At 43.0% G+C, this 576,716-nt stretch overlaps 1 protein-coding gene and 1 non-coding gene across 2 annotated transcripts; one reads left to right on the top strand and one right to left on the bottom strand.

Moving 5' to 3' along the window:
- Nucleotides 1-241,201: 241,201 nt before the first annotated feature.
- On the bottom strand, nucleotides 241,202-504,118 carry LOC126163068 (zinc finger protein ZIC 1-like). Its single transcript, XM_049919974.1, has 3 exons — nucleotides 502,729-504,118; nucleotides 245,177-245,520; nucleotides 241,202-241,489 (listed from the first exon to the last, which is right to left on the bottom strand). The coding sequence occupies exons 1-3, from the start codon at nucleotides 503,756-503,758 to the stop codon at nucleotides 241,325-241,327; spliced, it is 1,539 nt and encodes a 512-aa protein (XP_049775931.1). The 5' UTR covers nucleotides 503,759-504,118; the 3' UTR covers nucleotides 241,202-241,324.
- Nucleotides 504,119-533,910: 29,792 nt separating this feature from the next.
- Nucleotides 533,911-533,985, top strand: Trnat-ugu (transfer RNA threonine (anticodon UGU)). Its single transcript has one exon. It is a non-coding gene; the product is annotated as a tRNA-Thr (tRNA).
- The last annotated feature ends 42,731 nt before the right edge of the window (nucleotides 533,986-576,716 follow it).

The following is a 576,716-nucleotide window of genomic DNA, read 5'->3' as shown; positions in this document are numbered from 1 at the left end:
CTGATAGTTGGGTAAGTTTCACATCTGTCAGCAGGTACTTTCTTTTGAATTGAAATTATTATACTCTTCTCGAAGTCTGAGGATATTTCGCCTGTCTTATACATCTTGCTTATCGTATGGAAGAGTTTTGTCATGGCTGGCTCCCGCAAGGCTATTAGTAGTTCTAAAGGAAAGTTGATTGCCCTTGGGGCCTTGTTTGGACTTAGGTCCTTCAGTGCTCTGTGAAATTCTTTACGCATTATCATATCTCCCATTTCATCTTCGTCTAAGTCCTCTTCCATTTATATGATATTGTCCTCAAGTACATCTCCCTTCTTTAAACCCTATATATATTCCTTCCACGTTTTTAGCAAAGAAAGTTGGAAACTTGTGGTACTTTCCTATGGGACCAAACTGCTCAGGTCATCAGTCCCTAGACTTAACACTCTACTACATCTATTTACAACACACACACTTATGCCCGAGGGAGGTCTCGAACCTTCAACAGGGGAAGCTGCGCGAACCGTGGCAAGGCGGCCTTGACCGCACAACTACCCCGCGCGGCACCTTTTTGCTTTCCCTTCTTTGCGTAGGACTAGTTTTCCATATAAGCTCTTGATATTCATACCGTTGGTTTTCTTTTCTCCAAAGATCGCTTTATAACCGGGCCGCTGAAACATGTCACTTCAAGGTCACTCCTCAAGCGCCGTAGAGTTGGTAGTATAACTAACAAACAAGTGAGGAACGGGAAGCGCCGCGTCTACTGAACCAATAACAGCACCCAACAAAAGCAACACCGACTCAGAGGAAGGCCTCGGCACGGCGAACGCCAGGTCTGTTGCAGGCACAAACGCCTGGGCGTGCTTATCACTATAAATCTCTTATTTTTGCACAAAATGTTTGGTATTGTTTTGGATCCTGCAGTTTTATTTAGATGAAAGATTTTCTTACTATCGTAAAACTACAAATGAAGATAATAGTTCTGTATTACTGAACCCTGTCGAAACAAACGTAGATCAATATGAGAAGATGCTTTGCCCCATTGTAAGCTTCGGAAATTTTACATTCAAGTAACTATATTTACTTGATCCATTTTGTTATCGAAACTTATCCCAACCCCCTTACAATGAACTCGTTTCTTTTATTTATTTATTTATTTTCGTTTGACATCGTCACTGGAAATGTGAACTAATTTACATGTGTAAATGTCCAACTGTTGCCAGTCATTAGATTACAGTCGTTTTCAACGAAAGGAATTCTGAACAGGAAACAAAATAGCTTCACACATCGAAAATACTGCTGAGCTTAAACTTTTTTAAACATGCACATTAGAAAAGATAAATATTCCGCTCTTGCAACTGAAAGGAGACACTTTATAAGGTAAAAAAAATTATTTGATGAAACAAGTATCTCTCTTTTGCCTCTTCTTCTGTCCCCCACCCCCTCCCCAACGTGTACAATCGCAAGATATTTTATTAACATTCAGTGCTCCTCACCCCATAGTCAACCAAGATACCTAAAGAAGACCACCAATATGTTCATAGTTTCTTGTAAAAGCAACCCAGTACAAACGTAACTTCCTCAGATTTACAAATAAGGTAAAGAAGCACGAATTCTGTTGCTGCTGGACCATGAAGTTGTTTTTGTATGTCAGTCCTTAAAACAGGTGGAAATTTAAGTTCAGGAGTACACTATTTGTTAAGAAGTGTAATGAATTGCACAATTAATTGATTGCAGAAATCTCTCAGAACAATGTGTGTTGGTCAACTACCGCCAATAGTTTTACATTTTCCTGTGTCAGAGAGGGAGACACCACCATTATGAGTATGCCTGCAACAGACCTGGCGTTCGCCGTGCCTAGCTGACGTGACGTCACCAACAAGCGCCGAGGCCTTCCTTTGAGTCGGTGTTGACAAAAGCCGGTTCCGGCGTCGACGCTACCACGTTGCCGGCTTCCGTGTAAACATTGTATGTTAGTGCGCGAACGCCTGCTGTTGTGTTGTGTAACCGCCTCGACTACAGTTATTGTTTGTTAATCAATGTCTCCAAAACGATGTCGTTCACCAACCGACAATCCGTTGCGCCGGGAAATGCCATTAAATAGTCAGGCTTTGAAGTTACTACGGAGGACGCGTGAGTTTTTCGAGCAAGAAAAAGAATTTGTTTCTGTTCATGGGTATGCGTCGATTCCTGCCGATAAAGTGTCAGAGCGTACCTTGAAAACTCTAGGACTCAGTGAAAGAACAGTTATAAGGGAAGGGGTGCTACTTCAAGACTTACAAGACAGTGAAATAAACAGTGTGGAAGAAACAGTGTGTTTTTAAGTACTCCGGGTAAGAAATAGAAGCAGCCTCGTCCTGTAACAGATATTGATTCTTTCCAATCCGATGCAATTTGTCGGCACATATACGGATCCATAAAAGGAAAGAATACACCACAATAGCGAATTTGCTAATTTCTTTAAAAGAAAGTGAATTTTCCTCTGGGGGGAAAACGTCACTTAAGATGATATTAAAAAGTATAGCCTTCCGTTTCAAAAAAGTTAGATATACGAAAACTGTTACTAGAAAAAGCTCAAGTCGTTGCAGCTCGTACCATTTTCTCACACAAAATTGTCGGGGGTCAACGCTGGAGAATCAGTTGAGAAATGCTGGACAGATGATACTCCGAATAGCAGCGGTCATAGCCAACAGGAAGAGGATCACGATTAATTGTGGCCCATGCAGGATCTTCAAACGGCTTTGTGCCTGAAGGACTTCTAGTTTTTCGATCGAAAAAAACCGGTGACTATCATGAGGATATGGGCCACCCAAGGTTTCTGCAGTGGTTTAAAAATTTGTTGCTCTAGTTTAGTGTTCCGACAGTTTTTGTGATGGACAATGCACCGTACCATTCCGTGATTTTAGATAAAGCTCCCACCACTAGTGACCGTAAAGAAACTATGGTGCAGTGGTTGCAGGCGAGAGACATTGCTGTGGCATGAGCGTGACAAAACTGCTGTTATACTCACTCGTGAAACAAAATAGCCCGTGACGCACAAATACGTTGTAGATGAAAATGCAAGCGAACAGGGTCACTTGGTAATTAGGCTACCGCCTTATCACTGTCATTTTAATCCAATTGAATTGGTTTGGAGTGAAGTCAAGGCGTACATTAAAGGTAGCTACAAGACTTTTACCATAACAGAAGTGGAAAGACTGCTACGTGAAGGTCTTGCTACGGTAGAGACTGTAGATGGCATTATAAATGAAAACGAACAGTTAATGATTTGTCTTAATGATGACGATGATGATGAAGATGATGACGAAGACAACGGTTTTGGCGTCGATTCCGATGACAGTGAAGGAGAACTGGATGGAATTGCGCCATTGACATCGTAAATTGGTCAGTGTAAATGTATACAGAATTAATTCTTTTTCTCTCTGCAATCGGGCAGGCTATGTATGTTTTGCTTCATTTCTTTCTGTGAGTGTGGATAGCGTGTTATTAGGTATGCTTAGATTTGCATTATTATACGACGTTTTACATGCAGCTATTACTGTAACAATTTGGACGGCTTTTCATAGATATTATCATTAACTTCAGGTGTTGCTGTTTCCCGGTTTAATATACTATCAAAAGCATAGTCTCCGTCGTAGTTCTCTCCATTGTTAGAAAAACGTACTTTGTTGCACTTACGTATAAACATTGATTGTAGCTTACATTTACAAAACGTACTTCGGAGTTGTGGGCGTGTGCGGTGGCAGCTATTGCAACCTCGCAATCGCAGTGTAGCCAACCACACGCGAGCTGTCAAGTGACATGTTTCACCGGCCCGGGTATAACTGGTCTGTATGCGGCATCTGTCTTTCGCCTAGTGACATATGCTTCTAAATCCTTACATTTGCCCTCTAGCCATTCTTGCTTAAACATTCTCCAGCTCCTGTCAATTTCATTTGTTAGACGTTTGTATTCCCTTTCGCCTGCTTCATTTACTGCATTTTTATATTTTCTCCTTTCATTAGGTAAATTCAGTATCTCTTGTCTTATCCAAGGATTCCTATTAGCAAGTATCTTAAGCTTAAGTCGTGTAATTTAATCTTAAGACACGTGCCTGAAAAGGTCGAAATCGGCCAAACGCATAGATAATATAAAATAATACAGCGTACCTCGACCATGTTTTCATTCACAAAACACTTTGAGGCTGTGGACCCCACAAAAATAAAATTTCAAGTCGAAACTGTATGGAGGATGATCAATGACAGTGAACCCAAGGTACCGGACTGTTGCAGATGTCGCAGCCCTCATGTGTCACCTTTCCTTGTCATGCTGAAGGAGAGAGTACTCCATGTCTAGACGGTTGGAACTAGATCACAACACCCTACTTTTCACGCAGTGATATACACTGAAGAGCCAAAGAAACTTTGCACACCTGCCTAATACCGTGTAGACCCCCTCGAGCACGTAGAAGTGACGCAGCACGACGTGGCATGGAGTAGACTAAAGTCTGAAGTAGTGCTGGAGGGAACTGATACCGCAAGTCCTGCAAGGCTGTGCATAAACCCGTAAGAGTACGACGGGATGGAGATGTCTTCTGAACAGCACGTTGCAAGGCATTCCAGTTATGCTCAATAATGTTCATTTCGGGGAGTTCGACGGTCAGTGGAAGAGTTTAAACTCACAAGAGTGTTCCTGGAGCCGTTCTGGATGTCGCATTGTCCTGCTGGAATTGCCCAAGTCAATTGAAATGCACAATGAGCATTAATGGATGCAGGTGATAAGACAGGAAGCTTGCATACGTGTCACCCGTCAGAGTCGTATCTAGACGAATCAGGAGTCCCATATCACTCAGACTGCACACTCATACGCAGGGTCCATGGATTCATGAGGTTGTCTACATACCCGTACACGTCCATCCGCTCGATACAATTTGAAACGACACTCGTCCTACCGGTCAACGTGTTTCCAGTCAACAAGAGTCCGATGTCGGTGCTGACGGGCCCAGGCGAGGCGTAAAGCTTTGTGTCGTGCAGTCATCAGGGACACACGGGTGGGTCTTTGACTCCGAAAGTCGATATCGATAATGTTTCGTTGAATGCTTCGCGCACTGACATTTGTTGATGGCTCAGCACTGAAATCTGCAGCAATATGCGGAAGGGTTGCACTTCTGACACGTTGAACGATTCTCTTCCATCGTCATTGGTACTGTTCTTGCAGGATCTTTTTCCGACCAGAGCGATGTCAGAGATTTGATATTTCACCGGATTCCTTACATTCACGACACAATCGTGAAATGATCGTACGGGAAAAACCCCACTTTATCGCTACCTCGGAGATACTGTGTCCCATCGCTGGTGCGCCGACTATAACACCACGTTCAAATTCACTTTAATCCTGATAATATCTGCCAGCGTAACAGCAGTAAAAGATCTAACAATTGCGCCAGACTCTTGTTGTCTTATATAAGCACTGCCTAACACAGCCCCGTCTTCAGTCTGTTTACATATCTCTGTATGTGGATACGCCTGCCTTCACCAGTTTCTTTGGCGCTTCAGTGTAGTCACGTTCACGCCGCAATGTTACACGTTAAAGCTCGCAGCCTTCTACCAGCAGATGGTTGCAACTTCCACCAACGAAGCGGGAATGTCGACAGAGTGATATGCATGACTAGTAATCCTCATTCGAGATTGAGAGTAGAATAAAAAATTCGGTAGCATTATACGAGGTGCATTCAAGTTCTAAGGCCTCCGACTTTTTTTATAATTAACTACTCACCCGAAATCGATGAAACTGACGTTACTTCTCGACATAATCGCCCTGCAGACGTACACATTTTTCACAACGCTGACGCCATGATTCCATGGCAGCGGCGAAGGCTTCTTTAGGAGTCTGTTTTGACCACTGGAAAATCACTGAGGCAATAACAGCACGACTGGTGAATGTGCGGCCACGGAGAGTGTCTTTCATTGTTGGAAAAAGCCAGAAGTCACTAGGAGCCAGGTCAGGTGAGTAGGGAGCATGAGGAATCACTTCAAAGTTGTTATCACGAAGAAACTGTTGCGTAACGTTAGCTCGATGTGCGGGTGCGTTGTCTTGGTGAAACAGCACACGCGCAGCCCTTCCCGGACGTTTTTGTTGCAGTGCAGGAAGGAATTTGTTCTTCGAAACATTTTCGTAGGATGCACCTCTTACCGTAGTGCCCTTTGGAACGCAATGGGTAAGGATTACGCCCTCGCTGTCCCAGAACATGGACACCATCATTTTTTCAGCACTGGCGGTTACCCGAAATTTTTTTGGTGGCGGTGAATCTGTGTGCTTCTATTGAGCTGACTGGCGCTTTGTTTCTGGATTGAAAAATGGCATTCACGTTTCATCCATTGTCACAGCCGACGAAAAGAAATTCCCATTCATGCTGCCGTTGTGCGTCAACATTGCTTGGCAACATGCCACACGGGCAGCCATGTGGTCGTCCGTCAGCATTCGTGGCACCCACCTGGATGACACTTTTCGCATTTTCAGGTCGTCATGCAGGATTGTGTGCACAGAACCCACAGAAATGACAACTCTGGAGGCGATCTGTTCAACAGTCATTCGGCGATCCCCCAAAACAATTCTCTCCACTTTCTCGATCATGTCGTCAGACCAGCTGGTGCGAGCCTGAGGTTGTTTCGGTTTGTTGTCACACGATGTTCTGCCTTCATTAAACTGTCGCACCCACGAACGCACTTTCGACACATCCATAACTCCATCACCACATGTCTCCTTCAACTGTCGATCAATTTCAATTGGTTTCACACCACGCAAATTCAGAAAACGAATGATTGCACGCTGTTCAAGTAAGGAAAACGTCGCCATTTTAAGTATTTAAAACAGTTCTCATTCTCGCCGCTGGCGGTGAAATTCCATCTGCCGTACGGTGCTGCAATCTCTGGGACGTATTGACAATGAACGCGGCCTCATTTTAAAACAATGCGCATATTTCTATCTCTTTCCAGTCCGGAGAAAAAAAAATCGGAGGCCTTAGACCTCGAATGCAACTCGTATTTCAGCACGATCTCGTAGAATGCTATTCTGCTGTCTGAAAGCGCACAGTATGTAGAACATCACTGTGTAGCCGTATGAATGATTTTCTGCAGTGGTTGTATCGGCTTTCCCTCATCTTTCGTATTGTCTACTAACAAATGCGGTAGCTCAGCTGGTGGATGAACTAGAGCATACACGAATATCTAAATCAATCCTAACATGCACTTAACCTTCCCTTGGTGGTGAATATAAGATGGAAATGAGTTATTATAATGTGTAAGAAACAGACCTACCTGAAATATCTACGATCAAAGAAACAGAAAGACTATATCGAGTATAAACGACACACAGCAGTGGCCAAAAGAGAGACAAGAGAAATAAAGAAAATTGCTGGGAACATTTTCTGAGAGAAATGGAGCATGGTGTACTTGGGAAACAAGCTAAAACCAATAGGATGCTGAAACAGCTTAATAAACATGAAAGTTATATGATTAAAATTAAGCTCATTTCAGAAAATGAGTCGTTGGATTATTTACAGCCGGCCGTTGTGGCCGAGCGGTTCTAGGCGCTTCAGTCCAGAACAGCGCTGCTGCTGTGGTCGCAGGTTCGAATCCTGCCTTGGACATGGATGTGTGTGATGTCCTTAGATTAGTTAGCATTAAGTAGTTCTACGTCTAGGGGACTGATGACCTCAGATGTCAAGTCCCATAGTGCTCAGAGCCATTTGAACCATTATTTCCACACTCTATGGAGAGGTGATAATGAAAATGTGAAAACTGCAGTTAGAGACGGGCATGTTGATCTTATTTGGATGCAAGAACTAAAGTTGCGTTGGAAAATCTAAAAACAGAAAGTCCCCATTAGAAGACACCTTCAATTTGGAACTAAATTACTCATAGAACTACTGAATTCTGTATATACTTGTTGAAAATACAGCAGTTGGTAGATACTATAAATCGCATTCGACTTAAAAAAAGTTTGAGTCATTGCTACACTACTGGCCATTAAAATTGCTATACTAAGAAGAAATGCATATGATGAACGGGTATTCATTGGACAAATGTATTCTACTAGAACTGATATGTGATTACATTTTCACGCAATTTGGTTGCATAGATCCTGAGCAATCAGTACCCAGAACAACCACCTCTGGCCGTAATAACGGCCTTGATACGCCTGGGCATTGAGTCAAACAGAGGTTGGATGGTGTGTACAGGTACACCTGCCCATGCAGCTTCAACACGATACGACAGTTCATCAAGAGTAATGACTGGCATATTGTGACGAGCCAGTTGCTCGGTCACCATTGACCAGACGTTTTCAATTGGTGAGAGATCTGGAGAATGTGCTGGCCAGGGCAGCAGTCGAACATTTTCTGTATCCAGAAAGGCCCGTACAGGACCTGCAAAATGCAATCCTCCATTATCCAGCTGAAATGTAGGGTTTAGCAGCGATCGAATGAAGGGTAGAGCCACGGGTCGTACCAATTCTGAAATGTAACGTCCACTGTTCAAAATGCCGTCAATGCGAACAAGAGGTAACCGAGACGTGTAGCCAATGGCAGCCATACCATCCCGCCGGGTGACACGCCAGTATGACGATGACGAATACACGCTTCCAATGTGCGTTCACCGCGATGACGCCAAACACGGATGCGACCATCATGATGCTGTAAACGGAACCTGGATTCATCCGAAAAAATGACGTTTTGCCATTCTTGCACCCAGGTTCGTCGTTGAGTACACCATCGCAGGTGCTCCTGTCTGTGATGCAGCGTCAAGGGTAACCGCAGCCATGCTCTCCGAGCTGATAGTCTGTGCTGCTGCAAACGTCGTCGAACTGTTCCCCATATGTTGAGTGAGGGATCGAGCCGTGGCTGCACGATCCGTTACAGCCATGCGGATAAGATGCCTGTCATCTCGACTGCTAGTGATACGAGGCGTTCCGTATTACCCTACTGAACCCACCGATTCCATATTCTACTAACAGTCATTGGATCTCGACCAACGCGAGCAATAATGTCGCGATACGATAAACTGCAATCGCGATAGGCTGCAATCCGATCTTTATCAAAGTCGGAAACGTGATGGCACGCATTTCTCCTCCTTACACGAGGGATCACAACAACGTTTCACCAGCAACGCCCGTCAACTGCCGTTTGTGTTTGAGAAATCGGTTAGAAACTTTTCTCACGTCAGCACGTTGTAGATGTCGCTACCGGCGCCAACCTTGTGTGAATGCTCTGAAAAGCTAATCATTTGCATATCACAGCATCTTGTTCCTGTCGGTTAAATTTCGCGCCTGTAGCACGTCAACCTCGTGGTGTAGCAATTTTAATGGTTGAAATGGCTCTGAGCACTATGGGAGTTAACTTTTGAGGTCATCAGTCCCCTAGAACTTAGAACTACTTAAACCTAACTAACCTAAGGACATCACACATATCCAGGCCCGAGGCAGGATTCGAACCTGCGACCACAGCAGTCACGGGGTTCCAGACTGTAGCACCTAGAACCACGCGGCCACTCCGGCCGGCCAATTTTAATGGCCTGTAGTGTAGAATGTTATAATGTGATGACAGTACCAGTTCCAATGTGTGGGTCGGGGACTTGGACTCTAACCGCCAAGGAGGGTTGACGCAGAAGGCATGAGACTCCTAAGAACCCTGATTGGTTACGAACTCGTAGATCGCATAAAAAAATAGGGAAATAAGGAATAAACTCAGTGTCAAAAGTATACTTCAGAAAACAGAAGTGTACAGAAAGAAATGATATAAACGTATTATAAGGATGTCAGAGGAACAAATACGTAATGGTATACAAATATACACCTCAAGGGAAGAGTAATGATGGGAGTACTAAGAAGAGATGGAAAGATCTGCTGCAACCTACTTGAAACTTAAACAGGCAAGGATGCGTAAACCAAAACTGGATAGGATGATGATCAGTTATTCTCAAATAAAAGAAAATATAAAGAAATCTGTCTTGTAAAGTCATTTGTACCAGCCATACTATACGTGTTCGGACATGGGTTAAACGTTTTCTACACGTGTTTATCAACAACAGGGTTCTCGTGCTGCTGAGGTCTGTTGGGTAGGAAATGACGCTTTCTGTTCCAGCTCTTCGGTTTCGGAGATTCCCGGCGTCCCAAAACGCCCGAGACGCTCTCCTCAGAGACAGAGTGGAATGAAATGGGCGGGTGGAGGATAAATAAAAGGAAAAAGCGACGGGCCGAGGTAAGGGGGCTCACATCTCATTTGCAAGCAGGCATGACAGCGGCGGTAAGCTATTCTCGTTTTCGTATGGTTCATAACTCGCGCAGGAATGTCCCTGGCCTCGCCCCGCACCCCCGAGCATTCCACCCCCGCGCCAGGGACAATAGACGCGGCCGTCGCTCCGACGGGCCTAATTTCCAGGGGAAATATCTGCCATTTATTTCCCCGCGATGCGGTACACAAGGTTTCCATCCAAGTGGAGCACCTGTGGCTGCCCTGTGAGGAGGCCCACTCGCCACCAGGTACCTGAGACAGGGAACTGGCGTGTTACTGTAGGCGGCTGCTCGTCACTGGACAGGAATTGAGATTTGTGTCCAGAAACGCGATCGTACCGAACGGCAGATGAGGGTCGACCTTTCTCGGCCTGGTATTCGTTACGGTGGTATATCTGTCGCGTGTTACTGTCCCACAAACGTTTGCAGCAGGCATAGCGAGTTACACAATAGAAATGATGTCCCCAGAACATACTGCATTTACAAATATTACGGCAAGCTATGCACCAGAAGGACAAAACTCATTGGCCAACCCCGTAGATGTCACACCACGAAATAAAGACGCTGTTCTGCTACCTGAGAACTTTCAGAATCGCCTCAGTGCAGGTTAGAAGGACTATGAAGGGGGGCGTGCAGTGTAACGTCAAGTCGATATTGAAGTCGTTACAGACCGGACAGGTGCTCATCTGGACAACTATTCAGATGCTACCTCGTTCTTTTTTTATCTATCCGATATACCTCTGAAACGAGTTCGTACGAAATAGCTCAGAGAAGGACTCGGCTGTTTGTGGTTTCAAGCATTTATAGCGAAGTACTAGTTCAATAGAGGTGACGAAAGTTTTCGACAACGCGAACTGTGATAATCTTGCAAATGCACTGAACTAAATCGGATGGACTGGAAAGACAGACGAGTTAGAAATTAGTTAAGATTGAATGGAGAGGGTAGCAGTTGGATGACGTTAAGTAAAAGGTGTAAGATAGTGTTATTCTATGGTAATGAAGAAAACTTCAAAAGCCAAGATGGATAATAAATCATTTCACTGTATAATGAGTTTCAACAGAGCTATGCTTATCATCGGATCTTACGCTTTTCATACAAATGCATAAGATCCGATGATGACACATTAGCTCTGTCGAAACAGGTCATCCAATAAAATGTTTTTTTAGAGATCATGGTTTATGAAGCTTTCTTCAATTATAATACATTACAGTTCGGCCGCAGACTGGCCATATCAGGAGTACATAACAGTGTTATTGTCTACCACCCACTGCTTTCAACAAACATATAGAAAATATGGTCGAGCTAAAACTCAGTGGCCGGAGAATATGGTATTTCGGATTCGCAGACCGTATGTTGCTTCTAGCCAGGAACGGAAAAGAGCTCTGACAAATGGTAAAGAACTTTGAAACTCCTAGAAGAGTTCATGGATTCCAAATAAATGTAAAGAAATCTAAAATAATAACAGTAGAAGGAACTGTAAGTATAAAAATAATGCTGAAGAGAGAGGTATTGGAACATGAACATGATGTTAAGAGGATCCTAAATGATTTACTGGTCATCAGCTCCTTCTACTTAACTGGCGAATTTAGTAGCAGAACCAAACGATGCACCTATTATTAACTGTTTCACGGAACATGAACGTTACGTAATACCTGACTCTGGTACAGATCAGTACAGTCATGCGATTTCGCTAAGTCTGCCGAATAATACACTACTGGCCATTAAAATTGCTACACCCCGAAGATGACGTGTTACAGACGCGAAATTTAACCACAGGAGGAAGATGCAGTGATATGAAAATGATTAGCTTTTCAGAGCATTCACACTAGGTTGGTGCCGGTGCCGACACCTACAACGTGCTGACATGAGGAAAGTTTCAAACCGATTTCTCATACACAAACAGCAGTTGACCGGCGTTTCCTGGTGAAACGTTGTTGTGATGCCTCGTGTAAGGAGGAGAAATGCGTACCATGACGTTTCCTACTTTGATAAAGGTCGGATTGTAGCCTATCGCGAATGCGGTTTATCGTATCGAGACATTGCTGCTCGCGTTGGTCGAGATCCAATGACTGTTAGCAGAATACGGAATCGGTGGGTTCTGGAGGGTAATACGGAACGCCGTGCTGGATCCCAATGGCCTCGTATCACTAGTAGTCGAGATGACAGGCATCTTATCCTCATGGCTGTAACGGATCGTGCAGCCACATCTCGATCCCCGTGTCAACAGATGGGGACGTTTGCAAGACAACAACCACCTGCACGAACAGTTCGACGACCTTTGCAGCAGCATGGACTATCAGCTCGGAGACAATGGCTGCGGTTACCCTTGACGCTGCATCACAGGCAGGAGCGCCTGCGATGGTGTACTCAACGACGAACCTGGGTGCACGAATGGCAAAACGTCATTTTTTTGGATGAATCCAGGTTCTGTTTGCAGCATTATGAAGGTTGCATCCGTGTTTGGCGACATCGCGGTGAACGCACATTGGAAGCGTGTATTCGTCATCGCCATACTGGCGTAGGACCCGGCGTGATGGTATGGCGTGCCATTGGTTACAAGTCTCAGTCACCTCTTGTTCGCATTGATGGCATTTTGAACAGTGGACGTTACATTTCAGATGTGTTACGACCCGTGGCTCTACTCTTCAATCGATCCCTGCGAAACTCTACATTTCAGCAGGATAATACACATGTTGCATGTCCTGTACGGGCCTTTCTGGATACAGAAAATGTTGACTGCTGCCGTGGCCAGCACATTCTCCAGATCTCTCACCAACTGAAAACGTCTGGTCAATGTGGCCGAGCAACTGGCTCGTTACAATACGCCAGTCATTACTCTTGATGAACTGTGGTATCGTGTTGAAGCTGCATGGGCAGCTGCACCTGTACACATCTGATTTGCCGTACACGAATACCATCTCGGCTTGTTTCAGACATGAATACTGGACCATTTTTCTGCTTACAGTACGCTGCGTTAGTCACACAGCTTGCAAACACACAATGAACATATGTAATGTGGTCAGAGGAACTGTTATTCGTCAGCTCCATCTGCAGGGCCAGTGATGCCTTTCCGGGCAAACGTTCAAAGTACCTTTTATCCTCCATTTCCAGTCCTCCCATTTCCAGTCAGGAATCCGTCCCTCCAGCTAGTCGGTTTTGTTAATGTTCACCCTGTGTATCCATGTACTCGTTGCTTGGCTGAAATAGCTAGGAATTATCTTTCGCATTTTAATATGTATCCACTTGAATATTTGCGGTTTTTTATAACAAATGTGTAAATAAATAAATGTGTGACATTTTTGGGGTCATCTCACTTAGGAACTTTTAAAGGAACGTTATTAGTACATCAGCTCATTTGTAAATATGTATCAGGCGTTTCTGTTTCTCTGACTTTTGGCACGTATTGAAGGATGTCGTCACTATGAATCTATGGTACTAACTGCTTCTAATCTAAGGTGAATGCCTCGCCAGCAAGTTAATGAAGTCACAGAATAATTTAACATGAATGGCTGGGCCGGGATTTGAGCTCCATCCCGCCCGACTAAGTGTCCAGCGTCTCACGTGTGGTATCATAAACGTCTAATCTTCGGAATTGGCTTTTCTCTGGTTCCCCATTCACAGAGGGCGGGATTTATTTCACTCTCCCAGAGGCCCAGTGAATGGCTGCTTCTGAGTCTGTGAGCAAGACGCTCTCGCGAGCAACAGCTGTGTAAAGGAATGTTTCTAATCGACCCTTATACGCAGAATTTAGAATTTGCCCCAGAATTGAAAGTAAGTTCACTTCCATACTACCCACACAAAAATATACGGAACAAAATTTCATCCTGTGCACATTTACGGTAGAAAATGGACGTAAAAGAACGACTATTTAGTAGCACAGGTAGCATATACACTGAAGAGCCAAAGAAACTGGTACACCTGCCTAATATCGTGTAGGCCCCCCGCGAGCGCGCAGATGTGCCGCAACACGACGTGGCATGAACTCGACTAATGTCTGAAGGCGTGCTGAAATGACACCATGAATCCTGCAGGGCTGTCCATAAATCCGTAAGAGTACGAGTGGGGGGGGGGGGGGAGGGGGTTGGAGATCTCTTCTGAACAGCACGTTGCAAGGCATTCCAGATACGCTCAATAATGTTCATTTCTGAGGAGTATGGTGGCCACTGAAAGTGTTTACACTCAGAACAGTGTTCCTCTGGAGCCACTCCATAGTAATTCTCGATGCGTGAGGTGTCGCATTGTCCTCCTGAAATTGCCTAAGTCCGTCGGAATGCACAATGGACATCAGTGGCTACAGATGATCAGACATGAAGTATCAGGGGTCCCATACCATTGCAAATGCACACGCCTCACACCATTACAGAGCCTCCACTAGCTTGAACAGTCCCCTGCTGACATGCAGGGTCCATGTATTCATGAAGTTGTTTCCGTACCCGTACACGTCCATCCGCTCGATACAATTTGAAACGAGACTCGTCCCAACAGGCAACATGTTTCCAGTCACCAATAGTCCAACGTCGGTGTTGATGGGCCCAGAAGAGGCGTAAGGCTTTGTGTCGTGGAGTCATCAAGGGTACACGAGCGGGCCTTCGACTCCGAAAGCGCATGTCGATGATGTTTTGTTGAATGGTTCGCACGCTGACCCTTGTTGGTGGCCCAGCAATGAAATCTGCAGCAATTTGCGGAAGCGTTGTTCTTCTGTCATGTTGAACGATTCTCTTCCATTGTCGTTGGTCCCGTTCTTGCAGGATCTTTTTCCGACCGGAGCGATGTCTGAGATTTGATGTTTTACCGGATTCCTGATATTCACGGCACACTTGCGAAATGGTCGTATGGAAAAATCCCCACTTCGTCGGTACCTCGGAAATGATGTGTCCCATGACTTGAACGCCGACTGTAACAACACGTTTAGACTCACTTAAATCTTGATAACCTGCTGTTGTAGCAGCAGTAACCGATCTAACAATTGCGCCAGACGCTTGTCTTATATAGGCGTTGCCGACCGCAGCACCAAATTCTGCCTGTTTACATATCTCTGGATAGGCATGCCTATACCACTTTATTTGGCGCTTAAGCCTAATACAATAACTTAGCTAACCACTCAGGGCATTATGACTCCCGACCTACTATCGACATAAACCAGTCCAGGCGATAGCAGCGTCACCTTGCGAGGAATGACTGCTATTCAGACACACGCACTGTTCATGAAGTATCAGTGGGGATGATGTCCACGTGTAGAATGAGGAAGGCGCTCTGTCTATCTTCGCCCAAGGTCAGACTGTGACGGCCCGTAGGCTCAGTTGTGGTGAGTGTCTTCAACACGTAGTGAAACCAAGGTGAAACCACGTCCAGCCGTCTTGATGTAGTGCAATCACCCCTCGTAATAGATGTCTGGCGTCGTAGACTGGGCAAAGTGGCAAAACAAGGACAGGTTGCGAAATATGGCTTCATCATGTCGGCGGGAGGGTCGAGGTCGTAGACAAGCTGGAGACTGCCCCGTTATGTTCTGGGGAACATTCACGTGGGCATCCATGGGTCAGTGAGTTCGTGCAAGGCACCATGACGGCCAAGGAGTACCGTACACTGCTTGCAGGCCACGTGCTCCACTTCATGACGATCGTGTTTTCCGACGAAAGTGACAATTTTCAACAAGATAATGCGCCGTATCACAACCCTAGGAATTTGTGGTTGTTCGAGGAACACAGTTCACGTGGTCGGCCCTCAAGTTGCCAGATCTGAACCCGATCGAACACACCTGTGATGTGATCGAACGTGGCGTCAGAGCTCATCGCCCCCCTCCCGGAATTTACGGTAATTAGGTGACTTGCGCGTGCAGATGTGGTACCAACCCTCTCTAGCGACATACCAAGGCCTCATTACTTCCAGGCCACAACGCGACGCCGCTGTTATCCGTGCCAGATGTGGACATATCAGATAGGTAGTCATAATGTTCTGTCTGATCATGTACATTTATTCAGTACGACACCTCAACATCCGTGTCCCGGTGGGTGCAGCGGTTCCTATTACCTAACAGAAGTTAAGCACCGTCGGGCGCGGCCAGTGCTTGGATGACACGAAATGCGAGTGAGAACCACTTTCAGTTGTATAATGGAATGACGATAGTAAAAACTTGTGCCAGACTGGGAATCCACTCAGGATACCCACTTCACGCAATCGGTCTCATTAATGACTTCAGCCATCCGGGCACAGCTCACGGCCAGACCCAAACATCCATATGCATGCACATCGGTGGGAAAATTGCGTCGTATTTCTTCACAAGACAGGCACCGCAATTTCGCAGTATTTGGATGGTGACATCCCTGGTACGCTACACACTGTTGACCATTTTCCGTTTGCCGTTATGACAGAGGGGTCAAGAGGAAGGGTGGCGTAAAATCCCTGACCTCCAGTCTTTGTGCCAATGTCCTCGATCAAATTCCAAACTTCTCGGCAGTGTCTTGTGAAGTGAGGGCATGCGAGACTGTTTTATTTGGTGATCTCTCCTTCGGGTGAGGAAGTTAAACTCGGCAGCTACCTTGGTACTACTGGGGGGGAGCAGGCTATGTGCTGACACCGGGCGTCACCCGCTCCCTCCTCTCACCATCATACAATACATACGTGGAGCCGCCCACTACAGTCGTCTACACTTAACAGTTACAACCAGCCTACACACAACGCTCACAATTTGCGAAAGGAGAGGTATCTACAGTTACTGAGGACAGAAAACACTTAGCCAATTTGGCGTCAGACGCTGCCCTTCTGGATCTCCGAGCCAGTCATGTCATACGACTTTACATTTTTAGTACACTATGATGTGGTGTGAAGGAATACGCTTCAATTATGTGGCTATGTAATGCTTACGTTTAAGGGATAGCTGGTTAGGCGATATACAGAGTGAAGCAAAATTTGCGCACTCGGGCTTCGCAGCACAACTCCTCACACGCCAGCGATAAAAAAAAGAGTCCAGTAGAATTAGCATTCAAATAGGAAATAATTGCTACAAAAGGTTTTATTTTTTTAATGGCTTCGTTTTTGTCCCAGTATGTCTATCATAGGTTGTGGAAAAGTGGGGGGGGGGGGGGGGGGAGGGGGCAAAAATGTACCCGGAAAAGGGGTATTTTTTCGGTTTTGTGACTAAATCTCGTAAATGACGCACAATATCGAAAACATAGTGGAATTAAAAATTTTAGGGCATACAATTATGCATTGAATGAGACTATCCGCATATTTTTTGAACCACCCGTTTCCATAGTAGTGCTCTTCAAAATTGGACCAGTTTTACATGTTCATGAAAAATTTTCGTTTTAACCTCTGTTTTTTGGTAATATCGTTAAAACTAACCCACCTATCAATAATGTAGTTCATAAAAAAAGATATGGAGGGATAAATTCTGCATTCGATTAAACCAAAAGTGAATTAATTGGACCACCCATTTGTGTACAGCTCCTCATTAAAGTTGGACCATTTCTCACCATCAATGAAGACAATTTCAAATGTAATTCTTCAGTAATTCTTATGTAAACTCTTTTAAATATGGAACTGTAGCAACCCATTGCATTGTACTTATTTAATATAGTAATAGAATAAAATTTGTAAATTTTGTAAAATATGAAAAATAATATTAAAAAAGTTTTTCATACATCGAAGGTTAAGAACTGAGACCTCGTATGTGACAGATGTCAGAAAAAGTCCTGGCTCAAAAAAACATGTATGTGAAAAAAATATATGTTATAACAAAATGATGCAAAAAAGACAGTGCACAACCTGAGAATAATAAATGATTATGCTCTAAACAAAAAAATCAACACAATCAAAATTTTTATTAAAAAGTTGTGTTTTTAGATCCCCTGTAAAATTTGTATTTCGTCAGATACGTGGCCTCCGTTCTTAACCCTCGATATAATACAGTGACACCCATTCAACTGATATGAAGGAGGCAGGTAGACAGACACTCCTTGAAATTAAGTAGTGGTTATTATATTTCGTAATTACAAAATTTTACATAAATGTATGAGATGAAAAGGGTAAAAGTAGGTATGTACACAAATTTCACATACGTCGACGTTTGACTGTCGTTCCACCACTCGGCTCCTCAAAGTCTGTAATTTCCGAGTCCGATGCACCGTCACTCGGTTCCTCAAAGTCAGTAATTTTTTTACCTCATGTATACAGTCCAGGTCTTCGTCAACATCTGGTTCGTCAGTTTCATCTTGTTGAGCGAAGTTAGTGCATGAGTTCCCCATGCAGTTGACACAAATGAATCAGCACTAAATACCAGCCTTCCGACACCCACAACTACCGGAGCAGTCCTTGTTGCATTTGCAGGAAACTGTTGAGAGAAGACACTGTGGAGCTGGTTCTTTCGATGTAGGAACGGGGTCAAGACCAAACTCTGAATCCTGCCATCTCCAGAGGAGCGGATCCATCTAGTGTCCTATCCACATTTGTACTTGTAAGTAGGTCCTCAACCAATGCTGGCGAGCTGCTTCCGAAGTTGGTGGTAGGGAGGCTAGGGTGAATCTGGATTTCACAATCGCTTTGGAAAACAGGTCGAATCACAATTCGTCTAAAGTGTCTCCTGCCGTACCTCCATATAGGGTTGTTAAAAATCGGAGGCCAGCTTCGACAATAGCTTCAGCTTGAGTGTCATGCTCCGAGAAAGGTTTGATATCTTCCAGAAGACATTTATTTTTGACCAGTAGATTGACCACGTTCTTCTTGCCCTGACCCAAGAGTGCTGAAGTTGTGTCACATCCACTTATGGCCTGGAGAAATATGAGTGACCTTCTGATGTTTGCCAGTTTGAAACTGCTGGTACCAAATACTTTTGATCAGGTCTTTCCTCTTCCAGGTTTCAAGAAATATATATTTGCTGATGGTGTGGCTTGGGCATTGAGCATGAGAAGAAGGTCCGTATCCTCACCAACAACCACAACCCTCTTATGTTCCTGTGATACGTCAAGAGCTGTGGCAACAATTAGGTGGTTTGCGTCTTCATTAGCTTGCTTTACTGAGAAGCCTTCATCTTCAAGCCTCGAAATAAGTAAGCTAATGAGACATGCTTTATTTTTGTCATTGGAAAGGCTCCTGAGTCACAGTCACCATCATTAACTGGGTAAAGATGACCTCAGGAGTAGAGTGTCTTTTGCTTCGGCGGAGGCTCTTGGTGGGCAGGTCTTCTGGGTAGCCATCGAACACCACATTAGTCGCACTTCCACTGTAGTGTCTTTTTAAATATTCAACGTATTCGGTTAGCATTAACTGGAATGTTTCACCATTCTTCCATACAACCCGGTGGAGAAGAAATCCACCATCGATGATAAATCCTGCTTCTTCCAGGCTTACATCATTCAGTGGTGCGAACAAGTCATGTAACACTGACTTGGGAGTCTTCCTCAAACCAAATACATCGAAGAGAGAGAGAGGATAGGGTGCCAGCTCATATCGGAAGAATTCTTTAAGCTGTTAGTCAGATTTCTTGAGAAGTGCTATCCGGTGGAATATGGTTTCGGGATTCACTGGTACATCCTCCCCATGAATGATCACCTTAGATTTAAATCCCTGTATACTCACCACTTTTTTCTTTCGGACAAAGTTGATGTTGTCAAAGGTTTGACCAACTAGGGTGAGCATTGAGGATTTGCCCCTGACTTTGAAATGTTTCTTATTTTTTTTTTCAATCTTTACTCATGATAATGTTATTTTTGAGTTCTCTGCATAAAACTGATCTAGGGACCTAGACTTGTAAATGTGAAGTACCTTACATGCAAAGCAATGAAAGTACAAACTTAGCCGTACAGAAACGGGTGGTCCATTTCACTTTTGTCTCATCAAACGCAAAATTTATTCCTCTTTATCGTTTGTATGAACCACTTTATTGATAGATGGGTTAGTTTCAACGATGTTACTAAAAAACAGAGGTTAAAACGAAAACTTTTTCATGAACCTGTAAAATCGATCCAGTTTTGAAGAGCACTAGTATGGAAACGGGTGGTCCAAAAAATTTACGGATGGTCTCATTCAATGCAGAATTGCATGCCCTACAATTTTTAATCCCACTATATTTTCGATATTGTGAGTCATTTACGAGATTTAGTCACAAAACCGAAAAAAAAACCTTTTTCGGGTACATTTTTGCCTCCCACCCCCACCACTTTTCCAAAACTCCACCGAGGGGGAAAACCTAGGATAATCATATTGGGCCATAAATGAAGCCATTAAAACAATAAAACATTTTGTAGCAATTATTTCCGATTTGTCTAATTTTTAGGTTTAACCCTACTGGACTAAAATGCCTCTCACAAAATTTCTTCCGGTGAGAACAACCGGCAAAAAAACGACATTAAAGAGTGCCAATCTGGCAACACTGTAACCATAAGTATGGTAACTACCTCTGTCAGCACACTCTTGTTGTGCTGTGTAGTTGGTGCAGTGGCTAGAGTTTTGGGTAAATATGCAACAGGTCGACGGTTCGAGCCTGGGTTGAAGCCATGTTTTTCATTTGGTAAATGTAGTGCATGTGTACAGTACCTGGCATCTTAATCATCAACAGCGATTGCAGTGGGTCCTCTAGAAAACGCTTGCACTTACGTATTACAATCGTAGACATGGAAGATTGGTCAGCTTTGAAAGAAGTCCTTTTCATGTCATGGAATTTCACAATTACCTCAGCCACTAGATGCGAAACCTGTTTTCTTTGTATCCTCCTCAATGGTCCCAGATATTAGTAGCAACTATTATTGTTGCCTCGTTCAGGTCCATTCATGTCGTTAGGGCCTTACGTTACCAGTAGGACTACTAATATGGTTTGCGAATAATGTCCAAACTCGGTTACTATTTGTATGTGCTATCACCATGGTCCCATGCCTTTCAACACTGAGTCTGGCAACCGCATGCTGTTTAATATGTATTTCAATGCATTATTATTATTATTATTCTATCGATGGGACTGTGGAAACATCACGTCTATTACCTTTAGGGACACAGTGTAACTCGAAACATCATGCAGAACAATATCTGTCAGAGGGGTAATGCGCATTACATGGAACAGGTGCATCTTTAGCATCTCGAAATTGATATTGTTTTTGTACTTATTCTGTCCTATGACAGGTCATTTACCTCAACTGTCTATTTCTTATTTGTCTAACCACGTATTTGTTACGTTCAAAGTTACAGAATGTTGTAAATTTAGGATACATGTGACGTAAGAAACGGCGTATAGTACAGTATGAAATGTCAGAATGAAATTAGCAAATAAAAAAATGCACACCAACCCAGGATCGAACCCACGACCTCCTGCATGCTAACCCAAAACGCTAACCTCTGCACCAACTGTGCAGGACAACTAATATCTGCTGACAGAGCTATGCTGACAAAGCTACTTACCATACATGTGCTTACAGTGTTGCCAGATTACCACTGTTTAACGTCCTTTTTCTGCCGGATGCACTTGCCGGACGAAATTTTGCGAGAGACATTTCTTTATCCCTGGCATGTGAGGAGTCGCGCTGCGAAGCCCGAGTGCGCGAATTGCGCTTCACCCTTTATCAGTACTTTTCTGCAAGGTAAGGAATCTGTGATAGACCAAAAAGAAGATGGGTGGAGTTATATTTTTTTAGGAGTATAAACGAGGTAAATGGAAATAATGACGAGAGTGGACCAGAAATCATGGAGGAGAGGAATGTATGGTAAGAAGACATAGTGAATAATTGAAGGCAAGATCCGTTTTTAAAACTGGAGTAATTAAAATGATTGTACTGTCATTTCTGTGTTAGTATTAAGTAAGGACGCTGATACAACGCCTGTTATTGTTGCTATATAAAGACTAAGGATCCAGGTACCACACATACCACACGGACTAACATTAGAAGATAAAAACAAATACAGGATGCTTGAAAAAACTGTATTCACACGTTGAACTGTCGTAGAAAATTTACTTCGCTTCTTTGAATGCTAAATTACTACATCTACACCTGTATCTACACTCTATTAAGTCACAGTTAAGTGCGTGGCAGATGGTTCGTACCGCTCTACTAGCTATTAAAGTTTTCTCGTGTTCCATTCATGTGCGGAGCGCGGGAGGAATGATTTCTTAGCCTCTGTGCGCACTGTAATTGGTTTAATCATGTCCTCGCAGTCCTTACGAAAACGGTACGAAGGGTCTGTAGTACATTCTAAGATTTGTTACTTAAACTTGGTTCTAGTTTCTAAGCAAGCTTTCTCGGGATAGTTTACGACTGTAATCAACAGTCTGCCAGTTCAATTCATTCATCATGCCTGTGGCACTCTCTGGCGGCTCGAAGAAACCTGTAACTATTCATGGTGTCCATTTCTGTATACGTTCACTATCCCTGTTAGTCCTCTTTGGTACGAGTCACTCCTGTGCAGTAGTCTAGGATGCGTCCCAAGACGACTGTATTTTCATAGTGTTCCACCTAAGAATTGCAGTCTTTCAACTACTTTTATTTACGACCGAGATTATGTGCTCGTTCCATTTCATGTACCTGCAAATTGTTACACCAGGTATTTGTATGAGTTGACTGATTTTACTTTCACTCAATGTACTGTAGTAATAATGAGTAGACGACTAAGTTCTTTGTTTGTTTTGTAAACTGCACAAGTTTACATTTCTGAAGATCAAACTAACTTGCAAATTTCTGCACTAGTTTTGGATCTTATCGAAATCTGGCTGAATACTTGTCCAGCTTTTTTGAGAAAGTATTTCTTTGTAGATAAGTACATCATCTGCGGAAATTCTGAGGTTATTATTAATATTCCCTGCAAAACAGTAATACACAGCATGAACAGCGAGAGTCGCAACACACTTCCCTCGGGCACACGCGAAGTTACTTCGACATTTGTCGATGAGTTTCCAACCGATTTTAACAGACTGAAATCCAATCTTCCAGCTGCAGAATAGTGATCCAGTACTCTACTCATCGCTCTAACTGAACAGAGATGTTGTATCAAATGACTATACTAGTCGTACAGTGTCGCCCACTTACCATTCTTTGGCGTTTATTGTCTATCTAACTTAAGAGCAAGACGACACGTTATTACAGACACTGTATATTAGAGACAGATGGAAGAAAATTGCAACATCCAAAAATAATTAAGTACCGTAAGTGATTAACATCGCAAGATCACAGACGAAGTCGGATCAAGATAAACCATTGCAAAAGTGAAATGCTGGTACATTAACAACCGGTGTTGCCGCCAGAAAGTTGAATGCAAGCATGCAAACGTACGTTCATTGTGTTGTTCAGTTGCCGGATGTCTGTTTGTGGTTTGGAGTTCCATGCTTGTTGCACTTGGTCGGTCAATACAGGGGCTGTTAATGATGTTTGCGGATGACTCTGGAGTTGTCGACCGATGATGATCCTTATGTGCTCGACTGGAGACACATCTGGTGATCGAGCAGGCCGAGGCAAGATGTAGACACTCTATAGAGCTTGTTGGGTTACAGCAGCGGTATGTGGGCGAGCGTTATCCACTTAGAAAATATTCCCTGGAACGCCGTTCGTGAATGGAAGCACAACAGGTCGAATCACTAGACTAACCTACAAATTTGGAGCCAGGTGCTTGTTATAACCATGAGAGTTCTCCTGCTGTCATATAAAATCGCACCCTGGACCCTAACTCCTGATGTAGTTCTAGTGTGTCTAGCACCCAAACTGGCTGGGTACAAGCCCTCAACCGGCCTCCTTCTGTAAGTAGGCTGTTTATGTTTTCTTATTGGCAACGTTACGTAGCGCTCTATATGAAAATCACTGGCTGTGCTGTGTGCAGTCTGTGGCTAGTTTGCATTGTTGTCTGCCATTGTAGTGTTGGGCAGCGGCAGCTGGATGTGAACAGCGCGTAGCGTTGCGCAGTTGGAGGTGAGCCGCCAGCAGTGGTGGATGTGGGGAGAGAGATGGCGGAGTTTTGAAGTTTGTAATACTGGATATCATATATTATGACTATTAAGGTAAATACATTGTTTGTTCTCTATTAAAATCTTTCATTTGCTAACTATCCCTATCAGTAGTTAGTGCCTTCCGTAGTTTGAATCTTTTATTTAGCTGGCAGTAGTGGTGCTCGCTGTATTGCAGTAGTTCGAGTAATGAAGATTTTTGTGAGGTAAGTGATTTCTGAAAGGTGTAGTTTAATGTTACTCAGGGCCATTCTTTTGCAGGGATCTTTGATAGTCAGATTGCGTTGCGCTAAAAATATTGTGTGTCACTTTAGTGAATGTTTGAGTACGTTCAGTTTTGCTCAGCTGTTTGAAAAGCAAATAGTGTAAGAGGTTTATCAGCACAGTCGTGTATAATTGTTCCTAAGGGGACGTTTCACTTCCAACCAACACACGGAAAATCACTGGCATCGTGAGAGGTCCATCTTCCATCAGAAAACACAAGAGACCTTCACCCTACCCTCCCATGAACTCTCGCTTGACACCTATGAAGTATCAAATGGTGGTGGTTTTAGATCGGTGAAATGGACGCTACAGGGCGTCTAGCTCGGAGCTGTCAAAGTTTTCGATTTGTAACAGTTCGTTGTGTCTCTGTGGTGCCAACTGCTGCTCGAACTGCTGGTGCAGATGCAGTACGATTGACCAGAGCCACACGCCGAACACCTTAGCCTTCCCTCCCGGTAGCACCACGTGGCCGTCCGGAGCCTGGTCTTGTTGCGACCGTGCATTCTCCTGACCACCACTGCCAGCAGGCATGTCCAGTGGCTACATTCCTGCCAAGTCTTTCCATAGTATCGCAGAAGAAACATCCACCTTCTCGTAATCGTATTACATGACGTCGTTCAGACTCAGTGAGGCGCTGATAATGGCGTCTTGGTTGCCTTATTCTTGACTAACATCAACTCACGACGTCCAATCTGAAAGGTTACGAACGCTCACGGCCGTTACAGCGTGTATTCAAACCAAAATGATTTGCATCCTCAGTCTTATGCGCCTGGCGCGAGATCTGAGTAGACATCTTTTTTCAGATGTGGAAACACGCCTACCAACTTTTGTTTATGTCGCACAACTCATTCTTCATTCTTCGTTTTGCGAATTTTTTTCCGTCAGTGTACTATATTGCTAGTATGTAGGGAATCGCGCGATGATGTGCGAGTGAGCAAATTTCTGCCCCCTTTGTATAATTTAATGAAGCAGGTGACTTATTCTTTTGAGAGCTTCATTTGTGTTGTGTCACCGCCAGACACCACACTTGCTAGGTGGTAGCTTTAAATCGGCCGCGGTCCATTAGTACATGTCGGACCCGTGTGTCGCCACTGTCAGTAATTGCAGACCGAGCGCCACCACACGGCAGGTCTAGAGAGACTTACTAGCACTCGCCCCAGTTGTACGACGACTTTGCTAGCGACTACACTGACGAAGCCTTTCTCTCATTTACCGAGAGATAGTTAGAATAGCCTTCAGCTAAGTCCATGGCTACGACCTAACAAGGCGCCATTAACCATTTCTAGAGAGAGTCTCACTTCTATCATCAAGAATGCTGTATACAAATGATGGATTTAAGTTAAGTATTCCAGCAGCTACGTACTTTTATTTATAGCATTCACTACGTATCCTGTTTCAGGCCTACCGCCCACCTGCGTGAGTTGACGCGTGCATTTCGGCCTCCTCCTCTAGCTATATAGCAATTTGTCTTCCCCCGGTTGAAATTATTGAACACTGCCGAAATTTACGAGAAGCTCATTTTGTGTCAGAGTTAATTTCCATAAAGTAGTCTGTTTAATTCTCCTGGCTCCATTATTTCTGCTAGCTTTTTGTTTTCACAAATCACAGCGTGTTTTTCAACAACTACAACACGGTCAAAATATTTTAGTTATCTGATTTAGGAAGAAGTAGAATATTTCATTTGCTTCAGGGAAGAATTGTGGTATGTAACGAATTTTAGAAAATACACATTTTACTGGCAGATCAGTGACGGCAGTTTTTGTCAAGGACAGAAATGCTTGCGCGTTGAAGGAAGAGGCCGTTGCGGTCCGTAGCCGTGCATGTGCTCTGTTTGAAATGATGCAGAGGCCGTACATTCCGCTGACCTTGCTCACTGCTTCGCCTTTAATGGTCCTAATTCGTTCCCAAGTCAGCGATAAATAAGCGCAGTAATAATAGCTAAACAGGTTCTCTCTTTGTGGGCTGAATCGTTATGACGCCCAAAACGACCAACTCCGCCAAGCAAAAACTAGTTGTGAATTACCTCCTTACGGAAGACGCCCGAATTAAAAAGCGCTCGCAGAACGATGCTTACTCAGAAGTGATGCAAAGAAAGTTTAATCCGCCGATTACTCTCTTGTAAGATTTGAAACGTTTTATCTATACAAGAAAATTTACCAATTTTTCAAAAGGGTGCTGTTTGCTACTTGGGCCTTTAAAATCATTATTTTCGATTAATGAAACACACACAATACTGTTGTAATATTCTACACTATTTTTTTTATTTGTTGCACGAACCGATTTTCGGCTGTTAAGCCATCATCAGGTACAAAGTTAAGTATATGGTACAGCGAAATTTTGTTGGATCAAAGATTTGAAACTAGTACATGTACAGAGTATCTCTGTTTCAAGAGATGAAAATGCTAATGTTAGAATAGAAATAAAACAAGCGAGGTTATTTAAGTGTAAACTTGATGTAATCTGTTTAACTAAGATAAAATATGTGACGCATTAACAAATGAACTATAGAAAAATTACAACAGTTGTACATAGAAGAACATAATTGAACCATAAGATTTGGTGACATGTTCGAAAGATGTGGCTGAATGTCTCTGGAATATGTCACCAAAGCTTATTGTTCAATTATATTCTTCTTTGTACAACTGTTGTAATTCCATGCATGCAACTGATTTAAATCCTTGCATGACTCTTCAAGCCCCACATGTAAATTCAATACTTCATTACCAATGAACAGCAGTCAGCAAGAACCAGGTGCCTGCTGAGGAGGTTTATATGCAGCAACGTTCACTGAACAGTCGTTGCGGAGGCACTGTTGGTAGCCCCTTGGTTCATCTGGGCGGTCAGTTGCTCAACACTTGCACGACTATTCGCCTGTACACATCTCAGCAGTCGTTCAGCCCCGTCACCTACTGCTTGTTGGTGCACCACACTTGCCTCACAGCTGGTTTTCGTTAATGCCATTTTGTTAGGAGCGTTATACTAAACTATGTTAGCATACTAACAGACTAGACACTTACCCTTTTCGGAAAACATTTCACCCTTAGCTAAAAAGACAACGATCATGAACATTTGAACGTCAGATAAACCTCTCAGATTTCGTGACAGTAAATCGTTATTGCACATTGATGTCGAACACAGGCGGTTGTCACATTAATGTGTGTATTAGTCATACATGTATCAAGTACATTGAGAATGAAACACTTTTATACGAAGTGTCCAGGTGATTAGTGAACATCAAAACGGTGAACATACAGATGCGTAAAATAATGACATTGTTACGAAAGTGGAGCTCGGTACCTATTTGTGTGAGACATTTCGTGACAGAAACCTCAGCTACCCTTAGTAACAGAGCGTAACGCTATCTATGGAAGAGATCAGGCCGAGATTTGTGGAGGACGGCAAAGGGGGGTGTCTGCCCCGGGCGCAAATTTCAGGGGGCGCCAAATTTATATTATTGAAGAAATCAACCCTGTTTCACAAAGTGCCTAGCAGCCATCGTATGTTGATCTATCGGTTATTCATATGATTTTGAAACGCGTCCATGTTGGTTTTTGAACGTTTTTGAACACTTCTAAGTTGATTTATGATCGAATCACAAGTTGATGTTTGAATTCATGCATAGTCGGCGTGATGTCTCTGCCAGGGGAATCCCCGTCACATCAAGAAATAAAAAACTTTTCCGGAGACAACGGCAGGTGTGCTATACGAGCTGAGCCGAATACACCCGAACGGGTGAATGCTAACCACTGTTTGTTAATGTGGTTAATAGTGTGTGCGAAATGATAAGCATTGCTGCAATTATTAGAAAAATCCATAGATTCCGACTACCACAGTGGAAATGAAGGGCTAACAGGACTAATAGGTAAGAAAAATTTCATATTATGTAAATCTGCAGGCTTTCGTGGCCGTTGTCACTAAAGTTAATATCTTCTGGGGTGTTAGGCTGCGTCATATTTCCTCTAAAATAATCGACGTTTCGACCTCTCTGCTGGGATCTTCTTCAAGATCCTCCAGTGTCCACTACTGCTAGAACACTGTCAGAGACCAGTGTCGTGTTCAGATTTAAAGGGGAGTTTTCCCGCTTTTGTGCTGGAGAAGTGGGAGTATTGGTTAATATTCTTGTGGCTACCATTGGTGGACCATCGTCATAGGCTAATAATCCCGCCTGATGTAGAAGAAGGAGTGTTATTGACTAAACTCTTGTGGATACTATTGATGGCCCATCGTCATTAGATAGAAGGGCACTAATCTACACTTACACTGGAGAAGGGTTATTGGTTGAAATTCCTCCTACTGCTATTGGTTGGCTGTCATCATTGACTAGATTCGAAACGAACAGAGCAAGCCAGGGGTAATGTTTACGCAAAATATTATTATCCGCCGAGGTGTCTTGCAGCGTGTCGTTTATGTTGCTCACACACCGCGGCCGCATATTCACTTCCAGGACGGCGTGGAGCCACAATGGCGGAAGCCTATAGCCGTCCTCTCTATTCAAAACTACATGCATTCTTGGGAATTTCAACCGCTTCTCGGACCTTTCTAATACAAATGTTTGTTTCCTTAGCCAGCAAACGTACGTTATTAAAATCGAAGTCAGAGACACAGTTCTCATGACGTTCCGCTACTACTGATTTTACTATTTGCTTTAGCCGCGTGTGCCGTTTGTGTTCCTTAATGGTTTTTTTAACAGTTCTTCCAGTTTCGTTTACATACACTTTGCCGCAACCATATGTCACTTGATAGACACCTGCGTTGTGGAGGCAATCAGGTGCATCCGTTTTTCGTCGGAAAAATCTTTTTTTTTTACTAAAAAAATAAATCTAGATACAATTTTTCTTTAGAACTCTGCCTATGAGGTCAGTGACCCCAGAAACGAACGGTAACATAACAGGGTGAGAAGGCGGTTCCTCGTCATTCTTATTAGCGTTATTAATGTTCCGCCTAAAAGCCCTGTCGATTGAGCAACTATCTTAGCCATTTGCCTTCAAAGTCCTCTTTAAAAAATTCAACTCAAAGTTGTCGTCATAGCTGATAAGGAAGGCACATGAAGACAGAGCGTTGAGTACTGCTTGTTTCTGGGCTGGTTGGTCGTGCGAAGTGCCATATAAATACCTATTTATGTTAGTCGGCTTTCTATACACTCTGTGACCTATAGTGTTATCAGATCTTCTGTATACCAACATATCTAGGAGCAGGAGACCAACCGCACTCCCAGCCTCAAGGTGAATTTGATTTTGAGGTGAAATCCATTTAAGAAATTGTGGAACGCATTAAGTTCTTCTTCGCTGTGTGGTGATATAACAAATGTATCGTCCACATAGCGGAGACAACAGGAGGGCTTCAATGGAGCACTACTTAATGCCTGTTGCTCAGAATGTTTCATAAAGATCAGCTGCAACTGGCACGGTTCTAGGCGCTACAATCTGGAACCGCGCGACCGCTACTGTCGCAGGTTCGAATCCTGCCTCGGGCATGGATGTGTGTGATGTCCTTAGGTTGGTTAGGTTTAAGTAGTTCCAAGTTCTAGGGGACTGATGACCTCAGAAGTTAACTCCCATAGTGCTCACAGCCATTTTTTGCAACTGGCAAAATGGGTGAGCCCATAGAAGGGCCGTCAGGCTATTGATAGAATTCATCATTGTGTTTAAAATAGCTCGAACAAAGACATAGTTCAGTTAAGTCACATACACCTGCAGCAGCTTTCTCTCTTTTGATCTCCATTGTATCTGGTACCATGACGTTAGTGAATAACGATGGCACATCGAAGCTAACAAGAATGTCACTCGCCGATTTTTCAGTGGGCGTATAATTTATAAAAAATGTTTCGGATCTTTAACAAAAGTATTTGTAATAAAATTATAAACAGCCGACCAGTTGCAAAGGATAAAGAAATCTTTACCTAGGTTTCAACAAATTTAAATTTGTCTTCTTCAGAAGGTGGCAATTTTACATTAGTATGGACTGATGTATCATCGTCGTTTTTACAAATATCTGCATAGATCCATTTGTCCAAATTAAAATATAGCCCTGAAAATAGGGTTTGTCATGTAAATGTAAATTAGTACATGGATGTTGCAGAGCTAATGTAAAATTGCCACCTTCTGAAGAAGACAAATTTAAATTTGTTGAAACCTAGGTAAAGATTTCTTTATCCTTTGCAACTGGTCGGCTGTTTATAATTTTATTACGTGGAACCGTTGCTGTTGTGCAGCTATGTTTAAAATACTGAAAAGTATTTGTTTTACCAACTAGATGTCTCAGTCTATGAGATAAATGACGTTCTAAAAAGTAAGTTGGCGAGCTAATCCCACTGACGATAGCCCTCAAAGGATGCGATTCTTTATGTATCTTGGGTAGTCTGTACATTCTGGGTGAGACAGGTATTCGAGATAGTAGATTCTTTGTAATAGAGCTGTCCAATCTGGAATCTGATATCAGGTTTCTCACTTTCCCAACGATTCTGTTCGTCGGATCGCTTTCTAAGCTTACATATTATCCTCTCGGTGTATCCAAGAAAATGAAATTTTGAAAGAAAATTTTTGCCAGATATCTACACTACTAAAGGCCAGTTGTACAGTTCCCGGGTAGCAGCCGCTTAAGTTCTATTCTCGGAAAATCGTAGGAAACGCGTTGTACGAACACGTAATAACGCCCAACCGGAGAATAAACGCAGGATAACTGAGCTGGTGATTCTGGCAGGGTTAGCGAAGTTAACCAGAGAACCAATGGCAGGGATAGTTACAGGATTAGTGATGAGGAAGGAGTAGAAACAGGGACATTACACAAACTATATGGAAGAATGTGACGATTTCAACTTTATACAAAAATTTCGTACTACAACGTTTCGGTCTCATGTATGAGAAACTGGAGCATATGACTGAAATGTGAAACTATTCCCTAATATAAAACTTTTTACCTGTAGTAGGTCTAATAGGCATTTGATATTGGTACTTCTTGAATTATATTCTGTCCTGCAATCTATGTAAACGAGATAGATAAAAATGACCATTTGTGCTACAACAGTCTCGCTTACTAGGCGTGCGTCACAATTGCTGCACTAGTAGAAAGGACTATTTCGTTTTATCTAGCAGACAGCGACAAAATAGTCGTAATAAAAATCGAGGAATCACACCAGCCTTGGCTACTATTCGTGTTAATAGCTCGTTCAGTATTAGACAGCGAGCTTTTGATTTTTCATGTAGCAAAACGTTTGCCGAACTTTGATGAGGTAACAGATTCTTTTGCAGAAAGGAAATCACGCCGTGTAAAGCTGTAGCAAAATTAGAGAAAGGAAAATGCTGGGAAAAGTGTACTGTCTTCCTTGTCTCTTATCTTTACTGGTTTTATGTTTCCCCTGTATAAACATACACAACTGGCCATTAAAACTGCTACACCAAGAAGAAATGCAGATCATAAACGGGTATTCATTGGACAAATATATTATACTAGAACTGACATGTGATTACATTTTCACACAATTTGGGTTCATAGATCCTGAGAAATCAGTACCCAGAACAACCACCTCTGGCCGTATTAACGGGCTTGATACGCCTGTGCATTGAGTCAAACAGAGCTTGGATGGCGCGTATAGGTACAGCTGCCCATGCAGCTTCAACACGATCCCACAGTTCATCAAGAGTAGTGGCTGGCGTTTTGTAACGAGCCAGTTGCTCGGCGACCATTGACCAGACGTTTTCAATTGGTGAGAGATCTGGAGAATGTGCTGGCCGGGGCAGCAGTCGAACATTTCCTGTATCCAGAAAGGCCCGTACAGGACCTGCAACATGCGGTCGTGCATTATCCTGCTGAAATGTAGGTTTTCGCAGGGATCGAATGAAGGGTAGAGCCACGGGTCGTATCACATCTGAAATGTAACGTCCACTGTTCAAAGTGCCGTCAATGCGAGCAAGAGGTGGCCGAGACTTGTAACCAATGGCACCCCATACCATCACGCCTGGTGACACGCCAGTATGGCGATGAGGAATACACGCTTCCAATGTGCGTTCACCGCGATGTCACCAAACACGGATGCGACCATCATGATGCTGTAAACAGAACCTGGATTCATCCGAAAAAATGACGTTTTGCCATCCGTGCACCCAGGTCCGTCGTTGAGCACACCATCGCAGGCGCTCTTGTCTGCGTTGCAGCGTCAAGGGTAACCGCAGCCATGGTCTCCAAGCTGATAGTCCATGCTGCTGCAACCGTCGTCGAACTATTCGTGCAGGTGGTTGTTGCCTTGCAAACATCCCCATCTGCTGACACAGGGATCGAGACGTGGCTGCACGATCCGTTACAGCCATGTGGATAAGATGCCTTTCATCTCGACTGCTAGTGATACGAGGCCGTTGGGATCCAGTACTGCGTTCCGTATTACCCTCCTGAACCCACCGATTCCATATTCTGGTAACAGTCATTGGATCTCGACCAACGCGAGCAGCAGTGTCGCGATACGATAAACCGGAATCGCGATGGGCTAGAATCCGACCTTTATCAAAGTCGGAAACGTGATGGTACGCATTTCTCCTTCTTACACGAGGCATCACATCAACGTTTCACCAGGCAACGCCGATCAACTGCTGTTTGTGTATGAGAAATCGGTTTGAAACTTTCCTCATGTCAACACGTTGTAGGTATCGCTACCGGCGCCAACCTTGTGTGAATGCTCTGAAAAGCTAATCATTTGCATATCACAGCATCTTCTTCCTGTCGGTTAAATTTCGCGTCTGTAGCACGTCAGCTTCGTGGTGTAGCAATTTTAATGGCCACTAGTGTATATCAACCCAGCTTCGGGGTGTAGCAATTTTAATGGCCACTAGTGTATACCAACTTTGTTGGTGCGCTACAAAATGAACGTATTTTTGAAAAATAATTTATTAAAATTTTTTGTCGTCTTATGTCAAACGCTCGAGTTGAAAGGGGGGGGGGAGGTGGGAGGTGGAAGGTGGAGGACGGCGCCACTATCAAGTTTTTGCCCCGATTCGGAAATTCGTAGATCCGGGGCTGGAAGAGATAATGGTCCATTGGCACACAGTAGCATGCTGTCCGTCTGTATACAGATCCAGGAGATCTGAGTCATGCATGCTCCTCTTTTGACTACCAAGTCAACTCCAGGTAGCCATGAGAGTTGCTGTGAGCCTCTGCCAGCATGTGTCATGCAGTGCCACAGCCGCCCTATTGGGCGACGAGAGCAGTCATAATCCATAGCCTGTCATCTTGAGCGGTTAAATCTTACGTAAGGCTGAAAACATCTCGCATATTCCCAGAAACACATTCTAATGTACTTATAGTGATCTCATGGCTTGTCGGTGTTTTTGGAACGAGTATTGTCGGATGTAAAGGAAGGAAATGAAAAATGTGACTGTCCAGACTATAGTTTTCCAGATCTACCACCATATAAACGTAATATGATGGAAACTTCGCTGCCTCAACAGACATAGCCACTAAAAGTATAGCATATTCTGTCTCTTTTAGCGAAATATTTTCTATAAATAGCTGATATAAAGTCGAACTCTGTACCATAGCCAGGTGACTTTGAGGGCTGTTGGAGAATCTAAAGGTCCAGCGATTAACATAGTCAAGATCAAAGTGTAAACTTCAAAAGTATCAATTAAGATAAGACAAAACATAAAGCGGGGAGCAGAGATTAGTTTTACTCTTTCCGTGAGATATTTGTTCCAGAAAAAAATTTACAGTTGCCCTCAACAACGATCCCCTCCTCCTTGTGTATCTACGACACGACGTAGACAGGGTTTGACTGTTCAGGGACCATATTGAATACTGAGGTCCGCTCACTACTGTGTATTCTTCAGGGAAGTTGAAGTAAGTACAGGGTTATTACAAATGATTGAAGCGATTTGACAGCTCTGCAATAACTTTATTATTTGAGATATTTTCACAATGCTTTGCACACACATACAAAAACTCAAAAAGTTTTTTTAGGCATACACAAATGTTCGATATGTGCCCCTTTAGTGATTCGGCAGACATCAAGCCGATAATCAAGTTCCTCCCACACTCGACACAGCATGTCCCCATCAATGAGTTCTAAAGCATCGTTGATGCGAGCTCGCAGTTCTGGCACATTTCTTGGTAGAGGAGGTTTAAACACTGAATCTTTCACATAACCCCACAGAAAGAAATCGCATGGGGTTAAGTCGGGAGAGCGAGGAGGCCATGACATGAATTGCTGATCATGATCTCCACCACAAACGATCCATCGGTTTTCCAATCTCCTGTTTAAGAAATGCCGAACATCGTGATGGAAGTGCGGTGGAGCACCATCCTGTTGAAAGATGAAGTCGGCGCTGTCGGTCTCCAGTTGTGGCATGAGCCAATTTTCCAGCATGTCCAGATACACGTGTCCTGTAACGTTTTTTTCGCAGAAGAAAAAGCGGCCGTAAACTTTAAACCGTGAGACTGCACAAAACACGTTAACTTTTGGTGAATTGCGAATTTGCTGCACGAATGCGTGAGGATTCTCTACCGCCCAGATTCGCACATTGTGTCTGCTCACTTCACAATTAAGAAAAAATGTTGCTTCATCACTGAAAACAAGTTTCGCACTGAACGCATCCTCTTCCATGAGCTGTTGCAACCGCGCCGAAAATTCAAAGCGTTTGACTTTGTCATCGTGTGTCAGGGCTTGTAGCAATTGTAAACGGTAAGGCTTCTGCTTTAGCCTTTTCCGTAAGATTTTCCAAACTGTCGGCTGTGGTACGTTTAGCTCCCTGCTTGCTTTATTCGTCGACTTCCGCGGGCTAAGCGTGAAACTTGCCCGCACGCGTTCAACCGTTTCTTCGCTCACTGCAGGCCGACCCGTTGATTTCCCCTTACAGAGGCATCCAGAAGCTTTAAACTGCGCATACCATCGCCGAATGGAGTTAGCAGTTGGTGGATCTTTGTTGAACTTCGTACTGAAGTGTCGTTGCACTGTTATGACTGACTGATGTGAGTGCATTTCAAGCACGACATACGCTTTCTCGGCTCCTGTCGCCATTTTGTCTCACTGCGCTCTCGAGTGCTCTGGCGGCAGAAACCTGAAGTGCGGCTTCAGCCGAACAAAACTTTATGAGATTTTCTACGTATCTGTAGTGTGTCGTGACCATATGTCAATGAATGGAGCTACAGTGAATTTAGGAAATCGCTTCAATCATTTGTAATATCCCTGTATATATCGGACAAACAACGGCCCAAAGTAAATTCAGAAACACTACTGTGTATTCGTCAGGGAAGTTGAAGTAAGTATATATTGTACAAACAACGGCCCAAAGTAAATTTAGAAACATGTACTATTGGCGCTCAAAGACTAAGTCGCACAACGGATAACGCGTAAGTGAATTTACATCAATGAAAGTTACGCAAAGAGAGCCACTCAGTTTATTATTGGATTTTCCACGTCCGCTAGTCCCACGCTCATGTACTAGCCTGCTCATATTGAAAATCGCTGACATGATGGTACAAAATGGCGGGAGTGGTAGCAGGGTTCTGTTTGCAAATTAAGATGGACATGCCTCAATGATCTTTGTACACATTCAACATTTATTTACTCAGAGACCCCACTCTTGGCGGGACGCAGATGATTCTCTCATTTGTCGTCTACTGAAACTAATGGTCTGCAACGAATACCGTACGTACACAATGGACAGTTATTATACCAAATCCCACTCTTGGCGGCAAAAAAGTTTCTTGATTTCTTTATAAAACAACTCATGTTTTACTGCACTAGGAAAGAGGAAAGGATGTGCCCTCAATCACACATTCCCACATACTCAAATACTAGCTCCCTAAGGTCCTTTAAATCCCCGAGAGTTTGGTGGAGAAAAGAATACCAGAACAGGAATGTGGTCACACGGAATATTCAAGCACACTATCCCCAGATTTGGTGGTTGACTTGCACCATTACTCAATCCGTGAAAATATCGTTACTTTGTCCCTATCAGGACAAATTCTTTATGATGTACATACATAGCTCTAGTACAAATAAAAATATATAAACAGTGCAGTAACATATTTCCCCTCCAACAGAAAGATTCATGAACGAATTAATCAAGTCACCTAAAATTACACTCGCCAACTTCGACTGAATTCGGGCCAAGCATGCTCTTTCTGGATTGTGTGCAGCCAGCGACCACGGAGTCCGCCGGAGACAACGAAATTTCAAAGTACTCAGCATATTGTTGCTTGTCCGTTCAAAATAAATCACACGCATGTAATTTCAACTTAATACTATGCTTCATTTTCATGTAACCTCACCTTAAAACTAGTAGCAGTAGCAGTAGCAAGCCTGGTTGTAAAGTACCCCTTTCCAAAAGAAAAAGACGCATGATTTTAAATCTTCCTTCTCAATTTTCCTAAACACATAATTAAAGTAAAATCGCCCTCTCATTTCATAGCAATATTACCTAAAGAGAAACGGATTAGTGTCTACTTCAATCTAAATGTTCCACGTACAATATATTGTTGTCAGCAAAATTAGCGGAGCACGTACTAGAGTCGACTGCTCGTCTCCAGCGTCAGTGTCCAAGAGCATAACATGGTGGTTCCCCCGCCAGTAAGTTACGGGCTAGTGGACTTTCTACCAACCATGGCCTACCACACCTGCAGCACCGTGCATATCTTTGATCCACATTCCTGTTTTGTTATCCTTGGAAAAAAATTCAAGTTGGCAACGGCTTCTGACAGCACAGGCTTCCTCTGACGTGAGTAGGCGACACACTCCATACCATTCAGTACCCAAATCAAGCACTAGAAGAAAAAATAATTAATAAGTATTATCGCTGCGGAACTTAGGACACTTGAGGATTAGCAAGGGATGTGCATTGAGAAATGGAATAACACAGTCTGTCCATCCTTTCTCCATAGCTCACTGGTACCACTGTTCCGAAATACAGTGAAATTAAGTTCGCAAATCACAACATGCCGCTCTGTCCGAAGAACGTGGAAGGGGAAACGTGGTACCCTTTGAAACATTATAACCATATGCTTAATGGCACGTTGTTATATATTTTACATTGAATACATTATCATTTGCGCATGACACAAGACCGGAGGTCTATGACATCAGATTCCAGTTCAGCAGTTGTACATTTGCCTTTATTCAGATAGAATGCACAGTAACCTCAATAGGCGCACTAACAACCTAGAATGTAAATTCCACTGGACTCTACAGTATTAAGATTCAAGAATTAAAGCTTCTGAGTGTCACAGGTACAACAACAATTTGTCAGCAATGTCAAGTTTGCTGAATACTACAAAAGAATCATTCTTTCTAGATACCGTCGTGAAGAGACAGTGTCGAAATGTTACCAGCAAAACAAAATCGTTTGTACCGAAATCTAAAAAGGTGAGCTGTAATGTCACGGACATATATTTGACGTAATAACCGTGAAGACAGCGAAATCAGAGTTCATTCAGAAGAACATATTCGATTTCCCATCACTTCATTTGTGGCTGAAACAGGAAAAGCAATGTCTGTCAGTTATACAAGATACCCTCCAATTTTGCACCGCATGATGATGGTTTGTAATGTAGATGCGATGTGAAATGAGATTAAATAGAAACATGTAATGACACTGAGACGACCATGATGTTAACAGCGACAACACACTAGTAGGAAAATACATGGTTAGCACAACGAAAAGCGAGGTCGAATGATTCGGGCTCAAGGAATGCTAACGTGGGGATATCAATTGAAACGAAGGAAGGCAACTGTCAAAAAACAAAAAATGGGAAACGGATTTACACATATATTACATACATAAAGCAGATCAACCAAGTCTGCATAAAAATCAGACAATTTCATGTGAAAATCAGCTCGTATAAAATACTTCAAGAGACAAGTGCTCGATTTGAGAGGGATAGTTGCGCTGTTTCGCAGGCTACGCATCTGTAAGAGCAGTATAGACATACGTTCTTTCTGCAGAATTTCTAAATCATTTCAAATGAAGACAAGTGTGCTTCCTTCAACAAAAGTGTATGCGCAGGGAGTGTTTTGCTGTCCAAGGTTGTGAACGCTCACGATAGAGAAGGACTGTTCTTATAATGCGTTCCCCTAGACAAAATATTGTAAATTTGTAGAATTACCACACATTACATGATTACATAATTCCTCTAAATTGTGGATGCAAACCTGACGTTCAAAAGCGTCCCAGATGCACTCAGATCACACTAATTTGATGGCTAAGATAGCAAGACAAATCCCCGGGATCCACAGTAACATAATTTCACCCTTTTTTTGTGTCATCAGTCTTCGGACTGGTTTGATGCGGTCCGCCACGAATTCCTCTCCTGTGCCAACCTCTTCAACTCAGGGTAACACAAATGTTGATGGTGTTGGGACAGCAGCCAGCTACAAATTTACTTTCAGTTCCTTTATTCAAAGGGTACCGTTACCGGTTTAGAATCGTTGTGATTCATCTTCAGACTGTTTACACTCTTCCTTTATGACATGTGGTGTGTTTTTTAAAGATTAATTGTCCTAAAATATAAATAAAACATAATTATAAGCACGCCACACACAGATGGTTGCGTTACAGATTTTCGTTGCATGTGACTTACGTGAAATGTCGGTTTGGAGTGTTTGTTTTCGTAATATTCGTCCAACAGATGTGAATACATTCCCACTGCATTCTTATTGTTGCACACGTAAATTTTTCTCACTGAACATTTTAGATTCGTCTATGAGAAGATTTCTACCACGCACCACATGTTTTGATACATACAAAGAGCTTAAAAACATATGAGTATTAAAGATGCTATGACATATCGTAAGATTTGAAGATGTCCTATGTTCGGGAAGGATCATATATTCACTTACGCAACTGAAATGCCTTTTACACTAGTACAGAGACATTGATTTTTTGAGTTGGTACTGTTACATTAACTATAAAGTTGTTTTTTGTACTGTATAGGTGTGTGGCGTGCTTATACTTATGTATTATTTATATTTTAGGACAATTAATCTGTAAAAAAACACACCACATGTCATAAGGGAAGCGTGTAAACCGTCTGAAGATGAATCACAACGATTCGAAACAAGTAACGGTACCCTTTGAATAAAGGAACTGAAAGTAAATTCGTGACTGCTTGCTGTCCCAACACCATCAACATTTGTCTTCAAATAACAGCCACGATCTCCATCATGTCATCATATGACAAAATTGCATCAGAGTAACACGTTTCACTACCATACAATGCTGTGCTCCAAACGTACATTCTGAGAAATTTATTCCTCAAATCAAGGCCTAAGTTTGATACCAGTAGACATCTCTTGGCCAGGAAGGCCCTTTTTGGCAGTGCTAGTCCGCGTCTGATGTCCTCCTTGCTGCGTCCGTCAGGGGTTATTTTGCTGCCTAGGTAGGAGAATTCCTTAGCTTCATCTACTTCGTGACCATCGCTGTTCTAATTTCTGATACTCCTCATTACTTTCATCTTTCTTCGATTTCTAATCAACCCATATTCTGTACTCATTAGACTGTTCAGCCCCTCCAGCAGAGCATTTAATTCTTCTTCTGTTTCACTCAGGACAGCAATGTCATCCGCGAAACGTATCATTGATGTACTTTCATCTTGAATTTTAATTCCACTCTTGAACTTTTACTTTCATCATTGCTTCTTCGATGAACACTAGGAGCGAAAGACTACATTCTTGTCTTACAACCTTTCTAATCTGAGCATATCGTTCTTGGTCGTGCACTCTTGTTATTCTCTCTTGGCTCTTGTGCATATGGTATATTACCTGTCTCTCTCAGAATTTCGACCATCTTGCACCAACTTACATTATTGGACGCTTTTTCCAGGTCGACAAACCCTATGAACGTATCTTGTCTTTTCTTTAGTCTTGCTTCCACTATCAACCGCAACGTCTGCATTGCCTCTCTGGTGCTTTTACCTTTCCTAAAGTCGAACTGATTGTCATCTAACACATCCTCAGTTTTCTTTTTTCAATTTTCTGTACATTATTCTTGTAAGTAACGAGGATGCATGAGCTGTTAAGCTGATTGCGCGATAATTCTTGCACTTTCCAGCTCTTGCAGTTTTCGGAATTGTGTGGATGATATTTTACCGAAAGTCAGATGGTATGTCGCCAGACTCATACATTCTGCACACCAACGAGAATAGTCACATTGTTGCTACTTCCCCCGATGATTTTAGAAATTCTGATGGAATGTTATCTCTCCCTTCTGCCTTATTTGATCTTAAGCTCTCCAAAGCTATCTTAAATTATGGATCCCCTAACTCTTCTAAATGGACTCCTGTTTCTCCTTGTACCACACCAGACAAATCTTCCGCCTCACAGAGGCCTTCAATGTACTGTTTCCACCTATCCGCTCTCTCCTCTGCGTGTAACAGTGGAATCGCTGTTGCACTCTTAATGTTTCCACCCTTGCTTTTAATTTCACCGTAGGTTGATTTGACTTACCTATATATTTAGTCGGTCCTTTCGATTTCTTCACTTTTTTACATGCAGTCATTTCGTCTTTGCTTCTCTGCGCTTCCTATTTCTTTCATTCCTCAGCAACTTGTATTTTTGTATTCCTGAATTTCCCTGAACATTTTTGTACTTCCTTCTTTCGTTGATCAACTGAAGTATCTCTTCTGTTTCCCATGGTTTCTTGGCAGTTACTTATTTGTACATATGTTTTTCTTTCCAAAAGCTGTGATTTCCCTTTTTGCAGATATCTATTCCTCTTCATCTGTACTGCTAACTGAGTTATTCCTTATTGCTGTATCTATAGCTTTAGAGAATTTGAAGCGAATCTCATCATTCCTTAGTACTTCGGTATCCCACTTGATTCTTCCTGACTACTCTTCATCACTAGTACATTGTGATCTGAGTCTACCTCTTCTCCTGGGGACGCTTTACAATCCAGTATCATAAAAGAAGGTTGTATACATGGAAGAATCCTGGAGATACTAGAAGGCATCAGATGGATTATATAATGGTAAGACAGAGATTTAGGAACCAGGTTTTAAATTGTAAGACATTTCCAGGGGCAGATTTGTACTCTGACCACAATCTATTGGTTATGAACTGTAGATTAAAACTGAAGAAACTGCAAAAAGGTGGGAATTTAAGGAGATGGGACCTGGATAAACTGAAAGAACCAGAGGTTGTACAGAGTTTCAGGGAGATCATAAGGGAACAATTGACAGGAATGGGTGAAAGAAATACAGTAGAAGAAGAATGGGTAGCTCTGAGGGATGAAGTAGTGAAGGCAGCAGAGGATCAAGTAGGTAAAAAGACGAGGGCTACTAGAAATCCTTGGGTGACAGAAGAAATATTGAATTTAATTGACGAAAGGACAAATATAAAAACGCAGTAAATGAAGCAGGCAAAAGGGAATACAAACGTCTCAAAAATGAGATCGACAGGAAGTGCAAAATGGCTAAGCAGGGATGGCTAGAAGCCAAATGTAAGGATGTAGAGGCTTATCTCACTAGGGGTAAGATGGATACTGCCTACAGGAAAATTAAAGAGACCTTTGAAGAACAGAGAGCCACTTGTGTGAATATCAAGAGCTCAGATGGAAACCCAGTTCTAAGCAAAGAAGGGAAAGCAGAAAGGTGGAAGGAGTAGGTAGAGGGTCTATACAAGGGCGATGTACTTGAGGACAATATTATGGAAATGGAAGAGCATGTAGATGAAGATGAAATGGGAGATACGATACTGCGTGAAGAGTTTGACAGAGCACTGAAAGACCTGACTCGAAACAAGGCCCCGGGAGTAGACAACATTCCATTGGAACTACTGACGGCCTTGGGAGAGCCAGTCCTGACAAAACTCTACCATCTGGTGAGCAAGATGTATGAGATAGGCGACATACCCTCAGACTTCAAGAAGAATATAATAATTCCAATCCCAAAGAAAGCAGGTGTTGACAGATGTGAAAATTACCGAACTATCAGTTTAATAAGTCACAGCTGCAAAATACTAATGCAAATTCTTTACAGGCGAATGGAAAAACTGGTAGAAGCCGACCTCGGCGAAGATCAGTTTGGATTCCGCAGAAATGTTGGAACACGTGAGGCAATACAGACCCTACGACTTATTTTAGAAAATAGATTAAGGAAAGGCAAACCTACATTTCTAGCATTTGTAGACTTAGAGAAAGCTTTTGACAATGTTGACTGGAATACCCTCTTTCAAATTATAAAGGTTGCAGGGGTAAAATACTGGGAGCGAAAGGCTATTTACAATTTGTTTAGAAACCAAATGGCAGTTATAAGAGTCGAGGGGCACGAAAGGGAAGCAGTGGTTGGGAAGGGAGTGAGACAGGGTTGTAGCCTCTCCCCGATGTTATTCAATCTGTATATTGAGCAAGCAGTAACGGAAACAAAGGAAAAATTAGGAGTAGGTATTAAAGTCCATGGAGAAGAAAAAAAACTTTGAGGTTCGCCGATGGCATTGTAATTCTGTCAGAGACAGCAAAGGACTTGGAAGAGCAGTTGAACGGAATGGACAGTGTCTTGAAAGGAGGATACGAGATGAACAACAACAAAAGCAAAATGAGGATAATGGAATGTAGTCGAATTAAGTCGGGTGATGCTGAGGGAATTAGATTAGGAAATGAGACACTTAAAGTAGTAAAGGAGTTTTGCTATTTGGGGAGCAAAATAACTGATAATGGTCGAAGTAGAGAGGATATAAAATGCAGACTGGCAATGGCAAGGAAAGCGTTTCTGAAGAAGAGAAATTTGTTAACATCGAGTATAGATTTAAGTGTCAGGAAGTCGTTTCTGAAAGTATTTGTATGGAGTGTAGCCATGTATGGAAGTGAAACATGGACGATAAGTAGTTTAGACAAGAAGAGAATAGAAGCTTTCGAAATGTGGTGCTACAGAAGAATGCTGAAGATTAGATGGGTAGATCACATAACTAATGAGGAGGTATTGAATAGAATTGGGGAGAATAGGAGTTTGTGGCACAACTTGACAAGAAGAAGGGACCGTTTGGTAGGACATGTTCTGAGACATCAAGGGATCACAAATTTAGCATTGGAGGGCAGCGTGGAGGGTAAAGATCGTAGAGGGAGACCAAGAGATGAATACACTAAGCAGATTCAGAAGGATGTAGGTTGCAGTAAGTACTGGGAGATGAAGAAGCTTGCACAGTATAGAGTAGCATGGAGAGCTGCATCAAACCAGTCTCAGGACTGAAGACAACAACAACAACAACATTTAATTTCGGAATCTCTGTCTGACCATGACGTAATCTAACTAAAACCCACCCGTATCACCCGATCTTTTCCAAGTATACCACCTCCTCTTGTCATTCTTGAACAGAGTTTTTGCTGTTATCAGCTGAAATTTATTACAGAATTCAGTTAGTCTTTCTCCTCTCTCATACCTTGTTCCAAGCCCATATTATCCTTTAAGTTTTCCTTCTACTCGTTCCCCTACAACTGCATTCGAGCCCCCATGCTATTAGATTTTCATCTTCCTTCACGTACTGTATTATCCTTTCATACACTTTCTCTATCTATTCATCTTCAGCTTGCCGCGTTGGCGTGTGTATCTGATCTATGACTGTCGGTGTTGCTTTGTTGTCGATTCTGATGAGAACAATCATGTCACTAAACTGTTCACAGTAACAGGCTCTCTGCCCTACCTTCTTATTCATAATGAATCCTACTCCCGTTACACCATTTTCTCTGCTGTTGATCTTACCCTATACTCATTTGACCAGAAATCCTAGTCTTCTTTACATTTCACTTGACTGACCCCTACCGTATCTAGATTGGGCCTTTGCATTTTCCTTTTCAGATTTTTTATCTTCCCTACCATGTTCAAGCTACTGACATTCCACGCCCCGACTCGTAGAACGTTATCCTTCCGTTGGTTATTCGACTTTTTTCTCATGGTCACCTTTGTCTTCGCAGTTCCCTCCTAGAGATCCGAATGGGAGACTATTCGGGAATCTTTTGCCAATGGAGAGTTCATCATGATAACTTTTCAATTACAGGCCTCAGGACCTGTGGATACACGTTATGTGTCTTTAATGCAGTGGTTTCCATTGCCTTCTGTATCCTCATACCATTGTTAATCGCTGATTCTTTCGCCTTTATGGGCAGTTTCCCACCCCGAGGGCGAGAGCGTGCCCTGAACCTGTGTCCGCTCCTCCGCCCTCTTTGACAAGACCGTTTGCAGAATGAGGGCGACTTCTTATGCCGGAAGTCTTCGAGCGTCAATGCTGATCGGTCGACACTATTCCCAGTTGCATCCAAGGTAACTACCTGATCCTCTTTTGTAAAATTACTACATAGCTCCCTTATGTGAATAGTCACCTGAGCCAGTCCAGCACTAGGATTCACGATGCTGGTGACCTGGTACTTCCTGTAACTCTGGCCTACACCTCTGCACATGAGAACCACCTAGCAGTGGAACCTTCTTCTTCCTATTAGAATTTGCAACTGACTTAAGCTCCCTAACTGCTGAGGTCTGCTGCATGTTTCCTTCACCTAAAGCTACAAGAGGTTCCTCTCGATTAAACTCCGACAGTTGGTCAAATCTGTGGTAATATACAAAGCACAACTGTCTGAATACCTCCTTCTCTTCCTTGCTGCCTTCTTACCAACTGCCAGTTCCCATTCCCCAGCGCCCTTCTCCCTCCGCATTGTATCTAGTTCCTCCTTTGCGCTCCCGCTCCTATATCAACTTCATCCTGGTACAAATTCTGCAATTCCAGGAGAGGATCTCAGTAGAATGCCCACTAGCTTCCCTATTTCTTTCCAACCCAATGATAATACTTCTAACAAATCTCACACCATAACCTACTACTTACAAACCTACAAGAAAGCCCACACTTCTCACTCATCGTAACATGTTAACAATTACTGGAAAAACTAAACGTCTACATTACCTGGCTTCAATTATTACTGTAGAACGATTTCAAGAACTAACAATAGTGATTTCGAATTTCGCTCTCTACTAAGAAAGCAACTACTTTTATTAATACTACTACACCACAGCTAATACCAGTACCACGAAAAACTTCACACTTTTTCTTGCCTAAAACTAAATCGCCGTGTCGAAACGTTATACAAAGGACCTGCACTTCTATCGCTAAAATTATTTTGTTGTGCGTGAGTTAAGGCGTCCAGAAGTACTTTGGTGTGTTGAGTTATTGCGACGGTTTCTCAGCGAAGTGGGATCAGGACTCTTGGATCTACAGTTCTTTTTTCAGATGAGCCCAGGTTCAGCCTTTCAGAGTATGTGAGTTCACGGAACATGTAGGACAAAGTATCATCAAATCCCCATCGGTGCTTTGAAGACCTGTTGCATAATTTCAAGATTTGTGTTTGGTGCACAATGCCTGGTGTCCGCACCGTAACATGTTACTTTCACCAAACTGTTAATGCTAACCGCTACGTCCAGGAACTATTTGACTCATATGTGGATCAACTCACAGATGATGAACGACTGTAAGGATAGTTTCAGGAAGACTAGGCAACAACACACAACACACTGACCATCTTGACATGAGCGCGTGGAGTGATCGGTGAGGAGATGGCAGTCAGCAGAGGCAGTGCCATCTCGTGTCACCTCGGTCACCTGATATCTCTGTCGGTGATTTTTACTTGTGGGGAAAACTGAAGGGCTGGGTGTATTTAAGTAATCCTGTACACTGGAAGAGTTACAGCGGACCACTGAAAACGCTGTTAGCGGTGTCAATGAAGCAGAGCTGCTACCCGTGTCTCACAGTCTGAGACATCGAGCACAGAGCTGCAGCGATGTCAGCGGAGTCCATGTCCAGCCTCTTCTGTGATGTTCACTGACGAGATTCACACCGCGTCAGATTTATTGCAAATATTTTTCATGCCAGTTCTGTTTTGCGCACCCTGTGTAATGGAAAAATGGAAATGAGCGTTTGGCGTCATTGGCCGGGAACCCCTGACGGGGCAGGTCCGGCCGCCTTTGTGCAGGTCTTGTTATATTCGACGCTACATTGGGCGACCTGGGCGCCGGATGGAGATGAAAAGACGATGAAGACAACAAAACACTCAGTCCCTGAGCGGAGAAAATTCCCGACCCAGACGAGAATCGAACCCGGGCCGCTTGGGACGGCAGTCCGTCACGCTGACCATTCAGCTATCAGAGCGGACACCCTGTGTAATGAAGGAGACGTTGAGTTCAGGAGATGAAAGAAGTATTTTACATCAAAGAACCTAGACATACAGTTCTACTATAACGTGAATTACACTCTGAATGTATATTGTGGAGTGACAGATACGTTTAATTTCTTAATTTTTACCAAACTCTACTTTCTGTTATTTAAGTAATCTCATTCAGTATAAGAATGCAGGATTTGGCGACCGGAGTGCATTTCAGTAAGTCTACCTACTGACGGCTGCCCTCAATAGCAAGCGAAATTTGGTCTTTTTGGCCTATATCATGATATGGCCACATACGCAGAATAATTTTATTGAAACAATCGTTTACTGTACAGTAGATATTAATTAATAAATTGGCAGTTATCTCTTAATTGTATTTTTCAATGTGCTGGTTTCAGTTATACCATGAATTTTATTAGGTAATTCATTGTACATTTTTAATTCTACCATAGAAAGTACGGTTTTCTATATATTTTAGATAAATGGCAGCATCGGTAGTAAAGATGGAAATTATTTTACAGATCGATTCATCGTGTGACCATGTTCAGTGCACAGTGCACAGTGACCGAAATCGATCTGTAAAGTAAAGGATTTCAATATTTGCCACAGATGTATCCATTTATTCATAATATATTGACAATACGGTTGTTGTGCACGCGGTTCCCTATGAAATTAGACATCAAGTACCGTTTTGGTTTTTTGTTTAATTTTTCTGGATTCAAGTAAGTTCAATCTGGTTCTCGTTCCATTGTCATGAACACAGTTGTTAGTATAATAATTAGTGACGATTTTCTTATCATGCAGATTTCTGACTCTTTAAACAGATTTTTACAACTGTATTTTGTGCGCTTGATCCTCTAAAAATGAAATCAAAGCTGATGACTAAGTATGTATAGGAATATAATGAACACCACCGGAAGCAAAGTGCGCCGTCCACAAGGGCAACGTTATTTTACTGAAAGCGATGTGGCTGGTAGTTCGTCATTGTAGGAGTGTACGATAACAAACTCAGACTAAATGAAACACGCATGTGGCAGTAAAGGGTGGCGAAAAATATCATCAATACACACGCAGGCGTGTATTCTCGCATGCAAACCAACATAATAGTGGCGAATGGTATCCTGTGGTATATTGTCCCAAGTCTCTTACACCTTTTGTTGCAGCTGGGCAGTGGTTCGTGCGGGCTGTGGACAATGATTCAGTTCCACCTTCACCATGTCCCGTAAGTGTCTGACGGGCGACAGATATGGTGATTCTGCTGGCCAGAGAAGATGCAACACACCACGAAGAGCACCCTCTGTCGCAGTAGCCGTGACTGGACATGTATAGTCCTGCAGAGAACGCACATCACATTCTTGTCGAAGAATTTTGGGTAGCATGGGGATAAGAACCTCTGCAATGTAACACTAAAAGTGACATCGAGTTGTTATTGATGCCTCCCACACCTGGGATGTGATCGGTCTGTCGTGAGCGAATGTACTCTGGAATGTTCAGCTCAGCTCACCAGGTCCACGCCATATGCTTGTACGACCATCAATAACATGTAGACAGAACCTGCTCTCATCCCTCAAGACAACAGATTACCATTCCACTCTCCAGTCGATTTTTTCACGACACCAGAGTAGCCATGCCTGGAGGTGTTATGATGCAGACGGTTCCCAGTGGTCCCTAGTGACTCAGCAGCTGCAACATGTGCCCAGATTTCGCCCTACGATGATGTGCAGTCGATCACCACTGCTCTTACAATGCGCCAATCTTTATGTCTGCCTTTACTACGTGAACGTCCAGAATCTGATGTACGGGTCCCTGGTGACACAGCAACTGTGGCTTCATTTCTTCCCCAAATGGTGTTCTGCTGGCCATCAGTTTTTTTTTTTTTTTTTTTTTTTTTTTTTTTTTTTACTTAACATCTGAGGTCATCAGTCCCCTAGAACTTAAAACTACTTGAACCTGACAAACCTAAGGACATCACACACATCCATGCCCGAGGCAAAATTCGAACCTGCGACCTTAGCGGTCGCGCAGTTCCAGACTGAAGCGTCTAGAACCGTTCGGCCACAACGGCCGGCGCCATCAGTGGTTTTGCAGTGCATCAGTCTTGATGTGCGTCTTACCACGCAGAGGTCCAGAACATGAGCCGTGGCCGTGGGAATGTTTCATAGAGCACTGTTGAAAGTTGCAACACACTACAGAAAAGTTGTGCTCAGCATGTGCAGCAGTCCGTTGATACGTCCATCAGTATTTTCTCGGGACCCACAATGCTACCAATTTCAAAAGGCTAGCGTCGTTCAGCAGGAGAACACACTCCTTGATGGGGCATATCTGTACCCTAGAATGAATGCTGCAAACACTGCTCATCTCTAAATTTAGCACAGTTACTGGCTGCAGCGTGAAACCAGAAGGCGCATCTGATCGCCGGTGCCCGTGACAAATGAGTCACTAACACTACAGCCGCTCAGTATGCACGTATCGTGTCCTGATGCCACTGAACAGACTCCTTAAGGGCGTTGCATTTTATCCCTGCAGTGTAATTAAGAGCAAATGCTATTACTGATTAAGCGGCTTATTTTGTGCACTTGATCGCACACAAATGAAGTTACAGCTGAGTACTAAAACTAAACTCCGCGCGAACAGTTCATGAAGACCCCACGATACCGATCGGCCGCCGTGTCATCCTTCACCCACAGGCGTCACTGGATGCAGATATGGAGAGGCTTATGGTCGGCACACCGCTCTTCCGGCCGTATGTCTGAGCACTAAGACTGGATAGCATTATAATGTAATCACGTGGCAGCTGCTGCCTCACACTGATTACAGGTCATAACATGCTGATGACGTCCCCTATTCTAGTATGTTGTGCTCATTCCACTTTAACAGGACTTCCTTTTTACACAGTGTGGGCTTACAGAATTATCATATAGACTTAGTTCGACAGTGTTATTGTAGCCCACTTCTGCAGGAAACGCTTCCACTCTAGTGTAATAACAACAACTGACGAGTGAGGGGCATATGTTATCGACACGGCTGTTCCGCCGCCATTAAAGGCAGGAAACCAGCCGTTTTCAGCGACACGAATGTTTGTAGCGGACGACATATTTCAGGGCTTAATTGCCGCCACGATGAACTCGCGACCCGCTCGCCGTACGTTTCTTGAGTTATGCCGTGTTTGCTTTGGGAACAAATTGCTCTCCCCAAATGAAGGAAAGCGATAAAGTGATTAGGAGCGCGAGCAAGCAGCGGCCAGCAGGCAGATAAATCATGGGATTCCCCGGTCTCCCACCCCCCCCGCCCCACTTCCCCCCTACTAGAGAGGGGTACCTAGCGGTGGCGGCTACCACCATTCTCGTGCGCTAATTAGAGGCCGGCGAGACAGTGACGTAGGGCAGACGTGGCGCTGCCATTGGCTGCTGGCAGCGCTACTGATTGGCTCGCTGCTGATGTATCGGCGGCGCACCCGCTCGTAATTGCCTCGCACGGACACACACACACACACACACGCACACACACACATATATTAACTACGGGCCGCGTCGAAAACATTGGGAGCCGATCTCGCCTCAACAGGTGTTTCCACGCGGACCACTTTTAAATTCGTCGCCGTTAACAGTTTGTCACAGGCTGCGGCGGTCTGCCGCCTGTAAATGCGTTGGGGGTCGCGTGCCTTTTCCACAACTCGGTATAGTTGAAAAAACTGACCATAATAGCTTTTACTATTATCGTCTCTCCGCAGAAATCCATCAGGGCCAATGAGGCCAATGTTTCTATCCAGAGTCACCCATTATTTCTCCCACTATACTTCTTGCATAAACTTGTGAAGTGTTAGGTCTTCACCGTCATGGATGCTCATTATCTGAAGTAACTGCATGCTGCAGGACTGCTTATATATGTGACCTCGGCTAGTTACGAGCAGCGTTAGTCAAGAAAAATTTTATTGTCCTGAAGCGTACAGCAAGAACGATATGTGCTAGTGACAACGGAAAATTTAGAAGGATCTTCTTCAGTCTTAGTCTTACATGCCGATACGTCTGGTCTATAATGGTATCCATATATGTAACAAACATGCTTGTAAGTAAGCTCCACATCTCCACCTAAACCAACAGAGTGATTTCAATCATATTTGGTTCACTTATAACTCAGATTGAATTTTTTTATATTGAGAAATTAGAAGAAGCGATTTGTTTTACTTGGTGAAAAGCTTTCAGTAGTGAAGCTGGCATAAGTTCATCTTTAATTTTGGAAAGCGGATTGGGTAGATACAACTGTCAGCTTTGGATCTTCAAAAAAATTTTTTTATTAAACGTGTTCATTGTGAGTTACAACTTCATGCCATGTTGTCATTGTGGTCGACAAAATATAGCATTTCTTAGCAATAAAACGTTTACTGTTAATGAGCACATGACCATGTCTGTATACTTAGTGCTCACAGATGACGGTTAATTCTTAAAAAACACAGTATTTTTATGGTATATACCATTCCAAACATGTTACTGACTATCTGGAAATAAATACTGTGACGGTAAGAACCAGCAACCTTCCATTGAGATGGGGGCAGTAATGTGAGGGCATGAGGAGATGGACAGACAGAGAGGGGGAAGGAGGAGATGGAAAGAGAGATCGGGGGAAAGAGATGGACAGAGAAAGGGAAGAGTCGATGGAAAGGGCTATAAGAGATGGACTGAGACAGCGGAGAAGAGGATGGACATAGAGAGGGCAACGAGGAGATAGATGGGGTGAGGAGGAGATAGAGGAGGCAGCAGGAGATGGGCAAAGGGAAAGAGCAGATGAACAGAGAGAATGAAGAGGAGTAGATGGGCAGAAAGAGGTGCAAGAGGAGATGGACAGAGTGTGGGGAGTGGGAGACGTGAGTGTAGAAAGAGGAGAGAAGAAGGTGGGTAGAGAGAGGAACGGAGGAGACAGATAGAGAGGTGGAGAAGGAGGAGATTGAAGAACAAAACTGGAAGAAGTACATACCCAGGCAATGCCAAGTACTCACCTAGTGACTTTATGAGGAACCACGGAATTCACTACCACAATACTAGAACTAAAAATGATTTTCATGTAGACTACACTACCATGTGACAGGGTTCCAAATGGCGTTTTGTATTCTGGTGCAACAGTTTATAACAGGCTGCCAGTGTTTTGTGAATAAAGCGACCTATATCACATAATACGTACACTTTTGACATTGTTTCACCTACATCACAATGTCATCATCAGATAAAAATTTAGAACGTGTAAAACAACGGTCAGTGTCAGTTCAATAAAACCTATGCCTCAATGGGACGGCTACTGTCAGCTGGGCTCCAAAAATTTCAAAGATACAAGCTCTACCGAGAGGCGGAGACGCTACATTCACCACTCTACTAGAACTTGTATCTTTGTAAATTTTTTGAGCCCAGTTGACAGTAGCCGTCCCATTGAGGCATAGGTTTTATTGAACTGACACTGATCGTTGTTTTACAAGCTGTAAGTTTTGATCTGATGATTTCATTTGCTGAAACGTCGCTAAAACGAAATACATTTAGCGTTCTAGACAGATTTATTCACAAAATATCCACAATGATGCAGACTCATTCAGGAAATTCAGCTCCGTTGTTAATCGGCTGCCTGTGGAAGTTACACAGAAACTGAAAATCCACAATCATTCTACAAGAAAGTAGAAGAATACGTCTGTAGCCATTCCTGCAATTTATAAGTATTTTTGGTCTCAGAAATGTAAATTTAATGGACCTTTAACACTGTGTTTGACTGATCTGGAATTTGCCAAACGTGATAGTTGTCACTATAAAGTTACACCAATGTTTATCGTCTGTGGTATTAGGTAAAAGCAGTAGATGAGTAGTGCAAGAAGAAGAGTAATCGTTTTATCAAGTTATATATTGTTGTGGTCTTTAGTCCGAAGACTGGTTTGATACATCTCTTCACGCTACCCTATCTTGTGCAAGGCCCTTCATCTCCGAGTAACTACTGCAAGCTACATCCATTTGAACCTGCTTACGGTATTGATCCCTTGGTCTTCCTCTAAAATCTTGAATCCACACACTTTCATCCATTAACAAACCGAAGATTGATGCCTAAAGATATTACGCTAGATTTGTATTAGAGTCTGAGAACATACCTTCTTTGTATCTGTTACCTTCATGCATGTATTAGAGTTCGAGAACATACCTTCTTTGGTTTTCACTGGTTGGAGAAAGAATTAGATGATTCAGGTACACATTTAAATTGGAAGTTAAAAATTAAGCTAGACTTTATTAGAATTACGCCAAACAAAAATGAAGGAAGAGTGGTTTCTATGTGTAAATGTAAATAAAAATGTTAATGCAGATTTTGTACAAGAATATTTGTTTTCTTACTCATTACTGTGCCAAACTTCCTGAAAGAATCTTATTTTCACCTGTGTTTTGGTTGGTGAAAGTGAGAAGTTGGCAGACCTTGGAAAGTAGTCGAAACTATAGTAAACCTTGTTTCTTACCTATTTGAATAGCCTATACAGCTTGGTGATGTTGCATTATCTTAATGATGCCTGGAAAATTTTGAATGGTGTCCTACAGAGAGTGTCGAAACTTTTGTGGATGAAAACGTGCCCAACGATTCCAACATAGGAAGATTTTTAGAAGTAGAGCTCAGATATCCCGAGAGCATTCGCTATTTACATTTGGATTTGTCCTTTTGTCCGGAAAATATTGTGTCACCATCTGATTGAAAGAAATGATTGCACGACGTTGTGTGATAAGAAAACCAGTCTGTATATAGAATAATCACATACAATACAAACAGTTTTGGACATGTCATGGCATTATGCTTACGTGAAGAAGAAACTGATACGTGCGAAGATGACAAATTAATTTATTGAAACCAGTAAAACAAAATAAAAATATCTGTGCAGCTGACGACTGAATGTTATTCTGAAATGATAAGAAAAACTATGTTACTCATTAGAGGTGTGTGAAAAGGTATTCACAACATAATTTTATCATTTAGGCACGCTCCCTCGATGAAGCCATACATTGAAATTAAGGTACGAAAATAAAGCACTGAGTTAAGTTGAAGTTAAAGCACTGAGTTCAAGAAGAAATTTTTGCAGATGATGAGTAATAGTGTGCTTGGAAAAACCGTGCAAAATTTGTAAAGGTGCTGGGCACAAGAACAGCAACATCCTGCAAAGGCAGCTCGCCATTGAACTGACCACACTGAATGTAATCTCTGATATACCCATTGCTGTAGGAAATCGCTATTTCTGGTGTTTCAAAACCGATACTTATCAAATTTCATGTTAAAGAAGTTTGTGCCAAATCCTGTAAACCTGTCCTACACTAACAATGACAACTTAAAATTTCACGTTAGAACTCCAAATATATAGAAGGATGTCAGGAGCGATGTGCATACAAAGTTCGACACTTTGCGTTTCGCTGCACACAACATCTACATCAACATCTACATCTACATCCATACTCCGCCAGCCACCTGACGGTGTATGGCGGAGGGTACTTTGAGTACCTCTATCGTTTCTCCTTTCCAGTCTCGTATTGTTTGTGGAAAGAAAGATTGTCGGTATGCTTCTGTGTGGGCTCTAATCTCTCTGATTTTATCTTCATGGTCTCTTTGCGAGATATACGTAGGAGGGACCAATATACTGCTTGGCTCCTCGGTGAAGGTATTATACTGCTTGACTCCTCGGTGAAGGTATGTTCTCGAAACTTCAACAAAAGCCCGTACCGAGCTACTGAGCGTCTCTCCTGCAGAGTCTTCCACTGGAGTTTATCTATCATCTCCGTAACGCTTTCGCGATTACTAAATGATCCTGTAACCAAGCGCGCTGCTCTCCGTTGGATCTTCTGTATCTCTTCTATCAACCCTATCTGATACGGATCCCACACCGGTGAGCAGTATGCAAGCAGTGGGCGAACAAGTGTACTGTAAACTACTTGCTTTGTTTTCCGACTGCATTTCCTTAGGATTGTTCGAATGAATCTCAGTCTGACATCTGCTTTACTGACGATTAATTTTATATGGACGTTCCTTTTTAAATCACTCCTAACGCCTACTCCCAGATAATTTATGGAATTAACTGCTTCCAGTGGCTGACCTGCTATACTGTAGCTAAATGATAAACGATCTTTCTTTCTATGTATTCGCAGCACGTTACACTTGTCTACATTGAGATTCAATGGCCATTACCTGCACCATGCGTCAATTCGTTGAAGATCCTCCTGCATTTCAGTACAATTTTCCATTGTTACAACTTCTCGATATACTACAGCATCATCCGCAAAAAGCCTCAGTGAACTTTCGATGTTATCCACAAGATCATATATATATATATATATATATATATATATATATATATATACTCCTGGAAATGGAAAAAAGAACACATTGACACCGGTGTGTCAGACCCACCATACTTGCTCCGGACACTGCGAGAGGGCTGTACAAGCAATGATCACACGCACGGCACAGCGGACACACCAGGAACCGCGGTGTTGGCCGTCGAATGGCGCTAGCTGCGCAGCATTTGTGCACCGCCGCCGTCAGTGTCAGCCAGTTTGCCGCGGCGTACGGAGCTCCATCGCAGTCTTTAACACTGGTAGCATGCCGCGACAGCGTGGACGTGAACCGTATGTTCAGTTGACGGACTTTGAGCGAGGGCGTATAGTGGGCATGCGGGAGGCCGGGTAGACGTACCGCCGAATTGCTCAACACGTGGGGCGTGAGGTCTCCACAGTACATCGATGTTGTCGCCAGTGGTCGGCGGAAGGTGCACGTGCCCGTCGATCTGGGACCGGACCGCAGCGACGCACGGATGCACGCCAAAACCGCAGGATCCTACGCAGTGCCGTAGGGGACCGCACCGCCACTTCCCAGCAAATTAGGGACACTGTTGCTCCTGGGGTATCGGCGAGGACCATTCGCAACCGTCTCCATGAAGCTGGGCTACGGTCCCGCACACCGTTAGGCCGTCTTCCGCTCACGCCCCAACATCGTGCAGCCCGCCTCCAGTGGTGTCGCGACAGGCGTGAATAGAGGGACGAATGGAGACGTGTCGTCTTCAGCGATGAGAGTCGCTTCTGCCTTGGTGCCAATGCTGGTCGTATGCGTGTTTGGCGCCGTGCAGGTGAGCGCCACAATCAGGACTGCATACGACCGAGGCACGCAGGGCCAACACCCGGCATCATGGTGTGGGGAGCGATCTCCTACACTGGCCGTACACCACTGGTGATCGTCGAGGGGACACTGAATAGTGCACGGTACATCCAAACCGTCATCGAACCCATCGTTCTTCCATTCCTAGACCGGCAAGGGAACTTGCTGTTCCAACAGGACAATGCACGTCCGCATGTATCCCGTGCCACCCAACGTGCTCTAGAAGGTGTAAGTCAACTACCCTGGCCAGCAAGATCTCCGGATCTGTCCCCCATTGAGCATGTTTGGGACTGGATGAAGCGTCGTCTCACGCGGTCTGCACGTGCAGCACGAACGCTGGTCCAACTGAGGCGCCAGGTGGAAATGGCATGGCAGGCCGTTCCACAGGACTACATCCAGCATCTCTACGATCGTCTCCATGGGAGAATAGCAGCCTGCATTGCTGCGAAAGGTGGATATACACTGTACTAGTGCCGACATTGTGCATGCTCTGTTGCCTGTGTCTATGTGCCTGTGGTTCTGTCAGTGTGATCATGTGATGTATCTGACCCCAGGAATGTGTCAATAAAGTTTCCCCTTCCTGGGACAATGAATTCACGGTGTTCTTATTTCAATTTCCAGGAGTGTATATATATATATATATATATATATATATATATATATATATATCATTCTGCGTTCTGTTATCTAGGAACTCTTCAATCCAGTCACACAATTGGTCTGATAGTTCATATGCTCTTACGTTGTGGATTAAACGACTGTGGGGAAAATAAAGTATTCTACTGGTAAATAAAAAAGAGGTTGGTTTGATAAAAGATGAACTTAATATTGAACCCTTCAGAGAATTTGTCAGTCTACAAAAAACATTTTTGCTCTAGAGACCGAGGTCTTGTGCATTATGCGCGTAGCAGAATGTATGAAAAAACTTCTGTTAGTTGGTTAACCATTGACGACTGCGGGCTAGTGCTGGATTCGCAAGGGCAGCATGTAGTTCAGTGTAAGCAACATGCTATTTCTACTATCAGACAACATAAACTTGCTTTATATGCACAAAAGGATAAACGTCTGATACATCTTGATACGGTAAACACAGTGCCTTGGAGTCACTACCACATGAAAATGATGATAATTTATTTTGTTGCAAATAATGTAAGTACCTTAAGTAGTGTACATTCCTGAGAAAACTGTGAGAAAAAATTAAACTTGAGGTAACAACCATCTTTGTAACTGATGTTAATTCAGAAACCCCTTACTTACGTTCTCATGCCCTTGATGTATATTTTTCAGGCGAAATTTCGTGATCCATCCTCATTGCTCAGATATTTCAAAATGTTATATGATTTAAACCTTTACTTCCCCTTGTCTTAATTAGAGGACAATGCTTCTATGGAAAACGCTGAATGTAATAACATTATACATGAGTAACATTAAATGTAAAACCCTGTAAAAATTTTCTTTCATAATAAAGTTTGTACGTAAAGTGTTCACATTTCTTATGCAATATATTGTTTGTGCTCATGCTGTAATATATCCATGAAAATGAATTGTTATTGTGAAGGAAATGAAAATCAACTATTTGGACGTGGGGTGTATCACAATGGCCACAGCATGAGGACAGCAAGGAAATATGTGTCTTTAAAATATCAGTGTTCATTAATATCAAACCTCCTACTGGGTCTCAACGCCTGTGTTACCTGCTATTATGGTTTTCTCTTGGGTTCACGTGTAGAGTTGTCCCTGGGGAGCGGAAAAGCTTGGTGGCCATGATAATATGATGTGTAAAGTTGTAATCAGCAGATGTAAAGGTAATTTCCAGTGTAGCCCGAGGAAGTTTGGACCATTACTGCTTAGAGTGTATGTAAATGATAAGTATAAAGTGTCGGAATCTCTCTAAGACTGTTCTACAACAAAGTAGCAACGCCAGAAGATAGTAGCGATTTGCAGAATGACATGCAGATAACTGACGAATGGTGCAGGGTCTGGCAGTTGATCCTGAACGTAAATAAATGTAAAGTACTGGGCACACGAAAAGAAATCCACTACTGTATACCTACACTATTGATGGTAAAACGCTGGAAACTGTGTCTGCCGTAAAATATCTAGTAGTAACTATCCGGAACGACCTTAAGTTGAATGACCAAATAAAATAAACAACGAGAAAAGCAGATGCATGGGAAGAATCTTAAGGAAATGTATCTCATCCACGAAGGAAATGGCTTATGAGGGGCTTGTTCGACACATTCTTGAGTATTATTCATCTATCTGGAATTTCTATAAGACAGGACTGATAGAAGGGATAAAGAAGATCCAACGAAGAGCGGAACGTTTCGTCACGGTATCGTGAGTCGGCATGAGAGCGTTACAGATACGCCCAACAAGCTCCATTACCAGAAGTTACAAGAGAAGTGTTGTGCATGACGGAGAGATTTACTATTGAAACTTCGAGAGAGCACTTTCCGGGAAGAGTCGGAAAATATATTACTTCCCCCTACATAGGTCCCGCGTAACAACCATGAGGAGAAAATACGAGAAATTAGAGCGCCAGCACAGACGCTTCCCGATAATCATCCTTCCCACGCCCTTTTCGCGAGTGGAACAGAGTTGGAAGGCTCAGTTACTGGTATAAAAAATACCCTCCGCTACACACCATTAGGTGACATGCGGAGTATGATGTAGATGTAGAGAGCAGCGTCGTTTGCGTGGTGTCGTCAGTGACAACAGACAAACAACACTGTGTGAAATGACCGCAAAAATCAATGTGGGAGGTCCGAAGAACGTTTCCGTTAGGACACTGCGGCGAAATTTGGAGTTAATGGGCTATCAGACGACCAACGCCTTTGCCAAGAGCACGACATCGGCTGCAGCGCCTCTCCTGGGCTCGTGACCGTGTCGGTTGGGCCCTAGACGTCTGGAAAACCGTGGCCTAGCGAGATAACTTACGATTTTAGTACTTAAATCAATGATTCGTTTACTATGTTCGAAAGTATCATGGAACTGTTCATCGAACTCCAGGGCCAGACGCAGAAACAGGGGCGCTGTGCGCCACTGTGTGGTTTTATGTTTAAACTCTGGAAGTATACGTTCTTAGAAGAATCGCCCAATGTATTGTTTCCTCTTAAGTATATGTCGGAAAACGACCGTGTAAACGAGATTACAGAGCTTCGAGCTCACAGTGATGCTTTACCACAAACCGTTCTTTCCGTGCGCCATTCGCGAATGTAACAGGAAGTCATAGTAGCGCTTAAAGTCCCTTCATCATACAACACAAGGTGGCTTGCGGAGAACGTATGGAGTTGCAGAAATTACGAGAGCCACAAATTACAGCATGCTACTATTTCACGAGCGTTTTGTGTAGGGAGCTATTGAACCGTGTTTGTTTTTGCTGAAGCGGAAAACTTGCAAGACAGAAATACGGAATTCCAACTGTATAAAACAGGGAATAAATAACTGTAATTTTGTAACTGACGAATGATTTCTAACAGAACGGATTCATAAAATATTTTTCTCAGGGTGAGCTGTATTTGCCCGTGCCTCAGTTGTAGGTATTGCCACTGAGTTCTGAGAAGTAAAGCTTTCAGCTGAAGATAAGCAGAAACAGTGTTAACCGGTAACCCAGCCACCCCTTATTCTTTCAAGAGTCGAATTTCCATGTTTAAAACAACTTCAAAGATTTAGTGTACCATAAAGTTGCACTGCTTTGTGGTGCTGTAAGTGAAAAAGAGTTTTGAAACGATTTGAAACTATATTTATAGTTTGTTGGAAGTCACTGAATGTTATGGATATCAAATACCGGACGAGAATAGTCTGGGGAATTTTGGCGTTGTGAATTACACTGCCTAAACACATACACAAAATTTTAATGTTGAGATTATATCACTTAATAAGTACATTATGAGGGCTTTTTAAGTTTTTAAATTCTGTCAATACTGAAGATAAAATTCTTGTTGCTCTCGGAAGTCGTTAGCTAGGCAACAAGCAACTGGTTGAGAAGACAGTTTTAGCAATTTAGTTATACAAGTATATCGAAACGTCTTACCGAAACTTCTAACAATCACAAAATCTGTGAACTGCTTAAATTAATAAATGAAGCAACATGTTTCGAGGCCTAGATGGCCTAGAATGGCAACACAAAAACATTTAACAAAAGTCCTCACAAATAATAAAGTTGTTCTATGCTGTCTTATCTGTGGCATTCCTGTGCAGAAAGAGAAGGCTAGCCCAAAATGAAGAATATCAGTGGGTGTGTTGGTTCGCCGTTCACATAGTTTTTCAAAAAATAATCACATTATTCATATGAAATTGCTGTCTTCTTGTAATGTTTTGAGCTATCTGCATTGCACCTTGTTAACCACTGCTTATAAACTTGCAAATGGTACTTGGGACACGACGTCACAATCAGCTCCAGTGTGCAACAGAATCGAAGCTTTTTCAGACTTAGTTATCAATATGCCGATTCTGATGTGACCAGTAACTGTACTTTCAATGTCTCCTGCGCATCTTTCAGCCTCATCTCTGATGTTGGTCGACGAAATATATTACCGTAAGAGAGACCGTGACAATTTTATGTTAAAAATGGCAGTATAAAAATTATTTATATAAATTATAAAAATATTACTACTCACACATATAATTGTTTACCTATTTTCTATTTTAACAGTGTTGAATTGAAGTTGGTGAAGAATTGTGAGTTGTTAAACTGCGCAATTTCGTCAAGACATCATTTGTCCAGTTTTGATAGTGGATAAATATGTTAGTCCTCCAGCACTTGTCCAAAGTATGTAGTACTTTAAGATAGTTGCCTACTGCAACACTGTGTCCTGTTTCGCCTATATTTTTCGCTCTTCCCGATTTGTTGGCTTCATATCGTCTCAAACAGTCAACGCGTTCTTTAAAACAGATTTTAATGTTTCTGCCCGTTCGGCAGAAATGACAGGATATTACTTTATAAACTCCTGATCTGCTCATTTTCTCTGTTCCTGATTTGTCATGCACCCATTTCATCCTTACGTTGTTGGTGACGGCAAAAGTTATCCTGATATCTATGTTCTTAAACAAACGACTATTTTTGTCCTAAATGACTACTAAGTACAGCATGGTTTTTTTAATGTTGTTGTGGGTGGTGGCCACGTCAGTTTGTTTGCTTTCCTTTTTCTTGTATTGTCAAATGTATTTACTTCATGTTCATGAAAGCCGTTGTTATGTGCAATGTATTTGTTTGCGTTTATTTCTGTCTCATAGCTGGCAGCACCATGTGAGGGTTTTTTTGCTCGTTTAGGAAAGCTCTCAATGCAGCTTGTTTATGTGAGTTGGCGTTTATGGGTAATTTACCGATGACAGTGTCTGTGTTTGTTGGTATTCTGTGTACACTGAAGTTCAGGGTCTGGTTTTATAAGTTATTGTCGTATCTGAAAAAAATATGTTATTGTATTTCCGCTGTTGTATGGTGCAGTGAAAATTTTTGTGTAAATTATTGAATCTTGTAATGTCAACCCCAAATTTTATGTCGCCAGTGTATGGGAAGTGCTAAAGATTTCTGAATTAACGAATATTTTTCCAGAAATGACTTTTAAGCCTATATGCGAGAACTGAGAAAATACTTATTATTATATTGTGACTTATTATTATATTGTGAAATAACAACAATATATTTTATTATTTTATAAACAGTTTCCTAGAAAGAATAATCAATTCAATTTCAAACTGCAGAAATAATCAGACAGTAATACGCTAGAGCGTTACTACAACATTTGAACTCCGAGAACAAGAACCGACAGGAATTTATTATTTTTCTATTCTAACAGAGAAAATAACATTGAGTAGAAGAACCTTAGATTTTCGTAAATGAAATAATTTTTATGGCTGGTGCATAAGATTAATTTTTCTCAAAATCATTTATCAGTAACTTTAAATAAAAATATTTACAACACCAGTGTTGTTATGAGTAGAGGTTGTGGTGTGATATATTAATAATTTGGTGCATATATTTTGGTGTGACGTAAAGAATCACTGAAACTCATTACATTAGGGCTCAGCAGCGCAAAAATAATAATTATCGAAGATAACTTGTTTCTTTCAAATAATACTGTTATTTTTGCTGCTTCATTTTCATACGTTTTACAATAACAACTACACACCACCACAATAACATTAAATAGAACCCCAAAAAACCCATTACATTGGCGCCCTGTTACGTGGGGCTCGAGTACAAGTATTGTAATAATATTTTATTTATTGTAATCAATGTATTTCTTTTTGTGTGTAGAATGCCACTCTAAAGTATTAATACTTATTTTGTTTGCCTTTTCACACACCAACTAAACGTACAAGTGTGTATGACCTTTGGAAAATTGAAAGCAGTGTGCAGCCCAGTATTATAGACAGCGTCACCAGCTGCATAACGGTCGGGACAGAATGTACAACCGTTTATTTGCTACTAAAATTTTGTAGCACAGAAGCAATAGTCACTCAGCCATAAGAAGTAGCAGTATCATATTCTGGCTGCGAAAAGCATTTTCAAGTATATTCTTGTCTCTGGTGAATTTTTGTGTACACAAACACACATTTAGTTATAGTGATTATTTCTTGTGTCAGTTATAGAATAATTTTGGGATTTGAAATCGTTGTAATTGCTTTATAGTGTGAAATATTTGCTGATAAACATGGTTAGGTCTAAGAAGCTGGCTAGAACGAATGAGTAGGCTGATACAGATTTAGTGTCAGACACTCAAGTGAGCCAAATTCCGCACACTTCGGTGCAGCAGCTAGATAACTTAAATATTTACGATAATAATGTTTTACTGGACATGTCAAGGGATATTGGAAATGAGGAGTAGCCAGTGCTGAGTGACGCTTCTGACTCCTGTGCTGAAAGCTTTAGAAGCAAACGATAGTGAACCGTGTCGTTTGCTTCGACCATAAATATAATAGACTGGCTCCAACATCTCTGGGCTGAAGTCACGTGAATGTTGGCAAAACATGGTTGTTTCGTGTTGCGCTTATGGCTGTACTCAGCGTTTTGTCGGGGAAATGGCATTACATTTCACGTGTAAGTGTGTCTAAGACCAGTGCAGACGCGTTTATTGAAATCTGCCGAAGTGACTTTTATATGTTTTTTTACACTTGAAATAGAGTATCACGTAAATTGAAGTGTTGAAAGTGATGCCTGTAAAGTCAGACTCATATTACATTTTGGAAAGTATCTGTGATAATTCGGTTACAGAAGTAAATATAATCGTTTCTCGTTCCTACTCATAGGTTCCGTAAGGATGAAAACCGAAGGCAGCTTTGGATACAGGCCCTGAAACGGAAAAACTTTAAGCCGTTTGCACATAAGCGCCTTTGCTTGAAGCACTTCGCGGAGAAGTGTTTTGATAGGTTAGTTATTATTTACAATGTATATCTATAATTTGTATTTACAGTGTCTGTCATTTTTAAACCTAGGCTCCAAAATTATTTTCTGAAACTGCAAAGTCTCACGTTTCATCTAAAATATCATTTTTTTTAAACTGATAGTTTAAACCTTTGTAAAAATAGTGGGAACTGAACCTTTGAAGTGCATCTAAAATTGATACTCTAAAATGGACCTGCTCCTAAAGTAAACAATTTTGACACCTATAGTTGACATAATTCCCAAAGCCCATTTTCTTTTATAAGTGACTAAAGCTCGAAACGTGGCGAATACAATGTTTAAAGTTTTGACACGAGCCCACTCTTACCGTTTAAAAGAATTTTAACGATATTTTACTATAATTGATAGTTTATAGTAATTTCGTCCCGCTGCCCACCAGTGTGGCGTTCGATGTATTTGTTAAGATTTTATAAATGGTACTTTGAACAAATCCAGGTCAAATGTAGTTCTGGCATAATTTTTCACAAATAAAAAAGTAGTTTTTGTTGGAAGCGCTTGGCAGTCAATTGAGAAATGTGGGGAAAATCCGATACAAACATAGGATGGCAGACCGCTGATTTGAAATCCAGCCAAGTTTTGCCAACAGTCACGTGGTTTATGTTGGAGCCACACTAGCCCCATAGCTTCTGCACAGCAAGGCCAGTCTACTAGTATCTATGGTCGAAGGTCATTTGCCACGGTTCCTGTTTTTCCCTTGGTTTACTCCTGCTTGGAGTTTCCGCGCTTTCCTGGAGGGCGTTGCGGAGCCTCCGCGAGCGCGCTGCTAGCGCGCCCGCTGGGAGGAGGCGTTGTGCGCCGTGCCCAGGGCGGAGGAGGCAGGTTGAGACAAGTGTTTGGCCCTGGACGACCGTTCTGCAGCGGGACGCTCGGTTACTCTAAGTCTGGATGGGCCCAAAAACCCGGGGCGTGACGACACAAGAGGCCGCAAGTCTGTTGACAACAATTGGTTTCCGTTCATGGACTGGGGAAGCTAAGAAGTCCGTCTGCGACTGCCAATAACCTCCAAAAGGTGATGTCGTCACTGAAAGTAAGATTTTTCATCTAGTTAGTGCAACGGTCGTCGTCTGGTGGGACCAATCTCCCGGTAATGTGGGAGCTATTAATAAATGTGTGGCAACAATTCTCTACTTTGTGTTTGTGATCGGAAATTGCTTTGCGTGTGTATTACTGCCCCCTTGCATGATCGTCCATTTGATCGGCATACTGACTTACGGCACGCGTCGTAAAGAAACAAAAATAAACAAAAAGTTTTTTTTGGCTGTGGACCTTCTACAAGCCGTTGTTTTCCCATGGACGGCATAGGTCACTGTTCGGATACGCACGCTGAAAAATGTTAAATAATCTTTTACTGTCTGGTGGAGAGATAGAGCCAATTAATTTTATGGATGTGTGAAATGCGAGATTATTTTAATGTTCGCCAACATCTGTTGTGTTTTAGTACGTAGGCATATTTAACTTTAGTCGTTATTGTGTATATATTCTTGTGTTAAGGAGTTTAGACCCCGTGGCATTTAAGTGCTCTATTTAATTAAATTTAAGGTAGTGCTAGAGTTTCTATTTGGTAATCCGCCTAGCCACGACTGATGTTGATTGCTCGGTCTGTCTGAAATGTTGTGCCTATTGGGTAGAGACCGTTGTTGACTTGCTCTCCTCAGCTCCGAAGTCCCGTATTGATACTACGGCGGTAGTTCTGCTGGAATCTCATTTGCAGAAGTTATAAATTCTTGTGAGCACAAATAAAGCTACCTTTCCCTCTGTAATTTTCGTCCGCTGGCCAGCAAGCTTTGGTTAATAATTAAAAATCGCCAACTAGTCTTCGTCCAACCTAGTGGCTCGTGTTAGACGAGTTCCCTTTCCAGTTCGGGTAAATGTTTCCTTCCTCCTGATGGAGCCGTCCTCTTTCCCGAGGCACACTGCGCTAAGAGTTGCCCGAGCGTCTATTGCCGCTCAGTGTTCCAGGAGAATAAAATGAGAGGTTAATTATCTACTCCACCGTTATGCCCAAGAAAGGCGAATTAGAGTAGTTCAGGATAACCTGAGTATCGTACACTATTAAGATAGTTCTAGGTTTGGAGAAATTGCTGTCTGGTAAAATTTAGCCTTCTGTGACGGTAATCCGTAATCCAGCGTATTCCAGGATCCAACATTGTTACAGAACTGAAAGATTTGATTTTGATACATTTGCTGAGACGTGACTTAATTATTTGCTATTGATGTTAATTGCTTTAAATGAATCTTCTTGAATTTGTGGTTATAATTCTTAATGAGTGATCGTCCTTGATGGTATAACATTTAATGTACGTTTGATTGTCCCCTATGTCACCTACTGACTTCATTCAGAGACTGAAAATGTGATCCTTGCTCAATTTTATGGGACTTTATTAACTGTTGATGTTTATTGTTTATGGTCTTAAAAATGTTCGTTAAAAAGGACTAATTTTAGATTACTATTGTTTATTAAGTAATTCTCAAGCTATATAGCAAATATTAGGAGTGAAAATATTCTGCTTGTTCTTTGGTTTACACTGAAGGGTGTGACAATAAATGCAAAATCTAAAGTGAAGCGTTGGGGTGAATTAATCCTTTCCCTTATCATTACCGTTAAAGATAACTGATTGTTTGTCGCTTATTATTGAAACTGGTTAGGAGAATAGTTTAACTGACCCCATAGAAAGAGTATATCGGATAGTAATTCACAAGGCAAGGGGCAGGACCTACCAATGCTCAAGTTATGCCATTGGCGGATGATAATATATACCCATGTTATTCCAGGAATTAGAACTGATAGAAAAGCAATGTAGGGAAGAAGAAGCTCTTAAAGAGCAGCAGCGTTTAAAAGCAAGGACTTTAAAAGCAGAGCAACGCGAATTAAAAGAACAGGAAAGAGAAAGAAAATTCTTAGAACAAATGAATCAGATCTTTATCGAGCGGGACAAAAAAAATGTTCAAAATATTAACCAACTGATAATCAACAGGGACAAACACTTTAATGCGGAGATAAATGCAGTTAAAGACACGATCAAACCGTTGACAAACATTCCCCTTAAGTAAAGGATATGCAGATTGAAATCAGTAACTTTGAAACTAGCTTTAAAACCGTGAATACTGCCGTAGACGGAATTGAAGGTAAAATACAAAACGACAGTGCCTTCCATCAATATTATCGAATAAAGAAAAACATCCTCTTCGGCATATCAGACAACCCAGATAGTCACTGACGGGTCTGCATTCCTTCCGATCAACTCATAGAACTAAGCCTGGGGACATTTTGGTGTTGCCAAATGTACCTTGAAGATCAATCAATACTTTTCCTACCCAAATTTACAGAAAGGGATACTAGGAGTTATCAGAATCTGCAACATCTGTCAAAAGGTTAAACCGACTAATGTTTGCAGGGACACAAATTTGCATCCCACTGTTGCAAGACGTCCAGGAGAAATCACGGCAGTTAACATAACGGGACCCATACCTACTGCAAGAGGAGGGGTAACGTATATTTTTGCGGTATATGATTTGTTCACGAAGTACATTAGGATGTATCCTCTCCGGACATCGACGGCAAGCGGCATTTCGAGAAAGCTAACAGGTGAATACATAAAATCTTTTGGTTGCCCAGTAAATGCGCTCACTGATAATGCGTCATACTTCACAGGAGGTAGATGGAAGGCTCTAACGGAAAAAAATGGTATCAGACATGTCCTCATCTCACGTTTCTCACCTAGTAGTAATCCAATGGAGAGGACATTTCGAGAATTAAATCGATTCATTAGGTCGTATGCCCACAACAAACACACTGAGAGGGTCGAATATCTTAACAGCTTCATGGAAATCTATAATAACAAACCCCACAATTTCAACTGAATTTACACCAACTTATTTAATGAGGGAACAGAAAGATGAAGTAAATGAGTGGGTTAATGCCATTCCAAAGATTCAGGACCAAAGGATGACCCACCAACAAAAGCTCGATATAGCATTAAACAATATATCTCGCCAGGCCGAAATTCACAAAACGAAATTCCACAAGAAGCTCAGCAATAAACAAATGTACCCAGTCGACGAACTAGTACTGCTTAGAAAGCATTCTAAGACATCGCTGATTAAGAAGAAAAATAATAAGTGGCGACTACTATATGAAGGGCCACTCAAGATTGTTTCAATTCCTCATGACGGTTTCTATTTACTGCAAGACGTCAATACTGAAATTATAAAGGAATTCTACTGTCATAAGGACCTTAAGAAATATTTGCAATAAGAACGACAGTTCGCTGATTGCGAGTAACAAAATATATTCAGTGCACAAGCACCGTTGTAAAATATGATCAGAAATTATAGAGTTATTGTAAATTCTTTTACTCATGTCTCTTAGTTTATAAGGGTTTATTTCAGGTCATGTATGACCAGATGATATGTTTAACTGCTATTTCAATTCCTCATCAAATCTAAATTCCCACAGAGGAACAGTCAGGAATTGAAAGCCTTGAAATTTCAATACTGAAAGTTCACTCACTAAATTTTTTTGAACAGTTAGGGTAAATGTTTTAATGTAAATATGATTTTCTGATTTTTTCTAAGTAGGTTATATTGAGGTAAACATGTATACTTAAAGTATATGATGCATCTATGAATGTGGGTGAGTCATGAATGCACGTTACCTCGATTTATGTACTGCATACACACGAGCGGATCTCAGTTGAGTGCTAGTCCGCGTGTTTGCTTACTTCCGATTTGGCTCTGCTTGGACCATTTGCCTCCATGCGTACCTCTTTGGGTACTTCTAACTTTCGGGTTTTGCTTTGCTGTTAGGTCTTTGAGCTACTTGCTAGTAGGTGCACCGAATACGGGCATCTGTTCCGAAATACTGATTATGAGATTTAATCAGTTGGGAATGAATGAAAATAAATGACAATAAACAAATAAAGCATACCAACTTATGGAGATGTACTAAAATCTACATGGTTCGAAGGTGTTCTATTGATCAAGACAAATGAAGAAGATTCTGTGAGTCAAATTTTTTATATGGTGCTCAGTATAGTATATTATTTTTGCCATCATGTTTCGACATAATACCAAATGTAGACATGAACAAATATCATTGCTGTGTAAGTGTAAAATGATATGAAGATTGTTTGTTGTGTGGAACTATGAGCCCAGCACTAATCAATATTTGTGCTATGCGTCTCACGAGAACTCTAAAAGCCAAGTGGATATGCATAAACTGTCTTTCATTTTTAAAACTGTGTTAAGCAGTGATAAATCCCTCAAATCAGTGATAATATGAACGCTCTTCGAGTGCATATGTTAGCAGCAATAACTGGTCGTTGGTAAATGGTTAACAAATTAAAAAATAAAATAAAAATGAACAGACCTCAGACTTCTAATATAACGAGATAAACCCGCGAGTATAAACTACTGAAACAGACTTTACTGCCAGCTGCACTCCAACAACGCGAGTTCAACGCCGGCCCCGCTCCGGCATGCGCAAATATTTACGTACAGCGAGAAATAAACAAAGCACACGATGAACACCAGACCCTTTAAAAAGTGCAGTGTCATACATGTGTGATTTATTTAAACGAGCTGTGAATCACTACATTAACCACAAGAGTGTTTATATACAGAACATCTTTCGTAAATAAAATGAGTGAATCCGTGTGAATAGAGATAAACTTGCTTCTTCAACATCAACATCACGAGAGGAACGTGGAACGTGGAAGCAAAACCTGTGCCAGAAATACTGGAACGAGAACCAGCAGCAGCCTCCACCATCAGCATTGTACTGTCTGTGGAATTTTTCGTCTTTTGTTCTTCTCTATGATGTATGATGAGGATGATATCAAAGATAAGCTGAGGTCTGTTCTTTTAAATATTGTAAAAGGTAGTCATTAGTGATCAAAAGAAAAATATAACGTAGAATTAACTAAACGGAATTCTAGTGTGTGGACTCTTATTTGTAACTAGATAATCAACTATGAATGTTTTGCGTCGGCAGCAGTCCAGACTGTGCTTTGTCTGCTGCCATTGCGTGAGCGTATGGAGCGGCAATTTCAAACTGCAGAAATGATCAGACACTAATTCTTTCGATCGTTATTACAATATTTGACCTCCGAGGACAGGAACCCACAGGTATGTATTATTTTTCCATTCTAACAGAGAAAATAACATTCACCAGAACAATCTTAGACTTTACATAAATTACATAATTTTTATGGCTGGTGAATAAGATTAATTTTTCAAAGAATCATTTATCAGTGACTTTAAATAAAAATATTTACAACACCAGTGTTGTTATAGGTAGATGTTGTGGTGTGATGTATTAATTGTTTGGTGCATACATTTTAATGTCACGTAAAGAATTATTGACCCTGATTAGAAGCACAATAACACGTACACACCACCACAACAGCATTAAATAGAACCCCAAAAATCCCATTGTGCATTATGTTCTTCGGATTTACGGTTGCTTTGAATGTGACAAATTTAATTATTCACGCCACAGTCAGTTATTTATTCGTCACGTAAGGAAAATAAGATTTTCAGAATGCAATTTGGAAGTTACTGCAGTGAAATTTAGTACGTCGTATTACGTGGTGATTCACTTTTACTGAGTGCTATCCACTGACACTTTGATGTTAACTTTATAACATAAGTGACTGTTCTACAGAACAATACGTTGCGTGGGACTCCATAGTGGCCATTAAAACTACAACTTCAGTAAGAACACAGCAAACACAGCAAACTGCTCTGGCGGTTCTTGGAAAAATATTTTATACAATATGAATGTAATCACAAACTACACTAATGTAATATACTTGTTGTTGCTGTTGTGGTCTTCAGTCCAGAGACTGGTTTGATGCAGCTCTCCATGCTACTCTATCCTGTGCAAGCTTCTTCATCTCCAAGTAACTAGTAACTACTACTACCTACATCCTGCTTAGTGAATTCATCTCCTGGTCTGCCTCTACGATTTTTACCTTCCACGCTTCCCTCCAATACTGAATTGGTGATCCCTCAATGCCTCAGAATGTGTCCCACCAAACGATCCCTTCTTCTTGCCAAGTTGTGCCAAAAATTATACTGCCCATTTCTACTCAGTACCTCCTCATTAGTTACATGATCTACCCATCTAGTCTTCAGCGTTCTTCTGTAGCACCACATTTCGAAAGCTTCGATTCTATTCTTGTCTAACGTATCTATCGTCCATCTTTCACTGCCATACATGGCTCTACTCCATACAAATACTTTAAGAGAACACTCCCTGAGACTTAAATCTGTACTCGACGTTAGCAAATGTCTGTTAGTCAGACACTTTTTTCTTGCCACAGCCACTCGACCATAATTTTGCTCCCCAAATAGCAAAGCTCACCTGCTACTTTAAGTATCTCATTTCCTAATTTAATTCCCCCAGTATCACCTGGTTTAATTCGACTACATTCCATTATCCTCGTTTTGCTTTTGTTGATGTTTATCTTATATCGTCCTTTCAAGACGCTGTCCATTCCGTTCAACTGCTCTTCCAAGTCCTTTGCTGTCTCTGAAATGATTACAATGTCGTCGGTAAACCTCAAAGCTTTTATTTCTTCTCTATGGATTTTAATTCCTGCTCTGAATTGTTCGTTTATTTCTTTTACTGCTTGCTTAATATATAGATTGAATAACATCGGAGAGAGGCTACAACCCTATCCCACTCCCTTCCCAACCACTGCTTCCCTTTCGTGCCCCTTGCCTCTTATAACTGCCATCTGGTTTCTGTATAAACTGTAAATAGCCTTTCGCTCCCTTTATTTGACCCCCTCCCACCTTCAGAATTTGAAAGAGAGCATTCCACTCAACATTGTCAAAAGCTTTCTCTAAGTCTACAAATACTAAAAACGTAGGTTTGCCTTTTCTTAATCTATCTTCTAAGATAAGTCATAGGTTCAGTATTGCCTCACGTGTTCCAACATTTCTACGGAATACAAACTGATCTTCCCCGAGTTCGGCACCTACCAGTTTTTCCATTCGTCTGTAAAGAATTCGTGTTAGTATTTGCAGCCGTGAGTTTTTAAATCGATAGTTCTGTCATTTTTAAACTTGTCAACACCTGCTATGCTTGATATAGGAATTAATATATTCTTCTTGAAGTCTGAGGGTATTTCGCCTGTCTCATGCATCTTTCTCAAGAGTGGTAGAGTTCTGTCATGTCTGGTTCTCCCAAGGCTATCAGTAGTTCTAATGGAATGTTGTCTACCCCCCCCCCCCCCCCCCAGGGCGTTGTTTCGACTTATTTCTTTCAGTGCTCTGTCAAATTCTTCACGCAGTGTCGTATATAAGAATATATTACACTTTTTTTTTTTCAAATCGGATTTAGCTGCAGGAGCAGACATAAATATGTTTGGCTGTGAAATTTTTATACGATCAAAGATTTTAAACTAGTGCATCTACAGAGTATCTCATTTCGTTTCCAAAGATGGCAACTGTTAATGTTTGGATTAGAACTAAGACGAGATGAATTATTTGAGTGAAAATATTATGAAAAACAATTGAACCTAGATAAAATATATAGCACATTAAATAATGAATTATACAACAAATGTTCTGTGAAGGAAATACATTGAACGATAAACGTTGGTGGCGTATTCTAAGTGAATGCTCTTCAATGTTGTTTAGTAACTCCCTTGGAATATGTGACGAAAATTTACTGTTTAATTTAGTTTCTTCTTAGACCAATTGTCATAATTTGTTATATAATTGTCTATTTAATGTGTCAAACATTTTATCTAATTCAATAGTTTTTCACAGAATTTTCCCTCAAATAATTCCTCTCTTCTTGGTTCTCGTCCAAACATTAACCTCTGTCAAGTTCGGAATCGAACTAGTATACACTGTATATACACTAGTTTAAAATGATTTATTCTACCAATATTTCACAGCCACACATGTGTCGTTTACTCCGTGTCTCTGGTGAGTTTTATTGATCGACATATATGAGCAATTCATAATATAAGTGACCTTTACCTTCTTTAACGATTGTGACATGGAATGAATCCACATTGATGATGAAGAATTAACTAATAACACCGTTCAGTGCAGTTCACAAGAAAGAAACCCACACAATTCTCTCGATAAAACGTTATGTAGAACAAAGAATATAAACGGGTAAATATCTCAGAGGGGTTCTAACTTCCGGCAGGGAAGCAATTAAAGAAACAACACGAATAGTGTCCGGTCGTTGTTTCCCGAACTATCCGCCTTCAACCTCTCCTATTTGACTCTGAAGGACAATGAAAAATACAATTTAAACTATATATATTATTAGGAGACAAGATGGTTGTTCTCTTTAAATAATGAACTCGAAAAATTTAGTGTAACGGGTAATTACTCAACCTGCAAATTAGAATGGATCCTAACTTACATATTGACAGCACAACCTCTCTCGAACGAAAGACATCTACATCTACATGGATACTCTGCAAGTCACATTTAAGTGTCTGGCAGAGGGTTCATCGAATCACCTTCACAATTCTCTATTATTTCAGTATCGTATAGTGCGCAGAGAGAACGAACACCTATACTTTTCCGTACGAGCTCTAATTTCCCTTATTTTACCATGCTGATCGTTTCTCCCTATGTAGGTTGGCGTCATCAAAATATTTTCGTATTCGGAGAAGGAAGTTGGTGATTGGAATTTCGTGAGAAGATTCCTCCTCAACGAAAAACGCCTTTGTTTTAATGATGTCCATACCAAATCCTGTATCATTTTAGTGACACTCTCTCCCCTATTTCGTGATAATACACTTCGTGTTGCCTTTCTTTGAACTTTTTCGATGTACTTCGCTACTCCTACCTCGCAAGGATCCCACACCACGCAGCAGTATCCTAAAAGAGGACGGATAAGCGTAGTGAAGGCAGTTTCCTTAGTAGATCTGTTACATTTTACAAGTGCCCTGCCAATGAAACGCAGTCTTTGGTTAGCCTTCCCCACAACATTTTCAATGTGTTCCTTCAATTTAAGTTGTTCATAATTGTAATTCCTAAGTATTTAGCTGAATTTACGGCTTGTAAATATGACTGATTTATCGTATAAGCGAAATTTAACGCATTCCTTTTAGCACGCATGTGGATGACCTCACCCTTTTTGTTATTTAGGATCAATTGCCAATGTTGGCACCATACAGATATCTTTTCTAAATCGTTTTGCAATTTGTTTTGATCTTCTGATGACTTTGCTAGTCGATAAACGACAGCGTCATCTGCAAACAACCTAAGACGGCTGCTCAGATAGTCTATTAAATCGTTTATATAGATAAGAAACAGCAGAGGGCCTATAACACTACTTTGAGGAACGCCAGAAATCCTTTCTGCTTTACTCGATGACTTTTCATCAGTTACTACGAACTGTGACCTCTCTGACAGGAAATCACGAAACCAGTCATGTAACTGAGACGATATTCCGTAAACACGCAATTTCACTACAAGCCGATTGTGTGGTACAGTGTTAAAAGCCTTCCGGAAATCCGGAAATACGGAATCAGTTTGAAATCCCTTGCCATTAGCACTCAACACTTCATGCGAGTAAAGAGCTACTTGTGTTTCACAAGAACCATGTTTTCTAAATCCGTCTTGACTATATGTCAATACACCGTTTCTTCTTCGAAGTAATTCATAATACTAGAACACAATATATGTTCCAAAATCCTGCTGCATATAGACGTTAATGATATCGGCCTGTAATTTAGTGGATTACTCCTACTACATTTCTTGAATACTGGTGTGAGCTGTGCAGCTTTACAGTCTTTGGGTACGGATCGGTTGTAAATGATTGTTAAATATGGAGCTACTACGTCAGCATTCCCTGAAAGGAACCTAATTGGTATACAGTCTGTACCAGAGGACATTCTTTTTTTAAGGGATTTAAGTTGCTTCACTACTCGTCTACTTCGACGTTACTCATGTTGGTAGCTGTTCTTGAATCGAATTCTGGAGTATTTACTTTGTGTTCTTTGGTGAAGGAAATTCGGAAGGCTGTGTTTAACAACTCTGCTTTGGCAGCACTGTCTTCGATAGTATCTCCATTGCTATCGCGCAGAGTAGTCGTTGATTGTATTTGACGCTAGCATAGATTATATACGACCAGAATCTCTTTGGATTTTCTGCCAGGTTTCGATACAAAGTTTCGTTGTGGAAACAGTTACAAGCATCTCGCATTAAAGCCCACGCTAATTTCGAACTTCTGTAAAAGATCACCAATCTTGGAGATTTTGCGTCTGTTTAAATTTGGCACGTTTTTTTCGTTGTTTTTGCGGCAGTGTTCTCACCCGTTTTGTGTACCAAGGACGATCAGCTTCGTCGTTTGTTAATTTACGTGGCATAGCTCTCTCAATTGCTGCCGATACTATTTCTTCGAATTCAAGCCACATTTGGTCTACACTTATGTTCTTAATTTGGAAGGAGTGGAGATTGTCTCTAAGGAAGGCAATATGCAAGGTCGATGCAAATGAATTAGCGTGTATCATTTTTATCGGCGTCATTACTTTAAAATTTTATACAGCTCCTGAAAGCTTCTATCTACATAGTACGATTATAAAAGTATTCGTGGATACTTCGAGAAGTAATAACTTTCATCACATAATCTGTTACGAACAAATTGTCGTCTTATAAAGCTTCACTCTCGTCTACCTACAAAGAAGCCCATTTGCTGATACAAGATATGTGACGTGAATATCCTGCACACCTGAGCAAAAGGAATGCTTGTTGACACGGGCGCTAGTCCCATGGAGTTCGTTTGGATCCTGCATGCCTTTGACTATGGCTCTCCTCAACCCATCGGCTCCACATTCCCATGGCAGTTGAGGTAGTATACAAGGCAAACTCGATAAACCACAACCCTACCTCTGCCTAATACCGTCACTTGCTGATAGTTAAAAACGTCGAAAAACTCAAACTGAGGTCATGAAACTAAATGGTAATGTGGGTCCTTTCCTACGTCTTTACCCTTCAATGTTACTTACTTTTTCCAGCTATCTATGATTTGTTAGAGACCTTGGTTATGGAATCCATATTTTGGACATTTCGAAGACGTTGCACCTCGAATATCACATCGTCGTAGTTATGAAAATATCTCCCAAACAAAGAGTCCTTCAGACGAGGAAAGGGGAAGAAGTGTCTGGGTTCAATGTCAGGACAACACTAGCGTGAGGCAAAACCTGGTACCGAGCGAGGTGCCGCAGTGGTTAGACACTGGACTCGCATTCGGGAGGACGACGGTTCAATCCTGCGTCCGGCCATCCTGATTTAGGTTTTCCGTGATTTCCCTAAATCGCTCCAGGCAAATGTCGGGATGGTTCCTTTCAAAGGGCACGGCCGATTTCCTTCCCCGTCCTTCCCTAATCCGATGAGACCGATGACTTCGCTGACTGGTCTCCTTCCCCAAAAACAACCAACCAACCAACCAAAACCTGGTAGCTTAACTAAATCGGCCTCTATGACTATCCCGTGCAGAACGAACTGGAGCGTTTTCGCGGGGTGCAGCTTGTTCGTAGCGTTCCGTGGCCTAGGCGAGAGATTTTGGTTGTACGTTCCCGCGAAAATTTGCCTCTTAGTAATATAATCTGTTAGCGCTTCATCTTGGCAGTCCCCTAAAAAGCACACATCGCCTTGGCAGTCGACGGTTGCGTCTTCGCCTTTTTCGGCGATGGTGAATCCACATGTTTCTTAACTTTTTGAAGATCATAGCGAGGCACCCAGAAATCGTCCACTGTGATTAGGTGCCTAAAGAAATCGTCTAGATTCATCTGATTTAGCTGGAACATTTCCGATGGTTGCGTGATTATATGGGCTTTCCGAGAGGGTGTGATCATTCGCCAGACCCAGCGGACGGCGAATTTTGTCGTGTTCAGGATGTCGTGAGAGAAGTTGAAAACCGATCCACCATTAATTTTCACTTTTTGCATTATAGCTTCTGTTGTGATAAGCCGGTCTTCGAGCGCTAGAGCGCTGCTCTTCCTTGAGATTCGCCCTTCTTTACAAAGAGCTGTTCCGCCACTTCACCTTCACCTTTCACCCAATTTTGACCATACATTGACCACCTGCACCGTCATATGACGGCGTAATGTTGCATTATACTTCCAACAACTCGTAATGAAATTTTGCTACGTTGTTCCCCTTCAAAACCCAGAAAACGAATTACCACACGATACACCACTTTATCGGTGAACTGAGCAATGTTGTTTTGGCTGCTCTGTCGGCATGTTGCAGATTTTAACGCAGATAAAGACTGCACCTACATACATAAAAAAAAACGAGAAATTAATTACTTAACTTTATTTTTTCAAATTGATAAACCTTTATGGCTACTCCTCGTATACGACGCGTAACATTTTAGTTCCACAAACAAACAACATCAGATGTGGTTTCTGAATGAGAAACAGCTCCTTAGTCGTTCCTTATATAAAGAATGCAGATGAAGTTCGTCGTATCTACTTTGTTGCCGTTGCAATGAAATGCTCATCGTTTGCACATCCAAGCATGTAACAGACTATATGCCAATGTTAATTATCACTTACGTTGAGGCTTCATACTTACGCCTTCCTTCGTGCCGAATAGATCGTGAAAGTCATTTGAAGGACGGTAGATAGGTGGGGGGGACTTCCCTGGGTGCTTGACACTTGTCAGCTGACGTCAAAAACTTGGAACCTGTTTCAGTAGGACTGCAGGCTAATCCACCGCAAAGTTTCCTCCGCGGAAGTTGGACAGGGTCGGACACGGCGCACCACTCACGTCCTCTGATAGGCGTGTCTCCAGGCGGTGCGCTCCAGCGGCCTCCTCCAGTCGCCTGGGGCACTACGACTCAGTCCTCTCAGCGCTCTGTGCCAGCACAACCGTTCCAGATTTTTCAAGTTTGAAATGGACAGGCATTCGATTTCGGCTCATATTCATTTCCTACATCTCAGCTAGGCACCATACTTGTGAGTCTTAATTCGTCCTCTGAGCAATAAAGTTCAAATGCCGCACAGCAGCCGGGGTATAGAATGATTATTATCTACAGCTAGCTTACCGAGATACAGGGTGTTTCAAAAATGACCGGTATATTTGAAACGGCAATAAAAACTAAACGAGCAGCGATAGAAATACACCGTTTGTTGCAATATGCTTGGGACAACAGTACATTTTCAGGAGGACAAACTTTCGAAATTACAGTAGTTACAATTTTCAACAACAGATGGCGCTGCAAGTGATGTGAAAGATATAGAAGACAACGCAGTCTGTGGGTGCGCCATTCTGTACGTCGTCTTTCTGCTGTAAGCGTGTGCTGTTCACAACGTGCAAGTGTGCTGTAGACAACATGGTTTATTCCTTAGAACAGAGGATTTTTCTGGTGTTGGAATTCCACCGCCTAGAACACAGTGTTGTTGCAACAAGACGAAGTTTTCAACGGAGGACCGAAAAGCGATACAATAAAGGATCTGTTTGAAAAATTTCAACGGACTGGGAACGTGACGGATGAACGTGCTGGAAAGGTAGGGCGACCGCGTACGGCAACCACAGAGGGCAACGCGCAGCTAGTGCAGCAGGTGATCCGACAGCGGCCTCGGGTTTCCGTTCGCCGTGTTGCAGCTGCGGTCCAAATGACGCCAACGTCCACGTATCGTCTCATGCGCCAGAGTTTACACCTCTATCCATACAAAATTCAAACGTGGCAACCCCTCAGCGCCGCTACCATTGCTGCACGAGAGACATTCGCTGACGATATAGTGCACAGGATTGATGACGGCGATATGCATGTGGGCAGCATTTGGTTTACTGACGAAGCTTATTTTTACCTGGACGGCTTCGTCAATAAACAGAACTGGCGCATATGGGGAACCGAAAAGCCCCATGTTGCAGTCCCATCGTCCCTGCATCCTCAAAAAGTACTGGTCTGGGCCGCCATTTCTTCCAAAGGAATCATTGGCCCATTTTTCAGATCCGAAACGATTACTGCATCTCGCTATCTGGACTTTCTTCGTGAATTTGTGGCGGTACAAACTGCCTTAGACGACACTGCGAACACCTCGTGGCTTATGCAAGATGGTGCCCGGCCACATCGCACGGCCAACGTCTTTAATTTCCTGAATGAATATTTCGATGATCGTGTCATTGCTTTGGGCTATCCGAAACACACAGGAGGCGGCGTGGATTGGCCTCCCTATTCGCCAGACATGAACCCCTGTGACTTCTTTCTGTGGGGACACGTGAAAGACCAGGTGTACCGCCAGAATCTAGAAACAATTGAACAGCTGATGCAGTACATCTCATCTGCATGTGAAGCCATTCCGCCAGACACGTTGTCAAAGGTTTCGGGTAATTTCATTCAGAGACTACGCCATATTATTGCTATGCATTGTGGATATGTGGAAAATATCGTAGTATAGAGTTTCCCAGACCGCAGCGCCATCTGTTGTTGACAATTGTAACTACTGTAATTTCGAAAGTTTGTCTCCCTGAAAATGTACTGTTGTCCCAAGCATATTGCAACAAACGGTGTATTTCTATCGCTGCTCGTTTAGTTTGTATTGCCGTTTCAAATATACCGGTCATTTTTGAAACACCCTGTAAGATCCTTTCATGGACAATTTTTCTTTTCCCTAGCATTCATTATTGAGTTACCTGGCCCTTCTTCTTTCTGTTAATATTTTTATTTATTTTTGTTTTGTTTCTTCAACCACAAATAACATTTTTCCTTCTGTGAGTTTATGTCCACTTCTACTTACACGGCCATGTGCAATAGTTGCATCACTTCATGTGTGTGTGTGTGTGGGGGGGGGGGGGGGAGGGGGTACGCAGCCGGTTACACAGGATATAGGAAACTGAGAAACTATGAAAATATGATCTCAAAAATCCATTAGGTGATACGCTTTGGAAGAAGCAGAAGTAGTACTGATTTGTTTTTCACAGGCTTTAGCAGTGAATAGAATTAGCGCAAAGTACCGAACAGGTCCTTACAGATGGAAAGTAAATGTCATGAACTTATTATGTATCTTCACACGTCGGGAATCTAAAAACATTAACTGCTGTCACGGTCAGGAACGCATCAGCCGGTCACCATTCTAAATATTAATACTCAACTGGTAAAGATGTTACAGGGTGTTCGAAAATTCCCGTTACAAACTTCTGGGCCTTATAGATGGGAGTCAGTGCATAATATTTTGAACAGGAACTCATGTCCGGAAATGTACCGTTTCTGCACTACAGCCGTTTGAAAATATGTTTGCTAGGTATGTTTCCAACAGAATAGTCACAGTGTGTGTATGTGGGGGGGGGGGCCTTATGTCAGACTGGCTGATCTCATTTGACGTCTGTCCTTCCTCTCTGACCTGCTTCTAGCCTCATTCATAGGTCTGTGAATGTTGGAGCAATATGTATGAGTACAAGTTTGCAGAATTCACCTACACGATCCTTCTGTATGGCGAAGTTCACGGCAATGGAAGAGTTGCTCGTCACCTTTATCGAGATAGTTCTCCATAACGTCCGACTCCACTGCATACCCTTTTCACCACAATTAAGCAACGGCTTAGAGACGAGGGTACTTTCACCCTCCAAGGAGACATGGAACACTCTAACTGGTATGGGCCGTACAGCATCACATTGAAGAGAGTCCTTCAACGAATACAGGAGCAATTGCGCGTGCAATCGATGTTGCTCCCTGCACCGTCTGATATGTTATCGATGATCAACAACTACATCCATACCACCTACAACACTCCATACCACCTCTAACACGCACAGACAGGTGCCTGTGGTGCGAGCCAAGTGAGAGATGTAGCACAGACGTCAAATGACAACAGCCCGACGTCACGAGAAAGACAGGCCGCGGCACGTACGTCACCAAGGTTATGATGATGATGATGATGATGTTTGATTTGTGGGGCGCTCAACTGCGCGGTCTCAGCGCCCGTACAAAGTCCCAATTCTTACACAATCCATTTTTTTCACAATCCAGTCTAGAATCTATCACAAATGACGAAGATCATGATGATGAAATGATAAGGACAACACAAACACCCAGTCCCCGGACAGAGAAAATCCTCAACCCGGCCGGGAATCGAACCCGGGACCCCATGATGCAGAGGCAGCAACGCTGGCCGCTATACCACGAGCTGCGGACAGTCGCGAACGTAGGCCTGAAATCTCTCGCTCGCTCAGCTTTGCAGACAAAATGCGTTTCTAAATCTCTTATCTCGCAGCTGAGTGTGTACGTACTAATGAGAATTGTATCTTCTACTGTAATCTGCTGTTATGGAGTTTTACTGACTAACAGTACTACAACAAAATTTAATTTAAGATCAATACTCGAAATACCTGTAAGTGGTGTAACGTCTTGTATGCAGCAGTTAGTCTCTTCCGCTTAAAAGTCCTCATTTAACTCAAGAATTGGTGCCTTATGAAACTGATAATCATTTTGGCATGATTTTAATTTTATTGTACCCCAGTACAGTTGTTGTTGTTGTGGTCTTCAGTCCTGAGACTGGTTTGATGCAGCTCTCCATGCTACTCTATCCTGTGCAAGCTTCTTCATCTCCCAGTATCTACTGCAACTTACATCCTTCTGAATCTGCTTAGTGTATTCATCTCTTGGTCTCCCTCTACGATTTTTACCCTCCACACTGCCCTCCAATGCTAAATTTGTGATCCCTTGATGCCTCAAAACATGTCCTACCACCCGATCCCTTCTTCTAGTCAAGTTGTGCCACAAACTTCTCTTCTCCCCAATCCTATTCAATACCTCCTCATTAGTTACGTGATCTACCCACCTTATCTTCAGCATTCTTCTGTAGCATCACATTTCGAAAGCTTCTATTCTCTTCTTGTCCAAACTAGTTATCGTCCATGTTTCACTTCCATACATGGCTACACTCCATACAAATACTTTCAGAAACGACTTTCTGACACTTAAATCTATACTCGATGTTAACAAATTCCTCTTCTTGAGAAACGCTTTCCTTGCCACTGCCAGTCTACATTTTATATCCTCTCTACTTCGACCATCATCGGTTATTTTACTCCCTAAATAGCAAAACTCCTTTACTACTTTAAGTGTCTCATTTCCTAATCTAATTCCCTCAGCATCACCCGACTTAATTTGACTACATTCCATTATCCTCGTTTTGCTTTTGTTGATGTTCATCGTATATCCTCCTTTCAAGACACTGTCTATTCCGTTCAACTGCTCTTCCAAGTCCTTTGCTGTCTCTGACAGAATTACAATGTCATCGGCGAACCTCAAAGATTTTACTTCTTCTCCATGAATTTTAATACCTACTCCGAATTTTTCTTTTGTTTCCTTTACTGCTTGCTCAATATACAGATTGAATAACATCGGGAAGAGGCTACAACCCTGTCTTACTCCTTTCCCAACCACTGCTTCCCTTTCATGCCCCTCGACTCTTATAACTGCCATCTGGTTTCTGTACAAACTGTAAATAGCCTTTCGCTCCCTGTATTTTACCCCTGCCACCTTTAGAATTTGAAAGAGAGTATTCCAGTTAACATTGTCAAAAGCTTTCTCTAAGTCTACAAATGCTAGAAACGTAGGTTTGCCTTTTCTTAATCTTTCTTCTAGGATAAGTCGTAAGGTCAGTATTGCCTCACGTGTTCCAACATTTCTACGGAATCCAAACTGATCTTCCCCGAGGTCGGCTTCTACCAGTTTTTCCATTCGCCTGTAAAGAATTCGCGTTAGTATTTTGCAGCTGTGACTTATTAAACTGATAGTTCGGTAATTTTCACATCTGTCAACACCTGCTTTCTTTGGGATTGGAATTATTATATTCTTCTTGAAGTCTGAGGGTATTTCGCCTGTCTCATACATCGTGCTCACCAGATGGTAGAGTTTTTTCATGACTGGCTCTCCCGAGGCCATCAGTAGTTCAAATGGAATGTTGTCTACTCCCGGGGCCTTGTTTCGACTCAGGTCTTTCAGTGCTCTATCAAACTCTTCACGCAGTATCTTATCTCCCATTTCGTCTTCATCTACAGCCTCTTCCATTTCCATAATATTGTCCTCAAGTACATCGCCCTTGTATAAACCCTCTATATACTCCTTCCACCTTTCTGCCTTCCCTTCTTTGCTTAGAACTGGGTTGCCATCTGAGCTCTTGATATTCATGCAAGTGGTTCTCTTCTTTCCAAAGGTCTCTTTAATTTTCCTGTAGGCAGTATCTATCTTACCCCTCGTGAGACAAGCCTCTACATCCTTACATTTGTCCTCCAGCCATCCCTGCTTAGCCATTTTGCACTTCCTGTCGATCTCATTTTTGAGACGTTTGTATTCCTTTTTGCCTGCTTCATTTATTGCATTTTTATATTTTCTCCTTTCATCAATTAAATTCAATATTTCTTCTGTTACCCAAGGATTTCTACTAACCCTCTTCTTTTTACCTACTTGATCCTCTGCTGCCTTCACTACTTCATCCCTCAGAGCTACCCATTCTTCTTCTACTGTATTTCTTTCCCTCATTCCTTTCAATTGTTCCCTTATGCTCTCCCTGAAACTCTGTACAACCTCTGGTTCTTTCAGTTTATCCAGGTCCCATCTCCTTAAATTCCCACCTTTTTGCAGTTTCTTCAGTTTCAATCTGCAGTTCATAACCAATAGATTGTGGTCAGAATCCACATCTGCCCCTGGAAATGTCTTACAATTTAAAACCTGGTTCCTAAATCTCTGTCTTACCATTATATAATCTATCAGATACCTTTTAGTATCTCCAGGATTCTTCCAGGTATACAACCTTCTTTTATGATTCTCAGTACAGTAGTGATAAATTATTAGTAGGCCTATGGACTTCCGATCGTTGTAGTAGTAATAACAGTAGGATTCTATAATAGATGATTCCAGTAGAAGATACAGTTCTCATTTTTTATATACACACCTAGTTACGAGTTAACAGGTGTAGAAACGCAGTTTGTCAGCAGAACTGAGCGAGCGTAGGCCTACCCTCGTGACGTACGCCTCGACACCAGCCAATCTGACGTAAGCACCCCTCCTTCCCCCCACCTTCACTATTTTGCAGGAAACCTACGTAGCAAACATGATTTCAAACGGCTGGAGCTCGGAAACGGTACGTTTCCGGACATGGGTTCCTGTTCAAAATATTATGTACTCTCTCCCCTCTACAAGATCTAGAAGCTAATGATGAAAATTTCCGAACACCCTGTACAGAATGGAGGGCGGTAAACTGGTTTTCTAGAATTCATGTTCTGACGGCGTTGTTGGTCGAACAGAGGGCAGAGTGGGCGTGGTTTATAGTGACCGACGGGAGGTTTGTATTCAGTTATTGTTCAGTTGCTATAATGCGATATCCTTAGAGGCTATTATGAAGCAGAGAAGAAACGCACCTCTGGCTACCACTCAACTGGGACTACACGTAGGCGTGAAACACATGACGTCACTCCCTTTCCAAGACAGCTGTCAGGCCTTCTTGTGTAGGTCGCATTGACCGAATATGCCTACAGCTTGTTAAGAATGAAGATATGAGATCAGTCACGCCACACACACACACACACACACACACATATATATATATATATATATATACGCCAAGAACATAGCCAGGGAATTATCTTTAACTGGGAGCCGGCCGGAGTAGCCGTGCGGTTCTAGGCGCTACAGTCTGGAGCCGAGCGACCGCTACGGTCGCAGGTTCGAATCCTGCCTCGGACGTCGATGTGTGTGATGTCCTTAGGTTAGTTAGGTTTAATTAGTTCTAAGTTCTAGGCGACTGATGACCTCAGAAGTTAAGTCGCATAGTGCTCAGAGCCATTTCTTTAACTGGGTGGCGTATAAGCCTACTTTCAATTTCTGCGGCGGTGGGTCACTTGGCCGTATTAAGACGACAGGCGCATTTCCGGGTGTGGGTGTAGGAATGTAGCGAGACGTGTGAAACACACGCACACCCTGAGGCAGATAGGGGCCCGGCCGGCATTAATCGCCTGCCCACTAATGGAGCCCATTTCCTGCCGCGGCCCTGTGCCGTGCCTAGCCGTGCTGTACCCATCAGTCGCCGTGCCCAGAGCCAGCAACAGCAGGTGCGGTCCCCACAGCCACCTGCCGGCCGTACTTAGCGGCCGCCACGACTGCGCCACTATCCCCGTAAATCGTTACCGAAGCGCGCGCTCTCGCTCTATCTTAACAGCCCTCGGAACAGCCAACCAAGTGGCTAAGGAGTTGCTTCACGACAACGACACTTTCCGCATAACAACTACACTCCATAACACAATTGGAGAGTCAATTTCACGAAACCACGTAATTGTCTCCCGTCGCGACGCAGAAGCTTGAAATTTGATGTCTCATAGGTGCCTCAAACCTTCATCTGTAATGATGCAAAAGCGTGACGCCCTCCAGCACTTCAGACTGCAAGGTGCCATCAGATGCGAAGAAAATAAAATGAAATGAGCGTACGGCATTGTGGGCCGGGAGTCCCCCATTCGGGAAGTTCGGCCGCCGAGGCCACATTGGGCGACTTGCGGGCGGAGATGCGGATGAAATGATCATGAGGACAATACAACACCCAGTCCCTGAGCGGAGAAAATCTCCTGCCCCAGCTGGGAATCGAACCCGGGCCCCGTGGCATAGCATTCCGCCGCGCTGACTACTCAGCTAACGGGGACGGACTGCGAAGAAAAGACCAGATTGCAGAAACTCATGTGAGGTGTAACGTGAATTAATGATGTAACAATGGCATCAAATTTCAGCACAATTATGCCCAGTGCCAGCGTGGACGTGTCACATGGTTAGAAGGTCGTCACTGCCATCTTACCCACATTTCACTCCTTCCCTTGACGGCTCTAGGATAGTCATAACCGCAATGCCCAACATTTAAGTCACGCGGTTTTGTTGTCGGTGGTCGAGGAAAACATTTCTGACACACGGTGGCTCAGAATCGATAAGAAAAGGCCACTGGCGGTGACATATAGCGCGTCAATGAAACCACACACATCCTCGGGGCGTTAATTCCTACAAATTCCACATCCGAAAACGACAGACTGCACAGCCATGACCACAGGTCGATGTTCTTGACAGCCTTCGACACTACTGACTCCCCTCTCTTCTCCATCCCCCTCCTCCTCCCCCGGAAAATTCAATCCTTTTCTAAGGACGTCATAGGCCTGCAACACTATCGAACGTGAACACACACGTTTGAAGTGTAGCACGGTCGCATTTTTTGCTCTGGTGTATAGTGTGGAGCCACTTAACGAAATCTGAACGTGATCAGAAGCAGCAAACGCTGTTTTATTCATGTACTTGTCAATATCACGCTCCCCACTGATCATGCCACAAAGGGTGCGAAGCACAACGGCTGAAGAAATGGTTCAAATGGTTCAAATGGCTCTGAGCACTATGCGACTTAACTTCTGAGGTCATCAGTCGCGTAGAACTTAGAACTAATTAAACCTAACTAACCTAAGGACATCACAAATATCCATGCCCGAGGCAGGATTCGAACCTGCGACCGTAACGGTCGCTCGGCTCCAGAGTGTAGCGCCTAGAACCGCACGGCGGCGCTAGTGGTTCCAGCGTGTATACCAGAGTGAAAATTGAGGTCACGCTACACTCTAAAAGAGGTACGATCACTTTCAATGGGGTTTCAGGCCCACAGTGTCCTTAGAGTAGGGTGGAAACGTCTGCGGCGATGTGAGTAGTGTCAACGATTGTCAAAAACATCACCCTGTTGCTCATCGAACTGCCAACAGAAGTTTTCGACCCGAAATTTTTGGAATCAACGTCCCAAGAAAAGGGGTCGTTTCACTGATGTCCTTTATACCACCCTCTGAGGCCTATTTGCGTGGATTCTGAGCCGTCATGTGTCTGAAATGTTTTACTTGGCTTCTCGTAAGAAAACCGCGTGATATCAATGCCGGGCGTTGCGGTTATGACCATCGCAGGGACGTAAGATGTGGGTAAGAGAGACTGTGACGACCTCCCAATAGTGTGACACGTCCACGCTGGCGCTGGGCAGAATTGTGCTGAAATTTGGTGCCAATGACACAACATTAACCCACCTTATACCTCACATGAAGTTCTGTAACTTGGTCTTTTTCCGCTTGTGAAGGCGCCTTGCAGTTTGAAGCGTTGCCGAACTCGTGGGTGATGTGGCAGAGCGTCACACTTTTAATGTATTACAGAGGAAGGTTTGAGCCACGTTTGAGCCAAATTTTGAACTCCTGCATCGCAATGGGAGAGAATTACTGAGTTTGGAAAAAATAGACCCTTCAGTTGTGCTGCGCAATTTATATAGAAACAAAATTTAAAGATCTCTTACGTCATACGAAAGATAATATAGAGCTCATTGGAACGTAACATGTGGTAATTTGGTTTCTCCACTACTGGTTGCACAAAATCAGAGATATGCGTGAAATTTTTACCTCTCGCAGGATTGGTTGGTTGGTTGATTTGGAGGAGGGGACCGAACAGCTAGGCCTTCCTTAGGGAAGGATGGGGATGGTAGTCGGCCACTCCCTTTCAAAGGAACCATCCCGGCATTTTCCTGAAGGAAATCAAGGAAAACCTAAATCAGGATGGCCGGACGCGCGTTTGAACCACCATCCTCCCGAATGTGAGTCCAGTACGCTAACCACTGCACCACCTCTCTCGGTCCTCTCGCAGGGCCAGGCGCCATTAGCTAAGGTACTCCGCCCTACTTTTCACGTTGGTCGTTCATAAACAGAAGGTGGTGGCTCTTGGTTGTTTCATATCCCTATAGTCTTCCTAGTTCCAGCTGGCGATTACCTGGTCCCTACATCTACTCTACATCTTCCAGTGATATAGTCACGACGTACCGTTTTCATCATTTCTTTTTTGTATGTCCTAGATCCCTTAAGCTGCCAACAAGTAAAAAGTTACCAGCACGTAGCACTGTATGACGATGCGAGGAGACAAACACTATTACCAGTACTAGGGAAGGGCGAATGGGACACTCAGATTTGGTGTAAGGGTTGTACAAACGTCCAGTACGTCCGTCAAAGAAAACAGATTCAAGACGCAGTGCACCTACATTCTTACTCTGCAAACCTCTGCAAGTTACATGGTAGAGGATATTTCATGTTGTACAAGGTGTTACACGTTCTCTCCTACCCGTTCGCGTATGGAGCTCGGGAAGAGTGGCTTCTTAAAAGCCTCTCTCCGTGCACACTCTAATCTTTCGAGTTGGTCCCTACTTCTGCGACACCCACAGATCTGTATTATACTCCTAGATTCTTCACTTAACACTGGTTGTCTAAGCTTTGTACGTCGGTTTCAGCGGAACAGTTCATGTTTATACAACATGCGACATGCCACATTCCATGCCAATGTGCCATATAGTATGTTAGACAGATAGCCGGGCAGATGTGTCAGGCAACCAACCAAACCAGCTGTCTCCAAACACTGGCTCACCTGTGAGCGTGAAATTAAAAACAAAGACATCGGCATCGTCGTGCAGCTACAGATTTCTGGGACTGTCTAGTAGAGGAGGTGTTCGAGATTAGGAAGGTGAATCAATTAGTCAGCAGGGACAAAGGCTACAACTTTAGCAGAGTGTGACACCTGGCATTCAATGTGCTTTAAATTGCTTCAGAAGACATGCTCTCTCTTTTATTGTAATGTGTGTGGATAGCACGACGTTTCTTTCGTAAAGGTACTGTGTTATGGCACTCACCTCACTTATACCTTTTACGATTTCGAGTAGTCGCTCTGTTGGTTTTGAATATCTGTTGACTGTTTTACTGTTTCACGAGGACGAGGAGCAATCGCTGGGGCGGCACCACAGCTTGTACTGTCGCCATTGTGGTTGGAATCCAAAAAGCGAGCAGCGCATCCGAGCTCCACACCAGACGAAAACAACAAGGGAAGTTGTCGAAGTATCGTGTAAAGAGAAAATGACATACTGGCTGCAGATCCAAAGCACAAAAACAATGTTTCGCGGAGAGTTCCTGAAGGATCACAGTATCTATTAGGGGCGATCAAAAATTTCCCATCTGGGAATGATGGTGCAGCGTATGTGCAACGTAGCGCGACTCCGATGATAGTATATAAGCACCGACATGTAGGCAAGGCGGTATTGCGACATTCGTGTTCTTCTCACGTGCGAGCGGTAAATGAGGAAGCGTGAACTACGGCGACATTATTACCAAATGCGTCCAGGTAAGTCCAACGTGCTGTTGTTCTTTTTTTGGCTGAAGAAGGATAAATCCCGGAGACATCCATCGGATAATGAAGAATGTGTCTATGGCAGTATGTCTTTCGAAATCCACTGCTGTGTGCTGCTGCTGCTTCACGATACCCGCACCTCCCAATCGCAAATGTCGTATCGCAGAAGTTAGTCGCACTCAAGCGCGAGACAATCGAGCACCAGCCCTTTGGTCCTGATCTTTCCCCATGCGATTGTCACGGGCACGGTTGCTTGAAGAAGATCTTGAAGGGTCCACGATTCCTGTCAGACGAGGACGTGCAACAGGCAGTTATGGGCTGTTTCACGCAGCATAACACGGTGTTTTACCAAACGGGTATCTTCAGTCTGTTGCGTCGGTGGGATAATTGCCACAATGCTCACGGCGATTTTGCCTGATTGGCGTACTGATCCTACAGTCCACAGCCTTCGAACGGAAACTTCTTGATCTACCCTTATATATTAGTACAGCTTCCATTAGACTTTGTCAGATGATAAATTCAGATTTTGAAGGACCAGCCAGGAAAGAAAATTCCGTTTCGCAAGAAGCGTTGTCTCATCGACCATAGAGGAAGTTATCACATCCTTAACCTGGAAAAACGAAGAGTAAGAAACACTTTGTTAAACCAAAATACGAGCACCGCTTTCGGTTTGCTGTTTACTTCTAGGGAAAATAAACTTGGCACTACGCATAGAAAAACTTCACAGAGCAATTTCGTAAGTGGGTTTGAAAAATACTACCGTAGGACACAAATAATGTACTGTCAAAACATATGAAAAAACAGTTCACATTCTATATCTACATAGATACTCCGCGATCTACCGTTCGGCACGTGGCCGAGGGTACCCTGTACCAATACTAGTCCTTCCTCTCCTGTTCCACTCTCAAACACAGCGAAGAAAAACCGACTGTCTAAATGCCTCTGCATGAGCCCCAGTTTCTCGTATCTTATCTTTCTGGTGCTTGTGCACAATGTGTGTTGAAACCAGTGGAATCGTTCTACAGTCAGCTTCAAATACTTGTTCCCAAACTTTTCTGAATAGTGCTCCTCGAAAAAACGTCGGCTTCCTTCCAGGGATTCCCGTTTGTGTTCCTGAAGCATGTCCGTAACACTTGCGTATTGTTCGAACCTACCAGTAACAAATCTAGCGGCCCGCCTCTGAATTTTCCGATGCCTTCCTTTAATGCGACCTAGTATGAAACCCAAACACTTGAGCAGCACTCAAGAACAGGTCCCTTTAGTGACTTACATGCCGTTTCCTTTACAGATGAACCACACTTTCCCAAATTCTCACAATAAACCGAAGTCGACCATTCATCTTCCACATCGCAATCCTCACATTCTCGTTCCATTTCATATCGCTTTGCATCGTTGTACCAAGGTATATAAACTACGTCAATGCTACTATTAATGCTGTATCCGAACATTGAGGGTTTGTTTTCCTTACTTTTCCGCATTAACTTACATTTTTCCATACTTAGAGCTAGCTGCCAACTAGAAATGTTGTCTAAATCGTCTTGTATCTTGGTACAGCCACTCAACATAGACATCTTACCGTACACCACAACATCATCAGCAAACAACCGCAAATTGTTGCCTACCCTGTCCACCAAATCATTTATGTACAGTCGTGCTCATAAGTATCCGAACGACGTGAATTGCATTTCGCCTGATTCGCATACAACCCTCATAACGCAGCTGTCTAGCAGGTCCTCTAATCGCTCCTCGGTACAGTAGTTTGACTATTGAAAATGGTTCCAACAAATCACCACTAGAAAACACTACTCTGTATTGCAATAACTCAAGATATAAAGTAATACCACGATACTACAGATATCAGGGAACACCTTATCACAGATAAGACCGTCCTTACGGCTTGTAAGCTCACATTTATTACAATAAATGGTATACCTGATTTGTTACTACTCTCATTATAACGTCAGACGGGTAATTCACGTAGTAAGTTCGTCGTATTCATGATTTCCTCTTCAAAGTAACATACCGTACTTATTATTTAACACAAAATGACATTAAAAATTTAAATTTTTCACGACCTGCTAGTTGAGAATATGTATGAACTTCAAATTACACGACGAACCGTCTCGTTCTGCATATGGATTCAAACCCAGATCATGCAGACTAAACAAAGATTTCGTGACTGACGGAAACTAACAGTCGTTCATGACTAGGCATACATAAAGTGATATACCTCGATTTTAGACAGTATCAGTTAGGAAATAACAACTTTAAATTACATAACGTAAAAATGTTTAAATGACGCGAATTCTTACCCAGCATCTATTGTCGCTGTTATTGAACTACGAGAAATGTTAAATATTGCTTCTTCACAAGTAACTTACTTAATATGCTGTGAGGTAAAGCTTTGTGTTGGACAGGGATTCGAACCCAGAACCTAATCGGATTGTTCTCGAAGCACAATCAACCGCGAGATATCGGATTTTCTCGGCAGTTGCTAGCTGTTTTAAGTGAAATGACGAGACGAAACATTAATTTTTTCCTTCCCAGGACTCCAACCCGGCACCTATCGCTGCTAGAGAAAACGAACGTTAAACATGGGTTTGTTACACCAGCAGCGTCATGTGAGCATGTTTGAACTAGAAATAATATGACGAAGAATTCAGAGCTCACTGGTAATCGAACACCATACATATCGTTGTTGACTACGCACAAAGAGACGTCAGCTACCTAATTTTTCTCCACCGGCAGCTCGGAATAACATCCTCGCAATAACATCTCGCAACAACATCTCGCAAATAGTTCTGTGTCTCACTGGGAGTCAAAAACGTCAGATATCGTTAGTGTTGACAACGAACGAAGATACATTATAAATCAAAATAATTATCCACCAGCAGATAGGTGTTCTCATGCTAGAGCTTGATAACACACAATGAAAATTTAGTGCCGGGCCAGGATTCGAACCCATTCACGCCCAATACGTGTAAATGTTGAGGACTCTGAAGTTTTGAACAAACAACAAATTGTAGTCGTGCTGTATTGCCATGAAGGGATCAAATTCCGCGTTAGGGGCGGTCTGAGTTGCATTCCCAGTTCAGAACTGATTTTATCGACATACAGAAGCTCAAATAAAAGATGGAATAAGTGTCCTGTGACTCTACATAGCGTTTGTCTCGTCACTAGAAATAAATAACTAGTATAAGAAAGGTTATTGCTGATAGAGCATCTACGTGTCGCCACTCCTGACTTTATTGAGGTTCAACCTAATGTCTACTTGGTAGAGAAGGAATATCGTGTTTAATGTGAATTTCAGACCACAATGCCATTATACCTTCTTCAATTAGCGTAGCCAGAAGAGAATAAAATCTGTCTATCCCTATCAAAAACCATCGGCAGAAGTTCGAATCGAACCCAGACCATGAGTGTACGAATCTATCAGCAAGCCAACAGACCACCAAAGGCTCTTCGCTGTGGCTCATTTTACTATTGTATCGCCGTTGCGCCACACTGAATGAGAATTCTGACACACAGGCTCCCTGTAGTGGTTTGCAGCGTGTTCAGTACATTCAGTTACTTGGTTAAGCGAATCACCATGAACTACCTGCCTCGGCTACCCATTGCATACATTCGACTCTATTTTGTAATCACCGAAATGGAATCACGTATCTGACACCTACACAGGCCTGCCAACAATGTAGGCTGCAGAAATTTAAAAAGGAAGTGTTCCTTTCCACTTGAGCTACTCTATTGCGCTATTTGTTTGTTGATAACGTCGTGCAGTGCAAAAGAAAAGCTGTAACTGTTCGTCTCTCAGAAGTCTACATCCGGTTATATGCATTATCCCACAACACTGTGGAATGCGGAAGTTCTGGAGGAATTGTTGTTCACTCCTGCAGCTTGGGTAGCTATGGTTCAGCTAGTAGTGTAACGGAAATTGTAGTGAAACGTAGACAAACGCTGCGAGTTCAAATACATTCACTGCTACCTTTTTTTAAAACACAATTCTGCTGTCTGCTGAAGTTATCAATCTAATGGAACGTTGAACATAATTCCCTTCACTTCTCAACCCAAAATAGTCACATGTGGAAAAGGGTCCAACTACTGCGACATTTTGTACTTTTCAGGTTTAATAGACGGCCAGGCAGCAGATGCATCTCGAAACTATTGTATTATGTATAGGGAGAGCGCATCGTGCCAAAATATGTCAGAAAAGTATTTTCTAAATTAGGTGTCGTGTGGTAGTGGCATTTTACGCTTCTTCAAACCTTGTTTGACAGCTTTAACTCAGAACAAGTTTTCTACATGCATGTAACCAATAAACTGCATGTGCATTGTCAGGCTGTTATAGATATCATCAGAGAATTCACATATATCGTTGATGACTAATTTATCTCTCATGTTTACTATTGATTAAACAACAATAAAATAACCTTATGAAAATTGTGCATTGTGTTATAAGGAATGAAATAAAACTACCCACGATATCCTTTACGACGAAAGTCTATTTTAATAAAAGCTGAGCGCCTTAATTAGTTAAATACTACTCACTAAGATTTTGATTGGGTCTCTGTTTAATTGTTATGCTGTGTCATACTTAACAGGTATTCAAATGTAGCATTTCATACATAACGTTCTTTATTCCTAGAAACCCAAAATTTGCTTGTCAGCAACGGAAAGAGGCATTACCTGTAGTGCAGCATTGTAAGTTTTTCACTATGTGCCAAAAGTATTTTCTTGCGTTTCCTTTATCGATGTTTGATGTGCCTGCTTGTAGCTCTTTCACATAAGGGAGAAAAACGCCGCAGTCAACGAGACTGGAACCAGGAACCACAAGAGACGTTTTTTACAAATCAGTACGTTAGCACAAAGCTCCCGTAGATATGTGTTTGTGGGTTTCATATATAGAGGCCAATAGTGAGTAAAACTTGTAAATCGCTATTAACGGACAAGATTAGTAGCAATTTCCACGTGCAACGACTTTCCTGGGCTAAGAACCATAAATTTACAATCTTTTGTTACACCTCAAGCCTTAATAACTCAGATTATTCAATGGAAATGAGAGGAAAAATAAAGTGAACTTTGAGGCTTAATTCCGTGCACACCAGGAAGTAACTCGTCGATCACAGAGTTGCCAAACATACCTCGCCTTGTTGCCAAATCTCAGTTACAGTACCACCAGGAAGAAGACGAACCGATGTGTTCCTAAAGAGGGCTGGGAAGTGACCATAGCTGGCATCTCAAAGACGCGGCTGGCACGGCCTGGAATACATAATGCGTCTGATTCGGATTTCTGTAACTAGGTTTAGACACTGGAGCGTAGTTACTAATAATACTCAGAACTGACTGTAAACTAAGAATCATACATCAGTAACTCTCATAGTTGTTTTTATACTTCTTTCGTAAGTGTAATCAAAACTAAGAAACTCATTCACGGACGTTTTCGTGCCTGGCCAATAGTCGAGCACAATAAACAAATAAAAATAAAAGTAAATGTATGTGCGTGTGTGTGTTTGTCTGTGTCTGTGAAGAGAGAGAGAGAGAGAGGGAAATAAAAAACGAATGAGAGAGAGAGTAAGTAATTGATGTAAAGAAATTATATCATGGTATGTAAAGAAATCTTTCATTAAAGTGACACCTTCCACATCATTACGAAACGTAGTATTCAAGGTCTATGGAACAAATATTAATAGAATCAAATCTAATCTAATATAATCTAATCGCATTGCTGAATAACCATGAAGAGTTATGAATTATCGAAATTTTTGCCAATATCAGTAACCAAATCTAAACTTGAAAATAAAAGACCACAGTTTTTGTAATAAACTGGGACTCCCATCAAGACTCTTTCGTCTCTGTTAACTAACCACGAAAGATGTCTGATATACCTCCATTCAGAAGTAACAAAGTGTACAAGCGTTTAAGGATGAAGCGCATGATGTGAAGTACTGTGATGGAGATACGAACCCAACACGTAATCGGATTGTTAAATAAGTAAAATCTAATGTTATGTATCGGGTTTTCTTACCAGCTGCTAGTTGTTTGAATCTAAAATAAGAATACAAATTTTTGTGCCTGAGCAACAATCGAACCGCACACCTACCGTCCTTCTTTATCATCCACGAATATAGCTTAAGTATCAATTGGTTACTCACCAACAGTAAGATGTGTGCGTGTTTGACCAGAAATAACGACACCTATTGTGAATGTTGGCAACACATGAACAGACATTAAAAATGCATGTTAATTTTCACTAACAGGCCGGTGTGCACGTGATAGGGCTGGAAATGAAATTATGAATATTTTTTTACTGGATCAGTATTCGGACCCACATACTTAACTTTGGAGGAGACCTAGAGAAGATTGCAGTCTTAGGGAAAAGGAACGAAAAGATTGAACTATCCTGTTCCGAGAGATTCAGATCCTCGAGAGAGGAGATGCGAATGCAAATCACAGTCCAGCACCAAATTTTTCAACGTCTGTAGATCAATCAAGTACAAGTAAAATAAGACCCCTGTTCCTTTAAATGGGTATCGGTTCATCAAATAAAATAAAACTTTCTAATTTAAGTAAGTTTACGCTGGTGACAGTATTTCTGTTTACCATGACTCCCGCCTATGTCATTTCCCAAGGTAAACCGGCTCTGCCCAGTTGGTAATGAAGGAACGTGATGTTTAATGAGGATTCTGAATTATAACGTCTTTCTCTTGAGGTTACCAGATGTAAAGTAAATCTGTTTGTGCCTCTTTAAAGGAAATGCCTGAACCCACGCATTGCACCTGTGATAGTATGTTCCATGACACCATTGTGGCCACATTTCCCAGCCTCAGGAGTGTGCTGTAACGGATCTTATGCTTAGCTTACAAAATTAGTCACGGTGGAAAAAATGCGAGTCTGGTTAAGTAGAAGCAAGATTCTGACGTGTAGATTATGCTATTCTCTTGTCAGCACGATGTAAAGACTCTTCTAGGCATCATAGCCTCGATGTGAAGCCATTTGAAATTTTCACTAATTCAGCAAATTTCTTAGTTTGAGAAAATCCAATTTGAAGTGGAAGTTACTGGATAATTCGATTATTACCGTCATTATTACTATCATTTACTTCATACCGCTGCTGGAACACATGTGCTTGAACATCATTTAATGCCTCTTGGTCATTATAGAAGTAGTTGCCCAAGGACAGGTTCTTTCCCTTTCACTTGATAACAAAAACGCGCTGCCTTTCTTCATTTACCTGCGCCTAGAAATGGCTGTCGAATTCTGCCAAACCAAAACCCAAGGTATCTTACTGCCTTCCTATATACGTCGCTGTCAGTTCTTCCATATGATTTCGTCGACGTGGCCTGTTTCAAGTTGTGTATGACAGATAATGTTTTAGAAAATCATTTGTTTTTCGTTGCAATAAACAGACAGATTTTCAATCTAAGCTATCCAAGTTCAAAATTTTCGCACTATTAGTTCAAATTTAATATTAGCTTCTGTAATGTGGGAAAGTATTTCACGTTTGCAAAACCCTCATCCGACCCATTGACCTTACACTTAGTCGCTGACCATAAATTCTAGCTCAGAGTGACACCAGTTTAAGTAACCTAATGTAGCGAAGACTGTTCGCCAGTGCCCTTTCTCACCGGAAAATACACAATTAACTCATTGGGCTCCGTAAGTACACTGTAACAGTAATTTCTGTGTTTATGCAGCGCATACGGATTGTAGAATTTAATGGTGCTCTCTCTTCCACTTTTGTACACAATATGCCTGATCTAAACGAGCCCTTTCTCATTACAGTCCCTGGACAGTGCAACATCACACTGACAACAGTAATGTGCTTTTACTGACAAGCTCACTGTTCGTTTTACCTGATTTTGTAATCATTTAAATAAAACACCATGACCTTCCAGTGTACGTTTTTTCTCGTAAGACGCATAATGGCAATGATGATTGAGGCATCAAAGAGAGACCATTTATGTTGTTTAATTTTTCTCCTTTTCTGTTAATGCCACTTTTAAAGCACCTCCTTCAATTCAGTTGTCTTTACTTTGGTGCTGGGATGTGCAAGTGCCAACGCAGGCGCAAACAAGAGATCCTGCTAAGCAGAAGCCACAGTGGTGGCTACATGGTGGCAAAGTGATAAATAGTCAGACTACGAGTACGAAGGTTCGGCTTCGATCCCTGGTCAGTCCCACGAATTTTATCTCGCATTTTACACTTATTTCCTCTCGGGCAGTGGTTGTTGATGTGAAAAATTCCTAGTTGCATTGTGGTCCGAAAGCCACGTTAAACTGTAGGTTCCCCTATTAACTGTCAAGGCAAGTTAACTCAGAGGTCGGAGGAAAGCAACGGCATACCACCTCCAACAGATTCGTGCCTGTTAAAGCACTGTGGTGTTCAAACCAATCTTCTAACTGATGACTGCTTTACTTTACTATGGGTTCCTAAGTTAATGATCAACAGGTTATTAACATTTTTGTGTTTTCATGCTGTAGCTTTGATACCAGTAAACGTAAGTAACCGGCCGAGCACTGTCTCCGTTCGAGTTCTCAAGGTGGTAGTTGTCACTTACATGAAGAATAGCATTTCTTTAGCCAAAAAATTGAATTTTCTGTCTCAGTGTCTAGGGGTTATATAGAACGAGTCATTCAAATGGAAAGGGAATATCAAGTGAATATAGCGAGTGAATTCAGTACCATACGTGGAGGTGATTGCACTGTCTCAGTGTTGCCAAATTTTTGTGTAGATGTTGCCAATTCTCAGTTGTGTTAGGAACAGCTCCGTAGTGGTATGCGAGGAGAATTCCATTTCCATGTCATAGGAGGATACGGAGAGGAGGCGTGGCGTTTGGTTAATATACAGCGTTTTCTCCTACCAGTTGTGCCACACATTCAGGTGTGTAAACTTCCATCACGATTACAGTTTCCCACATAATATATACGAATAAAACACTTACCCTGTTACTTTGTGACAAAAGATTATTTCAGTACAATAAAAAGTCTTGGGAAATTAACTTTGCCCACCTGTCACGAAAAGTAAGCTAAAAAACACTTTGCACCTTGAAATCAATTGCATCTATGTGCAGTCTTGTGATCATACAAGTAGAATTCCATGAATTGCACGAGAATGTAGAAAAATGTTGGTGGGAATGGAAGTTATAAGAAACACAGTTAACCAATTATTCTGTGCCACATAACAATCAATACATTTGAAAATTCAGAAGAGAAGAAACTAAAAATTATGCCCATTAAGCCAGAAACTAAAGTTTAGATGCGGGCACTGTTCAGATCTGCACTTTTCATCTACAGATCTATACAAATAATGTATACTAACCAGCGTTTTCATTGCTTTCGTAATATTTCCCTCTTGTTCAGTGTTCTAATGATGAACTGAATCCACACCCTTGAGTCGTTGTTTCTTTGTATCCTTCCATCTACTATCTTTTTGTGTTATTGCTCGATGTTCAAAAAGCAAAATGTTATGCCTGCTCCCACGAGGTATTAGAACCAGGTCGCAAGAAGGCTAACAAGGTATAATCAAAATACATTGAGACGCCAATTTGCCTGTCGTCATGATGTTAAGTCGAAGGAAATAGTTGGGTATTATTGCCTGCATCACCGGCAACCCATTGTTGTCTTCTCTTACTAAGATTTTCATATTACCCTTAACACAAGACGCCGAGATAAATTGTGTATATTCTCCGTGACGAAACATCCCACATTCCATTCATGCTGATCCGTTCGTTACATGCATTGGCAGCAATGAGTGATTGGAAAGTTGTTGTCAGGTGACGAATAACAATAACAAAGGTAGTAGTAACAAATCAGTAATCAAGGATGTTTACTGCATTACAGGCAATTGTTAACGATTAAGAAACCAAGAAAGGCGGAGTGTTTAACTGGCGCACTGCATAGGTGTCCTTACCACTTTGTTACTGAATTCTGTTCTGGTTGATTGCAGAGGGAAAAGAGAGAACCTTGTAGCCATACGTATATCTAGCACAATGAGATATTACCTATCAACCATCCTTGCTTTACATCACGAGACGAACATGGCGTCACCGAGCTGATATTTGAAATACATTTCTGTTTTCTCTCTCTGTCTCTCTTTCTCTCTTTTTATTTTTATTTTAACTTTTTGAGGAAAGCATCAAGAAGCGCGAGTAATAAGCAAGTAGGCATATAATCTATTTACAGTTATTTTCATCGGGTTATATAATGCAAAAATACACCTTTTAAGTGTGTTAGTGCGTAATTCCAGTTATTGATAGTCTATTCGTGAGTTTGTGCGCATTCAGTAGAGTGAAACCTATCACAAAAGCAAGCAACACACAAATATTTCTCGCACCATACACAACACACAAACTAAATCTCGCTGCACTGACATATTGTCTGATATATTGCTCGGAAAACATATCTGATTCATGTTGCTAAATACAGCTCTATCAGATATCAATGTAAAGTTCGGAAGGTAGGAGACGAGATACTGGCAGAAGTAAAGCTGTGAGGACCGGGCGTGAGTCGTGCTTCGGTAGCTCAGATGGTAGAACACTTGCCCGCGAAAGGCAAAGGTCCCGAGTTCGAGTCTCGGTCGGGCATACAGTTTTAATCTGCTAGGATGTTTCATACCAGCGCACACTCCGCCGCAGAGTGAATATCTCATTCTGGAAAATCTGTCTGTTTATTGCAAAGGTAAACAAATGATTTTCTAAACATTCTCTGTGATACACAACTTGAAACAGGTCACGTCGACGATATGATATGGAAGAACTGACAGTGACGCATATAGGAAAGCAGTAAGATTCCTTGTGTTTTGGTTTGGCAGAATTCGACAGCCATTTCCAGGCGCAAGTAAATGAAGAAAGACAGCGCGTTTTTGATATCAAGTGACGTCTTCATTAATTACTTTAGTTTTAATGTAATCTACGAGTAATTGCTGATGTTTGATATTAACAAAAAAAAAAAAAAATGGCTCTGAGCACTATGGGACTCAACTGCTGAGGTCATTAGACCCCTAGAACTTAGAACTAGTTAAACCTAACTAACCTAAGGACATCACAAACATCCATGCTCGAGGCAGGATTCGAACCTGCGACCGTAGCGGTCTTGCGGTTCCAGACTGCAGCGCCTTTAACCGCACGGCCACTTCGGCCGGCTGATATTAACATGAAAAGAATTCCGTGGACAGGGAAAGAAACTGTTCTTGGGGAACTACTTCTATAATGACCAAAAGGCATTAAATGATGTTCAAGCACATGCGTTCCAGCAGCGGTATGAAGTAAATGGTAGTAATAATGACGGTAATAATCGAATTATCCAGTAACTTCCACTTCAAACTGGAGTTTCTCAAACGTTTAATAGACTCGCATTTTTCCACCGTGACTAATTTTGTAAGCTAAGCATAAGATCCGTTACAGCACACTCCTGGGGCTGGAAAATGTGTCCACAATGGTGTCATGGAACATACTATCACAGGTGCATGCGTGGGTTTAGGCATTTCCTTTAAAGAAGCACAAACAGATTTACTTTACATCTGGTAACCTCAAGAGAAAGACGTTATAATTCAGAATCCTCATTAAACATCACGTTCCTTCATTACCAACTGGGCAGAGCCGGTTTACCTTGGGAAATGACATAGGCGGGAGTCATGGTAAACAGAAATACTGTCACCAGCGTAAACTTACTTAAATTAGAAAGTTTTATTTTATTTGATGAACCGATACCCATTTAAAGGAACAGGGGTCTTATTTTACTTGTACTTGATTAATCTACAGACGTTGAAAAATTTGGTGCTGGACTGTGATTTGCATTCGCATCTCCTCTCTCGAGGATCTGAATCTCTCGGAACAGGATAGTTCAATCATTTCGTTCCTTTTCCCTAAGACTGCAATCTTCTCTAGGTCTTCTCCAAAGTTAAGTATGTGGGTCCGAATACTGATCCAGTAAAAAAATATTCATAATTTCATTTCCAGCCCTATCACGTGCACACCGGCCTGCTAGTGAAAATTAACATGCATTTTTAATGTCTGTTCATGTGTTGCCAACATTCACAATAGGTGTCGTTATTTCTGGTCAAACACGCACACATCTTACTGTTGGTGAGTAACCAATTGATACTTAAGCTATATTCGTGGATGATAAAGAAGGACGGTAGGTGTGCGGTTCGATTGTTGCTCAGGCACAAAAATTTGTATTCTTATTTTAGATTCAAACAACTAGCAGCTGGTAAGAAAACCCGATACATAACATTAGATTTTACTTATTTAACAATCCGATTACGTGTTGGGTTCGTATCTCCATCACAGTACTTCACATCATGCGCTTCATCCTTAAACGCTTGTACACTTTGTTACTTCTGAATGGAGGTATATCAGACATCTTTCGTGGTTAGTTAACAGAGACGAAAGAGTCTTGATGGGAGTCCCAGTTTATTACAAAAACTGTGGTCTTTTATTTTCAAGTTTAGATTTGGTTACTGATATTGGCAAAAATTTCGATAATTCATAACTCTTCATGGTTATTCAGCAATACGATTAGATTATATTAGATTAGATTTGATTCTATTAATATTTGTTCCATAGACCTTGAATACTACGTTTCGTAATGATGTGGAAGGTGTCACTTTAATGAAAGATTTCTTTACATACCATGATGTAATTTCTTTACATCACTTAATTACTCTCGCTCTCATTCGTTTTTTATTTCCCTCTCTCTCTCTCTCTCTCTCTTCACAGACACAGACAAACACACACGCACATACATTTACTGTTATTTTTATTTGTTTATCGTGCTCGACTATTGGCCAGGCACGAAAACGTCCGTGAATGAGTTTCTTAGTTTTGAGTACACTTACGAAAGAAGTATAAAAACAACTATGAGAGTTACTGATGTATGATTCTTAGTTTACAGTCAGTTCTGAGTATTATTAGTAACTACGCTCCAGTTCCTAAACCTAGTTACAGAAATCCGAATCAGACGCATTATGTATTCCAGGCCGTGCCAGCCGCGTCTTTGAGATGCCAGCTATGGTCACTTCCCAGCCCTCTTTAGGAACACATCGTTTCGTCTTCTTCCTGGTGGTACTGTAACTGAGACTTGGCAACAAGGCGAGGTATGTTTGGCAACTCTGTGATCGACGAGTTACTTCGTGGTGTGCACGGAATTAAGCCTCAAACTTCACTTGATTTTTCTCTCTTTTCCATTGAATAATCTGTGTTATTAAGGCTTGAGGTGTAACAAAAAATAACAAAAAACCTTCGGTTTTATATAGCACCAGAATTTTCTTGGTTTTGCTGCCAGACCATTTGCTGAGGTATGAGGGCGGTAGTCCTCGTATGCTTCTCGCATAGGTCTTCTTGCAGACGCACGGATCTCTGTTAACATTTGTTTGTCGTCATTTGCGAGTTCTGTTTTGAATCGCGAGTGCAACAGCCTCCGCTTCCTCAGCATTTTGTGAATCTGATTATTAAACCATAGTGTGCCTTTTCCGTCCTTAATCTACTTACTAGGCACATAATTCTCGAGAGCACGATGTACAAACTGCTTAAACTTTCCCCATAATTCCTCTACGTCCATCTTAGTGGAGCTAAATGATGTCAGTTCATTGACTAAGTGTGGTGCTAACAACCGCTTATCTGCTCTTTCTAGCAGAAACACTCGCCTAGCCTTTTTAACTGATTTATTGATTTTCGCAACCACAGTTGGTATAATGATATCATGATCCCAAATCCCCGTTTCTAAACTGACATTTTCGATAATGTCCGGCTTATTTGTAGCTAGCAGCTCTAAGATATTCCCATTGTGGGTGGACTGCCGAACTAAGTGTTCAATGTAGTTTTCAGAAAACGTGTTGAAAAATACTTCGAACGACTCTCTGTCTGTACTCACTGCAATGAATCCATAGACATCCTAGTCTATACTCGGTAGGTCAAAGACACCTCCAACTAGTACTGCATGAAGTGGATATTTAGGCGCTACTGACCATCCTGACAATCCTTTGATTGAGTCTAGAACTGTCAAAGCAAAATCGAGTGGCCTGTAAAAAAATCCAACCTTTAGCTTGGTTTCTCCTACACCTGTTATAAGCGAGAAGATAACTTCACTGTCTCAGTCAACTTCGATCTCAATAGAGACGACATTTTTGTCAACTGCAATGAATATTCCCCCCTCCTATGGCCTATAGTCTGATACACGAATTTGGATTAATTTTTGTGTGGGACCAACTCAAGTGAACTATGTTTTTTTCTGCAGTTTCAATACGAAGTTATACTTACATTTTTGCGATTAGACAGTGTGGGACATGTATTCTGAAGTGGAGTTGGTTGAACATCAACATTTCTAAGGAATGTTTTTCGGAGTTTATTGCAGTTTGGTGATAGCCATCATTACATATAAACCCTCGGTAGGACATCGATTGAATCTGTGACCGGTGAACTTTAATTTCATTTGTGCCTTCGAAAAGTAGTAAACGAAGTTTTCTGTAAAATAAAAACTGCTGTGGGTGGATGCATGATTTTAGACTAGCAATTCCTTCCTGCCCGCATTTATTTAGACTATAATTAAATTACAGCATTTTGAACACGTAACGGGTGTGTTTACTGCCTCCCTCAGATGTAGCGTAGCCAGCATATCTAATCCCAATCAAACACTAGGGTGGCCCGCTTTTCTCTCCTTCTGTCGTGACTGTTCTTTTTTAATATTATTTCGCGCATTAGCATATGGGGCTCTGAACTTTACTGTAAATAGTGGACATCAAGATTTTATTTCTAAAATTTAATTTTTAAATTCTTTACCCTGAACTGCACTGTAGATCAAGCGATCCACTGCAGACAAAATTTAAACCCGAGTACTGTCACATATGGCTGGTTTCATCCGATGCCAAGCAAGCGCGTACAGTAGACATGGGGCATCGTATGGGATTGCTCAGATTAAACAGAGCCGGCAGACAGTACAGGGTTGCGTGTGGAACCAGTGATGTGACTCGCAAGTTACGTGGCGCCGAACATTAGAAGTAACGGCGCGTCCCATCGTGACAGAGCGGCTAGCAGGCGCTGGCCGTTGCAGCCCCAATCGCTGGCATGCCAAATCATACCGCGTTCACGACTTTGCCGATGGCTCATGCAGAGCAGCCGAAGGAAAGCACTTTACAGTAGTTCTACACACCCATCTCACCGCAGTGGAACAGTACTAACAGTAGGGAGCTAGAGAGCAGCAGTCAACAACTTAAGAGTTCGCAGAAGGCGCATTATTTTCATCTGCAATTTCAACACTTACGCCAGCCAAAGCAATGGAGCACGAAATTTGCGAAATCAAAAAATCACCTAGAGACTGTGGGTCAGTGGCTTGTGGGAGTGAGCCTCAGAGCCCACTAACGCAGGGAGAAGTAGCGAAATTGTCCATACTGGAAACGCTTAGGTTGTTGGTGGGAAAAATAGGGGATGTAGAAAAACCAATGGGTACTTTTAAGGATGATATACTGAGTGATTTGAAAAAGAAAAAAAAATAATCATTGGCTGATTTGGAGAGCAAAATAGATAATTCCATGGGGAGTTTAAAGGACGATTTAAAAAAATGAGATAGCGAATGAACTGAAAAACGAAACTGAGGGAACAATAAACTGGGGGATTTAATTGTAAAGTTCGGGCTTGTACAACGAAACCTGCTCACCAAAATTGGTGCAGCTGAAGTAGAACTAAGGGGAAGCGTGGGGAGGGGGAGAGAGAGATAGACTCACGGAAGCAGTTTGTAACACAGGAGATGCTGACACAAGGCTTGTTCTAATTAACGTGGATAAAAGATTTTGGATGCCTGTGATGAAACCAAGAAGTTGACAATAGGCGATTTGGCAGGTACAGTTGACAATGTAAGGAAAGAGAAGGAGAATGCAGTTGTTGTAAATAATAATGAGATTAAAAAGAGACTCATAGGTGGAGTAACTTAGAATTACACACTGCACCTAGAAATTTAGGGTGGCGTATAATGCAAGCTCCCGCTGATAAAGCTTTTTCAGGTGAAAGTGAATATCATGCTGACGATTTTCTTGGACGCAAAGACTGTTCCATTCAGGGGAAGAGCGATGGGAGTAAAATTAAATCTTTTAAAAGATTATTGGGGGATTCTGTTCCGACATGGGCAAAACAATGCGCTGATCAATTCACTTCCTACCATGTGCTTTTGAGCTGATGTTTTTGAGTAGGTACGGGAGCCAAGCAAACCAAAGTAGTTGTGAATTTTGTCAGCAGGAACTGAGGAATTTGGTGCATTTATATAGACCATTTGGGTGGGGTAAGATTATATGAAAGTTTACGGTGGGAACTTGTACACCATCCCACTGATTCAGCTGAAAGTTTCTTGGATTTTACAGAGAAGATGATTCAGGCAATTTGTTATAAATCAAGTTCAGGGGATAATAATCAGGAGAACAGTCAGGGGGATCACAGGAACAGGAGGAGCAATATGAATTGGGGTAACAACCAACATAATTCAAACAGGTATAGGATTCAAATTGAAAACTGGAAACAAAACAGAGGAAGGCATAATTAGCGTAGGAATCAGAGGTGTCCAGTGGGAAATGATTACAGATATGAACAGAGGGTAGTGCATGGAAACAGAGATAGGAGAGGGGAAGGGAATAATAGAGAGACACAGGGACAGAATTCTTTAAACTAGGACATGTTCCAACTGTGGTCTAATTTGGGACAAAACACAGTGATGGAAATAGGGCCAAGCAATAGGACAATGATTATAGGAAAAATAAGAGGAGGTATCAAAGTAAATAATATGCAAAGCAGTAAGGACAGAGCATGATTAAAGGAAGGTTTACAAGAAAAATCTTTACAGTAAATTTAGTAATCAAGGGGAGAAATTAATTTTGGGTGTTTGTTTAGTGAAAGGAAAGTGTGTTAAATGATGAAGCAAACAATATTAGCTTGGCAGCTATATTAAGTAACGGAAAAGAACCAACTGTACAACTGGTGGAAGTGAAATGTGCTGTGAAATTGAAAGTGAATGTGTGAATGGCAACAGGAAAAATATTGAATTGTATGAAGTAAAATATATTTCAGTGAAAGCCAATGTCAATTATGTGGAGGTAATACTGCCTGATTCTTATGTTATTGTGGTTGGGAATGTACATGACAGTACAGACTCCAATAATGTGGAAGAGTATAATAATTAGGAGACTGTAGATCCTGGATCTAATGTTTTTATTGGAAGTGGTTGTGATGTGCAGAATAAATTTTATGGTAGAAGCTGTAAGTGTTTCTACAAACTTCAGTGATCTAATTTCTGTTGCAAATGAAGTGACTGAAGAAGTGGAGCATGCTCATTTATTAAAGGAAGCATCGGACAGATAGAGAAAGAGTGATATTGATTTAAATGGTTGCTTAGGTACAGGCAAATGGTTTCAGAAGTGGGCACCAGAGGACTGGGAGCTGAGTAGGGATGGTAATACTAGTAAAATCAGGGAATTAAGTAAAGAGGATCGTAATTATAGTGATGCCTTTAAAGAAATATCCAGTGGAGATAAAAATTTTGAGTTATTGTGGAAAGAATATCTGTTTATGATAGGGAAATGTATCGTGGGCATTGACAATCCAGAGAATAATAGTTCAGTTGACGGTAATACTGAGGATAATATTAAAAGCTTCTTCATTCCTAATGATAAACAGCAGATGGTTGTAGATGAAAGTGAATTAAATACTGAATGGATATGGAAGAATGAGCGTAGCTATGATGCTAATGACTGGGTTTACTTTGCAAAATTTGATACCAGGAACATGGGAGGGAGGAAAGTATAGAGTTGCAAGGAAGTTAGCGGGGCTAAGTACAGGAAATTCATAATATGAAGAGGCCTTAGATTTAATATTTGCAGGGGAAGACACTGAATCAATCAGTAAAGATCAGATGTGTATGATAATTAAAGATTATATACATTACATAGAGGACGACTTGTTAGCTGAAAATGGATTAAAACATGATTTCATTGAACAGCGCTGCAAGAGGTAAATGTCGAAGTGGAAGGGGTCTGTGGAATTGCTCTGGTGGACAGGTGGATTTCTAGTTCTGCGACTGCAGAGAGTTTTTATGAAAACGTGAAGGACAATAAAACTGTTGAATTTTCAGTCACAGGAGTGAGGAATAAAAATACCACTGCAAGTTGTAGTAAGCCAGTAAGAAAGCAGATAGTGTTAGATGTAAATATTGGTAGGGAATTATTAAGTCATGCATTCCTTGTGGTCGCAAATTTGAGTATAAGTCTGGTATTGGGCATAGATTTCTTGAGTAAATATGAGGCATATATTGACCGTATGGACCGGATGTTGGAACTTAATGCTGTAATGGGGAGATTTAGCAGCTAGTTCGCTTGTGGCACAGTGTTTAATGGATGAGCTGGAGGTTGAGGAAGAGATAAGGAATAAAGTAAACAATGGCGAGGGGACTGATGAAAGTGAGAGGACAGAATTAAATCAGTTATGAAGCAAACACAAAGCTATATTTTCAGAACAATGAGGAAGATGACAGACTGTGAGTATTGACTCAGTGTGAAACGACACGAACCCATTAAAGTTAGGCCTTATCTCATCACATTAACAGACAGTGGAGCAGTTATAACAGAGCTGCAACGTATGTTGGAATGGAGAATAACTGAAAAATGAAGGAAGGGATATTGCAACCCAGTAGTGGTTATCAAGAAAAGGACAAATCTACATTTACATCTACATAGATACTCTGGCGGAGGGTAACATGTACCACTCTAGTCATTTCCTTTCCTGTTCTACTCGCAAACAGAGTGAGGGAAAAACGACTATCTATATGCCTCCGTATGAGCCCTAATTATTCGGATCTTATCTTCGTGGTTCTTATGCACAATGTTTGTAGGAGGAAGTGGAATCGTTCTGCAGTCAGATTCAAATGTTGCCTCCCTAAATTTTCTCAACAGCACTCCTCATAAAGAATGTCACCTTTCCCTCATGGATTGCCATTTGAGTCCCTGAATCATCTCCGTGTAACACTTACATGTAGCTAAAACCTAACGGCTACAAGTCTAGTGTTTGTAGATGTTAGAAGCTGGGATGTTAAATAAAATAATTTTAAAAGAAACAGACCATCCTGAAAACATGAATTGATTCTGCGGTTCAAATGACAAGTGTGGATCTCACTTCTGGAGTCTGGCAGGTCCATTTAACAGTGGAGATCAGAAAATACACCGCCTTTCTGTTGGAAGGCAGGACATACCACTGTAAAGTAGTCCCTTTCGGTCTTTTTATATCTGTTGCTGTACTTGTGAGGGCTCTAAGTTATATGCTAGGAAATGTATATGTGGACGATATACTGATTGATAAGCCAACTTGAAGGGAGCACTACTGTATGTTGCAGGATGTGTTTACAACTTTTTGTGAAATAATAGTACAATACTATAGGTAAGTGAGGATGTCAAAGCAGAAATAAATTTTTAGGATATCTGTTGTCATCAGACGATCTTGTACCTAATGAAGGCAAAATAAGAGAAATAACGGAGTGTGCACAGCCATGAAATCAGCCATGAAATCATAATCAGTTGAAATCGATCAGGACGGCAAGTTTCTATTGAAAATTTGAGGATGATTTAAGCCTAAATTCCCTGAATCTGTCACGATTACTTTAGAAAAATGCACCATGGAAACAGCTGACTGTGCTAGGGATTTCGATAAAATAAACTGTAGTGTGAGTAACAGTAGATTACTCTATTACCCAAACATGTCTCTCCCATTTCACTTTGCTACAGTAAGCTCAGACTATGGGATAGGTGCTGCTCTGTTCCTAAGGAAATTAGAGGATGGAAAAGTGGGACACCAGAGGATATCTCTACCAGTAGGCTACTGACAAAATATGAATGAGCCTATGGCGTATCAGAAAACGAACTGCTGGTAGGGGTATGGGGTTCTTGAAATTCCGAATATACGTGGAAGGATATGAGACCATGGGTTCTCAATTATTTGCAGGACTGTAACTTGCTGAATTTAAGGCTGATACGGTGGTAATGTTCTTACACAGGCTTCAGTATCAAATAGAATACGTCATGGGTATTGACAATGTGGTTGCTAAAGAAGAGGTAGAGAGGATCGAATACAGAATGATGTACATGAGGGTGTAGAAGGAGAAAACCACATTAGGAGTGTATGTAAGGACATGATATGGACACAGAATGCTGACCCAAATTTGAAATTACTACAAACTAGTTTAGGGACCAAGGGGCATGTGAAGTTGTTCAGTTAGCAGATTCATAAAGTGGTGTTGTTCTGTAGAAAGAATGAGAATGGTTCTGCTAGTCTGAAGAACGGATGGATTTGAATCTAGCGTGCTTGCATTAGCGGACCTTCAACCTTTGTGCGCATGCGTGAATTTTTTCCTCCTGCCGGTAGTGTGAGCTGCTGGCAAGCAGCAGTTGAGTGAGATAGTGTGTAGTGCTCGCGTCGGTTTTTCATTGCAAAGGAAATGACGGAACGACTGGATCAGAGCTACTGCATCAAATTTCGCCAGAAACTGGACGACAGTCAGGTGGAACTCATTCAGAGGATGCAGATGGCTTTCGGTGGCAATGATATGAGCATCACACCGATTAAAGAGTGGTACAACCATTTTAAAACTACTGAACATCGGTGGAGAGCGAGCCACGATCCGGTTGGCCATCTACATGGCTAAACGACCAGGTCATCGCCAAAATGAACGCTGTGGTGATACTACCAGAGAAATTGCGGAGAGCTGGGCATCAGCATTTTTTCGGCACATCCCATTGTGACAGACGATTTGGCCATGAAGAGAGCGTCGGTGAAATTCGCGCCGGAGCAAAAGCAGCTTCATGTTGACGTGTCACAGGACATGGTGGACTCCAAAAACAGAGACGCCGACTTCGTGACCACCATAATCACTGGTGAAGAGTCCTGGGTGTACAGGTAGGACCCAGAAACCAAATCCCATTCGTCGCAGTGGAAGCATTCCTCGTCACCGAGACTAGTACACCACACCGGCGCTGTAATGCATAACATGTTTTGTGGACGGGAGCAGATCTTTGTACGGAGAGTTGGTGCTTTTTTTGGGCTCAACCATTCCTTTAATTCCCTTGTGTTAGCATAAAGACGCCATTTCTCGTTACCATTAACGATACAGGAGAGGTATGGTCGGTACTATTCACGAGGCAACTTATGACAGGCAAAAAGAGATGCACATATGGCCACCCGCTGATTTTTGTGATTTTGGCTTAGGGTGTAACCCGATTTTTGAACCATCCCCATCGCATGCAAATGTCGCACGACGGCGGAATGATGACGGTTCATCATATTTACTAGCTGACGAGTTCACTGACGTGGATCATTGTGGATTAATGCATTTAAACGCTCTTCATCATAACCCGAAGATCCTCCTCAACGTGGGGAGTGGCGTATGTCACAATGATCCTCCTTAAAACGAGAAAACCATTTTCTTGCAGTGCTCGCATCGATTTGTGCAGCATTTAGGTAGTACTGTTTGTTAAATGTAGTTTATCCAACACAACGAGCAACGTGATGGATCTAAGTAGCGTACTTAACGGGAACTAACCAGGTAAAGCGAGGTGACGTAAGGTAAGGTGAGGCACTAGAGTTCTGTGTGCTGGCCCCCACGGGCCTACCGAGGGGGACCGACGGCCGTCTCGTCCTCTGGCAATGGTGCCATCGTGTGCAGTACGGAGGGGTATGTGGTCAGCACACCGCTCTTCCAGTCGTTGTCGGTTTTCTTGGCCTTGAAACCGCTACTAATCGGTCTAGTATCTCCTCAGTTGACCTGACGAGACACAGTACACCCCGTACCAGTTCTCCCACCAGGGATAAACGCCGGGGATCGAACCCGAGCCGCCCGCATGGCAGTCAGCGGTCCTAATCACTCAGCTACGGAGGCGGACAGGAAACTAACTATTCAGCTAGAGAAGGAACAGGTCGTACAGCTAAAATGTTTGGCGAATATTTTTTTAAGCATTAAAGTGCAAATGTGAACCGTTCTATGCATGTTAGGTAGGTGCATAAATTCGTAACGTTTTTGTATTGCATCTTCGTACTCCGGTAGCTAGGGGTTAGTTATCGATTGTCATTTCTTACTTCATTTTTGATGAAATTCAGAGATGCTTTCTTTCTTTCGCCCGTCACTTAAAATTCATCGCAGAAAAAACTCTGTCTGTGAATTCAAAAATTGCAGAAAGCGACGACAGAAATATAATTGATTTGTAAACTTTCCACGACTGAGATTACGTTTTGTAAATTTACAGGGAGTACTCAGTTTACTAACATAGCCCTTATCTGTGATTCGCTATTACATAAAGCAATAAAACCAAGTAGTCGAACTTCCTCGCACTCAGTCCACCTCCAGCTCTGTGAAGCTGGTGTCACGGTTGACAGTAATCGTATCGTAGGGACAGGGAATGTTGCGGCTAGTGCTGGTGTGTAACAGCAATACTTTGGACGCCGTCGGCTAACTTTTCGTGAAAAAAATAATCCATAGGTAGACGTTTGCTTACTTCATACAGTCTAGCAGACTCCTATGCGGTACTTACCTAGTTGAAAATACTACGGAGTTAACGGGTTCTCACTCTTTCTCAATTTCAACTTTGATAAGAAACTCTGGCATTGAGAATATAGAAATTTGAGGTGAGTATGTGATCGAAAACATGTACTCAGTCCATAGTTCAGTTACTAACCCGATCCGGTATACGCAAAATTAGGATCAACCTTTGTGATCTTGTAATGATATACATACATACATTAGTACTTGTTCCATAGATCATGAATACGACATTTCGTAATGATGTGGGACGTGTCACTTTAATATAAATTTTCTTTACACAAAATAATTAACTTTTTTTACAGTTACTACTTCATCTATTGAGAGAGAAGATGTCATTGCGAAATTATTTTAATTTCCTTCTAAAAGAAATCCTACAAAACATCAAATTATTTGAAATAAGTATTTTCAACTAGTTTATTGTTGCCATAAAGCATAGAGAACAACTGTCTGAAATAACGTACAATACTTTATTAGAGCGTACAGGTGGCAACTCTAACATTAATTACCGGAATGACGTAAGTAGTGAACATTGTAGTATGTTAGAGCATTGTTAATTCACATGCACTAAAATATCAGTTTAAAGGTACTTTTAACATTCAATATTCTTTCGTACCACGTATTTATGATTTAACGTACCGTATCTGCAGCGAATTGACGCATGGTGCAGGGAATGGCAATTGAATCTCAATGTAGACAAGTGTAATGTGCTGCGAATACACAGAAAGATAGATCCTTTATCATTTAGCTACAAAATAGCAGGTCAGCAACTGGAAGCAGTTAATACCATAAATTATCTTGGAGTACGCATTAGGAGTGATTTAAAATGGAATGATCATATAATGTTGATCGTCGGTAAAGCAGATGCCAGACTGAGATTCATTGGAAGAATCCTAAGGAAATGCAATCCGAAAACAAAGGAAGTAGGTTACAGTACGCTTGTTCGCCCACTGCTTGAATACTGCTCAGCAGTGTGGGATCCGTACCAGATAGGGTTGATACAAGACATAGAGAAGATCCAACGGAGAGCAGCGCGCTTCGTTACAGGATCATTTAGTAATCGCGAAAGCGTTACGGAGATGATAGATAAACTCCAGTGGAAGACTCTGCAGGAGAGACGCTCAGTAGCTCGGTACGGGCTTTTGTCAAAGTTTCGAGAACATACCTTCACCGAAGAGTCAAGCAGTATATTGCTCCCTCCTACGTATATCTCGCGAAGAGACCATGAGGATAAAATCAGAGAGATTAGAGCCCACACAGAGGCATACCGACAATCCTTCTTTCCATGAACAATACGAGACTGGAATAGAAGGGAGAATCGATAGAGGTACTGAAGGTACCCTCCGCCACACACCGTCAGGTGGCTTGCGGAGTATGGATGTAGATGTAGATGTAGATGAATCACAAGAACAGATCTGGAGCATGAATAGAACAAATCGGGTCACATGCTTTTCAGAGCAACCATGTAAGAGCAATAGCCGATGAGCCTTTCTACAAGTTTTCACTATTGTTACGCGCCCTCCCTTGTGGCTGGGCGTAGCAACGACAATTAGAGCACGCGATAGAATTAGAATTCTAGTTCGACTATGTTACCATCTGGTCATCGAGTCGCCTAAATGGACACATGAAAGTTAAGGTGAGAGGTGTTTATGCGGTTGTTATGAGCTGTATTTTGTTTGATATACAGAGGTTAATTAGAAGGTGTATGATAGATAATCCTTAGCTTTAACCTCAAGTAATTTTACAGAACCGGATCTCAACTTACGCAATCCGTGCGGTTGCCAGTTGTTAGTGGGGGTATTAGCATGCGGAGTAACTTCTAACGTACCATACGATACTTTACAATCAGCTTTTTACTGAACTAGCGTGAACCAACTGTGGCTTCTCTGGAATAAATTCACTTTGATTTGTGAATTACGTCTACGTGAACGAGAGGGATATAATTAGGCTTGTTTTATCAGTTGAGGATTAATGAACCAAGTCAGTGGACTTCGTCTTTTAATTGCAGAAGATCCTGGTCATCACTAGTAATTAAGACGGTATGGCAGTTAATTACAGGTACGTCACAGGCAGTATGCACATGATTTCATCATTTTGTCGGGCGTGATCGGTTTGTAACTTGCCTCTTTTTGTAAGAACGGATTGCCTTCAAATTAATTGTACTGTAAGATTACGAGAAACATGGAGCAGGAACTTAAATCAATTAACAATTCCTATAAATGCTTTAAGGAAACCATGAAAAGCCTGAATAAAGACTACAAGACAGGCATTTGAATCGCCACTCCTCCCCCTCCTCTCCACGCCCCCCCCCCCCCCAAAATAAACATCATGAATGTGAGTCCTATGTCTTAATCCCTTAATCACCTTGTATGGTCCAACGAGACAGGCAACTTGAGGAAAAGGCGAGATTAGAAAGAGAAATGGTATTACGGCTTGGGTTACCCTTTCCGAATGTTTGTGGAAACAACTACTTTCTCAGTTTCCAAAATCCAGGCATTCAGTGTAAAATATTTGGCACCATAGTGTGTTTGAAATCTTCTCAATGTCCTGTTTTTGTTTGTCAAAAAGTATCCATTCCTTATTGCCGACAAATATGAGTAACATTTTACAGGCTTATTTATCAGAATTTGGTATCGTTCTGAAGTTTATAACAATGCACAAGATAATTAGATGTGAGTGCTATGCAAGAACAGACAGCGAAATATCCAGACAGTGAACTGGAGAGTAAACAAAGATGTTTGAATCTGATGAGGACAGAATTATTTAAGCTCAAGAGAAACTATAATAATTTCAATAATATACTCTACTTTATACAAGATCGTTTTGTTATGGACCTGAATGATCCCACCCACGAAGACGAATGGTCTAACCCATTAATAAAGCTTTCGAAAAGATCAAAACACTTATAGTGGGTATTACGCTGGAACACTTTCATGAACGGAAATTTTACTTCTACTTGGCAGCGTAATTATTCGTGAGGCCCTCAATCTTTTTAATTTTATGCTGCCGTCAAGTAATGTGGACTACGTTTCCAATTCAAGTTGTCAGCGTGTGGTTTTTCGCCGATAAGGAAGAGCGCTCAATGGAATGAGTCTCGCAAATCACAAATATTTTTCATTGTTGCATCTCAGCATGTGTTGCTTACTAACAAGAAAAGAAGAAACGCCTCCCTAATACAAAATTCACATTGCCAGACACGCTCTCAGAATTCCACTTGTGGCAACTAGTTGCTGTCACCATGTGGCTCAGCAATATTGTTCATTGGTTGAGGTTCTTAGGTAAAAATCAGCTATGGACTTTCTTTCGAGGACAGTAATGAAATTAATGGAAAAGCTATACAACAATGCGTTGTTAAAAACGCGCTGTGAAGAAGTCTGATTATACGACTTTTTTAAGGCAAGTCTTACATGTCTGAAAGTACGAGTACTACATTTTAGTTGCTGTTGCTCAAAACCTAAATGATGCTCAACAGAAATAGTTTTTAATTCCAGTAATCTGTTAAAGAGGCAACCACGTGCTCGCGACTCACTGCCTGAAACGAGTAGAAACGTTAGATTTGCATATCTCTCCTGTAACAAGAACCGACAGGCTTCCCAAGTAAGGAAAGAACGTTCCTACGCGTTGTTCTGCCGGAAAAGAATCTAAACACTTCCTTTCTACGGAATATTCTAATTAGTAACAATATAAGCAGGCCTTATCATTATCACAAAAAGGCTACAATTAAGCCTTTTGAAAAATTAGTAACTTGCTCAACTGGAACTCAAAACCGGACCTCTAGCCTTCACGAGAAGTTCTGTATCAGCTGAGTTACATTCTGATGCAGGGTAGGCGCACTCATTACTATACACCAGTGCTATAAATGCTATTTTCGACTCTGCTATGTAAGTTCAAAAGACTTTACTTGTAAAATTAATATACGTGCACTACACCAAATCCTGGTAATAGCCATAGCATTATTTCCCGTAATGATTATAATAACATATTTATGTTTTTATCATTTTGTGCATTGCTATAAACTAGCCACGTCAACGAGGTCTAGAACAGACAGTAGTAGATAATATGTCATGGTAACAATTTTAAATTCTGATTCATAACTCATAACTTCTAAAATCACTGACCCTTCTCTGCACACACTATTTTCGCGTGTATCTTCACTCATACAATTATTATATCTAACAAAGAAATTACCGCAGCTCTAAGTGCTAAAAAAGAACGAGATGTGTTGTTTTACCATTCACCAAAGTAGTTTGTCAGTATAACGCCTCCATGTGTGCACAGTCGTTGTTTGGTAGCTAACGGTTCTAAAGACAACAGAACCAGTAGCTACTGAACAAGACAACACCTCGTACCAGAAAACTGCGACCAGAAGATCCACAACGTACACAAATGAGATGTCATGTGGAAAAGAGTGAGACTTTTCTTTAAATACTGGTGTACGTACGGAGTTACACGCCCAAAAATGCATAAAATTTGCTATGTTATACGCTCTCCTCCCATTCACCACGAAGTGATGATGTGATCAGAACACAGCGGAATGAACAACTCGTGGCAATATGCTGGATAACGTGGATGCTGTGGCTTCTGATGCTGGACTACTGGAGTGCAGACACAACTAAAAAGATGTACCATGTCCACAATTTGTACCGGTCAATTGTGCTATTCCCTTTGTTTCACTGTCATTCTTAGAAACTCGACATTTTCACTTCGACGATGAGTAAGGAAAGAACGTAAAAATAACACATCGTCATCAACTCTGCGCAATATTACGTAGTGACATACATTGCGTCATGCTAAGGTATTGTTTATAGACAACAAACGAATGGGAACTCATTGAAAATATTGAACTGGAAACTATTGCCATGCATAAAAGACCCCTTCAGATGTATGTGAATGGTACGTCACTAACTATTTACAGAATTTATCGTAAAACAATACAGTTACTTACATTAAAGCCAATTGTCCCTATTTTCACATGTGTAAACTAAACTATTAACAACCAGTGGCTGTACGCACACGTTCTTGAGCATAGCAGCAGGAAAATAATGCATAGCAATGCAAAATCAGAGAGGTAATATGTAGACCCGTGCTACATCCCAGCACTCAACATCTGAAACACGAACAATGAAGGGAAAGAGACGTAAGCAGATTATAGGTATGTGAAACGAATTTCCTTAGAAGTAGATTAGCAGTAACAAGGAAAGACAGGATGAGGTGTGAAAGGGAATGGGAGATCGTGAAAGAGGAATCCTTGCAGAGCAGGATGGAAACATAGGGACTAACATGGTATGGAAAACAAGAGGATTTCCAAGAATATACTTGGAATGGAGATACGAAGGAAACGATCAACCGGAAACCAAGGGGTAGATGATTGAAAGGTTTGAAGGAGTATGTTGAAAAAAACACATGAGGGCTGAACCAGAGTGAACACAGAAAGATGGTGCAAAAACAGATCCCGAGGCTTATGTTCCAAATAGATCCAGCCTGGGGCTGTAAACTGTTCAAGATGACAATGATGAAGTGTTAGGAAACCTTTTTGAAAGTATCTGTCTGCAGTGTAGCCTGATACGGAAGTGAAACGTGGGCGATCGTAGAGACCAGAGAGTAGACTCTTTTGAAATATTTTGCTTGAGGGGAATGTCGAAGATTGGGTGGGTGTACCAAAAAACTAATGAAGAGGTGCTGATACCACTCAGGGAGCAAAGATATGTGTGGCGTATCCTGACTAAAGGAATGGATCAGTTGCCAGAACATATGCTGAGGCATCAGCGAATAGTCAGTTTGTTAATGGAGAGAAGTCCCAGAGGTAATGTTTGTAGGGGGAGACACAGTTGGATGCAGGTAAGTAACAGTCATGCAAAGATGAAGAACCTCGCACAAAACAGACCAACGTGGACATTTGCTTCAAACTAGTCTTAGGATTGTACACCGCAACAACCAGTCGTAATTTCCAGTATGTTGCGATCGATAGAAGAGCTTAGGTCTACTCTCTACAAAGACAGCTTGGGTACGTCGGGAACTTGATGAACTCTCCTCTGAAATTAGAAATAATTTCACACTTTGTGTTCCACCAAACTTACGAAACCTGCTTCGCATCTCGGCAATAAAGTCAATGCTGATTCTATGTCTCGTTCATCTGGAATTATATCTGTCCCTGTCAGTACCACACAATTTCTGTGTCCACATGTCCACTTTTTTCTTCTAATGATACTGTCACGAAGGCCGCCTGATTAATTGCTGCGCTGGTACAACGCGGAAACGATTAGGAGTCAGCACCACGCATGTGAAGACTGTTCGCGCTCCCAGGAACTGTTCCTCTCGCAATTACCGACTGCCCGCATCGCAGAACACGCATTAAGTAGCGGCCACCTCTCGCGTCAAACAATACACGACGTCGGCCATTGTGTGATTGCTCGTGCGATAGCGATATGCCGTTGAGGCAGCTGCAAAGTAGGAAACGTTTGCCCCAACCATTTGCGTCTTCCTCGACATCTCGATCCATTCCTCGAAAGTAATTACAGCACACATTGCTTTTAAGTCCTAATGCGAACCGGGTGCTTGCAATTACTGCCTGTCAATTTTAAGAAACAGAACAGAAAGTTTTTCTTACCGATTTCTGTCCCTTTTTGCACATGGTACTCCACACGATTTACTGCGTAGCGATTTTAGTATGTTTTTATGTGGAACAATTGCAGATTCGTTGCAATTACTGTTTGTGGAAAATTACTCAGGATCATTGTTTCATTGTGAACTTGCTAAGACTCGATACTGTGCGAACCGTGTACATTTCAGTCCATTACGTAACTACACATGAGTGCAGGCTAACATGCATCTACGCTGGTCTCCAAAATTAAAACAACAAACCGCTTTTTCCCAGGTCTGTGTCTAACTCACAATATAATGATACCAACTGTCAACAGACGTCCGTAAGATCGTGTTCTGCACGAAAAATGACATTCCGGTCAACGGACAACCACGCCAACGATGACGTCAGGGCATCCATCAAATGATATAGTACTTGTCGGGCACCCTCACATCCACAATCGCTGTACACATAGTCACAGCCGCTGCAGTATAGCACAGAGAAGACGCCTGCCAGTCTCTCTGCCGTGGAGATGCGTAGGAAGAATGGAAGCAGGACAGTCGGAAAGTGATGTCGCCCGACGGCTTGAAGTGAGTCGTTCTGTTGTTTCTCGGATACAGCGACAGTTTAGAGAGACCGTCCAGGGTAGGGCCGACCACGTGCGACATCATACAGAGAGGACCGTTACTTGGACTCGCATTCGGGAGGACCACGGCTCAATCCTGCGTCCGGCCATCCTGGTTTAGGTTTTCCGTGATTTCCCTAGATCGCTCCAGGCAAATACCGGCATGGTTCCTTTGAAAGGGCACGGCCGGCTTCCTTCCCCGTCCTTCCCTAATCCGATGAGACCGATGACCTCGCTGTCTGGTCTCCTCCCCCAAACAATCCAATCCAATCCGTTACTTGGCTGTATGGGTGCGATGGTACCGCCTTAGTATTAAACGGCAACTGGTATCTGACCTCACAGCATCCACTGGAAGTGTTGTATTGAGGTAAACAGTGTAGAGAAGGCTACGACCGAGTGGTCTTTATTATCGGAGACTTACTGTAATTGTACCTTCTCACAATGGAACGTCTAGAGGAAGTCGCCAACACGCCGCCTGGATTGCCGAACAGTGCGCCAATGTTCTTTTCACAGATCAGTCCCAGTTTGGTCTGGGGAGTGATTCTCGGCGGATTCGAATTTGCAGGGAACATGGAACATGATTTCAGCACCCTAACTTTATGGAAAGATACCGATCGAGGAGGATCCCTATGGTGTGGGCAGGGCCGGCCACTGTGGTCGAGTCAGTCCGGAACCGCGCGACTGCTACGGTCGCAGGTTCGAATCCTGCCTCGGGCATGGATGTGCGTGATGTTCTTAGATCAGATAGGTTTAAGTAGTTCTAAGTTCTAGGGGACTGATGACCTCAGATGTTAAGTCCCATTGTGCTCAGAGCCATTTGAACCATTTATGGGCAGGGATTATATTGACCACCCTAACAGCTCTTCGTGAAATTGTTCGGGTGAATCGACAAAGTTTAACTGCTCTCAGGTACTGTGACGAGATCTTGGAACTTAATGTGCGGTTCTTGCGAGGTGTTGTGGGGCCAGACTTTGTGCTAATGAACAATAATGCTCGACCTCTTGGAGCACAACTAGTTGATGTTTTCTTGGAAAGGGAAGACACTGCATGCGTGGCTTGGCCTGCTCGCTCTTCCGATTTGAATCCCATAGAGCAAGAATGGGATGCACTACGGAGATGGGTTGCATCACATCCTCATCCACCAACTACTCCCCAAGACTTGCGTGCAGCTCTGCAGGAAGAATGGGCGTTATTGCCTCATCATGAGATTGATGACATCATTCACTGCATGTCCCGTTGTTATCAGGCCTGTGCTGCGCCAGAGTTGGTCACACCCCATACTGAGCACGTTAATCGGTTGCCGGAATGTTTGTTCAAATTCGTTAAGTTGTAAGAAACTAAGAACATTTTTTTCTATGTTATGAATGTTGCAGTTGTTTACCGTCTGTATTCTTTACATTATTTCTACTTTACTATCACCTGCTTATACTTTTTTATCCCAAAATAAACGCAACCCTGCAAAATTTCCGTTTGTGCTTTAGTTCTGGACGTCAGTGTATTTCGTAGGCTCTACTTGTCTGCATTTCACTTCAATCTCTGAATAATACTAACATCCAAATAGATTACGACAGGGAACAACAACTTTCTGTAACTTGGGCGTATCCATTCTAAGCTCGGGAACCCATCAAGTACTCAGCTGTGAAAATGTGAGATGTCTGTTGAACAGTTTCGCATACCCCTGAGACGCTGCAGAATTTGTCCCCGGCGACCTACGGTGTTGCAAAAGTTCTCTTAAGATCGTGCAATTTATAAGAAAGCGAAGACACACGTGCATAACTTCTTATCTAATTACATTATCAACGATGGCCCACTTCAGCATGAAAATGTGGGTAATGCACGTCGAACTAGGAAAAGAAACTAAGGATCACTATAACAGTCTTTTTTATTGATAAGAGATATCAAAAGGTTTTATCCACTGAATCAAGAGTACAGTCAATTATCAAACGCAAAAGGGATCGAAATCACGTATGACACCCTTCGCATGGTTGGGTGAATACATGATGAAAAGATGTGAAACTGTGTCTCGAGTATGACCAACGGTTGTGGAAAAAGTTAATGGGTTAAAGAAGAAAACTAGAAGAGCATGAAAAATAAAAATACCCTTAAGTAAGCGCATAGTGGGTGCAGATAGCTGACTGTGACAATTAGATCAGCAAAACGAAACCCTACTGCAAGACAACTGACTTGTGCTCGCTTCGTCTCGGTGAATACAAATACGGCCTATGCTTACCACTCTACTGATGTACGTGGGCAGAATATGGCTGCACTAATTTATGAGAATTCAAAGTTAATCCCCATCATCTGAGTTCTGCCCTGGGTTGGCTCATTTGGCAGCTCAACTATGACCCAATAAAAAGTATTCTCTCCACAGCATCCGGAGCGAGCGCTTACTTACTCACTTCCAAAAAACTCAGATGGTTCTGCCAACATTAGAATCTCGATGCAACAGACCTTACAAGTTTTGACTACTGATAAATTAATAAACATTCTAACAAATTCCCTACTCTTACGAATTTTGCCATGGTTAGCAAACAAAGTATATTCCTCTCTTGGATTGGGATAGAAGGCAGAAAATCGCCCCCACTACTAACGGATTTCTAGTCATGGCCAATAAACAGGTACCGACGAACATATGCAAGTAAACTCTCCTCTGATATAAAAAAAAAATACTATAAGCAAATCAGGGATCACCTTACTAAATTTTGGACAAATATTCGAGCAGTCATTGTTCATGCCTAACAGCTGGTCCCATTCTGTCATCTTTGTCCTTTCTCCCGTCCTTTAGATCTTTATCTTTCCTAGGAGTACCCGTGGTCTAGGGGTTCCGTCTTTGATTAGTAATCAAAACAGCCTCGGCCCTTGGTCTCACCCCCCACCCACCCACCCTTCGCCCCGTCCCAACCTCCCACAACAGCTTGAATTTTTGATAACTCATCAGCAGTGGCTGCCAAGGACTTCCGGCATAAGAAGTCACTTTCATGCAGCCAACGGACTTGTCAAAGAGGGCGGAGGAGTGGATTAAGTTCAGAGCACCCTGTTGGGCTTAGGGTGAGGAACTATCCCTAAAGGCATAAGAATCAGCAAAGATCTACAGCATCAGGATACAGAGGGCAGTGGAAACCACTGAATTAAAGACACATAATGTGTATCCACAGGACATGTAGCTTGTAATTGAAGAAGCGTCATGATGATCTCTTCATTGAAAAAAGATTCCAGTATAGTCCCCCATACGGATTCCCGGGAGGGAGTGAGCATGAGAAAGAGACTGAATTATCAACGAAAGGATATAAGTCGGAGAGTAGAATGTCAGAAGTTTAAACATGATGGGGAAGCTAGAAGATCTGAAAAGGGAAAAGGTGAGGCTCAATCTAGATATAGTGAGGGTCAGTGAAGTAAAATGGAAAGAAGACAAGGATTTCTGGTCAGACGAGTGTAGGGTAATGTCAACAGCAGCAGAAAATGGTATAACGGGAGCAGGATTCGGTACGAATAGGAAGGTAGATCGGAGAGTTAGTTACTGTGAACTGTTCAGTGATATGGTTGTTCTCAGCAGAATCGACAGCAAACCAACACCAACAACAATAGTTCAGGTATACATGCCGACATCTCAAGCCGTAGATGAAGAGACAGAAAAAGTAGATGATGATGATGATGTTTGGTTTCTGGGGCACTCAACTGCACGGTCATCAGCGCCCGTACAAAGTCTCAATTTCTACGCAGTATATTTTGTTTTCACAATCCAATTCTTCACTGTCACAAATGATAATGATGAGGAAGATAACACAAACACCCAGTCCCCAGGCAGAGAAAATCCCTGACCCGGCCGTGAATCGAACCCGGCCATGTGATTCAGAGGTAGCAATGCTAGCCACAAGACCACGGGCTACGGACACAAAAAGTAGATGAGGATGCTGAATGGTCAATTCAGTACGTACAGGGACATGAAAATCTATTGGTCATGTAGCGATGAGTGGAAGGAGGTTAAAGGAGAATATGGGCTCGGTACTAGTGTAAGTAGGCTGTTTATGTTTTCATATTGGCAACGTTACGTTGCGCTCTGTATGAAAATCACTGGCTGTGCTTTGTGCAGTCTGTGGCTAGTTTGCATTGTTGTCTGCCATTATAGTGTTGGGCAGCTGGATGTGAACAGCGCGTAGCGTTGCGCAGTTGGAGGTGAGCCGCCAGCAGTGGTGCATGTGGGGAGAGAGATGGCGGAGTTTTGAAATTTGTAAGACTGGATGTCATGAACTGCTATGTATATTATGACTTTGCGACACTATTAAGGTAAATACATTGTTTGTTCTCTATCAAAATCTTTCATTTACTAACTATGCCTATCAGTAGTTAGTGCCTTCAGTAGTTTGAATCTTTTATTTAGCTGGCAGTAGTGGCGCTCGCTGAATTGCAGTAGTTCGAGTAACGAAGGTTTTTGGTGAGGTAAGTGATTTGTGAAAGATATAGGTTAATGTTAGTCAGGGCAATTCTTTTGTAGGGATTTTTGAAAGTCAGATTGCGTTGCGCTAAAAATATTGTGTGTCAGTTTAAGCAAAGTCATGTATAATTTTTCAAAGGGGACGTTTCACTAGGAATGAGAGAGGAGAAAGGCTAATTAAGTTCCACAATGAATTTTAGCTAGTAATAGTAAATACTCTGTTCAAGAATCAGAAGAGGTGGAGGTATAATTGGGAAATACCGGGGGATACGGAAAGATTTCAGTTAGATTACATCAACGTCAGGCAGAGATTTCAAAATCAGGTAATGGATAGTAAGGCATACCCAAGAGCAGATATGGACCCAGATCACAGTCTGGTAGTGATGAAGAGTAGACTGATGTTTAAGAGACTGGCCAGGAAGAATCAATGCGCAAAGAAGTGGAATAAGGAAGCACTAAAGAATAAAGAGATACGGTTGAAGTTCTCTGCAGTTATAGATAAACCGATAAGGAATAGCTCAGTAGGCAGTTCAGTGGAAGAGGAACGGACATCTCTAAAAAGGGCAATCGCAGAAGTTGGAAAGAACAACACAGATACAAAGAAGGTAACTGTGGAGAAACCATGGGTAACAGAAGCTAAATACTTCAGTTGATCGATAAAAGAAGGAAGTACACAGGAAAATTCAGGAATACAGAAATACAAGTCACTTAAGAACGAAATAAATAGGAAGTGCAGGGAAGCTAAAGCGAAATGGCTGCATTAAAAGTGTGATGAAAGCAAGAAAGACATGATCGTTGGAAAGACTGAGTCAGCGTATAGAAAACAACCTTCGGTGAAATGAAAACAAAGGTGGTAACAAAAACAGTGCAATAGTAATTCCACTGTTAAATGCAGAGGAAAAGAGAGGACACGTAGAAAGAGTACATTGAAAGCCTCTACGAGGGGGAAAACTTGTCTGATGACGTTGTAGAAGAAAACAGGAGTTGATATAGAAGATATACTGGATGCAATATTACAATCAGAATTTAAAAGAGCTCTGGAAGGCTTAAGATCGAATAAGGCGGAAGGGATGGATAATAACCTCTTGGAGACTCTAAAATCAGTGGGGGAATTGGTAACGAAACGACTATTCACAATGGTGTGTAAGATGTACGAGGCTGACGATATACTATCTGACATCATCCACACAATTTCCAAGATTGTAAGAGCCAACAAGTGTGAGGATTATCGCACGATCAGCTTAAGAGCTCATGCATCCAAGTTTCTGACAAGAATAATGTACAGAAAAATGGAAAAGAAAACTGAGGATGTTTCAAATGACGATCAGTTTGGCTTTAGGAAAGGTAAAGGCACCAGGAGACATTTCTGATGTTACGTTTGATAATGGAAGCAAGGCTAAAGAAAAATCAGGACATGTTTATCGGGTTTTCCGACCTGGAAAAAAAAACATTCGAAAATGTAAAATGATGTTCGAAATTTTGATAAAAATAGGTTTAACTATAGGGAAAGATGGGTAATATACAATATGTACAAGAGCCAAAAGGGAACAATAATAGTGGAAGAGCACGAAATAAAGTGCTCAGACTAAAAAGGGTATAAGATAGTCTTTCGCCTCTACTGTTCAATCCATATACCTAAGAAATGAAAGAAAAGTTTAAGAGTGGAATTAAAACTCAGAATGAAAATATGTCTATGATAATATTGGATGATGACATTGTTATCCTCATCGAAAGTGAGGAATAATTACAAGATCTGCTAAATGAAATGAACAGTCTAACGAGTGCAGAATGTGGATTGAGAGTAAATCGAAGAAAGACAAAAGTAATGAGAAACAGCAGGAACGAGAACAGTGGGGAACTTAACATCAGTATTGGTGATCATGATGTAGATTAAGTAAAGAAATTCTGCTACCTGGGCACCAAAATAATCCATGATTGACGGAGCAAGGAGGGCATAAAAACCAAACTAACACTGGTAGAAAGGGCACTCCTGGCCAAGAGAAGTCTTCAAGTATCAAACATAGGCCTTAATTTGAGGAAGAAATTTCTGAAAATGTAAGTTTGGAGCAGAGGATTGTATGGTAGTGGAACATGGACTGGAGGTAAACCAGAAAACAAGAGAAATGAAACAATTGAGGTATGGTGCCACAGGAGAATATTGAAGATTAGGTGAACTGATAAGGCAAGGAGTGAGGAGTTTCTCTGCAGTATCATGTACCTGGCTGAGACTCTGACTTTCAGCCAAAACATCTTTCTGACCCTATGACTCTCACCTTCTGCATACCAACTAAAAGCCGCAGGCTGCAGCGGTACCCAAAAGGGAGATAGAGCTAACTATAATTGAATCATTGGCATTTGTTATTATTGCTCGAAGTTCACATAACGTTAGTTCAAATGGTACAAATGGCTCCGAGCACTATGGGACTTAAATTCTGAGGCCATCAGTCCCCTAGAACTTAGAACTACTTAAACCTAAGTAACCTAAGAACGTCACACACATTCATGCCCGAGGCAGTACCCGAACCTGCGACCGTAGCGGTCGCTCGGTTTCAGACTGAAGCGCCTAGAACCGCTCGGCCAGTCCGGCCGGCTAACATTAGTGAATTGATTTGATTTATTAGTCAGATACGCATACTGAGTTATTAAAGAAGTGAAGGTATAGTTTTCGAAAAAACTGCCATGCAAGCAATAATAACAACGATAACAAATGACAATGATTGAAATTCTAATTAGCTATCTCTCTTGTCATTTTGGAACAATGAAGAATTCTTGTAATGTACTGCAGTCTGGTGCTTTTGGCTGCCTGGGCAATGATGAGAGTGACTAGGGGACCAGCATGGGTTGTAAAGATATTTCCGCGGAAAGCCATTGTCTCAGGCAGGTAAATGCAGGGTAGAGCGGTCTGCCGACCAAACGCAGCAGGAGCGACTAGTGAGCGTGGGCAGACCTCCATAAGCTTCATTGTGCATGAAGTGAAAAGAGTCCATTTCAGCAAAGATACAGATCTGTAGGAGAGGAGGAAACAAGACGCTGCTTGAGTGGAACCAGCCATTAGACATGAAGGAGGCAAGCTGCACTATTTATTAAAAATTTAGTAAGGCAATTTCTGATTGCCTCATAGTAAATATTTTAGCGTTGAGGCGGAGTTCCCATGTATGTGTACGTGGATACCTTCTCAGTGGTTGAAACTAGAAATTTGTTGTGTAGTGGTGGAGATTTTCTGCCTTCTATACCACTCCAAGAGTGGTTAACGTTGGAAAAATCTGTAAGAGTAGGGAATTTATTAGAATGTTTTTTAAATTATCATTGGTTGTAGCTCTCAAAGTTTTTTGCAGTTGGCCAGCCAGATTACAGTACTGGCAGAACCAGCCCAATTATGAAGAGGAGGATAAACAAACATTTGCAGCGGAGGCACCAGAGAGAACACTTAGTCTGAGGACATCACAGAGCTGCAGAATGAGGTGTCTCAAACTTAGAGCAAAACTCAGATGCTTGGGCTGCACTTACAATTCTCAGCCATTATTGCAGCTATCGTCTGCTCTCGTACCATCTGACTGGTAAGTATGGTCCGTATTTTCATCCACAGAAATGAGGTGAGCATGAAGTCGTTTATCTTGCATCAGTGTTTCGTGATGTTGATTTAATTTCCACAGCCAGCTAACTATCTGCACTATGCACCTACATGAGAGTACTGGTGTTTTTTCTGGTACTTTCCTTTAACTCATTAACTTAGTCTGCAATCACTGGTCATATTTGCAACACAGTTTTACACCACTCCTACAATGTATCCACCGGCCTGTGCCAAGGATATTGCATATGTTTTCAGCTTCTTGTTTCCTGGATAACTGCGGATCAGTCATTTCTGACGTCTTTTTACAATTCAATGAAAGACTCATTCGACTGAGTCTTCACTATTGGTCACCAGTGCAATGCTGTTACCAAGTAGTGTTAACAGGAGATATAGGGAGGCTCCAAAAAGAAGGGGCACATTTCATCATGGGTCAATTTAATAAGCGTCAGAGTGTTACAGAGTTGCTCAACAAACTGCAGTGTATAATGGGACATCCTCTTCTAGCGTTACTTTTCCTCAACTTTAGTTGTCGATACCAATACTATTTTTCGAATTTTGAACAGGTTAGTACACTACAGGCCATTAAAATTGCTAAACCACGAAGATGAGGTGCTACAGACGCGAAATTTAACCGACAGGAAGAAGATACTGTGGTATGCAAATGATTAGCTTTTCAGAGCATTCACACAAGGCTGGCGCCGGTGACGACACCTACAACTTGCTGACATGAGGAAAATTTCCAACCGATTTCTCACACACAAACAGCAGTTGACCAGCGTTGCCTGGTGAAACGTTGTTGTGATGCCTCGTGTAAAGAGGAGAAATGCGTACCATCACGTTTCCGACTTTGATAAAGGTCGGATTGTAGCCTATCGTGATTGCGGTTTATCGTATCGCGACATTGCTGCTCGCGTTGGTCGAGATCCAATTACTGTTAGCAGAATATGGAATCAGTGGGTTCAGGAGGGTAATACGGAACGCCGGGCTGGATCCCAACGGCCTCGTATCACTAGCAGTCGAGATGACAGGCATCTTATCCGCATGGCTGTAACGGATCGTGCAGCCACGTCTCGATCCCTGAGTCAACAGATGGGGTCGTTTGCAAGACAACAACCATCTCTACCAACAGCTCGACGACGTTTGCAGCAGCATAGACTATCAGCTCGGAGACCATGGCTGTGGTTACCCTTGACGCTTCATCACAGACAGGAGCACCTGCGATGGTGTACTCAACGACGAACCTGGGTGCACGAATGGCAAAACGTCATTTTTGCGGATGAATCGAGGTTCTGTTTACAGCATCATGATGGTCGTATCAGAGTTTGACGACGTCGCGGTGAAGGCACGTTGGAAGCGTGTATTCGTCATTCCCATACTGGCGTATCACCCGGCTTGATGGTATGGGGTGTCATTGGTTACACGTCTCGGTCACCTCTTGTTCGCATTGACGGCACTTTGAACAGTGTACGTTACATTTCAGATGTGTTACTACCCGTGGCTCTACCCTTCATTCGATCCCTGCGAAACCCTACATTTCAGCAGGATAATGCACGACCGCATGTTGCTGGTCCTGTACGGGCCTTTCTGGATACAGAAAATGTTCGACTGCTGCCCTGGCCAGCACATTCTCCAGATCTCTCACCAATTGAAAACGTCTGGTCAATGGTGGCCGAGCAACTGGCTCATCACAATACGCCAGTCACTACTCTTGATGAACTGTGGTATCGTGTTGAAGCTGCATGGGCAGCTGTACCTGTACACGCTATCCAAGCTCTGTGTGACTCAATGCCCAGGCGTATCAAGGCCGTTATTACGGCCAGAGGTGGTTGTTCTGGGTACTGATTTCTCAGGATCTATACACCCAAATTGCGTGAAAATGTAATTACATGTCAGTTCTAGTATAATTTATGTATCCATTGAATACCCGTTTATAATCTGCATTTCTTCTTGGTGCAGCAATTTTAATGGCTGGTAGTGTGTCATCTCAGTCACTTTTCTGAGAAGTTTCGTATAATTTTATACGCGGTATGTTACATTAATGAAAAGGATTTACTTTATAAAATATTTAAGTTTCGATGTTATAATTTTTTTTTTTACAAATTTAGAGAGATTTGAAATTACGAATTAATTGCACCCTAATAATTTTTGTTGTTAATTACTCAATCTTGTACTGTTTACTATGTTTATTTCTGGATTCTTTTTTGAAGTAATAAACGAAATTAATAATGTAACGAAACCTGGTAAGTATTCATTAGTTAAGAAAAATTGTAAACCCTTTGGAATGCTGTTATTTCCGCAAAGTGTGGGAGTAGTAAGCTTGCCTATGATGTAATCGGACGTATTTTTGTGCGAACAATGTAATTTCAGCTTTGTTAGTGTGAAACATCAAAATACTGTATGATATACAAAAATGTGAGAAAATCAGTGGAAAATATTTTTACGTAAATAATTATGCGCAGCGTGGGATTAACCAGCTGTCTAAGGCGCTGCAGCTGATCCCAGTGGAGGTTCGGGTCCTCCCTCGGGCATGGGTGTGTGTGTTTGTCCATAGGATAATTTAGGTTAAGTAGTGTGTAAGCTTAGGGGCTGATGACCTTAGCAGTTAAGTTCCACGAGATTTCACACACATTTGAACATTTTTTTTAATTCTGCAATAACAACCTTCAAATTTATTTAGTTCAAACCAGCCATGAGGACATGCTGTTAGATTTTCAGCTTCAAGAATCAGACCCCTAGACAAGAATAACTGGGGTCATCTCAGCATGACAAGCTAAGTAAACTTGAAAGTTTATTGTAATCTTCGCCCACTCAGATCTTCATAAAAGACTTTGGTTATTAATTATTGGGACTGGGCATTGTTTAATGTGGACAATAGATGAAAGAAGGAAGGAGGGGGAAATTACAAGTGGCAGGCGCTACAGGAGAGGGATATTTCGTCATGGGGGAAAACTGCGAGAGTATATGTTTCCGGAAGATTCAGGTAGCAGATGACCTCATTTCGTGTACATCTCGTGAAATGACCACCGAAGAAAATCAGCTCATGAGCTCATGCGAAGCTTTTATCGACAATCATTTCTTCTACACACCATTAGAGAATGGAAAAGGTGAGTGGAGAAATGATAGCGGTAGGAAAAGCACCCCCTGCCACCGTAATGTGGCTTGTGGAGAACACACGTAGAACTGGGTGCAGCAGGTGATACTGGCAGTAATGCGCTGGAACCTCTAGCAGTCGTCCGCAGCGATAGGACACACATTGTTCCGGTCGCCCGGCAGGTGCTGTGGTCCGTCTGTCTGTCTGGTAGCCACGCAAGCGCCGGACACGCCGTCGATAGAGTGGTCGCTATCGCCGCACGGGTGATTTAGGACCTGCACAGGCTGCCGGCCGCTTTACGGCTTCAGGTGGCCGTAGCAGTCCACGGCGCCAGACCCCAGACAGCCCAGCCCACATCCCAGTCGTGCAGCTGCTCGCTCGATCACGAGCCAGACGCCACAGTAACGCTACGCATCCCACATTTTGTCATCCTCTGCAGCTGATGGTAGACGTTAGAGCACATCTGTTATGACAGAGTCTGTGACCACTCAATGTCATTCGATACGATCACGACGACACCCCTCGATCAACGTTAGCACTCGTGGTGTCACTCGCCTTCATACATGGCAGTGGACGTTCGAAAATTCGTGACGCTAGCTCAATGGTCGTCAATTGATTTAAATGTTATTTCCGGCTGACTCTAAATTCAATTACTGCCACGGGGGTGAGGAGAAAGAACACATCCTGGTGATACCAGCATTATGCTTATTTAGATGTTCGATTAATTTGAATGGTTTGCAATGTTCCAGCGATTCTATTCGAACTCTATGCTGATGTACCGACAAGGACCATTTTCGCAGATAAACATGCAAATACGTAATGGATGGTTCGTCGCACTCACACATTATACATCCGCTGCAAGAACAATTTCATGCATTTACATTTTTGTTGTCCCACAATACTGGTTGGCTAAATATTATGACGCTACGTTGTATACAACTTCCACAGATATTGTTTATCATGTAGTCAAGACTACGTAATGAAGCCAAAATGGTGGATGAAATTGAAATGTAGTGTGTTTATTAACACTTTTCTTTTCATTAACTAAATATGAAATATGAATCGGGACTGGAGGTGATGAACCTATCCTTCTTTTCAATGTTAGATTGGTCGATATCGTGTTCTGAATAACGCGTGTCATATAATGTCCAAATATCGACACGACTCAGGCTCTCAATTCGGCACTTAAATGTCTATTCTTCGCTCTCGAAATGTTCGATGTGATTGTCTTTCACACGCAGGGTTCAATTTAACGGTGCATGCACTGTCTTTAGTATTTTAGGTTCCAGTTAATTAATATCTGGTAGTTAATAAGCGAACTAATTTTATGCTGTTTGTATCAGTTACCCCCGCAACCGTCTAAGTATAAGATTCTCTTAATGTTCCGCGCACAAGCGTTTCACAATTTTATAAAATGCAGAATTACTTAAACTACAGCTTTCCGTTGCGTACAACTTTCGTGGGTTCCACAACCATAATAGTTTTCCCAGAGTATTTTTCCCAGCTAACACAAAGGTCGAATTATGTTGTCGGAAACATTTTCACTTCACCCGACAATAAACGTCTCTGATCACTTCGTCACACGTAATGTATTTTAAACATGGTTGAAGAGTCTTTAAATAATCTCCTTAACGAATTTCGCAGTCGCGTACCATTTGTTCATCGACTAGCCCGATTGCGATAACTGAAGGTAGAGAGCTCAATAATGTGTTACATGTTCTTTTATATGTATTAAAAAACAAACGCCCCCCTATATCTTTCTGTCCCGCTTGGTCTTTGCTACTTTGCTTTTTATTACTTCTCATTATATTGCTTCTTAGTGATACTGTGCAGTTATTAAAGTTTCGTATTACTTTCCCCTTTTTAATTCTCCCAAAATAAAGTTTATTTATCCCCGATTTTAATTAATATGATGCTAACTGACACGCCTGCCCGCAAAGTACCGTTATAAGTCTTAGGCAAGCCTGAGGCGATGTGCTGTTCTTATGGACAACGTCGGTGATGAGCTGCGCTTTTACTTGCTCACTTGTTGTCTGATGGATAATTAAATGAAACTGTTGTGCTTTTACTTCTTTACTTTCATATTTAATTAATATAGAAACCCATATGGCCATTATCGACCTTGAGAAGGCCTTCGCCATATGAGCCTATGGAAGATTGTGTCTGAATGTGGATATCCCTATCACCTAATAAAGTTAGTGAAAAGTCTTCACAAAAGTACACGTAGTGTAATAAATACAGGTAGGAATTGATTAGAAGAAATAATCGCTAACCAAGGCGTTAGACAAGGGTGTGGGCTATCACCTGTCATTTTTATTATCTACATTGACTTCATTCTTTGAAAATGGAAATGCAAAGTAAAGAAAGAAATTAAGATAACAAATGAGGAATACCTGAATTTACATTATAATTCAAAAGAATGAAGATGACCTACAAAGATCAGCGTACCAGCTGAAAGAAATTGGCAGTAAGTACAACTTTAAAATTTCTAATAACAGAACAAAAATAATGGCATTCAGAGGAAAATATCTGGTGAGATCAAAAACTGTTTTTGATAAATCCGCTTTAGAAGAAGTGTCTCAAATCTCATATTTAGGCTGTGCTATAAGTTTTGATTTGGACTCGGATACTGAAAATAAACTACACAAATTATAAGCTCTCTGTGGTACCATTAGCAGAACATTAGGCCATAAAATACAAAAAGGAACCACCATGAAATTCTACTAATGGCCGTTCCGGTGTTATGCTACGGTAGCGCAAGCTGGGTTACGACAAAATAAATAAAATAAAATTCCAACACCAGAGCTGAGGTAAGAAAGACGAAGGGCAGCACAAGAAAATATATGATTAGAAACTGTAACGGAACATCCTCCTCCAGCATTACTTTTCCTCAACAGTAGTTGCCGATACCAGTACTATTTTTCGAATTTTGGACAGGTCAATATTATCTCAGCTGCTTTTCTGAAAACTGGCATATAATTTACATACACAATATGTTATATTTCAAGCTAAAATTTATGAAAAGGAATTACATTATTTTGGATCATATGAACGATAAGTCGTGTTGTTGTGATCTTCAGTCCTGAGACTGGTTTGATGCAGCTCTCCATGCTACTTTATCCTGTGCAAGCTTCTTCATCTCCCAGTACGTACTGCAGCCTACATCCTTCTGAATCTGCTTAGTGTATTCATCTCTTGGTCTGCCTCTACGATTTTTACCCTCCACGCTGCCATCCAATACTAAATTGGTGATCCCTTGATGCCTCAGAACATGTCCTACCAACCGATCCCCTCTTATGGTCAAGTTGTGCCATAAACTCCTCTTCTCCCCAATTCTATTCAGTACCTCCTCATTAGTTATGTGATCTACCCATCTAATCTTCAGCATTCTTCTGTAGCACCACATTTAGAAAACTTCTTTTCTCTTCTTGTCCCAATTATTTATCGTCCATTGTAACCTCCCCACACGAATTAGTAAAATGTTTATTATGGATAATGATTCTGAGCCAATTGTAACCTCAGAACGAAATTCTTTCTCATTTAACCTCCACACAATATTCGTTCTTTCACATTTAATGTATCCACAAAATACTTTTCTCATTTAATATAAGGTCGAAACAGAAAAATTCTTAAACCTCGTAATAAAAAATAAATTCAGTAACCTGGTAAAATTTGGACGACAGAAGTGCTGCGTCGTGGCCCTGTAAGATCATTCTGAATAAAAAGCAGAAATTCTCACCTCGATAAAGTCGGCAACTATCTGCTCTTACAATAGCTCTTTTGCTGCACAGCTCTGTGCAGTGCTGACCTATACACTTGTTATTTATGAAAGGAAGCAAATGATTTTTCTTTTGCAACAATCGGAATGATCATGCATAAAAAAATATTAAATTCTTTAAATTGAAATGTATGCTTGTTAGAAATTAGACAAAGATTATTATTAGGACATTTCTAAAAGATTTACATGTGAGTTTACATAATGTTACTAGATATGCGCGAGGCTGCTTTTTTACCTTATACAATAATACTCAGGCTCCGGCATCGCTGCACCGCGACCGGCCCACCCAACACGATACACCAGACAGGACTGACAAGCGCAGAAAAGCGACTGCCCGCTAGCAACAACTTACTGCTACTGCTACACAGTTCGTACTGCAGTCAACACTGCTCTTTGGTCTCTGATTCTCTTATAGCTGACATACCGCAGGTAGCGCATACCTCTTACACCATGTTTCACTTCCATACATGGCCGCACTCCATACAAATACTTACAGAAACGACTTCCTGTACTCGATGTTAACAAATTTCTCTTCTTCAGAAGCGCTTTCCTTGCCATTGCCAGTCTACGTTTTATATCCTCTCTACTTCGACCATCGTCAGTTATTTTGCTCCCCAAATAGCAAAACTCCTTTACTACTTTAAGTGTCTCATTTCCTAATCTAATTCCCTCAGCATGACCTGATTTAATTCGACTACATTCCATTATCGTCGTTTTGCTTTTGTTGATGTTCATCTTATATCCTCCTTTCAAGACACTGTCCATTCCGTTCAACTGTTCTTCCAAGTCCTTTGCTGTCTCTACAGAATTACTATGTCATCGGCGAACCTTAAAGTTTTCATTTCTTCTCCGTGGATTTTAATATCTACTCCGAATTTTTCTTTTGTTTCCTTTACTGCTTGCTCAATATACAGATTGAACAACATCGGGGAGAGGCTACAACCCTGTCTCACTCCTTTCCCCACCACTGCTTCTCTTTCAATGTCCCTCGACCCTTATAGCTGCCATATGGTTTCCGTACAAATTGTAAATAGCCCTTCACTCCCTGTATTTTATCCCTGCCACCTTCAGAATTTGAAAGAGAGTATTCCAGTCAACATTGTCAAAAGCTTTCTCTAAGTCTACAAATGCTAGAAACGTAGGTTTGCCTTTTCTTAATCTAGCTTCTAAAATAAGTCGTAGAGTCAATATTGCCTCACGAGTTCCCATATTTCTATGGAATCCAAACTGATCTTCCCCAAGGTCAGCTTCTACCAGTTTTTCCATTCGTCTGTAGGTCGATAAGTAGTATTTCTGAATGTGCAGTTAAAATTATTTTTTTTAGAAACACATGAAATTACGAATTATTTGGCACACTTAAAATTCCTATTATTAATTACGCAGTATAGTACTGTTTACTGTGTTTATTCCTCAGTTCCTTTACGAAATAATAATCGACACTAATAGAAATTCATTTGTCAAGAAAACTTGTAAACTCTTTGGAATATTGGTATTTCTGCTTATTTAGACAGTAGTAAGCATGCCTCTCATGTGGTCGGACGTATTTTCGTATTTTGTGAGAACAATGTTAATTTGAAAAATCAAAAGACTGTACGATACATTAAAATTTGACAAAACTTATCAACACAACAACAAAAAAGTCTCCAACAACAATCTTCTAATTTATTTAGATCAATTTAATCACGAGGACATAAAATGTGAGAATTTCAGCTCTACGTGAAAAGATAAGGAAACTAGCAAGTTTATTGCTATCTTCGCTACTCACAAATCTTCCTAAATGACTAATATGGGCAATAGCTGCAAGTAGGAAGGAGGAGTAGATTGAAAAACGAAGATATTAGAACAGAATTAAATACTTTCAGCATGAATGAAAAAATTCAAAAATATGGTGAAGATTGAAAGCAGCACCTCATTAGAATGCCAGGTCGCAGAATTCCTCAGAAGATCCTGAACTACAAGCTGATTGGGATAAGAGATGTTGGAAGACCTAAAAAAGATGGGACTAATTTTGTTTGTGAGTTTGGAACAGGCAACAGCATAATACTTGAAAGATAAATGATGACGATGACTTTTTACATAGAATCGCCACGAGCTCTACTGTTGGGCGAGGCAAGTGACTTAAGTGTACTAACAGCTATTCTTATAACCCTCGAATCATAGTTCTGGCATGAATCAACAGTTAATTTGCGAAACAGAACTTCTGTCTCGGAGATTTACGCAGCGACAAACTTACCTTTCGTAGTGAAAGAAAGAAAATTGATGTACCAGAAGTTGCATCTGTTACCTAAAGGCGACATCGTAGCCGTGGGAAAACGCAGTCCGAAGATTACGAAATTTGGAAGTAGGCGTGCGTAATCAGTAACAAAAATTAGAAGTTAATCTATACCGAGATAAAGATAAATTCAATTGTGATTCTTGTCACTAGGTAATCATGCACATGATCGAAAATGAAAGGCATCCAGTTCTCGACAAGGTGTTACCAAAATGAAGTCCCTCAAACTCTTACTATGATTATAGTTAGAAAAACGCATTGAAAAACATATTGAGCATTTGTAGCTGAAAATATAAAGAACAAATAGCTGAATAAAGTCCATTTGGTCTAGGACAAGGTCGTTAAGCATTGTAAGATTTGTGAAAACCAACTAACAGCAATTCTACGGCTGTAATACTCCAAAAATGTGTCTTCAATGTTAAGGTATGCAGAAAGTAAAAGAAATGATCGAAAGCCCTTTCGCGAAAGTTGTATAGGAAAAATGGGGATTACGATATGAACAGCTTGTACCACAGGTCATCAGGAATGGATCATCGATCTCAGCATCACATAAAAAAGTGTCCATTCATACCAAGATGTTCTTGTGTTTCCCGTGGTACCAGAAGTTCTCGTTATGTGCTCTGAGAAACCTAACAGACATCACGTGTTCTGGTGCCTATCAGGCGTTCCGGTGCCCAAGGTTTCCTGCTTCAAGAATGTCGATACTGACACTGCATTTTTACTTCGGCAGGTACTTCGTCTACTGAAAGCTGACAGAATACTAGAACAGTCGTGAAGGTTAGGGTTGTTATTGTTTTTTTGTTATTCATAAAGACAGCACCGTCAACTTTTAACTGGAAAGACAAAGATTAAGACAAAAACTAGAAGAGAGAAACAGGAGTCATGAATTCAAAAGAAGTGCAAGTAGGGGTCTGACACCGAAGTAGTATAGTCGGAAAGTTACAGGAGAGCTTGAATGCAGCAAGTAACCTCCCAGGCAGACCTGTCCCGACTACCTGTAGGAGAACGCTGCGTAGAGAATATTCCCGCAGTATAGCTTATACTTCCGTTGCCGCAGGCAGTTTTATTCAACGTCTGTTTTACACCTTGCCAAGGTGAAATTCGCAGAAAGGTCGCTCTGTAGACAGCGAGGTGAACTGGATCATGATCGACGTTGCTTGCCGTATTAACAACTCCTCTGAACGGGATATCGAAGTGAGGTGGACCGACGTTGCGTATTATATTAACGCCTCCTCTCCGTGAGATTTTGAACTGAAGTAGCCGCTTGGTGTAGGGCGCCTTGCCACAGTTCGCGCGGCTCCCCCAGTCGGAGGTTCGAGTTCTCCCTCGGGCATGGGTGTGTGTGTTTCCTTAGCGTAAGTTAGCTTAAGTTACATTAAGAAGTGTGTAAGCCCAGGGATCGATGACCTCAGCAGTTTGGTCCCATAGGAACTTACCACAATTTTCAAAAAATTTCGACTGAACGACGAGTTTTCTCATAGCTACTACACGTAGCAGTCCGCTAGCCGCGTAGCTGACAGCATTTGATGACGTCTGCCTTTTGACCAAAGAGCACTGAGACTTCTGAGTGACTCATCACGGTCGGCAGAACTAGAGAAAGGACTAGGAAAACTGTCTAGGAGGTACTACTAAAAATTCAAACGGATCTATCCTTACACCGTTCCACTATAATTCACATTCCTCTTAAGATTTCTCCCAATATTTGTCTATTTTGCTTGGATTTCTGCTCCTCCCAAAGTTAGCCCCTCCCCGTAAGCCTTTCAACGTCTTATTCTCTGACCCGCAACGCATGATCACCTACGCTTCCCTACACGTTTCTTGTACCGACCAATTAAGTCCTCCCTCCCCCCCACCCTACCCTGTAACTCGTAAAACACTTCTGGAAATGTTACACACCCCGTAAACTTGGTCACCAAAATACCATTGATTCCCCCCAAGCGTGCCCCAATCTCGCCTGCTGCCGCACTTCATCAACACGTCTATACCCTTCTCTGTACCTTAGCATACTCCATAGCCTCTCTCAAGCCAAGTTTAACCCTCTCTTTCTGAGCTCTACAAATCCGTACAGAACTCTATCCTTCCTATCAGTTGTACTGTTTTCATTCCTTTCTGCTCCACAAATCGAGACTCTGTGGTCTACCCCTCCAGCTCCGATATCACGCCTTCAGTTCTCCACTCCACAGACAACTGCCATTTGGACTCTCCCACAAAATACACCCCAAGCTCCTGCGACCCCTGTTACTACGTTTCCCACGTATCAATTCAGTCATCCATCTGCTTATTCACCTGAGATACAGAGCCATCAAGCAGTGTTTTATCGCAATACATTTCACCTATATCTATCTTTATTTTGATAACTTCATAATATTGCAAATATCGCTGTAAATTTCGGAAGTCATGTAATTTGAAGAGCACCACAATGTTCAAAATGTGTGTGAAATCTTATGGGAATTAACTGCTAAGGTCATCAGTCCCTAAGCTTACACACTACTTAACCTAAAGTATCCTAATGACAAACACACACCTATGCCCGAGGGAGGACTCGAACCTCCACCGAGACCAGCCGAGCACCACAATGGCAGATAAGGCGAAATGTGCGATACAGTAAATCTGCGGGGAGCATAAAAGAAACCCCCGACACCGTGTAACGTAGCAAGTTATTACGCAGTATCATAGGTACATTAAAGTATGGAGGCGTGAATGCCTGCGGTCCAGTGGCTGCAGGAGATTCGTTCGTTTATTTTTCTCTATTCAGGAGACAGATGACGTTCCTGTGTCAGATGCCGCCTGAGGCAGTGAGTCAGCCCACCACTGGAATGGTACGAATATTTATTCTGCCTACGAATCTAAATAAGCTGTATTAGTTATTCTCCGATTTTCTTCAGACTTCACACATTGCTTTTTGTTATTGCTAAAATGATACTGCCCAAATTTCATTTCGTTATTTATCATAATTTCGAAGAGAGAAAATTTTACACAAAAATCACAAAAAAATCTGGTATTTCAAAACTGATCTAGTAATGGCAACAGATAAACCTGCAACATCATTTGGAGCTATTATGAAAATTGCAATTCCTAAAAGTCAGTCAAATCGTTCACTTTGTAACGTTTGTAATTTTTATTTGACGTAATATTTTAAAACAATATGCAGTTGTATTTTGTTATATGAGTGCGTGGGAGTCATTGGGAGAGTGAATGAAGGACATGTGAAATTCGAAACTTTTTATTTTGTGAAGACCTATGTGAAATTCAAACCGCAGCGGAATTACTGGGAAGAATCACGAGTCATGTGGCATATGTCTCATTGAGCATGCTTTTGTAAAAGGCAGTCAGAAAAGAAGTTAAGAACGGAATAACTTCGTTATTTAATTTTGGAATAATTTCATATTTTACTTGGATTATAATTAAATCTAATAGAAAAAATTTAAGTTTGCTTCCGTAAAATTACTTTCTAAATTGTGATTGGATAAGAGAGGAATTTGTCACGAAAATCATCTAGAAAGAATGTTCTGATTGGTCATTGAGATCAACAGTCAATCAGAATTGCGAGCTTCCCGCGCGGTTGGAGGAGTGCTATCTGTACGGGGACACTGCCTAAGATATCGCTTCCGAACCACTGTACCGAACACAAAACGTTATCGCTCAGCCGTACACAGAAAGACAAAAACCACGAAAATGAAGCTTCCTTGGTATAAAAAAATTTTCGACAATCATTTGAGCTTAATACGTACGAAATTAATCGTTCTCGTACGGGAAAGCAAATAATCAAGATGTGTTCATACGGACTATCTTCGCAGATATGCTGGCGGTCCTATGAATTTCTGGCCAATAGAATCCAGTATGTGCAGTGGAGGGTCAATGTTCAACACATACAATACTAAATTAGAATTATATTAATACTTTCAGCTGCTGACGGGCGTTGATATTTATCAACGGGGACAGGTGAAAATGTGTGCCCCGACTGGGAGACGAACCCAGGATCCCCTGCTTACATGGCAGACGCTCTGTCCATCTGAGCCACCGAGGACACAGAGGATAGTGCAACTGCAGGGACTATCTCTCGCACGCCTCCCGCGAGACCCACATTCTCACCTCGTATGTCCACACACTAAATTACACACTCATTACTCGTGGAAGACATTCTTACTAAGACCCGTAAGAGTTCGGATAATTTTTGTACATCAGCACAGAAGAAGAAGGTCATGACAGGTATGGCCAGAAGTATATCCCTATATGGATATAAGTATAAACAATGTAAGTACAAACAATACTAGTCTCGAGCGTGCCACAAGGAAGCGTAATAGGGCCTTCGATGTCCTCGCTGAACTTCAATGATTTGTTACATAGAGTCAGGAACGCCACTATATTGTTCGCTAACGACGCTTATGCCCACAGAAAAGTTCCGTCGTTGAACAATCATAAGAAATGCAGAAAGACTTGGCCAAAATTTCTACGTTATACAGGGTATTCCGAAAGCTGCTGTGCGCATAAAACATCTCCGCGAAATGACGTCCACGGTCCTTGTACAAATCTGAACTCAACTAATTTTATTGGAAAACACTTTCTGCAGGTCTGATTGTGAAGTGCTTTTCACGTCCACAATTATTTCAGTCACACAGCGTGCGTGTGCGACTGCGATACGCCTGAGATTTTGCTGCTCCCCAAAGAAAAGATTGCTAGAGTAACGTCTGCCGAGCGAGGGGCCATACGTTTTTTGAGATAATACGTTCCCCAAAAAACCTCTTTGAATAGAGGTGTAGTGTTAATACTTATACGTACAGTACTGCCTTCTTGTTCAGACCGTGAGTAGTTGATTTCGTCTTCCTTAAGCTGCCCAATGAAATAGTGGGTTATTAAACAAACAAACAAAAATGAAAAATGTTGTGTAACGTTCACTGTACACGATTTCTTCAAAAAATAAAGGTCCAGTTATGCGACATCTGAATACTGCTCCAACACTTCAGTTTTCTGATCGTGCGATGGCGTTTTAAGCCCAGCACGAGGATTGTCTTTTGAGCATAATGGTGTGTGATGGGTGTTAATATGACCAGAAAGGTGGAAACACTCCTCGTCTGCATGAAAGATGACATCAAGAACTCCAGTGGCATTCCTTTCAGTAACTAACGTAACTCATCTGTGGTAACGGATTCCCTTTTCATGACCTGCGTCTTTCAACTCTTGGACTGCTGTCACTTTATGTAGGAAAAATGTCAATGTTTACCAAACCGCTTTATGCGTGCCATCAAGCTCGATACGTTTTTCTTGTGCCATGTTGCACTAGGATTCTGCGAGACTCTGCTACATACGGTCAGAAACAGCCAACAACTTCTGTTCGCTTACTTTAGATGGTCCTCCAGTTTGTTTGGCATGTAACAGTGAGCCCGTCTGTCGACGAACCGCGTTACTATAACGTACAGCAGTTTCCAGGAATTTCTCATCAAATGGCTCTTGCACTAAATGTGATTATTTATCGCTTTGTCGAAACACATGTTCAACAAGAGAAATACATCCCTCAGCTGAAAGCACTATAATTTTAAAAGAAAGTGAACATATACACACTACACATTACACTGAATAGCTTTCATCAACTGAACCAAACTGAAAAATGTTAAGCAAGAGTAGAACGAATTAAAGAAAAACCGCGTATCTATTTAAGAAAAAAAAAGAAAAAAGAAAAGCAGTTCTGCCAGCATCTGTTCTGCCAACTTTGTTTCGAACTTCCAGCGTGCTATACAACTGTAGTTCGTTGTTCAAAGCACAGAGATTTCTGCAACGCACTAAACAAGCAAAGACAGCTCTGTTTCAGTCTGTATAAATGTAAGATAATGTCTGTTACTAAGAGAATGAACACATATAGTAGTGCATCATAAGATTAGTGGTGAACATCTGAAGCGTATCACAACGTATAACGACTTATAGGTAATACCAACTCACTACTAAGTTAAACGCGAACAAAGTTAAAACAAGGGTAATGGAATGCAGTCGAACCAATTCACTTGATGCTAAAAGAATTAGGCTAGGAAGTGAGATACTAAAATCAGTCAGTTTTGCTATTTTTGGCGGTAAAATAACTTATGATGACCGAAGAACAGAGGATATAAAATACAGACTGGCTATTGCAGTAAAAGCATTTATGAATAAGTGGAATTTTTTATCATATAATACAAATTTAAGTGCGAAGAAGTCTTTTCCGAAGTATAGTCTTGAACGGAAGTGAAACATGAACGATAAAAGTTAACACAAGAAGAGAATAGTAGCCTCAGAAATGTGGTGCTACAAAAAGTGCTTAAAATAGATGGGTAGATTGAGTAACATGAACTGAAGGAAAAAAAAAAAATTCTGGGACAGCGTGATTAAACGAATGGAGTGATTGATAGGATATATTCTAAAGCTTGAAGGAATGTCTATCGGCGTGGAAAATGTAGACCGAGACCAAGGGTTGAATGCGTACGACGGTTTAAATGGATGTAGGTTGCAGTATCTATTCGGAAATTAAGAGCGCTGCACGAGATCGAGCAGCGAGGAGAGCTGTGTCAAACCAGTCTTCGGACTGACGATCACAATTATAACAACAATACCAAGAGGCGGCATCAAGTATGAAGAACGCCTAAATCAGTTCTACGAAAGGAGAATTATATTCTCGAACCCGGTGCAAGGGATCTGGGATGCAAGCTTATGTATGGGAATCGCGTAGCACACTACACGCACTGACAGATTCGTAAAACAAAAGTAAACCCCATATGAAAGTTTAAGGAGTTCTCGGGGAACTTCATAAATCGGAACCTTTGGAAGAAAGGAGATGTTGTTCTTGCGAAGCATTATTGCTTGAATATGGAGAAACGGTGCTACAATTCTTGTGCTACTATTGTGAGTCTGTGGGAGGGATCTTGACAACAAGATAGAAGAAATTATGGCACTTGTAGAGGCATTTAGAATCACTTTCTCGTCGCTCAGTATGCGAACTGAATAGGACAGAAAGTCAATTTAACTGGGATGAAATAGCCTCCGCCACACTGTGGATTTCTGGAATATACAGGGGGCGTTCAATAACTAATTTCAATACTTTTTGTTCAACAGACGGTGAAGTTGTAGTGGGACATGGTGGAATACTCCCACCTTATCCCCTATGGTTTCACAAAGTTCGATAGCTGGCGGCGCTATATGTAACTTTCAAAATGGCTTTTGTAATGGATATGCGTTCCAAGCAGAGCTATGTCATTTAATTTCTTTTTGCGGAAATCCAGAACATCAGAGATATTGATAGGCACTCTGAGAACGTCTACCGAGACCTGGCAGTGAATAAAAGCACGGTGAGTCGTTGGAGGACGTATCTACCATCATCGCGCTAATTTAGTACTAACCTGTCCGATTTCCCGCGTGCCAGCTGGCTATACACAGTTGTGTCTCCTGCAATGTTCGAACGTGCGGACACTCTCATTCGAGGTGATCGAAAGATCACCATCAAACACCTCGCACAACAGGACTTACCTGTTGCTAGTGCTGACACACCTTTTCACCAGTTAGGGTGTGCCCACGGGGTTTCTCGCCTCCCAACTGAGGAGCATAAAGAATAACGAAGGACAATCTGTGCGGAACTGCTTGCGCTTACGAGGATGATGATGATGTTTGGTTTGTGGGGCGCTCAACTGCGTGGTTATCAGCGCCCGTACAATTTCCCAATCTTTGCTCAGTCCAATTTCGCCACTTTCCTGGATGATGGTGAAATGATGAGGACAACACAAACACCCAGTCATCTCGAGGCAGGTGAAAATCCCTGACCCCGCCGGGAATCGAACCCGGGACCCCGTGCTCGGGAAGCGAGAACGCTACCGCGAGACCACGAGCGGCGGACACACTTTGCGCTTACGAGACTGATGGTGAAAATTTTTTGTTGAACATCGTCACAGGCGATGAAACACGGGGTCATCGTTTCTAACCTGAAAAAAAAGGCAATCCATGGAATGGCGCCATACCGCCTGTGGCGATAACAGATCAGAGGGTATCACAAAATATAGCTGTGTCATCGGAAACAGTACCTCGTCGAGCCTCAGCTGGGCTAGAACTGACCCCGTTCAACTGCACGAAATGACAATACTCCGATACGTCTCCCATAAATTAACCGCACACGGGAATTTTAAGTTAACTGAAACCATGAAAACTCTACTTTTCCTCAATCTGGCTGATCAGTACATTCACATTTGCAAGTAATTATCCAAAAACTATACTATTACGAATAATCATTAATTTGCGCAAATCAGATTACTGCTGATATAATACTCTCCTAAACAAATCGGACACTTCGTGACGTATTTCTACGTTGTAATGTAATGCAGGGTAATGCATAGCGCGCAAAATTCACCGACAGAGCATAATTATTCGTACGAAGTTAAGCGTAGAACAACAAAATATGCAAATACAAGTAACACACACATACTACATAAAGAAAGAAACATCGGCAAATCAAAACAAATGAAGAGAAATGAAAACTGTGCAACTCTTATCTCATCAGTATTAGTAATTATTGTTTGGAAAATCGATTGTTGGAAATTAATAGGTTTGCAAAGTTGTTTTGGTTATGAAAATAAACAATTAAATGAACGAAATCAAGTTTTTAGGGTGGTTGGTTGATATGGGGGAGGGGATCAAACAGCGAAGTCATCGGTCCCATTGGATTAGGGAAGGAAGTCGACCGTGCCCTTTCAAAGAGACCATCCCGGCATTTGCCTGAAGTGATTTAGGGAAATCACGGAAAACCAAAATCAGGATGGCCCGACGCGGATTTGAACCGTCATCCTCCCGAATGCGAGTCCAGTGTGCTAACCGCTGCGCCACCTCTCTCGGTAAATCAAGTTTTAATGTTACTGAATTTAATACCGAATAGTATTATAAAAAACAATTTACTAGTACTTAGAATGAATATCCAAGAAAAGTTATTTTTTCTATACAAAGAATTTTTACATCCTTTATTGGAAGAGTGTAGTTCGCGGTGTCTGTGTCTCTTTTCTAGTGCCCCTTCAAAACAACTTCCTCTTACCTGATGCTGCTGGCGAGCCGTTGACATCTGCGTCTTTAGTCAATGATCCCTGAGTGTGTGATCCAATAATTGGTATCGTCTTGCTGATCCTGATCGAGAACGCCAGATTTGAATGCAACAATAACGCTCGGGTGTTTGCATTTTAATTCCAATCTGTGTATCTGCATGCAGTGACGAGAATGAAACACGCTTCTTTCCATTAATGCGTGGCGTATTCTGACGACGTTATATTTGTTACACACTTTAGCCACAGTTTTCAGATTTATGGCTTACGACCGTAGCGTGGCACGTTCCGCAGTATATACGTCCGCACTACGAAAATAAATCAAGTCGATTGTACTGTAAATCACTAATCCGTATTTTAGACCGAACTATAAGTGCCGATCATAATTGTCTATGCAGTTACTTCGATCACGCAGCGATCAGCACACCATACATTCACGGTTTAAGTTCTTCGTATGATTATAGGACAAGAAAACGTTTTACCATATTTTCCGTTTCATTCCACATTCCGTGGTACGTGCTGAACAGTATCTGCTGCCTATAATCGAAAACAGTACCATTGCGGTGTGCAAACAGCTTATTGGTCTCTATATCAAAGTTTTATGCTTAATGAGTCAAATCGCAGTTCCGGAAAATGAGCAACGTGACACGTAAAGTCATTAGTTCTTTAAGCGCGGTGCACACCGATATCATAAATGTAGCACCGTCCAAACACAGATACTTTTCACCGGCCACAAACAAAATGTGTAGCCGTACACGCACGGCACTACAGTTACCTCTACTCTCTTCTTCTCGCTCCTCACTCTTTGCTGATGATGCCTTCTATATCGACCTCTCGATATGATTCTACATCGCAGTTACATCTCGCTTCATATAACACTTTCAAAAATTCTGATCACATCGATTTACAGGTTTATACAAAATCAGAATTTCATATTACTCTGTCCATTGAAAATGAATTCAAATAACATGTAAACAAATAAGAAAGTATACAACATGAGAGTAATGAAGGTGGCTATCACTTTCATCGTAATAACGACATTATGTGAACAGGAACATCATTACACCAAGAATTAAATATATGAAATGAAATAACCTTCTCACTGTATGATGAAAATAAAGCAGGAAAGAAGTAAAAGAAAATATACCAAAAAGGGAAAAAGAACTGTATGTCAGCCAGTAGTGTTATCTTCACAACCAGTCCTCCGAAAGTCATGCCAACGGTTCTTTGGCACTTTGAAGCGGCTATTCTGTTTGATGTCCTCCCTTGTGGTGCAACGATCAACTCTCAAGTGCACTGTGCTACCAGCAGGAAATTAAAGGAACAAATTCAGCGTGTTGTTCCACACTAAAATGCAACGAACTTCTCCACGACAACGCAAGGCCTCACACAAACCTGTGTACCTGGGAGGAACTCAAGAAACTTCACTGGACTGTTATCCTCATCCCCCGACAGCCCAGATCTCGCACTTCCGACTTGTATCTGCTTGTGCGAGAAGCAGTAAGTGGACTATGGGAAGGTTGTTGGGTCAGCAAGACGCTGGGTCCGACCAGCAGGCTCTTCCAGTAAGGTGGCGTAAAGCCGTGGCATTTAACAGAGATTATGTTGAAAAACAGGATTTTGCAGCCAAAATAGTTGGGAATAATGTGATGTATTGGAAACCTGAATAAAACCAACCAACTTTTAGAAAAAAAAAGTGTTCTCTACTCATTAAACGGACCTCGAATTTCTAGAATTGGATGCATAAAGGAGCCAGAAAGCTGTACAGCAGCACATAATAAAGTATGTTTAATGTGTCTACGTAATGTACATCGTGCATTTGAAACACCCAGAAGACATTTCCTCTTCTTGGTTGGGTGTACAGGTAAAATTTCACGCAGTCTCGAAAGGCGATAAGCCAGTACTCGCCACATACGAGACGAATGGAAGATTTATCCCCATGATCAAAGTCAAATGCTTTGATCTAGAATAAAAGTATTTACTGAATATCCCAGCCGCATATAATCCATTGGCAATCGCCACATGCCCTCTACCTGATTAACAGCCCTGCAATGTGTAGCGAGAAACAGATGAATAAGTTAATGTTTTTAAAATAAGAAATGAAATATATTTACATGAAGTTAATTGTATCCAGTAAAGAGATATGAATGTAAGGTTATATCACTATAAAGTGAACTAATAAAACCACTGGTACCTAATCCATACAATGAAGCACATGTGTTTATACTTTTTATGTATAAGATGAAAGATATCAATAGAATGAGTGTGAGAATTAGATGTTAGAGCAAGAATGCCAATTTACTTCAAACATTATTACAGTCACGTTGTACTGCTCGGTAAGAAATGATGTATCGTTTTATTGAGGTGAAAGTAGAATAAAAGAGAAGAGCAATGATGATTAAAGTATTTATAACAAGAAAATGAGTTAAAAGGTAATTAAGATTTATTGTGAAGGTTAACCTTTATTATGATGAAGGATGTTACAAAGATTATAAGAAGGTACACACTGGTTCAGTAGTACCACTCGTGATAGGAAAATATTTGTAAGAATGTTGTTAATAGTTTATTAAGAATGAACATAATTGTAGATATGTATGCTTCGTCCCGCAGTGGTCTGATAATATGATTACAGTACTCAGAAAAATATATTCATTCATGGAGATTTTCTCACGTGAAGCCCGGTGCAGCAGGGACGGCACTGCTACTGAACAGGAAAAATTTTAAAAAATGAATTATGTACACTGAATCATTGTACTGTGTTCTCAACAGGTTGACGTGAATAACTCACTTTTGACCAGGTCACTTATACTGGATTGGAATTATCTAAAACGCTTAAGAGCTAGTTAGGGACGTACGGGGCACAGTACACGTATTGTTTTATGGACATGAGTTACAGCAGTTTACTGCGTTTTTTTAGAAACTTGAAGTGACTATGCGTTGAATGAGAACTCTGACACTAATTTATTAGTTAATATTGTCTAAAGCAGTTGATTTTATTTGAAAATAATTGTGAGCAGGGTAAGACATTTACTCTGTGGAACTCAAAATTATTCTTATGGAATTGAGACTTTTACATTACGCATATGAGGACGAACTTTAATTCAATGCAGTCAGACGCAGAATATTTTAGCCAGGGTCATCATTTTAATTTAACACTGCATATTTAATGGAAATTTAATTTAGGTACCTACCATCGGTTATCTCACCTGGATCAGATTAAAGATTCTTTGTTCTTACATAATCGGGAAAGTGCGAAGATAGACAGCATAATCAGATTAGACAATGTGACTGTCTGGCCGTTGCGAAGTGATTTATTGAGTGTGATTAATCTCTCTGTCTATCTTCACATCCTCTCTATCTTGGACGCACAAAGTATCTTAAGTCGCGTCCAGGTGAGATCACGCAAGTAGGGGCATAAAATAAACTCCCAATGAATGTGAAACAGTAAATTAAAACGAAACTTCCTGGTAGACTAAAACTGTGTGCCACGCCGAGATCCGAACTCGATCTAGCACACAGTTTTAATCGGCCAGGAAGTTTCATATCAGCCCACACCCCGATGCAAAGAGAAAATTTAATTCTAGAAAATAAAAACCATGGCCCTGGATAAAATGACTGTACTAAATTAAGTGACTGTACTAAATTAAAGGTAGTTGCTACGTGCGAAATGTAAAATTCTCATTTGTCTAAGAACAACCTGAGCTCAAAATATTAAATGTCTTACGCTGTTTATAAATATTTTCGGATAAAATCAACTGCTTCGGAGAATATTAACTAACAAATTAAAGCCAGGGTACTGATTTAACACACAATCAGTTTAAGTTACTAGGAAAAGGCAATAATGGCTCTGAGCACTATGGGACTCTAGGGCCTAGAACCTTTCGGCCACCCCGGCCGGCAAAAGGCAATAAACTGCTGTAACTCAAGTCCGATATGTTGTCCATAAAACAATACAAGTACTGTGCCTCGTACGTACCATGAGCAATTCAGGTAAAAACTGGCCTGGAGCATAATGAGTGATTCACGTCCATCTATAAAGATTACCGCACAGCTATTGAATGTACATACTTATATTTTTTATGTTTCTCTTTCATCAGCAGTTGCGTCCCATTGTTCTTTGGCTGTCGTTACAGTTGCCCTGCTATAGTTGCTCATACAGGTGGGTGTCAGGAAATTTCATCTTCTCCACCACCTCTGGATACTGTGTGGTTCATTGAAATAAACACCTTTCTGCAACATCGTTTCACCATCAACAGCAAAAATTCATTCCCTCACTTGTAGTCCATCTGGCCGCTGTCCTATCTTTATGATGTACACCAAGATTAAAATTACGTACTGACAATCACAACTGGAGAATCGCCACAGAGCATTCATTCCATGCTACACATCCTGCAGTACTTCCTCGGTTTCACTGAGTATAGTAAAGTCATCAACGAATCTTACCATTGATATCATTTCACCGTGCATTTTAGTCTCACTTCTGAAACTTCCTTTTATTTCCCTCTCTGCTTCTTCGATGCACAGACCGAAAATGAGGGGCAAAAGTGCGCATCGCTGTCTTGCACGCTTTCCCATCCTAGGACCTCGCTGTTAATCTTCCATTCATATTTTTCCCTCTTCGGTCTTGTATATCATCTGTCTTTCCCTAAAGCTCACACCTATTTTCCTGAGAATTTCGAACATCTTGCGCCATTTTACTGAGATGAAGGTTTTCCTAGGTCACCAAATCCCATTATAGTGCACTGATTTTTCGTAAGTCTTGCTTCCATTATCAACGTCAAAACGGCCTCTCTGATGCCTTTACATATCCTAAAGCCAAACTGATCGTCATCTAGGAGAACCTTCCATTCGTCTGTTGTTGTTACCACATATAGTGGTAACAAACGTCGACTACGTTTTGTATTTTCGGTTTCTACAGGGCAGTGCTTCCACAGTTCTCTCCAGAGGTAACCTTAACTCTTTTCCTTTTGCAAGTGTTTCACATCTGCAACGACACAGAGGAAAGAAAGTCTACCTCTTCGGGTATCCTAAACACATACATTAGGGAGGGGCCGTCCAGATTTTGCTTTATTGTGGTTCTTGTAAATCATTGAAAGCAACTGGCAGGATTTCAGGATTTTTACTGAGGGACAGACAAGGCGAGTTCCTTCTGCATCCTTGTTTAATCACAATTTGAGTGGCGTCTCTAATGACATCATCGTCAACGTGACATTAAAACCTATCAACCGTATCTGTCTTCTTACCATATAATCCCATGCTACGTTTACGGCTCAAAAATACTGAAATTCGATAGAGTACGTAGCTGGGTAGATAACTGAGACGTTTGATGCAGTGACTCATCCTGAAAATGTTGGTTCAAATGGTTCAAATGGCTCTGAGCCTATGGGACTTAACATCTGAGGTCATAAGTCCCCTAGAACTTAGAACTACTCAAACCTAACTAACCTAAGGACATCACACACATCCTTGCCCGAGGTAGGATTCAAACCTGCGACCGTAGCGGTCGTGCGGTTCCAGACTGAAGCGCCTAGAACCGCTCGGCCACAGCGGCCGGCGAAAATGTTGGTAGAGAATGTAAAATGAAACTCATCTGCTGCATGTGTAAGTGACATTGCTCACTCACCATGATTGTATTTGTAGTGGAACTCCGCTTTCTGGTTCTTGTTGGAGAATTCCTCTCTAACGTCGTCGAAAATAGTATTTCGAACTTTCATCTGCAGCAAGAGATCATTTCCTATGGAGCTGATCAAGAGTGCGGGACATACACATTCTATAGAAGATCTTCATTCTTTTCAGTGCGAAAACAGGTCATTCTGCGTAAATAGTTGTAACTGGCGTGGTTAAAATGCATGAGTTCAAAGAGTTATAGAAGTCTGTAAGTCCCATGTGAAATTCATTTTGATACAGAATACTTTGTATCTCCTTCACAGACTTGGTTTCAAGATGATGTGATATAAACATAGCACTCACTTCAGTCTTTAACCTAACAGTATCAAAAACTTTGCATGCAATTATACCATCCTTAATTTTTCAATTGTCTCTTAGTGAAAAACATCTACAAAGCGCGAGAAGTTCTTCGAAGCAAACATTTCAATATACACTATGTGATCAAAAGTATCCGGGCACCAGGCTGAAAATGACTTACAACTTCGTGGCGCCCTCCATCAGTAATGCTGGAATTCAATATGGTGTTGGCCCACCGTTAGCCTTGATGACAGCTTCCACTCTCGGAGGCATACGTTCAGTCAGGTGCTTTGGAAGATTTCTTGGGGAATGGCAGTCCATTCTTCACTGAGTGCTGCACTGAGGAGAGGTATCGATGTCGTTCGATGACATCTGGCGCGAAGTCGGAATTCAAAAACATCCCAAAGGTGTTCTATAGGATTCAGGTCAGGACTCTGTGCAGGTCAGTTCATTACAGGGATGTTATTGTCATGTAACCACTCCGCCACAGGCCGTCCATTATGAACAGGTGCTCGATCGTGGTGAAAGATGCAATCACCATCCCCGAATTGCTCTTCAACAGCGGGAAGAAAGAAGGTCCTTAAAACATCATTGCAGGCCTGTGCTGTGATAGTACCACGCAAAAAAAACAAGGGGTGCAACCCCACTCCATGAAAAGCACGATCACACCATATCACCACTGAATCCGAAATTTACTGTTGGCTGGTATATGACGTTCACCGGGCATTCGGCGTACCCACACCCTGCCATCGGATCGCCACATTGTTTATCGTGGTTTGTCACTCCACACAAAGTTTTTCCACTGTTCAATCGTCCAATGTTTACGCTCCTTACACCAAGCGAGGCGTCGTTTGGCATTTACCAGCGTGATGTGTGGCTTATGAGCTCTGTCTATCTAACACCACTAATGTTACTAAATCCTACAAATTCGACTCCCTAAATGTTTCATAAGTCTGTGCCTTGGATACATATCTAAATACAGTCGATAACTGCGAAATACGTGTGCCATCAGATGTTTCATCCAGTAAAATAACAACAAATTTCGCTTCTTGCGTCTGAGTTTTTATTGCGGAGCGGAACACACTTCAAATGACTTTGTGTGAGAGGAAATAATCCGGTGAACACAGATGCTGTACATAAGTGGGTTCTCAGTCTGTCGTCAAACATATGAATTAATCTCAAATAACTGTTTCGATTTTGGAGTCGCAGTCCTGTGTGATCGAAATGATAATTCTTGTCGTCCTAAAAAACAGGTGGCTGCTGTCAGTCTCTTAAGTATTTCCCGGTTCTGTTTCACTGGTTCATTGTGCTCTGTGACTTGCACGTTTCTGTTCATCTAATTTCAGAGCAATCCAACTTTTACAAAACGTGCCCAGGGCAGTCCGTGCATGAATACGAGTGTCTGATGTTTCTTGCCTTGAAATTTTTGTCTACAGATTATTAAGGTAAACACAAACAGTCACTTTCTTGAAACAGTTATTTTATACAATCCGTGAGCCGGTTTTCGAACATGTTCAGGCTCTCCTTTAGATGAAGTACAGGGATGTACATAGCTATATCAAGCATAATGCTGTGAGCTTGACTGCGACAGTATGGGGCTTTTGTTGTTAGTATCCACATGTCTGCTTCCATTGTGATGGCCACTTGGTACCACATCACTTACCTCTACAGAATATGTATGCGTATATACTGCGATAACGAAACTTTTCCAGCATCCATCATGTGCTATGCTGGGTGCTGCCAAAGTTTCGTTATCACAATGTATATGCGTTTATATTCTGTAGAAGTGAGTTGTGTGGCACCAACTCGCTGTCACAATGGAAGCAGACATGTGGATACTAACAACAAAAGCCCCATACTGTCGCAGTCCAGTTCACAGCATTATGCTTGATATGGCTATGTACATTCCTGTACATCATCTAAAGGAGAGCCTGAACAGGTTCGAAAACCAGCTTATGGAATGAATAAAATAACTGTTTCAAGAAAGTGACTGGTTGCACTTTTATATGTTTACATTGAATAAACAGTCACGTGTCCTAAAACATCTGAGTAGGGGGGCAAGGCGGTTTATGAACCATTTTGTTTGTGCAGGTTGCCTACATCAGGGGCAAGTATGCACTCAGGGTGAACCTATTGTTCTCCTTTGATTCACAGGTACTTAACGTATTGTTCTGTTAAGTGCTTTTCCATGTCACCCCCATTTCCTTTTGACTGACAGGCACTTAACCTTCTCCTCCCCCTACCCACTCCCCCAATCCCCTCCCCCATCGCTGCTACAGCTACACTTTCAGGTCCAAGTTATTGGAATAGGGCCCCCTCTCACTCTTATCAATTTGATAGACTACTTAATTAAATTGATCAATTAATTAACCTCTCTGGTGGGAAAGTGACACACCCCCCTGGTGGGAAGTTCAAATTCCATCAGGAGAATGTAACATCTACTAACCAAAGAAAGTGGTGGGAAGATAGGTCACATTGGCTTCTTAATCAAATTGATCAATTAATTAACCTCTCTGGTGGGAAAGTGCCACCCCCCCCCCCAGCAGGAAGTTTAAATTCCATCAGGAAAATGCAATCTCTACTAAACTAAGATAAAAGGGTGGAAAGATAGGTCATATTGATTACTTAATTATATTGATCAATTAATTAACCTTATATTACATGGGGCAAACATTAAGTTAAGACACCCAGAGTACAGTGCCAAACATTAGATTATGCAACATGTTTGCCCCATGTAACTGCTTCTTGTAAGACCTAGATGTTTCCAAACAGCAGAGAATGATGTGCAAGAGAAATCCAACCCCCACAAACTAATTTTTTATAAATAAACAATATACCTTTTCCATATATTCCACACAATGTCTAAATTGTTTGAACAATATTCCATACATTACAATCGAATACCCTCCATCATCATCGATCAACTGGGTCTTTTTCCTGGCAATTCCTAGGAAGACGTGGGGGTCGGATGACTTAGGTTAGTGGAGGTGCTCTTTTTTCCTAATATTTTCTTAGGTTAGTAGAGGTTGCATTGTCCTGATGGAATTTGAACTTCCTGCCAGGGGAGTGTGGTGGGGGGTGTGGCACTTTCCCACCAGAGAGGTTAATTAATTGTTCAATATAACCAAGTTGTCAATGTGACCTATCTTCCCACCAATTTTTCTTAGGTTAGTAGAGGTTGCATTGTCCTGATGAAATTTGAACTTCCCTCCTGGGGGGCATGGCACTTTCCCACCAAAGAGGTTAATTAATTGATCAATTTAATTAAGTGGTCTATCAAATTGATAAGAGTGAGAGGGGCCCTATTCCAATAACTCACACCTGAAAGTGTACCTGTAGCAGCAATGGGGAGGGGGTTGAGGGAGGGGGAGGGGTAAGGGGAGCAGAAGGTTAAGTGCCTGACAATCAAAAGGAAATGGGGGTGACATGGAAAAGCACTCAACAGGACAGTAGGTTAAGTACCTGTCAATCAAACAATCAAAGTAGAACAATAGGTTTGCCTTGAGTGTATACCTGCCCCTGATGTAGCCAACCCACTCTAACAAAATGGTCCAGAACCCCCTTCCTGAGGGCAGAGGGGAATGGGTGAGGATGGGGGGACAATAGGTTAAGGGCAGCAATATGGAAAAGCACTTAGCAGAACAATAGGTTAAGTAGCTGTCAATCAAAGGAGAACTGTAGGTCTGCCGAGAGTGCAGACCTGCCCCACATGTAGGCAACCCACACTATCAAAATGGCCCACAAATCGCCTTGCCCATTACCCATCTGCAATGAATAAGCTTAAGATTATTAAGGACCGAATAACAAAGATCTTTACTGTTCCAATGAGATCTGTCCTTTCCGAGCAACAAAGATGACCAACAGAAGAGTTTACACAGATTAGATTAGGTTAGATTACATTTACTTTCATTCCAATTGATCTGTAGTGAGGAGGTCCTCCAGGATGTAGAACATGTCAGAAAAACAACAATACCTGACAAATGTTTACAACTCAAACAAATAAGCTAATGTACCATTCCACAGTTCCCAAGTGGAATGATCGTTATTTTTTAATGAACTCTATCAAAGAATATGAAAGAATCATTGAAAGAAAGATGGAAGAATCATATATGAAAATCATTTTACAAATACTAACACATTGAACTTAAAATAGAAAAAGTTTTCATTTATTTATTTATATGGTAATAAACATGTATACAACTACTACAATACTTATTTGCAAAGACCACATTGCTGCACTGAAATGGTACAGAAGTTAGATTGTACTTACACACACACACACACTTATTTACAATGTACACATTACTGCACTGAAATTGTGTTGTGCAGAAGTTATATTGTACTTACAGGATGTTACAATTGTCAACAACAGATGGCGCTGCGGTCTGGGAAACTCTATAGTACGATATTTTCCACATATCCACCATGCGTAGCAATAATATGGCGTAGTCTCTGAATGAAATTACCCGAAACCTTTGACAACGTGTCTGGCGAAATGGCTTCACATGCAGATGAGATTTACTGCTTCAGCTGTTCAATTGTTTCTGGATTCTGGCGGTACACCTGGTCTTTCAAGTGTCCCCACAGAAAGAAGTCACAGGGGTTCATGTCTGGCGAATAGGGAGGCCAATCCACGCCGCCTCCTGTATGTTTCGGATAGCCCAAAGCAATCACACGATCATCGAAATATTCATTCAGGAAATTAAAGACGTCGGCCGTGCGATGTGGCCGGGCACCATCTTGCATAAACCACGAGGTGTTCGCAGTGTCGTCTAAGGCAGTTTGTACCGCCACAAATTCACGAAGAATGTCCAGATAGCGTGATGAAGTAATCGTTTCGGATCTGAAAAATGGGCCAATGATTCCTTTGGAAGAAATGGCGGCCCAGACCAGTACTTTTTGAGGATGCAGGGACGATGGGACTGCAACATGGGGCTTTTCGGTTCCCCATATGCGCCAGTTCTGTTTATTGACGAAGCTGTCCAGGTAAAAATAAGCTTCGTCAGTAAACCAAATGCTGCCCACATGCATATCGCCATCATCAATCCTGTGCACTATATCGTTAGCGAATGTCTCTCGTGCAGCAATGGTAGCGGCGCTGAGGGGTTGCCGCATTTGAATTTTGTATGGATAGAGGTGTAAACTCTGGCGCATGAGACGATACGTGGACGTTGGCGTCATGTGGACCGCAGCTGCAACACGGCGAACAGAAACCCGAGGCCGCTGTTGGATCACCTGCTGCACTAGCTGCGCATTGCCCTCTGTGGTTGCCGTATGCGGTCGCCCTACCTTTCCAGCACGTTCATCCGTCACGTTCCCAGTCCGTTGAAATTTTTCAAACATATCCTTTATTGTATTGCTTTTCGGTTCTTTGGTTACATTAAACCTCCGTTGAAAACTTCGTCTTGTTGTAACAACACTGTGTTCTAGGCGGTGGAATTCCAACACCAGAAAAATCCTCTGTTCTAAGAAATAAACCACGTTGTCCACAGCACACTTGCATGTTGTGAACAGCACACGCTTACAGCAGAAAGACGACGTACAGAATGGGTCACCCACAGACTGCGTTGTCTTCTATATCTTTCACATCACTTGCAGCGCAATCTGTTGTTGAAAATTGTAACTACTGTAATTTCGAAAGTTTGTCCACCTGAAAATGTACTGTTGTCCCAAGCATACCGGTCATTTTTGAAACACCCTGAATATATATATATATATATATATATATATATATATATATATATATATATAAAATACCCAAATCAGTTGGTTCTACTCAGAAATTCATCAATGGAGTAGAAGAAGTTGGCCACCAATAAATTCTTTAGGCTTCTCTTACACTGAATTTCATTGGTTGTTAAGCTTTTTATGGCTGCTGGCAAGTTATTGGAAATGTGTGTTCCTGAATAATGCACACCTTTTTGTACAAGACTAAGTGACTTTAAATCCTTGTGAAGATTATTCTTATTTCTAGTATTGATTCCATGATTTGGGAAACAGTAGTTAGTATCCCTAGTTCCCTAAACAGGCTTCTGCAGGATGTTCTTGAGTTCACACCACATATAATTCTTACTGCACGTTTTTGTGCCCAGAAAACTTTAGCTTGGCTTGATTAATTACCCCAAAAAATAATCCCATATGACATTATGGAATGAAAGTAAGCATAGTATGCCAGCTTTTTTATTTTTATATCCCCTATGTCTGACACAATTTGCATTGCAAATACAGATTTGTTAAGACGCTTCAGCAGTTCTGTGGTGTGTTCCACCCAGTTGAATTTATTATCAAGCTGTAATCCCAAGAATTTAACACTGTCGACTTCTTCTATCTGCTTGTCATCATGTGGTAGGCATATACTCGTGGGTCACATCTTGCAAGTTCTGAACTGCATGTAGTGTGTTTTTTCAAAGTTTAGTGACAAGGAATTGGCTAGGAACCAGTGATTAATGTCCACAAATATTTTATTAGCTGATCTTACTAAGACTACACTTGATTTGCTATTTATTGCGATGTTTGTATCATCGGCAAACAAAACGAACTTGTCATCTGGTAATGTTATTGATGGAAGGTCATTGATATACACAAGAAAAAGTAAGGGCCCTAAAATGGAACCTTGTGGGGCCACACATGTAATTAGTTCCCAGTTGGATGATGTCTGATAGCTTGATACATGTCTCTTTCCTAATAACACCCTTTGTTTCCTGCTATAGATATAAGATTTGAACCATTTTGCAGCATTTACTGTTAGACTATAATATTCTAATTTACTTAAAAGGACAGTGTGATTTACACAGTCAAATGCCTTTGACAGATCACAAAATATGCCAGTTGCTTGCAATTTTTTATCTAATGAATTAAGCACATTTACACTGTAAGTGTAGATAGCCTTCTCAATATCAGAACCCTTTAGAAATCCGAACTGTGACATTGACAATATGTTATTTGAGATAAGAAGGTTATAAAGCCGATTGTACATTACAGTTTCTAAAATTTTTGAGAGTGCTGGAAAAAGTGAAATTGGACGGAAATTTGATGCTATTTCTTTATCTCCCTTCTTAAACAGTGGCTTAATTTCAGCATATTTTAACCATTCAGGAAATATTCCACTGATAAACAACTGATTACACAGATAACTTAATATGTTACTTAACTCAGAATCACATTCTTTAATTAGCTTTGTTGATATTTCATCATACCCAGTAGATGTTTTTGATTTTAAAGATTTTATGATGGACATTATTTCTGCTGGGGTAGTGAGGGTCAAATTCATATTATGGAAGTTACTTGAAATGTCTGGTCTGAGGTATTCCATAGCAGCATCTATAGAACCTGACAACTCCATCTTTTCAGTAACAGTTATGAAATGTTTGTTAAAAAGTTCTGCAACACTATACGCATCTGTCACCAATGTATCATTTACTCTTACTGCTATTTGTTCCTCTTCATGTCTGCTTCTACCAGTCTCCTCCTTCACTGTATCCCATATTGTCTTTATTTTGTTATCTGATGCGACTATTTTTTCCTTGTAATATATTTGCTTTGCTGTTCGTATTACAGTCTTTAATATTTTGCAGTATTTCTTGTAATGTGCTATAGCATCAACATCGGAATTGTTTCAGATTGACAGATACAGTTTTCTTTCTGTTTTACCAGATACCCCTATTCCTTGAGTAATCCATGCTTTCTTTGTAGACTTTGCTCTAACCTCGGTAAGTTTTGGGGGAAAACAGTGTTGAAATAAGGTAAGCACTTTATTATCAAAAATGTTATATTTTTCATTCATGCCATGAGCACTGTATACATCAGTCCAGTTAATTTCTCTGAGGAGTGTCCTAAAGTAATCAATTTTTGGCTTATTGATTACCCTCTTGACCTCAGATTTAACAGATTTTATATGCTGGTCAGTGTTAACATTCAACAGAAGGAACTGCATGTCATGGTCTGAGAGGCCATAGACTATTGGTTTTGAAATATAATTTTGTTCATTGGACTTTAGTATAAAGATATTATCAATGGCTATTTGTGAGCAATTGGCTACCCTAGTGGGGAATTGTACAGTGGTAATTGAGTTGAATGATAGCGTTACTAACTCAAATAAGTTCTTATTGGGAGAGTCTTTAAGGAAATCTACATTGAAATCACCAGCAACCACTATTTCTTTGTTTTTGGTTGTTAAATGCGCCGGTACAGCTTCAAGGTGGTTTATGAACAGATTAAAGTTACCTGCAGGTGCTCGATCTACACTTAATATTATGAAGGATTTTTTGTGAAATTCTGCTTCTGTTGCACATGCTTCCATATGATGTTCTAGGCAAAATTTATGAATATCTATGTTCTTACTTTTATGACAGTTCCTGATGAATGTGGCATCTCCTCCTTTCTCCATTTCTGATCTACAAAAGTGAGATGCTAACCTAAACCCTGTAACACTTAAAAGTTCTATAACAATGGTCACATGATGTTCAGAAAGGCAGATTATGTCAGCTGGGTTTGAAGACTCTAATTCATCTATGCAGATAATTAATTCATTAATTTTGTTTCTCAGTCCTCGAATATTTAAATGCAATAAAGACAGCTGACATTTCACTCTCACATATCCAAACTGTTTTCTTGCAGATATCATAATTAAGTGTTCGTATGAAATTTCTAGATTCGTTCTCTGTCTTTGAATTGGCGATACAGGGAGTTGTTTGACGATTTTTAACATTTCTATCTTTTCACTGAATGGACGTGAGTGGGAAGATTTATGAGAAACAGTTTCGATAACATCACTATATTCACTCATTTTGCGAAACTGCTGGATAAAATACTATTCAGACACACTAAACACAATGCATTCACCCGTCACTAAACTCATTGATGCATGCTGAATTCAAGGTAGCTGAACAGCTGAATGTTATCTTTCGAGTTCATGCATCTACCCACCTTTCTTGGGAGCTTCGAGGCCCACGAGAAAGACAGGCCGCAACGCATATGTCACAGCACAGCACATTACACTACGAGTGCCAATAACAGTCTCTGGCGGGGAGTGAGTAACTATTTCAGACGAGTTTAGTAATTCTTAACTCTGCGTTTAAACAAACACAAACTCTCGACAGCACACGACAAAGTTAAGACCACTAGTCATTACCTTTTCACTGACATATTGATTTCCCGTAGTCCCTGCACGGAGCCGAGAGTTCGCGAAGCATGCCAGATAAGAGGACTTATGTGACGTCACAAGTTCGTCGCACGTCCCGTATTTATCCTGGCCAGGGCAGGCTAGGCGTGACGTCATAAAAGACAAACGGGAGTCGAGACCACCACAGCACCTTGCTTATACGTTTCAAGAACTATTAGAAGTAACCCTTCAGGTAGGCGCACCATCACTCGAGCAGCACAGACACTAGCTGTCGGCTCAAAGGAAAGAAAATATTTACTGTGATGTATCATGATTTAGTTGTTACTAATGAACTTATAATGAATATTTGAGGCTTACTTTATTTAATACTGCATGCAATGCATGGATTGCATACATACCAGGCTTCATCTCTCATTTCCAAAGAAGAATGTAAACATAAAAATAATGCACTGAAGCGCCAAATGGACTGGTATACGCATGCGTATTCAAATACAAAGATATGTAAACAGGCAACGCATATATAAGACAACAAGTGTCCGACGCACTTGTTAGATCGATTACTGCTCCTAGAATGTCAGGTTATCAAGATTTAAGTGACATTGAACGAGGTGTTATAGCCGGCGCAGGAGCTATGGGACACAGCACCTCCGAGGTGGCAATGAAGTGAGGACTTTCCCGTACGACCATTTCCCGAGTGTACCGTGAACATCAGGAATGCGGTAAAACATCAAATCTCCGACATCACTGCAGCCGGAAAAAGATCATGCAAGAATGGGACAGACGGGGACTGAAGATAATCGTTTAACGTGGCAGAAGCGCAACCCTTTCGCAAATTACTGCAGTTTTCACTGCTGGGCCATCAACAAGTGTCAGCGTGCAAACCATTCAATGAAACATCATCGATATGGGCTTTCGGAGCCGAAGGGACACTCTCGTACCCTTGATGACAGCACGACACAAAACCTTACGCATCGTTTGGGCACGTCAACACCGACATTGGACTGTTGATGACTGGAAACATGATGCCCGGTCGGACGAGTCAGGTTTCAAATTGTATCGAGCGGGTGGACGTGTACGCATATGGAGACGACCTCATGCACCCATGGACCATGCATGTCAGCAGGGGATTGTTCAAGCTGATGGAGGCTCTGTAATTGTGAGGGGCGTGTGGAGATGGAGTGATATGGGACCACTGACAGGTCTAGATACAGCTCTGACACCTCAGACGCACACAAGCAACCTATCTGACCACCTGCATCCATTCATGTCCATTGTGCAATCCGCCTGACTTGGGCAATTGCAGCAGGACAATGCGACACTCCATACGTCCAGAATCGCTACAGAGTGGCTCCAGGAACACTCTTCTGAGTTTAAACACTTCCACTGCCTACCAGACTCCCCAGACATGAACATTATTGAGCATATCTGTGATGCCTTGCAATCCCCTGTTCAGAAGAGACCGCCACCCCCTCGTACTCTTACGGATTTATGGACAGCCCTGCAGGATTCATGGTGTCATTTCCCCCCGGCACTAGTAGAGACATTAGTCGAATCCATGCCACGTCGTCTTGCGGCACTTCCGCGTGGTCGCTCGGGCCCTACACGATATTAGGCAGGTGTACTAGTTTCTTTGGTTATTCAGTGTAAATATCCCATATACACAACTAAATCCGCTAGCAGAGTCAAGTATACTAGCTTTGTCACGTTTCTAAATTTATTACGTAAGCAGCCCCTCAAATAAATAAAAAAATATTCACGTTGAGGGTTTCAGTAAATAGTTACCATCTTCAGATGTGCTTAATCCTCAAAAAGCTTCATACAGATAAACAATTATAGTTAGGCACTTTGAACATCGTGAAGTCATTTAATATTTCAATGAATGTACATCATATCGTTACATGACAAAAGGGCGACAACGCTAATTTCTTTATTAATTCATTGATTCAAATATCTCATTCAGTAAAATATAGTTGCCAAGCAATTAAAGACATCCCTTAAAAAATTTGCTCCCTTTCTCTCCCTACATCTACTCAAATCACAGTTTTTATTTACGTTCCTGTCAAGAAATTATATTGAAATGAGCGAACACAGTCTATAAGAGTTTCACTGCCCTGTGGTATTACATACCTGAAGACCAGTTGAGGTAGTGACTTGAACGTCGATAGTTTGTTTTATAACAAGGCATGGTTTGCAGCCCACAAGAATTTTAGGGAAATAATTTCCTGATGTTCTGTAGCTCTAAATGTGCGTTTTGCTTAGTTCATGTGAAAGTTTCCTGACGACTGAACTGGTTATACAGGATTCTCTAAACTGTCGCAGGAAAAACTCTGGCCAAGTTTTAATAGTTTTAAGTATGGCTAAACCTGTTGTTATGTCTCCTGTTATTGTGACAGGTACAACTGTAGAACCAATATAGGACTGACTTTACTTTAAACAGAAAATATCATGGACGAAACTGAGAACATAAACCAAAACGTTCAGTTAACGATAACCGCGAAAGCGTTGTTTGAATAAGTGGCCGTATGTCAAGATATCAGAAAGAGAAAATTGCAGCACGGAGACACGCCTGTCGAAAAGCAAATTTCTGCTTTCTAGTTCATAGATAACTAAACGGGCACTAGCTCGAATTGATAAAAGAAATGAGGATCCACGCCCTGATAAAGGAAGCAATAATCGGAACTGACTCAGCCATCGTAAACGTGGCTGAACTTTAAACACAAATGTTGAGTACTGTGGAGAGTTTCGCATTCTGTATGTAAAATGTGACTGAGAAAAGATAAAGACACAAAAACCCCTCTTTAAAACGTCTGGAGGCCCCTGTGTTTGAGCTGTGAACACGCCGCAGCCATCCTCACCTTTAGATGACCTGCCCCACATAAAATGTAATATGAGTGACAGTCCTGAATTGTCTGAACTGATCACTCACAATGTTTGTGTCTTCAATTTATATACCAATGGAATGTGAAAAATGACGCTATATTCAGTCCCTCATCATTATTCAGATGTTATCTAGGTTCCGCATAGCATTTAATCTCGTTGGTATAATCATTTTCAAAGAGTTATTAAGGTGTCTCCAATTTTTCTGTTTTCCGCCTTTCTTAGTTGCTTTAAATTCGAGGCGGTATGTTCCGTCTATGCAACTAATCGAAGGTAGTTTGGTCATTGCCATACGCGTTTCGTTTCTTTATTTGGGAAGCATCTTCAGTGGCCTGTAATACATATTTCTCTTCAAACATACAATATTTACATACAGCACAATACACAAACTCTCACACACACAAATATCCATATATTAAAAAACGAATGATACATTCACACACATCAAAATACAGACACAAACACATACACACAAATATCCAGTGAAATAAAATAAAATAAAATAAATCATTCTCTCCAGAAAGAATGATACAATTACACACAGGAAATACATACACACACACACACACACACACACACACACACACACACACACACGCGCGCGCACACACACACACACACACACACACACACACACACACACACACATAAACACACAACACATGAAAAACATCAAACCACACACACAACACAAACAAAAGACGGCAGACAATCACACAACAACACTGCCCACCGAAAACACACAATGTAGATCACAAAATGGAAAGTGCAAGTGATATATGCGATGTGACAAATTTGAGTGAACGCCAGAAATCGGCCAGCTGGAGCGTGGAAACTAACAAATACATCACCACGACCATAAGCATGAGTTAACAGCGCTGGAAATCGTAATAACGAACGATAAGTTCATATTACGAAATTTGTGCTAAAAAAGTTGATTCTAACCTAAAAAAAATAAGAGCAAAACACGAAAAAATGTAACATAGCAGCATATTGTATCTACCACATAATATGTTTATTGTGTACATAAAAAGAAGCTTGTATTACAGGCCACTGAAGATGCTTCCCAAATAAAAGAAGCGAAACGCATATGGTAATAAACAAACTGCCTTCAATTAGTTGCGTAGACCGAACATACCTCCACGAAGTTATTAAGTGGTTCCCTGAAAAATAACGTATCTTTACTAGCAATTAATATTTCTCGCTAAAAGAAGTCAGCACATCGACAGAATTTTCAAGATATTTGGATGTGTATATTGGTGTAATCTTGACATTGGAGGCAACATACTATTGATCTGCTTAAACAATTAAGTACAGGAAAGTTTACTATTCGTATGATTACTAGTTTTTTAAAAGATCAACATGTTAACATAATCAAAATATCCACGGGTGTACTGCCGGTCTACAGTGTCCAACGGGCACAATATTTCGGCGATCATACATGTCGCCACCATCAGGTGAACTGACGGACTGAGCTCAGTCCGTCAGTTCACCTGATGATGGCAACATGTATGATCGCCGAAATATTGTGCTCGTTGGCCACTGTAGACCGGCAGTACACCCGTGGATATTTTGATTATCAAATACGCCGGGAGAAACTCGAGAATCACAACATATTAACATGTCTTGAATATTTTAACTGCATGTACTTTCGGAGTAACTAAAGACTTAGAAAGAAGGCACTGAATTCACAAAACCGAGCAATGATAATATAATGCATGGTGTTCACCGACAATCTCCTTGTGGAAGCTTTGTGAGGGTTAAGTCATTATTTGCGACTGCAATAAAGTCTTATAGGAACAAACGCGTCTACAACGGCCAAGATTTTTCTGTTAAAAGCGGCACGCTTGCATACAGAAGACGGCATGAAAACAATATAAGGGATAAAAACTGTCCACTGAACATACTTTAAACAAAGTGAAACGTATTTTGGTCCACATAATACTTTAGAGAGTCTCAAAAGTTGGCACAATTTGCACACATTACTTGAAAAACTGCTGTTGCGGAACATAACCCTCAAAGAACAAAAGACAACATACTATTCACTGAAATAAAACAAGCGATAGTGCGTTCCAGAAGTCTGTTCAAAGAATATGCATTTTGACCGCACCTTCAAAAAATGTATTTTCGCGAATGAAATTAATCATAAACAATACATCATAAATCGACTGTAACGGTAGGAGCCCTAGAAAAATAACCTGTTTGTCGTTATCTTAAAGCTCTAAGTGGCTCAGATTGGAGTTCAATATGCAGACACAAATATTTATGATCGTTTTCCTTCTATCGAAAAATTTAAAAAAAAATGCTGCATAATACCATTTTCCCATTAATAACTGTTAAATGTGTAACTACAAAAAAATTGTGGTTTTAAGCTTATCACTATTTACACTAGTAGCATCAACGACTGATCCGATCATACTTATTGAATGTGTTATTTAGTAATCTGTAAGTGCCCGTCATGCAACCATGCTCTCAAACAAATGATTATAATCCTAGTTGTTAGGCCTTATCTGACTCGGTCCAATTCATTTCCACAAAAATCTTGGAAATATACGATTATATAATTAACTGTGAACAGATTGTCGTAAATTATGGTACCAGGATCTTGTGTTTTCTCCTCTAGCTTCAATGCAGTCCCGTGGTCGTCCACAGAGGCAAGTATAAAGGTGTCAGAGATGACCTAGAGAAGTGATAGTATTCCACGTCCCTTGCATTTGTCTCAACCAGTCAAAGCATGTCGGTTAACGCAGGGATGGCCAGGCGCTGTCACGCCATATTTGTACAGATGCCAAGTGGGATATAATGACCCGGAGATAATTTGTTGGATGATGCAAGAAGAGTATTCGCGCTGTAAGTGCACATTTGAAGCTACAGGAACGACAACTGAAAGGGCTCTGTTGAGCGTTTCGCCGACAAAAGCCACAGCTGAAGAGTGACTGAAGATTCAGGCTCCCCACACCACGATACCCAGAGTCGGACCCGTTGATCGCCACCTCGTAGACTCCTAGCTATGTACACATCTCCTAGTCGACGCTAATCTCGCAAAGGACCATCACTGGCTCCAACGTGTGATCTTCCTCCACTGCCTAACACGACATTACAGCACTTAATCCTTCAGTTTCTTCCTATCTGCCACATCTTCGTGAGGCATCTGTGGATAACATCGTAAGCTCCGTGTGGTTATTGTCACAGGAAAGGTGCAAAACCAAAAAACTGTGACGAAATTCAACAAGACTTGCACAAGAACGACAACATATGCACAGACAGGCAGTTGAGCCTGGACGTTAACAATCGTACGTATTGCGTAAATAAATGAAGAAATTACTGTACGACTACTCTGTTCGTGACAAATCGACAAATGTTAAACGTATAGGAGTAACTGTCCTGAGCAACTAAACTGAAACATAAAATTCTGTATTTGTGGGGATCCACGCCCTCCACATGTTTAATAAATGTAAACATGGTCCGTAGTAGGCTGTAATGTGATTTTATTTAATCGTGCGATTGACTAATTTCGACGACTTGTCATTGTGAAGCACCTGTAAAACCACCGTGGGAAAGCACTACATTATCTGTATACATCGCCGTGTATAATAACAGTTCACACACCTCACATTAAGATAAAATGCTTTATCTTAATGTGAGGTGTGTAAAGTATTATTTATACGCGGCGATGTATGCAGACAGTGTAGTGCTTTTCCACGGTGGTTTTACAGGTGCTTCACAATGACAAGTAGTCGAAATTACTCAATTGCACGATTAAATAAAATCACATTACAGCCTATTACGGATCATGTTTACGTTTATCAAACTGAAACAGTCGTAGGAAACTATTTGTGGGGAAGCAGTTTCTAGGTTGGGATTCAGTGGAAGAATCGCAAGCAAACGTAATTCATCCCAGAAAGAAGAAGCTTACAAACCACTTGTTGAACCGATTTGTTCGCATTGTTTTTCGGTATGGGACCCTTAGCTGCTTGGAATAGCAGATGAGACAAGGTCTTACGAACAGACCGGCCTTTCGACACGGCTTCGTTTAGTGTGCGCGAGAGCGTTACGGATAGGCTTATCGACCTCCACTGGCAGGCATTGCCACAAAAACTTTGTGTGTCACTGAGAGGTTTACTTATCGTACGTTCCAAGAAGGATCGCTCGAAGTATTATTTCTCTTCAGATAATTCTGACGAAATGATCACAACAAGAAAATCATAGAAAGTAGAGCTCATATGCAGGCTTTTCAAAAATCATTTTCCCCACACACCATTCGCTAAAGGAATGGAAAATAGGGGGGGGAGGGGGTTGTTTGACATAGAGGTATCTCAAGTACCGTACTTCGCCCACTATGAGGTGTATTGCGGTATGCAAATGTAGACTGGCCCTGGTCTGTGCGCTAGTGTGTAGTGTGATGTGTCGGTTAGCAGGTGACTCTTGATGCTAAATCAGTCCGAAACAAGAACGACGGACAAGTGATCCTTGCATCTGAACACAAGTTCAGGTTGAACTTCCTGAGATTTCGAGGAGGCAGTCAGTTTATTTCACTTTTAATAGTGATGAATTAAAAGTGGCAATAGTGGCTTGCTGTGTGCTCGCAGTCGCTGGAAGACGACCAACCTGTAGACATGTGCCTTTTTGCATCTACATCTGCATGGATACTCTGCAAATCACATTTAAGTGCCTATCAGAGGGTACAGTGCAAGTGTTCGCTTGCTTCACAAAGGATTAGGAGTTCCCAGCGTTGTGTGAGGACTTAGTACAAGTGACAGACCAGCAGCCGAATATTTTGTGCTCAGTTACTCGATGTAACAGGACAAATGACCATCACGCGTCAGGCTCTCCGTTACATGTAGACAAAGCAAAAATTTCGTCTAGGTAGTGAACGCTGTATACCTAGGTGTGGAGAAGGTAGTGTGGCCTGATTGGTCCGTCCTCGCCGGCCGGTGTGGCCGTGCGGTTCTAAGCGCGTCAGTTTGGAACCGCGTGACCGCTCCGGTCGCAGGTTCGAATCCTGCCTCGAGCATGGATGTGTGTGATGTCCTTAGGTTAGTTAGGTTTAAGTAGTTCTAAGTTCTAGGGGACTGATGACCTCAGTAGTTAAGTCCCATAGTGCTCAGAGCCATTTGAACCATTTTTTCGTCCGTCCTCAGTGGATCTCACGACATCCCCGATACTTTTCCTGACTTGTTACACATTCTTGTAGTGACTCGTGGTTTGGTAAAACATGTTTTCTGCGATTCAGAGTGTAGTGTTCTTTCAAACCGGGATATTTCTGCTTACTCGTCTGCAGGGAAGCTCACATTAAATTAACTGCTATCTTTGAGTAAAGATATTGGTGTCCATAGGCATTTGCGTCATTATCTAATTTTTATAACTTCTGTATATTTATTTTGAGCTAGGCTGTTTAAGTTTCATTATGGCTCTGAAATATAAATAAGTAATAATTTAATTAATAAATAGTGTTCTTTGTTGTTGTTGTTGTTGTGGTCTTCAGTCCTGAGACTGGTTTGATGCAGCTCTCCATGCTACTCTATCCTGTGCAAGCTTCTTCATCTCCCAGTACGTACTGCAGCCTACATCCTTCTGAATCTGCTTAGTGTATTCATCTCTTGGTCTCCCCCTACGATTTTTACCCTCCACGCTACCCTCCAATACTAAATTGGTGATCCCTTGATGCCTCAGAACATGTCCTACCAACCGATCCCTTCTTCTGGTCAAGTTGTGCCACAAACTTCTCTTCTCCCCAATCCTATTCAATACTTCCTCATTAGTTATGTGATCTACCCATCTAATCTTCAGCATCCTTCTGTAGCACCACATTTCGAAAGCTTCTATTCTCTTCTTGTCCAAACTATTTACCGTCCATGTTTCACTTCCATACATGGTTACACTCCATACAAATACTTTCAGAAATGACTTCCTGACACTTAAATCTATACTCGATGTGTTCTTATACTGGTGAATTTATGCATAATTAGCGATGACTAAATTTCATTACCAGTGAATAGCACTCCAACGAAAGTCGGTAGCGACCTTAAAACTAACGGAACAAGTGGGAGTGATTACTACACTGAAGCGCGCAAGACACTGGTATATGCAAGGTCATTCAAATACAGAGATATGTAAACAAGCCGATTACGGCACTGCGGTCGGCAACGCTCATATAAGACAACTGTCTGACGCAGTTGTTAGATCGGTTACTGCTGCTACAACGGCAGTTTATCAACATTTAACTGAGTGTGAACATGATGTTATAGTCGGCGCACAAGCGACGGGACGAAGCATGTTCGACGTAGCGATGACGTGGAGATTTTCCCGTATCACCATTTCGCAAGTGTTCCGTGAATATCAGGAATCCGGAGAAACAACAAATCTCCCACAACGCTTCGGCCGGAAAAGGATCCTGCAAGAACGGGACCAACGAAAACTGAAGAGCATCGTTCAGTGTGACAGAAGTGCAACTCTTCCGTAAATTGCCGCAGATTTCAATGCTGGGCCATTGACAAGTGTTAGCGTGCTAACCATTCAACGAATCATCATCGATATGGGCTTTCGGAGCCGAAGGCCCAGTCGTGTTCCCATGATGACTGTACGACACAAAGCTTTACGCCTCGCCTCGGCCCGTCAACAACGACATTGGACCACTGGTGACCGGACAAATGTTGCCTGGTCGGACGAGTCCGTTTCGAATTGTATCGAGCGGATGGACGTGTACGGGTGTGGAGACATCCTAATGAATCCAAGGACCCTGAATGTCGGTAGGGGACTGTTCAAACTGGTGGAGGATCTGTAACGGTGTGGGGCGTGTGCAGTTGGAGTGATGTGGGACCCCTGATACTTGTAGATACGACTATGACAGGTGACACGTACGTAAATCTCCTGTCTGATCACCTGCATCCAGCCATGTCCACTGTGCATGCCGGTGACTTGGACAATTCCAGCTGGACAATACGACACGCAATACGTACAGAAATGTTACAGAGTGGCTCCAGGAACACTCTTCTGAGTTCAAACACTTCCGCTGTCCACCAGTCTTCCCAGATATGAACATTATTGGGGATATGTTGGATGCCTTGCAACGTATTCTTACGGATTTATAGACAGCCCCGTAGGATTCATGGTGTCATTTCCCTCCAGCACTATTTCAGACATTAGTTGAGTCCATGCAACGTCGTGTTGCGGCAATTCTGCATGTTCTCGTGGGCCCTACGTGATATTAGGCAGGTGTAGCAGTTTCTTTGGCTGTTCAGTATAGTTTCCACTTATCGTTCCGCTGTCGTGGTCTTTTGCGCCTGCAAAGGTCAAAACGTGCGGCAACTAACAATGTGGCGAGTAGGTGTGCCCCTTCTTTATACGCTACTGAGAATGGCAAGTTTCTATCTTCCTTGGAACCACTACCACTACGTCTCAGTCCAACTTGGAAAATTCTTCGTATGAAATTCCAGTCTCCCACAAGAACTGTTAATTGCACGAATTGCGTCCTTCGGTGCTGTCGTACCGCGCCTGGAATGTTTACTGATCCAATCCGGGAAAACAGACGTCTCTTCCTGTCAGTCAAATACAGTTGTGCACTCGTAAACAAAGGGTTCAAAAAAATTAGAAAAGAAATAAATGGAAACAAAAATAAGAATAATAATCAATCCTACACCAAGCGCTAATACATAGAAATTAACTAATGTATTGGGATATAATATTTTCTCTCTCTATCAGAAATAAATTATGTAATAGACTGCCAGACCACATAAAATCCAACACAAAGTTTCCAACTCGGGTGTCTCCGTGATAAATTGCAATGAGTGCTCACACCGTTACGTGGATCAGGCCACATGGAGCTTCTAGACTAGATTTTAGGCACACGCCAATATTTGTAGGTAGATCTACAAGAGAAAATGCTATGAGTGCACAGTACAGGACGTGAGTCAGACTAAATGCAACTTCCAAACTAGATTTGACGACCACATAAATATATTTAGGTACACTACCCCCAACACTTCATCAACTAAATAGTGGCTTTAAAATGAGCCTGTTTGAAGAACTAGAAATTTTACGTGACTTTAGAATTTCTCGGCGAATCTCGATAATGAAGTCATCTCGGGTTATCAGCCGAATCAAGGCGTCGTTCTGCGGCTACGTTTCAACAAGTTTCCCACTTGTCATCTTCAGGCGAAGACTCGGCTGGTAACCCGAGAAGACTTCATCAACTAGAAATTTTTATTTACGACAGAGAACATGGCAAAACATTCTCACTGACAAAGCTGAGACACTGGCAATGGATGTTTTTAGAAGCTTCTCAGGCACATTCGATAATTCAGTTTTGCACTATCTGTTTTTGAGCGACCTAAATCATAAAAGAACTCCCAAATCAGGTAAGTATTAGGTAAGATATGTTTTTGTAGTAGTGATACATTTAAGCGAAAAGGTTGTATACGTTTAAAGTATGACATACAGGGGTTGGAGAAAAATATGGGAACACCGCTAGAAATGCATGCTTTAACATAAATGCAGATCCTAGGGGTTGTTCTGCAATAGTTGGTCACGAACAGCAAATGTGCAGTATGCTGGATATGTTTCAACTATCAGTCGTGATCAGAACAGCGTCTTGTGTGGTTGTGATTGCATTATGTCAGAGCTAAGTGAATTCGAATATGGGAAAATTGTTTATGGTCGTAAGGTAGGTGCTTCCGTAACCAAGACAGACGAAGAGTTTGATGTTTCAGGAGGCACGGTGTCGAAGATTTATACCGCATAAGTCCAGAAACATTATCCGCTAAGTCACCACGTGGACGAAATTGAACACTGAGTGATCGTCACAAATGGGCATTGAAGAAGATTATGACGTACATTATGAAGACGACAGATGTAAAGGTCACTGGAGACCAGAATGTCGCAGCACCAAAACAACACGGAGCTCCACAAGCAGGGAATTTCAGGACGAACTGAAATTCTACAATTTCAGAACCAATCATCAGTGACGCAAATGCCTGCAACACGAAAACATAGTGCCGAAGCCACATAGCTTTGACTGTGGAGCTATGGAAGAATGTCATTTGGTCTGGTGGGTCTTGTTTCACACTGTTGCCAACTTCTGACTGTGTTTGCGTCCCAAGAGTGAAACATGGATGGGGTTCGGTGACGATTTGGACAGCTGTATCGTGGTACTCCGTGGGCCCCACGGTCACTCGGCAACGTCGCATTACTGCTGGTCATTTTGGCTGATCAGGTCCATCCCATGGCATAATGTCTCTTCGCCGGCTGTGAAGTTTTGGACACACTATCGTCTGTTAACAAACCATACAGAATAGGTTTGCTGGTATGTAAGAAGCTCGAATACTTCTTAAGTAACAGAATCCATTATGTTGTCCTCGCCGGCGAGTATTTATCAGAGACAAGGATATCATCGACAAGAGTGCCCCAGGGAAGTGTGATAGGACCGCTATTATTTTCTATATACATAAATATTCCAACGGAAAGGGTAAGCAGCAGTCTGTGGCCGCTTGCTGATGAAACTGTGATGTATGGAAAGCTGTCGTCGTTGAGTGACTATAGGCGGATACAGGATGATGTAGACAAAATTTCTAGTTATTGTGATGAATGGCAGCTAGCTCTAAATGTAGAAGAATGTACGTTAATGGGGATGAGTAGGCAAAACAAGCCCATAATGTTCGAACACAATCAGTCCAATGAAATATCTAAGCGTAACGTTGCAACGCGATATGAAATGGAATGAGCATGTAAGGATTGTAGGGTGTTGTGTGATGTCCTTAGGTTAGTTAGGTTTAAGTAGTTCTAAGTTCTAGGGGACTGATGACCATAGATGTTAAGTCCCATAGTGCTCAGAGCCATTGGAACCATTTTTTTTTAAGTATTGTAGCAGGGAAGGCGAATGCTCAACTTCGGTTTATTGGGAGAATTTTAGGAAAATGTGCTTCATCTGAAAAGGAGACCGCATATAGGATACTAGTGTGACGTATTCTTGAGTACTATTCGAGTTTTCTAGATGTACACCGGTCGGATTAAAGGAAGACATCGAAACAATTCCGAGGCGGGCTGCTAGATTTCATACTTGTAAGTTCGAACATCACGCAAGTATTACGGAGAGGCTTTGGGTACTCAAATGGGAATTGCTGAAGGAAAGGCGACATTCCTTTCGAGCAGTACTATTAAGAAATTTAGAGAACCGGCTCTTGATCTGAAGAAGGATTGTACTGTCGCCAAGTAGATTTCTCCTATGCCGCATGAAGACAAGATCAGAGACATTAGGGCTCGTAAGGAGGCATATAGACAGTCGTTTTCCCCTCTGTCTAATTGCGATTGGAACAGAAAAGGAAATGATTAGTGTGGTACAAGGTACCCTCCGCCACACCCCATACGGTGACTTGCAGAGTATGTTTGTGCTTGTAGATTCTCTGTTTCAAGACGACAGGGCTCCTGTTCACACAGCTCGCATCGTCCAGGACCGGTTTCGTGAGCACCAGGAAGAATCGTTGCGTCTCCCCTGGCCACCACACTCACCAGATCCCAATATTATTGAGCCATTGCGGTCTGCTTTGGAGAGGAAGGTGCGTGATCGCTATCCAAGGTGGTGGTCGCTATCCACCCCTATCATAGTAACCTAAACTTGCCACTAATTTGCAAGAAGAGCGGTATAAAATCCCCTTTTAAAACGAGCAGAATCCGTATTTATTCATTCCGAGACAACTGGAAGCTGTTTTCAGTGGTAATGGTTTTTGTGTGCCGTATGAGGCATGGTAATGTGTTCCTCCGCTAGGATCTTGCCTAGTACGGCGATGCGGGTCTCCTGCATCGTCCCCTATGCTCTGTCAAGGACTAGGGGACTTCATCATCACCATCATCATCATCAATGTGTTGTACCTGCGATGTTTCCGTATTTTCGTCCACCCCCTGTAGCCTCTAGACAGAGTGTGTCTGCTTTAAGTGTGAAAGGGTTAGTAAAAAATGTGCTTATTTAGGTTCCTTCACTTCTGGACCTGTATGCTGTGACAGGCTTGGTGACAAATGTGTGTCCCCAAAGTGACTTTACAGAATGGATGTCTTCATTTAGTAGGCTATCTACAGCCAGACATACTAAAAATAATTCACTTCAGCAGTTTAGCCGGCCGCGGTGGTCTAGCGGTTCTAGGCGTTCAGTCCGGAGCCGCGCGACTGCTTCGGTCGCAGGTTCGAATCCTGCCTCGGGCGTGGATGTGTGTGATGTCCTTAGGTTAGTTAGGTTTAAGTAGTTCTAAGTTCTAGGGGACTGATGACCATAGATGTTAAGTCCCATAGTGCTCAGAGCCATTTGAACCATTTGAATCAGCAGTTTAAAACAGTTACATATATCTGTGCACCCAGTTGGCACGTGTGGTAAAGCTAATTTCTTACAACTTTTCTCAGTTAAGGATCATATACATCGCTTCAGGGCGAGTAGTAACGTGAGTAAGTAGGAAGCCAGAATGTAAACGGAAACGCCGCGTGAGGACACGGTTAGGAATCCTGACAAAGAAATTAGGTAGACAACATGCTTTTTACTCCTCTGATCGTCATAACACACTGTGGACATTTTTGTTACATATTCGTCCATTTAAGTCTTCCGAAGTCTTTTCTGAAGTATCTGTGTTGGATATAGCCTCGTACGAAAGTGACGATAAACGATTCAGACAAGAGGAGAACAGGCGCTTATGAAATGTGGTGTTACAAAAGAATGCTGAATTTGATGGTTGGGTAGAACACAACTGACCCGCTAGCACCGAATAAACTTGAGCATCATGACGGATACAGGGACTCGTGAACACAAGGTCGTTGCATCGAGATTGAATACCATAATATCCACATCCCCAAAAATAAATGCAAATTATATCTATTTAACAAAACAGATAAAAATTCGCTTGACGCCTTGTTAAGAGACCGTCTTCTGTCCTTCCAATCTAACAATTTAAAATTAGACCAACTGCTCAAATGGTTCAAATGGCTCTGAGCCCCATGGGACTTAACATCTGATGTCATAAGTCCCTTAGAACTTAGAACTACTTAAGCCTAACTAACCTAAGAACATCACAAACATCCATGCCCGAGGCAGGATTCGAACCTGTGACCGTAGCAGCAGCGCGGTTCCAGACTGAAGCGCCTGGACCACCTGCAACTTAAATTCAAAGAAATAGTATCGACGGCAATTGAGAGGTTTACAAGAGTAGCAAATAAATTAATAAAGAGACGTAACTGATCTCCCGTGGTACACAGAACGAGTCAGAAGCAACAAAAAAGTTATACTAAATTTAAAAGCACTCAAAATCTCCAACATTGGCGATCTTTTACTGACTCTCACAATTTAACATGGACTTCAATGCGATATGCTTTTAGTACTTTCCACAGCGAAACTCTATCTCGAAAACAAGCACAAAAATCGAACAGATTATGGCCATTTGTAAAGAACACCAGCGGCAAAACACAACCACTTTCTTCACTCAGAGATAGCTATGGTAATGTTACCAGGGACATTGCCACTAAAGGAGTTACTAAACTCGATTTTCCGAAATACCTTCACCAAAGATGATGACGTAAGTATTCCAGGTTTCGAACCAGAATCAGGTGCCAAAGAGAGTTACTTAGAAGTAGTTAACCTCGGTGTTGAGAAGGTACTTAAATCACTTAATAAGGGCAAGGCATCCCCTCCACATTGCACACCTGTTCGGTTCCTTTCAGGGTTTGCTAATGTAATAGCTTCATACTTGGCAATTATATACAGCCACTCGCTCGTCGTAAGACCTGCACCTGAAGGTTGGAAAGTTGTACATGTCACACGAACACTCAAGAAAAGAAATAGAAGTACAGACCAATAGCGCTGACGTCGATTTACAGTAGGATTTTGGAATATATATTGTGTTCGAACTTTATGAATCACCTCTAAGAAAACGATCTGTTTCACCCATAGCCAGCACGGATTCAGGAAAAAAAAAATGGTTCAAATGGCTCTGAGCACTATGGGTCTTAACTTCTGAGGTCATCAGTCCCCTAGAACTTACAACTACTTAAACCTAACTAACCTAAGGACATCACACACATCCATGCCCGAGGCAGGATTCGAGCCTGCGACAGTAGCGGTCGCGCGGTTCCAGACTGTAGCGCCTAGAACCGCTCGGCCACTCCAGCCGGCCCGCTTAATTTACTTTCCTATTCGCATATTACTTCGCATCCACTGGTGCGGACATTCAGCAGGAGCGCTTATTTAGAAAACTTTATCATCACGCGACAAAGGCAGTAGTAATGATTCCATATTAAGCCACCGAAGGAGGGCTCACATGCACACCTCTTCACATTTGCATAAGTGACGCATTTACGGATGAAAAGATCGCTACCCCTCTACTTCTTCCTACAGTCGCGTGACGGATGCGGACACACTGTTTCCCATAAATGGTATTGGCAGGTGGAGAATTTTCAACTGCCGAACTGCCGCCCGCATGTCTCTATCTCTCGTTCTCCCATATTTACAGGAGACGCCAGATGTGTTGGTCGTATTTGGCGTGCAGTTAAGCACCGTCGCGTTTACGGTCTTATGTGTATGAATACTTTCCTTTTGTTTCTCTGCCTTTATTAGAAAATTTTCTCTGCTTACGTTTTCTTTTTTCTAGATAACTGTTTCCACCAGAACCAATTCCCCGGTCACGACATCTAACAACTCTTTCTCTTCCAAATTTTCATTTTTCTAGTGGTTTAACTTTTGTTGCGCAGAGATGTCATTATAAACCTCACTTCGGCATAGGTGGAGGAAGGTAGTAGACGATGTCTTACAGAAGGAACTACACCATCATTCGTCAGACAAATTTTGAAAAATCAGTGGAAACTTGGATTATAGTGGCTAGGAATTTAAGTCCATTATCTTACAACCATATCACATGGGCGTCTTTATTTTATATTTTTTTAATTCAATTAGTGTGAACTTTACATCTACTATAACACATTGTAAGTAGTCTCGTTACTACACCGATGGAAAAAATCGCTACACCCAGGAGGAGTCGTGCGACATAAACGAAAGTTGGTAGACTTTTCTCTACATCTCAGAGATGCTGTCTCTTCGTATTTCGCGGCAGTCGTGTAAGAGTGGCGCCTATGAGGATGCAAATAAGGATTGCTTTAAATACACGTTGTTACGGTAGTGAGCCTTAGTTACCTTTGAGATTGGACGTGGTGAACTGATATAAGTCAAGAATGCCTTCAAGGCGACAAAGACGCCATTATCAACATATCACTGAGTTTGAAGGAGTTCATGTAACAGAGCTACGAGAAGATGGATCTTCCTTCTGCAATACTGCAGAAAGACTTGGCAAGAATGAAGTCAGTAGACACTACACATGATTGATGGAAGCAATGGTCACGTTTTCTTTTTTTCTAGATAACTGTTTCCACCAGAACGAATTCTCCGGTCACGACATCTAACAACTTTCTCTTCCAAATTTTCATTTTTCTAGTAGTTTAACGATCGTTGGACAGAGATGTCATTATAACCAGGGAAGATCATCGTGTTCGCCGTGTGGCTCTGGTGCATCGTACTGCATCTTCTGCGACAATCTTAGCAGCTGTTAGCACCACAGTGACACAACTAACTCGGTTGCTTCAAGAAGAGCCAGACGCTCTGCAGCATGCATCCCACTAACCTCAAACCAAACCCATTTGCGACTTGAGTGGTATCAAGCGAGAGCCCCTTGGGTCGAGGTGTGTTGTGTTTTCTGATGAAAACTCGTTCTACCTCGGTGCCAGTGATGCCTGTGTGTTGATTAGAAGAAGGCCAGTTGAGGGCCTGTAGCCAACCACTTTGTGTGCTAGACACACTGGACCTACACCCGGAGCTATGGTCTGGGATGCGATTTGGTTGCAGGAAAACTCTCTTGGTTAATCCACGCAACCGTACTGCTAATTTGTGCGTCAATCTGGTGATAAGATCAGTTGTGCTGTCATTCATAAACAGCATTCCAGGGGATGTTTTCCAACAGGATAACGCTCGCCCACATACTGATATTGTAGCCCAATATGCTCTACAGACTGTCGACTTGTTGCCTTGGCCTGCTCAATCATCGGACGACAACACCAGCGCCATCCACAAACAACATTAACCGTCCCTGTATTGACCAACCAAATGCAACAGGCATGGGACTCCCATCTCACAAACTAACATCCGTCGACTGTACAACACAAGGCGTGCACATTTGCATTCAACACTCTGGCCGTTACACCGGTTACTAATGTACCAGCAACCACTTACCTCGCACTTACGTTAGCCTGTAATCTTACAATTGTAATCACTTACATGCGTTACCTATACAAATGTATCTCGCTTCTCTAGATCAATTGCATTTTGAAGTAACGAGTTTTTTCTGTCCGTGTATTTATTGCCTTTCAAGTTAGCAATTTTTAGTCTTATCTTAACTATGAGAGATCAATGTATACAATGCACTCACCTCGCAACAAGTAACCGAGAAAGGAGGAAAATATAACAGCCACATAGCATTTATAGATTTGGTTAAAGCATTTAGCAGTCTCAACAGAAACAAAACTAGTGCTATAATCGAAAGCGATGGATATCGCGACAAATGTATAAAGACCATAAGAAGTCTATACAAAGAATAAAAAATTATAATAAATTCCGGTGAAACAAGAACAGAAGATACATTGATAAGTAAGGGAGTATGATAATGGTGCCCAATGTCGCCCATCTTTTTGATATTTACATGATATTATCCTAAATTGGGCCAACAAATATAAAAAGGTATGAAAATACCAAAATACCCCTTGCGAAATGTCTTGATATGCAATTAAAAAAAAATATGGTTTACAACGTACCTCGAATCACCTAAAGTACCTTTCTACGCAATGCGGAATTGAGACAGTGTGAAAAGGAACAAAAGCAACAAGAACACCTAAATACTGCAACGCTTTGTACGATAGCAAACATCTTTCCAAAGTAAGCTTACCTTAAAAACCGGCAGGAAGAAAAGATACCGGAAGAAGTGAGAAAAGATGACAGACTCTGTGTGAAGATGGAACTGGCCGAGTGCCTAGTCTCGAACTGTAGAAGACGACGAAGAATCTTAAATAAGTATTATTAGGAAAGTGTTTTAGTTAATCTCAGATGAAGTTTTGGCGCAAAAGTTTTTTCTCTCTCCACTTCCCCCTACTTTCTTCCCCCTTCATCCCCCCCCCTCTCTCTCTCTCCCTCCCCCTCGCTCTCTCTCTCGCTCTCCCCCCCTCCCTCTTTCTGTCGCACACACACACACACACACACACACACGTAGGGAGAGCAAGACACACAGCACACACACATAGTATCAATTTCTTTTAATAGATTACTTATCGTTGTAGCTGATATTGTGTAACAGCCGAATACCGGTTACTGAATTAAATCATAATACACGAACGTTGTGTGTGTTTTCATTCATAATGTAACAATAATAATTAAAAACTTTACATAAATTTGCCGCTATTGTTATTACACGTTCTAGTCACATTAATCTAACCACCACTTATGTTAGACGTCAAAGTGCAATAGCCACTCGTAGGCGGCAAGTGGAAGCTCTAATAGCGAAGAGTATATAAATCATGTCTGAGAGACGTGGAAAACAGTTCAGTCGTTGTCGTAATGTGGAAACGGAGAGATTTACCTGACGTTCAAAGGAGCATGGTGATGGGCTGTCGGTCAAAGGGTTGAAGCATTTCCGAAGCTGATGAAGTTTGCAAACAGTTCGCGTGCCGCTATGGTTACAGCATATCGTGCATGGCAAAATGGCGCTACCCAAAACGGGCCTCAACTGTGATGCACCACGAGCCATAGATGACAGGGGCGAACTACGGCTGCGGAGATCTGTACGGGCGAACAGAAGTGTAATTGTTGAGCAACTGACCGGCCAGATGAACCAAGGAGCTACCAACAGTGTCCCTTTAGTTACCGTTCAGCAAACGTTGCTATATATGGGCCTCCTCAGAAGCGCTTGGTTCATGCGCCCATGCTGATTGCTGTCCGTCAACTGGACGTTGACTGAGTGGTGACACGTTGCCTTTTCAGATGAATCAAGTTTTACGCTCCGTCTGAGTGAAACATCTGAAAGCAAAGGCTCTGCAAGAATTCTCAGAAGGGTCCAAGCCTGAGGAGAGTTGTGGTCTGGGGAAACTTTTTCTGGCGTTCCCTCGGCGGTCTCGTCATTCTGGAGGGCACAGTGAGTCTAACAAGTATGCCTCTGTCCTTGGGGATCATGAACACGCGTATATGCAGTGTGTTTTTCCATGGCATCGTGCCATCTGTGGGACTCCATCGACCGGGCTGTTAACGCCATGGATTCTCAACGGGAAACCTGGCGCAGCTGGCTAAAGCGCTGGAGTCGACTTGGCTCCACATCCATGCCGGTACCTTCCAGAAGGTCGTCGACTCTCTTCCCGAAAGTCTCGCAGCGGTTGTGGCTGCAAAATGCGGAAATTCAGGGATTTCAGAGGTGGCCACATTAACGTGACGGTACAGGATACTACATATCTTCTTTATACTCGTTAGCAGCTATTATGCTGTATTTTCTTATTTCAGTGTATAGGAAGTGCATGTGATGTAATCCCTTCTAGAAATGGATCATTTGAGCAACTGAATGCATGTGGATTTGAATTATTGTGCAGCTATGCAGTCAAAGCATCCAAATAAATTTAAACCTGCTACCTGCTGTGGGGACCGTCTGGCGTCACGCGCCACGACAGTCATCAGCGTGGCATCACATCCTTGTGATTAGCCGTCTATAAATAGCGCGCTTGATAGGATTCGCGCTATTCTTACGCCTCAAGACAATTAAATCCTCTGATCCATACCAAATCCTCTGATCCATCCACCTATAGTTACGTCTGACGCCACGGAGGGTGCTGATGCCAGGGACAGCTTCCGTCTTCTGGCAAACAGTTTGTACAGTGATAAACCGAAACATTATGACCAGTGCCCATCGTGACGTTGGATGTCCCTGGTGGCGTTGCTGGCACGTGACGCAGTGACAAAAGTTTGTAAGAGGAGCAGACACGGACGGAATATCATCCTGGCGAAGATTCGGGCTGCAAATGGGGAAATCCATTGAGATCAGCGACTTAGGTGAAAGGCAGATTATTATTACGCGGAACCTGTCAACGAGAATCCCGAAAACGGCGAAGCTGTCGAATGTTTACGGAAAGACATAGAAGGACAATGAATCTACCACTAGGCGCTAAATACTTGGACGTCCACGACTCTTCACAGAACATGGGGTTCGGAGGCTTGTCTGCTCTGTAAATTAGGATGGATGGTGACCGGTGGCATCTCTGCCGAAAGAGCGTAATGCTGGCGCACGCACAAGTATATCGGAGCACACCGTTCATCGTAGGTTGTTGAACATGGAGCTACGCGACAGACCACCCCTAAGTGTTCACGTGTTGACCCAACAACATCGTCACTTACGATTGCAGTGGGCACGGACTCTTCGGGATTTGACCGTCGATCAATGGAAACGTATCGGCTCTTCTGATGAAGCACGTTTTTGCAACACTAGGCCGCTGGTCGTCTCCACAAACGCCGTCATCGAGGTGAACGGCGCCTCGAAACATGCTAAGCGTCACAGACGCACACTGTTGGGAGCAGTATTATGCTACGGAGACATTCTCCTGCGCCTGCAAGGGATCTGTGGTAGTAATCGAAGACACGCAGACAGCTGCATACGACCTGTATTCCTACAAGCCGGCCGGGGGGTGGCCGAGCGGTTCTAGGCGCTACAGTCTGGAACCGCTCGACTGCTACGGTGGCAGGTTTGAATCCTGCCTCGGGCATGGATGTTAGGTTAGTTAGGTTAGTTAGGTTTCAGTAGTTCTAAGTTCTACGGGACTGATGACCTCAGAAGTTAAGTCCCATAGTGCTCAGAGCCATTTGAACCTTCACGCTTGATGTCTTCCCTGACGACGATGTCATCTTTCAGCAGTATAGCCGTCCGTATCTTGGAGCCAGAACCATCCTACAGTGGTCTGAGGAGCATTGTACGTCTGGGTCACTATAGGCGCCATCACCGCGTACGCAAATCAGCGGCTCGGTGTTTAAGTGAATTACATGACCTGTGTGCAGACACCTAATGCCACATACTTCCACAAACCTACCAAAGAACTGTCGGATCCCTGATACAGAATCACTAATGTATTTCTTTCGAATGACGGACAAACGCGTTATCAAGCAAGTGGTCACAATGTTTTGGCTTACCAGTTAATGCTCACCGGCCATTTTACCATCTTCTTTGCGGATGCACAAACATTGCCCGAACTCTTACGGGAATCGGTAAAGCCGCGAGTAATGGGTGTAATGGGCAGGGGAACTACGAATATAGTGCGGGACAATAAGTTGGGAATGTGGGTCTCACGGGAGGTGTGCCAGAGAAAAGTCCCTGTAGTCGCACTATCCTCTGTGTCCTCGGTGGTTCAGAAGGATAGAGCGTCTGCCATGTAAGCAGGAATCCTGGCTTCGAGTCCCGGTCAGGGCACACATTTTCAACTGTCCCCGTTGACATGTATCAACGGCAGTATGCAGCTAATGTATTCATTTAAATGTATTGATTTAATTGTAATTTCAAGCTGTAATGGTTCCTGTGTTAATGATTTTCCCATCTAATTATTACCGACAGCAGGACGCTTTTCCTGTTACCGCAACAAGAATATTGTTCAGCTACAAACGTAAAGACTCCCTCATATAAAATTAATGAAAGTGCCACAAAGTAAAACTGAAGTTATGTTACTCCAATCAAATAATAAATAACTATAGGTATTCGTTCACCTATGCATTTTTTTTTTTTTTTTGGTGAAAAGAGAGCTCCTTAAATAACAAAACTAGTTATTCTGGCGAACGTTTTACTTATTTTTACGCGTTCGTCGATGATGTGTTATGTTGATCTTGGCTTTAGTATTTTCTGCATTTCTTTTCTATTGCTGCTAGTGGCGGCGAACTTTGTGCTTAACAACTATATGAAACTTGTTTATAATTAAGAAATGGTTAGTAAAATATAGTGCGTCAACATTATTGTGGGATCACGTTTCTCAGTCATTACCGTGTCGCGTGCTGCTATTAGCACATTAGTTTCAGTCTGAATTTTGAAATGTTCAGTGTAACGGTAATTAACTATCCAAAATCTTATAATCATTAGCATTATCTGTTGAGCTCTCATGCTTGTAATTGTCGTTGTCATAGACGTACGTTTCAGTAATTGTTACATAATTCCAATGTCAGACCAACATAATTTTATAACATTCGTCCTTAAATGAACTGGTGACTATATTATTTCATTTAATAATTACAGTCTCAAGAAATCTCAGTTTTATAATTTATAACAATCACTGGAAACCAAGCAAAATTAATCAGCCAAATGACATAGTTTTGTTCCCGATCGTTTTTCGTGGAGCATATTTCTGTCATTAAAACAATATGTAGAATGCTCGTCTGCATTCTTTCGATTCATATTTTTCGGAATTGATGCCTTATGCGAACATTAGCGAACATTAGCGAACATTATGCAGACATGAATCACAGTTGATCGATTACATAGCGAAGGGTGTATGGAGGCTACAGATCCATATTTATTTCCTACTAATTATTACAGCTAAATCATGTTCTTTAGTACAGAAAATGAACCTGCAAGTCATCCATTAATTATCCTTAATCGCAGATATACATAATCATAACGAACATGGAAGAAACTAATTTAATACTGCTGAAGACTTTCTGTCCTAAAACTTCTCGCAACACGTCGTTACTGAAATTCTTCATTTGTCTGGCCATGTTGTTAGTAGTTGCTTTACAGTTTCTTAGGGTATTTTTGTTGCGTCGTTACAAGACAAGTGTTTTTCTCACCAGACGTGCTCCGCTTAGTTGAGCAGGTGAGAAACGAAGCAGAGATTACCACCACTGATGATGCTTTACCTCAATAAAGCGAAACGCGTCTGGTGAGAAAAACATGCATTTTCTTGTAGTTGTAACAACGGAACGAAAATATCCTCAGAACATCATTTCTGACTTAATCATATCCTGAGCTCGAGACGTAGACCAATCTGCTGATGTCTGATGTACTGAGGGCTCAGATAGGTAGATGAAGGCTACGGAGAAGAGAGAGCTGTTAATACGCTGGATGTCGTGAAGCTCATGGTCGTGACTGTACGATGTTGATCACCTCAGTTATGCTGCACGTGCTGCACCAACTGTTCCGCAAAACTACGCCCCTCCTGGGAGACGCTTTCGGCTCTCACTCTCCCTATCTTCTCTCGCTTTTCTCTCTACAGTCGGTGCTGACACCTGCGGAAATGAGTCCGAGGCACTTCGAAAACGTCGTACGCATCCGATACGAATCATCGTCTTTCCAGCCCACAACTGTAGCTTGACATTTACTGGTGACGTCATCTCCATAAATTGTTAAGACCCATGGTACTGAGTAATTAACTCCCTGCTCTTACTCTTTGGCGTCCACAGAGCTTGCCAGCGTCTTTACTACAAACTCCGGTAATTTTTCCACACGTTTCCACTCTCATGCATCCTGTGGGAAGACAGCTGGCAGTAGCAGGTGATAACATCGCTGACAATTAAAATCTGGATGTAGCGTAGAAGCGTCCTCAGATAGCCCAATGGTAAAGGCAGAAGCTCACGAGAAGCAAAAGACCTGGGTTACTGTAGGGGAAGGTCGGGTAGCATCGGACAACGGATCGTCTCGGACCAGAGCTGTTTCTGAACTCTAGCACTATCGACAGCACCTGCGGCGCCACTACTGTGTGAACTGAGGGGGAACGGGACCGCCCACATGATTCTGAATCAAAACAACGGTGCTTTTCGGCATGGCAAAAGGTTACCTGTTCCTAGTGACTTTTTCGGTGCACAAACTTAACTTGTAATGTGTAAGTTTTCTAATTTTTTTTTTTGTTAGTAAGTAATATTACATTTTTTCTATCTTTATTTACAAACAATATAGTTCTCAGTAAAAATGATTGTGTGGGATTGACGCCCGAGAGGCCCTTTTCGGGAAAGTCCGGCAGCTGGATGCAAGTATTATTTCAGGTGGCGCCTCATTGGGCGACTTGCGCGTCGGTGATGATGAGACTAGCACAACACCCAGCCCACGAGCGACGAAAATCTCTGACCCAGCCGAGAATCGAACCCGTGCCCACTGCATGGTAGGCACGTTACCACTTTGGCTGTGACAATATCTAGACCAAGAAAGACCAATGGAAATGTGAAACTTCCGCAGAGATGCGTTCGGATTGAATCGGACAAAACAATAGCATAAAAACTTATATTCTTTAGGTTGTTTTTTTTTCTTTTAAAGGGAAAGAGGTTATAGTCAGGGCATAAATGGAATGAAAAAGTCCGACATCTTGAAATGAGTATTAGGGAAGCAAGCGAAAACTACATTCCTGGAAACTGATATAAGAACACCGTGAATTCATTGTCCCAGGAAGGGGAAACTTTATTGACACATTCCTGGGGTCAGATACATCACATGATCACACTGACAGAACCACAGGCACATAGACACAGGCGACAGAGCATGCACAATGTCGGCACTAGTACAGTGTATATCCACCTTTCGCAGCAATGCAGGCTGCTATTCTCCCATGGAGACGATCGTAGAGATGCTGGATGTAGTCCTGTGGAACGGCTTGCCATGCCATTTTCACCTGGCGCCTCAGTTGGACCAGCGTTCGTGCTGGACGTGCAGACCGCGTGAGACGACGCTTCATCCAGTCCCAAACATGCTCAATGGGGGACAGATCCGGAGATCTTGCTGGCCAGGGTAGTTGACTTACACCTTCTAGAGCACGTTGGGTGGCACGGGATACATGCGGACGTGCATTGTCCTGTTGGAACAGCAAGTTCCCTTGCCGGTCTAGGAATGGTAGAACGATGGGTTCTATGACGGTTTGGATGTACCGTGCACTATTCAGTGTCCCCTCGACGATCACCAGTGGTGTACGGCCAGTGTAGGAGTTCGCTCCCCACACCATGATGCCGGGTGTTGGCCCTGTGTGCCTCGGTCGTATGCAGTCCTGATTGTGGCGCTCACCTGCACGGCGCCAAACACGCATACGACCATCATTGGCACCTAGGCAGAAGCGACTCTCATCGCTGAAGACGACACGTCTCCATTCGTCCCTCCATTCACGCCTGTCGCGACACCACTGGAGGCGGGCTGCACGATGTTGGGGCGTGAGCGGAAGACGGCCTAACGGTGTGCGGGACCGTAGCCCGGCTTCATGGAGACGGTTGCGAATGGTCCTCGCCGATACCCCAGGAGCAACAGTGTCCCTAATTTGCTGGGAAGTGGCGGTGCGGTCCCCTACGGCACTGCGTAGGATCCTACGGTCTTGGCGTGCATACGTGCGTCGCTGCGGTCCGGTCCCAGGTCGACGGGCACGTGCACCTTCCGCCGACCACTGGCGACAACATCGATGTACTGTGGAGACCTCACGCCCCACGTGTTGAGCAATTCGGCGGTACGTCCACCCGGCCTCCCGCATGCCCACTATACGCCCTCGCTCAAAGTCCGTCAACTGCACATACGGTTCACGTCCACGCTGTCGCGGCATGCTACCAGTGTTAAAGACTGCGATGGAGCTCCGTATGCCACGGCAAACTGGCTGACACTGACGGCGGCGGTGCACAAATGCTGCGCAGCTAGCGCCTTTCGACGGCCAACACCGCGGTTCCTGGTGTGTCCGCTGTGCCGTGCGTGTGATCATTGCTTGTACAGCCCTCTCGCAGTGTCCGGAGCAAGTATGGTGGGTCTGACACACCGGTGTCAATGTGTTCTTTTTTTCCATTTCCAGGAGTGTATTAGTTCCAATAAGTACACTGGGTGATGAACTTAAAGCAAGTGGAAATAAAGCGTCATTTCAATAAGACAAAAATGGAAGATAAAAAAGGATTTTAGTACGACTTCATGAAAAGACACAAAGCCTTAAGGCTGACGTATTCGCAGCGAGCAGCAGGTTTCAGCTAGGAAGAAGTTGACAGATTCGTTAGCAGAACTGATAGACGAGTTCAAGTTTATAACCATTTATTGTCCAACTAGAACTTTTTCGCCAAAAAATTACATTACAAACTTCCAAAAATTTAGATGACCAAGATGCTGATATAAAACAATCAGCAAATGTATATCAAGGTTTACAACTATATTAAATAACGTATCATAGTACTGTTTATTGTGAAGCATGAAGAGCTTTCAGAAAATATTAGAATTACGAAAAAGATACGTGACTGATTCTACCCGGCCTTCCACAACCTGTCCGACATCAGTCGTCAGTTTTCTTTCGCATTGTGAATATACACTACAGCGCCAAAGAAACTGGTATAGGTATGCGTATTCAAATGCAGAGATACGTAAACAGGCAGAATATAGGCAACGTCCATATAAGACAACAAGAATCTGGTGAAGTTGTTAGATCGGTTACTGCTACTACAATGGCAGGTTATCAACATGTAAGTGAGTCTGAACGTGGTGTTATAGTCGGCACGCGAGCGATGGGACACAGCGTCTCCGAGGTAGCGATGAAGTGCGAATTCTCCTCTACGATCATTTCACGAGTGTCCTGTGAATATCAGGAATCTGGCAAAAGATCAAATCTCCAACATCTTTGCGGCCGGAAGAAGATCCTACAAGATTTGGCAAAATATCAAATCTCCGACATCGCTGCGGCTGGAAAAAGATCCGGCAAGAACGAGACCAACGACGGATAGAGAGAATAGTTCAACGTGACAGAAGAGCAACCCTTCCGCAAATTGCTGCAGATTTCAGTACTGAGCCATCAACACGTGTCAGCGTGCGAACCGTAAGGGCTTTCGGTGCCAAAGACCCACTCGTGTACCCTTGATGATTGATTACATGACACAAAGCATTACGCCTCGCCTGGGCCTATCAACGCCGACATTGGACTGTTCATGACTGGAGATATGATGCTTGGTCGGCCCAGTCTGGTGTCAAATTGTATCGACCCGATTTACGTGTATGGGTATGGAGACAACCTCATGAATGTGTGGACCCTGAGTGTAAGTAGTGGACTGTTCAAGCTGGTGGAGGCTCTGTAATGGTATGGGGAGTGTGCAGTTGGAGTGATATGGGACCCCTGATAGGTCTAGATACGACTCTGACAGGTGACACGTACGTAAGCATCCTGTCTGATCACCTGTATCCATTCCGGTCCATTGTGCATTCCGCCGGACTTCCGCAATTGCAGCAGGACAATGCGACACTACACTTGTCCTGAATTGCTACAGAGTGGCTCCAGGAACACTCTTCTGAGTTTAAACACTTCTTCTCTCCACCAAATTCCCCAGACGTGATCGTTATTGAGCATGTCTGAGATGCCTTGCAATGTGCAGTTCAGAAGAGATCTCCACCCCCTTTTACTGTTACGGATTTATGGACAGCCCTGCAGGATTCATTGTGTCAGTTCCCTCCAGGACTTCTTCAGCCATTAGTCCAGTCCATGCCACATCGTGTTGCGGCACTTCTGCGTGCTCCCGCGGGCCCTACATGATATTAGGCACGTGTACGAGTTTCTTTGGCTCTTCAGTATAAATCTTGTACCAGATAAATGTGGCTCGTCCCTGTGAGAGGATGAGAAGAGTTTGGCACTGACCGTGTTCTGGCGGTGCGGAGGTGCCGGAGCCGGTGCCCGCCGCTGTCCGCTAGCTGGTAGCGCACGGTCGGCGGCAGGTGCGCTGGACGCACAGTACCGGCTCTCTGACGGGCTGTGTGTGTGGCGCCCACCTGCCCACCTGCCACCTCCGCTGTGGGTGGGAGGAAGGTGCGGGCAGCTGGCCGCTGCTCCAAGACGGCTCCTTCCCACCCACAGGAAACGCGGCTGTAATTACAACATTCAACTCCCAACACTCAGCTACCACTAACCTCGGATGGGCTAATCCATCAGTAACGACTAATAGGCCACAATGTTCTGGTTACAACCCACGAACAGGTTACAGAAACCTATTAATTTTTTTACGACGTGATTCCCAAAATTTCCGAGAATATCCTCGTAAAAATCACAAAACTAACTTTACGCGTTAATTGCTTTTTACCTTTAAGGTAGCCCCCTCGCGCTTTTGTGCAATGCTTCCAGCGACTTTTCCGCTGCTCCAAGTTGTGCTGGAAGTCTGCTAACTGAATCGTGTTCAAAATTAGCTGTCATTCCACTTGACTCTCTTTTGCATAAAAACGACGTCCTTTCGGTAAAAGCGCATTGTAATGATGCAACCAATCTGTCCTCTACCACCTCTTAAGCTGTTTGCGTCTAACATCTTACTCCACTCTCCTGAAAGCATCACAGTAGGACTTCCATGTGGCTGCCAGAACACACAAACTCCTTTGGATATTTCATGAAACTAAAAAAAAAAAAAAAAAAAAAAAAAAAAAGTTTGACTTGATGCTTGTGCAAATTCGGTGAGTATTTTCTTTTTTTGGCGGGGGGGGGGGGGAGGGAGGGGGGTGGGAGCTGGGAGCGAGAGACATTCATCGGCAATTACGAACCTGGACAGGAAATCTGGATTACTTCGAACCGTTGTTTCCGGTTCACTGGACACCTGAACCCGACGGTCTCGTTGGCCGTCGTTCGAAAGACGAGGGGCCAACTTCGCTGCAATTCTTCTCAGTGCGTCAGCTAGATATATTGATACCCCAAAGATTTCGTTAACAGCGTGGATTGTCTGCCTTTTGCTGCTGTAGACCAGTTGTCTTTCCAGTCCTGCACGACGGCGGTCTGTGACTATCATTCTCCACAATAGAGCTGGCGGTTATCGCTGAAACAACCGGTTTTCAGTTATATCGTTTACTTTTTCACGCCAGTTTAACCTGACTGTTAAAACCGCTCAAAATAATCGCTTTCTGAAATAAACGATCTTCGTCTTTTTTATTCTTATTATTTCCTGTAATAAATGAAGACCTCGATTAAAGATTGAAAAAATTTGGCTCTCTCAATTTCAAGGTACTTAGAACAAAACATTAAATTGAACGGACAAATAAGAGAAAACTGAGTCCTGCCACTGGTCGCTGTTTCTCGAAAAGTGATAAGTGGTTGAATACTACAAAAAAGTCATCGGTATCCTATTAATTCTAAGCTTTTAAAGTTATGTTAAAAAATAATGTAATCAGGAATTATATCACTAGTTGGGCTTTACAAATAGACAGTACTAAAAGCTGAAACCTGCGTTCCAAGAAGTCTGTTTTTCGTGTTGACACGTCGGTTTTCGAGGCCGCTATTAAGCAGATAAAGCGCTATTATGTTGGCACAGGCAGCAGAACAGCTACTTTCTATTCTTATTGCATAGTATGATTGACTTGCTAAGTTTTTAATTTATGATTGATTGGCGACTCCATGGAGTGCTGTGTGCACAACGACCATTTATTTTGAACTAAAAGGAAGGTCAGCGTTGGCCGTAATATTGATGTTTTATTGATAGCAGAATCGATTTTCGATCACATAGTGATCATCTTCAGTGCTGTACTCATTAAACTCAGACACTGGTATCAAGTTATCAATAACCAAAACTGAGAAGCAGTCACAATATTGAGTTATTGTGATCAAAGAGTGAGACAGTAACACTTACCGTAGTTGAAGACATTAACTGCATTTAATGAGGATCATTTTTACCAAGCAAATTTTGAAACATCTCTAGACTCAGGCTAAATCACCATGGAGTTCTTGTGCAAGTTGCTCACAAACTGGTATTCATATAAGTGTCGACAGACAACGCAAAGCTGTAAACTGTGGCGGCCGTTGTATGAACGTGTGACGCTGCAGTGCAATTACGGCCCGCAACTAGCAAGGATACTAAATAGGGGATATTTCGATGCCAGGTCATAAAGTCTTTGCGAATTTCATTCGGTGTACTCAGTTGGACAGTAACTATGCCTGGCAGTCAGCCGCGTGAACAATGTATGCAGACATAAAATTTTCACTCTGCTGAGGAGTGTGCACTGATATGAAAATTACTGGAGGGATAAAGCAGTGTGCCGAACAGAGATTCGAGCTCGGGACCTTTGCCTTTCACGGGAAAGTGTCCTACGAACTGAGCTTGTATGAATAGCTCAGTCGGTAGAGAACTTGCCCACGAAAGGGCAAAGGTCCCGAGTTAGACTAGATCCGGCATACGTTTTTAATCTGCCAGGAAGATTAATATACGCAGATGTCAGCGATTGAGAGAGGACGTGTAGTTGGGCTCAGAGAATCCGACTGGAGTAATTGGCGAATCGCTCGGCATCGTAGTAGGAGAGATGCCACTATTCGACGACGTGGGCAAGAATGGGTGAACCATTGCCGAACACACCATCAAGAATGGAGCGGTCGACCTAGAGAGACGACTGAACGTGAGGATCGAGCAGTCGTCAGAGTGGCTATCGATCTGTCGTGCAACTGTTGCTTCAGTGACCACAAGGACCATTAATAGGCGGCTCATAGAAAGGGGGCCGGGATCACGTCGCCCCTCACACCGACTACAATTGACCTCTGTACACCAACAAGCCCGTTTGCAGTGATGTCAAGCCATCCTGGGCTTATATTTCAACAATATAATCCCCGCCCTCAAACGGCAAGAGTTTCTACTGCTTGTTTTCGTTCTTGCCAAACCCTGTCTTGGCCAGCAAGGTCGCAGGATCTCTCCCCAGTTGAGAACGTTTGGGGCCCTCCAACCCGACCAACACGTTGCTGAGTTGCTCAATTTGTGGAGCTCTTTCTCTTCAATAAATCATACATTTTTTCTGAAATTATAATCATTTATTTGTCTGTATATGTACATCACGCGTACCGATTTTCGTCCCATTCGGATAATTCCTTCTTGGGTGCCTTCTTTTTGTCTTAGAGTGTATATTACACAGGTGATGGCGGGGATGCTAGTAGTTGCAGCAGAAGTAGTACTATTAGTAGTGGCAAAGTTGTCACCAAGTCAGTTGCCTGCATAGCCCCACTGTCCTGTGCTTAGATTTTATGAATGAAAAATCTATATTGGTGGTAAATGTATTGTTAGAATGCAAAATGAGACAAAAATACTACACCTAAGAAAATGGCGCGATTCACGAAAATAGGATTTTTTTCAGAATGGTGTGACGTCATAAGCGCGTGACTGCGTGTGAGATCGCTCTCTAAGTTTTCATATATTTTTAGGTTTCAGATACATATTTTAACGATGTTTGTGATAATATTTACTATATAAGTGACTTATTAGTGGTTTCTTCATTGACCTCCGCCTTTCTCGTGTTGTGACCTGATATTTGTGAGTGTTTCGTATCGAACAACTTAACCTCTTACCTGTGTTTACATTCCGCGCTGACCAGTTGCAGCTGTAACGGCGCGTCGAAAGCTAAGTTCTAATTAATTGTTTGTGTATAGTGGTTTATTTAGGATGGTTCAAATGGCTCTGAGCACTATGGGACTTAACATCTATGGTCATCAGTCCCCTAGAACTTAGAACTACTTAAACCTATCTAACCTAAGGACAGCACACAACACCCAGCCATCACGAGGCAGAGAAAATCCCTGACCCCGCCGGGAATCGAACCCGGGAACCCGGGCGTGGGAAGCGAGAACGCTACCGCACGACCACGAGATGCGGGCGTTTATTTAGGAACTTTAGTAGTCTTCATCCTGTGTTTTCTGGTGAAATAATTTCAGAAGAACAGTTTCGTTACTGTGTCACTAGACGTTTGATTTTCTTTCTGTGTTAGCCTTTTGTTATACTCTCATTTGCTGTTGATTAATAAAAAAATGGCTCTGAGCACTATGGGACTCAACTGCTGTGGTCATAAGTCCCCTAGAACTTAGAACTACTTAAACCTAACTAACCTAAGGACATCACACACATCCATGCCCGAGGCAGGATTCGAACCTGCGACCGTAGCGGTCGTGCGGTTCCAGACTGTAGCGCCTTTAACCGCTCGGCCACTCCGGCCGGCGGTTGATTAATACTGTTAATAATAGTAGTTACTTCCCTTGCAGAGTACGTTTGTGATTATTGTAGTCAGTCTTTTATCATCTTCTTATTGTACTAGCGGAACTTAGATAAAGTAGTTTTCTTGTTTCAATAACTGTAAAATTTTACCATGAGTGAGAAGTGTGGGCTTTGCCGTAGGTTCGTGAGTAGTGGATTGCGGTGTGAGACTTGTTCGAAGTATTTTCACTGGGGGGAATGCAGTGGGGAGGCCAGTGGGCATTCTGGTGAGATCCTCTCCTGGAACTGCAGGTTATGTAGCAAGAGTAAGTTGATAGAGGAGCAGGAGCGTAAGATCTGTGCCCTTCAGGTACAGTTGAAAAACGCACAGGAGAAACTAGATAGGATGAGGAGGTTGACGGGGTTTGGAGAATGGGAGCTGGCTGTTGGAAAGAGATCTGCTAGGTGAAGAAGATTTTCAGATAGTTTCACTATTCGTGTTTGCAATAGATATGACCAACTGTCAGAGTTTAGTGGAGAGGAATCTTGAATAGCTGTAGATGTAGGAGGTATGCAGCAGACCTCAGCAGTTACGGTGCCTAGGACAGTTGCAAAGTCTAAGAGAAAGAAGAAGGTTCTGCTGTTAGGTAGTTCTCATGGTAGAGGTGTAGGCCAGTGTTGGGAAGTGAGTACCAGGTCACCAGCATTGTGAAGCCTAACGCAGTATTGGCTCAGGTGACTGTTAACATAGGAGGGTTATGTAGGGATTTTACTAAAGAGGATCAGGTAGTTATTGTGGTTGGGGCTGGTAATAGTATTGATAGGGATGGGGAGTATGACATAGATGGTGACCTGGAAAAGATAGCCACTTAGACTGGCAACACGAATGTGCATTTCGTGGAATTGTTTCAGCGTCACGATCGGCCTCATCTTAATACAGCCGTCAAGCGTAATAACATGAGACTTGGGGGTGCGCTGATGACCGAAGGCATGGGTCACATTTCAGTGGTGTCGGTGGAGTCTATCAGCAGGACGGGTTTCACTAGACATGGCCTGCACCTCAACAGCTATGGGAAGGGAGGTTGGGAAAGCTTATAGGTGACAGCATAGGTGGGGGTGGTGGGATCACTCATGGGAAAATTCCAGTACTAGTGGGTGTTAGAGCTGCAACTTTTTTAGATTGAAGTCAGCTGATAGGTATTCCTGCTTAAGGGAAGTCTCTCTAACAAAGAAACCACTTTCGACAAAGCTTAGGTATCCGAGTAATGAGGGAATTAGCACATTTCATCAAAATATACAAGGTATTAGAGATAAAGTTAGTGAACTGCTTATATATGTTGACTCTGAAATTATTGGTATATCTGAACACTTCTTAAATAAGGAGACAATTCAGAAGCTTCCTTTACCAGGATACAGGTTGTCTGGCAGCTTTTCTAGGAGCTGTTTGCGGTGTGGGGGAGTAGCCATGTATGTGAAAAACGGTATCCCATTTGAGCCAATTGATGTTTCAAAGGTGTTTGAATGTTGTGCAGGTGTGGTTAAATTTAGTGGAGTTAAACTTCTAACTGTTGTTATTTATAGATCCCCAGACTCCGATTTCACAACATTTTTGCTAAAGCTAGAGGAGGTTCTTTGTTCACTTTATAGGAAATACAAATAGTTAGTTATATGTGGTGACTTCAATATTAATTGTATAAGTGTTTGTGCAAGGAAAAGGATGCTGGTAGACCTCCTTAATTCATATAATCTTATGCAAACTGTATTCTTTCCAACGAGAGTGTAAGGGAATAGTAGAACAACCATAGGCAATATTTTTGTTCATTCCACATTACTAGAAGGGCATTCTGTTAGTAAAAAAGTGAATGGCCTTTCAGATCATGATGCACAAGTTTTAACTCTAAAAGATTTTTTTGCTGCAACACATGTTAAATATAGTTATCAACCTTTTAGGAAAGCTGATCCAGTTGCTTTAGAGACTTTCGTAAACCTTATCAAGGAATAAGAGTGGCAAGATGTTTATAGTGCTGATACAGTAGACGATAAATATAATGCTTTCCCCAAGACTTTTCTTGTGCTCTTTGAAAATTGCTTTCCGTTAGAACGTTCAAAACAGGGTACTATCACAAACAGGCAGCCTGGGTGGCTGACTAGAGGGATAAGAATATCCTGTAGAACAAAGTGACAATTATATCAAAACGTTACCAACAGTCAAAATCTAAATGCAGCAGCCCATTACAAACAGAATTTAAGGTGCTTAAAAAAGTTATTAGGAAGGTAAAAAGTATGTGGTATGCAGATAGAACAGCTAAGTCTCAGGATAAAATTAAAACCATATGGTCAGTCGTAAAGGAAGTGGCTGGTCTGCAGAGACAGGACGAGGATATAGAATCAATGCGTAGTGGGAATGTCCGTGTTACTGATAAGTCGCATATATGTACAGTATTTAATAATCACTTTCTGAATATAGCAGGTGAACTAAATAGAAACCTAGTCTCAAAAGGGAATCATATAGCGCTCGTAGAAAAAGTGTTCCGAGACTGTTACCTGAAATGCTCCTCCATGATACTGCCAAGAGAGAGATTGAGTTAATAATTAAATCACTAAAGACCAAGAACTCTCATGGATCTGACGGGGTATCTAGCAGAATACTGAAGTATTGTTCTATGTATGTTAGCCCAGTACTTTGGCATATCTGTAACTTTTCCTTTAGGAGTGGTCGGTTTCCTGACCTATTAAAGTACTCGGTAGTGAAGCCACTTTATAAAAAGGGAGACAGGGACAATGTTGACAGTTATAGACCTATTTCTATGCCATCGGTGTTTGCTAAAGTTATCGAGAAGGTTGTATATACAAGGTTACTGGAGCATTTAAATTCACATAATTTGCTGTCAAATGTACAGTTTGGTTTTAGAAATGGTTTAACAACTGAAAATGCTATATTCTCTTTCCTCTGTGAGGTTTTGGATGGATTAAGTAAAATGTTGCGAACGCTAGGTGTTTTCTTTGATTTAACGAAGGCTTTCGACTGTGTTGACCACAAAATATTACTGCAGAAGTTGGACCATTATGGAGTAAGGGGAGTAGCTGACAACTGGTTCGCCTCTTATTTTAAGAACAGAAAGCAGAAGGTAATTCTCCGCAATATTGAGAGTGGTAGTGATGTTCAGTCCCAATGGGACACTGTTAAGTGGGGCGTTCCCCAAGGGTCGGTGCTGGGGCCACTGCTGTTTCTTATTTATATAAATGATATCCCTTCTTGTATTACAGGTGATTCAAAAATATTTCTGTTTGCTGATGACACCAGCTTGGTAGTGAAGGATCTTGTGTGTAATATTGAAACATTATCAAATAATGTAGTTCATGAAATAAGTTCGTGGCTTGTGGAAAATAACTTGATGCGAAATCACAGTAAGACTCAGTTTTTACAGTTTATAGCTCAAAATTCAACAAGAACTGATATTTTGATCAGACAGAATGGGCATATTATAAGCGAGACGGAACAGTTCAAGTTCCTAGGCGTTCAGATAGATAGTAAGCTGTTGTGGAAAGCCCATGTTCAGGATCTTGTTCAGAAACTAAATGCTGCTTTATTTACCATTAGAACAGTATCTGAAATAAAAGACAGTTCAACACGAAAAGTAGTCTACTTCGCATATTTTTATACGCTTATGTCATATGGTATTATTTTTTGGGGTAATTCTTCTGATTCAAAAATGGTATTTTTGGCTCAAAAACGGGCTGTTCGAGCTATATGTGGTGTAAGTTCGAGAACCTCTTGTCGATCCCTATTCAATAGTCTGGGAATTATGACATTGCCCTCACAGTATATATTTTCTTTGTTGTTAGCAATATTAGCTTATTCCCAAGAGTTAGCAGCTTTCACTCAGTTAACACTAGGCAGAAATCAAATTTGCATGTGGAGTGCACTCCCTTGACTCTTGTGTAGAAAGGAGTGAACTATTCTGCTGCATCCATTTTCAATAAGCTACCACAAGAACTCAAAAATCTTAGCTGTAGCCCAAACGCTTTAAGTCTAAACTGAAGAGTTTCCTCAAGGCCCACTCCTTCTAATCTGTCGAGGAGCTCCTGGAAGAGCAGAAAAATTAAGAAAATCCCAGTGTTACATTGTTGATTTCCTTTATTTAAACTTACGAATTGTCGTCTGAATACGTTTCTTGTATTTCATTTTATCTGTTTCTACTATCGTGTTATAATTTTATGTTTTGACTCGTTCCATGACCATGGAGACTTCTCCTTAATTTGGTCCCACGGAACAATAAATAAATATGTGATTTTTGAGTTTCTCCCGGCGTATTTGATAATCAAAATATCCACGGGTGTACTGCTGGTCTACAGTGTCCAACGGGCACAATATTTCGGCGATCATACATGTTGCCATCATCAGGTGAACTGACGGCCTGAGCTCCTGTGAACGTGCCGGAACGAAGATCCGTACGCTATGGCTGCTTAGGGGGAACTGGGTTCGGTCGCGGCGGCGGCCGATTTAAATACCCTCCGCCCGCGGCGCACTCCCTCCGCCGTCCGCGCCCCGCGCCACGGTCGCACGGTGGAACAGAATGCGACGGCGTCTGAGATGACGTCGGTGTGATGGTTCAGTCCGCCGTGGTCGTCACAACTATACGTTTGCTAGATTTACTCTTGATTAACCCAATCGCTGATTCCCAAGCCTTGCTAAGATTATAGCCACAGTCACGGTTTATAAGATCGTCATTGGTGCGAATTTCGATGGCCTCTCTAACAACGCTGTCCCAGTATCTCGACGTCTGTACCAGAATCCTTGTGCGTTCATACTCCATAGCGTGATTTTCCGACAAACAATGTTCAGCGACCGCCGACTTGCTCGGATACATCAGTCGAGTGTGCCTCTGGTGTTCACGGCATCGATCCTCGACGGTACGCATCGTCTGACCAATATACGACTAATCAATTAGTCAGAAGTTTGACGAGAAGACCACTGAACTTTTTAGGCATGTCTTGACTTCCACGTATTTTCTTTTTGATGGAGAATACTACGAACAAACGGAGGGAGTCGCCATAGGTATCCCACTCTCACCGGTGGTAGCGAATTTGTACATGGAGAACTTCGAGGAGGAAGCCCTGTCGTCATCCGAATGGAAACCTACTTGCTTTTTCCGTTACGTGAATGACACGTTCGTCATCTGGCCACATGGTATGGATAAACTCCTTGACTTCCTTACACATCTAAACTCCATACACCCCAACATCAAATTCACTATGGAGAGTGAAGCGGAGGGTAAATTACCTTTCCTTGACGTCTTGGTCAAGAAAAGGGCTGACGGCACCCTAGGTCATGGGGTGTATCGGAAGACAACGCACACTGATCTGTATTTGCACGCAGACAGCTGCCACCACCCTTCACAGAGGAATGGGGTACTTAAAACTCTAGTACATAGGGCGCGCACTATCTCTGACGCAGAGAGTCTACCCCAGGAATTGGAACATCTGAGAACTGTATTTCGGAGAAAATGGGTACTCAGAGAGGCAGATTCAACGTGCTCTCCGCCCAGCCACAACAGCACAACCTGTGGAGATGGATAAAATCACGAGGGAGGAGGTAGGCACTGCGTTTATTCCATATACAGGCGCACTCTTGGGGAAAATCGCCCGCATTTTGTAGAAACACCGGGCCGGAAGTGTGTTTTGTCCTCCGAATAAAACTCGTGCACTGGTAGGGAGCGCCAAAGATGACCTCGGTTTGAGGAAGGCCGGCGTGTACCAGATTCCGTGTCAATGTGGCAAGTCGTATATTGGTCAGACGATGCGTACCGTCGAGGATCGATGCCGTGAACAACAGAGGCACACTCGACTGATGTAGCCGAGCAAGTCGGCGGTCGCTGAACATTGTTTGTCGGAAAATCACGCTATGGAGTATGACCGCACGAGGATTCTGGTACAGTCGTCGAGATACTGGGACAGCATTGTTAGAGAGGCCATCGAAATTCGCACCAAAGTCGACCTTATAAACCGTGACTGTGGCTATAATCTTAGCAAGGCTTGGGAACCAGCGATTGGGTTAATCAAGAGTAAATCGAGCAAATGTATAGTTGTGACGACCACGGCGGACTGAGCCATCACACCGACGTCATCTCAGACGCCGTCGTATTCTGTTCCACCGCGCGACCGTGGCGCGGGGCGCGGACGGCGGAGGGAGTGCGCCGCGGGCGGAGGGTATTTAAATCGGCCGCAGCCGCGACCGAACCCAGTTCCCCCTAAGCAGCCATAGCGTACGGATCTCTGAACCGGCACGTTCAAAGGAGCTCAGTCCGTCAGTTTACCTGATGATGGCGACATGTATGATCGCCGAAATATTATGCTCATTGGACACTGTAGACCGGCAGTACACTCGTGGATATTTTGATTAATAAATAAAAAATAAATTGTATAGAAAACAACTGAAATATGTGAAGTACCTAGAAAACTCAGTATCAAACACCTAAACATTATGAAAACAGTGCCAGTGGAATGCTAAAATGTAGGTCATGTGTAGACCCAGTCCAACATCAGAAAAAATATTTGCTCTATTGTTGTGATGAAATGAACAATCACTTATTCGATAGTGTAGGACACATTAGCAAATTCCAAACACACTTGCCAGTCTGAAATCACTACATAAAACAAACGGAAACCACCTTTTATTTTTTGATGACATGCTGTAGTCGAATGGGAGGTCGCCTCAGGACGTGGCAGGGTGTGAAAGACTTCTCAGGGGGCCAAACGTAAGGCCTCCACAGTTAGTCTAAAAAGTAGGTTCCAGTGTTGTCTTTGGCTGACCCTGTCTGTCAGCCTAATGCAGTTACTTGTACTCTTTCAGAGGAAACCTCTCAGCCTGCAAGATCTGGGTAGTCGTAGAGCGTGGGATCTTGGGTAGTAGGGGGCTCCAATCTTAGGGGCGTTATGGGGTCCGTTAGGGACATGGCTGCCAAGGGATGTGGGGGGGGGGGGGTGGTAAGAAAGCGAGTGTGCACTCCGTGTGCTTACCGCTTGGAGACATTTCAGACATGAAACAGGTCCTTCTGGGTGCCATCAAGAGCACAGCGTGCAACCAGCCCTAGGTGCTGGCTCATGTTGTTGTTGTTGTGGTCATCAGTCCTGAGACTGGTTTGATGCAGCTCTCCATGCTACTCTATCCTGTGCAAGCTTCTTCATCTCCCAGTACCTACTGCAACCTACATCCTTCTGAATCTGCTTAGTGTATTCATCTCTTGGTCTCCCCCTACGATTTTTACCCTCCACGCTGCCCTCCAATACTAAATTGGTGATCCCTTGATGCCTCAGAACATGTCCTACCAACCGATCCCTTCTTTTGGTCAAGTTGTGCCACAAACTTCTCTTCTCCCCAATCCTATTCAATACTTCCTCATTAGTTATGTGATCTACCCATCTAATCTTCAGCATTCTTCTGTAGCACCACATTTCGAAAGCTTCTATTCTCTTCCTGTCCAAACTATTTACGGTCCATGTTTCACCTCCATACATGGCTACACTCCATACAAATACTTTCAGAAATGACTTCCTGACACTTAAATCTATACTCGACGTTAACAAATTTCTCTTCTTCAGAAACGCTTTCCTTGCCATTGCCAGTCTACATTTTATATCCTCTCTACTTCGACCATCATCAGTTATTTTGCTCCCCAAATAGCAAAACTCCTTTACTACTTTAAGTATCTCATTTCCTAATCTAATACCCTCAACATCACCCGACTTAATTCGACTACATTCCATTATCCTCGTTTTGTTTTTGTTGATGTTCATCTTATATCCTCCCTTCAAGACACCATCCATTCCGTTCAACTGCTCTTCCAAGTCCATTGTTGTCTCTGACAGAATTACAATGTCATCGGCACCTCAAAGTTTTTATTTCTTCTCCATGGATTTTAATACCTACTCCGAATTTTTCTTTTGTTTCCTTTACTGCTTGCTCAATATACAGATTGAATAACATCGGGGAGAGGCTACAACCCTGTCTTACTCCCTTCCCAACCACTGCTTCCCTTTCATGCCCCTCGACTCTTATAACTGCCATCTGGTTTCTGTACAAATTGTAAATAGCCTTTCGCTCCCTGTATTTTACCCCTGCCACCTTTAGAATTTGAAAGAGACTATTCCAGTCAACATTGTCAAAAGCTTTCTCTAAGTCTACAAATGCTAGAAATGTAGGTTTGCCTTTCCTTAATCTTTCTTCTAAGATAAGTCGTAAGGTCAGTATTTCCTCACGTGTTCCAGTATTTCTACAGAATCCAAACTGATCTTCCCCGAGGTCGGCTTCTACTAGTTTTTCCATTCGTCTGTAAAGAATTCGTGTTGGTATTTTGCAGCTGTGGCTTATTAAACTGATTGTTCGGTAATTTCACATCTGTCAACACCTGCTTTCTTTGGGATTGGAATTATTATATTCTTCTTGAAGTCTGAGGGTATTTCACCTGTTTCATACATCTTGCTCACCAGATGGTAGAGTTTTGTCAGGACTGGCTCTCCCAAGGCCGTCAGTAGTTCCAATGGAATGTTGTCTGCTCCGGGGGCCTTGTTTCGACTCAGGTCTTTCAGTGCTCTGTCAAACTCTTCACGCAGTATCGTATCTCCCATTTCATCTTCATCTACATCCTCTTCCATTTCCATAATATTGTCCTCAAGTGCATCACCCTTGTATAGACCCTCTATATACTCCTTCCACCTTTCTGCTTTCCCTTCTTTGCTTAGAACAGGCTTTCCATCTGAGCTCTTGATGTTCATACAAGTGGTTCTCTTATCTCCAAAGGTCTCTTTAATTTTCCTGTAGGCAGTATCTATCTTACCTCTAGTGAGATACGCCTCTACATCCTTACATTTGTCCTATAGCCATCCCTGCTTAGCCATTTTGCACTTCCTGTCGATCTCATTTTTGAGACTTTTGTATTCCTTTTTGCCTGCTTCATTTACTGCATTTTTATATTTTCTCCTCTCATCAATTAAATTCAATATTTCTTCTGTTACCCAAGGATTTCTACTAGCCCTCGTCTTTTTACCTACTTGATCCTCTGCTGCCTTTACTACTTCATCCCTCAAAGCTCATGGCAGTACCAATGACGTGTCTCGCTTCGGATTGGAAGAGAAGTAGTATAGACTGCCAGTGTTGCTTGAGAGATGAAGGTGGAGCTCGCCATCTGTATCATTGTCGACAGAAGCGATTGAGGTCGTTTGGTAAAGAGCCAAGAAGAGGGTCTGAACCTGAGTCCCAGACGGTTCTGCGACTGTATAAGCTGCAGATTTCTCGACTTGCGCCATAGGGTGGTGGGATTTCAGGTTCTATTATTTATATGAGGAGTCCATTACACATAGGAGGCGGCTACACGAGTAGCGGGGGCGATGTGGCGCGTACTAGGTGGTTTTTTAGTTTAGACAGTCTCAGGGAAACCTGAAAAGGACTTTAGTCTGAAAAGAGGTGTAGGGCGAACACAGGAATGACGCAGATCTAGGAACCATTTGTATAACAGTTGTAAATTGTCGTAGCTGTGTTTAGAAAGAAACAGAGCTTCAAGAATTAATTAGAAAGAACTGATGCTCAAATCGTTATAGCTACTGGGAGCCAGAGAGAAGTTCAGATGAAATTTCTGCAAAGGACCTAACGGTGTACATAAAGAAAAGGTTAAATAAAGTTGGCGGTGGCGTGTTTGTTGCTGTTAGAAGAAGTTGATCTTGTAGTGAAAAAAAGTAGATAGTTCCCGTGAGTTAATGTGGGTGGAGGATATTCTTGGCAGCAGGAATAAAGTAACAATTGGATCATTTTACCGACTTCCCAACTCAGATGATACAATTGCTGGAAGGAACAAAGGAAACTTGAGTTTAATTTCAAACTCATACAATTACAATTCGTGGTAACTTCAATTTACCCTCGATATGTTAGCGACAATCCGGAGCTACGCATAGAAAATCATATGAAACTGTGCTAAGCGCATTCTCTGAAAATTATTTCGGGCGATTAGCTTATGAGCCCACTCGAATAGTAAACGGTTGTGATAACGCAACTGACCTCTTGACAACAAATAGCCCTGAGCTAATAACTAGCATCCAAACGGATACAAGAATTAGCGAACACATGGTTGTCGTAGCGAGACTGAATACGTAACTCCCAAATCCTCCAAAAATAAACGAAAAATATATCTATTCAAAAAGCTGATAAAAACTCCCTTGACGCCTTGCAGAGAGACAAACTCCACTCCTTACAAATTAACAATGTATGAGGCGTATTCCGAAAGTAAGGTCCGATCGGTAGCGAAATAGAAACCACAGTGCAAATAAAAAGTGTTTTATTTGCGATAGTTAGTCACACCTTCCAGTAACCTCTCTATATAGCCTGCCCTCCGTCTGAGACATTTGTCGTAGCGTTGTACCAATTTAACAATACCCTCGTCATAGAAGGCAGTCCTCTGCACTTTTCGCCGATTCTCTACGCTTATCTGCAGTTAGCTGTCTGTGTCAAAACGTTGACTAAATAGACAGCAGCTCATGTCAGCAGAGATGAAAACCAGAGGGAGCAAAGTCCGATGTGTATGAAGGGCGATCAAACACATGCCATCGAAAACGCTGCAGGGGCCTCCACATTGCCCCTGCAAAGTGCGGCAGAGAACGGTCATGAAGAAGGAAATGCATGACAGTTATGTTGTGTGGAGTGCATCAAATCAGGCGAAATCTCTCACGGGCATTCATACTTGGCGGTAGACAGTGTTTTCTAGCCATTTTACCACTGTGCACTCAGAACTGAAAAGACAGACGTGACATACTAGAGACACTGTCCAACACACCTGTGCAATGCTTTGTAGGATTTTCACTGTGGTTTCCATTTCGCGACCGATCGGACCTTACTTTCAGAATACGCCTAGTAAGTGTAGACCAGCCATGGCTTGAATTCAAAGATGTAGTATCGGCAACAATTAAGAGATTTACAAAAAATAAATTGACAAACGACAGAGCCGATCTGCCATTGTACACAAAACACATCAAAACTCTGTTGCAGAAACAACGAAAAAAGCATGCCAAATTTAAGTGAACGCAAATCCCCAAGACTGGCGATGTCTTACAGAAGCTCGAAATTTAGCGTAGACTCCATTGAGAGATGCTTATAATAGTTTCCACAATAAAACTTTGTCTCGTAACTTGGCAGAAAATCAAGAGAGATTTTGGTCGTATGTGACCTATGCTACCGGCAAGACACAATCAATGTCTTCTCTGTGCGACGGCAATGGAAGTACTACGAAATGCTGCGAAAGCGCAGTTACTAAACACAGCCTTCTGAAATTCCTTCACCAAAGAAGAGGAAGTAAATATTCTGTAATTCGAATCAAGAATAACTGCCAAGACGAATAACTCAGAAGTATACAGGGTGTTACAAAAAAGTACGGCCAAACTTTCAGGAAACATTCCTCACACACAAATAAAGAAAAGATGTTATGTGGACATGAGTCCGGAAACGCTTAATTTCCATGTTAGAGCTCATTTTAGTTTCGTTAGTATGTACTGTACTTCCTCGATTTACAATCAACATGCGTGGGCTGACGAGAATCCGCACGCAATTGTGCAGTCACGTCATCAACACACATTTTCTGTGAACGTTTGGGCAGGCATTGTTGGTGATGTCTTGATTGGGCCCCATGTTCTTCCACCTACGCTCAATGGAGCACGTTATCATGATTTCATACGGGATACTCTACCTGTGCTGCTAGAACATGTGCCTTTACAAGTATGACACAACATGTGGTTCATGCACGATGGAGCTCCTGCACATTTCAGTCGAAGTGTTCGTACGCTTCTCAACAACAGATTCGGTGACCGACGGATTGGTAGAGGCGGACCAATTCCATGGCCTCCACGCTCTCTGACCTCAACCCTCTTGACTTTCATTTATGGGGGCATGTGAAAGCTCTTGTCTACGCAACCCCAGTACCAAATGTAGAGACTCTTCGTGCTCGTCTTGTGGACGGCCGTGATACAATACGCGATTCTCCAGGTCTGCATCAGCGCATCAGGGATTCCATGTGGCGGAGGGTGGATGCATGTGTCTTCACTAACGAAGGACATTTTGAACATTTCCTGTAACAAAGTTTTTGAAGTCACGCTGGTACGTTCTGTTGCTGTGTGTTTCCATTCCATGATTAATGTGATAGGAAGAGAAGTAATAAAATGAGCTGTAACATGGAAAGTAAGCGTTTCCGGACACATGTCCACATAACATATTTTCTTTATTTGTGTGTGAGTAATGTTTCCTGAAAGTTTGGCCGTACCTTTTTGTAACACCCTGTATATCCTCGGAGTAGTGAAGCAACTTAAATCATGTAATAAATGCAAATTTTCCTGTCCAAACTGGATACACCAATTACGTTCCTTTCGGAGTACGCTGATAGCTTAGCGCCACACTTAACAATTACACTCCTGGAAATGGAAAAAAGAACATATTGACACCGGTGTGTCAGACCCACCATACTTGCTCCGGACACTGCGAGAGGACTGTACAAGCAATGATCACACGCACGGCACAGTGGACACACCAGGAACCGCGGTGTTGGCCGTCGAATGGCGCTAGCTGCGCAGCATTTGTGCACCGCCGCCGTCAGTGTCAGCCAGTTTGCCGTGGCATACGGAGCTCCATCGCAGTCTTTAACACTGGTAGCATGCCGCGACAGCGTGGACGTGAACCGTATGTGCAGTTGACGGACTTTGAGCGAGGGCGTATAGTGGGCATGCGGGAGGCCGGGTGGACGTACCGCCGAATTGCTCAACACGTGGGGCGTGAGGTCTCCACAGTACATCGATGTTGTCGCCAGTGGTCGGCGGAAGGTGCACGTGCCCGTCGACCTGGGACCGGACCGCAGCGACGCACGGATGCACGCCAAGACCGTAGGGTCCTACGCAGTGCCGTAGGGGACCGCACCACCACTTCCCAGCAAATTAGGGACACTGTTGCTCCTGGGGTATCGGCGAGGACCATTCGCAACCGTTTCCATGAAGCTGGGCTACGGTCCCGCACACCGTTAGGCCGTCTTCTGCTCACGCCCCAACATCGTGCAGCCCGCCTCAAGTGGTGTCGCGACAGGCGTGAATGGAGGGACGAATGGAGACGTGTCGTCTTCAGCGATGAGAGTCGCTTCTGCCTTGGTGCCAATGATGGTCGTATGCGTGTTTTGCGCCGTGCAGGTGAGCGCCACAATCAGGACTACATACGACCGAGGCACACAGGGCCAACACCCGGCATCATGGTGTGGGGAGCGATCTTCTACACTGACCGTACACCACTGGTGATCGTCGAGGGGACACTGAATAGTGCACGGTACATCCAAACCGTCATCGAACCCATCGCTCTACCATTCTTAGACCGGCAAGGGAACTTGCTGTTCCAACAGGACAATGCACGTCCGCATGTATCCCGTGCCACCCAACGTGCTCTAGAAGGTGTAAGTCAACTACCCTGGCCAGCAAGATCTCCGGATCTGTCCCCCATTGAGCATGTTTGGGACTGGATGAAGCGTCGTCTCACGCGGTCTGCACGTCCAGCACGAACGCTGGTCCAACTGAGGCGCCAGGTGGAAATGGCATGGCAAGCCGTTCCACAGGACTACATCCAGCATCTCTACGATCGTCTCCATGGGAGAATAGCAGCCTGCATTGCTGCGAAAGGTGGATATACACTGTACTAGTGCCGACATTGTGCATGCTCTGTTGCCTGTGTCTATGTGCCTGTGGTTCTGTCAGTGTGATCATGTGATGTATCTGACCCCAGGAATGTGTCAATAAAGTTTCCCCTTCCTGGGACAATGAATTCACGGTGTTCTTATTTCAATTTCCAGGAGTGTATATACAACCACCTTCTCGACGAATGATCCATACCCAAAACTGGGGAGTTGCAAAGGTTACAGCAGTATTCAAGGAAGGCAATAGGCATAATTCACTAAATTACAGACCCGTCTTATTTACGTCTATACGCAGCATGATTTTGTATTATGCTCGAACGTTATGAATTACCTCAAAGTGTGTCTTTTGACACACAGCCAACACGAATTTAGAAAACATCGTTCTTGTGAAACACAACTAGCTCTTTACTAACACGTAGTTCTGAGTGCTAGCGACAAGGGATTTTAACTTGCTTCCGTATTTCTAAACTTCGAGACTGCTTTTCATACCGTACCTCACAAGCAGCTTGTATTCAAATTGTGAAATTGTGTGCTTATCGAATCTCATCTCAGTTATGCTGCTGGATTTGTAATTTCCTGTCAGAGAAGTCACAGCTCGAAGTAATTGACTGGAAGTCGTAGAATAAAACAAAAGTGATTTCTGGCGTTCCTCAAAGTAGTGTTATAGGCACTTTGCTGTTCCTTATCTGCATAAATGACTTAAGAGACAAACTGAGCAGCCGTCTTAGGTTGTTTGCAGATGATGCTGTCGTTTATCGACTTGTAAATTCACCAGAAGATCAATTCAAATTTCAAAATATTTGGAAAAGGAATCTATGTGGAGCGAAAATTGGCAGTTGACTCTAAATAATGAAAAGTATGAAGTCAGCCGCATGAGTGCTTAAAAGGAATCTGTTAAACTTCGATTGTATGATAATCAATCAAATCTGAGAGCTGTAAATGCAACTAAATGCCTAGAAATTACAGTTACGGACAACTTAAGTAGGAGGAAACACATAGAAAATGTTATGGGGGAGGTGAGACAAAGACTGCGATTTATTGGCAGAGCACTTAGAAGATGTAACAGGTCTACTAAAGAGACCGCCTACACTACGCTTGTCCGTTCTCTTTTGGAGTACTGCTGTGGGATGTGCGATCATCATCAGGTAGGATTAACGGAGTACATCGAGTACGTTCAAAGAAGAACAGCACGTTTTGTATTATTGAGAAATAAGGGGAGTGTTAATGACATGATACAGGATTTGGTGTGGACGTCATTAAAACAAAGGCGTTTCTCGTCGCAGCGGGATCTTCCCACGAAATTTGAATCACCAACTTTCTCCTCCGAATACGAAAACATTTTGTTGAGCGGGCCTACATTGGGAGAAACGATTATTACACTAAAAGAAGGGAAATCAGAGCTCGCATGGAAAGATATCGATGTTCGTTTTCTCCGTACTGATGGCTAAGCTCCGTACTTACCAATTATATACAACCACCCACTCGACGAATGATCCATACCCAAAACTGGGAAGTTGCACAGGTTACAGCAGGGAAGGAAGGAGTGGAATAACAGAGAATTATTGAGAAGGAGGTTCGATGAACCCTCTACCAGGCACTTAAGTGTGACTTGCAGAGTAGCCACGTAGACGTAGAAGAGTAAATTACCGATAGGCTGTTACACCCTCCGGCAACACACGTTGTGGATTATACACTGATTGCGGAAAACCCTGGATGTGACTTTAATAGCTAGTCGCTCCTTCACGAGCATCAAAACTGTTACAACACAACAGGCACGGACTCTCACCAGGCGTCTGGAGTCGTGCTGCAGGCCGTCGGTCGGCCCCATAAAACCTCTCCGGAGCCGACGACATGTATGCGGCGGTCTTCGCGTGAAGAAAAAATGTATCTGCTATAATGCAGATCCAGCCTGGACACTGTTCACCTTGAAACTTTGCGTAATTGTGTAATGTCTGGCATGGTATGAGCCAGGCATCTTGTACCGATTATCACTTCAAGCTTGAAGTCGGTTAACTCGCGACGCGCTACCATGTTCCAGAGACGCTTATTTGTACCAGACTGCTCAGATATGGTGTCTACACTCGCGCCATACGACGCCTCTAGCTGCAGCATTCGGGTGTCATACGCGGAGAAAGGCATCATACAGACAATATTAGGCTACATCTCTATGCCATCGGTGTTTGTAAAAGCCATTGCAAAGCTTGTGTATATAAGACTACATGATCGTTTCATTTCAGGTAATTTGTTGTTGTCACATGTACAGTTTGGTTTTAGAAGCAGTTCAACAATCGAAAATGTTTTGTCCTCTTTCCTCTGAGAGGCGCTGGACGGATTAAACAAAAAGTTGCAATCACTAGGAGTCCTCTTTGAATTAACGAATGAGTTTGATTATGTGGATAACAAAATATTACTGCACAGTTGGACCATTCTGGAATAAGAGGAGTAGCTGACGGGTGGCTCATGTCATACTTTAAGAAGAAACAGCACAACGCCATTGAGTAGAGTAATGAGAACAGTTGTGACGTGGCGTGTGATTGGGGAACGGTTAAGTGAGGAGGGGAGGGGGAAAGTGCAACGTAGGTAGTGTATCAAATAGTGCGGTTCCTGATTTGTGGAAAATAAATTGATGCTAGATCACAGTAAGTTACTCTTTACAGTTTCTAGTACACAATTCAACTAAACCTGACCTGACTGAATTTACTCATTTTGTGAGAACTGAAGGGCGATCCGTTTAATTGTCAAAAACCGTTCAACAGCCAAGATCACATAAAATATCTTTTTTATTTAATACAACCAGTTTCAAAAGACCATGCTGTCGTCTTCAGGCCTTAAAGTCTTTTCTTGTAAAATTAGCATGTTTCACAAGAAAAGGTTTTAAGATCTGAATATGATAGCATAGTCTATTGAAACCAGTTGTCTTAAATAAAAAAAATATTTTGTGCGATCTTGGCTGTTGAATGGTTTCTAAAACCGACATTTAGATTGCATAGAATGGTCACATGAGTATAGAAACTGAACAATCCAAATTCGTAGGTATTGAGGAAGGTGTCAAGCTGTCATGTAAAGTCCTCGATCAGGGCCTTGTTCAAAAACTGGATGCTGCTGTATTTTTCCTTAGAACAGTATCTGAAGTAAATGACAGCCCAACACAAAAATTAGTCCACTTCGCTATTTTCATTCGCTAATGACATACGGCTTTATATTCTGGGTTAATACTTCCCATTGGCAAAGGGTATTTTTGGCTCACAACAGGACAGCTCGAGAAATATGTAATGTCAGTTTGCAAACCTTTCATCGACCCCTGTTCGCTACGGTCGCAGGTTCGAATTCTGCCTCGGGCAATGATGTGTGTGATGTCCGTAGGTTAGTTAGGTTTAAGTAGTTCTAAGTTTTGGGGGACTGATGACCTAGCAGTTAAGTCCCATAGTGCTCAGAGCCATTTGAACCATTTTTTTGACCCCTGTTCAGGAGTCTGCAAGTCATTTATTTCACATTATATATATTTTTATTATATATTATCTATATTATACTTATTAAATATAATTTATTTTTTTTCTTAATGTCGCTTGCTGTAACAACAGTGAGCTTATACCGAAGTAGTGGCAGCTTTCACTCAGTTAATACTAGCAGAAACCCAATCTGCATTTGGATCGCAACCCCTCATTCTTGTGCAGAAAAGCGTGCTGTGTTCTGTTGAACCCATTTACAATAAACTACCACGTGAATTAAAAAATCTGAAGAGTAATGCTCACACTTTCAAGTCTAAACTAAAGAATTGTCTCATGGATCAATCCTTCTATTCTCTCGACGACCTGCTCAAAAAAAATTAAACCGATTCCTGTGTTTTAGTATCAAATTTTTTGATACATGATCAGCAACTTGTCGTTTTCTTAAGTTTAGTGTAAATTTTTTCTTATCATTAACTTCTCTGGTGTGAACTTCATGTACTGAATCGTTCCATCACCATGGAGATTTGCTCCTCAGTTTGCTCTTAAGGAAGTAGACGTGTCATCATCATCATCATCATCAACATCATCTTTTAAGACTGATTATGCCTTTCAGCGTTCAGTCTGGAGCATAGCCCCCCTTATAAAATTCCTCCATGATCCGCTATTCAGTGCTATCATTGGTGCCTCTTCTGATGTTAAACCTATTACTTCAAAACCATGCTTAACCGAATCCAGGTACCTTCTCCTTGGTCTGTCCCGACTCCTCCTACCCTCTACTGCTGACCCATGAGTCTCTTTGGTAACCTTGCTTCTCCCATGCGTGTAACATGACCCCACCATCTAAGCCTCTTCGGCCTGACTGTTACATCTATAGAGTTCATTCCCAGTTTTTCTTTGATTTCCTCATTGTGGAGACCCTCCTGCCATTGTTCCCATCTACTAGTACCTGCAATCATCCTAGCTACTTTCATATCCGTAACCTCAACCTTGTTGATAAGGTAACCTGAATCCACCCAGCTTTCGCTCCCATACAACAAAGTTGGTCGAAAGATTGAACGGTGCACAGATAACTTAGTCTTGGTACTGACTTCCTTCTTGCAGAAGAGAGTAGATCGTAGCTGAGCGCTCACTGCATTAGCTTTGCTACACCTCGCTTCCAGTACTTTCACTATGTTGCGATCCTGTGAGAATATGCATCCTAAGTACTTGAAGCCATCCACCTGTTCTAACTTTGTTCCTCCTATTTGGCACTCAATCCGTTTATATTTTTTTCCCACTGACATTACTTTCGTTTTGGAGATGCTAATCTTCATACCATAGTCCTTACATTTCTGATCTAGCTCTGAAATATTACTTTGCAAACTTTCAATCGAATCTGCATCACAACTAAGTCATCCGCATATGCGAGACTGCTTATTTTGTGTTTTGTGTTCACATATCTTAATCTCACCCAGCCAGTCTATAGTTTTCAACATATGATCCATAAATAATATGAACAACAGTGGAGACAGGTTGCAGCCTTGTCTTACCCCTGAAACTACTCTGAACCATGAACTCAATTTACCGTCAACTCTAACTGCTGCCTGGCTATCCATGTAAAGACCTTTAATTGCTTGCAAAAGTTTGCTTCCTATTCCATAATCTCGTAGAACAGACAATAACTTCCTTCTAGGAACCCGGTCATACGCCTTTTCTAGATCTATAAAGCATAGATACAATTCCCTGTTCCACTCATAACACTTCTCCATTATTTTCCGTAAGCTAAAGATCTGGTCCTGACAACCTCTAAGAGGCCTAAACCCACACTGATTTTCATCCAATTGGTCCTCAACTAATACTCGCACTTTCCTTTCAACAATACCTGAGAAGATTTTTACCCACAACGCTGATTAAAGAGATACCTCTGTAGTTGTTACAATCTTTTCTGTTTCCATGTTTAAAGATAGGTGTGATTACTGCTTTTGTCCAATCTGATGGAACCTGTCCCGACTCCCAGGCCAATTCAGTTATCCCGTGTAGCCATTTAAGACCTGACATTCCACAGTATCTGATGAGTTCCGACTTAATTTCATCCACCTCAGCTGCTTTATTGCACTGCAATCTATTGACCATTTTCTCCACTTCCTCAAATGTGATCCTATTTCCATCATCATTCCTATCCCATTCTACCTCGAAATCTGAAACATTACTGATCGTATTTTCACCTACATTGAGCAACTCTTCAAAATATTCCCTCCATCTGCCCAAGGCATCCACAGGATTCACCAGCAGTTTTCCTGACCTGTCCAAAATACTTGTCATTTCCTTCTTACCTCCCTTTCGAAGACTGCTAATTACACTCCAGAATGGTTTTCCAGCAGCTTGACCCATAGTCTCCAACCTGTTTCCAAAGTCTTCCCAAGATTTCTTCTTGGATGCTGCAATTATCTGGTTGGCTTTGTTTCTTTCTTCAACATAACTTTCTCTGTCTATCTGAGCTCTAGTATGTAGCCATTTTTTATACGCCTTCTTTTTCCTTTTACAGACTGCCTTGACTGTGTCATTCCACCAAGCTGTTTGCTTCATTCTACTTTCACACACTACTGTTCCAAGACATTCTTTCGCCACTTCTAGTAATGCGTCCATGTACCTTGTCCATTCCTTTTCCAATGACTGTAATTGACTACATTCAACTAACTGGTACCTTTCTGAGATCGCTGTTATGTACTTGTGCCTGATTTCCTTATCCTGAAGTTTCTCCACTCTTATCCTCCTACATATGGACCTGACCTCCTGCACTTTCAGCCTCACTATCCCAATTTCACTGCAGATTAAATAATGATCAGTGTCATCAAAGAATCCCCTGAATACACGTGTGTCCCTCACAGCCTTTCTGATTTCCTGATCTGTTATTATATAGTCAATGACAGATCTGGTTCCCCTGTCTTCCCAAGTATACCGGTGAATGTTCTTATGTTTAAAAAAAGGAGTTTGTGATTACTAAGCCCATACTGGCACAGAAATCCAAGAGTTGTTTCCCGTTCCTGTTGGCCTCCATATCGTCTCCAAAATTACCCATAACCTTTTCATACCCTTCTGTTCGATTTCCAATCCTGGCGTTAAAATCACCCATGAGCAGAACGCTGTCCTTGTCCTTTACTCTAACAACTACATCATTGAGTGCCTCATAAAAACTATCCATCTTATCTTGATCTGTCCATTCACAATGCGAATATACTGACACAATCCTAATTTTCTTGCTAGATCAATGGGGGCTACTCGGGGAAGAAGGTAGAGCTGGCAGAGGCAGCAAGTAAGGTGGGGCTGGACGTTTTAGCTGTTAGTGACATTCGGGTAAGGTGTGAGAAAGAAGAGGAAGTGGGAGAATACAAGGTCTACCTGTCAGGAGTCAAAGCAAGAATAGCACAATGGGGTGTAGGGCTTTACATCAGGAAAGAAATGGAACCCAGCGTAGTTGCAATAAGGTATGTAAACGAACGACTGATGTGGATAGATTTGACAGTGTCTAGCAAGAAAATTAGGATTGTGTCAGTATATTCGCATTGTGAAGGGACAGATCAAGATAAGATGGATACTTTTTATGAGGCACTCAGTGATGTAGTTGTTAGAGTAAAGGACAAGGACAGCGTTCTACTCATGGGTGAAATAAAAAAATAACATAAAAATTCCGAAATGGCAGAACCAGAGTTTTGATGACCGCTCAGTTCGTAAGTCGAGGTAGGACTGGATTGTCGCCGAGCGTGCAACGTGAGGGACTGGACCGGTTGGCAGCGCCCAAAATAAAGACTCGTCTGGGTCGGCGACAGTGACGTGGACGGGGCGTCGGCGGTATCCGGGGCGGATGGGGCGCGTCAAGTGCTGGCTGGGGTTTGGTTTCAGGCCGCCCCACCACGTGCTCGCCGCCTCGCGTGCTGCGCCGCGCTCTGCCGTGCCCGGGGCTTCCCCGCGCCGCCGCGGCCGCGGGTATATTTACGCTGCTGTCGCGTTGTGTTTGCTCAGCCGCGCGCCCTGTCAGCGGGTGACTGACTTCTTCCCGAGGGCTCTGCTTTATAGCCCCGCACCTGACAGGTCACGGCGGCCAATCGCTCGCAACAGTATCCGCCGAAGGACGCGAGGGCGGAAACGTACGTATTCGTCCTGAGAGGGGGTTCTCCCCGTCTGCTTCCATCGAAACGACGAACCGTGACTGAGTCATTACCAGTTGCCACATTAAAAAGAATACGGAATGACAACCAAACAATGATGTCCAAGCAACGAACATAGCAAGTGTGCTGGCGTAAGCTGTCGCAGGACGCCAATGATGTAGTGAGAAGATCGATAGTAGACACTGGATCAAGAGTGCCTATCTCGAGAGAGGCCAAAGACACACTCGCAAGCAACATGCTACCAACATCCTTTCGACCGCGAGTATTTCGGCCGCCGCTGCTGACTGGAGGGCCTCAGTCATTCATTCACTTGCTGAGTCACTAGCTCACTGACTCAGTTTCTGAAGACTAACTCACTGTCACTCGCATTCTAGTTTGGCGTCTATCATTCATCATCAGAGCGAGCTTAAGGGGACACAGTCGCGAGCGAACTCCCATAAGGAATCAATGCTAAAATGAGCAAACGTCAGGTACACTTTCTGAAGTAACTAATGGAGATAAAGACCTGAAACGTTTACAGTGTACAGTTGAAACATCATTCACAAATCACATAAAATGTGGTTAAAGTATTCTATATATTTCATGAGTAATAATTTTTTTGTTCTATAAGACAAAAAATTAAAAGTTTTCTAAACACCTTGGAGCTTGTATATCTGTTCTTTTTATCACTACTGGTCTATACAGTCCTTGTCAATCTTTTTCAGTCCCCTTTCGATATTGATACCATCATTTGTTCCCAAGAACACCAAATTTTAGTGTTTCTTTTCTAACGAAAACAGTTTTGGTAGCCTTGTCCAAATGACAGAATTCAAACTTTCATTTGGGTTTTGAGTTTTTCCATGGAGACACTTTTTTAAGAGTTCTTGTTGGCTAAGTCTCAGAAAATGGGTTTCACAGCTAGCAGGAGTTTTTCTGGAATTGAATGTTTGTGCTTATAGCTGGAAGATGTAGCTGGGTTGTTGAATCTGCACTATCTGTCAGCTCCCTTGGGCAAAGGCTATGTTGTAGTTCCTCATCTGTTGAAATTTCATGAAAGAATATAGCCCAGATGGCTCTCCTCATTGCTTCTACATTGTTGGCCATACCATAATAAGTCTGGATCCTGTCTATTTCAGCCTTTTGTCAGGCTCCCTTTACCACCTAACTTTTTTTCCTTACATATCTTTAGAAGTCGTGATCCCATTCTTTTCTGTACATGTCCTATACATTCCAGTTAATTAATTTGACTCTAGGCCCATAAGGTTTATCTTCCACCACTTTCTGATAAGCCTTACTGTCCCCGTCCCCAAGATAGTCTGTGCAGAGGACACCTCTTGACTGCACAGACCTTTTGAAAATGTTAGCAACATCAGCCCCTTCCATGCCTCCACAAGAACCATCATACTACTTTTTGCACACATGTTGTATAGTGGTATTTTTGCTACAGATGCCACAGAACTTAGTAATAATTTCAATATTCAGAACCTTCCCAGTATCAAAAGAAGTTGCTGACACAATGCCATTAAGGGATGTATGCCCACGTTTCTGCCAATTGCCATCAAAACCAGCAGAAATTTGCCTTGGGTCAGATATCGTATCATTCAACTGAACTGCTTCTTTGGTTGCTTTCAGCATTGTAGATTCACTTACCTCAGCTACAACTACACCAATAGTCTTGTTGTAAACATCAAACTTTCTTGGAGGTGGAGAAATGTTCATCACTGCACAAAGAACACCACCTGCACTTCGCCTTTTTCCAATAGATCTAAGTGCATACACTAATCTTATATTGTTTTCATACAATCTACTTCTTGTTACGTGGGATGACATTGTATTGGCAGTACAGCTACACTCTAAACATATCAAAACTAAATTACAAACAATTCCCTTGGTTTCCATCACATCTTCGTGCAAAGTAACGTCTCCACCAAAGTTTTTACAATTTGTGTGTTTTTCGATAAGTTCACGTAATAACCTCATGGAGATCAGAATGTTTGTGTCAGTAACAACAGAAACACTGTTCACACCACATATTGCATTGTCACGCATTTGAGAGATACTTGGAAAACCGGCAGCACCTAGAAGCTTCTTGCTTGAAGCACTGACACTCGCACTGACTTCACTTTCAATATTATTTTCTGCCCTCTGTTCAAAACTAGCAGGTTCGGGGTTTATTTTTAAATATTTATTTCCACGAAACTTAGGCTTATATCCAAACTTCCTTATTCTACCCATTGTGTTATAACGTTCCACAAAATCATTACATTTGTATCAGCAAAACGTAAACAACTAGGATGAAGAAACTGACAAACGATAGTCGACAATGCAGACAGGCTGGCAAACATCAGAATAACAATTCTCTCTTGCAACCCAAATAAAGAGTATTTATATCCGTGGAACATAAATGATTATTTGTACTATAGCCAATGCTGACTACTGCGCAACACACAGCAAAAATGGACGTGGCGCTAGTTACCATGCTTCACGAACAAATTAATAACTCCGAATCTAATAATCGGATTTGCATGAAACAGATGGCATTTTGTAGCCAAATAATTGGAGCATAGATTAAGAGTAAAAAAATCGAATTTTTTGAGCCTGTTTGCGACCGTGTCCCCTTAAGCTACGACAGTACATAGCGGTACTTGTACTTCAAAAAATGGTTCAAATGGCTCTGAGCACTATGGGACTTAACATCTATGGTCATCAGTCCCCTAGAACTTAGAACTACTTAAACCCAACCAACCTAAGGACATCACACAACACCCAGTCATCACGAGGCAGAGAAAACCCCTGGCCCCGCCGGGAATCGAACCCGAGACCTCGTGCTCGGGAAGCGAGAACGCCACCGCGAGACCACGAGCTGCGGACTACTTGTACTTACCCCATAGTGATACTAAAGTTTGTAATATCTAGAATACCGATATTGTCTGCAAGAGGACTATTACGAAAGAGCTTGTACCACAATGCATGGACTCTATTGAAGACAGGTAGCTTCCTGTTCACGTAAATAAAAAAAAAAAAACGTTTAAATCATGTGAGTGTTTCTGTTGTAGAAAGAGGATACTGGCCACCCATAACAACATCCTCTCCCAGCTCCCTTGGTACAAGACTCAACAGTGGTGACAACGACACTTCAGGAAGAACACACAGAAAGCTAAACTATCTTTTTTAATCAGCAGTTATCCGTTGTGGCCGCCGCGACATCCTCTCCTGTGCATCATCTTTATCTCAAAGTAGCACTTGTACGCAACATGCTCCATTATTTGATGGATATCTGCCAGTCTACTTCTTCCCCTAATTTTTCCTCTAAGGCTCCATCTAGTACCATTGTAATGTAAATTCATAAAAATTGAAATTTATTATAACTGCTTTGATAGCTTTTAATAAAGTGACGTCAAAACAAAAGAGAAATAACTAACAATACTATGAACAGTGTAATTTAAGTTAGCCCGACTAGGATCAACAATCAGCAAACTAGCTCAGTACTCGGGGTATTTACGGGACCATAAATAATTAATTGTATCTCTCCTGAATCCTCACAGTGTTGAAACTCATGTGCTTATAGTACCAGATAATATTTCGTATGCCTGTTCAATTTGAAGTAATAAAACCCGTAACTCCATATCGTGTTTTCGTCTCAAATACCAGTATAAGATAACAAGCAAAATCTTTTGCATATGACATCTTATATTAGAACTAGAATCTGTGACCAAGACTTTCTGCCTGGGATATTATCTCGCAACCTTGAGAAAATCTGAAAATGAGATATATTAAATTGTTCGTAGCGGCCACATAGCTCGTAGAATCTGAAAGAAAGTTTAATATCCTAACCGGCGGCACGTCCCGAAGATGAGCTGAAAGAAAATTACTACTTATACTCAAGTATTGCGCTTAACAGTGGTCAATATTCCGTTAAGGCCACGTCTACTCAGGACAACTAAGATTGAAGAATATACATTAGTGAATACCGTACACAAATTTTAAGTTATGAACAACTATACTTTTTCTTTGTTTTCAAATTACATAGACTATACAGCAAGATGAACTTCAGACAATCGTTCTTTTCTCTTCAAGTCCTATAACAGAAGAAGACGACAAAAGCATAGAGAGTTCAGGCACAGAATCTCGAATGTCCATGGAATTGTTATATAATGCATTTGTGTACTCGCTGGCATGCTTCTCCAGCTATTCATACAATAATTATCGATACATGGCATTTACACACTTCAAGTTCATGACCACCTCAGGAGATACAGTACATCATGGAAGTTATTCCCTAATGTCGTAACACGTACAGTTTCGTCTTTGTAGTTAGTGTTCTTACACAAGTTCCTCCTTCACCCAGTCTGCGGAGACCCTCTTCATTTCAGTCCATTTGATTTTTACCATCGCTCTATAGCGTTGTATCTCAGAACGCTTCTATTGTCTTCTTTTCTAGAGTTTCCAGGGCCCATGGTCCACTTTCGCACAAAGCCATAGTCCAAAAGACGTTCTCGGAAATTTCTTCATCAAATTAGTAAGACTTCTTCTAGCAAGGAGCACCCTGCATGTGTTATTTTGTTTCCAATACAACGGAAGTCGCTCGTTTTCTTCAACTACTCATTACTTTCGTCCTTTTCTTTTTTTTTTTTGTTCACCGTCAATACATATTCTGTGCTCATTATTCAGTTCATTGCAGTTAACAGACCCTGCAAATATTCTATCTTCATTCTTGTACATATCGTGCACTGCTCCTCTTTGTCTAAAGCTTATACCTGTTTTTTCTAAAAATGTCGAACAACTTGCTCAGTTTTACGCTGTCTAATTCTCTCCTTAGGGCGAGAAGTCTGATGAAAGTGTCTTGATTTTTCTTGGAAGTCTTGCATGCGTTATCAAAGGCAACATCAGCAATGTGTCTGCTGACTTCATATGTTTTAAAACAAAACTAACAGTCATCTAACAGATGCTCAGATTTCTTTTTAATTTTTTCTGTATGCTTTTTTTTATCGGGAACTTGGATGCGTGAGACGTTAAGCGGATTCTGCCATAGTTCTCGCACTTATCTGCCCCTGGTGTTTTCGGGATGGTGTGGTTGATATTTTTCCGAAAGGCTGATGGTGTATGTCCAGACTCATAGATTCTAGAAACGAACTTGACTATTCGTTTGGTTGTCACATTGTCCAATGCTTTCAGAAATCTTGATGAAAAGTTATCTATGCCTTCGGTCTTATTTGATCACAAGTCTTCCATTGTTCTGTCAAATTATAATAGTATACCCTACGTCTTTCAAATCGACATTTTTTATCTTCTCTGACGATATCAAACAATCCCTCCGCCATGTAGAGACCTTCAACGTATTTTTTAAACATTTCTTTAGCGATTTCTGTTGTAACTTTGCTTCTCTTTAAGCCTCTCTTCTCATTTATCTGTAGTTAGTGCCAGACTGGTAGTGATGCTGTAGAGCAGTTAACTTACAGAATATGAGAACTATGGAACAAAAAGATCCTGATGTGAAGATATGTCAATATGTAATAATTAGAGTGAACCCGCCACATCTAGAATTTCAACTGCAGACATCACTTGTGAAACTTCTTTCTTTGCAGCTAGCTCAGCTCCAAGGAATAAGTGGCACACAGTGTGATCGACTGCTATGACAGGTAAGCAGCTCACACAGATACATAATACTCAACAAACCACCTAATTGTGTGTGGCGGAGGGTACTTTTTGTACCACTAAATTACTCCTCAAACCCTGTTCCACTCTCGAATAGCGCTTGGGAAGAAATACTGTCGGTAAGCCTCTGTATTGGCTGTAATTTCTCGAATTTTCTCTGCATGCTCATTAGGCGAGATGTAGGGCGAAGTAATATGTTGTCTGAAACTTCCTGGAAAGTGCTCTCTCGAAATTTCAATAGTAAAACTCTCTGTGATACACAACGCCTCTCTTTTAATGTCTGCCAGTGGAGTTTGTTGAGCACTTCTGTAACGCTCATGTGCCAACTAAACGATCCCGTGACGAAAGGTAAGTAGTGGGACAATCTTCGTATGGCCCCACTCTGCATTATTGCCAAATTTATTTAAGACTGTAGACCCAAGATGTGGCAACGTTGCAATGACGTCGTGGTGGGAAGTTCAAATTTTGGCTGGAAAATAGGTCAATTGGGCTACCTCCACTAACCTAAGTCCCTCCCCTCCCCTCCCCACTTCCCCTAGAAAATGGTGGGACGTTTAAATTTTGGTAGAAAACAGTTCAATTAGGCTTCCCCCCCTCCCCCCCCCGAGAAAATGGCAGAAAGAAAAGGTCAGTTACGCTACCTCCACTAACCTAAGCCATCCGACCGCCACCTCCTCCCAGGAATTGGTGGGGAAGACTCAGCCAGTGCTGGATATGGTGGACCTAAGTCTTTATTTTCCAGGCAGTCTTTATTTAAAAAATTTGAGGCAGTAGCTCCATCCAATGTTTCCACCATGAGGTCCAGAGCCCTACTGACTTAGTACACAGTACCACAACCAGAGGGCACTGTCCTACCATCCGTGACATAATCCAGGATGGTGATCTGGGGGGGGGGGGATGGCGGGAAAAGGACTCAGCCTGTTCTGGGCTGCTGGAGGGAGGAAAGAGTGTACTTCATTTCTTTTGGAACAATTTAGGTACGGATTTCACTTATTTTATTTATTACACTGATACAAAAAACTCGCTCTGACATTCTTGGGGTCACAATACACAGCCTAGAGATCTACAAACTACTCATAAATTATCAAAATAACGCATGTAAAACGCTCTGCAGACATGCCCACCAATTCTAAACTGTCTAGATAATGCAGTACACAGCATACAGACCTGCAAACTACTCGTGAATTAGCGAAATAATGCTGTACAACGAGCTGCCAACATCCTCACAATGCTTAAACTGCCGAAAATAATGGAGTGCGCAAACACTCATGGCACATAAAAAACACTCATCAACTGTGACATATCAGAGGCTCCAATGCACATATGCCAACGCCACTAACACCGCACAGGCGCTTTGCAGGGAAAGCTAGATGCAAGCCAGCACTGGAGAGATAAACGTCAGGGCACGAGAAGTTGCTCTTAGGCCACCGTCAGTAGGCAAAAGTTACATCTATTTTCGGTTACACAGTCATAATTCCTCGATTGTTATACTGACGTCACATGTCTATGTAAATGAGAACCAAGTCACCCTCTGGATGGGCAAGTGTTTACCATTTGCTGGTGCGATGCCCCTCTACTTGCAATCCAGTGAAGATCTAATTGCCGAGCGACTCACCCAGGCACACGCAGCTGAAAGTTTCTCGATGTTATACTGACATCACAGGTCTATTTAAATAAGAGCCAACTCTCCCCTCTGAACATGCTATAGAAATCTGCTGCAGTGCTTCCCAGAACAGCACAGGGTGCATTCTGCCTAGTGATCCTAACAGATCATGTGAGACACCTCCGACCACATGCATGTTTACTGTGGCTGACATAGAGTTGAGAAATATTCACATAGCGACTCCCCATCCCAGGCACAGCTAAAAGGTTCTCAATGCTGTACTGAAGTCTCAAGTCTATGTAAATAACAGCCAAGTCCACCTCTCGGAAATCGTAAAGTGCCACAGAAATAGTTAACGGTCACTTTTGTAGGAGCTTCCTCGATGTCTCAGCTTGTCTGCATGGAAATTCTTGTCCTAACAGAGCCTGTTTACGAAAATAGCCCAGAATAACGCCGAATGCATTCCTCCTGATGGTCATAACGTGGCACCCCATCCACTACGTGCTACCCATCGCAGAAATCGTTAAGTCCTGCTTTCAACAAACATCTCCAAAACGCAAGCATTCTCACTGCTACGTAGATGCTCCTATGTCCCAGCACAAAGGATGTCTTGCGAATGAATGGAGCGTTCTGATCGGCTCTTACTGAATTTACCCGCAAAATTACTGATGCTGCCAGTGTGGAAGAACTATCCGCCTTTTTCTGTCTGCAGACAAGACTTTCAGCGGCAAAACTATTTTGTACAGATAGGCATATTGCACTGACAGTTAAACCCTCTGCAAAAGTGGTCTACAGATCGTCAAATATGGAAAGACACTTGCTCAATTAAACTGCTCTGCCACTGAAGATGGAAGCTTTGGTATTTCATCTTAAAACTGATCACCGCGTACCGTGTCGAAGTGGTAAACACACAATTCCTATCCTGCGCCATACAAAATAGCCTCTTTTGAATCATGCATACAGCTATACCACCAGACACTCGTACATATATTGCAAAGACAGATTGGATAAGCACATGCACCTCATGTATACTCCTCACAGAAGATATTTCCCGCGAGGTCAGCCAGTCATCCACTGCAGCCGACGGTCACAAGTCATCAGCTCCCAACACATTACGAGATCGCCCTCAGTGGACCGAAGTCAGTCTACGAACTGTTGTACAATGTCAGGCTAATTTCCCCTCAGTACAAAGGCGTTACTGTTTCTGGCCCCAACCTGCTTGCTTGCTTGCTTTCTATATCCATCTCCAGACTCTGGTATTACAAGAACATATGTAATTTCACATGGTTTGCCTCAGTGTCATACCAGTTTCGCGATACCTCTCGATTTCAAGCACATAACAATATATCTTGCATACCAGTATCGCTTCCGCAGTGTAATTCCGAAGATATAGAGTGGAAATTGTTTCATTAGAAACCCGAAACTTTAGCGAAGTGCAGCGTGCTGTAAACCACTGAGTAACTAGAAACTTATCTCATCTGCGAAGACCTTTTGGTAAAACCTCCAAAAAGTAGATGAAACTAATATTTCCACTTGCTAATACTGATGTCGGTGATATAACAGATTCCAAACCATCCTTATAATTTACAAAGTCAACTAGTGTTTCTCATGTCTAGAGAACCAGCAAACGTGTCCTCCATCCGTCTTTCACCTGCTAGATGCACTCAACACACACCACAATCGATGTTCTCTCAGCCAAAAACGACAGGAAATGTGAAGCAGCATCATACAATTTACATGGGAGGGAATAATGGTCCAGCGCAAACACATTTCCAAATTGAAACTTCTCAAATTTCCACATGGTCACGAAAGCGGTTCAAGACATACTAAGTATTACTTCGCTACTCGGTCATCTAGAGGACGAGTAAGCTATAGCAAGAGGAATCAGAGGAAACGTCGACATGGGAACGAAGAGGATCATGGAAACAATCACATCTTCCTTCCTTCGAGGCAGCATTCTACTGTACGTCTATTGAGGCAAGAGTGATACATGCGAGTTGACAACTGTACTTCACGATTATCAGGAAAACAAAGAACCATATGCCTCTAATCTTACATGCATCTATGTTAAAGGATAATGGAGTGCCGGCCGTTGTGGCCTAGTGGTTCTAGGCGCTTCGGTCTGGAACCGCGCGACCACTGTGGTAGCAGGTTCGAATCTTGCCTCGCGCATCGATGTGTGTGATGTCCTTAGGTTAGTTAGGTTTAAGTAGTTCTACATCTGCATCTACATTTATACTCCGCAAGAAACTCAGCGGTGTGTGGCGGAGGGCACTTTACGTGCCACTGTCATTACCTCCCTTTTCTGTTCCAGTCGCGTATGGTTCACGGGAAGAACGACTGTCTGAAAGCCTCCGTGCGCGCTCGAATCTCTCTAATTTTACATTCGTGATCTCCTCGGGAGGTATAAGTAGGGGGAAGCAATATATTCGATACCTCATCCAGAAACGCACCCTCTCGAAACCTGGCGAGCAAGCTACACCGCGATGCAGAGCGCCTCTCTTGCAGAGTCTGCCACTTGAGTTTGCTAAACATCTCCGTAACGCTATCACAGTTACCAAATAACCCTGTAACGAAACGCGTCGCTCTTCTTTGGATCTTCTCTATCTCCTCCGTCAACCCGATCTGATACGGATCCCACACTGATGAGCAATACTCAAGTATAGGTCGAACGAGTGTTTTGTAAGCCACATCCCTTGTTGATGGACTACATTTTCTAAGGACTCTCCCAATGAATCTCAACCTGGTACCCGCCTTACCAACAATTAAATTTATGTGATCATTCCACTTCAAATCGTTCCGCACGCATACTCCCAGATATTTTACAGAAATAACTGCTACCAGTGTTTGTTCCGCTATCATATAATCATACAATAAGGGATTCTTCTTTCTATGTATTCGCAATACATTACATTTATCTGTGTTAAGGGTCAGTTGCCACTCCCTGCACCAAGTGCCTATCCGCTGCAGATCTTCCTGCATTTCGCTGCAATTTTATAATGCTGCAACTTCTCTGTATACTACAGCATCATCCGCGAAAAGCCGCATGGAACTTCCTACACTATCTACTAGGTCATTTATATATATTGTGAAAAGCAATGGTCCCATAACACTCCCCTGTGGCACGCCAGAGGTTATCTTAACGTCTGTAGACGTCTCTCCATTGATAACAACATGCTGTATTCTGTTTGCTAAAAACTCTTCAATCCAGCCACACAGCTGGTCTGATATTCCGTAGGCTCTTACTTTGTTTATCAGGCGACAGTGTGGAACTGTATCGAATGCCTTCCGGAAGTCAAGGAAAATGACATCTACCTGGGAGCGTGTATCTAATATTTTCTGGGTCTCATGAACAAATAAAGTGAGTTGGGTCTCACACGATCGCTGTTTCCGGAATCCATGTTGATTCCTACAGAGTACATTCTGGGTTTCCAAAAACGATATGATACCCGAGGAAAAAACATGTTCTAAAATTCTACAACAGATCGACGTCAGAGATATAGGTCTATAGTTTTGCGCATCTGCTCGACGACCCTTCTTGAAGACTGGGACTACCTATGCTCTTTTCCAATCATTTGGAACTCTCCGTTCCTCTAGAGAGTTGCGGTACACGGCTGTTAGAAGGGGAGCAAGTTCTTTTGCGTACTCTGTGTAGAATCGAATTGGTATCCCGTCAGGTCCAGTGGACTTTCCTCTGTTGAGTGATTCCAGTTGCTTTTCTATTCCTTGGACACTTATTTCGATGTCAGCCATTTTTTCGTTTGTGCGAGGATATAGAGAAGGAACTGCCGTGCGGTCTTCCTCTGTGAAACAGCTTTGGAAAAAGGTGTTTAGTATTTCAGCTTTACGCGTGTCATTCTCTGTTTCAATGCCATCACCATCCCGGAGTGTCTGGATATGCTGTTTCGAGCCACTTACTGATTTAACGTAAGACCAGAACTTCCTAGGATTTTCTGTCATGTCGGTACATAGAATTTTACTTTCGAATTCACTGAACGCTTCACGCATAGCCCTCCTTACGCTAACATTGACATCGTTTAGCTTCTGTTTGTCTGAGAGGTTTTGGCTGCGTTTAAACTTGGAGTGAAGCTCTCTTTGCTTTCGCAGTAGTTTCCTAACTTTGTTGTTGACCCACGGTGGGTTTTTCCCGTCCCTCACAGTTTTACTCGGCACGTACCTGTCTAAAACGCATTTTATGATTGCCTTGAACGTTTTCCATAAACACTCAACATTGTCAGTGTCGGAACAGAAATTTTCGTTTTGATCTGTTAGGTAGTCTGAAATCTACCTTCTATTACTCTTGCTAAACAGATAAACCTTCCTACCTTTTTTTATATTCCTATTAACTTCCATATTCAGGGATGCTGCAACGGCCTTATGATCACTGATTCCCTGTTCTACACTTACAAAGTCGAAAAGTCCGGATCTGTTTGTTATCAGTAGGTCCAAGATGTTATCTCCACGAGTCGGTTCTCTGTTTAATTGCTCGAGGTAATTTTCGGATAGTACACTCAGTGTAATGTCACTCGATACTCTGTCCCTATCACCTGTCCTAAACATCTGAGTGTCCCAGTCTATATCTGGTAAATTGAAATATCCACCTAAGACTATAACATGCTGAGAAAATTTATGTGAAATGTATTCCAAATTTTCTCTCAGTTGTTCTGCCACTAATGCTGCTGAGTCGGGAGGTCGGTAAAAGGAGCCAACTATTAACCTAGCTCGGTTGTTGAGTGTAACCTCCTTCTTTTTCTTCTTCTGCTTTTACGGCCTCATTGGACCACTTCAGTCAATCATTTCTGGTCCTCTTCTTTGGTATTTCCCCCTTCCGAGTGGCCCAGTATCTCTTCATTCGTTCCGATGCTTTTCGTCGTTCCTCAACTGTAAATACCCTTTTCATTGTATGTCGTTTGTCAATTTTTGGTTTAAATTTTATTTCTGTGTCCCTCAACGTCTTTAAATTTGGCGTTTTGTTCTGCAAATCATCCAGAGTTATTTCCAGTTCTTCCATATCCTCTCTTATTTCCTTAAGCCATCCTCCTTGTTGTTTCAAATTCCAGAGTTTCTCAATAATTTTCCTTGATAATCTGGTTTCTGGTGTCCTCAGAATGTGACCACAAAAAGAGATCCTTTTCTTTCGTATAGTATCGGTGATGGGCTCCAGTTCTCTGTATACCACTTCATTTGGAACTATCCGCCATTGCCCAGCTTTTTGATATTTCTAATTTATGCATGTTCTAGCAATTCTTCTCTCTACTTTTAAAATTTTGTCAATTCTGTTTTTTTGGGTGACTTTAAAAAGAGTTTCACTTCCGTATGTAACCTCTGGTTGAACCACCGTCTTGTAATGTTTTAATTTTGTTTTAATTTATAGACATTTTTTATTGTACGTAGACCATGTTAGTTTTTGACCTTTTATCATTTTATTAGTTCTTGCTCGCCATGCAGGTTTCTCGTCCAATTTATGTGTTTTAATTTCACCCAGGTATTTAAATTGTTTCACTATTTTAATTTCCCTATTGTTCACTGTGATGCGATCCATTACAAGTGGATCCGTTACCATTATTTCAGTCTTTTCAAATGATATCTGGAGTCCTAATTTTTGTGCTATATTTTGTAAGCTTGTTATTTGTTTCGTGGCTTCCTGAATATTATTAGCTAGTAATGCTAGGTCATCAGCAAATCCCAAGCAATTTAGGTTTATTTTATCTTTCTTAGTTCCAATTTTAATATTCATAGGATTTTCCTTGTACCATTCTCTCATTACATATTCAAGAGCACAATTGAATAGCAATGGTGATAAACAACCTCCCTGTCTCAACCCTGTTTTAATCGTAAATGGTTCAGATATTTCTCTAAATTTTACTTTGGATTTGGTGTTTGTTAAGGTTAACTGTATCATTTTTAATAATATAGGATGAAGTCCAAAATTCCTTAATATTTTCATCATTGAAGATCTATGGATGCAATCATATGCCTTTTTGAAATCTACAAAGGTTATGACTAGTTGTTTTTGCCTTCTTTTGTAGATATCCATAACTAACTTCAGGGTGATTATCTGTTCTGGGCAGCTTCTCCAGGATCTAAATCCTCCTTGATATTCTCCCAGTTCCAGTTCTAGTTGATCTTTACAGCGGTTGTATAGCATTCTTGCCATGATCTTATACGTGCAGTCCAAAAGGGAAATTCCTCTATAGTTGTCTGGATTTGATTTTTCTCCTTTCTTATGTAATGGATGTATTATAGCAGTAGTCCAATTCTCTGGTAATTTCTCTTCACTCCAGATTTTTACTATGCATTGGTGTAATGCTATCTTTACTGGTTCTGCTGCATATTTCCAAAGTTCAGCAAACGTTTGATCTTCTCCACTTGCTTTGTAGTTTTTGAGTTCTTTCAAAGTTCTGTAGACCTCATTAATTGTAGGTGGATTTATATTTTCTGCTGGTGTTTTAATTGGGGTTTCTGTGTTTATCTGAAGAAGTTCTGGGGGATCTTCACAATTTAGTAACTTGTTAAATGTTTCTGCTAGAATTTCTGTATTTTTACTATTGCTATGGGCTAGGTTATTATCTTTAGCTTTTAACATTAATGTTGGAGGATCATATCTTTGTAATTGTCTGCCAAATATTTTGTAATAGTCTCTTGAGTTTGTTTTTTCACTATTTGTTTCTATCATTAGAAGTATATCTTTTTGGTACTGACGTTTAGCTCTCCTTATTATTTTTTGTGTTGTCTTCCTTTGTTTTGTGATTTCCAAATATGATTTTTCTGTTTTTTCATTTTGATGCCTTAACCAGGCTTGGTGTCGATCCAACACTGCTTCATCACATTCTTCGTTCCACCACTGGTGTTTTTTCCTTGGATTTATAGGGGCAACTTGTTCAGCTATTTGTTTCAATTTGGGAATTATTTCTTCCAGATCATCTGTTATTTTTATATCCTTGGTTTGTGCTTCATAATCCTCATTTTGTATCAGTTTATGAGGGTCATAGGTTCTCTTCTTCTTCTGGTGGGATTTTTTCTTTGCTAATGGGGTTAATTTAATTTTAATTTTTATCATGTAATGATCTGCTCCGGTATCTGTCCCTCTCAGTACTTTCACATTGTAAATTTCCTTGTGGTAATTCTTGTCCATGCAGACATGGTCCAGTTGCCATTCACCTTTTTTCCAGTCTGGATGTCTCCAAGTTTTTAGTTTACTTGGTCTTCTCTTAAAATACGTCGACTTTGAGATCATGTCATGGTTTCTGCAAAATTCCACTAGTCTTATGCCATTTTTGTTTGTTCTTCTTTGTGCTGTCCATTTCCCTATTATGTCTCTATATCTCTTTTCCCTTCCTAACTGGGCATTGAAGTCTCCAATTAAAATTTTGATGTGATTTTTATTAATGTTATTCGTCGTTTGATCTAAGAGCTCCCAAAATTTTTCTACCTCTTCTCTGTGTTCTTTTTTATTATTTTTATCATTTGTCGGGGCATGGGCATTTATTATTGTGTACATTTTATTTGCAGCTTTTAGAGTTAATGTTGAGAGCCTGGGAGATTGTGCTTTAAATTCTATTATGGACTCTATTATTTTCAGACTCACCACGAATCCTGTTCCAAATTGTGGACACTGTTTCATGACTCTTTTCCCTGGTATTCCCTTATAAATCCTATATCCTTGCGATTCTATCGGCTCCTGATCAGTATTTCTCATTTCTTGAAGTCCGGTTATGAGAATCCTCTTGTGATCCATTTCATCCGTCAGAATTTTGAGTTTGCCTGGTTGTATGAGGGAATTTATATTGTGTGTCGCAATGTAGTTTATTTGTCCTGTCTTGAGTTTTGGTCGTCTGTCCGTTTTGGGTATTTTCAGATGCTCCGACTCATCCAAGTTATCTTTCAGGTGACTGCCCACCGTATCCGAGTGCAGTCTTCCTTGGTTATTGCCAAGCGGTGGATTATTCCTTGAAAGATTTCCTTCCATGTTTGACTTTCAAAGGTAGTCAACCTTGTATGGAGCAAGCTCCGAGTTACAACTACGGTTGTTAGCCGTAGAGGTTGTTTAGTGTTTGGTCCGCGAGAGCTATTTTATTTCGCTCAAGTCCGCCGGTAAACCGGTGAGGACCCCCCTATCCGCCACCTGGGACGCGCCACGTCGGAGTATCACCTCTCCGCCTGCTACGACACCGTAGTGGGTTCGTGGAGTGTAACCTCCACCCATAATTTTTACAAAGGCACAGACGGTGTTTAGAAAGGATAGATTGCATTCAACCGGTGGTGGCGTGTTTGTCGCTGTTAGTAGTAGTTTATCCTGTAGTGAGGTAGAAGTGGATAGTTCCAGTGTAACCTCCACCCATAATAATTCACAGGAACTATCCACTTCTACCTCACTACAGGATAAACTACTACTAACAGCGACAAACACGCCACCACCGGTTGAATGCAATCTATCCTTTCTAAACACCGTCTGTGCCTTTGTAAAAATTTCGGCAGAATTTATCTCTGGCTTCAGCCAGCCTTCTGTACCTATAACGATTTCAGCTTCGGTGCTTTCTATCAGCGCTTGAAGTTCCGGTACTTTACCAATGCAGCTTCGACAGTTTACAATTACAATACCGATTGCTGCTTGGTCCCCGCATGTCCTGACTTTGCCCCGCACCCTTTGAGGCTGTTGCCGTTTCTGTACTTGCCCGAAACCATCTAACCTAAAAAACCGCCCAGTCCACGCCACACAACCCCTGCTACCCGTGTAGCCGCTTGCTGCGTGTAGTGGACTCCTGACCTATCCAGCGGAACCCGAAACCCCACCACCCTATGGCGCAAGTCGAGGAATCTGCAGCCCACACGGTCGCAGAACCGTCTCAGCCTCTGATTCAGACCCTCCACTCGGCTCTGTACCAAAGGTCCGCAGTCAGTCCTGTCAACGATGCTGCAGATTACACAACACTTTCAAATCTGTTACTATACACCGATAAGGAGTGCTAACCTACTCGACAAGGGGCGTATCTGGAGAAATCTTGTGCACTTCGATGGGCGACAACTCAGCATTCATTCACTAGACGTTGAATGTAGTCGTCCACTTCTGGTCAGCTGCAGATTAAATCGGTAACGGTGCTGCGGTGTAGGTTGATCAAAGACAGTGCGAGGGGTTTCTTCAGTCTCTAATTTTGTCCTAAGACTGCGAGAATGCTCTGAATCCATCCGCTTAGAGACAGATCATAAATTAAACATTATGCTCTAGGTGCTAGAAATATGTACACTTTGATGATGCATGTGTTCGAGGATTAACGGTTAATGGATGTACTGCACAGTCATCTATCTACATTCCCAATGATACAATGTAGAGAAGGGGTGGTTTGGCAATGATACTGAAACTGGGCAACATGCTGTCGCATCATTGTTTGGTGTTGAAATTACTGTAAAATTACTAAAATTGTTCGTACTATCAACTGTGATACTTACTATTGTAGTAAATCGACGGAGTCTTTTCCAGCCCATCCGTCCACTGGTACATTGTTGGTTATGACATGATGATTGACTGACATCGCTTGTTTGAGATGAAGAAAGAGTTTTGATGGAGGGGCAATACCTTCTGGGGATGGCTAGCACCAAAACAGTGATCGCGTACATGACTGAAAAATGAGGAATGCAGAGCCATCAGCTATTCCGTCACTGTGATAGATGAGTTTAAATATAGAGGTCGTGAATCACGTTCAGACAGAAGTTTGGAAACGTTCCAAAATACTGCCAAACTTTTCCAGTCTTCTTATGCTGTAACTGTCTCTTATTTAAAATCATCCAGTGTGTGTAAAGTGGTATGGTAGCAACAGTAACAACATGATTTACTCTGTGTGATGTCTAGTTCTCTGTGAGAAGCAATGGATCAGAACCAGTTAATATCAGTTTAGAACCTGTCACAGACCTCGAAGTCGTGGAGAAAAAAACAAAATGTATGGCAGTGTACAAAGCGTGTTACAGCAGAAAGAACAATGTTTCAAACAATGACACAGGATCACAGGGAGCGTCTCTTGCGACTTGTAGCATAGTTTGTGGGATATGGTCTTCCTCCTACAGTACAGGCGATGCAACTTTACACTGCTCTGTGAAATGGATAAATACTTGTCACCTGAATATGATTTCTTTTTTTTTTATTTCATTTTATCTGTTTCTAATATCGTGTTATAATTTCATGTATTGACTCGTTCCATGACCATGGAGACTTCTCCTTAATTTGGTCCCACGGAACAATAAATAAATAAATAAACCTGTATATTTAATAGGATTGTCACATGTGGTCAATGCTGGAATGCAGACGGTATTTGTTTTCGATACATGGGAGGCGAGAGAGGCAGTAAAAATTTTAAGGAGTTCTCTATCTAACAGATGAAGTTAGAGGAGCTTTTATGGTTCATAATTATTCTCTGTTGGATGGTAGTGAGTAATTATGATAGCGGATCTGCTTCAGGCTTCAGTATCTGTATGTAGTTTGCGGACGCACCACAATGCATTTTCAAAATCCTCGTCCTTCTCACAGTTCCTGTACTGTCTTTTATACTACCTCATGTTGCACGAGCTGGCTTCATTTGGCTCTGACCTTACACATCATACACTGTTGGTGGAGCTACAACAACTTGTTCCCATTTCCACCGAATGGTCAAAACACAGTCCTGTTGCACTAACTCAGGTCACTCTGTTTCTGCATGGGTTGCAGAAGGTGCTGGATATAGCTCACTCCTACTTCTGCTCAGTTCTGACTTAAATTGGAACAGTCCCATGCACAAAGCTGCAGAAATAGCAGCAGTTGCAAGAGGCATAGGGCCTATCTACAATTTTACTGTAGCAGATAGGTTCGAGAAAAGTGACTCGTTTCGATATATGAGTGAGCCAGAAATATGATTCTCTAGTGGCTGTAATCATTAACAGACTTCTCCATCGGATACAAAGCAGGTACATGGTTGAATGGAAAGACTTGATTCCAAATCGTAGACATCATTTCTATTGGAAAGTGTAGCACTAGCGATCTGAAAAGCTAGTGTACATTTCTTACGACCTCAATCAGCACACCTCCTACCGTTTGTGATCCTCCTCAATCAACCAAGCCTATAACCCAGTCGATATGTCACTGAACCTCTGATGAGGCATCGAGACAGAATGCGTTACAAATACTGGAGAAATATCTAGTGGTGGCACGAGGGAGTTGGAAATACTGGTTTCATACCACATCCCTTAGCCGAATCACTTTCTAAATTCGGTAATTTTATTACGAGGTTACACAATCGGCGACGTGTAACTTCGCTGTTGGTCCGATAGTATATACTCTGGCGATCACTGTCTATAAATCAGTGTCACAGTATTTATCTGGAAAAACCACTTCATTTGGAGGTAATGCCACACCTCAATTTATTAAGCCAGTATAGATTTTAACATGGATACTTCTGTGCACCATTAGAACCAAGACTACTTGTGACAGTAACATACAGTAGTTGTTGGGTTTGTGTTTTTTAACATCTGGCGATTTGTAAAACAATTATGCCTCTCTTTCTAAGACACAGTCATACCACTCGCAAGAAAAAGTGGCAGATTTTTGGTCAATATTATTTCGTATCGCCAGCAATCAGTTATTGGCGAAGTATTAAATTAGTAGTAGGGGATGCATGATAGGTTTGCCTTGAGTATCAGGCTTGTGAAATATGTGTTTGTGTACCAACATATGCAAAGGAAATTACTACGTCCAATCATAAGGGAGGTATCTATTTGATATGGAATACTGTGATAGCAAAGGGAAGAGTATGTGAGATCATAAGAATGGCACAGATATTTCTATTTCCGGAGCCACAGCTGTCAGCAGGGTGTATTTTCGATACTTCGCTCATTATCGAATGGTGTCCAACTGAGAACACAATCGTAACATTTAATTGTAAGTATAGCGAAGAAATACGTATGGGCCTGTTTCTTAGGAGGATGGGCCTGTTTCCTAGGAGGATTCTGTCTGGGGATGCATGGCGCGCCGGTGGTGGCCTTTGGCAGGAATGATTCATACTTCCTTCTAATGACAGAAGCCGTCTGAATGGAAAGCCCTGTTCGGATGCAGAAAGGTAGCTGACTTAACCATGTCGTCGTCTACACAGCCGAATAGCGAACTCATACTTAGTATGTGCTGGACAACCTTCGTGATCGTGTGGAAATTTGAGAGGATTCAATATGGACATGTGTTTGTGCTGGATCATTATTCCCTCACATGTAAATTGTCCGATGCTTCTTCACATTTCCCACCTTTGTTATATTTCAGATTCTAGAAGATTCCTAAATTAGTTTACTTTCAGCAATTTCTTATGTTGTCATCATTTACTCCTAAATGATTGAATGTTCTGTGGGATTTTTTGTTGTTGTTCAGTACTTTCTTGAGGTAAATAATTTACTAAAATGGTTGGTCTGTGTTTTGCTCCAACTTTGTCATGCATTCTGTATATATGAACCCAGGGTATCATCCATCAAATTATGTTAAAATTTCTAACACAGTGAGCGTAGGTAAATTTTGCAGCTCTGTAAGATGCCTATATTGACTGTTTTATCCAAGAACACAGTTAAATAAAAGAGTAAATGTAACTAGTTGATTTATGTTAAAATTTGGTTATGGAATGCTTTGTGAGTGCTTTGTTTCCTGTTTACATGCTCGTTCTTCTTTCACTATGTCTTTTGTATTTTCTAGTATACCTTAGTAGTAAAAAAATGATTAGAAATATTCTTCTGTGTCAAGGTCACTCCATGTTGATTTCTTTCTCTGGAGACATAGTGTGAGGAGTATCTCCATGTGCGTTATTTCTTGGAAGCTCTAATTGTTGGTGCATCTGTCCTTTGATCTGGGTACAAAATGATCGGTAACGTATTGTATTTTGATTGTCCCAGCGGCATTTGAGTAATCGTATCTTGTGATTTTTCACACAGAGGATTGTCTATAAAGTGTCTGTATACCTCTACAACCATGCTTATTACGTACCCATGCTATATATCTACTCCTTCTCTCGTCTGGTACACAGAGTGTGTGAGTGTCTGTGTATGATGCTTCCAAACGCTTTGGTTCACAGGTATGGGTTCTTTGGATGGCAGCGACAGTTTAGCCAACTTCTGTGTAGAGTATAGTTATACTGGGCCAAAGAGACATTAGTGGCCACTGATCAGCGGCTGTTGTGTAGGCTGGTACAGGTAGCTGGGGTTTATTTTCTCTGACTGTTTCTGGTGCTACCTGTGGACAAGTCCAGTAGCAGGGAGCGAGGCTATACTCTGTGGCTGCAACAAGTAAGGTTGTCCTTTCATGTCCTCTCTAGTAGTGTTATGTTAGGAAGTTGCAATGTGTAAGATTTAGTTAGGGGTTTGCGGTTCTAATGCGTTTCTTTCATGTGAAAACTTTGAAAATCATATCACTTAGTTCATTTCAGTTAGGAAATGGTATCATAATCCATTTCTCTAGCTTGATACTTTGTTCTTCCGTGACTTAGCGCTGGGAGGGTGTTTTAGCCTACCTATGTCTAAATTCAGTTAGTGTGTCTTATTTGTGAATGTGTTGTGTTTTTCCTATACGTTCATGCTATAATTCTTTTTCTGTTGTACGATCTTATTTCATTTTACGAATTTCGTATTTCTTGTAGCGTGCGAGATTGTGTCATTACACCCAAACGTTTTTTATGGTGTGTACTAAGCGTTCAGCTCTAGTAACCATCCTTTTTCTGCAGCCATTTTAACAATCTCACATGTGACTGTCATTTTATTTAATACAAATATTTTTCATGAATTCTCCGATTTGCATCGTGTTTCTTATCTGTGTTAGCCCATGTGGGTCCTTGATACGTGGTGAGCTTTCAACCCAATATAATGATATATTCAAGTTCATTGTTCAATTTAATTGTTATGTCATGTGACAAATTACTTTTGTTCCAAATTTTTCTGTATTTATAGTATTTCCAAAGTTTAGAATTTCCATGTAGGTTATTAGTCACACAGTTGACCAGTAAAAATAGTTACTTTGTGCCCCAGTGCATCTAAGCCTGATGTGTACAAATATCCTTATACATTCTATTCTTCTCTCTGAGTGAACAGTTGGTGTGAATGTATGTGTGCATGTACTTTGATGAATTTTTCCTCTTACTTACCTTACACACTTCCCATATGTTGAGGTGTAATACATGAATAGCATACTTGATTTTAGTCTCTTGCAATTACGATTTTAATTTGATATTTTTATGTTTTTTGAATAACAGAAAATAAATGATCAGTTACATCCTAATTGTGGTGTTAATGTAATTTCATGCAATTCAACCCTACTTTCTATCCAGGGTTTCCTCAAAGTCATCCACTTATCAGCTTCCTTTATAGTACCTATTTCATTTTTAATATATTTTATGTGCTTAATGGTTTAAGTGAATTAATTATTCACAGTCTCTAAACTGACTGAGACTTACTCAAGGGTAAACTTGTACCAAGCTCTTTTTCTTCTTGACCAGTGAGTAGGACGTGTTAGGTAAAGACAGTAAGAATTACTGACAATAAGGTTGGAAATTTTTTATTTGGTTAGCTATTGACGGCTAATAAATGTTTGTCCTGTCAACAGCTCTTGATGGTTCTCTTACATGACAGTCTGGAGAGATTCAAAAATCATTTTGTGCTGGGTTCTGATGCAACCAGTAATACCTCATCTCCAATTTTTTAAAGTATCGATTTTCTATGGAAAAAAGCTACAAACAGAAGATTATTTTACAAATGATTTAAGGTATTAAATATCTGACGAATTGAAAATAGAGAGAATAGAATAGTAAGAAGTAATACATCAAAACGCCATGCCTTATGTTTAAGTATTATTGCACAAACAGCGAAAGTGTAGTAAGCTGTAAACTTTTCTCCTTTCATAATTTTATGAGGAGTTTCAGCGAAATGGTATCGCATATGATTGAATTTATGTGTAAAACTTGTTGGAAGTCACCAAATACTTTCATTGTCAAATACTGGCTGAATATATTTACGGTGTTTGAGCACGCATGGGTTACGCTGCCTTGTGATATTTACACAATTTAGAACTGTAATATTTGTCGGAGTGTAATATTTCTCTTACTGCATTAAACTTTTAACTACGCTAAGTGTGTACATTATGACAACATTTTAAATTCGGTCAGAAAATACAGATATGTTCAGATAGCAAGTGTACTAGAGTTTTAAATTTTTTTAGAAAAGTTTATTTCATAAAAATTAGAGCATATTGTTGATACACTAGTTGACTGTTTTCCCACATAATTGCTATTCCTTTCAGTCAGTGTGCTGAACGGTGGCACAAGCTTCTCTGTGCCGTCCTCGAACAACTCTCCTGGGAAGAGTGGGGGGAGCTTCATAACATCCCAATTAAATGTCCAAGAGCGCCTTGGTGGCCAAGGCTGAGTGAGGATGGGCGTTGTCGTGCAATAAGCACACTTCTTTCTTAGAGTCCCCTTTTTTGTGTTCTTTAGGGGAATTCACAATATCTTTGTGCATTGATGGTCTTCCCGTGAGGCAGAAATTCGAAGAAAATCGTGTCTTTTTGGTCACACAACACTGAGGCCACCTTTTTTCCCTGAGATTGTGATTTTCAATTTTTCGGCAGATGGGGAATTTGTGTGACGCGACTATGACGACTGATTTTTGTCTCGGCATGTAATAAGCCACCCACGTTTCATTTACGGTCATAATAGTAATCACAATATCCTCACCTTCCAATTCAGGACGCTCGCCGGTCGTTATGGACGAGGGTTTCTAGGCGCTTCAGTCTGGAAGCGCGTGACCGCTACGATCGCAGGTTCGACTCCTGCCTCGGGCATGGATGTGTGTGATGTCCTTAGTATAGTTACGTTTAAGTAGTTCGAAGTTCTAGGGGACTGATGACCTCAGCAGTTAAGTCCCATAGTGCTCAGAGGCATCTGAACCATTTCAGGTCGCTCAACAAACTTGCGGATGCCATTTACCCGACTTCTCTTCGGCTGCTGTGTCATCTATTTGGGAACCCATCTTGTGCACAATTTCCGATATTTCAGCACTTCTATCACTTAAACACATTCCATCTATTGACAAAACCTTCCCCATAAACCGTTTTGTTCGCGAAAAATTTCGGTAGGTGTTATACCTTCCGTGAGTAGTAAGCGTAGCACAGCAGGCGGCCCGCAGATGAAGGGATTTCTTACCGACATCTTTCAGGAAACTGGACAGTAAGACGTGAGTTTATGTTGTTCCGTGTTCCTGCGATGCTCCCTCTGTTCAGAGGATAACCCCCGTCTCTACCACTCAATGTTGCCAATCCTCCAAAGACAAAAAGCCACAACCCGTTATGTTCACTGAACATTTACTTTCTGAACGTGCCTCGTATAAGAAAATATCGAAAAACAAATCTGTTTCCATTACATACCATTGGATATACAACCTCTCCAGCTGGGACAGTGTACCATGAACTACGTTAGACATTTAGTAATATAGGCCACTATAGTTACTCATGCTACTTTGGTAACCTACATATACTCATCAGCGCCCTTCTGCAATACATTCTACTTTGTTTAAAGAATATTCCTTGGACATCGAACCAAAGCTCCCTATTTAATGATCAGATTTATGACGGAAATAATGCGGTCCAAATGCGCTCCTCGTAGTAGTGTTCCGTCAATTCTTTTCGGTCTAATTGTGTCTGATTTTGTACCATGGCCTTTCGAGTAGCTTCTTTGGTAATTTCATTTTTCATATTTATCAGCACCTCTGATGTGCCTTTTAACGAAGTCCAAAATATGTGTTCTGAAACCTGACATATTTGCGTTGTAAGACCTTCAATACGTCGTGGTATGCAGTGACGAACACGAGTGGACGTTATGGTAGTATGCAATGAGTGTATTTATTCAGCTATGCAGTAACAACAGCGTCTGGAAGTGTTTAAATCATCTTTTGGTACTATAAATTTGAGCTAACGTTTCTCCACTAATGCTAGACGACAGATAACCTTTTAGTCAAATTTCTATTTGCCGTAAGTAATGACTACAATGTAAAAATAACGAAATAAACCTGATGATGCTGTCATAACCATCGAAACGAGTAACCGACTTTAAAAAGTACTGGAGCAGTAAATCGATGTTTCTCTAGTGTGTCATTGTGTTCAAGTAGGTATTGTTTTTCCAAGCAATAACATAATTGACCTCTACCTGTGTCGCTAGTGCTGCCATTAAACATTTGCAGATGTGGGTAGTATACACAGTAAACAGTTGCAGCCTCACGTCTCGTCGAAGTTTAAAGCTTTCATTTGTTTTGCACAATTCGCTACTAGTTTCGGTCAGTGACCATTATCAAGCTTAGCTGGCATAATGGTCACTGACCGAAACTAGTAGCGAATTGTTCAAAATAAAAAACAGGTGAAGGTTTCACCACGAATTTCAATCGTTGTTTGGCGGCTGAATATCCCCACTTACAAACATACACAAATGAAGTTTAAAGTGACTGCGTGTATTTTGAAACAGGCAAAATTACTAGGAACGAAGGGATTCCTCGAGGGCCGAAATTATTGTTGGTATGCGTCATGATAGTATAAAGCAGTTGCTGTTATAGACCGAATTAAGACAGATACATATCCCATCAGATTGCTATCAACATTATGTATGTATGAATTTCTATGATGTTATAATTTTATATGTTTATGAAAGTTGCTTCCAAAATCATGCTATCCAGCTGGTCGTAAAACTACATTGCTTCGATGCAGCGTCATTATGTATTCCATCGCAAAATAGAAACAGTGGGTGTGTATGAATACTCGAATAGGAAACGTAGCACAATGGAGAGAAAGAAGCTGAAGAAGAAGGTTGGTATAAACCACTGAAGCATTGATAAATTGCGTTTCGTGCTACCCGGCTAGAGAGCACTAATTCAGCATTTAGCGATTGTAGATTGAGAGGAAAACTTTCAAGGTAAGTTACGCTGCGGGTGTGATGTCAGAGGACAGTGACTTACCTCTTCCTGTGATCCAGTCCACTATGCAGACCAGGAACTTCCTTTTTCCAAAAGCTCAAGCAGTCGCTCCGTTTTATCTATCAGTAAGACAACTTTTCATCAGTATTTATGTGTACACAACTGACATGTTTGGTTGAAATAACGCAAGCCGCAATTTACTATTCCAATTTCACTGATGTGCAGCTTCAGTTTAAGCCCAAAGTGTCATCAAAACGAATGGATTTCGTGCAATGGGATGTTCTTGTTGGTTTGACACTAGGATTTTTACAGCTCTACCCATAACTTGCCTGTCGCTGGTTTCGGTGTTCTCAGATGGTTTCCTAGCACCTTGCATATTTATTGCCCAGCGTTGTAAGATTATTGTCCAGGATTGATGTGGCAATTCGAATTATACAACCACAGAGTCAATGTGTGTCCTGAAAAGCCGTAAAAGTTGAATTTGAGTTGTTGGATGTCTCACATAACAGCGAACTGTTTTAGGATGAGCCTTAAGTATAGAACGTGTATTATTCTATTAAATATCACCTAAAAATTCATAGCGCCTAGAAATTATTTTTTACAAAGCGTCTGGTCGCTTTTAGTATTAATAATGCGAGTAGGAAATTAAATGGCGCAGTTGGTTTTTCAAATGAAACTATATATCCAGTTACACACATCATTATTCACGAGATGGACGAAACAACAATACTTTTCACAAAAAATTAAGAGCGCCGTTTTATCTGCCGCTATTGTGATTTGTTTCACTTCGGACATAGGAAAATGTGATATTGTAGTGTGTGTTACAAACCTTTGTGGACAATGGAAAACTGACCCGATTCAAAAATATGCTTCGATCGTCCATTTGGGACGATGGGTAATAACAGAAAAATACAAACTCTATCATACAAAAGTACAAAGGTTGGGATGTGCAAACCTTTTATATTCTATGTCCGACTTTTTTACTACCGCAGCAAAGGGTCATTTTAAATTGCACCAACAAGGAACACAACATGTATACATTGAGCATATTTTGTATTCAGCGTAATTTCTGTCACACTATGATACATATTTACAACAGATTAAATTTAAGACTTAATATTTCTGGTACAATACTTAGGCAGACTACATCAATGTGTTTGCAAAATTTTGTATACAACATCTGTAAGCGTAGCACAGCCGTCAAAATTAGCAGACAAATTTTCGAGGCGGTCGCATCGGGACCACAGCAAGCACATGGCTCCGAAGGAAAGTTTATTTATTACGTTGACACTGTCGACGGACGGCAGTCATCCGACCGAATTCTCCAACTCGCGGCGTATTCTTAAAGTATGGATGCACTGAACGTACAGTAGGACAAATATCTTTGGTAATGTTTACATCTTAATGGTAGAAGGCACGAACAATATACAGTACGTTGAAAATAAGAGTCTCGGTCTCCGTCGGCGCGTTGCAAAAGTTTTTTTGTCCCCCACCGCACCCCACCACAGCACAACACAGCACTCCTTACACGCCGTCCATCTTGTGTTCCAGCACGCTCCCAGCCGTGAGAAGGCACACAGATATTCTAGCCGCAAACAGCCAGAGTGGAGGGCTTGTAAGATAATAGCGGCAAGTTGCTCCTTATCAGTGAGAAGATGAAAGAAACAGGAAGGAATAATGTTTTTATCCTCGAAGAGAAGAACGACGTAATTTTGTTGGACAACTGATCTTGTCACAGACTAAAGGTAGAAAGTGATGTCCACCAGCTGCCGTAATCTTTGCATTTGAATTGCTTCCTATTCAATTCTATATCCTCAGTCCAGTGTGATCTTCCAATCACTTTGTTTACACAAGGCAAAACGTGATCACAGTAGCATTACTAAGTGATAGGAACGAAGAGAGTCGTGTTATCCACTGTGGAAGGCACTAGTCCATCTTATTTGAGGGAACTAATAAGCTCCAAGGAACATGTCAAGTGATGCTAGTGAGTGAAGATATCGATAAATACACAGAATTGTTTTACTTAAATTGTCGTTCTTGCAGGTAATAGTTTTTTTTCCTTCTAGAATCTGGATCATACTATCACGCTGCAGAAATGTTCCTCATATGAAAAAACAGACAACAGTAATGTTATTTGAAGAAGATCATTGTTAGCCACAGTGGAAAACAAAATTCCAGCTCCTCTTTCTAGACTCATTGTTATTATAATATCTGACGATGTAATGAACGCTCTTAGCGCACAATATCGAAATGTGTGGTCCTCATAGATAGTTTCTTTACTTTAAAATACTATATTCTCTTTCCAAAGCCATATTTGACTCTCGCTATTCACAGAGAACCAAATGGATGACAGTGGTGTTACATCGTGATCAAGAGCATTGAGTGATGTCAGCCACAGAGTAAGGCATAGTTCGATTTCCGAAAGCATACACTGGGAACTGGAGGAGCTGAGGGCATCAGGCCTTGATCGTGGGGAACTGGAAGAGCTGGCGGTATCAAACCTCAGACGTCCATCTCGTAAAAGAGAAATGGAAATCTGGAAGAGGTACGGCTATCAGTCCTCTAGTGTCGATCTGGGTAAGCCGAAACGGAACACCGAAAGATCTGAGGGTATCAGTCCTTAGGAGTCAGTCTGGGAGTGCAGAACTGGGTTGTAACAGCTGAGGGTATCACTGCTGGAACGTCCACGTCCAGCCTGCAGAGCCTGCGGTGCGGCGTGCTGGTGGGAGGGCCGGCGGTCACGGCGAGTGCAGCGCCAGGTCGAGGCGCTGCGCAGACGCTTCCAGCGGGCCGAGGGGTGGTCGTCAGTAGGCGGTGGCGGCGCCGTGGTGGTGGTGATGGTGGTGGTGGTGCATCATGGGGTGGTGGCCCAGGTGGTGGCTCAGCTGGCTGACCGGCGAGTGGTCGTTGCTGGGCGGCGTCGGCATGCTCTGGCACACGTACCACTCGGACAGGTTGGTCGCGCCAGCCTGCCAGAACAAGAAAAACCGCTCCTGTCACTACCGCTAATTGTTCTCTGCGCAACCACAGCTTAATTTATCCATAGTTTTTCAAAATTTTGTGGTGAAATATTCCAAAAAATTAGAGTCCGCTTATAGCTGCCGATCGTCATTTATTGTGAGATCAAGGTTCAACCGGTTTCGCAGTAATGAGCTCCATCTTCACGTTCAATTGGCTGGAATACATTATTTTACTAAAGTAATGCGATCCCCAACGATCTACAGGGCACATATCCTGGCAACATCAAACACGATCGATATTGAAAGAACCATCTGTTACCTTAGATAATTACGTGTCATCACTGAGGGATATACTAATTTGGACCGGTGTTGAATTCCTCATGATACTATATTAGTTTTCTCTATGATTTACTAACGGCTGCGTCTGCACGCGATGTCATCATTTCCTCATCGCAGCCGACATAGCTGCTTCTCTAAGTAACATCAGGAATTCAACACTGGCCCAAATTAGTACGACTCGTAATTATTTAAGATTGTTGATGCATCTTTCAACATCCACTATCAAGAAATGTGCCTTTTAGAGCGTTGGGAGATCGTACTGGTTTTATAGCATATGTAATCCAGCGAAATTAACCTCAAGATGAGAATCATTATCGCGAAATCAGTTGAACCTCGACGTCACAACACGTGAGGTTTGGCAGCTACTAGCGGACTCTACAATTTTTTTTAGAAGATTTTACCACAAAATTTTTTTAAAAGACTTTTTAACTAAAAAGTACTGTAAAAGCGACCACAATTCATCTACGAGATCAGACTAACAATATCAAATGGTGAAGATGATGATTATGGGTTTAAAGGTACTAAACTACTTCGATATCACTCCCTCGATTCACAGAAAAATGACTTAAAAGGATATGAAATGCTGAAAGGAGAATTTTCAGCTCCAGGGTCTGTAACCATGTCATTGTTATTGAAAATACTTTAGTCACATAGTTATAAGTGAGATAAAATCCACACACCTAGAAACTGTAGTAGGTCACTGAAGCAAAAACCAAGAAGGGTCACCATACTCTGTACAACGAAAATGGGGCGAGAAATGCGATGGTGTGAGAAAATGCGGTCTGTAAGGACTAGATAAATAAAATACATTCATAAAAATTCAATAACGTACGACAGTGCAGAGGGAGAACGTAGCATGAAGCCACTATGGGCACATTCCCCAGTGAGTGGAATCCCCCCCCCCCCCCAACCAACCCTGACAACGAACGGAGAGACCCATTACATTTTTTTAAAATTTTGTTGTTGTTGATAGAATCAGCTTTCCCTCAGGAAACTTCTAACCTGTCGTCCCAAAGTATCTGAGGTAGTTAAGTAAACAGGTTGACTGCTAGTCTCAGATCATGCAGCAGAGCACGTTCTGCGAGAATATGGGCGACCGTGAGATGACTAACACAGCTCCACTGAGGGGAATCCCCTTGAAGCAAAAGGTACTCGTGGACAAGCCTGGTGTGACCTACACGCAGTCTCGGCAAAGTACAATGGCGAGGATAGCCAAAGGATAGAAAGGACTTCTAAGAAGATAAAGAGCATACTGTAACCGGTTGTGTTCGGCTTCTTCGAGACGATTTGCAGCCTTCATGTTCATAAAGAACGATGCAACTTTTATGGATAACAATGTACCATGTCACCGGGCCACAACTGTTCGCGGTTGGTTTCCAGAACATTTTGGTCAGTTAGAGCGAATGATTTGGCCACCCAGATAGCTCGAAATGAATCCTATCGAACATTCATGGGACGTAACCGAGAGGTCAGTTCATGCACAAGATCCTGCAGTGGAAACACTTTCGCAATTAGGGACGGCTATAGAGACAGCATGGCTCAACATTTCTGCAGGTGACTTGCAGTGACTTGTCGAGTTCATACCACGGTGATCTGCTGCACTACGCCGGGCAAAAGGTGGTCCGACACGATGTTAAGAGGTATCCCATGACTTGTGTCACCTCAGTCCCTTACACGTATGTGGACAGCGCACATCTGTAGTAAAAGTTTCATACTCCTGTAGTCAGTTGATAGCTGGAACTCAAGGTCCTATTGATGGGGGTGTACTTGTCTTTGTTGTTAAGTCTATAGGATCAGTTAAAAAGACTGTGGCTCACACCACATAAGATAAACAGGTACACCAGAACAGCAAACTTATAAAACGCCACAGCAGCTGCAAGGTACTGAAAACAAACTTCATCTTTGCGCAGTGAAGTCTGGAAACTAGATAACTCATGTAACAGAAATATCTATTCTGCTCCTTCGACACAATGGCCGAAAACTGCTTTTCTCCTTGAAGTACTCGAATGAAGAGGAAGCACAAGAACCACCAGAAGAATCAACAAACATACCTCAGACAGTCTTTACTACTAGTCATGGCCAAATTAGCTACAGAATAACCGGACTGATTGTCCAGTGTGCCTCTGGTAAGTTATGGCCCATTACAAATAAATTTTCCAGTAACTGATTTTTGTATTTTACGAATACGAATGTATTATATAGTATTCAAAAAATGGCTCTGAGCACTATGGGACTTAACATCTGAAGTTATCAGTCCCCTAGAACTTAAAACTACTTAAACCTAACTAACCTAAGGACATCACACACATCCATGCCCGAGGCAGGATTCGAACCTGCGACCGTAGCAGTCGCGCGGTTCCAAACTGAAGCGCCTAGAACATCTCAGCCACCGTGGCCGGCTATTATATAGTATACAATTCGTGTTAAAATCAAAACTCGGAGGTTGGTTTGAACACAACAGTGATTTTCTAGTCATGGTCATCTCCAAATGAGTCTCCATTTTATACCATCCCTACTTCGGCCATCATCACTAATATGGCAACACAAATATCAAAATTCATCTACTAGTTTTACCGTCTCGTTTCCCAATATAGTTACCCCAGCATCACCTTATTTAACTGGACTACATTCCTGTATCCTTGTTTTGCTTTTGTTCGTGTTCATCTTTTATGATGCTTGCAAGACGCATTCGTCTCAGCTGCTCTTCCAAGTCCTCAAATCCTTGCTGCCTCTGACAGAATTACAAAGTCATTGGCAAACCTCAAACTTTTTGTTTTAATTCCTATAGCAATGTTTTTTTTTCCTTTTTTCTTTTCTTTTCTCTATCGGTGTACCAATGAACAACATTGGGGATAGGCTACAACCCTGTCTCACTCCCTTCTCAACCACTGCTTCTCTTTCATGCCTCTCGACTTTCTTACTGAAGTCTAGTTTCCCTATAAGCCGTATATAGCTTTTGGCTCCGTGTATTTAACCATGCTGCCTTCGGAATATCAAAGAGCGTATTCCATTCAACATTGACAAAAGCTTTCTCTAACTCTATAATTGCAATAAACAGAGGGTTGGCCATACATTGCAGCTTCATGCCCTCGCGGTACCAACACAGCAAAGGTCATGTTGGTTTAGGTCTCACTACAGTAAGCAGATTCAAATGTATTTAGGTTGCAGCAATTACTCGGAGATGAAGAGGCTAGTACAGCTTAGGCTAGAGTGTAGAGCTGCATCAAACCACTCTTCAGAATGACAACAACAACTTTGTCAACTCGTACATGTAGCCCCACTCCGCCCCATTGCGCTGCCTGCCCATGGCAGAGATATCCGCGCCTAGCCCACACTACACAGTGTACGGCGACTTACGTGCTGCTGCTGGGGCGGGTGCGGCGGCGGCGGCTGGGGGTGGTCCGGCGAGGGCGGGCCCGCCCCCGCGGACGCGGCCGAGCCGGACGAGTTGGAGTCGTCGCCGTCGGCGGCGGCGTCGTCGTCGCTGTCGTAGGCGGGGTGGCCCGGCGGCGGGCTCTTGCAGCCGTGCACCTTCATGTGCTTCCGCAGCGACGACGGGTGCGTGTAGCTCTTGTCGCAGCCCGCCACGCGGCAGTTGTACGGCTTGTCCGACGTGTGCACATGCGAGTGCTTCTTGCGGTCCGAGCTGTTGGCGAAGCGCCGGTCGCAGCCTTCGAACTCGCACTTGAACGGCTTCTCGCCTGAAACAAAAGCACCGGCAACCCGCTCAGCCCACCTGCTGCCAATCGTCGAGATACGCACGGTGCCGCCCAAGGTCCAAAATTGGCTCTGAGCACTATGGGACTTAACTTCTGAGGTCATCAGTCCCCTAGAACTTAGAACTACTTAAACCTAACTAACCTAAGGACATCACACATATCCGCCCGAGGGAGGATTCGAATATGCGACCGTAGCGGTCGCGCGGTTCCAGACTGAAGCGCCTAGAACCGCTCGGCCACACCGGCCGGCTGCCGCCAAGGTCAAGGTGGCAGTTACATCAAACACACACGAGACACAAGACCACAGCAGCAGAATCAAAGCCGAGTGCTCGGTCCAGCCCGGTACGTTGTAGACTTTACTAGGCTGAATATTAAACAGGTGTAGCAGCTTCGGGAAATCAGCTCTGGACAGAAAAGGAAGAACAAAATTCTTCGTATAAACATATGTCCAGGAAAATACATGGAGTCAGCAACGAGACAATTAGTACTGTTATATCATACAGCAGGGGTTTCCAACAAAATTTTCTCGAGGACCCCCTCATCGAGCATGATTGGCACAGTGTCATATCACAATATCAGGTACCTAAAAAAGCCAAATTAAGAGTCTTTTTTTACGTTTTCTAGTTTTGGTACTTAGAGAAAACATTGACATATTCATTATTGAAAAAATATTGAGCGGCCAAAACAAAAAGTCTGTTATCATACGAAATATATTTAATATATTTTTTATTCTAATACCATCTTGCGGACCCCTCTGGCATAGCTCGCAGACCCCTGGGGGTCCGCGGACCACCTGTTGGGAACCACTGCATACAGTATTAATTAATTCCATGTTACACACAATGTTCAAAGTAGCCGACACGAAATGAAATGCAAGCATTCAGAAGCTGCACGATAGATTGCCTTAAAATTTAGAATCTTTCAGGCTGCAGCGTGTTAAGAGTTACGAGCTTACAGTGACACGCTTCACAAGAGTTTTCATGACGGTAACCCGTTTCCAGTCTATACCCACCGAAGTCAAAACCGTAACCTACTCGTCCTCTCAGCCGGATGGAGTAGATGTCGTTGAAGAGTTGACGAACAATGGTAGTACATAACTTACCGGCCGTTCATGCACCTGTGTTTACACATACGTGTTCAAACTTTTAAAATATAAAACTGAACGAAGACTCCAATAGTCAGAAATATCTGTATTTACTGAAGTCGATTAGAGACTCACACAACCGGTTTAGCAACTTTTAAGTTGCGTCTTCTAGCGTGTATAATGCTTTTCATATGATACTGCGAGCTATTACAGAACGCCGCAGAGTAACAGCTGGCGTAGTCAGACAAATTGTCAGCCACCTTCAAATGGTAAAAACCCTCATCAATGATGAATGCCAGTCTGTGTTAGAATTAAGATGGACTGTCATCACTTAACCGATGAAAGTGTAAGTAGGCTGTTTAGGTTCTTATATTGGTAACGCCGCCGCCACGTAGCGCTCTCTGTATGAAAATCACTGGCTGTGCTGTGTGCAGTCTGTGGCTCTAGTTTGCATTGTTGTCTGCCATTGTAGTGTTGGGCAGCTGGACGTGAACAGAGCGTAGCGTTGCGCAGTTGGAGGTGAGCCGCCAGCAGTGGTGGATGTGGGGAGAGACATGGCGGAGTTTTGAAATTTGTAATACTGGATATTATGAACTGCTATGTATATTATGATTTTTCAACACTATTAAGGTAAATACATTGTTTGTTCTCTATCAAAATCTTTCATTTACTAACTATGCCTATCAGTAGTTAGTGCCTTCCGTAGTTTGAATCTTTTATTTAGCTGGCAGTGGTGGCGCTCGCTGTATTGCAGTAGTTCGAGTAACGAAGATTTTTGTGAGGTAAGTGATATGTGAAAGGTATAGGTTAATGTTAGTCAAGGCCACTCTTTTGTAGGGATTATTGAAAGTCAGATTGCGTTGCGCTAAAAATTCGTGTGTCAGTATAAGCACAGTCTTGTATAATTGTTCTAAGGGGACGTTTCAAAAGTACGCTCCTGTGGGCCTTTCTAAAGCAACAGACGGTGGCCTTTGTAAATGTTATCCAGGGCCGGCCGGAGTGGCCTAGCGGTTCTGGTGACTGATACGTTCGCAGGTTCGAATCCTGCCTCGGGCATTGATGTGTGTGATGTCCTTGGGTTAGTTAGGTTTAAGTAGTTCTAAGTTCTAGGGGACTGATGACCTCAGCAGTACCATGGAGTTCAGAGCCTTTTTTTTTTTTTTGTTATCCAGGAAAAAGTTGTTTACGAACAGCATCGTCTGTTGCTTGACATAGGCCCACTTAAACATATTTTAATCGGCTACGTGATGAGAGTCCATCGTGATTCTGACACAGACTAGACATTCATCAGCGATGATAGTTTTACCAACTGAACAAGTCTGAGACGTTCGTCTGGCTGCGCCAAGTGTTAGTCTGCAGCATACTGTAATAGCCCCCTATACCATATGACAGCAATACACATTCCAGAAGGTGCAACTTATAACCTGAGAAAACGGTTGTGTGAGAGTCTCTTCACTTGTCGCCGGTCCCGTTCTGGCAGGATCTTTTTTGGCCGCAGCGGTATCGGAGATATATTGTTTCAATCGGATTCGTGATATTCACGGTACACTCGTGAAATTGTCGTATGGGAAAATCCCCACATCATCGCCACCTCGGAAATGCTGTGTCCCATCGCTCGTGCGCTGACTATAACACCACGTTCACACTTACTTACATCTTGATAACCTGCCATTGTAGCAGCAGTAACCGATGTAACAACTGCTACAGACACGCAGCGCCGTATAATGCCTGTTTACATATCTCTGTATTTGAATGAGCATGCCTGTACCAGTTTCTTTGACGCTTCAGTGTAAATAAATTTCCTGAACCAAGGAGACAAGGAAGGAAGGAAAGAGAGAGACAGAGAGGTAGAGAAGAGCGTTCCACTCTCGAGCGATGGGGGGAAAAATATTGGTGCGAGGTTCTGTTGCGTTTTATTTTACCGTATGGATCATTATTCCCTATGTAAGTGAAAAATTCCTCCGACATTCATAAGAAAATGTAATTGATTGAAATTTCGTGACAAGATTCTGACGCACCGACCTTAGAGAGTGAGCGCAAGTCTGAAGACTGCCCTACCAGACCACATAGATGTGATGATTTGCTTGCAGCAGACGGCTGTGTTGCCTGCCAAGTATCGAAGTTAAGGCTGTAGCCGTGATTTTTTGACGCAGGAAATTGAGACTAAAGATGTGAGAGAGGACTGAAAGCGAAAAGTAAGAGACCAAAGTGGGGGAGGCAGCAGCAGCAGCATCAGGGCGGAGGTTGGGTGAGGTTGCAAGTCAGCGGGCCACGGCCCTGGCGGGCCCATTACGATCCCATCATCTGATAGACGCCGCGCCACGCAGCCTTGTTAGCCGGCAAGTTAACGGGCATTAGCCGCCGCTAAACGGACTGGCCGGCCCTGAATAATGCACGCCCCCATTGCGCATAAATCTTATTAATTATCTCTTAATTTCATTTTCATGCCTCCGAGCCTACGTGATCCGCTCACGCGGCGTGAATGATGTTCCGTTTATCACGTGTCCGTAACAGGAGGGAAGAAAGGAATCTTACGTGTCTAAACAGGTGTTTCTGTCTATGTTTCTAACGGCATGCTGTTTAAATTTCCGATGCAGTTGCGCAACATGCAAGCAGAAACTAATATCTGACTAGATATTTACAATCGAGTGCGTTTCGCGTCGGATAGAGTGTATTCTTAAAGAACGTTCTGAAAAAAATGTCATTCGTAGACAAGGCTTTTGATAAGGAAAGAGTGTAAAAATGTCCGATGTTCTGAAGAAAGTAGTAAGAATTGCCACAGACACCGAAAATCAGTTTAGAAATTTTACAAAAATACGACAGAAGATGCTGATTGGTGATAGAAGATTGACACCAGTCGAAGTCCCCATTCGTAAATGAGAGCGACAAGGATGCGCATAAGCACTAACTATTTTCAAGGTATACTTTCAAAACGCACCTAGAATGGTTGAAATTCGAGTCTGCTAATAATTGTCATTAATGACGACATGTTCTTTGCACTGTGGGATCAGCATTACTGACTGGCTTTCATTGTGTATCTTGATTTGATCTCCAATATCTGTTCATTTCACACGACTGAATTAAATCAAATGGTGTGCCTCGGGCAGTGCAAGCCACGTTCCTCTACCGACCCCACTGCCCTCTTCGCAGACACACTGCGGTAGAACCTCCGGTAGTTGTGTTTCAAAGTCACAGGAGGAGAGATCAGTGACAACGAAAGTTCTCTTACGCAGTTAAATACTGACCCACAAAATAAGAATTTTGGTGTGCCTGCCTTAAGACAGAAGTCGACAAGACGTTCGTCACTTTGCTCTCTCCTGCGCCTCTTCCTTAACGACCGGATAATTTCACCCATTTTTAAACTCATCTAGCATTCTATTGGTTTTACTCTCTTTCTGTCTCTTGCCTGCAATTTTTCCTTCAACGACCCTGCGTTGCATTCAGTTTCTTCACGCTATACGAGGTCGCAGTCATAATGTTTTCGTCATTTTTGTAATTTCTGCTTTGTTTCCTCCCCAGTTCTTAAAAGTATTACCACAATCCTCATTCCAATAGCGCATTTCATGAAAGCATTTTTCTCCACAAGCATTTTTCAAAAGTATTCACGTATTTTGCCTTATCGTTTTTGACTGATTATCTGTAATAAAAGACTAATCTGCAAACCAAACGCTTCGTGATGCTTTTCCTTACCCCTAAAGGATTATTTTCGCTGCAAACAATCCGTTCACCTTTTCAAAAACACTTCCACCTGCAAATGTTCCACGTCTTAGCTTCACGAAAAAAAAATTTTCCCTCATTTGTGACCATAATTTATAAATATTGTTCCAACATCTTTCCTTTCAATGGTATTTTTTAAACAATCGTGTTTAATGATTCTTACAACTTCAGCCTTTCTGAGATGTATCCTCATTGCATTTCCTTTTCCACTTCTACGAAGCACTCCGTTATGAATTGTACTTCGTCCTCTGATTCCGACACCGTTGTATATTTAATTCTCTCTGTCCTTTCTTCCCCTGCTTCTTCTAATGCTGTCAGTTCCTCAGTATAACTATTGATCAGTGTTTAAGATAAACACCGTCTTTGTCTGACTCCTCTTCCCACAGCGAGCAATTACATCTGATGGAAGCTGTGCTTCCGGTGTCACTGGCTGATATTCATTAATACAGAAAGTTAGGAGCGAGCCACGTGGCGCCGTGGCGAGACACTCTACCAGGCACTTAAATGTAATTAGCAGAGTATCCATGTAGATGTGGACGGCGGTTCAAATGCACGTCATACCATCCAGATTTATTTGTTCCGTGGTTTTCGTAAATCGTTTACGACGAATGCTGGGATAGTTTATTAGTAACGGGGCAGCCGAATTACTCTCCTGTCTTCGCCCCATCCGATCTTGTGCTTCGTCCCTAATGACCTAGTCGTCGACTGAACATTGAACCTAAAACTTCCTTCAGAATGCTACGCTGTCCCTTAGCTTCTTTTTCAAATAAAATTTGATAGTGAAACTTCCTGGCAGATTAAAACTGTGTGCCGGACCGAGACTCGAACTCGAGACCTTTGCCTTTCGAGGGCAAGTGCTCTAGTGTGATTGTGTAATAAGGAACTATGTCAAAGCTAGGCGTTGGGTCAAATTTTCTTTGACCAAATCTAGCGTCTCGCCTTAGATTTACTCAAAGAAAGCGTTCGTTTCTTGTTTAGTGGGTGGAAAAATGTAACCGCTTGGGGCGCTAGCGTCGTTGAAGCTGTGTGACATTTAATGTCTATTAACATGGCTTCGAAATTTACACGGTGCGTCGCATCTACAACGAAATTGAAATGTACGAGGCGGATGAAGCACTGTATAACTTGCGCCATCCCGAATACAAAAATAGAAGAAGAAGATACAAAAATAAAATAAGAAGAGAGATAACCGTGACGTACGATCAGGATGTACTCTCGAGGGTATAAAGGAGAAAATCTACAAATTTTGTAGAAATAAAAATATTTCTTAATGGCTACAGCGTATACAAGACAGTTATTCGCCTTGAGATATTCCTCCTCATGTGCTTTATACGCGTCACGTGTGTCTGGTATTATTTTCGCCAACATGCACTGCGGTATTCGAGTGCTATGGCATAAACTAAAGTAGCTTTCTCCTGTTGCAAGACATCGCGGTATTAACGGTAAGTCTGTCTTTGGCGGATGTAGTGTTTTTAGGTAAGTGTTGTGCTTCGTAATGTGAGGAACCACTTCCTTGAGCACATACTGAAATGTACTCTCGTCCATTTGCAAGAATTTTCGTACAACTTTTCCTCGACTTGCAGCTCCCGTAACAGATTTTGTTGGATGCTTTTAGCATCTCGCCGTCAAACCCACGACTTCACTCACGTACAGTTCATTTTTCTTGTCTTCTGTTCCTCTTTTAAATGTAAATACAATGCAGTAACAAGTCTTCGCCGGTCATTCTGGAAGAACTACGGAGTGAAAAGTCTTTGTCAGAGAAAATCTGTGATGACAGTGTAATACCCCTATTTGCGCTTTGTCAAATATATTTGTCAAAGAAAATATGATAAATATTTGATCACAGTTCATTGTCAAGGAAAGTCTGTAGTGTAATACCGGCCTTACACCGAGGACAACCGCGGGACTGCTGCGGTCGCAGGTTCGAATCCTGCCTCGGGCATGGGTGTGTGTGGTGTCCTTAGGTTAGTTAGGTTTAAGTAGTTCTAAGTTCTAGGGGACTTATGACCTACGATGTTGAGTCCCATAGTGCTCAGAGCCATTTGAACCATTTGAACACCGAGGACAGAGACGACGTTGTGCTAGCCGCAGGAGAGAATTTCCCCTCCGCCTCGTACCCTCTCCCTCCCTACCGTGCGGACACCGGAAGTTGCCGACACGGCCATGAAAGCAATCACCGGAACGCTAATTAAGCACCGGCGTCAGATGAAGCTGTTGCTCCCACAGCCGTCCGGCCGCACAAGAGAGGACGCGGAGACGGGACGACGCGGCTCGCCTGGGGACAATTCACGCGGCTGATCGAAAAGGTCCCCTCGCCGCAAGAAACGCGGGGTTGGCGGTCAAGGGCCGCCGTGCCGGGGAAGCGGGCGCGAGCTGTGAAATCACGCGCACGCCTCGCCGCGCCACGAGCCCTGCCGACCGCTCCCTCGCTCGTCACGAGATAAAGCCGGCCGTGCGGATTCGCCATTACGTTCTCACTCCCACACCACCCACACGTATACTCTGCAAACTACTGTACAAAGCGGGGCATCGGGTTCACCGTTCCACTGTTAGCGATTGCCTATCGTATTCAGTTGGCGTATTGAGCCTCTATTCTCTCTTATCTTACTCTCTGAATGCACGCGAGGTGCTCACAGCAGAATTTTTGGCACTGTCTTCTCTGAATATCGGTTCTCTCGATGAACACAATAGTTTGCTGAGAACAATGTCAGATTTCTGCTTAGAACTCTGCTCTAGTTTAATAGGGTGCTGTGCAGTGACTAGGGCTCTGCTTCCTACGGGGGTTGGTCCCTCAATTGTAAAGGATAGGGTCTCTTACTGGGGACACCATTTATTCTCGTAAATTGGGGCTCCCGGGTATGCTTTTGAGGGCCTTTGGGCAGTAATTTAGGTCCTTTACTCACTCATTCTCGGTGTTTGCATATATCTTAACAAACGTTCATTCAAACTGTCCTTTCTCTAGCTACTGTTTTTCACACCTGCCGTTGCTCACCGATTTTGCGAAGAACCTCCCGCATTTCATCTTTTATCAGATCACCTACGTAATTCGCGTGACTAAAACATAACCCTTAAAGGGTCACAACGTTTAAGAATACCATGTCAGTATTCCATCAGCCTGCAAGGAATCTGTAAGACCATTTATAAGTAGTTTGCTAATGCCGCACACTTGTAGAAACAGCGGATTTCCTCGAAAGGATTTCATTATCCTCCAACAGCCACTATTTTCGTGACGTCCTTTTTCTATGTCTACATCCTTATTCTGCAAGCCATCTCGCGGTGTGTGGGAGAGAGTTTTTTGTACAGCACTATCACTTCCCCCTTTTCCTGCTCCAATCGCGAATAGTTCGCGGGAAGTATGACTGCCGGTAAGCCTCCTTGTGGCTCGGATCTGTGGTACCGATAGCTACGATGCCTCAACGTAGGTGCGCTCTGCTAAGTTGGCACTACGACAGACACCGACGGCAGCGCACTCTAGCTGGAGCGGGAGAGCTCTACGAGCTCCGCTCCAGATTCTGCCCATTTCATCAAGAGCAGACGGCCTGGAAACATTGCTTCAACCTCAGCTTGCTATTGAGGCTATGTACTACTTACGACGGGAATACGGTTTTGCACCTACGGGCTCTTCAGTTGTAAAGGTACGTATGCCATTGACTAATAATTAAATGTGCTTTCACGTAAAAAGCTGTACCGAGAATCTTACCTCATCTGCTCCTGCTCACTTCCTACATTCGGCCTACCCATTCCGTTTACAGGAACAGACCCACGCGCCGCCTTTCAGGCGAGATACAAAAGGATCTGTCTAATTTTATCTTATGGACGTTTCCTGAAGTACACATCGGAGGAAGCAATATATTTGTTGACTCTTTCAGGCACGTACTACCTCGGAACTACAACAAACCACGCCGTGATGCAGAACGCCTCTCTTGCTGCGTGGAGTGGACTGTGCATACCTGTGACGCTTTCGCGCTTACAATATGAACCTGTAACGAAACGCTCTGCACTTCTTTGGATTTTCTCCATTTTCTCTACCACTCCCATCTGGTGCGGACCTCAGACTGACGAGCAGTATTCTGAAATTGGTCCAACAGGTATTTTGAAAGCTTCTTCCTATGTTGATGGACCACATTTCCTGAGTATTCTTCCAATGAACCTGTCTGGTATCTGCCTTACTCGACATTAATTTTATGTGCTCGTTCCATTTTAAACCACTCCGTTAGGGGTGTTCGATTCATTGTTCAGCTGCCGTTGCTATTGATTGTAACAATCTGAATGCATACAGTATGAAACTATCAGCAACACTAGAATCTTAAAAAATATACCATTAATAACAACTAATCTCTTCTCTGTTGCATTGTTGTCTTTTTCTCGTGTTGAGATATTTTCCCGCTACTTCCACTTATTTTTAATAAGCGTTAAACGCTTAAACGTGGAATGAGTTTCGTGCATTTCCTACCGATGCTAAGCAGCTACCATCAACAAATTCCATTTCTTGTTATGTAAGACATAGTTATCTTTTTCGAGGATGCCTTTATTGCAATAGATAATAATTATTTACCCGGCCTTTGTGACCGAGCGGTTCTAGGCGCTTCAGTACGGAACCGCGCTGCTGCAATGGTCGCGGGTTCAAATCCTGCCTCAGGCATGGATGTGTGTGATGTCCTTAGGTTTAAATAGTTCTAAGTCTAGGGGACTGATGGCCTCAGATGTTAAGTCCCATAGTGCTTAGAGCCATTTGCACCATTTGAATAATTCTTTTGCGTGCTTTATTTAACCGAACGACAATCATACTGCAACTGCCGGTCTGAGCTGTAACATACAACTATCTTGAAATCCAGTTTCACAACATAAATTATCTGTTACAGCGTAAGAAGTGTTAGATACATATTTTGAATGCGGTGAAGACATCGCTGTTGAACCTTCTATTAACAAAGATATAGAAAGGTATTTCATGCTATGAAATACGTTTCATAGCATGAAGTAACTTTATATATCTTCTTTATATATAAACAATTACGTAAGGTTGGCACTACTGCCAAGCGCGTCTTCTAGGGTGCAGCAGTACTGACAAGTAGCATACGAAAGATTCACTGGAGCGCCGTAAGGCTGACTTATGAAACGTGTGGAAAGCAATATTTGCCTCAGGTAAAAAGCGGACAGGGTCGCATTATAAGCTTGCCACCGTAAATAAAATCAAGCCGGCAGGCCCGCATCCTGCCGTTTCAGCGATCGCGGGGTAGAGCGCGCCGTAAAACCAACTCTGTCGCCACCAATGGCCCCGCCGCTTCGCCGAACAGCTGTGAGAAAATGTTTTCCGACCGTACAATAGCAGCGGAGGGCCGGTGAGCCGAGGCGGAGATCAAGAGGGTCAGTGAAAACGGAACGAAACGCGAGAAAAAGGAAGCGAAGGAGGGGAAAAAAAGGTAAGAAAGGAGGAAGCCGCGAGCAGTAAGTATCAAAAGGGAGGAGCGTCATCCATCACGGTATTAGGAGCGCGTCCGCTCCAATGGCGCGCGGGCTCCAGAGTCTAAACTGGAGAATAATACAGTCCCGAGTGCCGGGGCCGCGACCCTGCCGCCGTTGGAGGAGGGTGGACGAATCCCGGCACATTCGCTCCGCACCCACTTAGGGCGTAAATTGGGGTAACGAGCAGACCCATTGTAAGGCTGCGTCTGCCTGTCGCGGACGTTTCGAGCTTCATCTGCTATCGTCATCCCGGCCGGAAGTGAATAGTCACGGACAATCTGGAAATTTGGGTATCGGCGCCAACCACCTGTTGATCTTCAAATAGCTACCTTTCCTTCTTTACTGATGTTACCTCCCTTGGAAACTCTTGAGGCCCTTACACTTGGAAAGACTCCTACATGAAATTGCACATTTCGTTCAACAAACGTTGGGGGAAAGCAACGCAGTGCACAGATCCAATGTTTGAAATCCGAAAGTTATTAGAGAAACACAGAAAATATAAAGTACCAGTCTATACGAAATCTTTATATTACGAAAGACTAACTACATTGCAAACCTGAGCCAAATAGTGTATACTAAAATATCATTAAATAGCATATAATTTAAACGTTGCTTTCGACATTAAGATGGGAAATTCCTTAGTACCCTATCAAGGACTAAGAAAAGACTGCGGTCAGTCCCTTTTGTTGTTTAACGTGAACACAAACATGATTGAAGTGATGAACAGAGGGTTGTATTTAACAATGATATTACGACAATATAGTCTGCAGGCGAACAGGTGTCAATAACATGATACGAACGCAATGGAAATGCAAGGACAATATTTACAAAGGACTAGAAGGATGGTTAACGTCGAAATAGCACGAAAGTTCATTTGGGTATCCAGGGTGCAATGCATCTGTTAACAGGTCCATCACTGACGTAATAGGTAATATGTAGCAATATAAGAAATTAAATGAATGAATAGACTAGCACTTTGGAAACAAATGAGGCAAACAATCCGGATGCACAGCATTACGATATATGTTGAAACGTCCCCTTAGAAAACTTAATGAATGACTGTGCTAAAAAGCCTCTTACGTTATTTTCTTTTCAAACAGCTGAGAAAAACTGAACGTACTCAGACATTAATCTCTTTACTTATTCTGATCAACGCAATCTGACTTTCAGTACTCTCTACAAAAGAATGGCCCTGACTAACAATACCCTATACCTTTCATGAATCACTTACCTCACAAAAATCTTCGTTACTCAAACTACTGCAATACAGCGAGCGCTACTACTGCCAGCTAAATAAAAGATTCAAACTACTGAAGGGACTAACTACTGATAGGCATAGTTAGCAAATGAAAGATTTTGATAGAGAACGAACAATGTATTTACCTTAATAGTGTTCAAAAGTCATAATATATATAGCAGTTCATGACATCCAGTCTTACAAATTTACTGTCTCTGATGGACACACGTCCAGATCATCCGCTCTCAAAACTCCGCCATTTCTCTCCCCACATCCACCACTGCTGGCGGCTCACCTCCAACTGCGCAACGCTACGCGCTGTTAACTTCCAGCTGCCCAACACTACAATAGCAAACAACAATCCAAACCAGCCACAGACTGCACACAGCACAGCCAGTGATTTTCATACAGAGCGCTACGTGGCGTTACCAATAAAAAAACCTAAACAGCCTACCTACAATGTAAACCTCCTCAGTTTTGCGGAAGTGAACAAGGACATTGATGCAAAAAAGTAAGAGAAGAACAAAAATATGGGAAATGATATTTTTACGATAAAACCAGAGACAAATTTCGTAGTTATATCCATAGAGAACTTAATGACCGATGAAGAACGCAACTACCAAAACCGAAGCTTCTGGTATTTTTAACGGATTAGCCAAGACCGTCTCCACGGCGAGCATTCCTATACATAAACCTAAAAGAAGACCAGACGTTGGGCGACCGCAGGCGAGATGGAGCGAGTAATTGGGGGAGAGATAAGACAGTAGTATTTGAATTCTAAATATTCTTATGTTTCGTAAATACAGCGGTAGTGAGACCTCCAGCGCGTGACCAGATGAGAGGAAACGCAGATGCAAACTAAAACCGCAAAGAACTGTAAGTAATCACTTATTTACACAAAAAGCGAGAAGTGAGCTGTTTTATGATCTACGAATAATACGCATCAAAACAAAAGTGTGTCTTAATTGTATCATTATAGATCCCATTGATGATGCTTTAAAGTGAAAAAAGACGAAACGCGCCTGGGTGAATAAAATACAGTACAGCAAGAAAAGGCATTTTTTATTTACAAAACAAATATTTCTGTGCTTGCTGCGGAGGATGGCCACGCAAACAAACTCGTTATAAGACAGCAGTTCCATTAGTCTTGCACGGGAATTTTTTCATCTTATTTAACTAGAAGAAGAAGAAGAAGAAGAACAAACATTCTTCCTAAAAATCGTTTACGGTATCTACTGGTCTAAACGTGCTGGCCCAGATATTTTTTTACAGGTTTCCCATGTCTAATAGATCCGAAGTTTGAGCAAAATATTTCTGCTTTCTATCGGCGTCTGCACACAAACAGAGAAACGGGTGAAGAAAACACATTGTGCAAGAGCAAAGTTAATCGCCTCATATCGTGAAGTGAGTTTCAGAAAATTAAATGCCAGCCAAAGGCTTAACACCAACAGACGCTGTTTGCTTAAGAGAGTCTTATCCGTCCATGTCTGGCTGCACCTAATTTGTCGCTTCCTTTGCTGACCACCGAAAGACTCTTAACCGTATAAAAAGGGAATAAATTGAAGTTTTATAGATCTTCAAACGGCGGAACCAGAGGCGACCCAAATTGCGCCGTGGGAGTTAGCAGTGTTTACGATCCACCGGCCTGCAGGTGTTTAGTTATCAGCAGAGCGGCGCGCCACTCGGTTTTATGGCCACTAAAAGGCTGCAGGTGCTAGAACACAAGGGCAACAAATACCGGCACAGCTAAGTGCAGTACTGCCGCCTTCTCCCCAGTTGTCCCCAATGGACGGAGCGTCAGGCAGGAGCCTAGATTACAACTTGTTGTGACCGTGGTGTCCGACAGCGTACGAGTTTTAAATGAGACAGATGAGTGACGAACTCCGGAACTAGAAGACACCGCAGTGAGCTTTCGCAGCTGAACGATCGACGGATGTGGGTGCTATTTCGAGCACATATGACCCATTTCCGGTAGGGACTTTGGCATTTCGAGAGGACTGAAGAAGAACATACTTCGGATGAACGAAAAAAAAATGTACAACATTCGTGTCCCTGTTTCAGCGGATGCATGTCGTTGAACGAGTATAGGTGGTTTCATGGTTCTCCAATTCTTAATGAACCAAACTTCCTCGGGGGAAAAAAAAGTTTTACGTCACAACAAGGCAGCTGGCTTGGACAACACAATAATACAGAAGATAAAGAAATTCTGACCAACGACATCGAAATTACTTGCGGAATTCTACAACAAATGCTTAAAACAGAACAATATTCCAAAAATATGGAGTAAAAGGAAAATGAGTGTTCTTCTGAAAAGAGCTTTCTAATTCTCGAAGCGATCAGCCTATCTCATTATTATGCGATCTTTACAAGATATTTGCAAGGATGCTTTTGAAACGTATGTCACCAAAGATAGATAGCTTACTCACACCTGAATAGGTCGGTTCCAAACCTTAAAGAAATTATGGAGCGCATCATGAAACTGAGGTTCAGATTGTAATGGGGGTGGTGAGATCACTGGAGTGGCGTTTGCCGATCTTTCATCAGCTTACGATACAGTCGAACACGTCATAATGCTTCACAAGACCTACACTCTGACACAGGACTATGGCTCCACAAGAAGAATTGCCGCCCTACAGCACAATCTAAAGTTCTACGTTGAATTCCAAGGAAGACACAGCCGTTGGAGGGATCAAAGAAATAGCTTACCCCAAGGGAGTGTATTGTCACCGGTTCTCTTCATCATTTACACAAATGATCAGCCAAGACCTAATCCCTGTTTCGTACGTGCTGACGACCTTGCTTCGACAGTGCAGACAGATGATTTTGAAAAAGCAGAGCAGTTGCTGACAAGAACTCAGGGAACGTTTCCTGATTACTGTAACAAGGACCATCTGAAGCCAAAAAGCTCAACGAAACAGGCAGGGAAGAGGAAGACGGAAAGTGATTAGGCAAGGTGTCGAGCCGCAGCATTGGTTGCTACCAAAATACCTTGGAGTTACCTCAGACAGATCACTCACTCACAGGCGAAATTGCCTTAGCACCAAACACAAGGTGTCAGGCTGAAGCAACATCACTCGCAAACCTGCTGGTAGTAAGTGAGATGTCGAACGCCAGGTAGTCCGTGCTTCTGCAATGGCACTCTTTTTCTCGGCTGCTGAATATGACCATTGTGGTACAAATTCGCACGCAACAAAGAAGTAGACTTAGCCCTTAATGGTACTCCGAGGCTGGTTACTGGATGCCTCTGAGACTAACTCCTGTTGATAAGTTGTAATGCATGGCAAGCACTGCTCCTACTGACATACGTCGCCGGGAGGGGGGGGGGGGGGGGGGAGGAAGAAAGCCGAAGAAACTGAGTTAGGTACACCCACTGCACGGACGAACTCCACCAAGATATAAGTCGAAGTCTAGGAAGAGCATTTGGCAGTCAAAATCTGCACCAAATACATCAACCAAGAAAGCCACATGTAACAAGTCATCTCCAAACTGGTAAAGCCAGTAGAATGCTTACTAGCCGGACACAACTTGGACTGGGCCACACGAAGATCACTGGACAGTTTACGAACGGGCGTTAGCAAATCTAAGCGTAGCCTAATGAAATGAGGATACTTGAAAAGGGCTACACCGTGTGAATGTGGAGAAGTACCAACAACAAAACATTTGTCAGTGTTTATGTTGCCCTGATTTTTGCAACGAGGAGGAGTTGTTCAAGGCACAAGAAAATGCCGTATCAGTTGCATGTTCAGGGCAAAAACTGTTTGATTTCAATTTTGTATAAATAATAAATGAATAAATTCCTGCTCTTTTCTTACGTGAAGTTATTTATTACTAGAATGCAATGTATATTTTGCTTCCGTGGGGATCGACAGCCTCTAAATGTTTAACAAAAGAATACATCATCCGTTGTAGGCCGTATGTGCTTCTCTAAAATCATTTCGGGCGTGAGCCTTTGTCAAGCACATTTGCTATGTCATCTATTACATATCGTGTTCGTCAGGTTTTTCTATGTATGTGACATGAAAGAATGTGATGAGCACGATATGTAGTACATGATATAGCAAACGTGCTTGATAATGCCTCACGGCCGAAAATAGCTAATACCTCGAGTTTAATAAAGCACAATACAGCCCACAAGGAACAATGTACTCTTTTATTAAAGAATGCAAGGTGTATGCTCCTAAGTCGAAAGAGTAAATGAATAAACCTTCCGTTTACGAGTACGAAAGTCGAAAGTGAGAGGTGACATGATGTACGTGTAGATAACGTCCTACAGGAAAATGTATGCTGCAATGGAATAATGGAATGCGCTCGTCAAACCAGTTGTAGTGGAGAAGAACGGAAAACTTTGCTATGTCGAGAGGACCTCAGAACATATAGTGCGCCTGTTATGGAAGTAGGATTCAAGTACGACCTACTTCAGCGTGATGCTCCAGCGTTCAGGATTCTGACGGAAAACGTGGTAGTACTCGGATTGTAACGAGTTGGTCAGGCATATACGAAAATAAACAGAGATGCTCACAAAACGTAATTGGGAACCTTTGGAAGAAAAAAAATGTTGTTCTGGTGAAACGCTATTCTGTTCTCTCGGAGAACTAGTACTCGAGGAAGACTGTGTATCAATACTACTGTATCCAACGTGTGTTCCACATAGGGATCGCGACAGCTAAAAATGAGAGACTAGGGAGCGTACAGAGACACACCGATGCATGCTTACATTCCATTTGTAATTGAATGCAATTGAGTAGGTATTGAATATTGTTAGCGTGAAGTATATTTTGCCTTTGTAGAGTACCTTGCAAAGTTTAGGTGTAACGGAAGATAGCGATGCGGAGAAAGATAGAATATCATTCTGCCAGTATAAATAAAAAGATTATTCCAAGTGATGATTATTTCTCTGTTCCTCCATTTTGTAGACTCTGACTTAAAATGAGTAACTGGGTGATTACAATGGAAGGAAAATACACAGTTTGATAAAAATTAAAATATACTAAAAGACGGTATATGTATATGTATATTTTAACTGTTTGGTTTAAACAGTCTACATCACAATTTTTATTGTATTCAGTGTCTGATTTCAGCCAGTACAGGCCATCTTCAGGTCTAAAACCTTGTGGCAGCTACGATAACGCAACAGATGCCTGTAATTAAAGCAAACCCATACTAATATGAACTTCAGTATAGCATGGTTACGACAGACGATGCGCAGCAGCAGCTGCGACGAGTTTTTAGATCTGAAGATGGCCATTACTGACTGAAACGAGACATGAAAAACATAAAGAAATGTGCTGTAGAGTTTGTTATTGAGACGACATACAGATATACTAGTGGGAAGGGTGTAGAACTTACCGTCTGCTGTACTAGGACGGGAGCCCAGGCTAAAATTGTCTATTACGGTATTTCAGAATCTTCAAACAATGTTCACCTTCCACCTTGTTTTTCGGATGGTTCGAAAGGGTAAGAGCAGGGACGGGCGATCGGGGAGGTGGGGTGAGGGAGGGGGGGGGGTTAAGAGCATGCAGTACCACTGAGCACACAGCGCCACAATGATTTTCCTGCACTGTACGTTTCCTGAGCCGCATGGTACTAGCAGAGAATGAGCATTGTTATAACGTTTCTGGTGCGTTTCCAGCAGTGAAGCGTGTGTGTGCTGGCTGGAGCAGCAGGTAGAGAGGGGCGTGTTTGCTCGGGGGGCCGCCTCATTATGTTCGCGTTCTGCACATCATCGTCGCTCCATTAATCTAACTTTAAATTCCTACAGATCGGACAACTCCTCTGCCCTGTCTAGTTGGCGGTTAAAAAGAACACGAGCCAACCACTCAGGAACACCGACAAATCTGTTCTCCGTCTCCAATAGTGCTTGCTTTCTTATTCGCTTCTAACCACGACCGAAAAATTGTTATTATTTCATGTGACACTTAAAAGAGCTCGTAGAACAATTTAGTCTTCCTGTTCCATTTTCCAAAACTCCTTCATCATATCACTACTTGTCTGTCGCCATTCTAGACCGTTTCTTACACTCAGGTTCCTTTCCGTCAGGTGTTTGGGTGTGAACCTCCTGCCCACATGCAGTCCGCTTGTAATCACAGACACATCCATGTTTTCCTTTTGGTTTTTTTTGGGCCCCTTTAGGACGTGGAAGATTTTCTTGGATGATCTAAAGTTGTCCATTTGTGCTAAATGTTTCTGCACTTGATTTAATGGCCACTCTACTGCTGCCAGTGTTTCTGAGGAATTTAAACTGTGTGATGTCGTCACACCTCGTCGTCCGAAATTTGGAGGGCAGTTTTGACGGTGATCTCGTGATGCTCCTCTGAGGCATGTCTATCTGCAGTGGCAGAATACTGATACTTTTAAATGCTGCACTATTTATTCCGATATTTCTTTCTGTCATTATTCCTACCGTTAGTAAAGAAGTACGCAGAATTACTGGGTAAATCACAGCACCAAGTATTGATCTAAAAGGTTTTCTGAAAGCCGCTCCTACAGCATAATCTTATAACGTGAAATGACATATAAAATTTTGTGTTATATCCAGATTTTAATGGAGAACTCAAGCAACGGTTGTAAGACATGAAAATATCAAAGAAGTTAGTTACTCCCTCAAAATGGAATTCTGAACGGAATTGTAAACAGCATCACGAGTGCACCTTTCCAGAGATAATCTTAATATTTTGTACTGGACTCACCTTTTTATGCAGAGCTCAGACATGTTTGCAAGATACGAGAACATCGGACAAGATAGTTAGTCCGTAAAAATGGAATTCTGAATGAAATTCTGTAGAACATCACAGGTGCATCTTTCTAGAGATAATGTTATCGGAATAATAGTGCAGCCAGAGGATACAACATTGAGTGATATTAATTTGAAGAAATGTTGCATTTATGGCAGCAACAGTGGACTGGAGAAACATAACACTAGAACACACTGACAAGCTAAGCTGAGGTATCAAATATTTTTGTTGGAAGATCAGGTAAGTAAGAAAAAACTAGACAAGCGACATGTGCTAAGCTCTAAAAAAAGTCACGTAAAGATAATGATGGTAATGATTCCACATCTCTAGATGGGGTCAGGTGCACATTCATTCGCTATGAAATATAATGGAAATATTTCGTACGAAACTGAAAAATGTAACTGCTCATTAGACGAAACTTGATTTAGCGTATCGCTGAGAATGCACAGGCATCCAATCCGTTTTTCAAGGGTATACGGCTAAAATGTAAATAAATTGATGGAAGCACGCAGGGAGGTACACGATGCCTTTATAGAGCAGGTCTGATTTCAGTCACTCTAAGGTAGGGATTTTAAGGCTGTTTCCCTTAAACACATCAGACATTCTCCTCCAACTAAGTTATATTCAACATGTAATAACTCAAACGTCGAAAAGATACTTGTCTCCAAATTTTGCTTTTTCTTCTATAAGCTCAAGAGAGACTGACGAACGTGAGGAAAGGTATCGAAGGTTTCATGCATCCACGCTTTAGAGTAAGCAGTAAAAGTTTACGCAGAACGGGCGAGCCAGTACTTCAAATGGTTCAGATGGCTCTGAGCACTATGGAACTTAACATCTGAGGTCATCAGTCCCCTAGAACTTAGAACTACTTAAACCTAACTAACCTAAGAACATCACACACATCCATGTCCGAGGCAGGATTCGAACATGCGACCGTAGGGGTCGCGCGGTTCCAGACTGAAGCGCCTAGAACCGCTCGGCCACAACGGCCGGCTGAGCCAACAAATGGTACCAACCTTTCGTGTACTATATTCGACTGTCGGCAGTCAAAATACAGTGACTTTAGGGCCGCGTTTGTATGGTTTGATGCGGCCTCGATTTCTTATCCAGTTGCAACATCTTCACCTCAGAGTAGCGTTATGGCCTAACTATCTGATTTCGGGGACGAAAAAGCAAGCCACAAGTCTAGTCGTCCGGCATTGGTACTAAAAACGCCTCAACTGCCACAGCTGTCTATGAGTGCAAATGGCGTCACTGTGAGTACGCTACCGCCTCAAGGACGGCAGCGATAGAATAGCTCGGAGGCGTATCGGCCGCCCCAGATATGGCATCGCCTGACACCGTTCGGCGCTCGCCGGTATAGCTACCGCCTTAAAAGATCGCCGCAGCGAAACTCGGTCAAGTGCTGCTCCATCTGATCTCAATCCTTCTGTACGGCGGTGCTTGTGGACTGCATTCAAGAGCAACTGAATTAAAGATAGCTTCGGTAGCGAGCGCCTACAACGATCTTCGCCTTTGTACTCGTGGAGTCCAGAAGTAAACACTCAAAACCCTCGAAGGTGGGGAAGGTCGCCTGGGCTGACGAATCGAGCTATGACGAAAATAAGCCTGCTTGCCACCAGGACGCTGTTCTGACAGGTTGATTACACTGAAAAAAAAAAAAAACGAGGCCCTCAGCCATTTACCATCACCTCTCATCGGCGAACGATCCAGGACCGCGCTGTCCTATCATGTGCATCTTTTTGTCACCCTACTTGTACCTCTTACAATGCACTACCCCACTGCTTCCGAATTGTGTCAAAATGTTTTGGGAAACACACCACGGACATCAGGTGGTTTGTGTGAACTCCAGCTCACATGAACTTAACCATATTACTTCTGGTTGTCATCCAGCGAGATGAGCGTGGCTTGGGGTCAGTTCAGGCCAATCTCCCTGAGTTGCGAGCCTTCATGGATTAATGACTCCACAACGTTCTCGGTAACTCGCGAAGTCTACAGTAGGGCATATTGCCACCATCATAATTTTTACTAAGTTCGTGGGTATCTAGCTTACTGAACAGGACCCATTCGAACAACCTCCCGGTATATGACCGAACTATATCAAAATACTCTTAACTGTAAACACTGATGTGAGGTTCTATCTAGGATGACTGAACAAAGCCGCCTGAGTTGCAGCCTCTGCTAGAAACCTATCATCATGAAATGGAAATGCAAATAGGAGCCCTGGACGACAATAAGAACTCCACAACTCACTACCTTCGTGTCTCACGAAGTTAGCAGCTGACTGTGGAAGAGGCACAAGACACAGGAAATTAAAAGCACTTCTTCGATACCTGTCCTACGGCGGGAGGTAAACCTCGGAAGATTTTAATAACAAACTAGCTGAGTACATGGCTTTTCCCACGTATTCCAGTCTTCTATTAATCCATCTCCTCCTTCCTCATCTCTCTGTCCACCCCCTCTCTCTGTTCATCTCTTTCTCCCCCATCCCTCTGCTTATCTCTTCCTCCGCCTGTCTCCATCCAATCCCTCTTTCCTTTCTCTGTCCATCTCCATCCTCCTCTATCTCTCTCTCCCCATTTCCCCCTCCCCTGTCTCTGTCCGTCTGCTCCTTCTAGTATCTTTGCATTTCTCCTCCTTCCTTCTCGTTCTCTGCCATGTCTTCGTCCTCCCTTCTCTCCCCACGTTATCAAATTCACCCCAATAGGAGGCTGGTAGTTCTTACTCCTACAATACTTGTGAAGTCCTAACTCATGGACTGCACACCTACCAGCGCAGCGCCACGAAACGGCATCAAGAAAGCGCCGACCCGCGCACAAATGGAAACAGCGGGCAGCGCCAGACCTCCAAGAAGACAGAGCTCAGCGCCGCCTGTCAACGATGTCTTAACCAGCCCATCGCTGGTCAGCCCAGTTCGGTCGCAGTCTTCGAGAACATCAGTACTGAGTTATAGAGATAAATGTAATTGCATGTAGGAGGCACAGGAATGACCATCAAGCCACGTGACAACAAAAGCTATGTTTTTTTTCCTTTTTAGAAATAGAGCGTACCATTAATCTGCAAGTGTTTTGCACAGATCACTTTTGGATTGCTGCCACCTGCCATTGCAGTTTGCCTCCTTCATTCTTTGCGTCGGTGCTGATTCAAAAAATGGTTCAAATGGCTCTGAGCACTATGGGACTTAACTTCTAAGGTCATCAGTCCCCTAGAACCACTTAAACCTAACTAACCTAAGGACGTCACACACATCCATGCCCGAGGCAGGATTCGAACCTGCGACCGTAGCGGTCACGCGGTTCCAGACTGTAGCGCCTAGAACCGCTTGCCCACCCCGGCCGGCTGGTGCTGATTCCCACAGTAGCCGACACAACAGTATTTCTTTCCAGATCGTAACTAATATGTGTACCAAATTTGATTCAAATGGTTCCAGGGTTTTAGGACGAGCCTTTTATCCGTGGCTTTGCCCCCATGCGCACTTGTCAAATGTATTTCATAAGTATTCAACATATTTCACGCATATTGTACACTACTTCAGCTGTATGTGTAGCAGGTTTCGGCCTGCAGTTTATTTTGATGCAGTTCAACGTTATGACGACGTATCCTCTGAACTACGTGTGCATAATGATATAATTTTGTAGCTACAAGCACTGGTATATGTCCCTACTGTCTGCGAAATGCTTTGTAAGCAGAACTGGTAAAAAGAGTAAAAAATAGCATACATCAAGCACGTTGCGGCAGTTTTTCACGCATCGCAGTGTTTATGACGTCATATATTCTAAAGCGAGCCGTACGTCCCGAAGGTAGGCCTGCGCTCGCTCGCTCGCTCGCTCAACTCAACAGACAAACTATGAGCCTACACCTGTTAACTCGTAACCAGGTGTGTACCTACGAAGGAGAATTGCATTTTCTACTGGAATCCGCTATTATGGAGTCCTACAATGATCGCCGGACGGTGTGGCCGAACGGTTCTATGCGCTTCAGTCTGGAACCGCGCGACCGCTACGGTCGCAGGTTCGAATCCTGCCTCGGGCATGGATGTGTGTGATGTCCTTAGGTTAGTTGGCTTTAGGTAGTTCTAAGTTCTAGGGGACTCATGACCTCAGATGTTAAGTCCCATAGTGCTCACAGCCATTTGTACCAATTTTCCTACAGTGATCGAAAGTCCACAAACCTACTTATAACTTGTTACGGCTGTACTGGTGTACAATAAAATTAAAATCAAGCCATAATGATTATCAGTTGCATAAGGCACCACTTCTTGTGTGAAATGAGGACTGCTAAGCAAAAGAGTCTAGACGCTATTAATAAGCCATTATACCATTTATATCGACTATTGATGTTAAATTAAATTTTGTTGTAGTACTGTTAATCAGTACGACTTCATAATAGAGAGTCCAGCAGAAGATGCAATTCTCATTAGTACTTACACTCCCAGCTGCGAGTTAACAGGTTTAAAAACGCAGTTTGCCTGCTGAGCTGAGCGAGTGAGCGAGCTCAGGCCTACCTTTGCGACGTACGCGCCGAGGCCTGTCTTTCTCTTGGCCTCGTCCTAAAATAAGTGTCGTTCAGTGATGTAATATTTCTAGTACATTGAGTGATAGATGTGAATAGTGTGAATGTTACACGAATACAGTTACTAGAAAAGAAGTAATAAATTAAAACGTCATGCTTCACGTGCATGCATACTGCATAAAGAACGAAAATGCAATGGGGGGTAAACTTTTTTCTTTTCATCATTTTATGGGGGTCGGGAGTGAGAAAAAGTTTCGTAAAGGTTTGAAATTATATGCGAAGTTTGGTGTAAGTCTCTAAGCGCTCTCATTCTCAAGTACTGGATGAATGAAGTATGGGTCTTCTCGCGTCGTGGGCTACACTGCTTTTTAATCCCCCTCCCATTTTGATAGGCTGTTCTACCCCTATGAGTGATTCTTTTCATACATTAAATTACATTCGTATCAAATATGGTTGAAATTGCTGCAGTGGTGTAGGTGCAGATCAGAAACATACATACCGGGTGATCAAAAAGTCAGTATAAATTTGAAAACTTAATAAACCACGGAATAATGTAGATAGAGAGGTAAAAATTGACACACGTGCTTGGAATGACATGGGGTTTTATTAGAACCACCCCATATTGCTAGACGCGTGAAAATTCTCTAGCGCGCATCGTTTGGTGATGATCGCGTGCTCAGCCGCCACTTTCGTCTTGCTTGGCGTCCCAGGTCACCAGACCTCAGTCCGTGCGATTATTGGCTTTGGGGTTACCTGAAACCGCAAGTGTATCGTGATCGACCGACATCTCTAGGGATGCTGAAAAGACAACATCCGACGCCAATGCCTCACCATAACTCCGGACAAGCTTTACAGTGCTGTTCACAACATTATTCCTCGACTACAGCTATTGTTGAGGAATGATGGTGGACATATTGAGCATTTCCTGTAAAGAATATCATCTTTGTTTTGTCTTACTTTGTTATGCTAATTACTGCTATTCTGATCAGATGAAACGCCATCTGTCGGACATTTTTTTAACTTTTGTATTTTTTTTTTTTTTTGGTTCTAATAAAACCCTATGTCATTCCAAGCATGTGTGTCAATTTGTACCTCTCTATCTACATTATTCCGTGATTTATTCAGTTTTCAAATTAATACTGACTTTTTGATCACCCGGTATATACATTTGTACGTAAACCCATTTCCGTGAATTGTATGGATTTGCTTCAGTACTCCTGTGTTTTATCTACAGGCCAACACGGGCTACTCAGCGGACAGCGCTCCTGTCTACAGCACCGTACCGCGCTGTCCTGTGTCGCGTCGCGGGGCGAGGCGGGGGCAGCCTGCACAGTGATACGGCGGCAGTAACGTGCATGCACAATCGATTAGCGCTGCCCACAATGGCGCAATCACAACAGTAGCCGGGCGCGCATATACATCACGGCGCACAGTGCCCGCGACGTCTAAAGGCTCCCGCGCCATCAAGTATTTCCCTGACAGCAGAGGGCCGGGCAAAGCGAGAGCGAAAGCACAGGCAGACAGCCGCCTCTTCTGCTCGAGCAGTGCCAGGAGCCAGCAGGGCTGTCCAAGCCGTCTTGTGCCACGGCGCAAATGCCGCAGCGCATGGCTCGCCCACGTGTCTGTGCGACCTCCACAGACTAGAGACCTGGCCAGATATAATCAAGATGGCTCTTCTCAAGCCGGCCGCTTTGGCAGAGCGGTTCTAGGCGCTTCAGTCTGGGACCCCGCTGCTGATACGGTCGCAGGTTCGAATCCTGCCTCGGGCATGGATGTGCGTGATGTCCTTAGGTTTAAGTAGTTCTAAGTCTAGGTGTAGTATCATTGCCACAGATACTACTACAACGCCGCGCCAATACAAGGTTGGCAGCCCGTCGCCTGCCGAGCATAGCGCAATCTAGCGGGCTGTGCTTGATTACAACCCAGGCAGACGCACTTTCATAATCGGCCCTCATCCTGTTCTGTAATATTTGCATTGATTCTCCGAGGATGGCCCATCAGGCTTAGTCCCTGAGATAATGTTGTATTAGTTCATGGTATTCCATGATACGAGATTGTCAGTTCATAACCGCAGCTGCAGTCCTACAAACTACTGAAGATAAGTAATTTCATTGTACTATGTGTTTCTTGAATAATAATCCTTCTCTCTAACAGTGTGCCATACCGTATATTATTGCAACCTGGACCCCTTCAGCTCCTATCAACCCGGCCCCCTACTTATTTGCATTTAGTAACGAGCTGAAAACACCCACTCGTTTTGTGCCTCTAAACAGTGAGACACAATACTAGGGAACTGATAACCTCAGATGATAAGTCCCATAGTGCTTAGAGCCATTTGAACTAAGCTCTACTCAACTTGGAAATCGACGAGCGTTTATAGTCTCCGACCAATAAATTATTTGTACAGAAAAAAGTAACGTCACGTCACAGCTATGACATTTAAAATATCACAAGACATACACCGGTTTTCGGTATCAGAATAGAGACTACACACTCCTATTGTCCATATCGTTACAGCGCGGAAGCGTTTTAACAATTATGTCTGATAAGACCGTGCGCAGAATCGTAGTGTGTTGGGGGCGAGGGGTGAGAGGGGCGGGTGGAGTGGGGGCGGCTTGGTGCTCGGTTGCTATTCGAGCTAGGAACATGTGGAAAAAGTTTTTGGCTTAGCGTAGCCCAGCGGCCACTTGCATACCCATTCGAATATGTCTTACTGTAGCAACAGGGTAACAATTATTTAACTACATGAAAAGACGTGAATTAGCTACAAACTATGGCATGCACACACTTTATTGAACATCTAAACGTCACCACAGATGTTTGAATTTAGGTTATGAAATGTTCGATATGCCTGCCACATTGGCGCTGACGTGGCGCAGACGAATAGCGAAATTCTGCATGACCCCCTAATTCTGCATGACCCCCTGAAGTATCTCCTGTGTGGCTATTTCCAGCCCAGAAATGGTTTTCGGATTATTGCTGTACACTTCTTCTTTAATATAGTTCCACAGAAAGGAGTCGCATGCGTTCAGAACTCGAGAGTATGGCGGCCAACCCGAGATCCACGCCAGTGCCCTCTGGGTACCCCAGAGCCAGAATGCAGTCCCCAAAGAGCTCCTTCAGGACATCAAACACTCCCCTGCTTCGATGTGGTCGAGGACCGTCTTGCGTGAACCACATCTTGTCGAAATCCGGTCACTCTGGGTAATGGGGATGAAATCATCTTCCAAAACCCTGACGTACCGTTCGGTAGTCACTGTGCCATCGAGGAAAATCGCACCGATTATTCCGTGACTGGACGTTGCACACCACACAATCACCCGTTGAAGGTGAAGAGACTTCTCGACCGCGAAATGCGGATTCTCGGTCCCCAAAATTCGCCAGTTTTGCTTATTGGCGAACCCATCTAAATGAAAGTGGGCTTCGTCGCTAAACCAAACCATATTAATTCCCATCATTCCCCATGACAAACCGTGCAGTCTCAACTTCTAACGCAAATCGTTCATGACGATTTTATTTCATATAGTTCAATAATTGTCACCCTGTATGTTACAATAAGTTAAGCATATTGAAACGACGAACTGGAAATGGTGAGCAGGCAAATTGTACGAATCGATCAGTTCCTTTTGCAGTAGTAAAAAATGGTCTAAAATTAATGTCAGCTAATGGCACCATTTCTCTGTCCACCGTTAGGACTTGACGCGCGAATACAGGCACACTTACATAAATCCGGACTGGGGAGAGCCTGACAGCCATATTTGGTCCACCGGTGTATCATATCTTGGTTCAAGCATCTTGCTTCGTTTGGATTTTACATTCATGGAAAACGTGAAGCTTTTTGCAGCGCGCCACTTCTTAGAACTTCTACGAACCGATTCAATCTTTGTACGAAGGTAGATAAATGGGTAAAGTCAAAATGATTCTTTTAATTCAATAATCTTTATCCGTTGTCCAGATACGATGGTATAAATTCGAGCTAAATGTTGCACGTAAAGTTTGTTTTTACGTGAATTGAATGCGCGGAAACGGTTTAAAGTCAATCACATAAACGGAAAATGCATTCTTACGATAAAATTGAAAACTCACTTTCAGAAATCTAACTTCATTCGGATTTTACGTGCAAGCCTTATTCGTTGCAACAAGGTTCGAAAGAAACCTGTACCGTATCAGTCGTCGCCCAAGTTAACACAAGTCTACATCGTTTGGGAAGCTATGGCGCTCTAATGTCAAAATTATGGTAGAGTAAACGTTGGGAACCAGAATTAAAAACGCCCCCATTATAGCACAAAAAAGGCGAATATGTCCTGGTCAGAGTTAGGGATGTAAAAGAAGGGAAGTAGCTTTAAGACTTATCTGCCAGCTTCAAAGGCATATAAATCAAAACATTTTGACATACTCCCCCTTTTTTCAGTACTTAGTCCTACTTCCTCAGCACAATGAGTTCCCTTAGATCCACCCATCCTTGCTTGTACTGTGAGGGTTGTAAGAACAAACAGAAGCAGATTTATGTGTTTCTGGAGAGTGGAAGGCACCTACAATAGGAAGTATCTGAGAGTGGGGGTCCATCTATAGCAACAGGTATCCCACAGTGGGGTTGCATGCATCCTGAACTCTACCATGTTATTTGATTTCGTACGATGCTTTATATTACTACTCATGGGTGCTAATACTAAAAAGTGAAAAAGCATGAATATGTCAAGATGTTTAGATTTCAATGCCTTTGAAGCTGTCAGTCAAGACCAAAAGCTAGTTCCCGTCTTGTACAACTCTGACTCTGCTCAGAACATATTCGCCTTCTTTTGTGCTACGCTAGGAGCATTTTTCATTCTGGTCGTAATATAACCGTGTGGATACCGCGGTAGAGTTGTGCTATGGCTTCGCAACACATACAATTTCGAGTTGTTTGCCCCACAAGTGGCAAATATCTGATAACGTATTCGGTGCACACATACGCTTAAATTAAAGAGCTTGTCGTACGTCTGTCAGTTATCACACGGCTTAAAAGGGGTGGGGAAAGGTGAACAGTTTTTGCCGACCATTGTCCTGATGAAGGCTTTGTCACCATTAGCTACTTAGATTCTGCATCAGTGCGACCTAGTTACGGACTGCGGTATTGCGTAATACAATGATATTTGCAGCAACCCAGCGAAAAAGTACACAGTCAGCTTTAGTTACACAAGAGTAGAAATGTCTCTCTCTCTGTGCCTCACACAAACAGCGAGAGAGAGAGAGGGAATGTAGATCTGTGAGTGAACGTTCTGTGTAGACCGATTTTATAGTAAATGGTGAAAACATAAACCGGCTTAATACAGATCATCATTAGACAACAACTAAATATAGTCGTAAAACAAGACAGCTCGCAAGTGAACAAACTTTGACAGAGAGAGAGAGAGAGAGGGGGGGGGGATGTTTCCACAAAAATGTGTGTGGAAAGCACCTTGCAGAGACTAACCTGCCACAGTGTCTTACTTTTTTATTTGTTACATACCCATAATGTGTTACAAAACAATAATACCGATTTACAGCAACACAAATGAAACAAACGGGGTGGCGCACCCATTGCTACACCTGCTCTCGAACTGAGGAGCAATCCCTGATTCAATTTTCAGCGGACACCAATATGGTCCATACAAAACATCCACGGCCATCTCTTAAAAAGCTGCTCCAATCTAGCTGTCGTCAGAGACAGGATAAAAAACTGTTTTCAGTTTACCTCCACACACCTTTCCTGTTCTTGTCTTTCCAGATGTGACACATAATTTGAGATCGATCTTACTGCAGCACTGTATCAGGTTTTGCACTGGCTCTCTTGAGAACGGCACTTGAGATCCAAAATATATACGTGCTGTCTCCGCCAGAAGATAACAAACACATAGAACAGCGCTACGCTGCCAAGTTAGCACTCAAGTGCAACTTCGTTGAGGGTAGCCGCCAGCACGGGGCAAGACGTAATTTATACTTCCATCTTACGTCACCAAGTGGACATAAATCCAGCAAACGTGAAAATAAACCGGCACACGGCTCCATTCGAGACGGTATCAGCAGTACTTGAAGACTACAGCAGAACTATGATCAGTGTCGCGGCCAAAAAGAACCAAACTGTACTAGTAATAGCAGTTATCATACGCTGGATTTAGGAGTAAACGAAAGATGGATCAGCGAAAGTGAAGAATCAACAAATATTAATAAATTATTAAAACAAACGCGCTACGTTAGCTCCATAAATATTTTCTTTACACCACTTCACCCACCTGAAAGCGAACAGCCATAATAAACGTAATATCTGAGGCATTTGTCTAAGAGAAGGAACGTAGAAAGTTCTACTTAGTAATTCAACATATTCAGTTCTGCACGTATAGGGGTACTACACCAATAATAAGTCTAACACATAATGAGGAAGAAATATAGTGGAAACTTTAAAATTCCTAGGTGTCCCTATTGGCGAGAATTTAAACTGGAAAAAAGCACATTTTCGAATTCTTCAAGCAAATTAGTTCATTCATATTTGCACTCGGAATCATTGCAAATCTTGGGGAGAGACAAATCAGTAAGCTGGCATATCGTGCATATCTTCATTCAGTAATGTCATATGAAATAATGTTCTGGGGTAAGTCATTTTTAAGAAAGAAAGTCTTCGTTGCTCAAAAACATGCTGTAAGAATAGTATGTTGTGACCACCCACCATTATCTTGTAGCCATCTGTTTAAGGAATTGGGCATTCTGACTACTGCTTCACAGTATTTCCTCATGAAGTTCGTTGTAAATCATCCACTGAAGTTCAAAAAGGGCAATGACGTACATAATTACAACACCAGAAGGAAAAGTGACATTCATCCTCGACATTAAGGTTGACTTTAGCACAGAAATGGGTGTACATTGCTGCAACAAAAACCTTTGCTAACTTACCTAGAGATATAAATTTTCTGACAGACAGCAAACTAAAATTTCAAAACAAACTGAAAAATGTTCTCCTTAACAACAACCCCCCCCCCCAATCCGCCCTATTCTGCAGAAAAATTTCTTTTATTGTAATGTGTAAAAGGTGTTGGATAGGAATTACTAACTCACAACTATATACTCGAAGTATGAATTAAAAAACGTCTTCATTCACAACAATCTGCCCTATTCTGCAGAAAAATTTCTTTTATTGTAATGTGTAAAAGGTGTTGGATAGGAATTCCTAACTCACAACTATATACTCGAAGTATGAATTAAAAAACGTCTTCATTCACGACAAGTACACGATGCTGTGGGTCCATCATCGGGCATAATATTTCTAAATACATACTTTATTTTTTTCTCCAAGAAAAGCGTTTTTCTGATGGTGATGGACCCACAGGACCTGAAATGCATCGTGTACTTAGTTAAACTCGAGAAGTTGTGACTGAAGTTGTTTTTTAATTCATACTTTCAGTGTACTGAATACAGTCACGTTTGATGCTGCGTAATAAATTTGAAACGAAAAGATGTTATAAATGTTTATCATGTAACCATATTCAGAAATTAACTTGAGATAGAATGTGGAATGTCTCGTTCCGCGTTATTAAGATTTACGTGCTAAGTTATCCATAGAACATGAAACTAACTAATAAACTAACTGAGAAATAAATAGATGCGTAGTAACCCTACTAACAAGCGTAAGACCGAAAAATGCGTGACGTATCAACCGCTGCCCAGAAAACGTACGCCCCAGGCTGGCGACAAAAGCAAGTGTCTTGACAGTTGCCAGCTCCTCGCGGAACGGCCGTCTCAGCCACTCACTTGGCGGCTGTAATCGCTCAGAAAACGCACCGTGACACGTATTGGGAAGTGAGACGTCGCAGGTCTTGCTGGCGCCTTGTTAACCGCAATCTGCGGTAAGCGGATTACAGGACCCGCTTACCGTCTCCAGTAACCGCCAGTGACACTTATCCTCGCTCCACACATCAGATACTGCGCCCGTCGCTCGGTGCAGCTAACGAGTAGAGATCGCCATGTCGTTCGATCTGGACTAGCACGGAGACTTCCTTTTCTCTTCACGTCACGCCACTGGTTTTCAAATCAGTCACGCAGTGTGCAGGATTCGCTCATATCGATAAACTGAAATATCACGCCATCACGTGTTTCTTTGTTCGGGCAGTATATCGCCAACGGAAGTACTCCCAGATGTGGTAACTGTTTATACAGGGAAATACGAGGTCAATCACGAGATCGTTTACAAAACACTTGTGGGACCCATCCTACAACATTGCTCTCAAGTGTGAAGGATCCACATCAAATAGGACTGGCAGCGGCTACTGAGCGTATACAAAGAAGAGGTAGCACGAATGGCCACTATTTTCCTGGAGTCACAGAAGAGAGCCGTGGAAATGCTGAAAACCGTGAACTGGCAGACGCTTGAAGAGAGAAGTCAATCACCCGGCGAAAGGCTACTTGCAAAGTGGAAGTGTAAATTGACGAATCTAGGAATACAACGTCCTACCATCCGGCGAAAGGCTACTTGCAAAGTAGCAGTGTAAATTGAGGAATCTAGGAATACCGCGTCGTAAGTAAAGTTCCGTAGAAAGCGCAAAGACAATGTTTCACACACTGTAGCACGCACAGAGGCATTTGCGCAGTGACTCTTCCCGCAATACATACGCGAATGAAACAGGGTGAAACACTTAACACGTGATACTATGCTAAGTACCCTCTTCCTTGCGGTTCGCAATGGGAAAACTGAGTGATTTTATTTGTTAATTACTGTAGTATCCTTCCTATAAACCAAAGTTGTCACCTGTGACTTTCACCCATTCATACAGATTCTAAACTGAGCAGTGTGGAACACTGGTTAAGACAGTGGACACGTCTTCTAAAGGATGGCACTCACATCGCCGACCGGCCGTTCGTCGTTCACTAAATCGCCATCGGCGGGAAGGTCCATTTGGAAACATACGTCCGTTATCTTTCCCTAATTTTTCTCAGTGTTCCGTGTGCTTTTGAATCCACTGCAGAGATTATAGCACCAGAAATATTTTGCTGATGTTTCTCTGTTACATTTCAAGGATGGCACCTAAAACACGAGTGAAAGATACTGGTTGACTGACAGACCATGAGACATCAAGGAATAACCAGCTTCGTGGTGTAGGGATGTGTGTGTGTGCGGGGGCGGGGAGAGGAGGTAAAAATTCTAGTGGGAGACGAAGGCTCGAATGTCGTAGGTTCCAACGAACGTAGTTGCAGCAGTTATGCAGGGCTGAAGAGTCTGCACAGCACAGATTAGCAGAAGAGCTACATCCAACCAGTCTCCAGACTGAAGAGGGCAGCAACACTACTGAAACATCCATCGAGCCATGAGCCTCACACTGTTAAAACTTCGATAAAGTACAGTGAACTGAAGCAGGAAGAGGTGCATTTTTACTTGAAACAAAAAAAGTTTGTTCGACATCCAAAGCGAGAAAATGTTTCATTCCTGATATTCCTCAACTGAATACTTGCCTTTATTTGATGCTCTAGTTGATAATGGATTTAAGGTTTCTCATCTCGATCCCGTACTCGTCTTGAGACTTTCACACTTAATTCGACTTTTGGAGCTGGAAATACATTTGAGTGCGGGTGTGAGAATTTGTGGGTCACACGGAGATTATGGTTTCTGCATGTCGTTCCTCCCTCGCTGGGTTGGTTGTTGACACTTCGAAACAATGCAATAACTGACCAATTCCACGACTGCCATATGTAGTATAAGACAGTTGTCATCTTCTTATATGATGACGGAAGACCAGTGGTCGTCAAACTTTTTTGCTCGAGAGCCAGTATCGACTTTACAAGGTGTCACCTCGGGCCGTATGTGTACCGATTAACTGCTAACCTAAGTTGGTATATTATGAGCCCTCAACAGACTAACTATAGCAAGGGTGCAAAAAGTTGTCTACCGAGCCCCCAAGTACTGATCGTTAAAAGTCGACACCATTCGAGACATTTCCTATTGACTGCTGTCTGTTCAAATGGCTCTGAGCACTATGGGACTTAACATCTGTGGTCTCAGTCCCCTAGAACTTAGAACTACTTAAACCTAAATAACCTAAGGACATCACACACATCCATGCCCGAGGCAGGATTCAAACCTGCGACCGTAGCGGTCGCGCGGTTCTGGACTACGCGCCCAGAACCGCTAGACCACCGCGGCCGGCATGTTGTCTGTCTGAGAACGGTGCCACCTTCGGTGACCCCAAAGTAGCGGCAGTATATTTGCCTGACGAAGTGTTGTTATAATTATATTTCATCTACATCTACATGCATACTCCGAAAATCACACTTAAGTGCTGGCAGAGGGTTCAAAAATGGCTCTGAGTATTACGGAACTTAACATCTGAGGTCATCAGTCCCCAAGACTTAGAACTACTTAAACCTAACTAACCTAAGGACATCACACACCTTCATGCCCGAGGCAGGATTCTAACCTGCGAGCGTAGCGATCTCGCGGTTCCAGACTGTAGCGCCTAGCACCGCTCGGCCACAGCGGTCGGCCAGAGGGTTCATTCAACAACCTTCACAATAATTCTATATTATTTAACTCTCCAACATTGTGCGGAGAAAACAAACACTTACATCTTTCTCTGGTTTCTCTCTATGTAGGTCGGCGTCAACAAAATACTTTCGCATTCGGAGAAAAAAGTTGGTGATTAAAATTTCGTGCGAAGATTCCACCGCAAGGAAAAACATATCTGTTTTAATGATGTCCACCTCAATTCTTGTATCACGTCCGTGACACTCTCTCTCCTATTTCTCAGTAATACAAAATGTGTTGTTCTTTCTTTAATCTTCTCGATGTACCCCATTTCCTATCTGGTAAAGATCCCACACCGCGCAGCAGTACTCCAAAACAGGACGGACAAGCGTAGTGTAGGCAGCCTGTTCAGTTAATCTGTTGCATCTTCTAAGTGTTCTGTCAATGAATCGCAGTCTTTGGTTCGCCTTCCCCACAACATTTTCTATGTGTTCTTTCCAATTTAAGTTAATTCCTAGGTATTTCGTTGAATTCACGGTCTTTAAATATGATTGATTATCATGTAACCGAAGTTTAACGGGTCCTTTTAGATCACTAACGGGTTCGAGCGATTCCGCGTGAAGTGTTTGTAGTTTCCAACAGCTTAGCTAATGGTGATTACTCTGAAGGCCAGTAAAGATAATTTGTTTGTGACTCCTGTTTCCTTTATTTCCCGAAACTGTTCACCGAACTTTTCAGACACTCCTTCTAAAACACGGCACAGATGAGACCGCAGATTGACGACAGCTGGTCTACTAGACACTTCTTATGCAGAATACTCTACAAACCACTGTGAAGTCCATATCAGTAGCTCGTTAACCGCTACGTCATTGCTCTAGTTTCTCAAGCTACGCCGCGTCATTGCGGTGGATGTATGTTACGAGTGCGCGAGCATTGTAGGGCGGCGCCAGCAGCACACACCGTGACGTAAGAGCCACTCAGGGGGTGTACAGCACAGGGAGCTGAACGCTGGCTGACGTGCCGGCGCCGCGAAGCCAAGCTAAGCCGTGGTGAGCCGGCGAGTAATTAAGCTCAGCGCGCGCGCGAGCGTGTGTGTGTGTGTGTGTGTGTGTGTGTGTGTAGTGCCCCGGGGGTGCCCAACAAATCCTGCGACACGCCACCGCACGCCGCCAACAAATCAAGCCGCGAACCGCAAACTTCCAACCGCCCACCCGCCCACGCACCTGCGCTTAAACTTGTTATCGCGGGCCCGCGGCGTCTGCAGAGGCGCAATAAAAAACGGTATAAAACAAACAACCGTCGTGAGTGACTGCGGCAAGTGAGGCGAAAAGTAAAAGACTCAGCGACAACTCCGAAACTCTGGTTGCCGGGAGCAGCCTTTGAACGCTGGGAACCGTCTTAACGACGCTACCGAGTAAGGTAGCACCGCGGTTGACACACCGGTCTCGCGTCCGGGAGGACAACGGTTCAAATTCCCGTCGGTCCCTCGAGATTTAGATTTCGTGTGATTTCCCTAAACCGTTTAAGGTGAATCCTGGGATGGTTCCTTTGAAAAAACACGGCGGATTTCCTTCACCATTCTTAATTAATGCGAGATCGTGTTCAGTAATGACCGTGTTGTTGACGGGACGGTAGGCCCCAAACTTGACACTCTCGTACGCTTAGAACATACAGGTTTTTTAGTCAGTGCCTCGGTTCAAAATGGTTCAAATGGCTCTCAGCACTATGGGACTTAACTTCTGAGGTCATCAGTCCCCTAGAACTTAGAACTTCTTAAACCTAACTAACCTAAGGACATCACACACATCCATGCCCGAGGCAGGATTCGAACCTGCGACCGTAGTGGTCGTGCGGTTCCAGACTGTAGCGCCTAGAGGCGCTTGGCCACTGCGGCCGGCTCAGTGCCTCGGGCTCTTCTTGTATGGACAAGAAACTAGTCTGACAAGCAGGCCAGAAAACTTTCATATAACTGACAACTACATTACATTACTCAAATTCGTTGCTTACACGTAGCTCTTTCGTGCTGCTGGCTAATTCACAAGATACAAGGCGATCGTTACTTATGATCAGTTAATTTTTCCGCCCCACGCAAGACAATAGTTCCTCCTCTTCAGCACAGGAGTCCACAAAAATTCATACTCGCGGTAGGAGGGGAGGGACAAGACTCTAAAACTACCATTTTTATAAATTCTGGGTTAGTCACTAACTGTTGTCACCTAGAATAACTCCGAAAGTATGATAGTAACTGAAAAGTTTGTGGGAAAAATGTTGCGTGGGACAACGAGGGCCATAATATGACGTTGGTTTTTTGTTACTAGGTGGGGTTACGTCAGAAATATGAAGGTCGACTTTGTTTTTTTAATGGGATGCTGTAGTTTGGTATTTATTTTCTGACAGCGGCTATCGAGACAAATCATGTGACTTGTCACAATAAGGTCTTTGAAGGTCAACGAAAGTCAAAAAGGTGGCATGAACGTCCATTTACAGACGGTGTTCGAAGTGATGACCATTGGTATCAATGCAGTACTGCAATCTGTTTCTCAGTTCGAATACCACAAAATTTCTCGGGCCAGAGAAGCTTATGTCCACGAATCAGCATGATTTCAGAAAGCATCGCGCTTGCGAAACTCGGCTTGTCCTCTCACATGATACAGTACCAACTATGGACGAAGGGCAGTAAAGAATTCCATATTTCTAGATTTCTGGAAAGCGTTTGACACAGTACCCCATTAAGGACTGTTAACAAATGTACGAGCATATCGAATAGGTTACTGGTTATGTGATGACTCGGAAGTCTTCACAAGTAATACAACCCAGTATGCTGTCGTCGACGGTGAGTATTCATCAGAGACAAGGGTATCATCAGGAGTGCCCCACGGAAGTATCATGGGACCGCTAGTGTTCTCTATGTACCGTACATAAATTAGCTGACAGGGTGTGCTGCAATCTGCTGCTGTTTGCTGATGATGCTGGGGTGTATGGGAAAGTGTCGTTGTTGAGTGACTGTAGGAGGATACAAGATAACGTAAACAAAATTTCTAGTTGTTGTGATGAATGGCAGATAACTCTAAATGTAGAAATACTTAAGTTTATGCGAATGAGTAGGAAAAACAAACCCGTAATGTTCGGATACAGCATTAGTGGTGTCCTCTTTGACACAGTCACGTCATTTAAATGTCTGGGCGTAACGTTGCAATGCGATATACCGGTAAAATGGAACGGATATGTGAGGACTGTGGCAGGGAAGGTGCTTGGTCAACTTCGGTTACCTTGGGAGAATTTCTGGGAACTCTCGTTCTTCTGTAAAGGACGCGACAGTTCAGAAGCGGCTGCCAGGTTTATTAGCAGCAAGCTGGAACAACACGCACGTAATACAGCGATGCTTTGGTAACTCAAATGGGAATCCCCGGAGGGAAGGACTTTCTTTTCGAGGAACGCCATCGAGAAAATGTAGAGAACCAGCGTTACAAGCTGACTGCAAATTGATTTTACTACCGCTAAATGACAATTCTCGTAAGGAGCACGAAGACAAGATACGAGAAATTAGGGCTCATACGGAGGCATATAGAGACTCGTTTTTTTCCGTTGCTCTGTTTGGGAGTGGAACAGAAAAGGAATCGACTAGTAGTGGTACAGCGTACGGTCGCTTGCGGAGTATCTATGAACATGTGGTTGTTGATGGAACGTGTGAAAAACACGGTAGCAGTGCCTTGGAAAAGCCAGTACCACACGTTGTATTAAAAACATATAATGGGTAGTTTTTACCAGTGTCGCTACGTCACTACGTCTCGCACCTACAGTAGAATAAATTATACATCCCTGTACAGGTTTCGACAATAATGGATGGCTTTATGATGATGACGTAATGGCAGTTGAAGAAATGGTTATCTGGATTACCTTTCCATATTGGTGAACGATGCGAAATTTCCTTTGTTTGCGGGCTCAGTAGTTATCGCCGCAAATTACGGGTCAGCAGTCTGACATTTCCGTGTAGTGCATATGTAATGGTAACGCATGTCAACGCGGTGGCTTAGCGCGGGAACAAAGGAAGCGAGCCAAGTCCCTAGCCTTGTCAGCAGACGAGCTGTCTACGGCCGTGGAGCTGATACCGCGCGTCGTAACTACAGTTTGGATGGAAATTTCAGTATTTACAGTCGTCTGACAGATAAGGATAAAGGAAACAATAGAAGCAGGCGCAGGTAAGCACCTGCCGCCGAGGAAACGACAAGACATAAAGATGCTACAGGACAACCTAAGCACGAGTGGTACGCATCAAAAACACTATGTTTTCAGAAACACACTAACAGTCAGTTGTATCACTGCATAAGCTGACCCCTCGAACAAGAATGAGACGGCATTATAGTGTGACGGTGCCTTGCAAAGTGTTGTCTGCTCACCCAATGGGTGGCACATACAAAATATGTCCGGTTACGTTGAGGCAGATTCAGCAGTTTTAACTACAGCGGTCCATATAGTTACGCGATCACATAATGATTGCACACATTGCACAATGACACGCTATTAATTCGGTATCATAAATGAAAGAATACAGGCCTTTATTCGTTGCTTTCGTACATGTTAAAACACAAGTTACCAATTTTCTAGTTCTGAATTTCAGACTATATTGTGCAGCAAACTAATTTAATTTTGCTGCTTCTGTCATGATGTTCCCTACGCCATAACACGATGTTTGCACTCTGAAGGTCTGGTACTGGGAAAGAGTTTCTCGCTGCTGAAGGCGAGGAAAGATTCTAGTGTCTTTAGAACTCGAAGGCGAGGAAAGATTCTAGTGCCTTTAGAACTCGAAGGCGAGGAAAGATTCTAGTGTCTTTAGAACTCAAGCAAAGACCGCGCCACCGTGTCCTCCTATTGCGTGTGAGGCTGTTCCGTAGTTACATGACTCATAAACATGTGAGCATTTTTTACAGCTGTGGTTCAGCTCGGAAGGACAATAATGACTATCACTACACTCCTCGCAAACCAACAGCTCAATGTGAATTTCTGTCAACGCAGATTAGACGACATTTCCAGCCTAAATACCTTGACGTCACGCTCCATCGGGCTTTAACATGTAAAAAAAAAACACCTCGAAGACACTAGCTAAAAGCTAAAGACTCGAAATAACATTGTAAAGAAACTGGCTAGCACAACCAGGGGTGCTGAAGCTTCCATTGCACGGACTGCAGTTCTGACACTAGTAAATCCTGTAGCTGAATACTGTGAACCACTAAGCAACACAGTACAAGGAAACTAAACACCCATCCGAATGAACAATATGAATTATTACGGGTATACTAAAATACGCGCAGGTTCCTTGGCTGCACACTATGAGTAAGATTCCACCACCTGAACTGCGACGCCAAGAAGCAGCCGATCGAGGATGGAAGAAGCTGCATCAGCCAGACTAGCTCCCAAGACCTTCCAATTCATAGAGTCTTAAATGACTCTCCTCCAAACAGCTTGATATCACACACTTCACTGTGACAATATGGAAGAAACAAAAAGAAGTTTGACCTTCAAGAATAGCGATGCAGCTCCATGTGCCTGTCTATAAGGATTTGATTTGATGAGAAGTGAATGGACACCACTGAACAGGATAGCCGACCAGTGTGGCCGAACGGTTCTAGGCGCTTCAGTCTGAAACCGCGCGACACTTACGGTCGCAGGTTCGAATCCTGCCTCAGGTTTATGTGATGTCCTTAGGTTTAGGTACTTCTAAGTTCTCGGGAACAGATGACCTCAGATGTTACCTCATTTTTTTACGTCGACTTATAGTGTGAATATCGCAATTAGTGCTTGGTAGAAGGTATTTTCCGTTGTACAATGGATTTTTTAAAGGTCTTATGGGACCAAACTGCTGAGGCCATCGGTCTCTAAGCTTACACACGACTTGATCTAACTTAAACTAACTTACGATAAGGACGACACACACACACCTATGAACGAGGGAGGACCAAACCTACGACGGGGAAGCCACGCGGACCATGACAAGACGCCCTAGACCGCTCGGCTACCCCGCACGGCTTTGCACAATGGACAAAGATTCTTTAAAGAAAAGCTTTCTGAGAAAGCTGCTTCGTCACGCAGATGAAGGTGAAATGGCACTGGAAGAACTTTATAAGGCTAAAAATAGTAAGCGCAGCAAAAAATTAGATACTAATAGGATGTTCGGTGCAGAGATGATAATGTCAACAAAAGATTGGGAAATATGGAGGACAGCATCAAATCACAATAATAACAATAGGAATGAATAATAAACTTTCCAGTATCAGGAAAAAGGACGATCCCACTGTGGTACCTGTAGTCAGTTATAGTAAATGGATTTCGATACTACCTGGGAAAAGTACAGGAATCAGTTCGTCACTTGCCGGGTGACGTCTTAAACTCGACTGGCGATACATAGCCACACTGAGTATTATCTGTTCAGCAAGATACACGGTCCTTTTGCGTACAATCAGTTTTTGAAACGGACTGGATCAAAGGAGGTGCCCAGAAGCGCTGCCGCCGGTCCAGGTAGAGGGGATTTACGGACGGGTAGCCAGCCGTCTGCAAATTGCGGCGCGCTCAGGCCGCACATACACGGAGCTGCTCCGTGTTTTACGGCGAACAGTCGCCGGTGGGGGGGCGTGCGGTCCCGGTTCGACCCCTGGCCGTACGTCAGCGGCGCCGCGGCGATAAATCGCCGGGTCTGCGGACTGAGCCGAGGTGAGCTGGTCTGAGGAGCTTCACAGCAGACGCTGCTACTCGCTAATTGTTCCCCGCCACGTCGCGTCTAGAGCCGCGAGATAGGTTTGCAACATGCTTTGTGGAACGACAGTTAGCCTCCTAAACTCAGCGAGGAGACACTTCCTGACCTGAATAGATGGAAACTTCAAGACAGCACTGAAGAAAGGAAACATGAAGTAGGTGGAGATGGGGTGTGAAATACTATTTTGCGACATGAATTTGACGGAGCACTGAAAGGCTTAACTCGAAATAAGTTCCGTCAGATTTATTGACACCACTAAGAGAGACAGACACGACAAATATTCCACCTGGGGTGCGAGATGTATAGGAAAGGTGAAATTTCGCCGGCCGGAGTGGCCGAACTGTTCTAGGCGCTACAGTCCGGAACCGCGCGACCGCTACGGTCGCAGGTTCGAATCCTGCCTCGGGCATGGATGTGTGTGATGTGCTTAGGTTAGTTAGGTTTAAGGAGTTCTGAGGTCATCAGTCCCCTAGACTTAGAAATTGAGTCCCATAGTGCTCAGAGCCATTTGATTTGAAAGGAAGAATGTCGTTACTACAATTCCAAAGAATGCATGTCGTGTGAGATGTGAATATTACCGAACTATCAATTTCATTAGAAATGATCAAAAAAATAGTAACAAAAATTATTTACAGAGGAATAGAAAGCCTGGTAGAAACCAACATCTGGGAAGATATGTTTCAGTTCCGGGCAAATGAATGAACACTTGGGCATTTCTAAGTGTGGTGTGACAGAACAATAAAATCTTGAACAAGACAGCAGCTGTAGAATTTTGGATACAATGGAAATCATACAGCCAACCAGTTGCACTTCAATAGTTTATTAGAACCTTTGCCTAGATTTATATGTGTCCAAACGTAGGTAAAGGTTTGAACAAACCTTTGACGTGTACCTTGTTGGCTGTATGATTCTAACTGTATCGACAAGTCAGTGCTGAAGATAATATAGGGAGGTCGGAAAAATAGTAAAGAGGTACAGCGTCGAACTGGAGGAAATATGTGCGGCATAACGAGAGTAAAAGAACTGATCGAGTAGCAGAGCACATCCTCACACATCACGGAATCGTCAGTCTGAATAGTCTGGGTTTAAATATGGGTTGGGAGAAGGATTCAGGAGATTGTAGGAGGAGGCCAAGGCTGGACTACAGTAAGCAGAGATTAAGAACGTGAAACGTGACAGACTTGCACGAAGAGATGCCTCAGAACAGTCTTCAGAATGGGGAGCGGAACACCTGCAATGGTTCTAGCAAGTAATGAAGACGACAAGCTTAAACAACTCGACAAGTAACGTGTGGTAATAACCTGTTCGCCCTTATTCCACGATGACGTTTTTAGACACCTTTACGTGAATCGATAAAAACAGAACCCTTATGGGATTACTTCGCTGTTCGTCAGTCTGTCCCACTGTTAAGAACCCTTTTCTCAGTAACGGGTAGAGGTATAAAGTTCAAATTTATGTCACATACAATAGGTCTATGGTCCCTCGTAAAAATATTAAACGTCTAAGTTAATACAGTCAAAGATACGGTATTTTTTATACGCCCAAGCTCACTCATCAGAACCTATAGGGCTACCTTTGACGTAGAATCATGAGATTTGCCATTGAGCTCGCTTTTGCCACTTCGAACTTGGTAATCCGTCAAAATTCTCAGGAACTGCTAAAGGGATTTTGATTTAGGGTTCAGTAATAACTTTTTGAGTATATAATTCACAAAAGTTTCATGCTAAATGGTTCTAGGCGCTTCAGTCGGGAACCGCACGACTGCTACGGTCGCAGGTTGTGATGTAGACTGTTTAAACCAAACAGTTAAAATATACATATACCGTCTTTTAGTATATTTTAATTTTTATCAAACTGTGTATTTTCCTTCCATTGTAATCACCCAGTTACTCATTTTAAGTCAGAGTCTACAAAATGGAGGAACAGATAAATCATCATCACTTGGAATAATCTTTTTATTTATTCTGGCAGAATGATATTCTATCTTTCTCCGCATCGCTATCTTCCGTTACATCTAAACTTTGCAAGGTACTCTACAAAGGCAAATGCCCGCATCTCGTGGTCGTGCGGTAGCGTTCTCGCTTCCCACGCCCGGGTTCCCGGGTTCGATTCCCGGCGGGGTCAGGGATTTTCTCTGCCTCGTGATGGCTGGGTGTTGTGTGCTGTCCTTAGGTTAGTTAGCTTTAAATAGTTCTAAGTTCTAGGGCACTGATGACCTCAGATGTTAAGTCCCATAGTGCTCAGAGCCATTTGAACCATCATGCTAAGTAGCTGAGTTACGATGTGAAATCGACGCTTTTGCCATCTAGGAGCAAACCCACGTGACTACCGTTCGACACCGGCACAAACATTGCTGGTCCTTCCTCAACTCCTCTTTCTACATACGAAGATTCGCTGCCGGTCTATGCCTAGGACACGTAAAGCATCTAGAATGTTTCAGAGCAAAGTTATATTGGCATCTTGTGCAGGACTGTACTTCCATTATTTGGGTGAAGTTTTGGTATCCCACAAAAAATCCGTTTAGCATTCCACAAACCAATTCGGTATTCGCGTAACAACAATACCATACGACCGATTGCACCGTATCATCTGTGGAGACTTCCATCAAATCTTACAAGTAATAACAACAGGAACGGGAACAGATGAAGTTAACGAATCTGCAGCAGTTAACAATTAGCATAACATGTTAATTGCAAAATTAATAGCGTAAATGAAAAACTACAATAGAGAATGCGAAGTAACACAATAACACAACAAATTTAAACTAAAAATTAAAACATTCTCACAAGTCTTGGAATTCCCAGGGCCGATCTCTATATCGATGACAGACAGAAGCTCATACGCAGACAATCGGAGCGGGGCGCGGATCCCACTCTTTTCCTTTTCCTTTTCTTCTATGCTGTATTTGTGTCCGCCAGCGTGCTTAGAAAACAAGACACTCTTCTGTATTCTACTCAGTAGTCGACGTAAATACACAAACAAACGACAACGATTTTGAGTGAAGTTTCCACTGCTACACCTGCACTTACACTCTGCATGCCGCTCTACAGTGCGTGACGTAGAGTACGTCAAATCCAAGTTTAGTAATTTTCTGTCCTCGCCAGATGCACATTGAAGGGGAGAAAGAGCATATTCAAGCGGAGAAAGACAGAACTACTCCAGAAGCGCCCCAATCTCTTACTTTATTCTCACGATCCCCACACGAAGGATGTTATGTTGAGAGCAGAAGCGTCGTACGCTTACCGAGCGAGGTGGTGCAGTAGTTCGACACTGGACTCGCATTCGGGAGGACGACGGTTCAATCCCGCGTCTGGCCATCCTGGTTTACGTTTTCCGTGATTTCCCTAAATCGCTCCAGGCAAATGCTGGGATGGTTCCTTTGAAAGGGCACGGCCGAGTTCCTTCCCCGTCCTTCCTTAATCCAATGAGACCTATGACCTCGCTGTCTGGTCTCCTCCCCCAAAAACAACCAAGCAACCAATCGTACGCTTTTCTACGAACACTGAATGTCTAAACGGAGGTGCGTTCCAAACAGAGAGCTGTAGTGGACTGACAAGACAGCCAGTCCACAGTGACGGGTAACCAAAAGGCACGCGTTTAATTCACGCAGGCTTGCTTAAGTCTGAAACAGTATACTTAATGAATGCTATAAAGAAAAGTACGTAGCTGCTGGAATACTTAACTTTAATCCATCATTTGTATACAACGTTCTTGATGATACAAGTGAGACTCTCTCTAGAAATGGTTAATGGCGCCTTGCTGGGTCGTAGCCATGGACTTAGCTGAAGGCTATTCTAACTATCTCTCGGCAAATGAGAGAAAGGCTTCGTCAGTGTAGTCGCTAGCAAAGTCGTCGTACAACTGGGGCGAGTGCTAGTACGTCTCTTTAGACCTGCCTTGTGGTGGCGCTCGGTCTGCAATTACTGACAGTGGCGACATGCGGGTCCGACATGTACTAATGGACCGCGGCCGATTTAAAGCTACCGCCTAGCAAGTGTGGTGTCTGGCGGTGACACCACAAGAGCTTCTTGAGGCGGAAAACCAGAGCATCCCAAACATCCATACGCGCTCTCAAAATGTCTACGGAGATCTGGCAGTGGACAAAACCACGGTGATTCATTGGGCGAGGCGTCTGTCATCATTGCAATGAGGTGCGCAAACCCGTCCGGTCTCCCGTATGCCGGCCGACCGTACATAGCTGTGACTCGTGCAGTGTTGGAATGGATCAAAATCTAACGTCTTGCTGCCCAGCTGGACGTCTCTGGCGGTAGTGCTGACGCACTCGCCCATCAGTTACGGTGTTCAAAGATATGTCCCGCTGGGCTCCTCGCCGCTTAGCAGAAGATCATAAAGAGCAATGAAGGACCATCTCTGCGGAACTGCTTGCGTATTACGGCGCTGGTCGTGACAACTTTTTGTCGAACATCCTCATAGGCGATGAAACATGGGTTCATCATTTCGAAATGGAAAAAGAATGGCAATCTATGGAGTGGCGCCACACCAACTCTCCTGCGAAGGAAGAGTTCAAAACCGCACTCTGAGCCGGTAAAGCCACGGCGACGGACTTCTGGGACTATGAAAGGGTTATTCTGTTTGATGTCCTTTCTCATGGTGCAACGATCAGCTCTTTAGCGTACTGTGCTACTCTCAGGAAATTAAAGAAATCGCTTCAGCGTGTTTGTCGTCACAAAAATGAAAACGAACTTCTCCTTCTCGGTGACAACGCAGGCCTCATACGAGACTACGCAACCGAGAGAAGCTCACAAAACTTGACTGGACTGTTCCTCCTCATCCACTCTACAGCGTGGATCTCGCACATTCTGACTTCCATCTGTTTAGGCCAATGATGGGTGCGCTACGTAGGAAGCGGTATGTGTATGCTGCGGAGGTTTTTGATTCAGTAAGACGTCGGCTCCGACGTCGACGAGTACAGTGGTACTATGAGGGCATGTCGGCTGTCCCAGTAAGGTGGCATAGGGCCATCACAATGAACGGAGATTATATTGAGAAACAGGGTTTTGTAGCCAGAAGAGTGGAGAATACTTTGGTGTACTGAGATCCTGAATAAAACCAATCTGCTTTCGGAAAAAAAATGTGTTACACTGCTTACTGATCCACCCCCGTATTAAAATGATATCGTCTCAAATCTTCTAATCGGAAATTGTCGTCTTCCTCCTCTTTCATATGGGCATTATCTTGCACTTATACCCATATCGACAGCAAGCTTCCACTGACTAGGCCAAGTAGAAAATTCGTTCAAGTCTTTCGGCTTGCTTTGCGATCGCTTGCATTGACGTTTATCTGCGAACAATATCATAACCAGCGAAAAAGCTCATGCCGCAAGTATGTGATATGCCTTGTGTGTAAGACTGCCAATAAGCTCACAGATTCCTAGTCGACAGTTCCATTGGTCGGTTTCACGCCAGAGCTCATATACAGAGCTCATGTCGGCAGTTGACTCGTTTATGAGTCGTGTAATAGAGGCATAAAATAATCAAGACGTCAAGTGCAGAAGTGGTACAGTAGGCACCAGCGAAAAGGCGGCACCCTGTAGGACAGGGTGGAGGGGGATGCGGCGAGCGCGTGGCGCGCTGCGAGGGGGGCTGCACGGGACTGTACCGGCGGCTGCGCCAGACAGCGTCGCCATGGCAACGGCTGCTGCCGCTGATGAGTTTATTTGCGGTGGGCGGCGTTAAACCGGCAGATTACTCTCGCCGGACACAACATGGCCGGCCGGCCGCTCCTCTAATTGATTATCCGACGCCGACGCCGACGTCGACGCCGCACTGGCGCCGTCGGCCTCGCGTCATTCTGTCGCGACGACGGCTGTAGGCTGAATACGTGAGGTTGTGCGGCGTAACCACAGAAAAGGTAACAGAGTACAAATTTAACAATGAGAAACGGGGATACAAACTCCCAGACAACGTTTCGCGAGTGCCAGCGGCTGAAAAGTGTTACAGAGCCTGCTGATACTGAAGTCGAATCTGAATGAACTGGTGCCGGTATCACAAGGACCGGTAACTTCGCAGGTTGACGACCGATAAACATATGCTGTATGGGATGTACACGGGCACGTGCTGGCTGTATTGTGCTACGGGATGCACAAAAAGCGGCTATCTCCAGATGTCACTGTTATTGGTGACGCTTTGCACCATATACGGCAGAAATCTTCTTCTTATTCGGAATAAATGCTTACGATGGGGTGCAAATGTTCCAAGGTTTACTATAAGTGTAGACATCGGTAACTAGCTGGAAATCCGCACCCTACCCAAGTTGATAAACGAGAGGTCAATAAAACTCGAAGATACATTATACGTAATACGTGACACTGTAAGACGTGTTTGACACGCAGCGACCAGCGAAAGTCAAGAATGCGAAGAATCTAAGCAGAAAGTAACAACTTTATACATTAAAGGCATAAATTTTAACAGACGTTAGTGGCTAACGGCGTTACGAGACCTCTTAACATCGCCACAGGCCTTAAGCACAACAACCATCTGTTGTTGCCGGCAGCGAATCGGCTGTCTACTGATTAGCGTGGCTGGCTGTAGATGCAGTAGCACTGGGTTCGTTTCCAGACAGAATTTTTTCAGTAAGAAGTATATCTGAAGTAGCGTCTGCTGACGAATTAATAACTATCGACAAGGACACGTAATGACGAAATCTTTCGCCTCATTGGGAGCCACAGAATACTTAATTTCCAGCGACTGCTGATTCCACGCAGCAATTTCGCATGGTGCAAGATCAGATATCTTCGGCATTAGATCTAAATCCTACTCAGGTCCTCCCGAATTACGTGTTTTCTTTTTATTCGTTCCAGTTAGTCACATTTTTCCTTACTCACATTTTATTAATGCAGCCCTGTACACAAAGCAATCACACCTCTTTTAAAGAATTGCATTTTCTGAGTAACAATGCTCAATTAAGATAAAAACAAATACTGCGTTATAGTCATTTTTCTGTTTTTCCCTCGTTCCTTGGTTGCTTCAAATTCGTGCAGGTATGTTCCCGTCTATGCAACTAATTCAAGGCAGTTGGTTTACTACCATACGCGTTTAGCTTCTTTTATTTGTGAAGCATCTTCAGTGGCCTGTAATACCCGTATATACAATATATACAATAAACGTATTATGTGATAGTTACAATATGTCTCTATGTTACATTTTGTCGTGTTTTTCTCTTGTTTTTTAGGTTAAAAGCAACTTTTGTAGCACAAATTTCGTGACGTGAAATTATCGTTTGGTGTTACGACTTGCAGCGCTGTTCGCCCATATGAGTGGTCCTGGAGATGTGCTCATTAGTCTCCATACTCCAGTTTGTCGATTTGCGGCGTTCTTTTGCCTACATTTGATTGAACACGTCGCATATATCACTTGCACTTCATATTTTGTGTTGTATTTTCGGTGTGTATTATTGCCAACTGTCGGAGTGCTTTATCATTCGTCTTTTGTTTGTTTTCTGCGCGTGGTTTGATATTTTTGTTTGTTATGTGTGCAAGTGTGCACGCGTAATTGTGTGATTTGTTGTGTGCGAATGTATCATTCTTTCTTGAGAGTGTTATTTCTTTCTTTTTTTTAATGGATGCGGGTTTGTGTGTTTGTGTGTGTGTGTGCGCGCGCGCGCACGCGCGCGCGCGTGTGTGTGTGTGTGTGTGTGTGTGTGTGTGTGTGTGTGTGAGAGAGAGAGAGAGAGAGAGAGAGAGAGAAAGTAGGGGGAGAGAGGAAAATTCTTGAATTACTTATTCTGCCTGTTTCGGATCTCTGTTTGTTATTGTTTTAGTGGGCAACAGGATCAGAGATCTGTTGTTTATATGGATTTGGTAATAAACAAACTGCCTTCTATTTGTTGCATAGAAGGAACATACCTCCAGGAAATAATGTGTCGTTTACAGTAAGAAAGAATATATAATTATATTAGTACACGGTCCAGCCGCATTAATGTGCGCGAAGCGTATATTCGACGTCAACGTGCAATTACCACTCACGAACAGCCGGTAACAGCACTAGCGATGGAGGGTGTATAAAGCTAGCCGGGGGACACAGAAAACAGTGGAATCTTTCTCGTAATGCGTCATGAGGAAACGGAGCGATTTATCCAACGTCCAAAACGACATGACCATTGATTGTCGGGCCAAAGGTAGAAGCATTTCCCAAACGACTTAGTTTGTAGACTGTTCCCGTGTCGCCGTGGGAGAGGTATAACCTATATGGCAAAATGGCGTTGTCCAAAACTGGCGCCGAGGTAACTGTGCCATAGATGACAGGCTGCGGAAATGTGTGCGGTCGAATAGGCGTGCACTTGTTGAGCAACTGACCACCCAGATGAACTAAAGGGCTACCAACAGCGTCAGCTCAAAGACCGTTCTGCGTATAGGCCTCCACTGCAGGCATCTGTTTTCCGCATCCGTGGTGACTGCTGTTCATCTGAGACGAAGGCTCGAATTTACACTGCATTAGTACAACAGGACGTCCATTGAGTGGCGATAGGTGGCTTTTCCGGATGCCCCGTCGGACAGACGGCCGTTGGCGTGTGCGGCTTGAAAAGTCTACACCATGCAACAATTTTGGTCTGGGGAATGTTTTCCGTGGGTGATCTCGTCATTCTAGAAAAGACAACTGACCAGCGCATGTATGCATCCACTCCTACATGCAGTTTGTTTCTCCTCCGCTCGATGGCATCTACCAGCAGCACAATGCAACCCGTCACACAGCTCACAGTGGACGTGCGTGGCTCGAAGAGCAGCAGGGTGAGTTTACCGTATTCCTCTGGCCACCGGAGTAACAGGAGTTAAAATCAATCGAGACTCTGTAGGACCACCTCGATCGGGCTTTTGGCGCGATCGAAGCTCAGTCGAGAAACCTGGCACAGCTGGCCACGACACTGGAGTCAGTGAGGCTCCACATTTCTGTCGGCACCTTCCAGAACCTCACCGACTCTCCCACTGCACGCCTCCCTGAAGTCCGCGCCGCAAAGTGTGGTTATTCAGCCTTTTGACAGATTGTCATTTTAATGTGATTGGACAGTGTATTCATATGTTGACTTCGCATCGTTCCTAGAAAAAAAAAACTTATTAATAAAATTGTTAGGGCCTCCGTGGCCACTTGTTGACGTATAGCTGTTGTGTTTGGTATCGGGATCTCCGCCGAGGTTTATTTGATGATTTTTGTGGTGCTTCCCTCATATGAGTATCAGGCACTATCGGAAGGTTCACCCTACACTGCTAGTGGCCATAGCAAATTCCGACTACAGAACAAGCATCCAAAATAAATTTTCAGTCTTGTCTTTATTGTCTACTTCATGCACTAGCGTGATCTTTCCAACGCATAGTGTAAAAAAATCGAATGGAATAAAACAGAACAGAAATCCGACATTTCATCAATCAGCTTACTATTCTTCGCATCTATTTGCTTTCAGCCACCGAAATTATCGCTGATATTCTTTCTATTTTTTCCTAGTCCAACACTAACCTGCATAGGCATTGGGTTGAAGGATGGAAGCTCTGTCGTTGCCCTGTACAATTTACGACGTACCTATATACCACACGCGGAAAGCCAGAACGCTGTAAAAATGGCACTATTTCTTCCGAGCCAGGTATCGTCTGTAAATGACGGAACGTCGGCGCCGTGAACGCGCGGAAACACCATCGCGCACTCATTATGCGAATGCCATCAAGGAGAGCACAGGTAGACGCCGACGTTTAGTATGACGTAGCGTCCTACAAACACGCCCCCGGCGGGCGTCGCAGCATCCCCTGGCAGTCCGTATAAATCCGGCCTTCCGAGAAGGCGGCGGGCCCCATCTTCCCCGGGACTATTACAGAAACGCATCAACGCGGCCGGAGAGGCAGAGGGCCACATTTTTCGGGAATACGGAGAACAACAATGAGGGACATTCCGGAGGAGTGCCACCGCAGGTATTAAAACGCGTATATACAGTTGTGGGCCGGTCGCGGGCCCGCGCCCCTCGACAATAAATAACTCTGCGCCCGCCGTGGGGGTGGGTCCCGGTCCCTGTGCCGGGGTCGCGGAGGTGGGGGAGGCGTCCGTATTGTTGTCTGTGACAGGGCGGGCCTCCCGGGCGTCTGCCATAATGACTTTGCGGGCCCCGGGTTAGCTGGCGAAAATAAACCGGGGGCTGCGGCAGCGGCTGCCAGTCACCCCCGTTATGCAGGAATGAGGAACGCGCCGCCGCCGCCGCCGGCCTAACGGATTGCCCGATCACTCTCCAAAACAGACAGATGAGGTACATGCGCGTAAAACAGAGACAGATTTATTCACAGACGATACCTTGAAAACAGTAGATGCAAGTGAATAGGCAGATTCCGTCTTCCGAGATTCCCAAAATTTGTACTATATCAAACCTTCCACTAAAAGACCGAGTATCTTTTTGCATATTGTCTGGGTGAATTTTTGATTAGCAGAAACCACAATATTTTACACTGGACTGCGAGTCTCCAACAAAAACAAAGAAACAACTGTCTTGCCCCAAGAGTACCGGGACGTCTTATTTTCTCATTGTATATGAAGCGTTTACCCGAATGTCAATGAAATTCACCAACAGCCGTGTAACTTAAGATGTTATTTTATTTTATTTTATTTTGGAAGCTACCAGTTTCAGCATTTCACTATGCCATCTTCAGGCCAAATATACATCTCTCCAAATAAACGAAAATGTCATATAGAGGAATGCATCCCTGGATGTCGTGAATTCAATCATTACACTACTGCTTCATTCGAAGATTTGATAGCTATCAAATATTCGAATGAAGCACTAGTGTAGCGATTGAATTCACGACTATCAGACGACATCCAGAGACTTATGGCTCTATATGGCATTTTCGTTTATTTGGAGAGATACATTTGGGGCCTGAAGATGGCATAATGAATTCTGAAACTGGTAGCCTTCAAAATAAAATAACATCTTAACTTACACGGCTGTTGGTGAATTTCACTGACGTTGTCAATTACTCATACAGCCGATGTCCCCTGTCCATGACGGATCAACAGTGACTGAGTTTACCAGATGAGTCCAGTAGTGCTATCAGTGCGTCAGCTGGTTCGCTGACGATACGGACACCTACAGAACAGAATCGTCCTAGAACGAGCGTGAGGAATTACAGAAAAACCTGAACAACATTTCCGCTTGCCGTAAAGAGTGCCAGTTCCCGTTAAATACGGATAAATAGTAACATCAAAAACAAAGGGAAAGAACACGATAATAATTGCAAGATTAGTGGCAAAGTCTGGAGCACATCACGTCGCTTTAAGTATTTAGGGGGAATACTAAGAAACGGTATGAAAATAGACGATGGCGTAACATCAGTATTATGGAAGCCGAATAGGAGATTTGCTGAAAAGGTTCTGGTAAAGTGCAGTGCAACTGTAACGCAAGTCGCATACAAGACGCAAGTGTAATCAACTATAAAGTATTGGTACAATATCTCGAGCCCTTGTAACAGCAGACTTCCAATGGATTCAGAGAAGTACAACACAAATAATGTTTGAAATAAAGATGACGTAGTTGTCGCGATACTCTGACATACTGAACTTTGTCGACCTGAAATTATCTGCTACTATAGTTTTCCAATGTTCAGTAGAATAGAAAGTATGTTTGAAAACGGTGGATTATTATTTCTCGGGTGTTCATACCACTACTCTCCAAGTCGTGGCCCCAGCACTTACTTACACGCAGTTAGAGGAGCCTTGTACTTGCAGGCATCTTCACTTCACTTCACAAAACTTCTGAGTTAACTGAAGAAAGACGCCGAGGTGAGGAGCTGAAATTATACTGAACGAGAGCCTCTGCCTGTCCTATCTGCACAAACTTCCCCTGGTCGTCCTGTGTCTCTCCTTTCCCAATGGAGTGTAGTTCATGCTTTTCTTAGGGAGTCTTCTCACGCTGACCACGTGTTGTTTCCACTCTCAGTTGTTTGTTCATTAACAGCCTAAACATTCATCTCATTACGAACATCTTTTCGTGTGTAGCCCTTTTCTCTCTCTCTCTCTCTCTCTCTCTCTCTCTCTCTCTCTCATGTGTCTCACGTATGCTGCTGGTGTTTCACTATCATGTTTCTTTTTTTATTTATTTCTCGCTTCCATACATTACCACAAGTATGTACACATTTTCATAAAAAAATGTCTCTTTTCTCAAGTTTTGTAGTTAACTATTCTACTTATTACTGCACATTTTGGTTGAACTTTGAGCAATTTTTCATCCGTATTGTTAGCATGATCCTTAACTTGTGTTGCAATCCTTCAATTATTTCGTTCGTAATTACTGTCTTGACCATCAAAGGGCGTCAGTTTCGTCTTATGTAATGACATTTTAACATTTTTTCTGTACATATTTGGTATAACCGTTGTATTACAAAATACAACAAGAACAATTTCTGGTATTTTTACTTTGTAGCCTGCAAGTAGTACTGCGTTTATACTGGTTTATTTGTCTAATCTAATACTTGGATAATTTTTTGATTTCCAGTTTCAGTGGACATCGTCAGTGTAAATGGTGAGAATTTTGAGTGAAAGAGAACCACCCTTGTTTGCTTAATTTTTATCTCATCCGTGCCTTCTCTCATGTATTTATTTACCATTTCTGTTTGACGGTATCAGCTTTTGACTGTTCGTATGAGGTGAGATGGGTCGGCCATTATTGAAAATACTTTGCTTCTACCAATTCGATCGAAAACGTCGACAAAATCTGCAGAAGCTACTTGCGATTCAAAAGTAAATGCCTTTTGTATTTACTATATAAATTATTAGCACTGTACGATCTGTGGCAGTACGAAGAATATTTGACTAAGGTTGGTTCCATTTTTTAGTGGCGTGTTGGAGACTCGCGACGGAATCGTAGCGTACACGTAGCTTGCCGGCCACGTAGTGTTGCTTAGGCTGCAGCGTGGGTCTGTTCGCGGAGGACGTGGTACTGGTAGGCCCTGGGCGCCCAGCAGCTGCCGGCAGGGTCGTGTGTAGGGCTGGGGTGATGGATGGGACGGCCTCGTCTCTCTGCAGTAGCTCCGTGCTACCGTGGCCAGCGCGTCCGTCCCACATGCCTGAACGCACATCCTCACGTTAGATTCAAAATTCTTTCTTCTACGCTCAATCATTGTTATGTACGTGTAAATGATTCATTCTGAAGGGCTTACCGAAAGACAGAACAAAGAAAAAAACTCGGCTCTTCTTTGTACTTTTGTAGTCATTCCAGCTTAGCCAGTTTGCACTATCTGCCAATCTCATTTTTGAGTCTGTATTCTCTCTCGCCTGCTCCCCATGCTGCATTTTTTTATTTTCGCCTATCGCTAATTAAATTCAATATCTTTGTGTTCCCAGAGATTTCAACTAGGTCTTGTTTTTTACCTACATCACTGCTGCCTTCCCTATTTCGACTGTCAAAGCTAACCCTTCGTCTTCTGCTGTATTCCTTTCCGCTGTTTCAGTCTAACTATGCTAATCTGTCTCTGAAACACTCACCAATATCTGTTTCTTTCATTTTATCCATGTGTCATCTCCTTAATTTCCTACTGTTACACAATTCTTCAGTTTTAATCTGCAGTTCATAACAAATCAATTGTGGTCAGAGTCGACATCTGCCTCTGGAAATGTCTTATACTTTAAAATCTGGTTTCCAAACCTACCGTGTCCCCAAGTCTCTTTCACGATTCTTAAATCATGTATTAGCGATGATTAACTTACGCTCTGTGCAAAATTGTACCAGACGCATTTCTATTTCATTCCAGTCCCGCAGTCAACATTCTTCTACATCTTCTTACTTCACTTTCTTTTCCTATTACTGAATTAGAGTCACTCATTGCTACTACATTTTTTGGCTCCCTTAACTATTGGAATAACTTCCTTGATCTCATGATACATTCCTTCAGTATCTTCATCATATAAAGAGCTAGTTCGTATATAAAATTGTACTTCTGTGGTGGGTGTTAGCATCATGTCTATCTTGGCTACAATAATGCTGTTCGTAGTAGCTTACCCACATTCCTATTTGCTTGTTCATTATTACGTCTGCTGCTACATCACACCTGTCTGATTTTGTGTTGATAATCATGTATTGAGCTAATCAAAAGTCCTGTTAGTAGTCCTACCGTACGTCTCACGCTCCCATTACACCTAACTTTAACTTATCCATTTCTCTTTTTTAAATTCTCTAACCTACCTAATTACTTACCAGATTAAAGCCCCCAATCAACTTTCTTGTCTCAATTACTGAGTCTCGTCTGCTTTCAGTGTTCATTTTCGTTTACACGTCAGCGCCAGAATTTCCCGTGCAGTGGCAGCTGTCTACTGTGTAGTTTCGCACCTGAATCCTGAAAATGAAGTTATGAGGGAATATCTTTCTTTTCAGAAAAATGGAAAAAACCTACAAAATGAAGGAACGATGGCAACAGAGTTTATTACTGACCGAAGCAGAATTCATAGTGGAAGCTCATGTCAGTCGTCGTGTGACAGATTGTTCACACTCCTGATGATTGCAAGAACAGGAAAAGTATCATTCAAACATTTAAGAACATATACATTTATTTGCTTGAGAAAATATATATTAGCAGACATCTCCGACGATATGCAGAACACAGTAAAGTGTACCTTTTGCTTTACCCTTTGTATCTTCTTTTCTTGCTAAGTGCCAAATAACAACTAAAATTATTTTTCTCGTCGAATAATTTTGACGTTTTCATTGGTGAAATAATGTTCATTAAAATGTTTGTCTTTTTACGTTTTTATTGATGCATAGTGTAGGTATTTTCACTGTAAAACGTAAATATTTTTTTTTGTTTTAGATACTTCATTTCTTCTGTAGAAAAACCATTAGTAGGAAGAAAAATACCAGGACCTTGTGTAACTTTTTAATTTGCCACCAAAACAAAGCAAACAACATAATAAAGATTAAGAAGGCACGAAAGTAGAAAATCCATTTCTTTCATAGGAGTGACCTCGACCGGAATAGGTTATAGCTTTCAATGTTAGCAGACGCCCCCAAAGTCCCTTGTCGCTGCGCATGCGCAGCATACTCGGAAATTTAGAATTCCACGCTCGGCACAATCCATAGGTCATTGACGTCATAGACACACTGGCGACGTAGTTGATTTACACTCAAGACACGAAAGGCGCACGCACTTCGAGAAGTGAAGTTTGATCAGAAAGAGTCTCATGTAAAACAGGCTTAAGGTATCTGACATTCCACGATCCGATCTGTGGAATGCGCCAGTTGTGTTTTTTCTGATGACGACATCCTGCTGAGTAGTCCCCACCCGGAGATCCGAATGGAAAACAGAATATTCTACACAAGAGGATACCATCACTATTAACCCATACAGAAGAGTGGCACGCCCTAGGAAAAAAAAAAACGTTGTCGTTTGCCGTTGCTTCAGCTGTTTGCAGTATAACCAAGGGAAGGTCGTCCTGGTCACTGTCACAAGGCCAGATCAGTGAATCATCCAGACTGCTGCCCTGCAACTCTTGGAAACGCTGTTACCACTCTTCCGGCACCACGGGTTAGTCTCGTCTCCGCACATATACATCTACATCCACATGATTGATCTCCATTTCAAAGTCAAGTGCTTCGCATAGGGTACACAGAATCACATTAAAGCTATTCTCTACATTTCCACGTGGCGTCCAGGTCACTGTGCGCCACGTTTTATTGGATTGCGTTTTATTTTCTGACCAGCGGGCCGCGGCTGACTTGCCAGCGGACCTGCCAACTCTTTTAGGCAACACTCGGATGAATGTGGTTAAAGTTTTAAAGTTCTGTGCCATGTCAAATGTTTTTACAAAGATTTTAGGGAGAGAATTTTAATTTGCTCAATGTGTGAGAAGCTCGCCCATATTTTATGTAAGTAGCCAGCCAGTGACAATTTCAGTGGCATTCTTGTTGCTATGTTTTCCCTTTCCTTCGGTTTTACTTTCTTATGTAGCATTTTCTTTCCTTTCCTGCTTCCTTTGCTTGTGTGCTTCAGTTTTCTTAGGTCTGTCCACATTCGTTCCTTTTAATGTGTGTCAGGGCGCTGATGACCTCGATGTTGAGCGCCCATAAACCCCAACACACACATACAGTTCCACTCTGTCATTCCTCCCTATGTAGCTGAGCGCCAACAAAATATTTTCATAATCTGAGGTGAAAGTTGCTGATTAAAATTTCATGAGAAGATCCTTGAGCAACGAAAGACGCCTTCGTTTCATTGCTTGACAACCCACTCACGTATCATAACCGTGGCACTATCTCCCCTATTTTGCAATAATACAAAACGAGTTGCCCTTCTTTGTGAACTTTTTCGATGTCCTCCGTCAGTCCCATTTGATGCAGATCCCACACCGCACAGAAATACTCCAGAAGAGGGCTGACAAGCGTAGTGTAACGCGTCTCTACAGTAGAACTGCTCAGAGAAACTACTCATAAACCATAACAGATTCAAGAAAATCAGTTCATTCAAATATTTAGGTGAGTGGCTATATATTAACAATAATGAGAAACAAAGTCTAGAAATAAGAGCAAAAAAGATGAACATCGCTTTCCAAGCCACCAGTAACATATACAAGAAGAAGGCATTATAATTGGACACTAAAATTAAACACTACAATACAGTGGTGAGAACAGTCTTCGTATGGTGCCGAAACACTAAAACTAGTACAAAAACGTGGAACACACAAAGTAATGAAAATGGAAAGAAGACTGATTAGAAACATACGCGGCTCAAGGACAACAGGAAGAGAATACAAAAGACCACGACCCAACAAAGAAATCTACGAACATGTAGAAAACAAAAGAAAAATGTCATTCTCTGAACATTTAGCGAGAATGGAAAACGACAGGCTCACAAAACAAATCTTTAATAAAATAATGAAGCTTAAAGGACAACCATCGAGGTGTACGCAGATTTTAAATGACCTCGAAGAAGCAAACATTGAGATAATATACAAACACAATAGAAACTTATACACAAACCATGCTCAGAAGGTGACATTAAGGAAAGAACAAGAGAGGAGAAGAAAGTAGCCTCATAACATCGATGGCCTCCGAAGACAGAGATCAGAACGCATGAAACTGATGTCGACAGAAGGGAGGAAGAAGGAAGAAAGCAAGGACTGACGTATTGATTTAACTTGCTCTGTGGTACCATTCGAATAAATAAATAAAAGAGCAGTCTTTGGTCTGCTTTCCTCACAATATTATGTATGTGATCGTTCCAATTTAACCAATTCTCAGTTGTAATCTCTAACTACGCATTTAGTTGAATTTACAGCCTTCAGATTTGTGACATTTATAATGTAACCGAAATTCATTCGATTCGTTTCAGTACTCATGGCCGGCCGGGTTGGTCTAGCGGTTCTAGGCGCTCAGTCCGCAATCACGCGACTGCTACAGTCGCAGGTTCGAATCCTGCCTCGGGCATGGATGTGTGTGATGTCCTTAGGTTAGTTAGGTTTAAGTAGTTCTAAGTTCTAGGGGACTGATGACCACAGATGTTAAGTCCCATAGCGCTCAGAGCCATTTGAACACTTTTTTTAATTAGGGTCTACTGCTACTTTTCGCACCTTACAGATATCTGTCTAAATCATTTTGCAAATTGTTGTAATCATCTGATATCTTTATAAAAAGGTAAATAACAGCATTATCGGCAAAGAATCTGCGTTGTAGTTGCAACTACGGTACAGCTGTCTGTACCGATGAAGCACGCAAACCACCCCCCACCTAAGTAAGCTGTAGGGTACCTATGAAGCTTGTCAGTATTTTAAAAAATGTGACGTACTACACATGGTTGGCACTACTATTGACCTGGGGAGGTATTGAGTTATCACTCTTTATTATTGACATCATCTTACATTTATGCTCAGTACAAAGAGGAGGAGGAGACGATTCGGGAGCCACTGGTTGGTTTGTGACTGCGCGTACCTCTGGCAATATAGGGTGTTTAACCGCTAGTAGCACTGCCCGCGCTTTTAGGCACTAAAAGACCAGGCGGATGTAGAGAGCGAGGCAGCCCGGGGACTCTAACGCTGGTGGTTTCGCTGTCGGCCGCGTGTTGGCCGGATAGGGGGACACACACAGAGTCGCGGAGGAGTGAGGACGGAGCGTGCAACGGCAGTTGCACAGACGTCGTGTGATTGTGGTCTGCGGGGGCGGCGGGTACGGGAGAGGGGCGGGGGCGGGCGATCAATAGCTGCCGGGGCCGGCGCCGGCCCTCCTGGCCGCAACAACACAGCGCGGCAGCAGCAGCAGAACAACAGGTACGCCGCGGCCGAAACAACACGGCCAGCCGAGCCGCCGCCTGCCTTTGTGCGGCCTCGCACAAGGACCACGGCACCAAAGGTTCGCCAAGTACAACACGTCTGTGGGCGCATTACACAGGGATCATTCAGCTCAAGCAGCGCACCGAGTAAACGAGATAAATCTCCAATTACGAATAACAGACGGTCTGACCACGGTCTGGTAGATACTGACGGGTAAGAGATCGGCTATAGAGTAGCATATGCCTTCCACTACCTTTCCACGGAAACATACTACACTACTGGCCATTAAAATTGCTACACCACGAAGATGACGTGCTACACACGCGAAATTTAACCGACAGGAAGAAGATGCTGTTATATGGAAATGATTAGCTTTTCAGAGCTTTCACATAAGGTTGGCGCCGGTGGCGACACCTACAACGTGCTGACATGAGGAAAGTTTCCAAACGATTTCTCATACACAAACAGCAGTTGACCGGCGTTGCCTCGTAAAACGTTGTTGTGATGCCTCGTGTAAGGAGGAGAAATGCGTACCATCACGTTTCCGAGTTTGATAAAGGTCGGATTGTAGGCTATCGCGACTGCGGTTTACCGTATCGCGACATTGCTGCTCGCATCGGTCGAGGTCCAATGACTGTTAGCAGAATATTGAATCGGTGGGTTCAGGAGGGTAATACGGAACGTCGTGCTGGATCCCAACGGTCTCGTATCACTAGCAGTCGAGATGACAGGCATCTTATCCGCATGGCTGTAATGGATCGTGCAGCCACGTCGCGATCCCTGAGTCAACACATGGGCACGTTTGCAAGACGACAACCATCTGCACGAACAGTTCGACGATGTTTGCAGCAGCATGGACTACCAGCTCGGAGACAATGGCTGCGCTTACCCTTGACGCTGCATCACAAAAAATGGTTTAAATGGCTCTGAGCACTATGGGACTTACCATCTGAGGTCATCAGTCCCTAGAACTTAGAACTATTTAAACCTAGCTAACCTAAGGACATTATACACAACCACGCCCGAGGCAGGATTCGAACCTGCGACCGTAGCAGTCACGCGGTTCCGGACTGAAGCACCTAGAACCGCTCGGCCACCGCGGCCGGCTGCTGCATCACAGACAGGAGCGCCTGTGATGGTGTACTCAACGACGAACCTGGGTGCACGAATGGCAAAACGTCAGGCTCTGTTTACAGCATCATGATGGTCGCATCCGTGTTTGGCGATATCGCGGTGAACGCACATTGGAAGCGTGTATTCGTCATCGCCATACTGGCATATCACCCGGCGTGATTGTATGGGGTGGGCTGCCATTGGTTACACGTCTCGGTCACCTCTTGTTCGCATTGACGGCACTTTGAACAGTGGAAGCTACATTTCAGATGTGTTACGACCCGTGGCTCCACCCTTCATTCGATCCCTGCGAAACCCTACATTTCAGCAGGATAATACACGACCGCACGTTGCAGGTCCTGTACGGGCCTTTCTGGATACAGACCTGGCCAGCACATTCTCCGGATCTCTCACCAATTGATAACGTCTGGTGAATGGTGGCCGAGCAACTGGCTCGTCACAATACGCCAGTCACTACTCTTGATGGACTGTGGTATCGTGTTGAAGCTACATGGGCAGCTGTACCTGTACACGCCATCCAAGCTCTGTTTGACTCAATGCCCAGGTGTATCAAGACCGTTATTACGGCCAGAGATGGTTGTTCTGGGTACTGATTTGTCAGGATCTATGCGCCCAAATTGCGTGAAAATGTAATCACATGTCAGTTCTAGTATAATATATCTGGTCCAATGAATACCCGTTTATCATCTGCATTTCATCTTGGTGTAGCAATTTTAATGGCTAATAGTGTAAGCGTATGCTCTTTCTAGGGAGGCCTCTACATATACGGGTACGATCTTGCCAATTAAGCCAGCTATGGAAAAACCGGAGAAGGTGAGAAACGAAGCGTTTGAGACGTGATGTTACAGTAAAATGTTCAAAATTTGTTGGACTGATAAGTTATGGAATGAGGTGGTTCTCCACAGAATGGGCTTTGAAAGTGTGCTGGCGTGAGCTGTTCCCAGCACATCGGTCGGCAAAGCTGTAACGCGATGATCAACAGCAGGGGCTGGATCAAGTGCATCTGTCATGAGAGACGCCCTCGAGACAGAAAGTATTTAGATCGCCGCCGCTGACCGGAGGAGCTCAACCACTGAGTCACACTCCAGTTTGGCGTCTGTCATCTATTGCAGTGCGGACTCTGTTCACGTCTCAGGCTACGGCAGTACATAGCGTCAAATTATAGCAAGGTTACCGATATTGTCTGCCAGGAAGCTATTACGGATGAGCTTGTACCACACAGACGGAAAGTTAAGTAGCAGCTATCTGTTCATGTGAGTAAAGAACCGTGATAATCCACGTGTTCATTTGTGTTGTAGAAACAGAACGTTGTCCACCCAAACAACATCCTCTCCCTTGCTTCCTACGGTACAAGACTCTACAGAAAGGAACATACGGAAATAATGAAAAGAAGAATCGACGCAATGATAGGACATGCGTTAAAACATCAGGGAGTAACTTCAGTAGTACTAGATGCAGCTGTAGAGAGTAACACCTGTATGGGAAGACAGAGGTTGGACTAGATCCATCAAATAACTGAGGGCGTACGGTGCAAGTGCTATTCGGAGATGAAGAGTTTGGAACAGGAGAGGAATTGGTGGACCGAGACATTAGACCAATAAGAAAGCAGATGACTCCCAAAAAAGTATACATATAACAAATTTAAAAATTAGAACACCGTAATAACTGGCGTCTAACATTGCACATAACAGAAAGGCTGCATTAAATATCATCAAGACGTGAATTTTACATCCCATGCTGGGACCCATATTAAGCAGTGGACGGTATTACAAAAGGCCGTTTGCGGTGTAATGCCTTACCTTACACTTATTTGGCTCTTTAACCAAGAAACTTACTCAACAGGAAATTTCCACCAACCATTTCACAACACTTCAAGTAGAAGAAGTATTTATAGAATAAAAATCCGCTTCAGTTGCTCGTAATTTTCTTAATTTACTCCACCACCAGTTTCGAAGCTTAAATCTTTATCTGCAGGTGCCACAAAATAATTATGAAAACATGAATATGTAGCGGTCGGGCACGTTAGTCGTTGCCGTTCACGTCTATGTCAAACAAACGCATGGGAGCGTAGGACCAGGTACCATAGCGCCCGCCTGGACAGCACGGCACGGAAATGACGGCCCAGGAGCCAGCTGAGGCAACTGAGGTAGGAGATACTGAGGTTAGCAGGACAAGAGCGGGAAACGGGCGTTGAATGGTCCGTACGCTTAGGGTGTAAGTGTGGTTCAAAAGACCGATACAAACTAGAACTGCAAACATCAGAATAACATACAAACATGGGGAATCGGCAAAAATGCCTAAAAGCCAACGTGACAGAGTACATCATATTGAAGAGATATACGACAAAATTACAACTAAAGCAGTGGGTACGGTAATATATAAAAATATAGGTCTAAACATTGAGCAATAAGACAACGAGAAGTGAGTTGTGGGAAGAGAATGATGTAAACCGTTAGGTTCGGCACCAGTGTATAAACTCGTCCTTACAGAGCAAAATCATCTTGGCATAAAAAGCTTAGTTAAGCTTAAAATCGTATATACTCGTATAAGACAGCACTTTGCATCCATACAGTACCAAGTGTAATAAAAATAGGCGAGGAATAAAAGGGTTATCTTCTAGGGCTAGGAAAAGCGAGTAAAGAAATTAATCCTTTATGTAGTGGGTGGTACCGTGTGGTTGGGGTACAATAGGATTAATGCAACGACAGAGTTTTTGAAATGAAATAAATTAACTTCGATATATGGGATCGTCACCTTCAAGACGCCAAACGTAACAATACATAAACATAAATGTACGGGAAAATGCCTAAAAGTCAACGTGACGAAACGCTAGAGAATAAACTGATAAACCTTGAAATTGTAACAAAAACACGGATACTGATGGTATACATAAAGCACATCGAAAAATCTAGCAAGCGATAAGACGACGACAGTTGAAAGGTGGCCAGCAAAGATGGCAGCCACGGAGATCGGTAATGATGTATGCATGGCCTCGCCCTTAGGAGTCTTAATAAGATCTTTATATAAAAAGCTTAGTCACGATAAAACTGATATACACAACGGGAATATCTTTGTAGAAGTATAAAACAGAACGGTACACCAAATGGCACCAACCGTTTAAAAACAAAAGGAAGAAGCGAAAGGGGCTCCAAACTTGAGCTAAGGCTGGAGAGTAACGAAAGTGTGTCCAATGTAGTGGATAAGAACACCAAAATGCGGGTACAGTAGGATCAATGTGACAGAGCGCCATGAAAATAAAATAGCAGAAAGTAATGTTACGTACATAGGAGTGTCAATGGTAAACCAGTTTATCCCTTAATAAAGATTGGAAGTTTGGAAAACTTAAGCATTTAATGGTTAATAAATTCATAGTTACTTAGAATAAACTCGTGTTCGAGCACAGTTTGTTCATTTAGCTTAAACTCTGGGTTATGGTAGGGAGTGTGTAAAATTTCAATTTCTTCAAGGATGTCAAGGATACGTCCATTCGGGTGCTGGTGGAGGATGTTTAGGTTTTTGTTGATGTCAGGGATTGAGTGTTTACAGTCGTTGACATGGCTGGTTACAGCAGACTTCGAATTACTTATATCCCATTGTTCCTTAAACGTGACACTGTGGGTGCTGTTCATACGGTCTCATGTGTTTGTTTGACTTGAGTTTGATCCCACTTCACTGACTGGCACGACCACCACGTATTAATCTTTTCATTATTACCTGGTAGCACCTGAAGATGAAGCTTTAAGCTTCGAAATCTGTCTTGGAATAAATTAATAAATTACTAGCAACACAAACGGATTTTTATCCAGTAAATATGTTCCTGGATTACCTGTATTCACAGGAGATCAGATATTTTGTACAGTAGAAGAAGATTTTTATCTCACGATAGCTACAGTTTTGTAAAGTGAATCTTAGCCAAGGGCAGGCACTAGGAGGCACATAAGAGACTTGTGTTATCCAAGTTATCTGCAATAAAGGATAAAATTTCCTACCTCAAGAAAGTCGATCTCTACCACAACATTCTACGAGGACGGGAAGCTCTATTGGCTTCAACTGTCAATACTGCCTGCGTTCTGCAGGATCGTTGGATAGGTACAGGGTGGCAATTATTGAGCTATATGAAATAAAATAGTCATAACTTCTGAACGTTTTGGATTAGGACGTTCAAACTGAACGGTTGGCCGTAGGGCATGATGGGAATTAGTATGGTTTGGCTTAGCGACTAAGCCCACCTTCATTCGGATGATTTCGTCAATAAGCAAAATTGGCGCATTTGGGGGACTGAGAATCCGCATTTCGCGATCGAGAAGTCCCTTCACCCTGAACGGGTGACTGTGTGGTGTGCAATGCCCACGGAATAATCAGTGCGATATTCTCTAATGGCACGGTGACTACCCTATGGTACATGAAGGTTTTGGAAGATGATTTCATCCCCATTATACAAAGTGACCCTGATTTCGACAAGATGTCCATGCAAGACAGAGCTCGACCCCATAGAAGCAGGAGAGTGTTTTATGTGCTGGAAAAGCACTTTGGGGACCGCATTCTGGCTCTGGGGTACCTAGAGGATACTGGCATGGGCCTCAATTGGCCACCATATTCTCCGGATCTGAACACATGCGACTCGTTTTCGTGGGGCTACATTAGAGACAATGTGTACAGCAATAATCGCAATTGCTGAGCTTAAAACAGCCATTCAGGTCATCGACAGCATCGATATTCCGACACTTCAGCGGGTCATGCATCATTTCGCTATTCATCTGCGCCACATCATCGCCATTGATGGCAGACATATCGAACACGTCATAACCTAAATCTGTAGTGGCGTTAACATGTTGATGTAAAGTGTGTATACGGCGTAGTTTGTTACTAATTTAAGTTTCCCTCATATAGTTCAATAATTGTCACCGTGTACCACTGGCCACAGAGTGGATTTATTCAAGTGAAGGTGGAAGGTTCGCGCCAGTTTCGCCGTTCGCATTTCGGCACTGTGTGGAGCTATCAGCGTTGCGAGAGCCGTATGATCTCGACGCCAGACAGAGAGGAAGGAGGGTAAGACAGAGTTTCCGCTTCCTCCCGGATAATTTATGCAACATCCTAGAGCCGTATTTTAGCCGAGTACGTAGGCCTCTTTCACAAGCCTGCTAACGACCCGTTTATGCAAATCGCGCGCGCCGGCGGATGTGTGCCGTCATTGTATTTTCGCGCTGCCTGGGTCCGCGGCGCCGGTCAGCCGAACTTCGGGCGCGTCCGCTGCAGATCTTTGCTGTCAGCGGTATGCGCTCTCCAGAACACTCCCACGGGCCTAAAAGAAACTTCGCTTTCAGTATTTCTCGAGGGCAGTAATGATAAATGACACCTACATCTCAGTTGAGATCGAGAGAGAACATTGTTGCAAAGTGTCATAACATACCCAACGTGCTGTGCGACTCGACATACACACACTGCACGGACAAGAGCAGAATTTAAGAGTGTCAGAACGTTCTTATGTGTTGTTTATAAGGGGAATCAGAGCTCGCACGGAAAGGTATACGTGTTCGCTTTTTCCGCGCGCTGTTCGAGAGTGGAATAATAGAGATATATTGTGGAGGTGATTCGACGAACCCTCTGCCAGGCACTTCAGTTCCAAAGTATCCATGTAAATGTAGATGTAGCTGTAGATCATACTGCATCTACACTCACATCCTGTAAGCCATCCTGCGGTGTATTACGGATATGTACACAGTACCATAATCATTTCTCCCCTTTCGACTCCATATCCGAATAGTATTCTGGAAGAAATACTGGCGACATACCTTTGTATAAGTCATAATTTCTCTAATATCCCCACCGAAGCCATTACACAAGATGTATGTTCAGAGGAATTAATACACATAATTTTCATATACTTACGGAAATGTAGGAATTCCTTCTTGGAAACACAGTTTGTGCTTTAAAGAAGGAGCATGTTGGAGATTCTGTAGCACTACCAGCATCCTTTTTTTTTTTTTTTTTTTCGTTCGCTGTCTTAAGAAATGACAGTAATCACTTGACGGCACAAAACAAAATTAGACAGCATGGAAACCGCAGGAGAAGACTAAATAAAACGGTTTCTGTGTCATTTAAGGATTTAAATTTTCGATAGTAAAACTGTTATGTTTCTTTGAAGAATTGTAACATGTCTGATATCAGTATTTGGCTGCGCTAACTGAAATAACTGTGGCAGGCGGAGTAGTGGTAGGAGGACTCTGAATAAAACATAAAAAAAAGTAACTCAGGTAGCTTTCATCATATCATACAGAAAATACGTGCAGTGTCTAGAACAGTCGACACAGGCAGTGGTAATTGCTGCTGCCAAATGGTTTCCCTCAAACTTGCCGGAACGGCGTACCTACCTGTACACATACATTTAGCACGCCACTAAACAGTACATGGCGGTTGTAACTTTGTACCAGTGTCATTCCATGCCTATGCAAATTGAGCTAGTTAAAGGAATTGCCTGTATGCCCCCGTAAGAGCTTCAATCTCACTTATTTTGTCTCTACAGTGCTTGTGCGTTATCTACATGGCAGACGAGAATCGTTCTGCAGTGTATCCGAAATACTGGTTCTGTGAACCTGCTCAACAGCATTTCTCGAAACGGTAGTCTTCTACTCTCCAAAGATTCCAATCTACGCCAACGGGTCATTCCCACAGCACTCTCGTGCTGTTCAAACCGACCGGTATAAGTCTAAAAGCGCGTCTCTCGACCGCATCGATGTCTCTGTTTAATCTTCCTGGTGGGGCACCCTAACACTGCTGAAGAACGGGTCGCACAAGCTTTCCGTACGCGGATCCCTTTATAGGTGCAGCTGCACTTTTCCAGAACTCTCAGAATAAACCGTAGTCGGTCGACATCCCTATTACTGACCTTATGGGATCATTCCATTTCGCAACGTCACTCTTACATATTTAATCGGAGTCCCTGGAGCCAATAGCATTCCATTAATATAAGGTGTCCTGGGAGCAATGGTCGGTATTCAGGGATATAACAGGAACGATCGTTCGAACTAGTCTAGTAAACACGGGCTCTAAAGTGCATCCCTTAAGAGCTGCGATCACTTATTCAATAGAAGACGAATATTTCACTGTAGTGAAGTGCTCATAGCTTTTACGGTACACTTTAGAGTCCACATTTACTAAACATTTTCTTATTGTTGTTTCGATCCACACTGCCACATGTCAAACTATGGAAAGCAAAGAGCTTGCGGTACAAGAGATTTATTTCACAGTATCGAAGATGAAGAAGTGCTCTTAGCTCTTAAGGTATGTAGTTTATAGTACATGTTTACGAGACTTCTTTGCTTCGATTGATCGTTCTTGGCATTTCACCGATATAGGATCATTCCTCCTTGGTCACCCTGAATACTGTATTGCAACATAAGAAAATCTTGAAGACCGGAGTCCGCCGCTCGTGGTCTCGCGGTAGCGTTCTCGCTTCCCGAGCACGGGGTCCCGGGTTCGATTCCCGGCGGGGTCACGGATTTTCACCTGCCTCGAGATGACTGGGTGTTTGTGTTGTCCTCATCATTTCATCATCATCCAGGAAAGTGGCGAAATTGGACTGAGCAAAAGATTGGGTAACTGTACGGGCGCTGATAACCACGCAGTTGCGCGCCCCACAAACCAAACATCATCATCATCATCTTGAAGACCGGACGTAAGAGACCGCGTTATGGGGACCGGCCGCCAAGTCATCCTCTTCCATTGACGTTATCCTATTGTCGTATCAGCAGACAGCTCTTCCAGCCGTTATCAGTATTACAGACTTAGCACCCGCGACTTGTCATTCAAATAGCTTTTCAACTGGCATCAAGTGTCTGATGTAGTATCACGTTCCAATCCTCCCAGCAAGGAAAAATCCCTGGCAGATACGGAGACGGAGGCGTTGGAACATAAAAGGAATGTTCCCCCTATGCATTGACATTTACAGGACGAGATAAAGCAGTGGTTAGCATACTCGACTCGCATTCGGGAGGACGATGGTTTTAAACCTGCTTCCGGCCATCGAGATTTAGGTTTTCCGCGATTTCCCTAAATCGCTTCTGGAAAATGCCGGAATGGTTCCTTTGAAAGGGCACGACCAACTTCCTTCCTCATCCTTTCCTAATCCGATAGGGCCGATGACCTCGCTGAGGTTCCCTCCCCCAAATCAATCAACCATCATTCATCCACATTTAAAGACAACGACCATTGACCGAACCAAATAGAAATCCTCGCGAGGTCATCGTCTTACAGTCACTCAACGACCACGCGAGATGATTTGTAAATTTCCCATTCCCATAAGCAGCTAACTCATCATCCTGCATCGTACCGAGAGAGGTGACGCAGTGGTCAGCACACTGGAGTCGAATGCTGGAGGACGACGCTTGAAATCCCCGACCGGCCATCCATATTTAGGTTTCCCGTGATTTCCCTACATCGCTCCAGGAGAACCCCGGGATAGCTTCTTTCAAAAAAGGATAAGGTTTCTTCCCCTTCCTTGCATAACCTGAACTTACGCTCCGTCTCTAACGATCTCAAAGTCGACGAGAAGATAAACTACAATCTTTCTTTTTCGTTCTTCTTTTTTAATTAACGACGAAAGCCATCAGACCTGGAATCCAAACGGACAAGTCGCAATAGCTGCCTTGGAGCACTCCACCTTGTGCGCTCACAGAAGCGACCCCCGGTAAGCTTCTGACAACCGAATGTAGCAACTGGTGCTGTGCGCGGCTATGGGAACGCAGACACTAACATCCCCATCAGAGGGCCCTCCAGCCCGACCAGGGCTCCACTTAGCCGCGACCACAATGCGGGTGTTCAGAGTTGAAAGAACAACAGTTAGGTGGGCCGCCGCCTTTGATGCGCGCCCTGAATGAGCTCGTATTTAGTTTCAGGGCCGGGCCGGGCCGGCTGTTTTCGCTTCCTTTATACAAACCGCGGCTCTCGAGGGCGCATCCCGGCGTGCGGTGCGTTGCGCTGCTTCGAGACTCGACGCCCGCACACCTGCTGGTCAGCTGCCCGCCTGCGGCCGCACGCCCACGGCACGCCAACACAACACGACTTCTTTTACCAAACAACATTCGGTGCAAATCATCCTGTTCCGATGCTAATGAAGCGGCTAATTCCCAGTTTGCCTGCTCATCTTCGTTTCGGTTTACAAACGATGAATGCTTACAGCAGAAGATAGTTCTGAGTCATCCATTGCAAAACTGTCTTCACCTTTGATAGGTGTAAACACCATTTCGCCAATCTCCACTTTCTTTCAGTTCCCTTCGGATAACACCACTCCTGAGCCGGCCGTTGTGGCCAAGCGGTTCTAGGCGCTTCAGTCCGGAACAGCGCGACTGCTACGGTTGCAAGTTCGAATCCTGCCTAGGGCATGGATGTGTCTGGTGCCCTTAGGTTAGTTTGGTTTAATTAGTTCTACGTTCTAGGGGACTGATAACCTCAGATGTTAAGTCCCATAGCCGGCCGATGTGCCCGAGCGGTTCTAGGCGCTTCAGTCCGGAACCGCGCTTCTACTACGGTCGCAGGTTCGAATCCTGCCTCGGGCATGGATGTGTGTGATGTCCTTAGGTTAGTCAGGTTTAAGTAGTTCTAAGTCTAGGGGACTGATGACCTCAGATGTTGAGAGTCCCATAGTGCTTAGAGCCACCCTCCAGTGTAATCGGAATACCTTTTTTGTGCTACACGTACGCGCTTCACACAGTCAAAGAGCAAGACTGGACATGATGAAAGCTCAAAAAGTAGCACCACTCCTTTACACAGTGAAAGCAAAATTACAATTTCAAAGGATTCAAGATTCAAATGGTTCAAATGGCTCTGAGCACTATGGGACTCGAACATCTGAGCTCATCAATCCCCTAGAACTTAGAACTACTTAAACCTAAGGACATCACACACATCCATGCCCGAGGCAGGATTCGAACCTGCGACCATAGCGGTCACGCGGTTCCAAACTGAAGCGTCTAGAACGCACGGCCACACCGTCCGGCCAATTTCAAAACAACAACTTCAAATATTTACCGAAAATAGGCTTTAAACACATCTCTCCAATGGCGTACCGAGTCAGTGAACACGGTTCGTGAGAGGATGTTCACGTAATTCACCCGTAACTGCCTGAAGACTAATTAGAAATTCTGTTCCGTCCAGTTGCACGCGTTCGCCCAGGATCGGGTACAGCTCTTACCGGGGGCCGGCGGCTCGCCGACCGTACAAGTGGATTGGATCGTTAAGCGGTGCTGCTGCAGGAATGCGACCCGGGCCATTTATCAGCGCGTCGAGGCGCGCCGTGCAAGAAGGCGTGCGCGTTCTTCCAGACTGCCGCATCAGCGGTTCCCGAGGCGGGCGTTTCATTTGCTGCAGTGGGAAACCCGGACAGTGACGGGGGACGGTGACGAGCGGTCTGGCAGACGCCGCTGCCGCCGAGGTAGGCCTACCTGCCGCCAAAATGTCCCGCGCGGGAAAAGCAATTACCGCAGCAGCGGCGGACACCTGGCGCTCGCCTCGCCCTCCTCCTGAATTCTAATGTGAAACCCGAGGCGGCCGCCGCGATATAAACTACCGCGGGAATACGCTTAGCGTCGCCCGACTACTGGCCGCGCCGGCGGGGCGGTTAATCGCGGCGCTCTCCACGCTTCCAGAATCGACGGATCGTGTGGGGACCGCCGCCGACAACGGGTGCCCACTTCGCATTCTTTTCGATCTTCTGTGACTGCGTTTCAATGTCTGGAACTTTTATACGAAATTTTGTACGGTGTAAAATTGTTTTATCCGAGCTTACACCTACACCAATGTTACCTAATGGACATCCTCGCTGCAAACAGGCGTTTATATACTTCATTGGGGACATGTTGAAAATGTGTGCCCCGACCGGGACTCAAACCCGGGATTTCCCGCTTACATGGCAGACGCTCTATCCATCTTTTTTTTTTTTTTTTTTTTTTTTTTAAATTTCCAATGTCAGGCTTACCACCTTTGCTGACATACATTTTGTTGTACTACCGCATAAATAGTGTCTACAATGTCCATATGTTGACAAATAGTGCCTAATTAGGAAATTAAGTAATTAAGGAAATGAATAAAACAGAAAATGTCCAAATGAAAGATATGAAGGCATTGCGGGTAGTACAAATGTAAAAGAAACATGCTCCTGTAGCAATGAAATGAAATTCGTGTCGGGGGCGACACCTGCTCACGACCCGACGTTCGATAGAGCAAGAGAGCCATCTATCGACTCGTTCTCCGGACGTTGGTGTAAGACTGGGTCGTCTTCTCGAAATTAACTAAGGGTCCGTAAGTGTGATCGATGTCTATCTCGGCTTCTTCGTCTATCTCATCTCTCACCCGTCACACCCCATCTGGCCGGCGGGTCGGTAAATGTAAGTCGCAAGTAATTAGCGAAGTCTTGCCCATATTTCTTATGCTGTTGCAGCTTCGTGTGTCCATCCAGGAGAAAATGCCAAAAATCAATTCTGTCCTTTTCCGGTTCGTTATACACGTAGTCCACCACCATTCCCCGTACCCATGTCACTGCATTGGTTTTTTGGACCGGAAAATAAGATTCTTGGGGGAACAAAAGGGTGTCTGATAACAGGAACGCCAATATCTGTTGTGCCAAGTGCCCCACTGGAGCCTTCCCACTACATGCTAAACGATGTTCATCAGTGTCCACTGTTGCGCAGCCTAAACATAGTGGAGTGTCTGCCAAATGAATCGCGTGCCGCCGTTGATTCGTTGCGAACTTCCTATTTACCACCACATACCATGTTGAGCGTACCGACGTTGGGAGGTAAACGTTCCGTATAACGCGCCATATCTGTCGTCAGTTCTTGTCTGGGTACTTCGTTTCCAGGGTATTCCTGGGACACCGGCGCAGTAAGAGTTGGTATACATCTCGCGTCGTCGGTAGTCGTGTTGTTGGGAAGGAATCTCTAACATAGCTAAGCTCCAAAAAAAAAAAAAAAAAAAAAAAAAAAAAAAAAAAAAAAAAAAAAAAAAAAAACTTGAAATGTGACAGCTTCGGTGAAATATGGCCCACATTGACTGGGGGCAGCATTGAAGTCGGCGCTAGTACATCGGCCAACGCACCCGAGATATTGCGAAATTGACCGCGCCACTGTCGGGAAATTGTACTGACGAATAACGCCCGCGCCTTTTCATATACGTTCACTAGACCAAGTCCACCCTCTCCAGGTGGTAGCGTAACCATCTGAGCCACCGAGGGCACAGAGGATAGTGCGCCTGCAGGGACTTATCCCTTACACGCCTCCCGTGAGACCCACATTCCTAACTGTCCACAATCTACATAAGTAATTTTCCTAATAGATATGGAATCTGTTATTTCGAGAACAGTTACTTTCTTCATATATAGTTAAAGGCTACCCGGTCTTTGATCTTCGTCTGTGCGAATGCACACAGGTTGTCTGAACTCTTACGGGAATCGTCACCTTAGTGTGCGCGAGTAATGAGTGGATGGGCAAAATATCTATTAGGAACATTACTTATGTAGATTGTGGACAGTTAGCAATGTGGGATAAGTCCCTGCAGGCGCACTCTCTTCTGTGCTCTTGGTGGCTCAGATGGTTAGAGCGTCTGCCATGTAAGCAAGAGATCACGGGTTCGAGTCCCGGTCGGGGCACACATTTTCAACATGTCCCCATGAAGTATATAAACGCCTGTTTGCAGCGATGATGTCCATTTAACTGTTCTTTCGCGAACAGATACTACTGTCACATATAACCAATGTTACCTGGATACTTTGCTTTCCCCGAGATGGAGCCTTTACCATCCTATAAAATGTGCCCCCAACCCCATCCTAACTACACCATTCTACCGTACGCTATCCACAAACTCAACTCCAACTGCCACATTATTTTCTCTTATAATTTCCAATCGCACTCCGCGTCGTGCGTATATCACCGAGCCATCCCACAAACTTTACACCTCTCTCAACGAGACTGCAACTGGCTCACTCACCAACACAGTGAAACTGGTCCCAGTATTTCTCTCTCCTACCTGCTCTGTTTCATGCCTGCCTATCCTACCAAAGTGTCACCACCTTCATCTCCATTCTTCTTCATTCTTGTCCTCCACATATCACTTACCATAAAACCCACGCTCATCTGAATAGTTAAAGCCAGTCATCTTGCCTCCCTCTGTGGAATATTAAAAGCAAGAGGAAAGAGTTCACAAGAGCGAAACCCACACTGCCAATAGTCTTTCCAGCCTTTCCCGTAGTTATATGTTGTTCTTGTTGTGGTCTTCAGTCCAAAGACTCGCTTGATGCAGCTCTCCATGCTACTCTATCCTGTGCAAGCCTCTGTCATCTCCGAGTAACCACTGCAAGCTACATCTTTCTGAATCTGCTTATTGTATTCATCTCTTGGTCTCTTCCTCTTCCCTCCACGCTTCCCTCCAGTACTAAACTGGTGATCCCTTGATGCCTCAGAATGTGTCCTATGAACCGATCCCTTCTCCTAGTCGTGCCACATATTCCTCATCTCACCAATTCTACTCAGTACCTCCTCATTAGTTACGCGATCTACCCATTTAATCTTCAGGATTCTTCTGTAGCACCACATTTCAAAAGCTTCTATTGTCTTCTTGTCTAAACTGTTTATCGTTAATGTTTCCCTTCCACACATGGTTACATTCCATGCAAATACTTCCAGAAAAGATTTCCTGTCACTTACATCTCTACTCCATGTTAACAATTTTCTCTTCTTCAGAAATGCTTTTCTTGCCGTTGCCAGTCTACATTTTATATCCTCTCTTTGTGACCATCCTTAGTTATTTTGTTGCCCAGACAGCAAAACTCCTTTACTTCTTTAAGTGTTTCATTGCCTAATCTAATTCCGTCAGCATCGCCTGATTTAATTGGACTGCATTCCATTATCCTCGTTTTGCTTTTATTGATGTTCGCCTTATAGCCTCCTTTCAAGACACTGACCATTCCGTTCAACTGTTCTTCCAAGACCTTTGCTCTCTCCGACAGAATTTCAGTGTCATCGGCAAACCTCAAAGGTTTTATTTCTTCTCCATGGACTTAATTCCTACTTTAATTTTTTCTTTTGTTTCCTTTACTGCTTGCTCAATATACAGATTGAATAACATCGGGGATAGGCTACAACCCTGTCTCATGCCTTCTCAAACCACTGCTTCCCTTTCATGCCCCTCGGCTCTTGTAACTGCCATCTGTTTTCTGTACAAATTGTAAATAGGCTTTCGCTCCCTGTATTTTATCCTGTGAAAGAGAGTACTCTAATCAATACTGTCAAAAGCTTCCTCTAAGTCTACAAATGCTACAAACGTAGGTTTGCCTTTCCTTAACCTACCTGCTAAGATAAGTCGTACGGTCAGTCTTGCCTCACGTGTTCCTACATTTCTACGGAATCCAAACTCCTGATCTTCCCCGAGGTCGGCTTCTACCAGTTTTTCCATTCGTCTGTACAGAATTCGTATTAGTATTTTGCAACCGTGATGGTGAAAAATGTGGAGAAGTGACCAAAGAAGAAAATGAGAAAGAAAGGCATTGTTGGAGAGTGTAATAGTTGCTTAGCTCATGTCATGTCTTGTGATGTATGATGATGAGACAAGTTCCCCCAAACAACAGCCAACGTTAGCCATGTACTGCCTCCAGACACAGCTCCGACATCACACGTGAACTACATTCGTAGTCCACGGAAATCATTTGGACCACCCATAAGCTGCTGCTTATTGAATTGACCAGCCAAGTCAATCTCTATTGCTCTCAATGACTTGTACACAGGAACACTGCGCTGCCATCGACGACGAGAAACAAGTCGCAAGGGCATAGCAGAGGCACTCGTGTCTTTTACTGTAAACTATGAATGAACTGTTAAGTTTCACTTACGTTGTGGCTCCTCCCGTTTTTAATCACTTGAAGCAAATGGAGCGCTCTAGTTTTTCACTTCGTTAAATACTTCCAGAGCAGGAATTGTGCCATTCTGTAATACAATTGATGTCCGACGACGACAATGAGAAACTATCGCATACACCAGATGGGGCAAGCCACGCACGTTGCATGTACACGCGCACCATCTAAAGACCACGCCACATGGTGAAAGGTATACTACGGTCTCAGCAGTACTGTACCAACTCTTGTGCCATGTGTTTCTTGTTAATTTCTGCCAGCATTGCTATTAAAATAATCCTGACAACTTTTCTTATTTGGTATAATAAAGCAATATTTCAAAGTAGTACACATTTTACGATTAAAAATTACCTGTTCTTTAAAAAAGGTTTACTTAAAAATGAAATATTTTAGCACTCCTTCTATAGGTTACTGATGTTCCGGTTTTTACCCAGTTGTCAGCAGCAAATAAAAACACCTCTTATAACCGAGACCAGACTGATACCGAAAAATGGCGGTTATTCAGAACTAAAATAGTGGTATCGGTTTTTCTCGTCCCTTGTGTCCATCCGACGGAGGGATCTCCTCCTCTTGTTGGCCAGATACTGGTGGTGAAAATTATTTCGACCACCTGGATTCGAACTCACTTACCTCAGAATCGCGCACATCTGCACGCTTGTGGCTTAGCGACCTCGGCTACGCAGGCGGGAACAGAAAAGAAGGAAAAAACAGAAAGAAACTGACGTTTAATACTGAACACAATCTGAGAAGTGTCTTTCTGTACAACGCAGCCTGCATAAGAAATGTTATAAAATACACGTTGATGACAGCAATATACTACCCAACTTAATATGAAAGTATGAATATTAAAATGCGTTGAAAACTATAAAAATACATGTACTAAATATTTTTAAAAATCATTTAAATAAATTCTTCTCCAGCAGAAGTGAATATATATTTTCACTGGCAGCCTGTGGTAATTTCAACTATTAATAAACATGCGGGCGCGATACACTTAACGTCATAGTGTAAATATCTGAAATAAAGTGCTTGTTTTATGGTTCCGACGTTTATAGGCCTATCATCTTTTCTTTAAAAAAGCGAACGCTCCCTTTTTTACGATTAGCAAAACACGTGAGTACTCGGGAATTACGGCATTTCTGAGGGCGGTAAGGAGTAACCGGAGTTTATAGTGGCTTGCACGCCGAGTCCGTGCGGTGATATATCGCCAGCGGTCGCAGGCGCGCCTGCCCGCCTCAGCGAGAGCCGCGGAACCCGTCCGTCGCCCAGCGGCCAGCTGCTGCGGCCAGCACCTGCTGTCCGCGAACGGCGCCTGGGCCGGGCCCGCAGCAGCAGGCAGCTGCCCCCGGAGCGCCAGCCAGCGATAAAGGTGCGCTTTTCCGTAGAAGTTTGTCGGAATTGATAATACCGCACATTTTCAATATAAAATGTCTGACGTAGGCAGTAACCGGACGACCTCAGAAGATGTCTCCCGCAGGTGGAGACGAAAGGTCAGGTGGAAATTTTATACATCGACCACGGCCTCTCAGCCCGGAAGTTTTAACTGAAGGGTAGGTGTTGTTGTCGAACCGAAGACTGCCGTCTTCTAACAATAGGCAGATCATGGTTAAAGGATCGCAATATCAAGCAGAAATGTACAGATACCAGTATTTGAATGCTGGCCGCTGTTTTGACCGGAACCGAGGTTAGATTCTTCCTGCACGTCGGTCAGTAGGCCTGAAGATAGCGTAGTAAATCGCCGAAACTTGTAGCCAAATAAAATAACAGTTTGGAAATTAGACGGCTGAAACGAGTTTGATTTGACATCCTGTGCCGAACAGCCGAGTACCGCAACCATCTCTGAAAAGGTGGACATACAGAGGCTCCCTTGCAAGTCTCCACGCTACCCTACCCCATGCAAGCTTCTTCATCTCTGCATAACTACCGCAAACCAGATTCGTTTGAATCTGCTTACTATGCCAAGCCTTGGTCCCCTTTCTACATTTTCCACCCCCATACTTTCCTCCATAAGCAAACGGACATTCCTTAATGCCGTACAATGTCTCCTATCAAACGACCCACTTTTGTGATCAAGTTGTGCAACACGGCTCTTCATTCTTAAATTCGATTTGGTACCCCTTCATTAGTTGGTGAAGGATGCAACTAGCCGTCCATTAATCTTCGGCATTCTTCCTTGCACAAAAGTTTTGTAAGTAGGCTGTTTATGTTTTCTTATTGGCAACGTTACATAGCGCTCTGTATGTAAATCACTGGCTGTGCTGTGTGCAGTCTGCGGCTAGTTTTCATTGTTGTCTGCCATTGTAGTGTTGGGCAGCGGCAGCTGGATGTGAACAGCGCGTAGCATTGCGCAGTTGGAGGTGAGCCGCCACCAGTGGTGGATGTGGGGAGAGAGATGGCGGAGTTTTGAAATTTGTCATGAACTGCTATATATATTATGACTATTAAGGTAAATACATTGTTTATTCTCTATTAATATCTTTCATTTGCTAACTATGCCTAGTTTGAATCTTTTATTTAGCTGGCAGTAGTGGCGCTCGCTGTATTGCAGTAGTTCGAGTAATGAAGATTTTTGTGAGGTAAGTGATTTGTGAAAGGTATAGGTTAATGTTAGTCAGGGCCATTCCTTTGTAGGGATTTCTGAAAGTCAGATTGCGTTACGCTAAAAAATATTGTGTGTCAGTTTAAGCACAGTCGTATATAATTTTTCAAAGGGGACGTTTCAGTTTCTATAATCATACCTTCTGCGTTGTTTGTTACCTACATTTCGCTGTTTCAAATGGCTCTAAGCACTATGGGACTTAACATATGAGGTCATCAGTCCCCTACATTTAGCACTACTTAAACCTAACTAACCTGAGGACATCACACACATCCATGCCCGAGGCAGGATTCGAACCTGCGACCGTAGCAGCAGCGCGGTTCCGGACTGAAGCGCCTAGCGACCGGCATTTCGCTGTCGTCAGGCATTTTTTGTGAACATAATTGCCATTTTCTGCCATCTTAATTACTTTCCCATCCCAACAGCAAATCTGCTCTACTTCTTTCAGTACATCTTAACATAAAAATATAATACCTAAGCGTGGGAGAACCACTCAATGACTTTTGAAGTAAAGTTTTGTCAACCGACCGTGTAAAAATATTTTGGTCATAAGTAAAATCAATAAGCGGTTCGAAATCATTAATTCAGTCACTCAGTGACCATGAAGACACCGAAACGGAAAACGACAGAGAGAAGGTCGAAATACTTGATTCGGTCTTCCGAAATTGTTTCACCGCGGAAGATCGTAACACACTCTCTCCTTTCAATCATCGTACGGATTTAGAAACGGCAGATGATGTAACTCGTCGCGGTATAGAAGAACAACTGCAATCTCTTATCAGTGCAAATACATCAGGACCAGATGAGATACCTGTCAGATTCTACAGAGATTATGTGAAACAACTTGCTCACCTTCTAGCAGCAGTTTATCGTAGAACGTTGGAGCAACGAAGCATACCTAGCCACTGGAGAAAAGCTTAGGTCATTCCTGTTTTCAAGAAGGGTCGTAGGACAGGTGCACAAAATTTTAGCCCAATACTGTTCACGTCACTCTTTTGTAGAATTTTCTGGAGAAAAAAAGATCTCCTCTATAAAAATCTACATGGATTCCACAAACAGAGATCTCGCGAAACTCAGCTCGATTTGTTCCTCCATGATATCCACCGAGCTATAGACATCGGTACTTGGGTTGATTCCGTGTTCTTCGACTTCAGGCATTTCACGCAGTCCTGTATTGTCGTTCACGAATAAACGAGCTTACCGAGAAACGGACCACATTTGCGACTGGATTCAAGACTTCTGTGGTATCATAGATCGATACCATCCTCACCGGCATCTTACAGTTTGCAATGGAAACGTACGTTTCCGACATACGCCCCAGCCTTTGACAATATTAAGTGTTAGTCAGCCTTCGTCAGTTCGCTCATGCTCTATAGAGAACCGGGAGCCTCACGTTGAACGACGCTCGTTAGCTAGACTTTATGCTGTTTGTTCTTTTGGGAAGTTTCTTCGCAACACTTGGAGAAAGCTACACTCTTAGGTAAAACTTCTGGTTAGTGGATTTATGTGTTCGCTAATCATTTCTACTTCTGTCCAGCTTTATTATAATGACAGTTGCAGCACCACTCTGGGGACCACCTCTCGTTACCATTCTGTACGAAGCAGTACACAACTTACAAGAATGAGATTTTCACTCTGTAGCAGAGTGTGCGCTGATATGAAACTTCCTGGCAGATTAAAACTGTGTGCCGGACCGAGACTCGAATTCGGGACCTTTGCCTTTCGCGGGCAAGTGCTCAACCAACTGAGCTACCCAAACAGGACTCACGACCCGTCCTCACAGCTTTAATTCCGCCAGTACCTCGTCTCCTACCTTCCAAACTTCACAGAAGAGCTTCTGCGAACCTTGCAGAACCAGCACTCCTGGAAGAAAGGATATTGCGGAGACATGGCTTAGCCACAGCCTGGGGGATGTTTCCAGAATGAGATTTTCACTCTGCAGCGGAGTGTGCGCTGATATATTTCAGTACACAACTTCCTTGCAGATAGAAGAACACGTCGTTCTTAACGGAACAAAATCGACAAATGTAAAGGTAATTTTGATGTTATCTCAAGGCAGACCCTGCATGAGAGGCGTTGTGTACCACGGACAGCTTCAGTATTGAAATTTCGAGAATATACTTTCCAGGAAGAGTCGGACAACATAGTACTCCTCCCACATTTGTCTCGCGAAATGACCAAAACCAAAATATTCGAGAAATTAGAGCTAATACAGAGGCTTACGATAGTCGTTTTTCCCACGCTCCATTCACGAATGGAACAGGGAAGGGAGATCAGTTAGTAGTACGGGAAGTACTCTCCGCCACAAACTGTCAGGTGGCTTTCGGAGTAGTGATGTATGGCGATGACATCTGTAGCGGTATTAGCTGTGATGGCCAGATATTTTGTTGCCTAAATAGCAAATCTTGTCTACTCATCGTCGGAATTCTACGATATCAGCAAAAATACTTAACTCGTAAGAGGAGTAAAACGTGTACAAGAAGTATGTTTTGTCCTCGACTGTTCGTCACCCCATCCATACTGCAGCTAAATACACATCCCCGGGTATAGCCAGGAAGGAAGGCTATAGCGAATAGGTCTGAAGCGCTTTAGTTTTTTTTATTTCACTGGCTTCGTGTAACAAAAGTTGATTTTGAATGTCTGGTTGGATGAGGGTGTAATATCTATCTTTTACAAAGTTTGTAAGAGTTCCAGCCAGATTGCCACAAATTCTATTGCTTTTCTCTTTATTTGTTCATAAAAGCTGAGTGAAGATCTTTTCATTCATGTCGACCCTACCAGTATTTAGTTAATTGATGATTCGTCCACCATTTCGCTAACAACGTTCCCATAGAAGGTATCCACATAGAGCAAGTAGTTCTATGAAGTTGAAAATCTAATGTCATCTTCATAATATATACTACCAAACCATTCAGTGGATTATTGTCATTACTAAAATTTGATCATCGTCATAGACTAGCATTCGCTATGAAGTGTGATGCCTTTTAGGATCTCAGGAACGACTGGGCGTGGTTTGTCTGAAGGCTATACAGATCAGTGGAGCCGCAAAGCCATCCATAATGTTAAGGGACCCTTAACTCAACCACAGTTAGTTTTTTAGAGTTGTCGTAAATACCTTTCCTGTCTGTCGCATATCCACTTAATGTTGTCGACGTGCCTCTTCAAAGTTAATTAGGAACTATGGAGTATCTGATGACTGATATCGTATGTCAACTTCCCTGTCAATCAAATCGGATGACTTCCGTTACTACGGTACCTTCTGCAGTAGACGTGGAAGCAGTTTTCGACAAAACGTACCGCCATCACATTAACTGTAAATCGCCCGAAACACGCCACATCTCAGTTGGTTTCTTCGAGATTGCTGGACACACCAGGAGTTTCGTTCGAGATTGCTGGATCCATCAGGAGCTTCGCGTAGAAGTCCTAAAATCTCGTGATGTTTTGCTCTGTCTGGTGTCTGGCGCTGTTTGGAGTCGTGGAGAAGGTAATCTTAAAATCACTGTGCGAGTTTCACAGCGCAATAATATGTATCGTGTTGGGCATTAAAGTGACGCTCCAGACCGTATAAAGCAGGGCGCTTTACGAGGCACTGAGATTAAATAACGCGCCACCTAAGAGCCCGGTTTACAAATTAGCGAAACTCCCCCCGCCCCCACAGAAGGCGGGAGGCAGCAGCAAGCAGCAGCAGCAAGTGCTTCCGCGCCGCACACAGCCGCAAACACAGCCGCGCAATTAATCGGTGCCGGCGGTCAGCTGCTGCGCTAAACTCGTTACGCGAGCGCCGCTATAAATAGCGGCGGGCGCGGTAATTAACAGCGTGACGTCACCGCCGCGGGGAGTCCCCTATATTGATCTGCGACAGCGCAGCGGCGATTGTCGCCCGCCAGACGTCGCCCTAGACACGCAGCCACAACAAACCGACGCGACGGTGGAAACCCTGGCGCCAGCAGAGAGGCGCATCACATAGTATGCCCTCATAACGACCCGACCACGTCCGATGCAACAAACCGAGCCTACCTGAGAGATCTGTGGCGGTAGTCAAACCTCCATTTCAATCCAAGGACTGCATTTTACGGACAAAAATTTAAAAAGTGCAACTCCATAGGAAAAAAACTGTTTATACTATGTTTTCCGCCCTGTTCTAGGATATTGTTGTGCATCGTGCGAGCCTTAGGAACGTGGCGTTAACAGGCGATATCGAAGATATTCAAAGAAAAGCAATTAATTTTGTGTTACTCCTGTGGTAAACACGTTAGAATGACCATCACAAAAACACTGCGAAGAATCTTCACTTACTAAATTTTTGCTACTAATGCTAAAGTATTTTAATGTTTCTCATTTAAATAGGGAGACATGTCCATCGCCACAAAACAGGAAAAATCAGACCTTGCAGGGAAAAGTTCAGGTACTCATTTTTCTGATGAACTATCAGAGAGTAGAACGGCCGAACACTTAAGTGAGAATTGCGACGAATTATCAGCTTGTCCTCAGTATAGTGGCCCATAAAAGTAAATCGATCACAAGGATCAGTAGTAAACAGTTATATCGAAGTTTGTAGAGGATAACCCAGCGAGTAGGGTTGCATCAAACAAGCTATTGGAACGAAGACCGAAACTTCGAAAGCAACAACAACGTGTATGTCTCCACGTCATGTATTCGCCATACGAACTACGCCGCGCGGAGTGGCCGCGTTGTTTGAGGATTGCTCGTCCCCTTCCGCCGGATGTTCGAGTCCTCCCTCGGGCATGGGTGTGTGTGTTGTTCTTAGGGACCGATGACGTCAGTAGTTTGATCCCTTAGGAATTCACACACATTTACAAACTACGCTGCTGGCCGTTAAAAGTGCAATACTAGGAAGGACAGGTAATGCAAATTTATTTATTCTGCGTACAGCATATTATTTATTCTGAGTACAGTATAAAAAGGAGAGTGTATGTTAAATTTGCGCGTAGAGAGTGCAAAATCTAGAACACAGAGCTGCTACGTCTGGCAGCAACATTCGCTCTAACCCGGCTGGCCAGCGAATAGAACTCAAGTTTTCACGATCCAGAGTTTTTCATTCGGCCAATGCGTGGTGGCGTCCAAGTCTCTTACCCACGACCAGATGTTTTCAATGCGGGAGAGATATAGAGAGCGTGCGGGACAGGGCAAGGGTCGAACATCCTCCGTACCGAGGTAGACCAACACAGCACGGACAGTAAGCAGTATTGCGCTATTTCGTTCATAAAGAACCTCACTGAAACCTCGAAAATAGGACACAGTCACCAGCCTTAATACCTCACACCTGTAGCGTTTGCTATCGAAATTAGAGGCTGTGCGAACCAGAGGTAATCGTATTGTGCACCCAACGCCAGGTTGTGGCCCCGTATGACGAGTGCAGTATGACAACGTTCATTCTCCTCGGGGCTTCCACACGTGGACACGTCCATGGCGATGCTGGGCGTAAACCAGGGACTCGTCCGAAAAGACGATGCAGCGTCACTCAGGTTCCCGCTATTGTCTTGGTTCATCACTGCGTGAGCGTCTCTGCTGCCTGATTCAAGGGAAGTCGCAAGATAGAACACCTTGTTGGCAGTCCACGCTTCTCCACATGTTGTCGCATTGTCCTTGCGGATGGCTGCGTTGGTAGAAATATTTCTTTCCTGTCTAAAGGTCCGTGACGTAGCTGTGAACACTTCAGTTGGGCAAACAATACGCCTCTTGTCTCCATCGCTAGTAGCTTGAGGCCTGTACAGCGGTGCGTATGGTGTTTATGAATTCACCGATTCTATATTCCCATGATGGTCGTGGAAACCTGCGATCAACACGAACAGCAACGTCCCTGAACGATAAACCACAGTATCGATAGGCCTCACTCCGGTTGTTGTGGAATTCAGACACATACTATTAGTTCGATTAAAATTACTTGATATTTGTCACTTCCTGCAAACAGACCTCTCAACGTCACGCCGGAACCGCCCTCCATTGGCAGACTACTAGAACAAGTTGCTTTTCCGACGATCTTTTTTGATATGTTTGCATCCCGAATCATGGGTCTGGCATTTTTTATTACGTATTTCATAACCCTTTATAACCATACACGCCGTGCAGGATTAGCCGAGCGGTTAAAGGCGCTGCAGTCATAGACTGTGCAGCTGGTCCCGGCGGAGGTTCGAGTCCTCCCTCGGGCATGGGTATGTGTGTTTGTCCTTAGGATAATTTAGGTTAAGTATAGTGTGTAAGCTTAAGGACTGATGACCTTAGCAGTTAAGTCACATAAGATTTCACACACATTTGAACATAACCACACACACACACACATTATATATATATATATATATATATATATATATATATATATATATGAAATTTCAGTCACCAGTTTTCTCCTCCGATTGCGAAAACACTCTGTTGGCATCCACCTACGTAGGGAGAAATGATCATCACGATAAAATAAGAGAAATCAAGGGTCGCACAGAAAAATTTAAGTGATCGTTTTTCCCGAGTGCCGTTCGAGAGTGGAACGGTAGAAAGACAGCTTTAAGGTGGATAGCTGAACCCTCTACCAGGCACTTTATTGTGAATAGCAGAGTAATCACGTAGATGTATAAGTTTTCAGCAAGATAATGCGTTCCATCATAAGGTCAGGAGTGTTATGGAATGATTCGAGGAGCTCGCGAGATCTAAACCCCATCGAACAAATCGCCCCCCTCCCCGGAATTCAACGAAATTATGTAACTTGTGTGTGCAGATGTGCCATTACCCTCTAGCGACCTATAGTACTAAGGTCTCATTGCTTCCATGCCACGACGCGTCACTGTAGTTATCCGTGTCAGAGGTGGACATATCGGCTCCTAGGTGGGTAGTCATAGCGTTCTGGCTGCTCAGTGGACACAGAATGTAGATTACTCGTACCTACAATGAGTGGTTCCACTGGAACGCTAGTTATTTCCATTTACAAGCATGCAGTGTTTGTTGGGAGCCACTTTAATAGTAATTCAGTGTCAATGCCCGATATTGTACGACCCCTTAGAGCTCTGTTACTCTTGGAGCGACTACGAAGAACCTGCCTCTTTCAGTCAGGAACGGAATACAACTGGCAGTAGGTACTTGGCAAACCGTCCTCCAGAGCGAGACGGCCCAGAGGCAGCACGCGGGTAGGCGTTGCCAGTCCCACTGGCGGTGAGGAGGGGCGACACACAATTTCCGAGAGGCGGACGGCGGCTGTCAAAAGCCGGCTGGCGCTACGCGGCGCTCAAAAGCTGCGCTCGCCCCGCTCCGCACGCACACGCACACGCAGCGCGCCTCTGTCTGCATACAGGCGGCGGCAGCCTCCATTTGTTTCCTTGTGATGTCAAGTGCAGCGCACGCAATCAGCTGGGGGCGGGACGCATTGTCTGCAGCTCCCCAGCGCCGCGTCTTTTTACGCCTTCCGCCGCCGCCTCCTTACCGCTATAAACATCGCCTCTCCTCTCTCTCTCTCTCTCTCTCTCTCTCTCTCTCTCTCCGTTATACAATTTCGTCACGCGAACTCGCAGCTCCTCGTTGCGGAGATGGCACTTTTTAAAAGCGTTACGTGTCGCACGCCACATTACGAAGTCGATGACACCGCTACTTCACACCGGAAAAACAATAAGGACCCTGGGAGAATACTTGAAGAGAAGAAGCTGAAGCATCGAGCGAGGTGTCTGGCTCAGTGCGACGAGCAGAAAAACTCAGTGTATCACAGCAGCTGTCGGCCTACTTGCCGAGGACGGACGCCCTTGCTGCTGTCCGCATAGAGATGAGCGACGTGGCTAAGGCATTGCTAACATTCTGCGTACGTATTCCGAAGCAGGGAGGAACAAGTACCCGGCAACCCATTCCCATTTACGACTGTCGTGGATTCCCAAAACCACTGTCGGCGTACGCCGGCACGATTCCTGAAAACAGGTCACTGCCGATTTGGTTCCGCATACTTTCAAATTCGAGCATTTCCTCAGTCTCTAGTCGTCTCGCGCGACGAAGAGCTCTAATCTACCAGACATTCGTCCCGCTTCACCTTACCCTCCACTTCCTGTAAGTAGCATCAGTCGAATGCTAGGGCGCTCCTTGCACGACATAGCTATTTCCTTCTGTCACTCTTGGCCGAATTAATTTCTAAGCTGCTTCCTGATGAACTCAAAGCCGAAGATACATTAAGCGCTAAGCTTTCATCCCGTTCTTGTACGCTTCGCATTCGCGCATCTTTATTCGCACTTATCCCCTTCAGTATGCTGTCTTTCTCCTCCTTAACTCTGCCCTGTCAATGCAGGGTTTGCTTCATCGATCAACCACCGACTAGCCCCTGCTTAGCGCGAGTGGCACTAACTATCTGCTTCAGACGACCTGCGTGGCGAAGCGATAATGAATTTAACACACAAACCTTGTTCTTGAATGACTCTGCCCACTAGTGAAAACCGCACAAAAATCCCTATTGTAGCTCCTGAGATTAGCCTTCACAAACAGACACTTTCAGTACAGGATGTCCGCCCCCATTAGCTGAGTGGGCAGCGCTGCGAAATGACACGCCTAAGGGACCGGGTTCGATTCCCGGCCGGGGTAGGAGATTTTCTCCGCTCCGACACTGGGTGTTGTGTTATCCTCATCATCATTTCACCATCATCTCCGACGCGCAAGTCGTCCAATGTGGCGTCGAATGCGTACTTGCCCTCGGTGGACGAACTCCCGCGAATGGGAGACTCCCGGCCCACAATGCCGTACGCTCATTTCATTTACCCGAGGAAAGGTACGTGTACTGAGGGGTGATAACATTAGTGATTCTGAATAAAAAAACTTCATAGGAACAAATGCAATGTTCCGAATGGTTTCCGAGATAGAACACATGCAATATCACTTTTGTACGATTTCTTGAATCACTCGAAACCCGCACCCTCCAACGAAAACATTCAGCAGTACAAAATTAAACTATATTCTTGTTACCTACAAAGAAAAGGACTTATTCACGTTTCGCTAGGACTTACAGTTTGAGCAAAAACAGCGCGAGGATACTGAAAATAGGCACGACGTGCACGCGCTCTAGCTTAGGTACTCTTTGCAGCCCAATTTGAAGTAGTTTCCCGACCTGATGGAACACAAGTGTCCCGTATCAAACTGTTCGTCTCGGCTTCCTCTACACTACCGTCCTACATTGTAAACAATAACAATGTTTGAATAACAAAGAAAATATGTAACGAAGTATTAATACGTATGTTCTGCTCGGAAACAATTTGCAGTAGGGCATACGTCCATATGAGGTTTTTTGTTCAGAATCAGTTATACTATCACCCCTCAAAGCCTGTACCTTTGCTCCTGACTCATCTGTATAAATAGATATTCGTCAAATGTTTTGATCAGTTGCAGTTATATTTTCTTCGTGTGTATATTTACACCGTTGCTTTGGACTTGTATGCCTTCGTCAATCCACATTGAACTTGTATGCGGACTTGTGCCCTGGGCTGCTCTCCGTCCATTCCAATACGCATTTTTTCGCTGGTTGGCTTCACGCTGCCCTGCTGTTGGTACCGTTTCTTCGGTCTGTCAGAGTCAATTCTAAAATTTTAGACAGCATTCTGTAATTGGAGCAAAACAGCGATCCGTATAAAGTGTTAAAAATCAAATAAGAACAGTCTCGATCAGGTTTCCAGATTTTTATTCGTTAGCAACCGGTTTTGGCCCTTTCCTCAGACCATCTTTGGCTTTTCCCCTCTGCAGAACAGCATAGAGGAATGAAAATAAAACATACGATGTTACACACATTATGGCTGCTGGTGGGGGCAGACGGAGGGAGATCTGTAGAAGCAAGAAAGTCACTGCTGAATAAGGCAGCTTTAGTCGAGCTTATATACTTTAAGCTCCGCCTATCTCCTACCCCATGAACGATGGACCTTGCCGTTGGTGGGGAGGCTTGCGTGCCTCAGCGATACAGATAGCCGTACCGTAGGTACAACCACAACGGAGGGGTATCTGTTGAGAGGCCAGACAAACTTGTGGTTCCTGAACAGGGGCAGCAGCCTTTTCAGTAGTTGCAAGGGAAACAGTCTGGATGATTGACTGATCTAGCCTTGTAACATTAACCAAAACGGCCTTGCTGTGCTGGTACTGCGAACGGCTGTAAGCAAGGGGAAACTACGGCCGTAATTTTTCCCGAGGGCATGCAGCTTTACTGTATGATTAAATGATGATGGCGTCCTCTTGGGTAAAATATTCCGGAAGTAAAATAGTCCCGCATTCGGATCTCCGGGCGGGGAATACTCAAGAGGATGTCGTTATCAGGAGAAAGAAAACTGGCGTTCTACGGATCGGAGCGTGGAATGTCAGATCCCTTAATCGGGCAGGTAGGTTAGAAAATTTAAAAAGGGAAATGGATAGGTTAAAGTTAGATATAGTGGGAATTAGTGAAGTTCGGTGGCAGGAGGAACAAGACTTCTGGTCAGGCGAATACAGGTTATAAATACAAAGTCAAATAGGGGTAATGCAGGAGTAGGTTTAATAATGAATAGGAAAATAGGAATGCGGGTAAGCTACTACAAACAGCATAGTGAACGCATTATTGTGGCCAAGATAGATACGAAGCCCACACCTACTACAGTAGTACAAGTTTATATGCCAACTAGCTCTGCAGATGACGAAGAAATTGAAGAAATGTATGATGAAATAAAAGAAATTATTCAGATAGTGAAGGGAGACGAAAATTTAATAGTCATGGGTGACTGGAATTCGAGTGTAGGAAAAGGGAGAGAAGGAAATGTAGTAGGTGAATATGGATTGGGGCTAAGAAATGAAAGAGGAAGCCGCCTGGTAGAATTTTGCACAGAGCACAACTTAATCATAGCTAACACTTGGTTTAAGAATCATGATAGAAGGTTGTATACATGGAAGAACCCTGGAGATACTAAAAGGTATCAGATAGATTATATAATGGTAAGACAGAGATTTAGGAACCAGGTTTTAAATTGTAAGACATTTCCTGGGGCAGATGTGGACTCTGACCACAATCTACTGGTTATGAGCTGTACATTAAAACTGAAGATACTGCAAAAAGGTGGGAATTTAAGGAGATGGGACCTGGATATACTGAAAGAACCAGAGGTTGTACAGAGTTTCAGGGAGAGCATAAAGGAACAATTGACAGGAATGGGGGAAAGAAATACAGTAGAAGAAGAATGGGTAGCTTTGAGGGATGAAGTAGTGAAGGCAGCAGAGGATCAAGTAGGTAAAACGACGAGGGCTAGTAGAAATCCTTGGGTAACAGAGGAAATATTGAATTTAATTGATGAAAGGAGAAAATATAAAAATGCAGTAAATGAAGCAGGCAAAAAGGAATACAAACCTCTCAAAAATGAGATCGACAGGAAGTGCAAAATGGCTAAGCAGGGATGGCTAGCGGACAAATGTAAGGATGTAGAGGCTTATCTCACTAGGGGTAAGATAGATACTGCCTACAGGAAAATTAGAGAGACCTTTGGAGATAAGAGAACCACTTGTATGAATATCAAGAGCTCGGATGGAAACCCAGTTCTAAGCAAAGAAGGGAAAGCAGAAAGGTGGAAGGAGTATATAGAGGGTCTATACAAGGGCGATGTACTTGAGGACAATATTATGGAAATGGAAGAGGATGTAGATGAAGATGAAATGGGAGATACGATACTGCTTGAAGAGTTTGACAGAGCACTGAAAGAAGTGAGTCGAAAGAAGGCCCCCGGAGTAGACAACATTCCATTGGAACTACTGACGGCCTTGGGAGAGCCAGTCCTGACAAAACTCTACCATCTGGTGAGCAAGACGTATGAAACAGGCGAAATACCCTCAGACTTCAAGAAGAATATAATAATTCCAATCCCAAAGAAAGCAGGTGCTGACAGATGTGAAAATTACCGAACAATCAGTTTAATAAGCCACAGCTGCAAAATACTAACACGAATTCTTTACAGACGAATGGAAAAACTAGTAGAAGCCGACCTCGGGGAAGATCAGTTTGGTTTCCGTAGAAATACTGGAACACGTGAGGCAATACTGACCTTACGACTTATCTTAGAAGAAAGATTAAGGAAAGGCAAACCTACGTTTCTAGCATTTGTAGACTTAGAGAAAGCTTTTGACAATGTTGACTGGAATACTCTCTTTCGAATTCTAAAGGGGGCAGGGGTAAAATACAGGGAGCGAAAGGCTATTTACAATTTGTACAGAAACCAGGTGGCAGTTATAAGAGTCGAGGGACATGAAAGGGAAGCAGTGGTTGGGAAGGGAGTAAGCCTCTCCCCAATGTTATTCAATCTGTATATTGAGCAAGCAGTAAAGGAAACAAAAGAAAAATTCGGAGTAGGTATTAAAATCCATGGAGAAGAAATAAAAACTTTGAGGTTCGCCGATGACATTGTAATTCTGTCAGACAGCAAAGGACTTGGAAGAGCAGTTGAATGGAATGGATGGTGTCTTGAAGGGAGGATATAAGATGAACATCAACAAAAGCAAAACGAGGATAATGGAATGTAGTCGAATTAAGTCGGGTGATGTTGAGGGTGTTAGATTAGGAAATGAGACACTTAAAGTAGTAAAGGAGTTTTGCTATTTGGGGAGCAAAATAACTGATGATGGTCGAAGTAGAGAGGATATAAAATGTAGACTGGCAATGGCAAGGAAAGCGTTTCTGAAGAAGAGAAATTTGTTAACATCGAGTATAGATTTAAGTGTCAGGAAGTCGTTTCTGTAAGTATTTGTATGGAGTGTAGCCATGTATGGAAGTGAAACATGGACGATAAATAGTTTGGACAAGAAGAGAATAGAAGCTTTCGAAATGTGGTGCTACAGAAGAATGCTGAAGATTAAATGGGTAGATCACATAACTAATGAGGAAGTATTGAATAGGATTGGGGAGAAGAGAAGTTTCTGGCACAACTTGACCAGAAGAAGGGATCGGTTGGTAGGACATGTTCTGAGGCATCAAGAGATCACCAATTTAGTATTGGAGGGCAGCGTGGAGGGTAAAAATCGTAGGGGGAGACCAAGATTCAGAAGGATGTAGGTTTCAGTAGGTACTGGGAGATGAAGAAGCTTGCACAGGATAGAGTAGCATGGAGAGCTGCATCAAACCAGTCTCAGGACTGAAGACCACAACAACAACAACATCTCCTACGGCATTACATCACTGACAACCAGCCATGCGCGTGATATGCTACATTGATTGGCTACATTGATGGGTTTGGTTGAAGTTACCAAGGAAAGCAGACACAGAAATAAATACAAAAATTACATACATTAAATTTTACATGTCTGTGGTGACAATCTTTATTTTATTTTATTGTTTTATATTTTTAGAGAACTTTACTTTCATGTCGTTTATAGAGATTTATTTATAAAACCAATGTTCTATTTTATTATAGGAATATTTCGTTAATACGATGTAATATATAGAGATTTTGAAGACAGTATTGTCCAAGTTTATAACCAGGATCTTTGGCAGTAATGTACAATCCATGCATATATCCTTATCACTTGACGCCATATTGTGGCAGTCAGTCTTCGCTACTACCGTCGGGCAAAACTGAAGCACGAAGATCGACTTCCAAACCACCATACATCTGCTGCCTCCTCGGCGTTCCGCCCTCTGTTATATATCTGCGGTGGGCCACGCTGCAGTGCAACAATCGGTACTGGCAAGCCGCTGTGTGGTACGTTTAAAGATCCCTTGATGTTATTTGTGTAATGAGAGTAGTTTCGTGGATGTGCACTGAATGAAGATCTACAATTTGTATGCTCTTTGAATCTAGTGAAAAACTTCAAACCTGTCGCAATATATACAGTCCACTCAAAACTGCAGTATATAAAATGGAATATTGACTAGAATCGCTGTCCATATTACGTTATCTCATTACTTAAACCTCTAAATCAAAATGTTGTGAGTACATGACTGTCAACAGACCACAAAATTTGTTTACGTGCTGTTAACTCGACCTTACATTGTTCTCATTACGTTGTACTACGTTCTGTCGATCTTGAAAATGGCATAACACCGAAATTTCAATCGTAAAGTAAAACATTAACAACTGAAGGCAAGATAACATAGTTTTAAAAAGGTACAGAAGAGTAAGCGTACTGACTGGTAAGCTTTCAAACACTCGTTACATTATGTAGTTATGAAGAAGATGCGTTCAGTAAAGCGAACGAAACTCCTACTCCTGAAGCCGCGTGGTCTGGGGCGCCTTGCCACGGTTCGCGCGGTTCCACCCGTCGGAGGTTCGAGTCCTCCCTCGGACATGGGTGTGTGTGTTGTCCTTAGTGCAAATTAGTTTAAGTTTAGATTAAGTAGTGTGTAAGCCTAGGTTCCTACAGGAACTTACCACCACCTACACCTGCGCAGTTTCCGGCTAGTGTCCAGGTTCGGTTTCTGGTGCAGCACATAATTTGAATCGGTCATGACTTTCTAGGACTGTGGCGAAGTGTGCTCTGGCACGGACACTGGGTGCGTACCTGGAACATTCCTTATCGCGAGCAATTCTATAGTTGACTTAGCTATCCAGGCAGGATCTACGAGCCACCCGCACAGATTCAGCACTGGTAGCACCTAACTACTACCAGAAAGGTACGAAGGTCATCGTTTCTTATGTTTGGAACTCAGGAGATAAGGTGGACGTGAAGTTGTGGGTCGTGAGTCGTGCCCTGAAAAGTCAGTGGACAATAGACCACTGCATGCCTAAGGAAAGGTTCCAGGAGCCACTGTCTGCCGTGCACACAGTTTTAATCTGTGAAGAAGTCTGACCTCATGAGATGTTTTTAACACAGTGAACGGATGAAATATTTCAAGCGTCCCCCCCCCCCCCCCCTCCTTCCTCTCAGAATTACGTGCGATACCCATCTGGCCACGCCCTTCGTAGCGCGCACACACACACACAAAATAGATGCAAGTTTTCATGTATGAAATTAACTCGATTCCAAACGAGTTACGAGTTTGGCCCCAGCACATAGAAGGCGACAACAGTACGGATCAAAAGCAGACAGCAACACCGTGCGCTGCTGTACCTCAGTGCCCCCAGTTAAAGAGGCACCCTTGTGTCGTGACCACCGACTCCTGACGAGGACGTCTCCATCTGTCGCGTTGCCGGCAACAAGAGGCAATCAGAGCGACTGAATGAGCGAGTAGAGGAACTACTGTTGCCCGCCGCCCGCCGGCTCTCCAGAGCGGCGGCTGGAGCCTCCAGTAATCCTCCAGGGCTGCCCGCCCGCCAGCGCGCCTTATGTATGGCCGGTGCGCCGCTATAAATATTACCTCCTCCCCGCTCCGGCTCCTGAAATATGGTTACTGTCCGGTAAACAACACCTAACTCTCGCTACACATTTTAACAAGCCACGGCGCATAAACACAGAAGTCGACCCGCGTACTAGACAAAAATGTCTGGCGGTTAAATTCCTGCAGCATCCTGAGCAGCGGGAACCTGCTGTTTCAAGCGGTCCAGAATCACTGCCCGTACCAACCACTACGGATGAGCTTTTTTTGCCCTCTCTGCTGTTTCTGATTGTGTTACCAGAGTTACGGTCGGTTCATGATCCGGAAACTCCACTGAAATGAGGGTGTCGATTTGTAGCTACCCGTGGTCCCAAACTGGGTTAAGTTTTCTGGAACCAAACGGTTCCCACATAGACTGGTGAGCCACCGCCATACGGAACGCTACCCAGTGACGTTGGTGCACTCTACGCTGTAAGAAATGCATACACATCTGAAGGAGACTACAAGATTCGCTATTAAAGGCCAAGAGAAAACAAGATTAAGAAGCGCCTAAGGCGCTGAAGCCTTACTCTTCATCTGAGAGCAGCACTTGCAGCCGACGTCCTCATTATTTACAGCCTCTGTGTACTATATTTTCAGCGTCTTTTTGTTATTCCATATCTCGTTCTATTCTCTGAAAGTGTATGTTTTAGTCCATTTTCGCATGTTATTCGTTTTCCATACTGTCTACTGGTTTCAGTACACAGTACAATCCTCAGGCCAGCCTCTCGCACGCAGTCGTCACGCTCGCTTCCAACGTAGGTGTGTCAAACACTCTTCGCTTCTCTAATTTTCCGGTTGTCAAGCACCGGACGATTCACTTCCTCACAATGCTGTGCTCCAGATTGACATTCTCAGGAACGTCTTCTTCAAATTAAGGCCTGCATTTAATGTTGGTAGACTTTTCTGGCAATATGTGCTCCTTTTATCTGTCCTTTTCTTATTTTCATGCTCACTTTGCTTCGTGTGCCATCGATATATGTATTATAAGGATATCAGTTTCGTATAGAACAGTAATTACTCTAACGTTTTGCGTCCATGCGTCCACAATCCAACACATGACATGCTGCTCAGGACAAAATAACCATCAATGACTTGCTATTGCCACATATTGGAGGGACTAATCGATCTAAAAATATAGGACTTAAAATAACTATGATTATTACTCTGCAAATGACGTAAATACTGATGTAATATTGTTCAGGACACCATCTTCAGTCACCAATCGAAATAACTGCACTTATGACCGTTATATACAGGGTGAGTCACTAACTAATGCCACCTATAGAATAACTCCGAAAGTATGATAGTAGCTGTAACGTTTGTGGGACAAATGTAGCACGGGACAACGGGGGCCATAATATGACGTTTGTTTTTTGTTGCTAGGTGGGGTCGCTTCAGAAATATGAAAGTCGACTTTTTTCTTTTTTTTTAATGGAATGCTATAGTTTGGTACTTATTTTCCGATAGCGGCTATCGAGGCGAATCCAATGATGTGTAACAGTAAGATCTTTGAAGGTCAACGAAGGTCAAAAAGGCAGCATGAACGTCCATTTACAGAAGGTGTTCGAAGTGAAGACCATTGGTATCGATGCAGTGCTGCAATCTTCTTACCATGGATTGAGTGGTATTCCTTATCACCTTGGTACTCATCAAAGCACATGCTCCGACAATTCTCTCTCCTATATCGTCCATTCGCCGAATACGACTTGATGATATTGACATGTAAACACCATTCGACGGTCTCGCAATACAACACTAATAGAAACGGTAAGACTAGTATCGTCGTATCAAGCGAATGTGAATGATGTATTCGTTTGAAGAACAAGTCGATATGCTTCTCACTTACGGAGAATGCCAACGAAATTCAGAGAGAGCTAGAGACTTACACGCTGAAAGATGTCCTCAACGTACTCACCCTACACGTCGTACATTTAAATATGTGTATTATAGATTGAGAACAACTGGATCTTTAACGCATCGGAAACATATCCGGCAAAGGGAAGTTACGAACGAGGAAACGGAAAATGGTACTTTGCCACTGTGGTCGAGATCCTTGTGTTAGTTCGCGCCGGCCGGTGTGACCGAGCGGCTCTAGGTGCTTCAGTCTGGAACCGCGCGACCGCTACGGTCGCAGGTTCGAATCCTGCCTCGGGCATGGATGTGTGTGATGTCCTTAGGTTAGTTAGGTTTAAGTAGTTCTGACTTCTAGGAGACTGATGACCTCAGATGTTAAGTCCCATAGTGCTCAGAGCCATTTGAACCATTTTGAACGTATTTCGACTGCATATATTTATTAAGCTTTAAGACATACGAATAAGAAACTTTACACACATATTTACGAACCTCTCAAGTTCAGATTACAGATGTTCAATATGTCCTCCATCAGCGACACAGAAGGAAGTCAGAGGGTGTCAAATCCTGTGACCGTGGAGCCCAGCTGAGACGTAATAAGTTGCCAGCTCCTTGACGGCCAATCTAACTATTCGGTAGGGTTTCATTCAGATATTCACGCACTTGGCGACTCCAGTGAGGGGAGTACCCCGTCTTGTTCAAAAATGAAGTTGTCTTCGTGCAGCCTCGGAAACAACCAGTTTTGTAACATAGTGAGATACTGCTGACCGTTAACCGTGTTTCCATCAAAGAAGAATGGGCGAATCTCGTACATGTTCAATGGCTGCATGTGGGTTCTGTACGCGCCAAATTCGAGCATTGTGTTTGTTTACCTGACCACTAATACGGAAAGTCGCTTCATCACTGAACACAATGCGTTGTGCCAAGGTGTTATTGTCATGAGCACCAAGAATCTCGTCAAAAAATGCCACACGTTTGCTTTTGTCATCAGGACGCAGAGCTTGTAACAGCTGTAACTTGTACGGCTTCATAACCAACCGACGTCTCAAAACACGCCAAATTGTTGTTGTAGGCAGCTGTAAATCCCGACTGGCACGACGAGTTGAATTTGAAGGACTACGTTGGAAAGCAGTTTGAATTCGTACAACATTTTCTTCAGGAACCCGAGGGCGGCCAGGACTCTTTCCTTTACATACACATCCTGTATCTAGAAACTGCCAATACCATCTGCGATTGTTCCACTCATTCAGAGGATCAGTCTGGTACCTCAGCCTGAAACGTCTTTGCACTGTAATCATGGAATTGAACTTCACAAACTCGAGAACACAAAATGATTTTTCCTGCGGAGTAGCCATTTTAAACATATCACGATTACCAAGCAAAACAGAAGACAACTGCCATTCGTTTCTCCAATAGCCGAAGCGACGCGCAGCGATCGATGGTTTAGACAAAATAATACTTTGTAATACGTATATTCTTTTTGAAACACCCTGTACTATCTTCAATAGGTTTGTTTGTTCATTTTCCTTATGCTAAACAAATATGTTAACCTTTAAGAAACTTTCGGTACAAAATATTTTCATTTGTAAAATAGGCGAGTATTGTTATTTCTTTGAAAGGCCTTGCATTAAAATTGATCTGGCTCAAAATTATTCCTGAACTAAGGGAATGACGTCCAGGAATTTCCATCTTAAATCTCGTCACGGGATTACGTAGAAAATTTGAAGACATGTCCTTTTTGTTTAATTTAAAACTTAATTCCCAAACGAAATAAATGTATTGATCTCATGGAAATACATTTTCCTTGACAAGTATGCGTCTCATCTTTGATACTGACAGAAGCTGAAGAAATGTATTAAAATCTGTTCCACAGCCTTGACTTGCACACGTGTCTCCTGCTCGCTAGGCAGATGTGCTAACCATTACATCACTGTAGCAAAATGGTTAACACAGCTGCACGGACAGCTCTAGTCCGACGCTCTCCCTAACACGAATTTCAGTTCACGCCTTCAGCCCTCTTTCCACTTGTACCTTCGTAGGGGGCAAAACAAGAAACAAAATTTTTTTTGCTCATAAACATTCCTTGTAGAGTATGTTACTAGAGAATTATGTGTCTTTAAATATTCATTTACTTTAAGGGCAGCGCATGTTGCCACGTCCCCCTTTTGCCTTCTGTCAACTTCTTGAACCTAAAAAATCTAATTTGTTGATTTGTGAAAATATTTTGGCCGCCCTGTTCGTGCGCTACATGCACTTGTTCCGTGTTCTTCCACAACCCAAATGAAATCATTTAAGAGTGTCATATGGTCTAGAATTCCTAAAACAGTATTTGTAGGTAAAGATACATTGAATTCGGGTGTTTACATGATGCAGTTCTTTCATTTAATGATGGTCATGTGGGGAGAGTTAGGCTGCTTCAAAAGTTAGGCATACGTCCTGGGGAAAATATGGCGATGGCATGTTCCGAATTGGATGATGTCCGTGTGAAGAAAGCAAATCATGAAGTGACTATGATAGCTAAGAAGGCAAGAATGCACTCAAGGAAAGCTAAGAGAGCCAGGGAGGATGAACAAAATGCAGATGACCCAGGATATGGCGCAGGTCAGTAACAAAGTATGTTAATCTTTAATGCCGAATTCCTGAGATTTTATTTTTTTAATGATTAGATACATTTTTTCAGGAACTTACCATCATAGAACAGTGAAACTTACACGGTTTACAGAAACTGGGTTGAACATCAATGATGCATTTTCAAAATAAATTCAATCTAATATTGTAAAAATTATGAATGAATAAAGCTTCTATATGCGGAAAAAATTTTACAACTTGCAAAAAATTCTCTAAAAAATAAATTATGCAAGCAACTTATCTACAAATATAGGTCAATGGAGAGAGACTCTTCCTCCAAGAGCCATTAAAATTTTATAACACCATCATCAACCGTTCACGAGATAAATGTACCAAAAATTGACAAATTTAACATTGTAAGTATATAAGGTACAATCTCCCCTTAAACTGTCAGTTTTGCCTACGCTCCCCGGTATTAGAATAGCACCCGATATTTGTACTTACTGAGGAAATCCTGCCTGTACCACAAGCGTAGGTGATCTATTGGGCTGGTAGAAATACGTACATTTTCCGTGAGACATATGAGTCTCAACTTCATCTTAAGTCGCTCATTGCTGTTTAAAAAAAATTAATTTCTTTCACAATATGGTAGGAAACGCCGCGAGTGGGGAGAACATAGCGGCGGCCAGCGGCCAGAGTTTTCCAGGAAACCGTACCGCAGCAGCAGGCTCGTTAGAGCAAAACCAGTAGCAGGCTCTCCATCATAGCGACCGGGCCGGCAGATTTATGCCACGACTGGGCTGTCCTGGAGAGGCCCCCAGCGCTGTCGCCTTTTGTTTCTGCTGGACGCCAAGACGGACGGCGTCACGCTGGAGAGCTTTTTGTGACGCGGCGCGGCGCAAGGGACTGGCCGGTTTATTTCTGCCGTCTCGGTACCCGCGCCTCCGACCCCCACCACCGCCGCCGCCGACGACGATTTATTTGGCGAGCCTTCTTCTCTTTTAATACAGTCCTTCCCTCCCTTGCAAGTTTGCGCAGTTCTGGAATAGCCGAGAAACGAGGAGTGGAGGGGAAGACGGAAAATATAGTGCTCCCTTCGGCAATGGCCATCTTTTACGTATACGAAGCGATGAATAAATATAAGACCGCTGTCCTGCTGCTGAATCGTCGCAGTTAGAGAACAGCAGCGTAGCAAAAAATGTCAATGTCCGGTGTCCGCCAAAAGACTCATCGTCTCTTCTTTGAGGAACCATCCTGCTGCTGATTTGCAAGTGACCCGGTTAGCATCCGAGTAACACTGTTCTTCTGTCCACGACATTTCGACAAACTACTCGGTTGCCCTAGTCAGGTGTGCAGAGCAGATTTCGTTGCTCACTCTTTGGGTAATATCTGACAATTAGGGAAGTTCTGGAAATAAAACTGACACACACTATCAGTACCGCCAAGAGAAACTGAAATATCACATCATTCTGATATTAGTCCACAGTCATTTACTGAAGCGAAGGAAAAAAACTCAATTAATATGTCAAAGGGAGGCCTGAACAGTTCTCCTTCCTGATACACGTCTGGTCTATTGGCGTAATAAAAATAAATACTTTTGTGTGGAGAAAAAAGAGTAACAAGTATTACACATTTCTTCCGGGAACTACATCCACCAGGTATTGGCCTCAAATCTTAAACACGTCTCAGGCAAGAGAGAAGGGCTGTCAGTCGTCGACAAAGACTTCATCCGCCCCTGCTATCGTTTTATTATACACAAAGCCCTTTGTTATTATCTGTGTTTTATTACATTTGTCGCTGTCAATCTATATTACTATGAAATGGATGAGTAAGTATTGGTACTGGCTGCAGTGAAGAAAATTGCAAATAATTTTAAGATTATTGGTGTGGCAATCATTTAAAACAAAGGCGGTTTTCGTTGCGGCAGGATCTTATCGTGAAATTTCAGTCATCTACTTTCTCCCTCGATTGCGAAAATACTTTGTTGGCACCCACGTTTATAAGGAGAAATGATCATCGTGATAAATAAGAGAAATCAGAGCTCGTACAAAAATATTTAAGTGCTGGTTTTTCCCTCTCGCCGTTCGAGAGTGGAACGGTAGAGAAACAGGTTGAAGGTGGTTCTATGAATCCTCTGCCAGGCCCTTAATTGTGAATTGCATAATTTCCACGTAGTGTAGATGTTGATAAAAAAAAAAGAAAACTGGCATAAGCACAAATATACTAAAATATACTCTAAAGAAACAAGAGGTTTCTTTTTCTTACTTTTTAATGTTTAGTACATCAGCGTTTTCCAGCTTCTGCCTTGACGTGTATCACGCATCTACCACAAGGAGTAGGAAAAGTGAGACATCACTCGTTTCGCCCTGGTCTTCTGTTCTCTGGTTCAGTACGACTTTGAGTTATCATACAGCGCAAACATCGGACTAAGTGCTCTGCCGTCTGCCTGGTTCAACCGGTGGCGGTAAATGCTCTCGAAGTGACACGCTTGTCTACGGTATAATCGTCTATGTATTTATATTCGTACACTTAAGTGACTTATTTTGGGTAAACTGCAAAATTTTTATGTTTCCTTATATTAATGCTACTGAACAGAAAAAAATGCCTCTGTCATACGGCGATGAACAGGACATATTTTAATTTTTACTGCATGTCTCATGTACGTAGAAATGGCAAAAATTTTGATGTAGACTTTTCAAATTTCTTCCATTGTAACTTAGGAGGATGACGAACGTATGGCCGAAACAGGTTCGATTATAAGCACGAAATAAAAATAACTGTATACCAGCAGTCTGTTGCGTTGCTAGGTCTGTATTTGCTACGAAGAACTGGCAAAATTTTGTGCTGTTTCCGGATTTCCCGGCGTAATAACTAGCTAATGGGTTAAAATGCTCTGGCCGATTAGATTGGGTCATGTTTCGATCTCTCTGATGCAAATACCTCCGGTGTTTTCCAATGTTCAGCCTTCCCGGGAACCAAAAAATTCCTGGTGAAGGTCCAAGTAAAGGGGGTCGAAATCTGAACGGTGATTATGCAGATAAGTTATACAAATATAGGTAAGTTATACAAAGGAGAAGCTCCTTTCAAGGTAACCCTTACATAAAGACGTGATAGTATGGACGAGGTACGTGCTGACATTTGTGTAAGGAAGATCGGCGGGAGGTAGCGGGCACTTGACGGGGCTGCGGCGAGGACCCCAACCCAATACAACACAACCCTCCGCACGCTGCAGGCAGCCGCAGCACACACACACACACACACACACACACACACACAGAGTCGACACAATAGAAGAGCGAGGCACAATCCGCGGCAGGGACGGCATCAAGTGTGCCTCAAACCTGGGCAAACACTTGATGGCGTGTGCAAACTTTGCTCTGCGACTTACACGACGCTCGAGAGCTTATATAGCACACAGCTACAAACACAGCGCAATTTTACGAACAAGTCTACAAGCAGCAGACTATTCCTCACTTCATGCACTGCGTTCTGCAGCTCAGCTGACCTCTCACTCAGTCATCCACTGTAACCATTAACTACGATTTGAAAATGTTACGTAGTGACCAATACTTATCTATATACAGACGAAAGTCTTCACGGGGCCTAAACTATAACCTGACCCTGCCGGGAGTCTTAAATAGGGAGTTCAAAAACTGTGGTAATCTTATAAAACGATTTTTTTTTACTTTGGTCCACGTCACAGTTCCATCGTGTTTATGGAAAAACATTAGGAGTCCGTTATTAGCGGTGCTGCTTCTCGATTCCGGGGCCCCGCGGTTCGCTTCCCGGCTGGATTGGTGATTTTCTCCGCTCGGGACTGTGTGTGTGTGTGTGTGTGTGTGTGTGTGTGTGTGTGTGTGTGTGTGTGTGTGAACCTCTCCGTCATTTCATCATCGACGGGCAATTTCGGTTTAGTGTTCATTTGCAAGCGCTTATAGAGAGCCTTAACGCGACGAAGGAAGACAGGCTAGACGCTGTAATTGATGTTCATCCATAAAGAGTCATGATTATTCGCGATATCAAACACTCGACACATCAGCTGTTCCATTTCAACTCTGACATCTGCTAAATTGCTGGAGGGCCGAAATCACTGATGGAATAAATTGTCATACTCGGAGCGTCGCCTGGCAGGATCGTTATTTTTCTATTACAGAATAATGTTTCTTTTTTATTTCGGACGTGATCCTCGTTTACTTGAGGAAGAAAAGGGTTTATCATTACAGCTGAGAGTACACTGTGTCACCTCGCACATTCCCTGTTCCACTTATACCGAGACTTAAAAAATAGTACCGAATGATGCACTAAGCGACTTCAACATCATACGGATACAGAAAATGTGACAGAATCGGCCAAAAATCGTCGACCGTAACTAATTAATACCAGAACACGTGGTCGATGTAAAAGCTGCATATTCTTTGAGTCTCACGAAGCATGCGCGACGCCTGTCGAGATGGTTTAGCCTCTCCGTCTGCAGCGCCCACGCCGAGTTGCACACGGGTTTAAAGGTCCATCCGTAGTGAATTCGTCGTGTCCATGGGTTGTTACGTCTAGAAAAAAGCTCGCAGCTTTCTATCAGTGGTTCATATCATATGTAACCCCACATGGCGAACAACTTGGTTTTTGGGTGATTGAAGCATGTTTCCACCTCTGACGGCACAGACGTCACCTATTTGGGACACGAAAAGTCCAAAGCTGCACTACTACTGTCTGCAAGCACCAAAACGTCGTACTTCGTGCACAACGTCAAGTATTTACGAACCGATTTTAGTAATAAGGTCACCATAAATGCCTCTGAAGTTCATATGTTTCATAAAGGTTTCCGTACACACGAAGAACGGTGGAGCAACATCTACACATATCCACATCTGAGTTCTGCCAGCCACTGAAGTGTACGGCGGAGATCAACAGGGTATAACCCGAACCTTTCTGAAATACAAAGGCTGCAGACGTAATCATGCTACATCACTCCAGTTGGCCTGTTGTTATTTTTTAATGAAAATGACGTTTTATCAAAACAATGAAATTAAGAACTCGCACCTATAAGGCGACGTTTCTGTGATAGAAGAATCCGAATTACTGCCAGCTTATGGCCAGCATTGAAGTGAACTGGAGATCCTAAATAGAGTCGGTGGCAGTATACGCTAGTGCTGGGCCATTGCAGTCGATACAAAATACTGTTATTAGCAGTATTATGTTTAAGACAGCAGTTTCCTTTTAGAGCTGTTAAAAGCTTTGGGGAAAGCGGCTGTTACCAAGCTGTGAAAAATTGGTCGGGATTCTACCCGTGAATAGTTTGCAATAAATTGGTCAGAATGTGATTCGGAACGGTTGAGGTGAAACGTGCCATCCGTCTGGCCAGAATGAATGGATGAAGTGTGTCGAGGGCAGTGATTAATGAGCTGACACTGCACAAACCCGTCCGCCAGGACAAGATAATTCCGTGTACGTGACAAAAGCCACCGTCGTTCAGTGCGAGGCTTTTGAGGGTGTTGTGTAATTACTTACAGGATAAAGAAATGGAGGAAAGCTAAAGACGGAAGTGGTCGATAAAATTTAATCTCACGGGGAGGAAAAAGTTATAAAAACAGCGAAGCTGTCAATAGGTGACGTCACTTATGGCCCGAAAGACCCCTTAGACTTGACGCCACTTTCGCGTAATGGTATTAGCTGGTCTTCAAAAAGCCAAAGTATATCTAGAAAACAACAAAAACTGTAAACAGGTCTTCTAGTTTCCCGAGCTCTCGTGAACTGTACTGACTGCAGAAATGTTGCTTGGCACGTCAATACGTTGCAAATAGTTTACGATGAATGGTTGTGCCAATACGTTGTTTGGTATAGATCTCTTAGGTGAGCTCTTTTTTTAACACTCACTTTCCTGGATAGACTCTTTTTTCGAATAATCACTTAGTAGGCTCTTTTCCTAATAATCACTTTATATATGCATGAAATATGGAACACCGGCATAACTTAAGACGTATACTTCCGCTTGCCATATTGGTTGCGAACTGTAACCAGCATTCATGTTAAGTTACCAGCAAGTTACCCTGGTCACGGACAAAGAATAAATTACGTGCAAGCTAAGTCAGCTTAATCCCAACCTTACCTCAGCAACACGTGCAATCCACAAGTAAACAATCCTTCCAGTGATGCTCCAAAGGATTCAGTAGCCTAACATTGACAATGAATTTATATTTTCGAATTGAGATAATTTGATCGACTGATTAGTAGAAGGCGCTTCACTTTGTTTATGATGCTTTTTATAATCAAAAAGTTTGTTAACAACTTTGTCCCGATCGCAGTCTGCACAATGATCGGTACAATCGCCGATGGGCGATTGGAGGACACACGTCTTTATGATTCCATTGTTGATTCTCTGGGCACGCAATACGCTACTGTAAGAAAGAAGACTTTTTGGGCAGCTGTTATGGCGCAAAGACGACAAACAACGCGGTGGAAACTACAGATGAGTACAGCCGACCTGAGGGGCGAAGTCCATCGCCGTACCATGGTCGAACCCTGTCGTCATACATAACCGTCACCCGCTGAAATCACGAAAACCAGACGACAATCCATCCGGCTGAGGCCTCCGCATACGAAATTCTCCATGGCCGATAGTTGTCCAGATGAAAGAAAATTAAGTCGACGTCATGATCGGCGACCGACCTCTCCGGACGCTAGAGCCATATTGGACGTACATCATCGCCAGGACTCTTGTAGAAGACATAAATTTGAAGCTTAGATAATGCGGAATCGCGTCCCAGACACAGCAGCAATGTCGTCACAAGAAAAACATTTCACACCCAAAAGCACACTCAAATGAGTAAGTCCCACAACCTTCCAGAAATTACGTATCGTAAATGATAAATAAGCTGGCCGAACAACATGGCACCCCGATAAAAGAACAATCTGTTCACTTTGGAACACATTAGACGGTACAGGACAGGTACCAGAAGGGTGAACACTACTCCATCACGGTCGCGAAGTACTGCCTGTGAGGCAATCCATTGTATGGAATCAGCGTAATGAGATGAGTAGACATGAAGTCGCGACAGGATGGCAGAAAGGCGCTGTCGTACGAGCGGTGCTCAATAAATAACGAAACACGTTTTTGTTCTCGTCCAGTTTCGGTTGAAAAATTGCGGAATTGTCGTGCGACATCGTGGAGTAATCCCTCTTCAGCCCCCATAGTTTCAAAATGTTCCGATAGATGGTGGCGCTATACGTTTCCTTTAAAATGGCGTCTGTACCGGAGGTGCGTTCCAAGCAGAGAGCTGTCATTAAGTTTCTTTTGGTAGGGAACCAGGGCATCGCAGATATTTATAGGCGTTTGCAGAATGTCTACGGAGACCTGGCAGTGAACAAAAGCACGGTGAGTCGTTGGACGGGACGTCTGTCACCATTGCAACAAGGTCGTACAAACCTCACGGATCTCCCGCATGCAGGCCGGCCATACACAGCTGTGACTCCTGCAATGTTGGTACGTGCGCACACTCTCTTTCGAGGTGCTCACAAGCCTCAGCACGCGAGAGGAGCTCGAAAAAATTCATTGGACTGTTTCTCCTCATGCGCCCTACAGCCCGGATATCGCACATTTCGACTTCGCGAGGAGCAGTGCATTGAGTGTTGAGGAGTTGACTCTGAAGCCGAGCAGTAGAGTAGTACCATGCGAGCATACAAGCCCTCCGAGAAAGGTGACGTAAGTCCGTCACGTTTAGCGGAGGTTATGTTGAAAAACAGGGTTTTGTAGCCACAAGAGTGGGTGTGTTGTAATCCTGATTTTAAAAAAAAAGGCTTCCAGAAAAAGAATGTGTTGCATAGCTTACTAAACGCCAACCGCGTTTGAATGAGCAGGTTACTACACCGGGAAAGAGTTTGTCAGATTAGTTGGGGTGGTCATGGAAAGACTGTCGTCGACAGAAATAGAGATGAGTGTCACGCTTTGTCAGTGCGTTCAGTCCTGACGAGAATAGCGGGTGTCGGTGAACACGGGTTCATACCAACCAGTTCCGCAGGCTCACATTGCTAAGGCAGCAGCGTAAAATGTTGATCCCGAGTTTCAGTGCGAGGGCCAAACAGCGCAGAAACTGGACAGTAGCTCACGGCACGCGGCTAGTGTTGTCCGACGTGTCGCGATTTCGCCTCCTCCTTAATGATGCAGTGTGTGTAGAGAGTGTCCTTCGGTCCAAAGCTGGTACTTTAATGTTTTGGAGATGTTTTTCATGCTTTAACTCGAGCCCACTCATCCACTTTACCGTCAACAGGAACCACAATGTGTGTTTCAACCTTCTCGGGGCAAATAAGTGCAAATAAGTGTTCTTCCATCCACATCTTCAGTTCACTATCGTCTTTCAAGGTAACGAAAGTAGTGTTTTCAAGCCTTCACACTTACGCTCCTAATCTGATGAACATCAGGCGCCCCATTACGCCTCGACTCAGCCACTGAATCATCCGATCTGGGTCCGACAGAAAATGGCTAGGACTATTTGTAACAGCAGGTGAAACGTAGGACCAACAGGCACATAATTTGGCAGCTCTATGGTACTAATCATCAATGGGTGACTTCAGTTGAGTGCGCATACCTTAAGAAACTCGTGGACTCTGTTCCTCGTCTAGGCTAGAGTCAGTTTTACACGGTAATCTGGTACCGAACAGTAGATACAAGTTTCGTTTAAGCAGATGCCAGACAGCTACTTTCAAGCGCCAGAAAACAGCCGTTTTACGCATACGCAACTACGATGGCGTATGAACTCCGTGCTCGGTGTCTGCACTGCTCAAACGCCTCTTTCCCCACTCGTGCTTGGAATTTCATTGATTGGTCGCAAGTAGCGCAAGTTATAACCCCCAGTTTACTTTAACGTCATACAGGATTCTGTCGTTCCAAAACTAAAGTGCCGTGTTTGTCGGTTCTCGTTTGCGTGGCAAGAAAACGCTATACTTAGATACACTGATGCGTCGAAGATATATTAACAGCACATTGTTTTTTCGTGCAATTTGATGTAGTTAAAATCGGGAAATACATCGTTGTTGTACAAACGCGTAACCTTCAACCACTCTCTGTTTATAGTTCCGAATCAACCTACTCTCTTAATCTTGAACATCACGAGTCCTGCGCTTGTACTTATATAGTAGTTATAAATACCTTCAAGAAGCAGCTGGAACAAGTACCCTGTTCTAGCGAAGCGGAAAAAGTGTTATCTGTGTTTTATTTATGTTGACAAGATTTATATTTGAGTTCTTCAATGAAAAAGGTTGCTTTTATAAAAGTAATGTTTCTGTTGCATGAACGTAGTGATTCGTTTTATGTCTTGTACTTTGAGTAGCGACATTTAATTTTTTACTATTACTTCCGACAGAAGATGTCTTCTCCATAAATCTCTTGGCCTTTTTTCTGTTCGTTGTTCTTTTACACAGTCTGAGCTAGGTAGGTAAAGGGAAACCCTCTCTGGTCTGACGTTGTGTTTCCACTGAATCATTCTTCATTCTTGTTCTTAGATATTGACGTTCAGGAAATTGATTATATCTAAACTTACATTACAATCTGCTGCCTCCTTAAATTTTCGGTTTTCCTGTATAATGTTAGTCAATTATGCAGAGCAGCAGCGGTACCGAAACTACTCTTAGATTGTGTAGTGAAAGGTGTTTTCGTGTGAGTTAAAGAAACCAAGATAAAACTCACCTGTACACTGGTATTGAAAAGCTGTTCACGAAACGCGTCATACACCACGGAAAATGTATCACAGCGGTAAAACACGTATGCTGTCAGTCTTTAATGTACCAAAGAATTAAATTTTGTAAATTTAAGAAATAAACATCACAAATTAAGAAATAACATGAAGCCTAGAGAAGGTACCGGGCACATACAAAAGTGCCTTCTGATCGAAAAACACTGTTCCGAGGAAAGATAACGTTTAGAAGAAGTCATTTAGCCACCTAAAGCTGTCAATATATTTGACACAAAATATTTTGTTCCGCTACTGCTTCGCCTGCTACATTTGATATGTTCGTATGTACAGCATTAACATATCTTACATTATGCCATAAAAGAAACGAGACATCGGGTAATACGCCAAGAACATCGGGATTTAGTGAATAACATTAAAAATCATAATTCAGGTTCGTATGCCCATATCTGTTGTTTGGAATGCCAATTTCCTTGGAGTATTCTCTCGTGTTTGGTTGTTTATTGTGGCATAATATGTGATCTGTTATTGTTATACACACGAGGAAATGAAAATGCGCACTTGAAAGTGAGCGAAGATTTGAAAGTAACCAACAGTGTGGAATGAAACACTTATTTTCAAATATTGACTGCCTCAGCGGGAAAGAACATTTGATTTTTGTTGATCAATAAAAGCCGAATTTCTTTAGCAAATAGACAAAAACGACTTGCTCCAAAAGCCTATTAATACTGCTAATAACGTGGAAATAAAACAAAATCAGAAAACTGAAACTAATAACATATTATTTTAGTCTTCTGCGATTGTGGCTGATAGTTCCCAGTCACAGAAATCGTTTATCTTTCTATCTGTAAACGTAAACATAAGTCAGGCGGAGAATACCATCCTCCCCCACTCCAACTCAGCTTGAGAGTGCCAGAAAATTTTTTAGGGTAGGTTCTGGCTGCTTGCTGCTCGCTGTTCAAACAGCTAACAGCCACACACCAAGTATACAGATATGGTACACGGCGGTGCTCAAACGCGACTACAGCTCCGCGCATGCGTGTGGGCCCGATGGCAGCTACTTAAACGAACCTGCACTGAGTTGACAGAAATCTGCTTCGCCCTCGGAGTAAAGCGAAACTAAGGAGTACTTTTCTTCCCACGGAGACGACCAGTTCCCCAGGGAGAGGGGAGGGGGCCCAGGGCGCTTCCCACAGGCCAGTGTGCCGTGGGCGCCCAAGGCCGCATTCCAGGTACGGCACGGCACGCCGCGCTGCTGGACTCCAGCTCTAGACTGCAAGCGCCGGCGGTCAACTAACTTCCACATGATGACAGCCTCACGCACTTCTCGTCGCCTGGACTCATCTTCGCCAATCCCTGCCCCCCCCCCCCCCCTCCCCAAAAATGGTTCAATTGGCTCTGAGCTCCCCTGGAACTTAGAACTACTTAAACCTAACCAACCTAAGGACATCACACAACACTCAGTCATCACGCCCCTCCCCCCCCCCCCCCTCGCCCCAAGAAAAAGAAAAAGTCCATGTAGTAATTATAGCTTGCTGCGACTCCAGGTCGGTAGCTTGCTACGCGGAGAAAATGAAAAATGGAAAAATGGGACAACTTGAAATCACCCAAAGGTAAGGTAATGTCCCGTAAAGAAGGGAATGGATAAAGACAGTCGACTTTGTCCAAGAAACCACGGCGACATTAGCTTGAAGTGATTCAGGAAAAAACAATGGAAAACCTACATGTGGATAACTGTACAACGACACGAAGGGCAGTCGTTTCCAAATGCTAATCCATTGTGTTAACTGCTATGTAATTCGCTGCATTTCAGTTACCTCCAGCAGAAAGAAAAGTAGAGCCAGATCACAGGCTCAGTATCCATGCAGACAAAAGAATTCGGTGATCGAACATACGGGCCAACAATACGTACGTATAAACTAGGCACTGTGAAGCATTCGTTATTTTCTGACATGGCATCGATGTCTTCTGTGATGCTGTAGTATCCTGTGACGACTATCTCATCCTACTATGTTTTCAGCTTCGTGTCAAAAGGTGTGCGATTTGGCAAGAGATAGAAATAGAGTACTGTCTACTCCGTACCTTCAAGGTGCATGCATTTTCGTCGGTAGCAATACGGTTGTTGTGACACTACAATCAGAATTACATACGTTTTGTCCACAGTCGTCTTAACACTATAAACTGGACTTCTTGTAAAATTATGCTTGATACATAGAATTACGTTCGTTCTTCACGTTTATACGAGGGCTATCCACAAAGTACATTACGTTTTGGAATTAAAAATAAATAAAGAATTGGAAACTTTTTTTATTATATACAGATGAAAGCCACACTTAAATACTACTTTTCTACATACTTGCCATTTAAATTAAGGCACTTATCGTAGCGATGGATGAGCTTGGAAATTCCTTCGTCGTAAAATTCGCCCGCCTGCGCCTTCAACCACGTGGTTACCTCTTCTTGAAGCTGTACGTCATCAAAACGCTGCATTGCCAACCACTTCTTCATTGCTGGGAATAACTGGAAGTCGCTCGGTGCCAGGTCGGCACTGTACGGCGGATGAGGAAACAACTCCCACTTAAAAAGATTCGAGAACTTCACGAGTGGCATTCGCCGTGTAGGCCCAGGCGTTGTCGTCAATCAGCGAGATCTTTGAGCCCAACTTTCCCCTGCGCTTGTTTTGTATTGCTCTTCTGAGGTTGTGCAGAGTTTGGCAATGCTTTTGAAAGTTTATTGTAGTGCCTCTTTCCAGGATATCCACAAAAATCGTATTTATACCGGGTTACTGATTAACCACGTGGTTGAAGGCGCAGGCGGCCCAATTTTACGACGAAGGAATTTCCAAGCTCGTCCATCGCTACGATAAGTGCCTTAATTTAAATGGCAAGTATGTAGAAAAGTAGTATTTAAGTGTGGCTTTCATTTGTATATAATAAAAAAAATTTCGAATACTTTATTTACTTTTAACTCCAAAACGTAATGTACTTTGTGGATAGCCCTCGTATTTTCTCCTTGTATTGCTCCAAGAGTTCGACTCCATAGCTGAGCGATCAGCGTGAGAAGCCAGGTTCTGTTGCTGGTACTGCCGGGGATTTTTCCTCGGTGCGAAGACTGGAACTCGTGCAGTCTGCCCAATGATGCCATCTGAGGAACTACTCGAGCGCGGAATGGCGGCTCCAAGCTCTGGAAAGTTGGCAACGGCCGGAGTAGTGCTGTGCTGATCCCATGCCACCCCATATCTCATTTCAATGACTCTGTGTGGCAGAACATAACACGCTGTGGCAGAACATAACACGGAGGCCTGTCGGCACTGGATGTTCCAACAAGAACGGAACGAAGGGCTGGTACAGTTCTAAGGTACCGGAGGTTGCCTCCAAATTTTATCACATTGTGCGGGATTATGGGTACAGTGAGGTGTCTGAAACACCTCTAAACTTAACATTTTCTAATGTCGAGTGGTATTCTGTCTCCTCTCCAGGCGAAAAAGATTCGTTGCTGGCTGTAGCGATTTCACAGGCCATGCTGTCCACGGAATCTATCGGAAATATAACGCGACCCAGGTGACATGACACCACAGTATGGTGCCACCGTTACCAACATTACTTTTACCATTTTCTTAACAACGGCGCGGGCTTCTACTTGGTCCAGCGGAACTCAAATGACACTCTTATATAGGCAGACACCTCTTATGGTATTTGAACGTTTATTTCGAAAGAATTTTACGTTGTTAACGATAAAAATTAGCACGTCAGTGACTGTTAGGCATGTTTCAAGAACGTTTTTCAGTTCGCATTTATTACTGCTTCTAGCTTCTCCCAAAGATGAAAATAATAAAATAAAATAAGAAAATAGTAGTTAACATATTATTTACGACACTGGTTTGCACTTTTCCAGTAGTGAATACGTAACTGAAGATTCCCATCTGAAAAGGCGATATCATATTCCGGCTGATACTTTCCTGAACTACTACCAAGATTTGTAAGTACACTACCTAATAAGATATACAGCACAATCGAAACTCTAACAACTTCTAATGTACGGAAAGAAAATCATCATCCAGGCTACTGCTTTTGTAGGATAACCAGCTACGACTATTTTTCGGGGCATCCTCAGATCCTTTCATTACTGAAACGAGTAAGAAAAGGGTTGCAAGACAGCACAAAGTTACAAGAATTTCACGTAAAAATACTTACAGGGCCTGCGTGCAAAATAAAACAACAGGAAGGAAATTATAACGAACGGCTGTCAAGCGGAGGTCTTCAGCTGCCAAAGATGCAGCTAAAACTACCGACGATGTGGAAATTGAGCTACAAAGAAAGTTACGCACATGTTTTCAGGTGACCGACAACATATTTCACCGCACTCGTACAGTAAAAGCCATCTTTATAATAAGTGAAATTTTTTAAGTGAAATCCTGAGCAAAATAAAGATTAAAATACTCCAGATATATTAAAATAAACACGTATTAATTACTGTACAGAAGGTTCAAAACGCGCAAGCTTCCAGAAGGACAAATGAGGGTAGTCAGAAAAGGGGACCACCTGCACCAGACTGAGCATCTAGCATGGCAGTGGTGCTCGTTTCATGCACGTTGCAACAATCACGTATCTGGAACGCCGTCAGTAGGCAACGTGCCCCTGGCGTTCCTCGGAGCACTAAACAACACCGTTTCAAGGCAGCGACCTCGGGCTCGCACAATCGGCCAGCGTCCCTGCAATATCCGCAAAGAAACGGGGCACAAAGCGCTCCTTGCATGTGCCACTGTCAAGTTGCGGGGTGGTGTACCACTTCCGCGAGGGACCCCACTCACTTCTCGCATTCGGAGACCCACAGACGCCGAGAGGCCGATATTTTGACACCGAAGAGCGCTTATTTCGCGTCCCCCGGACGTTCCGTGGAGACGGCGAAGCCGCGGTCATGAATGCGCGCATCGGAAACCCGACCCGAGAGGTGGCGTACAGCTCGCCCCTTGTGGAGAAGGGCACAGGGCCACTTGTTGCACAGGGGTGCCCGCACCCGCCGTGCACGAATGGAAACCTGTACGGCGATCCCAGCCGGAATGTGGCTAGCGTATTCCATGTTTCACAATGTTGTTTTACAGCGTAGTCTACACGCTTAGAGAAATGTCACTGCCAAATATAGTCCGATAAAAGACCGCTACATGCTAAGGGAGTCATGAAGCAAGTGAAAAAAATATTGTGAGAAGTCTGTAAGTTTGTGGAGAACAGGTAGCTATCGCAATGACTTAACCCTCCTGTCAGGATGAGAGGCTCAGAACATCTGTTGGGAGTAACGGACAACAATATCCAGCGAAAGCCTACTTACAAAGTTTCAAAACCGCGTACGAAGTGAACGGTCTTCTGCCCTGTGGTGTCACCGCCAGACACCACACTTGCTAGGTGGTAGCTTTAAATCGGCCGCGGTCCATTAGTGCATGTCGGACCCGCGTGTCGCCACTGTCAGTAATCGCAGACCGAGCGTCACCACACGGCAGGTCTAGAGAGACGTACTAGGACTCGCCCCAGTTGTACGACGACTTTGCTAGCGACTACACTGACGAAGCCTTTCTCTCATTTGCCGAGAGACAGTTAGAATAGCCTTCAGCTAAGTCAATGGCTACGACCTAGCAAGGCGCCATTAGCATTACATTGTATGTATCTAAAAAGTCTCACTTGTATCGTCAAGAGCGATGTACCACAATGATGGATTAAAGTTAAGTATTCCAGCAGCTACGTACTTTTCTTTATATCATTCATTACGTATCCTGTTTCAGACCTCACGCCAGTCTGCGTTAGATTATAGCGTGCATTTCGGCCTCCTCTAACTAAAAGGTGTTGGCACATCTGCCAATACATCATGCCCCCTACGTATCACATCCGTAGGGGCAGTGTAGGCATGATTAGGTTAACTGCGGCATGCACAGGGTTTTTGAAACAGTCGTTATTCCTGCGCTCCATATGAGATTGGAAAAGGAAGAAACTGTAACATGCGGTACCATACAAAGTGGTTCACAGAGTATGTTATGTAAATACAGGTGTATGTTTAGTACATATTCAGAATTGAAGGAAAGAAATCCGTTGGAATTCGACTACTCGATAAATAGTACAATTCTCAAGGCTGGCAATTCAACTAAGTACCTGGGGGTTAAAATTACGAACAACTTCATTTGGAAAGATCACATAGATAATATTGTGGGGAAGGCGAGCCGAAGGTTGCGTTTCATTGGCAGGACACTTAGAAGATGCAACAAGTCCACAAAAGAGACAGCTTACACCACACTCGTTCGTCCTCTGTTAGAATATTGCTGCGCGGTGTGGGATCCTTACCAGGTGGGATTGACGGAGGACATCGAAAGGGTGCAAAAAAGGGCAGCTCGTTTTGTATTATCGCGTAATAGGGGAGAGAGTGTGGCAGATACGATACGCGAGTTGGGATGGAAGTCATTAAAGCAAAGACGTTTTTCGTCGCGGCGAGATCAACTTACGAAATTTCAGTCACCAACTTTCTCTTCCGAATGCGAAAATATTTTGTTGAGCCCAACCTACATACGTAGGAATGAACATCAGAATAAAATAAGAGAAATCAGAGCTCGAACAGAAAGGTTTAGGTGTTCGTTTTTCCCGCGCGCTGTTCGGGAGCGGAATGGTAGAGAGATAGTATGATTGTGGTTCGATGAACCCTCTGCCAAGCACTTAAATGTGAATTGCAGAGTAATCATGTAGATGTAGATGTAGATAAGAAAAGGGAAAAATCGACGAAGATTAGTAAAAAGTACATTATCAATTTACTAAAACGTCAGAAATGATGATGGCATAGTAGTGAAGAATTCTATCTAGGATGTGATAATACGTGATATTGCTGAAGCAAGGAAAATATCGCAGTAACGTGGTGGCACAGGCGAAGAAAGCCTTCTTCAGTAAAAGAGTTCTGCCGATGTCAGGTACTGAACAGGAAATGAGGAAGATGTTCCTCAGAGTGATCATCTGGAGCACAGAATTGTTGCCAGAGAAACGTGGGCGATCGTAAATCGAGAGGTGACATAACTGAAAGCATTTCGAATGTGGTTGTATTGAAGTTACGTGTAGAGAGCAAGCACGAATTGACCAAGTACTAAAAACAATAGATGAGGACAGAGGACTCCTATCAGAAGAACAGATTAACAGGAGCATCTGCTGGGATATCCAGAAGAAGCAGCAGATAATAGAGGTTACGAGGAAAAATAAAAACATTAAGGGGTCGAATATTTCACTTATTAGCGCAGCCGGCGCTAAGAAAAACTTTTGTGACGGATGAAAATTGCTTGCCTAGCCTGGAATCGAACCACTGCCTTTATAAACATTACTCTTTCAATTTCACCATGTGATACTTCTCTCAGACAGAAGTAAAGTTAGCTAACCTGAGTTCAAAGTATAATTTTAATCTCTAGTCATGCAAAGGTTTAAATACCCACCAAATTGCTACGGAGACCATCAATAGAAGGGATACTGGGAATCCGCTATTAAGCACCAAAACTTAAACTGACGCGATAACTGATATTTTTTGCGCAGACAGAGCTCCGTGACGTCTCTGTAGTTGATGGCACAGTGCCATACAGACTACGCCGTATTGCAGATTATATGCTTATTGGAAGAAGGAAAGAAAATCAGCTTTTATCGTATCGCCGACTACGGAGAAGGAAATCGGCCGTTCCTTTCGCAGGAACCATCCGGGCATTTACCTTAAGTGATTCGGGGAAATGAAGGAAACCTAAATTGGATGGCCGCAGGGATTTGAATCGCCATCCTGCCGATTACGAGTCAGCTGTATCAGGGTCAGGCTTACTATAAAGCTCATCTGCCGGCGACAATAACGCTGGTAAACTTCAAAAGCCCTGTAAAGTGCTTAACTTCGGAATATTTGATGATAGTGAGTAAAAAAGTGAAAAAAGGTTCCCAGGTGTGTGGCTTGGAAATGATTATCAACTATTTCTATTTTCTGCTTTGAGAACATCTGAAGATATCGGTACTTCAGACCAACGACAATAAAATCCTGGTTTGGGGCAGAAACCACTGGAGTACAAGCTGTTAAAACGTCGGGTTTCGAAGAAAGCCGTTGTCTATGCATAGCGTTCTACCTTTCACAGCGAACGTAACAGTTTTGGGCAGGGAGCTCAGTTGCATTAGGTTGCTAGTCAATGAGTTGTTCTAACGGCAAGAACTGTTTTGTGTGGCGCCTGTCTATTGTATTTTTGCACGAATTATCCTTCAAACGTGGCACAAAGAGCTTCCTCACAATGGATAACGCCACTTTGGCAAAATTACTAACTTCTGAATTAACTGCAATTACGACTAGCAAAAAATATGGACAACATCTCTATACGGCGGCATCATTACTGTCTTATTTGCTATCTTTCGTTCGGCCTGGCAACAGACATAAAATCACGAATCAAATTATAGCCAAAATTAATATCGATGCTCTTTAAGACTTGTTAATGTCAAATTAATCTAATTTTGAAGTGGGGATTATAGCTTGCCACCCATAGGAGAATGTGTCATCACAAACAGCTAGTGCCAGCAAAGGATTAAAACTTCATTGCGTTGACTAGAAGTGAAGGCTCGAATAATCATAAACTCATGTTGCAGCTTCTTAGCGGTCATGTCTTCACTGTTTTTACTGACAGTCAGCCTCAGAGAATCGGTACAAGTGGAAACAGTTTTCTCAGTCAGAGTACATCGTCACTGTACTAAGGAAATCACATCTCAAAATAAACAAATAAAAATGTGTGCGGCAGATTCACGAATACACTGAAACCATTTTTATAAAAAAAAGGTCGTAAGGACACGGTAGAGAAAGATTTTATGTGTTTTCAGCGCCAGTCGTGGAATAATGGAACATTCAACATGTAGCGATGCCTAAGAGAAACATCGGCCTATACAGAGGGAAGACCTGGCCCATTTATCGTGGCAGCGTTAGAATCTCGTTAATCTAATGACAAACAAACTCACGCTGATCGATTAAGTATGTTCGGCTGCTGTCGAAACGGCAGAGGACTCGTGCGACGATGCCGGTGATAAGACGCGGCCGGCTATAGCTGCTTTGGTCGTAAATCGCACGTGGAAGCCGATTGTGGTAGTCGGGACAAGGCGCGGGCGAGATTGCATCTCGGCTGCGCTGCGGCTCCGCAGGTAAAGTATCGGCCGCCTACCTGCCTACAATAGCCGCGCTCCACCGGGGACCTACCTCTCTGCTGCAGCTGCGGGTGCCATACGCGACAATACTGTGCGCTGGCGAGCAATTCGACTACTGGTAGCTACTGTCTCGGAGAGGTAGCGCTTCGGCCGTTTCGATATTCCTACAATTCAAGCTTGCGTATGTTGCCGTCTTCTGAGTGACAGGCGCACAAGATTCTAAGCTGCTCACGTCTACACCTGCGTCTAAGGCTGTACTCTGCCAGACACCTTAAGGCACGTGATGGAGGACATCTGCAGTGTTACAACCGTCCTCCCTCCCCTCCATCCCCGTTTCCCTGTTTCCCTCGGGACTGGTTCGTTGGTAGGACGTGCGCCGGCAAACTTCCCGTGAGTTCTAATTTCTCTGATTGTCTCGACGTGGATGTTTCGAAAGATGCACGTCGGAGTGAGTGTTTCGTTGTCACGTACACTCTCGGAATTTTAACAGCAGTCCTTGACGTTCATAAGGCCTCTCTTGTAGCGTCTGACTCTCGAGTCTTATCGACAGCTCTGTGCCGTTCTCAGACTTCCTGTCTGAAACCGCGATGAAACTTGCAGATCCTTTCAGTTTTCTCCAATAAATGTAGTTAGTAAATGTCCCAGATTGAAGATAAATGAGCAAGCACGGGCTTCCGCAGCAGTTTTAACCTTCGGTAAAACATTTCTGTGTACGTGATAGGACCTCCATGTTGCTTATAAAACAATGTCTCGGTCCCGAGCAAATATACCAACGTGATGTACCCCATTTGCAACATTGGGTGAAACCTTCGGACGAGGGTTTTATTATTTCTTTTTGGATGCATTCATTTCCTTCGGAGAAGCACTACCAGACCGCGCAAACCGTAGTCAGTGGCGCTGGGGCTTATCTACATCTCTGCATCTACACTCTGCAAAACCACTGTGAAGCGCATGGCAGAATGTAGTCCTCCTTACGCCACCTGTTAAGACGTCTACCGGGCTAGTCTTACAGCATTTCTGAGACGCTCTACCATGAGTGGAAATAAATCTGTGCTCATTCGTGACCGCCTTCCTTCCATACGTCCAATACCCTTGTTTTGTCGTATCTACTGTGCGTCGCACAAGCTTCAATAATATTCACAGTTGGAGCGCACGAATGTCATATAAGCCCTTTTCCAGTATCCTTTCAAGAAAGCGATTTCTGCTACCTGCTTTACCTACAACTGAGTTAATGTCATCTTTTCATTTTGTATCCCCACTGATTCTTACTCCGAGGTGTTTGTATACGTTAGCCATTCCAGTTCTCACTCACTGATATTGTACTCGAGGAATACTACGCTTTTGCTTTTTGTGAAATAAAATCTTTTATACTTCCGTGCATTTAAGATATGCTGTAAATCTGTTTCACCAGTCCGAAAGGTTACGAAGATGTTAATATTTGTGTAGCTTTTTTCAGACAGCGATCGTGTGGATATTATTCACCCGGAGACTGCATCTCGTGCTCTTGGCCGCCTGGTGCAAGTCTTTTCACATGAAACATCCACTCCCTAAGTGGTTAGAATCTGGGACCCGACCCGTACATTGAACCCGAAACCCCCTGAGATAGAGACTGCATTTGACACTCGTATCCACGGCATTCGGGATCTCGTGCTCGATGCCTCGGAATCTACGCTGGTTGGCATGAAGGAGGTTGTTTCGTTCAAGAGAGCTCATGACGTTTGTGCTTCATTTAGCGGTGCGGTTAGAGGGGTCATGTCACGGACTGCGGGGCGCCTCCCGCCAGAGGTTCGAGCCCTCAAATGTGTGTGAAATTTTATGGGACTTAACTGCTAAGGCCATCAGTCCCTAAGCTTACACACTACTTAACCTAAATTATCCTAAGCACAAACACAAACACCCATGCCCGAGGGAGGACTCGAACCTCCGCCGGGACCAGCCGCACAGTCCATGACTGCAGTGCCTCAGACCGCTCGGCTAATCCCGTGCGGCCTTCGAGTCCTCCCTCGGGCATGGGTGTGTACGTCGTTCTTAGCATAAGTTAGTTTAAGTAGTGTGTAAGTTTAAGTAGTGTGACCTCAAAAGTTTGGTCCCTTAGGAATTCACACACATTTGAACATTTTGAGCTTCGTTTATGTTCTGTGTTTCTGCCAGGTATTCATGCGAGAGCTCAGTGATTCTAGTCGTCATTAGATGAGCCACGTGAAAGGCACTAATTTGCATTTCTGAGCGTTTAGAGAAAGCTGAGTAGCTACCATGTATTTTCAGCTCGGACCGTTACAAGCACCAAATGTCCGTGTTCTCATTTGACACTCGTATCAAGCGATCCACTATACGTGTGCACTAGACGCACACGGAGAACCCCCTGGTCTGAGGACACGCATAAGACGCGTGTAGACACGGTGGCGGCGGCGCGTTATCAGATGGGAGCAGCGCGGGCGGCACGTGCTGCGCGCTGACTCCTGTGTGGCGTGGGTCTGGACCCAGGCAGCCCTGATGGGATTTCCGACAATCCGCGCCGGTCGCGGCCGCAGGTAGCGCCACAGATGGCTATCGGCGCCGGCCGCCGGCGTGTCAATAGCCGCTAACTAGCTGCCCCCGCTCCACCCCACGCGCGCCGCAAGCCACCAGGCCACCCTAAACCGTACCTCTTGGTCCCCTATTTTACTGCGCGGCTGTAAAATAAAATACCGCGCGGGGTGGCCCAGTCCATTTCCTCTGGAAGGTCCAACCCTCCAAAACTCATGTCCCAAGGGGAACTTTTATTACGTGAGACGTGCTTCCAGGAGCATAATAGAATCCGTTTCCATGGCTTATCATTGTTCGCTGCCTTGGAAGTACAGCTGCTCTGGATGCGAAATATCGGTAGTAGTTTTAGGATGCCCATCTTATTGCACGGACGAGAGACTTCAGCCCATGATATATATCAGAAAAATTACAACCACAGCTCTATCTTAAGAATTTGTTTGTTCCATCACACGACTAGTTTCGGCGGCACTTTATCCCCATCCTCAGGCCCGACACTGCCAAAAGCGTATTTGATTTCCTTGGCGCGTTTACTGTGGGATTCTTGTTACTAGGACAAGTGGACTAGCTTTCATCAGGAGTCTGTACTCGACACTTGGGTGATATAACGGAAAACAAGTGTAACACGCGTCTATCAAGGACTTCTAATAAAATGATTCAAATTTCTCTGAGCACTATGGGACTTAACATCTGAGGTCATCAGTCCCCTAGAACTTAGAACTACTTAAACCTAACTAACCTAAGGACATCACTCACATCCATGGCCGAGGCAGGATTCGAACCTGCGACCGTAGCGGTCGCGCGGTTTCAGACTGAAGCGCCTAGAACCGCTCGGCCACTCCGACCGGCAGACCTCTAACAGAAGGAGTTAGTTGCACGATGTGTGTGGCTATCGTCGTAGAGATTACACGTTCACGTAAGCCAATAATAATGCCGAAAATCGCTTTCAACACAAGTTTCTCTCTGCAAAACCAGCTTTTAGTCTACAATCAGCTACAATGACACAGCAATCTTTTCCACATTTCTGATTTTCATTATATCACCTCGCGTTTCTCTTATCTGAGGAAGTGGTTTTCGAGTTACTCAAGAGAACATGTGCTAAAGTGATATTAAATGTGTTCTATCTCGGAAAGCATTCAGAGTAAGACATGTATCCATATACAGTTTTTTGTTCAGAATTACTAGCCCGCCGGAGTGGCCGACCGCTTCTAGGCGCTACAGTCTGGAACCGCGCGACCTCTACGGTCGCAGGTTCGAATCCTGCCTCGGGCATGGATGTGTGTGATGTCGTTAGGTTAGTTAGGTTTAAGTAGTTCTACGTTCTAGGGGACTGATGACCTCAGAAGTTAAGTCCCATAGTATTCAGACCCATTTGAACCATTTGAATTACTAATACTGTCACCCCTCAAAGCATGTTCCTTTCATTCCTCCTGACTGATATATATAATCAAATGCACTGAAATGTAAGAATCGATTTCACTGAAATGAAATGAATGCATGAAACTGTATGAAACTTTTGTAAATGCAATTACGTTGCTTGGCATCAGTACTGAAACAATAACTGAAGACGATGTGACAACTGAAAATTAGTGCTACAATGTGACTCAAACCGGTCGCTACCGGACATGAAGTTGACCTGCCTGCCGCTCATCCGTGGTGATCACACACATACTCGAAACAACCTCCCCCCCTCCCCCCCCCCCCCGATGCCGCTGTTCTTGCCTACTGTTCTCTCCTGAATCGATACAATAGTTTCTTTTTGGATACGTTGTCCAGAAACTCTGCAGTGGAAAACGCTGATTAGGAACGCAAACCGTCTATGTTTTTCAGCATTTTATGAGAATTTAAAACTATATCTCGGACCGGAAATAGAATCGGAACAGCTGAATGCTGTACCTGTGTCTCTGGGAAAAATAGATCAGAGGATGGATGAGTCTCCGCCATGAAATTAACCTTTCTCTGGCCCTGAGCAATTCAGATTGATTACGTTCATGCCAGATCAGAGCAGACTGGTGAGCGCAGCTGAGCGCCTTGTCGGGCCGCTCTACATAGTGTGGTACTGGTAGGAGAAGAGACAAACTTACAGATGGTTCGCGTCTCGCCGCTACGAACGGCCCGAGACGGCGCATTGTTCGGAAATAGCGGCAGGAAGTTGCGTCCGGAGAGCGATTCGTGTAGCCAGCCAGCCGCGCGCCGGGTAAATATTGACGCAGCGGAGCGAAGTGTCGGAGCGAACAACTGACAGTCTGCAGGCCACGGGGAGGCTGGACGCGCGCCAGCGGCGGCTCCTGCAGTGGCCGAGGCCGAACTCCGTCTTCTACTCCTGCGTCTTTACTCCGCAAGCCACAGCTCGGGGTGTGGCTGAGGGTGCATAGCGCACTAGTCTCCTTTTCCTGTTTCCTATTCCATTCGCTTATGATATCAAATTTCTCGCTTTTGGGGCCATAAGCTTTATTCCCAATACATCTCGTCTGAGTGAAGATACAGTAGCTGGCGCATGACGTCATCAGGCGGAGTGAGGTACGAACGGCAAATACTACTACCCAGTTACAGTAATCGTGGGAAGCTGCCCGACTGAACTGACTCGTGCTCTGGTTGCCTGCCGTAATACAACATGGAGGCATCGGCTTCGCGCGGAATGACTGACGAACAAAGTGTTTCGCCGCGCCAAACGGTACAGTTGTTAGTTGGGGGGCGGAACAGATGGGTTGGGTAGACTGCAGTGCGACTTTGTAAGCCATACTGCGTGCAGCTGAGTTTAGGATATTTATAATTTGTTTTGTGATACGTTAACAGCATTCGTTATAACTAGAAATAATTTCATTTTGAACGATAAGAATGATTAGTAGCTATGAGTGTGTTCCTGTAGACGTGTGCATTACCGCATCACATCATCGTACAGTTAGCAGATTTATATGAAGAAGTGTGCATAATAGCAAATTGCTGGTGTCCCTTTATTATTTCAGTAAGAGAGAGGCTTCACCCGCTTCTTGGTAGTTTTATTAAAGCCACACACGTAAAGCAGCGGGTTCAAGATTTACGTGCTTCCACTGTGCTAAGACGACATAACTTTGAGAAGCCAGGTTTGTGGACACTTTAGAAGTTCTGTGTCTTGTTCTGACGTGGCAAGACACAACTAGGCTCCTTGCACGTCCTGCTACCCCAGTACAAATGGAGACAGTTGGTGCTGTCTGTGGTAATACGCATTACTATTAGCCCATTTATCGTAGACATACATTATGAGTTTTTGAGTCACAACGATAGCTATATGTGCAAAGATTATTAAACTACTGCATGTCAACATTTCAACACATCTGTTCAGCATAGTGTAACACACAAGGGAACCGCACTGACACTGATAACCGAACCTTTCATGTCGCATTGAATAATGATAGATTTTTGCGAGGGTAAGCATAATAGTACAGGGTGGCGCAGGGGGACGGGAAATTTTGAACGTTACAGTTGGCAGCACTGTAGCGGCGGCAGATGTTCGAAACTTTGCACAATTGATGTGAACGCATTGCCATTTAGTAATCATGGAGAATTGTACTGGTGCGGAACGTGCAGCTGCTGTGAGTGCGTTTTACAAAAATGGTGATAGTGCGACTGCCGCGCAGAGAACATTTCGACAGCATTACCAGCTTGGACGTCATGGACGTGTCCCATCTGCGCATGCGATTACAGCGTGGGTGCGTAATTTTGAAGAAACAGGATCTGCCTTGAAAAAGAAACCTCCAGGTGGCATTCCAACGGTACGTACCCCAGAGAACATAGCAGCTGCTAGAGCTGCAATCGAGACAAGTCCTCGCCGCTCCGTTCGACAGCATGCATCTTCGCTAGGGATTAAGCGACGAAGCTTACAAAGAATACTGCACGAATTAGACTTCCATCCCTATAAGTTGCAGATTGTGCAACACTTACACGAGCGAGACCCAGCGTCACGTATGGAGTTTAGTAGCCAGATATTGGCTAAAATCAACGAGGACGCGAATTTCCTCGGTAACTTATGGATATCAGACGAAGCCCATTTCCACCTGAACGGATTCGTGAACAAACAGAATTTTCGTTACTGGGCACAGGACAATCCTTGTGAGTTTCACCAGCGACCACTACATAGCGCCAAGGTCACAATATGGTGTGCTGTATGTCATGGTGTTATCGGCCCTTATTTTTTTGAACGTGAGGATGGTAGTGCAGTGACAGTAACATCCGCTCGATATGTTAAAATGCTTCAAACATTCTTTACACCGAGACTGTACGAGCTCGATCTTAACGTCGAAAACATGTGGTTTCAGCAGGACGGAGCCACGTCACACACTGCTCGACAGTCGATGGCAGCAGTTCGTCAGTTGTTTGGAAGACGCATTATTTCACGTAACGGTGACATTGCATGGCCTGCGAGATCCCCTGATCTTAGTGTGTGCGACTTCTTCCTGTGGGGATATCTTCTTAAAGGCAAGGTGTACCGTACACGTCCTGCAACAATCCATGAACTGAAGGAGAACATTGAAAACGAAATCACTGCCACTCCCCAAGATTTGCTACACCGCGCATTCCAGAGTTTTCATAACAGGCTGTTAGAGTGTGAACGCCGAATGGGAGCACATCTTTCCGGTGTCATGTTTAAAAAGTAAAGAGACACTTTTGGACATCTTGATTGTAAAGACATACTGAATAATGGCGTACTGAATACATTCACTTTCGTTAATAAATTACTAGTTTTATGAATTTATTCATGGAAATGACGTTATTTCGAAATTTCCCGATTCCCTGCGCCACCCTGTACAAAGGAAGAAATACCGTCAAGAAAGTCCGTAATTTTAGCGTTGTGCTCATTACGTGATATTTATGCTGGAGGAAGTAATATGTTCTTCTTGGCAGGCACGCTCTTGGATGTTTAGTAATAAATCTCAGTTAGTGCGGACTGTGGCAGATTATCGTAAAAAGAAAGAAACAAGGTGCAAGAGATTATTCAAATTTTGCGGGACACAAAACCACCCAGGAGGTGTAGACAGTGGCGCTTTACTTCTGCATTCCCCTCTACACTCGGCAAACCACTTCACGATGGCTAGCGGAGGGAAGCTTGATACCACTATCTTGTCCCCCTTCTCTGTTTGTTCAATCTTGTCTAACATTTCTATTGTTCCACATCGGAAAGAGTCCCAAGAATGAATAGCAGTACTACAGAATCGCTCTTACAACTGATTTTGAAGCCACTTATTTGTGGATGAATTACTTTTGCTTAAGGTTCTTACAAAGCGAGTACTATTAAAGAAAACAGCAAAAATGTGACAATATTACACTCCTGGAAATTGAAATAAGAACACCGTGAATTCATTGTCCCAGGAAGGGGAAACTTTATTGACACATTCCTGGGATCAGATACATCACATGATCACACTGACAGAACCACAGGCACATAGACACAGGCAACAGAGCATGCACAATGTCGGCACTAGTACAGTGTATATCCACCTTTCGCAGCAATGCAGGCTGCTATTCTCCCATGGAGACGATCGTAGAGATGCTGGATGTAGTCCTGTGGAACGGCTTGCCATGCCATTTCCACCTGGCGCCTCACTTGGACCAGCGTTCATGCTGGACGTGCAGGCCGCGTGAGACGACGCTTCATCCAGTCCCAAACATGCTCAATGGGGGACAGATCCGGAGATCTTGCTGGCCAGGGTAGTTGACTTACACCTTCTAGAGCACGTTGGGTGGCACGGGATACATGCGGACGTGCATTGTCCTGTTGGAACAGCAAGTTCCCTTGCCGGTCTAGGAATGGTAGAACGATGGGTTCGATGACGGTTTGAATGTACCGTGCACTATTCAGTGTCCCCTCGACGATCACCAGTGGTGTACGGCCAGTGTAGGAGATCGCTCCCCACACCATGATGCCGGGTGTTGGCCCTGTGTGCCTCGGTCGTATGCAGTCCTGATTGTGGCGCTCACCTGCACGGCGCCAAACACGCATACGACCATCATTGGCACCAAGGCAGAAGCGACTCTCATCGCTGAAGACGACACGTCTCCATTCGTCCCTCCATTCACGCCTGTCGCGACACCACTGGAGGCGGGCTGCACGATGTTGGGGCGTGAGCGGAAGACGGCCTAACGGTGTGCGGGACCGTAGCCCAGCTTCATGGAGACGGTTGCGAATGGTCCTCGCCGATACCCCAGGAGCAACAGTGTCCCTAATTTGCTGGGAAGTGGCGGTGCGGTCCCCTACGGCACTGCGTAGGATCCTACGGTCTTGGCGTGCATCCGTGCGTCGCTGCGGTCCGGTCCCAGGTCGACGGGCACGTGCACCTTCCGCCGACCACTGGCGACAACATCGATGTACTGTGGAGACCTCACGCCCCACGTGTTGAGCAATTCGGCGGTACGTCCACCCGGCCTCCCGCATGCCCACTATACGCCCTCGCTCAAAGTCCGTCAACTGCACATACGGTTCACGTCCACGCTGTCGCGGCATGCTACCAGTGTTAAAGACTGCGATGGAGCTCCGCATGCCACGGCAAACTGGCTGACACTGACGGCGGCGGTGCACAAATGCTGCGCAGCTAGCGCCATTCGACGGCCAACACCGCGGTTCCTGGTGTGTCCGCTGTGCCGTGCGTGTGATCATTGCTTGTACAGCCCTCTGCAGTGTCCGGAGCAAGTATGGTGGGTCTGACACACCGGTGTCGATGTGTTCTTTTTTCCATTTCCAGGAGTGTAGAAATATTTGAAACCAATAAACATACGACAGAAAACGCCAGCTTAATTTAAAGTGGCGAAATAGAATTTCCTTTCCCCCAACATCATATTAAGTTTCAGTAATGTAAATGTTACATTAGAATTACAAATTCAACTTTATTTTTCATTTTGCCTAATGCTAACCTCTGTAAACTGCACGTCAGTACATTTGTAACTGCGATACTCCGTTGTTAGCTGAAATTGGTCTAAGAAGCTGAAAAGCTGTTCGTTGTCAAATAAATGGCATTTGCGGAACATCACTAAAGTGATTCCTTTTCATAATAACAGACCTTTCTGTGCCGTCTCCTTCTGGAGTTTGTTGAGAACTTCCGTAACGCCCTGCTCCTATTTAAATAACTATTGACGGAACACTTCGTTCTCGTTTTGCTCTTTTCTGTATTGCCTATTATTCCTAGCTAGTAACGTGTTCCGGACTGCCGAGCAGTATTCAGTCAGAGGTGAATGTGCGGATTCTGTAGGAGAGCATACTTCGTTGCGGGTGAATTACATTCACTTACGATTTTCCCGCCGAATCTGTGTCATTCATCGGTCTTTCCTGCAAAGAGGTTTATGTGGTCATTAAACTTTAGGTTCCTCCTGTTCGTTAATCGCAGGTATCTAACGTTGGTCAGCAATCGCGTTATTGAGCAATATAAATCTTCCCACCTATATATGAGCAATAGTTTCAATTAAGTCGAGGGCTAGCTGCCAGTCCCTGCAGCAACTATCGATTCTCTGTAGGTCTTCCTGCATTTCGCTATATCCTTCTGCCATTGCAACTTTCCTATCGTCCGAAAATAGCCTCTCGGAGCGTCCGAAACCATGCAAAAGATTATTCTCATATACGTGTTGTTAACGGCGCTAAATTCACAGGAAGTATTTGCGATTTTCCTTTACATACGTCAGTTTCGATAAGCAAACGATACCTTGTTGACTTTCATGGGGTAGAATTCCAGGAAATCAGGAGCAAAACCTGTCTGATATTCGATAACTAGGCTACTGGTGGAACCGTATGGAATGTCTCCCAGAAGTCAAGGAATACGGCGCCGCTAGTTTCGAAACTATGGATCTCGTGGGGCGACGAGAGCTGAGTTTCACAAGACCTCTGTTGCTGGTAATTAGCCCTGGGGTGAGGGCCGAGGCAGAAACACATGCTGATGGTGGGTTCCGCGGCCCGTTGTCCACAAAGCTCTCGCGACACCTCTCCACGCTGTTTTCTCTTCCACGTCTGAGGAATAACGACCGACCGGAAGTGGTCGCGCGACCTGAGACAGGCGTATGCCGCGAGCGAGGCGACTCGGGGCGTCCGCGTGGGCCACACACCACGTGACGTCACACCGCGTGGCGAGTTGTGACCCATTGTCCGCACCGGTCGCAGCCACACGTCACCACTCGCACGGTGTGGGCGGCCGTGACGTCATCTGGGACGAAAAACAATACGGAGCGCTGCGCTGAAAGATAGAGAACTGTGCGTGTTCTGTCTCTAAACAGCAAAATAAATTCGTCGTCACAAGGCTGGTTGATATCTTTGAATCTGAAGTCTTTTGGTGTTAGAGGTCCACAGAAAGGAACATGGATCAGCGGCCGACTATTTTCTAAAACAATGGGGAAAAGTGCATTAATATGAAACGCGCAGTAACAGGGAAACCACACTAATATAGTTCCGGTTAGCGAGTGACGAGCGATAGGAGATGGTCTAGAGAGCCTAATGCGAGCACGCAGCACCACTTTGTCAGTCAGTATCCAAACTTTTCCACTTCCAACGACTTTCACCGAGAGAGGCGGCGAGGTGTTGAGGCGCTGCACTTGCATTCTGGAGGACTATCTTCAGAACCCCGTCCGGTCATCCAGCTTTGCGTTTACCGTGACGCCTGTAAATCGCTCAAGATGAATGCCGGGATCGTTCCACTGAAAGGACAAGGTCGATTTCTTTGTCCGTCCTTCCACAATGCGAGTTTGTGCTCAATCTCTAATCTTCTCTTTGTTTTTTTATTCTACAAATACTTTTTGTCTCTCTCAAGGTAATTATAATGTTTCAACTAGGAGAACAGTTGCCATGAGCAAAACCTTACTGCCACAGTTACAGTCATGACTTTAACTATTTGTCGTACAATGACAATTTGGCAATCAGATGTGCGCTTCGTGAGGACCATCTTCAGATATGCCCTGTCTTGGAGACGCAATACAGATGTGAGCATGTAACACAAGCTGCTACTACTATTTTGCGCATTCGAAATCTCATTCATAGCAGGACTCTGAAAACAAAGAAACAATCAAAATTTCTATCATTAACCACGCTAACGTACAGATTTCTACAAACGTTTTCAGCTCTAAGCAGGCCTACTGCACCGCGTATCTGTACTCCATACTGGACGACAAGAATTGATCCTTACTGAGCCTCTTACAATATGCTGACAAAAGGACAAAACAGAATACACACTGAAATGACAGAAATATTCGTTAAGAAACCAGAAGTATGCACTGAACTGTGAGAGATATCCGCTAAGCGTGCATCAACCACACACTTGAAAGGAACGAATCAAAATAAACAGGATTTCTTACGGACGTTATCAGCAATTTATGAATGATTATAATTCCACCCTGCAAACTATATTTACTATTTCTTTCCAACCACATCACATAAAGCTTGAATGCACTACAACTTCAATGTAGCAATGTCGCTGCAAATATTTCTGTGACTCTCACTACGATTCTCGAGCTGACGTCGCAGATAAAATGCAGCCATCACATTGGTTTGTTCTGCCTTATTTATTCAACAGGAACGTAGTCTTCAACACCACTGGCTCCCTGCTCCCTGTGCACGGAATCGCACATTTCCACAGATGAAACAGGTGGATGTATTGTTTCCACCAACTGTTTGGTTGTGGCTACCAGTGTTACTTGACGCCTACGAATTGTTCAAAATGATTCAAATGGCTCTGAGCACTATGGGACTTTACCCTAGAACACTTAAACCTAACTAACCTAAGGACATCACGCACATCCATGCCCGAGGCAGGATTCGAACTTGCGACTGTAGTGGTCGCACGGTTCCAGACGGAAGCGCCTAGAACCTCATTGGCCGGCCTACGAGTTGTCTCAGACATCTGTCTACACACATGTCTTAACGGGAACCCGTACGCTGTAACATTTCGTTGAGTTTAGCACAAGCAAAGTATGTGTAAAACTTGTACAATTAGAATTACAGGTAACTATATTTTCTTTATAAAATGCAGCACAGCACACTTTCTGTGATCTGCTGGTGTCATTGTCCACGTTGACCAGTTCAGTAGTTTAGAAGGTGTCCGTGACTTCACACGTTTTCAGGACGGAGATAAGCGGTCGCGCCAGACGTATCGCTAGCTATTCTCCTTCGTAATCGACGCCGGTGTTTCAATGTTCACACAAACAACGGGGCAAATTACGCAGTACAAGCATTTTATTCGTTTATAAATAAACAATGGTATTTCACAAAGAGCATTTAACCCGTAGACAAATTCAAGTATGCACAAGAAATAATTGAACTAGCGTGACAAACCGTGGAACCTAACAAGGAGCATACATACCTATAGATATGTGGCCGCACCAGACATATTACCTCTTTTTTAAAATTCACTCAAACAACAGGGAAAAATTACGCAGAACTTGCATTTTTTGGGTTTATAAATAAATATCGATATTCCACAAAGAACCGTTAATCGCCAACATGTCTGAAATAGACAAATTCAAGTATGTACGAGAAATTATTGAACCGGCGAAGCGAAATCGGAAACCTAAAAAGGAGCATAGATACCCGTATGAGCCTCCGTCACTGGCGTCACTTGATGCGGTATGGAGGGGTGTGCTACAGCCCATCGCTCTCCCGGCCGTCGTAATTTTTCGAGACCTCGAGGAGGAGAAGGAGGAGATTAGTGTTTAACGTCCCGTCGACAATGAGGTCATTAGAGACGGAGCGCAAGCTCGGGTGAGGGAAGGATGGGGAAGGAAATCGGCCGTGCCCTTTCAAAGGAACCATCCCGGCATTTGCCTGAAGCGATTTAGGGATATCACGGAAAACCTAAATCAGGATGGCCGGAGACGGGATTGAACCGTCGTCCTCCCGAATCGAGACCTCGAGAAGCTGCTGTTCAGTCAAGCTCCTCACGTGACATCACCAGGCAGAGAGCAACCTGTTCTAGGCCTCTCATCAAGAAAAATCCCTGTCAGTACCGGAAATGAAACCTGAGTCCACTGCAAAGTAGGCACACACACTGACCACTCATCTACGGACACATTACACCAATGAAAGTTTTTAATTATCTGAAACGACGGCAATAATAAGGAAATTCATTGAAAAGCAACAGAGGAAAATTCTGAGAAAAATATTAGAATTAACATCATAAAATGTACTTTCGATGATGAAGAAATCACACAGACATCAAGTTACAGGAAAAAAATTCATAGGCACCGTCAGGAAACTGTGATTACAGTTTTACGATCAACTGTATAGAGTGGACAACAAGAAGATTACAAAAAAATCTAAATTTAGCCTCAATGGTGATAACAGCTAACAGCATTTAATGAAGACCTCAAAAAAATTGACATTCACGAAGAAATCATTCAAGGTAGTATGAAATTTCCAACCCTAGTTAACCAACGCGAAATTATGGATTGTCAGCATGCTCAGTTAGTAGCGCGAAAGCAAGTTGTGTTAACCAATCTGAAGTAGAAAAGGGTCAAAGTCTGGCTGTTTTCTACATCAAAACAAATTTGGCGACTGGCTACCATCCAGGATGGAGAATGTAAAAAGAAATATAGTGAACGAATAATGAGATATTGGAAGGAAAAGAAGACAAACGTGCTAAAAAGTTCCAATAAATACGTGTCCTATACGCACTTACACAACAAATCCGCGTTCTAGGTCTACGGGCGTTAAGACGCTGTGTCGAGTGTTTTTTACACCGGCACCCCCTGCGCACTAGCGAGACGCTGCGCGCGGATGGTTGCCTACGCGACAGGCGCGCCGCCGCAGCTGCCGAGTGGGCAGCGGGTTAGCGATGAGCAGCTGCCAGGGTAACAGAAACCCGAGACCCGCTCCAAAAGGGGACAGGGTGCGGGTGGGGCGAAGATGGAGCGGGAGGGGGCTCGCGCTGTCACCACGTCCAAAGCTGGGCGGGCTGGCAAATGACTTTCTGCAGCAAGGAACCCAAGCTCATATTCCAGCCACTCTGTTTCTTTAGTAGAGAGATACAGGTTTTTCTGTATCCCTGTGAATCAGAAAGTAAAAAAATAGCCCACAACCCCTCAGGAGGTAGTTTCCATCAGAGAAGCGTACTAGGCTATCTTTCACCAATAACATTCGAGGTGTTGACAAGAAGAATGTAGATAAGATGACCAATGGCTTGAGGACGCAGAAGCCAATGGAAAACACGGAATTAAACACACATATTGTGTATCTGCAGGTCATATAACTGAAAAAGTGTGGTAACGACCTCTCTGTCGGTAAAAGGTTCCGCATTTGTCGGTGTTTGGAATGTGAGAAGTTTCATGGTGGTAGGGAAGCTAGAAAATCTAAAAACGGAAATGAAAAGGCTGAGTCTATATATAGTGGGCGTCAGTCAAGTGAAATGAATGGAAAATTAAGTATATCTGTTAGGACTAATGCAGGGCAATAGCAACAGCAGCAGAAAATACCACGACGGGAGTGCGATTCGTTGTTGGTAGGAAAGCAGGACCGAGAGCGAGTGACTGCGAGAAGTTGAGTGATGCTGTTGTTCTTAGCAGAATCGTACCATATCAAAGGAATCATCCCAGCAGTCACGTTACGCTAGGTAGGGGAATAATGGAAAACATAAACCCGTGTGGCCGGACGGATATTCGAAGCAATACGCCACCGCACTCCGTCAGGTTAATGCGAAACCGCATTATAGAGCTCAGGATTGCAGAACACGCATTCGTGTCGTACACGTGATCATCGTTTTGCGCACTTCCCGGTAAAGGTTTGAGCGTGCGCAGTTTTCGCCGCAAAGTGCGCGCACGTCTGTTGTTCAGTCAGTGAGGCTCTGACACGGCTGCAGACGGCTGCCACTTCGTCACCGCTGCGCAGCCTCGTGCGGCACCGTGGAGAGCGCAACAGCACGCCAGCCGCCGCTCGCCCCTGGAGTGGAAAGCAGGGCCCGCAGCGTGGCGCAGTCTTTATGACTGCGATGACACAAGGAGCCCGCTGTTGTGAAAGGCGCGCAGTGCTGTGATGCAACGTCCGCGGGCAGCCTGTGTTTTCACTAGCTCTCCGACCGGAAGCTAAGCGCACCGCGCCGTTCGCGTGCTGAAAACGTAACGACGTGCGGTAGCAGTACCATTTCACTCCACAGGCTACGACAATAACGCCATCCTTATTATTATTACTACTAGAAGAAATAAAGCAACGTTGTGTGTGTGTGTGTGTGTGTGTGTGTGTGTGTGTGTGTGTGTGTGTGTGTGTGTGCCGGCCGTAGTGGCCGTGCGGTTCTAGGCGCTACAGTCTGGAACCGCGCGACCGCTACGGTCGCAGGTTTGAATCCTGAATCGGGCATGGATGTGTGTGATGTCCTTAGCTTAGTTAGGGGACTGATAACCTCGGAAGTTAAATCCCATAATGCTCAGAGCCATTTGAACCATTTGTGTGTGTGTGTGTGTGTGTGTGTGTGTGTGTGTCAAGAGTGGTTTCGGACTCTAAAGAGATACAGCGTTCAAAATGAAGCAGATAAAACATGTTCTACTAACGAGTATATTACGCCAACTTAAGATGAGCGAAAGCTCGAAACACCACGTGGCATAAATATACAGGATCTTACAAAAAGGTACGGCCAAACTTTCAGGAAACATTCCTCACACACAAATAAATAAAAGATGTGGACATGTGTCCGGAAACGCTTAATTTCCATGTTAGAGCTCATTTTAGTTTCGTCAGTATGTACTGTATTTCCTCGATTCACCGCCAGTTGGCCCAATTGAAGGAAGGTAATGTTGACTTCGGTGCTTGTGTTGACATGCGACTCACTGCTCTACAGTACTAGCATCAAGCACATCAGTACGTAGCATCAACAGGTTAGTGTTCATCACGAACGTGGTTTTGCAGTCAGTGCAATGTTTACAAATGCAGAGTTGGCAGATGCCCATTTGATGTATGGATTAGCACGGGGTAATAGCCGTGGCGCTGTACGTTTGTATCGAGACAGATTTCCAGAACGAAGGTGTCCCGACAGGAAGACGTTCGAAGCAATTGATCGGCGTCTTAGGGAGCAGGGAACACTCCAGCCTATGACTCGCGATTGGGGAAGACCTAGAACGACGAGGACACCTGCAATGGACGAGGCAATTCTTCGTGCAGTTGACGATAACCCTAATGGCAGCCTCAGAGAAGTTGCTGCTGTACAAGGTAACGTTGACCACGTCACTGTATGGAGACTGCTACGGGAGAACCAGTTGTTTCCGTACCATGTACAGCGTGTGCAGGCACTATCAGCAGCTGATTGGCCTCCACGGGTACACTTCTGCGAATGGTTCATCCAACAATGTGTCAATCCTCATTTCAGTGCAAATATTCTCTTTACGGATGAGGCTTCATTCCAACGTGATCAAATTGTAAATTTTCACAATCAACATGTGTGGGCTGACGAGAATCCGCACGCAATTGTGCAATCACGTCATCAACACAGATTTTCTGTGAACGTTTGGGTAGGCATTGTTGATGATGTCTTGATTGGGCCCCATGTTCTTCCACCTACGCTCAATGGAGCACGTTATCATGATTTCATACAGGAAACTCTACCTGTGCTGATAGAACATGTGCCTTTACAAGTACGACACAACATGTGGTTCATGCACGATGGAGCTCCTGCACATTTCAGTCGAAATGTTCGTACGCTTCTCAACAACAGATTCGGTGACCGAGGGATTGGTAGAGGCGGACCAATTTCATGGCTTCCACGCTCTCCTGACCTCAACCCTCTTGACTTTCATCTATGGGGGCATTTGAAAGCTCTGTCTACGCAACCCCGGTACCAAATGTAGAGACTCTTCGTGCTCGTATTGTGGACGGCTGTGATACAATACGCGATTTTCCAGGGCTGCATCAGCGCATCAGGGATTCCATGCGACGGAGGGTGGATGCATGTATCCTCGCTAACGGAGGACATTTTGATCATTTCCTGTAACAAAGTGTTTGAAGTCACGCTGGTACGTTCTGTTGCTGTGTGTTTCCATTCCATGATTAATGTGATTTGAAGAGAAGTAATAAAATGAGCTCTAACATGGAAAGTAAGCGTTTCCGGATCAAATTGTAAACCTTATGGGAATACGAGAGCACCAAATACAGCTAATCAAAACTCTGTACAACAACCGAGAAGCAACTGTCAAAATGCTCCAATAATATACAGAAAATTCGGGTGTGAAGATGTTTCTTTTCAATTTTTATGGTCAATGTGGAATAAAAACTGCATTTCTAACAGATACGTAAACTAGAATTAGTACTGGAGGGGAGGCATTTAATCATATGTTTAAGGTACGCGGACGACACAACACGTACAGCAGACAGTATGCTGAGAAAAAAAAGAGAGAAAAAAAAGCAAAAGGAAAAAGTTGGGGTACGACTTCGGCAGACTTAAAAATACGCATTATAGCATACATTAGAAGGATGCAAAAGTACACATTAAAGATGTACATTACACGGGTGCTGAAAAATATATGAAAAGAAAGTGAAAAAGTTCGCCGACGGCTAAACTTGAAGTTTGACAACGAGAAGGAAGATTAATATGGATATAGGCGGAGAAATTATTGACAGAAATGATAAACACAAATTTTTAGGATCTTTGAAAGCGAAAATCAACTCCTGCAGTGAGGGAGTAAGAAGAATGGACCAAGTTTGAAAAGCCGGTACAATGAAATTAAGTAAGTTGTTAAACAAAAGGAAACTGTCATTATTGATGGAAATACAAACGGTTAAAAATTTCATATTTTCCATAGTTTTGTACAATGGAAAAAAGAGATAATCACGAGACAGTCGATTCTTTTCATGCGGATTTGGATAAGGAATCCGAGGATTTAATGGACGCAAAAAGTAAAAAATAATATAGTCATGGAGGAGAACCGAAATATATCTGTAAAGAAAAAATACTACTGATGAAATTAACATAGTCTGGGCATATCACGAGAGCAGAAGGTTCACTAAAAAAAGCTTTAATGTTCGGAAGAACAGGAGGGCAAAGACGTACAAAGAAAAACCAAGGAGAAGGGGACAGACAACATCAAAGAAAACATCGGAATGGCCCTGTAAGACACGAAGACCAAACCAACGTCCAGCTGTCCACGGAGGGGAAATCGTTCACCGCGTCTCCAGGAGCAGGAGACGATTTGATGGACGATAACCAAGACCAGACGTTTACGTACCTACAACATCCTGCATGTGAAATAGGTCAGAAACTTTTCCAAATAACTGGTTACAATTCCGTCGAAAGTTGCATTAAGAAGTATCCTTTGACTTTTCGGAGACTATAAACACTCACAAACCATCCGTCTTGGTAATTACTTACGTTTGAAAATTGGCATACTGTCCACAACTAGTCACTACCAATAAATAAAGAGTACTATTTAATGTTACATCCGACGGAACTTCAACCGTGTATTTGAGAGAGCAGACGTTGCACGTGATGCTGCCGGTGTGACGGACCTCGGACCAGCTGGCCGGGCCGCAGCCTTCGCCCTCGAGCGCGAGCTATTCTGGAGAGCAGCGCTTTGTGTAGGGCCACGGCCGCGGCGCGGCTCGGCACTGCATTAAGCCACGGGCCGCTACCTGCCGGCGGCTTATCCCGCCATTCACTCAGCCTCCGGGCCAACCGGCCTGTTAATTCCGCGGCTTCCGTCACCTTGTGAGGAGCCGCCGCCCCCGCAAACTCTCAGAGAGCGTGTTTGTCCACCCGACACACTCCTCACACATCTGGCACAAGCCGCGCCCTCCACCACAACACGCCGCCCATTGTGCGCGACAGCCTCTTGACACGGCGGGCCGGGCGTGAGAATATTTATCCGGCAGGAATTACAGTCACCACCGCAAGTTTATTTCTACTGTGTAACGCACAGAAGAAAGCGGGCATGTAGACGAAAAGAGAGAAAAAAAAAAGGATTAGCTGAGTTAACAATGAAGTACCCTTCATTTGGCTTCTCTTGATAGCTAGTTTCGCATCCGTCTAACTCAAATCATTCAGCGATGAACACCTATCTGAGGCATCATTCAGCACCATTTGCACGACGCCACCCGGCTTAATACCAGGCAACATTTCAAAATCCTCATGCGGCGTGAAGGAGAAAACTCACGCATCACTTATTGTTTTAAATAGTGTTGCTGTCGTTTTAAGCAGCATTTATAAGAAAGTTTTTGTTAATTACAAGTAGTTCCTATGTTTTCCAGCACACGGTTTATAGTAAGCTATATCTGCTCACCTTTGTTAAAGCCATCGCACTAAATTCCGTGCTAGCCCCACACGCAGATACACTGATTCCATATGATATGAGGATAAAGTACAAGGTGAAAGTAGTCAAATAACATTTCTTTTAAAAAGTCTCTCTCATTTTTTACTGTCTCAGCGCTGTTGTATTGTTAAATTACTGAACAAAAGCTTAAGAAAACAAAGATGAGAAGATTAACTATAAATAAAAGACGGTATCAGTGCAAAGGGCTCTAAATGGTTAAAAAAAATGGTTCAAATGGCTCTGAGCACTATGGGACTTAACTGCTGTGGTCAACAGTCCCCTAGAACTTAGAGCTACTTATACCTAACTAAACTAAGGACATCCACCCATGCCCGAGGCAGGATTCGAACCTGCGACCGCAGCGGTCGCGCGGTTCCAGACTGTAGAGCCTAGAACCGCTCGGCCACTCCGGCCGGCTCAAAATGGTTCAAATGGCTCTGAGCACTATGCGTCTTAACATCTGAGGTCATCATTCCCTTGAACTTAGAACTACTTAAACCTAACTAACCTAGGGACATCACACACATCCAAGCCCGAGGCAGGATTCGAACCTACGACCGTAGCGGTAGCGCGGTTCCAGACTGAAGCGCCTAGAATCGCTCGGCCACAAAGGCCGGCGATCAGTGCAATTATTTTTTTGTGTGTTCGAGGAAGAAATTATTTGCTTTAGATTCCTCTTACTACATCTCATCCACAAACCTGCCTTTTTGCAATCATATTTTACGATTCCACTTATCAAAAATGTTACCAATAGCCGACGTTACTTCATTGTCTAATAAAATGCGTAGCACACAAACGCTGACTTTATTTATGTTTTCTTTCGGTCATAAACCATGTTCACGGTGCTGTACGAAATAAATAAAAAGTCGTTTCAAAGTGCAGAAGGGGAATGTCCTACAAGATCACAAGGTTATTTCCAACGTAACAACAGAAAAATTACCTACGCCGAAAAATTTTTATGATGTTACATCCGAAATAATCTTGTGAACTTTACTTTCTGCATTTTGACGTGATTTTTGTTTTGCATTTCGTACAGGACAGTCAAAATGGTTTGTGACGGAAACCGGTCGTAATAAAGCATAAATAAGTTAGCATTTGCGTGTCATGCATTTTATACTGTCTTTCAAGTTGATAACTGCCTTAACAAGACGGTATTACATTTGTCTGTCTTATCGGCATGTGTGTGTGTGTGTGTGTGTGTGTGTGTGTGTGTGTGTGTGTGTGTGTGTGTGTTTGTGTGTGTGTGTGTTTGCGCGCGCGTGTGTGTATTTTGAAACGCAAGGCTCAGGCATCACGAGCTATCTTAGCCACATTTGGTCTTACGAGACAAAGTAATAAAGCCCTCGTCACCCTGAAGGTTGCTTTAGTGAACATGGTCCTATTGAATCTACATCTACATCTACATTTATACTCCGCAAGCCACCCAACGGTGTGTGGCGGAGGGCACTTTACGTGCCACTGTCATTACCTCCCTTTCCGGTTCCAGTAGCTTATGGTTCGCGGGAAGAACGACTGCCGGAAAGCCTCCGTGCGCGCTCGAATCTCTCTAATTTTACATTCGTGATCTCCTCGGGAGGTATAAGTAGGGGGAAGCAATATATTCGATACCTCATCCAGAAACGCACCCGCTCGAAACCTGACGAGCAAGCTACACCGCGATGCAGAGCGCCTCTCTTGCAGAGTCTGCCACTTGAGTTTGCTAAATATCTCCGTAACGCTATCACGGTTACCAAATAACGTGTAACGAAACGCGTCGCTCTTCTTTGGATCTTCTCTATCTCCTCCGTCAACCCGATCTGGTACGGATCCCACACTGATGGGCAATATTCAAGTATAGGTCGAACGAGTGTTTTGTAAGCCACCTCCTTTGTTGATGGACTACATTTTCTAAGGACTCTCCCAATGAATCTCAACCTGGTACCCGCCTTACCAATAATTAATTTTATGTGATCATTCCACTTCAAATCGTTCCGCACGCATACTCCCAGATATTTTACAGAAGTAACTGCTACCAGTGTTTGTTCCGCTATCATATAATCATACAATGAAGGATCCCTCTTTCTATGTATTCGCAATACATTACATTTATCTATGTTAAGGGTCATTTGCCACTCCCTGCACCAAGTGCCTATCCGCTACAGATCTTCCTGCATTTCGCTACAATTTTCTAATGCTGCAACTTCTCTGTATACTACAGTATCATCCGCGAAAAGCCGCATGGATGTGGGACGCCGCTGCCTTTCTCCGTCCTATGAACTGAGCTACACAGCCGTTTATAGAGCAATGATCCGCAATTTAACGCGGACTCGGCTGCAATTAATAAGCTATTGCCAGAGATGAAAGAAGTGATACCTGGCAGGAAAAATCCTTAGACCGACTGGGGCTAGATGACCCAGAGCGGCAGTAGCCGGCTGAGCCAGCAAGTCTACCGGGAGACACATAGCGCGGGGATGACACACTTCAAAGCTGAGAACGGGGGAGGGTAAGTGGTGACAAGCAGGCAGAACTGTGGAACTCCTGTAGCAATATCGACCAAAACAAAATAAACATGGCGTGAGGCCTAGCCCCGTAGTCAGGGTGGTTGGATCGTACAGACATGGTAAAGAAAACCAAATCGGCTCAAATCAGTGTTCCAAGCAGAGCTTCCAATGTCGCTAGCAGAGTGGTGACAACTGTGATGACATTTCCCAGTACCGACGGGGAGAAAAAACGACTGATATTCGTGTCGTATCCTTGAAAACCACTACTACAATCATTCTCCTATCAGCCGGTTTAAAGTGATTATCGTCGCCTGTGCTTTGCTCTGGTGATGCCGGCGTGGCGTGCTCCTCCCTCAGACTGCCCCCCCCCCCTCTCCCCAGCCCACAGCCACGGGGTGCACGGGGACCGCCCCATGGGAACCAGAGCCGGCTGCTGGGACAAAGCCCGCACGCCCCTCCCGCGTAATGCGCGAGCATCTGCCCATTAACACGCCGGCCAGACTGCTGTAAGTACGCCCCGGGGAGCGTTTGTCTCCATCGCAGACGCTCAGGCGTCACAACAGTCACCGGAGGTGCGACCCTGCTGCAGTAGCTTGAGAGTTGGGCGGCGCGGCGCGAGACGGAGGCACGGTCTGCGGTGGAGGTACAAGCAAGAGCGCCAGAGCAAGCTGCTTTACTGACTGTGTGTTTAATAATAAATAAATACTACGTAATCAATCACAAACGTTAATTCTTCAGTTACGAGGCACTACGGGGGATCTGCTCCATTATAAGGTCACAGTTCATATTCTTAGCAGCACTTCTCTCAGAAACGCAACTACGTCGCTATTTCTGTAGTTCTTAATACACATGAACAGTATTTCATAAATTTCTACATATTCACATTCCGAAAGCAATGTTGCTACTAAGAACCATAAACGTCGCCTAATGATCCTAAATAATCCCCCTAAATGGTCGTAAGTGAGGAATCGAAGAGGAGTGACTGATATCGTTGTGGTTATTTATTTATAACCTCGTTTCCGTTATCATCACGGAAGTACTTGGTGCCGGCCCATCAATACAGGGAATAATTTTCTTTAGTTTTGTGTACGTATATTTTGTATCCTACAGTGATTTTCGCTATGAGGCGATACTCTGATCTGATCTGATCTGTCGCTGGGGTTCGCGGACAATATTACACCATAGCATTAAAAAAAGCTCCGCTTTTACGGAGTGCTGTAAAACCTGTTCTGGGGAACATAAAATTATCCACAGTTTTTAAAAAAAATGGTCATATAATAGTACAGCGCAAAAACGACTCCATGTTTAAACATTCGCCCTACATGAATTTAAGTAGAGCTAAGTCTGCTTATGTGCAGATTTCAACTGTTGTGTGATCAACAGAATACACTATATGATACAAATAATGTATACAACGTTTTATTGCTGTATTTTCACTACAGTCCCAAGTACGTGGGAGACTAGAACCTGTAAAACTTACTTGATGTCAGACATACGTTTGCGTTTTTCTGAAAGGAAGACGGAAAAATTGTGTGTACATTACCCAAAATAAATGTAACTCATTTTGCGGCTATAAAAAGAAAAAAAATAGCAAACCAGAATGTGGCATACTTTCATGAGGAAAGTGGAAAAAGAAGGGGATTGTCTGTGGAGAACTTTCTTTACACAAAACACGTAAGAAGTGAAATGCGGTAGACTGTGCATGCTGTGCAAGATTTGTCAGCAAACTGCCACACTTACGGTAGATAACAACGCAAACACGATGTAGGCGCAGCAGTTACTGTGCACGACATACAGTGTAACATATGGAACACGTTACTAAAACAAGTACACAAAAAACAACGAGGGGACAATGGAAATGAGAGTACGGCATTGTGAGCTGGGAGTTCGGCCGCCGAGGGCAAGAACTTATTCCAGTCGACATTGGGCGACGTGCACGTCGGAGATGGGGATGAACTGATGATGAAGACAACACAACACCCAGTCCCTGAGCGGAGAAAATCTCCTGCCCCTCAGCTGACCACTCAGCAAACGCGGGAGCACACTATGGAACAAAACCGATACGATGCAGTAAATTGGTAGTTTCACTATCTGCTGACGAGTCCGTTGAAGCTTGAAAGCTAATTTATGGATAAGTAATATGAAAATATCTTATATTTACCAACGTGTATGACAAAAAACATTAATTTATGATTTAATGCATTGGATATCCTATGTTAGTTGTACAGTGTTAAACAAAGATTATGGAGAGCGATGACACTAAAACGATATACCCAGAAATTACATTAAGGGAGTAAAAAATTGCAAAAGCACAACCGGACCAGAAGTAACAACTCCACACGTTTTACACACAGTTTCAAGGTTCTCGCTCAGATGAAGAAGGAACTCAGTTAACAGTGATCAACAGACGATCGTGTAACGGTTTTTTTTCTCTTTTTGGTGCCGTCTCCCTCGGTATACTGGCTCAGACAACTTAACAATGAGTGTCCATCGGAGGTAGCACATTATAAAAATATTTGTTCTATTGCATGCGTTGTACATTCCGAACCCGGTGTTGTATATCCTGACAAGACAACAAAACAAAATAAATCATAACATATCGAAAACATGAAATCAGTACACAATACGGTCGTGGACCAACGGGAGTGGCGACGTTTTCTGTCCCGCAGATTACGCATATCCACGCACGTAGTTGACAGAAAGTAGAAACAATTATAGTCTTCGTCCACATCTAAGAGAGTTTTCGAATTACCCACAGCATGAAAATTACTATGCCTTTTCCTACGTAGGAATGACGTAAAATACTACAGGCTTGAATATATCTTAAGAAGGAGGAAAAAAAAGCACTGTTTCAGCTGATTTCTCCCATTGTTTGGAAATCTTTACATCACCTGCTAGAGAGAAGTCTAAAGAAAACTGTGTTATTTTCTTTTCTTTTCTTTTCTTTTTTAAGAAAAGCAGCATGATACTTTATGAAAATTACATTTAAATCATGAGGATGACTAGTAACAACTTTAATCATTACAAACATTGATTTATATGTGTTACATCTATAAAAAGTGTTTCGGAATTCATTCTGGTGAGTGAGCTACACAATTTTCTGATATACACAGTGCAGTTATCATGGTCGCGAACATCATAACAAGAAGCGTTTACCACGAGTATGTGTCCTAAAATGATTTATTTTCTTTCTTTCTGAGTGTAGCTCGGTTCATTTAAACGTGTGATGCAACTATATAATCAAATCTCTACATGTTTAGCTACACCAAAAACATAACCATTATGTCACTATGGTAGATCTGATAAGGGGTTCAATTGCATTACACAGCGCGCAGGGTCGTTCCAAAAGCGGTAGTACAGGATCAATAATCCAGGAAGTACGAAGCAGTTTCCGCGGAAATATGCAGAAACACGTGGATTTTAGTTTTAAATGAAAATTTATTGTCACACTAATTGCACCTCCTGTTAACCGGTGTCGTTGTAAAAGTTTCGCAGCTGTTGTCCGTTTGGTACAAGATGTAAACTGACTGTTCAGCCACGGCGCATTTTTCACTGCACGTGGAACTGAAAACTGAAACTACAAATTTGCGTTAAACTCCGTCTTTGTCATTAATATATATGTTAAAAATTCTGCACTGAGGTGACGTTGTTTATTATGTTCAAATTTTCAATGAGTTCGGACCTATTTATCTGCATCCTCAAATGTCCATTTGGCTGTCCAAATCAATGGACCACGCAGTACATCGAGCAACTGATATATCGTACGCGTGGCTTATTATAGAAGGTCCAGTGTGAAAGCCAAATTCAGAAGCAGACAGTTGTAGAAGACGATACTACGGACAGTATCACCGACGTATGTGTAACAGCAACGGTCATTGCGTAGGTGCAAGTGAAGTATCTCACGTTTTATACGTTGTTCTTCACAGAAGGACTTGATCTTTATTTTTACTCTTTGTAAATAATACTTGCGACTACTCGTAAGAATTTCATGTCTTCCGCTCCTGTGCCTTGAAGAAGGATTTAGATGTCTTAGGAAAATTACACGACAAGGGAAGCACTGTTATTGCTGGACGATAATGAAAGCGCGCGTATTTCGCGTTAGAAAGACAGCACGCAGGAAACGCGGTAAAGGAGCATGCTACTGATTTTTTTCTCAAGTGCTTGTCAAATAGACGATTACCGTGAATAATTTGTTTTCATTAATGTTTCTGGTTGTTAAAGAGAGAGAAATGAGCTCCAAAACAACTTTAAGAGGCAATGGTTAAACTTTGGACAGGTTTGTACAGAGAATCAAAGTTGCAGCGATGATTAAATTTTATCCACGTATTGCTAATGTTTCCAGCGTGAGGATTTATTTTCTCGCAGTGGCCTTTCGTGGGTGAAAGTAAACAGTTATTAACTGCCACGTGACATATTTTAGTACTGGAACTACTATCTTTCTGATTTGAAGTAGTCGAAGTAGTTTTCAGCTATCATGTTTATTTCGTCAGCTTATCCCTGTAAGTTACACTGAAGCTGCATCCACACGTTTACGCCGCATTTCGCAATTAAATGGCTGGCAGAGGGTTCGTCGGACCATCTACAAGCCATTTGTCTACTGGTCCATTCTCGAACAGCGCATGGGATAAACGGAACACTTAAATTTTTCCGTACGAGTTGTGACTCTCATTATTTTATTGTTATGTTCATCCCTCCCAGTATATGTTGGCGCCATCAAATATTTTAACGATCTCTGCAATGGTACAGGAATTACTTCATGCCGCATACGAGCTGTGATAGGTCTCCCCAGTACGGAGGTTAGTCTGATGCGCCGGGGCAGAAAATAACACGCAAAATTTTTAATAAATCCATACATATTATAACAATGGATGGATGTATGATTTACATCTTCTCCGAAACCACAAGACCGATTTCAGCGAACGTCAGTACTGTCTGGCAATAATCGCTTTCGGTGTAAGAACCACGTACCTATCATAATTCAGGAGGTATAATGTTATAAAGAATGAGGTCAGTGAAAAAGTGCCGCATCATGTATGACGTTTAAATATACTGCTTCTGTGATACTAATGTATTTGCAATAAATTTCGCAGACAATATCCACTCATGCAGCTAAACGTACCTCCAAAATTATATAATGGTATCACGCTTGGCTCAGGTGATATGTCGTCAGAAACACTGAGATGTGTGAAAAACAGTCGCATTGTACATGAAGTTTAAATTTATTATTTCTTTGCCACTAACTCTATTCGCAACACATTTTGCAGATAGTATCCACATATGCCGTTGAATGTGTCTACATAAATATATTACTGTATGACTCATAATTCAAGAGAGATCACGCCATAACCAGAGATGCGTAAAAAAAAAACAGTATCATGCATGAAGTTTTAGTACATTTGCTAAGACACTCATAAAACAGAGTCAGCTTAAGCAAATCCCCTACAGCTGGCAGCGCTTTTGCAGCTTTCAGCTGCGATGCTCAAACGCCTGTAGGCGAAAAAAAATTGCCATCTACAGAGATATAAAGAGGCTTTGTCATAGAGACGTTTCCAAAATCGCGCTTGGACACTCGAAGCAGCTACGCCCAGCGTATAGAAAACTGTCCAGCATATTATACAAAAAACACAGTTAATTTTTTTGATCGCATTTCTAGTAGAAACTAGGCAATGCCAGGATTGTCAGCTAGTCACTTATAACAATGTTATTAAAAATAGGAGGCAGCTAACATACTAATTGTGCAGCTGATATATAAATAATATTTTGCACGATAGGAAAGTGGTTTCGGCAGTTAGTCCACGAAAAGAGAAAAAACGAGGACATGTGTACAACGTATTGATCGCACAGGTTGATAATTATTGAACAATAAGAAAAAAAACATAAATTAGTTACAAACTGCGGTGTGCACACACGTTATTCAACAAGTTAACGTCAGTACAGATACTGGGATACAGGTTATGACGAATTGAACAAGTCTGCCATCATTGGCGATGTTGTAGCGTAGACGAATGGCGGAATTCTGCATGACCCGCTGAAGTGTCGGAACATGGACGCTGTCGATGATCTACTGAATGGTTGTTTTCAGCTCGGCAATGGTTTTGGGGCTATTGCTGTACGTCTTGTCTTTAATATATCCCCACTAAAAGGAGTCGCCTATGTTCGGAAACGGAGAATATGGGGGGCAAGCCCATGCCAGTGGCGCCTGGGTACGCCAGAGCTAGAATGCGGTCCCCAAAGTGTTTCTCCAGGACATCACTCTCCTGCTCCGTCTTGCACGTACCACATCTTGTCGAATTCAGGGTCACTTTGGATAATGGGGATGAAACCATCTTCCGAAACCTTCACGGTGGTCACCGTGCCATCAAGGAATACTGCACTGAATATTCGGTGACTGGACACTGCACACCACACAGTCACCCGCTGAGGGTGGAGAGACTTCTCGATGCGGATTCTCAGTCACCCAAATGCGCCTATTTTGCTTATTGACGAACCCATCCAAATGTGGTCTTCGTCGCTAAACCGAATCATATTCACACTCTAATTTCAATAATGCCCCGCGGCCAAACGTGCAGTCTGAACGCCCTAACACAAACCATTCAGAAGTTTTATTTCATGTAGTTAAATAATCGTCACACTGTAGGAAAGTGTTCACTGAACACGTCATCCAAGTTGTATCGAATCCCGTCTTTACATCTGATCATAACGCCGCTCTGGAGCGGAGATGTGCCACCATTTATTGGATGTGACGTTACGAACGGAAACAAAGGGCGGACGACACCGTGTAAGAGAGTGCTGAGGGGGAGTGAAAAACGGACGCGGGGCAAACATCGCATTGTGTGCGTCACGGGCAGGCATTAGGGCTGCGCGGCGCCGAACAATGTTATTCTTAAAATAAGGACTGCAGGCGGCCGGCTGCGTCCCGCACACCCCGGCGGCGCCAGGGGGGGAACCGGACTCGACGAGACTAGACTAGACTGCGAGTGTGATCTCCCCTGTCCCGCGGCGGCGGCGGTGCAATAACGTGTCCCCCCACCACGGCGGCAGGCGCCCCCCACCACGCCGCCCCGCTGCTAATACACCGGCAATTACATCCGCGCATGCGCGCCGCCGCGGCTAACATGGCCGCCCGGCGCCAGCTGCCGCGTTAGCTCTTGTTGTATGTAAATTAGCGAACGCCATAAAAGGAAACCCGCGCACTTAGCCAGTACTTAGCTAGCACGCTGAATATGTATAGCCGATCGCGCTGCACACGAGTGTTTAGTAAAGCGCTCTGCACGAGCTGCTTTCCTTTCGTCGACGCGTTAGCGAATGGAGTAAAAAAGAAAAAAAAAATGTATTTAACAATATCTGCGATGGAAGAAGAATTATTTATAGCAGGGGGAAAATTATCAAATGTCCTCTTCTGCCTGTAATATCATTTTAGATTAACAACACCACATACATTATCCACGTCATAATACCACGCCGTTTATTAAGTTATGTAGAATACGTCGTCGGGGGGAAATGCAGTGCTTCACAGTACTTAATAATATCCATGGAAAACATGAAATTTTCCTCGAATCTTTTTGTGGCAAGCGTAATATCTTACGATTTATAATGTTATTTCATCTTTTTCTATTCCAGAGTCCTTATTTTTCTGTCGTTCTCGGAGAAGCGTTCACCAGTTTCACTTGACACTTGCCAGAAAGTATCATTCGTTTCACTCAATACGATTTCGAGTTTTTTCTTCAACTTTTCTGATTGCTTAATTCACAGTTTTTTTATTTTAGAAGCATTTCATTTCACACATTCAAATATTTTCCTTAAATTTATTTGTATTTTTGCTCTGACATAAATCAGCGCAATGTCACTCTTTTTCTCTGAATTTCAGCAGTCTCCTGGTAGATGAACTGTCGCAGAACCAGTATCGAGAGGAAATGCAGCCATTATTAATATTTTAAATTCGTGTTTTTTTAGTACCATTACGTCAAAATGAAGCTGCATGACCTTAGAAGTTAAGTCCCATAGTGCTCACAGCCATTTGAACAATTTTGGAAGCCGCATGAAGGTAAATCGCCGAAGACGTATAAGCAAGAATGTTCCACTTATCGTCCGCAGCTCGTGGTCGTGCGGTCGCTTCCCGCGCCTGGGTTCCCGGGTTCAATTCCCGGCGGGGGCAGGGATTTTATCTGCCTCGTGATGACTGGGTGTTGTGTGATATCCTTAGGTTCGTTAGGTTTAAGTAGTTCTAAGTTCTAGGGGACTGATGACCATAGATGTTAAGTCCCATAGTGCTCAGAGCCATTTTGTTCCACTTATCAACAGTCATGTCTGCGATTAAATTTGTTATTATTGTTGTTACTATTACAAGTATGAAAAGACTGCTTTGCGCAGTGTGTTTTGAAAACAGGTTTGGCCTCGGATACGCTATATTGCGACAATCGATGACTTTTTTTAAGTTGATTCAAATAAATTGATTCCACGTTCTTGATTTTTTCATTATATTTGTTCATTCGAGCAGCAATTTATTGAGCTGTAATGTTCATAATTCCTGCAGTAATCTGACTAGCGTATAGGCTTTTTCAATTACCTACAGGCTCCCGCAAGCTGTTACTAGCACCACAGCTATCGTAAGAGTTTCAGTCTGAATAATCTCACACGCACTTCTAAAATCTACGATTTCTTTTGCTCCCACTCAAATACAAACCAGGTTATTTGCTAGACAAATTTCCCAGATGACATTCTTCGAGCGTTGTGCATTATGGCGCGTAGAGCGTATAAATTATATCGACTGTTCTCTCAGCTATGTCTAGAGAGGTTAACTGCAGCTAACTAGAGCCACAAGGCAATCGGTGCTATCTTTTGTTACAGTTGATCTGTTCTCAATCCAAAACTGAGGAATGCTTTCTGTTCTTATCTACCAGCCTACGTGTTAGGAGTACGGCTATTATATGAATATACAGAATATTACATTGAAGAAATCAATCTTCAGCTGTGGGACAGCATGAATAATTAAGTTTATGCATGCCATATCATACACAGTTGTGAATTGTGTGTACATTGAACATCGAACGGTTCAGTCACCGTTATACATTTTGAGTCCTGTAAGTGAGACAGCACAATTACGTGCTGTACTTCATTCTACGGACCTTTATCAACCACACGCCTGCTCTAGGAGTCTCTTTCACTTCTCTCTGTCGAGTGCACTGTCATAGCCGTATTCTCCGAGATATTATCTCGTCGCCTATTTCTAGGCCTTCCTCTTGCTCTCGTTCCATCTATTGTTCTGCATAATGCTGTTCTAGGCCATCTATTCTCCGTTATTCTTGCTATATGGCTTGCGCGGTTCAACCTTCTCTTCTTTAGCACGATGTTACGTATTTGTACAGCTGTCTTGGTTATTGATTCTTTTCTTATCCTCCATTCCATTTTACTTTCATCATATATAGTTCCAAAAACTTTCTTTAGTATTTATGTTTCGAATATTGACGGTTTTTCCTCGTCCATCTTTCTAAACATTAACGCTACACATCGGTGTTATGTTACCGTACAATAGTCCATTGATACAATCGGATTTTGAAGTTAGTCCTAATTGGTTTTCTATGTAAGATTTTTATAAAACTGAAAAGTATTTTGTTCGCTACTGCTAGGTAGGGATCTATTTCTATATCCGTTCTATTGTGTCACTAAAAACACTCTCGAAGTACTTGCAGCGGTCAATGTCGTGAAAGTGAATCCATCTACCGGTAATCGTGCATAATCCTGGATTTTCTTAATTATGATCAGGTATTCTGTGTTTTCTTCGCTAACGTTAGCAATTTTGTAATAGTTTACCATCATTCCGATTAATTATGTTCTGACACAATTTATTAATGCTACATCATCTGCGACTGGGTCCCTTGTCGATTAGTTCTGGTATACTCTCTATCGATCATCTCTAAGATGAAAGTAAATAAAACAGGTGAGATGACTTCCTCTTGTCTCAGTCCAGTGTACACGTTAAAATTTTCGGTTTCTCCTTTTACGTCATAAAAGTTTCGTCCTTACACATTTTCGTTAATTTGATTAACATAAATAAAATGTGTATATCTTCATTGAATTTCCATGCCTTCTCAATTATTTCTCTTAAGAGTGAGTAAATGATCTATTATGGATCAGTTTCTGCGGAAATCCGTTAGTAGTCAACAATTAGTTCTCTAGTTTTTGAGATCAGCGTGTTTAACATGCAAATCGATAGGATTTTACAAGTGACACGGAGTAAAGCAATTCCTTGAGGAGGGTGGTTATCGTACACACGGGGTTATTCAACTTAGATATGGGGCATACAATCGCGGTTTTCCTGTCTGCAGGTGTGGTTTCTGTCTTCCAAATTGTTTCTATTTATGACCGCAGATCTAATTCCAGGTGTGGTCCTCCAGTCTTTTAACTCAGTGTGTATCTGATCCTCACCATAAGCCTTGTTATTCTTTCATTTCTTTATTCTTGCTGTATTTCATTTGCTGTTGAGACGGTGACTTGTACATCAACTGTATCAGGTTATTCAAATTTGAAGCAAGACTGTGGTCATTGAAGTTGAATAGGGTATGTAAAGTATTTCCTCCATTTCTCCTGTGTGTCACTCTTGACGGACAGTATTTTCCCATGGTGATGCTTTATAACCTGTCCCCTTTTAGTGTACGTACCTGTTGCTTTATGTTTTATACGCTATGTGTTGCACGTCTGCGTTGCACTATGCTTGAAACCATCCACAGCTTCGCTTATCACACTGTTGCAGTATTCCCTTTTCTCTTGTCTTACGGTTCCTTGTGTTTCCTGGCTCATTTTATACTATCTGTCTTTCAAACTACGAACAATGTCTTAGACACCGAGTGTTCCCAAGAAATCGATTTTAAACAGGTGTCGGCTGACAAAGAGCCGCACTGAAAGCGGGCAGTGGAATAAAAAATGTTCGGAATGTTGCAGTTTTAGCGGAATTTTGATGGTGCTGTTTATGCGTCTTGTTAAGCATGCGGAATTTTGGGCCTCTTCTGTTGCAAAGAAATTCAGTCGAGCAGTTGTGGACTGATACGTCTACGTAATTATTCCACAAGACACTTCACGGTGTGTGGCGAAGTGTACTTCATGTGAGTCTGTCATTTCCCCTTTTCCCTTTTTCCCGTTATATTACCGCAAGTATTCATACGTTACAGTTTGCTGCAAACACTGATGTGTTAATTATCTTGTATTTTTTGACTGCAAAATTAATGCAAAAGTTTTCGAAAATGTTGTGACGATATGATACTAGCAACGCGCTTTGTAAACTGGCTACTGTGAGGCGGTGGGGGGGATTCTGTTTGTAGTTGCATTTTACTTTCTGATTCCACGTTATATGACCCCATGGAACTGTACTCGTAAATGTGCCACGGTTTATGAAATATTACACCATCTTGCTCTGTTTATGAGTTCTGGGCTTGTTTCTAGAGTAGTTCAGCAATCAGACAATACCGGGCCCTACCAGCTATTTTTGCGTAATACTTAAATTCTGCGAAGCGTCGATACTTTGCGTGTGTTGCTACGCTGCACAACCGCTGCCTAGCTTCGTGTATTCTCATATCTACGGCTCACGGAGCTTACTACGATATGCTCTAGATTCAAATGGTTCAAATGGCTCTGAGCACTATGGGACTTAACATCAATGGTCATCAGTCCCCTAGAACTTAGAACTACTTAAACCCAACTAACCTAAGGACATCACACAACACCCAGTCATCACGAGGCAGAGAAAATCGCTGACCCCGCCGGGAATCGAACCCGGGAACCCGGGCGCGGGAAGCGAGTGCTCTAGATTATTCATATAGAAAACTACTTTCCGATATATGAGAAAAATAAAATATAAGTACCGTAATACTTGCACACCCATTTATGCTTTTCTACATCTCACAGATGGTCAGTAACAATAACGTACAAGTAACTGGTTCAAACGTAAAATGGACACGTTATAAACGTTTCTCGTAGCCGGGAAGTATGTTCGTTCTGCAGTGCACGCGGCTGTCTGTTCCAGCACGGGAGCTTTCCCAAGCTGATTCATTCTGATAAATTATTGACTGAATAAACTAAATAAAATAGAGCTGAATCCTCGGCTGCAAATTATTTATGTCGGAACTTTCTGCATGATAGGTCTCTGTGTTCATCGAAAATGTGGCCAGTGTCTTGTGAATAGTGATCGGATTCCCTTGACGTACACTAGAAGCCACATTTACGTCCGAAGTTTTCTCTACGTCTTCGCGCTAACCTTTGTCTTTAAACGAACTGCCGGGCAAACACTCGACCTGGAGGGTTGAGGAGGACGCGTCCGTATGTCGGAAGAGGTCCGCTGCCAAGTGGTCCTCCCGTCGGCAGACGAGAGGTGCGTAACGCGTGTGCGTATGCGGCGGCCGCTTGTCACACGCACGCGGAGAGCACAATGCGCAGCGCACAATGGCCTGTAATTACCGCGAGGGGTATAATTAAACGGGACGCCAGTGAGCACCCCACCCCCACCCCCCGCCCCTCGGTACTGTGGGTCAGCTCACAAGAGCTTAAACACTACGCTACCCCTCCGCAATTTTCTCCACATGTAATCTCCGCTAAGTAAACGGCCGAAGTTTCCTTCCACTGTACACTACTAAGCTGATGTGTTCCTCACACTTGAGCTTTCTATAATGACACTGTTTTCTACATCTACACGTACATATCACACCCCAGCAAAAAGAGTGACACAGCCTCAAAGATCCAATACTTAAGAAAATTCGACCTGAAGAATTAATCATAACTTACACTCATATAGTACAAGCTTCCTTTTAATTTCAAATAAGCAATATTGGCAGTAAATTCCACTACATTTTTCGAGAACATTGAGGCACTTCAAACGCATTTTCCTCTGACATAAAATAAAGAAGCCTTTTCGAGTTGTGTCGCGTTTCCTGCCGGGGTGCGATATATACTCATCAAGTCTGCGTTCAGTGCGTTGCGTTCAGTGCGTAGCAGAGAGTAATTCACACCAATATTAGCAATACTCCAACCAATGGTTGCATTGCTGTCTTGCATGCAGTTTCCTTACACACACACACCCCACTTATGCAGAACATTCCTAATACTCCATTAACCTTCCCTGTCAAAGACAAGTGTTCGTTTCCATTTATATCGCTTATTACTATTACCGATTAATTTTTAAACGATATACCTTCCCTGTCAAAGACAAGTGTTCGTTTCCATTTATATCGCTTATTACTATTACCGATTAATTTTTAAACGATATACATTAGAAGACAACTGCCACTCATTAGACCGAACCACGTCATAGTTTCGTTCAAGACTCCCTGCGTTTTCCTACGATTGTCGAACAATGATACTCGTAACTTCCTGTAGACAACAGGCAACAATCTTATGTGCGTTTACCTAATTTCTCCCTCTTAGTAATTTTCAAAGGACATTTAACAAAACCGTTATATTGTATTCTAATAGCACGCCGCAATCCGCACAATAGTGCTAAAACAAAAGCAATTAATGACGTTTCTAACAAATGCAGTACCAACATATGTCTACAGGATCATCAAAATACGTCAGCAAACCAGTTGAGATACCAACACGTTTGGCATGGTTAATTTCTTAAATAGTAGCTTGATAATGCCAAGTGTGTTGGTATCTCAGTAGACATGCTCACATATTTCGTCTTGTTGCGAAGTCCAATGTTAGTAGCACGGTCGTCCTGCATTCTTATTACAGGTGTCATTAATTGCTCATCTCTCCGCACCATTGTAATTCTCAAGGCGTGCTATAAGGATACAATGTAATTCTTTTGTTGTTGATATCAGCAGCCATTCTTCCACAGTCGCTGTTCTAATTGGATAATAATAAATATTACCCTTGTTTTAAAACTGATTTTGTGTTGTTGGTTTGTAATCAAAGACGTTTTACCTAATTGTATTGGGCAACTTCAGTGGTCTAAAAAGAAATAAAACATTTTGTAATGAATTATCCCAGGCAAGCTGCAAATAGTTTAATTAGTACTACTTCTTCCTTACTGAAATCTAGTTTATGCTATAGCGCCAATGCTTTTGAAAGCCAGATCGACATTTCACGAAAAAATTCTACACATAAAGAAATTAAGTGACTTGTAACAGTCTAGCAATAAGCAGTCAGTCGACAGTTTACTCACTGATGCAATATGGGCGTCATTTCAACCAGATGTATACATGAGAGTGGCGCTACAGCCGAAACTAGCTCGTACTAAGTAACAAGCACTATTAATTACACTATTTGCAGCTTGCCTGGAATAATTTATTATAAAATGTCGTACTGTGATGCATTCTATGCTGCGGGCCCGGCAGAAAAGAAAGAAAACACTTTGTTTCTTTGCCTATAATTTGTCGTTCCGATATATGCAGTTTTTCCTGCGAACACATTTACGTTATCTTACTATTTACACAATTTAGGAGTACAAGATTGTGACGCAGCACTCACTTTCGTGGTCTCTTACTCTTTATGTGAGTCCATTGGTTATTTTTCAAGCACCGGATGTATCAAATTACAAGTCGCGAATTACTTGCGTGTCAAAATTTCGCGTTTCAAATAGCAGTACCATAGTGCTACGTTTATTTTGCGATGTCGCTTAAAATGTCCAAGGAGAAGCATTTACTTAACGCACAAATCAACTGAGGTGTTTATTTCAAATGAAAAAGCAGCCTCAGACAGGGATGTAATTTGTTGGGGTACGCTTACTGCTGCACTGAGGACCCGGCCACATCGCTTAGGCCAGCGGAGCAGGTGCCTGGCGAGCCGCCGGCCAGCAGGAGCTGCCTCAGCCCACGCAGCCTGCCGGCGGCTAATGACGGCCGCGGCACCTCCGCAGCCCCTCGCGTCGCTCATTTTACTTGTAAAACGCCGCCACAGCTAATTACGGCGACGCTTCGAGGGCCTGCGACTTGATTAATGCGCGCCCACCGCTTTAATCGCTTATTGTCCGACAGCGAATTTCTGGCGCCACCGAGCTGGCGGATCGCGCCCAGCCATCAGCGACAACTTGAGCCACGCCTCAGAGCTTCTCCCCCACCCACCACCCGCCACTCGCGACCGGGGTTGCGACACCCCGACACCCACACTTTACCGCGACACAAAAATCACCGCACGTGTAACCCACGCAGCAAGCAAAGCGCTCGTCTTTAACTCAACACTCTGCAGCACTACGCAGCGCGTGACGTTCTCAACAAGCAGAGCGATCGGCCAACGGCAACGGCGAACTGCTGTGCGCCAATCGACCTCTTGCAGGAAAACGCTGTCCCTGCGTACAAACTGCCGATTCCTCGTTGCCTGCCCATCATCTGCTAGACTATCACCAACCATCCACAGGCTCCTTCACCTTGCATTCTCGAATGACGTTCCAGGACAGTGACATCAGGTGTCATATAATCACAAAAATGAGTCCTTAAGCAGGAAAAACCGTCATGAGAACCCTACAGTTTCGTCATCCTGAAGAGAATTGGTGCGACCATGGTCGAAACATCGGTTTTTTACAAGTTGCAAAATGATCTGTGACGTGTTTTGAGAATGAAATCACGGTCCAGGTAGGCTGTATTCTTTTTATTATCTACGCGATTGGTGAATTTCAACCTCTGATCAGTTTCAAGCACATATTAAACTTCCAGCTTCATTTTACATTGGAAACTTAAGATATATGCTCGAAAATGACCGAAGGTTTAAATTGGCCAAACACATAGGTAATAAAAAGAATACAGCCTACCTAGGCCATGTTTTCATTGTCAAAACACGTCGAGGCTGTGGACGTCCACAAAAATAAAATTTTGATGCCTGTAACATAATTAAACTTAAGCCCACTGTATAGATGGCAACTGTTCCGTGCTAGAGCCACAACGCAAATTTCAACTAGACTATTAATGTAACCACGGACCAGCACACCTGTGCACTTCCTATCAACAAATACGCCGGGAGAAGCTACAAAACGATATTAATTTTAATATTTATGATAAAAGACAAATTTTATCCTCATCAGTGATCACTTTATGGAACAGTCGTCGCTGCCCCAATTCTCTTCTTCCTCAGACGAAAGTAAGTTTATTTAATTGAGTTCCTTTTTGCCATCAAACGAGGGAGGACGTGCAAGACTTGGTACATACCGTTACAATAGGGAAGGCACAATATACTTGTACCAAGGTGATGTGTGAAACTGCCTCAGCGGATTATTAAATGAGAAGGTGAACATTTTATCTGATCAGAACTATACCTCTAAGTAAGGCGGAGTTGACCACTGGGTGTCATGAGACGCGGACCCGTCAGTACGAAAGGAGACTTGGAATATCGCGTTTGTCAGTAAAGGAGAATCAGTCGCTCGTGACAGCTCAGTGACTTTGAGTATGGGCCAATTCACCTGAGTAGTAAATCCATTATAGACATTTCAACGATTCTAAGGCAGCCCAAGACGACTCTTCGTCATGTGATGGGCTGTTGGAGATGTGACTGTAAAGTGCAAACGCTAAGAAACGACCACAGCTGAATCGACGGAAGGGTCTGGTTATGTCGAATGCCTGGAGAACATTATCTGCCATAATCTGTAGTGCCAACACTGAAGTAGGGACTTGATGCTGTTCGGTCTGAGGGTGCTTTTCTTGGTATGAGATTGATCCTCCCACTGCGCCTCAGAAACGCTAAATGCAGAGAAGTGGAAACTGTGAACACATTTTGTAGCAGTGTGTACAGGTGAGGAACATTTCGGAGACAATCATTGTATCAGCACGACAATGCACCCAGTTATAAAAGCAGCACCAGTAAGGCAATGGTTTGTGGACAGTAACGTTCCTGAATTGGACTCACCTGCTCAGAGTCTCAAGATGACCACAATGGAACACCTTTCGTATGAGTTAGAAGGTCGACTTCGCTCGAGATTTCAGCGTCCAGAATCACTACTTCGTCTGGTTTCAGCTGTTGTCTACCATTCCTCCACAGATAGACACACACCTTACTGAAAGAGTCCCCAGCAGAGGTCGCGCCGTCACTATAACATCCCCTAACATGCGCCCACATACTTCTGATCAAAGAGTAAGCATGTGAAGTCTACTTATTAATTGTTAATTACTGCACAAACAGCTCTGTCCGTGACCATGGAACAAGAGCTAGACTCAACTTACATTTACCAAGTAAAAGTAAACATAAAATTAAAACAGCATTTCTACCAAGGAATAAAACTGTACAATAAATTACCAAAAGAGATTAAAGAAATTGCAAAAATACACTTTTTTATGGCTCTGAGCACTATGGGACTTAACTTCTGTGGTCATCAGTCCCCTAGAACTTAGAACTACTTAAACCTAACTAACCTAAGGACATCACACACATCCATGCCCGAGGCAGGATTCGAACCTGCGACCGTAGCAGTCCCGCGGTTCCGGACTGCTACACATTTTTAAAAAGGCACCTAAAGAGTACGTGTTATGCAATATATTTTATACATTGAATGATTACTTAGGTAAAACAGAGTAGGGATTTGGGGAAAAATGTTATACAAATAAATAATTATAAAAAAATAATAATGATTATAAAACATCCAACAATCCACATAACACCTTCAAACTTTGCTTTTTCTCTTCTTTTATCCGTTTCTAGAAAAATTTACCCCCAACCTATGCATAGCACAATACTAATACCTCTTCCTCTTTCTGAGCTAAACATCTCTCATTATAGAGGGATGCTGACTCAGTTTTTCAGGATAGCAAATGGGAAGTTGCGGTACACAAAAAGCCCAGAGATCACCTGTGTGTGTGTGTGCGTTTGTGTGTGTAGTGAGTGAAGTGTTATGAAACAATGTGTATATAGTGTGTGCTGTGACTGATAGTGGGAAATGAGTGAACAGTGTGGCATTACATTATTTAATAAATTATATGTGAAAGAAGTATTGTATGCCAGGAGTAAATCTGATGATTGTCTCTAACTAGAATGTAAATGTATGTGTATACGAATTAGCTTATTTGAAATTGGTCTGAACTTGTAAATACTTTGACATGTTCTATATCCTTGTAAAAAGAGACCTACCGATTAATAAAGGTGGTACTACTACTACTACTAATCATTGTGAACATCACATATAGTTGTAGTTACCTTTCGAAATGAAAATGAACGTAAATGAAAGACTTACGCAATCTTTTAGTAAAGAAAAGTCACAACACATAACAAAGGAGGCAATATTCACCTATGTTGATGAAGCTTATGAGAGGCAAAACACGTTGAAAATTTACGAAAATATAGAAACTTAGTAGAAGACTCCTCCTACGAGCTGCTTATTTCGCTTCGTTGGACGGACGGCCGTCGGTGTACACCGGAGAACATCTTGCTGGTTGGGAAGTGGGTACAGTGTTACAGTTTAAAGAATGTTTCCGTGGTGTTGGCTACAACCGTTGATACAAGAAGGAGGCATTCGTGACCGCATACGAGACCAGATTGCATGTCTGGTTCGCTTTTAGATAACAATTTCGTTAGCTGAAGAAGATCAGACCTTTCAACACCTTAATAGATACGTTGGAGTGGACGTAAAAGGACGGTCGCAAATTTCTCGGTATCAGCCCAGCCATTATCGCTGTTTTCAGCATATAATTTGTTTAAAAAAAATGTTCAAATGTGTGTGAAATCTTATGGGACTTAACTGCTAAGGTCATCAGGCCCTAATCATACACAATACTGAACCTAAATTATCCTAAGGACAAACACACACACCCATGCCCGAGGGAGGACTCGAACCTCCGCCGGGACCAGCCGCACAGTCAATGACTGTAGCGCCCTAGACCGCTCGGCTAATCCCGCCCGCTATAATTCGTTAGGTTGGCAACATATACGTGGTACGTAAACAAAACAATCAGGGTGAGATACACAGTGAACTCAAAGTAGTTATGTCTATATTAGTGTTATGTCTGTATTAGTGACAGAAGACACAGTACAGCACAACAACAAGGGCTAACAAATTGAAAAATGGGGAGAAAAATGTTCGAAACACAAAAATGTTTCGGAAACAGAGCGGTAGAGCGACCTCCATGTGACCACATGAGAAGAAACTCCGATGCCGACTAAAACTAATTAATCACTTATTTACATAATAGCGAGAAGTGAACTATTATATAATTTACGTATAATAAATATCAAAACAAATGGGTATCATAATTGTATCAATATAGATCGCAGTCGTTACGCCTTAAACTGAATAAAAGCGAAACGCATCTGCGAGAACAAAATTCAATGCAGCAAGACAAGTTTTTTTTTTATTTACAAAACAACTATTATCGTTGTGTTCGCTGTGCTAATTCTCCACCGCGACAGCTGAAATAAGCGCAGCCGAACGTATAACTCCCGACTCCCATGGAGATCTACCGTCGTTCGACTGGGTGACTTGTACGTCCTCCGGCCACTGCGTGTAGCAGCAGGTGTTGGTAACAACTCGCCAGTGTGGAGGCGTCGGGCCATGATGCAGTGCCTACCCGCATGTAGAACACGCAGCCCTGCGCTCTGTTTGCTATAAACATTGCAATCACAGGTAGAACGGCTGCCTTATCTTAGCTGTGTACACCTGGAGCGAAAAGTACAGTAAGCTCTCAAAACAGTTCGCTCTCGCACCTACATCTGCAACTGTGTTTTGTCCATAGATACACATTGCAACAGCGGTTTGTCGGTCTACCTTCTAGCGATACGTCAGATTCACTTCGTGATGGCAGTTATAGTCCGTGTTCATGCTCGTCGTTTTCACGTGACGAGAAATCGTATTTCTAAGTCGCTACATTATCGATGAGCGTTTTTGGTATGCTGTTGCCGTCATTCGCCAGAGAGAGCCCTGTTTACGCAAGTAGACGAAGGGCGATTTGGTTGTAATGACCCGTCGACGAAGAGGTTGTTAGAGGCTGAGCATAAGGTCGGGTTAAGGAAAGAAATCGGCCCTTTTAAGGGAACCACCCCCATATTCGCCTTTAGGGATTCAGAGGCTTGTCGGGGATCTGAACCGTCGTCGTCCAGAAACCAGGTCCAGCGTCTTACCACTGCTGCACCTCGCTCGGTCAGACAGGTGAAGGAAATTGATTGGCACAGGGCTCTGTAAAGCAATGGACTCGTTCTATTTGATTTTTAACAATTTAACATGAATCCACTTCCCTGTAGCTCATGGTTAACACAGGATATACCGCAGGAGAAGGCTGCAGTACGTAATTCAGGTGAGCGTTTCGAGTCCCAGTAAGTGGAATATTTCTGTTCAGACCGTTCCCATCCATAGCAGTACAAAAATTCACTACGTTTTAAATGATCACAAGAGCTATCCCCCACTTTACAGTTACACGTTCGACACGGCTCAATAGTCATCCATATGGTTCAAATGGCCTTAAGCATTAGGGGACTTAACGTCTGAGGTCATCAGTCCCCTAGACTTAGAACTACTTAAATTTAACTAACCTAAGGATATCACACACATCCATGTCCGAGGCAGCATTCGAACCTGCGACGTAGCAGCAGCGCGGTTCCGGACTGAAGCGCCTAGAACCGCTCGGCCACAACGGCCAGCTCAAATATCGTAGGAATAAAATGAAATAACCATCGACTGTGTTTTCTATCGGGTAAACTATGCATCTTCTCTCAGAGATCGCCAGTAACAGTGCGACTCGCCTTAGATGTCAAAAAGAAGAAACAAAGGGCCAGCTATGGTGCGTATCCGCATCTACCCGTCGCGTTATGATTAAGTTTCTCTCTGACTCTGAGAGCAATGACACCACTTCCTGCAATAACGTTGTACCACGAGCCCCCTGTGATCCTGACTCGCTGAGATTACTGGTTCGACTTAGGTATCCTCTGGGGCAGAGCAAGGTGATGTCAGAGCACTCTCAGTAGCGTGAGAGACGAAACGATTCCGTCTCTCGCGGCGTCCAAATCGGTCTACTGCAACACGACACGACCTACGAGGCTAGGCGATTGTCGAACACGGCGACGATTTCCCTCAGTATCGTGGACGGAATGCGTCGTGTTCCATTGCTGGTACTTCTACGTGCTTTCTTTCCGCATCTGTTCCTTGTTCCCTGATGGCCTGTGCCGCTTGCAATCTCGTCGGCCCTCATCCGTGATGGATTACGGAACGATCCGCTAGTGCGTTAAGCCTTGCACACAGCTTCCGCGATATTCCTCCGCTTTCATTTCCGTTCCGCATACGCCTTCTCGGTAGTCATTCCCTCTAATGGCGCAATTACGCCATGAAATTCACAAAGCAATCCGTGTGAAATATCCCACCAATTAGAGGACCACAGCCAACAGTTATATGAACTAAGCAAAACGCTGTTATGCTCTGTTGTTAGCCAGTTTACGAGTTCCTTCTGGAAGTTATTACTGTTCCTCTGTCGTCGTTGTGTAAGATCTCTCTGATTGCCCATTTTTTCAAAATGCATCCAAAATAAGCTAAAGTTCTGGAATGTTCAACGTAGCCTTATGTTTAGCAGTTCTTCGAACGTTGCCACCGCTGAACGGAAGACAACGTGCCGTGTTGCGCTAATACTACGATCGAATTCAGAAATGATCCCGGGAAACATTCTTCACGGAAGATGATTGCTCAGCGATGTTCGAACTGGTGTCTTTTATGAAAGAACGGCATTCTCTCAAGTACGTAAGCGGCGTAAATTTGTATTCTTTTAGGATGGTTATTGCTCATCACTACAGCTTACGACTAATTCGAAATGGGATAGCTGCAAATACATCTTTCTCCATCGCAATTACTCTAAATCTCTACTCCGCAAGTCGTCTTGTTGCCTGTCTGTACGTCTGGTATCACCAATACCATTTCCTCTCTTTTATATCCCATTTGCGACAGAGCGTGGGAAGAGCGTATGTCGGCAAACATCCATATAAGAATATTTCGCGGGATGTATGTGCGAGGCTGCATGTTGTCAGACTCTCGTTAAAAACCCACGGACTGTCCTGACTTATGTGACGCTGTGCCCCGCTGTGGACGAGCAGTTCTAGACGCTTCAGTCCGGACCCGCGCTGCTGCTACGGTCGCAGGTTCGAATCCTGCCTCGGGAAGGGATGTGTGTGATGTTCTTAGGTTAGCTGGGTTTCAGTAGTTCTAAAGTTTTAGGGGACTGATGACCTCAGACGTTAAGTTCCATAGTGCTCAGAGCCATGTGAACCATTCTTTGACTCTGTGCGCAGAAGGCTCCGCAGACGTGGTGTTTAGACCTTCTTCGTAAATGAGACTCGCGCAGTGAGTATTCCAAATGTACACTGAATTTCAAATCAGTGCAGAGCCCTTCTGTTCACTATTTAGTTTGCAATGTGTGGAAAGACATGTTTTGATTTCGTGTTTTCATGTTTTCGGTTGTGGTGTCTTAATATTATACCTCAGTACTTATGCGATGTGACCAACGACATATCAACCCGCGGGAGACGTGGGGGGTGGGGGTGGTGGAGGGGGGGGGGGGGGAGCAAAACGGGCACTCACCCACCACATCGAATTGTCTTGGGGTAGGAAGGGGTTTGTGAGATATCCCAAACTGACTTCGAGACGTACAGCCAGAAACACAAAAAATATGCTGTATCTCAGTAAATATGCTAGCAGTAATTTGCTTATTGCTGAATCAAACTGTAGCATATTTGAAGTTACTATCCGAGTCGAACTGCATGCCTTCCTGTCCGACATTTGCTTGAAGGAATGGAAGATGTTCAAAATCGGAATGGTTTCGGTCTTATTCGAAGCTATATATTATGAAGAAAACAGTGGAGGTGTTCTGTCCTCTGATTGCATTACGTCTATTGACGCAATGAACGATAGAAGACCATAGAAAGAAAGAGCTTTGCTTCTTGTTGTTGTGTTCTTCAGTCTGAAGACTGGTTTGATGCAGCTTTCCATGGTACTCCATCCTACGCAAGCCCTTTCGTCTCCGAATAGCCGGCCAGTGTGACCGAGCGGTTCTAGACGCTTCAGTCTGGAACCGCGCGACCGCTACGGTCGTAGGTTCGAATCCTGCCTCGCGCATGGCTGTGTGTGATGTCCTTAAGTTAGATAGGTTTAAGTAGTTTTAAGTTCTAGGGGACTGATGACCTCAGATGTTAAGTCCCATAGTGCTCAGAGCCATTTGAACCATTTTTCGTCTCCGTGTAAGTACTCCAACCTACATCCTTGTGAATCTGCTTACTGCATTCATCTCTCGATCACTCATTATGATTTTAACCATCCACACCTCCCTCAGACACTATGTTGGTAGTCCCTTGACGTCTCAGAAAGTCTTCTACGAATCGTTCCCTTCTTCTAGTCAGGTTGTGCCACAAATTTCTTTTCTCCCCAGATCTGTTCAGTATCTCCTCGTTAGTTACGTGATCTACCCATCTAATCTGCAGCATTCTTCTGTAGAATCATATTTCTAAAGCCTCTACTCTCTTCTTGTCTAAACAGTTTATCGTGCATGTTTCACTTCTATACATGGCTAAGCTCCAAACTCACTAGCACTTAAATCTATATTGGATGTTAACAAACTACTCCCCTTCATAAACGTTGGTCTGCAGATATGAAAACTCATCTACTATTTTAAGTGTCATTTCCTAACCACATCCCTCAGAATAACCCGATTTAATTCGACTACATTCTATTATACTCGTTTTGTTTTTGTTGCTCTTAATGTTATATCCTCCTTTCAAGGCCCTGTCCATTCCGTTCAACTGTTCTTCGAAGTCCTTTGCATTGCAATGTCATCGGCAAATCTCAAAGTTTTTTTATTTCTCCTCTTTGATGTGTAGTTCCTACTCGAAATTTTTTTTTGTTTCCTTTACTCATCGCTCAATATACAGATTGAAAAACTACAGGGATAGGCTGCAAACCTGTCTTATCCCCTTCTCAACCAGAGCTTGCCTTTCATGCACCTCGACTCCATAACTGCCGTCTTGTTTTTGTACATTGCAAATAGCTTTTCGCTCCCTATATTTTACCCCTGCTATCTTCAGAGTTTCAAAGAGCGTATTCCACTCATATTATCAAAAACTTTCTCTTAGTCTACAAATGTTACGAATGTAGGTTTGCCTTGCCTTAACCTATGTTCTAAGACAAGTCGTATGGTCAGCATTGCCTCGCGTGTTCCAACATTTCTACGGAATCCGAATCTTCCCGACGTCGGCTTCTACTAGTTTTTTCAATCGTCTGTAAAGAATTCACGTTAGTATTTTGCAACCATAACTTCTTAAACAGGTAGTTCGGTTACATTCAAACCTGCCAGCACTTGCGTTATTTGGAATTGGAATTATCATACTCTTCTTGACGTCTGACGGTATTTCGCCTGTTTCATACATATTGCACACCAGATGGAAGAGTTTCCTCATGGCTATTCTTAAAGGAGGTTTTCGTTACTGGAAAAAAAAGTTGTTGAAAAGTTCACAACTTTCGGAAAGAGTCTCTCTCATCGAGAATACATCTCAGTTGTTCAGTAACATGAAAACAGCATACCTACGCGGAGCCAACTCGCACGACATCTACTGGATGATGAGCAGAAAGCTAGAATCACTTTACTCAGGCTCCTGGACTGAGCAGGAAACGCACTGAGAGGTGATGAAACTTGAGAAGTCTTGGTGAGAGGAAAAACGCACAAATTTGTTACTTTGTACGTTCGTGTCTCGGTTAGCAGTTAAGCAGAACGACCCGCAGCCTTTTACAATCAAGCGCAGCTGTTCGATGCACAGGAGATTATCGATGAATGTGAGACGGGACAGAAGCTAATTCACTATAAAATCCGGTTAAATAGATCCAACCGAACAGGTACCTTCCAACATAATCTTGAAACATGTTGTCTACCTTCTGTTGGTGATCTTGTGACTTTAGACGCCACAACATTATTACGCCACGGATGAAAGCAGACGTATCCTACCGGCAGATTCAACTGACCACTTTGCGTCGGATGACCAACGAGAGGTGGTGTTGGGAAATCGATTTAAGTAAGACGAGGTACGCCGGCCTGGGTGGGGGCGGGAGGGACGGGACCCCGGAGACCTCCCGCGCGCTCGGGTTTCTGGATCAGCGGCAGCGGCAGCGGCAGCGGCAGCGGCAGGTAGGCGGCGTGGGCGGCGCGCGCACGGGGCGGACGCAGAGCGCGGGCGACAGCGGCTGCGATGGCCGGCAGATACGGCGGATGCGGGACGCTCTCGGCTCTGCCCTTCTCTCCCCACACCCCCGCCGGCAGACCGCAACAGGTGCGCACCTGTTCGCGGCGGCCGCATTTGCAACTAAATTGGAAACGGAGGCAGGCGGCATGCCGCAGCGGACAAAGTCTGCCCTCTCCGCGATTTATTGGCAGCGCTTAGCGCCGCGGCCGCAGACAGGCGGCGAATAATTGAGGCCGGACCGCCTTCCCTCCTTTACCGCCCAGACGGAGACATTTCGGGCTACAAAGTCACCCTGAGGCGAGGAAATGTTAAGGGGTGCGCGTTTGCCTGCATTTGTTTTACCCATTCTTGGCGCCAAACACTGTGTCGGCGGTAAAAATCTTTAATGTCTGTATCGAAACAACGTCCACATTGTTTTCATGTCTCTTTTTTTTTCTTTATTGTTTGCCTGAAGCCGTTTTGTGAGTCACTGCAGGCTAACCTCAGGACGGTAGGTATATACAGACTGTTTGCATTACGCAAATCCGTCCTCGTCTGGGACCGAGCGAGTTGGCGTAGTGATTAGCACACCGGCACCAAACTCGGGAGGAAGAATCCTCATCCAGCCATTTAGGTTTTCCCATATTTCCCTAAACCGTTTAAGGGAAATTCCGGAATGGTTTCTTTGAGAAGGACATTACCGATTTCCATCTCCAATTTGAGGTCGTTCTCCGTCAAAAATGACGTCGTTGTCGACGGGGCGTTTAACTAAATTCTCATCCTCCTCCTCTTCCTCATCCTCTTACTCCTCTTCTGTACAATTCTTGCGTAGCCTGCGATTCTTACTAGATGAGTCTGACGGAGGACATCGAGAAACTACAAAGAAGGACAGGTCGTTTTGTGTACCACGAAATAGAGGACAGTGTGTCAAGGGTATGACAAGCAAGTTCAGGAGGCAATTATTCATTTTTAAAAAAAAAAAAACAAAAAAAAAACGCTTTCCTGGATGAAACGTGATTTTTTCTCCGTCTTCACTTCCGTATGCCAAAATATTGTGTTGAGTCCCACATACATAGGGATAAAATGAAGGAAACCACAGCTCACAAAAAAATGATTGATGTGGTCGTTATTCTTATGCATTCCGTGACACCAGCCACCTTGCATCAAGTCCGCAGGTCGTTTGGAAAGGGCACTGAGTTCTACATTCAGGAAAATTGGCGCTATTTTGAACACATCACGTAACTGGACATTGTGGTACCACACAATCGAACTGCATCCACACCTAAAACTTTAAACGTCTGTAACTCCATAAACCAAATTCACAGAAATCTGACTTACATCTTCTTGTACACAATTTGCTTCAATACATCAACTACACTGTAGACAAAATTAAGTTGTATTTAAAAAATTATACCTCTTTGCTGTGTTTACGAGTTCGAAGAAAGAGTAACGTTTCGTACTTGAACCCATTTAAACAGATAAATGTTCCTTTCACTTCCTATTTTAAAGTTACATAGATTAACGACCTGTATATGATGCTTTTTAAATTGGTTAACTACTATAATTATTCAATCAAAAATTATATTACGTCTGGTCACAGCTTCCATACAAATAACCCGCAATTTCTCTAAATTCTCCAGCTTTTCACATCTACACTTTATTCCCTCCCGTTCCATTCATAGATGGGATCTCGGACGAATGATCACTAATATGATTTAGTGCGAAGTGTTATTTATCAAAGTTTTCTTCCACGCACAATATAATGAAAATATTTTAATATTAGAAAAGTTCGGTCTTTTCTCTTAAGTATGGACTGTATCACCTGATTATTGTTTCACGAAGTCTTTTTAAAAATACAGTCATATTCCAACAGCATCGGGAATGCAGCCGGGTGGCATCTTCGGAAGCCGCCGATATTTCGACAGGTGAATACCACGTTTTCAAAACGACGATATGATTGAGTGTCGAAATATCGGCGGTTATCGAAGACGTCACTTGGCTGCATTACCGTAACTTGTTTCAACATTTTACACGCCGCAAGAAAGCTTAAAAATACCTCCATAGTTTTGAATGTCCTTAATTACAAGGTCTACTACGGAGTTTACGAATTTGTGGTGAATACATTCTTTCATAGAACTGCAGAACACTCCCTACGCGCCGGACACAGCGTCTAAATAAATACTAACAATAAGGACCACTTCGCCTCAACCTTTTATTAGACCGCTGACCATAGATAGTGACAGTTTCGCAGGCTTCAACGACCATGAGCGCTTGAAAATGAAGCGTATGGGCCGGCCGCAGTGGCCGAGCGGTTCTAGGCGCTTCTGTCCGGACCCGCGCGACTGCTGCTGTCGCGGTTTCGAATCCTGCTTCGGGCATGGATGTGTGCGATGTCCTTAGGTTAGTTAGGTTTAAGTCGTTCCTCTGCTGCTGTCGCGGGTTCGAATCCTGCCTCGGGCATGGATGTGTGCGATGTCCTTAGGTTAGTTAGGTTTAAAACGTTCCTCTGCTGCTGTCGCGGGTTCGAATCCTGCCTCGGGTATGGATGTGTGTGATGTCCTTAGGTTAGTTAGGTTTAAGTAGTTCTACGTTCTATGGGACTGATGACCTCAGATGTTAAGTCCCATAGTGCTCAGAGCCATTTGAACCATTTTTGAAGCGTATGGCTCGAAACCATTAATGACGGATCAGTAATACACTAGCTATGAAAGAGGCATTTCCAGAAAAATGGAGGCTCTTTTTGATAATGTTCTGAAAAGCCGTGTTTTTAATGTCTTGCAAGTGTCGTTGCGATTTTGTCGGAGTGTTTGTGAATGTGCACACGCAATAAACCAACTCTTTCTCTCTTTCTCTCTCTCTCTCTCTCTCTCTCTCTCTCTCTCTCTCTCTCGCCTTTCCCACTCGGTTACTCTATCTACGAGATTACTGGAAGAGAGGGTGGGCCCTATCTGTTACCGCAACGAGAACGCCTAGATCCAGCGAAGCGAAAATGAAAATGCTCTGGTTTACAGAGAGAGAGAGAAGACCTACAGCGGCCGACGCCATCTGATTTCTCGTCAGCGGGAGAGGCTTCTGTGAGCCCGTCGGGATGAAGCCGGAAAAAAGCGTACGGTTTGTCTGGGGAGCGGAGCAGCCAACCAACACGTACCTATTCTCTTAGCGACCAGAGCGCGGCGGCAGGCAGATCCGGCGAGCGACATTACCAACTTCCGAATACTAAATATATAAACAAATACCAGCTGTATCACAACTCCTTTTATTACCGACAACCGGACTTTCCGGCGTCAGAAAAAAATGGTTCAAATGGCTCTGAGCACTATGGGACTTAACATCTGAGATCATCAGTCCCCTAGAACTTAAAACTACTTAAACCTAACTAACCTAAGGACATCACACACATCCATGCCCGAGGCAGGATTCGAACCTGCGACCGTAGCAGTCGCGCGGTTCCGGACTGAGCGCCTAGAACCGCTAGACCACCGCGGCCGGCCCGGCGTCAGACCTGAAGATGATGTGCAGCGCAGACTGAAGTGGTAGTCGGAAATAGAAGATCATATGGGCGACACGGTGATTGTTACTACCTAACCTAACCTAACCAAAAAAGTAATTTTTGCAGTTGTGTTCCACTCACTCTTTTAACACTATTGCGCGTATAAAAACCCTCCTACCTCTTAAAGGTTTTCTGTGATAACTACAGCACCTCATCGGCTTCTCATTTCTTAACCCTGCTATCTGTAATTTGGAAGTATCCGCTTCCCTAAATTTTCGTGCACGAACAATCCTTTGTCCAGCATTTTGCCGACGTCACTGTCGCTTTTCCGAAGTTGTGTGTGTGTGTGTGTGTGTGTGCGTGTGCGTGTGCGTGTGTGTGAAATCTTATGGGACTTAACTGCTAAGGTCATCAGTCCCTAAGCTTACACACTACTTAACCTAAATTATCCTAAGGACAAACACACACACCCACGCCCGAGGGAGGACTCGAACCTCCGCCGGGACCAGCCGCACAGTCCATGACTGAGACCGCTCGGCTAATCCCACGCGGCTCCGAAATAGTCTCCTTTTTTTTACCCAATTCCGTAAGCTGATGGTAATGACGTCCGTTTCTGTTTAGATTCTTTTGTCTTTTCGGGGGTGCCTCACTCGCATCGCTGATTCCCTAATTTGTCACCACTGGTTCCCGATTTCAAAATATTCTATTTAGGGTCCTCTAGCCTACCGTTGGTTTAATTTTGGGCCACCGAGAGCTATGGAACGGCCTGTGGAAGTAAAATAGTTATCCTGTGTCTCCACCCTGCAAGAGTGGCTCAACCTCGAAATATTGCTTCGTAAACAACTAGAAGGTGACATAAAGAAAGAACTTTACGTTCTAAAGTGTGCCATTATAAGACAGTATGTAGCAGTCTGCTCTAGGGGCTCCGAACTCAGTGGGTATGTTTTTGGTACAATAATGCTCTCGTGAAAATTGACTACTGCAATTTCAGAAAATAAACCAATCCTGTGTCTGGAACTGAGTTTGAACACCAGAGCACTTTACTAAACACAGACCAAATGCAGATGGTTTTCCCTTGCCTTCTAAAAAACAGTTTGTGCAGTGATTGACACATCAATGTGTAATCGGTATCCGTCTACGAACTCCCAGTTTTAGGACACTAGAAGTTATCCCGAGATGAAATTGAGTTTAATTGCCGTAGGCACCTAAATAAGCACCCGGAAAGTTGTGCATGAAATATACACATCAAATAACGTTGTGTCGAGCCACAACTACACCCTTATAATAAATAACGTGTGCATGCACTCGGCTAAACGAATTATGCGTAGAATACAGCTGCACGCATGTACAGGGTGGTTATAATTAAACTATCGCTGCTTGAGCTAACGTAGACGGAAAACTATCCCATGTGGGTACCCAACTTTATAGGAATGATGCTCAGACTGTGCACTGCAGGATTTGCGATTTTAGTAGCACTAGTTTCATGACTTGCCGTTAGGCGGCGGTACTGGTTTGTGGGAAATCTAGCGCACATGATATTATATGCGTGGCCTCATTCAATTTGGATACCTCCAGCGATCCTACTGTTAGAAACACGACCAGTATTACAGTATTGGTCATTCATGGAAATAACACGTCGTCTCTGCCTTAATGTTTCACTGAACAACACGATAATTCACAACTGATAACAGAATAAGAACATTGGGGCCTGCAATGTTAAAATAATGGCGTAACAACATATTAAGTATCTAACGATAGAATTTCAGAGTTCAGAGCTCATTATACATTACGTTTTGAATAAAAATTTAATTCCTCATTGAAGAAGTTTTCTCTTCACATTTTACGAATCTAGATCCTTCACGCTTACAACAATAAGAACTATGAACAAACTTCAATTCCATGTCATGTGTCTGAATGACGTAAATGACTCCAGTTGTAACTTATTAGTCATTTAATCAAAGTCAATACTTTTTACGTTACGTCACACACACAACATTTCAGAACTCTACGTTTAGGTGCAGTTGCTAATAGTCGCTGGCGACTGAAATCTTGCCAATGCCAGACTCGATATTTGGGTAAATATTTACGGAGAATCATTTCTTTGGGGCATGCTTCAAAATATTGTGCCCCCTGTCCATGTTGTATAACATGATACATTCATCCCATATACAGCCTACAATAATCCAAAACCTGAGAAGGTTACGTAGGTACGAATTTTATTAATAGAAGTAGTGTGGTGTTGAGTCGAAAGGTTTGCAAATTGCACAAAAGCTAATCCACCTATGTCAGTGGTTTCCGGAATACCACGTTTGAAGAACGCACGTCGGTATCGCGTGATCGGAGGTTTCGGAATCGATGCTGGTTCCCACGGAGAAGGCTGTAGTGTTGGAGGTAGGTCGCGAATTCTGGCGGTGCTAACATTCCGCCCTGGAGTGGTCGTCCATCAGCGCCTGCCCTGGACGGACACCTGCTGGAATTCCAACGCCGTCCAGGTGGAGTCCGCAGCCTCCATTGTTCCGGGCGCGCGTCGATCATATCGCGGCGCCCCCATTAAACTATTTACATAGCCGGTTACTGGGGCGGCCGGCAGCGTCTGATCTCGGCTGACAGTCGCGCCGGCGACACACCCACACCCCGGGCGGTGGGAGCCGCGTCTGCAGCTGGGCTAATGCTGACACCCGGGATCGCGCGGAATGTCTGACACTACACGAGAGGCGGCCGATGCTAAATAGCGGGGCAGCTAGGGGCCAAACAGATGCAACATAAAAAAAACAGGAGCAGGCCAGCTCGCTCGTCGTGCTAGTTGTCATCAAACCATCAATCCACGCACTGCGGAAGAGTCCTCGCAGCACTGGCAGCGCTTCTTCCATTTAGCGCAACACCGTTAAAAAACAAGTAAGCGCAGGTAAGAGTGAACGTCCAAATCACTTGTTTTATATGGTCCAGATGAAGAGCATAGAGGTCGATACTCAAAAGACACCGTTGGATTGGTGCAAAGAATTCTGTGGGCGTTAATTTCGTTTTATTCCTGACGCAAAAGTAGAGGAGGGGGAGGGGTGAGGGGGGGGGCAAGGGCGTGGAATCATGAGCGCCACCTGTCTGTGAATCGCGTAAACTTTTACTCTCTCTGTTATCGTATTTCGGCAGTTTGTGTATCGTATGTATGAGGCGGACATCGGCGGCTACCTAGTGGGTTAGTTAGCTGTTTGCATGTTCTGAGGTTCATAATCACACGTTTTTAAATGGCTACATGTGTATCTACAGGCCGGCCGGTGTGGCCGTGCGGTTCTAGGCGCTTCAGTCTGGAACCGCGTGACCGCTACGGTCGCAGGTTCGAATCATGCTTCGGGCATGGATGTGTGTGATGTCCTTAGGTTAGTTAGGTTTAATTAGTTCTAAGTTCTAGGCGACTGATGACCTCAGCAGTTAAGTCGCATAGTGCTCAGAGCCATTTGAACCTTAATCTACAGTTCGTGTCCTCCAAAAAGTAAGAGACTTAACGTTTCAGAATACAAGTAATGTAGGTCGTATTTTGGTTCATGCGAGTGCAATAACACTCGTATTTCCACTACACGCGTTTCGCTTTATTTCAAAGCATCTGAAAAAAAAATGGTTCAAATGGTTCTGAGCACTATGGGACTCAACTGCTGAGGTCATTAGTCCCCTAGAACCTAGAACTACTTAAACCTAACCAACCTAGTGACATCACAAACATCCATGCCCGAGGCAGGATTCGAACCTGCGACCGTAGCGGTCTTGCGGTTCCAGTTTGTGCCTTTAACCGCACGGCCACTTCGGCCGGCCTTCAAAGCATCTTCGGAGATCACTGTAACAATATGGGTTTCCTTACAGACCGTTTGTCAGCAACGTCAACAGAATTCATGTTCTACATTACCTACATTATTACTAGTAAACAGTCTTAAATTGCAATGATTAATCACGATTTTTTGCTTCCAACTCAATCCTGCTGTTCTTTCACACATAGATACTCGATTTTTAGAACACTGTACTTCACTCGATACGTATATTTTTCCATGTTCGGTAGAGGCACATACGTCTCATACCAGATTAACTCGAAAAATAAGCTTCACACGAAAAAATGTGTAGAATACAAAGTTGATTATTTTCGATGGGGACATCTGCTGGTGCTAAAATTAGCCCGCCACCCCAGGCCCCTGGGGGTGGGGTGGGAGGGAACTTTAAAATTTCAAATGGGAACCCACATTTTTTATTGCAGAATCATAATCTACATAAAAAACTACGTACATTTTGTCTGAAACATTTGTTTTGATTCTTGGTAGTTGGCGCTGTAATTCAAGAAAACCCATGTTCTCATTTTTGTGTGGAAAATGGATACGGATAAATAAAAAAACTTATTTACTTCGTAAATGTTGATTCGCTAAAACTAAAACTCTCCCTCTCTCTCCCCATACGGTGGGGTTTCAGAGAGAGGAATTAGTTTTACAAATGTTGACCCAAATATTAATTTTTTCTGCAGATTCGGATAAGTTTTGTTTGTTTCGTTCTCATGAGGCCACACAACTTTTTATTAATCATTTTAATTTAATTATTTTTATTTTATTATATTTTAATTTAATTATTTATTTTATTTATTTTTCAAACAGAAATGAGAACATGGATTTTCTTGAATTACAGCGCCATCTACCAAGAATTAAAACAAGTGTTTAAGACATAATGTTCGCAGTTTTTAATGTAGAATCTAATTCTGCAATAAAAAAATGGGGGTTCGCGTCTGAAATTTTAAACTTGCGGGCTAATTATAGCACCAGCAGATGTCCCCCTCGAAAATTATCAACTTTGGACTCTACACATTTTTTTGTGTGAAGCTTATCTTTCGAGTTAATCTGGTTTGTAAACTTAAAATTTACACCATGTTTAACTTCGGGCTGGTTAACCTTGTTTTGTGTTTGTGTTCGTGTTCTAATCTTACGTATGTATGCGTCTTTATGGAAGTCGACACATTCACAGTTCGCTTTATCCCCAGGTGCAGGAAAGTCCTCTCAGTGATTCGGCGGCACTCTTACGACGCCACGAAGAATCATAGACCATTCCGCGTGTCCTGCCGTACCGACAAGGCATGTTTTTGCCCATTACAGGAAATCGAGTCCCGTGATGACCGCAGAATGAATGGGTAACTAATGCCCCACAAGCTGGCTGTTGGCTGCACGCAACAACGGTTTGTCCGGCTATCTGGGAAAGCGGCGGTCTCGCGTTTCCTCGCTGTATCGAGGGCACTGCGAGCGAACCGCAGCGACCGCAGTCGGCCGCTCTCAGGCGGGTAAGCGGATATCCCGAGGGAAGATCAGCCGCTGCTGTCCGCTGTTTGTGTTTCCACTCGTGCTCCACACGACGTCCGGCAGTGTTTCATAATTTAATTTTATTGCGTATTCACATGTCAACAATCTCTTAGGCATGTAACATTTTGCTCGGTAAAGTAACATTTATTCACAAACTTATAATAATTTTTAAAGTTGATATATCATTTTGAAAAAGGAGAATTACCTTATTTCTGAGAAATTGGTTTACAATATCTGATTAACTGATGTAAGAAGCGCGTTTGATTGTTTGCATACAGCCTACATTCACAGTAAAGATTATTATAGGCATTATTATCCCGACCGGATAATCTAGAGCGCCAACGCGCCCGGTTCCAGGACACGAGTAGGCGAGCCAGTCACAGATTATATCCGCCCCTCCGATCAACAACCAGGGCTGGGTTGCCAGCCAGCTTCAGTGTGGCTCTTAGCCAGTTTCCATCATGCAGCTAGGCAAATACCGGGATGGAACCGGCTTCAGTCGCACGCTAAGCAAACAACCGATATGTACTCGTAATAATGCCGACCGACGCCATGAAGAAGCGGGAGAAGGCGAAACAGAAAACAGGAAAACGCCAACTTGATTTAGCTAATGGAAGTCAGCGCTATTGAAGATGTAAAATTTATTACAGAATCTATTAGAAAATTATTGCAGAACCTATTACAATGAACCGCTTAAAACTATTATCTAACTTTCTGCACCCAGACTAAGCAGTCAAAAAAAAAAAAAAAGTAAAAAATTGTTCAAATGTGTGTGAAATCTTATGGGATTTAACTGCTAAGGTCATCAATCCCTAAGCTTACACGCCGGCCGCTGGTGGCCGAGCGGTTCTAGGCGCTTCAGTCTGGAACCGCGTGACCAGCAAAAAGTAAAAGAAAAGAAAAAGTAAGCTCCAGAAGTCGTCCCACTGTAAGAAAGACCATTCCGCAACAAGGATCAGATGGCTGTGAACACTATGGGACTTAACATTTGAGGTCATCAGTCCCCTAGACTTAGAACTACTTAAACCTAACTAATCTAAGGTTATCACACACATCCATGGCCGAGGCAGGATTTGAACCTGCGACCGCAGCAGCAGCGCGGTTCCGGACTGAAGCGCCCAGAACCGCTCGGCTACATCGGCCGGCCGCTTTCGAAGTGGTAGAAAAGTGTACATATTTTTTTCCAATCCTCCTGTTTTCCCTTTCTGTGGCGTGATCACGAGGGAGTGCATCATTAACACCTGTGTAAATAAAACGGCAGATGGTACGTCTAAGGTACCCCCCTCCCTCGGTGCCATCCACGCACCTATGTAGCTTTAGAAATTTCGACACCTAATCAGCCTGGCAGTGGCTCTAGCGCCTCAGGGTTAGATAACCCCTTCGACACCACTCTGGTGGACGTAACGTCCATGGAAGACAATTAGGGGTTTCGAAAAAGTGATCCTTTAATTTTTTGTGCAATGTAGAAAAGGAACAATACAATCGACGGTCATTCCGCTGCCAAAAATTAGTTTAATAACACATGGTATACTTGAAATCCACAGGAATTCGCAACTGGTCGTTCTCTTGCTCTGCGATAGAGCGTGTTGAAATTGGAGAGGCGTAATTTTTTGTGGAACTCAGACAAGAGACGAACGGAGCTGAAGGACAAGAGCACGGAGCAAGCGTTTGACTGGAGTGTGGTGCACGGGTCTGCGGGCCGGTGCCGCTCACGCATGTGCGTCACGCACGCGGCCGCTTCCCGGAACGCGTGGTATTCTCGGGCAGGAGGGAGGTGAGGTGAGGTTTTTGGCGGAGACCGCCGCCGCCGCAGTAGCTGTCGCCGGGTGACGGGAACATTTGTCCCGGCATTCCGGCCGCGATGGATGGACGCTTGCGGCCCACACAGCTACCGGCTCCCGGGTCGCCCGCCTCCTGTTCTCTCGCCAATCTGACGTTCGCGAGTGATGCCTCCCAGCCTGCCGGAGGCCATTGTGGTGTGGCGCGGCCAGAGGTAAGAAACACTTAGCAGGTGCGCGCACAGACTATCGCGCCCGCCATCTCGCGCTGGGTTTGTCTGTCCGGCTCAGACCCGCTGCAAGTAATGCAACGACAGACCACTCGGCGCGGAATTCGCGCCATTTCTGGACGTCTGCGAAATAACCAGCTGAGTTTTTTCCTCCTGTCCTCTCGCCAGCCTGTTTTATAGGTGTATAACAATTTAGGTTTTCAGCCAGTGACAAGCACGAATCAAGGGATTGATTTCCAAAACATTTTTTATCATCTACAACTATGTTATTTCCACATTTGTAGACTACTTTCTTTTATTGTAGGTTCTGCATGTCTGCAGCTACCACCCCGCCCCCCCTCCCCCCGCAAACCACCCAACGCCACAAACTTGTCGCCATTCCCAACTTCAGCATACCACGATGTTAAGATTTTTACAATTACAAGAAAATAAACAAAATATTTCAATCTGCAGCGTGATTCATCTGCTCCTACCGATGAGTTATATGCAACACACAACGCCTTCAATCACCATGTCCAAGATTTTCATATTCTATCGCTCGCTACGCACAAGCTATTAGTCTACAGAAGAAATGAACAGAACCTTTTTGTAGCAAACTTAATATAGCTAAACTTTGCACCAGGATAACATAGGCTTCGAATTATTCAAGAAAAACGTACCAAAGTGACCTTCAAACGCATTTTCCTTGAATAATTCGGAAACCGCGGTCTCCAGCAAAAACGTATACCTACACAAAATTTAATTCCATTAAATATCCTAAAACAGGTCCCGTTCATTTTTTATGTAGGACTAACAGCTGCAAACAGCGAGTGAGAGAATATAAAATTCTCACAGGTTTTTGAACACATTGCGGGATGCATAAAACCTATTCGCAGGGGCAACTGAATCAACCTGTATTATACACTGAAGCCCCCAAGACACTGGTATAGGCATGCGTATTCAAATACAAAAAATGGTTCAAATGGCTCTGAGCACTATGGGACTCAACATCTTAGGTCATAAGTCCCCTAGAACTTAGAACTACTTAAACCTAGCTAACCTAAGGACATCACACACACCCATGCCCGAGGCAGGATTCGAACCTGCGACCGTAGCAGTCCCGCGGTTCCGGACTGCAGCGCCAGAACCGCACGGCCACCGCGGCCGGCTATTCAAATACAGAGATATGTAAACAGGCAGAAGACAGCGCTGCGGTCGGCAACGTCTATATAAGACACCAAGTGTCTGGCGCAGTTGTTACATCGGTTACTGCTGCTACAATGGCAGGTTATCAAGATTTAAGTGAATTTGAACGTGGTGTTGTAGTCGGCGCACGAGCGATGGGACACAGCATCTCCGAGGTAGCGATGAAGTTGATATTTTCCGTACGACCATTTCACGAGTCTGCCGTGAATAGTAGAACATCAAATCTCCGACATCGCTGCTGCCGGAAACAGATCCTGCAAGAATAGGACCGAAGACGACTGAAGAGAATCGTTCAACGTCACAGAAGTGCAGCCCTTCCGCAAATTGCTGCAGATTTCAGTGCCAAACATTCAACGAAACATCATCGATATGGGCTTTCGGAGTAGAAGGCCCACTCGTGTACCTTTGATGACTGCACGACACAAAGGTTTACACATCGTTTGGGCCTGTCAACACCGACATTGGACTGTTGATGTCTGGAAACATGTTGCCTGGTCGGACGAGTCTCGTTTCATTGTATCGAGCGGTTGGACGTGTACGGGTATGGAGGCAAGTATGGAGGCAACCTCATGAATCCATGGACTCTGCATGTTAGCAGGGGAGTTTTCAAGCTGTTGGAGGCTCTGTAATGGTGTGGAGTGTGTCCAGCTGGAGTGATATGGGACACCTGATCCGTCTAGGTACCTCTGACAGGTGACACGTACGTAGGCATATTGTCTGATCACTGCATCCAATCATGTCCATTGTACATTCCGCCTGATTTGGGCAATACCAGTAGGACAGTGAGACACTACACACTTCCAGAATTGCTACAGAGTGGGTCCAGCAACACTCCTCTGAGCTTAAACACTTCCACTAGTCAACCAAATTCCCCAGACGTGAACACTATTGAGCACATCTGGGATGCCTTGCAACGTGCTGTTCGGTAAAGATCTCCACCCCCTCGTACCCTTATGGATTTATGGACAGCCCTGCACGATTCATAGTGTGAATTCCCTCCAGATCTACTTCAGACTTTATTGGAGTCTATTCCACGTCGTGTTGCGGCACTTCTGCGTGCTCTCGTGGGCCCTACACGATATTAGGTTGGTGCAACATTTTCTTTGGCTCTTCGGCGTAGACACAATTTACAGGTATATCTCGCATCGAAATGTTGTAATAACTTCGGCCTTATCAGTCATTCTCAGTGTCGCAGTGGATCTGCAATAAAGTAGGGCCTGTCAGTCATCTTTCCCACATAGTTGATGACTTAACACAGAGTTGAGAACAGATGTTGTGCTGATTCACCGTACTTGGTAGGGCGACAGAAAATTAAATTTATTTTATTGCATGGGTACACTTCCCTTCCATCAGTAATCTAAAATACATATTCATGTATTTCACAATTTAAAGCCATATTGACTGTTAATCAATTGTGACTGTTTCAAAAAATCGAATGCTTTGACGAAAACCGTTACCAGACACAAAATTTGTTGACTACTTATTAAATCATTTAATTAGCAATATGTTTCGAGGTTAGAGCTCATCATCAGGCTATAGTGGCAGTACATAGAGCCTCTTATTAGCTTATCCTTCTCTTTCCCTACAGGATGTGCGGAAGAACTTTAATATCTATGCGCACTTGGGTTGAATGTTTTTTGCTTAGCCAGTGTACCCTAACGGTGGAGTCTAACCTCGAAACTTGTTGGTAAACGATAAAGCCGGCCGCGGTGGCCGAGCGGTTCTAGACGCTTCAGTGCGGAACCGCGCGGCTGTTGCGGTCGCAGGTTCGAATCCTGCCTTGGGCATGGATGTGCGTGATGTCCTTAGGTTAGTTAGGTTTAAGTAGTTATAAGCCTAGGAGACTGATGACCTCGGATGTAAGTCCCATAGTGCTTAGAGCCATTTGAACCATTTTAAACGATAAATTTTGTGATCGGTTGTGCACTATCGTCCGAAGTTCGCGGCACCACACACAGAATCGCCAATACGCATCGATAGCAAGCTGTATCGCTGCAGGCCGCTACAACGAATGGAAGAGGCTGAAGAAGACACGCCCCCTCTCTCAGCACAGCAGTGTCCTCGTACAGAGGTCAATATAGAGCCGGGCTTGGAAGCACTCTGTCTAAGTTCGTGACCTCAGCTGAAGTAGCCAACATCATCAAATAGCACCAAGCAGATATTCAAGTCTCTGACGGAAATGTGCTTCTGTAAATGTTGAACATTGCAGTTTAAGAGAAGAGTTGTAATTGTACGCATCAAGTGATGTTTCAACAGTCAGTGACAGATGTAAATTATGAAGCAGTCATATGGTAAAGGATTGTATCGAGTTAAGTAAATCTATTTATCCTTCATGCAATACGTTGTAGTTCCGATGAGCCATCTCCCAGTGCAATCAAAGAATCCACAGATGTGGCTGGGCGATTGTAGTTTCGTCTGGTCGTAACAGGTTCTGGTATTCGTAAAACATTTCCATATTCAGGAATTTTAATCCGATTCTCGAGGTGATGTTTCCATCTTGACATTCACACGTGTTTGTATACAACCGACGCTTCTCGCCTGATTATTAGGTCCTATTCATAACATGAACGTCGAAGAGAAATTCTTAAACTGAAAAAATTCATCACATCTGTAGCTGGTCAGGAATGAAGCTCATTCAAATCAGTTCATCCTCAGGCACGGGTCAGGCATGAACTTCATCCACACAGATTAATCCTCACGCACAAGTCAGTTACGAACTTCATCCACATCGGTGAATCCTCAGGCAGCGACTGAAAATTATATTGAATACAATAACGCAGCTTGTAATGTTATTGACTTGCTTGCCATTTTTGAGATCCGTAACTATCATGCTACTCTACTCTCCGAAAGTTAGCTGAAGATGCGGAATCTGATAAATGTGGGAACATAAATATCTTTAATAAGTAACTGTTGTTTGGAGACAGGTGGCAGCGTGTCACTCCAACCCACCCCTCACCCTTGACCTATCCCAGACGAGTGGCAGGTGGCAATAGACCCTAAATAACGAAAAGTGCTAAAAGGAATCCGTTAAACCTCGGTTACACGATAAATCAGTCAAATCTAAAGGCTGTAAAATCAACTAAATACATAGGAATTACAATTAAGAACAGATTACGCTGGAATGAACACACAGAAAATTGTGGGTACGGCTAACCAAAGACAGCGTTTTATTGGCAGGACACTTATAAAATGTAACAGATCTACTTAAGACACCGCCTACACTGAGCTTGTCCGTCCTCTTTTTAAAATACTGCTCCGCGGTGTGGGATCCTTACTAGATAATATTGATGGAGTACATCGTAAAAGTTGAAAGAAGGGCAGCACATTCTGTATTATGGCGAAATAGGGGAGAGAGTGTCACTGAAATGATACAGGATTCGTGATGGACATCATTAAAACAAAGGCAGTTTCGTTGCGGAGGAATCTTCTCACGAAATTCCAATCACGAACTTTCTCCTACGAATGGGAAAATATATTGTTGACGCCGACCTACATAGGGAGAAATGATCACCACGATAAAATAAGGTAAATCAGAGCTCACACCGAAAGATATAGGTGTTCGTTTTTTCCGCGCGCTATACGAGATTCAAATAATAGAGAATTGTGAAGAAGGCTCGATGATCCCTATGCCAGGCACTTAAATGTGATTTGCAGAGTATCCATTTAGAAGTAGATGTAGGTGAGCTTTACTGCAAGAAACACGTTGAAAGGCTCGATGCATTAAGTAACAACCAGTCGCGATTTACCGCATATTCCCCTCTAAGCTAGCTTCTGAACCACTCGCACACTCATCGTCAAACTGACTGTGTGTAGTCACACAAAGTTTTACTTTGTGACGTCATGCACTTTATCGCTAGTTTGATGCCGTTGTCGTAGAATCCGGAAAAGTTGCGTGAAATTTGTTATGTCGACGACCACTTGTCACAACCGCGGAAACGAAGTTTAAAATGCACGTGGTTTCCTTATCTGAAAAAGCGTATATACTGGGGGAACTACCTGCATTTTAAACGATGTTTCTTCCCTAGAAGATAAAAATACATGTTGTCCTAGCATTATTCAACAAGTTTCCGGATTCTAGACGACGTTATAACTAGCCACATTGGGATCGTTTGAAAGCGATCGTATTGAAAAAGTCTAAGGAATCACGACGCAAATCGCCGCTGGTCATTACAATCACTACATCGCATCTTCTCAAGAACGTTCAGAATGCACCATATTACAACGCAAACGTCTTTCACGCGATCCCACGGTCACGGCAGGACACTAGCCTGAGCCATTTCGTGTAGCATAAATGAGCCACTAACCGATCCCTTCCTTCAATAAAGTTGAGTCCCATTACATAAACTTTTAACAACTAAAGCCCGTTTAAACGATCCTCTTTCTTGTCTCACTTGACCTCTCGAGACAAGTGTGTCTTCTGCAGCGCCCCCGACGTTTCATTGCTGTATTGCGTCTTGTCTGTCTCGATTGTACTTTTTCCTTAACACGGCAGCGCCATCGTTGTGTGTGGTGCGAGAGCTGACTACACTGTTGTTTGCCCCCTCAGCGGTTAAAATATAGTAACAAAATGTAGGACAAGCTGTGATAACGCATTTTATTAATGAACACAACAAAATTCATAGTGAATGTACTTGTAAAAATTCATGCGGTAAACTCTCTCCTGTTCTGAGAACTGAAAGAAATGGATAACTGTCATCCGAACATTTTAAAACGTACAGAGTTACTTGCTCGAGAAAATGTACACTTGCAAATATGTCAAATATCTATAAGCAATAAACAACGCCTTTTTACCTTATCATTTGTAGTTTGTTTTCTTGGTAAGTGCGAAATAACATCGAAAATTACTTTTCTCGTCTTACTGACTTTTCAACTGTTGAAATAATGTTCATTTTTCATCTTCACCCCGTTACAGCCCACGACGAAATATGTCTCTCCCATACGTCTGCGCAGGTGTTGTTCATGTAAAAGTGATAAGAGTTTTCGAAATGTTTGCGAACCGTGTAACTGAGACGGGACTCGGGCACCAGCCGGTATTCACTTAGTGGGATGTGGGAAACCGCATGAAAACCACATCCAGGTTGGCTGGCACCCCCATCCTCGTCGTTAAAGCGCCCGGCAGACTAGATGCGCTGCCGGCGCACCTCCCCGTCCCAGAAGCGGTGCTTTAACGGGCGCGGTTCCGTGGAAATAATTTTCATTTGAAACAGGTTTGTCTTTTACGTTTTTATTTACGCACGATGCAGGATTTTTTTTTTTTTTTGTGTAAAACGTAATTGCAGTTTTGTTTCGAGATATTTCATCTCTCTTGTAGGAGAACAGTCATAGTAAAACTATGTGGCACGAAACATGCAAATATGTCCTTGGATCTGATCCATGCAAGTACATCCAAAGCTTCCAGAATGAGATTTTCACTCTGCAGCGGAGTGTGCGCTGATATGAAACTTCCTGGCAGATTAAAACTGTGTGCCCGACCGAGACTCGAACTCGGGACCTTTGCCTTTCGCGGGCAAGTGCTCTACCATCTGAGCTACCGAAGCACGACTCACGGCCGGTACTCACAGCTTTACTTCTGCCAGTACCTCGTCTCCTACCTTCCAAACCGTGAGTCGTGCTTCGGTAGCTCAGATGGTAGAGCACTTGCCCGCGAAAGGCAAAGGTCCCGAGTTCGAGTCTCGGTCGGGCACACAGTTTTAATCTGACAGGAAGTTTCACATCCAAAGCTGCTAAATAAATCAAACAAAGCAAACATAACAATACAGATTAAGAAGACACGAATACACAAAATACATTTCTATAATAGAAGTGAGCCAGGCCTGAATAGCTCAACTTCCGATGTTAGTAGACGCCGCGACAGTCCCGTGTTGTTGCGCATGCGTAGAGTGCAGCGTATCAGGAAATTTAGAACAAAGTGCAGATGACTGACGTCATACACACTCGAGACGTGGTAGGCTGCTGACTCACAGGCAGGCACGAAAGATGTAAACACTTCGGAGTTGTCGACTTCGACCAGAAATCGCTCGTGTAAACCGGGCTTAAGATAAGAGCTGTACGCCTCTAATTCACTTCTGCGCGCTCCGAGGTGATGTAAACAAGTTGGCTGACGTACAGCACGCGGTGCTGACTCGCTCGCGCAGCCCAGAACAGACAGGTGTGGCGCCAGCCCTGCAGGGAGGGCGGCGTCTGTCGCGTGGCGGCCATTGTGCGGGCGCAGGGACAAAGGGCCGGCCCTGCGCGCTCTGCCCTCCTCACAGAGCGGCCGCATTGTGCGCAGCGCTATTACCGCCCCCATTGTGTCTAATGGGCTTACACAAATATTTAAGAGTTCCGCGCAGCATAAATATTTAACGAACCGGCGACCAGCTGGCTGCGCTCGCTGATTACGCCGTGACGTATGGCCGCTGCGACCCATCACGGCAATGGGGGCGGCACCAGAGGCAAGAGCAAAGCAGCGGCGCGATACGGTTGGTCCCGAGTGTATGTAACACAGCGGGTCGCAAGGAGTGAGGCAAACGTTGTCTGCTGGGTGCCTGACCGGCGCACGCACAGACGAAAGGAGCAAGCAGAGGGCAATGATACACGGAAATAATACAATAAACTTAGGTCCGGAAACCAATGGTTTACCCAGTACCGCGTGTTATGACGAAGTGAACGATACGACCAAGCCCCAAAGATCGAAGCTGCAGATAACCACCTGAGAGCAAGTACGTTACAACAAGTGTTCCACGTGCTCACCGTTCACTCGAATGCAGGCTGCAGCGCGTCTTCTCAGTGACGCCCGTAAACATGGAAAACTCCCACGCATGTTCCATATGTATTCAACACCATCCACAGTTCGTTTCCGCAGTTCATCGATACAATCAACAGGACTGAAATACGTCGAAGCCTTTAAGCAAGGCCGGCCGGGATGGCCGAGAGGTTCTAGGCGCTTCAGTCTGGAACCGGGCGACCGCTACGGTCGCAGGTTCGAATACTCCCTCGGGCATGGATGTGTGTGATGTCCTTAGGTTAGTTGGGTATCAGCAGTTCTAAGTTCTGGGGGACTGATGACCTCAGCAGTTATGTCCCATACTGCTCAGAGCCATTTTCTTTATGCAAGTGTTCGTACTTGGGATGACACGTCCATCAATTACGTGAGAAATTGTCTTTAAAATTTGGACCTCCCCTTCCCCCACCCCCTTCCGCCCTTGGTGAGATGTCGTCCGAAGCCACCCATCCACCTTCATCACGTCAAATTCACCCCGTACTTGCGTAAAAAATACGCAAAAATGAGATTTTTAAATTTGTTTTAAACATTGCTTAAAACCCTTAATAGAATCATGTTTTACTTATAAAATGCACTAAACAGTGTTTTTAACGCATGACTAAAATACTGTTTTTTAATCGAGGCAACCCTGAGTAATATTTAGACCGACAGAACCGACAGACGGGCGGAAAAGCTCCCCAGTAATAATATTAACCGTTTTTGACGGATCCGTGAAAACCAGCCCTTTCTTGGTATATTATATGCATTAAATGTCTTTGAATCTTAATTTACTTTGACGATGAAAGACAACTTTATTTTTACCTTCCTTTGAACTGTACCATTACGTAGCTTTTCAGTCTCTTAACATGGTCAGCAATAGAATTCTTGTAGGTGAACTTCACCGTATCTTCTCTCCACAAACGTATCTGTTTCGAGTTGCCACCATGCTGTTAACACAAGCTTTGTAAAAGTTTTCTTCTGAGAGATTCATGTTGAAGAACTGATTTGTATGTGTATTTTACTAAAAATATAAAATAATGCGAATGTTAGTACAATCTGACTTATGTACAAATTCAGTGCAGTAATGCAATCATTCTAAATAAGTTTTGTAAAATGACTCTTCTGTTCAGTGTTTATTACCTCATAAGTGGAAATAAACTTAAAAAATTTTTGACTGATACCATATCCATGACGATCATTCCAATTGGTATCTGCGGAAGGTACACTGGCACATTTATTTTTCATTGTAAATATTTACTGTGTATTCTTTTTCTTCTGGCACGTTCTACATCCTGGAGGATCTCCTCACTGTGGATCATTTGGGACGAAAAGTACTTCTAACCTAATCTAATCTGAACACAATAACATCAGGTTTATATGCGTTGCGGGATATCACGATTGACTCATTGACACGCAGTGATTTCTACCGGTTCAGCGGCGAATTCCCCGAATGGATCTAACACTTATGCGGCACTTGTTTAAAGTCGGGGAAACCTGTGTGGTCGCACGTGTAAATCAGTCGGTTCAGTTCAGAGAGGCCATAAAGACTGATAGGCACTTTAATATTGTCTGTGCTCGAGATTATCTAAGAAAACATGTTATCTGTTATAATTATCTCATATATCGCCCGTTTCTGTAGAGCAGCGGTAGCGTTACCGCCTACCACGCAAGGGGGCACTGGTTCGATCCCCGGCTAGGGACTGGGTGTTGTGTGTCCATCATCATTTCATCATCATTGACACGCAAATTGCCGAAGTGGCGTCAACTTAAAAAAAAAGACTTGCAGTACGGCGGCCGAACCCCGGAGGGGATATCCTTGCCAGTAAATGCCATACGATCACTTCTATTCATTTCATCTCATATATTCTCTGTGTTAAAAAGTTCACGCGAGATTTTCACTACATCCTCCCCCTAAATGAGATTTGGTGAGAGTTTGCCAGACCCCTGCCCCCCCCCCCCCCCCCCACCCCATTCAATGGACGTACTCTAAGGACTCTCAAAGATCTTGCTACGTATTCCCGAACATCCGCATAAAAATGTGCCAGTACACCATAATTACGCTTCCTTTTGCCATATGGTTTTGCTTGTTTCAGTACCCTCCGCTCATCCTTTTCGTTTGTACGTATAACAACCTCATAGCCTGTATAACTACAGTGGAGGCCACACTGCACTTACAAGAGACGACGTGCATGATGAAACGGAAGCAGCAATTGAGGCGGGAGTGAGAGCCTAACCACGTCTTATTCAATCACTACCCTAACCAAGCAGTAAAGAAAACTACAAAGAAAGCTAGAAAATTAATTAAAATTCAGGCAGATGAAATTAAAGTATGCTGATAACGTCGTGTTTAGATACGATAAAGGACTTGAAAAAATCTATTGAGCGAAATGGATGTCTCGATGTTTTAAGATGAACGTCGGCAAAAGTAAAAGGACTGTAATGGAGCGAAGTGATGAAAGAATAAAACGAAGCCGCCATCACGCGGGTCGCATCTCTTATCGTGAAGTACGTCAAGCGTGGTTCCACCACTGTTGGCGCTCGCTTAGACACGAGCTGCCACATCAGGCGGAACATCAAGCGCTCCTCATTCTGATTAGCGGCTACAGCACTCTCCAGTGGCGGTTGTCGGCTGTGTCTGGCTCGGAAATCACAGTTGGTTAGAAACGGACGGGCTTAAAACTGCTACGTCAGGCCTAGATGTTGTTACATGTCTAAGAGAGTGAACTGTGGCATCTAACTCATTCACTATTTCATTATACAGCAAATGATCCAGTCTATTTATTTATCTTTTGTGTACCTTTTTAATCCATATTATCTGTATATTGTCAATATAAGAACATGCCTGCAATTAGCAGGATTCACTTAAAATATTATCTATACTTGTAATTATTTATTTTGTAATGCAATGCATCTCACGCAAAAGATCATGATGTAGCAAAATGTTGTATGTATTGTATACATATTCTGTGTATTTACAGCCAGTGTTTACATTCTGTGGATAAATATGAAACCAAGCGCAGTTAAATACTGTGTATGTATGTGAGTACGCCTGATAATGTACACTATGGGAATCTGTTTGTTCAAATGGTTCAACTGGCTCTGAGCACTATGGGACTTAACATCTGTGGTCATCAGTCCCCTAGAACTTAGAACTACTTAAACATAACTAACCTAAGGACATCACACATATCCATGCCCGAGGCAGGATTCGAACCTGCGACCGTAGCGGTCGTGCGGCTCCGGACTGAGCGCCTAGAATCTGTTTGTTATGGACACCACGATGCAGTGCACTTAAGTATCCAAAACGCAACAAAATTTTCGTTTCATAAACGTTTCGCTACCGATTGCTAGATTTTCTCATTTTCGCCCAGCCCCATCAGCACAGGGTCTACCTGCATGAGGTAATGTTCCTATGTAACACCTCCATGTGATGATGAGTACACAGTGGCCTGAAAATTAGTTAATGGTGCAATAAATCATTTTCTAAAATAAAAAAAGCGACTTGCATATTCGTACCTTGATAAATCGCCAATTTAAATCGTAATTGCAGTTCGTCATCCATAATCGATATACTGAAATTTTTTTGGCTGCTTCTTGAATGTTGATTGTTATCCTGGAACTCTTACTATGAGTAGGAAAGAACCAAAAAAGAGCTGCGCTTTACGCTGGATTCGGCGGTGAAAAAGAGAGCATTGTTACACAAGCTTATCAACCTTCATTGGCAGATATTGCCAGAGAACCCTCCCGAATAGCCGAGCGGTTCACTGTTAAAATTCCGACTTTGTGCATTCCAAGAAGAGTCGGTCAATGTATTTAATACTCCTCCCACAAGCATTTCGCGAAATGAGAGCAGGGAAATTAAATTAGATCTGTTACAGACGCTTACCGACAGTTGCTCTTCCCTCCTTACGGGACGGCAAGACGAAAATGGATGAAATCAGAAATACCCTCTGACACTCGGAGTACAGATGTGAATGCAGGCAGTCGAGGTGAGCGCATTTTCGGCGTCCGCCCTCAACGCCAGCGCTGGCAACATCGCTCGCTGAGGCGTGTGCAGAAGTTACTGGGCGCAAGCGCGAGCTGCCAACACGGAATAGGTGGACGAGCTGAGTCGCGTATTTCACGGGGCGCGGGCCGGCGTATAAGCGGTGAGCGGCGAGCGCCGCGGGCCGATTTCTCACAATGGCAGGGTGCTCCTGCTGCCACCTGTTGGCCGCGCCGCGCGATCAACAGATGCCGGCTGCTGCGGCCGCGCCGGAGCACGCCGCAAGCGTCCAGTACTTGCGGCCACTGCGCGACTCTGCTCACCTCCCCAGTGGACAGACAAGGTGTAAAACGAGGAAGGGCTAGAGAGAACAGGTGAGGAGACAGCACCCTTACCCGAAGACGGGAAAGGCTAATGTCAGTTGTGCAACGGCATCCAGCAGTAGTTATTTTGGCGTTGGGAGGAGCATTACATGTGAGAAATAGAATTAGACAAAGACAAGAATACTGTGCGCAAAGCAAGTGTTCGATGAAGTAATTAGGTAGAGACGAAAATATTAGCAGACGTTACGAATGGATCGAAACAGCAACAAACCAGCCAAAATGCTCTGCGTCGAGCATTTCGTGTAGCATGGAATACCCCGCCGAAATATTTCCACGACGCATCAGAAGAACTGCAAGTGCTCGGTCGATTCAAGAGAGATATACAGCAGCTGTACATGCGCTCAAGACGATCCTCAAATTCATTGATTGGGCAACTACGCCGACAACCTGAACATCGAGACCGCCACGAGCGGCCCGTAGCGTTATTGTCACGAAAACGTAGCTGTCAGAAGACAATTATTACCAAGATTCGCACCACACAGAGCCACAAAAGAGAACTCTCAGCGAGATGGACCCCAAGAAAGAAGCAGGAAATGTCACAAGATAAACCGTGCAACCAGTACCACCCATCATCATCATCAACGACGAGAAGAGCGGTCGGCAAGCCAGTCGTGCTAGCATATCTCGAACCTCTCGTGGAGAAACATGAGTTCTGCCGTCACACACAACGAGATTTATTGATAGGTACAAGGGACGCAGATATGATTTAGAATGACGGTGTGTCAAATTCACTGAATTGCTAAAGAAACTGGTATAGGTATGCGTATTCAAATACAGAGATATGTAAACAGGTAGAATACGGCACTGCAGTTGGCAACGCTTATATGAGACAAGTGTCTGGCGCAGTTGTTAGATCGGTTACTGTTATTACAATGGTAGGTTATCAAGATTTAAGTGAGTTTTAACATGGTGCTATAGTTGACGCACGAGTGATGGGACACAGCATCTACGAGGCAGCGATGAAGGGGTGATTTTCCCGCACGACAATTTCAAGAATATACCGTGAATATAAAAAAAACATGGTGCAAATGGCTCTGAGCACTATGCGACTTAACTTCTGAGGTCATCAGTCGCCTAGAACTTAAAACTAATTAAACCTAACTAACCTAAGGACATCACACACATCCATGCCCGAAGCAGGATTCGAACCTGCGACCGTAGCGGTCACGCGGTTCCAGACTGAAGCGCCTAGAACCGCATAGCCACACAGGCCGGCCGTGAATATCAGGAATCCGGTAAAACATTAAGTATCCGACATAGCTGCGGCCGGAAGAAAGACCCTGCAAGAACGAGGCCGACCACGACTGAAAAGAATCGTTCAACGCGACAGAAGTGAAACTCTTCCGCGAATTGCAGCAAATTTCAATGCGGGACCGTCAACAAGTGTCGGCGTGCGAACAAATCAATGAAACATCATCGATATGGGCTTTCGGAGCTGAAGGCCCACTCGTGTACTCTTGATGACTGCACGAGACAAAGCTTTACGCCTCGTCTGTGCCCGTCAACACCGACATTCGGTTGTTGATGACTGGAAACATGTTGCCTGGTCGGACGACTCTCGTTTCAAATTATATCGAGCGGTTGGACGTGTACTGGTATGGAGACAACCTCATGAATCCATGGACCCTGCATGTCAGTAGGGGACTGTTCAAGCTGGTGGAGGCTCTGTAATGGTGTGGGACGTGTCCAGCTGATATGGGACATCTGATACGTCTAGATACCTCTGATAGGTTACACGTACGTGAGCATATTGTCTGATCGCCTGCTCCATTCATATCCATTGTGCATTCCGAAGGACATGGGCAGTTCCAGCAGAACAATGCGACACCCCACACGTCTTCTGAGTATAAACACTTCCGCTGGCCAGAAAACTCTCCAGACATGAACATTATTGAGCATATCATGGATGCCTTGTAACGTGCTTTTCAGAAAAGATCTCGACCTTCTCGTACTGGTACGGATTTATGGACAGCTCTACAGGATTCATGGTGTACCAGTTTCTTTGGTTCTTAAGTGTAAGATCTTGGAGAATGAGTGTTGTGCAGGTACCACGGCAAATAGCATGTGTCTCTCCTAACAGTCGCCAGGCACATTTTCTCTGGTGTTTCGGCAGATAATTTCGATTTCCTTTTTTCTACTGTGTAACTGGAGTCAGTCCAAACAGTGACTGCTCACCACGTTTTTCGTGTGACACTCATTCTCAACAGAAAGCTGCAGTTTGTTGCCCATCATTAACAAAATTATTTTTAAATCGGAACTTTAGGGTACGTGCCTATTCGATAGAGCGTTCCCAAATTAGTCTAATCCGATATGTAGTGGGAAACAAACCGATGCTTCCTGTAACGAGAAACAATCCGACGCTTTCCGTCGACGCCAGGAGTCGCATAAGAGACCTGATGATGACTATTATTTTGGGCTGACTCTAGCTAATATCTGCTGAAACACCAGAGAAAATCCGCCAGACGTCTCTTACGAGAGACACCTTGTGTATTCCTCAATAACTAGACATATAGTGCAACGCGCAGTGTACTTCGCATCACTATTAACGATTTCTTGTCCTAATCTGTTCCTACAATGCCCGAGGGAAATATGAGTGTTTATGTGACTTTATAGCCCAAGGATTTGTTATCATATTCTCATCGCCCCTACGAAACTAAATCCAACGTCGACGACGTTCTTCTTAACTTTAATCGTGTCTAGTACGGGATCCGTTATACTCAAGATCGGCACATTTACAGTTATTTTAACTTTGAGGCCTGATACCTTTGCCGTCGCGTCAGTCGTCAAACACATAAGGGAGTGAACTGTGTAAATTTGTCGCGTCCACAACGTGAGCACTGCTTAAGATTAGATGACAAAGTTCGGGAAAAAGGGAAATAGTCGGCTGGCCTAAGTAAGAAGGAGTCTTGACCTGACTATGTTGTTAAAATTCCCCTGTTACAAAAGGTAAGATTTAAATCAATTACGAAAATGATGATTGTTTTACAACTTCTGATTTTATTCAGAAAACAGTATCAGCTCCTAGTCTACTTGCTCTCTAAGGAAGTGAACCCACGAATAGACTGTCTTCAGACAGAGACGGTGACGGACTGCTACCGTGCCTCCTACTTAACACGGAACTGCCAGTAGTGAACCCGAAACCACGATTCTTGATGAGGTACAGGTGCCCCTTCCGAAGACTCGCTCCCTCTATGCTTCTCTCTCGCTCCTTTCATAGCTTACAGTGTTATCGCTATATGAGATCGTCGCTACTCTGGCACCTCAGGTCGGTATTTTTCCCCGATGCATTTAGGAGCCTCTGACATCTTATGTAACCGCCCTCCAAGGTCTGACTGTTGTCACGCACAGGCGACCAGTATCTCTTGTCTCATAACTTTGCCTCTGTTATGCTTCGAACTAACAACAAACGGCCGTTTTCCGTGGGTACTACAAACTTTCTTCTGTGCCTGATTGTATTTTAGCTGTTCATGTATCGTAATTTCTGAGGTGGAAATTAGGGACCAGCCCAGCACGTTCTTAAACGACCGTGGGAAACCGCATGAAAACCGCACTTAGGGTGGTCGGTGTACCAGCTCACTGTTTGTAACTCGTCACGCCGATCATCCGGACTCCCGTCTCGCAAGCTAACGCTATACGGGTTGTTTCCACCGTCAAATACCTGTTCTCTAAATCGATCTAACGGGAATTCGAGGAAATATGGTCGCCATTCTTCTACAGATTCCTGTCTGAGATCTCGCTACACTTGTGCTACACTTTCTCGCTGGCTACACCAACCTTTTACCACCCTAGCAGCGCGTCTCCGAATTGTTTGGATGTCTGTTGTCTAGCTATCGTCACAAGAACTCGAACCCTCGATAGGTACTCTAGAAATAGGTCGCACTGGCCTCTTGTACGCTGTTTGTTTTAAAGATGCCCGGCGCTTCCCTAGAACCATTACCAACAAATCCAGGTCTCCCATTTCACTTCCCAAACACTTGATTTTTATTTTCGCCTCATTTCATGTCGCCTTATACATTTACCCCTAAATATCTAAACGATTAGAGGTACTATTGTTCGCAAGCCACACTTGCAGTCAGATACTATCGAGTGGTTTCTCTTTGTTACAGGTGTTACGTTGTATTTATCTACATTTAAAGACAGGCGGCATGTATTACAGAATGTATTATACATCTCCTTACGATCGTCTAACGGTGCTTCTTCCTCGTCCACAGCATCGTTGATTCTAACTGGTAAATCGTGTGGGTAGGTGCGAGAACATTAAACGGTCCCATTACACTTTGTTGGGACAATCTCGTTGTTACGTTCCTGTCGGTTGAAAATTCGTTGCTCATTACCGCCTACGTAAGTCAGTTATCAGTCGAGACGATTCCGTAACTTTGAAGGTACTCCGTGTGTGTGACGGTGTCTTGTGGTAGCGACGAGTGCCTCTCGGAAAGCCAGGAAGGCGCGTGAGGAGGCCTCCGCACGGCGCGTGGGGGCGGACCTCGCCGGGGGCGGCGGCAGCGGCTGCCTAAACAAACCAGTGGCGGCGGCAATTACGGCCAGAGCACGCCTACCGCCAATTACGGGACCGGCGCGCCGCCCCCGGCCGGGCCCGCTCGCTACCAGCTTCTGCTCCTCCGTCATCGCCTCTGCTCACCGCCGGACGCCACCCGCTCTGGAGCTACCTCCACAGCAGGTCCCTGATACTCCAGTACGATTGAAACTACACCTACTGAAAAAAAAACCCACCAAGAAGGGGCTGTGAGAGATAACGAAAGTTGATAGGATGTCTATTCCAGCTTAGCGTCAGTCGCATAACATGGGCTCTAGTAGCGGCATTATCAGGATGCAAATCAGGTTTGCTTTCAAAAGCTCACTGTGACGGTCGTGAACGTTAATTATCTTCGAGGCCGGGCGTGATGATTTGACGTTAGTCAAGAATGCCTTCAAGGGGCTCCGGAAAGGCTCAAAAATCATGAAAAGTTCACTTTTTACTTTTTTGCGTTTTCTGAATCTGCAGACTATTACCTTTTAATAGATATATAACTTATTCAATTTCGAAGACTACAACTATTTTTAAATTTTTTTTGAAATGTGTTCTACATGGGCGTGACCCACTGTGGCGCTGTTAAACTGCTGTCAAATGGTGTTATTATTAACGTCCGTGTTCATCAGGTACATTTTAGTGATGTGAGATAAAGTATGTGTTGTGGCTAACCTGTGATGGTTCAATATATATCGCTGGTGTGATTGTCGATTGTTTCATGTTTATTTACTCTGTCGTTATCTCGAAAATATTCGTAATTAATTCTGTTTCTTGAGTCTCTGTTTTGTTGAAGTATAATAATGAGTAAAAGTAAAGTTGCTGTTGCGACTTTCAATGATGGCAACATTGTAAGGTGCAAGGTATTTAGAAATATGGGAATGAAGATAGGTTCTAACATGGTACGAGCGATGCTTGCTTTAGACAAGGAACGCCTTCGGGCTGCAGACAGGGCTGTAAAGAGTCTAGAAATACAAGCAAGAGTAAACAGGAGGAGGAACAAGAGGAAGCTGGAGGACGAGTTTGCAGAGGATGAAGATAATCCATCCTATGGACCTGGAATGCACTAAAAAGTTAATCCAATCTTTGTCGCTCGATTCCCAAAACTTTTATTTTCTCATACTAATTACATGTTTTCTAAGGATCTTCCAAACATATTTGTTTCAAACTTTCAGTAAATGTTACACAGTACCTTCTGCATAATTTAACACAGCCTTTTTCCAAAAAACTGTATATTTTTAATATATAAATAAAAAATTGCAAAAAAATGTTGTGAATTTTCATTACAATTGAAAAAAAAATCATCTTTAATAACTGAACTAAAATTTTGTAAAATCCATGTGTTAAGTTGTAGCCCATATTCCAATAAATAATCTGTAAAAAGTTCAACTTCCTACCTCAAATACTTTGTGAGGAAAGATGTAATTTATAAGCGTTATTTTAACATTGCAAGTATAGGGCGTTCCGGAGCCCCTTAAGGCGACAAAGACGCCAGCATCAACACCTCACTGACTCCGAACGAGGTCGTGTAATAGGGCTACGAGAAGCTGTATCTCCCTTCTGCGCCGGCCGCTGTGGCCGAGCGGTTGTAGGTGCTTCAGTCTGGAACCACGCGACCGCTACGGTCGCATGTTAGAATCCTGCCTCGGGCATGGATGTGTGTGATGTCCTTAGGTTAGTTAGGTTTAGGTAGTTCTGTGTTCTATGGGACTGACGACTTCTGATGTTAACTGCCATAGTAGTCAGAGCCATGTCAACCATTTCTCCCTTCTGCGACATCGTGCAAACACTTGGCAGGAATGTAGCCACCGAACACGATTGCTGGCAGCGGTGGTCACGGGAAGGTACAGTCGCAAGGAGACAGGCTCTGGACGGCCACGTGGAACTACCGAGAGGGAAGACCATCGTGTTCGGCGTTTGGTTCCGGCGCTTCGTACTGCATTTGGAGCAGCAATTTCAGCAGCTGATAGCACCACACCGACACAACGCACTGTTATAAATTGGTTATTTCATGAACGAGTCAGGGAACCTGTAGCGTGCATTCCACTGGCCCCAAATCACCGCCATCTGCGACTTGAGTGGTGTCAAGAGAGAGCCCACTGAAGGTCAGGGTGGCGGTCTGTTTTGTTTCCTGATGAAAGCCGCTTCTGCCTCGGTGCCAGTGATGGCTATCTATTCGTTAGGAGGAGGCCGATTGAGAGTCTGCAAGCAACCTGTCTGCGTGCTAGACACATTGGACTTACATCTGGAGTTATAGTTTCCGGTGCGATTTCGTATGAGAGCAGGAGCACTCTTGTGGTTATCCCACCAACTCTGATAGCAAATTTTTGCGACAGTCCGGTCATTCGAACAGTTGCGCTGCCAGCGAGGTGTTTCGCAACAGGATAAACCGAGTGAAGTGGCGCAGTGGTTACCACACTGCACTCACATTCGGGGAGACAACGGTTGAAACCGGCGTCCGGCCATCTTGATTTAGGTTTCTCGTGATTTCCCTAACTCGCTTCACGCAAATGCCGGGATGGTTCCTTTGAAAGGGCACGGCCGATTTCTTTCCCCACAGTTCCCTAAACCGAGCTTGTGCTCCGCATCTAATGACCTCGATGTTGACATTAACTACTCCATCAGGATAACAGTTGCCCGCATACCTCTGAGTAACCCAATATGCTCAACAGCGTGTCGATTTGTTGTCTTGAGCTACTCGATCGCCAGATCTGTCTCCAGTCAAGCACGTATGCGACAGCATTGAACGACAACTCCAGCGTCATCCACTGACAGGCCAAGTGCAACACGCATGGAACCCGATCCCACAAACTGATATCCAGCAGCTAAACGACACATTGCATGCAAGTTTGCATGCCTGTATTCAACATTCTAACGGTTACACCTGTTATTAATGTACCAACATTCCACATTTGTAGTGGCTTATCCCACGCTTAAAAAAAAAAAAAAAAAAAAAAAAAAATTGCTCTGAGCACTATGAGACTTAACTTCTGAGGTCATCAGTCCCCTAGCCCCTAGAACTTAGAACTACTTAAACCTAACTAATCTTAGGGCATCACACACATCCATGCCCGAGGCAGGATTCGAACCTGCGACCGTAACAGTCGCGCGATTCCATACTGTAGCGCCTGGAACCGCTCGGCCACAACGGCCGGCATCCCACGCTTACGTTAACCTGCTACCTTGCAACGTTAATCACTTAAATATGCTACCTAGAGAAATGTAATCTCAAAATTTCATTACGCTACATTATTTCTTGTTGCTGGAGTTTTCTTCCGTCAGTGTAGTTGACATCTGACAGCTTGGACCGCTGCCGCCAGCTGCACACACCAGTGGGAGCCTGGCGTTGTCGGCTCTCGTTGTCTTACAATTTCCGCTGCGTAAAGCAGTGTGCTTGTTGGTTTTCAAGTAGCAGACGATATGAAATGACCCCATGGCCTTACTGGCCGGGAGACACCGTCCGGGGTAGTTCGGTCGCGTGGTACAGGTCCTTCTATTTGACGCCACTTTGGCGACTTGAAGGTCGAAGATGATGACATGAAGTGATTAGAACAGATACCTAGTACACGAAAGGAAAAATCCTCCGACCCGGCCGGCAATAGAACCTGGAATTCTCCATGGGGTTTCAAGTAGAAAAGTTTTCCACACTCGAGACTTTCGCCGACTTCCAGAAAAAGGAACCCGCCCCTACTTTGAATTAACACAGATTTACTGTATGTACACAGAGACTAGTGGTCTCCACCACGCGTAACAGGTTTTTACGTGATTTTTGTTGGAGACACAAACTTTAATAAGGCAATACTCAGCCAGTGGTTGTGGACAGCCAGGTGTTCTGTGATGGCGGCCTGCACATAGTACAAGTCGCAGTTTTGGACCATAAAACGTCAGGTGTCAATTAATTTCAATCACACTATAGAGGGCGGAAAGGAACCTCGGGTTGAGGAAGGCGATCGAACGTTTCGTTTTCAAAAAACGTCCCCCTACGTTCGCCATTAGCAGTTAAAGCGAAATCACGGAAAACGTAACTCTCGATCGACGGACGGGAATTGAGCCACCGTGCTCACGAATACGTGAAACAGGGACACTGCCTCTCCTCTGTTGTCCGACCCCCACGCAGTTGACGGAGATAACAGAATGGTTCATAACTGGATTTTTCACGGTATAGGATATCATTCGATGATTGCATGCTATTCTCCGCTAAACGGAGAAGAATTACAGGACCCGTTCAATGTGATGAGGACTCTACGTAGCACAGAAAATTGATTGACAGTGAAATGCAAGGATGAGGAGTAAAGTTAGCATCAACCTTAGCAGGCACACTGGGGACCACGTAGTAGGCGAGGTGAAGATATTTTGCTAACTTGGAATCAAAAAATATGTGGCGGACGAAGCAGGCAGGCAGAAGAATCACGCTAGAAAACGCAAAGGGGGAATTCAGGGGGAATTCGTCTACTGGTACCAAACATTGGTCTTAATCTGAGAAAGAAATTCCTGCTGTGGAGCAGAGCGGCATACGGAATGAATCACTGACTGCGACAATACCAGAGAAAGAAGAGAGGCGAAGGTGTGGCGTGATGTTGCTGAAAATGACGTGGTTCTTCGCAGTACTGGCAAGGAAAGGAAAGTGTACAAAAATAATCATACAATGGGCAGTATAAGAGGACACAAAATAAGAAATCACCAATGTGCTATAGATAGCTGTAGAGGTCAAAAACTGTGGCTACTGGAATATATACAATAGATAAAAAAGAAACACACCGCCCTCTCGCTTTTTAACATTTAGTTTGTCTGCTCGGGCTTAAATCATTAGCGGCAACGTAATGCAGCGTGCTTTCCCATATATAGTCTGGGTTTCGTAGGATATTTCTGATAAAATTTTTAGAACCGGCATTTGAAACTGACGTGCATTTCGCGTAAAAATCACGACGATAAGATAAGAGAAATTTCGGTTCATGCGGATGCAAATAGACAGTCGTTTCTCCCTCGCTCTGTTTGCGAGTGGAACAGGAAGGGAAATGACTAGTAGTGGTACAAGGCACCCTCCGCCATGCATCAACTGGTGGCTTGGGAAGTACGTTTGTACATGTGAACGAAGACTGTGATGTAGGGAATGCGAAATCATGAAAGGCAATTAAATATGGTCGGATGCGTATTTGAATAGTCGTCGTCGGGGTGTTAAACCCAAGCCTTCCTTTCCTTTGTTCCGGTGTGTTCCGTGTCCGGACTGGAACCATGTTTTGCAAAAACAGACATAATGTCTTATGGGATAACAGCAATCAGTGATTTTATAATGTTACTTAAAATCCGTCTTGATTGCAATTTTTTTTTTTTTATTATTCATATGACCGGTTTCGGTTCATTCAGAACCATCTTCAGATCTGAAATTTCAGTTACAGGAGTAACCCGTCCAAATACAGCAACTTTCACATGCTACGTCACATGACACATCATGTGTCATGTGACGTAGCATGTGAAAGTTGCTGGATTTGGACGGGTTACTCCTGTAACTGAAATTTCAGATCTGAAGATGGTTCTGAATGAACCGAAACCGGTCATATGAATAATAAAAAAAAAAATTGCAATCAAGACGGATTTTAAGTAACATTATGGAACCATGTTTGCTTTTGTGTTTCATCATTATTAAAACGTCGAGAACATCACTGAAGGCACGACGCCAGAAGTGAGGCGGCGAATCTTCTGGAAGGACGCAGACGTCGACGTGGACTCCACGTGGCGGCCGACGCAGCTGATGGGACATGCGACACACGTAGAGTCCACCAGGAGTAGTCGACTCCTGCCGCACTAGACAGAGCAGGAATGTTTTTGCTCCAAGCTCCGCAGCAGCACTTGAGCGAATCAGAAACCTGAACTAAGCAGCGCTGAATGCAGAAGCCATGTTTCTTACTAGGCAGAGCAAGCACGCCTGCAAACAAAACACTTCATCATTCCGTATGAAGGTCGGCGCGTTGGCAGCACGAGCTGGTGTTCAACGGTCTGGCATTCCCGGCCACGGGCACCAATCGGCCAACTTGCTGCCCTATTTTTAGTGCTGACGGAGCAGTTCCAGATCGTGTTCTACCCCTCTCGCGTCTCTGGCTTAGTTACCTGGAGAAGAACTTCCTTCAATCAGTCTTTCTTTGCAAACGGTCGTTCTTCATATACTCTTGTACAATGAATATTATTCTGCGTAAGGATTCTATTTCGAGACCACGAACTACACAGCACAAGTACGAATTTTTTCGTGAATTTTGATAAACGGTCTGTTGCCAAAGCTCCCTGACCTTTCCAGAACTTCAAGAGAAGCAGGTATCATGACGACTAAACGAATTTGGCCATTTAAAACGAAGCAGTCGCTTGTCATCATACATGAGAATTGTGTACAATTTCAGCGGCATAACTTTTCACTGAAATAAGCTTACGCAGTTACTTGAAATCCTTTGTTGAAAAATGGTTCATATCTGGATGCATGCGTTAGCACGTCCACTGTTTCAACTCCTGATTTCACTGAGAGAGGTCACTCGAGTGACCTTCTTGTTGCTTTTCCCTTCTGATGAGAAAGGCTACCATTATTCCTTCCTTCCAGTAGTTACGCGATCTCTTGGCCCCTCGGCCACGTGTCACAGTATTGTACATTTATACAATTTCAATATCATGTTCCTGGGCTAAATATTCTTATGGAGTACAAACTTCTATTTTATGTACCCAGTCCAGTTAACTAGGTCGTCCCTGACATTGATACAGTCTGCCAAAATATTTCTTGAGATCATCAAATTGTTCAAATGGCTCTGAGCAGTATGGGACTTAACTTCTGAAGTCATCAGTCCCCTAGAACTTAGAATTACTTAAACCTAACTAACCTAAGGACATCACACACATCCATGCCCGAGGCAGGATTCGAACCTGCGACCGTAGCGATCGCGCGGTTCCAGACTGTAGCGCCTAGAACCGCTCGGCCACTCCGGCCTGCTTGAGATCATCACGGAGTACGTTCTACCTATTTTACTCATTTTCTTATAAGCGGGTAATGGACATACATAGTAACTGAATTTTGGGTGGGTAGCCTTTTTCGTATACCCAACAAATTGCCAGTGGCTTAGATCCTAATGAGAAAGATATCACCAGAGATCATTGAGGTTGGTTACTAATATCGCGCTACTTAACTTGTGCGGGAAGCAGCGATTCATTGTACTGATTTACACACACAAAAAAATCATCCACTACTCGTGATATAATCCGAATATAGATGACAATTTGCCTATTAAATCATCCTTATTTGTATTTTTTAAAAATTGTGTCTACGGCTTCCTCAACAGTAACAACACATTCTACGTAGAATTGAAAAACTGTGGTACTGAAATATATGTAAAAAGAAGAATAAATGGTATAAGAGAGGCACTGCTAATTCCATAAAAATTTGTAGTAACGATACTACACTCGTTACAAAACAAGGTAATTCAGAAACTAATTATTCTCTGAGCGTCGTCCATGCTGTCGCAATTCATTGATGGGTAGGATTGGATGAAAATGCAAGTTTGAGCTTCAATGAGTGCTACTAGACAAATCGAGCAAATGAGATTATGAAATAATGAATCCTGCCGCCTTTCTTGATATCATCATTTTCATTAACACCCAATGTACATTTCGAGGTACAACTTACTCACAGGGTTTCCCCTTAGTACTTTCATTGTGAAGTAAAACTCTGGCTATAAAACCAATAGCTTTACTTCACAAATAAATAATATATATATTTCCTTGTACATTTTATGTTGTTGCTAGCTTACATGTCTTTGTTTGCAAACAAAAAAACAAAAAAAAAAACATTTTTGTACCAAGAGCTGTACAATTTCCACAGGAGATAATAATGTATTTTTGACCACCTGATGTATATTATTATCGTTATCATCTCCTGTGAATATGGTAACCAGTCCCAAGGCCGGTACAGAATAAATTAAATTTGTGCAATTACTGGCACAAAAAATGATATTTTCCAAATATTTATTGGCTTTAGATAACCACTTGAAGAAAGATTTATTGTATGTCTTAAGTTGAATGATAACGAAGAGTGAATAATAATAACAGGTGTAAATTCTGAACATGAATGGAATGCCTAGAGCTATTAATGAGATTCTAATTATCTCAATCATTCACATAAAAAATGACTTCTCAAACATAAAATTGAGACTGTATAAGAACAAAGGACACTGCAACATCTTAAACACTATATCTTGTGAACTTCGAAATCACAACCTGCGAGAGTCATTCGTCAAAGGCACGAATCGTGTTATGTATTTCTAAACAACCTGAGCACGCACGCAACACCAGTTACCACGGAATTAGCTGAGGCAAGCTATATAATAATGTAAAGAAGCTCGTGCAGAGCCTAGCCTTAGTGGAAAATAAGAACAAAAGTAACCACTGACTATCTCACGTAGGTGCGAAAGGTATTAGGGCAGTGAGAAGAACAGCTGTTTACGTCATAGGCGGACCTGAAATCCCCACAGGAAGGAACGTACGGCTACTAAGTGGCGAGGAAATGCGTGGCAAAGTGAACAGAAGGTGAGGAGCAGCCAGAGCAGCTGGCAGTGTTAGAGAGCGCCAGAGCGGCGAGTGTGTTACGCGCGGTCGGCAGAGTGCGGCTCCCGGCGCATCCGCTTGCCGGGCAGCGCGCGGCCGCCGGCCGGCATCCCGGGGGCGCCGCGCCCGCACCCGCTGGCCGACCAGCTGCGGCAGTCTGCCCGCCGTGCTGCTCTCCCAGGCTAGCAGGCGGCGCCAAACACCTAACCTGACATCAACAGAACTCAAACCACTCGCTTCAGCGGTAGATGTTTAGCGTGCGAAACTAGTGAGCGTGCGTCCGCGAATTGGAAAAATACGCGCCGACGGGCGTACAGTTTTACAGCGGTGATGTGTTTTACAGTGTACTGAACAATTCAGAGGGGACCGAACAAGCCTGAAGGGTGAAGAAAGACGAGAGCGTCCACTCGGATCCACTACTGATGACAATACTGACCAAGTCCGCGACCTGATACTTAATGGGCTACACAGCAAAACAGTAGAAGCTACATCTGCATCTCCATCTGTACTATGCAGGCCACCGTGAAGTCCACGGCACAGGGTACGTCCCATTGTGCCAGTTACTAGGATTTCTTCCTGTTCCATTCACACATGGAGTGCGGGAAAGAATGATGGTTTCAATGCAACAGTGTGTGTTGTATTTATTCTAAACCCTCGCGACAACTATGACAGCAGTATGTAGGAGGATTGTAGTGTATTCCTAGAGTTATCATTTAAAGCCACTTCTTGAAACTCTGTTAGTAGACTTACTCGGGACAGTTCACATCTACCTTCAAGAGTCTGCAACTTCAGTTTCTTCAGTATCTCTGTGACACTCTCCCACGAATCAAACAAACCTGTGCCCATTCGCGCTGCCCTTCTCTATACACGTTCAATATCCTCTGTTAGTCCTGTTTGGTACAGCTCCCACACACTTAAACAATATTCTAGAACAGATCGCACGAGTGATTTGTAAGTAATATCCTTTGTAGACCTATGGCACTTCCCCAGTATTCTACCAATGAAATGAAATGAGCGCATGGCATTGTTGGCCGGGAGGCCCCATTCGGGGAAGTTCGGCAGCCGTATTGCAAGTCCTTTTTAGGTGACGCCACATCGCCAACTTGCGAGTCAATGATGATGAAAATGAGGATGAAGGACACACCACACCCAGTCCCTCGCCGGGAATCGAACCCGGACCCCCTGAGTGGTCGGCGGTGACGCTACCGTTACGCTACGGAGGCGGATATTCTACCAATAAACCGAAGTACCAATAAACCGAAGTCTAACACTTGCTTTATCTAAGGCTGAGCCTATGTGATCATTCCACTTCATATCCCTACAGTGTTACACCCAGGTATTTGTGGAGTTGGCTGATTCCAACATTGACTCATTGTTATTACCGCCATAGACTTCTAAGTTTTTCGTTCTGTGAAGTGGACAGTTTTACATTTTTGAACCACAAAAAAAAACAAGTTGCCAATTACTGCAACACTTTGAAATCTTATCAAGATCTGACTGAATACTTATGCAGCTTCTTTCTGACAACACTTCATTATAGACAACTGCATCACAGATAGCACATGACAATCATCTTATCATACGTGGATTGTCATGTGCAGTCTGGGCTCTACTTTCGACAGTGTTTTGGAGATGTATTACCGATCGTGCATGGTTCGGATCGGATGCCCATCTGCTGTTTCATCCAAGGTTCTACTGAGGAGCGACGTGTTTATATGCGCACCTGCACCTTGCAATTCGTGGCACAGGAGGTATTAGTTTTGTATGACCTGAAGATATACCTTCAGGGAATGAAAGCGGTTGTCATACAGTGAGAACACAATAAACAGCTATTGTGGAACTGGACTTCCACTCAGTTTAATACAGACTATTTTACCATCTCCGATTTTTAAATTATTTGATTGCCCTTCACATTGTGAATTGTTTTGGTGTTCTAAGATAAGTGAGATCAACCAAAGTGGCTCGTTCGCCTAGCACTTCCAAGAAAATGATGGCTATTTTCGTTAATTGCAACAGACGTGTTGCGACTATTTTTTTACTGAGGATCGAAGCACACATGATGCTGAATGGTTTACAATAATTTGTTTGCTACTGGTCATCATCGAGAAAAACAACCGAAAACGTCACAGCATGTCAATGCCAGCTGACGCACAGAACCCGAAGCAATTGATTATTTGATAGAGAAAAACGACATATTACTGTCTGACAGCTCATTCTCATCTAAATTATTGGCTAATTATATCTTTTTGATCCATTATAACGAATAATAAAGGCATAGACCGCGTTTTCTTCATCTCAAGAAGCTACTGAGTCCTTCCAAAATCATGCGTTGGAGGTACAAACATAAGAGTGATAAAAAAGTGTCTGCATAATTGATTCTAATGCAAGCAAACGCGAATATTCTGACAAACAATAGAACTGTTCGCATCAAAAATATGTTTATTGTTAACTGTTTTGTAAAAACGTAAGAAGCCTTCCTGAGAGGAAATTATTCACGACGGTATAGAAGAACGCAAAATAATATCATCGCGAGACTTCATTCAGGAGATAAGGCATCTTGTCAGAAAGGTGTATGGGTAAGCACTACACCATGGAAACACCAACATAACCAACCTGACCTTCATAAGATGGGCCCAGCTCCGGACGGACGATCTTCCTACTTACATACCTCGTTATGTTGAATGTTTAGTCGCGATTTATAGCTCAAAGTGTGAAGTATATCGCATTCTTTTAATGTCTGGTATACTCAACGTATGATCGGTAAATCAAGTTTGGTCGTACATTCGTCTGAATGAAAGTTCACTTACTATGACAAAGTAGTCGAAATTAGCCAACTGTGACGCACAAACAGTTCTGTTGAATTAAAAATAGTCTTGAAACTTCCTGGCAGATTAAAACTGTGTGCCCGACCGAGACTCGAACTCGGGACCTTCCTAAAAAGTCTTCATCAAAAATATTGTCTCATATGACACACCAATATCTGAAATATGTGAATAGTGATAATGGCACTCTTCGACATGAGCATGTATGTTGGAAGAAGCATAAATAATAGTTACATCAGTTTCACTAAATCGAAATGAGGCACGTATGTAGGTTAACGGCAAAACAGGATGTTATTTGTGGTTCCAGTGTCAAAACTCTGTACGATGCATGTAAACAGTCTGCCGCTTATGCAATCACAATTGAGCGATAAAAATAAATAGCCATCGAAACTTCCAGAGATCGCTTAGTCATTCATATTCGTTGCCTGGAACGCCTCTTTATTCTTTTCATTTCCATTACAACATGGAACAATAAATACTTACATTTCACTGTCAACTTCGTGTTCGATACATAATTCTTAAATTATTTACCTGAAAGCAGCTTTATCAGCGTAAACGAATATGTTCAGCAGCATCCACGGAGTAACAAAGATGAGACAGACCTTTCTGCTTAACACAGTTGACCTGCAAATACGTCATGTGTCAAAAATGTATTCCATTCACTAAACATACTTCAATGCGACCATAATGTCTATTACTGGGATGTTACTTACGATACAGACCAGGTACGTGTCTCCATTTCTCTTCAATAATCAAGAGATATGTATCTCCATTTGTACGTAAACCTACCTAAAAAAAATCACCCCCGCACCCACCAAACGCAATGTTTATTTTCCAATGCTGAATAATACAACTGTCGAAGAATAATGAAGAATTACAAAACTGTAGACTGAAAACCATGCCCATTGGTTCTCACTTTCAGTTTATTTACTTCTACAGTTATTGTTAATTTCAGACCGAGGGGAAGACAAAAGAGTGGAGATTACTGCGAATTAAATTAACGGACTTACCTTACCTAACATAAAAAGGGATGCAAGAATTTACAGTAAACTCATTAATCTCTGCATTTGAATAGAAAGATAGATTTTCTTTTAGAAGAAACGCTTGTCACACATTGAGTGTTATTCTCATTATCCCACAAGCTATTGTGATTTTCCGATAGAAAGTACTGCTCAACTCATCTTCCTTTCCGCTTTACAAGTTTGAATTATCGACATAATCATACCAACAGGGGAATGAAATGAAGAACAGTGGCATATGAGAATGCAATCAAATGAAAAATCAGTCTGGGAAAACTCCATACCACAATATGAAGTACAAATACTTTCATTGCACCCAAAAACAACAGTTGCTCCGTTACGTTTCTTTACAAATGAATGACGAAATATGGGAATCAATAAAATAAAGAAAAAGTGCCTCCGACGATTCAGTGGCTGTGAGTGTCTGTCAGAGAGATCTTCTGACAACATCCCTCAGCCTGCCGTGTGCATTCGGCCGAATGGCAAAGGATCAAAATCTGAAAAAGTTCGGCGAACATACCACGCAAACGCACTGGTCGTAAACATCTCAAATACTATTTTTACAGTATTATATTTATTGTATTTGTCTCTTTATACTCCATACAAGTTGCCAGTTAGAGGAAAAACCCATTTGGCGTTTACTTTGATCGTCTCTGCCACTTTTCCTGTACTTGGAACTGTCCTAGTTATATTTTTCTTCTCTATTTCCAGTCTTCCCATTATTTTCTGTTTCGTTTCGCATTCTTACATTTCAATGGCAGATATTAATCTGTATTTTCATTTCTAATATAAATCTTTATCCGAAATTGTTCCGCACTGTTCGAATCTCCATTAATTGTCTCAAAAGTTCCGAAGTTTTGTGTTTATTCTTAATATGAAGTTAAATTATTATGATTAATTTTTGCATAGTGTACTACTGTCTAAGTACACAAAATAAAATTGGCATCGAAAATCTGGCTCATGAGAGATAGATTTTGCCTTATGTGAGAGAGCGTTAATAGTGATTTGCATGAATGCAGGTATTTATGTCTTGCATTTTAGAGAATTTACAGACCATTTCTTGAAGTACTAATATTAACGAAAACAATTATAGTAAATCAGTTTCGTCTTTGGCAGTATTTTCAAGGCAATGATCCGCGAAAGATTGCATTAGTTGTATCACGGCATAACTTTCCTTCCCTCTGGAACAACTCTTTGCTCGTACATTATCAGAAGACTCACACCTGTTTTTACGCTCATCAGAGGCGAACTGTAGGACAGTCTAGGGTTTGGTAACCCTGTGGTGGCTGCAAGAAAGACCGGAAGTGGGCATGGTGTGGGCGGTAAGTTAGTTCAGCACGCGGCCTGCGGGGCGCAGCTACATCACGGCCGGTGGTGAGATGCTAATGGAACGTATTTCGTGCCGGCGTCCGCTAATCGCCGCCTCCCTGCCGACAGCTGGGCGCGTTACTGCCGCAATAAGGGGGATTTAAAAAACACCAGCACCTCCGACACGACCACGATTTGGCTCCGAAGTAAAACTCACATTCTGTCTAAATTTTACAGCTCTACTCGCTGCGAGCAGACGGCTTGGCTTCTTCAGGGCACGTAGAGGGTAAGTTGAGACATTTCATGCCTGACAAAAATGCAATAAAACAGGGAAAGTCTTTAACACTGAGTACGCTTAATGTAAGAACCCTGCATCTGCGCTCTTTTCTGAAGCGACAGTAATTCATTGAAATAATGAGGCAGAAAGCTGAAATTGTAGTGTGGGTTACTAAAGTGATCTAACTGAACTCTTCTCTTCGGGTTTCGTTTCTCTCTACAATTTTGTTCTGACGAAGGTAAAACATTCGTTGTCCTGAGGTGTGACGCAGTGTTCGAACATCTGCGAAATTCAGTGCAGCTCCATGTGGTGACGAGAAAACTTAACGGAAATCCACAAAAGTAACGGACGGAAGTCTGTGTTTTTGGGTGAAGTGTAACATAGTAGGTCAGTGTTACAGTTGCCAAGCGTCTGTGGCCAAGAGTTGCTCCAGAATATGTTCACACATTTCTCCGGCATTGTATACCATCCATGGGAGACCACAACAAAAGTATGTTTTAAAAATACATCACGTACAATGGCAGTATTTTCAGAATATAGAAGCGTGTTACAAGAATTATATCTGGTGTTAATTCTATAACATCTTGCAGAGATCTATGCATATTTTGATACCTGGCTCCCTATATTAATTTCCTTTGTCATTTGCAATATTTCTCTTTTCTCATAAAATCGCGAAAATCATGAACACAACACTAGGATCAAGAACAAGATCCACTAAGAGGCTGACACTGTTACAGAATGGAGTTCGATACATGGGTACACATCCATGCAACAACCTACCAGAGTACATTAAAAATTATGTGAAAAATGTGATGGAGACTGAATTAAAAGAGCTCGCTGATGGGCAGCTGCTCCTTCTAATCCACTAAAGAGAACTCTTAAATTTAATGCATTAGGTTAGTTTATAATGATAATCCGAATCTTATAGAATAATGAAAAGTCTTTTTACTGTACTGCAGACCGAGCGAGGTGGCGCAGTGGTTAGACACTGGACTCGCGTTCGGGAGGACGACGGTTCAATCCCACGTCCGGCCATCCTGATTTAGGTTTTCCGTTATTTCCCTAAATTGCTCCAGGAAAATGCCGGGATGGTTCCTTTGAAAGGGCACGGCCGACTTCCTTCCCCATCCTTCGCTAATCTGATGAGACCGATGACCTCGCTGTCTGGTCTCTCCCCCAAACAACCCAACCCAACCCAACCCCAATGTACTGCACTTAACGTTAAGTTAGATATACCTCTCTGACTTCTTCATACGTCTCTAACGTAACCGTAAAAAAAAAAAACATACGAATGGACCCGCTCGAAGACTTCGCCCTTCGCTATCAGCACGTTGCCAACAGTTGCACGATGCTCAAGTGCGCTGACCTGCTTACATTCTGGCTGTGGCGCTTCTCACTGACGCGTTTATCCGGCCGTGCTGGCCGAGCGGTTCTAGGCGCTACAGTCTGGAACCGCGCGACCGCGACCGAATCCTGCCTCGGGCATGGACGTTTGTGATGTCCTTAGGTTAGTTAGGTTTAATTGGTTCTAAGTTCTAGGCGACTAATGACCTCAGAAGTTAAGTCGCATAGTGCTCAGAGCCATTTGAACCATTCATTCTCACTGACGCAGCTGACATCAAACTACCTCACAGTCGTACATGGCTTGTTAAAGACAGTTTGTTAACTGTGGAACATGACTATCGTCCATTTTGAAGTAGTTTACTCTGTTACTAACAATGGGAAAAGGAAGAAATGAAGGTACTGCAGATACAAACATCCCTGGACATCCGGGGCGTTACGGACGGAGTGGTAGATGGATTACAGAAGCCTGGCGGCGGAACAGTCGTGGCTTTTACACAGGAAAGGCCTGGCATTCGCCTGAAGCGATTTAATGAAACCGTGAAAAGGAGAAACCTGCATTCCCACACTAAGAATCGAAGAAGAAACCCATTAGTCTTGTTTTGTTTGTGTTTATGTTCGTCTTATATCCTCCTTTCAAGCGACAGTCTATCCCGTTCAAACACTCTTTCAAATCCTTTGTTGTCTCTGATAGAATTAGAGTGTCGTCGGCGAACGTCAAAGCTTTTATTTCTTCTCCCTGACATTTAATTCCTACTCCCATTTTCTCTTTGGTTTCCTTTACTGTCTGCTCAACGTACGGACTGAATGACATCGGCGAAACCCAGTCTCACTCCCTTCTGAACCACTGCCTCCACTTCATGTCCGCCGGCCGAAGTGACCGCGCGGTTCTGGCGCTGCAGTCTGGAACCGCGAGACCGCTACGGTCGCAGGTTCGAATCCTGCCTCGGGCATGGATGTGTGTGATGTCCTTAGGTTAGTTAGGTTTAACTAGTTCTAAGTTCTAGGGGACTAATGACCTCAGCAGTTGAGTCCCATAGTGCTCAGAGCCATTTGAACCACTTCATGTCCCTCGACTCTTATAACTGCCGTCGGGTTCGATTCCCGGCGGGGTCAGGGATTTTCTCTGCCTCGTGATGGCTGGGTGCTGTGTGATATCCTTAGGTTAGTTAGGTTTAAGTAGTTCTAAGTTCTAGGGGACTGATGACCATAGATGTTAAGTCCCATAGTGCTCAGAGCCATTTGAACCATTTTTTATAACTGCCGTCTGATTTCTATACAAGTTGCAAACAGCCGTTCGCTCCATGTTTTTTCCTCAGCATTTAAGTATAGGAAAGGAAGTAGCAAAGCTGCAAGGGGACTGAACACAAAACTTTCAGATAGCCAGTCCGACACGATATAACACGACCTACGGACCCTTGCAAAATAATCGTACCTAGGCTTTGATTTACAGTCGCTTGTGTCAGTACGATAAACGATCGTCGTGTACAGCGTATTCACTACTGGAACGTCTGATCGTTGCTGGTCACTGTACGAGCACACCTACACGGTGCATTCCAGTTCCTTCAACAGAATATTCACCAATACCTCCCGTTCCAGTCGTCCCGTTATTTATTTTCTTATGGCGCTTTAATATAAGTAAACACGCCGTCTGTGGCCTTGCGCCCAGATAAAATTCCGCTGCAGGCTCGGCGCTGACGTCTGTCTGCCGGCCGGCGTCTCTCCGTTGTATTTACGACGCTATTAATCCGCGCTGCGCGACGCAGAGGCTCGAACCGGCGCGGCCGCAGGGAGGCGCGCCAGCCCGCCAGACGCCGACGCGACGTCGCGCCGTGTCTACGACGACGTCTGCACGGCACTCGCTGCCCTGTCCGGCGGCTTCTCACAGCCCACGCTTCAACGTGAATGCGGCACCGCTCTCGTTAACCTCCTCTCGACTTTGACCGTCGCCATGTAAATGCAGCCCAAATTCTAGTAAGTGGTGCAACTCTCTTTATTCTCATCTATCTACCAACTGATCTGGTGCGGCTCGGAGCGACTTTTTTTTTTCAAATTAAGGCTTAAGATAGATACCAATAGATTTCTCCCGGCGAGGAATGCTCTGGTCGCTTGGGCTAGCCTACTTCTTACGTCATTCTTGCTTCACGCGTCGTATGTCAAGCTTCCAGATCTAGTCACGCACAACAAGTGAGCCAATATTAATGGTAAACATTTCCAAACCATGACAGTGACAGAAGAGTCTACGGACGTGCTGCCAGGTATCGTAGTCCAACGATCGCACTTTTACGAAAAGTAGCCCTGTCGCCATCATCTCTATTAGCTATGCAGAGATGAGGCCTTGGACAACATAGGCTAGCGTGGAGAGATCCACATACCCGTCTTCGGACTGAAGACCACAACGACACAGGCTCTCCAGAGTTACGTTGGGAACTCACAACACAAACATTCTAAATCCACATCACAGGTGGGAAACGGACCTTCATCTATAAACTGCAAGGTGGAGACAGACCGACTCACAGCAGCTGCAAGATAGATGCCCACGAGTCAACACAAGCCGCAACAAAAAGACGGGTCAGCAATAATTTACTCATACATGTTTATTTATCTCCAATGATGAAAGCCAACAAAGTAACACCGATAGTTACACGAGTATCAATTACTAAAACCTAGCAGAAGACTGTTACTTTCACTTATTTAAATAAAGACGGTTTTTTGTATTATTTCGATGGACAGTATACGTGGTGTTAAAAAAGAATGGCACATATTTCCACAGGAGCTATCTGTTGGATATGGGTCGTATGACTTGAGATAGATGAGAAAGGATGCACAGGAGATGAAATAGTAAATTTAAAAAAATACGCACGTGTGGTCATACACAAAACCTCGAGCAATCATGGAGTGAGGAATTAATATCGCTTCAGTATTAATGTATACGCAGCAAATGTCGGCGACATACTCATAGGACAATTCACTTTACCAAACAGGTTAAGAAATGCTCCGCGTCACCGATTTCTGACTGATGTATCACCAGCCCTACTGGAGAACGTTATCCTTGCTTTCAAAGACAACTGTGATTTGTGCAAGACGTGAATCCACCTCACTTTCTACTGACCGTGCGACAGTGTCTTATCGCAACATTTCATGGGCGATGGACTGCTCGAAGAATTCCGTTCACTGTATTTGAATCCGTTGGAGTTCTGACTATGGAGACATTTAAAGACATAGATGTATGCCCAACCCATCCACAATCCGCATACATTACAGGAGCTGTGAACAATGCAGTCCAAATGGCACCAGAGATATTTTAAACAGTCTGTGACTGACAGCGCAGGACGGCTAAAGGATGGGTCAGGATGCGTGCTAGCCGGCCGGTGTGGCCGTGCGGTTCTAGGCGCTTCAGTCTGGAACCGCGTGACCGCTACGGTCGCAGGTTCGAATCCTGTCTCGGGCATGGATGTGTGTGATGTCCTTAGGTTAGTTAGGTTTAAGTAGTTCTAAGTTCTAGGGGACTGATGACCACAGACCTTAAGTCCCATAGTGCTCAGAGCCATTTGAACCATGTTTTTTTCTTTTTTTAATGCGTGCTAACAACAATTAGCACTGCCTATACTGTACTTCATGCAGAGACATGGTAGGGAGAGGACAGATTGGCCCATATCTTAGAAGGTATCGGTTTCAGAATTATAAGAACGTTTCTTATAGGGTTACCTGTACAGTCTGTTGTAGGGATATGTGACACTTTTTGTTAAGCACCCTGCATAATAAACAAGGAGAGTGTGTATGTAAATATAGTGTGTGACGGTGTATTTCGCTTAACCTTCTGATTACCTGTTCATTCTGTCTGAAACCACAATTTTATTAATTTTTTTGAAGTACCAATGCCTTAACATGAAATCACCGATGCTGTTGCCAGACAGAGATATGTAGTGGTACAGTGGAGTACTTCTACTGATGTGATGCATTGTAGCATTCACTCGCAGCGTTCAAACAATCAATCGGCATAGAGATTGTGTTACGTTATTGTGGAAGATTGTGACATGCCGCTATTATTTTTTTTTATGGTGGTCATACTAAGGAGACCATTGACGGTGAAAGCAAGTATCCCTAAGGGTACTGTAAAGTGAATTTCAGTTTGTACTAAAGCTTTTATGAGTGGTTTCGAAATGAAAGGACTCGCGAAGTATGTAGTTTTGATACAAAATTTATTAAATTTTGGGGCCATGTTTGCTTGTTATTTCTGACCATAATTTGTTTTATGCGTTATGAGGTAGTAGAAGGTTCGAAATGTGAGATTTTGTCCAGGAAAAACGCAAATTTTCTATTGGGTATGTCACATGAAACGACAGGTGATTGAAAACTGTATGTCCAAGTGGTTGCAAAATGAAACCACTTCTTTAAAGCAATTAATTGTCTTATCTTTTGCTAAATTCTTTACGCATTCGTTATATGGTATCACAATAAAGGTTACTGTGGTGAAAAATTTGAAGACTGCATTTGTTTTCATATTGTTGCAGCTAAAAAGGTTAATAACTGAGCAGAAAGAGGCTACGAATTAATAGAGATACAAATTGCATAAAGAAAACCCAAATTAGTTATAAACTACGGCGTGCACACACTTTACTCGACATGTTAACGTGGCTACACATATTCGGATGTAAGTTATAACATTTTCGGTAGCCGGCAATCATTGGAGATGTTGTGGCGCAGACGAATAGCGAAATTCTGCATGACCGTCTGAAGTGTCGAAACATTGAAGCTGTCGATGACCTCCTGAGTGGCTGTTTTCAGCTGATCAATGGTTTTGGGGCTATTCCTGTAGACCTTGTCTTTAATACAGTCCAACAAAAATGAGTTGAATGTATTCAGATCCGGAGAATATGGCGGCCAATCGAGGCCCATGCCATTGGCCAGTGGGTACCCCAGCGCCAGAATACGGCCCTCAGATTGCTCCTCTGGGACATCAATCACTTTCCTGGTTCGATGGGGTTTTGAGTTCCGTCTTGCATGAACCACATCTTATCGAAGTCGGAGTCATTTTGGATAATGGGGATGAAATCATCTTCCGAAGCCTTCACACACCGTTCGGTAGTCACCGTGCCATCAAAAAATATCGCACCGATAATTCCGTTACTGGACGTTGCACACCACACAGTCACCAGCCGAGGGTGAAGAGACTTCTCGATCACGAAATGCGGATTCTCAGTCCCCGAAAGGGTCGAATTTTGCTTACTGACGAACCCATCTAAATGAAAGTGGGCATCGTCGCTAAATCGAACCATACTAACACGCATCAAGCCCCGCCGGCAACCTTGCAGTCTGAACGTCCTAAAGCAAACCGTTCCGAAGTTATCACGATTTTATTTCATACAGGTCAATAATAGTCACTCTGTTCATGGTCATGAGTGGATGAATGACTGGCTCCCCAGAAAGGCTGATCGGCGCAGAGTGCCGACGTGCGGGTTGTGAACACGGCGCCCACTGCGGGCTGAGCATCCAGCCGCAGACGGAGCGGGGCGCTAAACGAATTGCGGAGGCGCGCCTCCACATCCGGCAGCGGCGGTGGCTGCGGGCTCCCCCCGGCCCCCGGCACGGACGCTCGGCTCGTTCCTCTCCTCTCCCTCCTCTGCTGTCGGCCGCGCGCTCTTCGCGACGCTACGCTACATACAGCCTGCGACGCCTCGTGCCTGCTGCGGAGCGCGGCCAATTCCCGGCCGCGTCGGCCAGCGATGAAATCTTAATTGGCCGGCGCTGCCGCAAAAACAGACTAATTCCGCCGATAGCGATCGCCGGCATCCCGGTCCCCCCTCCCCCCTGCGTTTTTCTCCACCCGTCAACCGGGACGACGGCCGCGTCGCCGCTGACGCCGATCCCGACACGTCTCTAGGCCCAGATTGTCATTCAAATTATCCGCAACAGATTGTTTACTGAGGACGCGGTTACATGGCAAGTTATCTTCGTACAGCGACGTCATTACTGCCCGTGCTAAGAGGATAAACATTTCTGGTAGCTTCAAAAAATGGTTCAAATGGCTCTGAGCACTATGGGACTTAACATCTGTCGTCATCAGTGCCCTAGAACTTAGAACTACTTAAACCTAACTAACCTAAGGACATCACACACATCCATGCCCGAGGCAGGATTCGAACCTGCGACCGTAGCGGTCACGCGGTTCCAGACTGGAGCGCCTAGAACCGCATGGCCACACCGCCCGGCCTGGTAGCTTCAACATTCATCACATATACTCAGCAAAACCTGTAGATTCTTCGCTGACAATGCCATTGTCTAGTGTAAAGTGTTGTAGTTGAGAAATGCAGAAAAACTTGGTAAAAGTATCCGAGTTGTGTAATGAATACCAGCGCTGTTTACCTTTCTGTATCTATTATAAAGTCTCCAGGTCTATTTCTCTACCGGTTTGTGGAGGTTCACCTCAGGCATTACTCTACGAGTCTTGATTCGGTTTTCACTACCAGATACCCTGACTCACAAGGAAGATTTGTGTGTATAATTTATGATTGTATAAATGTTGAGTGTGTAATATATGTATTGTTTTCTGTTTCTTATTACAGTGGGGTTTGCTCTGACATCTCGTGCCAACGATGGGAGCTGTGAGCTGGTCTGCTGTCCATAACCTCTATCTAGCCATTCTCTCCCTCCCCCTCCCCCCCTCTCCTTACCCATTTCCTTCTGACCATTCTCTCTATAAATCTCTTGCTGCATCCATCACATTCTTCGAGCCATCCCTGAAAAATAGGTAGATAAAGTAAGGCCAATACTATTCCCACAGCACACCTGTCATGCAGGGGAGCCAACACATTGGGAGCTAGAAAAACATATCTTGCCCCTGATTTGTAGGCTGCCCTCAAAGTTGCAAATGAAGCGGACTGATATCTGTTACGCAGGGTAGCCCATACAGCAGGGACTGAGGAAAAAAAAACTTTTTCCCTATCTCCGATCCCACTGTAGATAGGGGTTGTAAACCCCACAACACTGATACTCGTGCCGGCCGGAGTGGCCTTGCGGTTCTGGGCGCTACAGACTGGAGCCGAGCGACCGCTACGGTCGCAGGTTCGAATCCTGCCTCGGGCATGAATGTGTGTGATGTCCTTAGGTTAGTTAGGTTTAATTAGTTCTAAGTTATAGGCGACTGATGACCTCAGAAGTTAAGTCGCATAGTGCTCAGAACCATTTGAACTGATACTCGTGAAGTTTGCTGTTTGTCTGCCAAATTTGGCTGAAATCGATGCAGGGGTTTGGGAGGAGATTCCAGACATATATTCACGCTCCTTTACATGTATATTTATTGCCACTATACCAGGCAAGTCATCCATCTGCAGATTTAATAATACCTCTGTGAAGCCCATGTTGGTCGATAGTATATTTATAGCTGCAAGATAATGATTGTAACAAAGATATAGGGCCCACTCGTATGTGATTTTAAGATGAATTTTGAAGATCTGGAGGATGTCACGTAGTGTAAATATTTTGGCTGGATATACCACGAAGCGATGTGAAGCGAAGGGAACACGTATAAACAATAGTGGGGAAGACGAAGTGAAGACTTGCAGCTGTTGGAAGCATTCTGAGAGAGTCCAGTGCATCTGCAAAGAAAATCGCATGAAAGAGCCTAGTACGACCAACACTAGCATCTGAAGTTATGGGGATGCAGGAAGTTGTATAGCGTGGAGAAAATCACGCACATTAAATATCAAAGCATCTATACTTAGGAAAAATTCGAAACGACGTGGTGTCCTCAAATAATGGTAGCCATGAATCTCCTGTGAGAAACTATCTTCCTTTCTTCAGGGATGAGTGTATGTGCAGCACATACACTGACTGGTGCCACTATGTGATGCACTGCATATGCTGATAACTTTGCTCTGTCTTTGAAGCTCCTATTCTAACCAAAATATCCGACTGACACAAGAATACCTTTAGCGAAAACATCGTAAACTAGAAATTACTTTGCATCTCCTCATAAAATTACATTTATATTATCAACTACTGCGCTGTTTGTAAATTTTTCAAGAATCGTCGAACCTATCGAAGATTGTCTACGCTAAAAATTAAAATAATAACTGTAACTTTGCATTTTATCATCCATGACTGCTGCCATTTCACTTTTCGACGAAGTTAATTTGTTCACATCTATGGAAATGCAGATTCAAAGAGACTGCTAATCGTGAACCGATGGTACTATTCAAGTAGTCTAGCTTCTGAAGAAGAGATCTTCTCGAAACATTCTTAACAACAGACTATTCACATAAAAATCGCAGACAAACGGAGAGCTTTGTCCTCCAGTATTACAAGATGCAGCCTTATGTCTTGTGTCTCTGTTCCAAATATATAGAAAATGAAAGCAGTATCGTGCTACAAACTCAATATAATGCTGAGGCGACTTTTTGCCCATTCAGACTGCTCAGAGCTCGTCCGGCAGAAACATATGACAGAAAACGTATAATATATGCACATATTTAGGCTTTTAGTAAAACAGAGAAACGAAACGTCTCGATCAGAAGTGTTTTATGACAGATTTCAATTCATAATACACCATTATCAGATATGGAATACTTGGCTCGGAGTAGCACGTTAGTGTCAAATGCTGTTACCATAAGCAGCGAATCAGTTGTAGATCAAAACTCCGAGAGCCTTTTCTTCTGATAAATCAGAAAACTGCATGAAAATGAAAACCAGAATTGTGAACATATGTTTTAACGTCCCGCAGAGGACGAGGTTATTACGGACTGAGCTGAACCTTGCCATTTTAAAATGAACAGTCGTGGAATTTGGCTTAAGTGACGTAAGGAAACCTCGGAAACTTATATGTGGATGATATTACAACTAGAACCGAAAGCGATTACAGTGTCCTAACCACAGCGCCATGTTACTCGCTTAAGATCTGCAAACTGAAGGAAGAAGAAGTGCATGATATTTTCGTGTTGCAACGAAACAAAAACTTTGTGGTTTGCCTATGTCATTATAATTCTGTAAGAGACAGCAATGCACTTGCAACAGGACTTGAACGAAAAACATAAGCGTCTTGAAATGAGGTGTAAGATGACTGTCAACAAAACTAAAACAAAGGTAATAGAATATACTCGAACTGAATCAGGCAATTCTGTGGGAATTAGATTAGGAAATGGAGTGCTAAAAGCAGTAGAAGGCTTTTGTTATTTTGACAGCGAAATAACTGACGATGGTCGAAGTAGAGAAGATAGAAAATGTAGTCTGGTAACGGCAAGAATAAATTTTCTGAAAATGGGAAATCTGTTACCATCAAATATAAATTTAAGTGTTTCTGAAGATACCTTATTTGTGTGGAGTGTAGCCTTACAAGGACGTAAAACGTAGACGATAAGAAGTTCAGACAACAGAACAAAATGTGGGCAACAAAAGAATGCTGAAGATAAGTTGAGTAGAACGAGCAATTAATGAGGAGGTACTGAATCAAATTGGATAAGAAAGAAATTTGCGGCATAACTTGTCTAAAAGAAGGCATCGGTTGATAGGACATATCCTGGGGCGGCAAAGAAGAGTCAGTTTGGTACCGTATAGGGAGATCGTGGGATGTTTACAGTAACCAGGTTCAAATGAACGTAGGGTGCAGCACTTACTCGGAGGTGATGAGGCTTGCAAAGGAGAGACTAGTGTAGAGAACTGCGTGAAGCTATTCTACAAACTGTAGACCATTACAACACTGAAATTAACTGTGAACCTAGGATTCTGTGTAGCCTGTTGGAATTTAGTGTTTACGGAGTCGCAAGAACCGGAGATTCTAGCCTCGTATCCCAACGAACGATCTTCGCAGAATATGGAACGTTTAATTGCAATGACTTTTTTGCGAGATTTACGTGTTTACCCTTAAATGAAATTGGCATTGCTTTGTCGCCTGAGGATATTAGTGGCAGTAAATTGCACGGTAGTAGGGTTTACTCTCGATGTTTCACGAGAGGTATAACGAGTAATCAAGTGCTTTCCCTCCGTATTTGCCAGACAAGTGTAGTGAAACCTGGAAGCATTGAGTGGAATCGGACTTGTCAGCTTAAGGACTGTACAACGCGCCCCTAGCTACCCACCAGCGACTGGTTCCGTCATGCTTTCAACAGCACGTTAGATGTCTATCGTCAGATCGCAGAATGAAACGCTGGCGACAGATCTGGAGCGCAACATGCTTTATCCAGATGGATGCGTGACGAATACGATTGATCGAGCACCCATCTGACGACGATAAAATTTACTCGCCCAACTTGTCTTAGCATCCACTCGATTACCATTTAGAAATGTGGTTTCATTTATCTTGTGCAACAGCTATCCACAACATAGGACTCCATTAAATTTAATGCGTGACGAAGGCAGAATATCGCAGCAATCTCGACTGTATTCCAGCCTTTCACTAGACTGACAACGTAGTTTTTTTCCCCCTTTGTGGAGCGGCTTGCTGAAATTTCGAATGACAGCTATATAAAGAGACAGCAAGCTGAAACAAGGAAATGATGTTTGCGAATCAAAGTAAAATGATGTTTGCTAACCAGTGTAAAGAAAAGCATAAATATTTCATGACATTCTCCAACAACATGAATATCAGGATATTTAGATGTTGTTTTTCGAATTGATTTTGAAATGCTTTCAGTCGTCGCTGCTCGCTGAAAGCAATTTAAACTGGAGATTAACCACACCAAGGAAATGTAAACGCTTTCGTCAGACCACACTACTAAGGTCAGAGGTGATTCAATCTCCAGTCTACTGAACTGTTAATCCGTCGCTTCCCTCTTGTGCAATACTTAACTATTGTACCAGTCAGATCTTTACTCAGGAGGCAAAGTTAAAGACTGCATAAACAAAATTTAATTTTGAGAAAATAATGTCAAATTAGAAAACTTTGAAGGAATAGAATTTTTTGGAACTACAGTCTGAAACTTTGGAACTATTGGCAGTTGTTCCATAATTGCTGCTTGCTGTAGAAGGTACAAATAATATTTAGAAGAAGGTAGCTCTAGTGTGTCCAAACATGAAAGGAAAGCAGTAGTTGAGAACAGAGACAGTCAGGTTTGCACCTCATCCCCGATGTTTTTCCATCTGTACACTGACCATCAGTAAGTGTCTTGAACAGAAGTTGTAAGGTAAATGTGAACAGAGTCAAACAGAAGTAGTGAAATTCAGTCGATTTAAATTACGTAAAGTTGAGGGAATTAGGTTAGAAAACAAGACGCTGAAAGTACAAGAAGAGTTACGCGGTTTGAGGAGCAAGATAACTGACGAACGAGGAACTGGAGGTGATATAAAACGCAGACCGGCGATAGCAATGAAAATATTTTGGAACAGAGAAATTCGAATATAATTTTACGTATTAGGAAGTCTTTTCTGAAGGTATTTGTCTATAGCCTAGTATGAAGGACGATTAACAAATGGTTCAAATGGCTCTGAGCACTATGGAACTTCATCAGTCCCCTAGAACTTAGAACTACTTAAACCTAACTAACCTAAGGACAACACATACATCCATGCCCGAGGCAGGATTCAAACTTGCGACCGTAGCGGTCGCGCGGTTCCAGACTGAAGCGCCTAGAACCGCTCGGCCACACCAGCCGGCTAGACGATTAACAGTTCAGAATAGAAGGCATAGCAGCTTTTGAAATGTGAGGTAGTTTGGCCCTTACCTCTGAGCCTTAAAAAATGTACCACCTCGAATTGGGGAAATTAAGGTGGATTATGGCACAACTTGACTACAGGAAGGGATCGGTTGATGGGATATATCCTGAGGCAGCGAGGGGTCGTCAACATGTTTGTGAAGCAAAGTGGAAAGGGTAAACATTGTAGAGGGAGGAGACCAAGGGTGGAGAATAAAAAGCAGGTTCACTTACATCTTACATTGCGCTCCGCAGACCACCTAACGGTGTGTGGCGGAGGGTACTTGTGGTACCACTATCTGATCCCCCTTCTCACTCTTGCGAATGGAGCGTGGGAAGGACGATTGTTGGTAACACTCTGTATGAACACTAACTTCTCAAATGGAATGGGATGGCATAGTTAGGCAGAGATGAAAACGCTTGCATGGGGTGTACTAGCATGCAGAGCTGCATAAAATCAGTGTACGGAGTGAAGGGTACAACAATAACAATAACAACAACAACAACAAAACAATTTATTTTGGAGCGGAACTCATCTTCTGAGTTTGCAAATTTAATCAATGTTTTTCATAACGACGTGGTGAAGCAATGGCATTGGAACTACGCGTAAATCTGCTTCACGGTGTCTACGGTGATGTACTTCCACATTATTTTAACTTTATCACACACAGACTAAGAGCAAGCTACGTTTACGGCATTTGGTAGACTCAAAGAAAGATTTTGACAATACTGACTAGAATACTCTTTGAGATTCGAAAGGTAGCAGCGGTAAAACACAGGAACCGAAACGCTATTTACAACTTGCATAGAAACCGGATGGATCCGCAGCTCGTGGTCTAGTGGCTAGCGTTGCTGCCTCTTGTTCACTGGGTCCCAGGTTCAATTCCCGGCCGGGTCGGAGATTTTCTCCACTTAGGGACTGGGTGATTGTGTTGTCCTCAACCTTTCATCATTATTCGGGAAAGGTGGCGAGACTGGACGGTGAAAAGAGTGGGAATTTGAACGAGCACCCCACAAACCGAATATCATCATCATCATCATCAGAAAGATTACGGCAGAAGAATCGAGGGGCATGAAAGGGAAGCAATAGTTGAGGAGGGAGTGAGACAGGACCTTAGCCTATTCCTGATGTTATTCAATCTGTACCTTGAGCAAGCGGTGCAGGAAACCAAAAGAAAATTTGAAGTAGGAATTGAAGTTCAGGGAAAATAAATAAAAACTTTGAGGTCTGCCAAAGGACTAGGAAGAGCAGCTGAACGGATGGACATTGTCTTGAAAGGGGGATATAAGATGGACATCAACAAAAGCAAAACAAGGATAACCGAATGTAGTTGAATTAAATCAGGTGATGCTGAGGGAATTAGAGTAGGAAATGAGACACCTAAAGTAACAGATGAGTTTTGCTGTTTGGGCAGCAAAAAACTGATGACGGCCAAAGCAGAGAGGATATAAAATGTAGACTGGCAACAGCAAGAAAAACATTTCAATTTGTGGCACAACTTGACTAGAAGAAGGATCGGTTGACAGAAAACATTCTGAGACATCAAGGGATCACACATTTAGTATTGGAGGTAAGTGTGGGCGGTAAAAATGGTAGAGGAAGACCAAGAGGTAAATAGAGGAAGCAGATTCATAAGGAAGTTGGTTGTTACTTGGAGACGAAGGGCTCGCACAGGATAGAGCAGCATGCAGAGTTGCATCAAACCAGTCTTCGGACTGAAGACCACAAGAACAACAAAATTGTTCAAATGGCTCTGAGCACTATGGGACTTAACATCTGTGGTCATCAGTTCCCTAGAACTTAGAGCTACTTAAACCTAACTAACCTAAGGACATCACACACATCCATGCCCGAGGCAGGATTCGAACCTGCGACCGTAGCAGTCGCGCGGTTCCGGACTGAGCGCCTGAACCGCTAGACCACCGCGGCCGGCATAAGAACAACAGACTAAGAAAGAAACAGAATATCACAAAATGAAGGAGTGACTGCTTCACCAGGCAAAGTCGAAGAGCCTCGACTGAAACTTGTAATCCTTGAAGACGGAGTTTTTTGAACGAAACTCATATAGTTTACTAAAACTTCTAAATACGGCGATTTGATGGTGGCCTTTTACTCATAAACTTCATATCCACATCTTTCACTGTCTCTGCGTGTCAATTACGGTTTCGTTAAAAATGACATAAATTAAAAGAATTATTGTGTGCAGCGTGTACGCTGCACGGGAGACAGCAGAAGTGCCTGCGCGCCGGCAGAAGTCTGCCGCGGCTCGGCTGAGTCATCAATACCGGCGCAGGCGGCTGTCTGAGCCCGGAGCAGAGGAGAGCAACAAAAGGAGCGCGGAAACCGAAACCTGCCGGCTCGCCAGCCGCCCCGTCCCGTCCCGAATATGAGACCCGCGGTGCAGCCGCCTGTGTCGGAATCACGGGGCAGCGGCGGCGTGTGCCGTGCCCCGCCGCGGACTCCTGCTCCCTCTCTACTCTCTGATTCACAGGGCGGCGATTATATGAAATGGATCGTCACAACTTCCGAACAGTCTGCGTTAGGACGTTCAAACTGCAAGGTTGGCCGCGGGGCACTATGGGAATTAGTACGGTTTGATTTAGCGACTAAGGCCACTTTCATTTGGATGGCTTCGTCAATAAGCCAAACTGGGGCACTTAGGGACCTGAGAATCTGCATTTCGCGATCGAGAAGTCTCTTCACCATCAAGGGGGCACTGTGTGGTGTGCAATGTCCAGTCACGGAATAATCGGTGCGATATTCCCTGATGGCACGGTGGCTATCGATTTCGATAAGATGTGGTACGTGCAAGACGGAGCTCGACCACATCGAAGCAGGTGTTTGATATCCTGGAGGAGAACTTTGGGGACCGCATTCCGGGTGTGCGGTACCCAGAGGCCACTGGCATGGGCATCGATTGATCGCCATATTCTCCGGATATGAACACTTGCGACTCCTTTTTTGCGGGGCTATATTAAAGAAAAGGTGTACAGCAATAACCCCAAAACCATTGCCGAGCGGAAAACAGCTATTGAAGAGATCATCGACAGCATCGATGTTCCGACGCTTCAGCGGGTCATGCGGAATTTCGCTATTCGTCTGCGCCACATCACAAATGATCAAACGCATATCGAATATGTCATTTCCTAACTCCAAATATCTGTAGTGACGTTTGTTGAATAAAGTGTGTGCATGCCGTAGTTTGAAACTTAGTTACGTTTTCTTTTCTTATAGTTCAATAATTGTCACCCTGTAACCCTGATATTTATGACCAGAGGTTGCGACAAGTGCTCTCTGCAGGCAGCCACTACAGCGCTCCGTTCTCAAAATGTTCAAATGTGTGTGAACTCCTAAGCGACCAAAATGCTTGGGTCATCGGTCCATAGACTTACACACTACTTAAACTAACTTATGCTAAGAACAACACACACACACACCCACGCCCGAGGGAGGACTCGAACCTCCCGGCGGGAGAGACCGCGCAGTCCGTAACATGATGCCTCAAACCGCGCGGCCAGTCCGCGCGGCTCTCCGTTCTCCACGGCGATAGGTATCGCCTTTTGAAGTCTCATTAAAAAATTGCGTAAGAACTCTGACATTTAGCTGTCGTGTAGATCTCTATAGCATCTCTAAACACGTCAAAAATTTGCAGTTTTTTTTAATATGTGCAGTTTTCGTGTCCGGATAAATTTACCACTTGAATGCTGACAGGCACGGCGCTTTGCGCCGAGGAAGTGGCCGCAGCGGCAAAGCCGGTGCAGCTGCAGTCGGTGTGTTGTCGTCGATAGCAGCACAGCCAGCTCGCTGTCGGACAGGGACTACTTTAAATACGAATAAAAGTGTGAAGTACAGTGGCTCGTGCTTATGATTAAGTGTGAAGTCCAATGACTTGTACTTATGATTGTTATAAGCTTAGCAACAGTCTGCCACACTAAGAATCTCAGGGCAGAGGCTAAACCTACGGGCCACGATTTGTCGGATGAGACTTTGCTTTTGGTCTCCTTCACTTCATGGTCCTCTCAGTCAGCTTGGCCGGAAGGTTCACTGAAACCGATCACTCCCAAAGGTATGTGTATTGGTTAAAAGAAAGGCCATCAGACGAAAGTACGCAGGACGCTTGGAACCGAGGCAAATGCGAAAATTTTAATACAATACTATATTTTACGAGTGTGACAAAAATAAGTGACACACTCCCGACAGAAGTTCAAAAGTTACGATTCTGTCCCAAACGCAGACTGAAAATGAGATTCCTTAACCTGTCAAGCTTGCTAATACAGTAAGTGCATAAATGGTCTGAATGGTTAAAGCCTCTCTGATGATGTCTTCAGCATTCCATGATGAAACCCTAGGCAGGGAATACGTCATTTTGTGCAACACCCCATGCTAGTCTACTTTATGGAAGTCTCTTCGTCTCTACATAACTACTGCAATTGTACATCCACTTCAACCTGTTTACTGTATTCCTGTACTCACGCTTAGTCTTTACAGTCCCCCCTCCTCCACTCTCATGTATGCACACACACACACACACACACACACACACACACACACACACACACACACACACTTCGTCCTGTTACCAATCTGACGCTTCCTTGATGCCTCCTGATGTCTCCAACAACCGATGCCATGCTTTACTCAAGTTGTGGTATAAATTTCGTTTTTCTTTTCATCAAGTGCCTCCTCATTAGTTATTCGTTGTAACCTACCTATTTAAGCTTCAGTATTCTCATGCAGCAGCACATTTCAAAAACTTCTCTCATGCAGCAGCACATTTCAAAAGCTTCTATTCTCTTTTTCTCTGGATTGTTTATCGTTCACGTTTCGCTTCCGTTAAGACTATAATCAAGACATCTTCAGAAAAAATTACGTAACACTTATATTTAAATTACATGTTAATAAATTCCTCTCTTTCATAAATGTTTTCCTTGCTATAACCTGTCTGCATTTTGCATAATCTCTGCTTTAGCTATCATCGGTTATTTTGCTGCCCATACAGCGAGACCCATCTACTACTTTTTTGTCTCGTTTCCTAAAGGGGAACAATCATAAATACGTAAAGTTCGTACGGCCAACGATGCTACTCGTATGGATTACGATTCTACTGAAAGTGGTACAATACAGTGTTCATCCGACCATGAGGAAACAGCATTGGAGGGGCAGCTACAGCTGAATGCCGTCTCCAAACTTCCATCTCTGTCATCCCACTATTACTCTTCAGATTATTGGCATTCCTTATCTTTGTACAAGTGAAGCAAGATAATTCCAACAGTCTGTCTCAAATCTCTGCCTGTAAATGGCGATTGATTTTAACGATGGTTTCTCCGTATTGCTTCAGACGGGCGGTTGGATAAATCATTCAGAAGTGCTGTTCCGCCAGTAACGAACTTGCAGCCGATGGAAACATTGCCAGAACGTGCGTTCACAGTATTAGCCACAGCAGACCTCCGCAGGCAAGCGTTCAGTAGCTCTACGATATGACGCGGAACGAAATGGCACGTTCCGAGAAACGGATCTGCCGTAAAGGAGTGCCGGAGGCTGCGGAAAAACGCAGCGCCGGCGCTGGGGAGCGCGTGGGAACGCCGCGCCGCGCCGGCAGCCGCCCGCCCGCAAAAAGGCGCGCCGGAAAAGCTTCCACCTCCTGCCTCCGGCGACAAACAGCTCAACTTGTCCGTAGCACCCAAGTGTGCGACAACAGAACTACACCTGTCCTCGACGAAACCCCAGTGAAATTCCTGAACAGACGGAACACCATTCGCAGATGATGCATTAAACTCGTGTTTAGTTTCCTCAAACAATAGCAAGCCCTGAAAACGGAACATTTTTGTTACACGTGCATTGGTTATAAAATAATCTAAGCTCATAGCCGAATAATTAGCTAAAGCACTTAAAAGTTTACGCTATACGCGTAGACAAAAAAGTCCGGAGCTGGTCTGTTGTATCGTCGCAAAATGCGTCACGAATGTGTTCACACATGTGTGAGCTCCGAGAGTGCAACACCTTAATACCAAAACCTCGAAACCGTATCGGTTTCGAATCTCCGTCTCCTGAAAGCCGAAACGGGAATTTCACGCTCCGCCGAGATACCTGCTCAGCCACGTCCACGTCTGTTTCCCGCATCGTCGATTCGCGTCTACTGGCGCCTCTCTGCTGAATTCATTAAGGACCGTCTCTTTCCTTTTTTCGAAGCAGGTCAGTTTTTCTTTAGCATCGTCATACCAACCCTTTTTCTCCCTGTAATAGCTGTGCGTTACAGTAGTTACGAACTAGGCTCTCTTTTCGAAGCCACGAAATTTGTCGCTTTAAATACCGTCTTAAAGAGAAACGCCACAATAAAATTTACTCATGTCCTAACATCTCGGACAATTATAATGCATCAGTTCGCTGAAAGTTTCTGTCCAAATTAACTTGTAGCATCAATGCAGTAGGAATAAAACACCAAGCTTGTAGATTTTTATTGACTGTAAAAACTGACAATGAAAATTGATACACTATATAAAACTATGTGAGGATGATAATAAATGTAAGGCTGGCTCACAAAATAACTAATATTGTTTCACGTGTAAAATTTAAAGCGAAGGTAGTGGCAAATCAGGAATAATGTTTAGCAACTGCAGTTTCGCGGCTAACGACATTCCGTCCGACACGCCAGCCTACGCGCACGCAATGTTTTCCCCAAAACTGCTTGAGCCAAATTCTCGAGTGGTTCCCCTGAAAGGTCTCACTCTACTTCTTTCCCCAGTCCAAAACTGCTCCGTCATTAATGAAGTCATCGCCTTCGTTCTTTTCCCGGGTTCGATTCCCGGCGGGGTCAGGGATTTTCTCTGCCTCGTGATGGCTGGGTGTTGTGTGCTGTCCTTAGGTTAGTTAGGTTTAAGTAGGTCTAAGTTCTAGGGGACTGATGACCATAGCTGTTAAGTCCCATAGTGCTCAGAGCCCGAGCCTTCGTTCTTTCACACTTCCAAAGTATACAGTTGAGCATCGTCTAGATTTGTATATTTTTTACTCTGAACGTTTGGAACAACTCCTGTGCACATAAGAATGCTGCTGATGTTACGTCCACAGAACGTGACTGTTCCAACTCAGTGATAATGCAAGATATAGAGCACGAGGACGTGCTGCTATTACCTGCTACACCAACAGGAAATTCAAGAAAAAAATAGGGTAGAAAGTTCTAAGTTTTTAGATATACATATTGATGAAAACTGCGTATAATAGAATGCTAAAACGTGTATGTTCAGGTACAAAAAAATGTTCAAATGGCTCTGAGCACTATGGGACTTAACTTCTGAGGTCATCAGTCCCCTACAACTTAGAACTACTTAAACCTAACTAACCTAAGGACATCACACACATCCATGCCCGAGGCAAGATTCGAACCTGCAGCCGTAGCAGTCGCGCGGTTCCAGACTGTAGCGCCTAGAACCGCTCGGCCACTCCGGCCCGCCGGTTCAGGTACTTTTACAATAAAAATAACTACCAGCTTCGTGGTTCAAATGGCTCTGAGCGCTATGGGACTCAACATCTTAGGTCATAAGTCCCCTAGAACTTAGAACTACTTAAACCTAACTAACCTAAGGACATCACACAGGATTTGAACCTGCGACCGTAGCAGTCCCGCGGTTCCGGACTGCAGCGCCAGAACCGCTAGACCACCGCGGCCGGCACCAGCTTCGTGGATCATTCACTAATATGAGATAATATTCTGCGGTAAGTCCTCGCTTACACAAGAAGTATTGATTACACACAACAAAGTAATTAGAATTATCAGTAATTAGAATTATCAGTGGGAATCACACACGCACGTCTTGTCGGCATCTCGGTAAGCACTTCGGAATTTTAATCACAGTTTGACAGAACATTTTATCAAGTTAAAAAATTTGTTTTTTTCAACAATCCGTCTCAGTTTGAGAGTGGCAAAGATATTCACAGGTACTAGATGGAAAACAATCTGCATTTCCCTTAATGTATCCAACACTGGCATAGAAAGGGGTGAAATACGTACCTATAAAACTCTTTGACAATTCTGGCAAAAAGCACAAGTGTTTTCAAAATGTAGGTTATATATGTTTCTCCTTAACAACTCCTTCTATAACACAGAGTTATTCCTGTATATGCATAGCTAACCAGTTTTACAGAAAGAACCTGTACATGACCGGCATGTAGAAAAACAAAATCTTTTTTATCTTACTAACGCTTGTACATGTTTGCCATTTACAGGGCCTTTTTGTAAAATTGTACACGTACACTCACTATTTTTGTTCTGTTGACACGTTCCACATCATATATTTATGTGAATATGATCTATGAAACAAGAAACTACATAGTTTCAAGGTGATGGCCTTCAAAAGGCACATAAATGGAACAGAGTAATCGGTATGTCTCGGAAAGAATTAATACAGTAATGGAAGGATCTGTGACGCATGTTAACAAGATGTTGGCATTCCATCGACACTGAAGTCATGAAAGACGAAGCACTGGAACAGATAGTGAGGAAATCGGGCTTGCCCTTTCACAGTAACTATCCGGGCATTCGCCACAGGCCATTTATGGATAGTAGGGAGAACCTAAATCTGGATGTCAGGCGGTGCTTGGAGCACCACGTCCCCCTCCCAAACAGGGCACGCTCCTGCGTCTCACACCAGAGAAACCTTTCTCAGTCAGGTTGCTGATCCTTTATTGGGCACAATCACCAGTATTATGGAGGAAAAGTCTTGCCTGTAAGGAACATTGTCCGTAAAGACCTACGGGTCAACACCAAACACTAAAGTAGTTTTCCATGCTCCTAAAGGATGGTTACGTATTGCATTAGTTGGTGTGGAATGTCCTAAATCAATTTCTCTTTGATACAAACCACAGGACAATTCCAGTTTTCACAGTCGAACACCCAGTCGGCGACAATCTGGCCCATACTGTTGTTAATGACCAAAACTTCTGTACTTCATCCAGTGGCACATGAGCTGCTGCTTCCGTCTCTTCTTGTAGACTGCTTGTGCATCCAGTGATGGTCTGCTAGGCTTCTCCTTCTCACAAAACATGACTCTATCATCTCCTTAGAACTGCTTCAATGACATTTTACCGTCACTTTTTTCTCGGTTATGTAAGTACTATACATTCACTGCCCAAAGAGGTGAAGAGAATCCAAATAGAGGGAGATATTGTAGTTTTGAATTCAGTAAAGTTCAGTCACCATTCCTGCAAAGCCTATTCCCCCACCTACGTGTTTACTGTACTGCCGCGCAATGTTGGGGTTCTAGCATTTCTGTCCCTGTCTTCAAATTACATCTCTTAGCAGCTGTTAAAGGATCAGTGCCACAGAAGGGGCTCGCCAGACACATAACGTCATTGTCTGACTACTTCGCGATTATGATCACAGAATTAGTGTCATTTCGGTAAACAAAACTACTACTATAGTACCTATAGAGAGGGGGGTTTGTCAAGTTGTTATTTTTTTTTTCTGAATGTGTCAACTGCGTACATGTCCAACTATTCAGGTGGATTATCAAGTCCAGTATACAGGAAAAATTATCAAATGATTCTTTACAGTTTACACTGTCACAACCATAATCGGAGATGCAAGAGTCTTCTGGCGACAAAATAATGCAAGGTCTTTTATTTCGGCTATAAAGTGTGTCCGCTTCCATCTCCCACATCCTGTAAATGAGTATTCATAGTACTAGCTCGTCGTATGGCTCTCATTCTGCACCTTGTGAATGTTTCAAGTAGGCACAAAAAATATGAAATGAGCGTATGGCATCGTTGGCCGGGAGGCCCCTATTCGGAGAAGTTCGGCCGCCAAGTGCAAGTCTTATTTCATTCGACGCCACATTGGGCGACTTGCGCGCCGGTGATGAGGATGAAATAATGATGATGAGGGCAACACAACATCCACTCCACGACCGGAGAAAATCCCCAACCCGGCTGGTAATTGAACCCGGGCCCGCTTCCATGGGAGGCAAGCACGTTACCATCCAGGTAATCAGGCGGGCAAGTAGGGACAATGTTGCCTATACCTAATAATTTTTTCACGTTTCATTTTTATAAACTCTAGGTAGGAATTTGCTACCACATTTGTGTAATATCGCACCTAAATCTCGTTGTAAGAGATAAAACAACGCCAAAAAATTGAAAGATCTGCTAAGCAGGTAATTGATGCTCACATACCCAGCATGATGTTTGCTAAATTCGGAAACTTTGAGCCAGAGAGAAGAGAATACACTGTAGTTGCATCAGAGAGTTTAAACATAGCTTGCAGCCATCACTGCCCATCCACGGTCAAAACTTGAAACACGTCGCAGAAAATAGTGCATAATTCGACGTTCCTCGAGAGCAAAATTGCCCAATAAAGGGTTAAGAGTGATTTTTTTGGCATCCGTATCACCAATAAATTATTTTATTTCTAGAAGAAGGAGATGTATTATTCTCTACGTATTTCGTTGGCTATAAGGGGAGCAACGTCTCCGCTGATGTCCCATTTTCTCCGAATCGGAGCGCCCGTCCAAGGCGACATCTGCGAAACGCGGAAGACAATGTAGGCTAGGCTGGCCGCTTGTATCGAATTCTGGTCCGAATCTGATACATGGGAAAGCAGTACGATTGCGCGCGGCGCGGCGCGGCTCGGCGCGGCGAGTGTCGTTTCGGTCTCTTTTGGCGTCGCCAGGCCGGCGCATCAAACAGCGGGGCCCCGCGACCCCGCCCCGCCCTTATAAATACTCAGCGCCGAGCCTCTCTTGTCCGCCGAGACACACGTCGCGTCGAGACCCACTCCACAAACAAGAGTCAAGCGCTTTGTTTTTCCCCCGTCTCCCCTTCTTGTCAGTCACAGGGAGCACAGCGAAAGGAATAAAAGGGCGGAAACACCTTGCAGAAAATTGCCACCACATATGGCCTCCCAGGTGTGCTTCTGGAACCGCATGACCATTAGAGGCACTGCGGCAAGGTGAGGTGTGAGGCGCGCTTGGGTGCGTTTGCTCTCATTCCTGTAGTCTGTACAGAGCAGACATGAATACTGAACATTCCAGTCTAGCCGTGGTAGCAAGCGATGCAGCTATGTACCGCAGTATACAGGAACCTCCGGAAGGACACGGTTAATGCGGAAAGGAATGCTACGGGAAATCAGTCATACTGCCGCCACGCTTGTACCACAAATATCGCTCTTGTTCTCAGTTCACATTACAAAAGAACGTCATTCGCACGATTGCATTTCTTTGCCAGACGCATAATCCCCTTCGCACTGCCACATGCAGCTCTCAATTTTCCTCCGCCAACAACTTAATTTTTTGCAACACCGTGTGGTAAATGTGTGCAGCAAACTTCGTGCACTAATAAAGTTCGTCACCGGTCTGAGTTCCCTGACGTCGGCGTTACTTTCAACACCGCCGTATGAACGACATGCTTTGCCTGTTGTGACTTCCCAAAATCACTTCAGGGAAATGCTGGGATGGTTCCTTTGAAAGGACATGGCCGACTTTCTTCCGTAATACGGCGGGACCGGTGACCTCGCTATTTGCCCCCTCCCCTCCCCCCCCCCCCCGCCCCACCAAAAAAAACAAGCAACGAGCCAACCAGCCTCTGCGTGTTTTTGGCGGTGCAGGATGAGCTCACGGTCGTTATTCTTCCCCTGATATCCCTACTTTCATTCTCCCATTCCAAGCAGTTGTTGTTTAAAGATATTTTTTGTCACTGACAATGTAATATGTTTTACTACTTACCAACAGTGTTTTCTGTTGGGTTTTATGCTTTTTGATGGTCTGATGACTGAAACTAGCTGCAGTGAAGAAGTACTTGTTATCAACCCTTCACGGTGAACTGTGACGATTTTTGTGTTGATTAAATACCGTATATTTCGGCAGATAAGACGATAACTGAAGCATAAGGAAGCCACCTAAAAATCGAGGCCGTCTTATACCACACACATAAAGCATAGATCGAAATTTATATAAATTAAAACCATTATAAAATCAAATAAATCACTCATGAATGCCTTTAAAACGCTACAAATTCCTCACAGTGATTGTCTAAGGAAAGCAGCTTCTCCAGTACATCCTCAGTTTTCCTCGTTGGAGAAGCTCGTCATATGGCTCTCATTCTGCACCTTGTGAATCGATTTCCGCTCCGTCATCAATATCCACAGCAAATCGTCCTCGGTGCTATCCATAGCAGTGGAAATCCCACACTTTTTGAGGTGCTTGATTACTATTACCAATTTCAGTTTTCCCCCTGATTTGATCACATCAAGTGATGCAGCCCGACAAGTCTACCTTCCGTGTATGACTTTTCGCCATTCATCATCCAACTGTTCCATTGTTCACGCGTGTGGTCTTTGGCTGGTTTATGCAGAGAGACGTCTGAACATTGTAACATCGAAGTCAAACCACCCGGTATAACCGCAATCTTAGTATTGCTTCGTGCTACGTGATTTTTGGTATTCTGACTGCGGAACATACACACACCAACAAACTTGCTTGATTTCGTAGAGCACCTAGTCACCACAGCCACTTGCCCACCCACAATTTTACACCATTCTCGTCCATCCATCCCTTTTCGTGAAAATGTACAAAAACGCCTGATGAAAATTTTATTTTAGACATAATTTTATGTCTGAAAATGACCATAGGCCTCAACTTTGTTCCACCAGCCATGCATTTTAATATTCGTACTAATGTAAACCTGGTCTTTTTATGGCCTGTACTTCTGACATGAACAGTTTTTACGTCTTTTGTTTCCACAGTTCTGCTGGTTATTATATCGAAGTTGATCGGTGTTTCATTCATATTTCCAATATGAGACAATCGAAAGTTGTATTTTTGCCTCACACGAATGACAAACGTACGAAAACTTGTAACTACATGGTCAAGATTTTTCGATTATTTCTGCGGAGTTTTTGTTTTCTGCCGTATTACATACTTCTTTTGTTCACGAAACGATTGTACCAACCAACTATTGCCTTTAATCTCTTTGCCGTATTCTGGACTGGCTTTTGTCCACTTCAGTGCATAAGCCCTTTGTGGTGTCACCGCCAGACACCACACTTGCCAGGTGGTAGACTTTAAATCGGCCGCGGTCCGTTAGTATACGTCGGACCCGCGTGTCGCCACTATCAGTGATTGCAGACCGAGCGCCGCCACACGGCAGGTCTAGAGAGACTTACTAGCACTCGCCCCAGTTGTACTACCGACTTAGCCATAGATGGATCACTGACAAAACACGCTCTCATTTCCCGAGACGATAGTTAGCATAGCCTTCAGCTACGTCATTTGCTACAACCTAGCAAGACGCCATGTTCAGTTACTATTGATATTATGAATAATGTACCGTCAAGAGCGACGTTCAGCATTTATGGATTAAAGTTAAGTATTCCACCAGCTACGTCCGTTTTTTCCAAAGTCTAATTTCCTTGTCCTGTTCCAGACCTCACGCCAGCTTGCGTGAGCTAAAACGCACGGCCGCGGTGGCCGTGCGGTTCTAGGCGCTGCAGTCCGGAACCGCGGGACTGCTACGGTCGCAGGTTCGAATACTGCCTTTGGCATGGATGTGTGTGATGTCCTTAGGTTAGTTAGGTTTAAGTAGTTCTAAGTTCTAGGGGACTGATGACCTAAGATGTTAAGTCCCATAGTGCTCAGAGCCAAGCCAGCTAAAACGCGTGCCTTTCGGCTTCCTCTAATTACACGGGGTTGGCTCTCCTGCCAACCCACAACACCCTTAATCATATTTCTTGTAACAACATAACAATTGTTCTTGTACACATTCTTCAACGCTATTTTCTAAATCTGCCCAGTAAGCTATTCCTCTTCTCATGAACATTTCTTCAGTGGCATTTTATAAATCGCATCTTCATTCTTTCGCTAATCTCTTACGATCTTCTCTGTTATATTAAAAGCCCTTGCTGCGGCACCGGCGTTCGACTCATTAGCCTGTTTTTGAAGCTTTATCTTGAATCTTGCACCGTATTTACTTCTTCTTGTTGGTTCCATCATTAGGCACACACTTTCCAAATTTTACGCCGATTGCAATTACAGTACAAACTGTTTGAACACAGAACACAAACTTCAACAATGCTTATTAGCTGCACATATGAATTCGTTATTCGGCACGTCCTTCTGCAGGCAAAACCGTAAAGGCCGCCGGCCGCGGTGGTCTCGCGGTTCTAGGCGCTCAGTCCGGAACAGCGCGACTGCTACGGTCGCAGGTTCGAATCCTGCCTCGGGCATGGATGTGTGTGATGTCGTTAGGTTAGTTAGGTTTAAGTAGTTCTAAGTTCTATGGGACTGATGACCGCAGCTGTTAAGTCCCATAGTGCTCAGAGCCATTTGAACCGTAAAGGCCGAAACCTAAGTCGTAATTAAATAAACAACAATACAATCAAATGGTAGTGTGTTCATTTAAAAATTATTGTATCACTGTTGCTCAGCAACATCAAACTATGCTGAAGGAGGCTTTTACTTTATGACGTGTGCAACCGTACCAATTTTGTAGTAGTACAGAACGGGTATGTTTGCAAAACTGATTAGCCACTAAGATTCTTTTGTAAACACTCAAGATCATTGCCCGTATCAGTGCGCGTATTATTATCTAGATGATCACTGTTCTAAACTAAATTTACAGCTTATTGATAGTTTGGTCTTATAGGATGGGCATACTTATAACTATATAGCTTTGACGAAAATTTATACCTCTTCTTATCCGATTGTAGTCTTGCCCGCCGAAATACACCGTGATTGATCTTCAACCATACCAACGTCACCTAGGATTCCTTTCCTAGAATGGTTCATTTAATACGAAGTGCGTTTCAAAAAGTCTCCGGTTTAAAAGCGATGTACATTATACATGCATCAAAATAGAGAACTCGAATGGACGTCACAATACACATCGAAATTAAAATTTCACCTCGGCGCTGTTAAGCTGCCAGTTCATGTGGTGCAGCTACCTAGCTTTTCCAAACACTCGTTAATTGTCATTGTAGTCCATATGGCTTTTCCCACAATTGCGGAAACATGGAAAATTTCACTTTCAGCAAGATGAAGCATGAACGCACTGGCACCTGTATACCAGAACGTTTCTTAATAATGAGCCGCCTCAAACCGCAGTCGGCCGTGATGAATGGACCAATCTTGCATTTGAATCACTGGCCTACTAGGTCGCCTGATGTCACTTTATCTGCTGGGTGTTTATGGGGGGGGGGGGGGGGTGGGGGGGGGGGAGGAGAGGCATATGTGAAAGATTCCGTCATGTGCTTCCCTCCCCCCCCCAACAATTTAGTGAACTGTTACGTTGCTATCCAACATTAATAACATGATTGCAAAAGTACGGGAGGAGTTTAGCTATTGTCTGGATGTTTATCGTGTACTCGGTGCACGTTGAGTATTCGCGATAATTTTGATTCCTAACATAACTGCGAAATCTACATTTGTGAAATCGGATAGCCCTTTTGCAAATAAATGCTGTAGTTAAGTTAAAATTTACCCCAATTTTCTGGCTTAATTTATGTACAAATCGGATAGCCCTTTTGCAAATAAACACTGTAGTTAAGTTAAAATTTACCCCAATTTTCTGCCTTAATTTATGTACAAGTTAGAGTTTCGTGGAACTGGATGAACCCTTTTCTGTACTGGAGGCACTTACAAAGTGTAGCCTAAGTAATAAAACTGGGAACGTCGAACAAGGACACCGGTAAGTCTGTGTTGCATCAAAGATATTTCTGGTTGTTCCGGACAAAACAGACGGGACAAAATTCAACTTTTTTACGTTTCTTTTCCTTAACAGGGAAAGATGGAGAAATAAAGACGTAAATAGGATGAAAATAACGAGAATGAAACTACAGATAGTGAAATTTCTTGAAATGGCAATCAGGCAGGCACCTGTGAATTATTTAGTTCCAAGATGTACTTAAAGGTTCGGCGGAAAATAGAGAGATGGCCATGAAACCTCTTTTAGTAAATACTAAGTTTTTCTCCGAGAACATTCAGCGATGAACAGGAAACATTATCGTAAGATCATGTTAAATATTTTACCTTTGTGTAAACACTTAGTTGTCAAATATAATGTACAAATATGAAAATAAACTGAAAATAAATCACGATTCAAAGAGACACAAATGGAAATGAGAAAGCTTTTTAATGTGATTTTTTAAAAAGACATGCAGACTTAAAAAACTGACGACAGTAGGACAGTGACGAGTTGGGAGCAAACAATGGGTCTCAGCAAGGAACAAGTTGACACATTTTTTGACAAACTATATCAACTGACGCACAAGTTAAAGCTTACAACAATTTATGATCGAGTTAAGAATAATTTTTGTCACAAAAATGCCTGTTTTATACAATACACTTTCATGTCCGATACCACCATCCAAAAATTTATCAAGCAATCAATATGCAAATGATGCGAAAAATATAAAAAATAACGAATTTATGTTATTACAAGGTTGAGCTTTCCTCTTACGTTAAGCAGCATGCGATAGTATTATTTCGTGTGAAGAATGTTCCAGTAAAATCTTCAGAAAAGATTATAGTTTCGTAAAAGCTGTGTGTCCGACACCACCCGACCGTCTCGTACGGTTTCCCACCAGTGTATTAGCGTTTTTTGTAAAAAAAAAGTCACTACCAGTTTCGAGTGCAGAACTTCTTGCTGCACCTGGCTACCCCACGGTAATCGCTCATTTTCACGGGAGCAGATAGTTCGGAAATTGAGGAGTTATTTGTAGAGAGTAAATGTGGGCGGATAGAACTTAATTGAGGAAACAGAAGATCCAAAGAAGAGCAGCGCGTTTCGTTACAGGTTCATTTACACTGAGGTGACGAAAGTCATGTAATAAGGAAGTGCACATATATGGATGTAGTAACGCGTACACAGGTTATAAAAGGTCAGTGCATTGGCGGAGCTGTCATTTGCACTCACGACATTCACTGAAAACTTTTCCGGCGTGATTATGGCCGCACGACGGAAATTAACAGACTTTGAACGCAAAATGGTATTTGGAACTAGTCGCATGGGCAATCCATTTCAGAAATCATTGGAGCTACACCCATAGGTCATTCCATTTCGGAAATTGTTGCGGAATTCAATATTCCGAGATCCAGAATGCCAAGAGTATGCCGATACTACCAAATCTCAGTCATTACCTCTTACCAAGGACAACGTAGTGTCGACGGCATTCACTTAACGGCTGAGAGCATTGGCGTTTGCGTAAAATTTCCAGTGTTGACAGACAAGCAAGACTGTGAGAAATAACTGTAGAAATCAATGTCAGACTGGTCTATGTCAACAGACGACCGACACGAGTGTCTTTGCTAACAGCAAACATAGCCTGTAGCGCCTCTACTGGATTCGTGACCATTTTGGCTGGCCCCTAGATGACTGGGAAACGATACCCTGATCAGATGAGTCACGATTTAAGTTGGTAAGAGCTGATAGTAGGGTACGAATGTGGCCCAGATCCTACGAAGCCATCGACCCAAGTTGTCAATAAGGCACTGAGCAAGCTGATGGTGGCTGGCTCCATAATGGTGTGGATTGTGTTTACATGGAATCGGCTGGATCCTCCAGATGTTCGGCTACTTGGAGACGATTTGAAGCCATTTATGGGCGTCACGTTCCCAAACGACGATGGAATTTTTATCGATGATATTTGTTCGCGTTTGTTATGACGAACATTTTGGACAATTCGAGCGAATGACTTGGCCAGCTACATCGCCCGACACGAGGCCCATCGAACATTTATGGGATATAATCGGGGGGTTAGTTCGTGCACAAAATCCTGAACCTGCAACACTTTCGGAATTGTGGAGGGCTACAGGGAGCAGCATGGCTCAGTATTTCTGTAGGGTACTTCCAACGACTTGTTGATTCCATGCCACGTGGAGTTCCTGCACAGTGCCGGGCAAAGGGAGATCGACACGATATTAAAAGATATCCATGACTTTTCTCACCTTTCTGTAGCAAGTACGAAAGCATCACAGAGTTGATTAACCAACTCCAGTGGCAGACACTGCAAGAGAGGCGTTCTGCATCACGGTGTGGTTTATTGGTAAAAGTTCCCAGAGTGTACGATTGTAGAAGAGCCAACAAACGCAAGGCTTCCTCCTACGTACATCTCGCGAAAAAATCAAAAAAATATCCAAATGTGAGTGAAATCTTATGGGACTTAACTGCTAAGGTCATCAGTCCCTAAGCTTACACACCACACCTATGCCCGAGGGAGGACTCGAACCTCCGCCGGGACCAGCAGCACAGTCCATGACGCGAAAAGATCGTCAAGATAAAATTATAGAGATTCGAGGCCGCACGGAAGCTTGCTGACAATCGTTCTTCCCACACACTACTCGCGACTGGAACAAATAAGGGGGGAGCTAACAGTGGTATACAAAGTACCCTCCGCCACACACGCCGGAGTATAAAGGAGATGTAGATGTGGTAGGCGAACAGAGAGGGTAAGGCGCGCTTGCTGCTTTCTCGCGCAGACAACTGCGGAGTGATTTGCAGGATTCGGAGCAGAAGGCGCAGCAGCGCGGTGGGCGGACGGCGTCGTGTTGACGGATAAAGCGCCGCGGGCCACGGCCGACGCGCGATTGGACGCGCTTTTAGGGCGACTGACGCAGCGGCGGCGCTCGGGGAGAGCGCGCAAAGGGTAGGCAGGCCGCGCGCCTGATTCGATTAAAGGCGACGCCACTCCAGCCGGGGGCATCTGAAAGCCGCGGCCCCAGGAATTTGTACGGCGCAAGCAGACGGACAGGAAACACGACTCAGAAGTCAGAGCATGCGATAGCAACAGGAAGCGGTGCACAGACTGGCAGCTTGCTCTAACTGTACGGATATGTAATTGTGCACTCGTGGAAATGTAATTCCGCATTTGAAAAAAAAAGTAGTATCATATGACTACAGTATCAATGAGTCATACAAATATCTGGGTGTAACAACTTGTTGCGATATACAAACGATCGTGTCAACTCGAGTCGTATGTACGGCAGGTGGCAGGAAACCAATTAAACGCAAGAAGTCTACAGAGGAAGCCCCTTATTGTCCGAATGCGTGGTACCCATACCGAACATGACTAACAAGGTATGTTACTGCAGTCTTGAGCCCAAAGACTGGTATATCCTGTGCAAGCCTCTTAATACCCGAGTAACTGCTACAACCTACAGCCATTTGGACCAGATTACTGTATTCGTACATTGGTCTCCGTCTACATTTTTTTATCCCTTCCCCCTCCAATACCAAACAGACAATTTCTTGTTGCCCCAGAATGTGTCCTGTCAACCCTTCTTAGGTTGTGCCACAAATTTCTTTTCTCCCAGTTCTAATCAGTACCTGCTCATTAGTTACATGAACTGCCCATCTAATCATCAGGACTCTTCTGAGGCTCCACATTTCAAATACTTCTATTCTCTTCTTCTCTAAGAAGGCCGTTCACGTCTCACTTCTGCACAAGGCTAAACTGCAGAAACCACTTCTTCACACATAAATTTATATTAGATGTTAAAAAATTCCTATTTTTGAGAAATGCTTTTCGTGCTATAGCCAGCCTGCTTTTTACGACCCCTCCTACTTCAGCCATCACGAGTTGCTTTCCTGACCAAATAGTAAAACTGATTTACTGATTTCAGTGTCTCGTTTTCTGATCTAATACCCTCAGTATCGCCTGAATTAAATCGATTAAATTCCACTGCCAGTGTTACAATTTGCTTACGGTCGTCTTATATCCTCCTTTCAAGACATTGTCCATTCTATTCAACTGCTCATCCAAATCCTGTGCTCTATCTCACCGAATTACAATGTTAAAGGAAAACCTCAGGAATTTTTATTTCTTCTCCCTGGGATACAAATAAGGGTGGCAGGCGTTGTTTGAATCACGGGAGAACGTTACGGAAGTGATGAAATACCTAAAGCGATACTTTCGTGAAGCAGGGCTAAACGGAAAACGTGGAGAATTATTCACTCTCTACATAGAACGGAAGCATATTCATTCTTTCTGCACCCCGTAGACGAATGGAATAGGAAACAAATCCTAACGTGGTACCATGCTAAGCTTCTTCTGCCATGCAGACACTTTACACAGAATCAGATGTAAATTCATTCCTCCTGCAGTCCTGGATGCCATTCGACATGATCACATCGTCAACTAAAAACTAATACATTATGTAGCATCTTGAGATACGCAATTGGCTGGACGTACGCTTCAATGAGAGACAAGCACGTTATAAAATGGTTCAAATGGCTCTGAGCACTATGGGACTTAACATCTGCGGTCATTAGTCCCCTAGAACTTAGAATTACTTAAACCTAACTAACCTAAGGACAACACACACATCCATGCCCGAGGCAGGATTCGAACCTGCGACCGGAGCGGTCACGCGGTTCAAGACTGAAGCACCTAGACCGCACGGCCACACCGGCCGGCCAAGCACGTAATACAAGATGGCCAACGTTCAACAGGAAAGCTATTCGAGTGTGTCCAGACGAAGCGCAACAAGACTCGTAATTAGTTCAGGAAAGCCGAGAAACAGCAGAGGACACTGAACGATCGACAGAGAAAGGCTACAAGTCAGAACACAATTAAGTTTAGAGAGTAAACGAGAGTACTTTGCGCTGGCAGCACATGCCCAACAGACAGGAAAGTAATGTCGGTTCAGCCTCACGAAAGTCAAATAAAATCACTGGCCTTCTCAACATAGGAAGAAACAAAGCTCAGGGTTTATCGTCCGGTCGACCATACTGTCACTGCAGACGCAGTACAAGTTCGGATAGGAGACGGCTGGGACAATTCTGGCGGGAAATCAGCCGTGTCCTATTCTAAGGAGCCGTTCCAGCATTCTCCTAAGAATTTTACAGATATCATGGAAGACTAATTCAGGATGGCCAGACGGGGAATTGAACCGCTGTCTTCCCGAATGGAGTCTCGTGTGTCACCAAGGCACAAACGTCGTTCTCTAAAAGTTTAATTTGCCAGACAGGGTTAGCAACAATAGTAGAGAGTACGCTGGTAATGCTGGCTGTTGTCCACAGGAATGTACCATCGTTGGACGATCTTAAGGAAATGCAGGAACATTTGATGAAATGAATGGCGGCTCTCTTTAATCGTGTGTAAAAGCAATGTCCATAACAAAGACAAAGAAACCGATAGTGTCTGTTTTCAAGATTAGTACCCAACACCTGGAAAAGTCACATCGCATGGATGTCAACAAAATGTATACCCTTCTAAGCGACGCAATGAAGATCGTGACAGGTAATCTTAAATGTACACCAATGTAATGTCAGTACTCGCCAATATTGCCCCTCCAAATCTCCGACGGCAGTAAGCAGTAACACATGAATGGGCGAAACTCGAAAGCTCTAGAGACTTACCAGTTCATGAAACACTGAACAAGTTACCACGGACGCGACTAAAATCTAGAGAACCAATATGACTAAACAATTTCCAACTCAACCCCGGAAAGCTATGCTCTAATAAGGGGACGATGCCTTAGCCAGAAGTGACGGAAGTGCGAGTTCCAGATGGCCGAGCCTCTTTTTTATATAAAAAAAGGGAAAAAGCACAGGTGGGTGAGACGTGAGCCATTTATATTTCTGAAGTTTTAAGTGAGCGATTGGCGCAGTGGAAAGAGTACAGAATGAGAAAGTGAGGGTACATATGTAGAAACGGCATTTTTCTTCTGTTTTTTTTCTATTTTTACGTTTCTTCTATTGCAAATAACCCGAAATAGTGTTCAATATAATGTTTTTATGGGAGAAGACATGCAGAAGAAGAGCCAAAGGTAAATTTCGGATTTCAAATAAATTTCCAGGAAAAGATTGTAAGGCCTACACGAGAACTTCGTGTATAAAATTAGATTCTTTTATTGTTTTTCAGATGATGAGTTACACGTCATTGTCACGTACAGCTGCTGAGGGCTACTCGAAAGTCCTGTCTGATATAATTACAATTACTTCTTGGATAGTTATTTACACAGTCCTCGTGGACGATCGTAATACAACCCTTTATTCGAAATTATTTACAATCCTAATTTTTTTCTTTTGCGTTTCATTTTCATGCCTTTTATGAAGAAGTTAATAAATCCAATATATTGAGCATGATGTTGGTTTATTTGCAGTGTAAGTAACGTAAAAATTGAAAACAAAGAAAAGTAAACAAAAGTTGGTGCCTAGGGACTCGACCCCATGATTCTCGTATTTACCATTATGCACTCTTCCCGCTGCGCCAGCCGGTGCCCTGAAACGACCCTAACATAAGTGGTTCATGTCGAGCTCGACCCGCGCAAATGCAATTTTTTCCTAAACGCTACGCAATCTGCAGCATTTGGACGAAATCCGTGGCGGCGAGTGGGCGCGGTCCCCTTGTGAGAGAAGAATGGAAAAATCAGTGACGTCCTTCTATGATCATAAGAAGGTAGGCACAATAGACACGACTATCCATCTCCAGGTGGGTGAGGGGCTGGGGGGTGGGGCGAACCAATCAAGAAAAATTTTGACCAATGACCAAAAAGTAAATTCTTGGATGTCTGGAAAGACGCAACACTGCAGCAAACCGGATGGAGTCTTTGGATATCCAGCTATGATAGGAAATGGATATCTCGCCGATTCTCCAGCCTTCGTTATTACCTCTACACACACACACACACACACACACACACACACACACACACAAAGAGAAACAGAGAGAGAGAGAGATGCTTTTACTGCTTCACACTGCTTGATCTTATATTATATCAGTTTAATGTATGCTCTTGTAAAATATAATTCTGTAAGTCATGTGCTAAATAAATAACTGAATGGATGAATATTTACAGGTAACAGGCCCTTCTAAAAAGCGATGTACAACTAAAATCTGTATTCGAGAAGGCTAATGTAAGACTAAAATTTCTTGGAAGTGTTCTGGGAAAGTGCATTTCATCTCCACAGGAAACCACCTATGGAGTATTTTCTAACTAGTGTGATTAGATTCGTCATTTCCTGTCAGAAAGGTCACAGTTCGTAGTACTTGACGGAAATTCATCGAATAAAACGGAAGTAATATCTGGCTTTCCCCGACGAAGTGTTATAGGCTCTCTGCTGTCCCTGATACACATAAACGATTTAGGAGACAATCTCAACAGCCGTCTTCGACTGTGTGAAGATGTTGTTGTCATTTACTGTTCTATAAAGTCGTCAGAAGATCAAAACTAATTGCAAAATGATTTAGACAAGATATCCGTATGATGAGAAAAGTATTAAATAATGGGAAGTGTGAAGTTGTCCACGTGAGTATAAAAAGGAAGCTGCAAAATTTCAGTTAAATGATAAATCACACAAATCTAAGGGCTGTAAATTCAACGATATATTTAGGGTTTACAATTATGAATAACTTAAACTGCAGTGGTCACATAGTTAATGTTGTGGGGAAAGCAAACCAAAGACTGCGATTTGTGTGGCAGGATACTGAGAAAATGCAACAGGTCTACTGAGGAAATTGCTTAAACCACGCTTGTCCGTCCTCTTCTGGAGTACTGCTGTACGGTGTGTGATCTGCATCAGATAGGATTGACGGAGGACACCGATAAAGTTCAAAGGGCAAGTCGTTTTGTATTATCGCGAAATAGGGAAGAGAGTGCCACGGTTATGATACGCCAAGTAGAGTGCCAATCATTAAAATAAAGGTGTTTCTCGCTGCGTCAGAATCTTCTCATGAAACTGAAATCACCAACTTTCTCCTAAGAGAGAGTGTATTGGCATCCTGCTATATAGGGATGAATGCTCGTTATAATAAAGTAAGAGGAATCACAGCTCTAACGGGAAGATGTAAGTGCTCGTTTTTTCTCGCATGCTGTGCGAGAATGGAACAGTAGGGAAATATCTTGAAGATGGTTCGATGAACGCTCTGCCAGGCAGTGAAATGTGAATTTCACAACAATCATTTATATGTAGATGTGTATCCATAAGTCGGCATACTCCATACGAAACGGTAAAGAAATGCACGCGGATTTTAAAATAGGAATCTTGGAAACAAAGGCAACGTAGAGCTCGTGAAATCCTATTGTTAAATTTAGACAACCACAATTCCGGAAGACCGTGTAACAGTTACGGTGACAAAATTGAATACCTCGTGGAGTGACTACGGGCATAAGTTGACGCACTTTTCTCCACATGCTGTCCAGAGACCTGAAGTCGCTGAACGAACTAAAAGAACTTTACGTAAGACAAGACAGGATTCTTGAAAGGAAGCAGCAAAATGAGAACTAGTACCAAACAACAGAAAGGGAAAATATCTTTTCTGCTACGTATTTTATAAGCGATAGTATAGGGCGATAGTAAAGTTGCCGAAGCGACATCAGGTCGCAAGGATCCGCAGCTCGTGGTCGTGCGGTAGCGTTCTCGGTTCCCACGCGCGGGTTCCCGGGTTCGATTCCCGGCGGGGTCAGGGATTTTCTCTGCCTCGTGATGACTGGGTGTTTTGTGATGTCCTTAGGTTAGTTAGGTTTAAGTAGTTCTAAATTCTAGGGGACTGATGACCATAGATGTTAAGTCCCATAGTGCTCAGAGCCATTTGAACCATTTTTGAGGTCGCAAGGTTGCTCCATGTGTGTCACAAGATACTCATTTCCTTAGTGGCTAATGTCGGCATCATTTAAAGTTGTTACGGAAGCAGATTCGTCTCATTGCAAACGAGAGTCAGAAGTACTGATCACGACATTGTGAAAGTAACTACCGTGTTCGTATTACGAAAGTGATGGGGCAATGGAAGGCCACAAAAAATGACTTACGAGTAGATTGGCTGGACAGAGTTTTTAAGCCGTTTATATTCAAATGAAATTCAGTTTCCTATTACACTTTTTGGCTATGAAGCTAAATGCCTTAGCACAGGGCTGTGGAGAAATTCATACGTTGATGTCATGAACTGAAATGAACAGAAATATCATTTAAATTTAACGAAAGTATTTTTTTAAAATAATAATGATAAATACACAGTCCTCATTTTCCGTTGGGCTCATTATATTCGAAGAAATAATAAAAAAGAAGAAATGCTTTCCACAAGATCAGAACATTAACAAACAGCACATTTCGCAGCCAGAACATTCCATGTAAGTGATTTCGGAAGCTTCATATAGTGAGAAATGAATTAAACAGAAAATTGGCAAGCTACATTTCTCAACACTGTCTTTCCCCCAGCCATAAATAAATCCCATTATACTGAACTGTATCACGCAATATAACAATTATTTGGGAAAACGAAATGTCCACTGTTACAGTTCGATTCCTGATAAATTTTTATGAGATGTAATGAATAATAGAATAAAAAGATGCAGTGGAACAGACCTGTTTAATACATACATTATTAATATAAAGTTTTCAGCAGCTGAATGAATTATGTAGCTGTCATCATAATGACGCCCTTGCCCTTGCATATCTTGTCACAGACGTACTTTTCGTGACGAAGTCTGAGGCTAAATCACACTGGTACTTTTAAAGGGTTTTAGTGTCATTGTCAAGAACATACTTTTTCCCTTAACGATTATCCAACACCACCTCTTCTTTTTTTACCTGTACAGCACTGCTTGTGAGATTTTAAGACCGGAGTTGTAGTTAAAAGAGTACCAGCGCTTTTTGGTTGCTGCTGTTCTCAAATTATCCCCTTACTGGACGGCACAAGTACGCCGTTTCGTGGTACTTTGTGAAGTGACACTGTACGACGTAGGCGTGGGAGAAACATGCCACTTGGTAGACTATAAGAAGCTGTCATCCACACAGTCTACTAGTTCCTCCCTCTCAGTTTTTGCGGAGGAACCTACAGTTTTTCACGTGCACAAAAACATTTCCTATCGCAGTAAGTAAGAAAGATAAGGGTTGGCCCTATCGGGGGTAGAGGTCTGAGCTTTAGGCTCTGTTATCCGATATCCGTTTAGCCACCAGTGGACAGATGGTGACGGAATCGTAAATTCAGAATTAAAGATGCAGTAGATTCAGTCGGGGATACGGAGACCTTTAATATAATGTCTCTTGAGTACGACCAAGTTCACATTTTTCTCTCCGGCAATTATCTATCGAGCCGAGCGCTCAGCACGCAAAACTGTTTACTTCCGCTGTCGTAACGAATGGAGCCATTAACTACCGCTGCGGAGGAATCTCATTTAAAGCAGCCGCGGAGATCTGGGAGGGTGTCGCCGATACGCGATGCTCGCAATGGGAACTGTCATAATGAAGTATGCCTCCCGTAATAGTTCTCCCGGTTATTGCGGCCTAATCCTTGTAGACCAATAGGAACGAGGCGCTCAGGGCTGCCATACGTTAAACGTTCCCGCCGGTGGCGCCAGCATTCGTACTCGTACAGGAAAGCTGCGTTAAATTACCTTTCTTTCCAAGACTGTCAAATGACGCGAGGTACGTGCGGCCGGCACGTGACGCATTTGCATTGTAATTATACGATGCGACTGGTTTCTCCTGGTGGCGGAGACAGCCGAACGCTGACGGGCAATAATTCCGAAGAATATGAAAAAAAAGAAGCGGTAAGTGCGAGCGGAGTGGTAGGGTCGGGGAAAAAATTTAAACGAAAGAGCAGCATTATTTCACTCATTTTAGAAACTGGAATAATTCCAGCTGCGAAGCGTGCGTGCGCGCGTTACAAATGTCTGGCAAAGTGGAGGCATCCATTTAGAATAGTTTATAAAGTACGTCGCGCCGTGCGTAAAAGACGGCGCGTAAACTCAACTCCTTTCTCTGTTTGCACTGCGCTAAAGCATCTGGCACGTTTGGAGTTGTCTGGGGGGGTGAGGAGGGGTTGTAGCAGTCCAAACACAGCCTCGCTCCGCAGTCTAGGGGCGGAGCTCGCAGAGGACGCGGCGATAAAAATGAATTTACACTTGCCCGTGCTCGGCGACACTTCCGCGTCCTGCCAGCAGCCAGCCCGTGATTCACGGCACGAGAGCTGCGCCTCTGCCGCGGAACAGCTAAACGAGATCTCGGCAGTGAGCTCCGCGGCTCACCGTGTTATGATTACACATTTTGCATAACGGCCCCCCTCCCTACCTGCGCAACAGGCGACTGCCGGCAACTCCGGCGCGCAATTTGCCTAATGAAAGACTTTCTCCCTGCTCAGCCGAGAGACCTGCGTATAATTCTGCTACGATATTACGTGCCGTTTTCCCACGGAATCCCTCTGTACGAGCATCAGAAGATGACGTAATTTATTAACTGTGCAGACTGCGTGGGGATAAAAGATTCGACGGGGGTGGGGGGGAGGGAGGTCTGCCAACATTTATTCGCATGTCAAGCAATGTTATTGAACTCTGGCAGCTACGTTATACAATACTAACTTTCGTAGACGTCTCCATCCCGCCTCCGTCTTCTTGCTATGTTGCACTCTGAACTGAAGTTACTAGCGTGCGTGGTGAATTATGCGACGAAGATTTTTCCCATGAAGAAACGACACTGCGTATAAATTCAGGCAGTGTAACAGCATCCTAGCCTCACATAAGGCTATGGGACACTAATATTTGTTTACACGACCTAGACTTACTGCCTTTTGGAAACAGTGTCTCCATCTTGTAAACGATATTTTTCCTGCCTTTAAAGTATCACCTAGTTAACTGCAGCCTGCAGATAGGTTTGCATCGTGAGCGCCTTTCCAGGCCAGACAAGTTACTAACGTATTCACGTACATACTGTTGTTACTTTATTCATAGGTGTTAATTTTTAATCAACTGTCGTATAAATTTCAGAATAAACCAATACCAAGTATTTTTCGGTAATACATTTCTTGTACTTTACATGATCGATGTCTAATGATGTATAACATCGCAATTTTGTAGGCTTCTAGAGGTAAGAAATTATTTTGTTGACACCCGTAAAGCGAAATTAAAATGCCTGTGCAACTGGCGACTGAATTTTATTCTGAAACATACGGCGGAGTTCAGAAGTTAGTTTGTTTTTGTAAATCGGTTTACTGGTATTTTACAGTCCCATTTTTCTTTCATTGCTTACTACAATAAGAAGTGAAAACTGGTCATGATACCAACTGAACGAACTGAGAATAAAATACAATTTTTAAAAAAAATACCCCTTAGTTGGCTTCTGAGTAAGCACTCATACAGCTAACAACACAAATACTTCGAAAATATGCATTAACAGGAGTCCTGTATTTCAATTACAAATGAATATAATAGGCGGTCCTTTAGGCACAGCAGTGTAGTAGTAGGTGTCGGCAAAAGACAGCCCATATTGATGACACGTTGTAGTAGCTGTTCGGACAGCCGAAGGAGACATAGTAGAAATCCTCTGCTTTTCCGCAAACTCATAACAGTGTTTCACCAAGCCAACACGATGTGGGTACTTCCTTCAACAGCCGTTGTTCCACCTTGGGTCGTGCTATAATGTTCTTCAGTCTCCTGGAGCTTTACTTATTGCAAGGGCAAACAGAACCTGCTCAAGTTTTGACCGAAAATAGCAGCGCTAGGCAGGCTAGTAACACGCATACGAATTTACAATTTGTTAGTAATTCCTTCCGACGCAAATATTTACTATCAAGACTTTCCCTATACAATAAATGTAAAAATACGCAAAGGACACGAGACGCAATATATTCTCTTTGCAAACTACCAAGCGAGTTAAGGCAAGGCATTCGTATTCGGGAGGTCGGCGGTTCAAATCTAGTCCGGCTTTGCTGCGTCTTCCTGACGTAACTCAAGACGAATGCCGGGATGGTTCCTTTGAAAAAATGATGGCTGCCTTCCTCCCCCATTCCTGTCGGCTCCAAGCTTGTTCTCTGAATGTAATAGCCACGTCGCCAATGAGAGCAGACCACTGAACGTGTCTAGCAAAATTTAGGCGAATGTATACATATTTTTTTTCAGTGCACAAGGAAGAACACCAGCTGCCTATTACGGTTTTTTAATTTTTTGCTAATGAGAACTTCCTAACTATGGCACTAACATAATTCAATAAATGATATAAAAGAAACGTGTTAACCTTAGGGACACGACCAGTATCCGAAAATAATTTTGAAGATAAAAACATAGTGTCAGCAAGCAAGTTACGTGAGTCTCTGATGACGCAGTACTTCGTCTAACCCATCACTAGTTGACAATAAGGTTTTTTTGGGGCATATTTTCCGAATTTAATGAAGAAACATGGTGATGTGATAAAATTAGTGTCCCTTATGCACCAATATTTCTCCACATTCTCTGTGCCTTCCAGAATCTCTTTGCAGCCCACGGCGTATTTCTTGCTCCGTCAGGTAATGTTGCAAATCTATTCAAGGAACAAAATAAAATCAGAACTGATTCAGTGAGTAAAATTCGGCGGTGTTTGGAATCCAATAAAGCTGCAACACAAACCTTACGTTTTAAGACTTTGCCGATGTTAACACTTCGCACTGGCAAGTCATCAGCCTGGTGTACAATACCGTCCTTTAAAGCGGGTCAAATCGTAAGGTATGCAACTACAATAATTTAGAGACAGTGTTCTTACAGAAAAATGTCTGTTCCCAAAACATACTCACCCAGTAAGGGAATGTAATTCTCTTAGTATACATTCGTTTTTTGGTGGAAATCGAGGTATATCATGTTGCTCTAATTATTACTTGATATGTTAGCGATGCATCTGTGGTATTATTTAGCCCTAAAAACCTGCCGAGAGGGATAATCTGCACAGAATCTTTTGGCCAAATCTGCGTAAAAAAGAATTCTGACTACCCAATAGATATTTTTCCAGCGTTTACGATAAGTTCGTTTATTCTTGAAAGAATGCAGAAGTGGTAAAGAGACTCGATAGAAAAATAACTTCAAACTGCGTATTTTATCAGAAATTTTTGCGGGCATGTACCAATCCGACAAATGGTTACACTTCATAGTCTATAAGCCAAAAACGGACGTTAATCTCGATCTGACGACATGTTTTATCAAGTTACTCAAATAAATAAATTGCAGTAGTATTTGCGGGTCACAATAAACGTAAATCCACATCAACGTAAAGAATCTTGCATAATATATTCACAATTAAGGATCGTGCTAAAGGATTGGCAGCTGTAACTGATACATGTTGTTCCTAAACATACCAGCAATAGTTTGGTATAATATATGTTTGTTTTAACCTTCTCATCTACTGCATATGAGAGGTTAAATACTAAATGCGTACTCTTTACCGTATTTCTCCTACACCGTCTTTCTAAGGGAGACATATTTTTTAAGGAAATAATATTTAGCCGTAAACTCTTGGATACGCAGTACCGACCATTAAATACATGGCAATTTAAAAGAGAAACTGTTGTCACCAGAAGACGAAGTCCAGTATTATTTAATGTATGGTGTACATTAATTGACATGACCAGACGTAGATCGGGTACTGGAAAGTGGCCCACACATAATACTACGTTTAGTTCATGACCGCGACCCTCCAAAACACCTACCGTGTTGGACCGTTGGAAAAATTCTAGCACAGCTTACTATAATCGTGACAAATATACGGAATGATAGTTTACCCAGAAAACGAAACATTCCTGCCGTACAACTTTGTCCCTACTGTGCACTAACACAGTAACAAAGCACAAATTTAAGAGAAAGTTCAAAAATTTGCTTTTGTCTGTTGAATATCGGTTCTCAGTAGATGATTGCTAGTTGTTACTATTCTCTCCTTACTTAATTTTATTTAAAGTAACGTATCTGCATCTGGAAGAACTCTAGCGAATGTGATTAGTTCACACATAAGCATATGTGCACAAGAACTGAAGCGAATTAAAACGTTAGCAAGTCTCTTAAGCTTCCCACACGCTTCCTTGTGAGCGCTTAAATTTTATGCACGGAACGCTTCGCTGAATGCCATGTTTCAATTCCTCACTGAATAATCGTGATTACTGTGATTCCGACACGTGACAGATTTCTTGCGGAGGGAAAAAGAAAGATGTTCAGATCCACATATCTCTGCATTACGAATCGAAGCTTTCACCAAACAATTAATTTTAATTTGTTTGAAGTGCGTTGTACGATGTTACATTAAAATAAAACTCACGTCGTTATAAATTGTGATATTTCTTCTGCTGTTAGAAGGTCGACATCACAGCTTAACATTCGAAACTATTTTGCATTTAGATCCGTACTGCACTGTAAAACAACCTTCTCAAAGATCTTTTATAAAACACGTTTCGCAAAATATTTGACGATGTATTAGTGAAAGATATTTCACAGTGTAATAAGAGCAGTTGCTGACAAGTGTGAAAACAATCAGTTTAATAAGACATGGTTGCAAAAAGCTAACACGAAGAATGGAGACACTGGTTGAAGCAGACTTCGGCGAAGATCACTTTGGGTGAAGGAACACGCGAGGCAATGCTGACCCTGCGACTTATCTTAAAAAACAAGTTAAGGAAAGGCAAACCTTCATTTATTGCTTTTATAGATTCAGTAATGTTTTAGACAGTGTTGATGGAATATACCCTTTGAAATTCTGAAGGTAGCAGGGGTATATATAGGGAGCGAAACGATATTTAAAACTTGCACAGAAACCAGACGGCCGCGCGGGATTAGCCGAGCGGTCTCAGGCGCTGCAGTTATGGACAGTGCGGCTGGTCCCGGCGGAGGTTCGAGTCCTCCCTCGGGCATGGGTGTGTGTGTTTGTCCTTAGGATAATTTAGGTTAAGTAGTGTGTAAGCTTAGGGACTGATGACCTTAGCAGTTAAGTCCCATAAGATTTCACACACATTTGAACATTTAAACAGGATACAGAATCAGTAACTGAAGAATGGAACGAATATGATGTAGGACTGAGAGGAGACATCGTGCGCACACATTGAAGGACGGTACGACGGTCAGTCTTGTCTGAAAGTCGAGAGTTTAACAAAAGTGTTGAAAACTCCCAGCTGGTGGACAGACGCCGTACATCTAGCGACAAGCTGGCTGTAAAACTTCCAGAACCCGTCCTTCTTGGCGGCAACAATGAATATTCCTTAGCCGTCCACGTATCTACTCCTTAGAGATCACACAGATTACTTGGTTACTTGACGTACACAACAGCTCGCAGACAAGCACTCCGCAGCCATTCCTTCAGCTCTCTGTCCATGAGCGGAGCGGGAAGAACCCTTCATACATGTTGACAATACATACAATTTAACATTCATTTTTCGAATATAGAATATGTGGGTGTGCACATAACTCGGCTCCGCTACGGGCGGCTCCGTGGCGCCTGGACCTGTTGTGATGCGCGATGAATAAACAAACGTCCACGAGGAAACGTACTTCGCAAGCCGCTGTACAGTGCATCGCACCAGTATTGTCGATTTACTTTCCTATTCCACGCGCGTACTGGGCCCAGTAAAAATTACCACCTACATGCCCACGCGTCGGATACGTTATCAGCCTAGCAAACACTAAAATACATTGGGCAGCTAATGCCACAATACCATCCCAACCTCTGTGCCAACGTAATGGCGGCGAAGACAATTTTTCGTTGACGATAAACATCTTCTCGCCACGCGACCATTAGCAGCAGACCAAACAAATTGGAGCGATTTAGCGCCAGTATTTAACTCCACACAAGGAAAAAGAAAACTACATCTGGCTTCTCTAAGAGCGTCAATCTATAAAATATTTTTAACTTGTTAGAGAAGTTGGAATCCTGTTCTCATCTACAAACAGTGCCACACGATGCTCATAAAAGGCGAGGTACACACTTTCGGGCGTGCTATTGACTATCCCTGGAAATCGTATTATCATCGGCTTTCAACAATACTTTTAGTTAAGTGAATCTACACTGAATTCTACAGCCAGTTCTCAGTGAGACACACTCAGTGCCATAACCGACTTCACATATTCAGTCGAATAAAGGATTTGTAGGTAATGACGACGTTTCACTAACACAGTTTTCTGCAGTCTGCTGCGTTGGAAGAGGTTTTACAAAGAATGAACTAGTATGAAAAATGAATCTGCGTCCACAGATCTTATTCGTAATTTGTGTACGACGTCTTGTTTCCTTTAGATTAGGAGAAGTTGAAGAATTGAAGAATTTGATAGAGCAAGTGTGAGAGTATATTTAGAAATGAATTATATCCAACCATCGCCCTGTAAGGGAGGCACTGGCGACCGTTAATGATGTGTTCATGTACTTAAAGCGACTAAAAAGTTCATATTGATGGGTACTGAAAGAAATGAACAGAAGCACAACAGTAGATTTCGTTTGGGGAAACGATCACCTTATTAAAAATTAATTTACAAATGCTTCTGAGTCTATAACTAATATGTGCTGCCACTTCTGATCTACAGTTGTGATAAATTGTGTGTGAACACATGACTCATCCATGTACTGAAAGCTTCCCAGCAGACAACGAAAAGATGTGTGCTCACAAGAACAAGAAGGGTAAGCAAATAAGATAACAGGGAGGGTGATGGGTATCGTAGACATTTCTGAAGCTGAGGAGGAAATGGGCAAAACTAACACATGGAACAGGGACTACGGAAATTCTTCGTTGGTAGAAATTTTATTTTGTTAAGTCTACGGAATTATACCTTGCTGTAAAGGATGAAACGTGAACGAAAAGAGTATGACAGCAGTCCTACCGCACTATCCTGATATTTGTGTCGATAACAGTGAAAATGATAACATGAAAACGCAACTATTGACGTACAAAAAGGAAATATTTTAGGGCAAAAATGGATTTGAGGAAAGCCTCTGAGCTTTAATCGTGTACAGAACAAATGAACCTAGAATTACAATTGCTGCTGTTGGCAAACAGTACGGTTCTTTCTTACATTGTGTGTCTAGCAGCAGAAATGTCGTCACCATCTGATGAAATACTAGAATGTTCGGGTAAGAGCATAAAGCGAAAATGTGCAAGAATGCACTGTGAACATAGAAACGTATAATGAAAGAAGTCTTGTGATGGATTAGGAATGTGTTTCACAATAATGGAAATGGCGAAATATTAAAAAAAGTCGGTACAAGTTATAAATTATTTAGATGTTACACCATGTCAGTTAATATTAGAATTACCCCAGAAACACTGACCTTTCGCTGATTGTTGCAGTCATTACTCGCAACGGATAGCGTCCCACTCGTCAATTTGAAAGTAAAGTTCGATTACAGTTGAGAAGGACGTCTAACTCAAGATATTAGATAAGTTTAACTACAAACTAATCAGTGTGAGTACTAAAACTCCCAGTTCTCAAAGGATCTTTGTCTTTTACTTTGAGTGGTTACCTAGAAGCATTCCTTGACGAGCTGGGTGAAGCTATTTTGGGACACGCTTATGAACTAGGCCGGTGGTAAAGCAACATTATGCATTATATAAATTTTCTTTTTAATTATTAAACATAACGCTTCTGCGGTATTCCAAATGAGACTCTGTAATGCTTTTTAAACATTTCGTGAATCAAATGTTTACTCATCTCCATACATTGAAAGTTAACATTGTTGAAGCACTTCCTTCAAGCATGAACGTGTCGTGGACTGTTTGAGTCTAATAATGTTCAGTTCCCGTTTCCGTATCAGCACGTTTGCTGTTTCTTCCAGATAATGACAAACATTTTATGCTAAACGCACGAACAATTGAAGACAAGCCTTGTTCAGTTCTGTACAGGTGTGTCAATAATCGCTGTTTTAACATTGCGTTATCTCAGGGAATACGACTTTTGTAGCGTGTCAATCTAAAAAAAGAAGAGTTATTCTAATCTTAGAAGACGCTTTCCTCGAGATAACATTACGCTAACGACCAAACTGTCTGTGCAAGGAGGATGTAATGCATTCCTGAGTGCAGCAGACAGGCTCAGAGATAGGGCTACAAGCTGTAGAACGAAACCAGTCTTTCTTGTAGTGTACTCGCTCACTACAAAATAACCACGCAACGAATACGCGTATTTATGTTCCTACAAAACTGTTGAAAATATGCCACCCTCTTCCCATCTTGTCATGAAACGTCCATGACTGGGTGATTATTATTATAAATGACAAACAAAGCACTCTGATTTTAATTTAAAGGGATGGACGGGTATGACCCGTATATTGACGAATCATTTTACTTATAAATGGGGACGTGCACCAGCCGATCACACAATCAACTGTGTTATCTTACATAGTGACAAACTGAAAACTATACTCGTAATTTGCCAGATCATTTTTCAGCAAATATCAAGGTGATCTTTACCAAAAATTTACAAATTGTGGATCTATAAAAGACAACAGCAATATTACCCGAACTGTTCGTTTGTTTTTAATACTTGGAAAAAATAATCGTTAATCAAGAACTGAGTAGCTTTGTTATCTGACGAATACATAATACACCGGGAACACATTAGTAATTCAATAATTATTATAGAATAATTACAGTGACTACTTATATCGACAGAGGTACTGCCAGCTGTTGCAATGAATGTACCGCGATAGACTCCGTAGCATATCTCCTGTGAAACATTTGTATGGAAACGACGTTACTTGTGCAAGAGAAAAAATGCAGTTCAACGTAGTAACAACTCAAGATGATCAATTTCGATCAGTATTATATGCGCTGATAATTAGATCTCATTATGATCCCCATAAAGGAACACATACTTTAGCTCAGTGTCAAAAATTAAACGCTTTTACTCACCTACTTTCGCTATTTCTTCGCAGTACCACGAATATTTGCCGTAGAAATGTTTGACAAATGTATATGATACTATTCATAATGCCTATACTCTAGAATTATTCATTACCGAAAGTTTTTTTTTCTCGCGAGGATGAATACTGACATTTTACATCTGGTTCCACGAGTATTACATCAAAATATCAGCAAGGGGCTATAAATAAAATCTAAGGGCGTGACAGCTGTTTACGATAACTGAAAAAGGTGCAACATTCATGTAAACGGAGATGTCGACAAATTATCGTGGAAATTACAGTTTCAACCCAACTGTAACTTAACTGGAAGAAACAGGACGTAATTCCATTACAGAAACGCGTTTAAACATGTAGATTTAAGCATCTTGGACGGGCCTCTTAAAATTTGCGGCATTCCGTGAAACACTGCACGAACAAGGACAAGGGATGGCGGACTACGAAGCTAATAAATGTCAAAATATTCCTATCAAGGGCGAGGGAAGTCGCATCTGCAATTTTCGCTGCCGCGTCTGTTCAATGCAAATTGCAGACATCCGCTGCTGCAACGAGCTTCGCCGTGGAAACGGACGGAAGTCGTTTCGTTATCTGAATACACGGACAGGAGCAACAAACTCTGCAGATTACCGACACGGGCGGCATGCCCATGCGCAGGCAATATCTCTGAGTGAATTAAGGACTTGTCTAAATAATTCATGAATTTCTGTAATACACACACAGCTCACGATGCATGTCAGTGGTACCAGAATAAACTGACAAACAACAACAAGAATACCCCGGTGTAACACGCAGCAAACAACAGACAGGAATTTCATTCTCACCTACAGCAACAAGAAAAGCTGTGTTCAACACATATAAAAGAAAATACATAATTTCATTTTCAACTATCCGATGCCTTTAAATTCACTCATAAATATAAAAAATCGTTCTGTGTCGTAACAGGAATATAGCCTAATACATACAGTATGTAGCTCATGCATCCGTGCTCCTAAGGAACGAATTATTACAACCAGAATAATAAAAAATAATGTTTTGCTAATGACTCAAGGTTAACATTTATTACCAACAACGTTCTAGGTACTACTAGTAAAGTGAACCTCAATACTGACTGTTTCACCTGTACACCTTTCCCTATTCACTACCCTAAACAAAACAAAAAGGAATATTGTAGCACAGTAATAAATGTGTCTTCATTTTTACGCGAATATTCAAAGCGTGAACCAATTTATTTTCTGTTTATTCGGAGATTTGCATACACAAAAAATCTGTCCAAATTACTGTATGTGTCGTTTGTATAATTTTGCAGACTTTTTCTTTTATTATTATTGTTGTTGTTGTTGTTGTTGTGGTCTTCAGTCACAAGACTGGTATGATGCAATCAAATCTCTTCACTTCTGATAAACTGATAATTCGTAGATGCCTCAGAATTTTATATCAGTAGATTCCTTTTTTTAGTAAAGATTTCCTTAGATTTCTTTTCTCCCTAATGCAATTCATGATCTATCCGAGCAACTAATCTAATATTCTTAGCGTAGATAGTAAAAAAAACGTACGATATGAATACAAACAAATGTATACCGTACAGTGAGTGCTTTGTCTGAAATTTCCCCGCAAGATAAATTTTGGAGTATCAATATACGAAAGGTTAGGCACAATAACATTACGTTTAGAGCGTGAACAGACGCTTCAAGTCTACGGGCCAGTTACTGTCAGATGCAGAATTTTACGATTTTGAAATTCATCGTAGTTATGTAAGACCGTAATAATTTCTGTACCTCTCTATGTAAACTGCACCAAATACAGAAGAAATTAGCTACATATGGGGAATTTATTTTCCTTGTTAGTAACATTATTATTCTGTCAGTCATTGTCGGGAAAAAGACACGGTATTTATATCAGCGTGAATATGCTGGGTATTTTTAGTTGGAAAACGCTTTTAAACAGACATAGTTACATTTCCCAAATTCCGCCTATTCAGAAATGTGTCACCAACGATTAAAATAACTCTCTAAGAACGAGAATTGCGCAAGTGACAGAGCGAAACTATATCTGTTGATGGACCACACCAGTGTCATTTAGAAATATAACAAATATATATTATTTATCAAGTAGAAGTTGACTGAAAGTGGTGATGCAATCGAAAAGGACATTTTGATTTCCCACGAGAATGTGGGGTAGCTTTCCAATTAATTTACTACCAGCCCTAAACTTGCGATTAATTTGATGTGCCGGCGGTTAAGCAATTTCCTGAAGTAATCCACGAATTGCGTGGAATTCTGTCACGTAAGAATAATATATGAACAACCCAATGAGTTTTCTGTCAAGCGGTCGTCATCTTAAGCAAAGCAATTAAAAGGATACTCGTATGCTAGTACAAATGACAAATAGGCCTACATCAGAGTAATTTATTCTGAGAGTGTTTTATGGCCGCAGTGGCGCGCTGCCACAGACCTCCTTGTGCACCTGCTTCAGCAGAATAAGTTAATACTTGTCAGTGATGAGTGGGAACAGGCAGCTCGTAATTTATCCCATGTACTGCCCTCATAGATTCCAAGATACGCGCCTCAGATACAATCGATCGTGTCTCATTAAGTTTCCATCTCTCAGCTTCTGTATAAAACTAACTTTCGACGCAGCAACAGACGTCGAAATTTCTCTATCTGGTCGTCTACGACAACCTTCTTTATCTGGCCGTTTTACTTCACCGATCTGCAGAATGGGCAGGATGGGGCACCGGAACAAAACGGATAGAAATGTCTCGCATTTTAATTTCCATAATTCGGTGACACGCAACGCATATGTTCCTGATTTTATATAAAGACGATGAACGAGTTGTAACCTAGTTTCATAGGTCATACACAATGTTACTGGAAAGTCCGCAACTGTCTCACTAGTGGTGTAAGTAATACACTGCAGCAGTTACTTTTTTTCATTTTTATCACAACGCATTTTGAGAAATGATTTACATTTTCTGATGCTATGTGAGTTTACAGAACAGCACACAGGCTTTTTCAAAAGAAAACTCTTGAATTCCCACAGTACTCGAAAACGTGAACAAATTCTTGAGACGTGCTACGCATGAAAAAACGTGGCTGGCTGGCGCAGTAGGTAATTTTGTATAATAAATAGGTTTTATTTTTGCAGCTTAAGTTTCCGTTTTTTGTTTCGTGTTTTTATTTTTCACATTCAACGCAACAAAATAAATACGGGTAACGTTAACTAATATGACAGAGGTGCTTCCGTTCTTCCAGTCCTTTATATAATTGCTGATAAAATACATACTGATGGGACATGAATATAATAACATAGATTTTAACGAGAGTAAACTCTGTGGACTCAAATGGATTGAGAAAAATAGGTGAAGACTTTAGGTACTCACACAGCATTAAAGTAAATAACTTGTTCAAAAAGTTTCTCACACGACACGGTACAAAGAACAAGACAGTTTTCAGCTAAGTTAGTAATATGTGCACATAATCTGCCCTTGAAAGAACGCGCAAAATGTACCCCACAAAATCGTACATACAAAATAAAATTTTTTCGTAACCTTTGTAAAGTAGTAGACCTGACGATACGGATTTAGTGACCCAAACCGTTCGTGGAATCGTCAAATAAACTGACTGGTTACATTCATTTGAGTATATCGGCTGATGCTGGTAACAAGTTACGATTGGGCTTAAAAATTTCGCATTGGAAAAGGATAGAGTTATTCCAGTGTACGTCCTGATAATGGTAGCTTACACACCAAATCGTAAACGTCCTATGAGAGAGCAACGCGACAATAGCCTATTAGGCTTTGAGATTCGTGGGAAAAAACATTATTCTTACATTACCTTTCCCGCCCAAACATGTTTCAGGAAATTCATACCGTCGTTAGCGATACTCAGTTTATTAAAAATTTTAGTAATACTTGATTAGGCTTTTTAGGACGTTCATTGACCAACCAGTAACTAAGATTACAATCGAATACAGGCATACTGGCGATGGTGCGAATGGAAGGAAATAATCTGGGCGACAAAAATACATAAAAAGAACCTTAATGTTGTCGGTTTGTCAATCCTCACTTGGTACCAACAGTAACGAAGCCTGCGAAGATTATCTATCTACGACTGGATCAAGACGAGTTTCGTCTTAATTTATTGCGGCATCTTCAGTGGCACAATGGGTTGGTGCTGTTCAACACCGCAACGGTTCGGCATTTATCATTTGCTGACAGGCAGTGATAACCCAATAACCGTTTACATAAACGTAAGCAGGCGGAACACAGAACCGCAACTTCTTGTGGAAACACGTGTGGTTTTAGAGCACGAAATAAATCCGGGGCCGGTTACTGCTGGCATAGCACACAAGATGTAGAGTGACAGGCGCGGCGCTGAGCCGGGACTCACCGGTGTGCGTCCTCTTGTGGATCTTGAGGTTCTCGGAGCGCGCGAACACCTTCCCGCAGCCGGGGAAGGGGCAGGGGAAGGGCTTCTCGCCCGTGTGCACGCGGATGTGGTTGACGAGCTTGTACTTGGCCTTGAAGGGGCGGCCGTTGCGCGGGCAGCCCTGCCAGAAGCAGGCGTGCGTGGTGCACTCGGGCCCGCCCACGTGCTCCACCGTTAGGTGCGTCACGATCTCGTGCATGGTCGTGAACGCCTTGGCGCACGTCTTGCGCGGCGGCGGCTGCTCGGGCTCGACCCACATGCACGACATCTCCTGCTTGACGGGCTGGCGGAAGCGGAAGAAGGCGCCGTGGTGCGCCGCCGCGGCCGCCGCCTGCTGCTGCTGGTGGTGGTGGTGCATGGCCGCGGCCGCCACGTGGTGCGGGTACGAGTGCTGCGCCAGCCCGTGGTGCGCGTGCGGGTGGTGCGGGTGGTGCGCGTGGTGGTAGGCGGCGTGGTGGCCGTGCTCGACGCCCACGCCGGCGCGCGCCGCGTACACGTCCATGCCGAGCCGCATCTGGTGGTTGAGCGCGGCGGCCGCGTGGTGCGACGCCAGCGCGTGGTGGTGGTGCTGGTGGTGGTGCGCGTGCGGCAGCACGTGGCCCGCCGCCTCGTGGTGCAGCGCGGCCGCCGCCGCCGCCGCCGGGAACAGAACCGCCGCCGCCCCCGCGCCGGACTCGCCGCCGCCCCCGGAGGCCGCGGCGACGCCGGCCCCGGAGGCGGAAAACTCCTGCGAGTGGTGGTCGCGCCGCAGTAGGAAGTCGCGCGCTGCGTAGCCCGCCGTCGCGGCGGCCGACACGGCGCTGCCGCCCCCCGCCGCCCCCGCGCCACCGTACACTCCGCTTCCGCCCCCGGAGGCGGACGACGCCTGGTAGTGGTCCGCGGTGCCGCCGGCGCCGCCCTGGTGCACCAGCGCCGACGACGGAGGACTCATCTTGATGCCCATGGCTGCCAGGTGGTGGTGGTGACTCGGGTCCACGAACGGACTCAACATGGTAACTCGGGTCTCCCCCTCGCAGACACTCTCGCCTCAGCTAGTCCTCCACACGCCACCGGTGCTGCCCACTGTCACATATTCCGGAGCGTCGAGCGCGTCATCTGCGACAACTAGCCTCGTAGTCCGGACCGCCGGCGGGCACGGCGACACGCACCCAGCCCATACTGTTCCTAGCCGCGGGCCCGGAAGTTATCGGGAGTAATCGAGCAGTCGTTCGAGCGAACTAACGAGTTCAGTGGAGCGCACAGCCGGCCGGCGCGCATCCGCCGCGTGGAGGGGGGAGCAGCTGGAGACGCGTCTGCAGGTAGAGACAGAGAGAGGCCGGACGCGACGCCGGGACGCGGTGTAGCTCGGCCCGTGCTTGCAGCGGAACTGGCGCGCCCTCTCGGCCGAGCCCCCCGCCTCGGGCGCCCGCGGGGGCCCCTCCCCTTCCCATTCGTCGGGCCGGCCCCCCTGGAGGTCGGACCCACGGCTCCCGCCTATCGTCGCGCCGCAGGGGCCCGCTCCCATTGGACACTGCCGCCGCCGCCAGCCAATCGCGTCCGCGGCGGCACGCCCCCGAAACGTGTCTATCGCGTCGCTACAGACAGTGAGGCGGCAGCTCCGAGGGGAGTCGTGCGTACGCTCGCAGCGCAGCGCGCGCGGTCCAGCAAGTTTGCAGCGTCCCGCTTCCGCACAGCCCTGCAGGTCCCATGAATTTACGTTAACATCAAGTACAATATTTACGGCGAACTGTTACCGGTCTTCATCATGTTGAGCACCACATCTGACTGACATTAATATTAATGATCAATAAAAAGCATCTCAACTGTATTATTCCGCATTTGGGCGAGTCTCTTCGTAGAACAACTTCAGGTTTCCACGACTTCTTGGCAGTCTGAATATGGTTTAAGAACTGGTCAATAAACTGTGTAATTATACAGCTGAGAAGGCTTTGATTAATCATTAGGGTTATAAACTGTTGCCAAGCCCCACAAGTAAATATATAAACGACACCCGCCATACCGATTTCACGCCACACAGACAACTTGCATGTCAAAGTTTGCAGACTAAACCCACCGACACGTGGCCTTGGCTCGCATTACACTGTCAAAATCCTTTGACATACCGTTTATAAAAAAACTACGACCACGCACTAACTATTGTAAATGACATAAGTAAAGCGTGAAACATTTCATAAATGATATGTGACAAATATATTTTGTAGTATGTAAGGGCTTTAGACATTGTGCATGCGGGCAACCTTTACTCGAACAACTGCTTCGTTTTACGTGAAATGTAGCTGGACACTATTGACGGTGCATCTACACTCCATATGACAGTTTATCGACAGAAATGGGTGTCGCCCCACAAAATGTAGTAAAAGCTCACTTATCGCTTTGTGGAATAAACGAAATCTCGGAAGACAGCGGCTGACTTTTTGTTTGTACATTCAATACTTTCATTGACATAGTCAGATAAACGTCTTAGCTGTTAACCGGTTGACAAATCATAACTTGGAGCCCATCCCGAAGTCGGCTAACTATATAAAACGTTTTCTGTGACAGTGTTAGTGAAAATACTAAATGCACTAATATTTATGGAACTATCGACAGATAACCTTATACATGTGGGGCGCGCTACACTTCTCTGAGCCGGCCGGAGTGGCCGAGCGGTTAAAGGCGCTACAGCCTGGAACCGCACGACCGCTACGGTCGCAGGTTCGAATCCTGCCTCGGGCATGGATGTGTGTGATGTCCTTAGGTTAGTTAGGTTTAAGTAGTTCTAAGTTCTAGGGGACTTATGACCACAGCAGTTGAGTCCCATAGTGCTCAGAGCCATTTGAACCATTTGAGCCACACTTCTCTGATCGTTCAGGCGCATTTTAACAATCAGAACGAAAGGTAGCATTATTTGTTAACGGTCTCAAAGGTGATGGAAACTCTCAGCACCCATTTGTGGTTTCTACTGAAAGAATAGATGAGATGCCTGCGATAAGCATAAAGCCAACAAAACAGCGTTACGATGTCAGATACAAGAAAAAAAAATTATCAAAAAGGAATGCTCGGAAGCTGTATTTGGCAGCACGATACTGAATGTCTGAAGCAAAACATTTTCCTCTTGTTCATTGCCTAATTTCCCATGCCACTTGGGACCAGCCCTCCAAATCTTGTTACGCCATTCTAAACGTACTGTGTCATCTAAGGGTGTCGTCCCACCGCTTGCACATCGTTCTTTATGGTTCTACTCCAGGTATTCGGTGGGCGACCTCTCTTCGAAGGTAAAAGCTACAGCAAAAAGTGTTACTCTTGATTTACACGATTTGTAATGTGTTCAGTTCATATGAAACGCTATTAAAATAACTGTAAATGTATTTCACTTACGTCAAAGTAACACTGACTTTATTTTTCTCAAGGTGATATGTGCATGGATCAGGTACTGACAGTATTCACTGAAACTCTGGTGGCTAATTTCGTGAAAGAAGAAACACTTTTTCCTGTGTATTTTCCACATCCAGATGGAACTTGAGGGATTTTTACATTTAGAAGATCCGTCACCGACTTTGGGATTAACGCTGTATCTCCTCTTCTTTCCTTCTACTGTACCTAAAGTTGGGCACAGACGAGCGCTTCTATTTTAGTCATTTGTTAGGGCATAACGTATGTAGGCAACACAGGCACGGACGTCTGTCAGGAACTCACTACGATTAATAATGGACTGTATGCGCACCCTTGCAAGTAGAGATTTACCCGAGCTGAAATCTATATCTACATACACACCATGCAAGTCACTGTGCAGTGAATGAAGTCCTGTTCCGTTCGCGCACTAAGCGAGACAAAAATATCGATGTTGACTGATTTCGACTCAGTTTCGTCGACGGAACAATCGCGTGTACACCCGCTTAGCCTCAGTGAACAGCTCTTCAGATCCTCACTCCCAAAATCCATGATTTTCGCCGAAAACCGAGCCCTGGACTTTGGCTTCTGTGCCCAGTGACACTAATCACTACACCACAGATGCGTGTGGCTAAGCCTCAAAATAAGAGTTACTTTTAAGGAAAGTAAGTTACTTCAGATTCCAGTAAGACAATTTGGGCATCATGGTGAAATACTCACAGAATTCCCTCTCGTTGTGTTGGAAAGATGCAGTGTCCCTAAGTAATTAGGCACAGCATCTTCACCGGAATGTGATGGGAGTGAATAGTATTAAAATTTCACATCTCAACGCGAAGAAAATCAAACTAAATCGTACCTACACATCGAGTCTCTTCAAGAACTTGTTGGGCTGAAACCGCTTACATTTTCGTATTTTAGGTACAGAACTCAGATTACTACTTATCGGCAGTTTTTACATACCTATTCGTTATATACTCGTACACAAGAGGTGCAACACATCATCAGCCGCCCTCCAAAATGAGTTCCCTTGAACTGAAATAAAAGAGATCTCTCCTCTGGCTTATTAACAACTCGATCACGTATGAAAAACTCCTCGCTGAGCCTGCAACCTCGAAGGAAACTGTAAATGTTGTGTAACTACGATCAAGCGAAAGTTTAGATGTGGAAACACTTTTCTTACGGTCCATCGACAATTTTGTAAGAAAATATTGACCACAGATTCAAGACTTGGTGAATTTCGAATAAGAATACTTTTGTTAGGTATTTCTGCAAATAATCTGACCACATTTCTATGCAATGGCAGATGTACTTCTACCACGGTCATAAGATCACCGCAGAGAAGGCTTACAGGGAACCGCTTATCTAACAAATGAGCCATGAAATACTCATACAATGAAATTAAACCAAACCACACTAATATTATTCATGACTGTTCTTCTGCGGTTCCCATTTCTGTCTCTAATTCAGTCATTGTTTACACGTGTAACAAAGTACACTGTAGAAGTAGATGTCAAGTAGGAGAATGTGACATAGAATCCCCGAGAAGACGAGTGCGGTAGTGGGTGGATGTGAATTTTGCTGGTATCGTCCCACTGAAACGGAAAGAAAGTCTCGTAATGGATACTGTAAAGATTGTAATATTTTATAATAATTTTATAATCACTATTCAGATAAAGCCCGTAAATCATGCCTGTTATAGAACCTAATACCATACAAGCGGTATCGGTAGAAACTGTTATTGCAAATGGATATCAGACTATAAGTTATAATCTACACAGATCTCGCAATCTGAGCTTCGCCTCATGACATTTTATTATCTTTTGTTCACACTAAACTCACTTAACGAAATTATTGAAAGTAACATTGCGTACCCTTCCGCTGTCACAATTTAAAAGCATTTAATTGATAAAATTTTGTTAACAATATATTTAACCGTCTGTATGTTACATTATTACTCCAATATACACCAATAATCAGAAAGTGAAATCAAATAAACCAGAAGTTGGCCTATTAACTAAAACCATCTACGTCATAAATACCTTTTGAAATAGAAGCTATTGGAAACTAAAACAATTTTCTATTGTAAAGACAAGTAAAATTATTATGACATGTAAACAACTCAGTTCATTTACAAGTCTCACAAGTTCCATGATAAAAGACCTTCTTCCGTTTCAAGGCATCAGGTGGTGCACGGTTCACGAAGTATGACCTAATTTTTCACATGTTATCTAAAGATTTCGAAAGAAATATAACGTTCCAGTAACCATAAAATTAAGTACCTAAAGAATTAACAATGCATTACAAATAATTTTGATACATTATAAGTACTTAAACGTGTAGATCCTTTAATGTTTACAAATGTAACACAAAACACAGTTTCACGTCTAAAACCAACAAAAAACTGTAGAAAATGACGGAGATGCTTAAAGCAATCTCTACAGCGCCTTCCTTTATGTGATTCTAAAATCAGTCGTTAGACAGAAGAACCGACCAAAAAACATCATGTGTTCCTAGGTGCACTATCAAGGAGGTAGAACCCTCCCCACTGTCTTGCCAGGTATGTGCTTTACGTTCATGCATCTGCTTCCCATTTCTCCAAAAGTTTATTTCATTTTCCGGTTGCGGTATCTATCTTTCCTACAGTCACACCGTTGATCGTACACAATGCACAGGTAAATTGGACAGTTGGCAAAAGAGAGCAAAAAAGTCATAACAACATTCTGAAAGTGTGTTTGTGCAGTTTGTATGCTGTGCTGGCAGGATTGCTCAGTGGTGTACGCAACGAAACAGCTTCACCAGCAACCACACATGAGAACGACACCAACAGATATGATAAGCAACAAAATACATGTATTGAGCAAGAACTTGTTAGAACTGTTAGTAGTACTTATAAAGTACACTGGCAGAATATGTCTGTTGGAAGAGCTGCCTATACATGAAAATTTGTATTTCACATCACTAAAGATATTTCAGTAAGTTAAGGAGAAATGTAACTGGCAAAACATTAATTGTATTCGCTCAGTAGCCAGTAGACTGACACAAACGGAAACTCAGCTACACATTACTTCAGGTCAGACAGGGTCGCGAAGCCGTTATGTTATATACTCCATTGTTTGACAGGCGCTTACGATTTACGAAATCTCCACAAATTTTATTTTGTTCGAAATCTGGACGGAACTGTTGTTGTTGCTGTTGTTCCCTGAGAATATTTGGCACCACCAAGAAGAACTGAAATCGGTAGTACAGACTAAAAATTCAGATAGTTCTTTCTCAATCTATACTCAGGATTTGTAATCCTGGGGACGGCGCTCGATGGTTGAATTATGACGTAGCAGTGTATTTAGAGTCAGCTGATTAATGTGTGGAAACAGAAATTCTTACTGTCTGATAGCGCATTCTTGTAAGAGAAACAAAGGAAATTCGTCGCAGAAGAAGTGTATCCGCGGTTGGCTATATACCGAGGCGCAATGACGGGGGATGCACTAAGAAGTTTCTGTGTTGGATTTATCGTGACAAGAGGACTATTTAATGGAAGCTGGGTTGGCACCATAAAGAGACAAGCAGGAAAAACGCGGTTAGGGAAGTTGGAAGTGGTTATGTAAGTTCTGGAACAAGCCTGTATCTACCAGAGAGTGATAAATGGCTGATCATTGCGGTGATGATGACTATGATAATGATGAGGGACGGCTCGCTTTCTAGACGAAGTTCCATATCTGTAATTCTTCAGTCGAGAGAGTGCCACGACACACACATATGGTAATAATACCAGGAGTAACAGACTCGGGACATTGTCGCGCTTACAGCCAGAGCACATGTTTTTGCCCGCATATGACGGTGAGAGGAAGTCTATCACATTTATCAAAAGTCAGCTGATTTAAATTAGGCTGACTGTACGTGCCCTCTCATGTAGGACTAGGACACAGCCAACATGCGATGATGTACATGTAATTATTTTGCACTACCCTCTGATTTTTATAACTAATGTTCTTCTGAAGGAAGAAAGAAAACTTGCATTTATTTCTGGAAGGAAGCATAAGCTGAAATGAGCCACAGGAATTGCGTGGCTTATATGACGACCTACATATTACCTCCTTCGTTACTCTACACAAAATTAATGACAGAATAACTAGCCAGGAGAGTTGATAATCCTTTATGTGTATCTGGGGCATCTGACACCTGTCATTTGTTATCACGGCGTATATGTCAGCTCTCTGTACCAAAGAATTGTACACCATAATTAAACATTTTGGTCCGATTTTACAAAAAATATTTCAAAGTTGCAGTTCCTGCTATAGTAATGGTAGATATACAAAGTTATTCACGAGTTTAAACATCAACATGCGCCTGGAACTCAATGGAGTCGCTTACAGGAAACGTCTGGAATGGCGCGACAGCAAGAGCGCTTTGGAAATGTGATCACTGGGTTGCCTGTCTGCAGGTGCGAGCTCATTCGATACGACAGTACAGAACACATGATTTGTCTATTCTGACACGCCTGTCCGTAGGTGGCATTACGAATCGAAACTTGGACAGATCCTTTATCTACTACGATGTATCATTTTCTCTGTGTCTTGTAGTTTACGCGTATTCACCTCCTGAAACCGTGGAGTTAGTTAACGGACATTTTTATATCTGACTGTGTAATCAGTTTTTAACTTCTTTGGAAAAATACGTAATGATGGCACATCTTCTTCAGACTGTCCACAATTATTTATTTTATTTATCTATTTTTTGAGTAAACAGAAGGAAATAAATCCATGAAAACTCATCAGAATTCCAAAACGTCTAGAACTGCGGAGAAGAAAGAACACGTAGTGACTGCAAACGGTTTGCTGTTGTTAAACACCTCACCTAGGAAATTAAGAGTTTCCTACCAGTACGGAAGATGCTCTAACCATCTGCAGAATCAGGGCAAATGCAAGGCAGACATACCGTACCGCCCAGCACAGTTTTTGTCGAGTAGCTGCGAGGGATCTTCCGAATGGTCTAAAAAAAATGAAAACTATTTCGGACCCAACTTGTCTATGACTGATAGATTTAAAGGAAGCTATTGATTCAGTTTCAGCAAAATCTTTACTAACGGTCTTTGGAGAATTAGTCAGCCTGTGGGAGTATACTGAAGAACATAAACGACAATCCGAATAGTCTTCACCAGAACAGAGAAAAATTGAGAACTGAAACAGGAGTCGGCCAAGGTGATCCCACGTCAGTAAAACCTACTCTCAGTAGTCCTGGAGCATTATTTCACACCCTTAAACTAGGTAAATGTATGAAGCGAGATTATAGAACGTATCTGAACCATCTTCGTTTTGCTGACGGATTTATACTGTTTGCCTCTAATGCAGAGAAACTTCACCAGCAAAGAAATATGAAGCAGACCACATTGGAAAGTGTACCTGAAAATAAATTTAAATAAGAACTAAGATAATACATAAACAATTTATTAAAAGGAAAATATTCAAATGGACGATCAAGTCGCAGAACCAGAGTATGAGTTTTGTGCTTTGGATCAGTTGAAGACAACGACTGGATTGCCAGAAAAAGCTTCCAAAGTGTTTGAAAAGGAAAATGTACAAGCTGCACGTCATACCGGTTTCAACTTAACGGCAATAAGATGTGACTTTTACCGTAAAAACTAGGAGAGAGAAAGAGATGGGGAGACAAACGAGTGGATCAGGGAACAGACTGAAGTGGAAGACGTGTAATGAAAGGAATATAGAGGTAGGTTAGACAAGTTTCAAGTCGAATGTACGGTAATTGGACGGAGGTAGGCATAAAACGTCGTCATACTGTATGCTTTCCCAGAAAGTAATCTTGAACAGTTAGTCAAGGAATCAACTCGAAGTGTAAATGATTGCGAAAACATACTTGATAACTTAGCAACAAATAACCCTGAACAAATAGGGAGCAACATGACGTATACAGGGTAGTGACCACAAGGACTTTGTAGCGAGAATGAATACCGTAACATCAAAACCCACCAAAAATAAACGCAAAATACATCCAATTAAAAAAGAAGATAAAAATTTGCTTGACGCTTTCCTAAGATACAGTCCCCATGTGAAGGTATTGCTAATTACGCATATAGAACTTTTTTTCGTGATTTTCTTTAAATTTCTATTCTTCTTCTTTTGTTAATATGGGCATTTCTAATTGTGATTATGTAACATTCTACTGTGGTTTTTAAATGTAAAGATGTAATTGTGATTATTTCGTTTGCCAATGGATAAATATGTTTCTTCCTTTGTACCTGTGGTGAAGTTTGTAAAGTTCTCTTTTGGAATATTATTAATTGTGAAAAACGCAGTCAATAACATTTATAAAGGTTTATGTAATTTACGATAACGATATAACATCTATAGACAGGGGACAGCGATAGTGATATCGAGAGTCGAAAGGTGGTTGCGTAGTAGAGGGGATGGTGGATGGCGTGTCTGTGAAGTGTGCGTGGGAAAAATAGTACTGTGTTTCATGAAAAGCATACGTAATTGTGTGGACAGTGATACCGAACTATCAGATTGTTAATTCTCTTTACCACTGCGGCGGGTAATGCCATCGCCAGCGAACTTTAAAAGCAAATAAACCGGACTGTGAAAGTGCCGCTAACATTACTTTGTTGTGGCCGACACGAACTGTGCTTTTATGCGAATGAACTTTGCTGGTATTGGTTTTTGGTGGTGGAACTGTTGTATATCACGTTCTATCAAGCCGTGAAAGTGAAGACTAATTAACTGTGCAATATAAATGGCTTTCAGTGACATTGCCGAAGTTTGAAATGCGAGAACAGAGTGGACATTGTTTATGGTGTGCTTCACACACAAGAACAATTCCATGAACTGTGTATTTGTGGCTAATACTATATGAATGTGACGAACCGTGTAATTATGGACGATAGCGTCACGGACAGTGCATAAAGTGTAAAAACGAGCGATGTCTACGTCATGTACTTTGAAAGAGAGGACATGTCAACAACGTTCGTATACTGGCGTCTTGTGGTTTGTTAATCACCACGGGGTTAATGATACAGCTGTGCCGGAACTTTATTTGCGTTCTACCGGAGAAGATTAACCAGCGGAACTGTCTGTATCCTGCTCTCATCATCGTAACCCGCCGACATCGTGCTGCCTAACGCAACGCTTCGTATGCAACAAAAAGTTAAGGGATTTCGCCGAACGCTATCCCCTGACCTAGAAACTTTCTTTCTCTATTAAAAGTATAAGAATTACAGACTCTATATAATTAAATTCTTTGTTTAGTTTGTTTGCTTTCTGCTAACGAAACTAAAATTACAATCAGTGAATTAAAAGTTTCCTGGTAGTCATTGTTGAAACACCAGTAAATATAAAATTCTTCCTCTCATTAGGACTAATTCTCCTAGCATGTCAAAATTATTGTAGTTACTTTATGTAGTTTTATGTATTGTTATGAGACTAGATATATGACAGTGACTAATAAGATATTTTGTCGCGAAATATGGCTTCGCGCGAAAATTACAGCGACCGCCATAATTGCTTGCGTTCTGACCAATAACGTAAAAGCTGTTATTCCCGTATTGGTGCTTTTCCTGACGTGAGCGGGAATTATAAATGTCAGTTGTCAAATCGCGTAGTGACTGTTTACCCAGTAATAAAAGTTTTTGATATTGTATTGCTACGAGTCGTAGTGTTAAGAGACACTAGTTATACTCAAAAGTGGGTAGATGTATGGTGGAACGCCGAGTGTTCATGCGATTGTTAACTGTATTGTGTGTGATTCACGAAATTTTGTCACTTTTTCTAATTCCTTTCAGATTTTGTCTTAGATGTCTTTGAAGTTTCAGAGAATATATACACAATTTTGTCGGTTCAGGTTAATTTCAGAGCAGTTTCTCGTGAATATTAGAGTTTTCAGTTCATAAACAAAGTGGAATCGTGACCAATTGAGAAGTATAACAAAGAGTGTGGTTTTCCAACTAGAATTTTGGATGCCTTCACAGTTCAGATTTTGATAATTATTTTTCCTGTAGGTTGCGGCCATCACACCCACTCCTTTCAATCTGACTATGTAAGCGCAGATCAGATATGGTTTCAATTGTAAGAAATAGTATCGACCTCAGTTGAGAAATGTATACCAAATAAATTAATAAGATGTTGGACTGATCCCCCATGTTACACACAAGTCAGAACACTGTTGCAGAAGCAACGTAAAAAGCATGCCAAATTCAAAAGAACGCAGAATCCCCAAGGTTGGCGAAGTTTCACAAAAGCTTGAAATTTGGCACGAACTTCAATGCGAAATGCTTTTAACACTTTCCATACCGAAATCTGGCCGAAAACCCTAAGAGATTATGGTCGTATGTAAAGTACGCCAGCGGAAAGACGCAGCCAATACCATCGTTGCGCGACAATAATGTCGATGTTAGTGATGACACTGACACAAAAGCAGAGTCGCTAAACAGTATTTTCCGAAATTTTTCCACAAAGTAAATATTCCAGAATTCGAATTAAGAACAACTGCCAACATGAGTATTTCGGCGAGACGAAGCAGTTTAAATCAATTAATAAAGGCAGGGACTCCAGTCCAGATTGTACACTAGTCATTTCCTTACATGGTACGCTGATACAATAACACCATACGTAGCAAACATATACAACCGCTCGCTAGTCGAAACGTCCGTACTTAAAGACTGGTGGTGTTAAATTCCTATGGGGCCAAACTGCTGATGTCATCGGTCCCTAGGTTTACACACTACTTAATCTAACTTCAACATACTTACTCTAAGGACAACACACACACCCATGTCCGAGAGAGGACTCGAACCTCCGACGGGGGGAGCCGCGCAAGTCGTGGTAAGGCGCCCTAGACCGCGCGGCCTGAAAGACTGGAAAGTTTCACAAGTCACACCAGTAGCCATGTTAGTAAATGGAAGTAATCCGCGGAAGTACAGGCCCGTATCACTAACATCGATTTGCAGTAGGATTTTGGAACCTACTCTGCATTCGAACATTATGAATAACCTCGAAGAAAACGATTTATTGACGAACAGCCAGCACGGATTCAGAAAACACCGTTCTTGTGAAACACAAGAAGCCCCTTATTCCCACGGAGTAATGAGCCCTATCGACAGCAGATGTCTAAAAGACTCCATATTTTTAGATCTCCGGAAGGGTTTGACACTGTTCCTCCCAAGCGACTTCTAATAAAATTGCGCGCCTATGCAGCATCGTCTCACTTGTGCAGCTAGATTCGCTATTTCCTGTCAGAGAGGTCACATTTCGTAATAGTTGACGGAAGCTCATCGAGTAAAACAGAAGTGATATCTGGTTATTCCCAACGAAGTGTTATAGGCGCTCTGCTGTTCCTAATGTACATAAACGACATAAGAGAAAATCTGCGCAGCCGTTTCTTAGATTGTTTGCAGGTGATGATGTCATTTAATGTCTTGTCAGGTCATCAGATGACCAAAATCAATTGCAAATTGGTTTACACAAGATACTGGTATGGTACGAAAAAGTGGTAATTGATTCTAAATAATGGAAAATGTGAAGTCATCCACGTGAGTAGTAAAAGGAATCCGTTAAAATTCGGTTACACGATAAACAACACTAATATAGAGGCTAAGAATTCAACTAAATACTTCTGGACTGCAATTAAGAATAACTTAAACTGGAACGATCACATAGATAACGCGCTGGGAAGGCAACCCAAAGACTGTGATTTATTGCCAGAAAGCTTAGAAGATGCAACAGGTCTCCCAAAGAGACAGCCTCCGCTACCATTGTCCCCTCTTCTGGAGTATTGCTGTGCGGTGTGGGATACACATCAGATAGGATTGAGGAAGGACGTCGAAAAAGTTCAAAGGAGGGCAGCTCGTTTTGTACTATCGCGAAATAAGGGAGAGACTGTCACGGATATGATACGTGGACTGGGGTGTCAATCAGTAATATAAAGGAATTTTTCGTTGCGGCAGGATCTCCTTATGAAATTTGAGTCAGCAACTTTCTCTTCAGAACGTGAAAATATTTTGTTGGCACCTACCTACATAGGGAGAAATGACCATCATTAAAAGATAACAGAAATCAGAGCCCGCACAGAAAGATTTAAGTGCTGGTATTTTGCGCGTGCTGTTCGAGAGTGGAATGGTAGAGAAATAGCTAGAAGGTGATTCCATGTACCCTCTGCCAAGCACTTAATTGTGAATCGCAGAATAATCATGTAGATAAAGATGTAGAGGTAGGGGAGGCACTCTGCTGGATTCCAAGAGATAAGAAGGGGCCAAGACGACGACCCAATGGAAGATGGGTGGACGACATTACAAAACATGCAAGAGCGAAATGGATGGGTATAGCAGACAACTGTAAGGCGTGGTAAGATCTAGAGAGGACCACTAGACAGCAATGGATTCTAATGACGGGTGCTGTCTAGAATTACCTGGAGGCAATGCAGTTCATTGTGATTATACTGAAACAATTTCTCATCTGTCAACAGAAACGAACCCAAACGGTCAAGGGCGCTGTAGGTTTAAAGACAATGCCCTATAGGTGTTCTTACAGACAAGGTTCTGAAACAAAAATTTATCTCTGAAATGAATTTCACCTTCTAGCGCTTTATGCTCTCTAACGCATCTTGTTATAACATAGCCCAAAGTAAGATGATATGAAATAATTAACTAACGTGATGAAGTGTCGTTAATAAGCTGAGAAGTTGTGGAATGTATCTAGTAAAACTGTTTTTTGTACACAGTCATTTATATCTTCTGATATATATAGCATTTACCAACGGTTCTCATAAACAACTGGAAATTTAATTGCATACTATGTGTGTTTGGTACTTTGAAATTAATCCACAACCTAATATTTTACAGAGTGACAAATCACATCGCCTTTGCGTATAAGAAAACTTTATTTCGATACACTCCGAATGTAAAATTTTCCGTCACGAAATGAGTGAGGTTTCTGCACGCAAGCAATAACGGCGCACAGTATACTTTCCAGTCATCACTAGTTGCGTTTGCTGGCCATTTTCTGAGTGTTAAATGTTAACAAGACACGCCTGCTTTAGAGAAGTTACATATATTCACATAAATTTGCTCAGCATGTTATAGTCTTAGGTGGAGATTTCAATTTACCAGATATAGACTCGGACACTCTCATGTTTAGTACGGGCGGTAGGGACACAGCATCGAGTGACATTATACTGAGTACACTATCCGAAAATTACCTCGAGCAATTAAACAGAGAACCGACTCGTGGAGGTAACATCTTGGACCTACTGATAACACACAGATTCGAACTTTTCGACTCTGTAAGCGCAGAACAGGAAATCAGTGATCATAAGGCCGTTGCAGCATCCCTGGATATTGAAGTAAATAGGAATATAAAAAAAGAGAGGAAGGTTTATCTGTTTAGCAAGTGTAATATAAGGCAGATTTCAGACTACCTAACAGATCAAAACGCAAATTTCTGTTCCGACACTGACAATGTTGAGTATTTATGCAAAAAGTTCAAGGCAATAGTAAAATGCGTTTTAGACAGGTACCTGCCGAGTTAAGCTGTGAGGGACGGGAAAAACCTACTGTGGTTCAACAACAAAGTTAGGAAATTACTGCGAAAGCAAAGAGAGCTTCACTGCAGGTTTAAACGCAGCCAAAACCTCTCAGACAAACAGAAGCTAAACGATGTCAAAGTTAGCGTAAGGAGGGCTATGTGTGAAGCGCTCAGTGAATTCGAAAGTAAAATTCTATGTACCGACTTGACAGAAAATCCTAGGAAGTTCTGGTCTTACGTTAAATCAGTAAGTGGCTCGAAACAGCATATCCAGACAGTCCGTGATGATGATGGCATTGAAACAGAGGATGACACGCGTAAAGCTGAAATACTAAACACCTTTTTCCAAAGCTGTTTCACAGAGGAAGACCGCACTGCAGTTCCTTCTCTAAATCCTCGCACAAACGAAAAAATGGCTGACATCGAAATAAGTGTCCAAGGAATAGAAAAGCAGCTGGAATCACTCAACAGAGGAGAGTCCACTGGACCTGACGGGATACCAATTCGATTCTACACAGAGTACGCGAAAGAACTTGCCCCCCTTCTAACAGCCGTGTACCGCAAGTCTCTAGAGGAACGGAAGGTTCCAAATGATTGGAAAAGAGCACAGGTAGTCCCAGTCTTCAAGAAGGGTCGTCGAGCAGATGCGCAAAACTATACACCTATATCTCTGACGTCGATCTGTTGCAGAATTTTAGAACATGATTTTTGCTCGAGTATCATGTCGTTTTTGGAAACCCAGAATCTACTATGTAGGAACCAACATGGATTCCGGAAACAGCGATCGTATGAGACCAAACTCGCTTTATTTGTTCATGAGACCCACAAAATATTAGATACACACTCTCAGGTAGATGCCATTTTCCTTGACTTCCGGAAGGCGTTCGATACAGTGCCGCACTGTCGCCTGATGAACAAAGTAAGAGCCTACGGAATATCAGACCAACTGTGTGACTGGATTGAAGAGTTTTTAGCAAACAGAACACAGCATGTTGTCCTCAATGGAAAGACGTCTACAGACGTTAAAGTAACCTCCGGCGTGCCACAGGGGAGTGTTATGGGACGATTGCTTTTCCCAATATAGATAAATGACCTAGTAGATCCATGCTGCTTTTCGCGGATGATGCTGTAGTATACAGAGAAGTTGCAGCATTAGAAAATTGCAGCGAAATGCAGGAAGATCTGCAGCGGATAGGCACATGGTGCAGGGAGTGGCAACTGGCCCTTAACATAGACAAATGTAATGTATTGCGAATACATAGAAAGAAGGATCCTTAATTGTATGATTATATGATAGCGGAACAAACACTGGTACCAGTTACTTCTGTAAAATATCTGTGAGTATGCGTGCGGAACGATTTGAGGTGGAATGATCACATAAAATTAATTGTTGGTAAGGCGGGTACCAGGTTGAAATTCATTGGGAGAGTCCTTAGAAAATGTAGTCCATCAACAAAGGAGGTGGCTTACAAAACACTCATTCGACCTATATTTGAGTATTGCTCATCAGTGTGGGATCCGTACCAGGTCGGGTTGACAGAGGAGATAGAGAAGATCCAAAGAAGAGCGGTGCGTTTCGTCACAGGGTTATTTGGTAAGCGTGATAGCGTTACGGAGATGTTTAGCAAACTCAAGTGGCAGACTCTGCAAGAGAGGCGCTCTGCATCGCAGAGTAGCTTGCTGTCCAGGTTTCGAGAGGGTGCGTTTCTGGATGAGGTATCGAATATATTGCTTCCCCCTACTTATATCTCCCGAGGAGATCACGATTGTAAAATTAGAGAGATTCGAGCGCGCACGGAGGCTTTCCGGCAGTCGTTCTTCCCGCGAACCATACGCGACTGGAACCGGAAAGGGAGGTAATGACAGTGGCACGTAAAGTGTCCTCCGCCACACACCGTTTGGTGACTTGCGGAGTATAAATGTAGATGTAGATGTAGATCTTTTAAATATTATCTGCATCCAGATCTTTTAAATATTTTCTGCATCCACAATCACCCTTTATTCTAATTTTGCAGAAGTATCACATAAACATGGCGAACGTCGTCATGGGTTTTAGGTCCCCGTACCGTAATCGCCGAACGTGGATGAATCGTTGGATGTGTAACAAAATTCAGTTTGGACTGATGTCTTAGAAAGCTTCTTAAACCGTCCACCCGAAAAGTTCCGAGACTTATTTCAAAGCTGATATGTAAGCGAAGTCAGCACTGTACGGTGCCAGCTTTAACGAGCAACTGTAAACAACAGATGTGCATTTGAGCAGACAGTTGTGAGCTGCGGTGTTAATTAGTGGACTTGTAGCCGTGGTGTGTCAACAGTGTGTTGTCACAAGTTGAGCGTTGTAGACATTCTTGAAAATTTTAAGAAGAAGAGAAAAGTATGAGCACACACTGGCTCCCAAACAAAGACACCTGCCGCGACTTGACTGAAATGCAAACCGCAGACAACACTTTTCTGGAAAAAATCATCATAGTTAATAAGACTTTGTGTTATCAATGCGAACCTACGACAACAGGATAAAATGCAGAAAGTTACATGAAGGGTCAGTACTTTGACGACGTAATCAATGTTCAAGCCAATGTGACGCGCGAGTTGAGCAATATCTCAGAGAAAGACTTTTCTGTCGGTTACACATCGATGTATAAACGTTGAGTGGATTGCACTCAAGTGAGGGCAGGATATGTAGAGCACCTGAAGCACTAACACGACAAGCTTAGCTTTTATATATCTGTTATTAATCCAGCCTCGAAACTTGTTGGAATGATGGTGTATACTGTTGATGGCTAATATTTTTTTTATTTTTATTTACATGTCAAGTTCCGTAGGACCAAATTGAGGAGCAAATTTCCAATGTCATGGAACGTGTCAGTACATGAACTTACAACATAAAAGTAATAACAGATAAAAATAAATGTTCATGAACCTGAAAGAAAATCAGTCCATAAGTTTAAGGAAAAGCTATCAGCAATACAATGAGAATCAGCTTAATTTTTCAAGGAACTCCTCGACAGAATAGAAGGAGTGACCCATGAGGAAACTCTTCAGTTTCGATTTGAAATCGCGTGGATTACTGCTAAGATTTTTGAATTCGAGTGGCAGCTTATTGAAAATGGATGCAGCAGTATACTGCACACCCTTTTGCACAAGAGTTAAGGAAGTCCGATCCAAATGGAGGTTTGATTTCTGCAGAGTATTAACCGAGTGAAAGCTGCTTATTGTTGGAAATAAACTAATATTGGTAACAAGAAACGACAATAAGGAATATACATATTGAGAGGCCAATGTCAAAATACCCAGACTCGTGAACAGGGGTCGACAAGAGGTTCGTGAACTCACACCACTTATTGCCCGAACCGCCCGTTTCTGAGCCAAAAATATCCTTCTAGAATGGGAAGAGTTACCCCAAAACATAATGAAGTGAATGAAAATAAGCAAAGTAGACTAATTTACGTGTCGAAATATCACTCACTTTCGATACCGTTCGAATAGTGAAAATGGCAGTATTAAGTCTTTGAACAAGATCCTGAACGTGGGCTTTCCACGACAGCTTACTATCTATCTGAACACCTAGGAATTTGAACTGTTCAGTTTCACTAATCATATGCCCGTTCTGTGAGATTAAAACGTCAGGTTTTGTTGAATTGTGTGTTAGAAACTGTAAATACTGAGTCTTACTGTGATTTAACGTTAGTTTATTTTCTACAAGCCATGAACTGAGGTCATGAACTGCACTACTTGAAACCGAGTCAATGTTGCACACAACATCCTTTACTACCAAGCTAGTGTCATCAGCAAACAGAAATATTTTAGAGTTACCCATAATACTAGAGGGCATACAATTTATATAAATAAGGAACAGGAGCGGCCCCAACACTGATCCCTGGCGCACCCCCTACTTGACAGCACCCCACTCAGATCCCACATCACAGCCGTTATCAACATTGTGAATAATGACCTTGTGCTGCCTGTTGCTAAAGTAAGAGGTGAACCAATTGTGAGCTACTCCCCTTATTCCGTAATGGTCCAACTTCTGGAGCAATATTGTGAGATCAACACAGTCAAATGCCTTTGTTAAATCAAAAAATACGCCAAGCGTTCGAACTTTTTGTTTAGCCTATCCAGTACCTCACAGACAAAAGAGAATATAGCATTTTCAGTTGTCAAACGACTTCTAAAGCCGAACTGTACATTTGATAGCAAATCGTGTGATATAAAATGATCAATTAACCTTACATACACAGCCTTTTCGATAACTTTTGCAAACACTGATGGCATAGAAATAGGTCTAAAATTATCTACATTATCCCTTTCTCCCTTTTTATAAAGCGGCTTTACTACTGAGTACTTTAATCGCTCAGGAAACTGACCATTCCTAAAGGAAAAATTACAAATATGGCTAAATACAGGGATAACATGTGCAGCACAGTACTTTAATATTCTACTAGACACTCCATCATCACCATGAGAGTCCTTAGTCTTCAGTGATTTAATTATTGACTCAATCTCCCTCTTGTCTGTATCACAGAGGAGTATTTCAGACGTCAATCTCGGAAAGGCATTTGCTAAGAAATTTATATGATTTCCTGTAGAAACTAAATTTTTATTTAATTCACCAGCATTGCTCAGAAAATGGTTGTTAAATACTGTTCATATATCTGATTTATCAGTAACAGAAATATTAATACTACGAACTGACTTTATATCATCAACCTTGTGCTGCTGACCAGACACTTCCTTCACAACTGACCATATCGCTTTAATTTTATCCTGTGAATTAGCTATTCTATTTGCATACCACATACTTTTTGCCTTGCTAATAACATTTTTTAGCACCTTACAGTACTGTTTGTAATGGGCTACTGTAGCTTGATTGTCACTACTTCTAGCATTTTGATATAATTCCCGCTTTGTTCTACATGATATCCTTATCCCAATAGTCAGCCAACCGGGCTGTCCATTACTGCTAGTATCCCGTTTAGAATGTTCTAATGGAAAGCAACTCTCAAAGAGCATGAGAAATGTGTTATGGAAAGCATTATATTTATCATCTATATTATCGGCATTATAAGTATCTTGCCGCTGTTGTTCCTTGACAAGTTTTGAAAATTCTCTATTGGATTAACTTTCCTACGTAGTTTGTAACTAAATACGATATTGGTTTGAGTACAAAAACCTTTTAGTGATAAAATTTGTGCATCATGGTCTGAAAGGCTATTCACCCTTTTACTAACAAAATGCCCATCAAGTAATGAAGAATGAATAAAAATATTGTCTATGACTGTGCTACTGTTCCCCTGCACCCTAGTTGGAAAAAACAGTTTGCATCTGATCATATGAATTTAGGAGATCTACAACATCCTTTTTCTTGCACAATCATATACGAAATTATTATTGAAGTCACCACATATAACTACTTTCTGGTACTTCCTACAAAGTGAATCAAGAACCCTCTCTAGCTTAAGCAAAAATGCTCTGAAGTTGGAGTTAGGGGACCTGTAAACAACAGCAATTAGAAGTTTAGTTTCACTAAATTCAACTAATGCTGCACAGCTTTCAAATATCTGTTCAGTGCAGTGTCGTGATACGTCTATGGACTCAAATGAAATACTGTTTTTTACGTACAGAGCCACTCCCCCACCCCGCAAGGAACTCCTTGAGAAACAGCCAGCTAATCTGTAGCCTGGTAAAGGAAGCCTCTGAATTATCAAATTATTTAAGTGGTGCTCTGATATACCAATAATTTCAGAGTTAACATCTATTAGCAGTTCACTAACTTTATCTCTAATACCTCTTATATTTTGATGAAATATGCTAATTCTTTCTCTACTTGGAAACGTTATATCCTCTGGAGGTGAGCCCTTAGTTAGAGGCACTTCTTTTAAGCAGGAATACCCATCAGCTGACTTCAGTCTAAAAAAGGTGCAGCTCTAACACCAACTACTACAGGAATTTTTCCATGAGTGATACCACTACCACCACCCATTACACTGTCACCTATAAGCTTAGTCAGCCTCCCCTTCCCATACCTATTGAGGTGCAGGCCATGCCTAGTGAAACCCCATCTACTGATAGACCCGCAATACTACGCAATCAAATAAATAGCCTACAGTTTTCGGTTTTTTAAAAATGGGCGAAACTGTGAATGCCTTGAACATCGTTTCCAAAGATAACAGAAAGACTGAAGTTCCCGGAACCAATTCGTTTTTACTAGGCCTCACAACAGCGAATTTTTGGAATCACATCGATTTTTACGACTCTAGAAAATATGCTTGATGTTGACCTTCCACACGTACGGCTCGAGGACAGTGTAAGACTTACGCGGCTCAGGAGCGAGATGACGGTTTTGAAGCCCCTACAACTTTGGCTATTATCATACGGGGACGCACTGCTAGCAAATATTGCTTATTACTTTAGGTCTTCGCCTACTTCTGGAGGACTGCTGTCATACAGTGTTCCACATTTCATTAGAAAAACTTTTATTTATCGAGGAAAGATTCTAAAAGTCCTAATGTGAGAAATGCCAAGCTGCGCTGTGTTTCAGCGTCATCTTCAGTTTGTATGTCCCTCTGTAACTGCCTGCATAAGTCAGTTCATGAGTTGGAGGCACAGCACCTCCAGCAGGGAAGTGCCCTGTAAACCCCTGCATTCTTCGAAGCAACCTCTCGGTTAAGGACAGCGTCACTACTCGTAGTCTATATATAGTGAGTGGTCTCGTTAGGTAAACCATTTATCATTTCGTTTCCCTTCACCCAGCAAGCCCTTTTGTTCAGAAGAGAGATAAAACAATGTTAAAAGTTGTTTATGTCGTACGTAATGGAAAGATTACTTCTTCTGCTGTATTATCTGAAAATTATCTCGAGCAATTAGTTAATGAGCCCACGCGAATAGTAAACGGTTGTGAAAACACACTTGACCTCTTAGCAACAAATAATCCTGAGTTAATAACGAGCTTCAAAACTGAGTCAGGGATTAGTGAACACAGGGCTGTTGTAGCAAGATTGAATATTGTAATCCCCAAATCCTCGAAAGATAAGCGAAAATTTACCTATTCAAAAAAGCAGATAAAAATTCATTTGACGCCTTCCAGAGAGACAATTTCCACTCATTCCAAATAAATAATATAAGCGTAGACCAGACAGATGTGGCTTAAATTCAGAGAAACAGTTTCGGCAGCAATTGAGAGATTTGTTGTTGTTGTGGTCTTCAGTCCTGAGACTGGTGTGATGCAGCTCTCCATGCTACTCTATCCTGTGCAAGCTTCTTCGTCTCCCAGTACCTACTGCAACCTACATCCTTCTGAATCTGCTTGGTGTATTCATCTCTTGGTTTCCCTCTACGATTTCTACCCTCAACGCTGCCCTCCAATACTAAATTGGTGATCCCTTGATGCCTAATAACATGTCCTACCAATCGATCCCTTCTTCTACTCAAGTTGTGCCACAAACTTCTCTTCTCCCCAACCCTGTTCAATACCTCCTCATTAGTTATGTGATCTACCCATCTAATTTTCAGCATTCTTCTGCAGCACCACATTTCGAAAGCTTCTATTCTCTTCTTGTCTAAACTATGTATCGTCCATGTTTCACTTCAAAACATGGCTACACTCCATACAAATACTTTCAGAAACGACTTCCTGACATTTAAATCTATACTCGATGTTAACAAATTTCTCTTCTTCAGAAACGCTTTCCTTGCCAGTCTACATTTTATATCTTCTCTACTTCGACCATCATCAGTTATTTTGCTCCCCAAATAGCAAAACTCCTTTACTACTTTAAGTGCCTCATTTCCTAATCTAATACCCTCAGCATCTCCCGACTTAATTCGACTACATTCCATTATCCTCGTTTTGGTTATACCAAACAAATTAACAAACGACGGAGCTGATCCTCCTTGGTGCACAAAACGGGTTAGAGCACTGTTGCAGAAACAACGAAGCAAACATGCCAAATTTAAACAGACGCAAAATCCAAAAGATTGGCGATCTTTTACAGAAGCTCGAAATTTAGCGCGGACTTCAATGCGAGATGCTTATAACAGTTTGCACAACAAAACTTTGTCTCGAAACCCAGCAGAAAATCCAAAGCGGTTCTGGTCGTTTGTGAAGTATGTTAACGGCAAGAAACAATCAATGCCTTCTCTGCGCGATAGCAATGGAGATACTATCGAAGACAGTGCTGCCAAAGCAGAGTTACTAACGTAATTAATCACCTCGAAGAAAACAGTCTATTGACACACAGTCAACATTGGTTTAGAAAATATCGTTCCTGTGAAACACAGCTACCTCTTTATTCACATGAAGTGCTGAGTGCTATTGACAAGGGATTTCAGATCGATTCCGTATTTCTGGATTTCCGGAAGGCTTTTGACACTGTACGACACAAGCGGCTCGTAGTGAAATTGCGTGCTTATAGAACATCGCCTCAGTTATGTGTCTGGATTTGTGACTTCCTGTCAGAGAGGTCACAGTTCGTTGTAATTGACGGAAAGTCATCGAGTAAAACAGAAGTGATTTCTGGCGTTCCCCAAGGTAGCGTTATAGGTCCTTTGCTGTTCCTTATCTATATAAACGATTTGGGAGACAATTTGAGCAGCCGTCTTTGGTTGTTTGCAGATGACGCTGTCGTTTATCGACTGATAAAGTCATCAGAAGATCAAACAAACTTCAAAAATACTTAGAATAAATATCAGAATGGTGCGAAAAGTGCCAATTTACCTTAAACAACGAAAAGTGTGAGGTCATCCACATGAGTGCTAAAAGGAACGCGATAAACTTCGGTTACCCGATAAATCAGTCTAATCTAAAAGCCGTAAATTCAACTAAATACCTAGGTATTACTATTACGAACAATTTAAATTGGAAGGAACACACAGAAAATGTTATGGGGAAGGCTAAAGAAAGACTGCGTTTCATTGGCAGGACACTTAGAAAATGAAACAGACCTACTAAGGAAACTGCCTTCACTACGCTTGTCCGTCGTCTTTTAGAATACTATTGCGCGGCGTTGGATCCTTACCATATAGGACTGACTGAGTACATCGACGAAGTTCAAAGAAAGGCAGCACATTTGTATTATCGCGAAATATGGGAGAGAGTGTCAGAGAAATAATACGTGATTTGGGATGGACATGATTAAAAGAAAGCCCTTTTTATGTTGCGACGGGATTTTCTCACGAAGTTCCAATCACCATCTTTCTCCTCCGAATGCGAAAATATTTTGTTGACACCGACTTACATAGGGAGGAACGATCATAAAGATAAAATAAGGGAAATTAGAGCTCGTACGAAAGATATAGGTGTTCATTCTTTCCGCGTGCTATACGAGATTGGAATAATAGAGAATTGTGAAGGTGGTTCGATGAACCCTCTGCCAGGCACTTAAATGTGATTTGCAGAGTATCGATGTAGATGTAGATGAATGCGCCGTTCTGAGGTACGACTTGTTGATAAGTATAATGGAAACCAGTGCACTAAACACCACCAGCTCCCGACTGGAAACACGCAACATCTTTAGTTATCAGCTCCAGCCCCGAGAGCTTCGGATGACTCCCGAAAGTGTTTAGAAGTTCAGGCTTTCCGGCCAGTCAGGTATCACTGGCTATCCATTTCTGCTGCTAAGAGCATTTTACCATAAAGTTCTGCCACCTAGCTGGACTTCTTGCAATGTCATCAGCAAACTAAATGGTACTGTAAAAATACCTGATGTGAAAGTTTCGGATCCTTAAGCGAGCCTAACGGATGTGAGTCGCAATCTTCAGTACGGATTATGTGTCTTCCCAACAGCACAGGCTGCAGTGATTAGGGGAAAAAGACCGACCCACCATCTCCAGGCTGGCATACAGAGCCAAATCACTCGGTCACAGGGCTCCCGTTAAATCGGCTGTTGCGTCGCTAGCAGACATGTCCTCGTCCCCAAACTAACAACATCGAGCCGTGCCTCAATAAGCGTGTATTCTGAGACAGATAACTGTTTCTCCGAATTCTCATCTCAACAGGATCGCGAATGGTCCATTACACCTTTGAATGCACAATAACGCACAGTGTGAACACTGACAAAACGGACAAACTGCAGGGACGGATTCCTGGCTGGAAATGGAGGAAAATAAGGTCCTATGAACATGTGTCCGGAAATGCATCGCTGCCATGGTAGATGTCACTGACGAATGATAGTTCCTCTCACCATGTGCCGTGTGTTCGTTGTGCGTTCCAGGCTGTGTGACTGACGGAGCGTACAGTAAGCAGCAGAATGGTCCGGTATTCATGTCAGGAATAAGCCGAGATGGTATGAGATTTTCACTCTGCAGCGGAGTGTGCGCTGATATGAAACTTCCTGGCAGATTGAAACTGTGTGCCGGACCGAGACTCGAACTCGGGACCCTTGCCTTTCGCGGGCAAGTGCTCTACCAACTGAGCTACCCAAGCACGACTCACGACCCGTCCTCACAGCTTTAATTCTACCAGTATTTGGTCTCCTACCTGCCAAGCTCCACAGAAGCTCTTATGCGAGCGTTGCAGAACTAGCACTCCTGGATGAAAGGATATTGCGAAGACATGGCTTAGCCACAGCCTGGAGGATGTTTCCAGAATGAGATTTTCACTCTGCAGCGGAGTGTGCGCTGATACGAAACAAAGGAAAAGATCCCGAGTTCGAGTCTCGGTCCGGCACACATTTTTAATCTGCCAGGAAGTTTCAAGGCGAGATGGTGTCTGTATACGGCCAAGCTATACCGAACAAGTACGCCACAGACGCCAACGACACCACACAACGTTTCAAGCCGTCTATGAGCGTGTGTGTGATCGATCATCTGTCCTTTCAGACAGGGAGGCGGCGGACTATGCGTACACCAGATCTGGAGGACCTGGTTGTACAGGATATTGATCCGAGCCCTAGTACAGCCTCCAGGTAAGTGGCGTAAGTGGCCCGCCAACATGGTGAAGCCGAAGTACGATTATATGTGTCCTTCAAGACAGCCGCTACTCCCCCCTCCCCCCATCACATGCCATGAGTGCAAGGATTGTCAGCAACGAATTTCCCCCTAAGAGAAGCAATCTGTCGATGGGTTTTCCACCACACCATCACAATTATGGGATTTCTGTCATCAGTCCTCTTTCCCAACTAAGCAACCTTTACCAGAACTGGTATCATCAATGTGCATAATCATCATCTGTGGGCTACAGTTACGGCAAGTGGTCAGAGGAACCTTCATTTGTCAACGTCTTCTACCGTGGCAATGATGCACTTCCGGATATATGCTTGTAGGACCTTTTTCCCCCCTTTCCAGTCAGCTATCCGTCCCTGCAGTTTGTCAGTTTTATTACGTTCACCCTGTATATGGGCTACACACCACCATGTAGATTTGGTTTAAGCCGGTACTGAACAATTTCGTTTTCTGTGCAGGACAAAAGGATGGCCGACGCTGTGAGAGGCTGCAGCAGCTCGCAGCCAGCGCCCCGTGGCGCCTGCTCCCCGTGTTACTGCCGGCCGCTCGCTCGCTGGACAAACTGGAGCAGCCGCGTGAATCTCGCCTCTCTGGCTTGTCCGAGATCCACACCGCTACGCCTCGGCATTTATCTCCTGGCGGGTATATACATAATCTTAACCCTAGCCACCAGGAGTCACACACAATGATGTACTGACTCGTAGAGCTCAATACGTTACTCCTCTCGTGGACCTAATATCGCTTGTGCCTTTCAGCACAAGTGTTCTGCACGTGTCGAGCAAGTCATCGACCTCACTCTGTATACATATAGAAATAAATGTTGTATACAACAGGCTTTCATTCTTTCGTAACTGGATTATACCCATTGCACTTCCTGTCCTCCACTTCTGACTTAGGTTTTCGGAAGGTTTCCTGAGCGGTAAGGCAAATACTGGAACTGAAAAACACTTCCCAAATACTCCCAAATGCGCTCCTCTCTGCCGTTCTAGCAACTTACCTGGTATTTGACTGAAAAGAACCGAGGCTCCACAACAAGCGCATCTCCAACAACCCGCCTTACATTTCGTGATACAGAACCATGTACGTAAAAAACTGTTGTTCGTCGTTCTGTGCAAAGACAGTACATGTCGCGACATTCATATATTTTACATTTCGATTCAGAGAGGCAGGCAGTGTGGCAGTGGACGTTCCCAGTTACAAAATTTTCAGTACTAATGAGGTTTTGAAAACGAAACATATTTTGATAATGTCGTAGGTGAAATTCGGGCAACGTAAAATGTTTTCACTACTGCTGTATCGTAAGCACTCTCAGTGTCCATATGCTCACTAATTACTCATTATACAAATTAAATATGCAAGGAAATTGAAATTAGACCGTCTCATCATCCCACAAGCCTAAAAACCATCGGTTCGAGTCACATCAGTGCTAGTTTTAGTAATCCCACTCCTCGACAACAGCGTCACATTCTGTGCATATTTTAGTCTATGAACAGCAATCTTTCTATCGTTAGTATCAGCTCACTGTGTGCACGCTGAAGGCGTACCCACCATAGTACACTAGTGACAGTGACATTCAGTCGGAGAACTGCGTCAGGCAGCAATTGGGCCAAACAGGACAGTTTTTAGTTATAAGAATTGGGAAAATAGTAACCTTGATTCCGGTTTAGCAATTTATTAGTGAAAAATAAAACCTTCTCCAATACTCATTTGTGGGGTGATCTAAATTTATTGTGTGGAAACACTGGCTCTGAAAATCTATTACATCCAAATGATTATCCTCGATAGTGAAAAATTTATGAGATAACTGCAACTTACTAGATACCACACATAAAATATTCATCTTTTGCTTGAATAACTATTTGTTATGTCGATGGTCATATCGTCATCGAAAGGTGGATTCTTTGTGATACGCATTTGTATTTTAGACTACAGCGGTGAAACAAGAAAATTTTGTGTTCCCTTGCACGTTGTGGTTGTGGTCTGGTTTGATGCAGCTCTCCATGCCACTCTATCCTGTGCAAGCTTCTTCATCTCCGAGTAACTACTGCAACCTCCATCCCTCTGAATCTGCGTACTGTATTCATCTTTTGGCCTCTCTCTACGAGTTTTGCCCTCCACGCTTCGCTCCTGTACTAAATTGGTGATCCCTTGATGCCTCAGAATGTGTCCCACCATCCGATCCTTTCTTCCAGTCAAGTTGTGCCACATATTTCTTTTCTCCGCAATACTATTCAGTACCTCCTCATTAGTTACGTGATCTACCCCATCTAATCTTCAGCATTCTTCTGTAGCACCACACTTCGAAAGCTATTCTCTTCTTGTCTAAACTATTTATCGTACACGTTTCACTTCCATACATAGCTACACTCCATACAAATATTTTCAGAAAAGACTTCCTCACACTTAAATCTATACTCAACGTTAACAAATTTGTCTTCTTTAGAAACGCTTTCCTTACCGTAGCCAGGCTACATTTTATATCCTTTCTACTTCGACCATCATCAGTTATTTTTCTCTCCAAATAGCAAAACTCATCTACTACGATTACTTTAAGTGTGTCATTTCCTAATCTAATTCCCTAAGCATCTCCTGATTTAATTCGACTACATTCCAATATCCTCGTTTTGTTTTTGTTGATGGTCATCTTATATCCTCCTTTGAAGACACTGTCCATTCCGTTCGACTGCTCTTCCAGGTCCTTTGCTGTCTCTGACAGAATTACAATGCCATCGGTATACCTTGAAGTTTTTATTTCTTCTCCAAGGATTTTAATTCCTACTCGATTTTCTTTTTGCTTCACTACTTGCACAATATACAGATTGAATAACGTCGGAGATAGGCTACAGCCCTGTCTCACTCTCCTCCCAACCACTGCTTCCCTATCGTGCCCATCCACTCTTTTAAGTGCCATCTGGTTTTTGTACAAATTGCAAATAGACTTTAGCTCCCTGATTTGACCCCTGCCACCTTCAGAATTTGAAAGAGAGTATTCCAGTCAACATTGTCAAAAGCTTTTTCTAAGTCTACCAATGCTAGAAACGCAGGTTTGCCTCTCCTTAATCTACCTTCTAAGATAAGTCGTAGGGTCATGTGTTCCAACATATCTACGGAATCCAAACTGATCTTCCCCAGGGTCGGCTTCTACCAGTTTTTCACTTCGTTTGTAATGAATTCGCGTTAGTATTTTGCAGCGATGCCTTATTAAACTGATGGTTCGGTAATTTTCACACCTGTCAACAATTGCTTTCTTTGGGATTGGAATTATTATCTTCTTCTTGGAATCTGAGGGTATTTTGCCTGTCTCATACATCTTGCTCACCAGATGGCAGTGTTTTGTCAGGGCCGGTTCTCACAAGGCTATCAGTAGTTCTAATTGAATGTTGTCTACTCACGGGCTCTTTCAGTGCTCTATCAAACTCTTCAAGCAGTATCATATCTCCCATATCCTCTTCATCCGCGTCCTTTTCCATTTCCATAATATTTCCCTCTAGTACATCGCCCTTGTATAGATCCTCTATATCCACCTTCCACCTTTCTGCCTTCCCTTCTTTGCTTAGAAATGGTTTTCCATCTCAGCTCTTGATATTCATACATGTGGTTCTCTTTTTTGCAAAGGTCTTTTTAATTTTCGTGTAGACTTACCCCTAGTTATACGTGCTTCTACATCCTTACGTTTGTTCTCTAGCCATCCCTGCTTAGACATTTTGCACTTCCTGTCCATCTCATTTTTGAGACGTTTGTATTCCTTTTCGCCTGCTGCATTTACTGAATTTTTATATTTTCTCCTCTCATCAATTAAATTCAATATCTCTTCTGTTTTCCACGGATTTCTACTAGCCCTCGTCTTATTACCTACCTAATCTTCTGCTGCCTTCACTATTTCATCTCTCAAAGCCATCCTTTCTTCTTCTACTGTATTTCTTTCCCCCGTTCTTGTCAATCTTTCCCTAACCTCTCTGAAACTCTCTACAACCTCTGGTTCTCTCAGTTTATCCACGTCCCATGTCCTTAAATTCCCACCTTTTTGCAGTTTCTTCAGTTGTAATCTACAGTCCATAACCAATAGATTGTGGTCAGAGTCCACATCTGCCCCTGGAAATGTCTTACAATTTGAAACCTGGTCCTTAAATCTCTGTCTTACCACGAGGGTTGGAACGTAAATGGTGGCAATTATTTATTCAAAACCGATACAAAAGAGTTACATGTTTGCATCTGTTACTCTCCGTCAAAGTAGTCACCAGCTTTGTGTAAAGCCCGTTGCCTGCGATGTGGAAGGTGTAGTATACCGTTAGCAGAGCCTATTCTGTTGATGGTGCGAATGGAGCGGCCTGCTGCCTGTCGTATCTCTGGAACAGTTCTGAAGCGAATGCCACGAAGTGGTTCCTTCATCTTCGGAATCAAATCAACGTCACAAGGACTTAAGTCCTGGGAGTATGGTGGATGGTACAGTACTTCCCAGTCCCATCGACCGAAGGGAGCAACCACATCTTGCGCTGTATGCTTCCGCGCATCGTCTCCGATGGGACTGACCTAGTGGCTAGTGCAAAAGGTACTGCTATTAAAGCATTTGGGGGGTGGGGGGAGGAGGCATCCCACAACAGTGAACCACAGCGAGATTTTGCGTCTACAAGGTGAATTTGTTTACCCGAACACTTTGCCACTGCTGAATCAAGATCAGCGCGACTGTCCATCGACTCAGAGACTATGTAGCTCGGATCCGCACCCAACAGCCCTCGAGACACAGATGAGCTTCTACCTTTGTGAATCAGGACCTCAATACCTATTCCCATGCCACGCTATGCATGGAGGACATAAAATCATCTCTACAGCCTCTGTACATACGTCCTCATCGCGTACTCGCAAGGATAGAAAAACACTTGTCATATCGATTAACAGGCGTCTGCCATGTAAGCAGGAGATCCCGAGTTCGAGTCCCGGTCGAGGCACACATTTTCAACATGTCCCCAATGAAGTAAATCAACGCCTGTTTGCAGCTAGGGTGTCCATTTAATTATCATTTCATTTCTAGCAAAGCTGCATGGTCATCCACGGTAACTGTTCTTTCGGGAACAGATATTACCGTCATATATAGTTAAAATATGGCTTCCCGGCCATTGACCTTCTTGTGCGAACGCACACGCTATGCCCGAACTCGTATGGGACTTGGTAGATTAATCTGCCACGAGTAATGAGTAAGAAAGACAAACATCTATTAAGCGCACTACGAATGTAGTGGTGTGGACATGTTGGGAATGTGGATCTCACGGGGAGCGTGCAAGGAATAAGTCCCTGCAGACGCAATATCCTCTGTGCCCGCGGTGGCTCAGGTGGATAGAGCGTCTGCCCTGTAAGTAGGAGATCCCGGGGTCGAATCCCGGTCGGGGCACACATTTTCAACATGTCCCCAATGAAGTACATAAACGCCTGTTTGCAGCTAGGGTGTCCATTTAATTATCATTTAATATCCTGTACATTCGTTTTGGTTAGTTTATTCTTTGATTTATGCTTTTTGTGTTTCGTATCTTCTGTAGCTAGTGTTTAGTGCACAATTACGGCACGGTCTGAATGTCCTTTTCCTGGCAGATTAACGTTGTGAGTTGTATCTTCAGAATCTGTTGTATTTCTCGCCATTTCCCCTGTGACCGCATTCAGTAGAGTTTCTTACTGGTTGAACATGTAATTTCTAGTGTAGTACACTTTCGCAATGTTGAGACATATGCAGGGATTAAATCGTTGAACGACAGCCTACGTGGCTTGAACCAACAGTTCTGTCTACTAATATCACTTGTGGAAATTTACTACTTTCGACATATATATCTACATCTACATACATACTACGAAATCCACTGTTTAATATGTGGCGAGGGGTAAAGGGTACAACAATTAGTGGTACAGGTTACCGCCACTAGTATAGTGTTTTGGAGGATGGAGGACGCACGTTTTAAATTAGCAATTACTCTCTTATTACAAAGTGGCCTTGGTGTCTTTAATGTGAATTTTCTCAATTAGTATGCTTTTTGAGTAATCCATGCATACAGAAAAAAATTCACAACCACCTTTCCCAGGGTCTGTATCCACGGCATAGCACACACATAAAAGAGTGTAATTACAACCACACTTAGAGTGTATGACCAAATGTGATGCCAACTTGATTGCTTGTTGCCTTTTGTTGCTGGGCCCACGGCCCAGATCATGGCCTGGAGTATCCACACCACAGCACAAACATACACAAAATAGTGTAATAGTCCCATCACATTTAGAAGGTATAACCAGAAGATCTTGTGGCTAGTAGTGCTGTCATTTCTGTCATAATTATCTTTATCCTAAGGTTTTTTCTACTAGAGTGAATTCTCGTCATTAGTAAAAAACAAGCATTTACTTTTGGTGGTCATGTTGCCATGTTATGATGCATTCCAGCGTTTGTCTTACACTTTTAGAATACTAAGGCAGACTGACATGGGGTCTCAACCAGCTCCTTCTGGAGAATGAAAGTAAATGCTGTTTAACCAGGGTCTTGCTACACTCTGTATGTCTATAATTAGTTAGCCTGGAAATCGACTACATGAGGTACGAAACAGCGATGGTGACGGTTCTACTGTTGACTATTTCCGGGTAGATGACTGTCTGTTCATCGTAAGCAAATCAGTATGGGATACAGTACCTTCCCAGAGGCTTTTTTTTTTTTTTTTTTGCTAAGAATATTGAAAATTTTAGTAACAGCAAATATGAGAATGCAGAGAAGAACTACACATATCTAGAAGGATTAGGTGTCTTGCTGGCAGAGACAGAACAAATTATACTTCCCTGATAAGCAGAGGAGGCAATGTGTGTTGAGCAAACTTAGGTAATCACTTACTGAAGTTTTCGTATATGTAGTCTTAAGATAGTTCTGTACTTTTTTTTTCTTGATTACTAACTTACATGTTATTGGTTACGTGATCATCACGCCTTCTGTGGTTGTAGCTCCTAAAAGTCTAACACAAAAGTGTTATATTTTTAGATGGATGTGTACGTGTTGTGGAAGACTGTTGTTTTAATGGGTTATTGGGTAATGACAGGATGCAGTACCCTAATATTTTTTAAAAAAGAAAGGCAATCACTACCGGCAATAAAGCAAAGGATGGGCCCTTGTTAGGCAGGAAGTCGATGAGACGACTGTGAGCCTTCTGCGAATTTCTGTGGGACAGGTCACTGGCGCTCAGACGTCCAGACTCTGTTACAAACACATATTTGTGAAGGCATGAGACTTTTAGCGAGTTTATGGCCGTTCTTTGGTAACTTCGGAATGGACGCAACAGGGGAGATAGCAATCTTTTTATGGAGAGCTGGGGTTCCATTCTAGTCATGTTGTTAGCGAAGGACATGGCGTAAACGCGTGGGAAAGAGGCCGCGGAGCTGAATCCTTTTTTTTCTTTTCTCTCAATTAACTTTAAAGTCCCTGATTGGTCAAATCGGTGTCACAGAGCAAGGAGCAGTCTCCCACCTGCGAATGCGGCGCTCCGGCTCGTGATTGGCTTGTGCTAAAGTGGGAGTAGTCTAAGATGTAAATGGACTTTGCTACCGTGCTAGCAAGGAAAGCGGAGAGAAAGAGGTCACTCTTGTACTGGCGCTTCGCTAGTAAAGAACTGCAGATCTCTACCTAAACGGTGAGACTTGTGTCCTTTGCTAGCTAGTGTGCCACTTAGATCCTGTGGCAGTCACCTTCTGAACTATCAGAGGTGCTGCTTCTAGCATCATGCACACAACGAGTGATGCGTGGGTGTACTTATTTGTCTTGAGTCGGCCGTCTAAACATTTGACATATTCTGACACACACAGTCGTGGCACGGAGTCAAATTGGTTTGGCAGACCAGCAAACGGGTCCACCTGCACACTGGAATCCACTGGGGTTTCAGAGGCTTATACGGAAGTACCTGCGCTCCGAATTACTGAACGCAAGACCGCGTACTTGAATTTTTCGGGCGCGTGCCGTTAATAACAGATTGCTGCCGTCCATGATTTCAGTCGCCGAACGCATCGTGGTGTGCCGCCCTGACCAGCAGGAGGGTAAAGTATTCGCGGGCGTAGGGCTCCAATATATGTTTCTCAGCACCCTGTTCTTTCGAACCATATTTTTCTTTTTGGATCAGTGGGGTATAGATGCTTGATGGTGGCGTCATTTATGTGCCATACCCCGGATTCACGTGCATGAAGTCACATAAAGCGATTAGTGTTCTAGTTAGTGTCGTGTGTCGATCCCCAGCTGATCACTTTGTCCACAATAGACTGCATATTAGTGAAAGCGTTTGTCAAATAAAAAATGTTTGCGCAACGTTTCTTTAGTCGGTTTTTTTTGTCTTGTGATGTTAAGAATGAATAAATCTATTTTATTTAGATCACAACTCCTCCCTGTGTTCTGATTAACATTACCTTTGCCGTCCAGATTATAAAAGAAAGTAGCAAACTTGCGAAGTGTCTGCAACGCAGAATTTCTCCAAAACAGGTCCAAAGCCATTGAGGTTGCAAGATCTACGTGGATAAAGGAACAAATGAAGAAGTGGTATCGTGCCCATCACAATGTGTGTATTCATCTAAACATGATACTTACGGCTGTCACATCGAAGTTGCACCCAAGTGAGTTTGACGTTTTTGATAGTCAAGTTCGTCAACGTGTGAGTATTCATGATATATTCTTGTGATAGGACAAGAAGTTAGCTATGATTGGTGATGTGAGGACACCTTTGATGCCAAGTTGCACATAAAAGTTTACCCAAAGTTTAATTAATATATCAGACTTGGTCCTTTTGACAAATGAACAGAAGGTGATTGAGAAAGGTTTAAATACGCTCCTTCCCATTCCCATCAAAAAAACAATTCGACGAAATGAAAGCAGATATACAATATGCTTTAACTAAAGACACCACCGCAAAACATCGAACTGCTCATATACTAAAGAAAGAAACAGTAACACCTCACAGGCTAATGATTTTCTTACCCTCAAGATTTAAAAAGAAACCACATCAGAAAGATATCGTTTCCACTAAATCAGGAAAAGGCAAATACTTTTGAAGAAGCGTGGTTATGTGGCTAAATTTAATAATTTCCTGGGTCATAGATGCAGTCCTTCCTAAAGTTCCAACAACATTATTTAAAGATGGTATTAAATATGTAACTAACATGCAAAAGCATATTTTCTGATTTTGTATCATAGCTGTTAACTAATAATATTAACGTACTGGCTCCTAGACTGTATGGGCTTTCTAAGCTATGTAAGAAAGGTGTTCCCTTCTATCCAGCTGTATCATCATTTACTGCTCTGTCTTACAGTCTGACTAGTAAACAGGACATTAAACCTGAGTATGATATTCCAAACTCAAAAGATAAAAATCTATCTATCTGATCATCATTTCAAAAATTTATCTATCTTACACAGTGCTAAATTAGTATTCTTTCATGACTGCAGTTTGATTTCCAGCGTACTTGTGGGGGAACATGTTGATATTCTGACAGAGTTGATGTACAGGTCTAGTGTCGGCACTGTGGAATTGAATGACTTGAGAAGGGCCAATCAGACATGCTGTACTTAGCACAAAACTATCGTCAATTCCAAATGCCTTAGCTATGGGGACCCCTCTCAGACCAGTTTTGGCTGAAATATTCGTGGACCATTTTGAGCACCATTTTTTGAACAAAGAAACTTTGAGCCTAAATATTAAACACTGGTTCAGATATGCAGATCATGTGCTTTGTATGTGGACAGTTTTCTGAACTTAAACAGTCAACAGAAAAATATTCCGTTTACAGTGAACATTGGCAACAAACCCATAAACTTTCTAGATCTCACCATTGACGTCAGTACACAGACACACTGTCTCAGAATTTATAGGAAGCTGCAACTACAGACACAGTAATGTCTTTTTACTCATAACACACTAACATGTAGCTTTGCACTCAAAGGTGCACCGTCTCATATCTGTTCCTATGCCCAAACATGATATCAAAGCAGCGCCAGAGACAATAAAATTCTCTGGCTCAACAAATGGCTACAGTCATGTTCCGACTGTCCACATCTTGCGTAAGAAACAAAATTTGAAAATGATATCCCTCATCTATATTCCCTATGTTGTCCCTTCCACTTTCTGTAGGAGGTGGTGTAGGTTACCATACCTCGGAGACATACCACAGAGGGCCGGCCGCTGTGGCCGAGCGGTTCTAGGCGCTTCAGTCCGGAACCGCGCTGCTGCTACGGTCGCAGGTTCGAATCCTGCCTCGGGTATGGATGTGTGTGATGTCCTTAGGTTAGTTAGGTTTAAGTAATTCTAAGTCTAGGGGACTGATGACCTCAGATGTTAAGTCCCATAGTGCTTAGAGCCATTTGAACATACCTCAGAGTGGCAGAAAAACACCAAAATCCTGCAACTATAGGCATTCCCTACTGTGTGAAGAACACCTTAGCCCAGTGAATTTTCAATAGCAAAGATAACACCCAATTAGTAGCCAACAGTAAGGTACGCAAAATTACTTGCCTTGATCGTGATAAGTTTCATACTGGTCACTCAGGCAGAGATATAGCAGCTAGGCTGTCTGAATATGAATGCAGCTGGAGGTTGCAGAATTATGACTCCGCATTATCTGAGCATGTACTGAGTGAGGGCCACGACTATCAGCCACAGTGCCATGTCCTTCACTTAGCAAACGGAGGCCAAAAGCCCAACGTCCTGGTAGACCTGCAAATCAATAGACGTCTAGCTCAAAGTCATGATTTAATCTTAAATGTCCAAACACATCTTATCACCTCTCCTCTTCTAAATTTCACATAATCCTCTAAGTCTGTCATTACTCCCCACTCTGTCTGTCCCTTCCTAGTCCTCCATTGTCATGTATTTCTTCATTTCTTTTTATTTTATCGTGATTCCCTATATATTCCATATTTTCTGTAGCTATACCTGTTAAGTTTTTTCATTCACTTGGTTTTCGTATCACTTTCAATATGTAATACCTCTTGAAGTAGTCTTATCAAGTACAAATTTTATTTTATTGGTTCAAAAATGGCTCTAAGCACTATGGGACTTAACATCTGAGGTCATCAGTCCCCTAGACATAAAACTACTTAAACCTAACTAACCTAAGGACATCATACACATCCATGCCCCAGGCAGGATTCGAACCTGCGACCGTAGCGGTCGCGCGGTCCCAAACTGAAGCGCCTAGAACCGCTCGACCACAGCTGCCGGCTATTTTATTGGGTCTGTTTGTTTAATGTAAACTATTGTATAGGCTTCATGGAGGTATGTTCCGTCTATGCAACTGAATGAAAGGCTTTTCATTTAGTTGCACGGACGGAACATACCTCCATGATTTTTGAAGCAACTAAGGAACGACGGAAAAATGACGATGTTACATAGACACTGGTTATTTTAGAGTTTCCTGTTAATGTTTTTCCAGCTTGCTCCTTTATATTCAGGCGTTGTTCAGTTTTTATCTTTAAATTGCATTACCACCATATTATCGAAGATGACATTTACTGGATGCTCTTGCCTCAGTCTAGGCCAGTAATATCTTTACCACTGTTGTGTGCAAACATTGTAATTTCTTGGCGACAAGAGCCAGTTAAAATCCAGAAATCTATCGACGCATCAAGCTTGGCTGGCAAGCATTTGGGAAGAATTCAACAGTTGTTGTTGTTGTTGTGGTCTTCAGTCCCGAGACTGGTTTGATGCAGCTCTCCATGCTACTCTATCCTGTGCAAGCTTCTTCATCTCCCAGTACCTACTGCAACCTACATCCTTCTGAATCTGCTTAGTATATTCATCTCTTGGTCTCCCCCTACGATTTTTACCCTCCACGCTGCCCTCAAATACTAAATTGGTGATCCCTTGATGCCTCAGAACATGTCCTACCAACCGATCCCTCCTTCTGGTCAAGCTGTGCCACAAACTCCTCTTCTCCCCAATCCTATTCAATACTTCCTCATTAGTTATGTGATCCACCCATCTAATCTTCAACATTCTTCTGTAGCACCACATTTCGAAAGCTTCTATTCTCTTCTTGTCCAAACTATTTACCGTCCATGTTTCACTTCCATACATGGCTACACTCCATACAAATACTTTCAGAAATGACTTCCTGACACTTAAATCTATACTCGATGTTAACAAATTTCTCCTCTTCAGAAACGCTTTCCTAGCCATTGCCAGTCTACATTTTATATCCTCTCTACTTCGACCATCATCAGTTATTTTGCTCCCCAAATAGCAAAACTCCTTTACTACTTTAAGTGTCTCATTTCCTAATCTAATACCCTCAACATCACCCGACTTAATTCGACTACATTCCATTATCCTCGTTTTGCTTTTGTTGATGTTCATCTTATATCCTCCCTTCAAGACACCATCCATTCCGTTCAACTGCTCTTCCAAGTCCTTTGCTGTCTCTGACAGAATTACAATGTCATCGGCGAACCTCAAAGTTTTTACTTCTTCTCCATGAATTTTAATACCTACTCCGAATTTTTCTTTTGTTTCCTTTACTGCTTGCTCAATATACAGATTGAATAACATCGGGGAGAGGCTACAACCCTGTCTTACTCCCTTCCCAACGACTGCTTCCCTTTCATGTCCCTCGACTCTTATAACTGCCATCTGGTTTCTGTACAAATTGTAAATAGCCTTTCGCTCCCTGTATTTTACCCCTGCCACCTTTAGAATTTGAAAGAGAGTATTCCAGTCAACATTGTCAAAAGCTTTCTCTAAGTCTACAAATGGTAGAAACGTAGGTTTGCCTTTCCTTAATCTTTCTTCTAAGATAAGTCGTAAGGTCAGTATTGCCTCACGTGTTCCAGTATTTCTACGGAATCCAAACTGATCTTCCGCAAGGTCGGCTTCTACTAGTTTTTCCACTCGTCTGTAAAGAATTCGTGTTAGTATTTTGCAGCTGTGGCTTATTAAACTGATTGTTCGGTAATTTTCACATCTGTCAACACCAGCTTTCTTTGGGATTGGAATTATAATATTCTTCTTGAAGTCTGAGGGTATTTCGCCTGTTTCATACATCTTGCTCACCAGATGGTAGAGTTTTGTCAGGACTGGCTCTCCCAAGGCCGTCAGTAGTTCCAATGGAATGTTGTCTACTCCGGGGGCCTTGTTTCGACTCAGGTCTTTCAGTGCTCTGTCAAACTCTTCACGCAGTATCGCATCTCCCATTTCATCTTCATCTACATCCTCTTCCATTTCCATAATATTGTCCTCAAGTACATCGCCCTTGTATAGACCCTCTATATACTCCTTCCACCTTTCTGCTTTCCCTTCTTTGCTTAGAACTGGGTTTCCATCTGAGCTCTTGATGTTCATACAAGTGTTTCTCTTATCTCCAAAGGTCTCTTTAATTTTCCTGTAGGCAGTATCTATCTTACCCCTAGTGAGATAAGCCTCTATATCCTTACATTTGTCCTCTAGCCATAATATTGTCCTCAAGTACATCGCCCTTGTATAGACCCTCTATATACTCCTTCCACCTTTCTGCTTTCCCTTCTTTGCTTAGAACTGGGTTTCCATCTGAGCTCTTGATGTTCATACAAGTGTTTCTCTTATCTCCAAAGGTCTCTTTAATTTTCCTGTAGGCAGTATCTATCTTACCCCTAGTGAGATAAGCCTCTATATCCTTACATTTGTCCTCTAGCCATCCCTGCTTAGCCATTTTGCACTTCCTGTTGATCTCATTTTTGAGACGTTTGTATTCATTTTTGCCTGCTTCATTTACTGCATTTTTATATTTTCTCCTTTCATCAATTAAATTCAATATTTCTTCTGTTACCCAAGGATTTCTACTAGCCCTCGTCTTTTTACGTACTTGATCCTCTGCTGCCTTCACTACTTCATCCCTCAAAGCTACCCATTCTTCTTCTACTGTATTTGTTTCCCCAATTCCTGTCAATTGTTCTCTTATGCTCTCTCTGAAACTCTGTACAACCTCTGGTTCTTTCAGTTTATCCAGGTCCCATCTCCTTAAATTCCCACCTTTTTGCAGTTTCTTCAGTTTTAATCTACGGGTCATAACCAATAGATTGTGGTCAGAGTCCACATCTGCCCCTGGAAATGTCTTACAATTAAAAACCTGGTTCCTAAATCTCTGTCTTACCATTATATAATCTATCTGATACCTTTTAGTATTCAGATCAAAAATGCCAGTAAATCCGATGAAAGCAGTATTTGATCAATGCATTCCTCAGTGATGACGTATGGCTGTGAGAAATGGACACTGAACTCACTTACAAAAGGGAAACTTAGGACAGCACAGAGAGTCATGGAGAGATCAATGCTGGGCTATACAAGAAAGGCTATGGAAAGGGCAGATGACATCCGGTCTGTGACGAAGTTTAACGACATCTTAGAGACAGTAGGTTCCTTGAAATGGCAGTGGGCTGGCCACGTCGCAAGAAGAAAAGACAACAGTTGGACGAAGCTAGTACTGGAGTCCGGGAGAGCAGCGGAGGCCTAGAGGAAGACCACCAGACAGATGGGACAAAGACATCAAGAAGATCGCTGGTAACACGTGGCAGAGAACTGCCCAAGAGCGTCTCACTTGCAGAAGACTGCTGAAAGCCTACCTGAATCCACGACTCGAAGAGGCCACATTATTTAATGATTGAATTGGCTGATGATGATGATGATTATGATGAAGGGTGTTGTCTTGGCGGAATTATGTTTGCTTTTATGCAGGACTGAGTATTGAGATTCTCCCACAGATGGCACAGATAAACGGATTTCCTTTTCTATTTATTGTCTTAAAAACGTCTCTCCAGTGTTTGCAACTCGCTCCTCTTTCCAGCTTTCTGCCAAAAAAGTTTTGTTTTGCAGATATCACCGGTGTTACGTCACTTTGGCACACTATATACAGCCCGGCCCCGCTCTGCCCTAGAATAGGCGTCTCGCCATGCGGGCACGCAGCGGGTCGCCGGCTCGCGACTATCGCCGGGGATTTAGTGTCGCGTTAATTGCCTACCGCCTAATGAGGCGCTGCGCTACACGCGTCCCGCGCACCGGCGCGATACCATCTGGCCGTCCGTCAACCGCCCACGCCGCCGCCGGCAGACCCTATTGGTTGTCCGGGCAGCGCCAACTCGCTTCTCTCTCACTCTTGCTTCGATCCGCGTGCTTCCGTTCTCTAGTCGTCGCGTGATATACAGCAGAGGCGAATTTCTTTCTCCAACCTCTGCTGTCTGAACAACGTCAATCACAACACAACAGGCTGCTGCTCGAATAAAAACATTTTATTGTTCAAAAATCGTTATTTGACACAATAACTGTATGCTGTTTCTTTATTTACCAGTTTCGGTCAAACAACTGACCATCCTCTGGGCTCTATATACAGTGAAAGGTTATATTTGGGAACAATGTGTTCAATGACCAGAAACCAAAAATTATCATGATATACAGCAACCGGAAACTTGTTAAAACGACTTTAATTACAGGTCATACGTCCAAATGTAATTAAGAAATATAAGCACAACTAGAAAATGAACTAAATTCACAAAATATTGATATGGCCATCATAACAGAAACCGAAAAGAAATCAAGATAGTCCACAACAATAAACACGTGTCTCATGATCTATGACTGAGTCCCTCAAAATGAAATAGCCTGTACAACAGTTGTTCTTGTGTGGGGCAAGACTTTAATAAGCAAATTACACTCTTACACCTTCATTAACGAACGGATAATTGTGGTCAGAACAAAATTACCAAGAGATTATGCATCGGGTATAGGTCCCAGAAGAGGGACGGGATGATGACTCTGAACACTTCTTGATATCTTGCAAAGAACCCTACATAACATAAACAAAAATGATTATCTGACATTAGCAGGAGATTTAAATACAATCGTGGGTAACAAGCCCGTGGCAAACGTTATTTGTTCCGAAAGGGACAACTTAATAAATAATAATGGATCTAGATTGAACGCATTATCATTAAATAATGAGCTAAGGATAACAAACGCGTTCTTAAGGCATAAACAGACCGACAAATGCGTCTGGGTAGCCAGAGCCTCTCCCGAAATCATAGACGATGTAGTTATAAATAAGACTCGGTTTTTAGTGCGAGACACAAACGTCTTCAGAGGTCCAGGCAGGTGCCTCTTCAGGTCATGTCTTACTAGTTTCAGAAGTAAAACTACTTATAAGATGGAGGTCATCTTCTAAACAGAAATAAAATAATACTGATACAACATTTAAAGTACATTTACTTCAAGAAGAAAGTGTCTCGTTACTGTATAATTAAATACAAGAGCGGATAATATCTAAAGAAGCACTAATCGAAGCAGTAACTAAAGCATTTCGTACGAGAAAGAAAATTTTTTTCAAAAGAGGGCAGCGATACTGGGATGATGAAATACATAGCCTAACTGAAGAAAAAAAATTCCAACTTAAAAATGTTGAATTCCCTAGATGATCAAGATCAGAGACTAGATTACAAAAGAAAATCATCTCTGCTCAAAAAGAAAGCCAGACAAGTTGAAAACCTTAGCTGGAAAACATGTATTACGGATACTGAACAGGATGTAAGAGGAAGACAACAAAAAAGCATACAAAATAATGAAACATTTTAACAAAGAAGATAAGCATTAATTCAATGTACCGTCAGTTCTTGGTTGAATATTTATAGGTTACGAATGAAACGCCAACAATACTGGTGTAATATTCTACAACATTTATTATTTGTTACACGAATCGGTTTTCGATTGTTACGCAATCATCAGGTACAATAACAAGTATGTTGTGCAGTGAACTTTTGTTGAATAAAAAATTTTAAACTAGTGCATCTACAGAGTATCTTCGTTTGCACAGATGAAAAATGTTAATATTAGACTCAGGAATAAAATAAGACGACAAGGACACTTTGCAAATAAACACAATATCTGGATTTGATTGTTTACAGCACTATAAAATACTATGTACGGATCTGCAAGATGCACATGTGGTTCTGTCTGAACCAGATAATAGCGCAGACTTATTAACGTTGGAGGAACTACAATATACACTAACGTCTAGCAAGAACAGGAAGAATCCACGGTATGACAAAGTAAGTATATAACAGATAAAGTGTGCACTAAATATTTCAAAAATAAGAATAATCGATTTTATGAATTTGCGCTGACAAAGTGGTTATATACCCTAAGAATATAATACAGTCCAGATACGCCCAGTTTATTAAAAAAGAAAAAGATACTTGTGTCAGAATGCCTTCTGAATTCATGTTAAAAGCTGTATGCTAGAATTTTAACAAAACGCCTATCACCAATTGGTGAAACTATATTATCTTATGCCCATCATGGTTTTCGAAGAGTCAGATCATGCTCGGACTGTATCTTCACCATGACACAACTCTTAGAAAAACACCATGTATATAATTTACCAACATTTCTTGCCTTCATTTACTACTTTACTACTTTACCCATCTTATAAGAGCTGTAAAAGGTTTATAGATGAACAACAAAATAAAGTAAAATAGCAAGCAGCGCACGTAATATGGCTGAAACAAACCAAGGAGTAAGACGAGGGTATCCCCTCTCATCCACTCTTTTTAACGTATATCTATATCGACAATGTAACCAAAACGTGGGTACAGACAATAAAACAGTTTAGAATTAACGATGTAGATGTTAGTGTACCACTTTTAGTTGACAATCAAGTAACTTTTAGAATCAAAATGACTTTTGTTTAAGTAAAATAAGTACACAATACAATGTGAACGTCTCCATCACAAACACAAAATCAATGGCATTTTTAGGATACCAACCTGTGAGAGTTAAGACTGAAATCGCCAAGCAGATCATAGAGCAAGTTAATACATTTAAATAGTTTGGCTACAGTATTTCATACAAGACAATCAATGACATACTATTTAACTATTTCTGTGGATCTTTAAGTAGAACACAAGGAAAGGAAGTCCACAGAGATACTCCAGTAAAATTCCACAAGGTTATGGCTGTACCAACACTGCTCTACAGATGCGAAAACTGGATCCTTAAGGAGAGAGATGAAAAGAGAATAGAAGCATGTGAAATGAATTTCTTTAGATATGTGGCTGGATATATTTTTAATAGACAACAAGAGAGTTGATGACAGCCGAGCTGCACTCAATATGCAAAATATAAATGATATAACAAAACAACAAAACAATATCAGTTAAGACTGAAAGAACATACAGTCCTCATGCCACATGCTAAAGTCACTAAAGCCATAAAACAATATAAACCAAGAGGATAAAGATCTCTAGGAAGATCAATAGAGAAATGGCTTGACCAACTTTGAAACAGATGGAACGGACCAAACGGCTCAGTCCTTGATGTAGATGACGATTATGATGATTTATTCTTCTTTCACTTGACTTCAAGGTTCTTTAACTTTTTTTTTTTTGGGATACGAGACAACATGCCACTTAAGTTTGGCCTGTAGTTAAAGTTGTTCTTTATAGTTAATGTGGTTCTTGGTAAGTGTAGCGTATGGGAAGAACACTCCAGGGGTTGGGCAAAAATATGTACACACTCGCGATTTATCTGGTAAAAAATATGCAACCAGTCACTTTTTCACGATTTATTTAACCATGAACTTGTGTTCGAGCCACTGCAGGCTCATCTTCAGATGGAGGTGTTACAGAAACATTATCTTGTGGACCAACTGTAGCTAGATGCTTTGCTGTTGCTCCTGGCAGAAATGACGGAAATTTAGTAATCGGTGACGAAACGTTTACGAACCGGAAAGTATTTTTATGCTTTAGGTACTTACAGTGCACTGCCTTTTGGCTGCATATTTATTACCAGATAAATCGCCAGTCTGAATCACAGTCGCACCTCGTCATCCACAATGGATATACTGAAATATGTACACACAGCGAGAAATGCATGCTTGAGCATAAATGCAGATGCTAGCCACGCCTGCCGATAGGCGTCACTACATGCGGATATAGGGAGGCGTGTGGTCAGCACACGGCTCTCCCGACCACTGCTACTTTTGATGACAGGAGCCGCCATTTCTCAATAAGTAGCTCCTCACTTGGGCTCACAAGGACTTGCCAACAGTACACGGCAGACCCAGACGGTGCCACACATCAAGTTGCTAGCTAGCCATGCCCGACAGCGCTTAACTTCGGTGATCTGACGGGAACTGGTGTTACCACATCGGTAAGGCTATTGGCTGTTGTGTTTTTTGTGTTTCCTTATTTCTGTCCAGCCTCGTATGTGATAATACGGTGATTGATTTTGTTTTGCGCACCTCGTTCCTAATTATGTTTCAAGTTGCATATGGATGTTAAAGGAAGGTCGACAATTCAATCGAAATTGATGTTGTTTCAATAAAGAACTGAAACAGAGATAATCTGACAAATCATGATTTCTGAAAAGTATTTAAAAACTTTAAATCACTTGATTGCAAAGTTCATAATCACGTCCAAAAAAACTCTAGCTAATGTATTTGTAATATGTAATTTGCACAGTATTCGTATGTCGCCAACATGCTTATATACTTTTAAATTACAGAAAGTTTACGTGACTAGTTTCGGTGAAGCTCAGTCACCACACCATTATCAAATGTAACAAGTATGAAATACGTCGGCTATTAATTATGAGAACCTGAAATATATGTAATATCTAACCACAACACCTTTGTCACAGGAACAGTACGGGAAATTTACCATGTTAAATTAAACCTCATTATGCAGTAATGGTAAGGACGCAACATCGTTGCCACTGATCGCTGTGAAGCCTATATATAAACAGAACATTATAATAGTAACATCGTATATGTTGGAATATGATCGACGTTGTCTTGCTACATGCATAACGAACCTAGCAAGTGAAAATCTTGTCTTATTAATCTTCGCAATTCTGCTGTTATTCTGAAACATACATCGCTCAAGTATGAGTTAACTGAAGTATCAGAATGCACCTTGATAAAGGTAATGAAATAACAACATCACTCCGTGAATACTGCACATTATTACCTGTAGGTCAACTCTGAGACAAAAATCTCCTCATCTCAACGTCTTAAAGTTGAAAATACATAGCCTGTAATCTTGAACACAGCACTAAGTAGCATTGTGTCCAAGAAGCTAAATGGATGACACATGTGCCCTATTGAAAGAAACCGTAGAACAGACTGGGAAAACGGAAATTTAATCACGAAGGAAAAAGGGCACAGGGGGACCCACGGGAGAGCGCTATGAAGATGCTGAAAAAAAAAAGCCAACTGGCAGACGCCAACTACACCATGAAAGCCGACTAATAACGTTCGAGGAGAAGTGTGAAGTAAGAAATCTTAGAGTACACTATGGTCCGCTATGTATCCCTCCCGTAGAGACGACGAAGACAAGATTAGGCAAATTACAGCATGCACAGAGGCTTCCAGGCACTCATTCTTCCTGGCTTCCCTACGTGAATGGAATGAGAAGAAACCCTCAACACGTGGTGCAGTCAGAAGTACCCTCCGCTACGCGCTTTAGAAGTTTGCAGGGTATGGGTACAGCTGTACATGTAGAGAAGGAGCGCTAAGCGTAATTAACATTAACAATATGATGAACTTCCTGAAGGCTACAAGATATTACATGTGGGCTATGTATCTTGTGTGAAGTCAAATGGATTATACTCTGAAGACAGTTGCTGAGGTAGAAAGCAATAAAATTATAACCGTAATTTTACCTCAGACATTTAAGAATTCATTTAACAGGAGTATTATTTACCCTGCGCACAAACTCTTTAAATGACAGTATATGTCTAATTTTCACAGATATTCAAAAGTAATTGTAAGTGTTAAGAAGGAAGAAGACATCAGAAGTTACGGAAGTGTTGTTTATTGTGAATATCTCAAACAACGGGTGGTCAGAAGCAGCCAGTTGCCCGGTAGAATGCAAAGCACAGAAATGCAGATTAACTGTCCTTCATTGTTAGTGTTAGCTTGTTTCAGTATTACCATAACTATTCTGTTCTCCTGTAAGGTCATTCCGCAGAATCTCAGGAGACGCCGCATAACCGTCGTGATCTGTCCGTCAGATGAAGCTCTGTGGTTCCCTTGGAGGTACTTGAGAGGAGTCAGTTACGTGCTACGTTGGATTTCACCGTAACATGCCTACAATTTTTGGTTGATACTATGTGAGCCGTGTTAGCTTCTACTGCTACTGTGACGTTTATTTGTTGTTCACGAAAAACACAGGTACGAATTAGTGACTTAACAACCAGAAAACGAGTAATTCCATACACAGTGATACTCAGGACATTCTACCGCAGATAACGCTGTCGACCAGGAAACACATATTTTCGATTAATGTGCAGTTGTACATTCCTGCATTTGTCGTCCGATCTGTTTCGACATAAAAACGTAGCCAGACTACGGAAAACGACGTCGCTTGGTCTCGCTGATAGGATGACTCCAGTTCCAGAATCACAGCCGCCCTTAACGTACGCGCCGGCTCCACGTAGCAGTCGCCATGTTGGGTCCGGGCTGGGTGATTGCGGCTAATTTTACGGCGGGAGGAACCCCACCGGCTAATTTATGCATTCCTGTGGGCTGCTTTATGTCTCAGTCCAGCCCCGGGAACACAAATATTAATATACGGCCCGTGGCGCATTTTCATATTCTCGCGTACCTCCTGCTCGCAGGGGGCCGTATTTCACCGCTGTCTCTAAAACACACAGATAAAAATCCGTACCGAATTTTACTGGAATTCACGAGAACCGCAGACTACCATATAATCGTCCCAGTTGGATTCATAAAACAGTATCGTTTGTTCATATTTTAGTCCGTATTACGACTGCAGCTTTTCGTTTCATTCAAGTATACGGCTCTTAACGTGTTATAAGAGACAAACACGCCTCTCCTTGTCATATTTATCCCATAGTATACTGACTCAGGCGTAAATGTAGATGCTAGCATTCTCGGCGAATGACAACTGCAATATTTCTCCGTGAAACAGCGCGGAAGAATTCTCCAAAAGTGCCAAGAATTTAATATCAGCTCGTTATGTCTTTAAACGCTTCCATAAATTAATATTATTACTATTAAAGTGTTTAAGTACTGGAAAAATTATAGCTTTCTGTAAATTGTCGGCATACCACAATTGCCATGTTCAGGTGGATTTTATTCAAAAAATGGTTCAAATGGCTCTGAGCACTATGGGACTCAACATCTTAGGTCATAAGTCCCCTAGAACTTAGAACTACTTAAACCTAACTAACCTAAGGACATCACACACACCCATTCCCGAGGCAGGATTCGAACCTGCGACCGTAGCAGTCCCGCGGTTCCGGAATGCAGCGCCAGAACCGCTAGCCCACCGCGGCCGGCGATTTTATTCAGATCATAGTGGTTTGATGTTGTAGATTTCTGGCTCTCGCTGTGACATTCGCTGCTGGCTTAAAAAATTAGTATTTATATTTTTTCTATACCAGTTTCTAAATTTTCCCGGTAAAGTAAAAGACGCAAGCTTAGTTTTCCAGACCGAGCTGGATGGCGCAGCGTTTCGGAAAGTGTGGCTAAAGTTTATGTCTTGTGCAGTGTTTCTGAAATCACATTTGAATGTCGGTATGTTCCTTAAAACGCTCGAGCCGGCCAGAGTGGCCTCGGGCATGGATGTGTGTGTTGTCCATAGGTTAGTTAGTTTTAAGTAGCTCTAAGTTCTAGACCTCAGCAGTTAAGTCCCATAGTGCTCAGAGCCTTTTTTTTTTTTTACGCTCGAACACCTCTTCCGTTTCTCATAAGATAATTCGTGACGCAGAATCGTACCATTAAGATGAACTAACTTCATACCTTTAGCTAGGAAGCAAATAAAAAACGATTTTTCTGATCAACTTCTTAACGACTAGAAATCTGGCTCGATCGGCCTGACAAATCAGTTATCCACACTGCCTGGCATGTTCTTCGTGTATCCTGTCTGTCAGGCCAGTCCCTCTGAAAGTCTCTTACTGGTGACGTAGGTACAGATAAATGTAGCAGAGAGGTAAAATTAAGGTTATATTGAGCTGACAAGATAGAAGTATGAGGAACACGTCAAGTTATCAATATACCGCAGGTTTTGATTCACTTTGTCAGTCTCTTTTGTCTAACTAATATGAAAACTGTGGCGAAGAACTGGCAACTGTTACTAAATTTCGCAGCACACTGTCTGAGTCAGATATCAGATCCCGTTGCTTCACAAATAAAATTCCCTCCCTCCCCCTGCTCCCTCTTCTCCTAACCCACAGGTGATTTACCCAGCTGACCGTATTCGTTTAAATGTTAGTAAAATGTGCCTTCTCTGAGTGTAGGGGTAAGATGTTGATTTTACTATTTACAAACAAACATATATTTCTATGTGTTTCTCGCGCCTGTTAGCCTAGTGAGTCCGTTTATGTGCATTAGTAGCGCACTCAAGATGATTACTACAGTCGTTTACAAAATTTCCTAACGCACGTTTACTCTTCATGATTCATATGATTTTTACGTGGAATATGTATCTTCAACTACCGCAGCAACACAGTACTCCGAAATAAAGTTTCCACTGACTTTGTTTCCTCTCCAACAGGTCTCCTCTACTTTTACAGTATTCCCGGGTGCAACTGAACCGAAGTGTGATTTCATTGAATATATTCATTGTGAACTAGATTGTAGACAGTACTATTAACTGATGGGGTTACCCCGGACAATTCGTGTGTTGTTACCCTAATTTCACTGAAGTTATAATGAAAACTGTAACTGTACTTCAAGAATATCTTGCAATTAGAAGCATGAACTCCACCCTCAAACGTATTTAATAATGGCGTTAATGTACTCTATGACATTACAAACAAATAACAACGAATTTTCAAGTTGTACTTCAAAGAGAATTACAAGCTGAATCGTACTTAATGCCAGATACGATTACAGAGCAAAATCAGTGCCGCAGGAAAATGAAAAACATTAAATTAGATTTTTACAATCTTTCACAGATTTGATAAACTGCATATCTTAAAAGAAGGAAAAGTATTTAGACGTCTCCTTTCGTTTCTTTTTTTGTTCGAAAATAGTTGAACCCTGTTAGAATCAGAAGAAGGATACAAAAATGATTTTATGTCTCAAACATAATTTTCATTTATCTACAATGATTTATTTTGTATCGATACTCCGGAACAGTCCCTACAATTTAAATAAGCGCTCTTGAAAGATGATACGACATTTTGATGCGCAGTAAACATTCATAAACATATTACCTAACAACCCAACACCCGCCTATCTTCAGAAATGCATCACGCATTACACCAAAGGCATTTTCCTTACCAGGAACGAACTGCGGATAAAATCCGTTACGCTGTGTACACGGTATTATTTTACGGTATTATGTGTGCGTGGTATCTGAATCAAAGGCGGACATCCAACTTGTAAATCGAAAATCATACATTTTAAATTTAATCCAGATCGATGTTTCTCTGCAGAAACTAAATTGAAAAGAAAAACAGTTGACGACCTAAAAAGACAAACAACAATTTTTTGGTATCAAAGAGGACTTACAAAGCCAAATATTAAATAGTATCACGCAAGAGCGAGTTTGTTATTACTTCCTGTCATGAGACCGTGGCATTATCGTTTGTTACGCTTAACAATCGAGAAAAACCTGGTCATTATGCTCGTTCTCTTTCTCTGTGGTCGCAGAGGCATTACGAACAGGTGTTCACTGCCCCCTTTGTACTCTGGCGCTTTTTCTTTCCTTGACTTAAAGAAAGGAGAAAATTGAACCTGCAAAAGGAGAACATTTGAAAAACTGTAATTATTAATCACATATCAAAAAAAATCTCAGCATTTCACACGAATTAATAGCTCCGACAGGCACACTTATTTCACTCCATGGAAGTTACTGCCTTCAAAATCATGGAATCAGCTGAGCTGCAGGTCACAGTATAATGTCGTCTGAGATCTACACACAGGATAGGGCAATACTTTCTCAACAACAAGGTGACAGAAGCATGATGTTTCGAACTTGTGCGCGCGTAAAGATGAAGTTTTCGGCTACAGTGCTCAGCAATTACGCAGCACGTCCGATTCCTGAAGAAGCCAGAAGTTTTTTTTTAATTTAGATAATATAAATTTCACATATACAGCAAACACCTAAAATACAAATTACACTTATCGGTAACCGCACTAAGTGTTTGACAAAAATAAGTTATTCACTTTGTTGTGAAAGAACTTTCAATTAAAGAAACCTTCTGAGACAATAGATGAACTTCGTCGTCAAAGTGAACAGCATACAAGAATACTACTATTACCAGTTCTCGCGCGATTGATCTTGTATCATCTGTGCGTTGTAGAGATTCGTTCTTCGCCAGTTCCATTCGAACACCACATTTAATGCAGGTATCCGACTTTCGTAAATTTATATTGTAGTTTAGTTTTTATAACTCCCATGCACAATATTCAGCAGACGCGCACAAACCTAGTCTGATCTAACACGTCTTATGTCGTTTGTTGCTAAGCTCACCGTTCATCTATGCTGTAAGATAGCTAGAGGTAATTTTTATAAACTGACGGTGTCACAGTAGTCTTCTTAAATTTGATTTCTACCTGAGGTTTAATCGTTAAATCTGTCCGTATTTTTGATATATTTCATATTATTCTCTGTAATAACAATAAATTATTTCGTACTTTGCTAAATGATCCAGAGTTAGAGATTTACTTTCATCTTCTTTTACAGGAAACATATAGATTTGATTCTTCACTGCAGCATCTAGCCGGCCGGTGTGGCCGTGCGGTTAAAGGCGCTTCAGTCTGGAACCGCGTGACCGCTACGGTCGCAGGTTCGAATCCTGCCTCGGGCATGGATGTGTGTGATGTCCATAGGTTAGTTAGGTTTAATTAGTTCCAAGTTCTAGGCGACTGATGACCTCAGAAGTTAAGTCGCATAGTGCTCAGAGCCATTTTGCAGCATCTATCAAAGAGTTACCAAATGTTTTCCATATGTTTATGAATAGAATTTTCATTGACGGCAGTAACGAATTGTCAGAAGATAGCCATGTATGGAGAAACCGACGCTTCATTAGCAAATACGTACGTTAGAGCACAATTCGCAGTTTTGAGTTTAACTTACCTAGACGGCAGGAACGAATTAAGTCCACAGCCAAGTTGTTTTATGGGAAAAACTCATTATATTGCAGAAAAACTGGCGTGTCTCTACATATCACTTACAATACAGAAAGAAAGTAAGGACAACTATGAAGAGAGAATTAAAGTTCAGGGAGAAGAAATAAAAAATTTAACGTTTGCTGATGACACAGTAATTCTGTCAGAAACAGCAGGGGCTTGGAAGAAATGTTGAATGGAGTGAATAGTGTCTTGAAAGTAGGTTATAATGTTAACATTAACAAATGTAAGAGAAGGATAGTGGAACGTAGTAAAATTAAATTATGTAATGCTATGAGGACCCTATTAGGAAATGAGACACTAAAAGTAGTAGATAATTTCGGCTATTTGGGCAGCAACGTAATTGATGATGGGCGAGGTAGAACGGGTATAAAATGCAGGCTGGCTATGGCAAGGAAAGCATTACTGAATGAGAGGAATTTGTTAACCTCGAACAAAAATCTAAGTGTTAGGAAGTCTTTTCTGAATCGTTTGTCTGGAATGTAGCCTTCTACGGAAGTAAAACATGGACGATAAGCAGTTCAATCAAGAAGAGAATACAAGCTTAAGGAAAGTGGTGCTTCAGAAGAATGCTGAGGATTGGTTGAGTAGATAGAAAAACAAATGAGGAGATACTGTAATCGAATAGGGGAGAAAAATTACAGCACAACTTGACCAAAAGTAAGGATCAGTTAATAAGAAACATCCTGAGGTATCAATAAGTCATCTCTCTGATAATGGAGGAAAGCGTGGGAGGTACGTACTGTAAAGGGAGGTTAGGCATGGATACGGTAAACAATTTTCATCCATTACCATCCATTACCATTCTACACACCGGTGCGAAACATTCTCAAGATTTGACGGTGTTGATGGTGTAGAGAGTTTCAACCTGAAAATTACTAGACTGTTAACTGCTCCATGTGCGGCACTTGACGTTACTACTAATTTCATTCGTCAGATCATCATGCCAGTTACTTACGACTAATTTTATTCGTCAGATCATTGTGCAGTTGAGAGCTTCGCAGGCATCCTAATCTTCTCCTGTCTATTACGCAAGGAAAGAAAGTCGTTACAAACTGCTGTCGACTGAGACAACTCCAGACGCCGCGAACAGTAGTGCTAACACTGTGTCATGCACTACTCAATCGAGGAACAAACAAATTCTAAAAATAAAAAAGGAAAATAAACGCTGTTGAGTATCATTGTTTCAAAAACATTAAGTGTCGTTGATTTTGTTGCCCTTGATTGGATCAAAATGAAGTGGTATACGCTAGTACACATTTAATGGCAGAAGTATGGTTATCGTTGAAAACTATTATTAGCAGAAAGTGCACTACATATATCTCTGCTCGATTCACACAAGTCCTCAAAGATGAAAATCAATGTGGAATCGACAGTTCGAACAATGTATAGCAGCCGTCTGGTGTAAAATTCACAGTTGAAACGGAACTAAGAACCTATGTCACTTATCGTTTTGTTGTAATGTTTGTAGCGAATCCTCAACGAAAAGATTCCAAGTTTAAGTCTAAATGGGAAAACGTCAGCACCAAACTTGAAATTGTTCGGTATTTAGTATTTCTTGACTACTTGCTTCAAAAACCTGATGTAGGCTGCAAAACTGCTGAATGAAAATACTATACCAAATCTGCAAGTTACTTATACAGGGTGTTACAAAAAGGTACGGCCAAACTTTCAGGAAACATTCCTCACACACAAATAAAGAAAAGATGTTATGTGGACATGTGTCCGGAAATGCTTAATTTCCATGTTAGAGCTCATTTTAGTTTCGTCATCTACGCTTCCACCTACGCTCAGTGGAACACGTTATCATGATTTCATACGCGATACTCTACCTGTGCTGATAGAACATGTGCCTTTACAAGTACGACACAACATGTGGTTCATGCACGATGGAGCTCCTGCACATTTCAGTCGAAGTGTTCGTACGTTTCTCAACAACAGATTCGGTGACCGATGGATTGGTAGAGGCGGACTAATTCCATGGCCTCCACGCTTTCCTGACCTCAACCCTCTTGACTTTCATTTATGGGGGCATTTGAAAGCTCTTGTCTACGCAACCCCGGTATCAAATGTAGAGGCTCTTCATGCTCGTATTGTGGACGGCTGTGATACAATACGCCATTCTCCAGGGCTGCATCAGCGCATCAGGGATTCCATGCGACGGAGGGTGGAAGCATGTATCCTCGCTAACGGAAGACTTTTTGAACATTTCCTGTAACAAAGTGTTTGAAGTCACGCTGGTACGTTCTGTTGCTGTGTGTTTCAATTCCATGATTAATGTGATTTGAAGAGAAGTAATAAAATGAGCTCTAACATGGAAAGTAAGCGTTTCCGGACACATGTCCACATAACATATTTTCTTTCTTTGTGTGTGAAGAATGTTTCCTGAAAGTTTGGCCGTACCTTTTTGTAACACCCTGTATGCAGTTATTTACCGTTGAACAGGATTATCAAGTCAACTTTGCTTTTTTAATTACTAGAAGTACTCTAAAATACACGTCAAGTGATTTGTTGACTACATTATGTCACTCAAACAGACATGCATACAGAATAGATTTTCATAATTTTGTCTAGCATGTATTTTCCTGGAAACAAATTAAAAATTGGACCAATCAGACGTTTCTGACCAAAGTTTCCGGAATATTTATCTTGTTTGTAAGACGAATATTGGAACTGAAAAATCCCCTATTCTACATTAGAAACCAGAAACCTCCAGCTCCAGTCGCATGTCGCACGGATCTGTCTGAAATAATGGTACATCAGTACAAGAGGCCACGCTGCCTTCTTCAAGAAGGGTCGTCGAGCAGATGCGCAAAACTATAGACCTATATCTCTGACGTCGATCTGTTGTAGAATTTTGGAACATGTCTTTTGCTCGAGTATCATGTCGTTTTTGGAAACTCAGAATCTACTATGTAGGAATCAACATGGATTCCGGAAACAGCGATCGTGTGAAACCCAACTCGCTTTATTTGTTCATGAGACCCAGAAAATATTAGATACACGCTCCCAGGTAGATGCTATTTTTCTTGACTTCCGGAAGGCGTTCGATACAGTTCCGCACTGTCGCCTGATAAACAAAGTAAGAGCCTACGGAATATCAGACCAGCTGTGTGGCTGGATTGAAGAGTTTTTAGCAAACAGAACACAGCATGTTGTTATCAACGGAGAGACGTCTACAGACATTAAAGTAACCTCTGGCGTGCCACAGGGGAGTGTTATGGGACCATTGCTTTTCACAATATATATAAATGACCTAGTAGATAGTGTCGGAAGTTCCATGCGGCTTTTCGCGGATGATGCTGTAGTATACAGAGAAGTTGCAGCATTAGAAAATTGTAGCGAAATGCAGGAAGATCTGCAGCGGATAGGCACTTGGTGCAGGGAGTGGCAACTGACCCTTAATATAGACAAATGCAATGTATTGCGAATACATAGAAAGAAGGATCCTTTATTGTATGATTATATGATAGCAGAACAAACACTGGTAGCAGTTACTTCTGTAAAATATCTGGGAGTATGCGTGCGGAACGATTTGAAGTGGAATGATCATATAAAATTAATTGTTGGTAAGGCGGGTACCAGGTTGAGATTCATTGGGAGAGTCCTTAGAAAATGTAGTCCATCAACAAAGGAGGTGGCTTACAAAACACTCGTTCGACCTATACTTGAGTATTTCTCATCAGTGTGGGATCCGTACCAGATCGGGTTGACGGAGGAGATAGAGAAGATCCAAAGAAGAGCGGCGCGTTTCGTCACAGGGTTATTTGGTAACCGTGATAGCGTTACGGAGATGTTTAACAAACTCAAGTGGCAGACTCTGCAAGAGAGGCGCTCTGCATCGCGGTGTAGCTTGCTGTCCAGGTTTCGAGAGGGTGCGTTTCTGGATGAGGTATCGAATATATTGCTTCCCCCTACTTATACCTCCCGAGGAGATCACGAATGTAAAATTAGAGAGATTAGAGCGCGCACAGAGGCTTTCAGACAGTCGTTCTTCCCGCGAACCATACGCGACTGGAACAGGAAAGGGAGATAATGACAGTGGCACGTAAAGTGCCCTCCGCCACACACCGTTGGGTGGCTTGCGGAGTATAAATGTAGATGTAAATGTAGATGTACTAGTTTAACCCTTACATACTCCGTATCATCGTATGATGACATTCAAACAACGCATAAACAAACAGAAATTCTTAAAGGGGCAACGGAAGGATTAGGTCTCCAAACACAATTTTAAAAAAAATTAATGGCCAGCAACAATTCTTTAACATAAAAATGAAAAAAATCGAGAGTTCCTCATTTCAAATATTAAGATGAAACAGTTCAAGGAAATAGTCGTCAGAATTACAGAAGACGTTTACAACAAGAAATGCATCTCTCTACACTCTGAAGTGCGAGACTAAAACACGGACGTGAACACATTCTTTTTGGCGCTGAAACACGCTTTAAACAGAAAGAGAAACATGGAAGAAATGTAAGAGACAGAACTAAAAGTAAGCAGGAGAAATTTGATCCAAAATATACTGAATATACTGGCAATATAGGAGCAAATAAATCGATTCAAAAGTACGGAAGAATTTATTCCAGTATAAAAACCACTGATTAAAATTCAGTCTGCATATTAAAAGAACGGAACGTACGATATTAACTACAAAATTCTTGATGTTATACGACACGCACATTAAAGCTGAAATTGAGACAACAAACAGACCACGGCAGAAAAAATTAAAGAAAATAAAGGATGGCACAAAAACAGCATGACATAACAAAATATAAGAGTAATATACGTTTTAACAGAAAATTAATCATTGGACAGATTGATAGGCAGAAAAACTAATGAATAACGAAACCAGGTGCTCCGAAGAAAGGAAAATATACCATTCTCAGAGAACAGAGGAAAATTCTGAAATAGTTCATGTTGTATATCGCTTAGTCCCGTCCAGAAATAAAGCGAATTAACATAATAGTTACCACTACACAAAAGAGAGGGCATGCTCAAGTACGTGACAGAAAGAGAAACACCCATGAGATTCTCCTTCGCACAGTCTGAAGCAGAAAGAAGGTTTTACCGCAAACACATCCTCGTCTTATGACGTGTCAAGTTTTCGAACGACTTTTGCTGGCTTCCGGAACGTTTATGGTAACCATACCGTATACACACACATTAAAAAAGTGTTGCATCACCTCGGTTCCGAGAATTCCGGAACCTGTACAGAAAATTGGAAGAGAGATCAACATAAACATCATTTCCGCCCTTTTTATTGCTCGTGAAAACGACACATTTCATGTTGTACCACCAGGCAGTGAGACCTTCAGAAGTGATGGTCCAGATTGCTGTACACACCGGTACTTCTAATACCCAGTAGCACGTCCTCTTGCATTGATGCGTTCCTGTATTCGTCGTGGCATACTATCCACAAGTTCATCAAGGCACTGGTGGTCCAGATTGTCCCACTCTTCAACGGAAATTCGGCGTAGATCCCTCAAAGTGGTTGGTGGGTCACGTTGTCCATGAACAGTCCGTTTCATTCTATGCCAGGCATGTTCGATACGGTTCATGTCTGGAGAACATGCTGGCCACACTAGTCGAGCAATGTCGTTGTCCTGAACGAAGTCATTCACAAGATGTGCATGAAGGGGGCGCGAATTGTCGTCCGTGAAGGCGAATGCCTCGCCAATATGCTGCCCATGTGGTTGCATTATCGGTCGGAGGATGGCATTCACGTATCGTAAAGCATTTACGGCGCCTTCCATGACCATCAGCGGCGTACGTCGGCCCCACATAATGCCTCGCCAAACCAGCAGGGAACCTCCACCTTGCTGGACTCACAGGACAGTGTGTCTAAGGCGTTCAGCCTGATCTGGTTGCCTCCAACCACGTCTCCGATGATTGTCTGGTTGAAGGCATATGCGACACTCATCGGTGAAAAGAACGTGATGCCAATCCTGAGTGGTCAGTTTGGCATGTTGTTGGGCCCATATGTAATGTGCTGCATGGTGTCGTGGTGGCAAAGATAGACCTCGCCATGGACATCAGGAATGAAGTTGTGCATCATGCAGCCTATTTCGCACAGTTTGAGTCGTAACACGATCTCCTGTGGCTGTACGAACATTGTGGCGATGCTGTCAGGTTCCTCCGAACCATAATCCGTAAGTAGTGGTCATCCACTGCAGTAGTAGCACTTGGGCGGCCTGAGCCAGGCATTTCATCGACAGTTGCTGTCTCTCTGTATCTCCTCCATGTCCGAACAACATCGCTTTGGTTCACTCCCTTGGACACTTCCCTTGTTGAGAGCCCTTCCTGACACAAAGTAACAATGCGGACGCGATCGAAATGCGGTATTGACCGCCTAGGCATGGTTGAACTACAGACAACACGAGCCATGTACCTCCTTCCTGGTAGAATGACTGGACCTGATCGGCTGTCGGACCCCCTACTCATGCATAGTTGTTTACGTCTTTGAGCAGGTTTAGTGATACCTCTGAACAGTCAAAGGCCGGCCGCTGTGGCCGCGCGGGTCTAGGCGCTTCAGTCTGGAACCGCGCGACCGCTACGGTCGCAAGTTCGAATCCTGCCTCGGGCATGGATGTGTGTGATGTCCTTAGTTTAGCTAGGTTTAAGTAGTTATAGGGGACTGATGACCTCAGATGTTAAGTCCCATAATGCTCAGAGCCATTTGAACCATCTGAACAGTCAAGGGGACTGTGTCTGTGACACAATATCCAGACTCAACGTCTATCTTCAGGAGTTCTGGCAACCGAGGGTGATGCAAAACTTTTTTCGGTGTGTGTATAAAATGATAAAAGGACTAACATTTCCGCCTCCGTAGCGTAGATCGCTAATGCATACTCGTGCGATGGCAATCGATTCGATTCCTCGAATCCTGATGGTGGATGAAATTTTCGTAGCCAGTATTTGGCTGGCAAGGGGATGAGAGTTAGTGCTGTCAAGTTCCTAATCACCAGTCTTTACTCCAGTGTTCTGCGTTAAATTCCAAGCCTTTCCGCAGTGTCTCATGAAGCGAGGGCATGTGACACCGTTGATGGTGACCCGTTCATCGGATGGGCAGTCTCTTTGGTGCTCATCGAGGGGACTAGGATACTTGCGGACACCGTGTTTCTTCATTTTCCTTCTCTCACTATCATCATACGACACAAACATAATACTACACTAACAACACTAACCACGCATCCATTACACTCGCCTACACTGCACAAATACATATACGACGCAACTCTCACACATGAACAAGGAAAGAGGCCAATGTTCGTTGAGGAGTAGAGCACACCCTCTTCCCTAGGCGACATGGCCCACAACTTGGTGTATCCCAGCCAACAGCGCCATCCAATATTTAATTTTCTTAGGACTGAAGTGTACTGGGCAAATATGGAATAAGTGAATTTCACACTGATATTGTAAAAAAATGTGTTGCTCTGATACTATACATCCTCAACGAAATACGATACTTATAGTACCTTTGGAGTATTTTTAACTGTAATTTTGTATCAAGAAACTACTTTATTTCTCCAAAGTGGTTTAAATTCAACAGTTAGGAATCTTAGTGAACAGAAAATGAATTTTTGTGCAATGTCCTAGCAAATAAATTGCTCCCATCTTTAATCACTTCTGCTTCCAAGAGTAACCAAGGCTGATTATGGTGGCGGAAACAGCTTCGCAATGAAAGTTAAAGAAGGGTATATGAAATGGCCCGAAATTTATTTGTTTCTCACAGAATCTGAGGGTTAGATTGTAGATATTGAAGGAAACAGTACTCACGCTTGCAAGAAGTCAAAATATTGCTACAACGACAGGCAATGTGAAAAGAATCAGGAATGAAAGGGCATGCAATATCTTCAGGACATCTTGAGGAGTGAACACGTAAGAACAGATACATAGAAAAGAATCTATAATGCTGTTATTGAGAGGATTGTTTTACTTCGCTTAGAAGCGTGAGAAGTTGGCCGTGTCGTAAATTGTACTAAAATCACGACGACGGAGATCGATATCATAAACAGAACAGAAAAAATGGATAGATTTGCTAAGGATGCTAGGGAGGAACACGGGAGATTAGCTTAAATTTATGAAATCAGAAGCCTTGCGGAGGGAGAAACTCGAGAGCATGAAATCTACAGGAAACTACAAACAGAATTCGTGGACGATCATACGAACAATACGATTTTTGGCATGTTGTCTGCAGGAGATAATTATGTTCATCATCTTGTAACAGATGCTTCAAAATACCAAACACACAAGTGACATAAGAATTTTTGTTCTCTTCTTGGATGCGAAAAAACAAGGGCTGCAGCGCCAAGGAGTAGTAGTAGTAGCATTATCAAAAATTTAAATGGTTGTTTGTTTGTATTGTGAAGACCAAAACTCAAATGTGTAAACGGCTGTTGGAAATGTGATGTGTAACTGTAAGTGATTTACGGGGACTGGATACACACTGAAAACTGTCTGGTGTGTAGATGATAATATAATCGAGATAAAAGAACGTTAGGTAATGTTAGCACCTTGGTAAGGGGATCTTGGTGAGAGAACTGAGTGCGCGGGAGACACAAGAGTCCGGCAAGAACAGTCTCACAGGGTAGGTGCGGCGAGGCTGTGCGTGTGTACTGAAGCTTGCTACTTGATGCGCAACGCTCCGCAGTTATGTGGGAATTGACTCAACGGATACAACATTAATATTCTTATTCCGTCAATTAGAGCCAATCACAATTACGTATGAGCGACTTCAGTGACGGAACAAATGATCCACAGCAACAACACAACCTAGCGATCTGCTGTAGCTCATTATCACCTTAAGAGAATCTATAGTGTTCCAGCATAACTGTAACGCGATGTGAACCAGTGAAATTATTAATAGTGTCAATAAAAATGTTAAAAGTCAATTATATAATACTTATTTTGCCTTGAATCACTGAACCAATTATGTGATCCTAGCCCTGAACCACGAATGAATGCGAAAAGCAGCTACCGTACCAAACATGAAGTTCTCGACAGTTTCTATAGTTGGAGTCTGATTTTCAAACTGATTTTTTTAACTTGATATTTTAATATAAATTTCCTGTGTGTGATCAAAAATGGTTCGAATGGCTCTGAGCACTATGGGACTTAACATCTGAGGTCATCAGTCCCCTAGAACTTAGAACTACTTAAACCTAACTAACCTAAGGACATCACACACATCCATGCCCGAGGCAGGATTCGAAACCTGCGACCGTAGCGGTTCTTCTTTCCTGTGATGTCTTATTGCTACAAATACTTTAGTGTTAAACTAGTCTACTCACCGAAAAGCAGAAGTGTCGATAGGCAGAAATAAAAGAAAGAAAACTTCCTAGTTTTTGGAGTTATCTTTTGACGAGCTAGAGTAAAATACACACACACAAAACACACACACACACACACACGCACGCACGCACGCACGCATACAAACGCCTATGGCACCATAAGGTACCGGCTGGACGAAGAGTGTTAATTGCCATTTTTTGTCGGTGGACTGGCTGTGGTGGGGTTAATGTCAAGTTATAACTGAGATAAAATAATACCTACTGAAATCGTAGTAGACGAGGTTGCTGACAAAGACGTGCTTGGTTTAGTTGTAAGTAACATATTTAGCGAAATGTTCGTTCACATGAACTAACATTCTTCACGCCACCCCAATCACATATTCTGACCACTGTTTCTCTTCATTTACAAGCTATTGTTTTGTAAATGTCGTAATTGGTAGAGAACCCCAAATCTTCGAAAGGATGTTGCTGTAGTGCACTGATATTGAAAATGTAAATCAGTTAGCGCAACACATTGCACGATCGCGGCTACAGATGTAAACTAAACTGACTCTTATAAACAGCTGGTTCAAAATAACGTATGTTCTCAGGGACAGGTGACCATTTGCATCTCTCTTAATCTAAAGACATACAAGGTACTAGTATTACAGAAATCCCGTTTAATGTCGCATCTCTCGATCTTTGTATATAGCGATGGCACTGACTGAGACTCATCCCATGTGTCAGGCAACACTTTCACGATCAGCTGCAACTAAGATACAAAAATCACTGCTGTTGACGTATGGAATCAGCAAGGCTGTACCTCGGGGTGTCATGATACACCTCCCCAAACTCCTTTCCCAAAGCCGCAGGCACAGAGGAGGTGCAAAACCTGACAGGAAAAAACCAGAAAGACGGTTTAAGAATTAACCAGGAGGTATTTGCTCCTATCTTCTCGCTACGATAACAAGCCTTTCCTTCGATTCGCGACCAAAAACGCACGCTCCCCTCGCCGTGTCTTCTCGTCCAAGCAGTGCAGATTAACAAACGTCTTACACCGAACAGACGTTCATCACTAACGTGATTTATCTGGCAACAATGCACTTTGTTCACACAGCTGTCGCGTACTTAAGTCGCTCACGTTTATCACTGAAGATATTGCTCCCAAGTCGTTGAGGTATTTCAGGATGTCAAACACAGGCGATACTGAAGCAAACATGTTGTTTCACCGAAGACTTCCGATATTTGCCGGCCGGAGTGGCCGAGCGGTTCTAGGTGCTTCAGTCTGCAACCGCGCGACCGTTACGGCCGCAGGTTCGAAACCTGCCTCGGGCACGGATGTGTGTGATGTCGTTAGGTTAGTTAGGTTTAAGTAGTTCTAAGTTCTAGGGGACTGATGACCTCAGATGTTAAGTCCCACAGTGCTCAGAGCCATTTGAACCATTTTTTGAACCAACTTCCGATATTTTCCAAATTCAGTAGACTTAGTACTGGAGAGAGAGAGTGTTTGAGATAGAATTTTTCAAAGTGTTTCATCGAATAACAAATGAAATAGAAAACAGATTTGAAATATGTCAAACCATTTCACCTGACTTTAATTTCCTGACAGGAAATGCCCTAAATGAAAGTTGCGTATATTACGATGAAAAATGTGCAGCTGATTTTGGTGGCATATATGGGAGAGGTATTGATATATCGGAACTAATTAAGGAAATGGGAGAGGTATTGATATATCGGAGCTAATTAACGGAATGGCTGTTTTCAGATATCAGGTGCAAGAGATGGTGAAGAACATACACAATGTTACTCATTTTGAAATTTTGAAAGCTATTTTATTTTTAAGTTGTCTGTACAGGGATGATTTTCCTAATCCCGAAATAGCTTTGAAGCTTTTATGAAAATGTCAGCGACCGTAGCATCTTGTGAACCCAGTGCCAACAAATTAAAGGTGTTAAAAAATTACTGAAGGTCGAGTATCAGTGAAAGCAAGCAGACTGTTAGAGTTCCCTGTATTCTCTATAGAATACGACACTGCTGGTAAACTTGACTACAATGACATAATCAAGTAGTTTCCTTCGTACAAAGTAAGGAAATGTAAAGAAAATTGCTATCGAAACCCAGTTTCTGACAAGGGGTATTTCCTCAATTCTTAATAGCTCTTTCCCTCCTATTTCTAACTCATAATTTATGCACTATTAATAATGTACAAGGACCACAAGGTCTGGTCCTTGCTGTACGTCTTAGTAAAAGCAATGGACGGTAGCCGTCATAAATAAGTCTGTTTTACTTTAAATTTTTAGAAATTTTGTAGGATTTTAAAGTATTTACTGTAATGATTTGTTGTGTGCAACGTAGTTCATTTATCGTCGTTTTTCCGTTTTCCGTCGTTTCTTACCTGCTTCAAAATTCATGGAGGTACGTTCCGCCCGTGCAACTAAATGAAAGCCAGTTTGTTTCTTGCCCTATGCTTTTCGATTCATTGATGTATGTAGAACCTTCAGTGACCTGTAGTACATGTTTCTTTTTATGCATACAATAAATGTATTACGTAGTAGTTATAATATGTTACCATGTTACATTTTGTCATGTTTTTCTCTTACTTTTCAGATTAGTTGTTCCTAATCTGAAAACAAGAGGACAACATGACAAAATGTAACATAGTAACACACTGTAAGTACGGTATAACTCTTGTTTGACAGATTAGTTGTTTCTAATCTGAAAAACATGAGGAAAACATGACAAAATATAACATAGCAACATATTGTAACTACTACATAATACATTTATTGTATGCATAAGAAAACGTCTATTACATGTCACTAAAGATGCTTCATAAATAAAAGAAGCGAAGCGCCGATGGCAAAAAACAAACTTCCTTTCATTTAGCTGCATGCACAGAAGATATCTCCATGAATAGTTCATTAAAGTAATATTTTTCAACACTGTTTCTTTTTTATTAAACCTACTTACAAAATTATAGAACTTTCAAAATCTGCTTAGAAAGAAATACCGAAAGGTAGTTTTACGGGGGCGCAGCATTAGCAGCTCTGTCAGGGTCGCACTGTCACCGCGTTATGGATCTGGGTAGCAGCAAGTTACATTTGACAAAGTGCAGAAAGGTTTGGTTAAAGCGTGACAAAAACAAGCTATGGGCGTTGAAACCTGCCCTGAATAATTTCAAAACTGATCTACATCAGATTTTAGTGAAATGCCATATACCGTCTACAACTTCATCAAAATTTACTAGTCAATAGTCAGAAACGTTTTGAGCTCCAGCAACAACCTAGGCGCGCTCCCATCTTAAACAGCACTGTTGTGTGGGGACACGTAATTTCCGGCGAGCACGGAGCGTGTATATATCTCGGCCGTGGTGCGTGTTGTATGGCCCGTGGCGCATGCGCGCTGGCTTCGCCGTGGCCGTGCGCACTCCCCCGCAGGTAGTTAATGCGCGGACCTCGCCAACCGCGCCTGACGCCCGTGATAAATGGAGTGCACCCGGCGCACACAACCAATAAAAATGGCCACCATTCCTTTCCGCTCCTAATGGCGTTCCTCAAAATGTTTCTCTCCCCGTCCCTCTGTCTCTCTGCCTCCCTGCCACCACCTTTCCGCTCAATCGGCCGGCTCACCTCTGAGCACGCAACGCTGCCGCGAGTGAATCTTATTACTGGAATAAGTGAGGGGACACGTGTCGGCTGGTTCCTTTTTATTTATTCCCCCTCCGCCACCCCTGCACGTCTGGAGGCAAACAATATGAGCGTGGGCGGATGCCGCGGAGGGAACACTGAAGGGATGGGCCGCAGTAGGGCAAGCGGGCCGAACATGTGGGTGGGGGGTGGGGGGGGGGTAGGGGAGGGGGAGGAATAAAATAAAAGGGAGGAGGGATGGACAGACAAACGGTTTTTATTTTGAGAAATGAGCAACCATTATTTATACTGCTGGAGTACGGGGAAGAAGTTTGTCCGAGGAGTTAGGGAGGTGTCTGGAAGGTGGTGGTAAGGAATGAGGCCGCAGAGAAAGGGGGGGGGCAGGGAGGAGGTTTGCGTCACGGGGGGAGGGGTGGACGGGGAGAAGATGGTAGGAGAGATTCGATCTGGCGAGACCGCGGCCTTTGATATCGAAATTAGGATCGCCGCAGAGAATGTATTAGATTCATCGGTTAGAGGGGGCGCTAGTCGTTTGATGATGAGCTGCCCTTCGTAGCAGCGGCAGCCATTCTGTTCGTCTCCCAGCGCAGGTCCTTCATGTAAATGGTCGATCGAGATGCGCCCGCAAGCAAAAAAACAATCGCCCGGGAGTGACATTCACATAACACAGATCAAAGCAGCACTACTATATCCGTTTCTACAAACAGCAATTCCTCCTTTATCCATTATTCTTTTTCCATATTTTCGTGTAAGAGATTCACATTTTACTGTGTAGTCAACAAACATGTGAATTTCACTAACTTGCCCACAATAATCAAGTGACAAGCGTCTAAATAAATCTAATGGAGACATACTGACGCGGCTTTCTTTATTCAAAATTTAAAGTAGTTTGCCTATCATGAAAAAATCGCGAATTTCTTCGGTTGTGCTTTTTCGTAGGCTCGTTACAAAACTACAGATCTTCGGGTCGATTCCAATGGGGAATATAAAGCGTCACGAAATGAGAAAGAAAGAACGATCTATCGCACATTTTGCGACATAGAGGTTGCGGAGGCTGTTGAACAATAGCTGGGCTTCATTCTTTTTTCCTTCCGGGGCATGTAAACTGACAGATATCGTTATCCTACGATGGCGTTATGACAAAAAATACTTAACAAAGTCACCGTCGAAATTATTAGAAACCGATAGCTACTACATAAGATCAGAACATTTGCATCACTACTTTCTAAAAGAGTGGTTCCAATCTTTAATCTTTCTGAAACCATTACCCTTAGAGCCTAACTAGTAATTACAATGAAAAACAACTATCTTTGACCACTTACATTTATTACTGACGAAAGATAGTGATATTTGTTTTGTGGGTGTTTTATTTAACCACGAACTGACGAGCCAGTGAGACAATTAGTGCTGGTTATTTCCACCAACCTTTTTTTTATGGAAAGATGAAGCAATTTTCACTGCATCCGCAGTACTAGTTACAACTACTCAGAAACGATCTCTAACCACACAGAGGGCAGACACTTGTTCCAAGAAATGCTTTCTCTGCACCACTGCTCTCTCTAGTGGCACTTCCTTCAACCACATCCTGCACCCCCATTTAAAATCAACACCATTAAAATGTGTGCGCTAAACTTAGAGCAACTGTTTTTAAATCACTTGATTGCTGGAATCCTTGATTCTGAAGTGTTAGAAATTGGAAGACTTCTGGTTGCCTTTTTTGGGTCTAATCACTACCACTAATAACAATAGTAATATAATAATCAGTGTACACCTTACATCATTGTAGTAGCCAACACGTAATTACCGTCGCGTTGTGCTGTCGGTTCGTTTATTGTGGCGAAATAAGTTATGAAGCCATTTCTAGTCTACTGTGAGCGCAGCCTAAAACTTGGAGTAGGCATTTTCATCAGATATTTAAGCATATGTGACGCATGTCTCAGTATTAAAGTCATCAATCTATGGTACAATGTACTTAGTGAGGATGTAATGGATGCACTATGTGAGGAAGATAAAGCTGATATTTTCGTTTCACAGACTGCAACCTCCATCATATTGTGTCACGCGTTGATCCTTTATTTGTAGAAAGAAAAAATCAATGACTGTTAACTTAAGTAATCGGTATCACAATATTACGAAATAGCGATAACAGTAATGATCTATTAAAATTATTTAGTTTCGTGAGCGAAACACAATTCAGCCCTAGTGTTTTTACCCACCAAAATTTACATTTTACCTTCAGGCTTTGCATCAGTTTCGGTAGAACTCCCACGATACTAAAAGCGCATGAGTTTTGGTGCGTAATTTTCTGTTCATCGTCTAATCCTGGACCGGGCGAGATAGCTAAGTGGTTACCACACCTGACTCGCATTCGGAAGGACGACGACTCAAACCGCTTCCAACCATTCTGACCTACATTTTCCTTGATTTCCCTATATCGCCCAAGGCAAATGCTGGGAAGGTTCGTTTGATAGCGGGCGGCCTATTTCCTGTCCCATCCTTCTTTAATTCATGCTCGTGTTCCGCCTCTAACTGGTTTATCGCATTTTTGGAGACACGTGTTTCCATATTAAGATTGCAATTTTCTATTGATTTATACATCACTGAACAAGAGATCCTCAGTTACTATCCACACTAAACGCAAGTATCTCGATTTTTCATGTATGAAACGCACAAGCGTATTAAATGTCGACCATTTACTTACGTTTCTCACGAATGCAGTCTTCAAGTGCGGCTCAGCACGTCCACCGCAAATCTTATTCACTAGTTCCTCCAAGTAAATTATTATTTTTTGCCAAATAATTCAGGGAAGAAAGCAAGATCCACAACAAAGACCTAGTTTTTAATGGTTTATTCCAGAGATCTTAGATTCTTCGCCAGCGATTGTATTACATAATTACCACCTTTCCTGCGATAAAATTCATTTTCGCCGTTTTTCAAGAATGTACATAATGCAGCATTCAAGCAGTGTTCTCAATGTTTAGTTTGCAACAATTGTTATCGTAGGTCTTATTGTTTCATTAAACATTTGCATCAAATGCAGAACATTATAATCACACCATTCTACATGTTGCAGTTACGGCAAATCAGTTGATAAATATAAAATAAGTCAAAATATCTTTGGAACGTATAATGTAAACGGTGTGCTTACTTCCGATGCTTGGTCAGTTGATCAAGCGGACTGTTTTAGTATTCGATCTTAACTGGTTTGTTTAGGAGGGCGTTTTCGGTTCAGGAACGCGCATGGTAACGAAGGGAAACTTGTCATAAACGTTGCTTGGACTGTCTGTTTGGTGTTTTTATTTCCTGCGATCTTGTGAAACGATGGGTAGACTTGTAGAAGAAAAGGTAGGTGCGAGTTGCTTATTTTGTGACTGATTCGTTAAAAAACGTTCGCAAACACCCTGAATTACAGATACGTGTTTATTTCTTTCGCAACCAGACGTTTGCAATTCGTTTTATTAGTAGCGTCCACCGCTCTTTGCCGCGTAGATGAGAAAACATTTACCTGTCTTTTGCAATTTAAGTATGCTTTTTTGTTTCATAAACAAATATGTTGCACGTACTAGTTTAAGCACCTTCAATAGTCTACAAATACAATTGATATTATAGGAATAACGTACTTAAATACAAATGTTACGAGTCATTTCTTCATTATTTGCAAATAAGCCCATTAGGACTACGCAGGGTACTTAGAGACGGGCATTTGTCTTCCTTTGTGCCCACATTTCTGTCCCCTCCTGTGGGCTTCCTTTCTCTCTTCAGACCATGTTCTCCCAGCCTTCTACTTCGGTTTTTTTTCCTTGGTCAACTTGACCATTTGTGAATTTTAGACCTGAAGATTTCGCGTTTTTGCACGTCTTTTGGAGTAATTCCTGCCAACTACAGGTCTGTATGAGTCATAGCTGCGCTTTTAGATAAGATTGAAAGATTGATTGCATGAACCGAAGCTCTCAAAACAGTAACAACTAAGCAAATAGTTACTGTAATGATTATTTCTTTTGCAAGCCACCGAGGGTGCCTGAAAACATTCGATGAAACGTGTTTTGTGAAGATTTTAAAAATTCAATTGCGAAAGACGAATAATACTTATTCTCCTGCACAAGATAAACATCGTTGAATCACAAATTCACAAAGAATGACGATAACAAACTGGAAGGTCAAAGATACAGGTCACATCCCAAAACTGCAAAATAAATTGTCGGGAGACAATAAAAAACTGTCTCCTACTGGCTCAAAAAATCAAGAGGTCCAAAATGAATCTGTCAGGACAATTTCACAAAACGTAATAAAGAAAAAATATTTTTACAATTCAGGAATAATTTCCCGTCAGATGTGGTGATTAGTTTTCAGATATTCGTTTAGTAAGAAAAGTAGGTTGAACAAAATTACTAGAATGGCCAGAAGAGCCTAAATTATAGTGTGTAACACGTTAATTTGATAAAGCGAAGAAAAAAGAACAATAAAAATCAGACACCGTCGTTAGCCTCGTCCAGATCATCTCTACTACAGCAAGCTTCATGCAATCAATCGTAGTCCCCACGAAATACTCCTACTGGTGAATAAAGCAATATTCGTAGTTCTTTCGCAATTAACTTTCCAACGTCGTTTGTATTTAATTAAAATGTGGAACTAGTAGCATGTAAGCGGCAAGTAATTCTATCGAAATGTTTTGAAACTGTCTTTAAACTCCCCTTTTTGTTTTTTAGAAATTATCTCATATGCTTCACTTGTAAGATGTGATGAAAAGCTTTAATTTAGCCTCATTCGAGCAGTCTAGGTATATACCAAAGTCTTCAAAACTGCCAAGTCTCCTCCCAAAAAACTTATTTGTCAGGACCGTAGTTTAGGGTTTCACTTTTCTAGAAGGGAATTAAATTTTGTTTTATACATAATTAGTGCATAGAGTGCACGCGAACTGCATGATACAAACTTCTGGTCACTAATATTTGTAGTTTAGGTGAATTTTAGAGACCCTGACTACGGAACTGATTTAGTTGTACTGACTCGTATATGATACCAATAAATGCTTGTTGAAATTTGATGCAAACGATCAACGTATGGTATTCTAAGCAATCAGATAAAGACATCCGTTTAGTTTTTCTTTTCTACAGCATTTTTTGGACCAGAACAGGAAATCTGCACAAGACAAATTCGTTGATGTAGCTCTCGTCTGTGGACTTGACAAGAATCATAGAGTAAATAAATAAAGTTTACTCTAATTTCCACGAAAACTATTACCTCAAAAGATAGCAGTATGTAATGCTTACGCTGCTCTCCATGGACCTATAAGAGATGTATTACTGAATTTCTGTCGTATAAGTTTGACATTCAAGCGCAAAAATACGATATTTGCGTCTTCAATTTTTGTAGTCCTGTCTTCCTCAGTTGCGTGTAATATTACGGTATACGTATAATGTTTAGTTTATGAACCGTCTCATTGAAACTGAATGAAACACAAGTGTTCAATTCCTAGTGCTGTGAAATGTGGGAAAAAACCGCAAATTGGCATTTATAAGAAGAGGAACAACACCAAAAATGCAACACGAACGTAATATATAGAAAATCGTACACGCAACTTGCCACTGAAGACGCCTTGCAGAAAATAAAGGCGAAATGCGTCTGGCACGAAAACTGTGTTTCATTCAGTTGTAGTCAGACGGTCCATAAAGTAAAAAATTATCACTATGCGATATTTGCATTTAAAAAAAGAAAGTTGATGCTTGTATCTCGGTTATTCATGAAGTTGTTGCCTTGTGAGGTCTTGGTCACCATTCGTACAGATAAAAAGAGATGACAAATGTCTATAAAGAGTCAAAATTAGTTTGAGATGAAACCGTTGAGCGTCTCATTCTTTATATTAGTATCAAACTACATAGCAACAGTAGACAACCGTAGCAGCCCTCAACTGTGCGAAAGTATTCACAGACAGAAACAAAAGCAAGCGTATTCGCCTGAAGATCGTCTGAAACTTCGCAAAATACGACTGCAGTTAATCAGTTAAGAATTCTAATCGACTTTTCGTAATATCTTAATGGAAAATTCTGAAAGTCAACGAACCCATAAGAATTAACAAACATGTTACTTACATCTCGCCTAATTATCTCGAGAAAAAATTGATGAACTTTGCGCTTTCACAGAGTGTGAAAACCTTTTTCTCTGCGCAACATCCGCAAATGGAGCAGGGAAACAGGGAGGGGGTTGAATGGAGGCGCTGACAATGATTTTGATGCACAATGTCCCCCTGCCACATGCCATATCATCGTTTCGGGGCGGTAAGGATTTAGAAAATTGGAAATAACTGCGCTAAGTAAAATCAGTACTGTTACTAATGGTTCTTTTCTCAAAATATTATTTGAGAAATGTTTTATAATGACTGCTTATAGCTGAAAAAAAGAAACTACAGAGTCTTTGACTGGAATAAAATAAAGGTTTCTAAATGTATTATTTCGCACCTGCTGAAACGGCACTTCTTCCAGCATGCTTACCTTCGGACGCTTTTAAATCGATTTAAAAGAGATTTGACTTCCGCATCTACATCTCTGCCGTTCACAGAATAACCCAGAATATTTGTCCGCATTCATTTCAATGAAAAATATTTTCACTTTACGGCATAGGTGTCCGCAGGGGGGGGGGGGGGGAAGAGGGGGCACTTGCGACTGAAACCCAGCTAAAGTACTGTTTAAGAATCATTTTTGGTTACATGCTGTTTTAGTGGTAGTCAATTAGTTTGCGCGATCAATCGTGATGATATGGAACTAATCATTGTACATTTACATTACATATTCATGTGTAAATATGGTTACATACTGATCATCCACAGTATCTCTTAGTGCTTTTGGGAGTTAAAAGTTCCTATACATCACATTTAAACATTACAAAATTAGAAATTCTTCTACGAAATAAAAGCAGTAGTCACAGAGGAACTTTTTCAGTTTGTTTTCAAATTTAACTTTGCTGTCTGGTCAGAGATTTTACATCATTGTATAAGTGATAAAGTTTTCTTGGCGGCGTTGTGCCTCCCTCTTTGTGCTAAAGACAACCTTCATGTAGAGTAAATGAATGTCAGTTTTCCTTCTGAGATTGTAATTATGTAGATCAATGTTCCTAATGAAATACAGTGGATTATTTACAACAAACTCGATAAGGAAATGAACATTAATATACCTTGAAGCAGTAGTCAAAATGCCTAGCTCCTTAAACAGATGTGTACAAGGTGATCGTGGGTGAGCACCACATACTACACTTACAGCACGTTCTTCCACAACAAACTTTCTTAAATTTGAGAAACTCCAGAACATTCCATGTGATATTACTGGACGAAAACGCTGAAAATATGCCAATTTATTAATTTTTCTCTCCCCAAGATTTGCAGTAATTCGAAGTCAAATGTGACTGAACTAACTTGCTTTAGGAGTTCGAAAAAAGTTTTTTTTTTTTTCAATTGAAATTCTCATCAGTGTGGACATCTAAAATTTTTGATGTTTCCGCCCTAGTTATTATTTCTTCACCATGTGTTTCGCTTAATGTTGGTGTAGTACCTCTAGATGTGTAGAACTAAATAGGTTGGGTATTTTTTAAACTGAAAGTGAGACCATTCATTCAATAATACTTTTAAGAGTATTATTTACCTATTATTTTCTTGCTGTAGGTATGTTTGGATTGATTACAATACCAGCGTCACTCACAATAAGAACTAACTTTGCTTCTTGTGTGTTAGACGGTAGATAAAATGCACATATGTGTGAAAAAGTGTCGCGTCGATTCCATTAGCTCTCTAGTTGCCCGTCCTATCCCACAAGTATCAGAAATGAAACAACGAAACAAAAAATGTATTATAGCTGTTGCCACAATACATATCAAGTTTTGTCACTTCCACGGAGTCGGTACCCGACGCCGACTGCAGCCGCCACACTCCCGTAGCTACGCCTCTGTTGGACTAATGACCTCACCCTTGCTCATGTTCACTTTTGATCTTCACTCCGTGCTTCTCATGGCTGGTGTTCACTTCTTTTAACATATTGTCAGTTGCCTTTTGATCCTTCCTTTGTAATACCACATCGTCAGCAAATCTTATCCGTTATAGCAACGCCACCCTTTTGCTGTAACCAGTTTTCATCTAAATCATCCGAATATTTATTAAACAGAGTAACAGAAAGATAACAGAATTGTCTAACCACTCTGTCAGTTTTAACTGCTTCTGTCATCTGATCTCCAACCTCACATTTTCGTGTTGTGTCATATATAGACTACTTACCAGTCTCCCTCCCCTTTTTCCATTTAACTCCATTGTGAGTCAGGATATCTAAAAGTTTACTCCACCGAACTCTATAGAACACTTTTTCGAAATCAACGAAAACGGCACAAACTTTCCCACCTTTTTCTAGGCACCTTTCCCCATTTATTTGTAACAGTCCGTTTGCATATTTTATATCCTTCCCCTCCTGAAGCTGACTTGTTTCAATTTTAGACTTCATCGTATATTCATTATTCTTAGCTGAATTTTTGCGGAATTAATGTGTCATGTGTGTGTGTGTGCATTTCGTAGCGTTACTTTTCTTCGGGATTGATATCATCATTTGTTTACGACGAAGGAAATATTATGTCTGTTTAATCGTACTGGAACGTAAGCTCTCCAAATTTTGAGAGTAGCTCGCTGCATCATACAATGCATTCTAGTACCACCTTATACTGCACTGTGTCAGCGTTTAGCTGACAAACTCGCGCCCTCGAAACAAGCCCTTGGCGATTCACACAGCTCTTGTTAGTATCTGCTCATTCGTTTCCTGCTAGAACAGTTTTTCTATCAACGAGCAACACTCGAGAGTTAGTAGACCGAAAGCTTCGTAAGCGATCTTTATTCTATGTAATTCTTTCGATAAACCTCGGTCTGGCATCTGGTACCCCACAGCTACATTTATATGACTGCAACAGCTAACGATCCTGCTACACACTTGTCGTTTGTCACTGGCTCTGGTGTCTTATCACTGATTGTGCACGAAAATGATAACGAACTCTATGTCTGTTTACATGCATTACCTTACCATTGTTTATGTTAAGGGTCAGATGCCACATTTGTGCCAGCTAGCGTCAA

This window comes from Schistocerca cancellata, chromosome 2, assembly GCF_023864275.1.
Source record: "Schistocerca cancellata isolate TAMUIC-IGC-003103 chromosome 2, iqSchCanc2.1, whole genome shotgun sequence".
NCBI lineage: Eukaryota > Metazoa > Arthropoda > Insecta > Orthoptera > Acrididae > Schistocerca > Schistocerca cancellata.
This window is presented reverse-complemented; position numbering and strand designations above follow the sequence as displayed.

What these genes read in the sequence shown, in the direction of transcription:
- LOC126163068 (XM_049919974.1), bottom strand. Translation starts at nt 503,758, where the DNA reads ATGTTGAGTCCGTTCGTGGACCCGAGTCACCACCACCACCTGGCAGCC. An exon ending in CCACAAGAGGACGCACACCG is followed by an intron (nt 245,521 to 502,728) that starts GTGAGTCCCGGC and finishes CTTTTGTTTCAG; the next exon opens with GCGAGAAGCCGTTCAAGTGC. An exon ending in ACCCGCCCCAGCAGCAGCAC is followed by an intron (nt 241,490 to 245,176) that starts GTAAGTCGCCGT and finishes TTGTTCTGGCAG; the next exon opens with GCTGGCGCGACCAACCTGTC.